Consider the following 576,716-nt stretch of genomic DNA (forward strand, 5'->3'; position numbering starts at 1 on the left):
ACTGCACATGAAATGTAATGATCTGAACTTACAGTATGTTGAAACCCTTCGTCACAGCACAAATTGAACAGTAGGCAAGGTCTAGTGTATGTTACAGGACATTAAAATGAGCATTCAACAAAAAGAAATCATAAGTTGACTCTGCTGTAAATCTTGCACACCCCTGGTGGCTATTAAAATTCCACCAAAATTCACATGCTAACAATGAGATTCCCATCAATCCAATTTATCAGCCTTGCAGGCTGATTAAAGCTATCATGCAATTATGATTAATTCCTTGCTGCTGCAAACAGAATTTTTCAAAATGCAAAACAGAGAGGAAAGTTTGGCTTCCTCAACACTGAGAAGTTAATAGGAAACTGTAAACCTTAAGAAAAATGTTATGCCAGTTCATAAAAATCTCAATGTTCAGGAAGGACTGACCACTTTTCCCTTTACATTTTTAAGCACTCTGTTGCTCAAGCAGTCAAATAATTTGTACTGTAACCATTTTCAAACACCACTAATATACACTCTTAAAAGCTGGGAGTTTCTTCTTCATCCCACTCCCACTTCTGCTATGGGCTTCAATCTCCTCTTTAACAAATCAGAGAGGTGTCTGTTTACAGACAGGAGGAAATAACTCCATTAATCACAGAAAAGGATTCTTTATGTAGAAATAAAAGCACGCACCACACTTTTTCCACATAAAGACGTGATATTCATGTGGAAAGGGCCTGAATTAGTTTTTATGAATAGGGCCCTTGGTGACTAATTCTTTTCTGGGGAGGGTAACAGGCAAATGTTATCCAGATGCATTCCTCTGGAATTATTCCCAGTTTCTGGAAGTGAAAACTACTGTACCTGTAGTACAATACAGGGTAGTCAGTGAAACTTGATATCAGCATAAATAGAGCAATAGTGTTCCCTTCGCTTCTCAGCATTGCTATAAAAATCTGATCTGTTGTAAACATCTACCCAATCACCTTCCAGTAGTTCAATAATACCTGTGCCTATTCACACACTGATCTATGTATGTGAGGGGAAAATAACTCTTAGGTTGTAATCCACCTGAACAACTGACTCAAAGATGTTCCAGCTTTGAAAACTTTCTGACTTCGGCCAACAAATGGAATTTTTTCATCCATTTAAAATGATTTTTGGAATGTAAATGCTACACCCATCCTCTTCAGACAATGTTAACGTGGCGATTTAGAAGTGCAATGCCAGAAATAAGCACAATAGTGCTAACAAAAATATTCCTGCAACATTCTTTTTGCAGTTTATTCATGGTGAACTACCTTTCAGACATAGAGATAAAAACATTTGAAAGGAACATTAACCACTGCTACACTCAAGGCATGGACATGGGGCAAGCAGAAGTGAAGGGGCTTGCACAAACCTTTCAACAAACATCCCCAGTGCCAGCATCAAGGATTACAAAAGTTAAGTATAAGAAAGTCCTTAACAAAAAATTCTAAGTAAAGACCAGCCTTTCACTTATTCTTTAGTGTGGTGATAAGTGGTTTCTTGTAAGTGCTGGAACACTTTGAAAATACTCCTTCAGAACTGAGAACAAACAGTGTTGTTGTAACACACTGTCCAGCTATCTGCCAAACTAAATAAGAAAAATCTCACTTTCCTGTTATTAAAAAAGCCAATTTTTAACCCTATAAGGTTTATTTATTTTTATTAATTTTAATATTTCTTTGTAACTATAAAGCAAGAGGAGTCGTGTATGTATTCTACACCTTGCCAGTACTTTTAAAAAAACTTGTAATTGCTTCCAGTAATTTATAAGATATTATATTGAAATTTTAAATATTTTAAAATACATCAGTTGCTCTCCTAATTGTAGCTATTGAAAACTCTTGCCTACCTCCACAATTGGTAGACAGATATAGGGATTTCCAGGGGCTGTTTCACCAAATCAAAGAGAGGCATCTAAGATAAATATTCTTTCTGAGCTATGGTGCTTTCTCCCTGCCCATAGAAAGAACCTAGAAAACTATCTTATAATGGAGACTTATGGTTTAGATTGCTGCAGTTAGGGGAAACTTACCACTAGGGTACACCTTGTCCTCTCTGAGACTTCTTGGTGGGTCATACAGAGGAACTTTAACTGACTCACAATCAGAAAAAAAGGCATTCATAACTATTTTAAAACCTTTATTTGTAAGTCACTAATTCCAGAAGAAGTTCTGCCATGATTTTCTCCTTAGGAAACAAATAAGAAATGCATATTTGTGGTAGCATGAGTGGGTACAGAGTTTATTATCACTTCTCTGAGAAAAGCTAAGTCACCCTGACTCTTGATTACACCAGACCAGCACTCAACAGCACACAGCCATCAGACCTTGGTAGCAGAAAGCCATTCTCAGAGCATTGAATGTTCCAAAGTGTAATAATTAAGTTTTTGATTCTGATTTTCAAAAATAGTCTACCCTTTCCACAGACAGATATCTACATAATTTAGATAAATATGTCCATATTTGTGATAGGAAAAATAAATCAAGGCCAACTACTTCTTCTTCTCTGCCAGGAACTCCTTGAGTGGAAATTACCTTCATAACTTCAGTCTTCTCTAATACAAGGGTAGCTGTTTCTTGTGCAAAGGGCAGTCCAGGATAGTGGTCAGAGCTCCTGCAATATTATCTGAGAAGATGATTTAAAAGCTTTACATTCTAATAGCTTCTCTAGAAACTAAATTGTCTAATGATTTTAACCACAAGGCAATTTATTATACAGGTTCCAAAAGCTTATTTTTTAGCAAGGCAAAGAGTTGATCTTCTGTTACTGCTCAAACTGAAGATATTTCATAGCCTATGCAAGAAGCAAGTTTTGTATTTGGGCACTGTTGGACGGTCTTTTTTAAGAGCAATATAAAAAGTGGAGATCTATCTGTATATCATATTTTTTTCCACTAAAATTGATAGGTATTTCATAGGGAAAGTGAGTATAAAACATTATGGTGCAAATAATGTATGGTGAAAACAAAGTATGGTGAAATGTATGTGAAAATAATTTTTGTAGAAAGACAGGTAATCCTGAAAAATCCTTAGAGGTGTGTGTTTACTAATGAAATCACTGCTTATCATGTGCTTAAGTGCTTGCAAAAGCTAATTCTTCAGATAGCAAGGGTTGGACTTTTGGTACTTAAGAAGTGTGAGAACCCACACTTGTATAAGTTTTTTGGAATGTGTAGCCCAGTTCCCACAGATACTGTTTCCTACTACTAGAACAGAACACTAAGGCAGGAAATTTTTCCAAATGTTCTTATTTTCTAGAATACTGAACAAAATTCCAATGATAAAGGTCACACCAGACATCTTGAAAGAATGCCACAACTTTTGTAATAGCAACAGAAATAAAAACATAACATATTGTGCTGACTAGAGGAAAATATGCTGATGTTTTCTTCAGTTCTCTTTCATTTTTGCCTTGTTCATTGGTTTTATTTATTCTGTTTCTAGGAATAAGAAATCTGTAGACTAATTTCCCTGAGAAGATGATACCCCAGCAGCCACAGTCATCTGGGCTGGAGAAAATCAGCTGTCATACATGCTGTGAAATGAAGCAAGGGTTTAAAAAGGCTTTATAAATAGATCCACTCCTCACTAGCATTGAAATGGATTCCTCCCCTTCTCTGACTTAATATAACCTGAATTTGACCTGTAGGGCATATTGCAAGGCTCATCTTTTTTCACTCTGTTTGAAAATGGGGCTATACAATGGCCATTGTAAAAGCAGAGCGTTGATTGAGCAGGGAGGGAGGATCAGTATGTGAGGAGATGCTTCTTAAATTGCTCTATCAGGAGGTATTTTCAGATTACATCGATGGCATTTAGGCCATATGGAAAAGTTGCTTTTTCACATTTGCAGGAATCTAAATAAATAAATAACCCTGTTGCAGTGAGCTATGAGCTGTGAGTATTAATTTTTCACGCTGCCTGTTACTAGCCTCTACAGCCCTCCTCCTTCAGCTGAGATTTCTGGGGTCAGCCAGTCATCCTGACAGGGTGGGTAAAAGTGCTCAGTTTGCCAAGGAATATAAATAGCACTAATTTACCAGTATACCATCCTTGCTTACAACTGAATCTCTTTCTCTTTTTTCTTTCTGAGCTGTCAGAGAGCATATCCATCTACAGCAGCATGCTTCTCTTCAGTGTGTGATGTAGACCTGTCATGACTGCTATTTGCAGGGCTCTGCCTGTTGAGTGGGTCAGGCAAAGCTCTCACTCACCACTCTGGCACTGGCAGTGGCATACCAGTAGCATCCTAGTTATTCTAACTTGTAGCACTGCCCCTGGTATTTTATTCTTGCAAAACAATCACTGCTAATTAATGACATTGATCCCATAGTCAGCATGAATCTGAGTGCCATGAAAAAGGTTTCGTAATTCCTGGACTATAAGTCACTGTGGCATATCCTGTGAGGAAAGCTGGCAGCTCTCTCCCCTCAAAAAATCAAGATGCTCCATCAGCTGCATTGAACTGAACTAGGAATGCTCAGGTGCTGTCTGTGCCAACAACAGCACTAATCACTCTCATTTCAGAGTTGGTATTAAAGACTCTATTCATGCCCCAAGGAGTGCTATGCAGCTGTTCAGTGCTTTCTTTTAGAACGTGTGTGTGGGAGGTAGGTTGCATAATGAGACATAGCCCTATATTATGTCCTCATCTGCATGTGGGAGGGTTTGAACAAGCAGCAGCACATCTCAGTTTAAAAAAGGCCTTGAAGAAACACCTCTTTTGGCTTGTAGAACAGATCACATGACCATTTCAAGATGTTTCTGCAGCACCTCAAGAATAGCAAAACCCTTGATTTTCTTTCTTAGGGAAATGGAAGAAAGTTTCTTCCAGGAGACCTGTGCCACCAAAGCAGAGGGCTTGCTGGCCACACACACTGGTGCTGCTTAGCAATAACTGCTTGCCATCTGGGCTTCTGCTGATAACTGGCCAATGATGTTGGTGAGATCAGAGCATCTAAGGGAAAAAGAGCCTAGTTTCTGTAGGAGTTTAAGTTCTGACTGCAAATCATTTCTAAACCAAATATGTATGCTCTAATATCTCCTTAATATACCAAAGTGAATCACAGTAGGTTTCAGAACTGAAGTTTTGAACAGAAATAAATTCTTATGGTGGACCAAATGAACAAAACCTGCCATTTGTTTGTCTGTGAATTCTTGGGTGATTTGTTCTTAATAATATCTTGGGCAATACCTGTGCCTGAATTCTGTGCTTTCAGTGAGCTTTATTTCTCTATTTTATATTTTTTCCCCTTAGATGATTCAGAAACCTAAGAGCTCTCTACTAGACCTCTTTCATCTTCACTCTAAGCACCAAGTACCATGCCTAAAAGGAGCTCTTGCAGGGTGATCACATAAATCAGGATTAGCACAGAGCTGTATTCACCATTTTTGCTCACCATCACTGTTGCGCTGGCTTCTGTCTAGTTCTCAAAAACTGCCCCCAAAATTTTCATATTAACAGGAAAGAACTTTTTAAAATATCTAAAGAAACTTACACTAACTCTTCATCTTAATACTTTTTATTTTCTCAATTTTCTGGCTTTGTGGGTTATATTCCTGATATATATAGTGTGTTATAAGAGGATTTTTCATAAGTGTAAAGAGCTAAGTTTCTAAACATCAAGACCACCACATAGCCTAATTAAAAAAACTCCAAACAACTAACATGAGAAGAAGAAAAAACCCAAATTATTCCCGATTTCAATAAAGAGATTTCCAATAAGTTCAAATTGTATTCTTTTAACTACTTTGAGATAAGATTGATATCTTAACTTTTATGAGAGCTTTTCTTAACCATGTTGCAGAGGTCTGTGTATTGAAAAGTGAATTTTCAGAAAAATTGAAGTTTCTGAATGCAAAATTTTATGTTAAAATTATCATTTTAATCTTTGGAAAAGGCTAAGCCTTTTCACATAAGGAATCTGATGAAATTTATGAGCAAAGAACAAGGCATTAAGTGATCTAGTTAAAAACATTCAGGTTCAGAATTTTAATGACTTATCCCTTCTTCCTTTGCCCAAATAAATGTAGGATTCTAGATAAAGGTGTTTCTCAGAATGAAGAAGAAAAGAAGAAAGTGATGATGTTTAAGAGGTTTCAATGGCTCTCAGAGCCATACCAAGCACACGATTTGGACACACAAAACTCACTACCTTCATGGCTTTGGGACATAATTTCTGGAACTTCCTTCACATTAGTTTCTCCAAGACTATCATACTGTCCCAAGAAATGCTTTTCCCTATGGACTGGACATCTCTTTCCATGTTTCCTCATATAAAACATTCTGCTGTATGCCTATCACCTGGGAAATGGGCACAAAGCTGTTTCTTCAAAGTCCTGTGATGAAGAATATGATTCATGTCTACAAAATATTGCTTCCAGGGCCAGGACAGAGCCGTGGGGGTAACACCATGCACCTTTGTGCAACTTAAGAGTTAATATGTGATAAGTATATTAAAAAATGCTCACTGGACATGTAGCTCTATTGTCTGTTTTAATAACCCATTGTGTCAATTTATGAATTAGTAAAAATATCCTCAGTATTCATGTATTTTTTATGCTGATATTTTACATATAGTTGTCATAGGCTGATTAAAAAATTTTAATTACTGCTATTGAATTTCTAACAAGGCTGTTGATTCAATATACATATGCCATTAGTATGAGCTTATTTAGATAACATTGTCTTGTTCCACAGACATTTGTAAAATGATCTCCATTGAAGAGCACAGCCTCTCAGCCATCACATTATCAATACATTGATTTATTTATGAATAATTTTCTATTTATCTCTTCCAGAAGTAATCAGAAAAGAGTCACTTTAAATAAACTTCTCTTCACAGATGATTGATTGATTACAAAAAATGTAATTTCCTATCCTTTCCAAAGATTTAGTTTCACATATAACTAAACATTTAACTGTATTGGAAACAAGTTGATTTTACTTTTCTCATGACAGAAAGGTTAAATCAATGACTTATAGCTGAACATTGAATCCTTTCTTACTTCAAGTATAGCTCCCTTTGCAAGGAACAAGCAGAAAAGAAACCATCTGAAAACATATATATTTCAGTCAAAAATATTTGAGTGGAGAAATCGTGTAAGTCCATGTATGTGTCTCTAGGTAAAAGGATTCACGTTGCCATTTCTAGCCCAAAGCACTGAAAAGTTGCATAACAATAAAATATGTTTATATTGGACATGACATGCTTTCAGCTATCCTGGTGCAACCCATGGAAAACGGTGAGGCAGTATCTAAACAAATAAGCAAAAGATGTCCCATTAATTCTTCCTTTTCAAGAAGAAAACACATGGATATTCAGCAGTTTCAGCTGTGAAATGAAGGGAAGGTGCAGAGGTCCCCCTGTGCTGAACGAGCTGACCAGCAGGTGAGGCTCCAGAGGTGAAGCCAGCAGCTCTTCCTTGTCCCTGCTCCCTGAGCCATCCTCAAAGCAGGAGGTGTGGGCCCCAGAATGGGCAGCCTGCAGATGGAGGGCTGGACACCCACTGCAGCCACAGGCACTGCACATCCTCCCCAGCTCGCCAGGCCTTGCTATGGTCCTGCTGGGCAGCAGAGAGCTGACCCTGCACCCCCTTTACTGACCCGTATTCAGTGCTCTCTTCTGGCTTTTGAACATTTCTTGGCTTGACGGGCATTCAAACATTTTTAAAAAAAATATTTAGCGATATTAAGATAATGTCTTGATTGTTAAGTGTGCTGAGGCATAATTTCATGTCAGTGCCTAAAAGGTTTATGACTTCAGGTTCCTAACCACAGAAGTTTTCCTGCCAAGACAGAGTAGATTGTAGCTCAGGCCTTTAGAGAACGGGAGGGATAAGCCATGCCATGTGATGAAATAGCGTTTCTTTGTCAAACATTGTTGGTTTCAGTTATGACTCAATATGAAAAGACAGGTTCCTAAAGAAAGTTTCCACATTTCAGTGCCATTCATAAATATTTTAACTTGCTTTTACTTAATGCACGAATGAAAAAACCATAAAGAGGATTTGACCTTAAACCCTTAATTGACAAAGACTAGTTTAAATCCTCTGCAACAGCAGACTAATGCAGTACCATTATGAATCATAAGGAATCTTAGCATGATGCATTCCCATTGTCACTGAACTAGTTAAAGCCAGTGAAGCATGACTAAATTGTTGTGACATTTTCCCAGCCCTACTATTACCTGTCAGATGGGAAAAAATCAAGGCGTCAGGACAAGCTTCCATATTGATGTGCTTGCTGTTGATATTAATTGATGTAAATGGATAAGCTTGTCCATCAACAGTAACAAGCACATCTGCTCATTGTAAAAAGAAATCTTCTTAACCTTCTGTTCTTTTCAGACTCCTTTGATATGAAAAAATACTCACTTCTATACTCAGCAAATATGATGTCTATTATGTTTGTTTTTATATTTTCTTTCTTCTAATTTGCTGACAAAATGAAATATGAAGTATTCTGGTATTTCATGTTTTTGCTCACAATGGATTGAGTTATATAAAGTAGGACATGGACAAATTACAAAAGCCAGAACAAGCAGGGTACCTAATAGTCTTATATAACCACAAACAGTCTGCATCTGCTTTAATCCATCATCTTCCTTAGTGCTCTTTGGGAAAAAAAAAAAATCTTTCTTTTCTCTTTATTCATTTTAAGTACAAAGAAGTTTTCCATGGACTAAAATAGCAAGACTTTTCCTGAGAAATATTACAGAGGTCTATAGCAAAGAATCCTTTGGTTTTTTCCTTGATGAATTTACTAATTCCTGATGAATACTACATGTTGTGATACAAACAGAACTCTCCTAAAGATTTTATTGGAAGAATAGCACTTGTGACATTGTGACAACAAAGCCTGCTCATAGAGAAAGTTGTTTTTTTTCCAGATGTCATCCTCTGAGCTATGGGTTTTTTTTTTTCCTTTTGCCTGGTAAAAAATAAAAGTAATAATGATTAAGAGTATAATATAAATAATAATTCAGAATTCCATGTATTTTCACTCTGTTATGATTTGAGTTTAATTAGAAATGTGATGTCTCCTAGCAGAAATAAAGTATGCACTGAGCATCACGTTTGTTTTGAAATCATATTAATGAAGGCAGCCACTGCTGCAGACTATATTTAGCATTTCTGTTGATAGAAACACAGAATAATTCAGAAATATCTTCATGTTGGTGAAATATTTACTTGGAAATAAAACCAAATATTGAGAGAAAGATAAATGTAAATGTAATCAAGTTAAACAGAAATACTTTCAATACAGTACATAAGCAGCTGATACATCTTGAAGAGAAGCAAACTGTAATGCTTTAAAAACCTAAATGTTGACATTGTCTAATAGAAAGCTTTGACTCATTTTTTTTAATGTTCTACCTAACATAGCTGTATTATGAAGTCCAAGTAGTCTGGAAGTAATGCTGAGATGTGAAAGAGGCATGAAGGCTAAAAGGATGCCAAGTTAAACCCCAACTCTTTATCGTCCTTGTTATAAACTCTGTTGGCATATGTCTTTTTCCAGAAATGTCTTCCAGTCCTCCTGAAGCTGTGGTTAGAAATCCAGACTGTTTGCACTTCCTGGGAATAGTCCAAACAAAGGGAACCAATTAGGCTATTGTTAAATTGTCTTGGTTTTCTTTGGACCTCTGTATGAACAGTACTGCCACACTAAGTCCCTAGCAAATGAAACCTTGTTCTGAAGCCTGCAAGTTGCAGTTAGCCACTATTTGTAACACTCACACTCAAGGGGAAGTGTAGAGATTTCAATACTGTCCAGATTACAGCCTGGGAAGCTTTTGTCTTCCCAGCACATCTGATACACGCGAGTTGCTGGAAAGCTCTTTTCAGTTGTTTAGGAGCTATTTGAAATAGCCAGGAAAATGTCAGCTAACACAAACACATCACAATGCTTGATGTGATACTTCTTTTGAATCATTCTTCCATTTCAGAACAGAAAAACAAAAAACATGGTGAAATTTCATTTCAGTGTGATATGCCTTTTGATCATTCACTTCAGCTGCATCCTATGGAGTATTTATTTGTGAGCCCCGAACTTTCTGCTGATATAAACAAATGAAAGAACATTGAGGAGCCCCACTGAATTGTAGCCATTTACTAGAGCAGAGATCATGTCCCTAAAACTTCACAAGGCAGAAGGTTTATTTTCTACTATTAAACAGCTATGTTTTAAGCAATTACACTTGATATGAAAAAATATCTCTATATCAGACCCAAAGAGACAGAAAATTCACTGCAGAGGTATAATTCACATTGAATGTAAATAATTAATGTACTATGGCTTCCATTTTCTCCTTCTAATGCTTTTAAAGAATGAAAAGATTTCCTTATAATTTAAAACTGGAGTAGTCAGTAACCTTTCACAATATTTGATCTAAACCAATTTTAGAAAGAGTTCAAATAAATATAATTGATAGGAAATAAAGGGAAAATATGCATTAAATAAAGTGGATTTTAAAAGGTAAATACTTTTTATAACTGAAAGAGAATATAATATTTTATAGTCTTTGTATTTAGATTTTGTACAGAGACAAAGGAAGGTATTTTGTTCCAACTCATCTGTAGGATGTTAACTACCACTTGGCCAAATTTCAAGAATTAGCTGCAATTGCATTAAGTCCTCCACAGATACTAAATAACAGCTATGATCTAATCAGAAATTATTCCTCTCAGGATTTGATTTTACTCAAATACAAGTCTGATAAATTAAGAAATATAGGAGGAAATAACAGGCTCAATCTGAGTAATGATTTTTAATAATCACTGATCTCAATTGTATTTTAACTTAAAACCTAAAATTGAATGCTACCTCATTTCCCTAGCAGTGCAAACAACTCTTTGAAAACAGAAATAACATTATGACAGTATTTAATTTCTGTCATGGAAACTATATCATGTAATACAGTACAGAGAGCATTGCAACAATCATTGCAGTAATTATTCAGATGTTGTTGAGCACTCAATAGGTCATGCCATGATTTATCACAGCTTTCTCAATAACTGAAATTTACAATAAGCACAATGATTTAAACCTCTTATAATTTGAATTCAATCCAATTTAGAGTAATTATTCAGTTCTAAAGTATTGTAACTTAGAGCAGAAATTGCCCCTCTCTTTGGATGTGTTCATGTGTGTTACAGTGACTGTAAGTACTTCTTTTCAGGGAAGTCAGATATACTCCTACTGCATCCATATGGTTCAAGTCTTTGAGATTTATGATCATTAAATATATTACATTTCAAACAAATTAAAATCCAAAAACTGGAGAAAAAACATTTGATTCCTTAGACTAGAGGCATGATGTTAAAAAAAACCTTAACACTATGAAGGGAGCTGTAACTTTCTTTTAACTAAAATGCATATTTGAGATGATGAAACAATTCAAAAATTCATGTATAATTTATAATTTTTCAGCAAAAACATTTTAAAAAGTCAAAACACTTCACTCTGACATTTTCAAGTGAAATGTTTTGATTTTTTCATTTCAAAACAACTTTTCATTTAGAAAAATTTAGCACCTTTTTACATGTTCCCCTGAATATTTAATATTTTGGTCAATCTGAAAGTAAAGTCTCAGATCTCTTTACTTTGGGAATATTAAAAATGTTCAAATTATTTTTCCAACCGATTCTTCTTTATCCAACTGATTTAAAAATTCAGTTAGACACACAGATCTCCTCCAACACTCCTGTAAGGCTGCTATGGTAGCCTCAATACCCATTTCAGCTCCATTAGATGCACATGAGAGACATGTCTAAGCTTGCTCTGTAAATGTTAATGTAGATTTGGCCCAGAAAATATGTCTTATCTGAGGAGGAATGGTGCATCAGCAATAGAATTAGATGGAAGCAAGAGAATAGTGCTGATAGATCTCATGCTACTAACATCCCTCCTTTGGCCAGAAGTTTTACAGCAGAAAAAAAAAAAAGAAAAGAAGTAACTACATAAGAGGAAAAATATGTACTTGCATGGATATGGTCTGTATGGATATACTGAATATGATTAGCACACTAAGGCACTGTGGAATTACACTGCTATCACAACATGACTAGCACCCACCAGTTTGTATTGCACAGGTCATCCTCTTCTCTCTCTGCTATCATGAAAACTTCTTGGCACAACATTCCCAGATAAAGTTGAAGGATGAATCAGAACATGAATTATAAACATAGAGAAACTGGATTTTGACTTATTAATTTCTAGTTATAATGTCTTGACTGTTATCCTGTTTGTTTGGTTCCACATTCACCATAAGAGGTCAGTTTTGTACTCTAAGGATGATTTGGAAGTGAAGCTGAATTTGCCCAGGGACCAAGCATGCTGAAACTTCCATGAGGACTCAGATGGACTTTGGATTCAGAGCTTTTTTCAAAAGGGAATTTAACATCTCCTGGGTAGATAGGCAGTGGCACTGAAAATGCAAAAGCAGACATTGAAAGATTGAATACTTTGGTCTTACTTTTAGAGTAATACATGAAGAAATTGGTGAAGGAGATCCCACACATTTCAGCTACCTGTAACTGAAAGTCACTAATACTGGTAACTGTTATAATTCTTCAAGGTGTTGAAAGAACCAAGACCAAAGAAAGCTAGAGTCTTCCTTTTGTTACATTTGAGCCTGAAGCACACTGTGTGTCATTGTGTGAACCTAGATGATTCTCTGCTTTACAAGAGCCCTGTGGAGAAAAGCCTTATTCCTGAGCTTGGGGCTGCAGTCAAAAAGCAAAGAAAGCAGCTTTGGGTGCAGCAATATCCCTGCATCCTAAACACTCTCCAGATTTTTACCCACTAGCTTTTTTTTTTTTTTTTTTCTCTTTTTTTTTTGCAAAACAGTTATAAAGTATAAAAAGCACGAGGCAGATACTTTTGCATAAGAGAGCTGCAAGAGACAATGGGTTAAATCTTGACCAAGTGAATCAAATGTACAGGGAATCATCCAGCTGCACAGGCTAGAAATAAGATCATTTCAAAGCTTATAACTGAACCTGATGCTGTCCTTTAATGTGCAACTAAACAATTCATAAAGTTCATGGTTGGACTTGACCCCTGTTACTCTGCTCCTTCTTGGCAGTGTTTCTTGGAAAAAAGCTATTGCACAGCTCAGTACAGGAGAACAGAGGTTTATTTGAAGCAAACCAAGGATTATCCTGATCAGATCCCTACAGGCATGCTGACTGTGGACTAAACAACATGTTAGGTATCAAACTGTACAGACCTGAAATGTTTTAGACTGAGAGATCTCCAGACTTCTTTTCTCCCCATAATTAGATTTTTCACAGGATTACTTCTTTAATTTATTGTATTGGAGTTTTAAAAATTACATGAAATCATACTCATAAGAATTGAAACAATGTGTTTGTATCCTAGTATTTTGAAACCAGGTTTATTTTGTGTCAGGGAACATATTACCAAATACATGTACTTCAGCTGTTAGGAGTTACCAGATTTAGTGAGCAATCTGCCTTTTTGTGTTTTCTACGCAGGTCCAGCTTACTTATCAATTTTGCTTTATTTGATGACTGGTGAGGGGGCTTTCAGCTGTTGTGGAAAGCATGTAAGACTTTCATGATGCACAAAATACTCCAAGCTACAAGAGCTAGTAGAGCTCATGAAGTGCCATTAGATACCTAAAAATACTGAAAAACACAAAATCTGTCAGCAGAACACCCTTACACTCATTGAAATAGTCATGGGTGTGCACATGGATGAACATGAGTCATTTTGGTGGCAATTCCTGACCTTCATGGTTCAAATGATGCAGATATTTGTCTTATGTACTCAACCAGGATAAGATCTGCCAACACAAAAACTGAAATCAGATTCGAAACCAAAAAATTGCATGCATATATATAGCAAGAACTTTGCTCTTAACCTGCTCCTCAGGTCTGAGAGAAATGGGCTGTTTGAAAGGGACAAAAAGTGTGAAACAATCTGACTCTGCCAAGATTTGCTTTTCAGACTGTCTAGCTTTAGGCATTGAACAAATGTGAGTCTTTCAAATAATAAATTAAACGTTTAGTCTCTCTCTAGAGCAGCTGAGAGAGATGGTTTTCTATGAGGTGTGATTCATCTAAGAAACTTGAGACACTTGAGTCATGTAAAGTTAGTGTGCATTTGCTCCCAAGGAAATGGGCTGATGATAGCAGCAACCAGATCTTTAAAAAATACTTTTTAAAGTGCAAATATCCTGTTCTCACCAGTATTTTGAAGCACAAACACATTTTCACATCCTTTCTTTTTAAGAGTTTTTATACTTTATAAAGTAGAATCCTTACATAATAAATTATAAGTCAAATAGTAAACAACTACAGACATCACTGAGGGCAGCATCAGGACCAAGAAAAATAGTAAAATGAAAACTAGTAGTTCATTAATATGAAGAGCACATGGTACCTGGAACTTTTCTCATCACTTCTCTGTGAGGCAGAATTACCCATTTTAAATTAACTTGCCTCTGTAGCCATGAAAGTGAATTTCTTTTTTGTCATGTAGACACAACCATCTCTTCAGGACAGAAACAACTGAAGTTACCAGAGACCAATACCTACATATAAAATTTCTTTTTCAATAGAACCACAGGTAGCAGTGCACTCTACCCATGGTGGTTGGTAGTATTGTTGGATACAGTTCAGAGTGGAATGATCTCTTGGAGGAAAAAATCAATCTAGAATCTTTGATTAGATATATTTCAGCTTGTCCATTTACTTGAGGAAGAACAGAACCAATGTATATTAATAAAGGCAGGTAAAGCTGAATTTCTTGTGCCAGCAGCTCTCCTTCTGACCTGTCCTGCAGTGAGTGGTTGTTGCTGGGTCTCTGTGTGGCAAGTACCTGCTGGAGGTTATGTATCCCAGAGCTGGGTCTGGACTGTGAATCCTGCTGCAGCTCCAGTCCTACCAGTCTCTCCTGGCACAGTCAGCATTACTTCAGAGTCAGATCAGAAGGCAAAAATGTCATAGTACAGCTAACAGGAACATTGCTATTTCTCTTCTTCCTGCTAGGTGACCTGATTTTTTCTTCTCGTTTTCCTCTCTTGCCTTTATTCCGACAGAAGGAGTGGTGTAGCAGCAATATCAATGGTGATGCTGCTGCTGTGACAAAATGTGCTGCAAGCCTGTGCATTTTTAGACTGACTTAAAATATTTGATCTGTTCCTTTCTGGATATGAGGCAACTTCTCCTGCTTATGCAGAAACTTCTCCACTCAGTTTTAGGCAATACCTGAACTCAGCTGATAGCTCTCTATATGGTCAAAGGGAAAAAAAACACCTTCAAGATATCATTTAGATTTTAGGTGGCTGGTTCTTTCTCTCTATGTGAACTTCTTTTATCTCATTGAATACTGAAGAAGCCTAGGAGAGGTATCCTCTCAGTTTAGTTTCCTTGAGTAGACTGGATCAATTCAGGATTATGAGACAATATAATTACTCATTTGAGAGGGGAGAAGCAAATTATCCAGTACATAAGCTCCACTGAATGTATGGCAATAATACAGGACAGAAAACTACTTGAGCTATGGAATATCCCTGCCACATTTACTTTAAATATAACAATGTTTGCATATATTTTTTTATTTTTGTATAAATGTAATTCACCATCTTCTAGAGAAATAACAAGTCATGGGCAACTACTAAAGGTCTGTACCTTAAACTACAAAGATATTGTATTAGGTGATGGTAAAGGTGAATGAATTTGAAATGTAATAAGAATAGTGAGAATATGGTAATATACATTATCTGCTCTCTGTCCTCCCACATCAAATGTATTTTCATGCAAGGCATTTCAGCTGCTAACTGATCATTTTTTGTTTTTCTTCAAATGGGGTTTCAGACTAGGTTGGTACTATTTAGCTAAAGCTCTTTCTGATGTCTGGACTAAAGAGAATTGCAACTCCAGCTGTCAGCTTCCAGCAGCCAGTAACAGCCCTATTTACTTGGAAATCTTGCCAATTTTAATTAGCTGTTATATCTACTAGTATATGCAAGCATTGCACTTAACTAGTACTTTGTCTGAATATGTGTTCTATACCTTAGAAGATGGGTGAAGTCCTATGTTTTTATAGTGAATGCAGAAAATAAAGCTATTTGTGTATTCCTATCACCCCCCTGGTTTTTCAATATATAAAGATTTGGCCATTTGCTTGCTTTTTACCAGGCATGCATCTACTCTGGAAGATAGCTAATTAAGACTGAAAATGCATTTTTCAGACTTACCTGCAATGTTAATAAACTATTTTTATTTTATGTGTGCATCTATGTGAGTATACATATGTACTCACACATATGGCTGAACATATGCTTAGGACAATTAAAAGACAATATCAAGCAAAACCAAAATCCAAGACACCTCTCCTTTTTTATGCTTATTTTAGCATGCAACTTTGATTTCAAAAGGAAATATTTTAGTGGCATTTTGCAGATAGGATAGACAGTAACTTTCCAGCGAGGCAGTGATCTTTGCCACGTCATTTTAATTTCCCAAGTTGGTTTATTTCCGATATGATTAACACTTGAAAAACCATAAAGGTCATGGACTGCAAGTTTATAGAAGCTCAAACACTTCTTTTAGAGTCAAAACTAACTCAGGTTAGTTTTTCTATCCTGTCATTGCCTGTCCTTAATTGTTTTACATCAACATCCAATAAACTGGCAGTTAGCAACAACTTCTGTAAGTATGCCTTGAGCCTGACCCATGTGAAACACATCAGAATAATGGTGGGTATTTCTAATCACACTACAGGAAACAGCTCTCTGAAAGTGGCTGTCACAGCATGTCACTTTGTCATATTTACAGGCATACAGGTATTTGAAGCACCCCAAGGTATCTGTAAGTAATTGGCATGATGATTCCAATCCATTGCTAGCTATGAATTAAATATCTAAACAGTTTTGGTTAACGAACTAATTATCCTAGTGGAAAATTGTATCTTTGCTTTACTCAGTGAGCTGGAAAGAGAACAGAAGCTAGACATTGCTGTTCCCAGTGTAACTCTGATTTTTGATGTGAAAGGAGAAGGGAAACAAGTTAAGATATATCTTACTGATGTACGTCGTAGACGGTTTAAGACCCCTCACCTAATCTGAGTCTGTCAAAAGAATCTCTGCATTCAATAAGCAGTTTGTAGCAAGAGGGGTGTAGTACTGAATAAAGAGGGTAGTAAGAAGAGTCTGACACTTGAAAGGTCTTTGACAGCCTGTGGCCGACTGCTGATAGTGTTTAGAATAGACTTATTATCAGCCCTGGTGCATCTTATCAGTATGAACATGGTTGTTTGAAAATTAAACAGCGTGGAAAGAAAGGTCTCACACTCAGTATTTTTTAATACCTTTGCATTTAAATATGGATTTTCAAAAGCTTAAAAACCCCAACCATTCTTCTAATGTATTTTTTAAATATAATTTTCTGCAAAGAACAGGCACAGTCAAGCCTTTTTTAAATTCATTGTTTTAGTACTATTTAAGCTTATACTTATAAGACCAGAATGAAGCATTTTTATTTAAAATGAGGAGTTTTGTAAATGGAAAGAAAAATACAAACATCTTCTTTTAAACCTCCTTTTGTTTGTTCCTTTGTTAATATCTTGCTCTGCTAGGTTTACAAATCCTAAATAAATAGAAATTAGTGCTCCTTACTTTGCAGTCCATTTGCTTTAGATGTTTGCCTTGAGGGACATTTGTGTATTCTACTAATGGCTGCAGCAGAGTGCTGTCTCATTTTCATTCTGGCAAAAAAAGGCCGTTTCCATGGTTACAGTTTCATTTGCTAGAGAGAAACTGATGGCTGTTAGTGATCCCATCATAAGCAACTTCTGTCAGATTTCTTATCAAGTAGACATATTTTGACAAAGTGAAAGATAACACCATAATAAGAGAACTAAGTTGCTACTCTATGTAATGAACCATTTAACATTAAATGAAATGTGAAACCACGTTCTTAAGGCTGAAGGTGGAGATGAAAAAAGTAATATTTATAATTTACAAAAATAAAAATATTCAGTGCTGTAATAATGATACTATTTGCTTTCTGTTGTCAAGGTAAATTTAGCAGCATAATATTGATTTATATTTTAGGGTCATATACAAACCTTCACCATCATCTATATCACAGAAAGACTGCATGGAGCTATACTTTTAGATTTTCTTGTGGTACTCCATTTGGCTAGGTATGGTCCAAGACTGAGACAGGGGCTAAATGCAATGGCTGGTTGGCCACACCCCACACACATATCTTCTTCCCCCAGACCCAGCTCAGCCTTAGTCTAGCATTTTGCCCCACAAAATACAGGCCATACCTATTTAGAAGGAACACTGTGGACTCAGAAACCTGGAAGAACGTGACTCTACCCTTTGCTGCTGTGAACTGGGCAGGATGCCAGACAACAGGCAAGATTTGCCCCAAAATATTCTGTTGCTCAGAGAATGTTTATTGGAGTCCTTCGATACTTGAGGACTGAAGTTAAACATGGTTATTGAAGACAGTATACTGTTTAATTTTTGATGTTTATGCTTCAGATCTTTAAGGTATCATATCAGGATAGCATCACCAGGTCTCCAGGCTTTCTTGGTTCACTATCCCAGAAAAGCCTAAAGAAACCCTCCGAAAGCTAACCACAGAAGAGGAGTGGAATACAGGGAAATAAGGAAACACATCATTGACATACTAGGCTAAAAACAAAATGCTATGAGACATATATCACAAGAGGTTGTGGAAGAGGACTGAAATAACAAAGAAAGAAATATTAACACACTTAAATACTAATACACTGTACCTGAGGTGTATGGTCTGAGGTTAAGCTGAAGATTTGTAAAGTATATTTTTATTAATCCATATCAAGGCTTTGCTCCTTATACTCCACTATAAATCTCCATCTATATACAGATATTTGTTTAAAATTTAATCTTAGCGATGCAGAGTATCAGTTCATTATTGTCCTTCACTTCTCTAGTTGTTCAGCTCTACAAGTGATGTGAAATGCTATCAGACTGAAATGATAGTGCCTGATTCTTATCTAAATTGATTTTTTTTTAAATTTCTTCAGCACATTTAGAAATGGGATGTAACTCTTTAATCAGTTTTAAGTAATTTGTTATCACCCAGAAAGGTAGTCTAGAATAGCTAAGAGAGGCTGAGATCAGGGCTATATGTGAATTTGAATTACTTCAAAAAAGCCTACAATCTCTCAAAGGTTTTTCTGAGACACAAAAGCAGTTGATGTCCAGTAGATTCACAGTAGATTATTTGTTATAAATTCTGTGTAGTCCATGGAGGTTTGAAAGAGTTCACTTGCCTGCCCTGCCTTGTGTTATGCTTGAGCAGAATTTTAGCTTTAAGGTACCCATTGAGCACTTTTGGTTGCTTTTGACATTTTAAATATTACTTACAAGCTCTGTGTGAGCTATCTGGAAACATGGGTGTCAGAACTCAAAACAAATGGCACTGAGCTCATTCTTACAACACACAATCACAGAATCATCGAATCACAGGATGGTTTCAGTCGGAAGGGACACTAAAGATCATCTGCCAGGAGCTGTGATACCTTTCACTGGACCAGCTTCCTCAGAGCCTACTTGTGCAGGTTCCACATGGAAGGGTGGGGGCTGGAGCCGTGGGGGGAACAGAGGGGCTGTTCTGTCTCTGGGAGCTTCCCCTGCAGGATGCGGGACCAGTCGGAGGCTGATCTGGTGGTTGGCATCCCAGGTGGCCAACGAGAGAGTTGTTTCGTTTCCATAAATCACATTGGTGGGGGGTGGGCAGCTCTCTTTTGGCTTTTGGCCTCTCCGGAGGTATGATGGCTCTGGAACGGCCCCGGCCCCTGCCCTGGCTTGGCCCAGCTCGGCTCGGCTCCCCTCTCCACGTGGCGTGGCCGAGCAGGGGGATGAGGGAGCCATCAAAGGCTCTCCCTTCCCCCCCTACCCCTGTTCTGAGAGAAGAGGCCTCCAGCTGCCCACATGGCTTCTTCATGTCCTGGATGCAATTTTAACTCTTTTAATGCCTGGATAAGATTCTCAATCTCCTGAGCACCCCTGGATAAAATTCTCGATCTCCTGAGCTCCCCTGAATGAGAAGAAATAAAGCATGGAGTCTACAGAAGTCAGCAGAATGAAGATAAAGTTCCTGATGGGAAGAGATTGAAAAGATGCAACTGACGAGTAGCTGAAAACCTTTTCTGTGGGGCTATAAGGGGACTGCGACTATAGTAAAATTCCTTTAAACTGTGAAATATTCTTGGGGAAGTGTGAGTGCTTGAAAAGAAGACCTTTTTGCTTTGAGGAAATGAGGCTCTCTATTTTGGAGCTGGAAATATGGACAGGGACATTTAATAGAAAAAGAGATGAAGAGAATTTTGATTTTCAGCAGCTTGCCTTTAAAAGTGGTACCCCAAGTGTGTAACATTACCCATAGCTTAGCTCTGGAAGGACTGTGGAGATGGGAGGAGAGTCATAATCTGCAGTATTTCCCAGGCAGATGTAGATTGTGAAAGTGAAGACACCGCCTAAGCCTAAACCAAGAAAAGGACTTTTCTCTCTAGAGTGAACTGAAATGATTATTTGGATGGATAACTGACTGAAGTGTTTCTGTATGTTGTTGTTAAGAAATGTGGATGAAGGGAGGGGGAGGAGGGAATAATCTAGAAATCTTATTCTGAATTCTTTTTGTGTTATTAATAAATTTCTTCTTGTACCCTTTTAAGTTTTAAGCCTGCCTTGCCTCTGCTCCTGAATCCTATCTCTAAAGGAAACTAAATATATTAAAATTGGCAAACCCAAGTCACACCTTGACACTACCCCATCCTTCAGAACTGAATCCTGAAGTAAGACTGTCAATGAGACAGCACACATGTTTCTGGAAACTGAATTAAGAAGCCTATGTCAGCATCTATGAATGCATGGCTGAAACCAAAGGACTTCTGTGAAGTTCAGTTGATGAGGTCCTGTTCTTTATACAAGAGCCAGCTATGAGTTCCTTTCATAGCCAGGATTCCATTGACTTGAATCTAGAATGAGTTCCCCTGTAACAGCTCTTTCAGTAAGCTTAAAGGATTGGTTCTTCTACAGAAACTGGCACTGACCTACTTCAGCTTCCACTGAAGTTAATGATAAAACTCTCTGGTTTGAACTCGAGCAGAGTTAGGTCCATGGTACAGTCTTTTGAAAAACCCCACTCCATATGGTTTCTGAAGAGTTAGTGATGAACAAAAGGCACTGAAGTAATCTATACTTTTCAGATGGGATTTCTAACATACATATAATAACATCAGTGACACAGGAATAGAATGTGTGTCACTCTATTAAATTCCATAAGCTATAATACCATATTTCTAAAGCTGTGGGAATGTTATATCTGTGTTTGCTCGGCGGCTGTGCTTCTCCATAACCTCAGGAATCTGTCTGTTTATGAATTAGAGTCAGGGTGAATGTATCCATACCATGAATAAGAGCTGGGTGAGAATAGATGCAGGGCCTGAACAGCCCAAGAGATTGCACTTCTCCTCAGAAGACGTGCAGCTTCCCCAATGACTCTAAGAAATCTAAATCAGACAGAGAGACAACAGATAGATTTGCATAAGTATTCCAGAAAGAACATAAAATTTTTGGTTGGAACACATTACCTTTTTCCTTAATCACAAACTTAAGATGATCATGCTTCTGCATTTGCTAAAATTGGTGATATAAAGAGCACAGATTAATCTTTTTCTTTTCCTTTCATTTCTTTCCATACCTGATGTTTACCACAATACCCCCAAGGACTGAAATAGCTCTCTTTTCAGAAAGAATGGCAAAGGTGACTTAACTCCATTGTCAATATTACCAGAAATATAAATTTAAGATGAGCCTTTTTAGTATTATGATTAAAACATCCAAGTGTTTTAGAGTCAGAGTTGCCACAATTCAGTCCCTCTCTGAATTCCTAAATACGTGCACTCATTTTCAGCCATGCTTCACTTTTACAGTTTGTAATTTGAAAAACAGTTGTTATGCAGTCAAGTCTAGGAAGTCAGTCCTAACATTTAAGTGCCCAAGAGTTTTATATGTTTGACTTTCAGTGGGATTTGAGAACTTCATTCCCATAACTCTTTCTAAAAAATCACAGATGAGGAATTTGCAACCATTACAGATTTTTTTTTCAAGTAGAAAAATTCTTGTGAAGATATATCTATTTGTTATTGCCTTAGTGAAAAATGCCATGTCACCTCCTGGTGCCAAGGATCTGCTTGGGCAAACTGACAACCGTGAGCAGCACCAAAAACTGACAACTTCATAACCTTGCCAAGCATTAGGAGAAAACAGCTCTTCATTCTGCCCATGGTGCATAAAGGGCTTTTGATGGCCCAATATCCAAGATGCTGCTCAGTGGGAAGAGGAAAGGTCCTGTTGTTGTTGTTTCCTGTTCAAATAAAAAATAGTAAAAGCAAATCAAGTAGCATTAGCAATATACTAACACACCCTGGGCCTGACATGTGAGTCAAGAAACAGAAGCAGAGAAGCTTACAGGTAAATACCAAGGTGCAATTTGGTATATATTGACAGGGTGTTTCAGAGACAGGTATCTCTTAAGAGACAGGTCTAATCCTATAGAAAAGAGAAAACCAAACTTTTTTTAAATTCATGTTTAAGTCACTCTAGGTGCATGAATGCAATGTATTTTCAAAGCAATTTGCCATTCAATTGATGTCAGCAGGGACATCAGTTTTCCCAGGACATATCTCAGCATTCATGTGACAAATCAATGGGAGAGTAAATGTAGCAGAATTTACCATTCCCTAAAAAGTTGAGCTCAGATAGATTCTATATGAAGTATTCTACCTATAAGATATTATCAATTTAGTTATATCATATGAATTTACAAGGTATAAATTTCATTTTTCACTTTCCAACTGATCTCAGAACTTACGCCTTCAGAAATGTTGAGAATGGAAAGCACAAAATACCAGACAAATACACATATTCTGTGTTTTAACAATGTTAAAAGCCAAGGCAACATGTATTTTATCTACAAGGATGCTCAGAAGATCTGTTCATGCTCCATGTACCAAAAGCTGGGAATGTTTCCCAGCAGCAGAAAGCAGATTGGGCCAAAGCATGAAAGATTTCAAAAGGTTCCTGCAATGTATGGCATGTAAGGTGTGTTTCCTTTTTGTTTAGTATAAAGAAACCAGACTTTTGGAGTAAAAAGACTTTCCAAAATCTTTCATATTGAAAACACCATATGTAACATTTTCCCATTGTACAAAGAAATCACCTTTTAGAAATCTTTTTCTATTCAGGAGCTTCAGCAAGACAGATTTTTCCTACAAGTAAACAACAAGCTTAGAATTTTCCAAAGAGAAAATGAAATTTCCCAGGCAGCTTTCATGGGTTTTTGATATTTTTTTTCCTAGTAGTTCAATCATTCCTGAGTGGAAAGAAACCATTTAGCAATGTAAAGCAATACTATAAAATAGTTCAGTGACAGGAAGTGAAAAATAATGTATCTTGTGGGGAAATTACACAGTCATCTAATTAGACAGGATATTGTGACATGTAATTAGTTTATGTTTGCTGAGTACTTAAAAAAATGCAAAGCTCTTTATAAATGCTAACGATTAATATTTAACCTAAGCATATATAATTAACAAAAGCCTGTTCCAGGCAGAGCATTAGGGCTAATTAACAACCCTATTTTCATATCATATTCCACATTTCCCTAAGATGCTAGAACCTTGCTTCAAACAATGAAATACTGAATCTGTACAGTGCTTTTAAATATCAAAACAAGAATTCAAATTTTGGTTTAGGTTTTGGGGATTTATTTTTCTTTTGATAAAAATGTATCCTACATAATATCATATAGTTACTCTTTTCCAAAGTTTTTGTGGGGTTGTTTTTGGAAGGATTCCACCTAACCAAGTCTTATTTGACTTCTGAAAATGAATGAGTTTAAATTACAGAAGAGTTTGGCTGCAGACTGAGCAGCCATCATTCCCATTTCACTATCATAGATGAAAGTTGGAAATAATTCCACAATGTCAATGTATTTACAACAGCATGAGCCATGGCACATGAGAACTGAACCAGGCATGTGATAGCCAAGGGAAAGGTCAAATTTGGGATCCAAATTGGATAATGTGATAGAAGCTAGTAATACTCTCTGTTGATTGTGGCAAAAGTCCAGTTTTTTGCATTCAAACAACCAAAGTTCAATTCAAAAGGCAGGAAAAAACATCAGTCTTGAATTGCAAAAGTGAAGTGGCAGAGGTCTGATACACAGCAACCCTATATTTAAGCCAAAAAAAAGTATTTTATGATATATGGTGTTTATACAAAGAATAATGATTTCTGCTATTTCCATCCAGCTTCTCTGTGTAGATTTGTACAACTGGAAATTTTGCTTGTTGCAATCTTGAACTTTAGCACCACATTTTAACAATAAAAATGTTGTACACTGACTTTTTTTTTTTTTGCTTTTGTTCTTCAAGCAAAGTTTAAAATTCTTGTTTTCTCTGATGGACATAGAATCTGATGTTCAAATAAAAATAACCTCCAAACAACTAGTCATAACCAAACTTTGATTTTGTGGTTTGTGTGGTATGAATTTTCCTCAAATAGAAATGCATTATTCTGCTGGTCAGAATGTACCTTAGTTCATGTAAGATGAGCAATATCTGTATAATTATTAAATACTTTACTGATGAAAAATTGAGTTAGAAAAGTCTTCCTAATCAGTAGGATTAAAATAGAGACAGTCTCCAAGGATATACTTGCAGGCTGTTTTACTGAGAAACTGCACAGAACACACTCAAAGTGGGACAGAAACAGAAGGAAAAACACGGGGTGAGTAGCAAAAAAAAAAAAAAAAAAAAAAAAAAAAGAAATCCAACCATGACACATATTAGTGCAATGTGAGAAAATAAAAAAGCAATAAACGAAAATAGATATTGAATAGAATCAGTGTCTGGAAAGCTGAGGGAACAAAATGTGCCTAATGACTGTCCTGCAAACCTTTACTGAGGCAAATGTTCTGTGCTCATGCAAGCAGCTCTATTTTTGTTAGCTGGACTGTCCATGTAAGGATAAAATTTTGCAGCTGAGTTCCTGAAAGACTTAAGTATACTTATTTGCTTGTTCATGTCTTATTAATATAATATAATCTGCAAGCTCCAGTTACTTATTCTGGAGAGTCAAATAAATCTTAACATTAATTTCTAAGATTCAAAATCAGCAATATATATTTACTATGTATGCACTGAGACAGAATTCTCAGCTTATTTTGAATGAGTACTTATCTAGTGGTCTTTTTTTTTTCCTCTGAAGCTGGTAATTGAGGACATGACCCTTTAAATTTCTATCCATTGTGTCTAAGACTCAGAGAAATATTTTAAATTATTTCACAAAAAGAATCCAGCTAATATCAAAGAAACCCCCAATACATTCAAACTTCTGGTTTGATCTCTACAAGTTTTCCTCTCCAAGCCCTGAGGATTACATACCAATGTTATTTTTCAAATTACTGTTTCAGTTTCCTGGACTCATGGTAACTTTAGATAAATGCATGCTTTCATTCCAGCTGATACATGATCTTCTTTTAGACTGTAGCTGAATTAATTTAAAATTACAGAAATACACAGAAAGTGGAGACACTAACCAAGTGGTCTTAACAGATGTGATCTCATCAGGGTTCCATTTGTTAAAGGAAATCATTGAATAATAACTAAAAGTTAATTAGATCTAATTGCCAATTAGAAAGGAAAAGTAATTTGAAACTATCCGTTGCCAGAGTCTTATTATTACCTTTGAGAAGCTTAAATCTTGAAAAGAGTATGCTACCTGCCCATATATCAGTTCTAGTGTGCTCAGTCCATTGCTCATTTCTGGCTAAGTACAGCTAATCTCACTGATGTCCAAAGATGCAAAGGGAAAGACGAACAACTTGTCTTGAAACACCAAAAATACTGAAGGATTCACTACCTTGCCCTGTTTAGAAAAACAGTGAAACCAGACACAGAGGTAATTCTGGAATTGAAGGGATTTGTGTCTGTCCAAATGAGGTACCCTTGGCAAGGAGGCAGGGCCAAGATGTGAGTGTGACACCCTTGGCACCCAGGGCCACCAGCTGTACAGTGAAGGTGACTTCTACCCATTGCCACTGAAACAACTCTGAGTACTTTGTCTAGGAGATACACTTAGTAAAATACACATCTGGACTTGGATTTCCCATGGGTCACACACTTATACATATTTAGAGAAACTGAAGGGCACTGTGACATGCATCATAGCTGAGGAAGAAGGGTTGACAGGAATCCAAGGCCATCTGGGGTGCTGAGGTCGATCAGTGGCTCTTCTTCACTCAACTATTTTGATCCCTCTCTGGAAACTAATGTGGGCAGTGATGTGAGCAAGCTGTAGAAATTCTTTCTTTTATCTCAACCTCTCTTCTCTCCCAACCCAAGGAAGATCAAGGTATGGTGTAGTTACACAGTAAGTCATAGGGAAAATAATGTAAAATGTCAGATTTAGGAACTTAGTTTGGGGCATTGTTTTTTATTATTGTTTTGGCCCTTAGCTTTTCAAATAAAATGTTATTTTTATGAGAAGTAGCTCTTTAGATAGCACAATAAACTGGAACTTATCTTTGTACCCATCTCATGAAAGCCTGGGCCTGCCTAATAAATCCAATTCTTGAAGGGCCATCATTATTTTTATTTAGTCAAGTTGCTTTATCTGGCTTCTAAAATTCCAAGCAGGAGAGTCATCATATCCAACCAATTCAACCACTTAGAAGGGCAATGTTGCAATAGTCTCAAATCTCTGTGTAGCCTTCTTCAAGGAGGGCTCCTCTCCACAAAAAAAAAAAAAAAAAAAAAAAAAAAAAAAAAAAAAAAAAAATCCTATAAGAATTCTAGTCTTGCTGCTTAACAAAAAAAACCCCAACACATTCATATTTGAGATTTTCTACTGCCTTACAGGTGTTTTAAAGTGGGATTAGTACAACTTGTCTTGGATTTTCTTGATTTGAAGGAATTTGCTCTGAACAGATATGAACCACCCTTTATTTTGCAATTAAAATGTATATGTCGACTTCTACTTGTGAGCTGCCATATGATATGTAGTCACTCAGCAGAATCTACTGATACATTTCACTGCAAAATCCACATGATGGCTGGATCTTCTTTCCCAATGCAGCAAATTTGTCATGATTTTAGTGAACACTGTTGCCCCAACTCACTGGGATGATTTTGAAGATCTTTAAATAAGATAATATTACATTGTCTGAAGTAAGAATTGATGGATATCTCCAGGCACCTTGCACTAAGTTTATGTTCTGGATTCACATTACAGAGCACACTTTTATTAAAAGAATTATTAGACACAGCCTTAAGACTCCTATGGAAGAGTTTTGAAAGAAGGAATAGAAATTCACATCTCAGGTCTCATTATGAAATGAAAGACCTACTGAGATAAAAGTGACATGTAAATTCTTTCCCATACTTCTACACATTAATAGTATTTCTGCCTTAAGGATTTAAGGAAATTTACTACTGCTTTCTATCATGACAAAGAGTGATTTATTTTTTGGTTTAGATCTCTTATACAAAATTTCTGTAATCTGGACATTTTCTAGTTCCAACATGACCTTTTTGTAGTGTAATGTTTATTCTTAACAAAAACTGTTGTCAGCAGCCTGTGCAACTCCTTAGTAACCACAAAGACAGTCTGTGGAAAAGTATCTAACCACTTCTATGTTTTATAGTTTCTGAGCATAAATACAAATAAAACAGCAAAGAGTCAGTAAGGATGAAAGCAACAGCAGAAACAATACTCACCAAAATTGCAGGAGGAACTTAGGGGCAACAAAAATTCATCTATCAATACATTGCAGGAGATTGCCTTACTGAATCTGTCTGGTTTCACAAATACCAGAAATACAGAGACATATTTGGTTTCTTTCCTACTTTTATTTCATGCTCTATGCCCTCATTCAGCACATATTTACTTATCTTAGGCTGAGCACTCACATTGCTCTGTTGATCAAAAATAACTCAGGATATTACAAAGCATATTTTGATAAATCCTTTTCACGTTATGAAAGTATCTTCTGATTAGTTTTTGGATTTTTTTGTTTTGGTTTGGTTTGAGTTTTTTATGGCTTTTTATTTTTTTCAAATGTCACATACATTCACTAAAAGGTGGGATGGAAAATGAGGAGCCAGGGTGCATCAGTTTTATAACAGTAACTTTCTTAGAAACTTAAGTCCTTGCCTCTTGTCTTCAGGAAAACAAGTAAAAAGTTTTATTGCCTAAGAGAAGATGCTATTTGGAGCACAGAATGTATTCCTAGTACTTATAAGAGTAATCCCAACAGAGAGCTAGCAAAGTCACCTACCAAATGACCTTATGTGAAACTCTGTAGCTTGTCTATGCTATCAATATTACATTCTTGTTTGTATTGTGCACAGTAAACTTCACAGATATTTTCTAATCTCAACAACCATGAGGAAATTCTTAAGCACATGAAATTTCACAAACACTGTTTTGTTGCACTCGATGGGAAAGGCTGACCTTTTTGTTGTCATAGTACAAACCTCTCCCTTGTCAGCAAACAAAAATCCATTATCTGTTAGTAATATAGGGCCTATGGCAGAGAGGCAGGACTAGTGTTAACCCTTCTGTCTTGGTCCTGCATCCAGCCCAGGTCAAGCTGAAAATGTGACTGTTAAGTTCTGCACAGAGACCACATCTTCTTTTGTCATGACAAATTGTTTAGACTAAATTATACATAACAGTCCTGGAAGCAAAAGAAAGCAGGCATGAAGTGTATATTAACTGATTCACTTATTTTATTAATTCAGATTAAATTTCTACTATCAGTGGTTGCATGTTCACCTGGAACTTACTGCACTATTTAGCATGGAAGTTAGATTTCCCACTCCATCAGTGGCTCAGATAACACTGAACAATGCTTAAGAAATCTCTCTCATCAGCTATCTCGTATTTTCAGCCAACTGTTAATTCATAACTTGAATTATCATATTTGCATTTCTTATGCTAGGATTTCCAGTCCTTGAGGCCAAAACTGATCTCAAGTCACAAGTCCTTGGTCTTGCAGACTCCCCAGGTAGGGGACCACAGCCAGGCTGTGGTGTGGGTGGGGAAGCTGCACCCTGGGCCACTAATGAAAGATGTGGCAGATTCACATTGGGACTGTCAGTGGCACAGCAAAGGAGCTAAGAAGCTGAAAGGCACCACAGGACATCAGGCAGAGCTGTTGGTGCTCAGCCTCAGGCAGCAGCACCCTGAGTGAACATCTAGTTAAAGAAAATTTAAAACAAAGTCAGGAGTTTGTGGCCTGGCGCAAAATCCATTAAAGTCAATGGGAAGATGTCTGTATAGAGGCATCTAAAAGCCCCAGAGGACAGTAAGAAACAGGAAGGCACCAGGGTTCCTGGGAATAAAACAGCAACATCTGTAACCTAATGGACCTTACCAGTGGCAATAAATGAGAAGAGGATCCTCTGAGAAAGTTGATGTAGAAATTAATATGGGACAAATCTAGAATGGAAGTCTTAGGACACTCAAGAGAAAAAAGAGATGACTATGGAAGATGATGATGCATTTTGCCCTCTTGTTTGTCGTAAGACAGTAAGTTCAATAGGGGCAGAAATTCGATGCAGGGTGAATGCTGAGCCATATTTTATCTCTTTGTGATCTGACCCATTTTTACTGTTTCACTGACTGAGTAGCCTGTGGCTTTTGTTCTTTAAAACTTGATATTTGCATTTGGTGGACAATTTCAAATTGCTACAGTTATTTGTAAAGTGGGCAAATTTCTCTTTTGTTTAGTGGCTAGTTTTCAATTGCTTTTTAAATTTGGTTTCTTTTCCCTATGGTAATGGGTCTTGACAGCATGATTCCCTCTTGGGGAAATTGGACATATGTAGCTTTTAATTTCTCCTGGAGAAAGGAGCAGCTAAATTAAAAGTAGCAGTATGTTTCTCACAAAAGGACAAATTTTGTACCAACTTTGAGTAACTTTGTGGGAGAAATCCTACTCCCTGCTGGGGAACAATTGCCAGTGGCTCAGCACATTCCCAGTAGGGATGTCATTTTATCACAGTTTCCCTAAAATTCCCTTAATTCCATGCATAGCAGAGTAACCATGGAGTTACAAGAGGATTCATCTGAGAGAGAAGGTCCCAGTCATTCCAATGAGGATATTGTTTGGGTGAACAGTTCATGGTTTGGCCTTCAAACAAGAATGATCTTTTACATAAGATATCAATAAAACTGGGTTTGATTGCAGGGTATCTCATAGCCTCTTTGAATAAGGCTCCTTATTTCTCTGTGTCTTGGTTACGTACTAGCAATGATTCCTTCTCTTGCAAGAGTGTTCTGAAGAGTTCATTAATATTTGTGAGGTATTTAAATGAAGAACCTACTGAAGAAGAAATAATTCAGGGCTGTGCGCCTGGGTGCACACTATTATTCCCAGCACAAAAGAAAACAAAACAAATCCCTAATTGATTCAGAGTGTTGAGGAAGTGTTCTTCCATGTTCCCCAGATGGCAAAAAATCTCTATGTATACAAAATATCAATAGGACAAGCAATTGTGCTTGAAGCAGAAACTTCGACGCTGTGCCTCTACTTAACTAGAACCATCTGCTGGTGCATGAGCAGTAGTAAAAGACTTGAAAAAAACACAAAGCTGAGTTCATGCTCAAAACCAGGTGATAAGTAAGTACTAGTAGAGTTCAGTTCACAGCAAAGTGACACGAACAAATTTATCAGATATACTCAAGAACAGACAAACAGGTCCAATTTAAAAAAAAAACAAAACAAACTCGTCAGCAAGTTTGACCCTGCAATTAATCACCATAGTTTAGTGATGAAACAATTAACTGCAGCCTAAGTGATAGCCAGACGCAAAAGGCTTTCTGTGAGATGGGGGAATAATCTGAAAAACAAAATTTATTAATTTGATCACTGGTATCTGCAACTGGTATCTCAGAAAATAATGTTTGTAGTGTGTTGCAGAACCAACATGGCTAGCTCAATTATCCAGTTAGACAGAGGTTCCTTTAAAAATTTGGTTTACAGTCAGTTTGAAGAGATGCACTGTACTTAACCAGAGGGGAAAGCAAGCTACATAAATGTTAATATAATGCTCAAAACTTTGATGTGCTTATTACTATTTTCCCTTAGATTGTCTCCAATGTTTTAAATCTCCAGCCTTGAATTTACAGAAAAAAGTATTTGTAGAGTGGAGGTAAGGGAGCAGTCAACATGTATTACAAAATGAAAGTATTTTAAGTTTTAGGTGGATCCTCATGAGATGCAAGTGGCAAGCGAGCTGAAATGAAATGAATACAGAATCTGAATCACATATAATTTACTTCAAGATTCTAGCAATATTGTCAATGTTCTCTGGTACATTTGATTTCAAGTAATATGTTTTATATTTCATTATTCTATTACATTAGAACAGTTACTCTACAATTAATAAGAACTGATTACTTTCTCTAATGAGTCATTGTTTACCATTGTAGACTATTAGTTTAGCTTAAGGTTTTGAGCCTAAAAGCACCATTTTTGCAAAACACTTAAGGCAATCATAAGTCCATAGAAGCTTTCCGTATAACCTATTTTACTGACAAACAATTACATTTTAGATTGAAGAGGTGAAATGATTAAGAATATTTGACTTAGTTGCCATGACAGCATGCATTTTTCATCAGGCAGAGTGTAATTACTACAATTTCAATGATGTAAAATCAAGAAAGATGATAACAAACAGCAGAACCATGGAGATATTGCCATTGCAACCAGGTTGCCATGACAACAGTGATAATAATCTCAGTGATAGATGTTTTCTCTTGCTCTTTCCATTTTGTACGGTTATAACATTCAGAGCCAGTTTTTACCACAGCTTTTTATAGTTTATTAGACTGTCAAAATAGTTTATGAGATGTTGTTGCAAAGGAAATGACTGAGTTCCGCAGCCTAATAAAAATGCCAAAGACTCTGTTTACATACTGCTCCAGCATTTAACAAACATTAAAAAATTGTATGAAAAATGATTTGATATTGTATCTGTATTAATCAATTTGCAAGGCATAAGCTCTGTCACTGAAGGTCAAATGAATACCTTCCAAGCATTACTTTTAGAGAGTCCTTTTAAAGTTTATTCTTGACACCATGCTGCCAACTCATTTTACCTGAGCTGTGCACACCAAGCAGCTCACAGGAAATGCTTCATAATACTAGTAGATAGTTATATAGAAAAATCATATTAATGATTTAAATAATTCAGGAACATTTATTTACTTGACATCAATGCAGGTTAAATAATATTTTATTTACTGAACCTATACCATAGGCAGGAGATAATGCAAAAAAGTAAGATAATGTGTGAATGTTTTTGTAGGTGTGTATAAGTATACATACACACAAACTACTGTGTGGATGTGCTATTTTATGCAATATATTTGAAGTGTATATAGAAAGACAGAGGATAAATAACATCTTCACTCTGTTACCTCCTACACTATAGAGATATCAGAAGGCATTGATTAGTAGAGGAAGCATTAGGATTTAACTCTGAAACAAAAACAACTCCCTTTTTTATAGTTTTAAAGACTGATTTTCCAAATCTGAAAAAAAAAACACTTAAAAACAGTGATATTTTAATGGGAATTTTTACAACTGTTTGCAAAAGAAATAGTTAAATACCAAATTTTATTTTTCCCTGTCTTTTTCTCCCAAAGCTTAGCAACAGCTGATACCCATCTTAAAAATAATTATGTACGTATTCTGAGAAATAAAACATTCAAAATCTGAATAATGTCTACCAAAAAATTATTGTTCTTCATTGAAGTTACCCCAGATTTATATCCATAACTAAAAAATTGCTGGGGCTGCAGATTTTCCTACCACCCAGTTTGGCCAGCTGCCTTATGCATTTGGTCAGCACTCAGACCTTCAGTACAGAGCAAAACCCAGAGAGAGGAAGGGAGGGAGTCTTGAAATGTTGTGGTTGAACGGGTGGATAATGGGACAGGAATATACAGAAAGGACATGAATGATTATGAAGTGCTTTGGGGTGTTAGTATGGATTTGGGGACCAACATGGGAGACTGTTGCCATTGTATCAAGATGCTGGTGACATCAGTTTCAGTTATGTTGCTCCCCAAAACTCGTGTTAAAGAGAACAGCTCCTTTATCATTTGGACCTGGCTCTGCTCATCCCACAATGTGTAGAGGCAAATGAACATACTGTATTTTCTCAATGAAAATGGATATATTTCCTGTTTGAGAACTTTTCACAGGTTCTTAAGTTTTTCTTTAATATTTGATACAAATATGACCCACGGTTATCAGTCAGTCTTCAATCTTGATTATCTCTTTTGAAAAGAAAATAAAAAAAATAAAAGTACTGAAAAAAGCCAAACAGTTTGTTAATACAATACTATTAAGTTCTACTGACTACTTACTCTTTTGGTGCTTATACTTCTGATAAACTATAGGGCTTTCAAATTTTAGCTCATCCTTGGGGGAAAATAATTAATAGAAATCTATGTACCCCAAGCCAAATAGGAGTTTAAATGTATACACCTCATTATTGTTAATGGATAACATATGTTTACATTTGCAATAATGCTTGGAAAGTTTTGCTGTAGATGTTAAATGTATAACAATATGCAAGTGTGGGTGAGACAGGATGAGAAGGAAGTCTCCAAGAAGATCCCCTATAAAAGCTGACAACCTATACACATTATCTGAGATTCATAGCTGTAGACAAACTCAGAGATATTTTAAGACTTATTGACTTTTTTGAGACTACAGGACCAATACTAATAGCACATTTAATATAATTTCTTCAGTTCAGTTTTATCAGATTCTGAGACTGGAGCACTTTTTTTTTTTAATATCAAAAATTTTTCCAGTAAGAATAGGTATTCAAATGCATTTCCCTTCTCTCAATTTCCTATTATTACCCTTAATTATGTTTCCTTGCAATTAAATAATTAGAGTTTAAGTATTGTGCTGATGATCAAATATTTGTAGCTCAATTTTATTTTTATTTATGATTTAATTAAACTATATTCACGAGAAGACACAGCTGTCTTAAGAGAAACTTTTTGCTGAATGTCCTGTTACTTTATGTTCTTATTAATAATAATTATAAATTCTACCCAAAAATCCCCAAAAAGGAATTAAACAAAATTAAATCTAATTGGTAGGGTGAGCTAAGAGAAAGAGTAAGAATACTTTAATCTACTTTAATTCTTTTTTGAATCTAAGTGATTTTCAGGCTGGTGGCATCTTTTTTTAAATAAGTTTCTCTAGACAAAGATGCCCATCCCTCCAGCCAACTCATAGAAGGATGGGCAAACCTCTTTAAATATGTTCTTTAATGCTCTTTCCAGATTCAAAGCATCTTTTTTTTTTTATAATGTGCAGCCAAAAAACACCACCATCCTGCAGCAGTCTAACTGGGGTGGCACAGAAGCTGCAGAGATACTGTTCCTTGTCTCCTCTACCATATGATGTCTTTGTGCAAGCAGTCTAAAATTGCACTGCCCATTTCTGGCAGCTGTTACACATTGCAAACTGATGAATACTCTGCTGTCCACAGTTAATCTCTTGTGTTTTTTGCACCACTATGACTTCCCAGGTTTGTCTCCTTCATCAAATGAACATTCTTGCATTATGTCTGCCAAATGTTATTATACATCATGCCAATTTTTTTTTTTTTTGTTTTTTTTTGTTTTTTTTGTTTATACAGTTACAGAACACAGTGCTTTTCATATATTTCTCCTTGGCCTCTGAGGTGTTTAAACTTCTTCCAGTCTTTGAATTTCACTAATAGACCTGACTACTAACGACTTAACAAAAATTATAAATAACTTCCAGTGATCATCAATCCTGCTTGTGCCTTGCTAGACTTTCTTCAACTCAGTGCATTCCATTTATCATTACTTTGTATTTATTGTTTTTTTGGTCACTTTTCAGATCTCAGAACAGCCTTTATTTTCGAGCTTAACTACATTCTGAAGTCTTATTTGTATCAAATGCTAGGTGCAAATGCTAGCTATCACCCATCCTCCAATTTTGCAGTTTGAAGGAAGTAAAGAAAGAATGAAAGAAAAAATTCATCTGGAAAGCCATATGCTTGAGACTTGCCTCATTTTAAAAGTTAAATTTCTTATGAATTAGGGTTATGTTGGAGATTCTCAGATCTTCGTTTGGAAAACACATAAAATTTGAACTAATTGTAAAGAGCATAAATTATGGCCTTTAAGGGTCTGTCTCTGCTTTCTTATATGGCAGAAAATTCAGCATGTATTGCCTATCATTCTACAGACAGCCTCTTGTAAGGCATGTCCTTGGAGATTTTAAATGGTGAGAGGGCCTTTTCCTGATTGTCCAGACTGTGTATGAATTGCACTAGCATGAATAAACAGAAGGAAATTTAAACAGGAATTACAGCTTTGAAATTTTATTTATTGCACCTAATTGAAAATTCAGACATTCTGTAAACTTTAAGAGTTCCTGAGTGCACAAATAGTAAATTGGATTGACCACCTACAAAAGAAGCTGGAAGAGATTTCCTAAGAGTGACCTGCATGCCAGGGAATGGGATAACCCTCTGCCCCTCTGCTCCTCAGGTTTTGGTGCTGATTGTGAGTTTTGGAGTAGAGATGAAACAATTCCTTTTGCTGGGTGTCTAATCCATGGCTGCTTTTGACTGGAATTGCATTATAGAATATGGGATTATCACTCCCAGCTTCCCTTGAAAAGGGGAGGAATTGAAAGCAGTGAGTCTCAAGATGCAATACCCTTCTTCAAACAGGGGAAATGGAGTTTCCTGAAACAATGACACAAAGAACTGAAAAAAAAGATTTAAACCACACCAAAATGGTGATAACAAATTACAAAGTCTGCAGGCTGCTCTGAGTTGCTCCCAGTGTTTAAGCCTCCATCCTTGCCTGCCAGAAATGCTGACGTTGTGCAGAATGACATCTAACCACCTACATAACACTGTGAGGAGAGATGCTGCTTGTCCAGCACAGTAAGTGATCCTTTGGACTTGGTCACCATGCTGACAACTGATACACCTTGAGGCATTTTAATCTTCTGGCCATGTGCCATCACCTTGCTCTATCTAAATGCAGGACACATCTGCTTGTGGTGGGTATGTGACAAAACCTGAGTCGCAGTAATCGAGTAAGATAGTGCTGCTAAAGAGCCTTAATGGAATTTCTTTTTAGACAGAATTTCATCTGTAATTAAAGTTCCCACCTGTCTAGTGTCCCTTCTTTTAATTATACCTGATGCCTCTTGTCCCATAAAATGCTAATATATGGAAGCACTGTCCCTTAATTTAAAGATTAATTAATTGTTGCCATTGTGGGCTATCTCATTACGAACATGGCAGGAAAAAAAGAAAAATCACAACTAAGTGTGAATAGAAATCCTAAAATGTTATAGGTGAAGTTCTCTGTTGGTATTGAGATCAGCATTATAGAGCAAAGCATTGCTGATGCAATCTATAATAATTTATTTAGAAAAATATATGTGCCAAATACATTCAGAAAGAAGAAACCAATATGTTGCAATGTGTTTCAAAGCCTTAGTAGAAGCTTTGCTATCATTTTCCTGAATTAAAGTCTTCTTCCTGCCTGTCTTTTGCTGCACAACTTAAAACACATGAAGAGTGGATGTTGGCATGAATGATAGAAAGACCTTGTGATGACCCTCTTCACCTGAGAGAATTCTCCTCCAAACAATATTTGGATGATTTTTAAAACAGATGTGCAAGTCTTAAAACCCTCATCTCAATTTCCCAAGATATAGAAGAAAAACGTATTAAAATATAGATTGAAAATGTATTTTGATATTAAAAATCATTTTCTGAGGAACATTTAAGAGCAATTTTCTGTCTTATGCATTTTATCTTGCCACTTTTCCAATTGACTATTATTTCCCTTGCTCTCATGTGGATATATCCTGAATAACATTCTGGAGGATATTAACCTATGCAACAGTAAGAAAGAGCTCAAGCAAACTATTGCAGCTTAGTCTGCCTCTCACTCTACTTTGGATTTAAATGGCCATGGTATTTAATTTTCAGGGATCCCAGCTCAAATTTCTTCTTCCAGTTTATAGAAACTTTCCATGCTTTCTGTCTGGTAGCCTCTATAAAATCATGCATACCACTGTTAGTTGCCAGTGTATTTTCCAGGCACTTTGTCTTTACTTGTTAAGGTTTCTGGATTTTTTTCTCTTTGTCTTTCTACCAGAAAAAAAGGAAATGCATTTAATGCACAGCCCACAGGAAGTCTTTCGCATTGGGCTTAAATGCAGTCTGTTTCCTTTTATGATCCTAAACCCCTGGATACTTGATCAGATCTATCAGTTATGCAATATACACATTTTTTTGCAATGTTAAAATCCCTGATTTAGCTGTACTGTTCTTTTAAAAGATCCCAAATTACTAAAACTGCTTGCTGTGTATTTTTATAAGAAGGTTTTAAATTTTCCATTACTGGTTTTGTAAATGATACATCTCTAAACTCTTTTATGTAGCATGAAAGCTTTGTTATGATTTGATGTGTTTTTCACTATCAAAGGTTACCTAGGACAACATACATATTGCAAAGTCTAAATTACTTTCTTTTGAAATGATATAAAACAACAAAGAAAGAACAAATGAATATTATACAGGACAGGGCAATCAGCCTTTTAGTAGCACTGCATGAGCCACATTTGAATTTATTTCAGTGACTGTTTTTTCTCTTGCTGCTAGACATGTATTTGGAGATTATTTGTGTCAGTAGACCACTGATGTAAGTGTGCCAAGGGCACCTAGGGAGTAATTTTCAGTGATCATGGACCCTCTGCTCTATCCCAGCAATCTGGGATGTCCATGATGTCTTCTATGCTCCCTCTGGATATTTCTGTGGGGAAAAGTGAGCAGTTCAATACTTCTTCCATGGTTTCTGTAGAAAGCTTCCAAGAAGTTACACTGAGGAAAAGCACAAAAGGAATAGCAGGTGAGAAGAAAGAAAGAAAATGGGTGTAAACCTTTCTGATAGCAAAATTTGCAACCTAGAACACACTGCAGAAACACTGTAATAGTAATCAGTGGGCCATGCAACCTCTGCATTACATGGATTCAAATTGCTGTGACTATTGCCAGTCCCCGGCTGTATCTAGAAGATAAAATCTTTCTGAAATTATTCTGAACATTTCTTCTGCCTCTGAGACACTCAAAAGTCTGTTCTCATCCACTCGAAATTAGTATTTTCCTACCCATAGGCTTCTACTAGAAAAATGGAATGAGGTGGATACATCCAGGAAGAAACCCAGGTCACCTTTAGACTTAAACCATCATTTTAAAGGTCTGAATCTTTCTTTGTACAGGAGATTAGGATGGGCTGGGATGATTGTTTCTGGCTTTTTTTTTTTTTTTTGTTTGTTGGTTGGTTGGTTGGTTGGTTATTTTTTGGTTTGTTGTTTTTTTGTTTTTTTTTTTTGCCAGCTGCCTGCAGTCTGGATAAGCACTATTACTGAGGAAACTTAAAGTTCTACACACTCTGTAGACAGAGAAGTTTAAAATACCAGCACTGCCTTAGGAGCAAATCAGGGCAAAATAAAGGATTAAGTCTAAAAGGGGGGTGTTCATCACAAGAGCTTCGATTAGCAACAAATGTTGCAAAAAATACCACATTCAAACATTTTGTATCTAATCTCCTTACCCAAGCCTCTCCTTATCGTGGTCATGGCTTCTTTCTCTTCCACAACCTCTTCCTTTGTCATGCACACTTTGTAGAAGTGTAAGCTCTTTCTTAAGCTGTGCTTAGGACTTTCCCCACAATGATCCTGAATTATTTAACCTGGAGAAGGATCAGCTGTCTTCAAAACTGCTGATGATTTTGTAAACACTTCTATGCTATTTGCTCAAAAGCAGAACTATCTGACTTCAGCTTTAAAGCCATTTGCTCACAATAAATTATAATAATGCACTTAAAGAACCTCTTCATTAAAGCACTGGAGAGTAAAAGTTTTATTTAAGTGATATGTTTAAGTCTCTATCTCTTCTAAATCTTCTATTTGTTGCTGATGTCTTCCCAACTCCCACTGTTTATTGTACTAAATATGGTACAGAGATAAAACCATATTCCACTCCATAGGCTTTTTCTAAGTTTTCTACACGCAGCAGGAGGTAAACAGAAGAGTTGGATAAAGAGAATTACAATGGGATGTTATTTATGTATTAAAATATGTGGAAGAACAGGGGCACAAGAAGAATACACTTAAAAGAAATGAAAATTGAGCTTGACAAGAAATAGATGATTTTTAAATGATTTTGCCAGTCTAAATGCTGGAGATAAACTCCCCTTTCAAAGAAAAACGATACTTAGAAACATTTTTCTTTCACAATAAAATAAAAATAACCTGTGGGAGGTGAAAAGTTATTGTGGAAAAGCAAAACTCAGAGTTTGTGAGACACTATCCCACTAAGACAAGGAAGAAGGAAGCTGTTTATCAGATACTAACTGGGGGGAAGTTTCACATCAAAAATAATATAGAATACTTTGGGTTGGAAGACATATTTAAAGGACATATAGTACAAATATTGCAGCTTCCATAAGAATATCTTACAGCATCGAGGATTTAATGTAAAATGCTACTATCCTGTTCCCAATGGCCTGTATCTCTACATGCCCTTACAATCTAGTTTGCCAACCTGACACTAGAAGTTGTAAACCAGCATATTCAAAAATAAGCAACAAGAATCAGGAATTTCATTCTATGTGGTCTTACTTTTAATTTGTTTTATTTTATTTTATTTTATTTTATTTTATTTTATTTTATTTTATTTTATTTTATTTTATTTTATTCAATTCTAATTACTCAGAGTTTCCCAGTTGGCCCAATTCTCTCCATGGGTTCAAGGAGGATCTTTCACTGTCTTTCCAAGTCACTTTTACTGTTTTCATATTTTCTAAGTCACTCACCACCAAGATGAAAACCATTCAATGTCTTTTGTTGCTGTTGTTTAGTTTTATTTTTCTTTGATTTTGTTTTTGGTTTTTGCAAAACTGTGATCATAAAGTCCTATACAAACAAACAGCCTCTGAAATTCTGCTTTGTAGATTTTTTCTAAATATTATCAGTTAATCCATTTACAATAAGAAAGCTCTCAGACCCTGGGAGAAGGAGTACTGAAGTCAGTGAAATCCATTCTGACAAAATCCAAACTGTTTTTCAAACAGCACTCAGTAAGAACCCAGATGTAGTGGTATGCCCATCTAAAAAAGTTTTAAGCAAAATAATCCATCTTTTTGCATGTCTAAATGAGTTTGAAAACCTGATTGCATATTGCAGGAGAGGAGAAACTTGATCTCAGATGACTTGACTTCTTCTCCACTATTGCACTCAATGGAATACAGATCTTCTGAGGTTGGTAACATCTCTTAGGAGACCTTAAATCTTCAGGTCTTGCATGTTCTGATTAGATATTGCTACATATTGTTTTGCAGCTATTATTCCTGCAAAATGGCTTTGCACTGTTGGCCTGACTTCAAGAATTCCTCCTGTTCTTTGGGGTGGGGAAGTCAGTGGCTGTACATCTTTGTCTTGCCCAATCCACAAAGACATGCATCATAATACCACAGAGCAAGAGAGCACAGAATATTTTGATGAGGAGGAAAACTAAGTGAATTTCTTAAGTGTTGGCTTGTGTGTTTGCCCCTACTGGCTACATGAAGTATGGGTTTGCTGTGTCAGAGAAAGTGTCACATTAGAAATGGACATAACTAACTAGTGCTACTTGCCTGGAACTGAGGTTATGAAGCAGCATATAGGACGAGTGCAGTTATACAGAGGATGTGGAACAATTAATATTAAAATCAACTGAAATTAATTTAAAAAATTTCAAAAATAATTTTAATGTGATTATCCATTTTATGTATGAGTTTAAACTCAAGCATAAAGATGAGGTCTACAATTAAAATTCAGCCACATTAACAATCGAAGTTTCTTGTTTTATGAAATGTCTAGGGAATAATTTTTTAAAATATAAGATTTCTCTGCTCCCTCCTCTGCCTTTTTTTTTTGTTTGTTTGTTTTATTTAGCAGAGATGAGATTTTTCAAAGTCAGACATATCTCTGATTTTGATACTTTCATGTCTTTCTTGAATCTCAAACTCTGTTGTGAGAAGCCTGGTCTCTGTGAGGCCAGTGGGGAAAAACTTCATTTTGCTTGGGGTTCAGATTTCAAACTGTCTTCTGCCGTGATGCAGCTTTTTAATATAAACAAGTGAATGCCTTGTTAAGTAAATGAAGGACAAGTTAGCCAATTATAGAGACTGTATTGCCAGCATTAACCATTTTTTAAAATTTTATTTCAGTATTAGATTACATATGAGAAGTTATTAAAAGAACATTACATTTGCAAAGTCAATTTCTGGAAAGTTGCTCAGTGCCAGGACGAGGGTTGCATAAAGAGATTCAGTCATAGGCAATGCTGTGTTTTAATGCTGCATTAACTGAGAAATGTTTATAACTCTCAGAATTCAAAGTCCAGTACAATCCTGGTTTTTTGCAGGTCTATTACCCTATGCAGACAAATTAAAAATCTCAAGAATTATTCAAGTAGGCCCTATTTCAAGCCTGAATTTAAATACTTTTCTAGAGTGATGGCTATGTCTCAGTTCCCTGACAAAAAAATATGACAATGCCATTTTTTTTTCTGTAATTTTCCTTTCCTTTGTACGTGGTTTATTGAAATTGCAGACTTTGTGGCAATGACTGTATTTTATTGGGTAGGTCTATTAAAGCAGTACCCATAATTTAGGTAGAACTATAACATAGATGAACGAATAAAGAGCAACTTGTAACAGTAATACAATTTTTCAAGATAAGAAAAATACATGTTAGACTTCAAGAACTATGTCCCAATTCATACAGTATATGGTACAGGTTTAAAGATCTTTTGACTTTTTAATGATTTTCCTAGAAGTCACTAGGTACACAACAAACCTGAAGGTCTGCTTACTGCATTAATGGACAACATTTGTTGTTAACAGTGTTATAAAATCTGCTTCTGTGTGAAACCTCATAAACCAGACACTTAATCAAAGCAAGCATACTAAACAACTATTCATTATTTTAATTCAGTTGGAAATTTCTGAAAAGATGGTAATGATAACATACATGCCGATTTATGCTACAATAATTTGCTGGATATTTCACAGTGTTTCTCTGTATCTAGTTTTGTTAAAATTAGGATCTCAATGCTAAACTTCAAAAACTAATTAAAATCCTGGGCAGAGTCAATGAGCAATTTAATTATCAATGTTCTGTTCAACTAATTGTCTCATGGAGACAGTGTTCTTAGTAAGAGGAGACTGCAAACAGATGAGTACACAGATAGCAGAGAAAATACATTCTATTGGCTTAGCACCTTGCCTAGATTTTTGGCAGTTGACTCAGGTTTTACTCTATGTGCATCCTTTTGCAAGTTCTAAGAATCACAATCATGCCTAAAACACATCTGAAAATTCAGCAATTCTGAGAAAATTCTGAAAATTCTTTTTTTTTTTTTTTTTTTTTACTGGACATTTTTGAAATGCATGTAAAGGTACTTTTTCTAGAACAGTCCAGAGACAGAATATAATGACCTGAGAGCTAGACTAGAAATAGGTACTTTCAAGATGATTTCTCTTTACATAGTGTCTGAATGGGGATATGGTCAGGTGGTTCTAGTTCCTTCTGGGCACTTGTCTGTGGACCCAGCTCTTGGCTGTTTTGAGCAAACAAACAAGCATGCAAGGAGACTGATAATGAGTTATAGTATCTTTCCTGAGTCACTGTGTCTGACAAAATACCAAATTTGACAAAACCTGTTTGAGGGCATCAGCAGATGGGTGCATACAAGCCATCAGTGGAACTGTTCAAACTAATCCTGCCAGCAGATGACAGAACCCAACAAAAGAACAAACACTTCCTAAACACTTCTTCCCCCAGCCTGTAGCTCTGCATGGAGTTATTGTGACCCAAGTTCAGGGCCCAGCACTTGTAGCCTTGCTGGAGCTCACAGGACTGACCTTGGCTCATGGATCCAGCCTGTCCAGACCCCTCTGCAGAGCCTCCAGCAGGTCAACACTCCTGCCCAACTTGGTGTGTCCACAATCTGTCTGAGGGTGTCCTCATCCCCTTTTCTAAACCATCAATAAAGACGTTGAAATGACCCCAGTACTGAGCCCTGGGGGACATTTGTGACAGATCCAACTGGATCTGACTCCATTGACCACCACTGCCTGGGCCAGGACATCCACTCAGATTTCATCCAGTGAACAACACCCTGTCCATCCCACGGGCAGCCTGTCTGTCCAGAAGTGCTGGGAGAGACAGTGTCAATGGTTTAATGAAGTCCATGTGTACATCCACAGTCTTTCCTAATCCACTCTTGGGTTGCTCCATGGAAAGCAGAAGTGGGATGTAATGGATATATTTTGGGGGGAGAACGGGTGGCCTTAAGGCTAAGAGGACCTGTGTGACAGAGCAGAATCCTTCAGCATTTTTGCACCATGAGAAGTGTTGTTTTCTTAAAAGTACTATCTCCTGAGAAAGAGTTGTCAGTAGCCAATTTTCTGCTTGGTAAAAAGAACAGGGAGTGTTTGGAATTGTCAAAATATCCCATCTGAATTATTTATAAAGATCTTTTTCTTGTTAAATAGCAAGCTTAAACTGTCACTTTAGAAAACTCATAGGAGAAAGAAAAAAATATATAAATCAAAATGATTTTTAAAAAATAACCAGGAAAACACTTTCACTCATATGAACCAATGGGGGGGTTCTTTTGTTGTGATTCCCCAGAAATATCTAGTATTCTTTTTTTTTTTTTTTTTTAAATCCCTAATGAGCTTGGGAAAACATTTGCCTTCATGAATTTTCACAGGATCAGAAAATTCCTTGTCCTAGAAATCTGCAGATTAGAAGACAGACAGGTTGAGTATGCTCTGTGAGAGGAGGCAGCAATATTTTTCAGTGTCAGAGTTTATTTGTAACAAGGAGGTAGGTATGATAACAGCTACATTTATTGGGCTTTCAGGCAGAGAGACAGATGTAGATAGATACAGGTAGTTATCACATTATTTTCCAACTTCTGCAAAAAGGGAATATATTTTATATAGCTTACTTTAGAAATAGCACAAAGAAAATATGGTTCATACCCTGAAGAACTGGGACATTCATTTCCAAATACACTAAACCAGGAATTTTACATAAAGTAACTCCAACAAGAGTTCAATCTGAAAACAGCCTTGAGTGGCTTTGTTTCCTTGTTTGCATGCATTATTAGAATGGAGATTTTCGTTGTCTCCTTTCTTAGGCTGGCAGTCACTGACAAAGCTGCACAGAAAGGTTTGTTAGGAGGGATTTGCCTCACAGGGAGACATGCTGGTAGGAAAACAAGGGAATAAGCAAATATAGGGCTGCATGGCCCTAATCCCTCAATCCTAAAATTGAAAAAAAAAAAAAAAAAAAAAAAAAGAAGGATTGAAGTATCTTATTTTTCTAGGAAAGTGAGAGAAGGAAGAAAGAAGGACATGGGATACACTGCATAGGTGATAATGGGGAATATTTATGACCCAGAAACTATATTTATTCTTCTACTTCTCTGCCACCCTTTACTGTAAGAGGCTTTTATTACAACTGTTTTCTTGATCTATAAAATCCCATACTCTTCTTATCCCCAAGAACATTATTTAATCAACTCTTTACAGCAACAAACACATACATTCCTTCAGTATAATTCAAACAGACATTTTGTAATCAAAAACACAAAAGAAATAATGTTGCCCATTCCCTTCTATTCAGGAGTCATCTTTTGTGTAATTATGAAGAAAAACTGCTGGAAACAAATTGAAAAATGCAATAATCGGTTTGCTTCTCATGATTTACGTGAAGGGTGCTCTGACAGCACAACAGCATTACTAATTATGATGATCCAAATCAAATTCCCTTTGAGGCTGGTCTCCATCTCACTGCAGACAACTGTTAGAGAGATACCTAAGAAAATAATCACCTGTTACTTGTCCTTCAGTGCAACCACAGCCAGCATCCTACACTGGTGGTCTCTTTGACAACTCCCAGACCTTACAAACTGCTGGTGAGCACAGAGTTAACTCAGCCTGTCATCAGCTCTCCATTCTAATTCAAGGGGATGCAGTACCTGTGATCCCTTACAGGGAAACTCTGCTCAGGGAGGACATCTCTCCAGTAGATGTTACATGCTGCCATGCAGTCTCCCTTCTAGATCTGCTGTAATTGGCAGGTGCTGTGACTCCCATGGTAAAACAAGGGGTGTCCTGGTCGATGGCAAGCTGGATCTGAGTCAGCAGTGCCCTGCTGACAGGAGGGCCAGCCCTGTCCTGGGGGCATGAGGCACAGCATCACAACTGGGCAAGGGAGGGGATTGTCCTGCTCTGCTGTGCACTCACCTTGAGTCCTGTGAGCAGTTTTGGGCACCACAATATAAAAAAGACATTAAGCTGTTAGAGAGGACCATGAGGATGGTGAAGCATCTGAAAGGTAAACCTTATGAAGACTGGCTGAAGTCACTTGGTTTGGAGGCAACCAAGGGAATAAGAGACCACCTCACTGTGGTCTTCAACATCCTCATGAGGGGAAGCAGAGAGGAAGGCACTGATGTCTTCACTCTTGTGACCTGTGACCACTGAAGAAAATGGCATGAGGCTGGGTCAGGTGAGATTTAGGTGGGATATCAGGAAAAGATTCTTCACTTTAAGGATGCTTGGGCACCGGAACTATCTCAAGGAAGTGGTCACAGCACCAAACCTGAAAGAGTTCAAAAACATTTTGGACAATGCTCTCAGGCACATGGTGTGGCTCCTCGGGTGTCCTGTGCAGGGCCAGGAATTGGACTCCATTATCTTGTTGGGTAGCTTTCAATGCATTTTATGTATTTTATGATTCTGTGAAAACTGAGCCTCCATGCCCAGGCACAGACCCAAAACACGTCAGCAAAAGCTTGGGCTGGCACAGGAATGCAAATCAGAACCACATCGGGTCTGTTATCAAGGCAGAGGAAGCAGACACTGCACACCACAGCTCCCAGCTCTGACCTTGTCTGTCAAGAACATTTGTTCCTCAGATTTTTTATTCCAGTTCATCCTCTCTGGAGTGCTGCAGAACATCTACTATATCCATTGTCCCTCCACATGCACAGCTGAGGTTCAATTCTCAGGCTTTTATTTAGGAATACAATTCACAGAAGACATTTCTTTTAAAGAATACATGTTGCAAGGTTTGGCTCAGCATGTTTGTTTCTGATCTAGGGGATTGCTAAGCACACACAGCACTGGAAAGACATTTTCCAGGAGACCATCATGGACTCGAGGTGTGCTCATGCCAAAGTGGCACAAAATTACTGTTGTTCTGGAAGATTTTTTTCCAGATTATTTCTTATCCATATATGTGTTCATATCTATGCAGTGCAAAGTAACAGGATGACTAGCATTTGAGGAAAAAGACACTATTTTCGGATCACATACCAGCTGTCAAGTTAGATAGAGACTACTGCATCAGAAATTTTACAGCCCAGTTCACAAAAATTTTATGTGTCTGTAATTCATGTTTTTGTGTGAAATAGTTGTTCGAATATGCCATGCACAGTGTGCCAAACAGCTACATACATAAAGACCAGTCAAGGATTGTCTTGGGTCAAGGAATGGTCAAATATATTCTACAAAGAAGAAATATATAAAGTTAAAATACCCCTTATTTCACTGGTGAAAAATCTGCATGTAAATTCTTAAGTTGAATTTAACTGGATGTCTCTTATTTAACAAAAAAAACCACCAAAAGCCAACCCCGAGGCACACAGACATAAACACACTATTTTACTTAATTGAGTGTCCAGGATAGAAGTGACATGGAACAACCAAAAGAGAGGTTATTTGGTTTTAAGATCTCAGATTTTATGACCATATCTTTTGTTTATCCCATGTTGACTTTGGAATTCTCCAGATCAAAGGTCCCTGCATTTCTATGAACAAGCTTCTCTATGAAACCTCAGATGAAGTCCAAACTCTGGCATATTTTGGAAAAAAAAGAGTTGTTTAAAGTAGTTATTCCTTGGATAAACTGATAAAGAGGTGACTGGCTCAAAAACAAAGATAGCAACCTTAGAACACCTCAGCCACTTTCCATTTTATTTTTTGCAAGAAGGACATTCACATTATATATAGAAACATGCAACAGGTTCTGATTAGGAAGTTATATATCACTTCTGCTGACCTCAAAGGTTCGATCAATCTTTGAATTCAAATCAAAAATAAGTTGAACTTAATAACACAAAGACATTTTGAATGCAGTGGACAAGGAATAAATTAATAATAGGGGGTTTATGCTGAATGTGATTTTTTTACTATAACCATAGCATACACTCAGAGCTACAATAAAAATGCTGCACCAAACTTTTCTTTTTTTCATTTGCAGCTGAATAATATTAATCTCATCTGAAAAGTAATGGCTATAACAAAACTAACTGTAGTGCAAGCAGTCAGCATTTTCTAGCCTAGCAGTTCCCAGAAGCACTGTATTTTGGAAAGAGTCTTTGTAGAATAAGATCAGAAATGCAGAGACATCTTCCAAGTTCTGACAAAGGTAAGAGTAACAGATTTTGTGGGTTTTGATCACCTACCAGCTCAGCTGTAATTAAGATAAACCTGTAAACTTACATCCAAGCAAACTTGAAACTGGCATCAGTATGCTCACATGCATTTTAATTTCAGCTCTCCAGGATGCAAGTACTGGTTCGAGTCTCTGTGTCACTGCCATGGGTCAGCCTTTGTCCCCCAGGTGCTTGCTTTTTGCCCAATATTCTAGAATTTTCAGTCAGCTGCTCAGAAGAATTAACCTGCCATTTAATCCTCAGTTATGCAATTAAGAAACATCAGCATGGTTAGAAAATATTGTGTAAAAGAATAAAGAAAATGTTTTTCTGGGAAAAAAAAACAAAGGGCTTTATTATTATGTTAAGGTTGTACTCCTGTAATGATATTTTTGCTTTTCTAAAGTACTTAAACAAGACAAAGTGAGACAACTGGCAATTTATTAATTTATTCTCAATGGAGAGAGCTCACACAGCTACAATCTGTAATGGATGCAGCCACATGCTCAAACCTGCTGAGCAGTAAGGATTGTAGGTCAATCCAGTAACATACACTGGTTTACTCTGGAAGATGAGGTCCACTGACAACTGTGAGAGCATGCATGTGTTTAAAGTGCTTTCCTGGACACCAGCCGCCAGTGAGTCCTGCAGGAGCAGCATGCTCTTCCTTTCAGGAAGAGAATGACAGGCAAAAGTTTCTAAATATGAATCTTAATGTTAGATGGTGTCAAATCAGAGCAGCCCCACTCATATGAACAGAGGTGTCCTGATTTTTATTTTACCAGCTGAGGCACTAGGTCATTGCATCCATCCACTTGATGCTAAAAATCTACCCATCTCTAAGCTCAGTTAATTGGATGCAGAACACTCTATGCATTTCATTTTCTCTCTCCTTTTTCCTCGATTTAAAGTCTTTTTTTTTCCTTCTCTTTTTGGCAAAGTGCCCTTATTATTTTGTATCCTAAAGCATTGGAGGTTAATAAAGAGAGCAAATGGAGAAGGAAATGGAAAAGGAGTTTGTTTGTACTTCACTCTCCATTGGGCCATTATGTCTAAATCCATTATGTAGTTTACCTGATGCTGTGTTCAGAGCAACTGAATGCTGTAGTTCTTTTTAATACTGGTATTTTCTTAACACAATTTAAATTAAACCCTTTATTAGTCCAGAGAAGGCTGAGCACAAAACAATAGTAGCTCTGGGAGAGTAATTATTTCTGTTCCATTGTCTGAGATGCTAGGGCTTTTGATTAGTTACACTATACAGTACTTAACAGCTAACCAGCCTCACCATGGTTAACAATACACAAGATTTTCCCTGTCCCAGCAGCACTCCAAGTGCTTCTGAAATGTTGGCTCTGTCTTTAATCTTGTTATTCACAAATACCTCTAATTTTCTGGAGTGTGTGTGAAAACTACTGCACTGCCAGCAGCACAGAACATCATGCGTCAGGCTCTGCTGGGAAGGGATCTCTGTAAAATGGATGCATGAAGCTGTGGGTTGTAAGCCATTAAGCTTTCTCAGTACGCTTCTAATGAGCTTATGATAGCCTCACAAAATGACTGCTTTTACTGCAGCCTAGTAAATTACAGTATGTACAAATTAAATCAGTGGGACCCAATGCAAGCTGTTCCTCATCAGGTTCAACACTTCTTTTAAGATGTGAAAAATTATGACATACTAGAACAGCTATATGTTTCAGTCATGTCATATGCTGAAAGTGTGCAGTGTACTCAGCTAATTTCCACAATTATCCATATAACACTTCTCACTCTGTCCCACAGAAACCCAGTACTTCCTCTCTTATGCTGCTCCTTCATGTTTCAAAATTGGTGTTGCAATGCACGTAAATAATAAATTTGTCTCGGCTGTTAAAAGTTAAAAGCCAACAAAGTAGCTCTCTGAGGCCTTCATCCCTCTCCCATGGAGGCCAGTGGCAAAATCCCAACAGTTTTTTTTTTAACACTTACAACCTTCTGCATTACATTAAAACCACTTTTCTACATTACCTCTTTGGCAGTCACAGAGCACCATTAAAAATGCTAATAGGAGTTTCTACATCTTCACATATTGCCTCGATTCTTTCTCCTGTCAGTTTTATTTTGGTGTGACCTGAGTGGATTAGCTCCTGGTGTTCAGCACTCCAAGCAACACCCGTGTGAAAGAAACCTTTTGGGGCACTGATATATATATTAATGGAAACACCTCTGTCTCTTTCTCCAGCTTTCTCTCTACTTCTCTTTTAGTACCATGGCATCTGAACAATATTAATTACAGTTTGCTAAACAGTCAGAACAGTTTTTAAATTACTACTTAAGTGCTGCTGGAAGTGGAGCTGACTTGTCCCTGCTGAACCAATTTGCCATACCTGAAGACAGCTTTGTGTATATTTTTTACAGAGCAGTTCATGGCATCAAGGTGTAAATTGCTCAGAAAGTATCCTAAGGTCAGTGGTGACATAAATCCTCTATAAACATGATGTACACTAGTTAAGACTCTGCAGAAAGCAATGTGGCTTGAGTCTGGACAATCACCAGCACACATCCTGCAGGAGGTGATGGCGTGCAAATAAGCAGGTGATTCAGAAAAGTTCTCCAAGAGTCTCTCAGCAGCATTTCCCAGCCCTGGGGCACATGCACCAGCTCTGTCCAAGGGTACACAGGAAGGAACACTGGCTGTTCCTCCCTTCAACACCATGCTCTGGTTTTGGGGGGTCCTCACCTGGTCACTGTTTGGTGCTCCTAACTCTTCTGTGTTTTAGCTGAGTGACTGGGTATGGACAAAGCAAAGGGAATCTTGGTGAGTTTCTAACAGAAGCCTCATCCTCAGGAAGTCCTGTATGTTTCTGGGCTCCCACTGAAGATCATATAAATCAGCATATATCCCCAAAGAAATTTTATGGGTATTCACGGCCCCTTTTAATAACAGCATAAACTGATGAAGTTTTAGAACAAGGGCATCCTTAGCAACTTCCATAATCTGACAAGCAGGAACAGACCCCTTTTCCCACATGAAGCAATGAAATTTAACTACTCATAAAGAGAATAATGGGTTTTGCCTTCCATGTTTTCAAGTCTTCTGCTCTCCATTCTCAAGTTTCTCTAAAAGTTCCAGAGTTATAACTCACCTTCAAAAAGTTGAAAATATGTTGTCTTCCTTTTCAAGCACCAAGGAAAAAACCATCACAAGTAACACATTACCCATACATTTTCTGAAACAAAAATCAAAAATAAATCAGAACAAAAAGAACAACGAGACTGTGAATATTTCATTAAAGCAATGCTGACTGCAATGAAAGGGAAAGATAAAATGAATATTGATGCTAGATTGCCATATCCCTATCACACTGAAAATAATACATATATGCCAAACTGGAAGCCTGTTAAGTAAACCATTTAAGATTGTAAACAAAAATATCAACCAACCAACAGCCAGTCAACCAACCATCAGTACTGTTAATAGTACCTATATGCTAAATTAACTAGTGCAATGAAAATTAATGTAAAGTGATTTTATGAACATCTAGGAAAACTTGGCATGATATCAGTTTCTCCTCCTTTTGAAATGACAGCACTTTTCAGCAACTGCATTGCAGATGGCAGCAGTATCTGTGGCAGCTTTCTAGAATCCACAGCTTTAAGCCAGAAGGATATATTAAGTTTGTTCATTTTTCATTTACATATTGATCTGAATACAAGTAAAAATATTGGAATATTGACTTCTGTGTGATTATTTTATATATTTGTGAAAATACACGTGCATATACACTTATATGCAGCAAATAAGGGGGGTCATCCTCAGGTATTTTTTTTTTTATTTATATGTCTCTCAGCTACTAGTCTGTATCTGGCATTAATTGACCTCTGAGAAATCCTGTACTCCACTACACATAATAGGATGTTATATAGTTACAAACAGGTAATTCAGCCTTCCTTTCTTTTCCTCCTTCCTTTCTTTCTTCTCGCCTTTTTTTCCATTTCTCCCTTTTTCCTTCCTTCCTTATTTCCTTCCTCAGCTATGTTTTAAAACCTGGCATCGTATACAATGCATATGTGAAACATCAGAGATGATTAGTACAGACAGGAGATTGGAAAATCATGAAGCACTTCTGAAACCCTGATAGGAAGTGACTCTTCCTGGCTGTTGATTTATTGATGCTGACAACTTTAGCTTTTTTCTCATTTTTAAAAAACTGAAAGTACCTTGGTACTAGGAAAAAATACTGAAGTCAAGTAAATAATGGAAAAAAAACTCACAAACCTCTGTAGGATTGAGTGTCCCTGCTCCTGTAAGAACCTGCATTTATAGCTAAAAAAAAACAAAAACAACTCAACAAAACACAAACAAACAAACAAACAAACAAAACAAAACAAATAAAACCAGAAAACCCCCCGGAAAAACAGAAAAGGTTAAAAATGAAAGGCTTTCAGAGATGCTTCTTTATAAGTATCCAGTATAATTTTCAGATGCTTACAAAGATCCAGCTCAGAAGCTATTTTGTTTCTTTAGAATCAGAGCCAGTATTTTTTCAAATACTGTTAAATCAAGATCTGGGAATAATACCACCTTTTCAAAAGCTGTCTTCCAATAGGCATAAACTGAGAAACTGGCTAATGAGGACATTTGACTTTAAAGTGTCTGGAGAGAGCTGAACACATGAAGTAGTAATTTTAAGGGTGAAAATTTTGTAGATATTTTCTTTTAAAGGGCATAAGATAATCGTCCTTTTTTAACTAGTCCTTCAAAATTTACATGTAGACCTGTTTTAAGTTCTATTAACAAACAGAAAGATGTAAATAATGTGTCATAAGATTATGAAATCTACCAAGAAACTAGAAGATTTCCCCACCCTGTTTACTCTGGCATTTAGCTCCATTCATGATGACAACACAGAAACAAAAATTATGTGATTTTACCCTATAAAAAAAGACTAGGGATGAATGTCGTGTAGTAAAGGATTAAGGAAAAAAAAATCAAGTGATATGGACAGCTCAAGCTTTTATAGTATTTAAGTGAAGAATATGATTTTTGAGCTCTTAAACATGTTCACAGGCAGCAAAGCTCAGAACCACAGATGTCTGAGAAGAGTTATGCTCTGGCTTCAGTGGTGAGGACCACACATGCCTTCCCCATGCTTCATCTCTGGTGGGCTTGGAGCCTTAGGCTCTGATTATACCAGCAATTTAAGGAGTTCCTGACCATCAGAGTGCAGTGAATATTTCTGCATTTTTAGAGTCCTGGCACTCTCTTGGCCCTGCTCTGCTGAGTAGTCCCCCAAACTCTTCCCAGGCACATCCTGTGAGTTGGGATGTTCAAGGCAGTTTGCATGTACCCTGCTCTGGATAGCAAGAGATTTGTAGTGTGGAAGTAAACCTCTGAATAGGCAGGCCTTTGAACATTACAGAGGCAGCCAGATGGCCCCCTTGAGAAAAAAATATTTGGTTTGGTACCACAGACAGACCCTGTAAATAGCTGCCATTTACTCAGGCTTGAATGCAGCACCAGTTCATCAGCAATTTGGATCTAATCTGTCCTATGGGTAGAAGAACTGCAAGAGACATCATTGTAAGATATATTATCTAGGTTTCCATGATATTCTCCATGATATATTTCTAACAATGACAACAATTTCATCTTTTTATGTTCAGGTGTCTGAACACCATGACCTCACACTTGTGATGTTTAGTGTGGCCAAAGGACCCAGCTAAGGCCACGTTTGCTCAAACACATGCCTGTTCTTTTGTTGTTGCACTATAGCTTAATTCTGCAGACAGCTACAGCAGCAAAACTCTACAGCTCTCTTGAGTCTCCCAAAATATTTTCCCTAAAGGTGAAAGCCAAGAGGAATTTCTGGTGTGTTCTCTACCTCTCTGATAAAGAACCCAGAAAAAAATTCCACTGAAATCAGTGCCTGAATTCATTATCTCCACTGGGTCGATGAATTTGCACACACAGCCAAAGCTGCTGAGAGAGCCAAATTCTCAGCTGGTGTCCATTGACTTCCATGGAGATAGGCCAGGTTGCATTGAGGGGATTTTGCCAGAGCTGTTGACAAAAAGACACAGATGAAGAGTCAGCTATGCAAGGCTTATAGTTAACTTGGCAAATTTAGGACTAGCCCAAGCACCACTACAAGTGATATATTTACTGCAAAGCACAACAGGGAAAAAAAGTATATTCAGAAGATGAGTATTTCTAATCCTCTTAGAAACCATAATGATATGTTGGAATGAGATTTTCCCATGTGGAAACCACAGCAATGATGCCTTAGTTTTGTCCTAAATGACTGTCTTTAAATTGCCACCTTTCTTTCTGCACTAAGATTAATAACCATAGCAGTAACCCAAGAAAATCACATGTTTTTTTGGGAAAAGTCACACTCAACAGCACAGTAGACCACTTCATGTGAACTTCACACCTCAAACTATGGCATATGATTTCTTACAGGCTGCTGGAACTCAGGGCAGGGCCCTGGAGTTCCCTTCCTACCTCTGTGCTGAGAGCTTCATATGAACAACTCCTGCAGAAAGGAAAAACTAGAGATTTTGTATAGAATCTACATGTGGACACATATGACTGTGGTATCAAATCTCCCAAACCATAAGCATACATGCATTTCTGATTTTACATTAACCCTTTCCAAATGAAGACAAACTGAAAATTGCAGAGGAGAAAACCAGTCATACTGTAGAGATACACAGCCTATGTGCTGGAACTTCTCTGAACCTAAATACTGAGTGCTGCATAATTTCTGGATATTTCTAAGGAGACAGCTGATACTGACAGCTATCGGAAATATAATAATGAAGGGAATGAATATTGGTCTCATCTAAGGTGGCACGCACATTGGTCTGGAGAAGCTTAATGTAAAGATAAAATAAATTTTTGCAATGATTTGTCTTTTATCAGTGAAATAATCTAACCATTTCATATACTTCTATATTTATTAATGAATATTTAATGAAGCATACATCATTAAAATTATCCTTCAGTGCAAACAGAGAGGAGGGACTTGAAAGTGCTGTGCCATGTGATCCATGGTAATGAGCTGAGGCATTTACTCCCCTCTCCTTTTCTACTCACTAAGTCTCTAATGCTGCTTATGTGAAGTTCCTGCTATAAACAAAAAGTAGACATATATAAACTTATTGTGCCTCTGCCACAAATTACAGTAGGAGACAGGCTAGTAACAGTAAAAGTACAAGCAGTGGTTTATCATGCTGAAGTTTGAAAAACCTCAAAGAGTTAATAAACAGAAAATAATTTTTAAATTTATTGAAAGCCCTTAATGCCCTGTGTGCTCACTAAGGCTTTAATACAGGTCTTTCACAGGTATTTTCCCCCTTTTGTGTGGTCTTCCCAGACTTGCATTAAAGTTGAATCCTTGTGAACTACATGTATCTTCATGATACAAAAATTGATCTGCTGCTTCTCCCCTCCAGACAGTCACAAAAGGAATCAGGAGCCACAAGCATGCATTTGAAGTGTATGCTAGTAAAATGGTGCTGGACCATTCTTGAAATGAACATCCTTTAAATATTCAACACTTTCAAAAGTCTGAATTCACCATTTTCAGCAGCCAAAATATAGATTCATGTGCTCAGTTTAAGGATATGTTTTGTTCAAGATTACATCATCAATTGGTAGTAGAATGAATCAAAAATTCAAAACAGCAGTGAACTCGACTTTGCAGATTTTAATATGGATTATATAGATTTTTTTGTGCTTGTATTTTCTCTCCAAAGATACTTGTATAAATCTCCACAGAGGTTTGTACAGATGAGATAGTCTCTGTGTATAATATTTTTGATGGATCCACTACCCTGTCTGGTTCGACTTCACTTTACTTATAACCCATCACCATTGTGTTTGTGACTTTATTTGAAAACCAATTATTTTTTAAAAATTAATATCAAAGCTCACCTGAAGAGGATTTCAGTCCCCAAAAGACACCAGTCTTCACTACCATCAACAGTCTTTAGAAAATATGCTGCTTTGAGTCCTCTTAGTTTGACAGTAATCATATGGCAGCTGCTTTCAGTCAAGGCTTAGAGATTCTAGCACTCTTTTATTTGAGTTTTTTTTTGTGTTTTTTGGTTTTATTTTTTTTTTAATTATTATAGAAAAGGGATTAGGAATAAGGGTTTTAAACTAGCAAGTGTAGATTGAGACTGGGACAAGTTGCCCAGAGAGGTGGTGGATGCCTCACCCCTGGAAATATTCAAGGTCCAGTTGGAAGAGGCTCTGAGCAACCTGATCTAGCTAAAAATGTCCCTTTTCACTGTTGGGGGTTGGATTACGTGGCATTTAAAGGTTCCTTCCAGCCAAAACCTTTCTTTGAATACCACTCATAAAAAATTTACCCTGTAGTTTAAATACACTGTGAAATAACCAGGCCACCCAGAGCCCTTGATACAGATAATGCTCATAATCATTCTTAGTAGTGCTTTATACTTTCTCAGAAGTATATAAGTAAAAGCATCTGCTGAACTACTAAACTTATAAAATTATTGCAGAACAACTATCACTCTTACTTGCAATTAAGTGTCATATTACTAATCTCAAAAACATATTTTGTTTTTTTAACTGAAAGACAATGCTTTGTAATGGCCAGAGTATTAGACTAAAAAGTGGGAATCACTAAGATTTCTGGATAGCTTTGAAGCTGAGTCATTCTTTTTAGGAAAGCACTTAGTCCTTTTATAACATTTCCCCCTATATCTGATACCAATTTCTTGTTGATTTCCCAGCAGTGCAATTCCATCTACTTCTGTAGAAGGCTTTATGATTTATGCTAGCATAAATGAAAATACAATCAGGTTCCTCATTTTAAGGATGAAAATCACAGTTATCATTCTCCCTTTGGGCAATGTAAGGATTAATTAGCATTACTCTGAGCTCATGAGGTGTTTTGAAAATATGTAGTGGTAACAATGATAAATATTATTCCTTTTGTGCTGAAAGTTCATGCTGACATGCAAAAATGTTTCTAAGTTAGGTCAATGTAGCAGTAATTTGAGAAGATGAAGGTCTAACTTCTTGATAATGGAGATTTACAACCTTTTGAGGTTTCTCTACCTTGAAATAATATTAATTATAATACCTTGAAATAATATTAATTATATTAGTTCATTATTTAAATAATACTTATTCCTTCTTCCCATTTAAGAAGTTAATAATAAATCTATTTTAAACCTTTTAAATATATCTGAATAAGAAGTAACCATATAACTTAAGGTAACATTCTCTTCCTGAATCCAAAGGCAGTTTTTATTCCATTCTGGCAAAGAGGCCTAAAATTGTGAATTATTAATGTCTGCATCCATTTTAAAGTCTCTTTTGAAAAGAGATAAAAGAGGCCTTGTTGTAAATGACAATTAGCTCTACCATCTATGCAAGATCATAACCTAAGTGGTAGTAATCTTCAAGAGGAAAAAGAAAATTAACAATTTTGAAAATAAATTGTTAAAATAGACACAGATATTATCAATGAATTTTCTAATTACATTAAAGAACAAAATGTCTCTGCACATAAATTTAGAGCTGGGGTGAGTTGAAAACATGAAAACCTATCAAGATAGCATAGAAAACACTGAAAATACTGGGTTTTACTGTGAGGGGTCCATTTTAAACCTGAGTATCTGAAGTTAAGATAAATCTTCCATATTGCAAGTGAATATTAAAAGTCATGAAGAACAAGGCACAACAAACGTGGTGGCCTTCAAACAAGACTGCAAACAAGCCATAAACACCTGCAGTTACCTGCTCAAAATGAAACTCATCCAGGACACATCATTCATTTGCCCACTTTCATTAACTTTTTGTTAGGTAAGACCAACCAGAGAAGCAATATGAGACTGTGCCTGGGAAATATGTAAAAAACAGTATTTTATTGTAAAGCCTTGTAGTAGTCATCAAAACAGAAATGAGAGTTTTGTGCAAAGACATCTGAAAGAAATAAAGTGAACTTTGATATAGTTTGCAGCATTGGATACAGGAGGTTTGTAATCAATTGTCTGGCTTTGTCCATCCACGTGTCATCTGATGATCAGGTAGGTGCAATCTTTTTCAATTCTGCCATTTCAAATGGGAGCCTCACTCACCAACAAAGATTTATATTAGGGTTTTGCATTAGTCTAGTGAAGATGATTATCAGGTCAGGAGCCATGCTCTGGGCTATATTCTGCACAGTTCCCAAGTTAGGAGCATTTAATTGCAAGTAATGGAGAGCTAGAAAGGCAAATTCTGCATTCTATCCTGGTTTCTGAGTCACTAAAGGAAGCTAGAGCACACCTGTATTATTTTTCATTTCTCAGCTGCATGATGCTAAAAAATCTGGACCTGGACTTTATGGCATTTAAATGCCTTTACATATCAATCATCTCATTCATGTCAAATTCATATTTTTGCAAAATTTTTTAGTTTAAAAGATTTTTATATGCTTCATTAAAAAAGGTATGTTTAGATAATCTTTTTAAATTTTGTAAATAAGACCAAAAAAATTTTATATTGATGCCAAAATACATTTAATATAGAAATGAAATGCATTCACTCAAGCAACATGTATTTGTCAGTCATGACTGAGATTAAAGTTTCATCAGGATAGATTTCTTTCACATACACTGAAAAGCTTGGGCACAAATGCAACCAGAACTTTTAATAGAGTGCAAGGACAAGGAAAAGATATGCAAAATCAATTACTGTGTGATGTCTGAACCTTGCTCTAGTTCATCTAAGAAACTCCTCCTCTGTGTGCCTCCTGCCAATAAGAAACAAACAAATAACAATACAGTACAGCATCATGAGAAAATCAAACATCCCCCCCTTGCACTGTGGGAACAAATCTATATAACACAGAGTTGTGAAAGAAAGAATAAAAATTCTACTGACACTCAGAAAATTAGTGTGGTTTATGACCCCACTGAGAATAGGTTCAGACTTTGAATTTTTTACTTCAATTTCATTGAGTATTTCTGTTACATAACTGATTTTCCCCCATCCAAATTAAATATATATGAGAAAAATAAACAGTGATATGCCTGCATTTTATTATTTTCACACTTTTTCCTAGGAAATGTTAGCAGAAAAAGAAGCAATTAGCTACAAGATACAATCATAGAGGCTCATGAGGAAGGTAATTCACATGTTGAATGCTTTAGTTGAGCCACTTCTTGAGGCTGGGAAAGGAATAGTGTAGGCATCAGAACCTCTGCCTACCTGCCACCCACAGCCACTTGGAATCAAGCACCTGAGATGCCACAGCAGAAATAAATCTTAAATCCTGGTGTCCCAGACTGTCTCATCTGTATGCCAGCAGGCAGTTTTAACAGCTGGAGGCCAGGTCTGCACAGCTGTGACAGCACCATGGATGTTTGGGAGCTGCTGACAGACCCTGTGCTGCTCTGTACTGCTCTGCTGCCTGGGCTCTGCTTCTTGCTGGGAAGCACTTACATGGTTAGGTGTCTGTACACTCCTCTTCCAGGACTGTCAAACATGGTTTCACCATATAAATGAGAAAATTGACCACCAGCTATGGATGATGGGGTAGGTAAGACAGAAAATAAGCAAGGGAGAATGTCAGACCTATGAAATAAGAAAACTTTAACTGCATAGGGTGTTAAATCACTGACAGCATACATGCCTCTTCAAGAAAGAGCAATAAACCTCTCCTGAGTTGCTGAATGCCATTATTAACTGTTGCTATTATTATTCTCTATCCTGTTCTTAAAAGTTTATTAAATGGTAGTTCAATCTTTATTTGTAGTTATTTAATTAAACGAATAGATTTATTGCACACATTTTTATTAATTGACCAGTGTTAGGTGGCCATAAGGAAAAGGCAGGTCTACCATACAGCTCCTCAGTTTTTAAATGTCAGCAATAGAATGATACATCATTACAACAGTTAGCAATTTATTTAACTTCTATACTCTACCTTTGCCCATAAATAAAACAGGAGGTTACCCCTAATATATAAGAGAATAAAGTTTAACAGTATTATGAAACAAGTGAGGATATAAGCTAAGAATAAGGGAAGAAAAAGAAGAAAAAGCAAACAAATTAAAATAACATGATACACTGATTTATATGACATGTTAATCATCTATTATTTATCCTAAGTGCTTTTTGAGTTCTCATCTAATTTCACAATAGCATCACAGATAGACTTTAGTCACCTTTTCCTGAATGTTAATAATTGATAAGCGATATTTAGCTTGCAAAGCTGATCCATACTCTTTGGAAAGCCATGCATTGCACTGGCTTCTCCCCTTGGGTGAAATCTGCTCCATCTGCATAAAGTCATTGTATAAAGCTTTGAGGGTTTTGGGAAGCAGGATTCTTCCAACAACCAATATCTGCAGTCCTCCCAGCTGATCCTTACATTTGGTTCCTGGCTTACCTTCTCTGTGGCTTTCATCATCCACTCACAGAGTCTTTTTTTCTGTGCACCTTACTGCTTTCTCTCATCCTTTTTGCTTCCAAGGGCCTAGAAAGACACTGAACACTGCAAAGAGTGTGCTGGATGTTTACACTAATAGGAATTTCACTTCAAGTGCTTGTAAAATGGATGCCCATAGCACTGCCAATTATTCTGGGACTCACACTGGAAATTACTGATGAGGATTATGAAGGCTCTAATGAGGAGAACTTGGAGTCAACAAAGAGCTATCCAGATTCACATCAGCTGAGAATGCACCCAGGGGGTTAGGGAAGGCACGGTGAACATTCAGTGTAGATGTGAGCAGTACATTTTATACTTACATTTGCCTTTACAAACTCACAGTATTCTGATTAAACAATAAGGATGTTCAATGAACAACATTATAACTTCTGTGTTTCTCATGAGGCAAATTTTCACACTTTGACAAAGTGGATTTCATTAATTTTCACCTTTCTATTCAGAGGTGGTTTTGTTTTTTTGTTATCTCATTCTGAGTATCAAGGAGAGCATAATTACAGAAGTCTTTACAATGGTTTATTGTGACTACCTGCTGCTAGAGTTCTAGATAATTATAAGGCTAGGTCTGTCCTGGCAACATTTCAATAACTATGTGGACAAAAATCACCTCCAGGAATAAAATTCTTAATGCACCAAAATGTTCAGACTTTCTAGCTGAGCTATAACAATTTATGCTACAGAACTTCATTATATGCATACAAATAAAATTTTTTGCTTGAATTCCATTTTCCATATATGACAGTAACTACTTAGCTTTATGTTTTTGCTCTTACCTAAGTCTTTTAATTCAACTGACTTGTTGTCAAAAATTTATACAGCTCTTTTTTATAACTCAGTGAAGAACAAACTCTTCATTATAACTATTTTTTTCTCTCTGTCTCTCTGTGTATTTAGCTTTAGAACTTTCTGTGTTGCCTAAGTTTTACTTGAGTCATACATTTACTGACATTTACTGGCATACTGGCCATACATAGATTAACTGGCAAGTATATTGATAGTACTTTTTTTTTTTTTTTTTTTTTTTTTGCAAAGAGGAGGAGTGGTTCACTAATTCTGAAGTAATTGTCCCAATTTGCAAGCCTTATTTTGATATTTTACTGACACGATTAGAATGCTATCAATTAGTTTTTCATCACAGTTCCTCCTACTAAATTTTCAGTATATTTAGTAACCATATGCCTAAACCACTTGATTCAAAACATTCATTGTTGACTCTAAATATGAAAATAACTTAATTTCTCAACATAAGCTACTATCATAATAGACCAAACCCAGTTTAATTTGGTTGTATAAATATTCCCATTCAAATAATTTCATCAGTAATGGCTGCAAATGAACCATGAAATTTAGCTGTTTTCCAGTCAAGTATAATCTAGTGGAATATTTCATGTAGTTTTATATCTTGATATAGATTTTTCTGATCTAGTTTATTGAGCTGTTTCAGAGTGTATGTGCCAATCTGACAGAAGGATTTGGAGTTAATTCCTATTAATACAGATTAAAATTGGGACAGGAAATGTCATCCAGCTCTGTGGAGACTGAGTGTGGCTCCCAGAGGAGTTAAATGCTTTCCTTTTCCGTATAAATGCAAAAAAAGTAATTTGAATACTACAAAATAATTAATTTCAAAAGTTGAAAGGTAATGGTGAGAAAATAGAGTATTCTAAGCCCCATAAGCAGTCTAATGACTACTTCTAAACAAGCAGTTAGTAAAAATAGTTTGTTCTTTCTTAAATTTTATGGAGCTTAGTAAGGATGTAATATGTGGATCATGTATTTTTGGTCTCATTAAAATGCAATATCTGATGTTTACAAGTTTATGTATGTCAGCAATTACTATACATAATAACAACCAAAATGCCATAATATGTACAATTTGTTATACAAATAGGATTAGTTTTTATAAACTGATGAAAGGTAGAACAGGGAAGCCAAAACCAGGCACTGTCAAAATGAGAATAAAGCTTCAATTGGTTTCTTCAAGAGGTGTTAGCTTCAGTTGTAATATTATAAGAAGTTACTTTAACATTATTTTTATGGTCGACCATAGGATGAGCTTTTAGTGCCATCATGGATTATTAACAGACCAGCTCTGCATGAGGAAAACCAGCCCTCTTCATGCCATTGAGGTATTTCTGATATTTTGCATAAAACCTGTGTTAAAACATTTTTACCAAAGTTTTGAGTCAGTCCTCTTCACATTAGGTAATGCCACAGTTATAGTGCCCTAGACAGCCTCTGTTCAGTTCCTGGTGTATTAATTATCATTATTGACATATCACTTTGACATATTAACGTGTTGGAAATAACATATTTAGTGCCATGACCGCTATCTAGGTTTTCCACAAGATTCTTGCCCCCTTCTCTACATAGGCTGGACAGTGCTCATTTAATAAGCATTCAATATTTGTTTATTTGATTTTTTTCCTCATTTCACCTATGGCCCCAAGCTGTGTATATACTGAATAAACCAAGCACTAAGAAATAATTATTTTTTTTCCTTTGGAAGCATTACAATAGGAAACCTCCTGACATCATCAAAATATGTCTCAAATAGGAATCCACTTGTCTGCACAAAACCAGAAGAGTTCAGAAAAGTTCATTATGCAATAAGAAGCTTACAGATGGGAATTTGAGGCATGCAAGCTTAAAGTCAACAGTGTGACTTAAATTTAGACTAATTTTTAAATTAACTGCTTTTTCATATTGCTTAACAATTTGTAGAGCTGTTAATAGCTGGTCTCATCTTCTGCCAACTTCTTTCATGGGTGTGAGTGTAACACAGATCTTCCAGCAAATATTTGCATTGTAGAAGTCAGATTTCTGGCATCCACATGCAGCTCCTGGGATTTCAAAAAGGCAGGTCAAAAGGGAGGTTTGTACAGAGGGCAGATGATTCTCAGGTTTTGGGTGGGTACAAGAATCATAACCCTGGGGGAAGGTCTCCAAATGGCAGGGAGAGCTCAGCTCACCGAGAGACTGAAGATCACCACGACAGAGTGAAGAACAAGATGACATTGATGAAAGCCAGAAAGGAATGGAAGGATACTGACAATGTGACAGCACAGATACCCCTAAAAACCAGACTAAAAGTGTGAGATGAGTGAGAAACGGAACAGCAATCACAATGCTGCAGCTACTCAAGACAGAAAAGGAACAAATGTGTGTGTGTGTGTAGGCGACCTTTCCAGAACGGAGGATAGAGTGGAAAAGGTGTGACTTTGAGTGATATAGACTCTCAAGACAGAAATTTCAGACAGTGCTAGGCAATTATTTCAATTTAATTCAAACATTTTATATTGCATCAGATGCTGTCTGATTTATATTGAGCAAAAAGGTTGTGCAGAGGACTAGGAGAGTGCTCTGTTTACCGTGTCTGAGTCAATGCACTTCCTGAAGCATTTTCTCCTGGAAAGCAGGATGAAGAGAAAGATTACTTCCACAGTAGCCCAAGTGAGCTTGATGGGTTCTGGAAAACTTTCTGGAGTGTTCATACTGGCAGAGAGAAAATGGAATACTCTAAAAAGGTGTCCTGTTTAACAGGGGAAAGCAGTCCCAAATCAGGTCTCAGGAGCTCCAGGTAAGAGACTTTCCTGAAAAGTCTAAAGGAAGGTCTGTAGTGAGACAGACTGGAGCTTTACTTGAGCTGAAAAATGTTGATTTTCTATGCAATATGGAAAGAAGGTAAACACTGTAGAGACATAGTGGTTAGGAGGTTGATTTGTTTCCAAACATCTTCAATCTGTCTCACTCAGTGCTTCTGGGGCTTCCCCTGTTTAGTGAGTCATTTTGCTGCAGTTTGGTTGTTTTTGTTGATCTCTAAATAAAACATTAGCTTCAGAAATTGCATGTCATTACTGTTTTTTGGCAAGCTTACATCAAAAATGAGAAGAGGGGAAAGTGTTTTCACTTGGCCAAAGATGTTTGCCTGGAGCCAGCTGCAATGTGATCCTCCCCAGCATGACATGAGAAGTAGTAGGCTAGGAAACTCTGATGAAGTGTACAGTAAAGCAGTGGCAAATCCACCTTTCAAATCCAAAAGTCCCAAAACACCATAGTTCAGTTTACTCTTCAGGGCAACTGAAATCTTGGAGGTCTGGTCATGACTGCAGTGCACAGTGTTGTATTGGAAATCTATTTTTTGTTCAACGTCACATCCTAGAATAATATTCTAACAGTTTAATTCCATGTGAGGAGATAGGCTAAGGTAAAAGTGGTTTATCTTTTAATAGAGTTGATTAGGCACAATCCAGATTCCTATGAATTAAGTCAGTGACTAGTTTTGGTTTTGCAGTATATGAAGAAGAAGAACACAAATGAGAAAAATACAAAATTGTGATGATTCCTTTGTATCAGTAGGATGGCAAACAGGTGAACATTAAAGAGAGAGTTCTGCCCATTGAGTATTTGAGGATTTTAGATGGGCTACAGCCAGACACAGAAGACAAGTAAGGAAATACCAAGACCATGAAGGGATTCTAACTATTGCCAGTAGAGGCTGACTCTCTTATCAAATATGCATACAAATATGCAAATTTGAAAACACCAATTGATGAGACATGGGGAAAGAGGAAATTCTAAGGATGGATTTTGTACAGGCAGAGATAATAATAAGCAAGGCAACAATCCTGAAGTCAAGACTGGACAGAGCCAAACAGAGCTATGTTGCAGTAGACCAAAGTGGACACTGATGTAGGCACAGAGGACACTATTTCAGAAAGGTTTTATTGAGCATATAAGGGGATCTGAAAGAGTGTCCTTCATTGCTCCACACCTGCATGGACAATTTGTCTTCAAACCATGCCCTGTGAGACAGCAAATATTTCCCCAGTAAATGACTCATTTTTATTTCAGTCAAAGTCTTTATTTGACTCTCCTAACACCTCAGTCAATGCAGGGATCTTACAGAGAGAATTCCCACCAGAGGATAAATCAGAACTGCAGGACCAGTATTTTCTTCATATACCTTGTTTTCTTTTAGTTACATGAAACAGTCATTAAACCAAGCACAACAGCAGCATGAAACAAGAAAGTATTACTATCATTTCAGAACTAAATGCCAGGTGTCTAAAAAGCAACTTTTCTTCAAGAAATATCTCTTTTTAGAGAACATTGAGAAAAATACCACTTTTTTCCAAAAGTCTTTCTCAGAAATTACCTTAAATCCTGCCTCCCCCACAACCCAGCCCTCAAATCTGTGAGCAGTGAAATATTTTCTCAGAGTCAATATGCTATTCACAGCAAGAAGAAACAAAAGCAAACAAAACATAACAAAACAAAACTAAAAATAAAAATAATGAGGTGGCTGTGTATAATTCTGTCAATCAGTAATGCTCACTTTAAAAATATATGTCCAGCAGATACACAACTCCTAAAGAAGAGACAATTTAATCACTTATCTCAGACTGAATATACATATTTTTTCTTAAATATTGTCTTAAATTTCACTATTGGAAGGTATCATGCTGATTTGATGGTGTGAAGGGATGAATTAATATTCTGAAGAATTTAAAAAAATCTTGAATTGGAAGAGCTTCTTTGGTGTTTGAATATTTTAATACCTTACTGCATGCTCTAGTCTTCTTCCTACCAATGAGCCTCAGAAAGAGTTTTATTCTTTCTGTGTTTATAGGATTTTGATACTCAGATTTAGATACAGAACAATTGCTTATCTTGATTGCCAGAGATTCTTGCCCCATGTCAGTATTACCTGATTTGACTACTATAGTCTTTATCTTGGAATCTCAACACTATTGTCAGGTCTCAGAAGAGCTCAGATTTGGTCCTTTAGACTATATGATGAGGCTTTTCTATTATGCTCAAAAAGGTAATTGAACAAGATTTGAACAAAAAGCATCACATCCAATTGTATACTTTCAATTTCAGCAAGAGTACAATGGCTTCTGTTTTCTAATTTTCCTGCTTTGTTCAACATTAAAAATCAACACTCCGTCTCAGTTCATAGATCTCTTTGTTTCGTCTTCCCTTTCTTCAGCGTTGCTTATTCCTTCCCCTGTTGCATGCACACGTTTGTTTAATTTATCCAATTTAGAATCCATTGCATCTCCCTTTCGTTTAAGTCTCTCCCATGCTGTGAGGAATGATTTTCCAGGTCCATTTTATTTCTCTAAATATTGCTGTAATATTTGTAGAAGCTTCTTTCTCCCCAAAGAGCACTAAGACAGATGCTGTGTTTTCCATAATGTCTGTGAATCCTTTTGAGCAGCCTAGGTTTCTGTGGACTACATGACACTCCTAAATTGCAGCTGTTCTTAAGGATCTGTTCCTCTAAAGTGATCTTTTGCTCCTCTGTCTCCAATTCTGACAAAAAGTTAAGACACAGAAATAAAGGACTAAAAAGGTGAATATTTGACTAGCTTGCATTTGACCTAAAGCAATGGGAGAGAAGCTTATAAGGTGTTTTGGCACCTACCTCCAGTGCAATTCACTGCCAAGCACACAGGGGTAGCCTGCTGAGTTTGGTGGGCACCTAGCTTTGAGAGGGCATTATAAATGGGTCACATTTCTCAGAAGCAGAATAAACCAGCAATTTTTGGTCAAGTTTTGTTGAGCAGAAAGCACTGTTATGCTGACTCCTCTTAAGGAAGCCCAGGCAGCCAAGCACTGTATGCCATAAGTATAGCTGACTACATGAGGAGGCAGGGAATTCTCCTAAATTCCTTAAGAGAGCAGGCTAGGACAATGAGCAAGTTCACATCAAATTTCATAGTAATGCATTTCTGGATTGGAATTTGCCATTTTAGTAGCCTTCTACTAAAGCATGCTTAATGTGACCCTATGCCTAATATTGACACTGACAGAACAGATAGCAGTGACTTCTTTCTGTTTTATTATAAGCTGATAAAACCCAAAACAGAAAGAATTGAGGATTTTCATAATAAGATTTTTTCCCATCAGCAGCTTAAATTAAAAATGCTTTAAAAGTATTTATCCCAGGCAATGATAGTCATATCTTTTCATCACTTTTACTGAGAAATTTCTGGTCCAGTTCCCAGTGGGTCAATTCCTACTTCAAATGTGATACCTTTGCTACAATTGCAGAAGAAAACCAGATAATGATTAAATATGCAGAGCTGAAAATATTAATGGCCAAGGCTGAGTCTTCAAAAGAGAGGAAAGTGAGAAATAGTTATATATATCCCCAATCTGTTTTTATTACTGGTGCTGTGGGATTTTAGGGCATTTTTCTGTCATCTTTCAAATACCAGATTCACTTCAGGAAAATTGTATCTTTTACTGTCTGTACTTGTATTTCTTAAAACATTCTATTGCTTATTTCTTGTACTTGTGGCTTGACCATGAACTGAGACCTTAGCAAAATACATAGATTATTATAAGGATTAAAAAACAAATGGCAGGCTATGATGATCATATGCATTTCAGGATGCCCATTCTAAGACTTCCAGTAGAGGTTTTGAATAGACTAAATATTTATCCTGTGAAATGGGGTCCAGTTTTAGGGTCTTTCAAAACCTGAGACACACAAAATCATTGGACACTGTTGCAAATTGTGGTCATATGTACATGTTTACCTTCATATAAAAGTATGTTATTACAAAAGTTTTAATCCTTTCTGACTTTCCTGAATACTTTTCTGGAACATCTTCTCTTATCACATGTAGTAATATGGACTTACCAAGTAATGAAACATATGGTGATATATTTAGTTCTACAAAATATTATTTATCAAATTTTATGTCCACTGGGTTTCAATGAATGTTTACTGTATGTCGAGGTATCTAATTAAGTAGCTGATGAATTTCATTTGAGACATTCTAGAAACAATTTGGTTTTTCTAAAACCTGATCACTTTTAAAACTTTTAAATTAAATTCCTCTTTCAGTGGCTATATTTAAAGTGTGACTTGAATTCCCTGTAGTTCACCTCAGAGGTTTTTTATTTTTACTCCTGGCTAATAAACTAAGAGGCATACCACTCATACCAGTAAAACCCCAAGCAAGCTGCCCTGTATCATACTTCACACTTCATCAAGATTCTTCCCTGTGTAGTAATACTATTCATAGGGTTTTATATTTGTTTGCTTTGTTTCTATGGTTATTTTTCCACTTACATTGGGAAGTGTGATTGGTTTTTCTCAGCTTCCAATCTGCACTAGAACATTTTGAGTTGTCCAGAAAATCACTTAAAACTCTTAGTGGTCAAATACAGCTGAGTGAACAGGCACGTGATTTATTTGTATCTGCCTGGATGAGGTGAAAACAGTCTTTCAGACTCAGAGAGAAATATACAGAAATGTTTCACCTCCTAAAATTTTTAAAAATTATTTTATTATTGCCTTTATAAATGGCATACATCTAGCATTGCAGGAACCACACCTGTATTTAAAATAGAGATTGTGTTTCATCATTTTCTAGAAAATACCTACATAAAAAATTCCAAATTGAATAAGCCACTTATTCTTTCTCAGCCATCCCATGTTCCAGTTCAAGCTATACTGTGTTATGCCTACAAAGCCAGAGGAGTCTCACAGCACTGTAAGTCTCTGACAATTCAGCAGCAAATTGAGTTCCAAAGGCATGAGCTCAGCACAATGGTTGAGAAAATGCCATTGCAGCTGTGTCCCTTTCATGGCCTCATTGAAGGACTGGAAACTTTAACTACTCCAATCACCACAGTGATCTCTTGTCACACTAGGATCATGACTCAAGTAACAAGGATGTATAAAGGATGTGTAAGACAAAACAACTGGATCACACCTCTTAGAATTTAATGAGGAATTCATGTGCCTCACAAGGATTTTCCTCTTCCATGTGCCACTAAATAAGACCAATATCCACAGCTAGGGCATGGTGAAAGCTGCTCAGTCACAGTGAAGTGGACACTGTTTTAGCCAGAGGTTTCTGAAGCATTTAATCATTGGCAAACCTCTTCACATCCCTTGGGCTGTGCCAACTCCTACTCCCCAAAATGTACAATGTCTCAGCTCTGCAATGTCTGTGAATGGCTGTGCAGAGTTTTGTATGAGGCTGCCCTGTTCAGGAAGGAAGAGAAGTAAGCATGAGGAAGCATGTGGTGCCACACCACAGAGATGTGGAGCAAGGGAGCAGATGTTATCTACACTACTGAGCAACAGCTGTGAAGTCATGCATAACAAACTATTCTCCTGGTTTTACCAAGGGTAACTTCTTTTCACAGTGGGTTGTTTTGTCCATTCCTAAGTTGATAAGGAATCAAACACTTATTAAAGAATTAATTAAAATTCTTCTGCCAAGAGGAGATGAAATATACTTTGAGACTGCCACCACATGGACAATCAGAAAGATACAGAGATGTTAGACTGCAGGAAGTAAAAAGATAGACAAGCTTCTTCAAATCATGTGAGAGAGATATCCTCTGATTTCACTGCCAACATCTTATTCAGCCAATCTTAGACATGTGTAGAATATAACAGAGTTGTAGAATCACAGAATGGTTTAGATTGGAAGGGATCTTAAAACTCATCTCTTTCCAAACCCATGCCATGGGCAGGGACTCCTTCCACAAGACCAGGCTGCTCAAAGACCCATGCATGCACTGAACACTTTTAGGGATGGGGCATTCACAGCTTCTCTGGCCAACCTGTTCCTGTTCCTCACCACCTTCTGAATATAGAATTAATATAGAATTTATTCCTAACATCTAGTGTAAATATCTCCCCCTGTAGTTTAAAACCATACTCCCTGGTCCTATAACTTCCTGTGTAAAAAGTCTGCTCACTTTTTTTTTTTTTTTTTTTTTTTTTTTTTTTTTAAGAAGCCCCTTAAGTTGCTGGAAGGCCACAATGAGATCTCTCCAGATCCACCTGTTTCCCAGGCTGAACAACCCAGCTCTCTTTCTTCACAGGTTAGGTTTTTCCATCCCTCTGAACATCTACATGGCCCTCCTCTGGATTACTCTAATAGGTTCACATCTTTCCTGTGCTGAGGCCCCCAGACCTGGATGCAGTTTTCCAGGAGGTGTCACACATCCCCTGACATGCTAGTCACACTTGTTTTGGTGTAGCCTGGCACATCACTTTTCTCTGTGATGCCCAGTGACAGGACCAGAGAAAATGCCCTGAAGATGTGTTAGAGGAGGTTTAGGTTGGGTATTAGAAAAAGGATTTTCACCCAGAGAGGGGTTGGCACTGGAACAGGCTCCCTGGGGAAATGGTCACAGCCCCAAGCCTGACAGAGCTCCAGGAGCATTTGGACAGTGCTCTCAGGCACATGGTGTGACCCCTGGGGCTGTCTGGGCAGGGCCAGGAGTTGAACTCTGTGATCTTCTAGGCCTTTCCAACTCAGTTTAACCTGTGATTCTGTGATTCTGAGCACTTCTCCCAGTCTGTACATGTCTTGGTTTAAGACAATTTAAGGAGGTAGACACTCTAAAATTATATACATCCCCTTAGTTTCAACCAACCCTTTTTCACCAACAAAGAGAAATGAAATAAAGATACATATGAGTGAAAAAATAACGGTTTTCCAACAAGTGAAACAGCTACAGGCAAAAAACAACAGTGAATAATTCCATGTCCCTCCTGAAATACCATTTCTGGTCATGGTCTTAGAGACAGTGAAAATTTTTTGGGCACAGGTAAATATGGGATACAATAACCTCTTGTATTTGACAGTATCCATGTTCAGGATTGCCCTCACCTAGGTGCAGCATCCTGCACTTGGGTTTACTCAGATTCATGAAGTTCTCAAGAGCCTGTGTCAAGTTTGTCCCCCTGGATGGCATCCTGTCCTTCTGTTGTGTCAACTGCACTGCTCAGCTTCACAACCTCTGCAATCTTGCTGAGGGTGCTCTTGCCCTCATTGTCTGTGCCATCAGTATGATATTAAAGAACACCAGCCCCAGGAAAGAGCCCTGGGGGACATCACTCTTCTCAGGTAATTCACCTAAATCCAAATCCTCCGCTATTCTCACTCAGGGTGAAAATAAATCTAGCAATAGCACCCAGAAGGTGTGAGGAAATAATGGTATTCATTCATGGTTTCATCATGGTTTCATTCAACACTACAGATCCTAGAATTGTCTCCTCTCTGTCTTCTCTAGTGGCCTCCTCTATATCCTGATCAGGTAAATAACAGCTGCAGGAAGTTAAGAGTCACTAACAGCTCAATCCTGTGTTTGTTATTAAATTACTCCAGCCCACAGAGACTTATTTTTGTTCTGATTTTCAACATGTTGACTAAATAAATCTCATGTTGACAAGAATGAGACCAAATAGGAAGCTAATTTATTGCTGTCTGACATCAGGAACAATATAACTTGCCCATTGATGCCACACAAAGAACTTTATTCCAAAATAAAACACTTTGATAAAAAGCCGTCCTCCTTGTGTAATTAGGAAATACAAAGGGCAAAGTGAGAATTTGAGTTTAAATGGTGAAATAGAATAAATCCTGTTCACAATCCTTATGACAAAAGCTTTACTGTAACTCAAAAGAAATGGAGAATTCTGTTTCAGAAGTATTCTGAAAGCATGTCATCTCAGAGTTATAAATAATGAATTGTTTCTATATGCTAAGGAAGTAAAAAAATGTCAACATAGCTTGGCAATTTCAAACAATGTGCAAGACTTTATCCTTCACAGAAAATGCATTATTAATAACACCCCAAAACCTGATCTAAAACCAGAACATATTTCAACTACAGAAAATCCCAGACTGATGTGTTTAAAGAGAAGAATATTTTTTCTTTGGTTAAAATCTTTAGAGATGTAATGGGCTGTCCTTGGTCTCAGCACAGAAAAGCACTTAATTTTCTACCTTTCTGGAAGTATGGACATCACCCTTTTTGTGTTGAGTGGAATTACAGTTGGCACTATGGCCTACATGGAATGTCTTAACTACTAGAACAGGCATCAGTTGAGGTATTAGTTATGGAAAACAATTACTCAGATATTGATTGGATCAATGCCTCATTAGAAGGAAATGTAGAGAGAACATTTTTGAATCTACTGAGTGGCTACTCACGAGAAAATTAAGTCTTAGGATCCCAGAAAAGATGTGATTCTGAATTTGGTAGTAGTAGCAGCAATGTACACAGCACCTCAAAAATTACTAGTAGGATAGCCTTTCTATAATAGGAACCATAATACAAGTAGCTTTAATATTATGGGGTAGAAAGTATGCTCAGTAAATACAGTATGTGGCTCTGCAATTTCAAGAAAAATATTATACAAGAAAAAAAAAAAAAAAAAAAAGAAAACAACCTTAGTAAGAAAAAAAGCCAGCAAAAGAAACAGACAAAAAGCAAGAGTAGAACCCCAAAATAAAAAAAAAAAAGGACATTCCAAAGAGTAAGATGCTTTAAACAGCCTGGAGTCTGTAAGAAATAGTGTAATGGGAGAAGGGTGAAATACATGATATCACTTAAAAAGAATAAAAAGCACCACAAAAAAGCTGCCATGGGATCAGTGGGAAAGCTTCAAAGGCAATCACAGGGAAAAGTGTTTAAGAAAATGAGAGCTTGCCAAAATGAGGAGAAATCCATAAGAAAATTATAGGTTAAACATAAGCAGGAAATTGAGAGCTCTAAAAATAATTTCAAGTATACCTTACAAAAGGATTTTCAAACTGATAACAAAAGTTCTTTAAATACTTCAGACCCTGTGGAAGTGGTGGGAATACTGATGACAAGTGTGTAAAAGCAGTGCTCAACTGACAGAGGCCACAGCAGAAAAGCTCAGTGAATTCCTTATAGAAGGCAACTCTTGGTGGAAAATGGTCTTTGCTGCAGAGCAGTGAGAGAAGGTAGATCTATTTGAAATAATTATAACTCAAGAACAAGGACAAATGGATCAGCTGGAAGTCAGTAGGTCACCCAGTCCAGGTAGCATCATCCAAGGCTGACCTTCACGGGAAACTGCAGAATTGCCACCCAGGCACGTGGCCATGGGGCTACAAACAGCCCCTGTGACAGAGGCAGATGGGTTGCCACCATGAGCTCCTTTAGAGTGAGGACCCAGAAGAAAATTAAAAGTTGCAGTGCTATCATTAGTAGCTAGAATGGTGAAGTATATGTAAAAGAAATGGGATCAAGGACCTCTTCAGTCTGTACTGAAGAACAGGATCACTGAGCAGGTCAGATATAGTTACCTGAGAAACAATCAATATAGCTTCTTGTGAAGGACAATCCCATTTCCCTGATGTGTCATAGATCCATATGGATCTTTCTTAATTTTCCCCAAGGGACCTAAAAGAAAAAGAATGTGAATGTGACAAGTTTCCAGATGAAAATTAAATTCTTCTCAGAAGTAAGGTGCTGTGGCAATGGCAAGAAATTCCAGGAGCACTTAATAAGACTGAGTGAGATAAAAAAATGACAGATGAGCTTCAATACAGATAAAAATGCCTAGGGAAAATAATCCAAACCATTTCTAGCACAATGTAGTAGAGCTGCAAACTGGGAAAGAGATCTTATATCCATTCATTGTTGTTCACAGCCTGAAATCATTGGCTTAATGGACAGGAGTAGCCAGAGGAGACAACAAGATATTTTGCATCCTCCAGAAGAATCTTGAGAAAAAAGAACACAATTTTGCTCCTGCATAAAAATCTGATGAACTCATCTCTTGAGTTTTATGCGCACTTCTGGTTCTTGCATCTTGGGAAAGAAGAAGAATTTAAGAAAGAATAAAAAGGGTCAGATAAAATGACCAAGGATGAAGAGCAGCTCCCCTTGCTGACAAGGCCAGAGCTCTTCAGTTTGAAGACAAGAAGGGCAGATATGAGGTTTACAAAATCCTAAAACCAGGGGTGTCTTGGTTTTGGTTCAAACTGTGCAGAAATGTTTCGGTTCAAACTGTGCAGAAATGTTTCAGTTCAAACCGGTGTTAAGATGAACGTGGAACTAATCTTGCAGGCCTGAAACATGAGAACAAGAGAAGATGATTAAACCATCAGAACATCTATTTAAATCAGTTTATAAAAGAGCTTACACAGGCAGCTTGGAATTTACTACTAGAGAACAATGTGAAGCAGAGAGTGCCATTGGGATCAAAAGTGAGGTAGGAAAAGTGATAGACCACAGCTTCAGGACTTGGAGTATGGTGTGGCAGGAGGGCAGAGGGAGGAAAATATGCTGTGCACTTAAATTTCATTTCAACATGAAATCAAAATACTGTCCCATGCATATATGCACATCTGGGAACAAGAAAAAGCTCCCAGATTCCCTCTCCCACAGGGAGCTTAAGTAACTTTCTCTTAAATGTTTCAGAGCCCTGCAGCAGATTTAATAAAAAAATCTGTATGTGAACATATGAAGGTTTGCTAAAATCAGTTACCCACCAGGGACTTTTAAGCTTGTGTAATACCTACATTTTATCTGTCTTGAGAAAGGAATACAGTTCATTGTGAAAGTAACTCTTTACCACAGCCTTTTCTATACAAGTGACAGTCAGTATAATGCTAAGTATAAATATTATTGCATGGACTATGTTTCCATTACTCTTGAGCAGTACTTTCACTGATCATTATTCATCATTACTAATAGCATTTCCAACATGCCAAGCATTGCATCAAGAGGACATTTTTAATAAACTTTCCATTCTGTCCCTATAAACAAATTTTAGGAGTTGTAATAAATGAAGAATTATGGCTACTTTGGTGTTTATAATGTGAAGCTCAGAATTTCCATAGATCTTTGATGGTGCCAAAAATAAAACCAAATTATGATGCCCAGAGGGGAGTCAGAGATTAGTCTGTAACTCTGATAACTGTATGCCATGTACCTATTTCATATATCAAATTCCTTTCAAGTGTCTATAAAACTAGCCTTTTGTGAAATTATCCCTATCTCTGCCTTATTGCTGTCCTCACACAAAGTGGGAAAGAAACAGCCTCTATGCCTAGCCCTATTTTCAAGATTATCAGCCAAAACCCATGTTTTGCTAAAGGTAAAATAAAGTAGTAAATAAAACACCACAGACAGGACATGTGAGTCTGATGTTCACTTTGAACTTGCAGTGATATTTGCTTTCTGATTAGGTGCCACACAGTTAATTAGCACTGTTGTCTCTTTCCAGTGGAAGACCTTGGAATGAAGGGACACAGCATGAACTTTGGAGTAGGGTATTCCAACTTCTAAGTCTTCCTTGTTGTTGTTGTTTTTTTTTTTTGTTGTTGTTGTTTTGTTTTGTTTTGTTTTGTTTTGGTTTGGTTTGGTTTGGTTTGGTTTTTTGTTTTTGTTTTTGTTTGTTTGTTTGTAGGTTTTATGCATATGTGGTGTTTTTTTTTTTCCTTTTATTTTTTGGGGTTTTCTTGGGGTTATTTGTAGGTTCTTGTTGTTGTTTGGGGTTTTTTTTTGTTCTGTTTTTGGGTTTTGATTTTTTTGTGAAGTTTTTATATTGGTCAGAATGATGACTTCAAACACTCTTTATAGTAATCAATGACAATTATTATTGTTGTCTAACAAACCTACTGAGGGACCAAGGGAGGGCTTTGCCCAACTCAGTGATGTGCAACAAACACAGTATAATCCATGCCTTGCAGAATTAGGCTGTGCAGAACATGTGGATAAAATAATTTATGCTGCACAAAATTGCCAGAAACAAAGATAGAATATGGATAAGCACATGCAGTAAAGTTCAGTTTCCTTACATATAATTACACCTGTTGGTAGAACAGCACTGGCTAGTAGAGGCTCCAGAATATCCCTGATATCAAGTTTGACATTAATGAATTTGTCAGTGGACCTTGTCAGTGGACAGTGGATGTACAACAGGAGCTTGCCTTGAACTTCCTACATTGGACAAGTAGGATATAAGTAGTTACATCAAAGCAAAGGCAGTCTGCAGCTGTTCTTTGCTGCTTACCCCAGGCTGCTTCAGATCTGCTGTAAATCATCCCAGTTCCAACAGAGCAGCTGTTAGTGTTGTGGTAATGCAGAGTGGCAAAGAACCAGCTCCAGTGTGTGTCACCTTCCAGACAGCAGCATATTTGGTGGTGAACATTTTCCATTTTGTCTGCCTGATCTGGACTGAACTGTGTTGTAACAGTGGCACACGTGTAAAGGAAGTTGTATACTGTAAACAAAACCTAACTTTTTGCTATTCAGAGAGTTGGAGGTATGACAAGAAACTATGAGAAACGCAAGAAAAGACATTGGTACCTCTACTTTTGCTTCCTGCACAGTGCAAAACTAAGAAAATAGCTTTTAATATTTTTTTTAGCTGAGCACTCCAACAGATTTATTGCCTACTGGCAAGGCATTGACAGTGGGCAATGCTGAGTTAAACTATAGAGCAGTGTGCTTATGCTCTAAGCATGCTCCATCAGGTATAACCCATTTCCTGTAAATATGAAAGTTTTGTTAAATTATGCCTCCTTTACAACTTTACTACATGAGTTTTAGTGAGACAAGCTCTCCACTTGCAATTCCACTTCTTCATCTACGTGTTCTCAAGTGCATGGTTCTTGGAAGAAAGCTCCCTCTCTAAGGAATAACTTGGAGCAATATCTGTCAATACATTGTATTGATGACACTGTTAAACCCTGCTCTTACATCTCCATTATAATTTCACTTTCTCTAACCTATCCATCAACAGAACCCCACCAGAGACAGACAAATTTGCCTTTTGATTATGGTGCTACACATCATATGTCAGCCACACTCTGAACCAGGAAACATTGCACCTAGGTAAGCCTTGAAGCTTTGTGCAGGTCAGCTCTATCTGTTCCCTTGGGGTTATTTCATTCACCTCTGGAATGAACAGCCATATGTGGCCTTTTCTCAAAGGATATTGATACATTTGATGGCCAATTTAATGATGAGAATAAAGCTGTTTTGTTATAACGTTGTTTAAAGGCTAGATATTTTTCCAGCATGCTCTTTGCTTTAGAACTGTGGAAAAGATCACCAAACATGGAATATAACCAGAAATATACCTGGCAATGTTCCAGAGAAATTGATATTTTATAGTTGCACTCTTATTTTTGTCTTCAGAAAAACCTTTTTAATATATGATTGTCTACTGGAACATCAAAAATTCCAGCTAAGAAAAATACTTTTCTGTTTGCATATGAATTAATTTTGCATATGAAGTAGTGCAAGTAGACTGGAAAGTGCTTTCCTTCCTGTTGAGCATTCATGTTACAAACTTGAGCAAATGGGTAGTTTTCTTTCTACTCCATTTTTGGCACAATGTCCTCACTTAATCAAACTGCACTAGACTTGCAGGATTATAAGTGTTGACTACCTCTCTAACTGCACACAAGCTTATTGTACATGTATTTCAGAGACTGTGCCTAGTGCACTCCAAGCAGCTCATAATTGGAGTCATTTTCTAAGATCTTTTCTTCTATTATATCTGATAAATGAAAGATTAGATATTTTGCACATTCCTGGGAAAAAAACTTTTCACTTTGAACTTAAAATCTTTAGAAAGTTGAGGAACAATGAAGAAAAAATAATAACAGCCAACCAAGATGAGGGAAAATAATTGAAATGCTAAGCATCTGGTTTTGTCAGAAAATAGAGAAGCTACAACTAGAGAAAACTTCAGATATCTTATGATAATTACTATGAAATTCTGAACAGAAAAAGTCAGCAGAGTCAACTTTTCTGGGAACTTCAAACACACTTTGAAGAAAGTCTGTTTTCATCCTTGATCTGAGCGAGAGGAAAATCTAGTAATTGAGTTTAAGATTAGAAATGAGCATTACATTTAAAAATGTTTAAGTGTGTAAACTGTCTCTAGGTGATGAAACTTCTTTGGTAATATAAAATGAGATATTTTTTCTTTAATATGGTATTTTTCTTTAACCTAGTCCATAATGATTACTGTTTAGTCTGCCCACATGGAATTGTTATATCATTACTCATGCTTCAGGAAAATAAAAATCAAGATAAACAGATTTTTTTTTTTTTTTCTGATAGGCAAGGAATCACATTTAGAGCTCATCAGAGGTCCTTCCCTCCCCCATTTCTTTCTCTTCTTTTTCCAACATGAAGCTTGTAAGCTGTATCCATTTTAAATGCTTCAGGAAGTATCATCTCACCAACTGCCAATAAAAGACCTCCTCATCACTCATCATTCTATTGCATAAACTGTATTTTTTTCCTGAGAATTGCAGATTCAAAGTCCCTTTTTTTTTTTTTTTTTAAATTAAATATAAAACTGCCAAAATATGGAACTTGTTGATATAAAAGTGCTACTTGATATAAAGTTCTGATCTAAAACTAAGATGCATTCTCCATGGTACCAAATACATAAACATGTTTTGGCAAGGCCAATTGTACATCAGGAAGATCCTTTGGAAGAAAATAGAATTAATGCTTAGGTAGTAAACTGCTGGAGTAATGAAAAAAACCAAATCAAACAAAAACAACCAAACAAAGCAGCACACACAGAGCCCAAGCAAAAGAAGTTGAGAAGAAGCAAACAGTATTCCACATTTCCAATGAGCAGGCAGTGATCTGCTCCATTTGGCAGTGTCACCCAGAAATTCAGTGGGGTGGGATGGCTTCAAGAATGCACCCACACCACCCAGGGATCTATTATTGAGAATGTGTTTACTTAGCAGGACAGGTATACCAGATGAGTGTCAATTTTTATCCTACAACATATCCTACATGCCCACAATAAACCATCCCCTCTGCCCAGTTTAGAGAAGCACAGGAGCAGAACCATCTCCCCTCCTGCTGACATGCCCATGACCTCCTGTTTGCCTTGTACATGTGCCAGTGTCTCCTTGTCTCCAGTTTCCATGTGATCTCGGGTATCTGTGTGTGCCATTCCCCTAACAATGGGCATATTTTTAACTATTTTATTCCCTTCTCATTTAGATTTTTTTCATGCGTCACCAGCGACCTTGCAGCCTTGCACCAATCTCTTTGACTTTGTGCCTGTCCAAACTTCTCTCCCCCTCTGGCTTCCTGCCCCAAACGTGGTGCAAAAGCTGTGAACACACCTACAGCTCACCTACTCACCTACTACATGCTATATGTATTGCTATAGGTGTGTTCTACATTTATATGTAGAAAAGGCTCAGTTTCCTCACCTCCAACCTCCACAGTCATCCTGAGCTCCCACAACAAAATTATTTCTGTTGCAACTGGAATTAGCTATTCAGTGTGGGAGAACTTTTTACACTGAAGAGTAGTCTGGATCTATGGGAATTGCATGTCTGCACAGTCCTTCAACATGCTGGTGATAATGTGCAAATGGAGAAATGTCATGGCAGGAAGTAACATCTGCTGACTAAATTCAAATTGGGGGTTTCTTTTTGGTATATTGAATTGAATTGACAACATTTTGCTAATGTTAACATACTTTATAATCTGTTCAGATAACTTCTGCATTGCACAATCTTGATCCTGAAAAGGTTAAATATATGGTGGTAAAAAGGTCCAAATATACCACAGATACCCTTTTTCTAAGTACCTGCAGTATAAATCTATTTAGAATTTAGAAAGCCTGAGAACTTCTAAATGATTTGTAGAGAATGAAGGAAACTGAGGTTAATCTTTGCATTTACTACTACTAATCTATTATGATTCTTTCTCCTTCTTTTAATTTCCTTCCTTTGGATTGGAATTTGGTAGATTTTTTAGGAAAAAAGTCTTTTTTGGCTTACAAATATTTTTTATGTACACGAATGCTGCCTATTCACGACTCATTCCTCTAAAGCTTTTTCTTGCTTTACATCTCAACAATTTTGGTGCAGTAAGAAAAGCAAAACGAACGGCGTTTCTGTGATCTATAAAAACTGGTGGGTTGTTGGAGATCAGAAGATGATCCAAATACATATGCTATGAGTCAGAGTAGATCCAGCCACAAATACATTTAGTCCCATATCCTGTTCCAGTTTAGGAAGGAGAATGAGATTGGTGTAGACAGATATAATTCATTAACACACTTTGACCTTCTTAAACATGGCTTTCAAAGCTCAATTTTTAATAACCTTAAATTCATCCATTCTCTTCTTGAAGCTATGTAAGCTTCTAAATCAAATCAACTGAGAGAATTTTTTTATGTGCTCCAATGTCCAAGTGTACAAGGAGCAAGCAACCAAGTGGGAAAAATATGAAATACACTATAAATGAATATTTAGTTTCACTCATAAAATATACAATACATGGTCATATACAATTTGAAAATAAGTCATAACATTTTTATAAAATCAATTTACAAAATATTGATAACTGTCAGCAGTGAACTTGTTTTATATAATGTTCTTTTGGCTCTGATGCTTCCACAGAAATTATCTGTAATCTGAAATTAGCACCATTTGATACTTAGGATTAGCAAATAAAACCTGAAACATGCCTTGTCCTAGCATTTTCAGAGATTTATATCTCAGAAATATTTACAGGTGTAGTATATAGAATTGTAAGTACAATGCATTCAGAGCTATATGGAGCTGGCATTAATGAGAAGCAAGGTATGAGCCAGTGCCTGCTCTGCTTGGATAGGATGTTAGAGAGTCAATAATGCTACATAGAACATGAGACAATATCTGATAATAAGGGTGACAATGAACAATTCATGTTAAAATCTTAAGGGGTTAATTCACAGATTAACTGAAAATCTCAGCTCCTTAAAAACTCTTGTTTCCCTCCAGCTATAAAACTTTTGAACTGGAATATCTCAAAGCTGTCAGAGTCATTTGATTAGATTAATGCACCCTCCTTTGGGACAGCACATAAAACATTGCCACACACCCCAGTGTTCAGGAACACAGGGAGCTCCTCACAAAGACAAATTTTACTGTACCTTATCAGCTTCATAAAATGGCAGAAAGTATTTTATTGTCCATGGTGTTGTTTCAAATACACTATCAGCTTGAAAATAAATTTATGGGCTCATATGCTAACACAAATGGTAGTAGTTGTTGTTTTTGCAAATTACTGAGCCCTGCTACCACCATGATTCCAGTTTTCCACATGACATTATATATCACAATGTAAGGCTCTAATACTTTATCCTGGAGACTTTCCACAAGTTTTCAAAGCAAGTAGCATTAACCCTTCAGTTTAAAAGCAAGAAACTGAACCTATGGATAAAAATTTTGCATGAGTGAGTTGACTTGAAACTACAGCAGTAGCCAAAAATATCTGGATGTGATGTTAGGAAACAGAGAACTCCTCTTAGCACATTCCAGTCATCAAATCAAATCAATAAAAAAAACACAGGACCCATAAACTGTAAGAAATACAGAAAAAAATATCAGTTAAAATGTCTTTCAGCTCTTTGAAGAATTTTTCTTGGTACAAAGAGAGTAAAAAATTGTTGGACTGCAATCTCAGTACTCATCTCAGTACTGCTGGATAGTCCATAATTTAATTAAGAGCAGGAAATATTGGCAAGCTGTTTTCTTACACCAGCCCTCAGAGGACTAAAGAACCTCCTCAAAGGCACCTTCCAGAGGTGACTTCTGTGTCCCCTGCCCCTCCTCTTTGTTCCTTGGTGCACCAGCCACCCTTGTCCTACATGTGGAAAGTGAGTCCCTTTCCTAGAAACATTAGAATTTTGCTTTTTGAGGCAGAACAGATCTGCTTGGCCCTTTGTTTTCTCTCTCAGCCACAGCAGACTCATCTCTGTAGGGGGAAAGGAGATAGTGAAGAAGTGAATTGTACTATCTGGGCATTCAGCTTCACATTACTCTTCTGGTCCATTCAAGCAGCCTGTTTCAGGCAAGAATTTAAAGGGTTTCACATGTGCCAAACCTATTCAGGATGCAACTGCAACACACTCTGATCTCTTTCTCTCTATTATCTCTTGATCTCAGCCCCTGTTTTGTCTCCAGCTTCAGAAGAGTGTAATTTTTCTGCTGACATTTTCATAGAAACTTGAGAGATTTTTAGATCCTGAGTGCTCATTGCCAGAACACAAAAAAAGGAGAATGTTGGCCTTGCAATGGAAAGCATGACAAAAGGGCAAGCTATTTGTGAATTTGTTGGGGGTTTCTGGTCAGGAAATTGTGTATTTTGGGCAAACAGCTCTCTCTGTAAGCTTTAAACTCAGAACATGGAAGGTGAGGCACTTGAAACAGAGCTCATGGAGTTTTTAAAGGATAAAAATTGTGGGATTTTTACCATTTGGTCAGGTGCTATTTTTAAAAGCTTTTTTTTTTTAAATGAAAATAAAGGAAATCTCTCTCTTGTGGAAATTTTCATGCTTATGTAGGTTATTACAGGGTGCCAAATATATTAGGAATCTGTGGCAGAGAGTCTTGATTGAGAGGATTGATTTATGTTGTGTGGGCTAAACATACATTAGAAAAATGCAGTAAAGTTGTGTGAGATTTTGTGGTAAAACTGCCTCATGTACACATATAGCAAAGGCATCTTAAATGGAAACTTGCTACAAATTGATTATGGTAAAAAATAAAAGAAGTAAATATGATAGTATATATGTCATATTATGCAAAATGAAGTAAAAACAAATTAAATTTCTATCTTTTGGCACAGTACTTTGCCATATGTTGTCTGAAACCTGTTGAGATTTGAGATTTGACTGTTATAAGTCATATGAAGAGAAAATTAATTCACCAGAGACACTAACAAAGGGTTTGGCCCTGTATTGCTTATCTACAGTATCTAGCTCTCCCAAACTTTCAATGAAACAGGAGGTGATTCAAAACATTGCATTAGGAAGGAGCAAACTCATTGATTTCAGTGAATTAATATTTTTCTGCTAAAACCAAGAATAAAATGATTGTGTTAAACATACTGTTAGAAAATCCTGCCTTTTTAATTTTGAACACACAAAAAGGGTTTTTCTAAGGACATGCATCAATATTTTATGCTTTGACTGTTCAAGACTCAAAGCATTTAGAACATCTCATCTAGCTTTTTTTTTGTTTAATAACCTCAAGGTATAATAAAGTCCTATGTAATGAATTCTTAAAGCTTGAAAGCAAGGCTAGTATACAACTTTTGGAGTCCAGTGTAGAGAAACAATAAGCTGCACACTAAGATGTTCATAAATTCTTGAAGGAGACAAATCCAGAATATATGGACTGTCTGAAGCCCCTTCTCTTTGCTTTAACCAGTCATTATTTCTCAGTAGCAATTACTCAACGTGTCATTCTATACTGACTGAATTCTAATCAATTACAAGTGATTGCATATCACTGTGCATCAATCAGAGGGTAATTCTTGATTCAATGAGATGCAATGGGTGATGTCAATTATGTTTTGTTGATGTTCTTTGATTGCATATTCTTTTGCAAATACTGTAGCACCTGAATTGTAACACACTGACTAACCTTGCTATTCTGCATTTCACAGGTTATGTCTAAAGTCATGAACAAGAACAGAAATAGTAAAATATGACCTGTACAGTGCATAAAAATTAGCAATAATACCTGGATATACTATTGACAGATTGCATTAAGACATACAGGGATGAAATGATCCACTTGCATATAGCCTGGGGAAAAAGGAAGGAGATATAATTTCTGCACTTTTTTTTTCCCTTCTTTTTTTCCTTTAAACAAACTCTAAGTCAGGTTTTTGGCTTCTTTTTTAGCACCATTTGTTTCTATAGGCTTGTGAAGGCATAGTTTATACAAGCCTATCCTAAAAGAGTGTGTGTTGTTCATTGAAGCCTTACATGTGCACTTCATATCTACATTTTAAATACTTAATCCAGTGACGTTCATCAGTCCAGTGCCAATGAAGGGTAGGCTCAAGCTGTGCCAGCCTTATGGGAACAACCCAAGAGTATTATCCACAGCTCCTGACAAGGCACACCCCAAGTGAAGGAGGGGCTGAGGTCTCCTCTCACTCAATGACAGACTGAAGGGTGCTTGAGTCAGCAAAGGCTGCTTAGGGAGAAGCACTACAGTGTGTACCTGCAGAGAGCTTTCCTTATTATTTATTTTCTCCTCTGAATTCACTGTTTTGAGGACATGGAATAACAAGTTTTACCTAGAGAATTTCTTTGGGTTTTCTCTAGGGAGCTCCCTTTGACTGGATGAAATGGAACCACAGACATGTTATGGGTTTACTGTTTTGGTAGGACATGTGAGAAACAGAGCTGCAGTCCAGAAGCACAGAGAGAAGAACCATTATGAACATTGATCCAGAGGGAAGGGAAGATAATCTCTGTGCTTGAATAGCAGTCACAGCAGAGTAAATTACTACTGTCTTTCTAATCATAACTGAAGGGTAGAAGCAATGCACAGAACCCAGTGAGATCTACTTCAGTGCTCAAAGAAAAGCAACCTTGAATTTGTGTTGGACACTGAGAGAGTGCTCTTGTAACCAAACTGATGGCTATCACCAAGTAATGCTTAAATGAATATAACTTCCTTCTCACAGCAGGATTTATTCAGAAATTAGTCTTTTTAGTGGGTTAATTTGTGGGTTTTTTTTTTCTATTTATGAAAAAATATTCCCTATACAGAGAAAAGCCAAATCAAGTAGATTTTAGACCAAGAGAAGAGACATACAAAAAAGACTGACATGTCAAATGCTGGCATAAAATCTGTGCCTTTATATAGATTAAACATTCTGTAAAGAGACAGTAAATTACAAAATGAAATGGGAGATGAGGATGATCAGCAGATGTAAAGGCTTAAGTCCAGAGTGTTCCTAAAAACACAAAAATGACACCTTCTTGCCAGCACAGTTGGTACAGTTTGTACTTCTGTCATTCTGGGATAGAGGAACATCACCATAGGCCTTTCCAGATGACTGAAACACAAACAAATTATATAACATAATGATGTAATATTAATATGACATAAAGGTTAATGCAGTTAAAAGAAGACCTCTTCAGATGACTGATTTCCAAAAATTAATTTCTTGCTGAATAATGAGATAGTCTGGCAGTCACACTGATGTTTTTACTCGTTTCCATCATGAAGGGTTCCAATGCAACTTCAGGACTGAGAAGGAAATTTGAGACAGGTTCCACAGAACCCATGAGCACAAAATATTCCCAGCTCTTAGGAGAACCCCCCAATATTTCAGTTTCTGATCAACAACCTCTATGATGCAGAAAAGTAGGAAATAAAAATAGTAAAAGCATACTGAAATTTCTGGTGCAAGAGGCTTGGTATCAGCTTCTACAACTGTGGTTCACTGACCCTGAAGTCCTGAAATAAACCAGGCTGGGAGATCACTGCAGAACAGGCAAGAGCAGAGTGAGTTAAGCAAAAGTAAATCAAGCCTCTTCTTAATATGTTTTTGGAGTGGAGTCTACAAAACTTAATTTATTTCTGCTGAAAATATCCATTCAATACAATAAAATTTCTTTGTGGGAAGACAATCAGAATTGAGAAAGGAAAAGTTTTTGAGGGTCAATGAGGAAACTGTAGTGACACTATCTGCTGAATCCCTTCTAACCTGCAATGTCTGAGTACTCCCAGCTAAATGGTTTGTCACTCTCTCAATCCATTGCTCTTTCCACCAGTGGATTATACAACTTCAAAAAGCAGGGGTGAAAACTGAGACCTGCAAATGACAGAAGTCTTTTGTGCTTGGGGGCAACCATTCTCAAGCTTTTGACTTAGATCAAGCAGGTCTTGTCCTGCATGTCTAGGAAATTACAGGACAGTTTGGCACAGCTAATCTCCTTCCCCCTCATTTGGCATTTTGGGAAGTATTTTCAAGCTTTCTTTCTCATTTCAAGTTTCATAATAGATCCTTGACCAGGCAACAGACATGAAAGATGATTTTACAGCCATCTAAATACTGTCAAGCATCCTATTTGGTCATGGAGTGTGTCTGCAGACTGCACTGATTATGGCCTCCAAAAAAGGTCCAAGGAATATGATCTGGGGAAAATGCAATTAATCCTTCTGTTCTCTAGCACAGTTCTTATCAGATTGGAGTAGTTAGCTTTTTTGGCATTGGACAGATGGAGTGTCCCTAGACAGAAGTGTAAGTTAGTGTGATAAAATGAATTAGAAAAATCTAGCAAACACTAGGTTCGTCTCCATATTATTAAGAGACAAAAACAGCAGGGCAGGAAAGTTTTCCTCATTTGCCAGCAGCCAAACTGTGGCCAATTTGGATCCTCTTCTTCTCTGATGGAATCTCTGCAGTCACATTTCAGGCTTAAAAATCACTTAATTTTTGTTTTGTAAATGTTTATTTGTGCCTTAAATGTGCTAAATGAAGCACTTTCAAAATAAGAGAAGATTTATAAGCCTTAGAGATAACCACAATGACTGGTGCCTTGCCCAGGAGAGCTGGAAATTCAAATGAGTTATTGGAAACATCAGTTATTGGACATGACCAAAGAGAGCACAGACAAGGAGTGACTCCAAATCCTCCTGCATAATGGAAAATATTGTATAGCCAGTTCCAAATGTGAAAGGGTAAAAGAAAAACTCACACCAGGCTCACAAGCATGTTAAGATCTGCTTACTTTGAGTTTTGTGTTTCTGAAATGAAGCACTATAATAAAAACTGGTGTAAAAATCCCCATGTTCCTTTGAAAATACTTGGAAAATAGCTCAATTTTTTTAATGTGTACTTGATCTAGGATGAAACTCCTCATTGCTTTTGTGAAGACTTGAATACTATTTTCTCTAAAAAACAGAGGGCAAATTTAAAATACGTTTTCTCCAGGAGAAAATGCTTCACTTTTAAAAGACAAAGTAGGAATTCCAACTTTGATGCCTGTTATCCATATAAAAACTGAATAAATCAAAATCATTAACAAAACATGTAAAATTTTGTATTTTCAAGGCAATATTATTTTCAGCAGATCTCTTAGCAGTAGATTAAATCTATAATTTTTCCCTACCAACCTCATACTCCAGAACACATACTAACTGGTTCAAGCATCTTGAACATTTTACATTTAAAGTCTGAGCAGCATATAATTAAACAAGTGCCTATGTCAGCAGGGAAATCTCAATTGAAGTGAGGATCTGATCACACTAGCAGTTAATTTTGCAACTTTTTTCATGAATAGAAATGTTTCTGGTTATGGAAGACTCAAAGACGCTTCTCTTCAAGTCACTGGGGCTGTTGGAATCAATGAAACTTCAGCAGAAATAGAATCTAAGACATTATTTGAGCCTCTAGCAATTCTTGAAATTCTAGTGTCTTTTTCCTTTCTGTAACATGAAATTTTTGGGAGACTGAAAAATCAGTAATTTGGACACACAAACTGGACAAAGACTTTTCTATTACAAGGAGCTGTCCTAGTGGGATTTCTTGCACTTGCTCACTCACAGAGATATAGCAGACAATTCATTTACTTGTTCAAAAAGAATGTTGATTTTAAGAAGGCAGTACATGACTTTATTGAGCATCTATATTAGAAATTCTCCTTGCTTTATAAGGATCAGTTTTCCTGGGATTGTAATGGAAACTGTAAATGTTGATCTGAAATGGAAAACATCAATACTTAAAAATGGCTGAGGTAGTTCATTTTTGATGGGGCATCTCTGAGCTGAAAAAGTAGAATAGTATTGCTCCCTCCATAATTTCATCTTAGGCAAGTGAGCTAAATTCAGCAAATAAACTGGATGCAAGGTTCTCCATGCTTGTCAAAATATGGTGGCAATTAAACTGGCATCTATTCTGCACCTCATTTTTTTAAGGAATATATTTTTCAAGGCTTTGACAGTTAAAAACTATTTAGATTATTTATGACATTTCCAATGAGTTAGTAACATTTTTTTATTGCATTGCATTTTGCATAATATAATTTGTCACTACTTCTTTATTAAGCTTGTTTTATATTCATAGTTGTCCCACAACACTATATTTTCCTCTTTGTCAGCTCAGAACTTCATTATGAAGGATGAGGTTTTATCGTTTCCAAGTGATGCAAATGTCTACAGTGAATAAGTGTCATTATGCAGGAACAGAAATTTAGTTTTCCTCCATTAAGCAGCCAGGCTAATGACTCAACAAGTTTATAGCCCACCACAAAATTTGATAGCTTGGTGTGAGTTAAACAAATGATGGTTACATATTTATATGAAAATGAAAGTGGCTTTTTGGAGCCTGATGTTGTATTTTTCTCATTTAAAGCCTAGACTTCTCTTTTTAATTTAAAGAAGGGACATTCTCAGTTACAACTTATGATGAGCAAGCCTTCTGTTTTCTTATGCTTGACATGACTCCAGTATGACAACACCATCATAGGGAAACAAGAAAATATCTATTTCATGGCCAACTTTCTAATCCCATTGACACCCACAGAAACATCCTAGCTTAATGGCTTTGAATTCTCATTATTTTCTATTATATGCAGGGGAAAAAAAGCTATTCATAATAAATACTACATCCAGCTGAAGATGATATAAGCCATATTCTGAGCAATGGAATGTTTCCATCTGGGTATGGCACTCACTGAACCCAGTCTCAGGGCCAGTGGACAACTATATAGGCAAAAACTCTCTCAAGCTCTTTCTTTTCTTTCTACAATCAGTTTTAAGTAATTAATAGAATGTGTGAAAATGACCTGTTTGGCTGTCTAATTCATCTCCCCTCCAGTACAAATTTGTCCCCACAGTATATTTTTTCAATGATTTGCCTAATCTAATTCCAAATACTCAGCATTTCCCACTGGAGACTGTTTCTCAGTTAAAGGGATCGTGCTGTCAGGATTCTTATTCAGATATTTAGCTAAAGTTTAATTTTTTTTCCTCATTTCAGTTTATTTCTCCTGGGGCCAGATTCCTGGCTGCCATAAACTGTCAGAGCTTCCCTAATTTCCTTTGGGTTTGGGCAGTGTGCAAGAGCTGACAATCTGGTCAGGTTATTCCCTTCCTACTATGCTAACAAATTTTTTTCTCCTCTGCTACATTGTACTATTAATCACCATGTTCACACTTATTCATTGCATTCTTTAATAATGCTTTCAAATCCTGCTTTCTAATAATCATATTTCTTGCTGTGTCAATCATTCCATTCCATAATTCATTTATTAATCCATAGTTCATATTGAGATTAAAATCAGCTGCTAAACTAGATGAGATTTCTCCATAGAGATGGTAAAACAGCCACCATGATCATATGAGAGGATTTATACTGAGAGCAATGGGGTAAGATCCCAGTTTTGATAAACTATGTTTTTGTTTTCAGATAGAAGCAAACAGAACCAATAGTATGACAAGTTATTTTTGGAGTTTTTTTAAAGTACAAAAATTCCTCTGCTTTGCATCTGAATATTTGTAAATGAAATTATGTTGCTGCGGAACAACTCCATTCTTTCAGTGATGCTTCCTATCTATGGTCTGCTGTGTGCACTGAGATAGACTCATATTACTTGCTGATATAGAATTACCACCTCTCCACTACTTTGTAAATCCAATAGCTCCACAACAGATGGAAAATTTTAAAATAGTATTGCAGAATCAGGGTGAGAATACATTGGCACAAACAGGTTTCCTTACAGAATTGACCTTAGATTATCACTCACATTTTCTTCTTTTCAAGGTACTTACCAAAGAATCATCAAGACCTTCAAGACCATTTAGTCCAATCATCAACCATCAGTGTCACCATTAGCACCCCTAAATCATATCCCCAAGTGTGATATCTAGACACCTCTTGGATGCTTCCAGAAATGGTGAGCCCACAGCCTCACCAGAGGCAAGGAAATTAACTTTTGTTAACTTCTAGACTACCCTATCACTGCAGCAACCCAAAAGGCCAGAACAAAACAAGGCAAAACAATCTTTCCCATTGGCAGAGTTCTGTGGTAATGAGGTGATGCTTAAGAGATATTTTAAAAGTAGCCAATATTTCCTATTTGAAATGAATCATAGCTCTCCTGTGCCTCTAGACATGACCTACTGGTCTCTCTTAAGTCAGTTCTCAAAATTTCCAATTCCAAATCAAAATAGCTAAGTTTTTCTGTACCAGTTCTCAGCTCATTTGGACAAGTAGATACAGGCATTTTTCCTTCCAACAATTCTTAGAAAGTGAGAAAACAATAAAGCTTTTGAGTATTGCTGAGCACACATTTACTTTTAGCTATATCTTGTTCAATCACTTGACATGCAGCCATGGCCCAGGCCTGCTTGGTCTATTATTGCTCATGCCATCTATCATGTTTTATGGTCAGGACTTGAGAAGATGACACATACTGATGTAGGAGAGCCTAGGAGGCTGTGTCACTGAAGACCTCCCACTGTGCTGTTAAGAGCCCATTGTCAAACTGACACAAAAAAGAAACTTGAGCCCAGCAGTGAGTCACTAGTAATACACTGAAGCCTGGTAAAATGGCCAGGCATCACTGCTGTGATGTGGCCAACCTATTTTGAAAGTCAGAGGTAGATTGAATCTTTGAACAAAGCCCTGATGCATCTTCAAACAACGTGTGATGAAATTTTCTGCATGTGATAAGTATCACTGACAGGATCTTGGAGTTTGTTACTTATTAGAAATACTGCACAAGCAATGTCTATAAATGATAACTCTGTACAATTCAGTGGTGCTTGAATGCCCTGACAATACTTATATCAAAACTAATACTTACAGAGGTTCATCCATAACAGGAGTTACTGTGTCAGTACTAATGCAGAACACAATTTTGAGCTATGTTCATGGTGAGACCAAGTACAATTACTCTTTGGTTCTATGAACATCTTCAGCCATTGTGTCATTAGTGCTGGAAAATAGTATTCCAAGGGTTTGAACAATGTGCCTTTAATGGATATCCATGGCATTGAGAAGTATATTAGATAAAATTTCAAACTATTGGTTCAATAGCTTCTTGTAGCAGTAGATCATTTGATCATGTTCCAGACTGTAGGCTTAGATCAGTGACATACTTTTTTGCAAGAGTGAAAATAAATCTCCCAGGTAGAACATATAATGTTAGTTTTTATGGAACAAGAATAAAAGCATGCACTAGCTCACAAGTTCACTTTCAGTTAGTTCTACATATTAACAGTCATGAAAATGAGGTTTGTGGCCTCAGGCACTGAATTCAATCACTCCATCTTTCCATGTAGCAACCCTATTTTTGCTTCCCTCCAGGCACACACTCACTGGGCAATCATGCTGAATTCTCAATTCAAGTATGAATGGTTAACTAAGCTTTCTCTCAAAAAACCATATTATAGAAAATCTAGGAGAAATCAGGCAGTGACAGAAAAGCACAAAAGCAAGATTTTGTTAATATAATAGCTCTAGGGTTTGAAATAATAAAATCAAAGAGCTGATCAAGCCTAATCCATGATACAGAAGGCATTCTTGTTGCCATCTTCTAACAGATGTGTGAAGTGTGGAGTTGTTCCACGTCTATAACTTCAAGTCAGGGGTCCAGTAAAGAAGCTGAAAATGCAATTTGATTTCTTCTTATAAGTTTTAGAAGATAGAAGACAGATATGCTAGAACTAATGAACTGGAGAAGGCAATTCCAATTCAGGTTGAGATATTAGTGAAACATTCCCAGTGATGATACTGTCCTGGGCTGGCAAAGATTTCTGTTTCTTTTTCAGAGCTGGATTTGTTTTTTGTATGAATAAAAGGACATATATCTTAACACAGAGATTTATCATTCACTGTCAATGCCAAATAGATGACAAAAAATACCATCATGTAAAAACAGGTAGGAAGGGAAAGCAAGATTTGAGACCCTAAAAAACCCCAGCAAGGACCCGAAAAAATCCTCATCAACCTCTGGAAGTGTGCCAGATTCACTTCAGCGGTAACATAATTCTTTTGATTTTCCAGTATTTCTTTTAACCATAGAATATAGTAAGGTGAGAGTAGTTGTAAAATAAATTCTTGGTGTAATAATATGAGAACAAAACGTAACCTTAATAACACATTTTTATGTGTTATAACAACATTACAAACCTTCTACATGTGCTATTACTTAACTTCAGTGGGTTTTTTGGTGTTAGTGAATTACTGTTTCCATTTTATTGATTGAGAAATAAAGGTCTAGAAAGAAAATATGATGTTTTTCAGACGTGCAGAGCTTCTCCACCCAAGTGAATTGTTGTCAGTTCTGTTCCCACAGGTCAAATGTTCAGCTCATTAAAATGTTCCACCATCACAATACACTGACCTTGTGTGCAACCTTTGAAGAGGCTAATAACTTATTTAACACTAGAATTGATCTGCCAGGTATCTCTTTGAGCTGGAAGACCCATAAATATGGCTTGATCGTTCAAAGGGTTTAATTAGCTGGTGCATTACTACAGTTTTATATTGATGCAATATTATTTGGTTTATATGAGATTGCTAAAATCACACAGTGATTTAGTATTTACTAGCTAATCTGGCAAGAATCAGCAGACTGTTTTCAAAGGTGCTGCTATCTAATGTCAATGGGCTGCATGAACCTCAGGGGCTCATGGCTAGTCAGCATTTCTGTATCTTGGCATGTTGCTGTGAAGATTGCATGCACAACAGGTCTAGACCAGAATATATGTACAAAAATACCAAGGTGCAAAAATAAATCCAGACAAGGAACTTGGTTCTGGCACACATACTCTTGTCTTTGGAAAACTGACCTACTAAGATGGCTTATCTTTCCAAAATCATTAGTAGAATGTAAATATGTTAGGAAGGTCACTGTTCCTCTCCTGCTGCCTCCTCTGTGAATAATCAGTATCCCATCTACCTGTGACAAAACTAAAAATATGTGATTGTGTTCATAATTCTCATACTTCAATTAACTTTCATGGGAATATTTACTGCTTAAATATTACTCAAGCCTGTTCATAGTTTAATGACTGTTTGCTCCTTCTCAAAATTTTAAGGTTAGTGCAAGGTCAAGATGCACTTTACTGAAGAAGCCAGTTAGAAATTTTACTAATGTATTTCATCATGTGATGTTTTTCTGCACTTATTGGTGATTGTTCTGGAGTAGAAAAAGGTCAGCTGAGCACATACGATACATTGATTACTCCTGAATCTCTTCTTAGACAATATATATATTTTTACTTCTGTACATCTCTTTCCTATTGTTATATTTGAACTAAGTTCTTGCTTAGACATAATAAAACTGATTTAGCCTGATGGCAATTAATAAAATAGATTTCCTTATGAGGATTTTTGCTTGTGGTAGTTTCTAGGGGTATCTGTGGTGAGTAATTTTTGTTACCTGTTTGCTAACTGTTAGGTTTTTGACTATTAACTGATTACCTAATTTTCCTGATAACCTAATTCTTGATTAAAAAGAATTCACATCTTTAGTCTCTATCTGCCTGCTGAGTAGAGGCCAGCTGAGTGGGAGACACTTGTTTACTTAGTAAGGAGGGGATAAAGCAAACTGAGGCTTTGGGAGTTTGTGTGGAGGGCATCAGAAATACCTTTAAAAAGCGTGGGAACAGCAATAGTGGTTATGGGCCAAAGTTCTCAGTCCCCAGCCTTGAATAACAAAATCAGCCCTGGAAAACCAGAAACCCTGATCCAGGTTTAGCTCTGGAGGGTGGCTGCTGCTGCACAGGTCTCAGGCAGCATCAGTCTCAAGTATCTTTACAGCTTTGTTATGAAAACTGAAAAATATGAACCCATGAAAACCCCTTCCATTCCACTGAATGGAAGATATCCAAGAAAAAAACCACCAGCCCCTAAAATGATCAAAGGATGAGCAGGCAATGATTAATTTGTTAACTCTTTCTTCAAATCCAGAGATGTGTTTGTCAGAAATGTTGCTCTTTCCCATGGATTTGCCAAGCCAAAAGATGTACAGCATTGCAAAGTACAATATGGTGCCATGCCTGCATCTTGCAAAGCTAATTCTGAATTAAAGTCTGATCATGCCATCACCTGGACATGATGAAGACACAATAGAGACAGTTAGCCAAGATGAGAAATGTCCCTGAGGCAGATGCTCTGTTAGTGATGGAGCATGGACAGACTGACTTTTCTGCTAGATTCTTCATGTTCACTAGATTTCAGGGAGTTAAATCCTGAAGAGAAGCAGGAAACATTAATTTGCTAAATGACCCTTTGGTTTGCCTGTTTTCCATCTCTAATTGTTGTTCAATGGTTCAGGACCAAGTTAATTATTTTAGAATAATGGTTACTTTATATGCATGGTAAAATACTTTAAAACATTCTGCAGACATTTTGGGATACTAATGGTCATGCATTTTCCCACTAGCAATGTTGATTCAACTGACCATTGTGATTATAAAGAGTCAAAATTTTTGATTGAGTCAATAATACAGCAGTTGAAGTATTTCTCAGTACTATTCACTAAATAATCAGTGTCACATTATGACCTGTCTGGTCAATAGTTCTTGAGTTATGGAGAATTAAAATAAGCCCTGATAGGGTAAGCTAAACACCAACACAAGCTGCAATGTGGCAAGATCATATTCACAGCACAAGAAATGAGTCAAGTGTGAATAGAAATGTCTGAAGTTTTTCATTATATTTCTGTCCTTTAAGTATTTACCTGGAATGCTGCCATCATTTTCACGAAAGGGTTTGCAGGATCTTTGCCTTTATAATTTTTTATTAGATGTTCCAGCTCTAGGAAGAAAATTGAATAAACTTGTTTAGGAGGACAAAAGAAGCATGTAAAGGTTAAAATAGAGGCAGTGTTTTCCCTGAAGAAGCAGAAGCAGAAGCATGCTAGAAGCAGCCAGGTATGGGGCCAGATCAGAGATTCCCCTAGAAGAGATGCTGGAATAGCAGCATATGCCTACATGCTCACTGCCACAGCTCTGTGCAGCAGGTGCCTATTTATATAATAAAAGTTCTGACCCAAATGTTCACTGAAAGAGCTCTTTGAATTTTTTCCCCAGTCACATGCACTGATCAAATGGTGTGGAGTTGGCCTGGCACCTGTGAGAGCCTGTGAACCAGTGGAGTCAGGTTGTGAAAAGGTCCCCTTAGAACATTTCACTGACAAGTGCTTGCACTGCCTCAAGCAGAAATTCACTAGCCTAACTACTGGCTTTCTGTCATCATTGCTAAGAAAACCCTGAGAGACCGTTTTAGGTTTGTGTTTAAGGTGAAAAAGATGTTAGCCTTGATGTGAAATGTTGAGCCACAGCCTCTAAAACACAGCAATCTTCATGCACTGCAAGAAAAATACTCTCAAATTCAAATTAATTTACAATTAGATATTGTAATCTAAATAATTTCTCCTGGAAATCATTTTACACAAATCCAAAATGACCTGAGGTATTTCTTACAGGCAGGTTGTAATCAATGATAGTTCTCAGATTAACACCACCTCATCTCTGAAAGAATATTCACCATCATTAATGGGTTGGGTTCCAGGCTTCTGCCATCCTTGCATTTCTGATAATTGAGGACTCATGAAGATACATGTGCTGTGAATAATGAACCTAACTTGTCTTCAGCCAAACTTACAAAGATCAGAAGTTGCAGATTTGGGTGATCTGCACAAATTTCAGCTATCTGAGATTTGTGTTATTCAAATTTTTAACATCTTTTAATTTAATTGACAATAAAAACTGCACAGTAAAATATATACAAAATATGTATGTTATGAAGTATATATATTTTAATTAACTTTTTGATAAGACTTCCAGTCTGGTTTTTCATGCAGTACAAGGCCTTTTGTAGCTGAACAACTAGAAGTGGAGAAGATCACAAGTTGTATTTCTCTGTGCTTCACAACAACTTTAGCTAAATAAATAGGTTTTTGCACTGAGATTTTGTTTAACCAATTCCATGGGCAATTCAATTGTGAAATTTAGATTAGGCTTCAAAGCAAACTTTAACTCATCTCCAGGCAGAGTAATTTCCTCTAGTGCTCTAGGCTAGTCAGTTAGAAGCATCCAATAACTATGGCATTTCTTATCCATGTAAACATAGCCTTTTTAATAGAAAACAAGAAAAGCTGATGGGCATTGACTGTTCATCTTTCCTATTTACTGAGAAATACAATCCTTTAATGGCTTTTAAAACCAGGCTGCTAAGTTTTTCCAAGTCTAAACTAAGTGCTTTATTTTCTTCAGTTTAATCATTTTAAAGAATTAATGATGATTTAATAAATTCATTGCCTGTGTCATTCCTATAAAATGTATTACACATATCTATATTAAAAAAATATTTTTTCAAATCAAGGTAGTTACACATCTAAGTTAGCTGGCTACAAAGCTTTCACTTAGTTCCCTTGTGTCTATTGCATAATATTTAATTCCAAGACCACCTGTGATATTTCTCACAGAATAGATTATGTCTGACTAAGAGCTATTCAATCCTCTTTGCCTTTTTTTCAGTGTGTGGCTCTGTTGCCATCTCCAGCACTGTCCCAGGCTATCAATTGCCAGAGAAAGCCTTGACAGCAGTGAAAAGCAATGTCTTTTCCCCAGTCACAGCTTCAGGGATAAAACAGTTGTTTTGGCTGTAGATTAAGAATAATGCATAAGGAGCTGATACCTGTCATGAAGAACGCTAACCAGAATTCATAGAAGTTGGCAAATGAGCAAAAAATCTGATGACTGTATCCAGTGCTTTCAGAACAAACAGGACTATGAGTCCTTACTGCAGTCTATTCTCTGTACACAATATTTTAGAACTAGTAGGGCCTGCAGTGAGGATGTGGTTTTCTGACTTCTGAGCAGGAAGCCAGGTCATGGCTGAGAAAATTAAGGGAAGCCTCTGAATCAGGCAATAGACCAAGCTAAAGGGCAGGGGTCTTTACCTTACTTATGTGTATCTTAACTGGTAGAGGAAAGCACTGAACTCCAGGTTTTGCCACAGAATATTCACTGGTTGATGTTTAAATAGGATCCAGAGTGTAAAGCACCTTTGAAAGCCAGTTGGAAATTGCATCTGCCACCACCTACCAGGGGATTCTTTGTTTGCCTTCAAGGCTCTCTCAAGTGGAATGGAAAGTGTGCAGATCAAAATGCTCATCAAATGAAAGACCTTACTGTTGTAGCTCAGGCAATCAGAAATCTGTTTCCTGCAAGAAAAGTATGTTTTCTTCTGATATATCTTTTTAAAAAGGAACTAGGAGTAATGCAAATATCATAAGGACTAGGAAGCTATAATTAGAATGAACTCATATCAAAGATGTATCTAAATACAAAAAAGACAAATAAAAGTTTTTTTTGTCCCAAATACAAGGCAAGTGGGCTTGTGGGTGCTATTGGTCATCATAGCAACAACATCTTGTTGGATTTTTAGACATATGAGTCATGTATTTCTCAACCAAAAAGCATGAAGATTGCATTTCTTTGAGGTTTTGGGGAAAAAAAGTATAACTGGGAAAAGTAACCAGACAATGATTGAAACCTATAGGCCTAACCAAAAAGGAAATTAGGCCACTGCTGCTGAATATTACCAGCAAATCAGCCACTCGGGTTTTCTAAATGATACGTGGGGGTTGTGAGCCATGGAAACAACACTGCAAGTACTGCATGAGGAAGAGCATGCCTGATACCTCCCAGCCCCAGATCTGGGGTGCACACAGACATGCACAGGTTGTGCATTGTGTGCATGCACGTTGGCCAAGACATGTTCAAATATTCCACAGATGGAGTAGGCTCAGGTCAGAGGAAATGTCCAGAAGTCTGGAACCTAGTCCACAGGTCAAAGTATCAAAATAAGCCTGTTAAAAAGTAAAATTATTGAAAAAAACATGATGGGAGGTAAAAAGAAATAGTGTAATAAGGAAGGAATCAAAAAGCACTTAGAATCCTAATTTAAGGAGAAAAAAAAGTAGACAAACGTTTTGGTTTATATTTCCAAGCTCTTTAACTATTCTGGGATGGCAGAGCTCCTCATGCATTTTCACCATTGTATATGCACCAAAAACTTCCTTTCCTTGTCTACATTCTGGCTCCCCACTAACAAAAACTACTTAAAGTGTGTTATTTCCTGTGTGAGCTAACTTCTTCTTTATGAGAATCTTTTATAGATTTTTGAGGACAGGGCAATATTTGGGCCCATCTATGTTTGTAATTTGTCTCAAAGTGTCAACATTATAGACCCCAAGTTCACCTAATAATATCAGATTTAGCATGATAAACCCCAAATGATCCCACCTGCCTTTGTGCTCTACCACCACCATCACTTTTTGGTCTCCATGGCTACCTGAGAAAAGGAAACATTCAGGCCCTATAGTTGATCTGTTACTTCAGTTTTATGTCAGTCTTGAAAAATGTTTTATTAGTTTAATGCAATTTGTCCTGAACTAACTTGTAAGTGTTAGAGATTGTGATGATCTTGAATTTGCTCACTGATGACAAGGCAATGCAGCTGCGGCTGTCAATGTATGAAAAAAATAGCTGATATCTTTTATTTTATTTATTTTTCAAAATCTCACATAGTCTAACTACATGCAAAGGCATGAAAACACACTCCAAAACTGACTTCCTTTGTCTAAAGGTGAAAACTTTCCAGAATCTGCCTAAACATATACAAATTGTTATGGAGAAGTAAAATTTTGATACAGGCCATAAATATATAGTCCTGACAACCCCAAAATGTTTCCAAAAGCAGCTGAAAAGTTGGGTGACAATCTAAGAAGGACCAAAATAACCTGTTAATTAAGGTGTAAATGAAATAAACTGTGATTCCTGTCAGCTATAGTGTTAATCCAAAACTTATTTCCTCTTTTTTTTTTTTTTTTTTTTTTTTTTTGGTTGATCATTGCTCAGAATACCCTCACAGAACTGATGCATATGATTTCCAGCTCACATATCAAGTTTTGCAGACTTCCCACTCCTGCATCATTAGTTTTTCTTGAATTATTCAGCTCCTTCAGTTAATGGCTACCAGTGGGTTGCACATGCAAGAGTACTGTGTTATAGCTTCATTTACTTCCTTCCATATCCTAGTCATTTTTAATTTTAGATTTTCCTAAATGCTTTTCTAAATTTGTGTTGATGCCTGGTAAACAAGCTGTGAAGGATCAGTCACCATTAACACAATCTGTCTATCCTGCACCAGAGAGCCCTTGCAGGGAATCTCCAGTGTGACACTGCAGGGTGTCTTGGCTTTCTGGAATGCTACAAAGCAAACTGTAAACAGTCTTCACTATGCCAGCACAAGCAACAGCTTTGGTACCATTTTGGGCTGAATCTGCTTCACAAAGATTCAGTGAATGACAGTTGTTTAGGAATAGTAGGTGCTGGTTACCATCTTGCTCTGACACACTGTAGTTTCCCTAAAAATCTTATATGCCAAAATTAGTTGTATTAATCATATTGTTTTGGTTTTCAGAATTATGATAAGAATAATTAAAAAAAAAAATCATCTTAACTCTTGTCTTTCCATTCTAACTTCAGTAGTTCTGAGAGTGCTCCTCAGCAGCATACCTTTTCTAGATACAATAGATTCATCATCACTCTCAAAGGCAACAAATATGTGTGATCTGCTTTCAAGTAAATATGGTGAATTCTGCTGAATTCTGTCTTGGCACACTTTCTGTTCAGGAGCTGACACTGATGACTCAACCTCACAGTTGCTTCTTAGCTTCACAGATAATCATCTTAACCCTCTTCAAGGAAATTGTATGAACATCAGCATATCTATTTTTGTATTCTCCATCACTGTACATGGTATGTCTCTCTTGTATGATTGTCAAGGATCAGATGAGTCATTTTTCTGAAGATACATTTTTTCTCTAGATATTTCTCCCTAAATAAAATTGACAGTCCTAAGAGAGCCATACAACCCAAAGAAAAGGACTGGTTTCTTCACATACATTTTTTATGGGACATCATGGGAATGTGACCATCCTATTTCTCCATCACCACATGAACAGGATGAGTCGATAACTTAAATCTGTTTGGTTTTTTGTTTTTTTTTTGTTTTTTTTTTTTTTCACATGTAATGTTTAAATACATAATGCACATATGTTAGCTGAAGGACCCAGAATGGCTTTTGGGTCTCTACATGTTTGAGCTCCAGTTCCACTCCTGCCTCATTTTGTGGTGGAGTCCCATACATCATACATCACCCTTTCCAGATAGGGAAGATGGGTAATCAGGCAGCAGAAGTGATTTGATACAATCCAGTCAAATTCTCAGTCCAGATGATCATACAAGTCCAGCTCCTGAATGATCAAGATGTGCATACCCAGCCACAATTTATCTTTACAGCTTAAGCAGAGGCCACCTGCCTTCTTTTGTAGTTCTGAAATATGTCCCAATTAAAACTCTAGTGGCAAGAGTGAAACACCCCTCTTGCCTTGCCTTTCACAGTATTTAAGCATTTCCTGCTGAGTTATGAAAACAAGTTCAAAACTTTACAAATGACCCTAGCATTCATGATGCTTTTTTTTTTTTTTTTTTTTTTTTTTGTCCCCCCATCACTCTGTCTACTATATTTGTCACCAAAAATCATTGTCACTTACAGGCTATAGAAACCTTTACAATTTGGAGAAGTACACCAATGGCAAAGCTGATCCAGGCCCATTCTGCCCTCTGTTCTCTGCTCTAACTGTGCAACATATATAAACACTGACATTATGAAGCATGAGGAGCTTCAGAGAATGAGCAGAATGCATTTTTGGAGGAGTGAACTCCTTTCCTTCTACTGTGTGTGCATTTGGCTAACAATAATTTTAACTACAGAAGAGTGAACACTAAACTTGTGTTCATATTTTATTGTTTGCATATGTTTTTGCATATTGCAGTTGCATAGGTTTTATGGTACTATTATTCAACATATTCAACTAATAGAAGTTTCAGATGCATAACCTACCTGTGATTTTGCCTTAAATCAAATCTAGCAACTCAATTTTTTTTCAAGCTCCTCATTTTTCATTAAATCCATACAATTCTTTAAAATTTAATAATGTAAGCTTTTTGCAACCATTTGAGAATTGGGGTTATGTTGTTAAAATACTATGCAAATAAATCATATTATCCAACTAATATGTAACTTTAGTGTTATAGGCACTTTTAAAACTTGGAGATTGCAATTCAACTATAGAAATCCATAACCAATTGTCTTTATATGGGTCTGGGTGACTGCTCTTTATATAATGAATTACTCAGGAAATCTCTTGTCCTTGGAATACGTTATAATATACAAAATAAATTAAGTTTTTCCTGAAAACTTCATTACTGCATTTGCTGCTGGAAAATGAAGGCTAGGTTATGTTTGCAATACTGTATGTGTTGTCTACAATGCAGGGAGAGGGCTCAATAGCTCAGTTATATGTGAAATACCTGAAAGACATGGAAATATGTGGAATTCATCTCATTGATGTAGGAGCTACCCCATCACTCGTGAGCAGAGCTGCACCCAGTGACAGTGGGACCATAAGTATCAGGTGAGGACTTACCCTGAGGGCAATATGCTGCCTTTGTTTTGAGAACCATTTATGGATTTCAGAGGGTATTTTCTGAAATATCTGAGAGTCTTATCTATTTTTTTTTAAGTAATTGTCAACTTGGTGGTATTGTGTAAACTGGTTGCCTTATGAAAAACATAAGTACAGAACATTCAGTTTTGGCTATTAACTTTCATATGAAATTATATCTTATGCTACTTAAAATACCCATGGATGACCATGCTTTTTAAATACTTATCTAAATAGATATGCATGCAGCTGTTGCCACATGTGCTTTGATGGCCTGCTTATCCTGATTGAGTAAGACTAAGGAGCAGGAAAGACAAAAAGAGAGGGGAAAAAAGGAAGAGTGGGAGGAGGTGTGGGTGTGAAGATGAAGGAAATGTCATGGGCTGCCTGTAACACTCACTGCTTTCTGAGTGAGCCAGGAGCTCTCTGAAGAGATTGGGAAATTGGGAAATCTTTAATAAAATGGCAGCCACATCATTTGGATAGTATCATGTATTCAAGCATTACACAACCAAGGACAAGGAGATCAGAACTCATGTGACAGGTCTGCCGGCCAATTTCCCCAAATTTCCAGTTATTAATGAATATTGCATGGCTTAGGCTTTGAGGACAGATCTTAAGCACCATCCTTTAAAGAAAGTAGATTCCAGAGAGGGGCAACACTCAGATACAGTAATAACTGATGCTTTGGTTCACCCTTTAAAATCCTAGATGCAACTTGTGTCCCTCCTTTGCTTCCGTAAAACAAAAACAGCAGTCATTTCATCAGGTTATTCTGAAGATTGCCTAATGCCTTGAAGGTTCTAACAATCTCATAAACAAGATGAAACCCTGCATGACAAGTGGTAGGCAGTGCACCCACATTTTTTACCTGTAACTTATTGTTTACAAGTCTGATGATCATAGGGTTTTCTGAAATGCTTGCTGCTGTGAATTAGCCCTGTAGGGCAGCCAGACACCACACAGCTTCTGTCTCTCTCCCTCTGCAGTGGGATGAAAGAATAGGAAGGGGAAAAGTGAGAAAACTCATGGATTGTGTCAAGATGTTTTAATACTCAGAAGAGGAAAAGACAAAACAAAACAGAAATAAAAAAGGGGCACAAAAATCAGTTGCTCACCACTGATAGATGAACACTCAGCCTGAGCAACAGCAACCTCACAACATTCCTCCTTATGGTAGGAGCTAAAATAATGAAAATTATCTCTACAGATAATCTAGCAGAAAAGCTTATCCAAAAAGAAGTAAATGCATGTTTTACTTGTATGGTTATCTGAGTACAAATACATGCAGTATTTGCAAATAAACATAATGGATTTTCACTTAAAGTTGACTATAAAGATTCTTTTATTATTAAATTATTATCTTTAAAATGTTTGCATGTTAAAGTGTAGACTTCTAAACATGAATTAGGTTTTTAATGAAAACAACCAAACATCCATTAGGTAATTAGGTAAATTTTGCTTTGGCTTAAGGATGCATCAAAAAAGTGAAAAGAGAAAAAGAAAAGGGAAAAAAAGAAGCTGGGATCACAGTCCCCAAATAAACACAGAAAACTTCAGAAAAATATGCTGACACTGGGGCAGAGAGTATTAATTCATGCAAATTTTGAGAAATGCAAAATAATGTTTAGTGGGAGGAATTTTTTACCTTACTTGTACTCACTGATGGGTTCTAAAAAATCTTGAAAGAGATGGTGAAGTTTAATGACAATTACACCCTACAGCTGCAAAGGGATAGAGGTCTAAGAAATGAGACAAAATAAAGTACTACAAAGATGCTTTAACAGCAATAGCAAATAGTGTCTCCTTACTTGTACCACAAGCAAAAATCTGACCTTAAAAATGAACTGTCAAGAACTTATGTTGAGGCTAATGGTACCAGAATCTTGGTCACTGTGTTATGTTTCTAGAAGAAATAAATAGTATTCAAAGACAAGTGATGAAAATGGTTACAGACTACATGCAATTTCTAAGTGACTGAAGAAATCACAATGATTTGATCTGTTCAATTAAAAAAAAAAATAGGCAAAAACTCCCAAACAAACAAATCAGAGGAAATATATTTGATTCAACTAAAACAATGAATGCTGTTCAAAAGGTCAATAAGAAGCTTCTATTCATTCTCTAGCAACACAAGAACAAAAAGTTCTGATGAACTAGAAAAGCAATAAACTTTTGCACCGTTTGCAATTAACCCGTGGAACTGGCTGTCAGGAAATATCAGTGTGCTCAAGAGTTTAAGAGCCTTTGAAAAAAAAATGACATTTTATCTGAGTAATGAGAACATCCACAGTTACTCTGGTAAAAAAAATATTAATTTGAACACGATGCTAACTTTCAGCATAACTAATTTTCATCTAAGGGATTGAAATAATTTTTGTCTGGAAAGATCTTTTAAAGAATGTCTGTGCATTTCACAGATAATTTTGTAGTGCCTACAGCCAGACAGACACTGTGACCACAATTGTGCAGGGTTTCATAGTGACTAGATGGTCCACTGGCAGTGTCTTGCACTAATTGTATCCAGAGATCAAAGTTTTCCACACAGTGTAACATTATATATATTTATTTTTTATTATTGTAAAGCACACAGATCCCTTCTGGAAGATTTTCCAGGCTCTAATTTGGTACCGGTTTTAACTTTCTGATATTTTATGGATTTCAGAATTTAATTAGACTTGTAAATGTAGAATTAGTCTCCAAAACTAGAGGGCTCTATTCCAGAGTCTTAATACATGTAAGATTTGGGTCTCAGTCTCGTTTCCTGCTTACTACTAGAAAAATAATATTTCATTTTTTCTTATCAGTACAATTCACTATTTTACCTATTGTGTCTCTTGTATTCTTTGACATGACTTTCTCCTGTGACTATTCTTACTCTAAACTTTTTGTTGTTGAACACAATGGAAGCTTTATTCAGTCCACTCTCTCTTTTCATGGTATTTCATTGTCTGGTTGTTTTGTGAGGAATGGTAAATGTGAGAAACTGTTCATTAAAATATTCCTTTCAGCTCCTACATGCTTCATTTCTGCAGATAGGCATATACACACACAAATACAGAGACATGCATTGTACTAGCAGTTATCAAACTAAAAAAAAAACAACTTTCATAAATCTGCTCTATCCCTACATAGAGGTGTTAAGTTTTCACATTTTTTTTCTTAATGAAAACTAAGGGTAGGCAGGAGAAGTGAGCAAGGGGACAAAAAAGGATTTTCTACAAATTTCAATATTTTCTTATTGAGCAGAAGAAAAAGGGTTTCAGAAGTCATTTCAGAAGGTGAAAGGCTTGAACAACCAGCCAAAATTACTGATGTCACATTGCTTTTCTTTGTTGAAACTAAAGCCTTGAACCCTAGCCTTTCATTTTGCAAGTAACTGACTTAACTGTAACCTTTTGAACTGCTCTGGAAATGGTTGTCTAACAACTTAATCCAGTAAAATAATTTGAATAGCTAACTAGCTAACAGAATTGAACCAAGTCCATAAGTGGGGTTAGGATATTTGCCTGTTGCACAGGATGACTGGAGGCTTCTGACTATGATTCCAGCTTTGCCTTTTTCTTTTTTGTTGATTATTCTTGGGAAAAAGATGCAAAGGTCTTTCAAGCACATGTGTTGAGTGTTGCCCTGACTTACCCTTTTTAAAAGTCCATTTCTAATGACATTTTATGGAAAGCAGACTCCTTAGACTAAATTACTATCTTTGTTGCTGTTTCTTAGCATCATATTCATTTTAAATGTAAATGAGAGTATCTGAGTATTTGATGAAATTATCATTGAAACGGCATGTTCCTTAACCCCATTAAATCTGCATTTGCAGATAAAAATATTCCCTTGGAAAATTCCCAAATGACTTTTATTGTCAATACATCCTGTTTTCCTGTTTTCTTTTAGAACACCTAAAATGACAACACATTGAACTCTGAATTTTGCACACTCAAGAGCTCTATCCCAGTGTTCATGAGTCAATATTTTCATGTCTTTTTATTTGCAGTATGGGCATTTTAATAACTATTATATAGAACAACCTTCAAATATAGCATCTAGATTTAACATACTATGGTAAAATTCTGTAAGAAATTTTATTGCATTTGTGGTCTAATACAATGAGAATGTAATGAGTTGATTGAAAAAACTGAATATGTGCTCATGCAAGTTGATGACTCAAACTCATACAATGACCAGGCAGATGCTGTGTAATGTGGAAAATAGACAGTTGCACAAAGGCATGAGCTGTCTGTGGCATAACACCTCCCCTGTGTAGGATTTTCTCAAGGTTCAGTTATGCAGTAAGGGAGACACATTAGGATAGGGTGATGGCAGAAATGCCTCTTCCAGTAAGAGCTGGTTTCCTATTTTGCAACCTTTTGACTGTTATCTCAACACAAAATTCCACTGGTTTGCAGGAGTTAGGTGCTACTGAACATGAATAAAGTGGTAAGATTGAGTCTGCTATGAATTTTGAAAAAAAAAATAAATTCTATACTTGATCATTTTTTTTGAGTCCTTACAGTGGTATGTAGAATTAATATTGCATATTTGGTCAAAAGCATCCTTCTTTAGCTTATCATCAAAACATTTATCATGTAAACCAAACTGGGTATGGTGAGATGGACAGAGATTCTTCCCATCCTTGCTGCTGCCTTTATGGAGAGTCTGTCTAAAACAAGATCCCAGGGGTGCTCCATTAGCTTAAAACATACTGCATGTTGGTTTTTCCCTGTTGCTGCTTTTCAATTGTTTTCCAGCCAAAATCATCAAAAGCTTTTAAACAACAACGAGGCCAGAAGAGATTGTTGCTTGAATTTAAAGAGAATAAAAGTCAACAGAGAGTCTTCTGTATGACTTTGTTCATTCTCTATTTCTTGCATTAAGCCAATTACTTAATGGACAGAAAGTTATTTTACAATGCTTCAGAGTGTGAGGCAGATCACAGAAAAATCTCCCTAAGCAATGGAAAACAATGTATAAATAATAAGAACCTAATCATTTCCTTTAATGAAAATCTGCTCACGAGGGAGGAAGGATGTGCATGCATATGCACTAAAATTAAGTCATCCTGCTTGCTTGCTCATGTCCCCATGAAGCATGCTCTTCAAGCACAATTCTGAAGCTCAAATGCTGCTGTGCCTCATGATCCAAGACATATGCAGGGAGAAGACAGTGCTGTACTTGTGTCAGCTCATTTTGGCAGCTCTCCTGACTACAGAAAAGAAGAGGAAACTTTATTGTGCTATTTCTGTTTTGACAAATTCTACAGAAGCCAGACGTTTCTCCCACCACCAACCCCCCCCAAAAAAACCAAAAACAAACAAAAAAAACCCAACAAAAAACCAAAAACAACCCAAAAAACTAACCAACCAATCAACAAAAACCTAACAAAAAAACAAAAGCCAAAAAAGAAGTACAAGCAAACACCAAACAACAAACAACCCAAACAAATAAGAACTCAAAACAGCTGAGGAAGCCTGACACTTACAAAGGTACAGGCATAGAGAAGAGTACAAGAGTTTTTAAGTCTTCTGATATTAACCTTGTTGTGCCACTGTACAGTCAAGGCAGCTTATTGCTACTCAGCTGAGGTTTGAAAAGTCCAATTTTAAAGTCTCTCCAATGAGATGGGGGTAGATTTAAACATTCAGCAGCTTTTCCTTGTACAGTGTTAATTATCAGTTTCTGGCTGTAGAGAAGCAGGGACCAAGAGATGACTCAAACACTTCATATGCTTTTCCAATAGCATTGCTATCTACCTATCTTCCAGCTTCTAAACACAGTATTAATTACTACTGTTATGAAAAATCATTTTATGTAAAAATATTCCAAAACTAGTAAGGGACAAAAAGCTTGGAAGGACCTGATAGAAGTTAGCTGGTGATACATATTCCTAGCCAGAAAATCCAGATGCCAGTTTCAGAAATCATTTTTTAGTTTGAATTATTTCCTAAAACAATATAAGAGGGCAAAAAGTTACCATTATGGAAAAACATTGATTTAAACTCTCACAAATGCTCAGAAAGTAGTGCTTGAACTTCTCTCTTCCCTGCACAGTCAAATTATGTTTTTATTCACATATAATTTATACCGAATTTCAGAATATTGCAGTTGATTGGATTTCACCAACAGCTCTTGTCATTCTGCTTTATGCTTTCTTGGTGTCCATTTGGTTGACACTCATGTGCTTTTCCCTAACACCTTGTTGAGCTGCAGTTCCTTCCAGCACAAAATGGGCAGATACTTTCCGAAGTAATTTTATGCAGGTCTGTCAAAGTTTTTCCACATTTCAGTCAATTAAGTGAGTTCTTGACATAAATACCTTCTCAATTATGACATTTTGAACCATTCTAACCTCTTTCAGGAGCTCCTTCAGTGGTTTCACCTTAACAATATAGAAAACATGACTAGTGAGCCATGGAGTGACACTGGGGCATTTTGGTTTTAACAGCTTTAAGGACATTCCAGGATATATTGGTTTAAACAATTGATTGTTTTAGTACAAAAACAATTGAAGATGGCTGGTGGGCTAGAGGAGGTGAATGAGATGAGACTGGCATCTGTAAGATGAAAGAAGGAGATCCTCTTCAAAAGCATGATGTCCACAAAGGAGTGAGGGTGTGTGGGAGATGAAGTTCACACTTTAAATTTGTTAAGTTGCCTTGAGTTGTCTTGAGTCCTTTCAAGCAAATAGAGGAGCTCCCACTCACATCAGCAAGTTTTTACTATCTTCCTTTGGTATTTCTGAAATGTATAATTATTTAGTACTGAAGATCTAAAGGAAGTAATATTTGACCTAAAAACTTTTTCATTAGGCTATTTTGGGACTATTAAATAATGAGCACCTGGGCTGAAAAAAAATGAGTTTCTGTTTTGTATCATCATACCCAGTTATGCAGTGAAATTAATTCTGTGTTCAAAAGACCTATTGAACACACCAGTCCACCAGTGTATGCACAGAATGTCTGGAGGTGATTTTCTATCAATCTATTTGTGCTATATAAATATATTCCATTCACTACCACCCTCTTTTAAGAATGTGAAGACAGCAACTCTCAGAAATTACTCTGTGTAGAAGATGGGAAAAACACACCCACTTAATTAACTAATGTACTATTTTGTTCCCTAAATTCTCTTTTAATGGTTAGTGTGCATTTATGAAAAGGAGTCAAAGCTGCCATAAGGTTTAGTACATTTATCTTATACATCCTCTGTGAATTTATCACATGATGAATAATACCTTTCCAATCTGAACACAGCTGTGGCAATCCCCTCAGCTGTCACTGTTGCCCAAAACACTGTTTAGTCTATTTTCCCTACAACTAGACTGATTCCTTGTATTATTCTCATGTCTGATTTTTTTTTTTTAGCAGGCATCCCAATTTTTGGATCATATTCTCTGTTTGCTCATTTGATTATGTACAGTGAGTATAACATACTGTATTTGGTTAAGGAAATGTTTTGCTATTAGAAAAAGCACAATTCCTTATATCATACTCTTTCAAATGTATTGAAAGTCATCTAAACCTATGTTTGCAATGCCATGAACATTTATGGAGCTTAGATATGAAAACTTGGTTTTGGGTTTTTTTCCTGTTATTGCATCTACTTTACAGAATGATATTAAGCTAAACAGAAACCCAAAGACAGCCCTAACATATTTCTAATTGTTATTTGATTCTCTTGAAGCCTTCACATAGAAGATTAATTTAGAAGATTTCTTCACAGCCCTTTTCAGATAGCTTTAAAAAACAGTTAAGCAGCTGTTTTTACTAAAGAACAAAGGCAAATGCAATGTCACTCAGAAATTCAGGTGCCATGTGAAGGTTTTTTTGCCTGAGTACTGCTTTGGCTATGAAAACAGAGGTGGAGAGACAGAGACAGCCAGAGCAGAAAGCCTTTTTCAAGGGTAATTTCTATTGGCATCAACACCTGCTCAGTGGATTCTGGTTCTTTCCCCACTTTCAGTTGCTTTTTGCTACTCCCAGATGCCTCCACTGTTCACTGAATCATAGAATCCCTTGGGTTGGAAAAGACCTGTAAAATTATAGAGTCCAAGCATTAACACAACACTGCCAGGTCCTCCACTAAACCATGCCCCAAAATGCCATATCTACATGTCTTTTAAATACTTCTGGGGATAGTGACTCAACACTTTCCTGGGAGGCCTGTTACAATCCTTAAAAATCCTTTTGGGGAAGAAATTTTTTCTGCTATGCAACTTAAATCTCCCCTGGAGCAACTTGAAGCCTTTTCCTTTTGTACTATTTCTTGTACTTGGGAGAAGATGCAGACTCCCATCTCAAGAGTTTCCATAGTGAACCAGACCAGAGAAGTGGTGTCTGTTAAAACTGACAGGCTATTTTTGACCTTTTTCACCATGTGATCATCTCACCATGTGGCCCCCCAGCTATGCTCCCCTTAGAGAGGGGGCAGTGCAGGAACAGAAGATGAGAAGCTGGAGGACAAACGTGGACAGAAGGAGCTTAAGCTGGTGCTGCTGCTGCTGAAGTCTGTGGAAATTTGGTCTGAGCCAGCCCCAATGTAGATGGTATCATACCACTGAACTTCCAACAGAAAGGGAGTATTGGCCAAAAGAGGCCTGAATACAAAACCTGGAAAAGCAATTTTTCCTTGTCAAAAGAGTCTTGTCTTCAGTAATTTTTGCAAAGGAGAAGAACTGCACTGGAGATATTTCCTTCTGCTATCAGTTTCTGATGATTTTAATAGATGAAAACACAAATCAGTGAAAATGGCTGGAAAACAGTTGAATTAAGTATGAAAGTGAGAAGCCTGCAACATCCCTTTGTCCATTCTTCTGCTTATCTTCATAAAGTAGCATGACTCAAAAAACCAGAGCAGCAAATTATGCAATTGAAAACATTGCTCCTTACCCATCTTGCTTAGTATGCCAGGACACCATCACACTTGTTTATGAGAAACCTTCCAGTGGATTAATTTAACTATACAGCATATTGGGCAGCTCTTTTGGCCAATCTTTCAATATTACATTTTCCAGTTGTCCAACTGATGTAATAGGTGACAACTGATAGTGACAAGAGTGTGTTTACATAATAAAGCTGAACGCTTCTCTAGGTAGTTTCTTCTTTGAGAACTCTACTTCCTTCAGAACCCAAGAGCTGCATTTCAGACATTAGACACCCAAAGACATTACTGCAGCTGAACAGGGCTGTGTAGCAGCTGAGTGTTGTTAAATGTTAGATAAGTTTAAAAAAATCAAACCCAAAAAACAAATGCAAACTGATATAACACATCTTTGCACTCCTTAATTACCTGCAAAATAGTGTTAAAATAATTTTTCATACCCCAGAAAGAACTGGATCCTGACTTCAATGGGAATCTGAAACCAGTGCATTGATTTTTCCATTGTTCTAACCTGGTAGCCCTTTCCTCTTCTGTCATAATATTGCTTGACTCTTTCTTTTACACAGCTGTTGTATCTATTATACATCTTAAACAAAGACATGCTCTTGCTCTATAAACAGTGGAGCACATACTTAACTTTAAGCTTGCAAGCTGGCCACAGAATTCCAAGTTGTTTCAGTATAAGAACCTGCATAACTATCCCAAGGATTGGGTCCATAACCATGTAAAGATAAATATCAGAAACACAAATGAAAATACTTGAGCATATGCACGGCTTACTGTGGCATTACTAAGTCATTAGGGGTGATTGCTTGTGCCAGGAACCTAATATAAACATTAGATGATTTTGCATCTCCCTGATTGATCATACATTTGTTAGAGATGATGAGATGAATTTCATATTTCTGTACAGCCTGAAAAAACTAATGAAATGGAAAAGGGAGCTATGAAACAGAGAAGACCTTCTTCCGAATCCTGAAGGTCATTTCTTCATGAATACAGAAATATACCATCTCTTGGTAAAAAGTACAAATATATTCTGTAGCATAATGCTCTGTATTTATATTTTAAACAATTTAATGAAATATTAAACAGATTCAGTTTGAGATCCTGTTATTAAGCTATAGAAAAGGTCATGACAGTAGACAGACTGCAATAGCTACTCTGAACATAGTATCTTTTTATTCAATAATAACACCAAGTTTGAACCTAGAGCTGATATACAGTAAGTAAAAATCATAAAATCATAACTTTCTTCTTTCCTATTTTCTGTAGGTAATGTTTTTCTCAGTGGGGAAATGTGTGTAAGGGTGTTGTTTCCTTAAAATATTATTTTCTCAAACTAATATCTTTCTTATCTTTTCCTTTTTTCTTCCCTTCTAGCCCATTTTTCTCCTCTGCATTTTCCCCTCCCCCCAGTTCTCTTCAATTTGATCTCATCCATATGGTCTTAGACAAATTGGCTGCAAAAGATCTGGGTAAGGTGAGCAGATGTCCTGTGAAAAAAAGTCATCAGGGTGTCCATTTTTTCCCATTTCTTCATATTACACTACTCAGTTGCACAGTAGGGGAAAAATAATAGGCAATTTACATAAGAAATCCTTGGATAAACCTGTGTTAAAATACTGGAAAATAAACTTTTGCAAGAGTTTGTCAAAATTAAAAAAGAAAAACAAAAAAAATTGTTCATTCTTTGCAGTTATGCCAGCAGGTTGTCCAAAACATCTGCTCTGGTAATATGTCACAAGAAATAGCCTGTGCAGGTTAGGCCAGTACATAATAGAGGTAAATGTATTTTTAAATGCCAGGTTTTAAAAGAAGACAGATCTGGTTGGTATCTCATTATAAGGGAAATGGCTTTTCATGTCACCCCATCAGTAGTTGTGCAGCTTTGGGGAAAGTTTCAAAGGTTACAATCCATGCCTTTTAACTCTTAACCAGCTTACAGTTTTTGCAGTGAAAAAAACTCTGGATGGTTTTATTTCTCAAGTAATAAAATTGACTCCTTGCTTGTCTTTAAAAAATGAAAGGGAATTTTCATTATATTAGCATATGGAAGATATTCTTCCTATTTCTGGACAGGAAATATTCTCCTTAAGGGAATATCTTGTGGGGTTCCTACACAGGTATTTGATTCTCTGCATGTTCATGTGCATATACATACATGACTCTCAAAAATCTTTTTGGGCTGATTCTGACTTAATGGCAGCATATCACTGAAGTAAAATTGCTGATTTACCTAGAAGTGCCCAGTCATACCAGTGAAGCATAAATTCATCTTTGATAAAGCTTTGGCTATGTGTTCTTAAATTAAATGTTTGCACAATTTCATGCAAGCAGAAATATTTAAGTGCACATACTAAATCATGGATTATCTAGCAGAGTACAAAGAACTTTTAGGTGATTCCTGACTGAATTCAACATTTATATAAGTGATTCCCCTGGAGATACTTAGGATCTTGCAGTTAGACAAGTAATTAGAGATTTTGTAGAATCAGATGCATATCCTTATGTCTACAATACCAATAGAAATTAATTTCCTTTTCCTTACATTGGTTGTAAGCATATAATGAAAAACAAAATACAAATTAAACTGATCCAAGTAAGAAGGGAATATCTTCGTGGGTGGACTATCAGGTATGTCTAAGTGTTATTAATTTAAACAATTACTCATGGGGAAACACACAGATTTGACTAAATTTTTAGTGAGAAGTCAAGTATATATTTCTAGTTAAACACTTAGAGAAAGCTGGCTCAAAGCAGAATCAACCTGCACAAATTTTGATTTGTTACCAAAATATACTTGCTCTGCCCATTTTGGAGAAGATTTTTAAAGATATCCCAGTGCACTCATATTGACTCTTTTGGAGGGGCTCCAACTCAAGCTCAGGCAAAAATCCTGTGTTGTGAAAGCTTTTTCCCATGTGGGTATATATAAACTTGTAAAACTCAAAATATTTTTCAGAATAGGACAACTATTTCTTCCTTGCTTGACTGAAACTGATGAAAAAAATGTTCCCTGTCTTTCATTTGTATAGGCTACCTCTTGTATCTCTCTCTTTTTTTTTTTTTTTTTTAATTTTTTTTTTTAAATAGAGCACTGTTTCCTATGTTTAAAAAGTTGAGCTTGTTTTAAAACCACAAATAAGAAGTGTTAGAAATAAGGGAAATGAATCATGAAGTAGAAAAATGTGTCAGAGAAATAGGACCTGATTATCTGGTGAGGCTTCTGCTTTGCATTGATATTACATAATAGTACTCTGGTCTGAACTACTCTCAATTTCTTAACCAAATTACCCTTTAAATTACCAAGCAAGGGCCATATGCTTTCCTCATTTATGCCACGCATATCTCAGATTTTCACTTAATTTAAACAAGAGAGACATGATAATTGTCTCTTTAGCTTAAAGGAAAACCATGTGCTCTTCTTTCAGTGCAATTTTCTCAAAGTTACCATGGTGAGAAACACTTTTTCACACAGTCCTCCTGATCTCTGACTCAGTCTAGAAGTTGCTCCTTTTTAACTTCTTTACACCACCATCTTTCTAGTTAAGGACTAGTCAAGAGTCTTTTTCAGACTTCACAATGGCTACCTTATTTTTCTAAGGACAGCTATGGTTGGATGAGTAGCAGTTGAGAGAAGAAAAAAATTAAGTTTCAAAAATTAACTTTAATTTGCTGCTAAATTCAAATTAATTAATGACTCAGCAAGGCCACAGAGATTAATAAAGTATCTCAAATTATGCTTAATATTTAGGTAACTCACTAAATCTGGATTCATTTCCTTGAAAATGTTGTAAATGGGCAGGTGTCAGAATGCAAAATTTTAGAGTGCTTATGTCCATGTATCTATAATTTGACCATGTGGATTTTTTTTCTTGGTGTATTTTCACATGATTTGTAGTACTGAAACATTTGATCCACTGTTTCAGAGGGTGCCATGACTGTTTCTCTAGTGGTGCTATTTTGTGTGAGAGAACCAAATGGTAAAACCTCTAACAGGAACTGAGGTTAGCCACTTGCATAAATAATATTAAACTGTTGGGCAATATTAGGTTAGTTATGCTCCATTTCCTGCCTCCACAATATAACCTCCTGCTTTTAATTCCAAAACATTAATAGATGTAGTGTAAAAGGCACGTGAATAGGCTGAATTAGGATTTAGCTACAATGGTTTATGGACACTAGAGGTTTGTCACAAATAAGCAGACTTGATAAAATAATTACTGTGGGAATAGGGAGAGGAAACCAATAAAATTTCAAAATTTCCAAAATTTCTTATAGGACAATGTATGAATCCTATTAAATTCAACCAAAAGGGTGACACGAAGCACGTGTCTTTCCATGCCTGTACCTCCCTTTTGCTGTCAGAGAAAACAGAAGGCCATTAAATCATGAGGGTTTCTATCTGAGTATGAATGTGGGATGGTCATGCTGGAGGTAAGACCAAATTCTCCAAATCTTTCTGTGAGGAACCAACAACTCTCTTATCAGAAGGACTAGATTAACACATGCTAATTAATAAATTATAAGACAAAGTCCACATTTTCCTCTCTAACAGAACACTATAACAGAAATAATTTTGCTCTACAGTATCACGTGCCACCATGCTCCAGGGTCTGACATCCAGCAGGAACCAAAATGCTTTGCTGTTAGGAAGGTGCTCCCTGGTAGAAACTCACATTTCAAAGGATGGTTTCCATCCCTTCCTTCCCTACTGCTGCAGCCAAGCATGGCAGCTCCTCCATGGGCTGCACTGACCTGCTCAATAAGTTATGAAGGGATCCTCATGTGCTGTAAAGGAGAATGTGTCTCCCAGGGTCTGTCAGCAAGAGGAGAAATAGAGAGAGATGATTTTTGATCATGGAAATTTGAAGAAACAAAATGGAAACACTAAAATCCAGAGAAAGACTGAGAAGTGAAGGAGAAAAAAGGCACTAGGGTTGAATTTGCAGATTTTTTGTTTTTCTGCTTCAGTGTGACTCTTCAGCTATCTAAAGCAGAAGGATACTTTTCAATGATACTTTCAAAGCTTCAGTGCCCCTGAGTTTTTGCTATCATTGAGAAACTGAATATATCTGCATGGGGTTGACAATAATCTTGATGCCATGAGTGATGTTTTTTAGGTCTGTGCACTTTTTTTTGGTGTGGGGTGGGTGGGAATATGTTTTAAACTCTGGTCCATCAGCACTGTTCTGTGGGGCTGAATCAGCTGAGTCTCCCATTTTATAACAGACTTCAGGAAGACAATCTGTGCTCATAAATGTGTGGCAGAGGTCAAAGGATGCCAGTGTAGCATCTTATTGAGCAAAACCTAAGTAAATCTTAAGAATTCTTATAGCAATTTGTTGGCACCCAAACTCAATCCAAAGGAGATAAGGGACAGAACCATATCTGTGTGATGAACAGCTGAAGTTGTATTAAAACTGTGGCTAGGAGGGCAAACAGTAGCAGAAGTCTGTATTTAAATGGAGTCAGGGTTGTAAAATAATAGGGTTTTACATCAAATTTTTCCATGCCACTTTCACAAATTATGTATAATTTCCTGTTTTTCTGTCCATTCACAATAACCTTTGTGCCCACCATGAAAATCTGATGGCAAAGGGCCAGTTCAGTGAAACACAATAAAAATGTCCTCAATAGTAATTTATATTTTATTTCAATTTTTTATCTTGCTCTGGTTTCCTAAATTCAGTTGCCTTGAGCAACACTTTGGTAGATAGGAGAGATCTCCATGCTAAATCTAGATATTCTACCAGACTGCCATTCTCATTTTCATCCTCAACAGACCTTCAGCTTTCCTCTTTCATCATGTGCTCAGCCCATATATAAGGATAACATTGTGGCACTGTTCATGCAGTGATGTGTGTGGTTTTGCTATTTGTGTGAGGTTGAATATATCTGCCATAATTATTCAACACAATGCAAAAAAGAAAAGTAATTCAGTTTTGGAATTTGAGTTTCAGTGGCTGGTGAGGAGTATTGACACTGGAAGAGTTTATAGAGTGTGAAAGGCAGCAAAAAGAATTTATATGCTTCCTTTGGTGTAACATACTAGTTTTAACAATCAGCAGGTTCATTCAGTGTGGATCTCTGGCACAGCTGCAGCACCTGTGCAAATTACTTGGTCTGTCTTTGATGCTTCTCACTTTCTACCATGATACAACAGTCTTCACCTTGGGTACAACAGCCCCTAACTTTCTTTTGGCATGTGGTCATAAGGAGATAAACTCCTTTCACTCTTTGTGAAAATCAATATTATGGCAAGTACATTGAAATTTTATGGCTATTCTGTACCATGCTCCTATACTTCTCTTCTGATTAGCTCAAGTACAGTAGGACATAGACAAACCACAGGATGGTGGATCTCCAGCACATGCATGTCATCCTGTCACACACAGATGACAGGATTATCAAACTGATGGCAGAATTAATTTTGTTAACTTTATCTGTGGTGGAGCTGGAAAATATGCAGCTGGTGAATAAATAGTATGAAGAGATAATAGAATTACTCAGCCTCATTAAATGGCTACACATTGTGCTATTTAGTAATTCATTCAATACCAAGGTGTCTTGAAGAGCAGGTACAATAGATTATTAACTGTAGGGGGACTGCTCACATAAAGACATAACTGTTAAGGGGAATCAATGCATTCAGCTCAGCACCATGTGCGTAGAGACATGGAACAGTTATTATTACAACATCATCTCAGCTTGTTTAACACAGCTATCCCTGTCCTTTCACTTTGTCCTCTTTTCTCTGCTTTCCTCCTTTTTCTTTTTAGAGAATCTAACTCTATAAAGGAACATAACAAAATCTTTCAAATTGAAATCTCACACCTCTCTACCCTCCTTAAGAAAAGAATGCATGCTATCAACAATGCACATTAATCAGTTACAAATGAAAGTAATAATAATCTGCCATGCTCTTCTGCCTATTATCATAAGTAGCATGAAATGATAATTTAATAGTATGCAGTACTTCACTTCATCAATAAAAGTATCCAAGCAGCAAAGCACAAACACTAACAAGTGTGCAGCTCAGTCAATTCTCATCCCCAGGACCTGGCTCATTTTTCATCAGCTGCAATGCCAGCTTGCCAAGCCACAGAGGGAGGAAGGAAAGCTGCTATTTCAACCTCACTAGTGTGTGAGGGGGAAGAAGGCTGCCACTTCCTTAGCACTGCCTGCCTGAGAAGTTGCAATGGCCCCAAGGTGTCTCCTGCAGGGACTCTACTATCACCTTCTGCTGCTTCTGCAGTGGGTTTTTTCCAGTCCTATACAGCTGCTGAGAACAACTAGCCTCCATTTTCTCCATTTTCTCACCTTGGAAATGAAGATTCTTATGTCTGTCTCTTACTACATGGAGCTGCAGTGCACTGCAGTCACCAGCTGGTTGACACACCAGCACTTTTTGGAGCCCCATTTGCAGCTTGTGGAATGGCCATCCCTGGAATTGGTCAAAAGGAGTGTGTGGCCCCTGGGGACATGGTGTGTGGTGAACATGGTGGTGCTGGGTCAGCAGCTGGATTTTATGATCTTGTCTTTTCCATCTTAATGATTCTGTGATTCTATGAATGGTGGTTCCCACTCACAGACTGTTGTCCTTACACATATTAGTTCACCAGGTGAAAACTTTCATCCTGGTGAAGCTGGATGGAAATCCTTTCTCAAAGTGTTCTGTGGAAATTGGAATTTCCACAACAAAAATATTTGCCACAATTAAAGATCTATTTTGAGCAAAGTGAAAAAAAAAATGGAAACATTTTCTTACAGGGAAATTGTGACCTGCATCTTGCACATCTGTCTCCTCAGGGAAAACTGTCTCTCAAGGGTTATTGCTGTCTCTCATCAGCTTTTACTGATGGTGCCCTTACTGTAGGTACAACCCAGGCCACAGAGCCACAGAGGGGAGGACAGCTTTTGGCACACAGCTGCTATGTAGTGCCCTGACAGCTGCATTAACTCTGAATCAACTGAAAGTATTTCCACATTCCAAAACTGAAAATTATTTTTAAGCTGACAACCCTGCAAATGATCTTTCAGCACATTTTCATTTTTTTAGGGTTATCAATGCACTCAAAATAATAATATAAGAAGGTGAAAAAATTTAAAAATTACACCAGAGTCTTGTGTTTATTTTATAGGAATATATTTATTTTATAGGAAATAAAACCATGTCAGGTTGTCCGCTCCTGTATACAGTAATATTGTGGTAACCAGCTCAGAAGAACAGTACTTCTGTTTATGTAATTGTTAGATTTTGGCTGCCTATATGTCTTTTCAAATAAGGCTACCTAACACCCAAGGGTGAGTTAATGTGTCTCCTGCCATTTACATGTGCCTGTAATTGAGCCATCTAGGAAATTTCAGGTAAAGATCTACCCTGTAGTTCTACAAAAAGGTTAAAAGTCAGATGCAATAATAAAAGTAAGAAGTTAGGAAGACGCACTCACAATCCAGTAAAAGTCATAGGGAAGTGAATGAAAAAATTAAGGAATATTTCCTTCAGAATTCAAGGCTCTTCCTTCCAACAGAACTGTAAAAGATTCATGTTAGTTAAAATTGATGTTGCAATGGATAGAAGAATCTTTCTCCTCACCCCCTTTTAGTGACCAGAAACCTGGAAAAATTAATAAAATTTTAAAAATTGTATGCTGAAAAAGCTGAATTTTGTCCAGTATTAATTTCCAATAAAATGCTTTTTGAATGCAAAATATCTAATTGTATATATATATACATATATATATATAACAATTAGACACAGTCTGTGCTATGCTGACATCATGCCTGTGACATGATTTTTGGGTGTCTTCAAACTCTAGATATTCCATGATTATATAATTTCTGGTTGTATTGAGTTCTATGCTTGGTACTCAATTCTGATGCTCAGCACAGATTTGCAAGGCTTGGAGCTCAATGACACTTTTTCAAAAGCTCCATTCTCCTCTTCCTGGATCAGTACTAATAGCTGCAAAGAATCAAATCACCACACAGCTTAGCCATTTGGCCAGTAAGAAGAGCATATTTTGTATTTGCTGCTTGAAAGGAAATTCTCAGAGGATTTTTGTCTGTGAAAGGCTGGGCACCAGTGCTCGAAAATATACGGATTGGTTTAATATGCTTGGAAAAGGGCAGATGTGATTATATTACTCCATTACACATGAAGGAAAACTAAGGCATAAAGATATAGAATGACTTCATAAACCCAGAAATAAGTACTGTGAACATTTCACTTCTTTTTGTTTATCACTCCAGCCACCTGGTACTTCCAGCAGCTAACCCAAACTTTCGGCTAGATGAGGAAAAAGTATTTCTTCTGGAAAGCCATGTTGGATTAAATGCCCAATATGTAACCAAGTGGTTGTGTCAAGTGGAAAATAACAATTTTATGACAACTGTTTTTGTACCATTCTCTCATAGTGCTTAACAATATATTATATATAATGACATAATATTGAAACACCAAACATCTTTTCAGTAGTCACTGCAATTACTTTTTTTTACTTTACATCTCCATAATTTGGCTTTGATTTTAAAATGAGAACTTAGACAGTTCTTGTTTTCACTATGTTGGTTTAACACATCCTACCTTGGTGACTATCAAATTAAACAATCTTAGTTAATTCTATTACCATAATCATAGCTAATACTTAATATTGTAGGTTTTCAATATTTTTAAGTTTCTTTAAAAAGATTTGGTTCATTCTGAAATAGTAGCAATTTTCCAAATTCCTCTGGGAAGAACAGCTCAGCCTTTAGTGCAGGGTTCTGGATAAAGCTCCTCTGTGGTTTACTGAAGAAGTACCCTGTCAACATCACTTTTATCAGAGTATTATGGGAAATTGCACACCAATGTCCCAACTTTATACCATGTTGTTCTGTGACAGAATTAGAATCATGTAATAACTTAGGTAGAAAAACACCAATGATTATTATTACAAATAATTCCTGTAAAGCAAATAATTCCTGTAATGTTGTATCCTGTTAGTAACTTGATGATTACCAGTCACCTAAAGGAAATTTTCTGCCAAAGTTAAAGCAATCCTTTTTCAAACAGATTTCAAGTGAGAAATCTACCACTGTAATATTGAACCCATTATATAACTGAGGATTTTCTGTGTTGCATGCATTGCCATAGTTAATTTGTGGAGATTTTGACACCAGCTGAGGAAGTGCCACAGAAACATAAGTCTGAAATAGCATATCCATAACACATAGAAAAGTTAATCTAATGATGTTTTAGCATTCAGCTGGGATCCACACATTTCCTGTGGAATATGTTAGTGATGTAAAAATGGCCCCTTAACATCACTTTTCCTCTCCAGTATGCAAAAAGAAAATAAAAACTTATATTTTGAAAACATTGCCAAGGTAATCTGAGCGAGCAGAATTGTAGCAGAGGTACTGTTATGTTTATCCTGACTCCTGCTTTTATAATGGCTACAATGGGCCTGTGTGTTTTTACATTATTTTTTCACAGCACAAAGAACAGTTTCCTGGTACTCTGACAAAAGGAAAAAGTGTGGCACACCTTCTTTACTGTCTCTTGAAATTGTCATTGTCATGAGTTAGAATAATATATTAAAATAGGCCTAAGAATTTATAAAGGCTCTGTGTGGCTTCCAGTAGTCCTTATGTATGAATGAGAGTCATTGGAAACCTCTGAGAATGTCAGGGAATATGAGAATATACAAGTGACTGTTATCTCTTAATATTTGTGTTGGCATTAACCATCAAGGCTTTGCTGTTCTGCTTGTACTTCATCACCTCACTTTGCTCTAAATATTTGTCTTCTGGCAAGACAATCAGTTTGTCTGTAAAATCCCATTTAAAAAGTCCACGTTCTCATGAGCACAAATTGCATGTCTCTTTCAAAAAGTGCTCTTTAATGCACACAGGACAGCTATTGCAAGCCATGTAGCTATTTAGCTCTTCTGATGGCTTTAATCCATTTGTACCCTTGCTAGCTCCTCACAATGGATTGTACTCCCTCACATCTGTGGGGCTGCAACCATAGCAGTAAGTTAATACAAGCACTGACGCAAGTGGAGTTTCCTACCATGAAATACAAAACTGGGTGTTTTGGCTTCACAGCTGAGCTTCTTATTGCACACAATGCTCACTCTTTTGCTGAGCTTTTTGTAAGTTTTTTTTTAATGCTGCCTTGAAAAACATCCTGCCATTTTCAGCTAAACAAGACTTTTCAGTGGAAAGGATTCCTCTGTGTCTTTCTGTGTTGCTTTTACTGGCTGCTTTGATTTTCTGATTCTTTCGTTGTTTTCCTGGACTGCTATTGGGGGATGGCATTGATAAATGTAATGCTTGCCTCTCTCACGACATTAACACCATTAAAAGTTAGTTCTCATGAGCAACTCATTGCTTTCTCCCAGGGACTAGTGTCACAATATGGATTTTCAGACTCTATGTTAAAAGCAGAATTAACAGAAAAAGAAATCAGGAACAAAATAAAAGCTTAAGAGAAACACTGGGAGGAATCAGAGACTTGTTTGCAACCATTCTGGTGTTGTAATGAAGCTTCATTGCAAACAAGAAACACAGTTCTATAATGAAATGGAGGAGAGCCCTCTGTAACACTATGACTTTTTACCATTTCTATCCTTAGTGCACCAAAAAATTAGAGAATGAATGTTTTATCATGTTTTGGTAGAAAGTAAAAGTAGTGGTAAGGTCATAGCTTCTGCCCTGTCCTTTTCTGGCTGACAGAGCAGCAATAGAAAAAGTAGCCATGTCTGCACTAGACTTATAGGAAGACTGACCATGTTAAAAATCTGAGCTCAAGTGAGAGAAGAAAAATAGCTGATAGTTTGATGAAATAAAGCCAGTACTTTACTACTTCTTTTATTGGTCTTCCTTTTGACTGAACTGTCAATAAAATGCCCTGAGCACTCTGAACAAAAGCTATTTCTTGAAGAATGTTCTTCAAATTTTTTTATTTTTTTTTTAAATGATATCTCCAAAGAATAAAAGAAACAGTTTAAGTGGTACAATAGCAGGCTGGCAAACAGTGTAAAGTTCATCATTCTCAAACAAGCTCTGAGCTGTTGCTCTTTAGTTTTGATGTCACATTTCTGTTTCTTCATTACAAGGACCCTTTTCTATCACATGTGGATGTACTGAACAGTAGGGTGGTATAAAGATTTTCAAAATGGTTTTTACCAAGGGCTAGTGCTGCCTTTCATTTTTAAATCTCACATTGAAAGCTAGTTACAGACCACCTGCCTAGCCCAAGTAATCAGCAGCTTTTCTAAGGAACATTGTCTCCAAAGGAGTTCAATCTACATTGTTGTGCAGTCCTTTTTACATTTTCTCATGTGTCTGGGGACATTTTTCTCAGCTCCTTACGCAGAGATGCTCAAGAATTCCTAATAATAAATTCACTCTGCAAAGCTGTTCCCCTACCATGAAAAACACAATAAATTTTTTGGGACACTAGCAGCACCTAAGTAATTTTTTTTTTTTACTGTGAGGATGTTCACAGTCATGATTAGAATATAGTTCAGCTATGTGAAAATAAAACTGTGCTTGAAACTACTCTAAATACCCATAGCCATTCCTCTTTCTACATAAAATGGGGCTGGACTGAAAATCCCATTCAATTTGGATTAACTGTGCAGTATAGACTTACACTTAAGTCACAGCCTGCTTTTAACTCGCTAGCTTGCATATGGGTGGCAGGCCAGCCACAATCTGACCACCTGGAACTTGGTATCATGTGCAAAATCTTTCCAAGAAGATTTAAATTCTTTGAAAATCTGCCTCTGCTGAACACTGAGTATCTCAACTAGATTGGAGCAAGAATGCTAATTATCTGCAAAGCTGAAAGTGATAAACTGCTATATTACACTTCAATCACTGCAACTTCTGCAGAAAGCATCTTGAGTCAGAACTTGCACAGGTATAATTTTGTAAGATAAGCAATATAAGATAATTAAATTTTTGCATAAGAAGTCACTGGACTTAGTAGCATCTCTATATTTAGCAACATTCAAAAATTTGTACAGTTGCAGAACCATATTTGCAAACTGAGTGCTCCATCCAATTTTTAAATTTCCATTTACATTAAAAAAAAAGAAAAAGGAAGAAATTACATTGAAGTATTTAAATGTATTACTAAACAATTAGACTTTTTTTTTTTTTTTCCCTGCAAATTTACATATTAAAGAGCTCTGCATCTGCTATTGCAGCAGTTTGTTTTGGACCTGTGACTTTGAAAGTTTATTTCAGTGATTCTCAATCTCTGAACTATACAGGTTTGCAATCATACTTTTAATTCAGAGCAATACAAAGGTGGCATTCTTCTGCAAACCACTGAAGACCATTTGTTGCTACAGATCATCATTTGGGAACTGATGGTTTAGTCTCCTGAAAATAACTTTGTTGTACTAATGTAGTCTGCTGGGATATGGAATTGATGGCTTTGTTAATGGCTGTCTCCAGATGTTTAGTCTCTCTATTTTCATACATTTTGTTTTGGCGCTAATTACCTACGAGATAGTTCAGTTTTACAAGACTGCTGACAACAAACAAAGAATAGAGTGCAAATGATGGTGTGCCAAAAGATACTGCACTGACTGGAGCTTGAAACCAAGCTTTTAGTGAATGGAGCACCTGGACTCTTGGAGCATCAGCCCATAACACCAACACAGCTCATCAATTCCAGAGGCATTCCAACTCAACAGAAACCACACCTCAAAAATAAAATTTACAGTGAAACTTATACTCTGTCCAAGAATATAATTATTGTGCATATTAACAATTATTGAGCAAGAAGGAGGAGGTGTTCTTTTAGTTGCCAGTGTATTTTGCAATTTGAAAACTAATGAACTCTCTTATTTATTGCCTGACCAGATAAAATGAAATGTATAGATAGTTGCACCTTTGATGTGCAACTTACTCTTGTATTTATTTAACGCTTTAAAAGGTTTCAAAATAAAGGACTAGGCATTAATTTCTTTCATCTTTATTATTTATTTTTGTAAGCTGCTAAAGCTGTGCTTTATTTATTGCAAGTCATCCATACATAATTCTCTGTAGTTTAGAAAACTGCATCTAACATTTTCACCCCAACTTTATAAATTGCATTGATTTATTTCTGTCTCTAAGGCCTACGACCATTTATTACAACAACAAAACATCCTCCATTTCTGGTGATCAAGGAACAAAGTCTACTCATTTACTGTGTAGTGAGAATTGACAGATGGCCAAATGGGGTGATAGATTTGATTTTAATGTGTCTTAAGAGAGTAAATGAACCAAAGGCAATCTTCAACTCATGTGAAAAGTTGGATTTTTGTGTGGCTTTCCTGAAACAGTGAGGTACAATTCTCACAGCACTTCATTGATTTTCCAATCAACCATGACCATTCAGTTGGCAAAAAGCAGGGTCAAAGAATTTTTATAAAGGGTTTTTTATTGTTTTTCTAGATCTGCACAAACAAGACAGAATGTATATAACATAAAATACCCTTCAGTGTTTGGTGGTAGTTTTTTTCTCCTGAAAAATCTTTGCGAGTTATACATTTTTCATTTTGCATCAAGTGAAAAGAGTTTTTTCAAGATAATCATCTGCATCCCGAAGATAATGAGGATAAAATTTCCTCATCTCTCTCCACCTGTTATTTTAGCATATATCATTGATAAGAAAGCACTTTTCATTTCTTCTTTTAAACTCTGAGTAGGGATAGATTTCCTATTTCAGAACATGAAGTAATACACAGAGCAATGCAATAAAGCAAAAATGCAGTAGATAAAAAAGTTTATCACTATGCCCAAACAACAATATATTCTTAAGTGCTTACACATCATTTGGGACACAAAAAGTAATTATACCGTGTGTGTCAAATAGTGTGTTAGACCTCAGTATGGTTGGGGTCTGGTGAAAAATCTCTAAGGCATGCTTGAAAGTCGTCATATGGGAGGATAAACACTTCCAACCACAGGCAGCAATATGTGAGAACCAGTTCATCTAACACCATTTTAAGATTTGAGTGTTTACCAGAAGTGAAAATATTTACTAACTGCCCTTGAGCTAATCGGTTGATTTGTGACATCGCTGCAGGTTTTGTGAAATGTGGATGGTGTGCAAGAAGAGACACTATTTTTCAGTCAGGTGACATATCCCATGGTGCATCTTAGGTGGATAATGCCACCTGAATCATGAGCACATGAGCATTTGCCTGAAAAACCTTCTCTCTCTTGGTTTTTGTACACAAAGCACTTCACAGAATCTTCACATTAGTGGGTCATACACATTCACTGCTTATTTAGTGATGCTTAGTATTTTACTTGTGTTTGGTATAATCCAGTATTTTGTCATAGATTGTGCAGCTAAGATAAAATCCTCCCTTTCTATGAGATAAATTATGATGCTTTTACTGGCTGGACAAGCAACTACTTTTTTCTTGGTCTGTAGAAGGAATTTAGACATTTTCTCATGCTTCATACATGAAAAACTTGGCTTTATAAAAATTACGTCACATTTCAAAATTGAAGGCTGAAATTTGGACTTGGAGATGAGAATAGATATCAATAATATAAATAATATAAATAATATAAATAATATAAATAATATAAATAATTTTTCTCTATTTATTAACCTACAAGTGGGATTAAGATACTTAAAGAACAGTCCATAACATTTTCTAATTATCAGTTGAAACACCTCAGCTATAAGTGTACTTGCTGAATTAAAGTTGCTACACATTTTGTCATTTGATTCTCATTTTCCTTTTCACACTTATGTAGGCATATTCATTCGAATTCCTCTGAATTTTTAAAGGAAATTATGTATGCAAAAATAAAATTCTCTTTGTGTTGAATTCTTTAGAAACATAAACTTTGGAAGAGCTTTGGATCAGATTGTAAGTGGTTCTAGTGGGAGATGGAAAGAAAGCATGAAATATTTGAGATTAAATTCCTAAATAATTTATTATCACCGAAAACAACAAAAGAAAATCTGTTCATTTCCTTAAATACTCTTTTGCTACTGTACTGTACTGAAGAATTTATAGGAGTCTTCAAGAATAACATGGCAACTCTTTCTGCCCCAGTTCTGCCAGTTTTATCACTGATGAATCAGAGTATGCTGTTCTTGAAAAGGAAAAAATTGGATAAGATTCGGTAAATTAGATGAAATAATAATGGCTAAATAAGTCAGCTGGATCATGAGAGGAAATACTTAGGACTGGATTTAGCTAACCAAACCAAAGCATAACTATAGACATGGACAGTATAGAAGTACAGATAACTCCAGACATTTTAGATTTGTCAACAATGTAGAAAAACAGGTTTGTCTACAGAGCAATTTATTTAATCTTCAGCTCAGCATTCTGTACAGATGAAAGCAATCATACACTAAATTTCTTGTCTCTCTCTCTCACCTATGAAGATACTCTGGATTCATGAGTTTCCATGTCGCACTAGTGGGTTGCCAAGATGGAAACCTACTCAAATCCAGTGGGGACCTCTGAGTTATAGGATCTCAGGTAATTAATTGCAGTTCCTATGTCTTTCTAAAGTCAGTTTTTCTTAGATTGTGATGTTTTATGGCAAGGGTCAAGTCTTACTGTGCTCTACACACATCAAGAGGCAGAAATTTAGATCAGACAACTTATGAAATGTCAATATTTTTGCTATGTCTACTTAGTTATATCCAATCCATCTTCCAGTTTAAAGACTATGCTTTAACCATGGTCATAATGGTCAGTATGCTGTTATAATTTTGTGAGATTGCCTTGGAGAAGGAATGATGTTACATCTTTAAGAAAATGTTTTTATTCTGTTCAGCTCGTAACCATGATCATGAGAGTTTTCTTGAAGAACCCTTACTTCATTATTATTACATGCATGAATATATGTACCAGGTTTTTTGTTAAAGTATGCAGAGTTATCTTTCTCTGCTTCTTGAAAAATTTCTAGACTACCTATTCTTGAGGCACTGCCACAATGAAGACGAGATGCTATTTTGTTTTGTAGTGTACTTTATGGTTACCTGCTTGTGCCTTTCAATTTGTCTTGGAGCAAGGTTTTGCTATTCATTTCGCAGGATTCACATATAGTTTGGAACAATGCACACTAATGCCATGACATTCAGACTAAGCAAATGGCAATAATTTTCAACCTCACTAGTTATTTGGATATATCCAATTATTTGCATGGGCAAATGTGTCCGTGTGTATGTGTAATATTGACTAATAATCCCTATATTCTTATCGACCCATCATACACACTCTGACTGAACTCAATAGGAAATGTTCATGCAGAATAATTGTGAAATCAGAATAAACACATAATTAAAAATAATCTGCAAAAATTAGAAATTTAACTACAGAAACACATGAGAAAAAACACACGAGTTGTATTTCCTGAAGTAACTGTGCTGTTGACTGGAAGAGGAATGTTGGCTCCAGATAATTAATTTTGAAAACTCATGTAGGTACCCATCTTCTCTGTCCCTTCCGTCTGTTGCTGCTTAATTCCCCAAATATAAAAATAATTTTGACATCATAGTCTACCTAAGAAGATAGTTTATAACACAATGCATTTTTATGTCAGATAAACTTCCCCCAAATGTTTTGGAGACATTGACACGATTGTTGTTAATGTTTATTTGCCCAACAACAATCTCTACAAATCTTTAAAAGCTGGGAGTTAACAGTGTGTAAATTCTTGTTTGTTATTTAATCATTCTGATAAAATATCTAGCCCACCAAAGTTCTAATAAATCAGTTATTAACCACAGTATATACTGGCTTAAAAGGAAGCATCCTGAAAATAAATGGAAAAAACCCCACCATATTAATAAATTGTAAAACCCCAAAATCATTCTTTTTTTAAGAAAAGAGAAAGGAAAAAAGGGAGCCTCATGGATCTGTGGTGCCCATGTATTTTATCATCTGGTTCTCTTGTTACAGGTTTAAAAGAAAGACAACCCTGCAAGGGGGGAGTTAAACCAGTTTTACAAACTCACTTCGGACTGGTGGGATGCTACCTTCCCTCTTTTTGTGGATTACAGCCTACACTTTCATACAAAAGATTTTGGGTTCACTTGACCCACATCTTCACCAAACCTCCAAGGACAAAAGCTACTGAAGAGCTTGCTGCTGCCAGAGCTGGAGGAATTTGATGAACCTTATTTAGAGAACTGAAGATTCAAGAGAGGATAATAGGCTTCAAATGACAATGAGATCACATTATGAACAAAGGAAAACAGATTACTCAAAAAAGAGCTAATGGACAGGCAGTAGGAAAGAAAAATATTGAAGAAGAATTGAGAAAATATTCTAATGATAAAAGCAGGAATGGGGTGCATGTGCTGAAGCACCTTGCTTAGGTAAGTTATTAGTGGCCTAAAGTTTTACAGGACTGTAAGGCAGTCCTGCAAAATGCAGAGGACAAATCAAAGTCATGCATAAGCAAGTCTGGTTTTTTTCCCCTTTAAGGTGATGGCAATAATTCCCTAATATTTTAGAGGATAAGGAACAGAAAAAAAAAAAAAAAAAAAGTAAATATTACTCCATCTCCTTTTGTTACTTTTCAGCATGAGGCAGTATAAACGAAGTCTACTTACTCAAAAATTCTCCAGGATGCATAAATTGATAAGAGAACCACATTAAAATACTGGACTCATTTCTATACCTTTGTATGAGATGTTACATATTCCTTCCTCACAAGGGTTTGTAAATTTGAAATTAATATAGGTTTAGGTCATAAACTAGCTGTTTGCTTCTTTCATTCACAGAATCAAATTTTCTGTAATACACAAACATCTAGAAGGAAAACAATGTATTTGTGGTTAAATTCAATTAAAAGCATCTGAAAAATAGAGGAATGTATCAGGAACTGATCATCTCATTTTTTAATCTCTCCCACAAACACAAACATACGATACACTACACATAAATTTGGAATAGGACAATTTTAAGTTTGCATGTTATTTACATAACATAACTACTCCACTGGAAACATTAGGATTTCTCAAGTATGTAAGTATTTGCATCATTTAAAAAATGTGTATTATTTACCCAATAGACCATAAAGGCTCCTTGCAGAGTAGTTACAGAGATCCAGGACATAATCATGTCTTGGATAAATCTAGTTGGGAGTCATCTGAGTGCATTAGATGATTAAAGAAAATATTTACATATGCGCAATGGTTTGGTTTTTAAACAGTAGTAGGGGATCCATTTTCCTTACCCTCCATAGCTACCTCAAATCAACAGAACAGACTATGCTAAACTATCCTACCACATGCTTATGGGAGTTTTGTATTTGTGGAGAAAATGTTATTCTTCATTTACACTGTAGACTTATACCCTAAAAATAAAAGACCATTTTAAGTCATAGAGACAAAAAGCCTCCCTAGCTACCATCTTTCTTCTGGCCCTCACTAGCTTTAAGTATGAATTTCTGCAGTTTGCAATGAGTGTTGAAGACTTGGTGATTCATTAGGTACTGTTCAAAAGGTTCTATGAGATGCAGGGCTGTCTGTGCTTGACTCTCTTGGGGTGAAAAGTTCCTGCAGGTACCTGTTAAGAGAGCCTGCTTAATATATTTCAGCTATTAAATATTCACACCAAACTACTCTCTGAAAATTAAAAGAAGTAGGAATTGTCTGCAGAGTTTGGCAAATAATATTTTAAAATAAATTTTTAATATTATTTTTAAATAATATTTTTGGCACAGTTAAGTGTCAGAAAAATTGCAGTTATCTCATTTTTAGCAAAGACAAAGAATGAAATGTGAGAAAAAACCTAAGTCCAAATATGAAAATTAAAAACTCAAGATTAATTTTCTCAATTATGATTAAAGTCACTGAGGCACAAAAAAGCTCACCAGTAACCCAATGCATGTTGTCTTAAATGCAGAAAATTACTGAATTCCTCGTATTCCCACAAATAGATGTCTTCCACCCCATTCCCATATGATGAATTCATATGATGACTTCATATTGGTTTTGGTAGGAATTTTTTAAGACCTTATGCTATTAAGGTGTGAATTCAAATATTTTCTTTAACATTTTCTTAGCTGTTATCATAAAACTATGCTTACTTGCCACTGCTAAACAAGTGCTGGCATCACAGTGATGTGGGAGCAGTTTACCCCTTTCACAGTAAGAAAGAACAGGTCAGAGCATTTTTATTAGAACACAGCTGAGATATGACTACCTTTTTTTTTGTAATCTCTGCCACAGCACACCCAGGTCAACATTCAGAAAATGAATAATGATCGTTGCCCACTGGTAGAAAGATCTTCTCAACAAATCAGAACAGACCCCATTGTGCCTCTTAAAAAAAACAAAAACACAATAAAACCACAAAAAACCAGAAAAACATCAGACACACAGTATTTTGGCAGCATACTCAGAGAAATGTGAGATTGGCCCTTAAGGGAATTCTTATTCTCAAGTGGATGTAAATGTATTCATCAATGCAAAGAAATGCATAGTGTGTTATACACACAATACATTAATAAATAGCCATGCATTAAAAAATAATGAGATTTTCTACAAAAAAAAATCCTGTGGTGTTTAGGGTCATAAAAAAGAGAGTAAAGGAAGGTGGGGGGCAGATTATGTGGAAAATCTGATTAAAATACAGAAACCTCATCCTATATGTAAGATAAATATTTTATTGGCTAACTGTAAACAAAAGAACAAGTGCAGTAAAATGTAATTAAAAATGTAAAAGTGTGGGGAGTGATTTATTTTACCACAGTGATATTAATATTAGAAATAGTATGTAAATAGATAACAAGGTTCTGCTGCAGAAACAGTGGAAAATGGCTGCTCATTTTCTGTAATGAGCTTTCATCTTTTTGATTTTCCCTTTAAGTACCTCCAGTGATTTATTAATAATGATGCTCTTAGCTGTTGGAAAGCTCTAGCAAAGGTACAAATTCAAACCTAGCAGGTATTACTCACAGTTTTTATGATTTTTTCAAGGCTGGTCAATGTGTTTAACAGAGCATATGTTGACAGAAATACAGACTGTTTCACACTTCTGCCTTGTCATGTAAAGATCCTGCGGCTTCTGTGTGGTTTGTGAGCCACAGGTCCCAGGTCAGAAGGCAGAGAGGGGCTCTGGCTCAGCAGCAGCTGGCACTCCACAGGCACAACAACAACTCCTGATGTGTGAAGCATGCTGCCACCACAGGCATGGCTTTTCTGCTTTCATGTCATCATACTTGGGTCTACCAAACAATTTCCCAGTGAAGAATACTCTCCTTGTAGCCTACACCTTTGAAACACGTGCTGCTGATGAGAGCAAGCTCTGCTTTGGCATCTGGGCTGGCATTGTGGCCACCACAAAGTACCCCAGGTCTTCCCTGACAGCTAGAGACAAGCTGGCTTAATGAGCTAGGGAAAATCATAGGGAACTGAGGTTCATGGTCAAACAATTGCATTTTTGCCAGCCTAAGTGTTAGGCCACTTACCCACGGCTCCAGGGTTACATAAAGCTGCAGAAATTCAGCACCTGACCCCTGTTTTTTGAGATGGTGCAACATGGATCCAGAAGGTGGTAAGGGACTGCAACCAACAAGTGTTATCTGTTAGCTTAGACATTATAGTTATACATTTAGAAATAGTTACACATTTATGCTGGAAAGTATAATTCCTATGGCAGTCATTAGATTTCAGTTTTAAAAGTATCACAAATAATGCCTTAATTATAGCAATGCAATTTCAATATAACCACTACTGCTGATAACACAGGCAATATAATACATCAAATTCCTTCTTTTTCCAATAACTTCTTATCCTTTCAGTTCCAACTCATTTTCAAACACCCAAGGGAAAAAAAGAATACACAGCATGACCTGGAAGGCTACAAATCTGGGCTATTTTAGAACAAAGTAAGGTGAGAGGAACAGTATCTTTTCTATGAAAATGTACTTTCATTGAAATCAAAGTACTGGAAGGGAAAAATTTCAATGAGAAACTGCTGAACTAGATAATTTAAGTTTTCTCACTTCATTATAAATCTTTGACACTACTGAAATAAAATAATTCAACACTGCAAATATGCATTCTCTTGATTCCTGATTGAATTAAAAATATTCTACAAGAGGGAACTTGCAAATAATCTTATTTTTCTGTTCTATATCTCTTCTTCAAGGTATTTCTACTTTATTTCAAAACTCTAATGAAATTCCTTCTCCACCTTCTTTCTTGATACCACCTACAAGTTAGTTGTATATTGCTGTCATCTTCTCAATCCCCAAATAAGCAGAACTAAACATGGTAATTGTCCTACTTGTTGTTAGGAAAGAAGTTTGACCTCAGACTCCAACATTTTTACTAGAACTCCTTGGAACTCAAAGGCAGAGAATTTTCAAGGTTTGTAAGGCTGTAGATGAGGTCATTGGGTCACATTAATGGGTCACATGATGAGACCAAGACTCCAGCAGTCCTTATATCCTAAAAATGTGTTCTCTTCTGCTTGAGTCAAGAAAGATTGAAATATCAAATTATTCGTAACATGCTGATTACTAGAAGTCACTTTGACATTTTCTTTAAAAAGTAGATACAGTTTATGGGTTTAAATCATTTTACAGGGTTCATAGCAGAAGTTGGTAGAGAAACAAATTACAAATTTCTATTAAAGAGATAATTTTTATTTTGTTACTTTTTTGGTACCATAAGTATAAAACATGATAATTGCATTGAAGTTTTAAAAAGAAGGGAAGGGAAGGGAAGGGAAGGGAAGGGAAGGGAAGGGAAGGGAAGGGAAGGGAAGGGAAGGGAAGGGAAGGGAAGGGAAGGGAAGGGAAGGGAAGGGAAGGGAAGGGAAGGGAAGGGAAGGGAAGGGAAGGGAAGGGAAGGGAAGGGAAGGGAAGGGAAGGGAAGGGAAGGGAAGGGAAGGGAAGGGAAGGGAAGGGAAGGGAAAACCAAAAATATTAATAACATACAAGTTGCACAGCTTATATTTTGCTTTGTTAGGCTAAAGAAATAAAATAAGCTTGTGCAAGAAATTTCCTATGACATTTTACTCAAAGTAAGTAGTAGCAAATAAATACTTATAAATGCTTATAATCCTCCTGAAGACAATGCAGGGTATGTTTGTGAGTTACTACCATGCTGTAGAATGCATAAATTATATAGATGCTCTGTAAAATGATTATAGATTTTGTGGAAAATTTGTTATTACAAAATGTTTGTCATATTTGGCCGCTAAAAGCAGAAGACACTGGAATATTTTCAGGAAAAGAACGTCTTTCCTGGAATAGGAATAATGCCCAGTAAAGTCTATCATCTTGTTTCAGCTGTGCCACCTAAGGTAGTGGTTGACCAAATGATGGTTACAATGAAAAACCCAGTGAAATCACTTTCTTCCATGTGTATTTTAATATTATGGCCCTGAGATTAGCTTGGCTGGTCAGAGCATGGAGCTAACAGTGACAAAGTTATGGGTTCCATCCCTGTATGGGCCATTCACTTCAGAGCTGGATTCAGTGATCCTTGTGAGTCTTTTCCATCCCAGAATATCCTGTGATTTTAGGGCTTCATCCCTTTGCAGGAGATGGGTTCCAGGGCAGTACTGCCTGTGGATGTCACTCTCCCTGTTGTTCCTTGGCCATGGCAAAGTCAGGCATTCAGTGTGGTGTTCTGGTTTGGTAAGGTTCTTGTCCTTCTTGCTTTGTTTTCCATATGTACCTACTGCTGAATGTTCATAATAGAAAAAGTAACATCTAACACAACTTCCTGGCACTCATTGAGACTGATGATAATACTCAGCCTTGTGGAAAGAAAACCCAGTGTCAAGGGTGAGCTCCCAAGACAGTTATAAGGTGTCAGCCATTGTATTCCTCTGACTCTGTCACTTTTTGCAGATTTCTAAAGCTGAAGCAATTGAGTGTCCTTAAAGAAAAAGCCACAATCTCAAATATAACAGATTTTTTTTTTTTTAAGTTAGAAGCAATAGAAGTTTGATTTCAAGGATTTAATAGCATTGAGTAGAGATATTCAAAATCACAAAAGATAGCACCTTTAAATATGAGTATTTAGCTCCTCTGCATATTTTTTCCGATATCCTCCTAGAAAATCACATTTCAAGAGTTGCAAAATATTTAGTTCATGTTTTTCCAAAAGCATGCAGAAAAGAGAATGGTATTCTAAATATCTAGATTGATATGTAGACTAGCTGAGGATACTTTTTATGAGAGAAGAGTATGCTTAGTTATTTCAACGTAATTGCAAAAGTAAGTGGAGAGTATGTAAAATAGTAAATTTACAATTGCATTTTGAGTTTTTTATTGCTTTATCTGAATCCCATCACTACCAAGGCAGATCTATTGAATGTCACTAATGGTATTATATTGTTGTGTTAATATGAAAAGAATTGGTTAGTACATTAAGATTGTATTACATAACACACATCTCCCTAGAGCAGAAAGTCAACATACAAAAGGCTATACTGTAAACCAGATGTTTTGATATTATATTTCAGAGAAAGCATTTAAGGGCGGGGGGGGAAGGAAAGAAAGAAAGAAAGGTCATTCATGATCTATTTACATTAAATTAGACAGGAAAAACAAACAGATAACCTCTTTACTAAAGAAAAAATTGTCCTCCAAGTACTTTTTGTTTTGATTTGGTACATTGCATGTATTGCAGACTTTTCCCCAGTCATCCTGTGGTGCTCTTGTCCATTTTGCAGTGTCGTCTGAACCTAATCTATGCTACTGTTCTCTTTCTTAGGAAATTTTGTATATTTGCAGTTTTTTATAAAATCTTTCTAATTTCTAGAGATTTATCTGGGAAAAAAGCAAAGCAACAAACTCTCAGTTGAAGAATAAATACAATTAAAAAGAACAGGAAAAGAGAATATGATGACTAAAGATTTTTAGGCTTTTATATATTTTTTACATAAATTTGTAGCTTTGTACTGCTAATACATGGCTGTAGTTTCCAGTATTTTTCCTCCCCTTTTTCCTTACATTTTAGAGCAATCTTAGTTCTAATCTTCTCGACATTCCTGAAATCCTGCTTAGTTTTGTTCTCAAGAAGAGAACCTACAACTGGGATGCTTTATTTTCCAACCAGAATCTGAGAAGACACAAAAAGAAATGGGACAAAGAAGCCCCTGGACCAATTCCAATGGGACAGTACACTTGGGAAAATTACCTAACCAACTGCTCATCTAACTGGATGATATTTGATAGATAAACTAATCAACTAACCTTACAAAAATTGTAGAAATACTGCATCATGTGTGCATACCACCATATTGTGCATTTTGAAGGCTTTCAATTTAAGATGCTTTTATATTATTATTTTAACACTGTTAGGAAAAGTTTTGTGTTTTATTCCGGACAAGAAATGTTTGATCTTTCCCATATTTCAGAATGCCACTTTTTATGCTTGAAATGCTCCTTTTTGTAGAATCATAGAGTGGTTTGGGATGGAAGGGACCTTTAAAGGTCATCTATATATACATCACATGTATAACTTTGTCCTTGTAGAATCTGAACTCAGGTTTACTTACAAGGTTGCAGTAACGAGCAGTTGTAAGTATTTACAGCATCAGAGCTTAGTGATAAGTGGCTGAATTACTAAAAAATATAATTTTATTGCTTTTAAAGAGTACTTCTAGCTTTTTTCACCAGAAACTTACTAGTTTTATAAGGGTTTTCTTCCCTGAGAACTCATGCAATCAGGCTTTCCTTGAACTACCACCCTCCATTAGGACAGAAAAAGAAAAGGAAAATTCTTAGGTTAATCCTGTTTGAAAGAACATGCAGATGCTTCCACCTCTTTAAAGGGGCAAGAGGTAAAGTAAATAATTGTTTCTATACTTATGTTAAGTGTAAATCAAATTTCATATATGGATATATTTTATAATTTCTAACACATTATGTTTGACAGAGGGGTCTAGGATATCTGATCTAGCTGGAGCTTCCCAAGAGCCTTAACTGTGCACTTCTTATGAGTAAAAAATATATTTGCAAGTAGCAGTGCTCAGGTAACCATGCTCCTTATAATTCCTCATTATTTCTAGTACAATATTCTACAGTTCTACAAATCCTTACAATTCCTACTGCAATACACATGAAGCAACTGAGGGTCATTGCTCCTGTACAGGTTTCTATTTGGAGTATATTCTAGAATGTTGCAATTAAGCATGTAAAGTCATGGAGTACAAAGCCAAAATCCCCAAAAACAAAACAAAACCCCAGCTAAGACAATGGCCAAGCTACCCAATCCTCTTGAACTGAATTCAACAGCCAACATTTGAGCAAAACAAGTGTCAGGAGGAAGAGAGTTCAAAATTGTTAATTCTGGACCAGTGTAAAGGATTTACAAAATATTTACAAAGGTGTAGATATGTGAGAGCACAGAGAACAAGACATTAACGAAGCTGGTGATATTACACAGAGAAAAAAAACTTGTGAATATGTAGAACTAATATTTTAGCACCTTTGCTTTGCTGGATAGGTTCTACCCTGAAATATAGTATGAAGAATCATCACTGAGCTTACTCTATTAAAAGTACACATTTTAAAGAGGTGCCTGGGGCTCATGATAATTTTCACTATTATCATTATAATCACAATTGATCTAATATCTTCATGTCCTGATATTTTTTTAGCTCTGCAACCTTTGCCTTGGTAGGCTGGAAATGTGAAAAGTCCCATACTTGCAGCAAAAGACTGGAATAAATTTCAATACCTTTGCCCTTTACTGTGCTTTGCCATTTGATTATCTGTCATTCTTTGACTCTTTTGTACAGGCCCAACAACTTTGGGGAAGGAGGAGGAATGCTTGTTGGAATGCCTCATCAGTCACAATGCTAAGTCTATAAAAGGTTAAAGAAGACTGGCATTCAGATGTCTTCATGGGCATGGATAGCTATTCATACTTTCATGTTTTCCTCTTGTGACAGCATCTGCAAGGAGAATATCAACTGCCACAACATGATTCCATTCTCATGACAGCAGCTATAACAAAAAAGAAAAATAATACAAACAACTCATTCTAGACTTGCCATTTTTAGATGGCAATCACTTCACCCTTCTTGAATTCTGTAGTCAAGAACTGCCTGTCCTGCTTTCTTAGAGAGAATTTATGTCCTGTCCTTAAAACAAAACAATCACAGTTAAATCTGTTCTCTCAGGATATGTGGTTTCATCAAATCTGTCTATAAAAGGTGACTGTTTTCTAAATGAAAAAGGTACAATGCAAGCCATTCAATACACATTTTTCTTGGCTTACCCTAAAGACAACTATAACAGTAGTTGTACAAAACAGAAAGGAACTAAATTTACAATTCACATTATCAGTTACCATTACTGAGTAAGTATAGCTCTGGAGAAGACTGAGAAGTGCTACTTTTTCAGTGCTGCTATTCAGTAGAGTATACAGTATGCCATAAAAAATACTTTTAATGACAAAGGGGTAAAAAAAATCATAATTTTAAAGAATTCAATGCTTATTTAAACTGTCAAGCTTCTGTGCCTTTGGATTCTTTTAAGATACACCCTCAATCTGCATGGTAAAGTTTCATACATCTTTAGGTCTGGACAGTGCATGTCTCTGATATTGATCTCCATTAAGGTATCCATACATTCCCAGTAGTGCCTTTTGCAATGTGAATAATGTGAAAGTGACAATGTGACATTTGTGAAAGTAGTTAATTTCTCTCTTGTATTGTTCTTTAACAGCATGTTTTACAGATGGATTTTAGAGATCATATTTTAGCAAGAGTGAGGGACTTTAACAGTCTGTTGTTAGCAAGACACAAATTTTGACAAGTTTGTTTTAAAGTTTGGAAACAGCAGAGAATTTAACTTAAAGCTGATATTCAAACAATCCATATTTGGAAATCTGGTGCCTATCACCTAGTCAGAGGTAAAAAACATTATTTATTTATATACAAAATCAGGATTATTGGCTGTTATAAAGACAGTAATGCCTGCATGTACTTGGTGTGGCATAATTGATTATATAGAGTGCAAAGCAAGGGACAGCTACACCAAAGGCAACCTAGTTATAGTGGTGAACTACCATAGGGAGCAGCACTGAGGAGCCAAGGAAAAATATATTTCCAAGGCTTTTTGTATATCCATTACAGTGACATGATAAAGAAAGAACCAAAAAAAACCAAGAAACAAAGAACAGAAATTAAACGGAACTGAGTGTTGCCTAGATCAGATAAGTTAGTGCAATATTTATCAGGTTTGATTGGATAACAGCAATAAGCCTTGAGAAAGTTGCAGTAAACAAGAACATTATAAATGAAGGAATATGTGGCCTGAAGTAAATATATTAGTATTATTTTAAAGACATTATTTGTCTTAATAGACCTAAATTTTTGTCTGCACACAAATTCAAGCAGGCAACAAAAACACGTATTTTCTCATATTACTAGAAAAAGAATGGGAAAGCAGTTTGACATATAACAAATCAGCAAGCATTTTTGAGAGGAAATCATTATGGCACAAATCGTTGGTGAATTTACAAAACATGCAAAGATGTATTGCTAAATTATTCATGGATACACAGAGTTTAAGGCCAGGCAATTGTACCAGTAGCTTGACCTCATATGTAACATGAGCAATCAAATTTTGTACTTACAACAAAGTGAACTCAAAAGGTTGTGTTTGTGAAAACATTCCTCTCAGAAAGACACCTAGTTTTGATTTATGAAGGTTTCAGAAGTGAAAGTACTTAAAATATTCCTTGGTAGTTTGTTCCAATATTTAGTTATCTTTCCTGTTAAAATAGAGTGATTTTTTTTTTCCCTTAATTTGCATATATTTAAGAACTACCAATTGGCTTTTATTATGCTTGGTCTTTTCTGTCCCGGATTGAAGAGCCTTTAAGTATCAGTTATTCTTCCTCACGTAGATACTTGCACACCATAATCAAATCACTTCTTGATCTTCTTTCTGATAGTCTAAGCAAGTTGAGCATCATAAATATTATACTGCAACACATTATTTTCAACTTGCAATCATTTCAGAATATTCTCTTGGCAGTTATAGGAACCTTATGTATCACTGGGTAAAAATTTCTGAGCTATTTTACTTCAGATACGAGAAATAAGATTTGGGCAATTCAATCTGTTGACTTAGGACAATTTCAACTGTGCAATTTAAAATAGGATGAGAACATGTCATGCTGAATACATTGACCCAGAATTACATCTCTATTCTGAAAGAATATTCTGCGTGTATGTTATTATAATGTTAAATTTCACAAGTCGCACAGGTAAATCCAAAAATTACATTACAACCAGACCTTTAAAAAGAATAAAATTCAAAGGACAGTGGCAAAGGACAGTGAGACAACAGCTGACTGTGCAAGGCAACAGGTAACCTGTAAGTGCTAGCTGTTTTGCCTTGTCTAATTCCAAGGGGAATTTTTAGACAAGGAAATAGATCCCAATGTTTCTAATTCAGGATCATTTCCATACAGTCTGTCCCAGGATAACTGAAGCAGGTGGTCTGTTGCACATTTTCATAAGGCACAGGGTTTTTTTATGAGCTGTTAGAAACAAAGAGTTATCAGGCAGGTGGAGTATCTTCAAGTGGCTTCTCAAACTCCAAGACTGATGCCTGACTAATAAAAGCATTCTCCTGACTTGTTGGTGGCCACTGAGTCTCACACAAATCAGTCAGAAAAGAGGCCCCTGAAGGCAATGGCCCTACAGCTGTAAAGCAGAGAAACACAACAAAATTGTCTCCTTTTGTTTTCTCTCTAGTATTACTTTTCTCCTTAAAAGTTCATCTCTTCATTAATGAAGAGATTGGAAATTTTCCCACCAGTCATTGGGATGCCAGGATAAAGTGCCTGTCTATTCAGCTAAAAGAATGCTAAACTAAAAAAGTTTTCTGATTATGTAATTCTGATTTGTGAAGAAGCACTGTGGATCAAGAAAGAATTTATTTTTAAAGCAGGGAGAGGTGTGCCAATAAAATTGTGAATGCTCTAAATAATGTAATACTGAATTTACAACTGCAACTCCACTACAGATGTGTAAGAGTGTCTAAGGAAAATTTCCAGACAAGGTGGTGGGGAAAATTGCAAATTAATTGTCTGCCATCCATTCACAAGAAGTAAATTACTTCAATTCACAAACACAAGCTTTGCCTTTCAGTTTTTAAATCTAAATTCTTGGTTTTTTTCTCCTTTTTTGTCTCACAGGATTATGGAACCATAAGCTGTTCTTGAGACTCAACTTATAACAGTATAAGAATTGGATAATTTTAGCAGTGTTTAGGAACAAAGGACTGCAACAAAAAAAAAAAAAAAAAAAAAAAAAAAAGATGAGGATCACTTAGTCATATACTCAGAAATTAAATTCAGTCTGATCATTTTGCCTTAAAATTTAGTTGCTTGCCCCCAAAAGTAATTCCCCCAATCGAGCTTCATTTAATTTTGAACCTATACTAACTCTTGAGTAATTTTATGGCTGTTCTTAGGCCTGAACTATCCCTTAGTAAAGAAACTTCTTCCCATTTGGAAAAAAACAACTTTTTGTCAGATATCATGAAGTTAAAATTAATGTGCAAACACTCTGAACATCCCTGACTGTTGGATTTCTCTTTTGGATTCTTTTAAGTGAAATTTGCCAATATGATATTGGAATTTTAATTGCCACTAGTACAGCACATAGAATAGGACAGAGTTTGATGCACTTGCAGCAGAGTTAAAGATCCTCCAGCTTCTACAATTGACCTTTTCTAGAAAATGTCTCATGCTATATATTATTATATACACCATTATATGTACAGTCACTTTTTTTTTTACCTTTAATACTGAATAGCCTGTGCATATAATGTTGCATGGTGTTAATTTATAATAATAAAGAATACCTTGGGTCTGAAAGTACATATATATTGCAAATCTACATATATAATGTTTAAAATTAATTCAGTATATATTTTTCTATGTTTAGGATACATATCTGGATAGTGAAGGTGTCCAAGTTTCCCTACCCCTGTTAGGAGATGAAGAGTAACCACCAAGTTCTGCTCTGAGTTATATCTATAAAAATCCCTTAGTTTAAATGGAAATGCATATGTCAGAGCAGAACATTACCTAGTAGGATACCTTCAACTTAAATTTACTGTCATTTTCCAAATTTCTTAAAAATTAGTAATATCAATAAAAGGATTTTGGAGATTATCCCCACTTCAACAAAGACAATAAACATTTTAACAACATTTGTTAACTCTCAAGTGGAAAGTATCCCATGTCACATATCCTATCATAAGTGAAGAAAAAAAAAAAAAAAAACAACAATAAAAAATACTGCTGTACTATGACAAATTAAGGCAGCTATTGTAAAAGCACTCCTAAGAGGTGCTTCCCTCCTCTCTCACTAAGCACAATCAACTTCAGGGGTTTCTGGATAATCTCTTGGTTTTAGGAAAAACAGATAGATCCTTAGTCCATTAATTTACTGTCACCATTCTTGGCAAAAAGTTATTTCAATCCCTACTGGAGAGAGGGAGGCAGAGATTACCAAGAAAATATCCCACCATACAAGTTCTTTCTCTTTTTCTTAAACTAATGATACAAGTGATACTTATGATGTTTGAAGTAAGTAACTTGAGTGCCTCTTACCTGAAAGGTAAATTTCATAAGTGAAATGATACTTTATGTTCTTTGGGGCTAGATATTAGATGGTACTTTGGTACCTGCTGGTATTTACAAGGGGTTGCCCCTTCTCATTGAAGTGAAATATTTGAGTGGTATTGTTTAAGAAGCAGTTTCAGTTGATTAAGGGTTATCAGGGCGATCAGATATGAAATGGAAATATGCATATATTAGGTGGAAACTTGATTTCCTTTATAAGAAAAACATGAAAACCATGGCAGTTACAGAATTGCAAGGGTAATTATTGGAAAGATAATCTAACTGGACAGAAAAGTGCCCAAAACATATACTGAGTATAATATTCCAGTTCCCCTATTATCTGTTTCATAAATAATGAGTTACTGGAGCACACACAGTGTGGACAACCCTGAGGAGACTGCAGAACTCAGCAGGGGTCAGTCAGGCTTCATAAGGTATCTTTTTAGACCACTTGGTGGAGGAAGCACTAAATAGCTCAGAGAAGAGAAATACAAGCAGAATTGTTCATGGACAAGTAGACTCCCTGAAGACACTCAAAAGCCTGTCACCACCAGGTCTTTTTTCAGGCTGACATTGCAGTACATAATAACTTCCTACTGGTGTATCTTGTAATGTGCATTCTTCACAACAAATATTTTGTCCTGAGGTGGTAACCTAGACTCCAAGCAGCTATCTGAACACCAGAGAAAGTACAACAGAGTGGTGAAATCTCTTAATACAAAGAATTTTGATTATTGTATTCAATTTAATGTGTTTAATTATGTCAAAATATTTCATGGCAAAGTAGTGCTTTCAAATTTTTTAAGTTTATTAAAGGAAACAAGAGTTCCTTATATTTGCATGAAGCATTTGAGGATATGCTAAACATGTCACCAGGATATCTACCTAAATAAATACATAGGTATACATTCAGTATAGAGTTTATTTCATATATTGAGAAATAAGCTACAGTTTAACACTTAGATTCCTCTGAATCTCACAAAGACAGTAGTATTGTTTTTCCTAGAAGGTTGTCATAGCCAAGAAAAAAATCCACTGGCTTTGTTTCAACTTAGTTTCTCAAATGGGGGTCCAAAGGAAGGCAAGGAGGATGGTGAAGGTTCTTGAGGGGAATCCATATGAGGAAGACCTGGAAAAGAGGAGACTGAGGGGAGTCCTCATCACAGTCTACAGCTTCCTTGTGAGGAGAAGAGGGAGGGCAGACACTGATCTGCGCTGAGCAGTGACACCACCTGAGGGAACAGCCTGAAGCTGTGTCAGAGGAGGTTTAGATTGGAAAATATTCTCACCTAGAGGGTGGTTGGGCACTGGAACAGGCTCCCCAGGTCACAGCTCCAAGGCTCACAGAATTCAAGAAGTGTTTGGACAGTGCTCTCAGGCACATGGTGTGACTTGGGGATGGTGCTGTGCAGGGCCAGGAGGTGCTTGATGATCTTTGATCTGCTTTTCAACAGGTACTTTGATTTGAAATGAAATTTTGCTGGGTTTGCCTTTCCTGATTCTTTGCTATGTCATTCATAACAACATACTAGTAAGTAAAAGAATTATTACACTCCTAGTAGGCACAAGGAATCTTCTTAAAGGAATAATAGCACTGAAAAACAATTTGGTTTTGGGTATCTCATCAGAAATTGCACAGAACTTCATGCTTATAAATAACTTGTCTTTAAAATGAGAATCATATTCCAAAACCTAATTGATACAAAGCATATTTAGCTTGGCTGTGTTCAAAGTACCCTACCTCCATAAGTTAAAACTGGAATAACAAAACATTCAGCTAATGCAAAGAAGTCTCAAATTTCAGAAGAGATCTCTTGTAGCATTGTAATGGTCACCCCTTCCCCCCAGTTGATATTTTCTGAAAAACCAAACAGACTAAGAGATTAAAAAGCTGGAATCCATTGTCAAAGATGTAATTCTTTTTTCCCACCAGACTAAGATGGTATTGCTATGAAAGGTGTTGATTACACAAAGGTATCAGCACTTGTGCATCAATTTACCATACACAAAAATCACGACAGTCCCTCAGACAGATCTTTCAACTCCTTTATGTCACAACTATCAAGACATCTTCCTCAAAATTATTCAGGTATTAAACCTAGAAAATGCACTTACAGATTTTCTGTAAACATAACCATGAAAACAAAGTATGTAAAACAAGAAGTAGCATTCTAAGTTTAACTTAATTTTTATTTGATTCTACATGAGAAATATCCTGAGAGAAATAGACTAGGCATGTGGAGTTTTTTTTCCCCCCAAAAGGTCAAGTAGTCTTTGAATGGAAACAGTGCAGAAACAGTCTCATAGGATTTTCAGGAGGGTTTGGTAAGTAGTTTTTTTTCTGCAGTTGATCTAAACCAGGTTTGGCACCAGCATATGGTATATTTTTCCCAAACACATCACTAGATTTTCATAGTAGGACTGTGCAGAACATGAAGTAAAACATTAGCAGTGCAAAAAGCCTCTGTTAAATCTGTAAACTTTTCTGTGATGCATTTTTTCTTCTCACAGAAAATCATTCACCATTTTTTGTACTTAAGTTGTCTTTCCTACTGTAGATTCAGCTGCTTGCATCCTCCTCTTACATGAATACCTCTCACAATGTTTGTCACAGCTTGTTTTTTGTTTGAAATCAATGGTATCATTACTGCTACAAAAAAAAAAAAAAAAAAAAAAAAAAGAAAGAAAGAAAAGAAAAAAGTAAGATTACTTCCATGAAATGTCCCCTCTTGATGCTTTTCATTTCTCTACCTAACATTTGTAGATGACACTTTGCTCACATCTGTTGAAGTAATTTTTTACCACTTTTTCAGCTCGGCTGCATTTTCCCACTTTCCCTCATTCAAACATCATTGGCTGGTTTGCCTTCCACAGATAAAGATTCCAACAGCTAAATTCCTATGTCACCAGCTGAGAAGCCTGCTGATTTGATTTTTCATGACCACATGCCACATACTCATTTGTATTGAGTGCAAATTAAATACATTCTTATACGCACTGGAAAGACTTCAGTTTTAATTCAAAATAGTCACTGTCAGTGGAAGTTTATAGCTTTACATATAAATATGTCTCCTTAAAAAACACAGGATTTGGCCTTTCCTCTTCAACTAGTATATTAACAATTAACAATTATCCAAGTGTTGTCATGTCTTCCCCAAATATGTCTTTTCTTTTAAGCACTCCCAATTTACACTGAAATGTCCATTTCCTTTAGGGATACATTTTTTTAAAACTGCAAATCCAATAGAAAAAAAAGTTAAAGGATATCAGCAATGTTACACTTAATGTTAGTTAATAATCTTGATTTTCTAACTTTACTGAGCTTCCTCCAGTTTCAGAACTGCTCTAGGAGGTGGTTTTACAGCCCTTTTGTATATCTCACCTTGAAGGAGAAGAGACTAGCAGTCATTTCATCTCATTTTCTAAAGTACAGCAGCCCTACATTCCTCCTTAACTACTTCAAACCATTCACTCACCTAATAAATTACCTTAGCAAGCATAAGTCTCCCTGTGCTGGTTTTGGCTGTGATGGAGTTGATTTTCTTTGTAGTGTCTGGTGTGGGGCTGTGTTTTGAAAACAGTGTTGATAATTCAGAGATGTTTTTGTTTTTGCTGAGCAGGACTTACTCAGGAGCCAAAACCTTTTCTGCTTTTTGTGCTGCCACACTGGTGAGGAGACTGGGGGTGCACAAGGAGGTGGGAGAGGGCACAGCTGGGACAGAACAAAGGGATATTCCACACCATATGGTGTGCTTTCTCCCTTCATCAAGACATTCAAAACAGAGGTCTTCAACCATTCCTTGATTCTTCTGAAAAGTTTTGTGGAAAGAGCATCTTGATGCCCACCCACTTCATGATATCATCTACTAGAGTCTAGCTCAAAACATTTCATTCTAAATATTTAGTGGGATATCTGATGTGGAAATCTTAACATGAGGCAGACCATGTATGCATTACAATGTCACACATATTAGAAGGGTAACAGTGACTATTGTTCCTCTTTAAAAAGGAAATAAGAGCAAGAATTCAGTATATGCCTTCACAGTTTCATAGAGCTTTGCAGTCCTTGCTTTCACTTTCACTGGTTAAGAAGGTTGAGTTATTTTTATTTCTTGAGGCTTTCTGGTTTCTTACATAGGTGAGAATTTACTGCTGTACATCAACCAAAATGTTTTTCATTAGAAATGTTAAACTGCTTATTCTAATATAGAAGCTTTCATAATTTTCTTTTAAAAAATGGGTCTAAGGCTTCTACATAGGTCATAATTTGTTTTTGTCACACTTGCTAAGATTCAGTATTGTAGAATCATTTTTTAATCTTTCTTCCTTAGATTTCTTTATTGGCATGTCACAACAAACTGTAAAATTTGCTACATTTACCATGAACAGCTTGTGAAACATGTCAACTTTCTCTATAATTTTCACAGGGCTTTAATTATGAATCAATGTTATGAATAGGGGTATTCATAGTTAATGCTTTCAACATGCAGTAAGCAATATTTCTATTAGTTAAACATTGCTTATATCCACAGGCACCTCATTCTGTATTGCTTCTTTTGTGAATATCCAGGCATATGCATTTTACTCAATCTGATGGTCAGGTTAAAAAGGAAATGATGCATTTTCCTTGGAATTTTACATTGCAAATAAGGATGAATTTTCTAACTGAAGAGTTGCAATTCCCTTGGGACAGTTTGTGACTGACATTATATTTTATCTACACATTGAAACATCACACTTATCAAATGGAAAAGAAGAAGAAAAATTACAAGAGATTTGATCTTCTTTACAGCTTCTAATAGTAAAATACACTGTATGATTAATGAACCTGTCAACTGTAATGGGAAGAATATGTAACAAGTAACTGTGCATTACTTGTTTGTGATTTTTATCTTTTATAAATGCAGCCATGTGTAGGATGATAAGATTAACTCTTTGTGCTTTTAAGTGAACATTATATGCAAGAATAATACAACCTCTGCTGTTTCTTCTCTTTCTGTCAGTTCTCAGCCTTAAGAACTGGAGCTCTCCTTAATTCCAAAACAACTATATTATTATTTCATTTGGCATGTCTACACATCTACTGCTGGATATATTATTCAGAGGGATGAAAGACAAAAGAGCCCACACAGCCTACCTGTCTCTTTCCATTTAGCTTCTTATGCTTTGTACCCTGCAGCTTTTCTGTGTCAAACAAAAAGATTTTAATAATTTCTTCAGGATTTCTATAGGGCCTACAAGGGGAGAGCCCTGGATGCTCATTGCAACCTGCCTGGCATTCAGGCAACATGACATCAGGGATCTATGTCCCACAGTTCTACATTATTTTTGAGATGTCTACTATGTAATTTTGTATCCTTATGTCTTATATTTCAGGAATAACATTCAGAAAAAAAATCTTTTTTTATGTCCCACTAACTCAAAACCTGAGGAATCCTAGTATTCATTAAGTGTATTGCAGAGGTATGGCCTTGAGATGGGAAACAAATTAGAGATTTCTGGCAGTTTTCTCACCAGCTCTCAGAAAGGAAAAGGAAGGGCAGGGTTTTTGCATCCAAGACTCAGAAACTTCATCATAAAGTCAGATATCTCTAAGGAAGACATTTTTTTAAAAGTGTTTATGAAATTTCCATGCTATCAAAACATCATCATTAAATGTCCAGTGGCATTAAAGTGAGAGGAAATTATTTATTGCCCTTAACTTCATATTTATTTCTTGACTCTCAACTATCTCACTGTCTTTGATTGCCTTGGGTAACTTACACCACTGAAAGTAACACAAGTATGTTCCAGATGTACAGAAATTCTGAACTAGAAATATGGGAAGTGTTTGTGATTGTAATCAAATCTCCATCTGTCACTTTGTTGATCACAAAAAAAAACAAACAAAAAAAACCAAAAAAAGGCCCCTCAAAAAACATGAGTAAAAACTTTAGAATGAAGAATGCTTTAATGCACTTTAAAATGGAGACAGAGTGTAATAATATAGTCTGTTTACAATTTAAGAAAATAATCCATTTCATTTAGCATTTGAGAATTTGAAGTCTTACATTTCCAACGAGTGTTTAAAGCTGAAGTACATTTTGAAGTCAGACCTGGGCATAGAGAAAAGCATTTGGTGTGGTGTGAAAACTGGGAAAATTGCCTGTCATTTAGTTTTATGTTATTACGAAAATAATTGGTCACAATATACATCATTTATTGGAAGACATTATTTATTGCAATATCACTCCATCTAGTTGGCCTACTAACATTAACAGTGCAATATAATCAGAAAAAATATATTAATAAAATCTTTAATATCAGTTCCTATTTTTGTGCTGTCTTTACATTGATATTGAGAAAAGGAGTCCTATAAAATGAATTACATGTTCAAGGTCCAGTAATACTTGTAGAAAGGAAAGGTGCAAGTTGTCATCAGTGCCATGGTATGTCTATTATATATCTTAAGGAAACATTCTGCAGTGCAAATTACACTGTTTTTTCATAGCTATCCCATCTCTCTGAATTCAGGCAAAACGTGAAACAGAAGTGAATCATCAAATATGATTTCTACTGGATCTCCTTTCACACACTCCTGCATCTCAAATGAGATTTAAAAGTCCTTTAGAAGTCAAAGAAAAACACAGGCAAAATCAGGTCCATTTGTTAATAGAAAATGAACCCTATGATGTAGTGCAGATGGTACTAACCAGTGCCATTTTGCCTGAGCAAGAGGTTAAATATGAAAAGATACCAAACAAAACTTCAACAAGAGGAAAAATATCAAGAGAAAAAAGGAGAATACTAGACTAAAACCAGAAAATTTAAAAGTAAATGTACTGAAGTTCTATACTTAGAATACTAGAATTATTAAAAAACCCCAAAACAACTATTAGAGATGCAGAATGATTTCACATGGGAGAAAATATTCTCAGTAAAATAAAGTACTCATCTTGCAAAGGGAATGAAAGCAGTTTTAGGGTGTTGCACACGAGATAAACTAGTGTCTACAGTTGTTAGAACACATACAACAAACATTGTTGCTACCTTTATTCTTACACAATCCATCCAAAGCTAAGTGTTGAAAGCATAAGTTGACAAGAAACACAGATTTTGAGGAAGTTCCATGTCAAGTATAATTTCCTTCTGTGAGAGAAAAATTACTCTTTTTTTTTTTTTGGTTGAAAGTAATAGATCTAAATTAGTTTGGTATTAGAAAAGCTTTTAAAGCAGTCTAAACAATGCATTAATAAACACACAAGAGAAAAGACAACCTAGATGAAAAGACTAGAACACAGAAAGTAATAAAAATTGGACTCAACAAATTAAACTGGGAGGACAGACCAAGGATAATTCAGTAATCTCATCACTCATTAGAAAAGAAAATTATTAAAATATGAACCCAGCAACTGAGAATTATAGGAGAAGTAGAAAATACAGCATAAAGAAAAGCTGAAAGAAAAATGATTGCTTAGCTTGAAAAGTGACATTTCTTTAAATAAATATAAAGAAGACAGTAATCAACTTTCTTTGTAAGCAGTGAGAGTAGTAGAAATAATTATCTTAATTTGTTACATGAGACATTTATGGTGGCTATTAGGAGATGAAAACAAAATGTTCCATCTAGTGTTAAAATAGTTGACCAGCCTTCAGCAGTGACACACAGTAATTTTAAGAGGCTCTCTTTTTTAAAAAATAGTTTCAGTATCTGTCAGCAGTGATCTAAGTTTTCATCCCCAGCCTAGTAGGAGGAGAAGGAACAAGATCTCTTTGAGGTAACTTCCATGCACAGTTTTTTACATTCTCTCTAACCCCAGATTTATCAATACAAAAGAGTAAGCATAAATCCTCTCTTGGTAATGTCTCTTATGAGTTAGGAGAGCCTTGGACAACAATGAATAATGATTATCCTGGGTAGCTGTACACCAAAGAGTGCAAAGGAGCTTAATTCTTTCCTGAGCAAAGGATGGCAGTAGGAAATTTTAACTGACCTCTATCAGTCTACCTTTATGCTCACTTCTTAATTCAGAGCAAATTTTGAAGGGCTTATCCAGTTTTTGATGCAGGATGTTTCGTTTATCTGCCATTCCAAGCCCATGCAGTGGCCTCTTGTATGGTACCAACTGTAGCAGCAGCAAAGGCATTTCAGGTAACAGAATCACTCAAAGGCAGTCCCCATTGCCTAACATAAGATGCAAATACCTGAATCTGTGCCCCACGCTCTGGGTCAACAGGCAGCAGCTCCACAGACTGATCTCAGCCTCCTCTTTTTCAGCAGCACATACTGACACTGGTTGGCTTCACAGAATGTTAAACTTGACAAGATATCGCTGACATGATTTGTCTGCTGCAAATGTCCTGTAGCCAAACTGTCCTCTTCTGTGTAAATGCCTACTGAAAGAAATGTCTTAAACTCTAGACTGAGTGCTGATGTAGCACTTCAGAGGCTGCAGGAATCAGACATTTACCAAGTTGTCTGAGTTGGTAAGTAGCAGTTTATTTTTAGTGCCTTCAGAAGTGGCGTGAAATGCCTTCCCTGGTTAATATCCCTGCTCTGACTATACGAGCAGTCAGTTAATATGTTAACATATTACACTTGCCAAAATAAAACTCCTAAACCGCACCCCCTGACATTAATGATAGGCTGTGGAAAGGTTATTAATAATCTGAGTTCAAGTTTTGCTACCAACTGTCAAATAAAGTGCTATGCTACTGAATTCATAATGCAACACTGGAGTGAGGGAATTTTCTACATTTAAAAGATTTATTGTTGTATCTATAGTAGTTTTCCATTGTGTATTTTATATCAAACAGCAAAAAGTTCTATTCTCATTTGTACCACTATTTACTGTTTTGTCCATTATCCCTGGAAGGAAAAAAAATTAACTATGAACAACATCTTTTGACTTTAACACTTTAACATGTAAGGAAATTTTATTTTCCCAGCGTCCTCAACTCATGACCATTTTTTTAAGCAGTAGAATGTTTAGACATGTTTTCTTTTTTCCTATATGTGTTCATAAGAAAGTCTGTCCTTGTACTCCCAAATAAAGGTGGCTGCAATTTTGGGTGTTTTTGTTTGTTTGTTTCTTTGTTTGTTTGCTTTGTTTGTGGTGGTGGTGGATTTTTTTAATGAATGGTATCTAGCTAGAAAATGTGCTTTTATGCAAAATGAAGAATTAGTGGTGAAATGCACCAGTTACCAAATATTTAGTTGGGAAATTCTGCAATGGAATGCTTGGCTTCTTACCTTGGTCACCGATACATGACTTTTATTTTCCATCTGCACCACCAGTCCTCAGATATTAGCTTGTTCTGAAGCTGATAGTTAATTCTTGTCCAGTACTCCTCCTCTCTGGAGATCAGTGACCAAAGTGATTATCATTACAATTTAGGAGTCCCCGTGGCACTAAAAGTTTGACTTCATAGTTTGGTTTTCCACACACCAATTCTTCCATCTTTGGGATTAACCACTACTAAGTTTGGAACTGTTTATCCTTTTGACTGTCTGACAGTGTCAGAAAAGGGTTTTATTTCTAGTTAGCAAAAAGGCTTAAGTATTCTTATTATGATTTTCTATATTCCTCTGGGAATAAAGCATGATGTTTAGAGAAAGAACTAGCCATTTTTCAAGGCAAAGGAAGGTTACAAGGAAGGTTACAGCAAGTATTTTGAGACTCTTTCTGTTGCATCAAAAACTCCTGACTATTTTTTCTTGTTTTATAGAAGTTGCAGTTAATCAATTGAGTAGAAGCATCCTCCTTGATTTTCTCTGCAATTTACAGCTTTTGATTCTGAGAAAGTCCTTTGAGGAAAGGACAGTAGACCTTTGTTGCAACTCTAGATATTGAGGTTATTCCAAAACATTTTTCTTATAAATACTACTGGAAAATCTACCACTGCTTGATTCCAACACTGTCTTGGGTTTGTTTCTTACATAAAACAAAACCAAGCTCCCTACCCCATCTCCACAGAACCTGGGGACCTGTCAGCTAAAAGTATTTTGTGGAGATATTTGTAAATCAGAAAAAATTTAACACAACCTTAGCTAGAACAATAGGGATTCAAAATACTTAATTTTACAACATTTTTCACTATTAAATCACTTTCAGTAGTGCAGGTCAGATTCAGGAGAAATTTCTGCAGGGAAATGTCAAGCTTGGAATTGTGGAGGACGATCATCACTTAAAAGTCTGCCACAGCATTCCTCACCTACTGCACTACAGACGTGGGTAGTACTTGTGGATATTGGCAATTGTTACATGCAATTACTCATATTACTTTATAAAGTGCTCTGTAGCTGCACTGTAGTGATTCTGACAGTGTTTTTGTGTCCCTTGGCTGTTTCAGTGTCTTATTGTATAACCTCATGGTGTTGTTTTTGGACCAGGCTGTGTAACTGCAAAATGCAGAAATGTTCATATACTTAAGGTGACTCTGATGAGTTTGTTTAATTTTCAACACATCCCTTTGAACACAAAACTCAGGTCTCTGCCCTGAATACTCATCCACAGCTTTAAGAAATTTATTTACTCTCCTGATGATGGCCGAGGCTGCAAATTAAAACATCAGACAAACAAGTTATTTAATAACTTTTTAAGTTACTTTTAGCCCCTCATTGTCATCTTATTATGAGATTTATAAAAATACAGGATAGAGTGTATGCAACTCTGTAATATTCGAGAGCAGAGCATTGGCATTAAAAGGCCAAAAACCATACCACTGGTCATAAATAAACATATTGTTAATATAGAAAAAGTATTGCTTTTACACCTTCAAAAGGTTATAAACATAAAATGTGGATTTAAAAAAATGGGCAATAAAACGCTTCTGAAAAAATGCATATATAGGCTACATTTATTGCATATGATGAAGAGATGAGAGCATTCTGGCGGATGAAAATGTCCAGGTGTTTCCTAATTCTCTAAGTGGGCATTTTCTGAGCTTAAGAATTTCACACTTGACAGATGCAACTTCCTGAACCTTCTGGTAACACTGTAGATATACTAGGGAACCCCAAGAGGTAACACTGGCTTTTTTTTTTCTCTGCACTCCATGCAGGGTCTTCCAGGTCAGCTGCCTGCTAAGTGCCTCCTCCAGACAGCCTACCAGGTCCAATGTTGTGTACATACAAAATGCAAAAGCTATCTGGGGGTGGAAAACACTGTAAAATTGTAAAGGATTATTATAGTTTCGGAGACACCAACTATGAGTGCCAGGCTTTTGGTACTAAATACTGATTAGTTTCATGGCAGTGGCTGCTGACAATTGCTACCTAATTAAAACAGTAATATCATAATTTTTTGCTGTGCTATGAAGATGCACTTTTCTGGAGATCTGATGTTCTAAGAATGGGTCTCTTTGTAAACCTTATCACGTGAAAATAAAGATCATTAACAATATACAGTCTGCCTAGCAGAAGCTTTTGAAAGCATCAAGTTCTTCTTTACTCCACCAAGACTGCTATTATTTCCTCCTAATATAAATTGATCATTTATAGAAAAAAAAAAAACACCTCTAATTTTTTGGACTTCAGTTCTGGTACAGCAACAAGAAATACATCTTTACACTTAAATTAAGGTTTATTTTGCTCCCAAATTTTCCTCTCAGCGACACAGACATCAGGAAATCGACAGGAGAGTAATTTTTCTATACTCTCAGCTTAGACAATCTATGGTCCCTAACAAAACATAAGCAGAGCCCCTGCTCTCCTACCATTGCCTGTGAAACCAAAATGAGCATGCATTCCAGATTTGTCACTTTGGAACATTATTTCACCTATTTTTTTCTAACTTTGTCACCTTCTCCTTTGCTTGTATGGATCCATGTGTTCTCTAGTCAGTCGTTTCCTTTGGTTTCCTTGTTTTTTTCTGGGGGGAGAGGGTGGGCTGTGGGCCAGAATTACCTTAGTTTTTTTAATCATAAAGATGTAAAGTTGCCAAATCTGTGCTTGGGAATACTGAAAATGCTCAGATTCTGTAGGAGCTATAACAAGCAGAGGGCAGCACTTTTGTGACTGCCACCCTCATTCATCCTAGCAACAGGTCAAACCCAGAAAACTGCTGCCTGAGTACATTGAAAATAGAATTCCCTTATACTACTGCACACTGTTAATAATTTAAATAGAAACGGTGGCAGAATAATAAAACTTGATGCCACACCCTCTTCATTTCTGAACGTCTTGAACATGGCAGCTGCATTAGAAAATCAGGGAATATGCAGTAAGATATCTACCCTTTATAATGTATGGGTCTTTTTAAAGAAAGGTGTGATTATATTCTGAATAGGTCAGTCTCTGTGCCTGGCATTTCTTCTCTTTTTCCTATGACCTTTTACTAAACAAGTGGGGTATTTGCAATCTTTTTGGAACTGTCCATCCATTTGAGGCAGTGAATATAAGAGGCACGGTTTGACTATATCAGAATTATTGCAGTGGGTTATTGCAAGGGCAGAAACCACCTACTGAGGGTGGAAATGTTTCTTCCATAACAGCATGTCTCCAATTCAGGTTTAACTTTACTTTGTCTTCTGTTTGTTCATCCACATTTCTAAAGATTTAAATAAATGTGTAGTCACATTTGTTCATGGAAAGTAACAAATGAATAAAACTGCACCGGACAGATTTGAGTTTCACAATGTATGCTGAAACAGATGTCTTCTTTTCAATGGCTCTGGAAAGAATTATTAATATGGACCTTCCTTGGTTATGAAAGAGACAATTAGGAGCTTTAATCCAATCTCTAATAGTTCAAAAATGTTATTTTTTATTAGATTTCAGCAGCAAAGAATACCATTTAGATAGATCACCAGAGTAATAAGCAACATTATACTGGGTTCCACCCCATCTGTGATATTTTAAAAATACAGTCTACCACTGCCAAACTTCAGATTTCCCATGGGAACATTTATAAGAATACAAAGCTCAATAAGCAGCACTGATGCTGTATTAAAGATTTGTGTCATTTCCACTGCAGAATAAACATGTGCCATAAAGGGGCATGTAGGATTTTATTAGTAGAGAACTGAAGTTTGACTTACATGAAGGATTTGATTCTGTTCAGTACAGCAGAGAGCTATCACATTTTCAGAATAGTTTCTGCTGTACCAAGACAAAGGCATGGAGAACATTTAAATCTTTTGTTAATGAACCAGAATTTAACCCTTGGAGAAATAGTTTTAAATATGGTTTATAATCTGTTCAATGAATATAATAGCTTTAGCTTGGTCCCTACTGGATACTTTTCCATATTTCAAAACTCACTCTGCTTCCCAAATTTGGCACAGTAGCAATTTTTGGTGATACAAAGCCAAGAACTGAAATCCTAAGGTGTTGGAGATTGGGTTTACGGACTATTGGAGAAGCTGTGAAGAGGAGAATATACAAGGTCTGTCACAGCCATCTGTCCCCACCCAAACAATTTAAGGAGCAGAAATGCTAAGTGATTTGCTCAAAACGAGCAGACCTATTCAGACTGCCATGGAGGGATTCCAGAACTAATCCTGATCTAAGAATGTGCACTCAGATAATCCAGAGTAGGACCACACTAAAGCATCATTATACCAGATACACAAGGTTTCATGCTCATTCTCTCATCAATAGATCCAAGTGCTTAAACAGTCAGTTCTTCATGGACATGGATCAAACACCTACAGTTAAGCCAAGGTTAGGGAGAGTTGGGTTCAAGAGTTTTATTGAAATTGTAATCCTCAAAGCCATAGATCCAACTGCCAGCAGAGTGAAACACTTGAATTTCTGTGTCTCTTTAGATCAATGAGTATTAAAAAATCCTACAGCTCAGTCTATGGTGAAGAGAGTGCCAAATACAATGTGGTGTGTGGAAAAATCCTAAGAAATCTTCATTTCTAGAATAAGTGCTGCTCCTGGTGAGAAATATTCCTTTATAAATTCTCTGGCACAAATGTCTTGCGCATGGAACAAGGATGCAACGACAAGGGTTTGACAGAGCAAAGACTTGGTTGAATCACAGTGACAAAAACTAAATTCTAGCTCTTACCAGCTAACTGGCTCCAGCTCTTATCCTAGTTTCTTGCCTCCTGAATGCAAGGAAATAAATATCTTGTTTTCCTAAAAGATGAATTTAGCACAACTACATACAGTGATCTATACACAACACTCATTTGACCTCAGGTCATGAGCAAAGGTCCCCTATCAGTTTCAGGTACAGAATATCAGATATCAGTGATTTTGGTTCACTGGTGGATGCATGATCTGAGACTAGGGCTGTGGTTAGTTTTCAGAAGACCAGAGGTGAAAGATCTGGGTCTGCCTCTAACGTTTTAAACGACCAAAAGCTGGAATGCAGGCTAGAATCACTTGACAAAAGATTTATTGGCTAGACCTCTGATAGATGTGACTTAAGATTGTTAAGTAGTTACATTAAGTGAGGGGTTTTGGCAATATAGATAGAAAAACCATGTAGTTTTGTAGTTTGACTCTTTCAATAGAGCTACAAATATTTTTGATGAGGACAATAACTACAATAACTGCAGCAGGGAGGATTTTCTAGATCAAAGCAGAATTTGATTAGGATGACCAAAAAAGTTAAACTCCTTGGTTTTTCTAGTCTCTTGTGCACAGGAAGAGGGCTGAGCTTAGTAAGGCTGAACAGCATCTAAAACAGAGCAATAGAAGACTAGGAATAGGCTGGGGGTCAGGCAGGTGCCAAATAGTTCTGAAATGTGTGATTGGATCTTGAAAACACACCAAGACAATAATTCTTACCAGACAATGAAGATCATTAATTCTAAGATGCATATAGATCACAGGGCTACACTTTTACTTAGGACAAGTCAATATTAGGGTGAGTGTTTGGCACATCATGTGAGGAGAACTATATTTATTGATAGAAATTGATGTGAACTACATAGAAATTCACTCAGAAGGAAATGCTTATGAAGAGGTATAAAATATAACTTTACCAGATCACTGGTAATGCACCTTTGACATAATCACTCAATTTGGTATCACAAGTGCCCTAAACTTACCACAGCTGGTCAGAACTGTCCCTCTGCTTTCCTCCTTGTATTGATTGGTCAGTGCTACATCCACATATGTACAGAATGAGTTTTGGTGGTATTTACCATACCTTTCTGGAACAGAAACAACAGAATATTACATCATGTAATCTAGAAAAACATCCCCATGGGTTAGACTGGGTCTGCCCTTCCCTTCTCGAAGGAATTAGGTCATACTTTTCACCCTCAAAAGCTATACCTCATTAATGTTGCAATAAAATTATACAAGGTTAAGAAAAGTAATCTTCCATAATGCACCATCATGCAGATAAAATAACTTCTCACATGTATCTGACCTGCTATATTAGACAAGTTTCCATTTTGAAATCCCATATTTGCAAACTTTTTTTCTCAATGCACAGTAGAAAATTGGCTGTATGTGCTGGGCTCAGAAAGCAATTTTCTGTGTACTTAGGACAGCTGTATTTTAATTCTGACTGCCTGTTGCTTCTCTTCTTGTTTCTATTTAGTCTACAGCCAGATTTACTGTTTTTCTTCCCATGAAAATTACAGTGCTTTCTGTGCACTGCTGAATGTGCAATGTCCTACAGGTTGGCAGACACAGTAAAAGCATTTCCCTGGAACAGATGTGACAAAACAGCTGGGGGTATTTGTAACAGGGAAGGGCTTAAAGGCCATGGTCAGAACCTTGGTGGGTTCAGCTCTCTGCAACCGTGCCCATATCCCACACTGAACACAAATGGAGCCAAATTCTCTTCCCTAAACCCCATTTAAGTATCTGTGTAAAATATTAGACATAGAAGAAGTACTAGAGTTGGAAGTCCTCCAAACTATGAATTTTTGTCAAGACTGATTTATGGCAATGTTCCTCAGTCCTACTGACCCTACCAGTCACTTGCCAAAGCTCACAACTGTACTAGAGTTATGTGACGTATTTAAAACACTCAAAAATCAAAAGAAGAGAGGGAACTAGTACCACTATCAGCCTCAGGCTGCCCTGTGCAGGGGAAAATTTTGCTGCAAAGACACCTCTACACAAGGAGGTCTGCATCATATGCATAATACACAGTCTAAGTCTGGGAAATGCCCTTGGATTAGGCCACATGCATGTCACAAAAAGTAACCACAGCTACTAGGGCAGAGCACTGTACAACAGTGCTTGCTAGGAAAACGAAAAACTAGAGGTCAGAGTGAAACTATTTCTCTTTAAAATCTCATTTTAGCAAAGGTTTGGCTCCCCTGGGCACAGTGAATTATGTGTGACTGTGTGCACAGATGAACAAAAAACACATTGAGAAACACAGAAATCACTTGTAACTGCCAGGTCCTACTTAAAATTAAACACATGCAGTGGATCTGTAACATTAAATCAAGATTTTGCTCTGTTCTCCATTTCAAACCATACACATAGTATACGGTTTAAGAATAAGGAGTACAACCAGCTTCTTTTATGTATTTTGCAGGTACTAAATGGTTCCAAGAAGAAAATTGATTTGTATTGGGATACTAGATGCAGCTCCTGCTGAAGCTTATTCATATATTCTGCTAGTGAAATATTAATTAGTTATATATATATTTATAAACCTTCTTGGATTTCTGTCTAAAATCTTTGCAGAAGAGTACATTATACCCAACACTTTACACCAAACCTTTAATGTGAAGGTAAATTCATTACTTTCAAAATTAAAATAAGCCTTAAGAACATCTTTTCAACAGCTGAAAGCTGCTTCTTGAAAAATTCTGGACTATGTAACTAATTTTTCTCCTAATCTCCATTTACTCTTGACTGATGCTTGACTCAGAAGGGAGTTGTGAGTGTTTGGTGTTCCAGGAAAGAGCAACTGTCAGGCTCTTGACTTTTGTAGCAAGAAAACAAAATTGAATGAACTATTTTGAAACACCTGAATGCTTTCAAAGTGTCAATCTGTAGGGAAAAAACCCCATATATATTACAGAATGAGTGTTGTGTTTATTTCAATATTATGCACACATTTTGGATGACCTTAATAATCTACCAGCAATATAGGTTCTTAGGAGTGACCCTCTTTCTCAGTCAGGCTACTCAAACTTTTAAAAACAGGCCCAGTAAAGCAAACAAAGCAGAAGATGTTTTAAAGGATGTCCTTGAAACTTATGTAGAAGCAATTTCCTGAATATAGTGACCCTGAAGACATTCTTGAAGTCTTTCTGGAAAAAGGGTTTACATCACACTAAGCAATCATGGAACAACAGTAAAAGAGCAGAGATACACAAAGAGAGACAGATAAATTTCTACATTATTTATATTAATACAATAACCATATCAGTGCTTTAGAAGCATTGTACAGCTCACCGTGTTCCAGACTTTCAATCCACGAGTTTTATTTCTAAGCATATAACTGCATTTCTTAATGCCCATTACCTTATAAAAATTCCATGCCTCTATGAATTTAAGAAAGAAAGTAATGCACTGAAAGGAAGAAGAAATATGCTAAATTCCACACTGGACACCACGTATTTTCTACAATAAAACAAAAGCTTTATGGTAAACTGAAAGGAAAAGGAAGTGAATATTGTGGGGAACAGATAGGTGTTCCCAATGTGAAGAGTGGAGCAGGGCCAGCAGGTCCACAGCTGAGCCAGGAAATCACATTGGCAGTAGATCCTGGGTTTGGAGGTCTGTGGCCAGGCAGAGACACGGCCACAGCACAGCTCAGGTGAGTACCATGGTCTGGAGTTAAAATGCAGCTCAAATGCAGTTCCTGAGCAAAGCAGGGAAGGGCCTGAGGAGGGTTTTGAGGGCTGTTCCCAGCAGGCTGATGCCAGCTGCAAGTCCAGGAATGGGAGCTGGTCTTTACACTGGCAAGCCAGAACTCCTGCCTGCAGAAGAGGCTGCTGAGCTTGTGGGGTACTCCTGGATAGAGAAGGATTGCTTGGTGCCAAGGGATGGGATTCATCTAATTAACCCATGCCTCATCTAATCAAAAGGAAATGCCAGTGACTGGATGAGTGAGTCTGAAATCTTGCAGAGTAGGCATCTCTCAGAAACTCTTGAACTAAGCCTGGTATAAAGAATTGAGACTCACAGCGAGCCCCACACCTTATTTTCCTGGAAAGACTCGCTCATGTAACTTCAAAACACAGTGGCAATGGTGCAATCTCTCTCATATCAAATTCTGCAGCACATGCTGATATTTCTAACTCCATCTGCTTAAAATGTACACTGTGTCCCAATGGTGCCTTTACTGCTGGTATAGCAGCACATTCTCTCTGCAATCTAACTAGATTCTCAGATCTTGAAATTCTTGAAGAAACTCCACAATTTTGGTGGAAAAGTCTTCCATTGGACTGAAGAGGGATAGTAGACCATTTTTTCCCCCTCTACTGCCTTCCTGATGGCCCAGGAAATAGCATAAAGATTGAATTCCCACAGGAAAACTTTCCAAGGGAGGGGCAAGGATAAATAAACTTTGTCATCTCCCTTTCTAAAGCAAGGACTGGAAGCAGAAAGCAGCAGTGTAAAAGGTGGTCACCACTGACCCAGTGGCTTCCCTTCAAGCACAAATCTGTCACACAACTTTTAGACTTTATTTCATTGTGAGCAGAGTGAAAAAGAAACCTCTTCATGTTACAAACAACTCCTGTGAAAAAAGCCACAAAAAATGTTTGGTAATTAATGATTCATGATGAAGCCAATCTAATAAATGTGTGAGTGCATGGAAAATAAACTAGGACACTGACAGGAAGGATTTGGTAGGCCACTTAAAATGAAAGACAATGCAGTTCTGAATGCAGGAGCTCACTGGAGACCATCAGAGATGGGCAAAACTACTGCTGTCAAAAGAGCAGAACGAAAGGAGTCAGGCACAGCTGGTGGAAATACACAGGAAAACTTCTTGAGGATAATTTTTAATTATATTATGACAGTCACAAGAGAGAGGCTGAACTCCTGTCCTGATGGAAATTGATTACCCTCCACAAGGTGTCCCTAAGAGAGCCTCCAAACGAAGCCAATATTTCAAAAGACAGTCTGGCTTCTAGTCATAGCAGGTTAGCAATGTCCTGTCCTCCTAGCAGTGTAAAAGCCAATCTAATTTGGTGTGAAGCATTTGATGTATGGAAAAATTAACCAGCATCTAGAGAGAGAACCTGGCACAAGATGAAGAAACCTGGCAGCTGAGACAATAGACCTGGCAAAATCTACAGGAGTTTCATTCCAGTTTTTTTGAAGGTAGTTCTTTTCTGCTTTCTCTTCTACATAGCCTTTCCTTCATTTTCATTTTAGGCTGTAAATCCAAGTAAGAAAGCAAGCTATTCTGCTGTGTGCCAAGACATCATTCTGAAGAAAAGCACAAAAAGATCTTTCCATAAATTTATCTCTAAACTCTTTGTTTCAAAACATGGCTCCAAAATAAATTTTACAAGCATCTTTTTATGGAATGCAAATAATATGAGTTAGAATATCTGAGGATATATTAATAACAAAGTAAAAGCAAAGTCTTACTAAATTCAGTAAATGTTCTCACAAGCCAATGGAAAATAGTATTAATTTTTAATAAGCACTTAGCTAAAATCAGGGTCTTGCATATTGGAGAATTGCTGAGGAAGTCAGGCAGCTCTTTCATGTAATTATTTTCTACCCAAAGAATGTGTGCAATATTTTGTTTCAAATCAAAACCAAAACCAAGTACTCACACTTCAGCTTTATCTAGTGTTTTGCCCAAAGAAACTCTCTTTTAGCTCTTTTTGAAAATCACCCCTTTCTGTCAGTCCTTGGATTTCTTCTGCCTTCTTCCTTGAAATGTCTGGGGTTTTTTTGTTTTTTGTTTTGTTTTGTTTTGTCTTGCTCGATGCAAAATACTCCTTTGGAAAAAGAACATAAATTACACCCATATCTACCATCCCAAACTCTCCTCATATATTTCTCCTTCCTGAGTATGGCCAGAATTTTGTGAAAGATATTGCATTGTGTTGTTTACTTCCCACTCCCCCCCCACAAAATGAATTGCTTTTTTCCTGACTCTACCATAGCTTGGTCTTACTGAGATTTTCATATAACTCCTAGAAAAAGAAGATATATTTAGAAAAAATAACCTTTTCTTCATTGCAAAGCTTACCTTGATCAAGGTGCTCAGTGATAAGTAGTTTAGTTTTATAAACACAAAAATGAACATCCACACTGTAAACCAGCTTGATTTGTATGCATGTCCCCCTAAAACAATGTGGTAACCTGCACCAGTAATTAACATCTTTAGCAGCATGATTAGATCATCATTTTTCACACTCTGCTTTAGAAGAAGCTGATGTCCTTTTCACAAAAGCAGTAATATAAAGTCCAAACTTAATTTTCTCGTGTTCTGACATCACCAAAAGAGAATTGTGTTGTACTGCATTGATCCTGCACTGGCAGTAATTACAGCAGCTGGCACAGCTGGTCCCACACATGGTAGATGTACATCCATGTGTGCACCTCATCATCTTCTCTTACAGGGGAAGTGTGCTGCTGTATTTACTTACATGTGTTGAGGATACAGAGTAAGGGGCTTGTCCCTGGGGGTACATGAATGCCACTCTCATTGGACTCTTGTAGTATAAGAATGCCACAGCGTGGATCTGTCATGGAGCAAAAGTGTGCAGGAGCAAATAAATATGTGGAAAATGCTGAGAAATCTGAGTATATTGCAATCTCTGCATTTTCTCTACTCACACGCTAGGAGAAGGATGTGGTAGGACAATCAAAATTGTGATGATATTATAACATCATTTTGACTAATAAACAGTAATAAGAAATGCTTCCAAAACTGTTGTGAGACAATTTTAATGAAGTTGTGTGAACAGCTGCCTCTGACCCTCTGCCATACTGGCACATGAATACTCAAGGATTGTGCACCTACTCACAAGCTAGGGACTGATGATATCTGAAAGCAAGCTCTTCCAAACCATGACAAGGCAGCAGATGACAAATTCTATACTGACAAGGAAACTGTCAATATTGAGATAGCAGAAGCTTGAAGACAATTGATGTGATGTTATTTTGAATGCTGAATTTAGCTCACTTCCTCAAAAAAAAAAAAAAAAAATTAAAAAAAAAAAAAAAAAAAAATTAAAAAGAAAGCAATCATCCCATTTCTGTTCAATCCCCTTCCCTCTCATCCCCCACCCTGCATCCCTACTGCTCAGGGTAGGTTCAAGGCAGAAAATAAGAATTGTGTACATTTCCTTTAATGAAAAATACAGTCATGGGCATGGACGTGTGATGGTACAATGGGGCAAAATGATGCTGTGCTGATTCACTATTAGACTATGTGTTTGAAATTATTTGGAGAAGAAGCTCTTTTAAACTTTTGGGTTTTCAATAACATCATGGAATCATAGACTGGTTTGGATTGGAAGGGTGATGAGGATCATCATACAGGTGATCTAGATTCAACCCCCCATCATAGACAGGGAGACTTTTCACTAGACCTGGTTGCTCAAAGCTCCTTCCAATTCGGCCTTGAAAACTTCCAAGCATTTCTTCCTAATATCTAATCTAAACCTGCCCTCTGTCACTTTAAAGCCATTGCCTCTTGTCCTGTCACTACATGTCTGTGTAAAAAGTCCCTCTCCAGCTTTCCTGTAGCCACTTTACGTACTAGAAAGTGCTCTAAGGCCTTCCCAGAGACTTCTCTTTTCTACACTAATCAACCCAAATCCTCTCATCTTTTCTTCATAGGAGAGGTGCTCCCTCTCTTTGTGGCCTCCTCTGGAATTTGTCCAGCAGATTCATGTCTTTCTTATATTGGGGAAACCCAGAAGTGATTGCAGTACTCCAGCTGGAGTCCCAAGAGGAATAGAGGGGGACAAGCCTTCTTCTGCTGCTGATTGTGATACATAGATCAAGTCACAGAATATTTTTGTGACTCCTTTCTTTCTCTGTGGATTGCTATTGTTTCACATTTACACATTCTGGGACAGAATGTCCTACTAAAGGTACAGTCATTTCTTCCATAGAAGAAAGAAAATTTCCTCCCTGAGTTCTTCATCTTGACAAAGGCAGACATTGATATGTTTTTCATTTTGTGTGCCTCTATTTCATCCCTGTAGAGCAACTTTTCAGATGCCACCCTAACAAGTAGGGTAGATGCAATTAATTTAAAAGACTGGGACCTGCTGCCCTTGGGGGCACTGGGTATCAGGACAATGGTCATATTTTAGTTATTTCAGGCTTGAGATGCTCCTTGAAATGTTACATAAGCTGGAGAACCTTGGGCAGCTCAGGCAGCAGTTTCCAAGGCCTTCAATTATACAGACACTCTGAATGAACAACTGAGAAAAGACAGCTATAGGAACAGTGGTAGGGAGCCAACAAGAATCTCTGAAATCTAGAATCTAATCTTTAGAAAAATCCTGAGATTTGACATCCAGGAGAAGAGACATTTTGAGGTGGAAAGAAATAGGGTATTGAACAAGCACAGGGAGGTTGTGGATAATAATGCCTTCTCTGTTGCTTGGGCTCCATATCCTGGACAATGTCATGAAATACAGTTATTGTGCTACCAACAGAAAGTGCCAAGAGGCCCTGAGGGGACCTTTTCACTTGATACTACCACTGGGATTTATAAGTCAAACCCTTATCCCACCTGCACAAGCAAGCCCAAATTCCAAGCACAGATAAACCCAATTTTAAAGAGCTGGTGGCTGACAGGTACAATCCAAGGAAGATTACAAAAGAAGCACAAAAGTAAGTCATAACTGGACAAAACTTCCTTTCTTTCAAATTCCAATTTGGAACACACTTTTTAAACTTGCATTTTCCTTGCTTAACAGTTTCTCTGCCTGCATCATCCCTTCTATTCCTTCTTCTCCTAAGACTAGCTGGGAATCCTCAACAAAAGACAGTAAAATTAGATCATACTTGAGCTTGGTATGAAAGTGCTTTAAAACTCTATGCATATCTATGAGACTACTTAATTAAAATAAATTATGCTTCATTACTCATTACAATATCTATAAAAATTTAGTCACAATAAGGTTGTGATATCTTCATAACTGCATTTATGAGAAGACTATTATTAGGTACACACCACACAGTGAAGCTTACTAACAAGGGAGAGAGGTGTCAGTAAACACATTTCATGTAAGAAATAAAAATAAGCAAATGCAAAGATATAGGGTGATGTTTTGTTATGTTTTACTTAAATTTTCTGGGAAGTCAGTTTCTGGGTAAAAAATGGCATTGGAAACTTCACTTTCAGAACACTGGAAGTGTCATTGAAGCAAAAGGAAATTTTACAGCTCCATGAAGGCCTAAATGTGTCAGTCTGTACAAAGTAAACTGGGTATTGCTATGTCCTTGATGGGGATGATGCTGAATAGCACACCCACTCCCCTGTACTGGATGTTGTGTACAGCTACATGGGCAGAGCATGGAAAGAAGGTGCTGCTCCCTTTTTCGGTTTTCCACATGGGGTGCTTAGATTTGAAGACGTCCTCCATGGATATTACATGCTCAATCTTTTTGTCAGACAGACACAGTTCCTTTAGCCACTTGAAGAGGCCCAGAATAGACCTGGATCAGTTCAGAGCCCCCACATTTGCCACACTCCTGCAACAAGGGTACACCAGGGTGGGCCAAAGAGGGGCATGCAGCCCCTTAGAGCTGAGGAATTATGTGTAAGGAAGCTTGGGCTTACATTGGGTTTATGCTCTTCAGTCCCCTGCTGTGTCAGCTCCAGAGTGATTTTTAAGGGCTGCTTCATGGGAATTGTGTTGTCATGGCTGGAGTCAAGGTATGCAGCACTCATCTGTTTGAAGAAACAATGAGGGAGAAATCTCTAGCAGATGAAGCCCTTGAGAGAGTTTCTTTTGACACTTCCTAGGCTTTTTAGAACTGAGAAATCAACCTTAATTGGAATTTAAAGACATGATATGGTAGGAATGACCGATGACACTTGATAGTTGAACCTGAATCAAATTTACGAAGCAAGGAATTTATAGGAAGTATTTCTAAACAGGGCACTTCAATATGTTTAAATATTTTCTCTTAACCTCTCAGCTCTTTAGACCATTATTCATAATTCATAAATAATAGTGTAATGCCCACAAAAATACATAAGGAAAAATGTGCTTTTCCATGGAGTTGCAAAAGCTAATATATTTTTACATCTACATATATTCCTAGAGTAAATCATGTTCCAAAATGCCCTTTATTTTAACTGCATGTATAAGCAGACAGATCAAAAGACAAAATAACTGAGTTTACTCAGGATCTGTGGGCAAAAAAAATCATACCGGTCTAAGGATAGTCTTAATTTTTGCTCCTTACTAGTTTAATTTCCATGTGGAAACTAACTTTTAAACTACAAAAATAACTTAGTAATAACTATACTCTTTTTAAAAAACTACTTTGTTTTAAACCACCTAGTCAATTTCTGACAGGTAGTATAAACAGAGAAAACTGTTTTGTAAACTCAGAAATAGCCACCCTAATAGAGTACAGTCATAATCTACAACTTATATCAGACTACATGTGACAAAACTCCCTTTCAAACAGCTTAAACAATCATTACAACCTCGATGAGGTACTGACAAAAAGGTAAATAAAAACAGCAAAAAACATTTCCACTGTGGATTACTTCATAAATTCTGTCAGTCCACTATGTATTGTATGTTCTTCAGAGATTATGACTGATCCATGACATTTCTGAGACAGCCCATTGCAGTTGCAGTATTATGGCTTTAAATGTAATATCGGACATCACCATGAGAAAAGAATACCCCCAGGAGTCGAGGACAGAAGGTAATACAGTGGCTCTTTCAGTGGTGTGGGAGACATGGCAAACTGCTGCATAGCTGAACAGTTCCCCTTTGTTCTCTCTTCAGCTATGGATCCGATTTCTCTGAATTGAGCTTATTACAATAAATATAGATGCACAACATGATTATTTATGGGAAGAAAACAGACAAAAGAGGTTGAGTTGCTGGTACCTAAAACCTCATTTTCTGAGCTTCTCCCCTTGAGGCCCTTTTCATTTGTTGCACCATTGTATTCTCATTGTTGCTCAATGATACAAGCCTAAGCTGTTCATCAATTTACCCACTCTCCCAATCTCTTTCTCTCTCATGTGTGCTTCCTCTCTCTTCCCATGTTAATAGTTCCCCTGAAATCCTATCACTTTGCTGGAGGATTGATGTAAGTCTCCAGCAATTAACATAATTACAAGCCTGATTATCTTCTAATTGCATTATGAGTATTTGGTTATTCACTACACAAATTAGAGAAAATTAAAGAGGAGCAAGATCCTGTGGTGTGGGCGGTATGCTTTCTAAACTGTTATGATCATCTGAATGCTGTGAGATAACAAGAAGGTGAATGCGTTTTATATTCCTATTGGTTTACAGTTCTTATTGTCATTGTGGAATTTCTTTTTCTTCTTTCAACTGTATTTCATGTCACTGAAAGATGCAGTCCTACTTAATTTGTTTGGGTGAGTTTACTGACAACATACAGTAAACTACAGTAAATGCCATATTTTTCTATATAGATTTGGCAGAGTAAAATTACAGAAATTCAAACAAAAGGCACTCAGATGATAGGCTTTGCTGCAACCGAGAAACATCAATAATTCAAATACATAATTAAGGGATACTCTTTGTGGTGACAGGGGAACAAAAATAAAAACCATCAAGAATTGCACATTCTTGCCTGTCTCTTTTTTAGTTTTTGATGCTATTGCATTACCAGTTAAATAATCAGGGGCAAATTCAAATAGTGAGTAATTGGTAGAGGACAGTTTTAAGCCTGCATAGGACTTTGATGCAGCATAACAAACATAGGATGAAAGTCACTTTACGGTCAGCAAGGCCAGCAATGAAAAGGTGTGCTTGAAATTAACAGAATGGAAATTCATGGAGGGAAAATTATTAAACTAGATATATTTTTATATTACATTTTAAAAAGAAAATAACTGGAGTTTGACCAAAACATGGGGAGAAAAATTAAGACAGGGAAAGGGAGCAGACTTACAGAAACCATTGCTGCTTTTGCAGTTCTTGGGGTTGAAGATTGTGAATGCTGCTGGGAAAACAGCCATCTCATGCCTCATGCAGGACTAACCACCCTGCTACACACAAAAAAAAAAAAAAAAAAAAAAAAAAAAAAAAAAAAAAAAAAAAAAAAAAAAATGAGGTAGGAGGTGGGGAGGTCTGTTCAAAGCAAACCAGCTGAACTCCCCAGAGAGTGCATTGAGCATCATTTGCTGAATTCCACCCTAAGCAACTGCCAACTCTTCTTGTGTTTTGGGATAACTCGGTACCTGTCTGGTTATGAGCCAAATCCTGCTAATGTTCTTCATATTACAATGTGTTTTTAATAGAAATTAACTTGGCAATGCTCAAAACTGGTGCCCCTGAATGAATTTACAGGCTACAGCAGTGACCTAATATCACTGAATATAACTTTGTCTTCTGTACCAAGGGACCTGTAGTACCTGGTCCCAACATTCCCAGATAATGCAATGGCACCCAGACCCAGGGAATAAATTGAGGGCATTTGCTTATTTCAAAAGGGTCAGCACACAGTTTTTGGTCGGGAATTTTGCCTCCTGACCTGGGAACTGCACAGCATGGAATCCAAAGGTGTGACCTAAGGCTTTGTAGCTTGAAGTGTTCATTATGAAAACACATTTCTATTCACATGATTTTCTTGAACTTACCTGGTGCGTTCAGCTGCATTCCCCTCTGTGTTTGGCTGGATAATTGGGAGCTAATGAACATAAATTTCTCAATCATGCAAAATGTATACTGCAAAACTCTCTGCTATTCGCAAGCAAAAGGCAAATTTTAGCTTTGATCTCTTCCCTGTATCTCTTTACATATCACCATGTGATTTGCTGTCCAGACTATTCCCCAAGACTTTCCATCAAAAAAATCACTAATAACACTCCTTGTCTGCAAACATCTATTGCTTAGCCAGAAGTTGTAAAACTAGAAGACTGCATCCTAATTAGGGCCACAATCCTGCAAGCAGGTCTCACTGTCTTATTTGATCTTGTTCAAACTTCTCTATTCATACCTCCTTAGGATGGGGAGGAAAAGAATGCCATTTTTCCACATCCTTTAGGACATAAAAGTATGCCTTTCTTTAGAGCTCCTAATGTCCTTAACTCCTGGACATTTACTGATGAAAGAAGCTGGTCATTATTATAACATCAATCTAAGACAAATTTAAAGGGGAAAAGAGAACAATCTTAATTATCTATCACTCTATGACAGTCATAAAAATAATCTCACAACAACAGAAGAATTTTCTTATAAACAAATGTATACATATTTTCATTTGATGCTGCCAAGTGAATTCAGGAAACTCTGTGAACCAATCACCATGTGTTTCATCTGATCCATCCAGACAGAAAACTAAGAGACAAGCCACACACCATATGAATCCTTAACAGGATAATTTAGTGGGTTTCAAGTGGGTTTAAAATAGATTCAACATTATACTGAATTTTTTCAAGTACGTAAAATTTCATGTAACTTTTTAAAGCTGTATAACTTTAATAGCTGTAGACAGTGGGCCAAATTCAGCTTTAATGTAAAACACACTGAATTTAATGAAAAGCTTCATTGAATTTACTGGCAATTTGCCCAGTTGCCACAGAATTCAGTTTTGCACCGTCTTTCACTTTCCTCCCACTGCTTCTCAAAGCTGTCATATGTATGTAGTCTAGAAGTTTTCAGAAGTCCAGGACTGGTAGTGAAAGTGGATTTAATAGTCTAATATCAAAGGGCCCACGGAGAAAAGCCACCCTGCAATTTTGCCAGGGAAAGTAAACAACAGACCACCATTTTCACTGCTGCCTTTATAAAAGGCCATTTTTTAAATTCTACAAATACTTTGCTCTGAATGGCATCCCTGAAATTTAAACTGAAGTCTGGACTCCCAAGTGAAAGAATGAATTAGAAGGCAATAAATGAGGCAATTTTTTTTCTTTTGCAGTAGCACTTGACAGTCCACTTTTACAAGAAATTCTGAGCATCTGATTATGGACAGAAGACACAAATATTTCCTTTAAGAAATCCTGTGCTGTACATGGCACAGTGGCACTGAGACCCAAATAAATTGTCCATATGTGTTCTTCACATGTTATGCAAGCAATTTCTAGGAGGCAACACTTATGACAGGACAGTCTAGAGCCATTTCTTTTAAAACAGAAAGCAGGACATGACTTAGGAGGCAGACAGTAATACCACACCACAGTTATCCTCAAATTTGAAATGTTATCTTCCTTTTTGATGTAAAACTCCTCTACCACAGTGAAAAGAAAACAAAATATTGTTTCCCTGCTTCATTACTTTAGTAAGAAGGATTGACGACATGCTTAGCTGGCAGGAAAAAATAATTTATTTCACTGTCACCTTATTTGTTCACCTGCTGCAAGGTAAATAAAGCTAAGTCACTTTTTATTTATTTAGCTTCTGCAAGACACCCATACTGAAATAGCTGGCATTATCTATTATATACAACCACTCTATTATAGTGATCACAGAAAATAAAAACAGTGTGAGACCATCTATAACCAACTTCACTCTTAATAGTTAATACTTCGTGAATGCCTTATTTTTTTCACTCACCACTTTTCCAATTTATAATATGTTTTGAAAAGAACAGTAATTTAACTTATTTCATGTTCAAAATGTGCCAGGAAAGTAAATGGTCCACATGTAGCAGTTTCCAGTGTCTGACTTTTATCTGCCATCACAGATCTATTAGTATTAATTAGTAAAATCTCTTTGTCATAACACTACAAAAAAAAATTAACCAATAAATATATTTGAAAATGCAGTTAAGAGCCGATTCCCATGTTAATTTCTCAGAGAAATTTCCCACTAGGGCGTGGCTGAAAGCAGAGAAAGTGAATTGGGATTGTACAGAGATTACTATGCATTAGCGTAAAGCGTAGCTTTTCCTGTGAAATGTAGAATGGTATAAGCTCCACACTCAAAGTGAGAGTATAAATTTGACTCAACAAAGCAGCCTGCTTGCAGGAGCTTGCTTCACTCTCTCATTTCACAGCACTAATAAAATGCTTTTTTATCCTGCCTTTGCAAATAGAGTCAAACATTCTAAATAAAGTAAAATGTTCTATCAAGGGGAGAAGCGAAGAAATTATGTTTCAGGAGATTGCCTGATAGTGAAATGAAGGCAGGGTAAGAAGGTAATATGGTGAACTCATACAAGCCCACAGAAGTGAATATAGTGGCTTCATTTTTTTCTTTCATGTTGTCTTCAGCCCATGCAGCCCTGAACTCTTCATTGTCACTTTGGTGGATTAGCAAATGGCTCTGACATTCGGCTGCCTGCTGCATGGGCAGACCTGCCAGAGCTGGCATAGTGGAATGTGCTTCTCCAGAAGTCTGTAGAAAGAACTGAATTCATATTCTTCTTAGCCATAACAAGAAGTTGTCACTATCTCCACAGATTACAAACATGGGTAACATTTCTCCCTCTGCCATGCAAATTTTCATATGCACTGCTACTTCCTCTACAGTAAATAACAAGGTTGCTTACTGTTGCAGTGTTTACCTATTGAAATACTGCTATTTCAAGAATGCATGAATATCTTTCAAATTTCCTTTCTTTAACTTTCAAATTTGTCAGAACTCTGATTTTAGCAATATGCAAAAGTTTTCTGAGAACCCGAACATAATTTCCTCCCCTTGAGTTCCCCTGTTGCTATGCTAGAACAGGTCCGAAGCTCCACCTTTCAAATGGTCACTTGCATATTTAAAATGATGGGAGCACATTTGCTGGAGGAAATTGAAGCTACCACCAAGAGGGAGGGCATTCACCTAAGTGGAAAACCCAGGTTCAAGCCTCTTATGTAAAAAAGACAGAAGAACAAATTGACCTTTGTTCCCTCTTGGTTCATAAGACATTCATTAGCTGGTTGTCCATGATGGGTTTTATTCAGGCTTAACCAGAAAATCCTTCTTGAAACTGAAGTTTTGCTGAAATTGGTATATTTCTGGTAAAAGAAAAATCCCTTCTCATTTCAGCTAACCAACATTTTCACTGAGAGATTCTGACACAGTTCTCACGGTAAAGAGGTATTTTTAAATTTTTATTATGATTCAGTAGTGCTATATTTATGTACAGTACATTACATTCTGTGTTTACTTAATCTCAGAAGATATAACAGTAATATATGGAACAGTTATGCACAGTGGGAAGACTTTATGTATACATTTGATATATTAACCTGCTATTGTTGTATGTTTATGGAACAGCAGTGTAAAAATATAAAATACTATAGCACTTGATCTTTGATGACATTATTATGCTAATAGATCACATTTTTTGTCTTCTGAAGAGATTTTTCCTTTCCACTATAAAAAATCACCACCTCCCATTATTTTTTCAACACTGTTCTATAGGCATTTGGCAATAGCAGATTCTTCATTTTCCACAAAATTCTGAGGCCACAAAGGCAAGATATGTTCTGAGGTAGACTCAACATCATACTAGACCACACCTATGCGTGCACTATGAAGAAATATGAGCATCCTTAGCTTCTACCAGCCATGTTTGAATGCTGGCTCTGCTACATTTTGCAGCTCTGGAGCAGCAGCCATGACTTTGGTCTCCTCTCTCAAGCTAAACCAAAAATGTAGAAAGTTGTCTCCAAGTATATATATAAGTATATAAGCTTGCTTTCAATATTTTTAAAGAAATGCTGGATTTTATTGTACTATAGTTCTGGACTTGCTGTGGTCTTTTGGGCTAACTAACAGTAAAGGACAAAAATAGACAAATTAAAGAGCTACTCAAAAATATTTTGGCAGGAGGTCCTTGCACAGGACACTAGGGACTTAAAGTGGGAATTTGATGTTTTCCTCAAACTCATAATGTCTTTTTTTTTTTTTTTGTCAGCAGCTGAAAATCTGGTTAGCTGTCTCCAGAGCAGTTCTCTTGGAGCACATTTACAGAAACCACCAATGAGCTAATAACAGCTGGGAAATAATATCCTGGCACCCACATTTTATCCCAGGACTGCAGCAGGTGGCAGTCACTGTTGTGTAATAATTTTCTTCTATTTTCTAGAAAGGGTTTCTCCAGCAATCTGTGCAAAATTCAACTTTAGCATCAGTAGTTCTGAGCTGCAATTCATTTTTCTCCGTTCACTGCTATTGCCAAGAAATTTCCTATGGACTCAAAAATGCATCTTGCATTAATGCTCATTCTAAACCACTTCAGGCGTCTTATTTGTCCACTTTTTCCTCATCTTTAGCATATGGTTGAAATGCAAGAGAAAGCCTGGGCAAAGACCTAAGAACACCTCTAAAATTTTTCTCTAAATTTTAGTTACTTTAACGTAAAGGATGGCTACACCATTTTTTCATAAGTTATATTTTTCTGTCTTCGTTTGTTTTCATGCTGCTTTCAGCCTATTTTGGGTACTTTTGTTGATTTTTGTCACCTTAGTTGAGGATGTTTAGAGCTGCTGAAACCCTCCAGGAAAGGATTATGTAACTGTGGTTGACTCTTTACAGCTTGGTGAAGGAAGCATAAACAGTTCTCACTTGTGAGATTCTGTTTTTCCCTTCCACCACTTCAGTGGACAAACTTTCTTGCTGTGACACACTTGAGAGATGTTTCAAGAGATCAGATGAGGCTCATGGAGGTTAGACCTACCAGAAACAACTGCTGAGAGTATATGGGCATATCAAATGAAAGACCGCGCTGTACTCGCACGGTTTGCTGGAATCCACTTCTACCCTGCACGGGTTATTTTCAGAGACAAGGGGAAGTGTGTTCCAGTACATAAATTCTTAAAAACTAAATTTAATATCCAGAAATGTCTTTTCTGTATTTTGAAATTAGCCAGCAAACTTTCTGTCTTACTAACTAGGCCAGTACTTTTCTAAATGACATCAGTTTGCTTCACTTTCAAATTTACTTACCTAGTGCAACTGCTCCAGTACTTTAGGTCCCTGTTCACTATATTTTCTTTGAAGTTATTTTGATAAATGGACATACTGACGTTTCCTAACCACAGTAGATGATCTTACAGAACATCTTGAAGGTACAGACCAACAATTTTCACATATGGTACAGTTCAAGTGAAAAACACTGCATATAATTAATTTATCCTTTGGAGAACACAACTTAGTGTAACTCTGGGTTACAAAAATACAATGTTATATGGAAAAATAAGTCACTAGCCCAACTTATACCTACACCACAGTGGTAAAACACATCCTTCTAACATGAACAAAAACCTCACGGATTTAGGATTGCTGATAAAAGCCAGCGATGATGACTTCCATGTATTTATTTTTTTCCCTCTAAATCTCAAGAAAATTTTAAAACTGCATTGCTGCTTTCTTCTACGTACTGTAGTCCTAATGGAAACTTTAATAATATAATTGAAAAAGTAAATAAATAAATAGAAAGGTGAAATGTGCCCTCCACCATCATACACTCACTTGTATGCTTTTCCTCCCACTTTAAGTCAATTTTTCATCACACTGCTAAATTCACTTGAGTCCATATTTCACTCAGATGCCTTTAGAGCATTTCTCTCTTTTCTCCTCTCCCTTAAAATTTGGTTTGTCACTATAATGTTTGTCACAGGTCTTTATTCTTAAAACCCATCATTTTGCCTCATTTACAATAGTAATATGCCTGGAAAGAATCGTACTACTATTTTAATAATTATTAATAAATTAGTGGCATAATTATATTATAATTGCTGATAATCCATTTTAACTTGTCTGACAAAGAACTACTGTAATGAAATAGTGACTAGAAATGAGGCTTTATGACATGGCATAGTCACGAATTTGCCTAGAAGAAATTTGCCATTTCATTTGAGATAACCATGATGGCTCCTTAAATGGCTACTGGTCCATTACATTTGGAAGCACTTCCTAAATAGGGTATGAAATCACATATCCATTTTTTTATAGAGACACTAATGGAGAGCAAACAATGACAGCTGAACTTAACACTACTCAACACTTAAATTTAGCTGAGGAATTTCCATCCTAAATTCAGAAAATATCTTCTTAAAGATAAACTCTGAAATATATTGAAGATGAATATTATATATGAAGTATTTTATTATTAACCTTGTCTGACATCTAGTTAACACTTCAGAAAAGCTCTTTTGGTCTTTACTTCATTGATTTTAATGGAAACCAGAGACCTATTCTATAAAGTACATATAGAAGGCCATATACCACAATGCAAGTAATTTGGCATACATCCATAAGTCTTGAAAGGAGAGGCACTTAGAAGTGTGAATGTGAATTGCTTTGCAATCTGCAGTGTGGTGATATAGCTGTCAACCATATTTCATATTGTGCAGGACTATGGATAGAAAGCATCTCTGAAAGACAAGATTTTTAACTAACAGAGACTCAATGACTGACGTCCAAATACTTTTTTTCTACTGGGGTCTAAAAAGCCCTGTGAAGAAGTGCAGTAAAGAAGACTACCTTTCAGAGAATGGAAAAACTTACCTAAAATGCAGTTGAAATATAAAAAATCCTTCTATAGAGTGTGCATACAATATTAAAGAAAAAGAAAATCAATGTACTTGCATACAGCCAGAAATGTGAAAGGTGGTGGTTTTGGAATGGAGGGTCTGTGACTCCCTAAAAGGTTTCAATTCCTCCTGAGTTTGCACTCTTGAGTTTTACTTTGGGTTATGGGGTGAAAAAAATTATACTCAAAACAATACCTATCAAGCTGCCAAGATGCTCCTTTCTTCAAGACGAAATCATTAAAAAACCACGAAGTCTTGGCAGCACTTCTACCTGAAATTATCTGTTCTATAATATTCTCTGGCTATTCAGCTTCACTGAAAAGTTTACAAATTTTGGCATATCTCATCTGAGTTCTAGTTTTGTACCGGATTATGAACACATGAAAATCTCGACTTGCTTCTGCTTTCATTATGAAATTTTCCCCACTATTTATACATGGCCATCTAAATCAGACAGTAGTGCTGAATTAACATTACAGTAATCTGTAATGTGTTAATTCATCTGTAATGCACCTACATTCATCTAAAAAGAGACAAATTTGACTTCTGTAGCAAAATAACATGATTTATGCTAAAACCTTTTTTTTCTTGCACAACTGTTTATCTCACTTTCAACCATTCTGTGATGTGTTACGTGTTCTGAGCAAGCCATCAGATTTCTCTATTGTGAAGTTTCTTCCTATTCTGTAATATCAGGATAGCATTACTTACCCCTATAAAGATGCTTAGACAATTTAGGATGAATGACTCAAATACAATTATTACTTTTATGTTCTAACCACAGTATGAGCCAAATATAAGAAAAAGGGCCTTCACTGAGCAGGCATTTTAAAATGAAAGAGGTTTTAAGCATTCAGGTTCTGGAATGATGGGAAGGGTTTGAGTTATATACTCAGTATATTGCATTGAATGCAATATTGCAGCATAGATGGAATTAATCTTTCAAAAACCTCTTCACCTCTAGAAACTTTAGAATTTAATAACCAGTTCAAATTAGTCCAATTCAGGATGTAATCCAAATAACTTTCCTCAAGAAATGATGAGGAAAATACTCCTGAATGTTTGGTGTCCTGTAGCTTCTACCACATACTCAGTACATGCTCCAATTCATATCTCCCTGCTTTTCCGAAATCAATTATAATTAAAAAAAAAAAAAAGTTTCAGATTGTTAAAAGGAAACCAATGCATTTGATAGTGGATAAAGCCAGGGTCAGTGTCTGATTTGCTGGCACTTTCCCAGGCACGAGACATGTTTTCCCCTGAGGTCATCAGGTCCAGGCAAGCTGCATTCTTTCTGCCAGGCACTTTGTAATGTGCAATGAACAGTGTCATTTATTTTCATTTCCTCATACTTAATTGCATGCTTCTTGCTTCCAATATTAAGTCAGAAGGCAGGTGGTAGAAGCAGTAAACTAAACTCCTCCTAGCTGTCGGAGTTACAGACCATGCTACTCTCCTTTTGAAATAACCCGATTGTTTACCATTCAGCAGAAACTGCTGAACTGGAAAAACACTTGCTTCCATTGCACATTCAATTGAGATTTTTCTTTTATTAAAAAAAAAAAAAAAAAAAAAGAGAACAAAAAAATGCTTAGCAAACATAGGCTACTTAAATTTATCAACAATTTATCACAGCAGTAGGAAGAAACAGGTAAAGTTACTGTTTTTTGTAAATGTACCAAAAATATTTTTAAGTTGTAGATGGATGCCTGCTTTGGCCAAGTAACACGTCAGAAATGATACTTCTGGAATTAATGAATTCAGTAGTAAGCCAGTTAAAAATTTAATGATCATGCCTGAATATAAAAATAAGACATTTATTAGGTATGCAAAATTTATGTTTCTTGTATTTGGAATTAAATTATTTTGTTCATTGCAGAAGGTAGCATTTATTTAATTTTCACCTCTATAATTAATAAAGTTCTATCAAAGACCTCACTAAAGAACTTAATTTCTGTTCATGATGCAGCTGGACTTTATTTCTGATGTATTTTACAGATGGGTATGTCACCTATAAAGACAAGTCAGATTTATTAGCATATTTATATCACTTATTACATTCATAAGTAGCACTTTATAAGGTACAAGAACTTTTTCAAGTAATAACTTTTGCCACAGATTTGTGTTATTGTTGAAATATTCTGCTGAAACAGATACTGAAATCACTCCATATTCCTGTTAAAAAGGACAAAGGGGAAAAACTAGAATAACAGTAAATATGTTCATGATGCTTTAAAAATAGTATATTTTTATTAATATGCATATTTATTTTATTTCTTGATTCTTCTAATATTATTTATTATATTTATTATATTTATAATCCTTTTTAAAAGTTGTCACTCCAGATTTCTAACTCTACACAAGTGCTTTTATGAGAAAGAAGGTGCCAGATATTCCTTCTGAAATTATCTAATAATGTTAAGTCATAAATACAGGATTTCTACAAATATTTGCTTATTTGCATAATAATACAAGTGTTAGTAACATAACCAGCAAAAATTCATTTTAGCAGAACATGCTCTCCATTTCAGTTCATAAGTTTTCTGTGTACATGTCCTATGCTAATTAATAACTCTAATAGTATACAATTTCCTCTTTATCATAAACATAGTGCTGTTCACTTTCTGCAATGCACTACTAAAAGATTACTGATGCTGTTGCCACCGGATAGCTTATTTCAGCTGCAAGAAATACAAATACAGGCAAGTTCAGGCTCAATCCTGCTAAATTTTTCATGCAAAATTCTACATGGGAGACTTTACACCTTGGCACTACACCCTCTTGAAGTAAGCAGAGCTCTGAGCTAAAGAAGGATTGCCTTGCTTTCCCAATAAAATGGAATTGTGGAGCTTAATATCAAGAAGAATGAGACATCCCATTTAGAAACAGCAGCAACAACACAGCAGGCATACTTTATTAAACCAAAATCCAGTCCTAATCTCGCCTGAAAAAAAAAAGATATAAGCAGGTGGGCAAAAATTAAGTTATATTTTTAACTTTTTGTCTTGGGTTGCAATATAGGATGTGGCCAGAATTGTGTATTCTATCACCATCTATTAAAACCAGGTGGGGCAGTGATTCCTTATCTCCATGGCACATACCATTTGCTAATGGGCCAACTTTAAGACAAGGTGGGGCAATCATCTTTATCTTTTCCACAGCCCATCCTCCCTCCAGGAGGATATCATCTGCTGCTGGGCCATTCAGTCCCACTGTGTGACTGATAAAATTACATCATCCCACTGGGAGATGCTCCACCCAGGAGGCCTTTCCTACCTAAATATAAATTGAGATTTTGGACAGCAAGTTACCTTCTTTCCACTGGATTCCAGAGAAAAACCAGACCTTTCCACATCATCCCTGGACCTTCAGAGGAAAACTGCACCTTCTACAGGAGCACTGCTCCAGCTGAACCACACCTGCCACTGCAGAAGGATGCAGCCACCATTGAATGGGACTGCTGCCAACACCCTGACTGACTGACAGGGTGTCAGGTTGGATTCTGACCCTGTCTGTGCTTTGGGTTTGTTCTTTGTAATATCATTATTTCTATTTTAATTTTCCTAGTAAAGAACTGTTATTCCTAATTCCCATATCTTTGCCTGAGAGCCCCTTAATTTCAAAATTATAATAATAATTTGGAGGAAGGGGGTTTACATTCTCCATTTCAAAGAAAAGCTTCTGCCTTTATTGGCAGACACCTGTCCTTCAAGCTAGGATACTTTTCCATTACCAGCAAATCTTGACTGAATTTGTTTATTTTCATAAAAAGTCTTTTTCTTCATAAAATCCTGTGGTGTATCCAGACCATCCTAAACTGAAGATCCAATTACTAAGAAATGAGTGGGCAAAAGTTTAATATTTTGAAAGCTACTGAACTTGTAAAACACCAAATTTTGATTTTTTTGTATGACATAGCTTTTAATATAGTTAATTTTATTTCTTTTCAGTGAAATTCAGGTTTGCAAACATAGGTTCTACAGGTACTCAGGAACCTCATTAGATTTCAAAGCATCCATATAGTCCCATGAAAATCAATGGAAGATAAACGTCTTCTGAAAATCCCAATCAGTCTTTTTTCTTTCCATTCTTTAGCATTAAAACCTCACAGGAAATATGATCTTTAAGGCCAGAGTTTTAACCTCATTAAAATACCTATTTCCTAAGTTGCAAGCTAATTTGTTCTGCCTTACAATTAGTGGTGAAGGACCAAGAAAACTTGAGGTGAGGCAAGCAATTTGGAGTTGACCACCACTTTCCTTATCCAATTGGAAGAACCCAGGGTGACCCCCTTTTTGCCCCTTACCTAGGCACCTGAAATTAGGTGAGATGCATCAGACCTTACAGACTAAAAATAAGTTCTCTTGGATGTATCTTCAAAAAATGGAAGACCTTTTCCCCATCACTCTGACCAATGTTTTTTGCTCCACCTCCCAGCCCCTCTTTTGTGATCTGTACTTTAAGACAAATTAAAGACATACCTTGAAAAAAAAAGGGGAATCCCAACTGAATGCAAAAAAAGCTTTTAAATTCTGAAGAATAAAGAGTTTATGGTGTTCCTCTGCCCTCAGGATTCTCTATTGCCAAGTTCTTAGTAACAGTACTTTTTAATAATTTTGCATTACCAAAGCCCACCCATTTAATGAAGAATGAGCATAAGGAGCAATTTCAGTCTTTTCCTACTTCAGTAATGCACTATATAATAACTTTTTGAATATAAAAACATTCCTTTTTTGGTGGGGAGGGGGGTGGAGAGAGGAGAAGAGAGGACAGGACAATTTACCACTTAATAGAATTCCTGGCATCCAGCTTAGCTAGCAAAATTTCTTAACAAGTTCTGGGGAGACCTAGGGACGCGACAGAAACGACCTTGAAAAGTCAGTGCATTCAGGAGAAACTGAAAATATCAAAGGGAAGAGACTATTAAAAGTCTTTATTTTATACAGGTATATAACATTTATCATGCATAGGGGAACAGGCCACTGAAGAGTCACAACAGTCTTATTATAAGCACTGCTTTCATAATCCAAAGGAGAATGAGTCTTTCCTCACACCTCACACAGTCTTTCCTCCCAAAGACAGCCAGATGTAGAAGTATTTTCCTGCTCCTGTCCTACCACAAATTTCATTAGGAGAGACAGAGAAAGTAAGATGGTAGCAAGGTGAGTGATGTGGATTACAGCCTGCAGCAGAAGAGACCCAGGATCCATCACTTGATTAAAAAATAAAACAGTAAACTTTTCAAAATTAAATGCCTTATACCCAAAAGACAACTAAGTCTTTCTGTTTGAGAATGCCCTAGTTATTAACTCCTTAGCAGTCCCTTATCTCTGCATACTCAGAAGACCATTAGTTGGGAAACTTTCTGAAGTGAGAATGCTGGAGGGCCAAATTTGCACACATATAATCGACAGACCACTAACAGCTACTAGTTAAGTTATATAGATTAGTTGGGGAAAAGAATGCTTACTTAGAGAACTCCAGTAGGGCTTGAATGTAAAAGACCATGCTGCTCTGCATGATAAATGCATGGTTAATGTATTTGCTATTCAAAAAAGATGTCTCTGTACTGCAGACATTGATAATTCACGATTAAAATGCTCCTGGCCTTATCCTGCAGCTGATCTGGGGTATTTTGAAATTAGGCAAGATAAGTACTCATAGTACTAAGTATAAAAATCTGTCTGTAGACTCCAGCCTGACATATTTTTGGAAATTAAGGGTCTTTCCCAAAGGACTGCACTGTTTGTATTTTTAAAGTCAATCAAAAACGTTGATTTTTGCAGACTCAAGACCCAAGTCCTCACTGAAAAAATCATACCATTTAGAAAAATGATGATCCTCCAAAGATATATTTATTGGACTTCAGCCAAGAAGACTGCTGAACATAATTACAGCACTAGCAGTGACAGGTTAGTGTGCCTGCAACACAGAGTGCTTTGGGCTAATAGAACCAAACCAACAAAAAATAAAAAAAAAAAAAAAAAAAAAAAGAAAATCAAAAGTGCAAAATTCACTACCTTATACCTTTGTGGACTCCACACTTTTTTTGGCTGCCATTGTGATACTGCATTTGGAAACATCCAGAAGTGTTTGGGGGCTGACTGTAACTAAAAGTATCTCAAACTTTAAAAGAGACATCTAGTATTTAGATGAATATTAAAAACATTTCCTGTTGCCATTTAAAGAACATTCAGTGTGCAATCTTGCAGATCACTCATTCACAGGCCATGTCTATGTATATACAAATTTCCAAACTGCAGTGTTTGTTTTTTGTCTATGCAGATGAATACCCCAAAAAATACCACTTACCCTTTGACAAGTGACTCTGTGGGGATTTTATTGCTGAGATGCAAAACTCTGGAGAATCATGAAACCATGCAATCTAATTAGTCTTTTAGATGGTGAAACATCATTCAGGGGAGAGACACTTTCCAAATAATATTAACAGGATTGTCTTTTCCCTACCTCTTCCCTAAATCACCTCCATAGACATAGATGTGCAGAAATACACTGCCACATACTACCCAAATGACTGTCCTGCATCAGATAATTTCTGCTTAGACAGACCATTCTTTTTTGCTGAATTTCATTTAGAAAGGCTTTTTGAGCTGTAGACATAATCTTTACAGAGTGCACATTGATAAGTACATGTTGAAAATGAAAAGAAAAATATTTGTAAGTTCTGTCATTCCCTATACTCTATTTCAATTTCATTTTTTATGAAGGCATTTGAAAACAGTGGAGAATATAGTTTGAACCTTTATCTTTATTTTAGTTTTCTCATGTCAAATTATAAAAGGCAAATCCAAATTTTTTGGGTACTGCAATTTAATTTACCTCCAAAGATGCATTTTTTTTCTACTTTTTACTGTATAGTTGCTCTCAGCTGAAATTGCTCAGTCATAATGAAAACACACTGCATTCCAAATACTTGCACAAGTATGCATTTGGGGAATAGTTTCCTTTCATTCAAAGTTATCTGCAAGGAAAAATACTGGTAAGCAATACCATTCCTGAGAGAGTTTTCAGAAAAAGTTAAGCAGAGTTTAAAAAAATATATTCCAGGAGACTATTCTATTAAGCACTAATTTGAGTAACTCTAGTGTAATGCTGATCTCTAATTTTTACTATTATTTCTGCTCAGGATTTTCCCCTCCTCTCTTATGGAAGCTTACAAGAGTACCATGCAGTTTCATAAGAGGGCTAGATATGTTAACTCATCCCTAAATTTCTTGCCCTTGCTCCTAGCAAATGGATTGCAAATTAGATAAAGTAACTACTTTTTTCATACTGTGATACAGAACACATTACAAGCCATTCACTCACTAGAAAAAGAGCCTGACTTTCTTGAGCTGCATTATCAGAGCCAAATGTTTCATAAACTACAAAATGACATGTTTATTATGTTTGAGGTACTTAATTCTTAAATTTGCTTATTCATTCATGCCTAACAGAAAAACTAGGTTATTGAACACTCAGAAAGAAGAAACAATTGAAAAATAATTACACTGTAGCAAAGGCCCAAAATTTTTAAACCTTGATGAACCTCCAAAAAGTTTCCATGAATTTCTCAATTTTCTTTTTTCTTTATCCCCCCTAAACCCTTTCTTCAGTATTGCAAGTTCATTTACTAGCAAAATATGTCTGCTGAATGGAAGCAACTACTTATTCTTTTCCAACACTATTGCAGTTAAATTATACTGAGGGTAAGTATACTTATTAAAACACATATATTGAAGAAAATTTGGATGAAGAATTTTTCTGTAATCTTTAAAGTTACATAACTACAAAAGATAATGTTAGCAAATTAAACATACAATTGGCTAATTAATGCATGCCATTAGAAGCACATAATTGTTTTTTCGTTCCCATTTAGGTCCCTATTCAAAAAAAGCACTTAAGAATATCCTGCTCTTTAATATGCTTACTGTACTCCTTTAGGCATATGACCATCCAAATATTTAAGGATGCACTTAGGCATGTGTTTAAGAGGTCTGCTGAAACCAGATTTAGTCTAGAAATGCAGGCAAAGGAGAGCACTCATCCCCCCTGGATGGAAGAATCTATTAAAAATGCTTCTGAATCAAAAAGAAGCAGAGCAAAACAGAGTAAATGTTCACCCCAACTGAAAGGAAAAGCAGGAAATGTTCTCAGAGGCTGACAAAACCTGCTGTTTCTATTATAGAGTCCAAAGAAGTAAATCAAAGTAAGGAGTAAATACAGAAATTCACAGCACTGCTGCAAAACCCTCTTCAGAGTTTCTTGAAATCAGTGATTAAGATCTTCCTAAGTGAAGAGGACAGTAAAGGCTGTTATTGCACTAGCTGGTATCACAACTAACCTCTACATAACTAAAGCCTTTTTTCATATTCATTTTGTTACTTAGAAGATTAGTAAACTCATAATGTAGCATAGGCTGTTTGTTCATAGTTCTGCTTTTTTCACTACCACAACACCATAGCAACCTAAAAACCAAATATTTATTTTCTTTCTCAAACACTGCAAGTTATTTTATGAAAAATTTTATGCAAATTGGGCAATACGTTGACTCATTCTGTTTGTCTCTTATATGCATCTCTAAGGCACCTATCACCATGGTGCCTAAATGCTGTGGTACTGTAGTATTTTCCAGCTTTCTTATATCATAAAAGTGGTATCATCATTTTTGTCCACTTTTATATAGCCTTTTTATACAAACTCTAAGGAATTAACAGCTAGGACAAAACAGTTATGGTTTAAATGCAAAGAAATGTTTTCTGTAGTAATAAATAGAAATCAATAGTAAAACTAATCATCCTTTCTGTTTCCTTTGGTCTTCATTAACTCTGAAAATACAGTTCCTACTAATAGAAGGTGCTCTTTTGATGAAGGCTTCTCTGACTTCAAAACTCCTGGGCTCTTAAAATCACTTGCATTCCACCTCCAAATCAGCTCTTATAACTCACTGCTGCCCACAAAAGACTGCACTGTCCCAACAATTTTTTTAGTACATAAAACCCTCCTTAGAACTCACTCAGAGTCCATCATTCTCTAAAACATACTGCAATCATTTTAGCTCCAGACCAATGTCTTCCTACAAACAAGTTGTGTTATTTTGAGACCCAGCCTGTGTAAACAATCCTGCAGAGCTTCCATTCTACTACAAAACAGATGAGGGACAGAATCAGTGACAGTTGTAAAGACACACCTTCTGCTGATGTTAAAATCTTTTTTCCCCTCCTCCTTCTTTAATAGCAGTCAAATGGAGAGCACAGGAAACTGCAAATAAACTTTTGAAAAAAACTAACATGGGCCAAAACATTGTGATGGTGTATTTGGCTCAACTTAAAATAGACTGACTTTTCTCCCAAAATATTAAATGGAAAAAGTATAACAAGAAAGAAGTGAAATGGAAAATTGCTAAAGCTGGAGAACATTACACAGAAAAAAAAAAAAAAAAAGCATCATTTTTTCTAACAGCTCTGAGATTACATGAGAAAGACAGAAAGGATGTGGAGGAGGGGAAGAGAGAGGGAGATGTAAGACAAGGGAACATGAAGCAGACTGAAAACAAAATAGAAATAATTGTTATGGAAAGACTAAAGAAATTGAGAGCACAAATCAACAGAGGCACATTCAAGACTTTAAATATTCTGCAGAGTATGTTTTCCATAAAAAACTTAAATGTTACTGGACTGCTCATCATTTACAGAACTGGATTTTTTGTAGTTCATCTTGCCATGGGCCAGATTGCTTCCCTTACCTGCATGTTTTACTCTGTGGAGTTTATCTTACTCTCCACAATTCTACGTCATAGTAAAGATATAATTCTTAGCCAGTGTTTTAATTTAAAACCTTTTTTTTTAAAAACCATTGATAAGACAGGATTATTATTGGAAGGCAAGTGCCTCCAAACAGAAAAATGTCTCACTTTTTAGTAGTTCTCAAGGATGGCAACAAAGTTTGACAGCTGACATTTGGGGAAGCAAAAAGAGCTTGAAATACTACATTAATAAAGCATATCTTTTCTTTCTTAATGGAACATATACAGGGACATTGTAAAAATAAATACTCTCCTCTAAATTTGATATTCAGATTCTTCATTGATCATGACACTTTATCACCAATGAAATGTACTGTATTTTTAGCACATCCAAACCCATATGAAAGTGATGATTTATATATATATATACAGCACCTTACATCTTCAAAGAGTTTGTAAATAGCAACACCTTCATTCTCATCCTATTTCACTAATGCAAAATGTAAGACTTGACATCAGAAATACGTAAAACAAGAAAATTTAGATTTTTCAAAGTACAACTGATATTAGAGAGATCTAAAATTTCCACTGATATGTGAGAAACTTTGCCTAGATAAAAACTAGGTCTCTGTGAATTTCCACTCTGTGGAGGTGGGCACAGGCATGAAACCTCTTCCTTTGCAGAAAATAAATGAACATCACCATTTCTTTTCAGTATTACAAAATTTTATGTTGACTGAATGTTCACAATCTCTGCCTCCCAAGGCATCAAATAATATCATTGATTAGTTATAAATGAATCAGTCAAACCTGTTCAGCTCATAACTGACCCTTTTCCTATGTTCTAGAAATGAGTGGTTGTATTTCTGTATAGCCCATGGCTATACATATAGCCATATAGCTAAGGCATAGCTTAAAATCCCCCCACATCTCATAGGTGTATATGACTGCACAGGCTGTATTTCAATACATTTTTGAAATTACTTAATTTGATGTATCTTCTTGCAGCTGGCCTACTGGAATTCAAGCTAGCACAGCCAGCTGCTGTGAGAGTTCAACCCTTTTGTACAAATGCATGATAACACTGTGACTACTGTTAAATTCCTGGACAGATTAAATGAAGCTCACCTCCCTCTAGACCTGAAACCTCTTCAAGCTGCTTTCTTAAAGACACATAACAAGTGTTTTGTCCTTACACTACAGTTCCACTTTTTCTCCCCTGTCTTAAAGGAATTTTCATTCTTCTAGTTCTCATGGGAAATTGTGTTAAAATTCAGAAACCTGACCTCAGGTTGCATTGAATATTCCCATTGACTTCAGGCCATAAAAAAGGAAAACTGTGAAAAAGAGTTATATTCTGTCAGGAAGAATATGGCTCCAAATGCTGGAATCATCCTGACAGCTCTATTTCAGAAGTTAGCCAAGGAGAAAAAAGGGGCCAGATATCTTTAAAATTACACATACCTCACACACATGTATACACATACAGAGCATAAAGGAGAATAGAAAAGAAAACCTGGAAAGAAACCCTGCCAATTTATCAAATGCCAGATGAATTACCCCCAAGACTTTCACAGAAGCATCAGCCACCCTATTTTAAGGTGAAATTTTATTTCAATCTCAGCTGCAGCATAATCTCAGATCCATCCATCCACGTTTCCCTCATTCCTCCTCCTTTCCCCTCACAGTCTCCCTGCTCCCTTCTCAACTCACATGCTGAGTAACTTTGAAGCATCACTTCCTCTCCAGTACCACAGGTTTCATGTGTCTGTCTAGGTAGGAATTGCAGGAAGAAAGACTGGATTGATTAAAAAAAAAAACAAAACAGATTAGTAAGGAATTTTTTTCAATGAATTTTCATCACAGTTGAAGCTTATGAACTGTGCATACCTTTTATGTGTTTCAGAGTATTTTCAACATTCTCCCCACCAAAGAAAATTCTAGAGAAAACTAGTGGAGTTATATGGAAAAAAATTGGAAAACTGGATCTATGTGGGGTGTCTAGCTCTTACTATTGTTTCCACTCAATATCTACTGTTTATTTTTCCTGCATGATGGCTCTGCTTCAAGCTCTCTGGAAATTACACTACACAGACAGTCTCTGGAGAAAAAAAAAAAAAAAAAGAAAAAAAAAAGCATTGGAATTTTCCAGTGTTTGGTCTTCCCTAATACCAGAAGCACATTTCACCTCTGAGTTTAGCAAGCAGACTTTTAGGTGCTGTTTCATTATTGGCTTAAGCTACCCTAAGTATAGAGTGTGCCAAGAGGCAGGTCCATTCACCATTCCTCCCCCTCCTTGTCTCAGATCTAGGAAAATATTCCTATTGTTTCATCATCAGTTCTCATGCTGCCTCAGAGTCAGCCAAATCAAAAATACTAAAATGATCCACCTGAGATCTGAGCCACACACTAACTTTCAGATGGCTCCTGACACAACTGACCTTGAAGTCTTGAAGCTCATTCTCCCTAGGGGGACAGCAGACTATGGCAGCTGGAGCAGGAAGGAAAAGAGAGCTGTACCACCATCTTCAGCAGCAGCACAGATTTAAATTTGCTGAAGCTTACTGCAAAACCACATCATCTTTATGCTAGGAACAACTCCCAAAAGAACTAAACTGTACAAAAGAAAAAAGCAGACCTTGACCCTTGATTTTAGTGTTTAAGGAAGACAAGAAAATACAGATTCTCCTGAATCAGGAATGCCAGATGGCACAGAGGCATATTTGAGTATGTTTCCAAAGCAGAACTAGTAATAACACCCCACACCTGGATGCTGTGCCTGCACTAACTCCTCACTTACAAGCACTGCTAATAATTATGGGACCATATCCCTTAAGCTGTCTGAGAAAACGTGTACCTCTACAAATTTCTTTCAAATAGGTTAAGGGAGAAATTGTCTGGCCTTTTTGGGTGTGCATGGAGAGCACTTTGAGGAGTTGCTGGAAGACACACACTGGGCTGCAGTCCCAGCTTTCAGCCGTAGATCCCATGAGACCAATTGTATTAACACTGCTGGTTTACACCTTTTGGTGCCCAGTCAGCTCAAGTTTACTGCATTCCAGTGTTTGAGTTGGAATGTTGGGAAACTGCATCTATTAAAAATTTGAATAACCACTGCAGCATATTCAAATATAAGAAATGCCTTTATACCACTAAGACAGGCAAAAGACTAGGGAAGCAGGGTGAACACAAGCCTGGTCCAGCCTGATTTTGTTGGCTCAAATTGTGCCAGTGAGCTGGTTTGCTTCTGGGGCAGGAGGAAAGCAGTTACTGCAATTCACTTGTGGAATTCACCACCACAAGAATATCTCAGTTTGATGCAGAACTATCCAGAGAACCTGAAATGCTGCAGAAATACTTCCATTTTTAATAGCTGACAACAGCAGCTCTAAGTATTCCATTTATATTTCTGCTACGATACTTCAGATGATCTTATCCTGGAACACTTGTGTCTGGTGACTAATTACATAAGAATTGTTGATTTTTGTTCTTACTACCCCAGAAGTATGTTCACAAAGTCCTTTATCTGTGACACACTTCTGAAAAACAAAAAGGCAGAGAAGTCTGGATATTTGATTAGTTTCTTCCAATATATTTAATTGCTATTACAGCCAGAAATATGTATTACACTACAACATAATTTTCTTTTTGAGGGAAAAACTTGGGTTAAATATTAGCACAAATTTCACATGATAGCAAAGTAATCTCAAGAGTTTTAAAAAACAGAACATGGCAAGCTAGACTTCCACTGGTTATTTGTGGTTCGCTTTATAAATTTTGGGCACAGAATCAAACTTTAACATTCTACCTAGAAAACCAGAATCTTTCTGAAAGATCTTTTACAAATCAGCAAGACTGGAAACAATTTGATAGAAGACTTACTGTGCATGCTCTTTCAGCCATTTCACTAGAAACTTATTTTAGTGTTCTCTGAGGAAGAGATAAACCACAGCTAAGAGACAGTTATTAAATCTTCTTTATACATTCTGTATGAAGTGCATTAAACTACAAAAATACTATATTCAAATAAGGTTAAGGGTCTGACTTAAACCCATACAGACATGGAAATTCAGAAATATTGTGTATTCCTACCCTTTACTCTCTTCAGTTGGCTAGACATTGTAGCAAAAACGCCTTGTGCTTAGATTCCTTAAACCTCTTTTTTACGGGAGAGGTTTAAAGAATTTCTCCTTAAAGGTACTTTCTCTTTAAAGGTACTTTCTATTTTAAGTTTATTGCAGTTTTCACCCTCTTTGTGGGTTGAATTCTGCCCTGGACAGTCTGGGTTTGGTTTTGTTTCTGGCGTGTTTTTTTTTGTTTGTTTGTGTTTTTTTTTTGTTTTTTTGTTTTTTGGTTTTTTTGTTTTTTGGTTTTTTTTTTTTTGTTTTGTTTTGTTTGGTTTGGTTTGGTTTTTGGTTTTGTTTTTCTGGTTTTTTTTTTGGTTTTTCTTATAATTACATTTTAAAAAAATGTTTCTACAAACACAGAAGTGAGAAAAATGAAGAAAAAGTATGCATGTATTAGTCCTGGCAATCAGATACTCCGACTTTTATTTTTTAACACGTACCTTACAAATCACGCTCATGAGAGACAGGCAGGCAGATGTAGGACATGCATGACTCTCAGCAAGTGCAAGCACATGCTTCAGCTCTCTCCCTACCCCCCATGCAGTTCCACTTATACATATGTAAATACCTATATTTCCCCGGTGAACTAAATAGGAGCCTTGGAGTTGACACTGCAAGACTTTGCACCACAAAATGCCTTGGGGGCCTTCTTCCATGATGGACTTTTTCCCTTTTTCCTGAATAAAACAGTGACCAGTGGAGGTCACACTTTATTCATAAGAAAGTAAGATTCTTGAGATCCTCTTTCCAGGGGGCTGTCAGCCTTGGAACCACCTCCTGCACTGTGGTACAGTAGTTTGGGTCTGCTGACCTTTTGGGCAAATTGCAAATTGTGTCTTCTCAAGATAACTTCAAAGAAGGGAAATTCTACTGTGAGGAGGGGGAGGCATATCTTAGGAGGATGGTGGGGATTTTTTTCCTATATTCTATGACTGTGAGCAAGTCTGAGTTTCTTTTCATTCTCTTTTATTTCAAACTACTCTTTGTTTTTACTTAATTATTGTCAGCATATTATGCAGTCAGGCAACTGTCTCCATACAGCTATTATAAATCTATGCATATTCAACAAATTATTAGAAACTTTTTCATTTCAAATGTGGCTGGGAGTCCCCCTCCACATATTTCATAGCATCTGATAAATATGTATATTTAACACTGTTATACTTACACATGCTACTGAAGAGTCCATTTTTAAAGATGAACAGCCAGCCCTTCAACTGGTACTCCCACCAACTGCTAAAAAAATAGGAAATGGCCACTCCAATGAGAAAACAGTGTTGATTATGTTCTGGTAACCAGAGTAAAGGGAGATGATTTGGAGGACACCCACAAACATTAATCTTTGCAGTTTGACTGTGATAAAAGTAAACCATTCGAAATCCTCAAACGAATAATCCTCAACAAAATTGTGTAAGACTATAAAATAATACCAGTAACATAGATTTATCTTAAGATACCATAGAACAAGGCACAGGGGATTGAGAGAAATTCCTTAAACAGATAATACTTGACAGTAGACAGTCGCTGTTAGAGTTAGAGAAATAGAAAGCAGTAGCCTTGACCCAGAAAAAGTATTTCTACCTTATACAGCATAAAAGACAGACATTCAAGAAAAGCTCATCCATGAGAAATGGTGATCTCCTATTGCTGCCAAGGTCAGTCAGACCTGTAGTGATATGTTCTGTAAATGCTGACTCCATCACTTACAGTTTTCCAAGGACTTCCTTAACACCCAGAGCTCTTTTATTTTTATTGTGGAACAAAGCTATGACACAAAACTGTCAAACTAGAAAGCCCAGAAAAGGAAGACAGAGAGTTTTTATTAGACTTGAATGACAACCCCATTGAGAAAGAAACCCATAATAGTTATAAGGAAGTGGATCTAAGTTCCTAGAGATCCACCAGAAAAATGCTAAAATCTTAGCAAGGAAGGAAATTTTGCTCCCAGGTCAGCAGCTCCAATAGTTTATCATGCCTCTTAAAACTGCCTGCAGATGACATGTGGATGGTGCATCTGTATCAGCCTATGAAGTGTGAATGGGATGGGATTTTTTTGCTGCAACAGGAAGCTCTAATGGAACTCTCAACATACTTTTACTATACCTCATTCACAACCTTTGGCACTTGAAATGCCAACTGTGCCCCTTGTGTGGTACTTTTCTGATGGCAATCATAAATCTCTACAGAAAAATAAATTCAAGCAAGTCATTTTACTTTCTCTAGTTAAAAAATAAAATTAGATAATAGATAAACTGTAATACATTCTAGCCCTAAAAATAGTTTTTTACTCTGTGAACTTTACTATACTTATATGCACTCAGAGAGAACAGAGTTTGGACCTCTCTCTCTGTTAACATCTATAATTCTGAGCCTGAAGTACTAATTAAACTCACATAAAATGATGCACAAAGACTATTTTTTTACTCCACTACTTTGGAGTGGGAGCTTCCTGTTGAAACACCTACCTTGCCTGGAGATCTAAGAAACATCCCGCTCTTCATAGAGCCCTTGTGAATATAAACCAAAATGAACATTTTCTCTAGCAAAAGACATCTGAAGCAGAAAAGAAGAGGTTTTAAATAAGCCAGTAATGATCCTCTCATGTCAGGGGAATTCATGCAGGGGCAATTCAGCTTTGTTTGGGGGTTTATCAAATAGTAAAATGGTGACATCATTGCTCTGAATTGAAAACTGATTAATCACCTGCTTGGTATCTGTCTTGCAGATGAGAATTCCTTGTTGAATGCTATGGATTGAGTAGTCATACAGACTACTCCTTCCTCTACTTACCCTCTTTCCACTGACTATTCAGCTGGCATATTCATATGTACATTTGTAAAATACCTGTAAATACAGATGGGTAGTTTTAATGGTATCAACCATTAATATATACTTGCTCTCAAGACATCTCTATATGATGCAGTCTCCAGATAACATTTACACAACTTAGATGAACCCACAATTTTTGAAGGAGAAACCAAAATGCCCTCAGACAGCTTTTTAAACTTCAAAATAAATTGTTGAAAACACAACTTTCCTTTAAAGAAATCTAAGTTTCTGAAGTCCCAGTACAGGCCTCCAGTATGCTTCAGAAAAAAACAGCATGAAACCAAAAATTCGTGATCCCTTATACTTCTGGATGTTTCATGATTGATTTAACAAGATAAGTGTAAGAGTGGAAAATTGGCAACCTTAGCAGTGGAGTATATCTTGCAATTGAGAACTAGCATACACCACACTGTGATGTATTATTGAGCCTTCCTGAATACCACGTGGACAGTGTAGCTCATATAAAATCCTTGATAGGACAGAAAACACAGGAAGAGAATAAAAGGAATTTTATGTTTCCCTTTGTTTCTCTGACCATGAGAAATAATCTAAAGCCCAGTAAAATGTTTTCTTTTGAGACCAGTCTACCTTCCCCATGTCTGCAAGGCCACATTTAATATGGTAACTTGAATTGCACCAGCTGGCAGTGTTTTTGGAACATATGGGAATGGATCAAAGCTGCAAATATGCAAGGTGAATTTTATATTGGTAATTTAAGTTCTTGATTCTTTGAGATATTCTTGCTTAATTCCTACTGTGAGCAATGGCAGATGAGTTGTAAGAACCTTTTGTGAGATGCAAAACACAGCTCAGCTTCAACCCATGTGCCAATTCCTCCTCTAGTGTTAAACTGGCTGTGTATCATTTGTTTGGACTGAGAAGATATGCAACACTCAGGTTTTCTCTCTTCTTTGTAGCAAAGCAAAGTCAGAGGCTTTCTTTAACTTTTACAAGTGTTTTGTACTTCCTTGTAGAGAACAATTAATTTTCATACAAGTGTGATAATTTGAGGCCCATAATTTTCCCCCACAAACAAATTAAACAGGACAGGAGCAGTGGCTAAAATAATAAAATAGCTAACTCTTTCATTACACGTTTGGTAACACTTTGTTTGACACACTATCAGATAGCTTTATAAACTATTTAAATCCTCTGAAATATACATTATACCTATTAAGCTTTTTTACCATATTGAAGATCTTCTTTATCACATTGATTTATCTTCACTTATAAATGCACACACAGAATGTCAACACTTAAAATAAATCAATTTCTTAAAGGATTTAAGTTCATTCTGATGAAGTGACCAGATTAATTACATTGTTTAAAATATTCTGCAATCTTAATATCATTATCGTTTGCATCTTCCCAGATCCAAGTGTCATATCCAGTTTAAGAACATGAAACAGGACATCCACACAAAAGCAACAGACCCTTCATCCTATTATTATTTAATTAACTACTATCTAGAAATTGATGAGCATTGACCTTTGTTATGAAAGGTAAACAGCCCTGTGAGTTAGTTAGTAAATCAAAAATTTCAGCAGGAGGGATTTTCTCAGTAAAATCTCACTGGTCCCCTTTTAGCTTATCTGTACCTCTTGGCTACAAAAGTACAGCTCACAAAATAAGAAGCTAAATGATTTTCCACTCTGCAACTCTTTTTAAAAATATGCAGGAGAAAACTTTTCTTTAAAGAAGAGCCAGCTTCATGAATAGATTCTTGTGGTGCCTAGCCTATGTATAATAAATACTAAGCCATCATCACAGTCTCACATTTCCTTCTTTCTAGGAAAATCAGAAAGTCTGCTCTTTATAATAGATGATCAGATATCTAGTGCTCCCAAATAAACTTGGGAGTGGGATTTAAATATATGAGATTTAAACAAAAAGATGTTAGACTATTCTTTTTAAAAACTAAGATACTTTATTTCTATTTGGCTGAGAATATGAGTTATGTCTGCTGATGGCCCCCCAATACACTGACCAGCTGGGTCAGACAGTAGGGTACACAAGAAAACAACCTGTCAAATCAGAAGTAGCTACTTGCTTCATTTCATTCTGTTCATCTGCCCACTGCAAAGACTGTGCATTCTCAAATGAGAATGTGCCAATGGCCAGACTGGCTGAGACCGAGGGTCTGTCCTACCAGTACTCTGCCTCCAATGATGGCTCTAAACATGACAGCCCAAACTGAGGGCAAACATGTAAAATACTTCTGTACTACCATTCCCTGCCCCATGTCTCCATCTCCAGCTATTTTCAGCCCAGAGGAGTTACTGATCCATTTATGGTTTGTCTATAGAACAACATGCTTAGGTCTCCAGTCTGCTGTGTAAACCTCTTGGGTTCACAATGCTGTCTGGCAAGGAATGCCATATGAGCTCTCCATTGCATGGAGAGCATTTACACTGCACAGTCTAACTCCAGCAGATACATTTAAAAAAAAAACTTCTTTAGTATTGGTAGATAAAGATCATGTTCCTCAAGGCATTTGTTCCTATTTATATGAGAAAGGCAATAACACTCCTCTCATATGCTGGTATAGCAACCTCTTTCAAGACTATTTTGGAGACATTCACTTGAATGTTGAATGGCTTTAAAAACTCAGTGCCCTTCTGAACAAATGTTCCTTCCTTTTAAGCTCCTAAAAACTGATTCATTCTTTTAAATCTGTTTCAACATTTTTTTTCCTTTTTTTCTGGAAAATGCACTTCCATGAGCTGAAGTGGCCAAATTTGATATACCATTGAATTATGCTACAAAGGCCCTTGCTTTCTCAGTTCATAGAGGCAAAACCTACACTATTGGGTTAATAACAATATTAACCAATATTAGGCTAATAACAATATTAACAATTTCAGTTCTGGTCTCCACAAATGCCTTATTCTGAAAACCCTAGAGATGATGTTCCCTACAAAACAAAAGAATGTTCAACAGATTTATATATATAGCTCTTTAATTTTTATAAATTGTACAGATAACTGCCAGAAATCTCAGGTGTTTTACCGTCTTGATTATTAAATCATCTCTGTAAGTAGCAGCAAAAATTTTATAACTCTCAGGGCCTGCATCATTAAGTACTGAAAATAAGCCGAAGTGCTGCGCAAAGCAAACGGTACAGTTGTAAACTCCTACAGACTCCAAGGAACCTGGAACCCTTCTTAGGGCACTAATAGTTCACATAAACAAAAAGCTAATTCTCTACATTTTATTATCAGACATTCTAGTCATTCTGGTACTGACATCTCCAGCTCTGCATTAGCATTTCTGTACCTGCATACACTTGTATGTACCTGCACATACTGGTTGCCTACACCAACTCATCTCAAATTGCTGTATCTCTACCACTCTCTCCACAACAGGCTGAGAACTAATCCACTGTCCATGAATAACAAGTTTCTCAACAGCAGCTTTTCAATACATAGCTTGCAATCTGTCTCCCATTCACTTTGTCAAATTATGGTCCACACATCAGCCATTTGCAGCAGTGATGTATCTGTCAGGTGTCAAGTACATCTCTTGCACAGGAAAGTCTTTTTTAGGATTTTTTTAAACTTTCAAAATGTCTAATCCCAAACATGCAAAATAATGAGTCAGATGCCAAAAAATCATGAGAGTTTGGCTTTTTGTTGGTTTTTGTTTGTTTGTTTTTATGTTTGATTTTTTTGTTTTGTTTTGTTTTTGTTTTTAATATGTTAATGCCTTTTCCTTTGCTTTCTGGAGCTTTTTCTAGGTCATGTTTTTAAGCTTTTCTCCAAGGCAAGAAGGGTTTCAAACATTAATAAAAAGAAAGCAACTGAGATCTTTTTGTAATTGCATGTTTAAGAAAAACATTTATTGCCATCAAACTTAAATTCTGTTGAACTGACAACCAAGTATCTTCAGAGATGTTTTTGATCAAATAATCCTGAAATAGGAATATTGCTTCCAACCTGTTTTCTCTAGAGTTTCATTTGCATTACTTATGTACTTTTTTCCAGATAATTAAGCTTTAATGAAAGCAAGTTGTTAGACATGGAAGAAAGTCATGACTTAACACTATCTTGAAGGACTCTACAATATCAAAATATCTGAGGTGCATATTATATATCTCTGTGTATACAAATGCACATCCTCACACAAACAGAGATTTCTTCACCTGAAATTTGTGATTTGCTCTCCCTCAATACTGAATCCCCTTGAAATCTTTACAGTGGATTCTTTTTTCAGTGATGAGAAGACAGTTTTATGTGACAGCATGCATTACAAGTCTTCTTAGACTCTAACTAGTTTGTGATGGAAATGTTCATGAGTATTGATAAATGTAACCATTCCTGTTAATCACCATCATCTCAGCTTGTTTGTGTGGCACTCAGTAATTAGTTTTTATTTAAAGAGGGAAAGGCATTCCTTTCTTTTCTTAACACAATTCCTCTGTTGGGCATTATCTAAGCTCAGCATAGTGTCTTTCCTGTATTCTTTCTCTTCCATCCTTTTTGCCCTGATTAAGACTACTGGAGACTCAGCAGGAAACCCAGTGGGATTGCTCATGGTGTCTTGAAGTCACCTTTTCTTTCATTGTTTTTGCCTGTTAAACCTTGTTATGCTCAGCAATCCCTCTCCCGCAACCCACTGGATTCCGAACTTTGCTTTGACAGCTCCCTTGTTTGCTGCTAATTGAGCTCCTCTTCATTTTCCCTACCCCATTCCCTTGTTCTTCCTCCCTCCTCTCTCAGTCAGGCCATCTCCTCAAATGTCCCTCCTTCATCCCGCGCCTGGTGTCACCCTGTGCGGCCGGACCTGCGCATCGTGATTAATGGGGTAGGCCCCAAATGACGAGGTGTTTCACGGGCGCGCTTTACTTTCAACTTGTTTCCTCTCGTCTGGGACATGTCGTGGATCACAGCGTATTTGTGCCATCACAAACTCTGGGCGACAGCTTCCACTCTGCTGGGACTGGAGACGTCGGGCTCTGCTGGCAGCTCGACCCACACCAGCCTCAGAGGGCTGTCGGGGCAGAGGGCTCGCCCGACCCAACTTTGCCAAACGTCCGAGGGTCGCACAGAAGCACCCCCAGACCCGCCCGCGGTCACACCGACGGTCTGTCCCACCCACACCACCAGGCACCGGAGCGAGCCCCGCTCCCGGCCGCCACCGCCGCCGCCTCCCCCCGCGGCCCGGCCCGGCCCGGCCCGGCGCGCAGGGGGTGCCATAGTAACGGGCGGGGGCCGGGCGGCGCCGGGGGCCGGGCGGAGGGCGCTGCTGAGGGCGGGGACGGCGGCGGCATGGCGGGCGCGGGAGCGCCCCCTCTCCGCGGCTCCCGGCCCCGGCGGCCGCAAATGGCTCTTCCCTCGCCGGCCCCTTTGTGTGAGGCACACTCGGAGCGGCGGCGGAGCGCGGTGCGTCCCCTGCCGCCGCCAGCCCAACCCAGCCCGGCCGGGCCGGGCCGAGCCGAGCGGAGCAGAGCCGGAGATCGGGGCGGCCGTTCCAGCTCTCGGCGCCCCGCTCCCCCCGGGGTGCGCGGGGGGCCCGGCTGCTGTCGCCACCTCCACCCCCCGTCCCCCCCAAGGCCCTGCTGTGGTGGGCGACTAAAATACACCTCCACCAAACCAAAACAAATAAATAATAACAATATTAATTTTAAAAAAGAAAGAAACTAAAAAATAAAAAAAAAATTAAAAAAAAAAAAAAAAAAAAAAAAAGGAAGGAAAGAAAGAAAGAACGGGGAAAGAACAGAGGGAGCGAGCGAGAGGGAGGGAGGGAGAAGCGAACCAACTCCGAGGCTCCCATAAAGAGCGGCACGCACTGAGCGAGCGCCCCGGTGCCGATGCGTGGGGGAAACAATAAGTACTCGAAGTTACCTGCCCTGCCGTAGAAGAAGGAGGGTTCGTGGGTTCTCTCGCAGACATCTGCAGACCGGTGCTTTTTTGGAAGAGAATTTTTTTTTTTCCTCTCCTCTCTCTCTCTCTTTACAAACCACAAACGGATGTGAGGCAGGGAAGGTGTTTGACTACTGAAGTCAGGCACCTCTTTTTTTATTCTTCTCAGTCTTGTGTGTCCCCCCCCTTCCCTCACACACACACACACACACACACACGCACACACGCACTCACACCCCCCTTTTTTTTGCACCAATATTAACGACCAAAAGAAAAGGAAAGGAGTTTGCTTGATGTTTTAGTGAAATGGACGTAAGATTTTATTCACCACCTCCTCAGCCTGCAGCCGCTCCTGATACGCCTTGTTTGGGACCTTCCCCCTGCCTGGACCCCTACTATTGCAACAAGGTGACTCGTGTTTTGTGTCGTCCGAGGTGTTTTATCTGTGCTGTCGGTGTGTGCTGTTGTCGCGGCGCGTTGCATGAGCGGGCGCTGCGCTCTGGCCAGCCGCGCACCAAGTTGCCCGGCGAGGCGGAGGGAGGGCAGCGGCACTTGCCGGGGTTTGGGGTTTGGGGAGCGCAGTGCCGCCCGCCGCGGAGCGCTGCCGCCGGGACACACACCGGCTCCCCCTCAGGCACCCCAAATTAAACCCCCGGAGTAGTCTGGGGGCGGGCGGCTGGAGCGGGGGGGCTGGGTGGGGGAGGCATTTTCCATAACATCTTTTCGGAGAAACGGCGTGGAAGGGGATGTTGGTGCGGGGGACTTGAATTTCCAGGGCTCTTGTTAATGAGAAAGATCGCGCCCGCCACAAACCGGCAGAAACTCTGGCCGGCAGTGCATGTGTCAGAGAGCCGAAAAGCACGTTTTTGTGTGTGTGTGACATACGTGTGTGTACACACACACACACACACACACACACACATACATCTCTCTATGTGCATAGTAAGTATGCATAGTGTTGACAAGTCGGTTCAGAACATCGGCTCCACTCTGTCCCGGCTGTGCAACTGCCTCACCAATTTCTCTGTAACTTGATTAAACCCCTGCAGATAGGGTCAGTATCTGAGGAGAGCTAAGTTTTAGGTCCCCGAGCCCTGGGGAAGGAGGAATCGCAGAGGATACACGAGTTAGCCCAAATCCTGGGTCCGGTTCTGGAGTTTGATCCTGCGATCCCGGAGCACTTTGCATGACTTTTGCTGCCGAGGAAGGGGGCTGGGGTTCCTGCATTGTTACTGCCGCTGTAGCCTGAGCCAGCTGGTGCTTTATGTATGGGCTGCACTTTTCTCTGCTGTTACGGAATGGGCTTTGCACGTGAATAAAACGCTGGCCGTAGGAAATGATCGGAAAGTGCGAGTTACCCAGAGCCCTCCTTCGAGCCCAGCCCGGCCAAGGGGAGCAAGCCGGGAGAGAGCGATGTGCTCAAACCTGCGTGTCGGGCGGCCGTGCAGCCCGTGGCGGGCTGCAGCAGCAGCAGATGGCTTTTCGCAGCGCACACCGCGCCGTGCGCAGGCTCCGCGGGTGCGGAGGGCGCGGGGGGACCGGCGGGGCGCTACCGCGGAGGGGCACCCCCGGCCCGGCACGGCCCGGCCCGGCACGGCCCGGCTATTGTGGGGACGGTCTCACGTGTCAGAGAGACGTTCCGAGCCGTCCCTTTCATCCCGGGCAGCTGCCTCCCTCGATTCAGAGATAAACGGCAAAATAGAGTGTGCTTGTGCTGAGGCGCGGAGGCTGCGGCGCCCGGGTGAAGCCCTCTCAGTTTTCAGGAAAGGTTTCCCACATGGTCGCATCTACCAATCACAACAGAAAGGACCAAATTCATCCTGGCTGCATTTCACATATACTCAATGGAGTTATAGAATCCAGGGATAAATCTGGCCCTTTGTGGTGGATGCCTCAGGATATTTCAAGGGAGATCCTAGAGGTATGACTGTTAGCGTTGTTTTAAGTGACTATTTTGCAGCATCTGGCAAACGTGCGCTATATTTTGGAAGTTTGTGCCAGGAGTGAACTTGGTTCAGCAGGAAGAGTTCAAATGCGAAGGAGCATTTAATGTGTTCATTAACTTTCTGTTAGTGCTCTGAGTAATCATGAGGCTACTGCTACTTTTCATCTGTGGTTTGCTGTTATTTTCTCTATTGTCAGATTTGTAAATTGTAACAGTGAAATGTTGCCATGTGAAAAGCTTGGGCTGATATTAATGCCATAAGAACCAAAGTGTTTGAAGACCTGTTTGGCAGTGAAACTGGACAAATGTTATTAAAGCTATCAATGATTTAAAGCTTCAGAAAGAAGGTAATGACTTGAATACACATTTCACTCATCATTCTTGAGATAGTGGGCCGGATTTAATTTAAAAGTTAAATGCTTTGGAAAATCAGGAATTACTTTAATATATTAAATCATTTTCCAATTAAGTTCCTTAAATAATTTTTGGTGTGTTGCACTGCAAATTGAATAAATTAATTTAGAAAGTCGTTTTCAGAATTTCTTTACTAGCTGGTTAAAGCTTCTTTCAAGTCATGCCATGTATGAGGGAGCAAACTGTTCTTTTCAAATGCAAATGAGACACTCATTCTGTAGACAAGTTGCAACTCTTCTATTTCACTTTGCCTGAACTGATAATGTGCTTAAAAGTGCACAGTCATAAGACATATGTTTTATGCTTGGAAAAGACTTACCAGGAATGTTTCAATATAAGATATTGAGTACAGAACAAACGTCTTTCTCAGATGTCTTTACCACTGACCACTGATAACATTAAATGGACAAAGTAGATTTGCCCCTTGGAGGCGTACATTTAGTGAAGATTTCATTTTTCACTCCCTTCACTCTCTCCCTTTGCCCAGCATGATTAACATTGCTGTGAAAACTTATCTGACTTGTTCTAAACATGTCGTCATGTTACAGTATTGCTCTGTCACTCATTTTCAGGCAGTGTGTATTTAGGGAGTTTGAAGGGCTGGAGGCCTGCAGAAATTTTCTGTTCAGTATGTTTGATTGAGTGTTTGCTTTTAAACTCTCCCAGGAAAAGACATGATGGCTGGAGTGTGATGGATCCTTGTTCTGGGTCAGAATAGTGGTCCTCATTAGGTGTTTACCTGCAAAACTCATTCAGAACTCATTCAAGATCCTCTGGGATCTTGTTTCTTGTAAAGTTAGTTAAAACTTGCTTTTGGCACTTACTAGTGGATTTGGCCCCATTTTTCATACTTAGGTTTTGGTGGTGTTTTTCCTTTTACAAATTTGCCAGACTTTGATTCTTTAAGTCTGAAGTCTGCCTGAGCTGCTTGTAATTTAGCATGTATTCCACAAATACTTAGGCTTTTAAGTTTTCTAATTATTCTGTTAGCATTAGTTTTTTTCCCTGATCAGATGGTTGTTTGTAGCATAGGAGTTTCCAGGCACATGCATGGGAGGTATTGACTGTGCATTTTTCTGTAGCCAGAGGAAAATAATGTAGATTCAAACAATCGCCTCTTATCTTACAATTTTCAGTTGGCAGGCTTTGTTTCAGAAGACTGCTTAGATCTTTATTTTATAAACCTAAAATAGCATTCTAAGCATCTTAGCCTAATATTTCTCTATCTGCTGTGAAAGCTCATTATACTCTGCATATATTGTTATGCAGGCTTTTCCTTGTTTCTCTTGCATTACCCATGGAGAGAGAAAAGTGAAGGAACAATGCAAACAATGTTGGTTATGACAACTGTGAGAGGTATCTCTTATACAAACAGACAGAATGGACGGTATGCTTTGGTATATAGGTCAGCCTTTGAAATAACATAGTGGAGCTCTTATGCTGGACAGATTTAGAGTTGGGGTTGTACTGTTCGCTTCTTGAAACTTGAAGCATAATTGCAGTTCAGATATGTTCAGGCTAGTGCGAGTAGTCTGTTCAGTTGAAGTTTATTTTAGGAAATGCCACGTTCTGTAATTGAGTTGAATGATATAAAAGAAATAACTTTGATAATCCAAGTGTCTTAATTAGATAGAATATGGCCAAGTGATTTCAAGCTGCTGGAAGAAATTGAATGATAAGTTTAAATGTTCCTGTAGAGAGAAGTAAATAACAGCCTCATGGCTTTCCCTGTTGAAGTGTCACTTCCAAAGACCAATCAGTACTGTAAGAAGGATAGGTATATTTTAATTTTCATACTTGTAACTTTACAGTGTTTCAGATATCTGCTCACATAAAGTGCAGTTATATAATTGTAGTTTGACACAATGACAGGGATGCTGACCTCTGCCATCAGTAGGCAGAAAATAATGGTATTTACTGCTCCCAATGGTTAGCCTAGCAGAATTATGCACTGGATTCTTCTGTGATTTGCTACTTTGTTCAAAAATACAGGAGCCTACAACTCATCTTTCTTGTATTCACTGGTAGTTGTCGGTGCAGTGGAAAAATACAGCCAGACAGCAGAGGTAAAATGATAGACTGTAGTTGTTTTTAAAAAGAGGAATAAAGAGGAGAAAGGAGGGAGAGGGAAGCAAAACCTTTCAAAATGAAAAAGACAAAGTGACATTGGGTAGAAGTGGGTAAGGAAATATAATACAATGCTTTGTAAGCAAGTAACAATCCCTTGTAATCAGAATTCCACGGAGCAAAAGTACATATTATTTTTAGTCAGTGTTTAGAGTAATTTATTGTGTAAACTTAACCCTACCATAGAGGCTACTCTAAATAAAATGTTCCATGGCTGTTTGCAAAGTGTACATTATTTCCAGGAGCTTGCTTCCATCCAGTCTTTATCTGAAACTTAGAATTGTGTCAAGCAGGCTGAAGGACACCTCTAAAGCTGAAATACTGTGTTACTGTTTTGATAGCATTTTACATGATGCTGATATTGTTTATCCTGAACATATTTTTTCTCCCTTAAAAAAATACCTTGTCCTCTACTGTCTTAGAATCATACTTAAAATTTGTTACTGTTTCGTAAAGAGAAGATTAAACAGTTGCATTAGGGCTGACTGTTGATTTTCAAGTGTTAAGTCTCTTAGTTCAAACATACCACATATGAAGAAAGGAAATGGTCTTTTCTTTCATACCTTAGTATGTAGTCTCAGAGTTGTGGGCAAGTCTCAAGTGTGCCTCCTTAAATTCCAGTGTTTCAGAAAAGAAGTGGTCCCAGTTTTAGTGGAACACAGAAAATGATTTATGTATGTGCTTTTGAAAAATCTTTCTCAAAAATGTCTATAAACCAAAGCATTTGCAGTTATTTATTTTTTGCTTTCTGCCAAACATCAGTACCTTGAGAGGAATTATGTTTTATTCTCATACCAGAACGATGCGCTTCATCTCTAGAGCATTACCCCTCAATCAGCTTATCATGAGGTCTTATGAAAAAAAAAGTGAAACCAGTAAATTATTAAGAATGCTGAATTAACAAAACACTACAGCACATGCACTACCTTTGGTGTTTACATTAAACCAAAGAGCAGCTGGAGCTGATTTTGAGAAGCTGATACTGTGGAACACTGGGCAGTTCCAGCTTCTGTTGAGTTTGGGATGTGTTGGGGACGATCACACTTTACCGTGAAGAGCTGAGCACCCTCTGGCCCTCAGATTCCCACATTAGCAGGACTTTCTTTTCTTGCTAAAAATGTACAGAAGCATTTGAAAAATGGACTATGTGCAAAACACAATTTATATTTACGCAGAGAATTGTCCTAATCATGGTAGGATTTAGATTAAAATTCTTGGATATTTAAATCCTGTACTGATGATAGTTATAACAAAGCTTAGATGTCGGAAGTAAAAAGCTTCCTTTGACTGCACTCTCAGCTCAGCTCAAGAGCGACCTGAAAGCAGCACTTTGAGTGCTGAGAGGGTAGTCCCTGGATCAGTGCAGACCTTGGCTTCTGGAACTGACAGCAGAGGCAATTAGTGGCAGCTTTGTTTATCTTTTTGAAGAGGACACATGCTCTTTGAATGTCTAGCATGGACTGCGTACAATAAAATAGTTATTTTAAATACAACGTAAATTTAAATGTTCTGGTGTTGCAGTTGGACTGTGTGGATGTTGTAGATCCCTTCCAACTGAAATAGTCTATTCTGCTGTTTTAGCTATGCAACTACGTAGCAATTTTCTGCCCAAAGAATGATTTCTCATTAAAAACGTTGAGTTATAAACTGCTTCAAAACATGGTTTATAGCAGATTCGCCAAATGACTCTTAATTATAGCAATGCTTCCAAAATACTTTCAGGCATGGAATTCACATCAGTCCAAATGAGATTTTCTTGATCATAATGTTTTTCCCTACAGCCTTCAGTTGGAAAATGGCGGCGTTGCGTTATTCCATGGTTAGGCACAGATTATGGAGCCTTAGCAGCAACAACAAACTCTGTCCCTTCCACAGTGGTGCACATAAGGAACTCTTGTCCCCCCTTCTAATGGAGTATCTGCCATTTATGTTCACTGGTAGCAATCAGTTTTCAGTTAGTAAGCCATCAAATAAAATGCTTAGCTCTTTAGACCTTCAAACTTAAAATTGTTTTTCAGCAGGCATCTTGGTGCAACCCACATTTATAATGTCTGTGGTTTTGTTTTGCTTCTTATGTTTGCAGCAAGTAATTTATTTTTAGCATTTGAATTTCATATGGCTCTAATAATATTTATATCTTATCTTTCAATTGCACATATGCTAACACTGTTCCTGAACTGTTCATTTAGTATTTCTCAGTGGGCTGCTATTCGATTTGCTATAGACCCTTGTTGAATAGTTTCCTCCCGAGGAACACGCTGCTTTCTAAGTTGCAAAACATACTTGAATTACATGAGCATCTGACAAATCCAGGTTAGTGGAAATGTCAGAATGTTTTGGCATTCACATTCTTGACTGTTAAACCACTCTCTACCAATCAAAAGTGGCACGAGTGGCTTTTTTCAAAGGTACAGCTGGCTAAGCATGGAAATTGAGCTGCTGTGGTAGTACTTTTGTCTCCTGCTATTGTTGTTGATGATTATATGGTCTTAAAGGTTAAATAAAAGTTACTGTAGCTGGTATGTATTTTTGTTATATTGATAAAATCTGCAGTAAACTCCAGTTCTTATTCTATATGCAAGAATTCAGAACTCTGAAATCAGACAGTGATAACCTGTACTTTGGCCAAATGGGTCAGTAAAGGAAGTATGAAGTCTGCAATGTGAAGTAAAAGATTTATCTGGACAGTTCCTGCTAGAAGAGAAATTATGTAAACATGTAAATTTCTGTTGCATCTATGCTACTCTGTTTGTATATACACACATGTAGATTTCTGCTTCATTGCATATATTGCCAACTTTGAAAGAAGTGCACTTTGAGAATTCATCATTTCTATCCTGTACTATAAGTAATTGGCTTTGAAGTCGTATTCTGGTCACAGTTGCCAAAAATGGGTAGGTTTGTGTTCACAAATAAGAGAAAACATTTGTTTCTCATATGATCATTGTGCTTGATCATTTCGACCTGAAATTATAGTAAATAGTAAAAGGAAAAATAGTGGTGAAAAGGGATGATAACCTTTCAAAAACATATAATTGATCATTTGGCAGACAAAGTTGTGAACATTAGTCATAGAAACCTGCAGATAGTAGAGGCTTAATATCAAAGCTAATGATTTATTTTATGTTAATGACTTTCTGTTAGAGCATAAAAGACTGCTCATAATGGACTCTCAGTGCTATGTTCAGTTGCAAAGGGTAATGGGATAATCTTACCCAAAACTAAGCTTTTTGAAGAAAATCATGGTGTTATTTCTTCAAGTTAACTCTTGAAAATGTATTGTCAACTGATTCTTTAAGAACTGCTTGTAATCTACAGGAAAATATAAGGCAGGTTCTTTTTTTCTTCACCAGCAGTTTCCTTAATTGTGTTGGACGTGTCTATGTTTTTTTACGGTTCTGAAAAATAATATTCAAGATGTGGAAGTCATTCAGTCACTAAAGTGCTTTTATCATAGGGCAATAGATTTTTGTTAGCACAGTTGTTTTTACAGGTTGAATAAAGCAAAAGAAGAATTATTTTTTTAGTGGCGTAGCCACTTATTAGCTAAATGGCAGTAAAACTCTTAGATTTGCATTGAGAAGTTTTTAAAATCATGTTTACAATTAGTTATAACCAACATTATATTTCAATAAGAGATAATTTGCCTACTAAAGTTCACATAATGTGCTAATCATGTGTAGTGGTTAATAAAGGCCTCCTATCTCACTCCCCTGATGGCTATAAAAGGCTATTATGTTCATGGCAGCAGTTCAGGTACAGCTGCTGTGTGTTAATAATGCATCATTGTCCCACTAATAAACACAGCAAAGGTCAGCAACCCTGAGCACCTAAAACACCCATTCTCTTTCCAAAATATTTATTAACACCTTAATGGTGTATCTATTCATTTTGGTTAGGATTATATCAGTTAATGACCCTCATGGAATACTGTGTGTTCAAGTTTTGCAACCTACATGCTGTTGTGGGCTGCTGCAGTCATCTTTCCTCCTAAACACTTTCTGTCACAACTATGTGTTGTTTTTTGAAGACTAGCACTTCATGGTCACCTTATGATTAACTTCCTTGGTTAGTTAGTTTGGCAGTTTTCATTTTTTTCCTCAGCTAATTTAAGATTCTGTATAGAGTCTGAATTTTCATGACTTAGTTTGTAGAAATTCTGTGTGCTAAAAAGCTATGTGACTGTGTAACAGACATTGACACATGCATGCACAGAGACATGCATGTATACATGTGTGTACATGAAAAATACTTCCCCTAGATTCCACACACAATTTTATATTAGTTACTTATGTTTTCCTTTTTAGCGTAGATTGCTGTATTCATAAAGGTTTTTTAAAATGCATTTTCTACAGACAAAGAACATACTCACATGGGATTTCCATTTTGCCAGGGAAACATGCAAATCAATAGGCCAGCACTTATCTACATTAAAATTAGGTACACTGTAATTTATGGGTGTAGTGATACTGTATTTGTCTTGCGTAGCCTCAGATATTCTTTAAGGTAGCCTGGTTCTGTGTCTGTAGAGAAAAGCAAAAGTGTTAATTGAACAAAATCTCATTTTCTCATCTTGTAGTATTCTCTTTTGTTTTCTGTTACTCATTTTGAAAACCTGATTTTTTTTTTCTTGTGCTGTGTGATTTACGAACAAATGTTTAGAGGGCAGAAAAATACTACTACATTTCCATCAAGAGAAATGAAAAAGCTTAACTAGCTGAAGGGTTTCTTTTTGGTGTAGCACATAGCTTCAATGACACATTTGTCGTGCTTTAAATATATAATACATACAATAAAATATGTACAGGCACAGTTGTGATATATGTAGTGTCTGGCTCCATTGCTATTGTTTGTAGTCTCTACGGTTGTCATACATTGTTCTTTGCACATCATACCCTTACAGCAGAATTTGACACAATTTCTAGCTTTCAGTCCTGCACCATTTTCATTGCACAATATACATGAGTTTGACAGGGTGTGTTGAGGACAACTCTGGCAAGCAATTGATATTTTGAAGTGGCAAGCGTTTCAGCAGCTGCCTGCTTGTGAAAAAGGAATGATAAGGTATACTGTATTGTTAGTTTCAGGCAAAGCATTAAGGTTTAAGCTCTGTAAAAATGTACACATTATTCGTCAGTGGTGAAGCAAGCCTTTTATGTTTTTTAGAGCTTAGCTCTCTGGCTGATGTGAACTAGAATGACATTGGTTTAATGGTCAGTAAATGAATAGGAGTACTTTGAATTTGAACCACTGCCAATTTTGCACCGACAAAGAGACTGACAAAAGAAAAGATTTTATGTGAAAGCAAAGCACAAGCAATGTTTGGGGAGGTGGGGAGAGGGGCAGAGGAGCCCAACAGAAATATTCTCCAATGCAGCCTTGTAATGATTCTAAAATTGTTAAAACACATCCATTTTGCATGGCTCATCGGCTACGAACCTAAGCTGTTTCATCTAATGTTCTTTAAAACCTGTTGTATACACATAGTCTTTTAGAATATATTCATATGGAATTTACAGTGTGTTTTTCTAAATACCACACTGTGCCCTGAAGGCCTGTTGGCAGAACATCAGAGTTGTCCACTGCTGGAGTTCCCAAGTCTCTCTCTATCTGGTAGTGGGAAATTGTAGTTTAATCAGTTATGGCACTTTCAGTGTGTAACATTCATTAGTAAGGCAATTTGTCATGACTGTTAATAGTCAGGATGCATCTGCTCTCTCTTCAGTTATGGAGTGTGATAAGCAAGAGGGCAAATATTTCAATATTTAATAATATTAGCATGTTTGAAAACTGTAATTCAAGGTTAGTGCTCAAAACACAAACATCAGATTATTAACAATCTATGTATTTTTTACTGGTTTTACCTTTACAGATTGGATTTGAAAGTTCCTTAATGCTCTTAGGAGCTGTGCGTTATGTGACTGTGTTTCTATGTATTAGAAAGTAAATGTTAGAGCATCTTCAATGTTTATCAAAGACTTTCCTTCTGTTTTCCTCTGTAAATTCAAAGGTAGGATATTTTCATGGAGTTGCAAATATCTATAATTATTTTTCAGCGTATCAGTAATAAATTGTTCACAGTATCATTTTTGGCAGTAGCAGACCTTTTTCAGTGTTAGTTTTGTGTCTGGGCAGCTTATAATGTCCTGTTATAAAAGATATTCGATGCCTACCAAATAGACAACATGCAATTAGAATAATGTTCTCTTCTCACTAAAAAACAGCTTGTAATCATTGTTCATTGTTCTAAATATGAAAGGATAAATTGTTTCCTAGAGCCAAGAAAGGTTAGAGAGGGTTTTTTTTCACATATATCTGATAACCCTCATGTATTACATAATATGATAGCTTCACACACAATAGCTTTGTGACACATTTTAATTTTTAATGAAAAGCCCCCAAAATTTTAACATAATTATTTCTTTAGAAACTGAGCCCAATCTTGGTAAAATCCGTTCTTGCTAGTAACAAAAGCTGTTACTGTTTAAGTTCCTGTTCAGCAGTTAGTTGGTACGCTTCACTGGATGTTGTCAAAAAGGCTTTTCTCTTGATTGACAACCCCGTAGGAATGTGAATGGAGATTTTAATTGCATATCATGTGTGCATATCAGAGTGAGTGGATTCACTGACTCTGCTTACTTTGTATCTCTACAGGTCAGCCATGCCAAAACACTTCTTTTTTTTTAATAAGCAATTGATATATTTTCCAATGAGAGAGAAAAAGAGCATACAAGTGAAGAAGGGACTGTAAAGCAAAAGGTTCCTGTGAATTTTGGAAGAAAAATAAATTTTAACACAATCAAGAGGTGTTTTGATTGTGTAAATTCATGTCAAGTCTACATTGACCAAAGACTGCTAGAATAGAAGTGTGTTTATCTTTTCCCTTTTTTTTTTTTCAAGAATACTTTGAATATAATCAGTTAAAAAAAAAAATAAAAAAGTAAAGTGAGTGGAAAATTTACCGAGGCAGGCTGCCCTTGAGTCCCTTATAGAGACAAGGGGAAATGATGGGAGTTTCTTCCTTTATGTTGAGAACTAGTGGAGTTTCTTGTTCTTAGTGGATTTGATGCATACTTTTTGGGCAACACTGTTAATTTAGGGGGAGATTTATCTTGATAAGGACCTCAGTTTTAAGTCTGATACTAAAACCAAGTTTTGATATCAAAAAACTACTACTTTGCTGCAGTGCAATTTAAATATTTTTTTTCCTTAAGAACAGTAAATGGTACATCACTACAAAATAACTCTGCTGAACAGACCTCATTATTTCCCATAACCAAGAACATGAAAGTAACAAAGCCAAATATTCGTTTTTATAAATAATAATTATATGTTGATACCTTAGATTAGATTCTAGGTTTCATTTTGCATCAGAAACCACAGCATTGACTGTATTCTTTTAAAAGCTCATAAAGCATCAGCAACTGAAAGCACAGCTACAAGACAGTTGTGAGGAACTTTTAGCTGAGTTAGTGTTTTGTTCCAGTACAGGGACTTTGAATTCTAAAGGAAGATAACAGTTGCATTTTTCTGTGAGGACCCCTGGGAAGGAATTTTTACTTAGTCACAAAGTTTCTTTCCTGTTTTCTCCTGGTTTGTTTCGAATGAAAAGCAAATTGACTGACTTCTGCTCTTTCACCCTTTGTGTAAAGCCAATTCTGACTTTCAGGGTATATTTGTGTAAAAAGTGTAGGAAGAAGGTTGCTCACCACTTGTCGAAGGCACATCAAATGGTCTAACAACATGCTGGTGCCTTTATGAAGCCTATTTACTCCTGTTCTGGATTAAAGTGTATCTCACCCAACTCCGTCTTGAACATCAGCAAACCCTCAAGAGTGCTTAAAGTAAGTGAATGCCTTAAGAAAACCAACAAGATGTACTTTATTTGTAATGAAGCCAATCACTTCTGACTTAATATGTGATGTTGATGTATGGTTGGATCTACTAGAATCTGACACTGCTATGGGTTGTCAAGATTTGTGAGTAAAAAACAGAGCACCAGGTCCACAAGGCTCAAGGGGAAATTCCAGATATTGAAACTTTAAACCTGTATGAAATGAATTTTAATTTTTTTTATCAATGTTGAGGAAAGAATCTACTTAGATTGTGCAACATTAAATACCAGAGCCATTTTTGTAAATCACCATGTAGCTCTTGAAATAAAGTTGAAAAGATCACAACACTGATGTCATGAGGACTTCATTTTTTCAGGACGTTTTCAGGTTACACAGTCAGACACTTTAATGCATGGAATGACAGATTTAAGGATGTCTTGGTGTTGCTCTTTAGTATGTTATCAGTGGCAGGAATTTGAGTGAAACAGAGGATGTGGAAAGAGTGATCATGCCATTGCAACTTTATCATTAATGCAGTTGCAAATTGCACCAGAGTAAAACTTTCAGGCAGCCTCAAATCTGCATTTTTTACATTTTGATCACACGACTGTCTAACCCAAATAATATTGTTTAAAAAAATATATTTTTTTGGTGTATTTTGCTGGTTTATTTGATCATATCCATGCCATTCATTGCTATTGTCTCTTAGGAGTGTCTGAGTCTCTTTAGCATTGCCACAGAGATTTTTCTGCTGCAGAGTCCTTTTTAGTAGCAGGGAGACTTTGTCATGATGAGTGAAGTGAGGACCATGTCTTGGTGTGGCTAGGAAGATCTTGGGCTCACTGTTACCACTCCTTTCTTTCTGATACTTGGATGCAGGCTCTCATGATGCATGCACTACATTCTATGGATTTTGGATTGAACATGAGAATACCTGTGTTATTATTTTGTCACTTTGCCCCCATTTTGGGCTGAGGAACTCAAGCATAGGTTAAGGCCTTAGCATTTTCTAAACTGTATCTCTGAACAAAAGGCACTTCTCTATCTCAATATCTTTTCTTCTCCTGAATTCAAAAGATGTCCTGCAGATAATGGACCTGATTGAGTTTCCTTAAGGCTAAAAATACTCAAACTCTAAACACAGATATTGTGACCAAAATTACAGTCACATATGCTATAGTTAAACCTACAATTGTAAGTACGGGAAAGCCTATTGTGCATGTATTTATTATCATATATATAGTTACTGTGCTTATAGAAATAATTTAAGAGGTATGTGTTAAATATATGCTTATACTAAACTGTGTAAATTTGTATAAATTATTTCAGTTCTAGTTAAACTAGGGGATTTAGTTTACAAATCCTTAGGGCTTGTCCTATAATATTTTTCTTTGGAGCTAGAGAGAAGTCCCTGTATAATAATGAAAGCTCAGAGAAAAAATATTTTTGAGAAGGAAAAATATGTTACTCTTTTAAGAATGCTTTCTCAGACAGAGGAATTTCTCAAACAGAACACTACAGTGGAAATACCAAAGTAGCATTCTTAAACTTGGCTGTGGTTCTATTAACTCTTTGAAGAAATTCAAAATTTAAATGTTAATATTTACTGCAGAGTAAAATAGTTCTGAATTTAGAAGAAATTTAGAAGATTTTGGTTGGAGCATAGGACTGCAGACTTTCTAGGAACAAGTTTATTACAACAGAGACAACCCTCAACCTGCTGCTTCCTACATGGTGGGCTGGGATTTAGCAATTCTGGAAGCTCTTTGTTAGAGGTGTGAGCATATTCTGAAGCAATAGGGCACACTGATTTACCAGAGCTGGAAGTAAATTTTCTACCATTCACTCATCAGAATCTTTCCTTATTATTACTGCTGAGCTTCTAACAGACCTGCACAAATCTTAGTAGTTTAAGAAAAAGAAATCACGGAATCACAGAATATTCTGAATTGGAGAGTATCGTAATGTTCGGGTCCTACTATCCTGGGTAAGGATGAAATGTTTTGAGGAAACATGAGCTTTTCACACACACTGGTAGCTGAGTGTTCAATCAAGTGTGGGAGAGGAAAGCAGGGAAGGGGAGCACTGAGTGTTTAAGGAACTCATCTGTGCTAAAGAGCTGGTCAGTAGTCCTTTGTGCTGGTTTAAGAATGTGTTTGTATTTTACCCTCACTGAACACCAGTTTCTATTCTGCCAGGACACTCCTTTCTCCCTTTATGTTTTGAGTATTCACCCTACACAGATGTTGAACATTGAAAAGACAGGTGAATTGAGACCTTAGCATATCTGTCACTCAGAGATTCAGGATTGTATACTGAAACAGAAAAAAATATGAAGAAATTCTGTAGAAAAAATATTTTCTGACTGGTCTTGGTTAAAGCTGGATACCATTTCCACCAGTATGGACACCTAAACTATCTCCAGGGAAAAGCTGACCAGCTGACTCTTAGATAAGAAAGAGCATCACCAGAGGGTCCTGAAGTACTGACAGTGGAGAAGAGGTGTGTGGGGTGTGCCCCAGACAGACTAATTTTCACCCTGAGTTCTTTGGGCTGAATCAAAAATCTCTGGTTCACAGACCTAGTGTGACAATCTGTCTGCTTTAAGAAAAACAGCCAAATTCAGATTTAGGTGACAGCAGAGCTATTAGGATCAGGACATATCAACTGAAGTAATGCTGGATGAGGTTAAAAGTTATGTGAATCTGAGTTTGCAGAAGTCTTTGTGGTACAGATATTTCTTTTTCTGAACTTGCATGACTCTAGGCCATGTTTGCTGGCTTATGGAACAAACCCCCGTGCTGCAGGGGTTCCTCTGTGAGGTGCTTTCTGTCTTAGTCCATGAAACTTCATATTAGCTATTCCATTGCTGCATTCATCTGCTACTTTCCTCACCTGTGTTCTGTAGAAAGCCCTGACCTCCTGCAACAGAGACTGATTTACCATTTCCTACCAAGAACTTTCTTTTAAGAAGGTGGAATGCAAAAGTATCAGGAAATAATTTTTTTTCCATTATATAGATGAGATCTTATAAAAGAAATGGAGAAAAGTAGTATAACCAAAAATAAATCATCGTGAAAGAGAAGAAAGAGCAATCCCTGAAATGCTATGATGCTATGACAGTGAGATGCTATGTCACCTCCTGTCCCATTCCCCACCCCCCTTCCTCCTCCATCTCTGAAAAAAAATCACTCTTCTCCACATCACAATTTGATATCTTGTAACTTGGATGAGAACCTTGTTCTTCCTCAACAGCAGATCTTATTTCAGTCCTTATCTGGTGGTTCAATAACTTATGCCTCTAGCCCTTAAAAAAAAAAAAAATCTGATGAGTTTGAAATACAAGTGCAGACCACTCAGATATGTGAATTCTTTTTCCTTCAGGGCCACTCCACTGTACTCCATAAAGATAATTTTACTATTTGGGTTTTGGTTTTTCCTCTTCTAGGAGTTGACTGTTTAGCTGATAAACTGTTAAAAAATTCTGCTACACAGGAATAGTTAAAAATAATTAGCTTAAAATTATTTAACCACACAAATGCTGAAGTAATGAAAGGACTTGTTTTTAAACATAAATATAGGGAATAGAAAGGTAAGAATTAAGGTAAGAGCTGGAACTCCATATTTAATTTGAAATTTCTAGTGATTGCAACATATTTTGTATATAGGATTATTACTTTTTGGCAAGTCTCGCTATATCTAAACACTTTTGGGTGGGCTAAGGATGAAGTTTCATTTTAACTCAGAATTTCCTGAATTTTGTGGTTTTAGACTTTAGATTATAATAACATTTCATGAGCATCAATTTTTATGGTACAGTTCCTTTGCAGAAGATACTATTTTTACACAGAAGTAGTGCTAAGTCTTTTGCATTATATTTTAAAAGGTGAACTTCATTATAATTTGTCCTGACAAAGATTTGTGTCATGTAGGATGCAGAACTGTGACATGATGTTTGTGAAAGAATTAAACAAAGCTTGTATTTTCTTACCATTTTTTTCCCCTTATCCTAGGAAGTGATGCCACTCCTGGTGCTTTATTATGTGGGCTGAAATACACTCGTGAACATCCCTTTACATTTTGTGTGCACTACTTGTATAGGGCTGCCAGCATCTGTCACCAGTTCTGCCTTAATACAGTTCCCATTCTTAGCATCTTGTGTTTAGACTCAGGGCAGCACAAGCACAAGCTACTGTATTTTTAATGTTGAATTTTTAACATATTACAGCCTTTTTAATGATTTTGTTACTGAACAGAATTAGGCTTTATTTTTGCAGTTAACACTGTATTTGAAAAAGTCCCTATTATTTTCTCCCTTGAAGTGTTTATAGTACATTGTGTACTTCTCTATGTATCCAAGTCTCCAAATTAGTTCTCTGTGTATCTGAGTTTCCAAATTAGTTTGCATCACCTCTGTTATAAAACTCCTTTTCTTCCACCACTACTCTGAAATTGCCTTTCATACTCAGTGTAACCTATGAATTGGTCCTGCAAGTGACTCATTCCAAGGTTGTTATTCTTCCCTTATAACTATATTTAATAGAAAATACTGTGCTCTATGTTATGTCCATCTTGTTCAGATGGAACACTGTCTGCTGAGATGGAAAAGCAGAATGCAATATCAAAATACATTTAAATGTAATAGCATCTCTGGAAAATTTCTTTTTATGGTACAGAAATAACAGCTCTTCTGCCATTATCACTGCTTTGGCTTTTAGAGCCTTGTGGTACCAGAGTATTTCAATGACTGGCTTGGCCTTGCAGCTTTTACCCTAAGAAAAATGCCACTGATGTCCAGAGGAGTTTTGCATTCTTCAAGGACTGTGATTTGGCCTCTGATGAGCTATACAGCCCTGTCTTAGGAACTCTTTTTCCCTGCATAAAACATTACATAAAATTTAGTGGTTTATCTATCCTGCACATTTCTTCTATTAACAAAATGATACACCTGGGGTTAATTTTCAAGATTATTGCATTTTATACTTACTGACCCTAAAGAAATCTTACTGAGAACATTAAATTTTCTACTGAGTGTTGTTTTTTTATAAGTACGTTAACACAGTATTAGCTATCACGCTTACAACATCACATTTTATCTGGCCCTCCTGCAGTTGCAAAACTGTGACTGAAGTCAATTTGAGCTACTCTCCTCAAAAAATAATCAGTTAGTTTTATTTTCCTGTGTAGTGGGTCAATCCAAAGGGAATTTCATTAGTTAAGACAGAGGCCAACGCAAGCTGTGAATCTGGGGTAAGAAACAAATGCACAAACCCACTGTGGGATTCCCTCCAGGTCCTTTTCCTGGTAAGCAGGATAAAGAGTGTAAGGGACCTTACACTTAACTTCAGTAGCTGAGGGAAACTGATGCCAGAAGACTTGTTTTTGTTATAAAATAATTGCATCTCTTTCCATCCACGTGTTCTCACGGAATCTTTTGGAAACATGTAACTCACACGAAGCTGTGATGTATCACAGTGTGATTCAGGCTGCTGCCTGCCTGGGATATTTCGAAGACCAACTGTTACTACTTGTAAAAAAATCCTGTTAATGTTTCCTTTAAATCCCCATTTCAAATTCAAAATTCTTGCATAAATAGGTGCATGTAATTAAAGAATCAGTGTATTTTCCTGATACAGGGAGATTGTTCACTGTTCCTTTGATCCCTTTCTTGACCTTGTTCTATGTTACAGTTTTGTTGCTGTGATCTACAGCAGACTGTGAGAGTGGTTGAGTGCTGTGGATCTGGGTAATGTGGATTTATGCTATTCTGCCTGTTGTGGAGTAGCATTCCATGCAGATACTTCCATGCCCACACAGGATGCCTTGGTGGAAAGATACTCTGCTTTGAAAGCAGATGGGCGTTACAGCTTTCTAGTCTTTTATACTAAGTCATTGTCTTAACTGGTGAGCTGGACTGGTTTATCATGTGGCTGCAGAACAAGTACCAAGCAAAGAGAGGCTAGAATTCCCATTTAGTTACAATTTTAAATGGATTTCAGCCAGTCCTGAAACTGTACCCTATAGTTACATGGGGATTTTTCAAAACAGAGGATATACTTCAAATTCCTATGGGTGCTAATGTGTTTGTGTGTGCAAATCCCAAGTACATGTGTACCTTAGGTATATTTTACAAATAGCCTATATATGCACTATTAATGCAGGTAATTCAAGAATGAAACATCCTAAAATTCACCAGTGGATGTGATTCCAGTGACAAGCAGTTCTACTTAAAAAGTGATATAGAGTATGGTTCAGCATTGGCAGGCTTGGCTAATTGGAGTGTACATCAACCATTCTAGTTTGCAGTAGTTCTAAGTCTGGCTTTAAAACTGTTTCAGGAATCATTTTGAAGTAGAAATCTGAGAATATGAGATACACAGAAGGAAATGCTTCTGTCTGTCATGAAAAATCTGTATCTAGCTAGAGGCTGCAATGATTGTGAAGAATGATAGTATCTCAGATATGCAGTATGCATTTTTGGCTGTCAAAATTTGCATATATTTAATGCATTGAACTGTTTTAAAAACACTATTCTTAGAATGCTTGTCAAAATATTTTCTATAATGGATGAATTGAAACCTAATTAACATATTCATGTTTTAAACTTATTGGCATTTTTTTGTCCAAAGAAGTGCATAATTTATACTCATATAAATACATTATACATACTATATTCAGAGGTAGCATATAGCTCAGGTTTAAATGGAACTTGGATGATGTTCAGTCATAATACATCTTACTCATCGATACAACTTTCTGTAGTTTTTCATCAATATTCTCTGAAAGGAGAGGATAAATGTTTTATACCTACAGCCTATCTCTTATAGTTGAGGGGTTTTTTAATGGTGGAATAAAAAAAATTGAGGTAAAGCTGCCTCAGTAACTTGTTTTGTGCAAAACTTGTTCTGTGTGTGCAACACTTATAAATAAAGGTGCAAGAGCAAACAGTTTAGATGTCAGGTAAGATGACATCTGTATAAGCTCTCTGCTGAGTTCTGAGTAATTTTTGTTAGTTCCCCCAATAACTCAGTCTAATCAAATACAGGGATGTAAGCGATATCATGTAATAGGTTTTTGGAATCAATAAATATGCCAAGGTTTTGAATTACTAGCAGTGTAGATGTGGCTGATAAGCTCAATTGTTGGAAAACTGATCCCATAAAAGTGAAAAGTGAGATCTTTAAAAGAAAAAATCAGATGAAAACCAAATCTTCTATGAAACAGAAATAAAGTGTAGCCAAGTTCTACTTTGCACAAATTTGGAAAAATAAGTAATGATATGATAAAAAGAAATATGCAAGTTTAGCAGTAATATCTTTCAGGATCCAGGTTAACAATGGATAAGCAAGAATTCTGGGTTAAAGAAATGAGATATCAGTTTTCTCAGTCTTCAGAACATCTTCCAAAAACTGTCTTGGTGTTAATATTTAAATTAGAGAACTAAATGTGATTGTGCCAAAGGTCTGTTTTCCAAAGCTTAAATGCAGGCAAAGCTTTGGGATAGGAATCCTCCATAAAACTGGCATGGGTGGTTTAGCAGTAGAGATAGATAACATATGTTTCCTCAAAGTATCCTGTTCTTTGTTCATCTGGCTTGCCAGTGTGCCTTAGTTTGTGACTGCCAAGCATCTAAAATTAATGGAACATCTTATTAAAAAATGGTGACGTTTATGCATGGTATGCTAAGCTTGTGCATAACACTGGTACATAAATTCCATGTTGAAGGCATCTCTGTGTAGCAAAAATTTTTCTAATGTTGAACACCTGGGATTTTTGGTGTGTGCTACTGGTCTTCCTGGGCTGAGGCTCTTTGTTGTAACATCCCATTTTTTACTGGATATGGATTGAACTGTGGGGTTTGTGTATGATGTGGAGGGTGACTGAGAGGGAGCTGTTGGGATTGAGTGTGTTGTCAGTGCACTTGTTGTGGAGAATGGATAACAGTTTGATGCTTCCTCCCCCATGGTATATATTTTAATGGAAGCTCTGTGTCCAGTGGTATTTGTAGCACTGAGACTTATTTAATGAAGATAATATATTTTGTAACTTTGGCTGTTTTGCTTCGGTACTCATCATTTATTTATATGCTGGTAGCATCCATATTTAGTGCTGTATAAATTAATAAAACTATACTTAGTAAATATGAACTATAATCATTGTGCTATTTAATTTGGGTCTAATAAGTACTTGCCAGACTAATGTGTAGTCATGTAGTTGGGCAGATGTACAAAAATGTCATTAACTTGTTTTGATTTGCGGACAGTGATGTATGTGGCAATGTCTGTGAATACTCCTGCTTTTCTTACACCACAGCTACCTCATTTGCCAAATATGGCTATGATCCTTTGTCCATGTTAATTGAGAATGGCATCCTTATTCATCATGTGCAGGGTTTTTTTCAGCCATTAAAATGCTGTCCAAAGACTACTCAACTGAGGAAAACTACAGAATAATACAGAGTGCTTGTTTATCTGTTGTTGTAAGCCTTCTGTTTCATCCCATTGTAATGAATGGGAAAAGGAACTCTCACATGTGAATGCAATGCTGTTGCTAAAGAGCACAAATTCCTTTTGGAACATCAGCATTAATAATTGGACTGGAACTTGCCTGAAATATTTTCATCAGCCATGTCTCTGTTCAGTGTTTCTTCTTTTCTTTGACCTTCTGAAAAATAAGTGAAAAATGGATTAAGATAATTTACATTAGTTGTCAAAAACTGTGTTTATTTCTTTGATAATAAAGGTTTCCATTCCTTGATTAAATTTATGTTTATATTTGACATTTTCCAGGGATCCATAAATTCATATGACAGTTAAAGTCTACATACTCCCAGTATCTAGTGCCAGGTTGAGTTGAATTTGGACACTTCACATAAATAAAAGTGGTTTTATGTTTCACCTTCATCTGGTAGGTGAGCACTCCACCTTTTCTTGTGAAACATAATCGGTTTTGACATGGCAAAATTAGATCCTGGCTATTTATTATCTGCTGAAATCAAAAACCATAACTGGGAAAGCATGTGGTAAGTCCATTGGAACAGCTTGCATGCAGAGAAGAAAAGAGGAGGCATTCCAATTTTATAAGCTCAAGGTGATTTTCTCTAACACCTAAACCGTTTTAATTAATTACCCTGAAAGATTGAGTAAATTATTATTTGAATACTTTATGGCATTACATGTTAACATTTCAAGGACAAAGTGCTGCACTTAGCTTTTCAACAACGCTTCATCTGTCAGAATATATCTTCTGAATTTATGTAGTATACTGCAGTGTAAAGGGTAGTCAGAATTTGAGTACTATGAAATATTACAAGGAACTGGAGTCAAATATGATCAGCTGAAATGGGAGCCCTAATATTTATGGAGACCTGATAGGGACCTACAAATTAAGAAAACTAAGAATTAAGATCTTAAAAATTATTTTCCCTACATTGTTTTTTGTTTTTTTTTTTTTGTGGTTTTGGTTTTTTTTTTTTGTTTGTTTTGTTCTGTTGGTTCTTATTGTTTGTTTTGCTTAGTTTTGTTTTGTTTTAATATGAAAGTAATAACAGAATGCTATTAAAATGTTGATAGTAATACAGTTATAGGCTTTGCTGCTAATGGCATGTCCATGAAGTACAGCTCTGTATATTTGCAGGGTGAGATGCTGTTTCACTTGCCCTGCTTACACAATATGCAGAGCATCTGTTTTCTCTTCCTTTATGACTTCCACTTTTGACACTTTAGCTTTGGAAAGAAGGTTTATGATATGAAACCAGTACCTTCTTGGTGGATATACCTTCATGTTTGATACAACCTTTTTGAATCGGTGGACTATGTGAAATGTGATAGGTTGTTTAAATGGTGTTTGTAACAAAAACATCAGCTGTACTCCACAAATGTAATCCTTCTTCCACTGGAAGAGCATACAACCTTTTAGTAACTTCAGCCTAGCATCAGTAGATTAGATCAAATCCCCATTTACTGCATTATATTAATATTTTCAATGGCACACTAATCCAAGAAATAAATGTGTCAGTTTCTATGGCTACCCTGTAATGGCCACGGCCATAAGACTGTGCCTTAAGGCCACATAAAAGACTTAATGTACAGATTGAATAGAAGCACATTATTTATTACTAAGCTATCAAGCTGAGAAAATTTAGTGATCTCATTTTTTAGATTTGCTCATTTGACCTGGGCCAATTTGCTTGGATGATAATACTGAGTATTTAAAACCACAATGTTTTCTCAGTTTTAAGGATAAAGTGATCACACTAATCTTTCAGAACAATTTTGTGGAATTAATGATTTTTATGCTCCTATTATATTACTGATGGATCTTTGCATTTTTTTGTGGTATGAAAATTAGGTAAAACTCTTTCAGACTTTAAGTAAATGCATTGGAGTTCAAGTGTACTGCTATACAAACTAAGGGGGATGCTTCTCTTTTCACATCTGCCCCCCAGCCCCATGATGTGTTGAGACATTTGAGCTGTAAATAACTTACCATGAAGAAAGGTGGTGTGACCAGCAAGAGTTACAGGGCTTCCCCTGACCCTAGAGAGTCTTTTCTTCTTAAAAGATGGAGCACTTGAACTGCAGTATTTTCGTAGCTGGGGACCCACATGTGTAGCTTAACTCTTTGAGTTATGTGAGACAAATCTCTTCCCCCTCTGCCTGGCATGACTTTAATACATTGCTTGTATTGTAAAAAAAACCCAGACACCTTTGGTGTACATTAATCCCCACCACAACTTGGCTTCCAGCAGCAGTGATGGTGTGCACAAGTGAAAGGAGAAGGTGCAGTCCAGGGCATTTCTGTGCTCATTCATACTAGAAGGATCAGAGTCCTTAGAGATGGATTACAGGACTAAAACACTCAGGAGACCTCTTTGGCTGCAAACGAACATAAAATGACTGGAGGAACTGTTATTAGAGAAGGTCTGGGGTCAGAGCCTCAAATACCTACCTAGCAGATGGGAGATGTAGGAGAAAGGAGGCAGAGTGTTGTGAGAAAGGTTTCTTTCTCAGAGTGTTACTCCCCCTAGCAATACTTTGGGAAGTGATGATTGTTTCAACTTGAATGCAGACTATTGAGTCACCAAATAATATAACTTTGCTAAAAATTGTTTCTTAAATATGATTTAAGGAATCTACAGTTTATTTTCTTTCCTGTGCAGGATTTGTGGTTATCACATTATTTCCAAAAGGTTTGTTGAAAGACAAAATTGTTCTTATAAAATACTTTTTTACACTTCCTAAGAGAACTACTAATAACACTTTTAGACTGTGACACTTGCCAAGAGCTGACATTTTCAGAATTTCAAATGTCAATAAAACTGCTTAAAACCTTGTAAGGAGGCTGAGTGAAGACAAGAGAGACTTAGCAGAACGTATTAGTGGTTTTAACACGTGTCTGCTTAAGCCTTAAAATTTATGTTCTGAAAAGGCCCATTTCTAGTAAGTCAAAATAACCTTCATGACAAGTTTAATCAACATAAATACTAAAGACAAGTGACAGATATGTATAGCATATAGCTTACATGGAATGTAAATAAAAGCTTTAACCCATTGCAAAAAAAAAAAAAAAAAAAGTATTCATGAAGTAATATAGACCTAGAAAAGCAGCAGGTAACATTTTTGTCACCTCATAATGACTAGCATTTACATGGAGTTTTTGGTACATGTTTGCCATTACAAACACTACATTTGCTCTTAAGTATGTTTGTCCATTCAGGCACACCTAGCATAACTAACAAATGGTTATTACAAAGTCTCACTTGAGGTTAGAATATCTGATAGGAAAATATCTGGAACTATTTACAGTGTAAATGTTAGAGGAGAGAGGAGACTTCTGGGCCTGTATGTGTTGAGCAGAAAAACTAGTAATGTAGGTAGTTTGTATTACAAAACAGCCCCTGCACTTTGTGAGATGTAGTGTTTCCAAACACTAAATTTACAAGAGACAAATGTTTTGTCCCTCCCATGCAGCACCTTTATGCAGTGTGTTCTCTACATGGAAAGCACCTGGTGTGCTTAGCAGGTCATTATGTTAGGGACAAAGGCTTCTGCAGAAATGCAGTTTAAACTGCTGTAGCTTCTCAAATTTTGTTTCTTGTCTCAAGAGGAAAAAATATTCAAGATTTCATCAGGTGCCTGTAAAGAACTAGTCTACATTCAGTCCCAGTAAAGTGCTGTTATCAGGGCAGCCTTTCTGAAAGAGTTCAGGGTACAGTGTGAGTCTATGGTCACAGCTATTTTGGCAGTACTTTTCACAATTAGTTCATATGCTATCTTGTACTTTCTAGTTTAGCAATGTTGGTAGAGAAATGAATGGCAAAGAAAACAATCCCAGTTAAGGCCTTCTGTTTGAAAGATAGGTAATGCTGCTAGGAACAAAATTATTTACCATGTGGACTAGGTCATCTTGTTGTATTAGTGTATTCTGTAAAATACTGTGTATAGCATTATTATAAGCAAATGAGACTTTCCAAGTAACAAGTGCCCTCTGTTTAAACAAACAATTTTCTATGCAAAGGTTAAACACGGAGATATTTTTCTTGTTTGAGTCATGCTCATGACTTTGGAAAGTCACCAAGCAAGTATGCTTAAAAAAGAAATTGTGAATGGAAAATTCTGAAGCATTTTGCCCTTTTGGTTCCTAAGAGTGAGCTATCGTTTCTCTCCACTGTGGTCATTAATAATGACAGATGTATGTGGTGCAGAGTTCACCTACATTATTGTCAGTAACAGGGATAGAGAGGGAATATTTATTACAGCAGAAGGAGGGAGGGGAAAGACATGATGTTGAACCAGAAGACAAGAGCAGAGTTCAGTGTTTTTCGTTTGGGTGGGGAGGAGGGTTAGCAGAGAGCATGCGCAGAGGTTTCTTAGAGACTGACACAGCTCTCATTGAAATCAGCTGAAATACTGCTACAGGCTGCTGTGAGAGGTGGATTGATTGGATCTTTAATATGTTGTGCTTTACAGTCCTTCAGTAACGCAGATTTATTTCACCTCAGCAAAAGCTGTTATTGCTTTGGGTTTGCAAACAAGTATGGTAACAACGTATTATTTATTTATTTATTTATGTTAAACTGGTCAAGCATTAAATCATGATCATGAGCTGATAAAAGAACATGCCTAGCTTGACATCTATTAATTTTGAAAATATAAGGAAGTATAGTTTTGGGTTGTGCACCTGTTTTGTAGCACAATTTACAAATATTTTTGATTTTTATTATATTGCTCTTAAAGAAAAAAAATTGAGTTTCTCTCTTAATTTGCTATGTGAAAAACAAACATGGCATCCCCCAGACTGGTGGGGACACTCATGAACTGATGGTATGTGGGCATCATTATATGCCCATTGGCCTATGTTTCATGCCACATGCCTTTTGTCATTTAACTGTGTCTTCAAGAATACTTGGAAGTTAAGGAAGAGAGATTGCATATCCAAAGTGGCCATTTAAATACTAAGAGCTTGAGTTGGTGACTAACTTGGAAGAGTTCAGGCCTGTAGGTTGTCATACAGTTTAAAAATGCATTGAGGAGATGGGCAGTAAGTCCAAAAGTTCATTTGGTAATGAATGATATCTGGATAGAAAGTTTGAGAATATGAAAACATGGTGTAATTTATTTATCACCTGAAAAATTATGTTCTTCTTAAATTATTCACAGATGAACTTAATGTAGCATGAAAGACAAATAGATAAAACTGGGATATCTGACTTTTTTGCAGAAGATTGGACTCTTATATCTCACCCTTTAAGGGATTTATAAATTGCCCACTTTAAATACAGCCTTCAGCTGTTCAACTCTATCACAGGTTTGTTATAGTAAGCAAGTTAGTAAGTTACATCAAGTCTGGTAATCTGCAGCCATAGAGTTTTGGACCCTTGAAGGGGAAAAAAGCATCCTTAGGAGCCATTTGCCTGATGGTAAGCTGTTACTCACAATATGTGAATGTTGGAAGAGACCCACAGGAATGACTGAAGTCCAGCTCCTGACCCTGCGTGGGACAACCCCAGGAATCACACCATGTGCATGAGAGCATTGTCCAAACACTTCCTGAACTCTGGCAGGATGGTTCTGTGACCACTTTCCTGGGGAGCCTTCTGGATGAAAAATCTTTAACAAACACTGAATCTAGATCTCTCTGACACAGCTTCATGCCATTCACTCAAGTCCTGTCACCAGAGACATGAGATCAGTGCCTGCGCCTCCTTTCCTCTTGTGAGGAAGTTGTAGATTGCAGTGAGGTCTCCCCTAAATCTTTTTCTCCAGGCTGAACAAGCCAAGAGATCTCAGCCACTTTTGATATGGCTTCCCATCTATGTCCTTCACCATCTCCATATCCCTCCTCTTTTGTTTTCTAATAGCTTTACATCCTCCTTGTGTTGTGGCACCCAAAACTGCACACAGGACTCGAGGGGAGGCTGCTCCAGTGTGGAGTAGAGCAGGACAATGACCTTCCTTAACCAGGCAGTGTGGTGCTTCAAGCATCCAAGACATGTCTGGCCCTCTTCATAAACAACTTGCATGCAGGCCTGGAAGGGACACTAAGCAAGTTTGCAGATGATACAAAACTGGGAGGAGCTCTTGGCTCCCTCAAATCCAGGGAAACCCTACAGAGAGGCCTAGATACATTAGAGGGCTGGGCAATCACCACCTGTGTGAGATTTAGCAAGTGTCAGATTCCTGCAGGAATGAGGCAGCCCTGGGTGTATGGACAGACTGAAGAATGGCTGGAGAGCAGCGCTGGGGAATCACATCTGGGGGTCCTGGTCAATGGCAAGTTGAGTGTGAGTCAGCAGTGCCCAGGCAGCCAGGAGCCCAACTATTCAAACTATAACTTTTCAATCTTTCAAACAGGAGTCTGAGACCTACTTCAGACCACCTTTTCACTTTCTCTAGGAAAATAACTTATATCCTAATGGTGCTTTCCAATGTGAGACTGTTGGTTGTGCTGAATTCTATGAATTAGTTCTCATTAATACAAGTACTTCACTTTGAGTATTTTTCAAACTACAGTAATATATAATTTCTGACAAAATGAATAAGTTTTGAATTTTCTAGTGACTATTTAACAGAGAATAACATAAGAAAAGAAAATGAAATAATTATAGTGCTTCATCCTTTATTAATGTCAGTGTAAACAACATTGTAATTGAAAACAGCATTCAGAATAAATAGTAGACATGGGCTGCATGAAAAAAATAAGTAGGTCTGTTATGTAAGAACTCTCTAAAAGAATTTTGAACAATCATGAAATATTTCTTATACTTCATGCATTTGAAAGAATGTTCTAGTTCTAGAAATTGAAGAAGAGAAAGAATTGAGACATGCACTTCAAAGAGTGAATTGTACTCTGGTTTGTTAGGAAGCAGTAAGAGTAGATCTTGCCTATAATACAGATGGCAGTAGTTGGAGATCTTGAATTCCCCAGGTAGATAACACATCCTAAAACCTGTCACTGACACTGATGTAGACCTTCTTGTGAATAGTCTTACTGAAAGCAAGGCTGGTGAGTGTGTGGGCTGGCAAATGGATTTGTCTTTTCACACCTTAACAGGGCCCCCATCAGGTCTGAGTAGTAAATGTGGGTCTGTTTCTCTCTGTTTCTGTCTGACCCATGGCTCGAGAAGGGACTTCTGCATTCAGTTCTGAACATGGTGCCATATCAGCTCTATCTTCAGGTACCAGGGCAGCAATGGATCCCTGTCTCTTTTTGTACCTTTTAGCTTGTGTTCACTGTGTGGTTGAGCCCATTTATTTTCATTTATCTCAGTCATGTTTTACAATTCGAAACGTTTGCTTTTCTCTGCTGCTGCTTAACAATCAAAGATTATTTCCTAAGCTGAGTGAATAATGAAATACTGAGAGTTACAGTGATGATACAAGCAAAGTTAGCAGATCTACAGTCATTACAAAATCAGCTTTGATATACTGAGCTTTGTCATTTACATAGTTCTGATAAACCTGGAAACACATGAATCGTAATTTCTTTTAATTTTGGAGAAAGATTTAATATACAGATGTTGTCTTCTTTACACTAAAGAGGCAGTACAGAGGTCAAGTAATTCTTCATCTCCATGAAGTGTGTACGTGTTCTCATATTTTTCTGAAGTAAAAAGGCATTGCTTTCTTACACTGTTAGGTGAAAACCTGCTCTGAGATTTCTTTGCTGGTAGTTCTAAAAGCCTATCATCACAGGGTTTTGCCAAGAGTAGGCATAGTATGCACAGGGCAGATCCAAGTAAGTAAGCAGATCTTGTTTTCAGGAACTTAAAATATCTGAATAGATACAGAAGAGAAGGGAAGAGTTATCTCACGTTTTCTATGTTTTCTTGGTAAAATTTGTGTACTGACATGTATTTACACTGCACTCAATAGGAAGCATCTCCATAGTAATTTAATATACAGAAACCCATATAAACTGTAACCAAACATTGTGTTACATTATGTCTACAAGGGAAAGGTAGTGAGTTCCAATTCTGGAGGAGTCACCTTCTATTAGGGTTTCTTTCTATCCTTATTCTGTATGTCAGATGGATCGCTACATTTAATTAAGCAGTAACAATTGAGGTGCAGATTATTTCCTGGGGATTAATGACCAGCTGGACAGAGTTGATAGCCCAAGGTATTGGATAGATTATGCTGCATAGCCTCATGGATTAAGTATGAGCTCTATACTGTAGATGTAGTCACTTTGAATAGTGTAGGAGAAAGCATCACATTGAAGATAAAGTCTAAATTTTTTAACTTTTATTCTTTCAGCACCAAGTAGATCAGTACATATCCAGTTCTTGATCACACCTTTTTTCTGAAAGAACCTGTGTTTAAAATGACTCTTTGTTCAGCAATACAGATACTGTTTTAGTTTCACGTTGTCCTGTTGTGGCTAGAAGTGACTAAGGAAGTGACATATAGGCTTGTAGAGAGAGATTCCATCCTTTTTCAAAACATCCCACAAGCTTTTTGGGGCAGAAGTGATTTTGCAAGTCTATTCCAATTTGCAGATATCTTAGGAATAATTTTGTCCTTTTATTTGCACTACAGAATTAAATTAAGTTTTGTAGATGTTGTTTAATTATTTTTTCCTTTACAATTTGTCATGGCTGTTTTTCATATGAATGTGGAATCTTGACTGAAACTATACACATCTAGGTGCCTTTTACTGGCCACCAATGTTTGAGGGTGAAAACTTATACTGAGTCCTTCCATTTTTGTTTGTATTTTTAGTTTGCCTGGAGTTCGGGAGAGGGGTCATTCTGAACATATAAGCTGAGAGCCAGGGACAAAATCACTACAAGGTGTTTTGAGCTTCCACATGCTAAATAAGAGAGCACATCTAAGGATGGCCCAAAGACCTGGTTCATACTTTAGGGACCTGATGAAAGATCCACTCCCCTCTTTTCTGTAGATTTCCCTATGGGTTCATTCCATGTACTTGGAGTCGGTCACACTCATCTCTCTTTCCACCTTGAACAGGACACGTTTGAGGGCTTGCACTGAGATGCATGCTGGAGCACACTTTCTTTTGTATTTTGTTGTACACAGCAAAAATTGGTCTTCTTTTATTTGCAATTGTTTTTTGCAAATTTTTGCAAATTTTATTTGCAAATTGATTAAATTAGTCAGATCTGGGAGTTTCTTTCTGGACTGTTTGTTCTCCATCATGGGCTCATTCATCATCACTTCTCCTGAACCATACTTTCTTCTTAATTATGTCCATAGTTATTTCTTGCTGCTGTAGAGAAGTAGTTGAGTTCTCAGGGTCACATATACCATAGTGCATGTAATTTTGTGTCTGCTTCTTTAGTACAATTAACAGAAATGGGGTTATAATAAAATGTCAGAATGTTGATAAGAACAATTTTTCCCTGAATACCTCCCTCTCATTCCTCTCATATTGCAGTTGTACTGTCAGCACGATATCCAGGCTCAAAATTCAATATGTAAGAGAAGCACATCAGTTGCTGTCTGTAAATTAATGATTTTCTTCACTCATTCCTTGATAGAAAATGAAAAATTAATAATGTCCTAAATGTGCCATGAAATATCCGCCGCACTTTTTCTGAGTTGAAAAAAGGAGTATGGTATGTAGAAATTCTTGTCACTTGGTGTCTGCCCTGATCTCATTTATGTTGTACTTGTAGCAACGGTGTAGAGGCCTGAGATGGTCCAAGCCAGGATCAGCTGTGACTGCAGCTCTTCTTCTTGCCTGGGACACTTCCCATGCAGGGGGCTGTGGGGACACTGCTGTGGGCTCCTGCCTAGCACATGGCCATGGGACAGGGAGTGCCTTATGCCCCATGGGTCTCAGCCTCTGAGTGCCCAAGAGCAGTTGAGCCTCATTCTCAGGGCATAAGGCCAGTTATCTTTATTGTGCTTTCTGTTAAAAAAGCACACTTGAGCCTGTGTTACATCTGAGTAGTTGGCTGCAAAGTGCAGGCTTCTAAATTGTGCAAACGTGAGAGCCTCCATCTTGCCAAACAGTAGGGATGGAATTGCAGACTGCCAGAGCTGAAAACAAAATACTGCTGGAGTGAATCAGTCAGGATCTGATACCACATACAGGCCAATGTTTAGAAGAAAATTTCATTAAAGAAAACATTTTAAAAACAAAAAGGAAATGCTTTATATGGAAGTTGCCTTAATGATTATCCCCTGTGCTGGTTTTTTTTCATAAACAGTATATGAGACACTTTTTTTTTTTATACACATGGTAATTTAATTAACCAAAGTCCTAATTTTAGTTTGCTAAGTGCATACCTGTTGGAGAAAATCACACTTTTAAATTACTTCTGGTTTCTATATTAAATAAACATTGGACATTGCATTATTTACTTTAATATAGAGATAATTCAAATAAATAAATTAAGTGACTGAGCACATTATTTCTCTGGATAGAAATGGAAGGCAACTTGCTGTACAGAGAATCTGAAGTATGCTCATTCAGGCATTAAGAGACCTTATGCAATCATATTTCATTCTCTATGTAATTTGATTTTCTTTGTAGTTTATACAGTACATTTCAATATCTGAAACACATCAGACAAATATCAGATGGATGTATTGGCTAATTAAAACATTCCTCTGTCTGAACATTTGAATATTCAGGCATGTTTTAGTTTAACAATGAATAAATTAAATATAACATTCTGAAAAATAAGGTCCAAAGGAATGAAAACTACCATTTGTAAAATCTGTGAAAGAAAAGAGATGAGGAATGGAAGTATGTACCCCGAGTGCCTGGCAGTTCAGATGAGGATGTGAAGGTGTGATGAAAAAAAAAGGGAGGGAGTGAAGTTGCATGAGCATCTCCAGATCTGCATGTTTCTAATGGGCAAAAGTATCTGGAGGGACCAGATTTTCTGGCTGCAAAGAATGACCCCCTAGCCAAGCAGAGGAAGAAATCTAATAATGGGGAAGAAATAAAACTAAGATAGGGACTTGGTGTACTAGAAATAAAGAAGAGAAATGAACAGTCAAAAGATAGCTGCTCTGCAGCAATTTTTTGATATACTATCTCTAGAAAGCAAGACTGAGATAATAGAGGGGCTGGGAGCCAGAAGCAGCTAGAAATTGCACAAGATAGAAAACTAAGCTGCAGACTGCTAGATGATCTCCACCAGCATCTGAGAAAGGCATGACATGCAGTTGGATGTTCCTTCTTGAAAAGGAACAATGCATTTGGCACCAGAGGAGCTAAAAACAATCTACAGAATTTGGTTCATTTTGAAACAGGTAATGCTGTCATCTGCCATAGATCCCTGCCATGGTCTGGGGAAAAAAACTCAGAGAAGCCAGCATTTCAGTAGAACAGCAGTATTGACTGAATGGTCATAGATTGAGTCAAATTTAATTGAGAGATCAGAAAAATCAGACATTTTTTTCTTAAGGAAACTTTGAAAAACCCAGTGAACTAATGAAATTTTACTGCAGAATGAGATTAAACTACAAAGAAATGGCCTATATTTGTGTACACCTAGTCTTAGGTGTACATCAATACATACACCTAATGTATCTCTGTACACTTATTTTCAAGTCTTATTCCTGAATTTAATTTTTCCAATTTGAAAATAGGAAGATTGATAAAAAAAGAAATCAAACAGTGGTTAGAGAACAATTGCAGCCAGGAGCAATAAGGAAAATCCAGAGAAGCAGAAAGTAAAGCAGTATGTTGAGCAGTTATAAGCTGGTAAATTGGATTGCTTGGCTTTTTTTTCTAAAGAAAGAAATACTGTGTTGTTAGAAGGATTTATATGAATAAGAGAAGTATGTGGAGACAGGAGTTCTTATTTCCCATTTTGATAGGAGAAAGATAATGTTTTGTAGTGTCTTTAAAACACATCTCAAAATGAAGACCTATAAATTAAAAAATTAAATGAAAGAGAAACTGGCACATTTTTGCAGTCAAAGATGCAAACATTGAGCTTTATTTATAGAGGAGAAGCTAAAAAAAAAGTTTTTTAACAGAACAAGGGACCTCAGCCACTCCTTTTATGACTCTAGGCCCTTCTCAAATCATCCCAAGAAGACTATTGCGTCTAGGAGAAGTAATAAGGATTGAAATCTTGTTAGGAGGAGAAAATGGTTAAAAAATAAAACATGTTAGACTTTGCAAATTATATGAAGACCAAGAGTAAAGGATTTCCAGCTTTAAAATAAAAACAGAACAAGGAAAGGAATATACCAGCTGTGCAGTACAGATAGAGAGTAGAAATTGTTTATAAGCATCTCGGCACTTGAACAGAACATTTTATATTCAGTCAGGAAAAATAATATTGAGTAGTTGGGGAGAGGGGTATGGATATACACTGCTGTGCAAAATGATGCTAGGAGAGGTAAAGGTACTGCAGTCAAGTAAGTCAACAGGATTCTGACAGGACTGGTGAAAGAAATCACAGGACCTGTTGTATTGAGACCTTATTTAATGTTTTCTTATTCAATGTTATGATGAGTCATACAAATAAGAGTGCCTTAATTTTGCTGATGACCAGAAGTGGAGAGGCAGCATTGCTAAAAAAGTCACAGCAGATCAGAAGAGGTGTGTGGCCCTAGAGGTTGGAGTGTCAGGGGTGCTGTGAAAGTCCCTTGCACCCAGCTGAACAGCAGAGCTGGCTGCAGGGAGCAGGAGAGGAGTGGGCCACCTGCTGAAGGATAAAAACTGCCATGACAACAATTACAGCAAACATACACATATTTGTCTGGGGGAAGATTTCTGCTGGAGATGGGTAAGGTGCTGTGTTAGACCCTGGTGTGATCTCCTGTGTCTGATCACCGGTATTCAAGTGAGACAAGGTTTGAATGAAACAAGTATAGGCAAGGTCTGTTAGGATGATCATGGGAAGGAACAGCCTATTGTAAAGGGAGCAAACAATGTCAATTTTTATGTTGACAGCTGTGTCTAACAAGGTTGCTTTGATCCAATCTCCAAGAGCAGGGGACATGTCGTGGTTCCTGAGCAAGGCAGTGTATCCTGCACAGAAGGTGGCTGAGGTGCTACCAAGTCTAGACTGAACCTGATACTTGAGCTCATGGGCATGCAGGAAACATCTCAGTTTGTTTAGTCTGCTAAAAAGAATGAGGCAGAAGATTATTTTGCTCATAACTATCTGAGGGAAAAAAATTCTAGAGAGGGAAAGAGCAAGAAGACCCTGGCTTCTGTGCCTGTTTCCTGAAGTTTTGCCATGCCTGCTCTGCTTTCTGCAAGCAGTGAACTAGTTAAATAGCTGAGTAACTCTAGAAACAGTGCAAACAAGCAGCAGCTGCACTATTGTTTCCAAATAAATGTATATTTGAATGACCTGGTGAAGGATGAGATTGAAATGATAAAGCAGTTGGATGGTGAACATGTAAAATAGAAAGTGTTACTGTAGACTGTGCAATTTTTTCCATTCCGAAGTGTTCTTAATAAGTATTAAAACTAATCAATGACACATGCCTCAAACTGATCTGATATATTTTATCCCTATGATGAGGACCTCAGGAATGTAGGCATAGGTTTTAAACTGAGGTAGCTTGCCAGCACATGGATTGAATGATCATGACCATTTCATGGAAGCATAATTAGCTTTTTTCTTCTGTTCTGTTTTTAGCCAGCTCTATTATTTTAAATGTATGTCGTCACCCTCGTGTTCACAGTGAAACCACTTCCCTGTCTCTGACCTCATTGATACACAAAGTACTAAGAGAAAACCTTCAGAGACAGTCTTTGATTTCTATAATTTTCTTTGATTTCTATGATGTAGTGGCCAGTGACAGGGATCTTCCAAATAAGTGTCTTTCCCTTCTTTGTCTTTACACTTTGAAGAGCAGAATGAAATAAATTAAATCTTATGCTCGAAAGTACAGTCCAGCAGTTTTGTTGATAGGTGACATAAAGAAAAGCATGCTTGATGGCAGCAAGAAATTTTATTTAGAAGGGAAAGAATTGCATCCAATACAATCACAGTTGTAAACTGTGTACGGGTTACAATGATTTCCAAATAGAAAGAAGTTATTTCTTTGAGTTACTATGGCTGCATTGCATAGGCTTGCCCAGCATAGAAAAACAGACTATCATTTTTTCCTGACTCATGTCTCATGTTAGTCAGACAGATTTATTCACACAATTACATGTTTTCTCCATATATTTTTGGTTGCTGTGCTTTCCATAGGTCTTTAAAATGAATTGGTTATTTTTTCTTAATTATGAAAATGTTATTGCACTAAATGCAATTTAATTAAAATAAGAATTTCTGCCAAAGCGTTTAAATAAATACAGTATTCTTTTACAAGTATGAAAGGAGTTACTATTTGCTGTTTCATTTCCTCACTAATATGCTGGCATGTTTGGTTTGAACCTGAGCTTGTGGAAGTTTATTCTTAACCAAAGCAGTTCCTTTTTCATGTAAGTAGGTTAAATGTGAGTTGTAGAGCCCTAGGGCTCTTTTTGTTCAGTTTTAAAGCCCCCTCAAGTGGGCCTCTTTTAGAAACCTGGAATCATATGCTTGTAAGGTTGATCCAAATTACCATTAGAATAGCTCTTTTCAACTTTTTATTTATACAAAGAATCATAGAAAATGCACCAAACTGACAAGGTATTAAATCAAACTGAATGAAGACAGTTAATTTTCTTTTTACTCAACAACTTTTTTTTTGGTCTTTTAATGGAAACTCTCAAATTGAAAAAATTGTCTGTACAGTATGTTAAGGTGCCATGCAGTATAATAAATTGCTATTACTGTCAAAAAGGTACATGATGAAGTGCATTTGCAGAAAAGGCACATATTAATGTCAATCATTTTTTGTGTGATTTATATACTAACTGCAGTGTTTTAAGAAGATCAATATTCTTTGTTTTGACAACATTTCAGAGCCTTGTACTTTCCTGACAGTATTAATATTTCTACCACAGTATGATAGAATAATTTTAGTAGTTAGTGAATGGTCAGTTTAGTGAAAAGGTACACAGTAAAAGTGAATTTGAATATAACCAGGTAAAAAGCATAATGCATTTTTGAATAAGATAAACATGGTAACAATTCTAAATTTTAGTTGAATATAATGTCACGTAATTAGTAAAACTTGCTAAAGTGGTGATATTTTCCCATCCCCTAAAATTCATCTTCGGTGTATGTATAATAATTACTCTGATTGAAATACTATCAGTGTCTCCTAAGACATAATAATAGACAGAATTACACTGGTTTGACATGTAATTTTCTGATGTAGTTCTGTAGGGATCAGAAATACTTTTAATTTAACATTTTCCTTTATTTTCTTTCTATTCCTTCTTTTCAACTTCTATGTTTTTTCTCATTTTATGTTTGTTTAACCCTCCTGTTTGTCATCCATATGTTTTCCTTAAAGTTCTTTTTCTTCTTTTTTTTTAAGTAGTAGAGTGGCTAAGCAAAAAATAAAATAAAATAAAATAAGATAAAATAAAATAAATAAAATAAAATAAAATAAAATAAAATAAAATAAAATAAAATAAAATAAAATAAAATAAAATATGCTCTTTATTATCTCCTCTTGAAGAATTATTAGCTTTCCCCTCTGCTTGTAAAAACCCATCATTCATTCTTACTTGTTTAAGAAGGTCCACAGCTCCTGGAGAGCTCAGCTCTCAGAAAGTTGCCTCCACAAAAGAAATCCTGATGGTATTTTTAGAGACTTCTTGAGAGGTGCTGAAGAATTGTGCTTTTACTACAATCTGCTTTCACCATTACCTGTAAGGGCCTGGTTCAGCTGTCTTTCATATCATATACTTCTAATTTATGCAGAATGCTCAATATCTACCACCAAGGCACTAACTTTAAAAATTGATAACAGCAGTAATTTTCAAGACTTTTCATGACTTTTAGTCCTACTCTATTTTAAAAATAACTTGAGACACCATTTGGTAAGCACCTCCAGCAATACAGTTATTTTCTTATCTAAATAACTGAACTATAAGTGTAACAGCAGATAACTGCTGTCCAATGATTTGGTCTTCATGATAACAGCTGTAACAGCTTTGCAAAAGCCAGGTCCATGTTCTGTATTGCATAACCTAACATTCACTCTTAACATTCTAGATATTTTATACATTTTTAGTAATAATTCTAAAAATAGTTCTACTAATAAAACTCATTGTAAACTATAGCAAAGGCTATGGAGTTAATTACTGTGAGCAATTATTCATTTCTCCCTAGAACATTTCCTCCTATTAAAAATAATTGCAAAGCAGATATTATAAATATCAAAATGTATATACACAGGCTTTCACCACAGCTTTAATGGCCAGGCTTAGACTGCCTACCCTATGTGTCCTGGTGCCTGAAGGACAGACTAACTCTTTTGTAGTTTGCAGTTGTATGGCAACAGGTTAACAGGGAGACTGACAGCAGCTGCATTTTAGGTCTTCATCATGAGTTCCCCCTAGGCTGGGTCAGAGTGGGTTTCAGTGCCTGTCCTGCAGCAACTGAGGCACAGTGCAGAATAGAGGGAGAGGGACCAAAGAGAGCAAAGGGTGTCTGTGCATTTGGGGAGGAAATGGGCTTCTGTGTGCACTGCCTAAGTTCATGTGCAACAGCAGTTTGCGTATTTCATCAGTGACTTGTGAAAGCAACTTCTGCCCACGATGGAAACTTCATAGGTGGAGAATTCATAAAGGAGAGTGACCACTCATAACATATTAAATGTGAGCAAGGTTGGCTTTTCAGCCCTGAGAGCATGGCACAGCTTTTGTGAAGTGTGATGAATGTGTAGATGCCTACAAGGAGTCATTGTGTTAGGACGGGGACAACAAAGGCAGAAGAGTTTTTCTGGAGCATGATGCTGCATGGTGTTCTTGTGGATTGCTTATGGTTGAGCTTAAAAGTCTGATCCCACTCTACCATGTTTTATTGTTTTCTAAGGTTTTATTTCTCATCTTGGAGTAAGGAAAGTTGTAGGTTATTGTTTTTCATAGTGACTTGTACAGTGCTCTATTTGATATGATGATATATCATCAGGTAATTCAGGCTTTTAAAAGGTTTGGGGGAAAAAAGAAAACACGAATACTTTCAATTGGCAGCTAATGCCCTATCTCAAATGATTGGCTTTTATGTTACAAAACTGGACAAATATCATGAACCATTAAATAAATACATGCCTTTATATTTTTTCTTAAAGTTCAGCTCATCAGCTTTCATATGTCTGTGAACAAATGACAGTTGATGAGGGTATAAAACTGAGTATAGTGGATAATATTCTTTTTAAACATTTTATCTGATAAGCAAAAATTCAGTACATGGTAGAAGTCAACTGCTGTAAATATATCTTGTTAGAGTTAAAATCTCTGTCTTGCATTTAGTTCATTTATTTAGCTAAAGAAGATTAAAAGTTAAGTTTTAGACGTTTTTATGACTGCATTAATGGAAGTTTTTCTTCTTTCTGTTTTCATACTGGCAAGCAGAGCACTTATTTAACAGCACTTTTCACAATCCTGCACCTGTTTATTTGTATGTTTAGGAAAAAATGCTTAAATTAGCACTGAACTATTTGGGAGGGTGTTTTCTTTTTAAGATTATTGTCCTACATATAGCAGTCATATCACTTAAATTTTCATATCAGTTATTGCTGGCAAATTATTTTTCAAGGTTATCTGCTATTGACTAGTATTGCTTATACCAGCCTATTCAGGAATTCAAAAAGGCTGTGAATTTATTGGATTCTGTTAAAAAAGCTTCCTGATCTCATTAGAATTCCTGGGAGCTAGAGCAGATCCCTACCTTTCTAGTTAGGCTTATATCTTGTGTGCTTCAGAAGTTCTTCTATTTAAGTCCTTTTCTGGAAATGGGCTTTTTTTTTTTTTTCTTTTTCCTAACAGTGGTAAGCTACAGTATCTATCTGTCTGTCTATCTATCTATCTATCATCTATCTATCTATCTATCTATCTATCTATCTATCTACCTATCTTATTTTTATTTGAGTTGCATGTCTTGGCTCCTTTCCTTTCAGGCTGATCATGATCATGATTTTATTCTGCAGTAAAGCCAGTGCTGATGGGGTGCAAGTGCTTGGTTATTTTGACTTGGCTGCTAAGATCAGCAGAATTGAAGACAAAAGTCCCACGTTCTACATACAGTACAGTCTTTGAAAGAAAGTTTTTAAGTTCAGGCTTCTTATGTGGGAAACAAAACAGTTCTGGAAATTACCTGTTGGAATCACTTCACTACCACTGAAATGTAGTCACATTTTGTATGATGGTGTAATAATCTCACCTAAAGGCACAAATGCAATCATGTACATTTAAAGCTAACAGTTTGCATTACCAAAGCTGAAATTAGTCTGCATTTTTTTACTAAAATACCCCCTAAAATTATTCCCATGAAGGAATCTGATTTAGTCTTTGAATTATCAGCTTTGTTAAGTCATACTTTGACGGTATCAGTTTAACAGTGATGTTTCAGTGGTTTTCTTTGTTGAGCAGAAAATCATATCACAATGTCCTGGTGAATTTAGAAAAAAAAAATCTGTATTTCAAAAATGAACAAGATATCTTTAAGTGCAGATGAAATTATTTTTCATATTCATATAGATGAATTTTATATTCATATGAAAATTCATATGCACTCATATAATTCAAGCTTGACAAAACACTTGGAAGTCCAAGGATCTGCTGTAATACTCGAAAAGCAGCTTCCCCAGATAACATCAAGTCCCAGACTTTGTCTTATCTGCAGTTTACTCCATTTGCAGAAACACTAGTTGGAAGAATATTCAAAACCTGCTTGCAGAAGAGGTTGCAAAATTGGGGCCCCAAACAAATCACCTTCAGCTGTTAAAACTTATCACCAGCTCAAGCAGCAGAGCCTTCATAATCCACTACCCTGCCACCATCAATAAAAGACAATGCCTTGAACAGAAATGAAGATTGTCACCATTAGAATCATTATTTTGTGGAGCTCTGGAATTTTTCAGATTTTGCAAATTACAAAGGCCAGATTAGTCTGTATGATTTGAAAATTAATGTTGGAAAGGGTAAATGTACTTAAATTGGTTTCACATTACTTGTTCATAGTAGACTTTTTTTTTTTTAGAGTAAACTTTATCAGAAAGTAGCTGCCTGAAGAGATATACAGGCACAGAAGAAATAAGTCATCAAAGACAAATGCCAGCCTGAAGCTGACCAGACCCAAGTCTCCATTATCAGGTTTAAAAGAGGCAGCAGACAATTGGAGAAAAAGTCCTTTGAAATGGAGCCCAGGTTCAGCCTGTCCAGGATCACATTTAGATTTCCTGCATTTTCTTAAGCACTCTAATTTGACATACTCCTAGAGATGACATGAGGGCGTGATTATGTGTAATTCAGCTTCTGTTTTCTTCCTCTGCTTAAGTTTCTAAAAATTTCTCACACTAATTTAATTCTATGTATCCTAAATAGATCCTCACGTATTTAGATAATTTGCAGTGAGTAGTTCTTAAGTTTAATTTAATTTGAGGTGTTCTGTTTACATTTGTTGTTTTTTGCCTACTTTTTGTTCACATGATACTTCACTTCGGGATAGTTTATAGAGTGAAGGAGGGTGTTTTTTGCTTAGGAGCAAATTGGGTTTGCTTACAAGAAGAAAGAAATGCAGCGTGTTCCCTCCCCTTTCTTGGCATGAGTGTTTATCCATTGCACAAGGTTGTATGTGAAAGCCATTGAAGTATGTGAAAGCAAGCTTCCAGGAGCCATTGTTTTTCCCCATCCTGTTGGAAGGAACCAGGGCTGCCCCGCTGTGGGGAAGGAGAGCATAAAAAGTTCCAAGTCTGCCTCTCACTGATTTCTGTCCCACTCTTAAATTGTGGGAGAGGCAGAAAGGAGCTGAAATTCTTGAGTAAGCATTTATTTCCTGGGCATCTCACAGCTATGTGTTATGATGGAAAGGGGCTGAGTTAATTTCTAGCCTTAATTTAAATTCAGTAATTATAAATAGCAGCAAATGTTAAATTCATAAAACATACTCAGTGAACTTGAAAAAAAAGAATGTCTCTGGTGTGTATTCACATTTTGTAATGAACAGAGGTGTGTGATGTCTGTAGCTCTATTAATTCCTCTTGCTACAATAATTTTAAAAGACACACTTTTTTTTTTCTCCATTAAATGCATGCTAATTCCCTAAGGTGCTAGATCTCTTATGTATGGAATCACTCTATCTGGAAGGCTAGAGAAGACAATTAGGTATGTGAAGTATCATCAGTACTTTGTAGTCAATATGAAGACTCCTGACAAGTTCAGAATCCTATGCTTGGGTTTTATAAGAGTACCTCTCCAGCCTTCTGTGCAGGCAAGCTGCCTGCTGCCAGTGCATAGAGATGACTTAGTTGTTTTTTTAGATACCACAGCTGGTAACAGTAAAATTTTCATGCTCATACTTAATATATAATATTGTACATAATTCTCGTCATAGAAAGCAATGTCATGGATGTTATTGGTTCTTGAATTTAAAGCCATTTATAGTGTTCAATACTAACAGACTGAAAACATGAATTCCATATGTTTTTAGAATAAAATACAGTGTGAGTGAGCAGTTTTCATTATGCCTTTCATTTTCTGTGCACTGTCCAACATTGCTCTTTTTCTTGTGCTACCATTTTTTTTAAACTATTTCTGGTGTTGTGGTCATGGTGCTTCTTCCACTTTTAACTTGCTTCTTATGCTACTGTTTTTTAACTTCTTCATTTCTTAGAAATTATTCTCTTCCTTCTCTCCCTCTCCTGAAAATATTACTGAGGTCTTTCTTTTACTGAAACAATAACCCTTGTGGTGTCCTCCACTTCACATAAGAAGTTAATTAACTTTAGTTTTAGGCAATAAAACTTTGTAATAAATATGCTGATCTTATACTTGCCTGAGTTGCACTATGTAAACCAGAGAAACTTTGAAGTCAACAGAAATATTATCTGAGACAGTTGTAGCTGGGCTTTTGGAGATAATTTGAGACTGAAAATAGCTCACAGTATATCAAAGCAGGAATTATATGAGCTATAATGATAAGATTGCTAGTTGGGAAGACTAAGTGAAATCGAAGGAATATCCTGATATCATTGTATTGGCTTTCATGAATTCTGGATGATATTGTGCATTTTGGTTTCAGCAGTTAAAAGCCTTGCTTGAATGTATTTATAGACCAAAACTTGTAGTGGTTTTTATATGCTAATGAATTTAAATCTTTTATATGTTCATAAAAAATGTTTATAATTGCATTAATTACATCTGAGATAATTTATTGCTATTACAATACAGCTATTCGATTAATTATTAAAATTAGCTTTTTGAATAGTCACTTTAAAATAATACTGGTGTATCTGTAGAAGTCTTTGTATTTTGTCAACTTGTTTTTTACACTGTTTTCAATACTTTGATCTGTAATCATGATGTTACAAACATTCTAATAACCTGATGACTCTGGAAGTATAGTTATCATTTTGTATAGTCCCATTTCAAAGGAGGATAAAGAAATTATGTCCAAAATAGGAAATATAAGATTTAAAATATTGGACTTGTCCTTTCAGGGTCCTCTGTGTAACTCTCATTAACTCTTAGAAACTGCTCAAAAGCAGTGATTTTTGGCTTATAGCAGTTCTTATATCTGAGCCCCAGAACATTTATTACTCCATCTTTGTGAACATCTAGAAGTTCAGACTTGCAGAATTGATTGTAGTGCATGTGAATGAAGGCTGGGACCTACATCATGCTCTTAAGGCTTGAGTTAGAGAGGTCTCAGAGCAAACTCGATTAGGTGACGTTGTATTGTTACAGATTTTATCCTTCATATAAACCATCATGCTGGGATTTTCTTTCAGTTGGTGGTTGTTGAGTTCCATATCTAAAAACTCCAAAGGTTAATCCACAACTACAAACAATCATGTTCCTTCTCTTATTACTACCTACAGATTGATCCATGTGCTTCATATCATACTGAGGAAATGCTTGTTGGAACACAGTAATTCATTCTGTAAAGCTGTTTGGGATACATGACACTTAAAGAAAAATGGTCAAAAAATGCCAGTACAAACCAAACTGTATTATAAAGGCTGCATTGCCAGATATAAGAAAACTGAGTTATTGGTCAGTATAAAAGGAATGAAAACAACAGCTAAAATTATGGTTTATATTTTTTCTTCTCAGGACAGGCCAATATATTTTCTTAGACAAACCTGCTGAAATTCTCCAGGCAATGCAGTAAGGCTAAGAGGATGGTTATTTTAGAGTGCATGCAAACCTATACTGAGTTCTTCATTATTGTTTGTTAGCCTAATGATGGGAACTTTCAGAAAAAAGATGCCTTGTTATCTTTATTAATCAAACATATTAAGAAATGAGGAACAACAGGCAATTGCCCCAGTTTATACAGAGATTATGTGACTGAATATTATGGTGTCTGTATTTCAGCAGAATTAAAGTTACTCAGTGTCAGAGTATTATGTGTTTTAATTTAAACATTGGATAAATCCTATTCAGTCTACAAAGCATTTTTCTTCAAGGCTTTTCTGGGTTGTTATTCTTTGGGGGTTTTTTTGGTTTTTTTTTTTTGTTTTGTTTTGTTTTTTTTTCTCACCATCAATAGAAGCTATGTGTATGCAGCAAGAGCAAACTTGTATTATCAAATTCCTGTTTGGTCTTTATGCAGAAAAATATTGATATTTATATGGAAATACTATATTTATGCATACAAATAAATTTATACATGTTCCTTACGCATACATTTGTGCAGAAATATCTTACATAATACTCAGAGGAGGAAGCACTAGTAAAATATTCAGTATAGTTAATTGAAAAGGAAAATGCTGTTTTTCACAGTGTTATGTTTTATATTTATTTATGGGATATAAAGCATAGAGTTCAGATCATGTAGCAAAGATAGATATGAAACATTTTAAGTCCTAGAGTTTCTCTGAAACTTTTTCTACAGCTGTCCTTTTTTGTCTGTTTTAAGTATTCCATGTAATCATGTAAAACCAAAATTTTATTTTCTACTATGATTAAATAAAAAGCCAACCAAGATATAATATCAGCTGTATGAGCTATACGGCATTTCATTTTAGATTTAAAGAGCTGATATAGATTTTATTTTGAAAGGTTGACATCATTCTTGGAACAGGTTGTGGAATGTTCACATCATACAAAAAAAATATATAACCTTCAGATTCACTGAGGACTCCCTTTTACCTATATATTATTTTTTGTTATGACTGTATCCACTGGAACTTGGGAAAGTTACATTAAGTATCACTGAAAGTATGGGAAATTCTGAATACTTCTTTGGATTTTGTAAATATTTTTACAATTTACTAGTGAAATAGGGGGAATTATTGCAAAGCAAGCCAATTGTAAAATATTTTTAAATAAATGTAAGGTTTAGAAATTGTAACACAAGTTTCTTGATTTAATGAGCTACATCTCATTTTATAGTCAATTTAGTGCTCTTTTATGTGTGTGGTCTCGTGTGTGCATGTACATGTAAAATTGAGGCAGTACACATAAATGACATGTTCGTGACTAGGCAGACCAGTTCTGTCTATGACATAAGAGTTTAAATGGGAATCATATTATAAATACTTTTTAAAGTGTTTTTAAGGCTGTTGTACAGTACAGAAGTGTACATCAGAAAGGGTTCAATGTGATCTTTACAATATTGTGTGGTTTAAAGGCACTGATAAGTAGGTATGTTCCATTGCCTTGAGTTTTTTTTTTCCCAGTTGGCACCAGAATTGCTTGAATACCAGTCTGCTTTGGTCACTTAGATTTTATCTGTGCTAGGGTATAATGCCTAACAGAGGGGTTTGTTTTTAAATCTAAACTGTACACATTGTCAATGTCATGGAGTCCTCTACTCTGTGTCAGAAAGGGAAAAGAATACATTTTTGAGCTGTACACTGAAGAGAAAATAGTTTTCAGTGAAGAAAACTCACTTTCTATGAAGAGTTTCCACTTGTCACTTTCGTTTCAATGTTTAGTTTTCTAAATGGACTGGTATTTTGGAGCTTTGTACACATTGAAAAGGTGCTTACATTGATCAACTACTTAATTACCATTGATTCGCAGTGTGAGTACATAATCTCATGGCACAGCCTGAGAAACAATTGTTAACATTTGACTAATCAATTAATTGTTTCAGTATTCATGCAGGCAACAGATAAGACTGATTCTCTGTTGAAAGCTAGCACTGCAGGAGAAATTCCAGTTTTCATAATTTAATAGTAAGCATTTAATTTTCTTTAGCTGAAATACATGAGACATTTGGATTTTCTGTGTTCAGTATATAACCATATCAAATACTCCAATCCTCACAGGGAGTCTGTGGTTCAGAAGAAATGTTAAACACTAAGTGCTTAGTGTGATCTTTCCACATGTGTAGTATCTTCATTATTACACGTCATATTCAAATATTGCAAATGTTCTGCATTTCTGATGAGGTACATTTAGGGACTGTAGAAAATACTAGATTGAACAAAATGGAAATTTAGTCTCCTTGCTTGGCTGCTAAATGCACGACCATGGGCAAACATAGACCAGAACATCAACACATTTCTTCCAGGGTGTGTGGCTTTGGAGGAACTCTGCACTAGTCCGTAAGTAATCTCCTTGGCCAACTGCTCCTTGACATGCATGTATGGCAGATGACAGATGCTGCTGAAGAGTGTTTTGGCGACTTTGGTGTCTGTCTACGCACAGAGCTTTTCTGGATATTTCACACATCTTTTTTCTACCCAGCAAAATGGAAAAAAGCCATGTTAGAGGTCTACCTTGGGATGCTACAGTGATCCTGCTGGGTGGTCTGGTGCCACTTAATGGTGTGAGCACAAGGCTGGCTTTGATATGAGAGCTCGTGCTGGCCAGTGCTAATGGGGGCAAAAGCCTCTTACTCCCCTGTACGACTTCCCTTTCATCTGTTAACCTTTCAGTACTGGTGACCTGGAGACAGCCATGCCTTCCATTTCTTACCAGGTTCTTTGTTCATTTCGTTTTTCTTGTTAACAAGTTCTGTAATCACGCATTGTGAAAATACTACAATAACATTGCCTATCTTGAAAGAGTTGCTGGGAAATAGGATTTCAGTGAATTACTGAAAAATATTTTTCTGTTTAACATAACAATACCTTCACTTTGTAGTAAAGTGGAGATGCGGGGGAATTATCAGTGCATACAATTTTATCAGCTTACATACAGCTTGTTTTCCTGAATATGTTTTAAGAAGCTTTGCATTTCTGAAGTTAAAACTTTAACTGTTGTTTAGATTGCCTTGTATCCCCCAGAGTTACCTTCCTTGTAAACAGTTATCTTAAAAAAAATCCAAGCCAACATGCAACCAACAACACTTCTGGAGAGAATCAGAATTCAATTTTTTTTCCTGAGCTGAATAAAATTTATTTTGTTGTTTTCAGTGGCTAACGGTTCATTAATTTTCTTCATAAATACTGCACATAATGTGTTCATCTTCAATTTAATGTTTCAGTATGTTAAAATTTGTGATCACATAAACATTTTCTTTTCAAATAGTGCCTGTAAGACTGAGGTCACTAAAACAAGGGTCCAGAGCTTCTTCTCAGTTTTGTAAATCAGGGGAATTTTGTTCAAGTCAGTGGAATTAAAAGTTGCATGAGATCACAGTGGAGTCCAAGGGTACTACTAGTGATCATTACACTGAATATGGACTGCAGAACTGGATCCATCTGTGCACAAAAGAGCCATATGCTGTGACTAATACTGGGAAGTGATGGATGGATTCTGCAGACTTTAACATGTAATAACTAGTACATACTCAGATGTCAGTGGATGTAGCAGAATATGAGCGGGAGTGGCAGGCACAGCCAGCTGTTCCATATCCATACTGTATTTGGCCAAGTTTATTGATAATGTGCTCTCATTCACTGGCATGTCTTCATTCATCTTCATCAAGTATGAGACACCTTGTTCCTGCCTTTACTCACTGGCTTCCTCTTCCTCCAAAAATGAAAAATTCCTGCAGGTGCCAAAATCCTTCCAAAGGTGATCTCACAGCAAAGAAATAACTTGTGAGGGTTGATATCCAAGCAAATCTAAGCATTTGCAAAAAATTTGCCCATCAAAACTTCTAATCTTAAACTAAATTATTTTAATAATGGAAGTTTTGAAACTTAACATCCTAACAGGCACAATACATAGACTATGTTGCCCCTTAAATAAGGTTCTTTTCTAAGTCATTAGGTAATAATGTAGTATAATTTGAAGTTTTTTTGTAAGAGAAAAGCTACCTCAAAGAACCAGCAATGGAAAAACTGCACCAACAAAAATACCAGCTATGGAAAAACACTACCAACAAAAATATAAGGTTTATTTTTCCCCCAAGAACAGTAAATCTGATCTTGAAACACATTGAACCACATTCTGTTGTAATTCAAAGATCAAGTTTTTCCAAGATGTTGGGAAAAAAAGTTAGTAATTTTCTTTTTTTTCTCTCTGTAGTGGATTTATTAAGGAAGCTTTTTTAACAAAATACTTTCAGGCCTACATTTTACATTTTATTTTCTGAAAATTTATAGCTGAAAATACTTCTAACGCATGATCTTTTAAATTTATTACTTTTTAACTGCGTAGCAAAAATTACTGGAATACTTGTATCAGGCAACATTTCTGAAAAACAGCTCAGACAAATTTCTACAGTAGGAATACACTTTGCCATAATACATGATTTTGAATTTGCTTTAGAGCTTAACCTGTTGGCAGTTTCATGAACTGGGCAAGAAAAAGGTGTCATCTGTCAGATATTTATGTTGTTCATTCAAAGTATTGCTGCAAGCACTTATATTTATTTTCTCCATGCTGTCAAGCTGTGATTTCTTTTAGCAATGACACTTTTATCAGTTTGTTTTGGAATGCTCAGACTTGAAGTTACTAGTTCTTCAAAATTCTCAGTTTCACATTTTAAAATAATTTCTGTATCAATGTAGCTGCAGATGAAAAGTGAGTGTTTTTCTCATTCAGATTGTAAATCTGAGGCTCCAGCAATTCTTTCTAGACATTATTTTTGTTTTCCAGCAATGCAATATGTGTAAATATGAAGTAGAAAAAGGTTGTTATTTAGGGTGATTCAGCCACTGCAGATAGAAATGAGAGTATGGTGAAAAAACAGAGTGGTACCTTTCATTTCTTTTTGTGTAGTGCATTTTGATGAGGAGTGGGACATGGAAGCAAAATGCTGCAAATGGCTCCAACCAGAAACTGTTCAGTACCATTCCCAGGGATCTGATAATGGGTCTCTTGGTGGCAGCTCTGTGCATCAGACTGGGAAATCCAGAAGTGGGAAGCACATCCCAGGATTGAACAGGACAGTGTCTTCAATCTCTATTCAATCCCAGTGGAAGCTAAACCTTTGTAGAACTCACCCCCATCCCTCTGGTGATGGAGTGTATATTATTTTCAGTCTGCTTTTATCATCCTGCTCGTGGAGACAAAATAATATTTAAATATTTAAATATTTAAATATTTAAAATAATATTTAAAATAATGGATTTTGTAGTTACCTCCACTTTATGTTGTTCTTTGACCTTTTGCCTTGTATTTCAAAGATGGTATGCATTTCTTTATAACGTTTTCAAATTGAGGCAATGTCTAAGTGGAGACTTGGCTACCCCTTACATGGGTAGATGGATGAAGTATTGGTCAGTCTCCATTCACTGAGGAGAAGCAGTGAGCTTCTAAATATTTAGTTAAGGAAACTGACTATGTTTTTCTTTCCCAAAGGGAATGCTCTCATTTGTGGTCCATATCCCCTCCAATGTGGTGACAGCAGTATCAATGTAATTAAGGGAAGGAAGGGAGGTGGTATAACGAGCTGTCCAGGTTTGGCTGAGATAATTTTCTGCCTAGTAGCTGGTACAGTGCTTTTGGATGTAGGGTGAGTGTAATGCTAATAACATGCTGCTCATATGGATGCCCTGACCTGCCCTTCATCCATGACATGAGCAGAGTTCAAAACTGCTTTTTCTGGCCAAAGTGAAACACTGAGTGAGGATGTAGTAGCCAGGTAACACATGCAACTGCCAAATATGTGGCTGCCACCTTTGCCAAATGTGTGCGATTGCCATAAGCTACTTATATTTTCAAATCTGTTAATTATTGACACTTCTGGCAGTGTTGATGGCTGCAGTCCATCTTTTTTGATAAATGCAACAAGAATGGATGATTGTTTTTTGTAGTTTGACTGTTCCATCATATTTTTAATATGTTCAACTCATTTTTCAAATAATCCCTTTGAAAGGTGCACTAAAATACTTAAATTTCTTTTATTTTCCCAACATAATACTTATGTATCTTCTTATGGTATAAAAAATTGTTTGTTTGTGCTGTGCTGTGAGCAACTGAGTCATAGAAAATAGAAAAAAAAATTAAAAACCCTTCCATCTTGTAAGAGGGAGTGTTTATTTACAAAATTTGTGTGCTCAGGAAACAAAGGAGGAAGTAGTATAATACACTCCCAAAACAATGTAGTGTTGTGTAAACTATGGCTTACTTCAACAGCTGTCAGGTCCCACATTTAGTACAGGAGAAAGGAGGTAAGAATACAGGACTAAGGGCTATATAAGGTCTAAGGGCACAATACTATTACTCTTCAAAAAATCACACGATTTCCAGCATGGGCATTTTGGTAAATGTGTATTTTGGTAAAATGAGCACTCTTGAATTATAAACTTGCTCTGATAATTAAAATAAGTTGTATTTATTCCTGTTTTAGATTTTAGTCTAATGTTTCAGTGGGGACTTTTGCCTGGTTTTTTGTTTTGATTTGGTTTGGTTTTTATATATTTGTTTTTTCCATTTTAAATGTATTAGTACACATGTAAACTGCAGTTCATACTTGAAAATAGAAATATGTCTAAAATTAAGTCAAACATATTCTACTTTTAACTGGCTTTACTGCTTTGCAACAGGTGTTTTATGGAATCTAAAATAAATGCAGACCTCCTTCTGCACATCCAGTTTTATTATTCCTTGAGATGTCTCGACTAATAAGTGAAAGTGGAGTCAGGTCAGTTGTAGGAACTGGGTGGTAAAAGCTCTGTCCCATTACCGAACAAGTTCCAGATGGAGCTTATGGAGCAGCCATTAAGTCTGGAACTGGAGATGCTATAGTCACCATAATAAAAGATTTAAAAATTATCTGGGTAATAAATCTGATAAATGGCCATATATACTCAAAGGATAGTAAGGTTTCCTCTTGAGTTATCTCAGTCAGCTTTTCAGTCTTTCAGTTGAATGCATTCACCTTAGCTATATCATTCAAGGGTGCAATTCATTGATCTGCTTTTATGATTTCTTTACAAAGTGAGAATTTTCTCATTATTCCTTCTGAAAAACAGATCTATGACGATGAAGTTTCATGGACCCAGCAAAATTCCCGAGTGTCCAGGGCTAACAATAAATCTCACCCAAGCACAGACTCACCCCTTGGACTATCTGATTAAACACTACAGTCTTCATTCTTCACAGCAGTGGCTGCCTGTCACCTCCTTTTTCTGAATGCCTCTATAGACAGGGATGAGTTGTGCCAGATGAAGCATGAAGGCAGAAAACAGCCAACTGAATGGCACAAGACACACTTGGATGTCAACTATTGGGAGCACAAGAAACTCTTTTATGAGTCTGTTACATCTTTGATATAACCCAGAGGTCCTTTACAAGAGAAGCCATGGAATAGTCAGTGACAATATATCTTAAATAGATTTATGCAGGGTAATTCCAAAGCAGAGAACTAGAATTTTCTTAGCTGTAGGCTACATCCAGGTTAATTTTTTGATAAAATTTGTCATTGTAGAACTCTTTTGACTAGTTCTGGTTAGACAATGGGAAAGGCACTAGCTAGACAAAGTGGGGCTTTGGTCATGTTCCTGTTAAAGAGTTGATAGTCATTCTATCTAGGGAGCTTTCAGGTCTGAGACAAATAGATTATTTATTGGCTGTGTACCACACATTGTTGCTGTAGATCATAAATAGTCCTTCCAGAGAGATCTAAAATCATGAGATTTTCACAACTACAAGTTATAATTCTACTGCCAAGTATTTTCTGATTCTTTAGCAGTGAAGAAAATAAAATGTAATGATCCAGCATGTTCAGTAATGTCTAGAGATAATGTGCCCTGCAAGAGTCCCTTGGATCAGATGACCCTTTTGAATCAGATGTCCTTCTTAAGAAGTTTAATTGATATTATTGAAGTCCAACATCAGAATTTTCTGTGGGTTTTTGTTTGTTTGTTTGTTTGTTTGTTTGTTGTTTTTTTTTTTTTTTTTTGTTTTTGTTTTTGTTTTTGTTTTGTTTTTTTTTAATTTACCTTAAAAAATAGAAACTGAGTTGAGAAGTAGATTGCCAAAGTTCAGCCAGATAAAGGCAGTGGTGAATGAAAAGATAATTTTGAAGAATCTGAGTACTTCTTGAATGCTGGGAAATGGTTCCCCAACTGAAGAGCTCCTTACATTGCCTATAAAGTTAAATGCCTTGAAGTACTCAGATCCACACATCTAATTCAAGCAAATGGTGATCTGGATCACTCAAAAGTTACTAAAATTAACCCCAAAAGAGAGTATAGAATGGAAATGTCTTGTGATATTTACAAATAAACATCCATAGTGTTTATTTAGGTTTAGTCAACCTTTACATTCAGGCCAAGGTTATGTTCCACATGCTTTCATATTTCTGCCTTTACATACAGAATCCTTATCACTTCTATCAACAGTAGACCTTAGGTAGTCTTTAACACATTTGCTGCCTTTTAAAAAAAGAAATAAAAAAGAAACAAAGCTATCAGAGAAACACCTGTTCTGTGGTGTGCTTTCCAGGTAGTGAAGGTTTGAGCATGAGCATATGAAAGTTGCTTAAAATACCTTTGGTTCTGTGTATCCACATCAGAGAATTATCTGGCTTAAGCCCAGTCCCAAGGGATGGCTACAGTTCAATTTATACTCAAGTTTGTTTTGGCTCAAAAGGGGCTCTAGAGATGGCACTACTTAGACAAAGCTTGCTAGAAAGCTGACAATTCTTCCTTTGCTCCCTTTAGTTAGTGTTCATATCCTCCCAGATGTCCTCTCTAGCCTTGGGTGGGTAGAAAACCACCAGCAGCAACAGGTTACCCATGCTTCTTTTTTGGGCAGTTTTTAGCAATGCTTCTATAATTTATGGAGGCCCAGGGAGCAGAGCTGAGGTTTTGATCCATTTCTGAAGAATGCATGGCTTTTAAGATCAGCCTGACTAAAGTCTATCCCAATAAGACTTAGCCTATTTCAAGCATAATGAAATTTCAAAATCATTAACTTACTTGAAAGTTTTGTGAAAGTACACAGTGCTTTTGTGAAGAGGTTTGTAGGTAAACCTGCAGCTACTAAAAAATGTGGTGATGAGCACGCAAACATACTTTTATCTGCCTGAGAATCCACACAGAGCTGAGCTGCTAGAAATCATGTTTCAGAAGTTCAGAATTGCTGTGACTAAATTTTTTGGGTTTATACCATGTTCTTTTATAGTAAATTGTTGACATTTACAAAGTGATGACATTTCCTTTTTCATAGTCACATATTCAGGAGAGTATATATACACAAGAAAAGTAAAATACCGAATCTTTAGCAGGTCTCATGTACTAATATTTTTGACTTCAGAAAGAACAAGTTTTATGGCTCAGTCAATACTTAATCATGAACTTTTAAAATTTACAGGGGAGTAAAAATTAAACAAGGGGTCTGATCTGTTTCACTGTTGTTTTTTCACACTAAGGACTTTTCTTTCATGATGAAGTCAGGATCTGATATCTCAGTCACATGGGTTTTGACTACAGGTTACCTAGGAACAGTAGAGCAATTCTAAACATAAGAAAGATGAACTTCGACCTTTTTTGTAGCAGATGGAACATTTTGTGAGCAACTGGTCATGTGTAAATGTTAACTTGTTTGCCTTTCTTAGTAACCAACAAATGAACAACATATGCCTTTATTTTGCAAAGGCTACAGCTCTTTTTTTTTTCCTTTTTTCTTTTTCTTTTTTTTTTTGGTGGGGGGGAGTTATTGTGTTGTGAGCACAAAATATTATGTTCATTAGAACAGAGTAAAATCTGACTGTTTGCTTCTGTATGAAATGCACAGCATGTTTAGAAAATTAACATTAACAAACATTACTTATATCTGAGTTTGTCAATGTTTAATTAAGAGGGCCCTCTATATTTTAGGAAGATATTGTTTGCATATAGGTTATAAAAGGTTCACATTTAATACTGTACAATTAGTTTCCATGAAAAAAATGACTTTTGCAGACCCCTACAATGGACAGTTTAAAGAAATAACTATTCGGTGTTTAAATTGTGCTCCTTAGTATTTTAAACAGATGGCAATGGCTTTCCTCTTGATTATAACTTTGAGGCATGCTTTACTAAATGGAATCAGCGGGGTTCATTAAGGTCCCATTTGATGTATCAGTATTATAAAAATACCATGTTAATTATCCTCAAACGTTGCAAGTTACCTCCATTTTCCTGCAATCAGAAGATGAGAGAAACCCTGTGAAGCAAATTAGTCCTAATTGAAAGAGGACTGATTAATATTTAAATAAGGCATTGTGTGAGGGATTCTGCCATGAGAAAAATAGGCTGAACATCTGAATTAATTGCATAGCAGGTTAAATTAAATTTCATATAATGGGTTGGAAGATGAGTTGGCACAGTGCTTTAGCAGGGAGCACAATGGCTGAAATACCAGTCTTTTCTTTCACTCTTGGCTGGATTCCACTGAGGTCCTTGTAGCCCTTACCTCTTTGTTGTCTTTCTTTCAATACAAACAAAGGTACTAACAGAAAATTGCAACTACATTTTAAAAAATGTTAATCCTTTTTGGGAGACAGCACCTGTCTACATTTGCTCAATTTTTCTACCACCTTGGCTGCAAAATTGGGAAACATTAGTATCTTTTTCCTTGCCAGATTTAATGAGAATTGATGTCATAAAATGCTAATGGCTGGAATATAGTTAGAACTGTGCTATTAGTGGGTTATCACTGTCTGACATTTTCACTGCACAGGAGCATACATGTGGAGCCTGTTTAAAGTGATTGGGTTACTTAAGGGTCCCTGTTAGGGATATTTAATCCAACATAAATTACTTATGCACTTTGTTAGTGTTCAAAGGAAGAGCGTCACGTTGTACATGTTGGCAGTTTTCCAGTCAAGAGCTGTTAATTACTGTACAGCTAGTGAATACATTTTGTGGCAATGGAAGCCAAAGGGGGAAAAAACTATATCTATATTCCATCTAACTGAAAATGAATAGATAGGAGTGCAGGGGGATAAGTAGACTGAAGTCATTTTCACCCTTAGGAGTTACAGTGCCATTTGTTTTCATTTTGAAAATAAAAACAAATGACAGTATGATTCCCTGAGGGGAAAGTACTTTAGCTATAAAGAATCCCTGCCAAAAACAAGCTATTATCTATTTGTATGCTGATAAGAAAAAAGCATGCTTTTCAAAGCTCTAATTCATCTACATCTCTGCAGAGTTCAAGGTTCACTAAGATACTCTTTGCTTATCATATTGAATGCATGTGATAACTAGGAAAATGGCTGATAACTATAGTACTCATTTCTTTTTGACATGCAGTTTAGTATAGTCAAATTACTTTATATTTCCTCTCTTATATTAACAATTGCTGTTCTTGCCAAGGCTGGTGGGGTTTTAGTGGTGGAGAGATACAGTAAATAACAAGTATCTTTTGATATTATCATGTTGTTCAACTTTGGGAACTAGCCATAAAGAAATAACTTTGAAGAGCTAAACACATTTTTTATTTGGAAGCTCATGGATCATGTAACTGTGCTAGAGGAAAAATGCATAGTTCAGTTAGTAAAGTTACTGTATGTCTACAAATAAAGAGCCTGTTATACCCTTGATCTCTACAAATGAAAGTAAGGTTTGAACATGGCCTAAAGTGCTATCTTTATTTCATTTTATTATCTAACTGCAGTGCTACTTATAAAGTTGTCCATATGAAGTTCATAACGAAGATAACTCCATTTTCTGTCTATATTATTGAAATTGCTAAAGGCACAATATATGCATGACTGTAGTTATGTAAACATTCCATTTCTCAAATACATCATTTATGAAGCTACAGGAGGAAAACAGAATATCTTGCTTTTGCATAATAATACATCCTACCAAACTTTTTTTTTTTTTTTTTTTTTTTTTTTAAAGCTAAACCCAAAAGTTTTATTTTCCAGTGTTCTGCTAACACTTTCACTGTAGGCATTGTGCATTTAACTAAAATTCCCTTTCCTCCTTGGTCATCAACAGATCTTGAGTTTGTGATCTCTATGTATGTACTTAAATCCTCCAATAACCTTAACTCTCACCTTTTCCAGGGTAGAGGGGTAGATCTGTAGACTGAAGTGTGTTTAGAGTTTGAGAAAGTGTTCAAAGCTACATATTGTTTTTTATATGATGGCTCTAAATGGCTTGGGTTTGTGTTTGATGCAGATTATTGTCACAATAAATCCTAGATATGTACAAATAAAAACACATCATTATATATGCAGATAGTTTATGTAAGCAGTGGTTGTCACTAGTGCCCTTTGCCCTCCCTCAATTCTTGATATTTTGCAACACCAACACTTTGTAGTTGGACTTCATAGACACTGCAGATCCTCAGGCCCAAGACTTTCTTCATTGTTTGCACCACACCTCTAATAACTGAACTGTTTTGGCTTACTGGGAGGGTTTACTAGAGCAAAAATGCTAGATTATATATTTATTATTATTATTATTACATGTTTATCCTACAGTTATGGAGAGACTTAATTAACTTCATTTTTCATTAAGAATCTCTGAATTGCCCCCCAGACACTCTGCATTTTTAGCATCTGAAAATGCACAGGGAGATGCTCCATTCTTGTGCTATTTGTGGCCATAAACACAACTATTTCTGTAAAAAATCAAATTATTCCTACCTAAGGTTGCTCAGGGTTTGCAGCCTAGGCATATTGTACCCATTAATTCTGTTTTAAGGGTAACAAACATATTCCTGGCTGAATGGACAGAGCCCAAGACTCTTCCTGGTTAACAGCTGTAACCATTAGGAAACAGAACAGAAAATTTTGCATTCAGAATGTTAATTTTGGGTGTCATATTCTATTTCCCTGTGTACATCATGACTTCTGTTCTGGAGAGCTCTGCTTTAGGGTATGATACCAAAAGCTGGCATAGCCACACCATTAATATTTAAGTATACTCAGAACAAAAAAAAAAATGGATGCTCAGCCACAGGTGTGACTTCAAAACTGTAAACATGACTTCAAAAATTTTTAATTTCTGCTTAATCTATCAAAATGTTGTTTTTTTCTGAATTTCATCCTTGAATTCCTGACTTTTTAATTTTAGGGACTGAATAGGCTACTCAGTTGAAACTTGGGGTTTCACTGTGGGGCCTTTTCCTTGTGGGGTTTGGCTGGGATGGAGTTCATTTTCTTCCTAGTAGCTGGTACAGACTCAGTGTGTGAATAATGTTGATAACACACTGAAGTTTCAGTGTTGCTAAGCAGTGCTCAATCTAAGACAAGGATTTTTCAGGTTCCCATGCTCTGCCACTGAAGGGAGGGAGCACATCCAGCCAACCCAAATTGGCCAAAGAGATGTTCCATGCCATGGAATTTCATCCCCAGTATGTAAACTTGGGGGTCTTGGTCAGAAGGGGCAGTGGGTTGGGCAAGTGGATTGCACACCACTTGTTTTTCTTGAGTTTTATCCATCTCTTTTTATTATCTCTCTTTTCATCAAAATTATTGTTATTACTAGAAGCAGTATTATATTTTATTTTGTTTCAATTATTGAACTGTCCTTATCCCAACCCACAGGTTCTACCATTTCCAACTCTCTTCCCCATTCTACTGGGAGGAAGGGGGAGTCAACAAGCAGCTGGGTGGCACTTAGGTGCCAGCTGGAGTTAAACCACAACAGACCTGTATACTCATCTTTTTCAATACTCAGCCACATTTCCTAAGCATAAATTTGAGAAGATTAAAGCTTAAAATAGATTCATTTAAAAATGAATAATTAGATGATGCATTTTTATTAAAAGCAGACATTTTTGTTATATAGTTCCAATTTCCTTATTAAATTCAATCTTTGTAAACAAAATGAAATAATCTAACTAAACAAACATGACAATGTTTAATATCTCTACTAGTTTAAAAAAATCATATGAATATAAATCAGTGTTCCAAATCATTGATACAGATTATTTTCCTGGCTGTGAAAATTGAATAATGTTTTATACTCATGCCATTAGTTAATTTGATTATCAAAATATTTTCCCAAACAAAGAACTGGTGCATTAGTCTTGCTTCTTTAAATACAAAATTAAGAGTAATTGTTATTATCTCAAAATCAAATCCTTATTTTACAGGATTTATTGATATTTCTCTCAAATCAATAGTTACATAGTTACATAGAAGCAAATGATGTACTTTGGTTTTGTGATTCTTTCAAGTGATCTTTTACTTCAGGTGAAGATTTTTGGTATACTGAAATAGCAGTTTTCCCTTAAAGCCTGTCTAGCTGATAAATGCAGTCCTGTGCCTAATAATTTTCAGTTTAAGGAATTGTATTAAGGTGGGCTTCATATTTCAGTTTTGGTTTTCCAGAGCTTCTGTCTTATGTACATTTTTATGTGGCTTTCAGGGCTGTCTCTGGCAAGGAGGAAGCACTAGGCATGGTGGTAGCCAGGTTGCATATGGATGTGAATAAGCTGTTTGAAACTTTGGCAAGACCCAGCTGAACCTGAATGGATGAAGGGTTGTGCAGATTTCTTTCCCTATTCTATTGTACATGCAACAGATACATAGATTAGGCAGAATCTGTGACATCTGGGAAAGTGTTCTACTGTTTGGGGCTACTTCTGTTCTTTCAGAACGTGAGAGGAAAAATGAACTCCTTCTTGAGTTCAAATGACAAGACAGGATGTTTTTAATTGTTGATTCTGTGTAACTGACTAGTGTAGTAAGCTCAGACCTCTTGTCTAATAAAAGTGGCCATTAATAACTATGTGCTACTAAAGAAATAAGGGATGGCATCTTAGTAGTGTTTTTTTTTTTCTCACTGTACAAAAATAGTGTTTGCCTTAATCCAGGAAAAAATATGAAGTGGTACAATATGTTAAGCAGAGGGAATTATTGATTGTTGACTTTATAGAACTACACATGAATTATCAGATAAGCTGTTCCCTTTATGAAACTCAAGAACTTCTGTTTGCATTCAAAGATGGAGTACTACACATCTGGGTATTATCAGAAAATAAATAGATATGTAAACTCGCATTGTTAGACATTTTCTCAATAGCATCTCTGTTTTAAAACCTATTTAAGTATCATTTTAGACACTTGATTCATGCATGATGTTCCAGCTCTCTGAAGAGTTTTTCTCAGATTTTTTTTAAGCAGCAAAATGGAGACCTAGTCAAGGAAAATCTGAGAGGAAAGACCATGTATTATCAAGATGAGGGTGAGGGTCTACGTGTATGTTTCTGTATCTGGAAATTAATAAATCATCATGTCTCAAAAGGAATCTTTAGAAGGAAGTGCAGCTTTTACTGGGAGCAGGTGGATTTGGTTTCTGTAGAATTCTACAATGCTTTTTAAATTATCCCCAAATTTACAAAGGTATTTGAAGGTTAAATAAAGCTAAGAGTTGAAGCAAACGTTTTCTGCTGGACTTACTGCATGATCCTTGACATGTTTTTCCTGCCAACAAAATAAACCCAAGGGGTATGTAGCACAGTCCTTAACTATGACAAGCTATTGATCCTCAAAATCTCATTTCTCACTATATTTTTTTTTTACTGTTGACAATTACATCATTAAAATAGTATCTAAAGTTGATTTAAGGATAGCATGTCAGTTAGACAGTGCAATCTTAATATCTCATATTTCCAGAATACATATAGGACTCCTTTTTGCCAAGGATTCTTGGATCTCCTGATGGCATTCAATCTTTTTTATGGGTGATAGCACATCAAATTATAAAAAGGTTTTATATCTGCATTTTAATCCCTGAAAACATGAAATCAGCTAAATATGTATGTTACACGGATCTTAAAGAGTATTTACATTGTTGTGATTAGTGCATTTTAGAAGTGTTACTATGCAGTTTAAAATAAATTAACAATCTGCTCAAAAATTTTGGTATGTAGATCAGCTGCTTCAATCTGTCATTCATATTGCATCTATACCCATATATACACACATTTATTTACATATAGGCTTACATACCTCCAGCAACTTTTTTGCTTTCGGAATTTGGGCTATAATTTGTCAAACTGTTTCTACTATCTTTTTTTTTTTTTTTTTTTTTTTATTTAATATCATAGTATCTTTTTATAGTGCTTTAATACTAGCACTCTTTTCAAACTTCAGTTTTGAAGGCTCTTCTGCCAAATGTGTGAATCTCTCTCTCTTCAGGTTGTCCATGTTTGTTTCTGAGAAGCTCCAAATTGGTAGAAATCAACTTGGAAGTGTGTAGTAGCTGTCAAATCCTCAGAACAGGCTGCACATGATCTTATGACTGATTTAGCATGTACTGGGAGCCAAAGTAATACAAAATAATTGGTTGTTCCACCCATTCATGTTTGATGGCTGGGAGCCTGATCCTCAAAGACGGCGCCTCAACTGGGAGAGTCTAAACACTTCTGACTCCCAGAGCTGCTTGTGTGCTGAGACTGCTCCTAACTCTATCTCAGAGTCTGGGGAGCTCAGCCTTTTGTCTGGCATGCTGCAGTCACACTGGAAGGGGTCAGTGCACAGTCCAGCTACTGGCCTGAAGGTTTGTTAAGCAAGGCAGCAGTCTGAACTGGGGTGAACATCTGAGTTTCAGCTGCTGATTCTTGGCTTGCCCTAAATGTGCATGAGGTGCATGAGCTCTCTAGGATTAAGATTCATCTCTTGACTCTGACACACAACCCCATCCTGGGGTTCTTTTCCCCATCAGCTTCAGCAAGGGAGGGAGAGAAGGGGCAGTCACAGGGATCACTGGGCTGCCTTGGGAAGATCCCTGGCTACACAAAAGAGGTGGCTGCAGGCTTCTCACTGCATGCTGCCTTAGTGAAGAAAAACTGAGCTGGAATCTGTCTCCTAATGAGCTCCATCTAGGCTGTATGGCATGTGGCAGCCCTCCAGTCTAATTCTGAGCTAGCTCTGCTACAACCAGTGGAGTTACAGGTGGAGTTCAGGCTTCACCTCCACATTTTATGGTGAGTAGTTACATCCTGATTGTATTTGCTCTTGCAAATACAATGTTAAATGGTAAAAGGAAACTAGACAGTTCATAGACAAATCAGGAAAACCTTACTAATTCTTGTCTGGTGTTGTGGTTTAACCCCAGCTATCAACCAAGCCCCACATAGCCACTTGCTCACTTCCCCACCAGCAGGATTGGAAAGAGAATCAGAATGGTAAAAGCTAGAAAACTTGTGGGCTGAGATGAAAACAGTATAATAGGGAAAGCAAAGGCCATACATACAAGCAAAGCAAAAGAAGGAATTAATTCACTGCTTCCCATGGGCAGGCAGGTGTTAAGCCATCTCCATGAGAGCAGGGCCCCATCACATACAAAAGTTACTTGGGAAAAACGCCATCACTCCAAATATCCACCTTCCTTCTTCTTCCCCCAGCTTTACATCGTGACTATGATGCCTTGTAGTGTGGAATGTCCCTTTGGTCAGTTGGGGTCACCTGTCCCTCTGTCTCCTCCCACCCTGCCATGCACACTCTGCCTTCTAACCAGCATGGCAGCAGAAGCAGAAAAGCCTTGGCTCTCTGTAAGTCCTCCTCAGCAGTAACAAAAGCATCTCTGTATTATAGTTGTCTGCTAGTTTTGGGTGATGACTTATGAGCTGTGATGATTTTCTGAAGCATCAGAAAATCAAACATTATCCCTAATGAGTATCAGCCTCTGTTGGAACAAAGTAGTAATCTGTAGTAGTAATCTTTATTTTGGTTGCTCATGCATCTGAGGCTCTCCTATCTAAAGAGGTGTGTGGTTTGGGTGTGCAGGAGATGGTCTAACTGAAACCTAGTAAACTGTGGATGATTAATTGTGAGACACTGACTATAGGCACGCTGTTTGAGGCTTGCATCCTGCAAAGTGCAGGAAAAGGAAAGGGTAGAGAGGGCCAAGGACCCAGACTGTCCTTTGTGGTGTGCTGCCAGGTGGATGGTGCAGCCTGCAGTAAGAAGCTGTGTCTAGAGGAGGAGCGTGGTACAGGAACCAGCTGTGGGTTCATTCCATGCTTCTGTGGAGCATACACCACCACTGTAAAATCCTTTTCCCTGGCAGGTTGGTTGTCCCATCGTGTTTGAACAGAACCTCCCTGACTAGAGTAAGCTAAATCTTTATTAACATGTAAATATTTGCCTTGTTGTTAATGCATATCTGGAGACTGAACTGTCTTCCAAATAATAACAATGAAGGAGCAGAGCAGAAATTCTGCTACCCTTGTGCACCACAGAGAAATGTCTAAAACATTCAGCAGAGCATTTTCTTTGTTAAATCAAAGTGCACAATGTTGACCCTTTGTAAGAACACTGTTATGCATTTTTAATGGGAATATTGTGAGCAGTTGAGAAGCTGCATAATAAATTTCATGCATTTCACTATGTGTTTGTTCTAGTTTGTGCCCTCATAGTCAAAAGAGGGGAATCACATACCTCGAAAATAATGTTCATAAGTAGGAAGAAGCTTCAGTATGCATACTGTATTCTAATTATACCTTGAATATTAGCATTTCATTTCTGCTAAAGGGCTCACTCAGAATGAACCATAGAATTTTATGGTGAAAACTTGTTCAGATCACTAACATAGATTTAAACACCTCTGCAGAGCACATTGAGATTTGCAATATCACAATAAATAAAGAAAAGATAATTTTAAGTTGTCATGCAGCTAGGCTAAATATAATGTTCATTTTCTATTCAGCATTTTTGTATCCTCTCCAAATAAGTAGCTTATGCTACTGGTTTTGTGGGGTTTTTTATTGGTTTGGTGGTTTTTTTTGGTTTTTTTGGTTTTTTTTTTTGGCATTTCACGATGAATAGCAAACTGCTCTCCCTCTCTTTTGCCTGCCAAGATGTAATGTGATTTGGTTACCTCAGGTATTTTCCTACTGGGAGGGGAAGTTTATACCATGCAGAAGAAAAGTATGAACAGGCAAAGACTGTTGGGTGCACACCTTCCTTGGAATGCTGCTGCACAGCCAGTGCAGGGTGAAAGAGCCACAGTACAAGTGACAACCTGGTGAGCAATTGCATAAGGACAAGAGAAGTTGTCATGGCTCAGGTGGCTCACAAGAAGTACAGTAGCTCCTGGAACAGCAGGATATGGACTGCTAAAGTACTAACCTTGCTCATAATGATCTTAAAAACCACTTATTTTTTAGTATAGAGTAGCAGATTTTAATCTCTTAAAAACACTAAGTGTTGTCATTGAAACCTGTAATATATAAAGGTAGCTTAAATTATTTTGAGAAGTACTTTCCATATTTTAAAAAATGCATTAAAATGCTTAAAAATACGAAACAAAGCAGGCTGGATTTGAAATTGGCACTTGGCATAGACATGATAAAAAAAAGTCCCTGTCATGTTTGTTATCTCAACCTAGAAGAATTAGGTGAGCCTAATGAAACCATTCCCTTTGCAAACTTATGTCACAATTACAGTTCCTTTATTTCAGCTATGACAATAGTGTGACATACTTCCTTCTCTCCAGGAAAAGTGAAGGGAATGGCAGCTGTCCTGAAAATATTCCTTTATCTCCTTTTATGTGTGAGATTGTTAGCATTTCCTCTCAACTGGGGGGAAGAGAAGGGAATGGATACCGCTATGCATGAAATGTGGAAGATGTAAATAAAAGATTGTAGTGTTTCTGAAGTGTTTTTACAATTGCATTATGCTGTGAAGCCTTCTATCTAATTTAGCCTTTCCTTCACAACAGCATTTATTCTCACTATCTGTTGGAAAGATATTTCTATTATAATGACATCTAGGAGTCTGAGTTCTGTAAACTGGGAGTTGCTTTCAATAGCTTTCAGTAGCAGCCCACAATATACACTGTGGTTTGAGACATAATTTACCTTTATCTCATTCACTTTCATGAAAGACATTCTGCAGTTTTCCTTGTGAAGGTGAAGAAGGCTCACCATAGGTTTATGTCAAAGCATTGTTGAGGTTGCTTGATTAAAAAAAGAAACCAAAGTAATTTTAGCACATATAGGGGAAGACAGGAAAGGGGAAATAGCTAGCTTATTTTGGGGTTTCATAGTATCTTGTTTTTCCTGGAAGAAAGGAAGCATGAGGAAGGTGGCTTCCTGTTCTGTAGACCAAAATCTCATTGTGCATTTTGCAGCATGTGGCAAGTAATTTGTACAAAGCCTCCATACCCCTTCCATATTCAAGTAAAAGAGAGAGGCAAGAAGAGGCTGATATCTTGGGTCTCTTAAAGGGAAGCAGTTGCTGTCTGTACCCACAAGAGCTTCATCTAACTCAGTGCTACAGGAATCATGGAATGGTTTGGGTGTGGCCTTTAAAATCCTCTCATTCCAACTTTCCTGTCCTGGGCAGGGGACCTTCCACTAGACCATGTTGCTCAGAGCCCCATCCAACCTGGCCTTGAACACTGTCAGGAATGGGGCATCCACAGCTTCTCCAGGCAACCTGTTCCAGTGGCTCACTGCTCCCATAGTGAAGAATTATTTCCTTATAACCAGTCCAAATCTACCCTTCCTCAGTTTAAAATTGTTGTCCTTTCTAGCACTAGAAGCCCTGCTAAAAATTCACTGCATCTCTTATAAGCTCCCTTATCACAGAATCACACAGATTCAATTAGGTTAGAAAAGACTTCAAGGCCAAACTATGGCCCAACACTACTGTGGCACTGAGTGCCACACATCCAGTCTTTCCTTAAACACCTCCAAGAATGGTGACTCTCCCACCTCCATGGGTAGCCCATTCCAAAGTCTCATCACACTTTCTGGGAAGAAATGCTTTCTAATGTCCAAGCTAAACCTGCCCTTCCCCAGCTGAAGACTATGTCCTCTCATCCTGATGCTGATTGCTTGGGGGAAGAGGCTGAGCCCCACCTGGCTGCAGCTTCGTTTCAGGGAGTTATAGAGAGTGATGAGATTTCCCCTGAAACTCCTTTTCTCCAGACTAGACGATGCCAGCTCCCTCAGCCACTCCTCAAAAGCCTTGTGCTCTCTCTTAACTGTGGAGAGCTAGGCTGAAAGGACAGTGCAGGGGGGAATCTTCCCCAATGTCTTGCAGCTGTGCTGATTACCAAGGAGTGGAAACATCTGTGCCTGCCCAATCAGTTTGGGGGATACAAAGGAGTGGGGTAGCTGGCCAGTTACAGGCACTTGTAGTTGGAGCTTGAGACTGAGAGCCTGATGGAATAAGAGCAGGAGGTTGCTGTGAGGGATATGGGGTTGTGCAAGGGACAGACACAGTAAGAAGATGTTGTGTTAGGGTTAGGTGACTGGGAAAGGGACAGATTTGGGTTAGCCAGTCATGCAGAATAAAAGAAGGAGTCAGAGCTATGTGGAACTGCCTGTAAGACAAGGAATCAGTACTGTGTGAAGCTGCCAATAAGAGGAGTCAGAGTTGTGTGAGAGGTCTATGGAGGAAGGAGTCAGAGTTGCATGAGAGAAAGGTCTGTAAAAAAAGGCATGTTGAGTTTGTTAATAAAGGACTGGTGGGAATGCCAGCTCTGTCTGTCTTAACTGTGACACTTCACTAGCTTCATGGCCCTCATCTGGACTTGCACCATCACCTAAAATTCCTTCCTGAACTGAGGCACCCAGTACTGGACACAGGACTTGAGGTGCAGCCTTGGCAGTGCTAAGTATAGAGGGACAATCACTGCCCTGGTCCTGCTGGCCACACTCTTTCTGATCCAGGCCAGGATGCCATTGGCCTTCTTGGCCACCTGGGCACACACTGGCTCCTGTCCATCTGGATGCTGACCAGCACTCCCAGGTTCTTTTCCACTCAGCCCCTTTCTAGGCACTCTGCCCCCAGCCTGTAGTGCTGCAGGGGCTGTTGTTGCCAAAGTGTAGGACTGTGCACTTGGTCTTGTCAAACCTCATATAATTGGCCTTGGCCCATCTATCCAGCTTGTTCAGATCCCTCCTACCCTCCAGCAGATTGACACTCCAACCCAGTTTGGTGTCTTCCACTAATTTGCTGATGATGGCCTCAATCTCCTCATCTAGGTCATCAATAAAGATATTTAAACAATTTTAATTAAATAATGTATTATTATATATTACAAGGCTGAAAAATGTCTCCTCAGAGCCTGCTTGTCTCCAGCCTGAACAGCCTCTGATCTCTCAGAGGTGGAGAAGTCACAGTCTGGTTTCCAGTCTACCCCAAGGAAGATAACAACACTGTCCTCATTGCTTTGGCTTGGGACAGAGCTCCTCTGTGCCATTAAGTTTTGCACTCAAAGCCAAACAAATTGTAAAGAAAGTTCAAAAGATAAGTTTGCTACAGGTTTTCCAGCTTGGGTGTATACTTCTGCATGCTCTAGCTGGCTGGATAGCTGATCTTCTGCTCTCAGTGCGATATTTGATTATGTCTATGTGTTTTCATCTGGTTAAATTTTGAAAAGGTTATTGTGTGTTTTAAATTTACACTGAATATACTATGGGCAAGTTACAGAATAGTTAAATGGTGAGATTCTTCTGATTTTAAGTAGATACTTTCCAAATAGATTTATTATTGACTTTTCAATGTTACAGGTTGATTTTTTTTTTTTTTTAAGTGCCAATTAGGCATTTAAATAAATGAAAAAACATTTACTTCTCAGGAATGCTGGTTTTCACTTTAATTTTACCCGAAATATTCCTAAAACTTAGTAATATAAAAGAGATTTTGACTGGTTTTTGGTCAGTAATCATTTTTGTGTTGTCTTCTACTTCTGACAGTCGTTTGTATGCACTAAGTAAAAGGTAGGATGAATGGCCTATTTCTGTCTGTTTTCATTACTGTGCTCTTTCTGTGTGCTCCATCTTATTCTCTGTATATGCCTACTGGGACATTAAAGATTCTGTAATTATTTCAATAAGATCAGGGTTATAGATTTTTTGTTCTACTTAGTTGTTTGCTAATAAACCTGCCTCTGTGCTGAAGGCTAACAAATTTCTTATTTAATACTGTACTTTTTTTTTGCATGATATATTAGAGAACATTTTAAAAGGTCAAGATTGTGCAATTTACTCTTTTCCCTTGCTGTTGTAACAGTCTCAAGGTAGCTCCTTAACTGGAAATTTCAAAGTCATGATCATCCTTTTGAAAATGTTAATATTAAAGCTGTTTTTTTTCTTATTTCAGAATCTGGAGGAAATTGGAATGGTTTGAGATATCACAGTGCTTAAACCCTAGAATGGTTTTAGCTCTAGTAGGAGGTATGTTTGTGGTCTCACAAATGAGAATATGCTAAGGGAGCAACAGAAACTGGATAAATTGGAGCAGTGCAATAATACTTCCTCCAGATAAGTGCACAGGGGTTTCCTACTGTCACGTTCTTTGACATCTGTGGTGTAAACCAATATCTTTTACCCTTTTCACCACATGGTTTCAGCCCAGAGTTGGATGAAAATCTACACAGGATGAGTTCTTCATGTACTATCTCCTAACATTGCAGACCCTTGCCTGAAGCTGGGACCCAGCTTGACACTGCTGCCGTTTTCAAATTCTTCAACCACTCTGGAAAATTAATTCCCTGGTGCCTAAAGTGATACATATTCTTAAGTATTTAACTTCTTATTCAGAAGGGTTCATTTTTTACTGGTGTGGAGTAAACCATCGTCTTTCTCTGGCCTAACTACTGTGAAATCATTCTTGGAAGAAAGTGGTGTCACTGGTGTCCTGGTGTCACTGTTTCCTGGTGTCACTGCTATTTTGAAGAGAGATCTCAGCCATTCAATCCAGCTTTAGATTGTTCAGAGATGTTGATTTTCATGGCTTTTCTCTAGTTGTGTAGAGCTTGTCTTAGGAGGCAATTGAAACCTACTCAGTCTGCGCAAGTCTGATGTATTATTTATTTATTTGCCTGCACAAATCAAAACAATTAACATTAAATCTGTCGTGCAGGGCTGAACCCTTTGTTTCTCAGGCTAACTGGGCATTTTCTCTGACTTTTTTGCCTGCTCACAGTGACAGCATAGCAATTACCTTCTTAAAAGATTTTTATCCTGTGTACCTATGTAAAAAACTGTTCACAGTATTGGCCTTATAATTGTCTTGAGTGTATTTTTTACTTAAAGTTTGAATGAACAGAGGACCTTGTGAACTGGCCTTGTCAAACCTTTGGGAGATTTGTGGTGAGTTTAGCATGTATCGTATGCTTTATAGCGTAAGCTGTTATTAGTTCTACTCAACAGCTGAAGCAATTTAGCCAACTGCTCTACAGATAAATTGCTTCTTTGCACTCTGGTCTTTTCTGAGACCAGATGGAATTCTGGGACTTGACCTCGAAAGGAATATTTTTGCTACTTCTTGAGACCAAACTTCACATACCCTCGATCTTCAAATTGTTTAGTGTCCAGTGCCAAGAGACTTCAGTAAATGTTAAGTTTCTTTTGAGGATTTGAGACTCCACTTTCCTATAATTCTTTAGGTATTTCTCATCAAAAAACTATGCAACTTTAGTTAGCACTCCATACACATCTGGAAGGATGAAGACAAATTTGACACAGTCAAAGAAAAAAAGGCAAGAAGAATGAAAGACCTAGACTATTAACTCATGAAGATGAAAGTTAATAACCACTCTCAGCTTCTAAAAAGGATGAAGATAAAATGCTGGAATAGAATACTTAGAAGTATTGTGATAACTCCATCATTATAGGACATTTTCTTTTAGAATAGGTTTGATGGTAATTAGTGGAGAACTGTGTACTTAGCTCTGCTTCAGTGAAAGATTGGAGATCATTTGAGACATGGATTGCCATTATTTCTGAGCAAACAGTTAAAGTACTGAGGCATTGTCATTGGTCATATATTTATCTACCCTATGATGACATAGGTGTTTAAATCAAGCACTTACCAGACTCACTGAATTCCCCCCTACACATGTCACTGGGGAAAGGCAGATGTTAGAACTCTTTGAGATGATCCATGGCTAAATAATAGCAGGGCTTTTATGTGCAGTCTCAAAGGAGGCAAATTGCAACTTTTAACCCTTGGCTTTCTAACCTTGGCCAGGGTTCTGTCTACCTGACAAAACTCTTGTCTTGAATTTGTTACACTCAGCAGTGCAGATGAGCTGCTGCCTATCATCCAGGATAATAGATCAGGCTTTTTTGGTAACTCTAATCTGTGGTTTGGGCATGGAGTTTTAGAATTATAAGGTGCTGTTCTCATACATATGCTGACCTCAAGCTCACACAGAGGCTGAGGAAACAACCACAATGGGGAACTTCTGCTTTGTACATATAGTCTTAGTTTAGAGATTCTATTTATGGAAAATATTTCATATTCCTAGATAAGTTGCTTCTGTGAAGTGTTATTCTCAGTCAAATATATGTGTTTTCTCTTTGGCATGAATTACCTGTTTAACACAAATGTTTCTCTTCTGTTTGTCTATAAAGAACTCATCAGATTTCTTGAGCTGATATTTGCAGTATGTGTTGAAAGTGTCTCATAACCTTATTTTAAGGTAAATTATTGAAAATGAGTTTAATATAGTCTGACACTTCATTGTTCTTTTGGCTTCCAATTGTTTCTCAATGCTTTGGGATATTACTTGAAGCACAGGCATGTCAGAATTGGACATGGGATTCCAGTACTGCTCTTACTGGTGACTTGATGCAGAGCTGCTATTATTCTTTAATCCCTTTCTTACAATAGACTATGTGCTTGCTCTTGGCTGCCTGGTTCTTACCTAAATTACTCCAGCAGTTCATGTGCAGGTGACTTTACAAGTTAATAACTTTCCAGTCTGCCATTGCTCATTTATGAATGCAACATGTACAAAACTGTGTTCAAATGCAGTTCAAATGAGTGCACTTTTCAGATGTTTTTCTATGGCTCATCTTCCCCATTTGGTATCTGTGACTTCATCAGCTCTTTACATTTCCTCCAGATTTTACTGGGTGAGAGGTAGAGATACTTCAGATCATCAGGTTGAGAACTTCATGCCTTGAAGCATTTCTCACAATATTTCCACAACTGTAGTTATTTTTAGTGGTCTGTCAGTTAGCAGGGTTCCGCTCTATATTGTGGGTTGTATTGAGTTTGTACTCTATTTTAAAAAATGTGGACTGAAATCTAAACAGTACAAGAAATACAACTACATTATTGCAATTTGGCCCTTCCTAGTCAGGCTCGTGTTGTCATATAAAATGGATTTTCTGGGAAGCCCCTTTTTCTGTAAAATAAAATTCAATGCCATTGGTTCACTCAGTGTTTTACTATTTATTGTTGTATCATTTAATAGAGTAATTGCAGATGCAGGCTAATATGCATTTTATCTTATTTATGCTTCTCAAATGTTGATGTATTATGGTTTTTGTCCTAAGCCCACTGGAAATTCTCCAGTGTTTCAAACTCTAGTCAAAGAATAAGTCAAGGGCAGGCTCAAGGTCTCCTGAGCCAATCCTTTCTAAACCTTTGGGTGTAATTTCTCTGGGCCAGTGTCATTACATATTTTACTTCATTTTACTTTATTGTTTAGTATCCTACATAGTTAGAAAGGAAATCACAATTGTTTGATACATCCATCATTTGCAGTGACAATCACCTTTTGAAATATGTATTAGATTCACTTATCCTCTGTACCACAACAGTTAATCTCATTACCAACTTTTGGGTCCAGAGCTGTGCTATTGCCCAGATTTCATTGGTTACTGACACTGTTTGATCATATCAGAAATTATTTTTCTTTAAACTTCTACCTTCCATTATTGATATTCTGTGTTTTTAAACTGATGATTTTCATTTACTTCAAGATTCCACTTTTACACCTTTGCCGTATATGAAAGAAAAAAATTGCTCTGTTTTTCCTCTCAGCTGAGATGGGTTTTTACCAAAAAAATTTCTTACTTTCGTGATGCAGAATTGCAAAGTTTTGTATAGTTTGATTTTCATATTTTTTCATTAAAATAGCTGCTTTGCTCAGTTTTGTTTGTAAATTTCTTTAAAATTATTTGGGAATACTGAATTCTTACAGAGAAAGAAATCTACATCATAATTCCTGTGTGATGCAATTGAAATTCATTTTTGAATGTTCTAACACAGGCAATTGCCAGTTAGAGGCAATGATCATGTTATTTTTATCTATCACACTGAGATCTAGCACAGAATGATTTTAAGTTGCCTGGTTTGCTTTTTATGTTTAGAATAGATGTGGAATTTTTAGATATTTCAAAAATGCTTTATCAGTAGCATCAAAATTATGTCTTCAGAAACCTGTGTGAATTTCTACAATTTACATGCACTTAGAAGTACTTTTTAGGGGCTGGCTTCTTCTATTTTTGTCATCTGTGACATTTTTGTCAATCACATACAACTATCCTGAATTAGCCTGTAGTTTTTAAGCATGTAAATAACACTTTTAATGTGGAGTACCACATTCCTCCTCCTGGCTGTCTTTCCTGTTAGGTTTTTCTGGTAAGTTTCTGTCATATGAATTGTCATACCAGGTTTCAGTCCTACCAAATCACGCCAAATTTTATTTCACCAGCTTATAATTGAAGGTTCTAATTTCTCTTTGTTGCTCACAGAACAGTTTAGAGCTCTCCTTAGTTTAATTTGTTTACAATGACTTTCCTTTAGGTCTCCACCTTATGGCTATGTATTCAGGGGCCCTTTGGCATTTATCATGTATTTTAGATGGAAATTTTAAGTCATTAAGTCTCTTGTTCTGAGGTGGAAGTGGAATTGCTTAGAAAAAAGTATAACTGTAGGAGTTCAATCATGAAAACAAAACAGTGGTTTATGGTGTTGGGTTTTTTTTTTTTTTGTTTGTGTAGCTTGTGGTTGTTATGTAATGAAGAATATATACAGGTTCTTTGCTTAAAACAGATCAAGGTAAACAGTTGAAGCAAAAGGAAACCAACTGTTTTTCCATTCATCTTATTATTGAGCTGTGGTTAAAAGAACTTCCTTTTTGTTACTATCAAAAAGATCTCAACTTTAACTTCAGTTGAACATGGAGAAGAAATAGGTGCCTTCAGGCATGAGAAAATAGAGATCCTTGCCTTGGCCTAATGAAGTCTGAAAACTAACATGTTAGTTGTGATTTTTCTAAATTACATTTTGTGGTAGGCACAGCAGAAGACAGAAATGTTTCTTTTTGTTCCTTAGCTTGATTTAATGTTGAAACTTTGAGCATACAAAATATTTTATATCATTGGCTATCACAGTTTGCAATTTTAGCAATTGTAGTTTAAAATAGAAATATTAAAGGAACTGAAAACAGTATTTTAGAAAGCGTGAAGCCCTTCCCTGTTCTAGTTGAGAGCAAAACTTCAGCTGACTTTATGGAGGCCAAAATTTTGCAGAAACTTTACAACAAAATAAGAAAACACAGCCAGCTGAGTATTTTTGGGTGGCTGTTACATGTTTCAGGAAGAATTAAAGGCATGAAAGTAAAGGAGGCATGAATTTAACCACCTGAGAAATGTAATAATCACTTGGGGTGGGATGAGGGCAAAGCTGAGTTCAAGTAAAAACCTGATGTAAAAACCCTAAAAAAATATATCTATTTACTGATAAGTGTGGAGAGAAAATAATATCACATAAATCCTAAATTTGTGCTGGTGTTTGGAGTTCCTGAGTTGTTCCAGAGTGCAGGAGACACTGAATAAAGAGGTGGGAGACTGGGACCTGAGCCCCAATGAGATGCAAAGTTACCCTTTGGCAATCCATCTATGGCTTCATTAATCTTGGGGACTTTTTTTTTTTTTTTTTTTTCATAGCTTAAGCAGTGAGGGAGGAAAGTCCCTTGTCCTTTCCTTCCTTTTCCTCCCTTCATCCCCAGGAGCTAAGTAACAATTTCAGATGTCAGCTGCAAATTATTTCATTCTATCAATCCTGCCTTTTTTCACACATTAATTCAGACAGTAAGGTTAGGAGCTGGGTTCTGATTCTCTTTTTCTTGGTGGATAAAGACATACCATTTGCAGAGGAGCTGGGGTGGAGCCAGTGGTGCAAGGGAGGCCAGGTATCAAACGTTCGTTATGACAAAAATAGGCTTAAAACACCCACTTTCAATCTGACTGCAAAAGTTCACTTGTACAAAGCTGCCAGTATCAACAGGCTTTGGTGTGTGCAGGGAGCATGCAGTTAATCTGAGCTGGAGCATCCAAATGTAGTCATGGTTGCGTAATTTTCTTGTCAGGTTCAAGTGTTAACATTTGTAGAACATCTTCAGCAACCACTCACTTCATCATAAGGTTTTAAGAGCCATATTCTCCATTATACTTTAAAATGTGAATAATCCTTTCATTACTGAGAAAAAAAAAATGCCACATTGGTTTAGAAACAGGGGAAATAAGATGCTTAATTTTTGAGATGTGCTTGATTTACCATTACTCAGGAAAGCCTTACATAATATATGTGATATGCAGTGGTTAATATCCAGAAGTGCTTTCTTAAATAGATGTGCTTACTTATTTCTTAACAATAAGCACCTGCTTACACCTTAAGACGTGTTTCATACATATATACATATTTACTTTTTTTTTTTTTTTTTTCTTTTTTTACTTCAGGGGGAGGCTCTCCTCTTGGAGAGGACATAAAACTCTATAGATTTAAAATCAAGCACGTGCATATGGGATTTTAGGTTTAGGGTTTAATTGGAAATATATAAATTTAAGTTTAAATTAAATTAAAGAACTGCATTCACACAATCCTAAGTGATTGGTATGTCTTTACTACTAAGAATGTATCTGAAGCTGTAATTACAAGTATTTTGTACAAGCTTTTATCAACAGTGATGCTCTCACATTTGTTTGCCACTTGGTGACATCTGGTCAAAAAATGGTGCAAATGTATATGACTAAAGTAGAGTCCAATGCATGTTTTTAAGATATTCTCTACAAAAGAGGTTTTTTATTAATATCATTTTATATTGGTTTGGGTTTTAGCATAGAAAGAAATCAGCTTTCCTGTTTAGCGAAGAGCAGCCCAAGACCTGCATGTTTGATTGTTAAGGTTATACTATGTAAACTAAAACTATTCATAGAACTGCCTCAGTATTTCCATACAGATACCCTCTGGTTTCTGCTCTCCCTGTCATAGATAGTCATCTTGAGAAATTACTGCTAACAAATCCCAAAATATGTTTGCCTGGAATATTTGGGCATGATGGCTGGTAAGTCCCAAGATGAAATCACACAAATTTGTCAACAGCTTCCACGAAACCCAGCATGGTTTCTATTTTATGGGTATGGATGTAATTAATTAGTAGGTCATCAAAATGAAATGGTTCAGAAAAGACTATTGTAATTTTTTTTAAAAAGCTGTCACCAAGCTGAGAAATTGCAATTCTCAGCTGTAATCAGCATTTTCAGTATTGTCCTTAGCTGTAGCATTGAGAGTGTGGGGGCTGGTTAGAAGTTAAATGACTAAGCCCTTTAACCTTACCCTAGTTTTGGTCATATTTCTGGTTTCTGGTAATTGTCTTAGATCATACATTTTCTGCTCAGGTTAGATTTTCAGATGATTTCATTTTAGGTGTCTCTTCATGTTGTATGTTTCTACACATTCTCTATAATGCGTTTTTATAAAGTCTGTTTTTATTTAAGAGTTAATTGGCTGTTTGCTTCATTAGTAAAGGGCAAGTGAAAACTGTGGGTATAAAGCTGCCTTTCTTACATCTATGCCTTTTGTTATCATTTTTTCTTTACAGTAATACATTTACATTTCATAATCATAAACATGAAATTGAAGATGAAATCAGTTCTCGAAAGATTAATTCAGTCCTGCTCACAGCTGCGAAGACTGTGGAAATAAATATCATTTTGCAGTAACATATTCCTGACAAAGGGCATAACAAAAGACTGATTTCTATTCAGAGATAGTGGGTATATTTATTTTGCATGTTGGGGGGGAGGGGCTGTGGTTGACTGCTTGCGACCCTGACCTAGTTTTGTGGCTGCTTATTATTCAGCTATATGTTTGAGAAATCTCTGTAATTTAATTTGGCAACCTCTTCTGCATGTCTGCACGTAGCAGTAGGTGCTGTTAATATTAGTCGTGCCCCATGCTGAATCATATTTATTTAGGAAAAGGAAAATCCTAATGCACTCATAACTCAGAAAGAAACTGTTAATTGTTAGCAGAGAACTGCCTGATTACAGACTGGATGTCTCGTCCAGGGCCCTGCCATAATTAGTAACCACTGTTGACATTTAGATTTAAATTGAATTTTCTTCTAATTAAACCCAGAGGGGGTTGATCCTCTCAGATGTACAGGTTAATAAAATTAGTCAGAAACTGTTAAACAGTAAACTGAATTCTCCAAGAGAGCTTTCCCAGTGTATTGTTAGGAATTCTGTAATTAATATTCAAAGGATTCATTAGATTTGGAGTTGTCCTTTTTTGTTTTGGGTTGCATCTGGGTTTGTTGCAGTTATTTCTTTAATTAGGTCTGTTTGCTTTTGATATCTACAGTAATACTAATTTCCATCATGTTTGTGCATGTGTAATTTTAAGTGCTATAGCACCATTCATCCATACCCTGCAACTGTTACATGTAATAACAAGCTGCCTTTTTCTGGGCATATTCAGTGAATAATATGACCAAAAACTAAAAGCAGTGTAAAATAAATTTTATTAATATAGCCTAGATTAACTGGTGTCTATTTCTCATCATCATCCAAATGTTATAACTTCCACAGGGTCATTTACTTTTTTATTCACCACTGTTTTTTGCTGATCCTTCCCAAGATTTTTGTTTAAATAGGATTATTCTTCTGATGAAATTGAGATATTTGTATTTTTCCTACTGCTTTTTCAAGTACCATCAGCTGGATTGAGATCTCAGCCTACTTGAAACTAATCTGTGGTTTTGCTTTCTTGTCCTGCTCAAAGATTAAGAAGTTAAGAGTAGGAAAACTATTAAATATGTATGCCAGGAAATCTCAAGAGTATCAGTGAAGAAAAAGTAGAAACAGAAGTAACACAAGGAGATCTTTGAACATTAAACTTTGAGCATATCACAGATTTTGCAGAAGTGCTCTGTGGGAGTAAAGTTTCTCTAACAAATATTTCATAACTGAACTCACTTGGTTTTTTTCATTACTTATATGCAGAGGAAATCCAGTAAAATATTGGTGGTGCTGAGAACAGTTTAATACCTGTACTAAAAACTTAGTATCAGTTTTACAAACAAGAGTGAAGAATGCATTTTACCATTGAATGAGCTTCGTGAAAGCTATGGGCTTGGTTTAAATCAATTTCTGCCCCAATGTAGCTTAAAAAAAGACGATTTAGAGAAACACAATAATAAATGAAAATGTATAAGGAATGCTTTCCTGGAAGATACCTTGAAAACATAGAAGTTGTTCAATACTATTGAATTGAATTTGCTCCCAAAAGGAATATCATTTCTATTCCTTCCTCCTTAATCATGTAAGCCAAACAAACACAAAATATCTAGATGACTTCATTTTTCTTGCTTAGTCTGACTACATAAATTGGATTAGGTAAAGAATGCTTCTTGCTCAGAATTGGCTTCAGATGGTATAAAAACACTAAAAATGAATGGAACAATTCACTGCAACTGGTGCACGGGTAAATTTCTCTCTCCTGAAGGCTTTTTTTGTAGAAATCACAAGGCAGATCAATCCAGAAGTGGCTGAAACTGTCAGGTCAAGAGTAGGAAATTTTAACACATTTAAAAGTGTTGTTGATCTAAATGAGTCTTTAATAGGAACAGTTTGTATGGATAACAGCTTCCGGATTCCGGTACAGTTCTCAAAGAAACATCTGAAAAAATCTGAGTAGGAACAGTGAAACGGAAAACAAACTTCTTTAGCCTGCAGCCTAGATCTTACACTGAAAGGAGACTTAATATTGCTATTGATTTTACACAAAAGGTGTCTACTATGGTGATGGGCAGCAGTTCTACTGAAATCGATAGGTAATTAAACCCCTAATAAGAACGCAGTCTTAAACTGAATTACACTAAACTTTTGCAGTGGCCAAATCACATTACCCTGAATATATACCCCAAAGTCTCAAAAATTATCTGTAATCACATCCAAGAGCTATAAACTCAATCCTGAATTTGGCAACGTTGCAGACTTATTGGGTGGAATCTGAGTGTTCATGTGTGGATGAGAATATGCTGACCATGATCCTTTTATGAGACTGGGAGTGTCATTGAGAGCCCCTAGTAAGTGATCTTAGATTTTTTTCTCAGAATCATGGACAAGCCTAATCACTGGCTAATAATGTAATGTACATATGAAACTTGTTTTTTGTATGATTTTTCGATAATGAAGTAGGTAGAGCAGGTTTTCAATGTCTTGACAGCTAGGCAGAGCTGTTACAGCAAGCAAAAGCACATGTGTCATCACTGTGCTTTTATTAAACTATGTGCACCTCATTGGTGCCAGCAGGTTCCCAATAGAGAAAGGAGAGAAAACAGCAGTCACCAAAGGAGCCAACAGCATGCTCATGTAGTTTGGCTTGAAATACTTCAGTAGTCAGGAAGTGAAAAATGTCCATGTTCCTTAGTTTACAGCTGGATGGAGCAAAAGGCAGACTTGGTAAAGAGCAGAAGGTTTGGACTGTGTTAAAGACTTTTGCCACTGTTCAGGGAAGTTCCTTGCCCAGAAGCCTGGAACAGGTGCCCAGTTTGGGGCATTATGACCTGGCCTAGCTCCATGTCTGACAGCCCCTTTAGAAACAGCTACAAGTGAAGCTGAGGGAAGTTTACCTAGGCTGGATGGTAAAAAAGCCTAGGTCTTTGCACATGCAGTCACAGCACATTGCAGATTTCAAAAAGAAATATTCTGTTTGCATGGCCATATGTGATTTCATGAGGAAATGTGGTGAGATGATGCCAAGCTTTCTGGAGTAAAATGGGACTGAAATTGCTAAGGACAAATAGCTGAGGTTCTTTAAGAAGTCTGTCACTGGAAACCATCATCTCTTATTGTTGCCAATACATGTAAATTTTTGAGCCTGTTGAAGGGATACAAAAACCAAAGAAACACTTTTCTTACTGCTATTTATTCTTAGTGTCTTAGCAATATAACTTTTTACTCCTTTAATTTTTTCACATTGTTTTGACAGTGGATTAAGTAAGTATTCAGTGCTTAAACTTCTTAGATGTAGTACATAAGCTTTTCTCTTTTTTTTTGAGGTATCATTTAAGACACTTAATTTCTGAAGGAAGAAGTATATTTCTGGAAAGCACACAACCATAGCCACATAAACACAAACTCCAAACCTTCTTCAGTTCAGCTGTTTTAGTCTAACACATTCTATGTCATCTTGCCAAGTATTTTTATTGTGAAAAAATAACCAGTACTGACAGTATCTGTATTATCCAAAAAAGGAGTGAATCACAGAAATCCATTATTAATTGCAAATAATCCATTGATAATGTTTCTTTGTGTACATAGTGCCTAGGTTAATGCTAATGTTGTGAATGGAAAAAGAATAGCCATTATTTTGCATACCAACTCTTGTATTTTAGATGTGAGTTGTCTGCTCCCCAGATGCTCCCAGTCAGCTATTTCCTATGTTAGGTAAAATATTTCCTCAGCTGCAGATTTTTGCATACAAACTGAGGAAGGCATTCTGTACTTACTCTGTGTAAAGCTTTCATTTGTGTCAGTGGGAGTTCAGTGTATAGCATGAAGATTGTATATAACTCTAGCTACTTGTAAGAAATATCTCCCTTTATACACGAATAGATTTGTCACTAGTAATTTTTTTCCAGTTATGTGCTAGTTCTACCAATTCAGCAACAAAATGAAAATAATAAAGATAACATGTAATGCTAGATAAATTACGTTTGATACACCTTTTGCTTTTTATCTGCAATTTCCCATCACCTGTACATGATGGCTCACTCTTCAGCTTTTATTTTGTCATTGAACAAATTACTTGTGCAGATAAGTCCATTGGCCACAGTGAGACTGCTTGCATTGGATTTCATAGTTTTCATGGATAGAAGAGGGCTGCCCTGTGGACCTTTTGTCACAAGCTGCCAAGTTCTCCTAATGAAGGTGGTGAGGAGGTTTTCCTCAATAATTGAGCTCCAAGAGTTAATGCAGGAGAAAAAGTAGTGAGTCTGTTCATTCAGTATTTTTCTGACACAGCTGTCCCCTCTCCTGCAAATAAGTTTTTGTTGAAACTAGCTGCAAATAGAACAGCATATGGAAGAATTTCTCTTTCACTTTATGGGCAGGAGGATTTGCCATGGAACTAAGTTTGAAAGTGATGAGGGACTTGATAATGCAAAGTACTTTTGACTTACTCTGTGAATACAGTAATTTTTAGAATAGAGATAATTTTTAGCGTCGTATATTAGGAAGCAATTATGGAAGCTGGTGACGTTATAGGATTTATTTTTGTAGCCTAAGTAGGTGAATTCTTTGATGCTTTTGCATGTTCACATATCCAGTTTTAGGTGGTGATTTCCAAAATTACTGGGACATCTCAAGGACCGGTGTTTCTAAATTCATGCAGCCCCTATCAAAGATATTCACCAGCCTGTTACAGCTTGAAGCAGCTAAATTTTGGGAAATCCTGGATATTTGTGGAAATTGGTGAAGCTGACATATAAACTCTTTCAAAACTCATCCATCTAGGAAATCTTTTTAGAACTACAAAATTGAAAAAACATAGGTGTTTTACTTTGAAATGCCATTGGGACTGTCCCTCATGTGAGATGCTTATTAATATGCATCGATGCCATCCAGTCAAATATAGAAACAAACATTCAACAGTAATTTTTTTTCAATGAAAGTAAAAGAGGTTTTATAATACTCCTACTAGTTCTGATAATGGTAAAGTTAATATTTGAATGGTTTAAATATCCAGTTACAAAATGTAAGCCATGTCTTTATACTGAGCATTAAGGCATGGTGTGTAATGGAGGGATAATTTATGGTTTTGGAATGGATTACATAATTAGATTAGCTTTCAAAAAACATACTATTCATCAGGTTAAGAAATAATTTCAGGTCCAGACCTATCCTGTTCCACAACCATAAATTAATCTGTTCTTTCTCTTCCATCTAGTTATACATGTTTCTGTACCTCAGATATTTTGAAACTGTTGAGTGTCCCCATAGTTTTATTGAGTTTCAGTGGGAACTGAGAACATGTTGTCAAGTAGCATTCAGCAGAGGAACAGTTGGAAAGAAAAGAGATATTTTAGTGGATAGAGATAAGATCTGCTTATCTGCTTATGTGCATACGTGTGCACACACACGTGTCTTCGTTTCCTCTATGTGCGCACGCACATGACAAATCAAGATTTTACGTGGAAAAGTGTGAAAATGTTGCCTTTCTAATCTTGCTATGAGCTAGACCATATGACTATGTTAGAGAGTTGGAAAGAACCTCTGGTGTGAATGTCTGAAATCTGATTTAGCTTTCTAGGCTTCTTGGCTGACAGCAGACTGTATTTTGGGAATGTGCAAGCAAGTATTTAGAAAGAGCGAAATAGTAAATGGGGTAAGTTCTGGACACCCCTGCAGCCAAATCTCTGAAATTTGATTTTGGAAGCTGGGATTTATAAAACCAAAATGCAGTGGCTGTAGAATTTACAGGCAGGTTAGGGAGACAAAGTCAGCGGACAATGTGTATGTGCATGATAGTGATACTGTGCTGTAGTGCATATGAGTTTGCTATCAGATTTAAATCATTAATGCATAAGAATATGCCTTATGGCCACCAGTATATGGTCTGAAGGATAGATAGTGCATTTAGCCAGAAAACACAGTGAGTTTCCCTACATTTAATTACAGGCTGAGTAATAAAAGGGGATAGCCCTGACTACAGGTTGAGGCAAGTAGTGCTGCTCATGTACTGGCTTTTGGGTCTTTTCACAGGAGCACTCCTGAAGGAAACTGTTGAGGGATGTGGTTCTGCAAGTCCACAGATGTGTGTATCTGTCTTGTAATTATTAAGTTTGAAACTTGAGGATGGTTTTGCCACTTCATTCAAAGGCCTGTATACCTGTGTTGTGAATTAAGTGATAGGTTATGTTGACATCTAAAAAATGGCTTATGGAATCAAAATTCAAGTAACAGTGCATTACAGAGGAAGGGAAGATGATAAAATTCTCATAATCTTCATACTTAAACTCACAATGCATTTAGAGTGTTTTAAGAGCTAGTTGTACTAGCTGTCATTGGAAAACTGTTAACTTATTCGTTAGTAAAACTATTTTTTACATTAGTGTGTTTGGGTGAAGTTCTATGTGAGAAGGCTTCTTTGATACTTTGGGTGAGTGCATGCTTGTGGAAATAGGTTCTAGTGTGGCTGCCTGGTAGTCTAAAGGTGAGATTCTGGACATCAGTCTTCAAAGGGTAAAGCTCATGTCCTTCCCAGAAAAGGAGGTGTGCCCAGAGAACTTCATACAAGTCTCTCAGTAAAGGAAAATAAAACTGAAAGGAATGTGATTTTGTATTCTTGTACGTTAGGAAAATTTTACAACCTGGAAATGGGAAAAACTATTTCTGGCTGATCCTGGACTTTGGCTCTTTAATGTGCTGCTCTGTTGCCTTCTGCTTGCTGGCAGTTACCCATGCACGGTCTATTGCAAGATCAGTGTGTCGCTTGTTGTGGTGACGGGTCTATTCCTTACATTTTCATTAGCCATATAAATGTTTTATTTCTACTGAAAATACTAATACTCAATACTGGTGGTTAAGATAATTCACCTCCTTGGGCTTTTTCTTGTTCAAAAAAATATTTGAATCCTAATGCATGTTGTGATCTCTTAGGTGCTAATAATAACAAAATATGCCACTTGCAATAGTCATGTTCTCACTTCATAATTAAATGAAGTAAATCACTGAAGATTTGAAAACTGTTTTAGTACTTTATGGAAATTGAATATTGGTTTGAATAATAATTAGGTTGACAAAGTAGCTATAGAAAGCAATTTAGCATTTCTTTCAAGGAGGGATCAAGATCCTTGGTACTGTTTTCTTTGGTGAGGAATGGTGCATGTAACAAGTACCTTGTACAGTGATCCCTGATATCAGTGTTGAAAAATGCATACAGACATTCTTCATTAGTGTGAACGCAGATGTGCTATAGCACAAAAAGGATTTTACAAGTATTTGGAAGCCATTAAATATAAGTTATGCATTTTTCTTGTACTTCTACACTTTTAAATGACAAATTTTAGTCCTCAGTCTCCACAAGGAACTGCATGGAAAACACTGGGTCTGGGAGATCACTTAAAGTCAGTGCAGTGAGGGGTAAAAAAGATAAAGCTGGAGAAAATTGCTGTTGACTGGAATCAAACTACACTAGTTGCTTACAATTGATTGTGTGTTGTTCAACCAGAAAGATAAATCAGAACATAGAATACTGCAGTAGAAAAGTGGTTTAGATGTCATAGAGACAGTATGACTATTTTTATCTCTCAGTTGTAAACCATAGCTTACAGTGGCTGAAATGACATTGAACTGTTTTTCTCTTTGATGATTTACAGCCTGTGTAGTGAGCTTGTAGGAGCAGATGTCACGTTTTATGTATTTGAAAGTGTCAACACTGATGACTTACATCTGAAGATTCTGTGCATGAATCAATAGAATGTAGCGATTTCCATTTCTTAAAAGAGTTTTCCCCGACATAATAAAAAACACATAGTGAATTTTGGTCATAATGCTACACTTGAACTCTCGTTGTTTTTTCCCTGTATTTTACACTACCAGGAGACCATTATTTTGCAAAATCCACTTTTCTTCCCACCCCATAAGCACAAAAATCTATGAATAAACTGTCTTCTTTTTGACTTAACCTGGAAGGTGTACAATGCACTTAATTTGCTTTTCAAAAATGAATGATAAAAACATGGATGAAATGATAAAAGAAAATGCACCCACATTATCTTACTAAGAATTATACCAACCAAATCTAGACAGATCTCATACAGCCAACTTTTTCCCAATGTTGCTCACTGAAAAATTTTAGAGAAAGTATTTATTCCATTAAAACCAAAAGTCAAATTTGCATTTAAATGGAAAATCTATCAATAATTGAGCATCTACAAACCTGGAAGATTTATTTTATTCTGAACCATACACATAGACTTTAGCTTGCATATGTGCAATGTGTGTATGTGGATGGGTTCCTTTATGTAGTCTTGCAGTCACAAAAGCATGTAGGAGAATATTAGCCTCATTCAACATTTTTAATTCTTTGTGTGGAATGTCTATGGGTGTGGAAACAAAGGGCAGAAAAATGCTTTTTAGAATTTTATTAATACTTTTTTTGTTAAACAATGACAAGGATTTGATATGTGCAGGTGCTGTCCAATCAAAACTTTGATTGGAAAACATACTTTCAATATTACTTTTCTTGCATCTTCCTAATTCCATATGTCCCATCTTAAGAAATCCTAAGCTGAAGAACAACAAAGCCTGAGATCTTAAAAGATCCTTGCCTTTCTGCAGTAAGATTCTCAGTTTGCACGTTATGCACTTCCATCCAAGCAATGTCTTTACACTGAGTGCAAGTTTCATACCTCCTGCATGTGAGAAGGGCACACAGAACAAAAGTCTGAATATAAATGCTGTATTTCATGCCTAGATCTCATCTGGTGACTCCTATCTGTATTATTCCATGAAAGAGTTGTCTTCCATGAGGGAGAAATGGATCAGGGAATTGTGATTTCAGTTTGAACTGAAGGTGGTTATGTTGAATGAGGAAAGACCTGGTGCTTTTAATTTTGGGAGCAAATATGTTTGCTTTTCAGTCATAATATGCATGGAAACTAAGAGTTTTCCTGATGAGTGATTACCATATGATGACACGTTAATTGTGTGAGCACATTTTTTTGTTCTTGACAGCAATGGGGCCGTGGATTATTGGTGTCAAAAGTGCTGCCTAACACTGCAGGAGATCAGAAAAACTGATAGAGCATTTCCTCCCATTCCCCAAACCTCTCTATTGAATTCAGTATAACATTATTATACTGACAGCCTCACAGAAATAAGAGGGTAAGGCTACTGAAACAGCTATGCCACAGTGTATTTAGTAGCAATGGTAATTATTAGCACAGAGCTCCTGTGTTGTGCTAAGTGTTTAACAGGCTCCTGCCCTGAGGAACTTGCAGCCTTCATGGTGCTCATGACAGACGGGCAAAAATGTGATTCAGCTTTACACAGAAAAGTGTCAAACCCCTACGAGCACAACATATAAATTGTTTCCTCAGCTATGCCAGGCATTTCCCAGTCTGCCTAAGGTGCCTGTCATTAGCTGGGGCTTGATCCTGGCCAAGCTGAGCTTACACAGCAGCAAGCCCTGAAATAACACCTAGCTGAAAAATTGGTTTTTCTGATTCCAGCCTCATGTTTGCCAACTTTAGTGCCTGACCTGGTTTCAGCTGGGATGGAGTTAATTTTTTTCCTAACAGCTGATACACTGCTTTGTTTTGGATTTAGTAAGAGAACAGTGTTGATAAGCACTGAGGTTTTAGCTGCTGCTCAGTAGTGCTTACTGTAAAGCAGTGAATTTTCAGTTTCCCATGCACTGCCAGTGAGCAGGTGCATGAGAGGCTGGGGGGTGGGGTAACATAGACAGGACTTGAAATCCAAACTGGGCAAAATGATATTCCAAACCACAGAACATCATGCCCAGTGTGTGGACTGGGGGAAGCTGGCCAGAGGGGGCTGATCACTGCTTGAGGATGGGCTGGGCATCAGTCAGTGGGTGCTGAGCAACTGGGCACCACTTGTCTGTCTGGGGTTTTGTTCCTCCTTTCCACTGCAACAACAACAACAAACCAAAAGCTATTATTAGAATATTTTATTTTGCATCAATTGTTAAATAGCTCTCATCTCAAGCCACAAGGTTTAGCTTTTCTTTTCCAGTTCTCCTACCCAGGAGGATGGGGGATGAGTGAGAAACTGTGCCGTGCTTTTTTGCCAGCTGGGGTTCAACCACGACAGTGCCATAACACAGCAGGTGTTTCATGGTTTTATATTAGCCTTTATAAACATAACTAACTGTATATTCATGTAATTTTCGTCAACAAAAGCTTGTCCTTTCTTATCAAAAATGTCTGCAAAAGAACTGAATGCCTGGAAACCCTAATGTGGTGCTCTAGGGATATTTGAAATTTAAAATTAAGGAATTTTGATTCCATTTTTTCAATTCTGCATTTGTCCTAGAACTCTGGAGTCCAGAGTTATCATCATACACTTTCTGTTGTCACCAACTTTGGCTCATATTGGAAGATGTCTTTCAGCTAAAATTTTCAGTTCTGTACCAGAGTTGTGAAACTAGCAAAAAAGAGTATCTCTGGCAATCACTGTAGTGATTTTTCTATTTAGCAATATTATCTTTTTTTATAGTGGTGCAAGTTTTCTAAAGAGAGAGGCCATGATATGCATGGCAGCAGGCTTCTGGAAAAATATGCCAGAAAGTACAGCTGTCTCCAACGGGGGAAAGAGTCTTTGCACAGGAGTTATCAGGGCCCATTGAGAGAGTTTTAAACTATAACTTTAAACTAGATTTGAAAGGTGAAAGAGCTAAAACCTGTCTCACAAAAGCTAAATCTGGGGGCGGCATGCTGATGTTTGACAGACAGAGGGCTAGCAAGATCCTTTGGTCTGCTGTCTGGAGGTAGGGAATGGAAATCCACATGGCAGCAGAGACACAAGGATAACCTTATCACTCTCTAGAACTACCTGAAAGGAGGTTGTGGTTAGGTGAGGGTTGGTCTCTTCTCCCAAAAATCAAACAACAGGACAAGAGGGAATGGCCTCAAGTGGCACCAGGGGAGGTTTAGATTGTGTGTTAGGATAAATTTCATCACTGAGTGTAGTCAAGCACTGGAACAGGCTGCCCAGGGTGGATTCTCCATCCCTGGAGGTACTCAAAAGATGTGTTAATGGAGCACTTGCAGACATGGTTTAGTGGCGGACTTGGCAGTGTGCAGTTAATGGCTGGACTTGATCTTGAAGCTCTTTTCCAACCTAAACAAGTCTATGAGTCTGTGATTCTATTGTTACTAAAAAAAAAACATTTTGGACTTATGACTTATTATCCTTAAGTATTTCTATAAAAAAACACACATGGTTTCACACAATCCCCAGTAAAACCTCTCCAATTTAAATTATTAAAATGATTAAATGATTTAAATTTTTTAAAATAATTGTTTAGTGAAGTACAATAGGAACTTATTTAAGACTGAGTGGGATACAATTTATTCTGATCCTGAATATTTCTTTTTTACTGATCAGGCTTCATCCTCAGGAAGCTGTTCCATGTGGCAATTAAGTTGAGGTACCATTTAGTCACAGACTAGTTAGTCTATGCCAGAATTATAGGTTCACATTCAAACGTTGTTCACTTCTCTTTTCCAAGGAGAGGGGAGACCTTCCAGTAACTCCTGCTAACAAAGCTGAGTTTTTAATGATGTTTATTATTACTGTAGAAAACAGAAAACTGTAATCTCAGCAGATGAGGATATGAGATAATTCAGTATTTGTGCAAACTGATTTTTAGCAGAGCTGTGACTGCAATTTGTCCACTTAAGCACAGAATACTTGCAAAGCTTTCATTAATGTGATCAAACTAAATTTGAGACTCACCACTTCCCACAAATCCTTGTCTTCATCTTGTGTGGATAGTAATTGAAAGTATTAAAATGTACAGTTCACTTCCTTTTATAGGTTGTTGAGCATATAAAATAAGAACTATTAATTTTTGCCAGGAAAAAATTCACTTGGCTTTACTATGTTTTTCAAATTTCTATTATGGTGAGAACAGTGGTTCTAGATTCAGACAAGGCTCTTTTACCATTAGAGTTCAAAGATGGCTATGAATAATTTCCTATTCTTTGCCTTGTTTTGTTCATTAATGTATCATAACTAAGTAAATGAGTATTATTTTTCTGCCTTGCACAATGATGAACATTGTGTTCAATGAACACAAGAAAAATGCTGAAGTTCATTAAGTGATGGTATCATTTAATGTTCTGTATCTTGTCTTGGGATCTGCTAGAACATTCCCAACATGTGTCCTAACAAGACTACAGACTACAAAAGGGGAGCATCATTTCCAATACCATTTGTTTCCTTCTCAGAGCTTGTCAACGACATTATTCTCATATAATTCAAACAAATATTGTGATACCAGCTTTTAAACCAGCTGTAGCATGCTGATTAAAATCACCAACGTTTATTTCTTTTCCTCCTTGACAAAACTTTGGATAGTTTTCTTTGTTGTTAGTCTAAAGCAATAAATGAATTGCTAGCAGTTGCAGAGGCTGTTTAGAAGTGAGGATCAGACATTTATATGGGTCATATTCAGACCAGCTGTAGCAGCAAGCTTCTGTGTTAAACTGGGGAATTGCATAGGTCTTTCTACCTGATTCTAACTAGAATGCCAATGTGTGGCACTGGCAAAAGTACAAAGATATTGCTGTATATGAGTTGATGATACAATGAGAATGTTGAATTTAGGCAAACTGTAATTTAGTCCTGACAGTCCATTTTGTTAAGCATCCAGTTTCCACTTGCAGTGAAAGGTTTATTCATGGTCAGAAAATACTTTTTTTTTAACACTGTACTTGTATATTCTTGTCATTTCACACATTATTTATTAAAAAAAAACAAAAAACATTTGACACTGTTCCAGAAAAATAGAGCTGCAAAACTAATGCCTATGTGTTTTATAGTGCATAATCAGTTAATTTCAGTTGCAATTAAAAATGTCTTAAAAGTGATGTTCAAATTGAATAAGTAGAATTTTTCTGGGAAAAAAAAGGAACTGATAAATTTTATAATAGTCAATGCAAATTTAGAAATACAATTTGCCAAGAGTATGTCCATAAGATGTTATTGCTATGGAATTTCTATTTCATAGGAATAATTACATGAAAAGTTTAAAACATTTTTATTTGGGATTGAGGATATAGTGTCAAATCCAACAGTTATTTGTATTGCTGAGTCCCAATATCTCAAATTAATGAAATCTTTGGGATGTGCAATGAGCGGATTTACAGGTTTCTGTATTTTATTAAATTTTGTGTACTACCTGTGTTTAGAAGTGACCAATTGTCATATTTCTAAAACTTAACAGAAAAGCCTGTATTTTCATTATACAAACAAAACAAACAAAAAACCCAAAAAGGTTATATTTTAAAATAAATTTTAATATTTTCATTCCTGGCAATACTGTTTTTCAGAACAATGAAAATCTCCATTTTCATTGCCCAAAATGCAGTTTAACAAAGAATATTAAGTGGAAAGCAAGCTCTGACATCAGAAAATGTCCTTCAAAATCTTTGTTTTAGAATGTGTATAATTGTATGGGATGCATATTTCCTGGGTATAATCTTGAACAGTGAGCTGGTTTAAGGAAAAATCCATATTTCTGTGAAAGCCTATGACTTCAGAGTCATCAGAAGTGGCAAGAGAGTGCTTTAACTTTAATGCTCTTAGTCTTTAATGGTAGATTAAGCTACTAGAAGTTAAAAAACCCCTGCAGCAACAGGTTAACAGGTCTGTGGAATGAAACAGATGGTGCTCAAGACCAGGCATGGCTTGCTCCTTTTTGTTGTTGTATTTGTTTTTTTGTAGATGTGTGATTTTGTATCAGCTGAAACTTGGCTGGTCCAAGGGATCTAACAGTCAGTAACAGTGGCAGTACATCTGGCAGTTTTGTTTCATCCAAGAGTAATCTGTTTCTGTACTTCTCAATACCTTTGTGCTGAGAATTTTCTATGAAATTACACTTCTCATCAGTTAAACACCAAAGTAAACAAATCCAGTGCCAGCTCGTGGAGAGGGCAATGAAGATGAAGTAGGAGCTAAGGAGAATGGCATAATTAATGTGAAGCTTCCTTCTTTGCACTGAAAAGGTTTGAGAGCAGTTCCTGATGCTTTTGGTGGAATTGCTGCAGACTGCTTTTGTAACCTGCTGCTTAACACTAAATTGTGACTCTGCTCCCATGTACAACCATTGCATGGAGGATGTATTGATCAACTGTAAGACTTGCAGTGTTGCATTTGCGAGGGAGATTTGTTGCAGAACTTGCTCCTTTTGAAGAATAATTCTTCCACCTGTCATTTATTTCAATTGTTGCAGTTTGTTTGTTTGAATTTTTTAAAGAGAAAAACAATAATACAAGTTTTGATTCAGGAGTTTTATGATAAGCCTCTTGGAAATATCTAAGCTTAGTTATTTAATTTCAAAATGAATATGTTATTGATTCTTAGTGCTTCCTAGAATATCTCTAGCATTTGGTGGATACTTTTAGGAGCTTATGCTGCAAATCTCAAGAGAGATGTTAAGAGTGAGGTGTTGAGAAAAATTTAGCACACCTAAAGTGGCAAAGAGTGACAGCAAGAGCTTTTCCCATTGTAAGAACAATTGAAAAAAAAAGAAAAAAAAACAAGGAAAATGTGGGCATGCTGCTGAATCCTGATTGTGCAAGTGGATAGTGGAAATGAATGCAGATAAACCTGTGATCAATGCTACCTTTACTTCAGTGTCCACTGGAAAATCTCAGGGTCCTTTGAGACTAGAGAGAGGATTCAAGGAAAAGAGGATTCACCAGCAGTAGGACAGGATCAAGTCAGGGATCTCTTGAGAAATTTTGACCCATAGAAGTACATAGGATTGGAGAGGGAGCATCCAGGACACAGAGAACTGGCTGAAAGTATTATGAGGTCATTCTCCTTTGTTGTTGAGGGGCTGGAAGAGATTCCCAATGACTGGAGCCAGGAAATGTTTCACCCATATTCAAAAAGAACAAGAAAGATCATTTAAGGGACTACAGGCTGATTAAAGCTGATTTGTTTCCTAAAAAAAATCATTCAGTGTGCCCTCTCAGGGGCTATTTCTGTACTCATGAAGGAGTATAAGGTGCTTAGGAATAGCAGCACAGATCTGCTAAGAGCTAATCATGCCCAATGACCTCTCTGCCATCTGTGGTGAAATGAGTGAATATGGGGGTGAAAAGTGAGTAGTGGATCTTTGATCCTGAGTTCATGAAGGCTTTGACATGATCTCCTTCAGCATCCTTGTACTTGAGTTGGAACAATACAGTTTAGATGGGTGGAATGATAGATGTGTGAGGACCTGGATGGCATGTCAGACCCCATGTGTAGCAGTTAATGGTTCATCTACTGCCCTGAGGCTCATTAAAAACAGATCTTCACAGATCTCTTCTGGGACCTGGTCTGTTCAGCATCTTTTTCAAAGGCCTGGAGGAGTTTATAGTTGACACAATCTTGTCAGGTATGGAAATGACACAGAATTGAAGAGGCCAGTGAATATGCTTGGGGGCAGCATCACCACCCTGAGGCACCTACACAGATTGGAATAATCATCCAACAAGAACCTCAGGAATTTAACAAAAGCAAAATGTAAAGTCTTTCACTCCGGCTAAACCAACCCCTGCATTGGTACAGGCTAGGGACTCCTCAACAAGGATCTGTTTGACTGGGATGCTGCTGAAAATGATCTGGAGGTCCTGATGGGGGGACAGTGGGCTGAACACTAGCCAGCAGTGTGGGAGAGGCTAAAAGTTGACTGGGCTGTACCAACAAGTCTGTTGCCAGTAGATCAAAGTGTGTCATTACTCCTTTTTTCTTCATAATCATTAGAGCACAGAATAATTTAATACTTTGTCCAGGTTTGGGCTTGTCAGTATAGAAATACTTTGTAAACTAGAACAATTTTAATGAAAAGCCACCAAGGTTGTTAGAGAAATCTAGAGAGCAAGATTTTTTTTAACCTAAATAAGAGGTATATTGGAGGCACCTAAGAGCAGCCCCCCAGCATCCACAAGAGAATTACTGAGAAGACAGAGCCATGTTCTTAGTGAGGTGCACAGTGGGTTGACAGGGTGTTTATAAATTGAAAAATGGGATGTTCCTATTGGATAGGCAGAAAAGAAAATTCTCTGTGGGGTTAATTAAACCCATGCAAGCAGTTATTTGGAGATACTGTGGAATCTTGATTGCTGTAGGTTTTCAAGACTGAGCTGATCAAAGTTCTGAGCAACTTCATCTGAGTAGTGTTGACCCTACACTGGGCAGGAGGTTGGGCAAGTGCCATGCTGGGGTCCCTTCCAACCTGAACGTGTCTGTGATGTGAACCCTGACAAGCCTGCACAGGTTCTGGGAGCTTGCCACTCATATTTTATATTGCCAGCACTTCATGAATCTCATGTTTTCTTCAATAGTTTGTAATTAAATATAGTCATGAGAATTTCCAAGGACCAGTGTGGACGTTCTTGGGAGAAATGACAACTAAATACAGTGGATTTAGGTGTCTTTACAGATATCTTGCTTCAGTCAAATAGTCAAGTCAGTAGATTTTTTAACTGAAGAGGTGAATGTCAGCTACAAATCCAGACATCTTGCACACTTTTAAAAATGATTATTACTAAAAGAAGCTATTGCAGCCTTATTCATGATATGACATGAGTAAATTGCTGACTAAATAATTGCTGTGAACATTCTTCAAATAAAAATTATGCCTGGATGAATAATTTATTTAGTAACTTAATGCTGTATAAGTTAGTTTTTAAGAATGGCTTTTTTATTTAAGGAATGTTTCTTTTTATTATTCTTTCTTCATCTAATTTCCTGTTCTTTTTAACTGTTAGAGCTGATTAGTGTGGGTATTTTTGCTAATGCATTATATGAAATGGGCATGTTTCAGGTATGAAGTTTGAGTTCAAAAATCTTATGTGAAAGAGAATCTGGCATGTCTGACTTGGAGGTGGAGAATGGCCTGTTCAGGGAGCAAGCAAGGTCTCTGACACCAAGTACTCCTTCATATGTGTGCATTGTAGAAGAAGGTTGTGGGATGGGAAGCAAAGTTCCTCTTACTCCAGGTGGGGCTGAAGAGGAGCTGCAGTGAAGTTGATGTGAACACTGTATTTGCATTGCTGCCAAATAACATTTATTACTTACTACCCATGGTTCTTGAAACCATGGATAAGACCTAAGAGATTTCTTGGACTTTCAGGCTACACTTTCTTGCTTGTTTTAGTTCTCATTCTATTTTGAACATTGTTATCTCTCTTTTGAAAAAAAAAATTAAATTATATAGAATGATTGTCATTAGTGGTGATGCAGGAAGACAAAAGACAGTTTTCTTTACACTGACTCTGTTAACCCTACAGGCTTGAAATTGTAGAGATGCTTTTTTGATTGGTGAATTGAGTAAATTTGACATGGGAGCGAGAACAGAAAACTTCATGCTGCTTTTACAGTGGTTATTTTTGTGTATGCATATATATATATACATATATTTATATACACAAACTACAAATAATGTATGTATTAGCTCTTGGTGGACTACACTTCTAAAAGCCAAGCATTTTTTGATTTATGGCCAGTTGACTGATCAACAGAATGTCTGTAAGATTTTGACTGAGTTAATTGCACTCAAATCTGTGTCTGAAGTGAATAGTGGTAAAATCCTATCTGAATTCAACAGTATTGAAATCTGTAATTTGAAACCAATTTTTATAAGCAGAACTCACTGGAAGAGTAAATTTATCTTGATTTCTTAGTTTTTATGAGTTAAGCACATTTTCCTTTTTTTTTTCTTTTTTGGTATTCTTTTAATTATAATTTTCCAGTGAATTTACTTTCTCTGCTCTTCACTGCCTAACTATAAATCCTCACTGTTTAGTTCTTATGCCATCCTTTTCATCTTAAATAGCTGGTATAGACAGAGTCCATTCTTCATGAGTATTAGTTTAATTTTGTTTCCCTGCAAATCTGGTTAACCTCTAACATTCAAGACTTTAAGTCCATAGAAGTAAATGTGGGAGTCTTTCCAATCATTTAGCATATGCACAAGATGCAGAGATATTTTCTTCTCACTGCTGTAGCATTGAACAGATTCATGATCTAAGAGTACCCTGGTAGCATTTGGCAGCAGATTTAAACACTTCTTGCTAAAAAAAGGTTAAAATATTTTTGTAGATTGGGTGATCCAGATCTAAGGGGCCTTATTTGCAGTCATGCCAACAAAGTTATGCTTGACAAAGTTGGAGATGACTATTCCTCGATAACATCAAATGTTACATCCTCAAACACAAGATGTAAAGGAGCACTTTCTAGCTATGATCTGTAGAATAAATTGTTGGTAAGTGCAGACAAACAGGCTTAGGGGCCATTTTGGAATCAGAAGGCATGTTGCCAACTACTTTGCAGGAGCTATTATTATTCCTTTTTCAGGAAACAATCCTTGACATGGTTAAGTCTCTCCAATCTTTATTCTGATCTTAATGTTCCCTTTTGTGGAGACTATAGTCTATCTGGCTGTGTTTAATTTTGGAAACATTAGTCCTACAAACTCAAAGTGAAGCTGGCCTTAATCTCAGTGTTGTGTGAGTGCATTTGTGGGTGATGTGGCTTCTTCTGTTTTGAAAAACGCTCAGGTGTTTTATATGTAATAGTCAACTACTGTCACATCCCCTGGCTGTGCTACAGTCATAACTGGTCCTTGCTTGAGTCAATCCATTGCTTGTTTGCCTGCTCTGTACCATGGGGAGAGGACACCCATTCAAGAAAAAGCCTGATTTTCACCTTTTGAGTCGCTTCTCTCTGGAATATGTGTTTAAGTCTCTCAATGAATGCTGTCTTTGCCACTTAAAATTGAATTTGTCCAGCTTTAATTGGCCAAGCTGGATCCTCAGGCATTAGCTCCAGTGCACTCACCTGTAATGATTTACAGATGTTGCTAAATACTAGCAGAATAGATAAATACACCCATTTGAGACTGTGCTAACACCAAAGGAAAATTAGTAACAGGGTATTTTTTGGCATTTATTTGGCTTCTTTTCTGACAGCTTGGCACTGGAGATCAAAAAGCTTTCAAAAGACATTTAAAAATAAGTCTTCCCCAAAGCACTCAAAATAAGGATTGATGTTGTACTTTTATATTATTTTGCTGACATTGGCATAAAGAAATATTTAACCTAAGTTCACACTGGGAAATCAAAAACAGGACCAAGAATGGAATTTCCAAAATTTTCAATGGCTGTCCAGTGGCAATATTTATCTCTTTAGGAAGAATGAGCTGAGGTGCCTTTTAAAGCAGCCAGAACCAGGTGTACAGCAATGTAACTCAGCAGATCAACAGTGTTTCCACTGAAATATTTAGATTTCTGATATATGCTATCATTTTTCTGTATAATATTTGACAGCTTGTAATTTATTCTTAAATTTAAAGTGCACTTACATTTATTGCAGAATATCTAAACTACATTAGAGGTAATTTATGGCAGGGGTCCAAACCAAAATTGACCATATCAAACTATAGCTTTTATATAATCTCTCAGTGAACACCAAGAAAAAATATTATTTCCTCATGATTTTATTCTGAAAGAAGTTTTTTATAGTTCTTTTTTCATATCAGAACTTTGTTTCTTTTGATGTATTTTTCAAATTCACACACCTAGTAGATCTGAAAATATTCACTCATTGTCTTCTGCTGTATTGTGAGCAATGAGAGCTCATTAAGTAGTAATAAATAGGCATTATATGTACATTGTGCAGATGAAGGTTCAGGGGTCCATTTTGTGTTTTGGATCTGTTGTAGGTATGCATATAGATCGTGTGTCTCAAACTTGGAAACTTTTTGGCTGTTATTCTTCAAAAAGTGTTAAAGGAAATGCAAAGCTAATGATCTGTTATTGTGGGGAACTCTCCTACTGCATTGGAAATCTGCTCTTACAAAATCAAGCATATGGTAACATTGCACCATATGTTGACTTTTATATTTAGTAAGCGCATAAATATGATATAACCTTTATAAATTTCATTTTATTTTATTTTGACTGATAGGGCTTCATTTTCAAATGAATTGAATGCACTCCTTCCCATATTGTTGTATTTGCTGAAAAAAAAAATCAATGAGAGTTATTAGTACAATGTGAAAAATATTTCCTGTAATTTGTGTGTGTGTACATGCACCTCCTAAGCTTACACAGTGATGCACAGAGGGAGAAATGCACCAGATCTAACCATCACTGAAATGTGTACCCCTAGACTCTTTTTCTCACTGTAGAATCTTACTGACTGTATGGCAGAGATTTACATGAAATGTGAGATATGTGAAAGATCAGTTTAAATGTCTGGTCTCTTTTTCTGCTGTATTTTTATTTAGTGAACTTCTGAACCCATTACATTATATCATAAAAATAATTTGCCTTACTGTTACCCTTATTATTAACCTTCCCCCTTACCCATAAGCTTTATTTGTTTGGGGGCTTTTTTCTCATACCTCTGTAAAACAGAGATGCTTTGTCCATGTTTACTAGTTCATTCTCAGTGTTGTGTTAAGAAGAGCTAAATATAACTTAATGTATATTCAGTTTTAAGTCCTTATCTGAATGTGTTCTTGTGGAAATTAGTTTTTCCAGAAAGTGCAGTTACATGCCTTCCACTGAGGAATGAAGAATCACAAGTCAAGGAAAAATTGATTAAAAACAATGTCTTAGATATGTCAAGCAAAATAATTCTCAGTTCCCACCATAAAACCACACCATGATTCCTTACTCATTTACTTTACTTAGGGTGTGTAATGGCTCACACAAGGATGAACGCTGAAGCAGATACCACAATTCCTATTGTGCAAATTCCAAACATAAGTACTCCCTGTGGCTTTCTTCAGAAAATGTTAACCAGATTAGAAGAGGAAGAATTTCACCTCCTCTCTAACAAGCCCTTATCCCATCATTCAAAATGTGTTGCTTAAAATCATAAGTATATTATCTTTCTTTGCAACTATTTCTAAGTTATTTCCTACTTAGGACTTTCTTCTACCCAAAGAGATCACACTGCTTTATTTCTGTTTATACCTGAATATTGGGACATGTAGTGAAAAAAAAAATATATTGCTGGAGAATGCAGAGGACCTGATGGGGAGTGGAATGACCAAAAAGACACATAAAACCTTCATGGCAGCCTTTAGATTTGGTTAAAGAGTAACAGATACACTGCAGAATGGTTAAATATTAATACAGTGCTTCCTTATAGTTGGACTAAAATTTGTAATCACTTAGATTAGCATAATTCACTGGCTTCAAGGTCATTAATAGGAGTTTGTTATTTGTTCAATACGAAATAATGTAATTTCCATGTGAACATTTCTTAGGAACAGTATCTTTAAACAATAATATTATTTCCTTACATAAGTAATTCTGCATTTTCTGGAGCAACAGGGGAAAAATAAGTTCTCCAGCCTCACATGAATTTCCATAGATATACCTGTTCTGTTTGCATGGTTTTCCATGTGCTTTATGAGCTCAGTAAGTCAGCTGGCATAGGCAGGTAGAAGTATGAATGATGCACTAGCTTCAGGTAAGCCAGTCAGGCTGTGAAAGTATATCTACTTTACCTGTTTTGCAGTTTGGGCAAGCAGTGGTTTGTGATTGCAGAAGGTTGTCCAGAAAATATAAATTGCATGGACAGGTTTCATTTTTTTCCCAGTAAAGATAGGAAATGGATGAGTTCTGTGAAATACTTAAATTTTTTAAAGTGCCATTTTCAAATTAGGGAGCTCAGTCATTAGGTATGCCATGCTTATGGCAGTAGTCCTTGTCTATAGGTACTGAGTGATAGGAATTCATCAACTGACTGTAATCTCTATTTAATTGTTGTGATCTGAGACACTGAATTTTTTATTCTTAGACTTCAGCAGCATAATTCTGATGTAACTCATACTTGTCAAATTCTGTTTTAATTCCATTTTACTTCTTTGACAAAAAGCTATTTCTACATGCCTTTGGTGAGGTATATCCACTAGTTTGAGCATTAGACTTGGATAGCCTGAGGTAGTCCTGCAAGTTTTCATTTTATCATTGCACAGCATGGTATGCCAGGCACAACCAGTGTAAGGAGGATTCCAGCATCTCCATCATATGGTAAGCTCCTGTCAGCACAAGATCTTCTGCAGTGATACACTGCTTAAATTTGACAAAGGACACAGATTGTGTAAATCACACTGTTTTCATTGATTAGAGTCTGAGAGTGCATTAACCTTCCTTAAGGCTCCAGAAATCACTTTCATAAATGTGAATGGAACAAGAAAAAGTTTAGTGAAGCTTTTCGTGGATTAGCTCTTTGTTAGAGGATAAATATTTTTACACATACAGATATGAAAGTGATAGTTTTACATGGAAACAGTTTTTTTTTCCTCCACTGGGCATTTGTTTACTATAACCCTGTGAAGGTTAATTTTCATTTACATTTTACAGGGATATAGGAACAAGAAACTTTGAAAGACATCTTGTGTTATGTCAACTATTAATTAAAGCAGTACTCTGACTGGGGTGAATTTTCTGCATAAAAAAGAGAAGTCCAAGTTTAGAATTTTAAAGTGATTCTCACAATTACTTTAAGCTTATCCCTGTAAGGGCTCTAAAGAAATATGTTTACAATTTAAGGGATTTTAGAACTGGTTTTGTTCACTTTTAATGTGTCTTCTGATTAGTAGTTGGACTTCTGTGTTCTAACATTATTGTGAAAGCTTTTTCCCCATGAAAAATGAGACTCCCTTTCTGCTTGAGGAAATATGTGATTTACTTTGGGTTTGAGCTTCAGGGCCAGTGCCTAATTTTCTTTTTATCGCATTCTTAGTTCCATAGTAAGCAATTTCCTTTGGCTTCACTGAACTGAAATTCTTTGGATATCGTAATTATAAACTATACGTTATGACTTCCTACATTTATTTTTAAAGAGAGAGATTATAGCATGTAGTTTTAGACTGCTTTTATTTTATTGTCTGTGAGTTTATTAATGTTTGTGTATGTAGAGTCTTCAGCTGATAGACTATCAACTGAAAAAGAGCCAAACTTTATATATACTGGAATTCAAAGGCACAGCATAAAGTTGCCAAAATAAAATTGCTAGCACACCTTAATCACATTTTTATTACCTCATACTTCACTCTAAGAAACATATTTTCAAACAAGTTTTATATGAAACAGATCAAAGCATCTCATAGCTCTGCAAAAACTCATAAATTGGGTGCAAATTATCCTATAGCAATTCAGAAGTCCATTTTGCTTCTAAGCATTGTGCTAAATTGTTTCTTCTTCCACTAACAGTCTGAACTAATAAATAATGTGTTGTGTTTGTGGGCAGGGTTGAAATATTTTCATGCTGCAGTGCCATCAGCTTGTCCATAGATTGACTGCGACTATGAAAATTCTTCACTTCATGACTCCTTTTTCAAGTTTGAGTCTGCAGGTAGTGCTGCATAAAATGCCTGCATCCATATCCCCAACCCAACCCACTCTTTATTATTTCCTACTCTTGGGAAAAGTGGCACATGCACAGAACTGTTACCCTCAGACAAGGGAATCCTTTAATACAGCAGGCAAAACCATCCCATGGATTCCTCACAATCCCTACCCCTGGTCTCCAGAATAAGCAGAGAACTGGGATTCTGATGTGGCTTCACAATGCCTCAGTGATGCCATTTGAGCTCCTCAGGGATGGAGGGCACAGAGGATGCCTGGTCCCAGAGACAGTGAATGCACACTTTACACCATCCCGTTCATTTTGGGATGTGCAGTGTTTGGGGTTTGGCTCACAACTTTTACATGTCTAACGTTTGATACATTTGCCCTAGAGTCCTTTTATATTTAGCAGAAGAAAAATATGCAAATCATATTTCACTTCAGCTGGTCTGTCATGGAAACCTGCCTCCAGAGATGGAAAATTGGCTCTATTACCTGTCTTCCTTCTCTTTTCATCTTTTTTTGAAAAAGGCAAGATCTTGACCCAGGAAAGATGTCATTTTTCTTACCCAGGTTTGCATACTCCTTTAGTCCAGCTTGCATGCCAGTCTTTCTGCAGGCACTGTGCTTGCATTAGCTGTCATCTGCCTACTTTGGGGAGACCCAGCATGAACCCAGGAGGGGGTGCAGGAACCCACAGGGGGGATGTTCTGGGTATGAGAACTAGTTTGCCTTGTATGTAGGAGGGGAACATTATTCTTCAGGCTCTGCCTGTCTTTGGACAAGACATAAAAGTGCATTTTTGAAAGTACTCAGATGAAGAATGGAAGGACTGTTCACTCAAATGAATCTAGAGTAAAATGACTGAGTCTTGTTAAAATTGTCCATGTTGTTTAACTGAGGCACAGTGACCATGGAGTGAAGTCACTGCTGACTTCTTCACTTCATCCACATTACTTTTCCCTCTGGCAAGGATATTTATAAATTCCTGAATTTATACTGCTCTGGAGGGTATTCTGAGTAATGCCCCCTTTTTGCTACAGAAGTGGCTCTATTTCACTGATAATTTACATTTCCATTAGCAAAGCATGTTTGGCCTTAACTCATCTTTTCCATATACCCCTCAAAATGGGTACTGGAGTCAAGGGGTGCTGAACACAGTAGAAAAGGCAGAATTTAGTCAATATTTGCAAAGCACTTTGGAGTACTTGAGCATGAAAAACATCATATTAGGTAAATATTAGTTTCATTCTGAGTTAAATCCTGAAATCTGTACTTCAAATGTTCATAATTTCTGAGCTGAGGCAGATACGTGCATATGAAAAGATTTTATTTGGACTAAGTTTGCTTGCTTAATTGTTGATCCTAAATTAAGTGAAGACTCTTTTTGTTTTGCTTGGCTGAGGGGAAAAAAAAGCAACAGCCCTTTCTACCTCAGGTTTTCTTGTTTTCTGTCTGAAAAGTACAGGCCAACACAGAAAAGAAAATCAAATTTGAGTTTGTTGATAGTAAAGAAGGATCCAATGTCTTGTATTTTGATATTTAACACCATGGATTTGCCTTTTAAGACATCTTGGTGTTGTGTAAACCAGATGTAAGCCTGGGTGCTTTCATCTCCCCTTTTCTAGGAGCTGATGCATCTCAGTAGTAGGACTGTCTCATAGCAATGCCCAGTGGTGACATTACACACTGGGGGTGACTGTATTTATGTAATTTTTATTATGTGAAACTTGCAGATTAAAATGTTGAAGTTGAGGCTTCCATTTTCAATGGAAAAGTGATACATATTTTTCCTTAGACCACTGATTGGAGAGCAAAGGAATATATTTGTGTTTAGCTATCAGGAAAAAAAATAAACAAAAAACAAGTGATTCCTGGTAGTGAAGTGTTGCTGAAACACCTTTGTCTAGACATCATAGCTCTCAGCTCAAATTGGAGAGTTGGAGAGAACTGTCAAGTTCACAAACACACTGAGAAGTACAGAACCTTCCTCTCTCTTTTCAGGTCTTTCCTATCTTTACATATCTCCTCTTTTTACACTGTCTGCAGTGAGTATATCATTTATTGGTTAATAAGTTGTCTGACAAGATAGCCACTTTGTACCTAATTGTTCAGTTTATTTATGTATTATTGATGAGCCTAGGCTTGAACTCTGCTTTCCTTAGAGACTGCTTGATAAATCTGTTGGCTAATCCTATCTAAGGAAGGGAATTACCTGCTGTACCATAATACATGACATTGCTTTTGCTGGGTTTTCTTAAAAAGGAGCTGGTTATACATTTCCAATAAGCTGTGTTTAACAGTAAGAAGTAAAATCACATATATAATTCACATTGCTATCTGTGTTAACAAAAGATTTTCAGTGATGCTCTGTAATGCTTAAAATACTTCCCCAGCTTTTAAATCAATGTTCTGACTATTTTAGCTTGTAAGGTTCTGGCTCATGTAGCTAAAAGAATTTCTGAACTGCAAAATCTTGATGAGTAAAACTATTAGGCATGTCAAAACACTTGTGTATTGCTAATATCATCTGAAACTATTGGAAATTAATCACCTTATACTTTTCAAGGCAGTAGTTACTATTTCAAACAAATGAATAAAACACCAAATTAATTTTCTATCAAAACATGAATCCAATGACAGCGCATATCCATACTCTGTTATTATTTCTGAACTTTTGACTTTTAGGCACTGACATAAGGGAAGCTGGGGAGTATTACATGAGCTGTAAAGCACAGGAAGAAGCAATGATACTGTATGTCTAGCAGTTTATGAATACAGCTGTTAAGACTCAGGAGCCTCTGCAAAACCCTGGAGTCTCTTAATACTCCTCTTTAGAAGAATATCACAAAACAGATTGTTGCTAACACCAAAGGAGGTTCTGTGCTGAATGCAGGAGCCCATGTAATGGCTTTCCTAAAATTGTGTAAAAAGAAAACCCCACCTCAATAAGAGTTAAATTTTCTGAGTTTGATCAATTTCAGTCTTGAAAACAATTGGATTATACCAATGTAGACCCAAACCAGTGTCCTGGTACCAGCCCCATCTGTGAAAAGGTGTTTAATTCTGAATTCCATTCAAATCAAGGACAGTTTGCTCCATCAGGAAACACAGGATTATTTCAATTGGTGCTGTGTTTGCATTTTAAAGGAGCCAAATATGGGTTTGGAAATATTTATGCAACTGTTGTGTTTCTGCTGGAGTTGTATACTTGTAAATCTGAGTACAATTTGCCCATTTGATTTTCTTTGTTCCCTCTTTACTGGTTTGGCTTGGAGGGATTTTTTACCTAATAAACACAGAATTAAGTTATTCTAGATTGGAAAAGCTTAGTTTGGAAATGAGTTTGACTATTTGAAGAAAGCTAATTCTGTGTATGTCAGCAGAGACACAATCTTAGGTGTGACCACTGAAGCTGTAATTTTTGGTGGGTTCCTCCATAACTTTAAAACTTTCAACATGCATTTCAGTCTCCCAAAGAAAAAGAACACATTTAAACAAAAATTATTGAAGCCATGTGTGCTAATTTAATGGTCTTTAGGTGTAAAACATTATGATAATTTTCATCACATGTTCTCTCAAATCTTGAGGACGTTATATGAATATCTCAGTAACTTGTACAGAAAGGTGAGAGAATATAATATGGACCACTAAAATAAGGCATGTTTTCCATGGCATTATTGTTACAGAGTATTTTCACTGATTAATCAAATGGCTAGAGTCTGACTAGGCTATGAGATTGCTGAATTTAAACAACAATTATTGTACAATTGGGTAAAACAGAAGCAGATATTGTGATGCTGTGGGGAAAATGAAACATCAAAAGCTAATAAGAAGCCATTTTTATATCATAAAAGCATAAGAACAGCTTCATCAAGCTTTAATCACATTGTTATAATACACACTTTAAAAAATATGTTAGCTCATTAGCAGGGGTTGTAACATAGATTGTTATAATTAGAGTAGAATTAACAAATATTGAGTACTGCTTCTATTTCAGTGCACTGCAGCACAGGCTGCACTGTGTGAATAACAGGATTATCTGTATTTCAAGAGGTTTGTTTTACATTGATGCCATGGTCCAGTTCAAAACTGCTGACAGGCACTTTGCAGGGGCTGGCTGGTTTCATTTCAGCCAAAATGAGGGAAGCCTGTGTCCACCTTGTCCACACCTCCCCTTCTAGCCACGGGGTTTGGAGTGGCTGTGTCTCTGGGCAGCTGCAGGTGGAGAATCACTGCCAGTGAATCAGAGCCCTGGCTGGCCCCAGTGAGCCCAGCCTGCAGCTCCCTTCATGGCAAGTGGTGAAATGAACTTCCCTCCTGTCTCTGCATGGCCAGGGTAACAGAATTCAGCTTGTTTCACTGCATCCAGGCACTTCTGAAGTACATCATGCTGCAAATTTTGAAGTGACAGAGTCTTGCCAATATTAATTTGACAAGATGATAATTGCCAATTTTTTTTTTCTGTCCTTAAGAGGAATTTCTCAGGGCTGGAAATTATTTCTGCTCAAAGCTAAAAAGACATACCAGTCAATGTTCTGTGAGTGAGAACACTGCACTAGATGTGAGAGATGAATTCAAGTCTTCATCAACAGATATATTTAGGAAGTTGACAGCCACAGAAGTGACATGGGAAGGGCCAGCCTGTGGCCTTGATGTGCAACTGATGTGTGAGGGAGTGGCAGAGTAGGACTGGAATAATGGTTTCTCACAGTGCTACTGTGTGATTGAGCTGCCACATTCTTCTGGTGAAAGCATCTTTTTCATTTCTCATGTAAATGTTTAAAAGTCAGCTTCATCATAAGAGTCATCTTGAAAATGCTTTATTTGGTAAAAACATAGAGCTCTGACTTGGGTCAAAATCCATGGAGCTTAGGTCTTCACCATTTGTCATAGATCATGCTAGGTACTCTAAATATCTGGCAACTTCCCATAACACTGTATAAATCAGGATAAGCTTTCACAGATTTCATTTATTAAGGGCTGGGAAAAGCAAAGCATTTTCTAAATAAAGTGTACAGGAAGAAAGAGGTTGATGCATACCCAGGTCTGGATGAATCCTGGGAATAGAGAACTTGTTCAAGATTATCCATGACTAACTGGAACACTACATTCATTTTGGACAGCACATGAGATGGTGAAATGGACATCAGTAAAGGGAAGCACTCAAGTGATTACAAATAAAGAAATACTTGGGAAAAAGCATGTTGCCAGAGAAAGTTAAAGGAATTTAGAAGTGGCTTTCTGGAGAGGAGGACAGAATATCTGTCTTTGTGTTCACAAGGGTTAGTAAAAGGTAGAAGTCATTAGTCTCAGCAGACTGGAGGGATGGAAAAAGGCCTTAAGATAAACCAGCAAAATGGCTGAAGAGTTTGAATCACAAGGGGAAAATGCAGGAAAGTGCCATTGCTGGGATTGTAAGGGACTAATTGGCAATAAGTTTTTGTGGATGCTCCGTGAAACTTATTCTGCTGTTATTCAGGGGATGGCTTTGCCTGCTCAAGGAGCTCCCTCTCAGCAGTAATGTGACTGTCTCATGCTGATATGCACAGCCTCTTTGAAAGACAACAGCCATGGTGCTGGTAATGCCAGGTTTGAGTAACTTTCACTATCTGATTTGCTGTGAGGAGTGTTCAACTGCAATAGATTCACAATGTGTTGGGAAGAGCAGCAGACAGTGCCGGGTGTGACATCTGTTCCTCAAGCAGGAGGGAGGAAGAGGTGGGACATTTTTTCATATTTAAAGGGTTTTGATAAGAGAGTACAACTATAGCTTTATATTTTAGCTCTTTACCTTCAAAACTTGGAAAAAATGAAATATATTTGCATGAACTTGTCTTTTTTCTGTTAAAAAATATATCAGTTGTATAAAGGAAACACTGCTGCAGACTTTAAAAAAGCTATTATGAGTGCAACTTGGCAAAATTGAAAGAAAAGATGAAAACATTCATGGAATAATTTAGTCATAAAGTGAACTTGAAGGTCAAGTTTTATCTTAAAAGGTGTAGAGAACACTTAGAATTTTTGAGAACAGATAAGTGATCTCACATCAAGGATATACCTTCACTGAAATTGGTAAGAAAAAAAGTAAAACAACTTTTCCTCTTCTGCTTTTGAGTAATATTTTGAACATTTCTAACCACATCTACTCCCAAGTGACCTATTTTAGGAGAGAATACTGCAAAGTTCTCTACATTGCTCTGCCAGGGTATCTCAGTTTGATCTGTAGACAATCCTAGCTAAGGAGTAAGACAAGTTACAAGCCTTGTCAAAGTTCTGAATCTGTTGCAACTGTAAGTGTAAAAATCCATGTTGGTTCAGGTTCTTCTTATAAACATTCATGGGGCTCCCTCTTCTTATTTGGTGCAGACAGAGAAAAAAACATGTGACATTCTTAATGAAAATAATCCTGTTGAAATTAAGGAAGATGCTGATATACCAGAGTAATTGTGGATGGAAGCAGGATTGTCCACATGGCTGCCACAGTAGCTGTTTTGGTAAACTATGATTGTATATCAGGCCCTACAACACTCTTGTCATTTAACAGATGTCCATGTTTTCCTCAGTCCTTGCAATTAGTCATTTCTGTTATCACTCTCTCCAGGTCTGAATTAGTTCTATCTAATGAAATCCCATCAGTCTGTGCTAAATAATTTGGTTTATCAAAAAGCTGACTTTTTCCATCTGAGTTTGGTACATACCTAAATATTTTATTCCTGTTTCTTTAAATGTCTGAGCTCTTGGGTCCTATTTTATCATATATTTGAATGGGTGCTTGATTTTAAGTATTTTCACATTGTCATTCCTTTCAACAGGGTAATTTTAATACACGTTGTATATGTGATCCAAATGACTTGCTGCATTAGTCTAGAGTGCTTAAGTTCTTAGATGATACTATTTAAAATAGGATTTTTAAATACAGAATAGGTAAAGAAAGTATTTCTGCATATGTCATATGTTTTTTCCCCACTTACTCTTTCAAACGTAAGTCATTCAGGTAAGGTTGTTTAATTTTCTGTCAATTGTCACCTTCATTTGCTTCTCAAGATCCTCTTTCATAGGACTTTCAGAATAGATATGGAATTTTGCTTGTGCTTTTTTGGTTGATGTTGTTCTGTCCTGTTTTATTTCTAAGATTCTGCTGTACAGAAGGAGATGTACTTAGCCATGGGAGCTATATGTATCCCATTCACTATAAATAACACAGTAGATAGAACTCTGTCCATGGATCCCTACGATATTCCATCTGCTCTCATTCAAGGCAGTGGTTCTGTCCTAGGTGTGGAAAATTCCTTGACTATGGTCCATGGGACCTCTCTTCTGCTTTACTCCAGCACAGGGGCTTCTCCATGTGGATATATAAAAAATGCTTTTTAGTCATCTCTCTGCAGATCCTTTTTATTAAGCTTTCCTGTGTTTCATTACATAATCTATCACTTTACATGATGAGGCAGAGATGAACATTGACAAAAATTACTCTGAAACTCAAAGAAGATTCCTATTCCCTTACCAGTCTACTGACCCAGTTCCTGTCCAACTGGCAATGGCACGATTCCCTTCTCCTGCCATGATGCAGGATCAGACCTTGTAATGAAACTGACCAGGTCTATTGGTCTTGGAAAATGTTACCAGCCCACCAGTTAAACAAATTTCCTCAGCGGCTATGGGCAGAAAAAGAAGGGTCTTTATCTTAGTTGTTCAAACCTTTCCACCTTATCACCCAATTTTCCCAGTGGGTGTCTACATCTATAATTTAGTGTGAATTGAGTAAAGTAATAACAAAAGCATTTGCTGCTTTGATCTCAGTATGTTTATTTAATGAGTGTTCAATATGCAAAAAATAGCTGAGCATAGGAGTCCAGACCCCAGTGTACTAGGATTATTTTATTTTAACGTATTTTATTTATTTTTAGTTTTTTATTATTATTTTATTTTATGTTATTTACAGAGCCAAGGTTAAAAGGAGCAGGAGCCCAGCTGAGAGAGTTCAGAGTTCATCTCTGCATGTTCACTGCCTTCCATTTAAATGTACACAAAGGACTAATACAGTACCCGCTCTCCCCTGGGCTGTCTTTGATACACTCTGCTGTGCCTGGACTCTGCCACTCCTCCTATCAGTCTGATCCTACTTCTTTTAGCCCGCTGTGCTCAGCACTGTAACCTCATTCAGCTAGTGCTCTGCATGCAGGCTAACAACTTCAAGGCTCTGTCAGGCATTGACACATGCAGGCTCCAAGCGGGAAGCTAAACACTCCCCTTCACCTTTCCTGCAGTTTCACATTAACCTCTATTAAGTGCAGGAAAAACACAAATGCTGTAGTGCCATTATTCAGGTTTTAACTACCAGTGTATATTTAGATATTCAGCCAGCTCTCCACCTATGAGAATATACTCAGCAAACACTCTATCTCCTCCCTTTCTCCCAATAAGAGGTAAGTGGTGAGTTAGCTTGAGGAATGCAGTGGTGGTAGGTCTGATTTGGGCATTTGTGACACAGGCATTAAAATCTGAGAAAACTTTGACAGCACTTTTTGTACTGTTTTGAGGCAGTAGCAGGTGTTTAAAATGGAAAATGAGACAAAAATGGTCTCATTTGAGGAGAATCAAGTGGTGTATTTACAAAACATTTTGTCTCTGAAAGCCAGGTGGTAGAAAAGGCAGTGCTAATCTGCAAGCCCTATCACACTTGGATCCAAGCACCAAATGGGTCCATGTCTGTTGGGTGCTGTGGGCAGAGAGTCTTGTGGCTGTTTCTGGCTTTTTCTAAGATAGGAAATGTCTGATAGTGTTTTCCTGTGAGGCAGCACCCTCGCTTCCTGCTCTGAGGCTGCTGCCAATGCTCTCACACACCTTGTGGCAGCCCAGGCCAGGGCAGATTCCTTCCCAACTCCAGTCTGCCTAGTCCACACATCACTGTGCTTGGACCACATAAAGACAGCATACCCCATATTCCTGGTTCAGATTCTCTTCAGCAACATGGAAGAAGGTGAAAGGATCAGAGACATAAAGGATTTTCCTAATAATTTGTTCCTGAAAACTAATAGCAGAATTAAAATTAATAACAACAACAGTCTTGAGACATGCCATCTCCACTCTATTGCTTGGCTCATCCAACTTTCTGCATCCTGGGGGGCTCCTAGTGTTCCAGATGGGACAGGACTCTCCCAGGTCCTGCTAGTCTGCACTAATCACCTCCCTTTGGCCATAGTGGAACATCCAGCTCTGTGCAGAATTTGACTTCTTTATGCCATTCAGGCATTTTCACCCAATTTTTCAGTATGCTCCTCTGCTGATAAACAAGGTTTATGGAAGGAGGGAGGGAAGACAGCAGAACAATCAGAGTTGATAGTACTAGATTGTTTTTTGACAATTTTCCAGTGATAGTCCTTCAGTGAGGTGTCAAGCCTGTTTCCTGGGAAGGGTGCCTGTCTGGAATGCATTACTGTAACATGTCTTGGGCAAATTTAAACATGTTCAAGTACAGCACACAAAATGGAGTTTAGGAGACAAAATGGAGTTTCAATTTAATACAAATGTACCACTTTGCCAAACTGTATCAAGAAAGGGATTTTCCATTGTGTATAATGTTTACAGAGAATCTCTGTTTTTATCTTTAATGGTTGCCATAACAAGATCAACTGTTCCTTTAGCATAGCAATTTGATGATTTATGTTGTATCCCATTATTATTTTAGTCTGATTTCAGCAGCTCTGAGTAAAACAAAATATCACTCTTTGTCATCAGGCAACATGAGAGAATATCCACTCTTGGCATTTGGTTTAAAATAAACAAAATTACCTAGTTTTAAAGATTTTTCAGGATTAGTGGCTTTCAGATAATGTAAGTTACAAATTATATATATAACCTGTAAGCAGTAAAATCACTAAATCACTAGAAATAAACAATCACTTTACACAATGCTATTGCAAATTCTTAAAATGAAACATAACAAATTGTACTGGGGCACCATCACAGTAAGGTAAACTATGGTTTAATGATGTAACTAAAGTTTATATTTAAACCTAAATCTATCTTCCAGTTCAAACCTAAGATGGGAGAAATTTGTATTTAGATTGTGATTAATAACAGGCTTTGAAGATCTGTAAGAGACTTTGAAGAAATCAGAATGTCAAGTCCAAGTAGCTTTATCCAGAAGATGAACTTATTAACATGGCACCTTTCACCAATATCATAATCTCTTCCTTTGCTTTTCCTCCTTTAATCTTTACATTCATCTGCATTTATCATCACTGCATGTGCACATACAGTTCCCAGTATATAAATATATACCAGTCTATAAATATATTTTATTTCCAGATATCCTCTTTGGTTCTCAAGCCCTTCTAGCTTTTTCTGCCATCTTGCATTCTCCTTTTTGGATTCCAAAGTTTTCTGTCTATGTAGGTGATCAAATAAACATTCTCTACATTGGTGTCACCATGAGAAATTTTTTTGTCTGTTCAACCTGTTTCTAGTATCTCTGTGACATAGTACACGTAGTTTTTAATTTAAAGCACATTAAAAATGAATTAAAAAATACTGGTTTTGCAAGCTTTGTTACTTTATGATCACTGTTATAAATGCTGATAAAGTTTGCTGCATTTTAAAAGGGAAGATGAAAACAGGCTTCCTGGCTGTACACTGTGTGACTCTGGTATGGTGCCACGTTAATGGAAGGCAGAAGCCAGCCTTGGATCCCTTAAAACAGCTTCACCACTCTGGGCATTTGCTAAACTCTATCATATCTCTTACATCAGTTACAGTCAGCCAGAGTTTATGTAATTAAATCCCTAACTTCTAAGAGTAAACTGTATAACAATTTAAATTAATAACAGCATTTGGGTATTTTGTGCATATTGGTTGCTGAACATTACAACTTGTCTTACAAAGGGTCATTCTGAGGGGGTTCTAACTGGCCATGCCACAGTGTGGCCTGTATGTTTTATTTATAATAATAATTTAAATAAAAAATATTATGCAATCCTGAATTTATATTAGAACTAGCTCCCAGTTATATTTCTTTTCATATTACAATGCAGTCATGTTCTTCATTTGCTCTCACCCAAACTTCTCATGCAGTTACACTTTAATGTGAAAAGAAATGTTGTCAAGAGTAGTTATTATCACACACCAGAATATTGTATTAGCATTCACATTTAATAGATTAAAATGAAAGATTTTGAAATCTGCTCTTAATGGTACTGAGAGATCTTGGAGACACATTGGGAAAGCTTTATATGAAATGTCATATGATATATATGCAGCATACATAGGTTCATAAAAGACAGTTCATTTAACTGCCTGCCTTTGTGTTTCATCTGTTCTGTTGGGATGAATCATCCATGGGTTAAGTGATGCTTGTGCTGTTTCTTTGCTTGAAATCAAGCACAGTGAGTGGCAGGAAAGCTTAGGGACTACAAACTGAGATTGCCAACCTGAGAATGATGAGTACAAGACAACAACTTTGGAGGCATAGAGTAGAGGAAGAAAACTCTGATAGTTAAGACATCTTTGAGCCTTATCTGGCCATCCTTAGACTCACCCTGATCCAGATAAATTGCTTGACCTGCTGTTGCATGCATGACTTTACTTGTTAAGCTGAACTCCAGGTGGATGTAGCATGAATTAAGGTGTCCAGGTGTAGAGATGTTGAGAGGTGCCATGCTGCAGAGCTTGCATGTTACAAAGCAGCCTATTAAATTTCTGGGGTTTAGGGGCATGTTTTGGAAGTTTCTAAACAGATGGGGAAAATATATTAATAGAACTTTCTAGTTGATCCAATTGTTGGCATTTTTTCCTCTTGTTTGTTGTTTTGATGTGGGATTATCACATTTGGGCAAGGTGAACATTGTGTGTGTGCTACATCAGTTTTTCTAAACTTTTTGTTATTGAAGGCTTGTGTACCCTTTTTTGGCTGGATGTTCAGGTCATCTCTATTTTGCACTGCTTTGGGAAAGGGGATGGTGAATAAACAAATCAGCATTGCAGTAAATATTTTGTTTTATTCTGGTATACAAAGATCACATTTTCACTCTTCATAAACATTTTAGTAAACATTGAGAATGTGAAGGAGGCACCTCCTGGCAATACCTGCTGTACAAAATGCACGTATATATGCTTTACTCTTTGAGTTTATGGGTGTTTTTCAGGCTCATATTCAAAGTCTTAGGAGCTGCCAAGTAGCCATGTGAACTGAGGGCAGATAATAATTTAAATAGAGGTAAATGTAGTACAAACACTAGTATGGCAAGAGTGTTATTGTCAGTTGATGCATTACAGTCCACAATTTGCATATATAAACACTACAAAATTACACATCCCATCAAATCTTGCTGACCTATATAACCTATTACACAATATCTTGCACATACTTCTGATAAATAGGTGCTAAATATTGCAATGACTAAATCCCATGCTTGAATATTGAAGAAATTAAGTAACAAATCAGAAAGCTTCTGGGTATTTTTAGATGTTAACAGGTCACTCAGATTTGACAAACATTACACATCAATATATTTTTCTAAAAATTTACCCTAACAAATTAATCCAAAATGTTGCAGAAGGTCATTTCTCATGTAAGCATCAATCCCCTTACATTTCTCATGTAAGGTCAAAAGGCCATGAAGTTTAAATTTATGTATATTTTTTCTGTTTTGGTTTCTCTGAAACATGCTCACATAAAGCCCACAGACCATGGTAGACAAAAAAAAATATTTCAGAGCTAAAAGAGAGCCACGAGCAACTAGCAGTAGAGGCTGAGATCCAATATCCTATCATGCCAGGGGGACCACTAATAGCAAGGCACTGATTAGGTAGGCAGATAATCCAAGAACAACACACAGAATTATAAAATTTCAGTATTCATGGAAAAATACCTTAGGGAAATTATTCAAAGAATGCAGATTTGGTGATTGTAAGCTTGGGAGCAAGGACAGATGACCAAACATTGAAAAGAGGGAATTATATGAAAGACTAGTATAATTCATAAAGATTCTTAAATCATAGTCTCATGCATTATGGAAGGCAAAATAAATTGAAATAATCCTTGACTGTATCTAGCCAGTAGGCAGAAAGAAATTTCTTCATATTCACTGCAACTAAACACATGCAACAGAGTATTTGAATTACAGCAAAGCTTGCAATGTGTCATAACAACTATAAGAAGATAACAAGAGAAATTCAAAAGAGGAGACTCAAGGAATGATGGTTTCCAGGGCAGATAGGACTCCCATAGCCAGCAAGTGTAACTATCTTGTCCATAAGATTTCTTATAAATATGATATCTGTTCCAAAAAAAGATATCAAACCTCATTCTAAAATGTCTGAGAAATGATGAGTTTGCTGTTGACATAGTGCTTAATTACCTCCTAAAGAAGGAACTTGTATCTTATTTCAGGGCTGAATTTCTCAAACTCCCATTTCTCAACACTAGATCTCATTATACCACTGTCAGGAAGGCTGACATCTTGCTATCAGACATCTTTCCAGGGTGTAAGTACCAATCACACTGATCAAGGCACCTTTCAGCCTTTCGTCTGACAAGCTGAATAAGTTGAGCTCCTGTTGGCCTTGCACTGGAGTGCTTGCTTTCCAACTACTGGCTGTGAAATCTCTTCAGAATTTCACCTGTCCATCTGAGTAGAAGAAACAATACAATTTTTTTTTTTTTTCCAATCCAGATACTAATTTTTTTTCTCCAAAACTCTACTTTGAATGCTTACAAATAAGAACAATATTGAATGAGAAAGCTAAAAGAAACTGTACATGTCAACAAGAAACAAAAAAAGGAACAAGCATCAATCTCTATTTTGTGATCTAATCTAAGTATCTCTATTCTGTCAAAATTTGGAAATACTCTATTCCCTATGGCAGATCTGTGGCATAATCCTTTCCCTCCCATGAAACTAGGACTTCTGACAGATAGTCTGTGACTATTAAATAGCTCTGGCCAGGAAGGGCAGACCATCAGCTGCTGTGCCAGGAGCTGGCACTTGTTCATGTTACTGCTGCTGTTACAAGCCTTGTAGCCTCTGGCAGAGAAAGAGGATGAACAGCTGGAAGCCGAAACCTTTTCAGCCACCTCAGCAAAAGCTGGTACATCTGTCTGCCAAAGACACAGTTTAACTTTGCCACCTCAGGGGAGTTGAATATACTTCACCTTGCAGGTAGAACATCCCCAGAAGCTCAACACTGGCCAAGAAATGTCCATGGGATATTTCATGGGCACCTTCTGCAGGAGCAATGTCAGTAGGAGGGATCTCTTAAAAAAGCTGCTGTGTCATGCAAAGCAGTGGCTGAAGTCCAAAATGTGTCACTCTAAGCATTCACACAAGGGGTCAGGTGCAAGTTATTTCAAACAGACCTCGTAACAGCTGGAAATTTGTGGTTGATGACTGGAGATAGGAATTCCTGCTGTTGTTTCATTTCTGCTTAAAAGGTTTGGAAAGATTTTCCCTAGCTCCTGAGCAGACACTGGGACTATCATCACCCTGTTGGCAATGCCACTTGAGTGGGTGTGACGAGAGTTCTGTGGGGACATTTTCCAGACTATGTAAGAAATCAATAGTTTTACACTTCTTTGTGCTGGTACAGGATGAGGGTTCAGATCTGACAGTTTTTCTCCATCTAGACCTTCAGATTTTAATCAACTCCTTTCTATGACATTTCCGTTACTTCTTAACAGCAGTTGAGAAGAGGAAAAAGAAAAAAAAGAGAGAAAAAAAAGAAAAAAGGAAAGAAGCTTTTTCTATATTGTATATATTTCCAGGAATGGTATTTATCATTTACAGATGGTTATTTTTGCAGTTCTGATTATGAATGTTTACTTTTTTCACACATCAAGCAAACTATCCTCTTACACCATACGGACGGGAGGTATACTCTTTCGTACATTCAGATGTCTGAAAGCTGTCTGGAAATGTATTTCCTACTTTCTGATATGGGAACATTTCAGTTGGAGGGGGTTTAATTTGTTTTGAAATTTCAACTCTTGTTCTGTTCAAAAGCTAAAGTTGGAATCCATTAAGAAGCATTTTAGTGCAGATTCTATTCTCATCTTCCTTTTCTCAGTAAGAGTGCAATTCACTTAGTACTTCATTGCAACCAACAGCAATATGTATACATGGTGCACAAAATGAGGCATTTTGTTTTAAAACAGATTGCAGATGAAAGGAAACCATTCATTTCTTCCTTGCTAGCTGTAATTACTAGAGCGCTAATTACTCCAAATCACTGACATCCAGGGTCAATAAGGATGACAACAGGAACATCAAAGACAAGATTGCACACATGCAATTACAAGTCTCTAAAACCAGGCTGTAATATTATTTTATAGCAACAGTTTTTTTCAGTCAATGCTAAAAAATCAAGTTTGCTGAATGTTTACTATTATTTCCTTTGCAGTTTGACGGTGAGAACATGTATATGAGTATGACAGAACCAAGCCAGGACTACGTGCCAGCCAGCCAGGTGGGTTAATTAATCTTCTCTGCCTTGTTTCAAATTGTAATTAAAAAAATTCAAAGAGTTGCATTGCAAATGAGTGGCACTATCAGTAACTGCTGCAATCAGGAATAATCATAATTTATAAACAAAGCATTTAAGCCTTGTTTCCAGTTAATGAGATAGAGCTGATAAAACACCAGAGTTGGCGTTTGTTGAAAGATACTACCTTGTTTCCTCTCCAGAATGCAAGCAGCTGTTTTGCCAGCATGATCTTTCCTAAACAGTTGTTTTACCTTCAGGAAATAAAGTCTTTACAGGTGCAGGTTATTTGTTTATCTGACTGCAGACAAGTTAATCATTATAAGCTATACATGTCACAAATAGATTTAATTATCGCTCATAGAACAATTGAAGAATTGCGTTTTGAACACTAATCCTATGTCTGAGGATTGTTGCTATTATTACACAATTAGCAGTGGGGTTTAGGCAATGACTTAGCCTTCTGTAGCTTACAGGCCAAAAGGCTTAATGTGATGTGCAATCTTTAAAGGTATTTTTGAGTCCTTCTCCTTTTGGGGAACCACACACGCTAAATTTTGCTACTGGATGTATATTAAAAAAATCTTTTACCTTTCCACTTGACCTCAAAGATCCTATAGACTTCTAAGAATTAAAAATTTTAATTACTGCTTGAAAGCAAAATCAGTTTTGAGAGTTTTGAGTTGTCTACCTGTTGCTATGTCTATATGTAGGGGGGAATTTTTCATTTACTTCACGTGTTTCAGTTTAACTTTGCATGAGTAAGTGGTGGGGATAGTGCTGCAGATCAGTTAGGTTGTGTCAGAAACTGAGTAACATGAATAACCAGACTTGTGGTCTATGCCATGCAGTATTTTGGGCCAGTAGTGTCTGGCCTGACAGAACCAGGAGGCTTATGTGTAAAACTCTCATTAGGTGGGAAGTAAGTTTGAATGAATAGTAATTATGTTCAGACAAGCTGGATGTAACTTTGGAATCAAAAGCTTTGGAAAGTGAGCATTCAAAATGAAATGTCTTCATGAAGTAGTATTCTTCAGGTTCACTGAGAGCAGGGAAGCAGGAGGTTGGGTGAGATGAGTACATGATTCAGTCAAAAAGATCATCTTTAAGGTGTTCCACCATGCTGCTTCCCAGCTTTCTGTTGAAGTCACTCTGAAATACCTTTAGAGACCAATAGCGTACTTGGCATTTAGGAACTGTGCATGATTGAACTTATTCAGCTAAGAACCCTCCAAGATCCAGTGGTAGTTTAGAATAGAACTGTTTGATTAAAAAATGAAAAATTATATTATTAATTTTTCTCTAACCATTAATCCAAAAACTGTACTGACAAGTTTTAGTATTACTATTAGATTAAAGCAGCCTAGTATCATCTCATTTTTGCCTTAAGGGTTTTGAAGTGCAAGGGCTAATTGAATTTGTTTGAAACAGTAGAAATACAAACTCTGTGAATGATTGCTGTTATCAGGCAGCTGCTACCTTTCAGAGAATCATTATGTCTGTCTTAAATAGTTTTGAATAAAGAATTGCAAATCCACATTATACATCAGAATTATTTTTCTTCTGTTGATATTTTTGTACTGTGTATGCATGTAGTTTAAATAATTTAAATGGCATATTGAAAAATTAAGAGTATAAGTTTTAATCTTTTATGCGGTTTCTGCATGTGCTAACAAGGCCCAGATTCTCAGATATATTTATGCATATAACACTCACTGGTTGCAGTGAAAATAAGGCTCTTAAAGTACTTTTAAAGAGCCAGGCCTAGGTATTTTAAATGCAAATGACTTTGTCTTCAAGGAAAAAAAAATCTATCAAATGTGACATTTCCAAATTCAAAGACATCAGAAAACCCTGAATTCCTGTTAAGGGTCGGAACCAAGAAAAGACTTACAGACTTAAAATCTGACCATGGCAAAGCTGAACTCTGGCATTTCTGGCTCCCAGGTAGAGTTCAAAACCCAAAGGCAGCCTCTGTGTCCTGTGCTGGGGGATCCATGTGGCAAGGAGCAGCTCAATTGGCAGGCAGGGTGTTTTAAGTTGTTACCCAGTGTGCCCAGTCAATCAGCCTTCAGTGTCTGGATGAGAGTGGCTGTCAGCCTTGGGCTGTCACAACCTCTTTTCCTTGCTGGGATTTTCTCCTGATGCTTACACTTTGCAGTGGGTTTAAGTGAATACACAGAATCACAGCCCATAGGACTGGGTTGGAAGGGACCTTAAAGATCATTAAGCTCCAACTCCCAGGTCGTGGGCAGGGAACCTTCCACTATCCCTGGTTACTCAGAGCCCCATCCAGCCTGGCCTTGAACACTTCCAGCCATGGGAAGTGCACAACCTCTCTGGGCAGCCTGTGCCAGTGCCTCACCACCCTTACAGCAAAGAACTTCTTCCTAAAGTCTGATCTAAACCTATCCTCCTCCAGCTTAAGGCCATTCCTCCTTGAGCTGTCACTGCAGGCTGTTGTAAAAAGTCTCTCTCCAGGTTTCTGGTTGGCTCCCTTTAGGTGCTGGAAAGCTGCTCTAAGATCTCCCTGGAGCCTTCTTTTTTCCAAGCTGAACAACCCCAGCATTTTTAGCCTGCCTTCCTGCCTTCACAGAAGAGGTGTTCCAGCTCTGTGTGGGCTGGAGCATATGTGAAAGTCTGTAATAATAACAGTATTTGGGAAGGGGGGAAAAAAAAAGGGACAAAACAACTTCACTGAGAGCAGGAATATGGGGTGTGGTGCAAAACCTGCCTCTCATGTTTCGTCAGGAACCTGAGACTGTGAGAGGAGCCTTCCCAAAGCTGTTCCTGACATAGTCGTTCCTCAAAGGAGCTAAACAACTCTTCCCTGACAGTGTCTATGAGGTCTTCACTGACTGTGATGGGGCAGTGTTCCTTTCTTGGGCATAAGCATTTGGTGGTCAGCCAAAACTGGTGAACTGACTACCATTTCAAGATCCAGTTTGGTGGTTAAAACTGGAAAAAAATACAGTATTTTCTGCTCTGAAAACAAAGCATGAAAGACTATATAGGTTATAGGGCTAGGGTGAGGAGCAGTAAAGGATGCAATTGCATTTTCTGACCATGGTTTTAGGACTGTTTGTTCATTTTCCTGTCACTGTTACTGGGTGTAAAACACATAATGCCATAAAAAAGAGAGGAGAAAATGTTCTCTCTCAGATGACAGCATAGTTGCTCTAATCATAATTTTGTCCTATGTCTATTTTGCCCTTGTGGTCATGAGTCTTGCCATTGCATGATGTTAGTGAGAGGAATCCAGGCTCCTTCTCACCCTTAAGAACTTGGCTGTTCCCTTGGAAGATCAGAGATAGGGGTTCAATCCTCTCCGAATGAGGAGGGAATTAATTACTCTGCTCTTCTTGATGAATTCATGTCTATTAACTAAAGTATGAATCCCACATGTAAGGAGGTACATAGTCCTGTCAGAAGCCTTTATTCAAGCTCTGGTCATGCTGACTGAGTCAGACACGAGCATCATTTTCTAATTTCAGACTCTGACATAGCTTATTTGGGAAGTGGGTTGGCAGACTGAGTCATGGTATGTAACACCAAGGACCAAGGGGTTTCACCTTGGCTCTCCTCAGGATTAGGTGACCATACAGGCAGGATTGCTGGGGTCCTCATATATGCTGAAAAGCATCTCAGTTCCTTCTGTTTACTCCAAAGTGTTTATATCCAGAAAAACATCACCTTACATTATTTTATGGGTTTTAATCAATTTATCCCCTTTAGGCTAACATAAATAAAAGCTCAGCCATTGGACAGGAAAAATATAATTTTGTTCTTTTTGCTATATAACATCAAACATCTGCATAGTTTGGTAATCCAAGACAAGTTGCCTCACAGCATCCCTCAACAATAATTATCATTTCTGTTCAATTTTCAAATCAGTACATGCTTTGGGACTTACAGACCAAGTTGCTAAGTAGCAGCATATGGCTCACTACTGTTCCTGTGATGTTGCTGCAAGCAAATAGCATAATTCTATACTTGAAATGATTTTTACAGAAAGCCAGTGCTGGAACTAAGCCAGAAGAGTAAGTATACAGTAAAAATTAATGACATTCTTTTAAACTGTCCCAAAAGGCTGTTTGGCAATGTTGTCTCTGTGTGCATTTTATATATATATGTGTAAGTACTGCATTTTTGGTTATTATATATAGTAGTAGTAATACAGGACTCTACACTGAAGGCATCTCTTAAATGAGTTATGCCAGCCATATTAACAAACACACACAGTAAAACTGTGACATTTTCTCTAGTGATTGCACTTGGATCTGAAAGTATTTATCATTTTAAAATAAAACTATGCCAACTGATCTGCATTTGAGATTCCCATCAATAATTGTTTTCTCCCCACACCTATAATTGAATCCTTGGATCTGAATTACTCTTTATGTTATTCCACCTCCTGTAATTTGTGAGCCACGCACAGCATGGTATAAAATTATATTGCTTATTTTACAATTCTTCCTAGTCACAATACAGAATGTAATTCAGGAGTCTCTTGCACAAAGCTTAACACATTTTTAACCTTCCTGAGGCCTGATAAATGTTAAGGTAAATGAATGCAACTGTCAAATTCCCTGCAAGGTCCAAAGGGAAGGGATGAGAATAGGCCTGGTGCTGATGATTTGGGGCATTACCCCTATTGTCCCACTGGGAAGAAAAGATCTGAGGCAGAGGAAGGAATACTGTTTGCTCAGAGGTGGTATTTTCCTTCTTCCCAGAGCTATGCCAGGGAGATCTATCTAAAATATATCTGTGTGCTCTTTGATAGAGGGGCACCATGGATATCAAAACTCTTTTTCCTGTACAGCTACAGGGTGAAATAGGATGGAATGATATCCAAAAGAGATTTTTTTCATATTAATGTTGCCTTTTGCACATGTTCCTACATATAGCCCTAATGTATTTTTTACATTTTTATGCCATAATTTCTTAGATTATTAATGATGTAACTATTGCTCATGTGAAGTAGGAGTGGATAAATGCTACATAATAGCTTTTCTCTCTTGCTCTGTATTGGTTCTTCCCTGAAGATAGGCTAGAATTCCCTGGCTATAGTACTGCCAGAAGACACAGATCTTCGATCTTGTTTCCTGTAACACTCTCCATCAGCAGAGCAGGGCAGAAGTTGGCTGCCTTGAAAAGGATTGAGGAAAAGCAGCATTCTCAGATGGAGAATCATTGCATGATCCAATGTAGTCCCATGGGTACATACTATCCTGACCTGAAGTCTAGCACAATCCTGCTGAATAGTTGGAAAGATTTTCCTCATTATTTGAGAGGCTGCTCCACAGTGAAAAGGCAATGCCTCCTGGGCAGTCTGCTGGCTGGCTGCAGTCCAGGACTGTTTTGGACCATATTCTACCTTCCTCTTCCTGATCCACTATCTTTTAATTTCAAATATATGTTATTAACAGAAGGGAGTCTCCTTCTTGGCCCTCCAGTTCTCTGAAGTAGTCTATAAATGCCAAATTAAAAAAAAAAAAAAAAAAAAAAATAAAAATAAAAAAAGAAAGAGACATAGGTTAAAATGGCCTCAGGGAAAGAAAAAGACCAGGCAGGCCTTTCAGATCCTGAATGAATAGTTACGGATAGATGTAATTTTACCCTACCTTTCACTTTTATGTATAACATAGTCTTTTAATACTGTCTTAACATCAGGCAGAGTCTGGAAAGAGCTGAGTCCCTGATAAAAATACATCAACAGTTGCATTAACAAGGCTGTGTGTATATATTTATAGATATTCATCTTTAGAATCATAGAAGGGTTTGAATTGGAAAGCATCTTTGAAGATCATCTAGTCCGGTTCCCTGCCGTGAGCAGTTGCATTTTTCACTAACTCAGATTGCTCCAAGCCTCATCCAACATGACCTTGAAAACTTCCAGTGATGGGGCACACACAGATTCTCTGCATATCTCCTACAGTGTCTCATCACCCTCACAGTAAAGAATTTCTTCCTGTGTCCAGTCTAAATCTCTCCTCTCTGTTTAAAACTGTTGCCGCTTGTCCTGACACTACAGCCATGATAAAAGATCTTTCTCCATCTTTCTTACAAGCCCCACTATATATTGAAAAGTGTTATAAGGTCTCCTCCAGGCTGAACAGCCCCAACTCAGCCTTTCATCATAGGAGAGGTGCTTCAGCCCTTGGACCTTTGTGGTCTTCTCTGGACCCAAACCAACAAGGTCATGTTTTCCTGTGCTGATGACCCCAGAGCTGGATGCAGCACTCCAGGTGGGGTGTCCCAAAAACCAAGTAGAGGGGCAGAATCCCCTCCTTCATCTTGCTGGCCATGCTGCTTTTGATACAACCCAGAACAGGTTGGCTTTCTGGGCTGCAAGTGCATTGCCAGCTTTTGTCCAGCTTGTCATCCATCAGTATCCCCAAGCCTTTCTCCACAGGGATGTGTTATACAAGTGTGCATGAACATCTTTAGCTTTAATGAAGTGTATGAACATGTGCTGTGTATATACTCAAGGATATTTTCATTTTTTGTAATCTAATGCCTCAACTTTTATAAAAATAGAAGTCAGAATTAGGGCTTGTTGGCTGGAATTTAAGATCTCTTACAAATTTCACATTAAAGAGGTAACTCAGGTGAAATACTTTTTTTACTCAAATTCATTTTAGACAGTTATGTTCAGTAGGTGTGGAGCTTGTACTCTCACCAGAAGAAGAAATGTATATGACCTACTTATCCCGGAAAAGCGAGTTACTTACACATGCCTTCACTTAATGTGTCTTTCATTTAAAGCCTGTTCTATAGCACATGCTATAAAAACACTAAAGAGGGCAAAATCTACTCCCTAAGGATCATAAACAAACATACCCATAATTACAGTTGTATAAACAAAAGTGTCCCTCTCCAGCCTTCAAAAACCATTAGTGTGGATCTGTAAAATTGAGATCATATCAGAAACCTCAGCAAGTATAACAAAATTTTCAGCATTCTGTTTGTCTTCTGGCTGTGAAATCTTGCACCTATATATTCTTTATAGCCATGTGGGCAGAAGACTTTTTAATGAAACAGGTTTGGAGGGTAGTTGTCTAGCTACAGAGCTTGGGGCTTTAGAAGTAACTGTCAGATACTGCTAGAGTTATTCTAAAATTGTGAGCTTGGCCCTGTTGTATGCACAGTGATTCTGTGCATCAATTAAAAGTATTTTTCTTAAGAGCTGCAGATGAGAGGGAAGTAAAATAAACACTGTGTCTTGTCTTAGCCATGGCATCAGGATGACAGCAACTTCAGTAATAGGCCCACAGTAAATCAATAAAGTAAAAATAACAAAAGCTATTATTTTACCATGAAAAAGGTAAACAGAAAATCAATCATCAAATGATGAATTCTCCATCCAAAAGCCAGAGGTATTTTTTCACATATCACAAGAGAAAAGGCGCTGCCTTTCGCTGTGCATGTCATGAGACAACTTTCTGTTTAATGAGCAGCCAGTGTAAAATATCCTTCAAAATGTTTCCCTCTGCTCCTTCACGTACAACTTTTTTAGCATGTGATAACAGATTACAGACATCATATATTTTAGTTATGTAGCTTCCTTTCCAAGAAACTCTACAGGTCAGCAGTGGGGATGAATTATGGGATGTGTAACCATGGGAAATGTTAAAGGCAGTATTTTTCAACTGAGCTTCACATAAAATGAACCCTTTTGGTCCATAAAACGTCTGGAAGAATTACGTGAATTTGAACTACAAATTAGACCAATTACTATTATACTGTCCCTTTTGGCAAAGGCTGCCACAGTAGAGTCAGTTTGACCTGCTGACCCCTGACCGAATAAACCGATAAGATGCCAGTCTTTGATTAATCTAGTTAGTTTTACAAAATCTGGCATCTCAACAAGCCCAAACTAGTTACTCAAACCAGTCTTCAATGTAACATTCAAATGATCACTCCGTGGAGTCCCAGAGGTATTCATTACAGACAAAATTGCTCTTGTTGCCTCGCATACAAGCTGAGTTTTCAATGGGAAATGAAAGGCTGCCTGGAAAAATAGGCCACCTAATTAAGTTAAACTACTCTAGCATTTGGCTTGACATCTTCATTACTCAAAATTAAAAAGATGCTTCACTTGAGCACACAAGTTACTATTGTTTATGTTGTTTTCCTCTTAAATTGGCTTCTTACATAGAAGTCTGTTTTTCAGAATTATATCTTGTAATAGCTTGCATATTTCTTGCAGTTTATAAAAATGTCTTAATAGGTAGCACGCTGCTGATAGTTTGTACAACACCATCAGTATGATTGAACTTATTACTGGGGTCCCAGCAGTCCCAGTGCCTACATGACACTTTATTAGGAGAAGGCCAGATCCTGCCACTTTTACTTGCTTAAATAATCTGTACTCATTCAGATAATGAGCACTTCTTGCCCTTTTTACTGCAAAATACTGGTTCCAAAATCTATGTTTTAAAGCCAGGGGCACCACTGATAGGAACTGGGAGCTTTGATATGCTTCAGCTTTAAGGTTTTCCTGTGATTGGCACAGGACTAAACAAAAGTTGCATCATAATTGCAAAGAATAGCCATGCCTCCGTTTTGATCCTCCTTTTCTCAAGTGGTGACATTTTACATTAAATCTGTTTTTTTTCTGGAGATTTCATTAGTCATTCAGGAGAAGTGTCGCACAGGTAGGACCCACTCTCCTTTTGAATACTGAGAAGCAATCCATTGTTTCTGAGCTTTTCTAAGGAAAGAAAAGAGAAAGAAGGAGGAAAAAAACCAAAAAAAAAAAAAAAAAAAAGGATCCTTTGTCCTTCATCATTGTGTGCCCTGAGTACAACATTGTTTCATCTTTTGGTGTCTTTCTCAGAAGGCAGGAAATTTGGGTAGAATATTTGCCCCCTAAACAGATATACTTAAATGTTAATCTATACTACTGCTATTTTAAGAGCATTTAGAAATGTAAACATGTGAAGAGCACACTGTCTTGATTGCTGGTTTAGAGTCTATGCTATGATGCTAATGAGGCTTCTGACAGGTTAAATGTAGTGTATCATCTATATTTTCAAGCAGCAGGATTTGTGAAGATGTGACTTCTATTTTTTTTTCAGTTCAATGCTGCTTATTAAATATGTATATTGCTAGTTTTATTACCCAGCGCTCTGTACTGAGCATAATTTAGGTATGTTTTGCAGAGAGGGTCTCTAAAAAGTTTTTATTTCTAATATGCTTTTTATCTGTAGTTGAAAAAGAATATTTAGCTCACGAAGTAACTGATGTATGGAAGTATGTCTTGTAGTGCTGAGTTCAAGATTATGCCATCCATGGTGTTGCCTGCATTATAGTACAAACCAAAGCCTGTCAAATAGGACCCTGAGTTACCATGAGAATTTTAGCTTTCATTAAAATGTAGTAGTAGTAGTTGTAGCAGTAGCAGTAGTAGTAGAAGTAGTAGTAGTAGTAGTAAGAAGAACAAAAATAATAAAAACAATAATAATGGTAGTAGTAGTAGACACTGTGGGAGGGAAAGTACATTTCTTTCCAGGAGAGGAGAGTGAGGAGGGTACTGGACAGTGACTGCATTTGGATCCCCTCTGGTGATGTGCTAATGAAGGTGAAAGATTGTCACAGTTTAGAGAGACAAGACTCCACCTTGGGGGTTAAGGATGTTCCATTTGTGCCTAAAGTTGCTGTATATTCCTAAAGAACTGCTTTGGCCAGTTGGTCAGTAATTAATAAAAGACTTGCACTTATTTTTTAAGTTTACGCAAATGTTCTAAATAACAAAAGTGCAGAGCTGTATTTTTGTCTGAAGGGAAGTTCAGCTGCTTCAGTATTAGTGTTTACACGCCCAAGATCCTTTGGCCTCTTATAATATTTGTGCTTCTGCTTATTGTCATCTTTAAACTTTCAATTTAAGGCCTCCATTGAAAACACATTTCCCAGCCAACTGCTATATTATATGCATAAAATTAATGTAATTAATGAAAAGACTCTCAGGAGTGATATCGTAAAAGAAGTCTGTTGTTTTATGTAGTTCTGTACACTTTGAAAATTATGATTATTTAAAATTAATAATATAATTGTCAGCACATTCTCTTTCTTGAAAACAGAATTCATCTGGTACAGGAAAATTAATGTTTTGCTTGAGGCTTTGGCCTTTAACTAATGCAAATTAGAGAAATTGATTAACACAATACAAAAAAGTTATACCTTCCCCTGTAATACATTTTTGATAGCTGTGGCTTGATAAATTAGTATATTGTGTGTTTTTAAATGAATATGATTTATTGCTGTTGTCTACCATATGAAGAAACACAAAAAAATTGTTTTCAGGATCATTGACTTGAACATATCAATGGCACTGTTGGACAATTCTTGCTGAGTGTTAAGATGATTTATGTAACAGACCGAAGGTTTCCACAGTAATGCATTATAGTCTCAAGCTATCAAGCCTCGTTCATGCAGAGACAAAAGCAGCTAAAACCACTTGCTTCTGAAAGTCCTCCATTTAAAAATTAGAGATAAGGTTGATCCTATTAAAACTCCTGGAAATATCCACTGTCAAATATATTATCCTAACTTTCAAATTTGTAAAAGGTACGTGGCTGTTTTTCCCCTTCTAATGAGCTCATTGTTTTTACATTACTCTCGATTCATAAGTATTTCAGTTATGTAACAACGTGTTCAATAATAGAAGAGGAGACAGCCTGAAGCATCTATCTTTTAAAAACTGGCATCTTTCCACAGTTCAGATGCAGAAGCTTTGGTGCAAATGAAAAATTAAGACACGCTCTACATAGTTGGCAGAACCATTCATATCATTTAAATTAAATATCTATAGGCAAATTCCCAATTTTCAAGGAACTGCTGCTAGTATGAGATTCTGTTGAGTAAATGCATGGTGACTGATGCAACCACTGAGCACACGAATCAGACTTACTTAGTGAATGTTGTCTTCTGTGCTGTCATATAGGAGCAATTCTGCTCTTTCCAGAGGGATTCACACTGGTTGTTTGAAATCTTGCTGCCTCTTGTGGTCATTCTGTTTGAACCTTCTCCTTTGATTTGCCTTCTCTGATCACTTTTTAAAGTTCTATTAAAATTATTTTGAAACAGAAGTAAGTTTTGCTGTCCAATATGCAGTTATCACTGTAGAGTACTTAAGGAAAAGGGCTGTATTTGTATTTCCTGCCAGCATTTCCCTTATTTTCCTGATGAGTAACCTCAAAAGTAAATACTAGATTCTTTTGTGTTCGTGTTATCTGCACAGCAGGATGTGTAGCCCTAATTTGAGTTATGTGTTGCCAAAGTAAAGAACTGACATACACTTCCTCTCAGTGTCCCAGTTTGCCCCTCCTTCCATAGCTTGTTGCTGAATTTGGCCAGGCTGGATGGCTTAAAAGGCAAATTGAAGAGGACCCTTGGGGTCTTATTCAGAAACAAAAGCTTGGGTTTGGGTTGGACAGTGAGTCAGGATTAACTGTTTTTATCATTTTATTCTGGCAAGCTTTTCTCATAAATTTATATGCCAAGGTAGCTTGTAGATAATGAAGCCCCTTGATCTCAGTGGGCACCTCAATCATCTGTTTTATGAAATTTCCATCATTTCAAGCAGGAATGCCACAAATATTTAGCCAGAAACATAGAATATTGTCCTCTAAATTTGGGACAATATTCTTAATTCAGAAATCTTTCACAACATTGTGTCTATAGATAGCTCAGATTTAAGGATATTCAGTTTTGAGGTTCCCACTGTGTAGATTCCATCTGAACTAGATTGAAATCTGTTTATAATAAGCACAGGTGTAATTAAAATGCTCTTTAATCTAAAGAAAAATATAAGCCTGTGTCTGTTCAGTGCTGTGCAGTTGGTTTAATGGTGTTAATTTGCAGAGGGCTTTCTCTGTGGAACACTATAAAGGAAAACCCCTTGGAGTGGAGGGAAAGACCCTAACCTTCCCAGTCCCCAAGAAAAACCTAACAGAGCTGAAACTACAGACCACCATTTATTATTAATACATATGACCTATACTTATGATTGTAGTTGGATACAGGGAGTACAGCCTTCCCTGATGCTCTGGATGCTAGGTAACTGCTTTAATTAGAAATTCCAGATAAATGGCTTGTGTTGGAAGAAATGGTGCTCTAAGGAAGCTCAGAGGCTGGGACAGGGATGACTGGTCTGGGAGTGGGAGTTCTTGCTATGGGGTTAAGATCAAGACTGGCTTTTTGGTAAATTTCCCTACAATTTCCCTTTAGAGAAGGTGACAATACAACATTCCAGGAGAGCTCACTGCCGGCAGTGGATCAGTTGCATCAAGGGGACCCCAGATGGTTACAAAAATAGGTTTTCCAATGGCAAGGAGAGAGGTGGCAGGAAAGTAGGAGTGGGTGTTTTAAGCTTGTAGCTGCTATTCACAGGACAAGCACATGTCCCATTCCTCGTGCCTTTCCTCCAGGCACAGTTGCAACAACTTGTTCCTGGGATATGTTGGGCTTTGCTGCAGATCTAGGAATTTTGGGTTTGATATGCCAGTGTGCTAAGTCATTACAATCATCTGAACCAAGCTCCTGGTCAAGACAAATAAGTTCCAGCAAATCACTGAAGTAGCTCCCCTGAGGAAGTTATGTCTATATGTGTCACATGCACACAATACCGAACATGGAAATATCAATTTGGCTGAAAATGTAAGGTAAATAGGGTGCTCTGCAGATGCTTTTGAATATCTGCCCATACCATTAGCATATAGCTTGGATTGTGCCTAGCTTTACTGAAATAGTCCAATAGTTTGCGTGTTAAGAAAAAAATAACAATAGAAAAACATAGGAAATACTATAATTTGAATGATATGTTACTTGGTGTGTCATTATGGCTTTTGCTATACGTTTAAGTGTAGTTGACAATGATATTGTAGGTGATGTGGGATCAAATACACTCTTAACTGGTTCACAAGCAATAACCATGGTGTGATTTTTTTATTAATAATTAATCAGAGAACCACCTTCTATTTAAATTGCTTAACCCATATAACATATATATAACATTATTATATACCTACACATGACACAACTTGGATTGTGGAGCTACTACTGCTTAATACTTCCTTCTTAATAAGTGAAGCTAATGTCCTACTGGAAGTTCAGTTGATTCCACCATTTTTGAAATATTACTAGTTAAAGACACAGTTGAAACACAAAGAATCAAAAGTAAAACCTGATCCATCCATATGTGACATGCAAAAAGAGGTGTACAAATAAGCAGATATGTTAAGTGCCTCCAATAGCCTGTCAATATTTGATTTAAGAATATTTGCTTTTAAAAAAGAAAAATAATAAACTTAAGTCTCACAGGACAGTACAAGAGAGAGAAAATAAATGTTAGAGCTTTCTACCTGCAAAATCAGGGGAGAGAAAACTCCTTTGAGGCCATAAGTCTTTTGGGACAGTAGAAAAGACACTGTTGAACATAAATGTCATCTTTTCATAGCTAATGAATCCCTCCTGGAAGCTGTAGGCTACATGGATCCAAGCTCACCCGGATTACAGTTACCAAATCTAAGTGTACCTGCAGGGATAGCACTGGTCTAGGAGAGCATTATGGATTTTATCCCTTCCTTCATTTCTATTCCTAGCTGTTTACTTATTGTGGTATTAGATCTTAAACTCACTTTAAGATCTAATTTAAGCACCTTTTCCTTCATCATGGATTTTATATAATAGTAATTAATAACTAGGTAGTGTATGCATTGTCCCTAATACTTTTATTTGGTTTTGCAAAATTTACACATTGTTATTGAGCAAATGGGACGTTCTCTCTTTGCCATGTTTAAGCCTTCTCTCCATTTAGTGAGGGTCTATTTTACAGTATTTCCCCTTGGAGAAGTAGCTGCATCATAGCTTGTAAAAGGGGGGGCAAATGCAACTTACAGAGGTCAGTAGGGTCACACCAGCTTGCCATTAAGGAGAAAGATGGGGCAAAGGGAGGGAAAACTCCTGTGCTGGAGGTGAGAAACACAGCTGGAATGCATGGGTAGAATCAAAGTCCTCACAGTGGTGATATCACTGTCAAACCCTGTTCTGTTGCTTTTATTTTTGGGCATTTCATTGGCCTTTCCAGTATAGAATTCCTGTTCTGTTTCATACTAAGATATTTGGTAAAGAAATTAAAACCTTTTTGGGGAAAAAAACCAAAGCGGCCAAAACCATGGCAATGTGCATTAGAGGAGGTTTTTCTGTGATCACCAGCTCACTGAAAACATTTAATGCTGTTTTGGTCTGATTTAAGTTTATATATGCATGCTCATACAGAGGAGAGTAACCTCAGGCACCAGAAGGACATTATTACTATGATGACTAATGAAAAATCCCTTTGTTTATAATTGGCCATTGATTCTTCCCTTGTCCTTCTGCATGAATTCATGCACAGTACTGTCCTCCATTTGGAAAATCATACTGGGGAAAGCATTTTCTTCCAATAGCTGCTCTTTGAAATTGTGCTCTCATACTCATCCTTTCTGGTGATGCTTTTCAGGAGCAGAATGTATTTAAATCCTTGCATTTCCAGAATTAACAAAAGCAGCACTCAGAGCAGGACTGCTGTGCTGAAGAGGGGCAGGAAGGGTGGGAGTAGTCTCTGAGCTATAAATCTCCTGACTGTGGGCATGGGATGTGCAAAGACTGATCACTTTGCAAAGGAGTTGGCTGTTCTCAGAAAAGCAGAGCAGGCTTTCAGGAAGAGCCATTGCAACTGGTCTGTTTAACTCTTTACTATGCTCACCTTTTCCTTTTAAAAAATATTCACATATCCACCCTATCCCATAAATGAGCCTACCTGCTACACAAAGAAACTGTAGATAAATAATAGCAATTATCCACCTTGGTGCATTACTCTGACTTTGCCTGTGGCTTTTTGTTGGATCAGATTGAGTTGGATGACTTAATGGCAACAGACAACAAAAGACTAACAGCTGCTTGGTGGAGTTACTAATTCTGATGACAAAATGTATCTATAATTCAGTTTATAGATTAAGAAAGAAAAAAATATCTTTTTAGACACTTCAAATGTATTTTTATAAACACAGAGTGTACTCATGCTAGGTACTGTTTCTTTTCCTTTGTAGCTGTGTAAATGCATGGCACTCCCATAAGCATAAAAGTGGTGTCTTCCTTCACTATGTGATTCTTGGTCAGAGTAGCAGGGAGTAAAATGAACCATTTTGTGCCAATATTAATTTCATAAATTATATTCCCTTTTCCACAATTCCCATGAAAAAGGTATTCAGCTAGATGAACACTCTTGGAAAATTTTAAGAGGACCCTTGAAATCCATTTGCGATCACCTTCTTTAAAAATACCTTTTTCTAAAGGAAAAGTATCATAGATTTTTATGCCTTAGAGGCATTTTTTCCTCCATACATAATGATGAGACTTCACTTGTGTAATATACAGATCTTGAAAATATTCTTTTTAAATTGTGGATCGTGCTTAGAAGTATGTGAGTTTGGTTCGTTTGCTCTGTATGACTATTATTGTTATTATTGACCAATGCTTATATGATTTTCATAGCACTTTCCATTTGTTGTTTTTTTTTCCAGTCTTTTCCGGGCCCAAGTCTCGAAAGTGAAGATTTTAACATACCTCCTATAACTCCTCCATCATTGCCTGAACACTCCCTGGTGCACTTGAATGAGATAGAGTCTGGGTACCACTCTCTGTGTCATCCCATGAACCACAATGGCCTCCTTCCTTTCCACCCTCAAAACATGGATCTACCTGAAATTACAGTTTCCAACATGCTTGGCCAAGATGGGACACTGCTTTCCAATTCCCTCTCTGTGGTAAGCACTTTTAATCTTTCCCTTGTTTTCTGTTTTAAGTGCAAAATTATGGAAACACAGACCTGTTTGAAATCCTGCAAGGGGTCCAACAGCTGCACCACTCAAATTTTGGAGGGCACTGGCCTGACTCTGGGTGTTACATTGCATTCCCTGTGTCAAATCCTGCCCCCAGCAGGAGTGAGGAGGGATTTTCAGCTGAGTTCCTCAAAGCCTATCACCTTCCACTGCCTTGGGTAGAAGTGTTCCTGCTTTACAGGGATGTAAATAATGACAGAAAGAGGCTCTGACTTCTGCTGGAGCAGGGTTTGGATCCAGATGGCCGTTGTTCTGTATTTGTCTGATGAGGCTCTTTCCATTCTCATTTGCATGTGCTGAGAGATGTACAAAAATTTAATATCTCCTTTCTTGTTTACTGCACGTTTGGAAAACAGCAAATGTTATTTCTGATTCTAGGCCAAATCTTACAGCCTTTTTACAGTTCCCAGTCCTTAGCCAGCCAGAATCCAATTGAAATGACTGGACAACTTGCTTATAAAGTCTGTCAGATAGTCATTATGGTCGTAATCTTGAGAAGCCTGATATTATAAATCACTTCTTTGAATGTTAAATTGCTTGCAACAACTGCAGAGCTACTTTACATATTACATTTTCAAGTGGGCTCTACAATTAATTAGTATACTTCTTGCATAGCAGCTCCAGACAAGATTATTTCTCATTGATGTACAATTCTAACCCAAAGAGGTAAAAATCCCATGAAAGAGGATGGAGCCTGACATCGTGTGTGTCTCATGATATTTAAAGCACAAGGTGGGCTAAATGGGCTAAATGGGCTGCCCAGGGTCTGCAGATCCCATCAGCCAAAGATAAGAATCTATTGTTCCTAGAGAAAAGAGATCTGGGCTGCTCACCAAAGGGACTGAGGCTGTTTAGGCTTCCCAGCTTGCTAGCTCCCCACCACATTACCTAAAACACATAAATCAGTCCTGGGGATCTGAGAGCTGACACAGCACATGGAGGTTTGGGCAGTGAGGGATCTAGATTCATCAGCCCCTCAGACTGACAGCCCCAGAGCCAGGGACCATGGTGGCTGGCAAAGGCTTAATTTACAACAAAAATCTGCCTTGTCACATGGCTTCATTGCAACTTAATTAAAATAATGCTATCTTGATTTTGAGGAGCTCTTCATTCCCTCTGAAGATGTCCAAAAAGCAGAGGGCACAAGTGTTGGCATCTTGTGTATTGCACTGTTGTTATTGATTTACTAGGATGTTGCACACTTTGTGTTTGAGGTCAGAATCTGACCCCAGGGTTATATTCAATAATGGGAGGAGTGGAGGAGAGGCAGATTTATATAGAGAAATATAAATGTGTTCTATGGAAAGAGCCTATATTTTCCTTGCTTGTCTACAAAGCTGATGGCATGCATTAAAGAGCTTGAGTGAAATCTTGTGTGAGGTTCTGAGAATCAGAGCTATGAAAGTACTTGAAAAAGTAAGAGAAATGCTTGACACTCTAGTCAAGACAGACAGTATTTCATTGCACTGACCTCTTTTGAGCCATGGTTATGGCTCAGAACTATGCATTCTTTTAAGCTGTGATGTTTCACATTAACCTTTTGCAACAAGCTCTGAACAAAGGGCCTTGAGAGTGTGTAGATCATCGCAGTGAATAATCGCATTGAGGGTAAATACAGGAAAGTTGAATAATATAACCAGGCAATTTTGCTATTGGAACTTAGTGAAGATCAGAAGAGTTGAAAATTTAGATGTCAAGGAAACGCGTGCTGAATTTTGACAGTAATTTCTGAGGATTTGTTCAATAAATAAAGCATGATCCTTGAAGTGCCATGTGCCAAGTCAACTGTTATCCCTAACTTGCATGCCCTTTTTGCATTTGCCTCTTACCTAGCAATAGTTTTGACTCAAGCTGGCTTGTCTGTGCAGGGCATGAAGCTACAGCTCCTGTTAGTACAACTGGTAGGATGTTAACACCTCGATTTCATACAGTTCAAACACTGTTTGGCAGTATAGCTCCTCTGATTTGAATTTAATGGCTTGAGAGAAATTAACTTGAGTGAAGTAATTTAAGTCTTCAGTGAGTAGAATGACCCCATTGTTCTTTTGGCTTTGCACTGATGAAGAAAACAGGGGATTTTGTAGAGTTAACATTCTTTACTTAGTTTTGAATCTTTATAATCCAGAACATTTAACATTTTTTCTTCAATATGACTCTTTTCTTGTGCTATTACTCATCTCCAAGTTTCCTTTTTACTATCTCATCAAACTCTGATCTGTTTAACATGTTCTTGTCTAAGTCACTCCTATATTGCCTCATATAGAACATAATTTGTAAGTTTCTCCAATCTATCTAAACCCTTGGCTCCAAATAATTTCTAGCATATCAAGTACTGTTTAGTGTACTTGGAAAACATGTGTCTCACTTCATTTTTCAGGGCACTAATGGGTATTTTTAGAAAAAATATTCTTAGAAACAAATCTGTTGGCTGTTCTCTATCCCTAATTAATTTTACATCTTCAGCAGATTTTACTTACATTGGGACAAATTCAGCTGCATTGCAATGTGCCTCTGATTGAATTTGGATTTTTTCTTTACTTTCAACTTCCTTCTTTTTAGCTAGTTTTTAACCGATGTTGATATTTCAGCAATAATACCTTCTTTTTTATCTGTATTAGAACTAGTGAGTGTTTTTCAGTTTGTGTCTTTATAGCCAAAGCATTACTTAATGCTAGCCAAATGTGTGAAAGTAATCTCAGTGAGTTCAGAAACATTTGGAATATAGTTCAAAAACTAAGTATAGTGGTTTTCTTCATGTCAGCTACCAGGTGTTTTCAGATGAGGATTTCTGTGATTTTGGACAGATTGAAAATTGAAGATGTATTCTTCCTAAAACCCCTTCAAATCTCCCCCCATTCTAGTCCCTGTTTCACACTGTGCTGTACTCCCTCCAAGCTGCAGATGAAATCCCTTTCATTAAGGATGGCAGGATTTACCCCAATCTCTCTAAGAAGTCTCCTCTGCAGAAGTGCTTAAATGCACACAATAAGAGCCCACTACCAGCTCAGTGAATTCATATTACGGATCGGCCTCTTACACATTTTACACCATGGGAATTCTTTCTAAAAAAATTTTACAATACTGGGAGATGAAAATTTCTCATTGACATTGACAGTGTCTTAAATTTGGAATTAACCTTCTTTGAAGTTGTTTTTTTTTTGATTGATTGGACTTTCATATTGCATGCCCACTATTAAAAAAAAAAAAATCAAACAACAAAACCACTAAATTTTTTCCTTCTCATTATTCTGCTGTCAGTTCACATATTTACTTCTATCTTTGTATATTTCTGTATTTCTTCTTAGTTTGCATACATCATATAGGCCTTAGTTTATATCATACTGTCACATACAGATTTCTTTAGGTGCTCATTATATCTGGATATCAGGGCATCAGAAATCTACAAAATTTGTCCAGAATGTGAGTCACGGTGGTTTTAACTCACAGTACAGCCTCAACATGGGAGCCCTCTAAAATCCTCCTTCAAAATGGATATGACTTCTATTCCCACTTCTTAATTGGATGCAATTTGATGCATAGAAATTTTTGTTTAATGAAAATATACTTATGGTCCTGTAAACATGTTTGCTTCTATGTAATGGAGTAGGGATCCCTTCCTGGTTTCCAACCAGTTAAGGACTGTGTGAGTTTGGTTAGATCCCAGCTGGGGCTTGACCTGCCAGCCTTTTTCTGTTGGTGTGAGTTTTCTTGAAATATCCCAAAGGATATTTTCAAGGACCACAAGAGTTAGCCTTCTAATATTTTCAAAAAATGCATATTGTATGAGAATGTGTATTTATCTGTAAAAATGCTTTTGAATGTGTTCTATATGATGAGTTTTTCTGTGCACACATAAAATTATAGATATTCCAGCTTCTTTAGTGTATCATGTAGATAGCTGTTTTTTCTGCAAGAAACCAGGGTTAAAAATTACAATGCTATTTTTGCATAGTGGGATAAAACCCCCAACCTATTTTTTGAATGCTTTCATTTGTAATCTTGTGCTGATCTTTTTGAAAATGTGGCTCATGATGGTATAGCATAGAAAATTTACAAGAAAGAAATAGAAGATTTTGGTTTCTTGAAATGTTTCAGATTTCTGGGTTTTAAATTTAACTTGGAAAGGATGTTAAAAGACAATAAAATCAGGGGGTTTATTTCCCAAATGCTCTACTTGTGCTGGCAGCAAAAGCCAGCATAATGCACATACTTAGGTTTATTGTCATTTTTAGTATACAGTCAAGGCACACTTTGAATTCAAAGGCTACTGTACAACTGTTTTGACAACCACCACATCAGTAGGTAATGTGCAGGACATATGAAACTGAAGCAAAAATGTTTCTTTAGGTCTATAGGGAGTGCAGTACATCAAGGAATTCAGATATATTAGAGCAGCATGAATTTCTAATATGTTGCTCTTATGGAAAAGACCACTGGCATATTGAATAATGCTGCTTTCAAAGCAGAGCAGAAAATGTGATTACAGACAATTTCATTGCTGTTTTTAAAATAAATATTTTTGAAATCTTGAGGTGTTTTATTTCATGTAATGCATAAAATATGTAACAGTGTGCTAGAGCTAAAGATCTTCTAGGTCACGGAAGAGTAGATGATGTCAGCTATAATTATTCAAATGTGGAATAATAGAAGCATTAGTTTAAAATAAAATGCATGTCACAAAGGCCCATGTCCTTATATTAAAAAAAGCAATAAAAAGCTGCTTTTTTTGCACACTTAGACAGAAGAATAAAGGCAATGAATAATTATTTAACATTATGCCCCAATTCATCAAAGCCTGAACAATTACATTATACTTTTTCATTAATTATATTTTTCAGATATGCAACCCATGAGAGATTAATATCTTAAGCAAAATGTGGCATTGTATAACAGGAAAGAAAGCAGACAGCTACTTTTTTTTTTTTTTTTTTTTTTTTTTTCCATTTTTAATTTCAGGTATAATGGAATTAGTATTTTTTATTCACAGTACAGTTGCTAATATATACAATAAAGGAGACTGTTGTTGCTGTACCTGGGATTTTGTTTTACTGGTTTCATACCTGTTTAGTTTAAATTCAGTATTCATGACTCATCTTGAGGCTCACCTGTACAGCTGATTCTTTTTCTTTCTGTTCTTTCTTTTCTTTTTTCTTGCACCTTTAAGCGTTAGTGCAAACTACTGAGTCAAACAGAAATTCCTTATTTCTGATAAACAAGATGAATGACTTTCATAGCAACAACAAAAAAAATAAAGAGAATTGTGTCTCCTAACCTAGGTGTTAAGATTTGAATCATGTTTGGATACTTTTTTCTAGCTTGTATTGCATGCCAGTGGTAGCAGATATGTTTTGTCTCTGGTGAATACTTCTCATTTGTGCCTCATTACCAGTCTCTGGTCTTCAGTTTACATCAAAATTTACTGTTATGCTACACAGACCTGCTGCTACCCCAAATTTTATTGCAGTGAGTTATTGCCGTCAGAGCCACCAAATCATAAAGCTAAGGTCATGGAACATCTTATGTTAAAGTTGTTCTTCTTTTCCCTAAAAAGACTCAACCCAAACCAAAAAACAAAAAAATGGAAAACAAACAAACAAACAAAAAAAAGAACAAAAAAAACAAACAAGCCAGACAACAACAAAAATACAACACCATGTTTTCCAAGCAGTTGTTTATGTTTTTTTTTTTCACTGAAATAAGCCTTGCATGGAGAAAGGTTGCAATAGTTAATGGGTGTTATATCAAACACTCTAACCCCCTCATGTTTGTCAGCATAACTATTGTCTCTAGTAGAATTATGATGATTTATTCCATCAAGGGCTCTGGAACATAATTTTTATCTTTCCTTTCTTCTGATGTCTGCTCCACTCTTTTGTCATCAGAAAGACAACAGAAAGGATATATAGAGGAGCTGATTAAGATGTAATTTGATCAAGGTTTCATAAATACTTGAATATTGCATTTCTGCTACTAGAAGGCTCTTTAGTGTGCTACAAAAACCTTCTGATGTCAGAAATTACAGCTGTATAAAATCAGAGTGGAAGCAAAGTGTGCATTTTTAGCAGTGATAGAGATCTGCCATTTAGCTGTTGTATACTGTGGCAGGTGATTGGTTCTCTGTGCCTCAGGATTAAGTTGAAATGGGACATTCTCAAAAAAAGATGTGCTCTGTCTGGGACTGGACCCCACACTGCAGCAGGGGGACCAGAACCTTCTCATGCCTCATGTCCCTGGGGCTTTCTCAGCAGAAATCATCAGTCCATGAATTCATAGAAGGGGCAACATTGCTGGTACCACCTCAGCTGGTAGCATCTCTACAGTTTTCCCCTCTCAAATGGACCCCACCTTCTTCAGGTCAACTAGGACAAAAATTCCTGTGAAAGGATTTGTGGTGAGGCTTTTTTTTCTGGTCTTAAGGTAGTATCTGGTAAAGTTACACTCTCAGTCTCTAAGTACTAAGAGCTTACCTTAAAGATAGATCAAGTAAATATTTGCACATAACTGTAGGAAAATATTTGTACACCAATGACCAGGACTCCTTTTTAAAAGAATTCCAGATCTCATTTTTAAAACTGAAAATGAAGCTGTTGATTTACTGTCAGTTGGGAAACACATCATCCTGCTTACTTGAGTGTGGTTGTTGAGAATCCACGTGGCTCACATTTCACAAACTCAGTCAGAAAACAACTTCAGTATAATTTCAAGAAGAAATAACAAGGCAGAATATATCTTATTTTTGAAAACAACCTTCTGCAGAAAATGCTTTGGTGACCTTTTTCACAGTGGCTACCCATTGTCTAATAGGAATTTATTTGCTACATATAAAAAGTAAGAAAAAGAATTTTAGTTGCATTTTTTTTTTTCTTAGGCTTTAACCAGATAGACACAGGCTAAGACAAGATGAATGTGGTGCAGAGAGAAAGACTTCAATTGTGGGTGGTAGATTATACAACACCTCACATGTGAAGTACTCACAGGAGTGATTAATGCATAAGCAACATCATAGCTGCAAGTGTCAAACAAAACAGATAATAGAGTATGCAAATAGAGGAAACATAACTCTCAGAAAATGTCAGAAATTCAGGGGTTTCAGCAGCAGAGATTGTTGACTTTAATCTGCTGCTTTTAACATTGCATGTACTTGTCGAGAACAGCATGATAATGAAATGTTTCTGAAGACTCACACTTTGGCAAAAAAAAATCTTAGTGATTGTAAGTCCTGTGTATGGAATAGAAGTGAAATGTCTTTCTCAAAAACTGTGAACATACTTCTGTGAAGACAAAAAGGAAGGAGAAGCCCACAGTGCAGATGAAAGGGAGGGCTTTGTGCATCAGGTAGAGTAGCCTTTATTTCCACCTGTTTCATCATTTAAATGTATGGATTTGCATTGTTTGAAACTCAAAAGCAGCTGAGAAGGCTGCACATCCCTCATGGATTTGTACTGCAGTCACCATCCCATCCCATTTTGTTGAGTAGCAGAAAGGTGTGTGGACAAAAGCAGCCCCACTAGAGAATGTTCTGTCTTAACTCTAGGTGCCTGCTGGAAGTTCAGCTGTGTCACCTGCTGCAGTGTAAATTCTCCTCCTTAAATCTTGCACATGTAGAGTCATAGATGTCTAGCAAAATTTTTTCTTCATTTTGAGGGAAAAAAACACATTTTTGGCTTTCCAAGTTGAAGGAATTTAAATGGCCCAATTAATAGTCTCAAGGGTTTTTTATCTGTTTTAGTGGTTTTTACAGATTTTAAGTATTGTTGTTTGAGTTAACCAGTGACTTTTTACATGAGGAATGAAGAAAAATATTCTTCATGGTAGTTTTATGAGATTTGAAGAAATAATCAGAAGTAAAAAAAATAACTAATTTGTTGTTTTTATCCCTTTTTCTTTCACGAGGCAATTAAGAAATGCTTAAAGTGTAAGGTTGCCTACTCCTCCCTAGTCCTTTCAATCATATAAAGATTCATTTTAGATTGATGTTTTGCCCCTCTGTTCCCCCTTCCACCTCCTCCTCATTTGTACAAAGCCTGCACTGATGCTCTGTGTAGATGCCACATTGGGATTCCCTGTGGGCAGTGTGTGAAATCTCAAACCCCCACTGCTGCTGTGATGCTGTACTTCAGCCACATGCATGTGACCCAGGATCTCTGTAGCCTCACTCACACACCTTTGAACTGCACTTCTGGTATGTTAGATGTGCTGTTGCCTCTATATTTGTACACTAAGAAGAGAAAGTGAATGTCCTTAATTCATTTTTTGTGCCTATCATGGATGGATGCAATCAGAAAAAAGGACTTAAGGTACAGAGTGGCAGCAAGAAGCTTTATGGAGTGAGGAGCACCTCCAAGGCATGCTTGTGCATATCCTTCAGCTGCAAAATCCCCACAATGAATGCTTTTCATCTAAAGTGAACAAAGGAATTTCACTTTATCTTACATATTATCAGTGTGTATCCAAAATTCCTCTTTCAAACAAAATGCAGGGATATAAAAGAGTCAAAGGAGATTTTACAGGTGGGGATGGACACTGTGTGCCTGCCCTCACCCAGAGCTAAAGTAGACTTCAGTGCTCAAAGTGCTCATATATACCTGGATACACATATATACATATATATGAACATTTATATGCCTGTGTATATACATATATATGAACATTTATGTGTCTGTGTCTGTGTGTAAGTGTGTGCCACACTGTTAATCACTGAAGCCCTCTGCTGGAAAGGGAGTGTAACAGACAGGATGTAACATCTGAAACATCCCCTTTCCCCCCAGATTGTGGATCCAGGTTATTGTTAAATAGAGACTGAAACTAAAGCCAAATTATTGAAGTAGATGCAACAGATTTAATTCATGTGCATTGCTGCATTATACAATTTTTTTTTACCCAATTCCTGCGTTATAAGTGAGGTTACAGTGCCTGCCAGTAGCTTTGATAATGGGTACTATTGCTAATTGAGTTAAATGAGAAGGAAGTTGCCTAGTTGCTAAAGTGAGACAGGGCATACCTAGTGGATAACAAGAGGAAAAAACTCCATATCACATCTTCAAAATTCTATTTCCTGACAGTAACAATATCAGGTTATAGGTACCTTCACTTCATCCTTACAAAAATGATCTAAGCTGAAAAAAAACCAAAAAAGAGGCCTGCTCATGTAGTATTTACAGGATCAGGCCCTTGATGAGAATGCAGTGCTTTTTTATTTGGAGATGCAACTTCTTTTTAATACATTTTAAGATTACCTTCATTCACACATAAAGAATTTCAGAGATTAACTCAGTAACTCAGCTTTAGTTTCCAACACATGCCTTAATACTCAAGTGTGGGATCTCAATTTAATGAATTTTATGATGCTCCCCTTTCTTATGTAGTAGCATAAAAACTGTTTAGTGCAATAGGCTTAGTCCTTATGTGGTTAAGTGCAGCTTAAGTTACCTGAGAGAAAGTATACAGTGTAAAATAACCACTGGCAAAACTTTTAGAAGTTCTTTTTTAGTACACAAAACAACTGACAGCATTTGAAAAATAATTCTATTGGCAGTCTGTTGTTCTGAAGCACCTTTCTTGTGCCTTGAAGAGCTTTGCAATCACTAATTAGCTGAGAAGGTAGTTTACTCATGGCTGTGCAAGAAGATGTTTGCAATGCCAGTCACTCCCATCTGTCAAATACTATAATGTAGGAGAGAAAAACGTTTACTTTATTAAAAAGCTAGTAGAATTTAATTCACAATATACAAAGATAAATTAATCCCAAGTTGAAAAAGAAAGATCTTAAAGGAAGAGGAAGAATATGACTATGGGGGGGACCCGTAATAATGAAAGTGTTAGCAGGAGCTGATTTCGTGTTTGATGCCCAGTAACACAAAGGTGGTTAGCAGTGTGGTGAGAGTCAGCTTTCAGTATTAGAACTAGCACATGTCCTCACAGGGAACAAAAGCAGGACTTAACTGCCACGTGCTGCACATCTGATATAAAGCTTTTACAGTGACTACATATAATGGTAGCTGAGACTTTTAAGCTCTCAAGCAACCTGGAAGTGATACACCAGCCTTATTTAAGAGCCATGGAAAACATGCAGGGATTGCCTTGCTTGTCCTTGAAATGCAGTCAGCTCTGGGGAGAAGTGAAGTATCTGTTTAACCACAGAGTGTGATGTTCCACTGCCCCAGATTTCCAGTCCAAGCCCTTACAGGCTGGTTCCATAGTGCACATGTTTATTCTCACTTGTCATCAGCTTTTGAGAATTCAGGGAGAGGAATACTCACAACAGAGGAGTTCTCTGCCCAGGGCCTGGCCTGTGTAATTTTAATTGTGGCTGGCATTATTGCACTGACTTCATCATTTGTGGCCTCTGCCTCTGAACTACATTTTAGGAGCTCTGTGACTGACTGAAAACCTCTCTGGGATTCTCAGAAATATTCTGGCATAATGTGGATCCTGTCCTACTCTAGCAGGACAAAGAGTTTCAAAAGAAGTAGAATTAGCTCTATAACAGATGTTTTCACTTGCTCATAAATAGTGAGAATTTAGATTTTACACTATATAAAATTAAAGGTGTGTCAACAAAATTATCAATAATGATCCACACTCATAATTCTGAAAAGTTTTTGGAAAGTCAGTGCAAGTTGTAACAAGACTGAAGAGAAAAACCATGATTTAAATCCTGTTTGGAAACAATTTGTTTTGATTATTACATAATTAAAGACAATATAGGAAAGCTGTGCAACAGAAAAAAGTCACATGAGTAGCTTAACTCTTAGATCCTCCTGGCTCAGTACATCCATAATGTTGTGTTACTTACCAAATCACAGAAATTGGTCCAGAGGAAACTGCAATGTCCCTCCTTTAATGTAGTCAAGACAGGATTTTAAAAGGTCATCTCACTGAAAGTGGGATACTCCATAGGTTTGTCATTTCTGACAGATCTAACTTATTTTTTAGATAATTCATCTAGACTCCTCAAGCAAGCTCTGGATAGAGGTTCTCACCCTTAAAAAATCACCATACATAACATCCAGCAGGCAGTGGAGGTTAATGAAGATCATTTAATATTTTCAATTGTTTGTTGCTTATTTTTAAGATGTGCTCATATATGTGTATATATTTATATTTTTGATGTAAGAATATATGATAGGTAATAGATGTTGATGGAACAGCTAGTAAATAAATAATCAAGAAGATGTACATTAACTCAGACTGTTTTGGTTCATAGCTGACTTGACCATTTAAGAAACAGTAGAAAAATAATCAGCTTTCCCCAAATCTTATTAGTGTATAATCATGATCCAGACTGTATGAACCCATAAACTACACCAAGAAAAACAACTCTTCTTGAAGGTTCAGCTACAGAATTATTTTATGAAATTGTTTATGTGCGTATTTTAAATATTTTATTTATTTATCATCATCCATTACTTAGAAAGTTAGGCTGAAGGAATGGATGTTTATGATACCTAAAGAATGTCACTGTAAGTAATGGGATAAAATAAGCAATGGGTGAAGGCTGGGAAAAAACCCCTTTTAATGGCATCTGAATAGTCTGCCAGGTAGTGTTAAAGCACTGGAACATGTACATATGGGAAAATGCTGCACTGGCTGAGAGATGGGTTGGATGATTTAATAGACCTTTCTTTGAGATATAATTTCTGTAACTGGTTGATACATACACTAGTGTTCAGATATTTGGACTTGTTTCTTGTTTGTCTGGCAAATTGTTTCTTGTGAAAGGTTATAAATTACAATAAATAGACTTTGCAGAAGATGAGCTACATGATATTCTTGGAAAGAGTTTTTCAGCTGATATCCAGACGTTAATGCCAAAGCAGAAAAAACCCAATAGAGTCCTAATCCCATGGCTTAGCTTGAGCACATTGCTAGGATGGTGCACTGCCATAAATAATACTTACATTGAATAGAGTTTTCTGTATTCTAGCAGCAATTTAGGATAGAAAGGATAAAACAGAGAAACAAATGTCATTTACTTAGAAGAATTTTTTTCCTTCTGATTTTGCAACAAAGAATTCACTGCTAGGGATTGATGGAAGGACAAGATGGGGAAAGAAGGGAAAGCAAGCATTTATAAAAATGTTGATCTAGTTATAATTAGATCCATTTTAGAACCAAAAGTTTTATGCAGAAACTGACAGAAGGATACACAATAATTATAGTTTGCTGACAAGCTGAATAGAGTTTCCTTTTTTTATCTCATGGTTTTAGGAAACCAAACTGTAAATAAATATGCAGTTTGACAGATTGTAATTGCAATCAGCAAGGCGTCTTTTCATTTAATCAGATAGTGTTATTAAAATGGGGTTACAATTAAACATTTTATAGTGTGACGTAGGAGTCTATTAAAATTCTCCAGCAAACAGTAATTATCATTTGATGCTTCTGCAACCGATTTCCATTTGCAGAAACATTATTGGTTGTGACCTTCCAGTGGTTAGGTCTCAGTTTGCTGTTCTCTTCCTACTTTGATAGATGATATTAAGTATTCTCTTTTTTTACCTTACTTACTGTGAAGCTTAAAACATTCATTTTGAATCTTTTTTTTTTTACCCTTGTTAAAACTTCATGATATGGGCCAAAGATGATTTGCACCACAGGAAATGTAAAATTACCTAAGCAGGAATATTCTTAACTTTAGGAATTGTAATTCTGATCAACTCTAAATTTGTGGAAACCTGCTATTTTTTCCCATAGTTTTGTAAACTACATAAAAAAATATGAAGTCAGAAATGGTTCAGTATTCTGCTTTTTTAGACTTTTTCAGGCAGTAACTTCTCTCTGATATCACCACCCTCGAGAAGCAGAAAAGAGCAAGAAGAATCATTAGGAGACACAATTTTTTGGACATTCTTCAGGTGCATGTAACCCCACTAATGAAACTCCACACAGAAAATATTTGCAGTGAATGGAAGGAGTGATTTGCATTAGCAGAGAGTGAAAGTCTTTGAAAATGAGACAGCAAAGCTACTGCTCATTTTACTCTAGGAGACATTTTTGGAGGAAACATCAGTGATTGGAGGAAACATCAGTGATTTGAGGAAAGGCAACATTTTTCATACTGGAAAGTAAACAGACAGTGGTATAAAACATATTCTTGGTTCTTGTCATTAGTGGTTGACAATGATAAAATAAGAAGGGAAAGAGAAGAAAAAAAGAGTAAGAAAAGTCAAGTACGCTTTATTTTGGTGGAAAGTGAAGCTGTATGAATGAATACTTGAGTAAAAGAAAAAAGGAAAGAAATAATTTGTTCTGACATACTATGCATATATTTTAACTTTACATTATCTTTGACTTGGAACCTCTTTACTCTATCTTACTTTTTTTATTATGACTGTGTGTTGGTTTCCTCTTGTGCTTTTCATCAAGTTCAGTCACTGCAGAGTAGGCTGATGCACAGTCTCTGACTCCTTACTGCATGCCCAACAATTCTCTTCTCTTCATGTCTGTGCATATATGCTTTTTCCTCGAGATCATTTTCCTGAGGAACAGCTTTCAAAAGATTTGTCAGAGACAGGTCTTCCACCTTCACTCCACGTGGTTAAAGAATTGTATTGCCAAAACACTCAGAAATTCAGTGATCGTGTAAAAATACAGCAGATTAACAAAGGAGAATTTAAATTGCACCTCAACCACTTCGAACAGACTAAGCAAAAGGGTTGACTTTGCTTTTCCTTTCCAACATCAGAACAAACAGGGCTATAAGAGTTCCCTGACTGGTCCTACCTGGACAACACAGGATTACTGCCTGTGCAGCTACAGCATGAGTTTGAGGTCACCAGCCTCTGCTAGGTTGTAAATGGTCAAGGAAGAGAAACTAAAATACTGCTTGTCACTGAGCTTTTCCAATGACAAGCCCACATATGTAAATAGGGAAGTAACATTAAAAAGTGCATTAACAAAAACCAACCAGATTCTCCCCAAGCCTGATTGTAATTTTTTCTAATATAAAGGAAGCATATGTTCAAAACAGGGAAAAATTAATCCACATCTCACCTGCATGTAGTGGTTTTTTTAAGAGCACATCACATGGTGTATACAGGTGTGAAGGAGAAGACAACCAGGATAAGAAATGCAGGTTGAACCCAAAGAAAATGATCCATCTTAGGGTTTTGTAGTGCTATACATCATTGACACTATCTGAGCACTCTATCTTACCTTATAATATCTTCACTATACATTTGAAAAATACAAGTCTGATTGTGGAATTGTACTTATACAAGGGCCTCCTTGGTTGGTATAAAGAAGTATTTCACAAGAGGAGGAAAGGCCTGAAACAGCAAAGTGGCAAATGTTCATAATATTGGACATTTACATTTAGCTGAAACCTGAGATTTGCTTTAATAATGCAGAGAGAGATGCCTGCTCTAGCACACGTGTCTGTCTTTGAATGTCATGTGTTTTAAAAATATGGAAGTTGAGTAGGATATATGGTTTCTTCGTGTTCTTTGCATTTTCAGTTGTGTACTATATATTCACATACCACTCTGTGTTACAACAAGCTTGTTTGATTACTTTCAATTTTTGCCATAAGATTTTTGTCACTCTTGCTGAAAATTTTAAGACATTTTCCTCCAGACTCATTCCTTTTTTTCCCCCTCAGATTTATTTACTACCTTTAGAAGTAGAAAAGTCCAATTTCAATCATGTTAGAAATAGCTCATTTTAGACAAGTACGTGCTGCTCTGCTTACAAAACATATATGAGTGGAATATGCAATTACCACAACTCAGTTTCCTGCCACAGAAACATTTCAGCATTATAGCATTACAGAAATAGAATGACATGCATAATGAAAGATTTCAAGATTCACCCAAGGCATTTATTCTCTTCACCTTAATGTTCTCAGCAGTAGCAGAGTATCCATTAAAAGGTACGATGAATTATGGTTGCTTAGCAACCATGGGGAGCTTGTAACAGCACCAAAGAATGAAATGGCTGGTTGATAAAATGAATTTTCTCTGAGCATTAGCCTGTTGAAACTGCCTTTTCTTGTGGAACATAAAGTGCATTTATTTGTCTCATGCATTTTTTATTAGAAAATTATTTGAGTTCCAGAGACTTGAATCGTTTTGCTACAGGAGATATTTGATTTTAATGTGTTGTACTAAAATAAGTAATAAAAGACATTTTCTTCAAAGTAAAGACACCAAGGAAACCTAGGTAGCTCCTTTTGAAGTTGGGAATAAAATCTTATATAAGGTATGTCATTACTCATTTCTAATTAAGAATTATATTAACTAGGACTTAGACTTCAATTTTACCTTTGTGGGAGGTTTGAGACAGTTAGCCAATATGCAGTGACAAAAAGGAGAGGTTTGGAATTGGATCCATCATGAGAGAAGTAAGTTTTCTTCTCTTTTCCCAGATGGTATGGTAGTCAGGTCTCAGAGAAGGTCACAAGTGGTTGCACATTCATATCTAGCAATCACTGCTTATTTCTGTGCTAAAAATGTGCACATCACAGGCTTCCATCCTACAGTGAGGAGATGTTTCACTTTCCCCTGAGACTCTCTGGGCATTCAACAGCAGTCAGAGTTGGATGAGCATTTTTGGCAGAAAGGGGTTTTGTTGGAAAATGCTGGAACAGTGAAACCAGAGTTGAGGCAAGGGGAAAGTATCGGCTGCATTTCATCTTTTACTGCCAATATTTTCTGAGAATTGGGTCTGCATGGTCAGAACATGAGACAAGGGAGATCAAAAAAGAGTGAGACCTGCCCTTTCTAAAATATCCAGAACACCAGACTGGGTATATGGGAGCATATGGGCTTCCAGACAGCATTATTCAGATGAAGAGGTTAACCTTTTGGTTTTGTGCTCCACAAGAATGCCCAAATTATTAGTTACTATCAGTTAATAGTTTAGCCTTTCCTGTGAGACGCAAGACAATGTCATAATTGCTCTTCACACAATTTAATAAAGGTCTTTCAAAAGGCTTCAGACTTATTTTACTGTTGAAAATTGTTCTGTTGACTCCAGTGTGAACACCTGAGTGAGAAGTGATCATAACCCTGCTCCTGCATGGTGAATCAGTAGATTGTGGCCTTCTGGGAGTGTTCTTCACTCTCTGTGAGTCCTTGGTGCAAGCTGGACTTGCAGTTGACTTTTCTGGCAACCCAATGTTGTGTGGGTGCAGACTGCATGGTGAGTCCAGGTGGCAGCTGAGAGGAATATCTGGAAAGCTGGGGCTGTGTAGAAGGGCTTCTTGTCCTAGAAGTGCACTTCTAGTTCTGGGCTGAGGCTAGAGTAAGACAGCAAATCTAAAAATCAGGATGAGATGACTCATTTATGTCTTGCCTACCTGTCAGGAAAGAATCAGTGAGAGACAGCATTGAAAAAATTGAAGCCTTGCAGTGAGCTGCCTTGTCATAGAAATTTTCGACCTGTATTTCTGTCTCCATATGGATTCTGGTGATGCTGCTGAGTGTACTGCTATCAACTACTCTTGGGAAAGGATGGAACTATTGCAGTTAACATGATAGCAAATGTTGGCAGCCTAACAAAAAGACAGATTTTAGTTATGTTGACAACATGGCAACATTTTTTACAGAGCGTTTTTTACTGCAAATTAAATGCCCTGGGAGATACATAACTACAGACAGTGATAACCTTTTTGGACTAAAATATAATTCCTCTCAAGTGAAAATGAAAGGAAACTGATATTAAGCAGTAAGATCTTGCCTCTTTAAAGTATACATGCTAATAATCAAACATTAAAAGTGAAATTCCGGTCATCTACAAAGGTGCAAATTAAAATTCCAGAGAGACAGCTTGACTGATTTGTTTAACAAAGAGTTTAATACAGCAGAATCCCACTTGAACATAAAACTATTACACTCACAATAATCCTGTCTAGCAGTTGGGAGATCCAAATTAAAACTCTCACTGATATTTGCTTAAATCTCATAAATTGCACAGAATTAGAGCATATTGAAGTTGTGTATTTACTGTGATCTTAATGTCTAATAGGTTTTTAACAATTTAAAATGATGACTGAAAATAAGTATTTTCCCCTCAGATGATTCAAGTAGTGTATATTTCATTCCTGTATTCTAATTTAATACTCACTTGTTTATTAACTTACTAGTGTCAACATGACAAGGCTGTATTGAATGCAGACTAAATGTTCCATTTAAACAGATAATTTATTTTCTTATTAGTATTAAGGTGTTATGAGGAGATTATTCAGTTGAAGTCAGTGGATTAATACTACTTCTCAAGGAGATATTTTCATGCTCATTTACTATGTTCCATTGTTTCCATTCATATGTATAGAAGAACAGATGTTTGTTTCTTTTCCACTTGTGATTCCAGTGATTTAGGAGCAATATTACTTACTGTGTTCTGTTCCACTCCCTCAGTACCCTCTGGAGGATTTAATTTATGGATTTTTTTTTTCTATGAAAGTCTCAAAATTGTATGAACACATGAAATTCACAGCAGTTTAGGAATGGAATTGAAGTCCTACTGAACATCTCAAATGACTGGCAAGTATTACAAAATTAGAATTGCTGACCTCTTTTCTCCAGCCCAGCTGCAGAGACATATTCAAGTCTTTTAAATCATGTGGGCAAGTAGAGGTTTTAAATGTGTTCATGTCGGTAAGATTCCCAACATTTTAGTTAGGACATATTGCAGATATTGACTTAGAAAGAAAAGATAATAAATTGGGAGTGATAAAGGTAAAATGTGATAAATTAGTAGCTTCAGATAGACACTGCTTTTTCCAGGTTTTGATAGTATGATAAAAATAATCTTGGCATTCACAGTGCAGTCCTTCTTTTGTGAGACTGATCTAATAAAACAAGAATGTGCTCACACCCACCTAAGAAGTAATCATTATTCATGCTTTGTGGAAAAAGGTAGAGTTCCAGGTCTGCAGTTCTTGCTCACAGCTACATTATATAAGGAATTATATTAGTGTAATTTATGAAAATGTACAGTTGTGCCAGCTGGAGAACATAGAGTCAATCCTGTCTGATGTTGAACATCAGCAAGAATTATTGAACAAGGAGCTAACCACTGTTGCAATAAAGCAGTGAGCAAAGTTAAAGGAGTAGAGAAGGCTTATTTTATGAAATATCCAGACATAAATGGCACCAAAGTAGGACTCAAAGTATACATTCATGTGTGAGTGTAGCTGTAACCACAAAACTGCTGCCATGCTTTGGCTGTGGCCCTCTTCCAGAAGAGCTTGTTATATCGAAGCAACATGCCTACTGCATTTTTTGCATGAATATAGTAAAACCAAGATGTGATTTGACCAAATGCACTGACATAACCACTGCATACATTTATGTGATTCTGTCAAATGTGAAGCATGTTGCATAAGAGCACTCTTTCTTACAGCTCCCTGAATAAATAATGTACATAAGCCTCCTCAGAAACAAAGTCAATAATGAGCTCTCTGGTTTCATGTACTTTTGTATGACTTCTGGTTAACTCAAAAGCCCCAAATATGAGATACAGAGCTCTTGAATATGATGCAGGTTTGAGATGCTCTCTGGGGAGCCTTTATCTGCATATAGGGTCTTTTTTAATATGTGACAGTTTTATATCAAGGATAATGATCTTTATATAATAAGTAATCTAAATACAGTCAAACACATCATGAGTGAACATGGTTTATTTGGTAGAACTGTTGCATAGATCAAATTTTAGATATCTTTTTAGTGGCTACATTAAAAAGGATATTTTTGCTGTTTTCTGGCATGTAATGTATCTGTCTCTTAAAGTGGAAGGCATGTCACTCTGGTTTTTCTGTTGACACATGCTGCAGTCTGTTGGGAGTGTCATAGCCAAAAAAACCACCTTGTGATATTCTTCTCACTTTGCACAGACATGCCAAGAAATGCTGCCTTGCTGCATTACCAACCACCAAACGTTGGCAAATTCTGGCAGTGACCAGAGAGGTAGCTAATACATTCTTACTGTTCTCACTAGTAAATGAAGAATCCTTAGAAATTTCTATTCAGTGCAATTCTTGAAAACATACATGCTGATTCAGTGTCTTAATGCCTCCAGTTTTAGTCAAAGACAACTTTCTCCTATCATCTTTACAGTTGCTATTTAGGTTTGTGCCAAGTCCTTTAAAATATTGGCTGAAAAGAGTAGCCTGTTAAGCCCTCAGAAGGAGAAATATGATAAAATGAAATACCAAGCTTGCTTCAGAGTATGTGTCAAAACTGACATTATGGCAAGTAGCAGGAAAGGAGGAAAGGCAAAGGAACTCCCCATGTCAGGTTTTGAAAAACAGCTATTCCAAAGCACAGAAAGTAGTTGTGTATGGCATAATGTCCATTTACCTGGGGAGATATTTCATTTCCTTTTAAAATAGGACTGTATTTTCATGTTTCAGCTCAGTATCAGTCTGTATATGTAGTGTGCACACAGTAACAATTTTTCTGCATAAGTTTCTTAGTTGCCCTAACAGTTAAATGTGTTATTTTTGTTGGTTCCATGGACATCCAGCTACTAGAAAATGCAAATCATGGTATTCATCAGTCCTTATTCATGCACATGCAGAGTAGGGGAGTATCACAGTCAAATATGAATTTACAAGTTTAATGATTGATGTAAATTCTGCCTTCATACTGACATTACTGTCAGTGATAATGTGTTTACAAATCTGAAAGGAGAGATGATTCCTTGGGTGTTAGTATAGAAGATCAAGTAAAAATCTGTCAGTTCCAGTTAAAGATGGAAAAAAAAAAAAAAAAAAGAGGATTATTTAGTGTTAATATGAAAGAAGGAATATGAGGTTTTTCATGCCTGATTTCCCAGCCCTGAACTTTCAGGTTTCCAAGCACATGGAATCAGCAAAGCTACCTTTAGCTGAAAAATCATGTTAAGATCTTTTCAGAACAATGTTTATCTCCATCTTTAGTTTTACTGCCTACTGCTCTAAGCACAGAATGGAGACATGACATCTCTGGTGAACAGCTGAAGGATCCTTCAGAGAAGTTCTCATGCTCCCATTGCATTTCTGTGCTATTCACAAGGCTCCTCTGACAAGCTCACAGTCCAAACTACAGACAGGTTAAAGTGAATGATGGGAGAAGAGGTCAGATTGAGGACTTAATGACTGACAGAGAAGGCTACTCCTATGTCTTTTGGGTCATGATTCAAATCCCATAAAAATATTTGGAAAGACTTGCAATGCTTCTGATGGACTTAGAACTCTGTTATGCATAGAAGTGCTCTTATCTTGGTTTTTACTTTTGCTTGAGAAATTTCTTTCTATAGCTCTGTTTCTTTGTCTGAAATGGGGGAAATGATGTTTATCTGCAATACTAGCACATGTTTGGAGGGTGCAGTAAAATAGAGTGGTGGGATTCAAAATGTATGTAAAAAATCTTTTGTACTTAAAAATCCTGTATTATGGGTCCCTTGTACAAATAAATTATCTGCTTTACCTTTCTCATTGTAAATTTAATGCATTTCCTTAATTTTATACCTGTTTGTTTTGTTAGATAAAGCAGAAGCTATTCTGCTTCTGTATTCTTCTTCAATGTAGAATTTGAGTTGAAGGATTACATTTATTGTATCTGAGTATGGGGAAAAAGCCATACCACCAAACAATACAGATATTATAAAAAAAAATCATAAATTTGTGTCAGTCTCTGCTTCCCAGGTCTTAATGGAGGATTTCTCATCTTCATTCATTGTCAGTTTTTCCAGAGCAGATTGAGATAAATGTCTTTTATCACCCAACAATTGCAGGTGCACATTCCACTTGGAGGAGATGGTGGTAAGTGTCTGTATTAGATAGACAGGGTATAAAGGGCCAAAATTTTCCCCTGTGGAGGGAATGGGCTATAAAAGCAAGCAAGAATTTATTCTGTGTCTTTGTGTATTTATGCAATGTTGTGTCCTGTTGAATGACCATGCACTTCTGCTCATGAGCCATCCCTCCTTTCCTTAGGCTGAATGTGATATCCAGAGAATCCACCCCAAGAGGTGTGCTGGTTTAGGACAGCATAACCTAAATCCTCCTAGCTACTGGTTCAAGAAATGGGGCTACAGGTTTATGGTGGCAGAGTAAGGAGCTGGCTAAAAAATGCCTGGGAAATGTGGAGATGCTTCAAACTGCTTCATGAAGGAATTGTACAGTGGTGGTCTGCAGGGGAGCACTCTGAGCAGCTGGAGGGCTGTCCAAAATCTATCCTGTAATGCTCAGACTCATTCCTGATGCCAGGAGATGTCATCTTGTGGTGTCTTTTCACTTAGAAAAGACTTGGTGTCTTTTCTTCATACATATGTTTGCTGGAGGAAGTAAACAGTACTGTCAGATCTAGGGAAATCAGTACAGTTCTCAAGTCCATAATTTTAGATTTTATCCTGATGGTAGCATTTCCTTGGACCCCAGAAAACTGTCCTTCTTTGATTTAGCTTTATTAAAATTGTGACAACACACTTTTACATGGATGAGGATGGAGAGGCATTTAAGGTCTTTGCTTCCTATTAGTTTAACTGAAGAGTTTTCAGCCTCAGTCCATAGCAGAACTTTTACCTTGGCATGAGAATAATTTATTTATTGTCTTGATTTTTGGAAGGCATTTATGCAGTGAGCCAGATTGTTCTCTATTTTGCCACTGGGTTTTTTCCTGGCATGCATAAAGGCACTTCTGTGAAGATTTTATAACTCATGTGGTGAGACCTGTACCCATTCTTCAGTCTCTGTATGTTTTTACAAGCCCACTAAGCCATCCACTCCTGGCTGGAGGAGGAGTCCAGTAGCAGGAATTGAGAACAGCCACAGACTCATTTGCAAAGACTGGACATAAGCAGAGTGCCAAGAGGAAAGTTTGTTTTGGTAGGATTGTATCTGGATGTAGCAGCAGCACAGAGTCAGGCAAATTTTGGCTAGTGTTCCTGCCAGATAGAGACTGGTGGGATTTGCACTACTTTAATCATTCTAAAGGTAACCTGGCCAGCAAGTTATGTGCCATGTCTTGAATGGGTGAAAATTCTCTTTATGTGCTATTGAGCTTGTGTTGGCCACTAGTAGTTGTTCTGTTCTGTGCCAATTTATGCTTATCAAGTATTGAAGTACTGCCTTGACATGGGATAGTTCAAGGAGTCTTTGTGAGATGTAATTTCATAACCATGTAAAAGACCTGGGGTTTGTTCCAAAACATACACATCAACTGAATCCAACTAGAATCAGCTAAACATTTTCTACTGGCAATTCTAATAGAGATTCTCTCATTTTTAGAAGTTTTAAGGATATTTTCATGACTTTTTGAAGACTTCTGTGCTGGTTACTTAGTTGGTGATTTCTTTGTTAGCATGTGCAAGTGTTCATTTATACTTTTGGCATCCTTATTTTACCATTTGCCTCTGTGGAGGAAAAGCTTTTTAAAATACACCAGTGAAATGTTAACTAAGAGTAAAATGTTCTTATTTTAAGGTTATATTTTCTGGTTCTCACTGAGTGCTTACTTGGGATGAGATTGTCACTGAGATGTTTTAATTCTACCCATCCATGCTGGCTGGTCTGAGAGCTCCATTTTGTGAAAAGCAGCATTTTTAATTTGCAATTAAAAAATCCCCCAACCTCCTGTAAGTTTGACTACATGCCCACCCCTCTCTTCCTGCATTCAGAGGAGCCTGTCATCCTCCTGTGGGGGATTTCTTACAAATTAAAGAAAGGAGAATTGGCCTGTAAAGCCTCCACTGTAAATACAGGAAGAGAAATTATCTTATAAAATTAGTGCTGTTAACTATACTATTCAAAGCTATTCAGATCACCTTGTTCTTTTCTTTGCAGGTATTCTTATTTCCATAGTACTTCTACCCCTAATGATACCTTAAGAGAGTCAGATTAGTTAGATAGAAGCACAACTCCTCCCATTTCAGACTGCAAACACAAAATTGAGCTTGTAAACATACAGACTTGGCTTTTTGAATGTCTGATCCTAAATGTTTCATGGCCCTTATACAATACACCCTTATAATTGAATTGCAGAGAGAGGATAACATGTTGTTGTGTTGTCCTCTGTAGGGTTTGTAATAATTCTTATCATGTATTTCCAGAAGATGTTATTTTATTTTGTTCTTGGCATTGCAGACAAGCCCTTAGTGTATTTAGTTGGGAAGGGCTCCTTGTGTAAGAGCTGCTTGCTCAAGCAAGGACTGTTCAAATGGGTAAAGACAAATCACTTGGGGTTTATTTCTGACACTTAGGCACAATACTGTGCAAGAAGAAGAAGAAGAAAACGAAGTGGGAATAGCTTTTCCTGGGAACTCAGAACTGCTCACATACCCTGTTTAACATAGGGGCCCTTAGCATGACTGCAGTAGTGTTGCAGAGGAACCTGTGAGAGTGAGTGTTGGACTTAACGTGAAGTTTGCTGAATACCATGAATAAATTGTTCAGTGTTCAATGGGTATTAATTAAAAGCATGTGTGAAAGTTGCATATTGATAGGTTTGAGCTGTAGTTAAGCTACTTAAGCAGTAAGTAGAAGTAGTATATGTGATATAGTAGAAGATTTGCATAGCATAAACATTGTGAGTATCAAGTTTTGGCCCATATACTTCCTGTGATTTTATCATTGCTAATCTTATGGCATAGAGCTGCATGCCTGACAAGCTACTTATACATTATAATAAACTGTTATTATACAGGCACCCGTGCAGAGTAACCATAGTTACACACACAGTACTTTTCTTTTGGTCAAAATAAACACAAATATAATCATTGGGGTCAGTACCAGAGCTTTGTAGGTTAAGAGTTTGCTGCCAGCAGTGAATAAAAGGAATGTATCCAGCAGTTCAAAGTAAAATTCACTCACCCTTTTATGAAGATTGAAACGTGCTATTAAAGTAAATCATTACAGTGATTTGTTTTATTTTTGTCTTTGTGATATGATTACTTTGAGTCATCACCATTTTTGTTAGAGAACCTGAAAAAAAAAATCTTTAGTACCAGCCTCATCATCTCAGTAGAGTAGCTTGACAGTCCATTCTAATGCATTTTAACCAACTTATAAATCATTTTCTGGAGGCTAATGATTTATTACTGCTGTAATGAACTTCAGAGGCATCAATACATTAGTATCCACTTTGAAAAAAAGCCATTGTCAAGTCCTATTGGAATGATGATCAGTTTACTATTGTTATTAATGACCCTGATCCACTCTTTGAATCTACGGATAACCCTGTTAGATGACAGAGGTCTTCCATTTGGGCAAAAATCAATGCATATGTAAAATAAAATTATGTGGCTTTCTGGACCTTTTATCAGTGCCTATGTTCCCATTGTCTGCAGAGGTTTGGAAGTACTTGTTATTTCACCAAAGGTGGGGTGGTTCAGGAATAGGAATCCCTGGAAGTACTTTATATTCAAAGTTAGGCAGTGTCACAGTTCTAGAAGAGACTTCTTGTTGCTTTTTTCCCCTAAACACTTTCCAGTTGGGAATATTCACTGGCTACTTAATAGACATGTGATGTCTCAAATGGAGTTCTCACTGCTCTATCCTGTATTTTATTCCTGTGATGGAAGGAGTCTGTAATATAGGGAAGTTCTGTGTTACAGGCTGTATGTACCAAGTGCTGGTTCTCAAGTTTCTGAAGTATAGTGCTTTTCCCCTTTCTTTTTGAAATAGAAAATAGACCTCAGTGGCTTGACCAAAATAGTAATTACCATGTTAGGTTTTTTTTTCAGTGTTCAGAGATGTCAGAAATTTGACCTTTGAGGCTTTTAAATCTGACCTTGTTGTTTCTTTCCATTCATTAAGCTGCAACCTTTGCTCTCTTGTCATAAAAGATAAATGAAGATTCACACAATCTTTATTTAAGAGATTTATTGTTTACATTAATGTAGATTAAGTAGGAGCAAACCAATTATTTATTGTGCCAATCATGTCTTCTTGAACTTTAAGTTAGTTATCACAGTTCTATAATTACCATTTCCAAATGTTCATTGCAAACTGAAAGCATTAATAGATTTGTAAATGTCTTTAAAGATGTTATTTTGTATGAATAAGTGGAAGATTATATCTAAACTCTCATGGAATGATCTAGAGAAAGAAATTAAATTTCAAAATTCAATAGACAAATGTAGTCTTCATACACATAACGTTGTCTTTAAAGATTCTTTTGCTCAGTATCTCCTGCTTTATAAGCAAAAAATAGAATTTTCTGTTGTCAAAGAAATACTTTTTTTGACAAATTAAAAATTATGGAAATTTTATCAACTTAGGAGCTGTTCAAATTCATCTTTTTGCTTGTATAGTTTTTGATGAAGAAATGGATAGGCAAGACCATACGGGTGAGAATTTGTACACTTAGGTAGAAACCTGGGTTTTGTTGCTGGGTTTGGTTTCCTTTTCAGTTTTGTGAATGTATCCATCTGAAAGGAATTTGTTTGAAATTGCACATTTAATGCTCAATTATAACTAATGCCATGGATTCACAAAATGACAGAAGAAAAGAGGCAAGAATACCCTCCAGCATGTGTGCTGCCACATCCCCTGAGGTCTGGCTGAATCCAGCATAAATGTTTATTCAGACATCTCAAGGGAAGGATGTATTGTACCCCCAGGAGTGATCACCTCTCTCCTTGCTTCAGGCATGGCAGTGCCAGAGGCAGACACAGTGCTGCTGGAAACGTGGGAAGAGTCCTGCTCTTCCACCATTCATGTGCTCCATGACCTGTAGCTGCTCCCTTCCACTGCAAAGCTCAGTGGTAACCAGATGATAGTTTCACTTCCAGCATCTAATGTGTGCTGCAATGTGTGAAGTGCATGTGAAACACAGTCTTCCAAAGAGGCAAGAGATTCAGCTTTAGATGTGAAAGGTGGTGAGAATAGTGCTGCTTTTAGACAGAGTTCTGGAAATGGGCACCAGTGGCAGCAGCTTGGAGTCCAAAACATAAGGGTTCACTTTGCAGAATATTTAGGCTAATAAGCTAAGCAAAACCTATACAACAGTGGAAATCAATGTGTACATTTAAATGTGGCTCATGTTGGGGGATCATCCTGATATGCTGCAGCAAGCAATTCATACATTTCTGATCCTGACTTTTTGAGGCCCTGGGAGCCAAAGTATAGCTTAGCTCCTTGATTCATATGCACTCCAGTGAAGCTTTGCTTCTTAAGCATGTCAGATGAGATCAAGCTTTGCAAGTGCTCACAAGTTAACTAGCCAGACCTGCCACCTCTGAGCTACACTGGAAAATAACCCAAAGCCATGTGTCATGTATCCACACCTCGGAGAAGGACACATGGATAGACTGTTCAGGTCAGCCTACACACTGCAGTTTGGGAGGAACAAATTAGATAACAGTGGGATAGCAATTAGGAATAGCTGCTTCATTCAGCAGTTTTTAGGAGGCTAAGTAGCATGGCACTCATTTCAGTGAACATCTGCTACATAAATTAAATAGTTTCCAGGAGTTAGCACAGAAATTGAAAGCTGTATTCTAAATCCACTTGCTGTATTTTACTGTTATTCCTAGTGTAAGTGGGAGCTAAACTGTACAAAATTCTCTTTTTAAAATGTACACCTATATGAATGTACACCTGCTGAATTCTTCATTAAAATCAAGGTTTAATTTAGTTGTTAAACTATTTTTTTCCTTACATTTAGAATGGAATATAGTTGAATCATCTCTCATCTAGACATCAGTATATATTATTCTATATATAACTTGTTTTTAAATACTCTTTTGTATTGATGATTTCCCTCATTTAATTACATTAAGTACTGAAACATATTGATTTCTCCCATGGGAAAACACTGTAACTTTATTGTTGCAAGAACTGAATTCAGAGAATGTAGATTTAAAGTACTTGTTCTGCTTCTTTAAAAAAAATTGCATTTATTTCTCTGTGTGGGAGAGCACTTTGCATTTCACCAATATGGTTAGGAAAACAAGATGTCCACAAGATAGTGTGCAAATAACTCATTAAGGATGGTATTTTTAAATATATAAGAAACTATAGCCCTGGGTTATATCCCATCAATGTCAAAAGAAAGAAAAAAATGCAGGTTTTTTTCTGTCCCTGAAACAGAATCTCTGTGCTAAAAACCATCACAGACTACTCTAAAGAATCATTCTCAGATGCAGGGCAACCTGATTTCATCTTTTTTTTGCAGATTCTGTAAGTTCCTTCCAGGAGAAGGGAAAGATTTCCTGTTGTACTTTCTACAATATTAATTACAGCGTCTGGATTTGCTAGAGGCAATAGCAGAAAGATATCTCTTGTTAAATTGTTGACAGTAAAACATTTTCTTTAAAGCCAGTAAAGATTTTCACAGTAGTTTCCAGCTACAGTGGTCCAGTCAGACTTTAAAGATTATCACAAGTGACAACCACTGAGTAAGTGTAGAAATTGCATATAACTGCAATAAAAGGATGCTCTGATGATTCAGAATTTTAGTCAACGTATTCTAAAATTTCAGTCTTAGAATGCTACCATAATATTAATGTTAGTAAATAGCATGGAATGAGGTGTAAGGGAAAAAAGCATTAAAGCAAAATAATTAGAAAATGAGATAAAACTGAAAAGTATGGCTTGTATGTGGGCATTGCTACTCACCTATATTTCAGCTGGGGAAATGAAAATTATCCAATGAATTTTAACACCTTGTAGAGTTGTTTGCCCTTTGAACATGTTTATTTTTGCTAGTCCTGGAATTACAGAATTAATTTCAAGCTGAAAAATTTGAGCATCACGTTGATATCATTCAAAAGTACTTCTGGTGTGTTCAGTCTACCAACATTGTTTGCAAACATATCAAGATTAATCGGTCACAAATCTGCTATCTTTCTCTAAAATTAAGAAAAACATTTTGGATGCAAGGACAGCTTGTCAGACTCCAGACTGCAGCAGATACAGAGGATGTTAGGCCTCAGTGTAGAAGGATGAAGGCACTGCTTCTTTGTTTCTTTTCATAATGTTGTTTTTTTTCTCTTTTTGTTGTACTTCCTAACTAGCAGTGATAGTTACTTACATGCAAAATATTTTTCATTCAAACATAAGATTTAGCATCTGTTATGCTAAACACTGCAAACTGTAGTTATTTTTCAGACTATTATAGTACCACAGATACTGTATGATATAAAGCAATGCTTATCACTTTTCAGTATTTTAAAAACTAAGTTATTTTAGCAAACCTTGGAAGAGACAGAACTATTATTTGTTTATGAACAGGGATTTGACTGTTTGTTTCTTTACTTGCTTGTATATGTCAGCCCTTATCTCTTTTTTGTGCTGGAATGGGATTGATTTAGGTGGCAGAGAAATTATTTAGAATTCAGTTTACCATTTCTTAGCAAAATAGAGCCCCACTTACTATCCTATGGTTTTGCTGACTCTGCAGTGATGGCAGGAGTAAAATTTAATAAGCTGAAAAGATTAATTGGTGATATCAAGGGTAGCAAGTATTCTACATATTCTACATATGTATTCTACATATCTGAACAATCTCTCTTAAAATCCCACACTTCTTATGGCAGATGTTTCATTTTGAACTTTGAGAATAAAAGTGGTTTTTTCAGGTGCCATAAATTCCAGCCATAAGATGTATTATGTGCACTGTGTAAAAGCAGTTCAGATTTTCGAAATAAATCTCTAAATTATCTACATTTAATTTTATTTTTAAGTTTTCAGTATTTTTTTCCTCAGTACTGTAGACATAGGAATTAAAATTCTTTAAAATTTATTTTCTGAAAGATTAATTATATTCATGGGCTTGATTTTAAGGTTTCCATAATGGGATGTAGTTTTTACACAGTGTTACAGAAAGCACTTTAGGATACTTACTTTTCTCTAGCATGTATTTTTATATTTATCTTGGTTCCCCTTAAAATCCTAGAATGTAAATGTGATGCCACTGCATTACATACATAACTCTTTTATAGGTAGTGATCAAGGCTAACAGAAGCATCTAGGTATGTTTTTCCTTTTATTCTCTTCCTAAAGAGCAAAACAAACAAGCCAAGATTTTCTTATTAATATGGTTTTAAGTGTAGCAACAGATGTTTAATTTGTTGAAATGCCTCTAAGTCAAATGCAGTATGTTTCCTTTATTCTTCAGAGAAGGAGGACACTTGTAAACTCATTCAGTTGCTTATCTGTAAAAAACCACTGGGACCCTGATTTGGCCTTACATTCATGAGGAGCACGGCTGCTTTTTTCAGATGAAGAGTTAGACACTTAAAAGACAATTTCACTTACTGTAAATTGCACTATACATATGTAGCTTGTCTGTCTGAAAATCATTGGGCATCTTGACTACAGAAAGGGTATGGTGCATATTTAAAATAAGAAAGGATAATTGAAGGAACTTAACCTCTCTAGTTGCATTACTCATATACTCCTCTTTCAAAATAAAATGTACAAAAAGGCAAATGTATATACTTTTGAAGTTGAATTTTTTCAATTTGGTTTTTTTTTTCCCCATCTGCTTCTAATTTACTTATCCACTAGTTGCTCATGCATCCTTCATCATTCCTTCGTTAGTTATTAGTTATTAGTATTCATTAGTCCCAAGATCTATGTACTAAACCTGGGAAGGTAATTATGAAAATTGCCCATGCAAATTGGGTAAAGGCACTCATAAATTACCAGTTAGAGACTTAGCTAGTAGTCTGCTTGCATATTTACCCGAATTGCATTCATAATTGCAGCAATTATGTGAACAGTCATGGATGCAGTTCTGCACACATGGCAATTACATTTTAAAATTTCTTTGTGAAGTGACTAAAATCATTACTTTGCTGAGAAAAGTATGAGAAGATAAGGTAGTTACAAAACTCAGGATTACTAGCAGAGGATGACCCTGCTCTAGATTATTAATGAAACTTAATGAAGTTACCCACTGGTTGAATGGTAGACTGGTGTGAATAGCTCAGTGAATATGAAGGCAGCATCAGAACAAGACAAAAGACTGCAGATGTGCCTTTGTGTTCCTCTGTCATGTAATTTTAAGATTATGTGAATTCTAAGCTTTCTAATTGCTAACTGTTCTCTTCCATAGCATGTGAGTACTTGCCTGGTCAAAGAGGCTTCCAGGGTTACCTTCTGGCAGAGTAAGAGTTTGGCACATAGATTCCATTTTACATTTGGGTTCATTTTATCCAATTACACTGATCTGGATTGGACCTGTTAATATTTTGAAAAACAGATCCAAGGCCTCTGTGTTTCAACAGATCTGATTTATGGGCAGCAGAAGAATTTGGGGATTTCAGAACAAGCTTGGTGTGCTCACAAGCCTGGGAAATGTAAGAAGCTCTGTTTTGTGCTGTATGAATGTTATCAACTGTCATCACATTTCATTCCAGATAACAGTAGGTTACTGTAGGTTCTGCAAACAGAAGTTATAAGTATAATATGACTAGATATCATTCAAGAAGGAAAGGAAATGCATCCTAGAGGTCTTCAGATTTTCTATAAAATGAAGCAACTATTAATCCAGACTAAGATGTTTCAACACTGATGAGCTTGTGAAGCTATGCTGAGAAAACACCAGGGCCATTTCTTTGAAATGTTGTCATCTCTGTGGACAACACCACTCTGAACACACAGTAGTTACAGCCTTCTCTAGCTAGAAGAATTCTATCTAAAGCCCAACTTTGTAGGATCTAGGTAATCTGTCATTTTATCATTGTATCCATCACTTTCTTCACCATGAAGTCATCGTTTCCAAAGCTTGAAAGTTCTTGTATTTCAGGATGGCCTTTTTTAAAGTTGTGGGCTCATGTTCTGTAAATTTCTTTATTCACTATTTTCTCCTTTGCAGATAGCAATTGATTTCTCCTTAATTTTCTCTATGAAACTTTTCTGTGTTGTAGTGGGTTTCATACAAAGCAGGTGATTTTCTTTGCTTTTTTTTCTGTATTAGGATGTGCAAAACAAGTATTCTATCACAACACATTCTTCCCAAACACTCCACTATGCTTCCTTGGCATTCAGGGATGGAGTTAAATCACTGTATAGATAATCATCAAATATTGCTTTCCCAGGTGTTGGTTGCTGCTCAACAACCAGTTGAAAATACAAATTTGTAAAATGAAGGAAAAAAAGGGAGTTTTCTCAGCCAAACCAAGGTTACTGCTTTGTTCTAAAGATTAATAGGACAATAAGAGTTTCATAATCAAAAAGAATAGATTGAATAATGAGTTTAAAAAGAAATAAGAATTTGAGATGGCCCAAAGTATTTATTTTCAAGTAGTTACGAGTTTTGCTCTTTTCTCTAAAGTTGTTTTGGTAAGTTGATCAGGCTTTAATAAGTAAGATATCCACATTTAGAAATATCAAACCAGGAAAATAAAGATATATTCTTAATTAAAAATATGGTTCCCTGGATTATCTTCAGTCACATGCCAATATAATGGACATTAAGCAGAATAAATTTACTAATTTTCATCTTTTGAGACTGCTGGATATCTGTTCATATTCTACATAGTTGAAAATAAAATAATTGAGATTTTTCCTGTTTCAGAATTATCATATTGGACTTGGCAAGATGCAGATGGATAATTACACTGGAGATGTTAAATAGGTTTTAGAGACAAAATTGTAAATAATACAATACAGAAGAATGATGGACTTATTAGCATATCATTAGATTGCTTTTTCCCTGAGAGCCAAGCATATTTTTCATAGCTTACAGAAAGTGCCTTGCCCAGCAGTAACACATGTGCTTAACATTTGCAAAACCCACAATATTTGACAATGGCATAAAGTTTATATTGCAGAGGAAATTATGACAATACAGTTAAAAATATCAGTAAGTTTATCACTTGATAACAAGATCATATGTATGGAAAACAATCTTTTCTGAGTTAAACATTTTGCAGACCTTTTGTTTCAACTTCCATTAGTTCTATCACTCATGCTGAGAATTTACAGGGCTGCAACATAGCAGCAGAAAGATTTGTTAAAAGATTATTTCACTATTGTAATTTAAACCATTCAACTCATTTTTATTAGTTGAAATTACTTTTTTTTTTTTTTTTTAAAAAGATTTTGTACTCAATGAAAAGTAGAATCATGTGGGATTTCAGAGCTACTGGTATCAGCCAGAAAAAATATCTTTCTCATGGAAAATTAACTTAGTCCAGAAACTCACAGAATGCACTAACAAAACCTGGATGACTGTGGATTTCAGGTGAATGATGGATAATGTGCAGTCCTAATTCTGTGCAGTTTAGTATCAGAGTGGCTGGAAGTTACAGGAAGGTTCCTCTGGTTTAATGCACCTGCATGTGGGAATGCAAGAGCACCACAGATCCTACCCAGGACTGACATGGCTGACAAAAGAGTTTGCTTAGACAGAGATGGAATTTATCAATGGGCCTTCAGGACACTGACCTGCCTCTTCCTTAATCCAGCCACACCTAAATTTGGTCACATCCAGACTTTGCTTAATAATTAATTCTATAGATTTTGTTGCAGTCACAATGCCTTTTGTAAGTCACAGCCCCAGACAGGACCCTATGGCCCTGGGAAATGGTTTCAAGATGTTCCACATCACAGTGCCCAAGAGGAAGAATATAGAAAAATGGCACACTAGATCTGCCTATGTCACTTTGGGTTCAAAAATCCAGCTTCATATCCCACTGGATTGGAAACAAGATCCATTACATGTTTGCACAGATCTTCAGGAATTCTCATAAACTTAATGATGGGGGCAGTGAGATGACTAGAGCACATAGAAGACTCTGGTTTCAGTCCTTTCTCTGCCTTCTTTGCGACAGAAATTTTCATTTGAGGTTCCTTCTGCCCTATATTTTTATTCAGTGCCTAAATAGGTGGATGACACTGAAAAGACAGTCACTCCTCCCTTGCAAAAAACTTTTTCAGTGAAGTAGCATACTTGGATTAAATCTCATCTACAGTATTTTTAAAATTCCTTGTTCTAGTTGATGTGCTGCTCCTTTGGGAAGGAATTAGCATTTCTTGTGACTGAGATGAAAAATCAGTTTAGATCATTTAGGGTTTTCCTGTAGACATAGGAGACACAAGACACCCCAGTATTGTACCAACCTTTCAGCTGTCACAGCTGGTTTAGTGTGGTTTTCTAACCAGAAGGAATTTTTTAATTCTTCCCACATGGACATAACTATACATTGCTATACATTACTTGAAATGTACCCAATACAAATTCCTTTGCTTGGGGGTAGAGAGAGTTGGGTGCTGTGCTCAGGGTACCTTTGTACAATATAAATTCCTTTACTTGGGATAGAGGGAGATGGGTGCTGTGCTCAGGGTACCTTTGTGTATTAAAGCAGAGACAGCAAACAGCATGTGACAGGCAATAGTCACATTGCCCAGCTCACTGCAGGAAGATAGTTTGACACTGCAGTGCTGAGCACCATGGAAAAAACCCAGAACAGAACAGAAGAGAGTGGGATACAATAGAACAGAAGCCAACGAAGGTTACAGCAACTCGTGCTGGTGACTTTGTTATTGTTGGTCAGTCACAGGAGCAGAGCATTGCAAAGCCAACAGCAGCTGCCTGCATCCCCCTTCCCTCCTGCCCCACTCCAAACACACTGTTAACATTATTTCCAAAGATCTGGTTTGTATTCCTAGACTTAATCATTTCATGTCCCCTGGATGCCTCTATTTTTATTGTATAAAAAAAGGGGGAACAATATTGTGTCTCTCAGGCATCTTTCTGGCTTCACTTCTTTTGATGAAATACCATTGATTTGGGTGTGTTGGAGTGAATCTCTGAATATACTGCTTGTTCAGGAGTTCTTTAGCATCACTAAAATAAATGTGAAATGCATTATATTTTTCTTTATGCTAATAACTGCTGAAATAGAAAATTGTTCTTTTGTTATTTGCAAACCCCCCCCCCCAAAAAAAAAAAAAAAAAAACCAAAACAACAAACCAATAAAACCAGTTTAGTGATAATAGTGTTATCAGGAGATGTGTGGTAGAATGTTTGCCTTGTACCTCCTAGATTCCATTTGTCTGCTGTCAACCTATACCTGCTGTGAAGCATTAGACACTTTAAAAAAGAGAAAAAGATAACACAAATTATTCACCATTAATTCTTTAAAATGAGTCACTATTAAAAGCTTAATTGTTTGCTGAGAGGGTCCAAATTAGTGGACTTTGCAAGATCAAACAAAATTGAAGATATTTGTCCAAATTAAAATGGAAACATGCATCTAGAATATGCCAAATGAACATGTATGCTCCTGTAATAATAATTTTATTATCTTCAGCTTCCAGGCCAGACTTTTAATTATGACCCTTTATATCAGTGAAAACCATGTATTCAGGATTAAAAACCTATTTCTTTAACTAGTCTAGTTAAAGACTGTGGTTTGATATATTCTATGCTACAACTTTTATAAAAACCAGAGAACACTTCTAATAACACTTTTCTAATTTCATGGTTCAGTGCACAGTCAGTAAAGATTTAAATAATTCAGAAAGAAAGCCTATTCTGTTTCTTTATTAGAAGTTTGAGTCAGGCAAATTCTTTGACATTTAATAGGTTTTTAACCCTTTTAATAACTTCTTATAATGAAATTTATTGGAAGTTGTTTTAAATAAAGGGTTATTATATTAGAGTGAATAGCAGCCGGTAGTTTTTTATGATTAGTTTTGAGACCTTGGCCCTGTGTGACTCAAAGGATATTAAAACATAAAGTAGGAAAGAATGTTAATAGTCACCAAATTAACTGTGTACCAAGAAATATAGAAACTGTATATGACTGCATTTTTGTCATTATGTGATCGTACAATAAAATTTTGCAGTCAAATTTTGAGTATGTAATAGCTTTAAAGGGGCTTAAGATCACTTACAGAACCAGTACTATATAAAACAACCTGAAGTGGTTTAATTTTTAACAGAATGATTTTGAAAAGATTAGTGCAGTAGGTTTAATAGGAGTGGGGTTTTTTTATTATTTTTGTTTAGGGTTCTCTTTACATGTGAGGTTTTTGCTATTAAATTTTAAGACTGTTTTCCTAATCAACAGAAATTTTGAATGATCCTTTTCAATTTATTCTAAAAATGCAGTGGGTGTAGTATATAAAATACTCCTGTGTATAGCACTAGAATATTCCCCAAATACCCACTTACTTTAAAACTCAGTCTTTCATTATACAGTTAGCTGATACAGAAGAGAATTATAAAAATGAGATTATGAAAACACACCTCCTCTCCCTCTGTTAGGTGGTGCTTTGAGTTATTCCTTTCAATGTGTTTTGAATGGTTCTCTGTGGTCATTTTACAATAACCTTGGCTCTCATAAAACTTTCTTTAGCACTTGTTCACTTATAGGTTTTCTAAAACAGGACTTGGTTGCAAATATGATTTCTACTTTAATTCAGAGAAGACTGGATAAATTGTGAATCTTTGGGTTTGATCCCTCTGTTCATGACAGGACATACATACCAAGTACCAGTTTTAGTCACTCTTATCAGTAAACACAAACTTCCTGTTAGATTTCAGACCTCCAAATATTTGGGTCACTTTTTTCTTTCTCTCTGCTGTATAAATACAGTATCTCAAGTTTTAAGCTCCCTCATGAATGAACATCACCATGATGGAAAACAACAGATGAAACTGCATGGTTTGCTTTTGATTCACTTAGTCATTAATCTAGGATCTTGACCATCAACATACATTGAACAGCCACATGGTGCCAATGCTTGGTCACCTGTATGAACTGAATGAAGGGTGTCTAAAATTGACATTTCTGTGGTTTTAGGCACTCTTTTAAATTTGACTGTATGGTTGTATAGAACCATAGAATATCCTGCGTTGGAAGGGACCCACAAGGATCATGTACTCCAAGTCCTGTACAAAACATCCCCAAGAGTCACACCATCTGTATGAGGGCATTGTCCAAACACTTTTTGAGCTCTGTCAGACTTGGTGCTGTGACCACTTCCCTGGGTCATTTTTGTGAGGAATATTGCTTGCATTTTGTAGCAGTAAGAAAAAAAAAATAATTAGGTCTTTTTGGTTTATCAGTTGTCTCGATCGTAAATTGTATCATTTCCCGAACACAATCCCTTCTCAGTCTGCCTGTTCTCAAAAACTTGGATGGCAACTTAATATTACCTTTTCTTCTCTTTTGAAACCTTCACGTACAGAATGAAGTGATTATGTAGGAATTAACTTTTTTTCCTCTTTTTTATTTTTTTTAATGAGCATCTCTGTGTTACTGGAAAACATCTTGCAGATGTGCTTTGGCTTATGGTAGAAGACAATTAAAATGCCTGAAATAAAAGCACTAACATTTCTAAGCAAATTTCATGGCTTTTCAGGGGGTTGGCACAACCTGGGCTAATACTGCATTTTAATGCAATATTATTTGGGAGCAGAGAAACATTCAGATTTAATACAGCATGGGTAGTAGCACAAGTTTCCTGGGAATATACATGAGAATACCACTATTAACAGAGATCCTTTTTCCTACCAAAGAATGTCTAAGAATTACTCAAGTGGGTCATGCCAGTGAAGAAAGAAGCACACCGTGGGTATCCTCATAGATAACACTTAAGATCCCCTGGAGTTTTCTCCCAGTTGTTTTTTTTTTAATTAGTTGAATGAACCATAGCTTCGTATATTCTGAAAAATTGTTACTCTCTTACCTTGACCACTCAGACAAGAAACAAAGAACTGTCAGATCCTTCTGCAGTGCCCATCAGAAATATTCACAAGAGCATTTAACTTGTACAAAATTATACAAAAATCATTGCAAGACCTGATGGTGATAACAGTAAAAATGTCTGCCATGCCTTGATATGAATTTTCTCAGAGTAGTGAGATAGGTGAACTTTGCTTGCTTCAGTGAGTAAGCCCTGTGTATTTCTCTTTATGTTTTAATGTTTTCATCTCCAGTGAATTATCCCTGGTGTTTCTTGCATGTACTTAGACCTGTTGTATTTACTTCAATCTGTTAAGGCAACCTGTCTTTCTTCTTTCATTTAGTGATAACATTTATTATAAATTAATCTAAATAGGGAGGGACAATTGGGACTTCTACAGCTTTTCAGAGAGATGTTGCCTCACCATTATTAATTATAAGTAGAAAAATAACGTGAATTATTTTGCTAACAGCACATTCCCTTTGAAACTGCCTGTCTAATGCTTCTTAGAAAAAAAATTATTTGCTTCCTAAAGCTACATTCTGAGACATTAGTTAAGAGTCCTGCAGTTTGACTCTTTCTGCATCTTGCATAAGTTAACCAGCTTCTATCAAAAAGGCTGATAATTGAGTTTGGGGTTTTTTATTGCTACGTGCTACGTTCTGTGAGAGATGAAGGATTCTATCTGAATTCTGTGTCAGATGAAAATATCTGTGTTTTGTGGACTTTGGAGCACAATATTTCAAGAAATATGAAGGTTATTGGATATACTCCAGAGGACAGCAGAAAGAATGATAAGAGGTGTAGAAATCACAGCATATGAACAAAGTCTTTCAATCTTCAGGTTTAGTTGTTTAGTCTAAAGAAGAAAGAACCAAAAGGAAATTCATAATAGCCTTCTATTGTGTACAACTTTTCTGTAAAGAAAGAGAAAAACATTCCTCATGTCCACTGGGAGCAAAGCAAAAAGTAGTAGGTTTAAATTACAACAAAGGAGATTTAGGTGAGACATTATGGAAAAAAAGCCCTTTCCCCTGTAAGGATAGTTAAGCACAAGAATTGCCTAGGGAGGTTATGAAGAGGTTAGACAAACATATGTCAGAAATGATTTAGGTGTAGCTAATCCTGCTTTGAGATAATGTTGGACTAAATAACCTTTTGAGGCCCCTTCTAGCACTATTTTCTGTGATTCTGTGATTAGGACACTGTATTCACATTGTCCTACAGTGAGATGTTTCTTTACAGGGATGATATCACTGTATTCTGCACTGTATGCTGTGCTTTGTTTTTACTCTAAGCTGATGGGATGAACGATAGTCTGATGTTTAAAGCTCTTTAGCCTTATTCTTAGTACCTCAGGAGCTTTGAGCAGGGCTTTAGGAGCTCATCTTCAACCAGACAGCCCTGTTCTGGTTTTGCATTACCTATGTGTCAATAAGGGGCTTTGGTACACACCTTAGATTTAGGGACTTGTACTGTCTTTTAATTTGCAGTCAAACACTTATATGGCTGATGCTCAATTTCTGCTTATAAGCAAAATGCAAACAGGAAAAAAAAATAGCCAGGAAAAGAAATGTATCATAGCTTCCCCATTAGTAAAACCAAAATAAAACCAGGCATGTTCTAAAGCTGAGTATAACTCAAGTTGTGAAACATCCTGGAACTGACAGATGGAGAATGATATTTAAGTGACAGATATTATCATTATTACCTCATCACAGAGACCGTTGAAGACGTCAGTTTAAGACTGTCCTTATCTATCCTCTGTAACACTCAAAACTCTTTAACTTTGTTCTTCCATTTGGCATTCTGCCATCCATCAGGATTTCAGTTCAGCTTTGCATTCAGCAGGAGTGTGTTGGCAATATTGCCTCTGCATACTGAACATGGCTCCAGCACAGCTACACAGCGGTGGGCTTAGTAAAACTCCATCTGGAGGAACAAGGAATATGGGGTTTCAGATTCTGAAGCAGTTTAGAAGAAATTGGTCATACATTTTGACAGAGAGTGTGTCTGATTAATGTTACTATTCTGCAGAGAAGGGCTTGTCACAGCATCTGTGACAGGGACATACTGTTATGCCACAGCAGTGACCCAAGTGTGTAATTTTCATGGCTGAGTGTGTTCTTGAACCTGGAGTGGAGATGAGAGAGTTCTTGGTTTTGTTGATCCCTAAGGAGCATGAAAGTTCATGTTTTCCATGGTGTGATCTCACAATTTTTTACATTTATGTGCTTAGTTGCCCATTCTTACTCAAGGAATGAGCAGTATCCATTTTGTTAGACAATCCCAGTTTTTCACCAGGTAGGGGCAGGATGGAAGAAGGCAGGCTCTGCAGTGTGTGGTAAAGAGGAGAGCCAGAAGCCCCATCTGCAGATGTGAATCACATCTGTGGATCCTGACTGCATCGGCTCTGTGTGATGGACTTAGGCTGGCTTGTTCTCTGCAGGCAGGTCCCTTAGGTGAAGGTTTCTGCCTTAGCATCTGAAAGAGAAAATGTACTGTTAAACAAGCTTATTTGCTGCTTACACCTGGTTTTCTGAAGGTAGCCTGGTATTCATCTGATTTAAAAATTCAGGAGAGAAGCTGAATTCATGTGAAAAGAAAAATACTGTTGTTTTTATTTTTTACTCCATCACCTCATTTGCAGTCCTCAGAATTTCCCTAGTGAAGGGCTCTCTTGCAAATATATATGCACATGTGTTTTGTATGGGGATACATTCAGTACTGTTCAGTTGTATTATCTGAAAACACAGCCTATGTTCAGTACTGGAGCTAAAATTGTATCACAGACTGTTTAAAAATATATGTTGTTTAAAGAAGACAAACACAGAATGTTCTGTATTATCTATCTGATATTTGAAGCTCTTAAAGGAGAGATCTTTTCTGAATAATAACAGAATAAGAGAATCACAGAATGGGTCAGGTTGGAAGGGACCACAGTGGGTCATCTGGTCCAGGGTCATCCCAGAGCACATGGCACAGGACTGCATCCAGATGGTTCTTTAATATCTCCAGTGAGGAAGACTCCACAACCTCTCTGGGCAATCTTTTTCAGTGCACAGTCACCCACTCACTCACATAATAAAAGAGTTCTTCCACATATCCAGGTAGAACTTTCTGTGCATCAGTTAAAGCAGTTGTATCATATTTTATTTGAGGAGAAGTAATTAAAATGGTAGCCCTTGCTCTGCTTTTAGAGATAGATAATTTTGAAGTTCATTCAGAATAAGAGTTAGGAATTTCATATAGTGGTTGTTACATTTCTAGAGTCCATAAAATCATCAGGATGCCTACCCTTCCTAAAAAGCAGTCAAGCTTTTCCAGCCTTTCATGGAAGGGTTTACTCTGCACCACGAGATGGGGCCCCATAAAAACCCCAGGGCTCAGCCCCTGCAGGGTGAAGGGTGCCTGGGGAGGGCACACACCCACACTGAGTGCTGCAGACAGGGTGGAGGGAGGCTCTGGGGAGGGTTTTGCCTCCTGTGCCCAGCACGAGGGGCTGTGTGGGTTCCCACCCCCTTACTGTTTGCCCCAGGATGGCCAAGAGCACCTGGGGACCCCCCAGTGCTGCTGCCAGCTCAACAGCTGGATCCAGAGCAGTGTCTGAGCAGCAGTTCCAGCTTCATGGGCACAACTGGCTTGATACAGGTTGTCTGCTTGAGGCAGAGATAATGATAACTTTCAAGGCTAATATGCTTGGCAAGGAGGAAGCTGATACTGGAGGGAAGGGACCAAGAAATCAGTAGTAATTCAGAAATATAAATGTCTATCAGGATTCAAATTTCAGCCTTCAATTGATTTCATCCACTGTGCTCTCTGTGCTCGTCTCCTCTGGTGCTTTAGCAGTCATTAAATGAACTTGGAAAACTAGTTTGTATCGATAATTCTTTTTCACCAAAAGCTATTAATTTCTAAAATAACACAAATACAGGTATAATTGTGATGTCACATTGACAGAAGCCAATTCAAATGCTTTTCAGAGACACAAGTACATGTAAAGTGGTAAGTATGCCATAACTAATGGTATTATTAGTTTGATTTACTGCCAACCAGTCACCTTTACGAAAATCAATCCCCAAGCTCATAAAATAAAATAAAATATCTCCCTAAAATTGATACATTTTTATACTGTCAATAATAAGAGAAAAGGTAAAGTTACAGGTTTATCTTTACTTTTTCCTTTGTGTTACTGTTTGAAAGGTATCTTACAGATTGCTGTGATATGTGGGAGTGTGTATATGAGCAAGAGATAGGTTATAGAAGTCATGAGCTATAAAAAGATTTAAAAGAAATAAAATCTGAGTGATCTTTAGACAATTCAGATGACATGTCTAACAAAGACTGTCAGTAAAATAAATGTGGCTATGTTAATATATTGAACCACTAACACATGTCCTTATCATAATGGAACTTACACAATGGTAGCTCCTGTCAGATTCTACTTTATACATGCACACATGTTTGTCTGATGCACAGAAAGACAACCATATCTATTTCATTTCAGCTCTGAATTGATACTTCCATTTTAAATCACCCACAGAACATCTTAGCTTAAATCTGAGCTTCTCTCTGATACTCTTTGCTATTTGTCATGTTTCTGTATGAGTGTACTGAAAAGAGGTTACAGGCAATCTGCTGAGGTCTGTGTGCATGGTGCATTTGACCTCTGGACAAGAAAGGAGTTTCATCCTCCAGTGCTTTTAATTCTTATCCTTGCAGAGACTGAATCTGTTGCTTGCATTCAAATCGTGTGTCTCGTTAATGCTAAGAAGCAGTGACCCACATAGCACAATGGATTCATTTGTCAATCCTGCCATTTCTGAGCTTTCCATTCATATATGTCTTAGCAGTAAATCGACTCAGAAATCATTTAATCAGTCTATCAATGCATCCTTCTTGTCAATGGGCTGAACCCTGAAAAGTCCAGTTTCTCATTGGGCAGCACCAGGTAAAATAGATTTGGACCTAATACTAGATATTCAGATTCTGAAAATTCCCAGCAAATCTCAACTCAAAACCACCAAAATCCTAAGTTAAAAAAGCAGCATCTGGAAATTATCTTGAATTTTGAGGATGTTCATGTTCTGGTCTAGGTCTGAAATTCAGAGTGCAAAGTTGTCCCTGTTAGCATTTCAGAAATACTCTACACACAGTTACAGAAAGCAGTGCCCTTTTGTTCCCCCCATGAAAAAAACCTGAGCTTTCAATGCTTTTTTTTTTTTTTTTTTTTTTTTTTTTACTATTTCCAAGGGCTGAGGCTAAAGCCTGAATTCTTTATAACAGTCAGTGTTATGCAAATGTCAATCATATCCTTACTATGTTTATTTTCAGTATTTACATGTTTATTTAAGTACTTGCCATTTCCTTTAAGCCTTACCTAGCCAATCAGGCCAACCGAGGTATAAAGGAACAGAACACTTTATTAGTGATATGCTTAATACAGTTTTTTTCCTCTTGTAGATGCAAGATTTACGGAATACAGAAGGAGCCCAGTATAGTTCCCATCCTCAGATGGCAACCATGAGGCCAAGGGTTCAACCTGCAGATATTAGGCAGCCAGGAATGATGCAGCACGGGCAGCTGACTACTATTAACCAGTCCCAGCTCAGTGCACAGCTTGGTTTGAATATGGGTGGAAACAATGTTCCTCACAACTCGCCCTCTCCACCTGGAAGCAAATCTGCAACTCCTTCACCATCCAGTTCAGTCCATGAAGATGAAGGAGAAGATAGCTCTAAGGTAGGCTTAGATGCTAGGATTGCTATGTAAATGGTGGATATTTTTAGGACCTGCTAAATGAATGATATGGCCACAGTTATTAAGGTGGTACTTTGTACGTGATTGGTGGTTCACTGAAGGGAATAAAGGGTTATGAATGCAGAACTTACAATATCCAGACAACTCTTCAGGCAGCTTGAGCAAATTACATCATTCCTCTTCGTGAGAGCAAACTGGAATACTGTTAAACACAGAATGGATAGTCATTCCTTTAGGACTTTAATATAAGGGTTGAGTTTTCTCACTTGCATAGCAGGGATGTTTGTTCCCAGTTAAAGATCAAGTTACTGCTATAAAAAGTATGAACAGTCTGTGCAATATGCTAGTCTTTGCTACTTGGTCACAGGATGAGTAAACAGAACATCATAGCAACCAGAACAGAAAGATCTATGAACTTTAAAAACTTTACCTTGAAAATCTGGAAGACCCTGTATGCATTTATACTTTTGAGAGGTGCTGACACTTCGTCATGACATGTTTAAGCTTCATTTTCATGTCAGTACAGGAATGAAGTGATAAGGGTAATTTACATAATAAATTTCTTTAAAGGATAAATGTCAATCTATATAGCAGGTTTTGCATGCAATAATCTCCCAAATCTCCCAAAAATCCTGAAAACCTCCCAGAAATACACAAGTCCATTATCTTAATTTTGCAGACAGAAAAGATGAGACACAGGAAGATTGGGGCTTTGTACTAAGTCATCCCTTAAACCATGAATATAGCATGCCAAAACTGAGAACCTCCTTAGCTGTGTTTTGTGGTCACTAGAAAAAAGCAGTCCTGTCAGAACACTCCTGCAGTGCAGTGTGTGCCACAGCCATGTCCGGTGGGGAAAAGTTGCAGACTTGGGAATGTGAGGAAAACATATTGTGAGTCACTGAGGAGGTATAATCCAGTCAAAAATGTAAGTCTGATTTGTTTTAACATTATATTGTTTTTCATGCCTCAAGCTATAAAATAATCATGTAATTGGAGACATATGTTTTACTACATTTTGAATAAATTCTGATTCAAAAGTTTTATTCCAGGACATTCCCCTGATTTCACAAACTTTAGGCTTTAAAAATTACTGAATAATTCATACATTTTAAATGAGCACTTTCTTACTGAGGGAGACTTTAGAATACAGCTATGTAAAAATAATTCCAGGCAGCCTTTACTTTTTCAGAATAATTTATTTGCTACTCCTGTTGCATTGCTAATATTTTTGCATTGCAAGATGCTCTAAACTTCTGAGAAAAATATCCATTCAGGTAATTATGATTTCCTTTCTACTTCCATCAAGTATTTAACCTACATTTTTCAGGTACTTATCACTATAGCACCTCATGCTAACAAAAGTGAAGGGTTGTGGTTTCAAGCACGCAGTAGTTATCTGAAGCTAATACTTTTAATAGAGAAATACAAAGAACTGCAGACTAATTAAAACTTGGGCCTTTCTTTGTGAAAGCCAGTTTACATAGTGTTCAACTTTTAACAAGGCTGTTATTTTGGAAAACTCTCTTTAAAATTCTCTCATGCTCAAAAGATGACAAATGGGGCAATGCACAACACTAAATCCAGAGTGCTAAAGTAGATACATTGCCTTAAAATTATATTTATAATTTCACTGCTAAGAGAAAAGTTGTAAAGGATATTACATTTGGTTAATATTGACAGAGGGCTTAAATTGTTCTCCATCTAGTGTGGTTTAAACAGCAAGCTTGATGGGGAGCAGATAATGCTATCCATGAATTCTGTAGGACTTCTTAGGGCTTCATGAAAGCACCTGAGGCTGGATACCAATGGAGACAGGCAGTGGGCTGGCACACCTGATCCTATGCAATGGTTCTGTAATTCCCTCTGTAAAAGACAAGAGGGGTTGAATAATCAGTCTAAGGAGTGAAGTGTATTGCTCTACTTCAAGATTTCAAGCTCTCCATTCTGTATCTTTTTGTCACATTACTCTTCCTGGAAGCTGCCTGTGAGTGGATAAGAATACTCAAAATAAACCAGTTTTCTGTGGAGATCTTTCTCCCCAGATACAACAGCATTACATTTATCAGAGTTGCTTTTGAGGGGCCTGTGAAAGGTCTCACTCCAGAAATCCTCTTCCAAGTGAAAGAAGGCACTGGATGGGGACAGGAACAGACAGACTGACTGTTCTATCTCTTGTGAAAAAACCTATCTTTTAACTGAGTGTACCTGCAAAATTTGGATTTTTCCCTTTGATGTATGGACTATCATGCAGATGTGTGGTATTATTTAACAGATCAGGGCCAGAGCTCATTAGCTGATCCTTTGGTAGGAGTGCACATGTTGCAGTCATGGGGTGGCTGTTGGAGTTGACTTTGTGTGGGCAGAGATGTCCTGCCATGAGCACTGCACAAAAACCAGCTCCCCCTGAACTCACCGTGTCATTAATAGCAATAGTGACCTTCTCCCTGTTTAACCAGTGGGACAAGATGTTTGTCTGTGTACCCACATTGATAAAAAAGACAAAGTGCATTTCCAAATGGAAAATCACCTAGGTGTCAGATGACCTCCCTCAGTTTATACCAGCTGAAATGTGTGAAAGAGAAGCCACTGGTCTTTTCATAGCATATTTGGTAGAGAAATCCCTAAAAATTATACCTATTTCTATCCAGACAAAAAATACAGAAATCTCAATATCCTGTTCATATTTATATGAATTTATAGAAGGAGCATGATGGAAGGTATAAAAAAGCATGTTTGAACTAAAAGTATAATTGTTTCCCTATGAACCATTGATTTCTGTGAATGAAGGAAATGACCATTTCAGCTCAATATATATATATTCTAAATTCTAGTATTAAGCTTTACAAGATGATGTAATTGTTCATGTACTGAGCTTAGTGGATGTTCATTCCATGAGAAATATTGAAATTGTTGTAAGCCTTATCCAACATACACAGAACTAATGGCAGCAGCTGCTAAATATTATTTGGCAATGCTCATTCTCATAAAGACTCTTTTATATAGGCTGTTCAGACTTCAACTGTCCTATATTCCCTTGCTCAAAGAAAGGGAAAGGAGCTGCATCATAGAGGGCTCAGTTTCTCTTCCTGATATTGCTCTAGAAGCAGGACAGCTGAGGTTGCTTGACCATGAGATCAGTGACAACTGCAGCATAATTGTAAGGCTGGATATACATTCAGAGAGCTGCTAAGGCCATGGAACTGTGAAATGTAGCCTCAGACTAAGGGTATTGTCTCTGCAAGGATGCACGTCACTTAGGCTCCTGAATTCTTCTGAACCTCATATGTGGGGCTATTGTTAGAAGAAGAAAAAAGGGACAACTTAAAAATTAGTAGTTGTAAGTAACTATAAAACCATTCTAAATAGAGTGGCCACTTAGCACATGCCTTATTCTGACCACCTCAATGGAATATTACATTTATGTAATTCTTGCCATAACTCACACTGCTGGATCGTTAAACATGTACTTCGTTATTGCCAAGCATAATTGTGAGCTGCTGGAAGCATTGCTGGTTTGTAAATAAGTATTTCTTCATAGATGGATAACAGGGTTTTCTTCCATCTTCATTTGCATTCACTTATGAGAGAAATTCAAATAATGTATTTTAGAGGGAAGATAGCAAGAGGGCTGCAAGTAGCAAGAATTAAATAACAGAAACACAATTACTAAAGAACTGCTGCAGCATATTCTCCTTATGTGGCAGAAGTTTTACAATATTTACTTTATATGATAGGAGTTATAAGTGGAATTCTGTGTTGTCTGTTCAGCCTATTATGCAGATGGTGCTTGATTAAAATCTATTTTAAACTACAGCGATTACTGCAAGATAGTGTGCATAAAACAGCTCTCCTAGCTCCATTAAAGGCTTTGGTACTATTGCAGTTTATTTTAAATATGCTTATAGACATTTTCCAGGTTCTCAAGGGACATTTAGATATCAACGATGTGCCTTACTTGATAGTTTTAAATCCTACACTAGATATTCTTGTGATCTATTACGTGTGCAACATGGTTAATGTACACTTTTTTAAAGTGAAAGATTATTGCTTTCTTGTGATAAATAAGTTAAATACATCACCATAATTAAGCAATAAGCCATGACAGGAGGTGGATTACCATGAGCTAACTACACCTCCAGGGATTTTGAGGCACAAGTCTAAGCCTAGCAGAATATATATGGTTTTTATTTTACTTTCCATCTGTCTCTGCTTTGGTGGTTAGAAGTGGAGTCTATGAAGCTGATAGACTGATGGGAGCATAAGGCAGGCCATCATCTCAGCCATTTGCAAGGTTATTAGTACTGGAATTCTGGTATTCCTTTTATTTTGTTATTTTCATATACGACAAACAGAATTTCCCCTGTGAATACTCTGTTTTTAACAGTGGGGTTTTGAAGTCTCTTGATCATTTAGGTTGGAGAATAAGGTTTTAGAGCTGTTCACAGAACAGCTTACCAGAAGGCACTGACACAAGTTTCTGTAGTATATCACCTAGTTTAAGGGTAGTTGAAGAAACACGGTACCCTAACATACAGAGAACTTTTAAATCTCATTGGTTCAAAAACAAACTAAAAGGAGAAACGTGTTAGCAAATCACACAGGTAAAATTGCAATTATAGGCCTAATTATATCAAAGTCTTCTTGCACATGGAGTTTGCATTGGACTTCTGAAAAGTTTAGACTAATGTTCTCATATCAGAGCCCTAGTTAATTATACTTTAACTGCTAGTATTGTGTACCCCGTAGGACTAAAAATAGCAAGAGACAAAAAGCAGGACAACTGAATAAAGGGTAGCACAATTCTGATTTTCCCTATTTTCCAAATGCTGACAATAGGCTGCATGTCTATTAACTTTGTTTGAAATTTGCAACTATTGTACCATAAGGCTCAGAAAACAAGCAACTTCATTTTCAAGTTGTGGTAATCACTTTTTTTGCTGTTTTCAGCAAGCCACAGAGATCCAAATTGTTCACTGGGTTCTGTTGGACACCACATAGTGAGGCATATCGGAGAATAAAAAAGTTATTTTTCTCAAAATGAGAATTTCCAGCCATTTTCCTCATGCAGTTCCAATGATTTGAACACCTGTATCCTCCTGTGCCACTTGATACGCATTATTAAAAAATAGTAATAAAAGGAAGTGAAAGAAGTCATGCTAGTAGATCCTTAGCCTAGAGCATACCATTTATGCTCTTGATCGTCTCTTCTCTTAAAAATGCTTATGATGCACAGTGCTTTGGTCATGCTGACAAAAGAAAAAAGCCTTTGAACCCACTTGTAAGATCACACACCATTTCTGCAGTTACAGTAAATTAAGTGATCATATCAAGGAAAGATACTTTGCCATGGAGCTCCAATGTGTTCGAGAATCAGGTTATTGTCGTTTTTTTGTGCTTGTAAGTCATAGAATCCTAGAATCATTTAGGTTGGAAAAGACCTTCAAGATCACCTAATTTTTAACCTAATTGTTAGTCTAACTGTTAATCTCACACTTCCAAGCCTGCCACACGTGCCCAGGAGCCACATCTACAGATCTTTTAAATGCCTCCAGGGAGAGTGACTCCACCACTTCCCTGAGCAGCCTGTTCCATTGCTTGACAATCTTTTTGGTGAAGAACTTTTTCCTAATATCTAAACTTTCCCAGAGGCAACTTGAGGCCATTTCTTCTCTTTCTATGGCTTGTAACTTGGGTCAAGAGACCAACACTCACCTTGCTGCAACCTTCTTTCAAGTAGTTCTAGAGAGTGATAAGGTCTCCCCTTAGCCTTCTTTTCTCCAGGTTAAGCAGCCCCTGCTCCCTCAGCTGCTCCTCACAAGACTCGAGCTCCAGACCTTCACCAGCTTCACCAGGAAAAGAGAATGCTTTGGTGTTTGAGCAGATGCTCACATGCAGGGTTGTTTTCAGGTGGTGCATAAATAAGGCACGTGAGCATTCCTCCATACACCATTCCTCTTTCACTCCTCTCCTCATACCATTTGTTTTTACATGAGCAAACATAAAAACTACTCAGCTAAATCCAGATAAGTCAAAACTGATCCTTTAAAAGACTCTGAACTGCCTGTACTGGTAAAGGTTTGTTTCTTCAGACTTTAATTAGAAGGTGTGTAGGGGAATGTCTGTAGCTTGAATTGTTTGGTTCACAAGCAGATTTTCCTCAGTCCCTGGAAGATGTACCACTGGCTGCAGAAGAAATTGATTTGAGCAGTAGTCTGGGGTCATTCTGGGGAAGGACAAGAATGAGCAAAAGGTAGAAATGACAGTGTTCCTGCTGTCTGCAGATGGTTCATGGGGTTGAACTGATACTCAGGCTATAAAGAAACTAATTTCATTTGAATTTTCTCATTATTTTCTTGTTATAGCCACTAGCAATAAAACTTAGAAAAGGTGAAAAGATGACCAGACAGAGATTATGGCAATTATATGAAAGAGAAATATAAAGTATTTAATGGAAAAATAGCATTATCTGAAATACTTATAATGAATTTTATACTTGTGACTAATGCAGATAGTGTCAACATATCCATTATCAAAGATGACAACAAAAATTCCATTTCTGCATGCAAAATTTTTGTATCACAGGGGCTGTAACAGTGGTTGGAATGAATTAAACTGGCTTTTTTTAATAGTACTTTCCTAATTTTATGTTACAGGTCAACGGTGGTGAGAAGAGACCTGCTTCAGATATAGGAAAGAAACCCAAAACTCCCAAAAAGAAGAAGAAGAAGGACCCAAATGAGCCACAGAAGCCTGTGTCTGCCTATGCATTGTTCTTTCGAGACACTCAAGCAGCCATCAAGGGCCAAAACCCCAATGCCACTTTCGGTGAAGTCTCTAAAATTGTGGCTTCAATGTGGGACGGCTTAGGAGAAGAACAAAAACAGGTACAGTATGTGCTGGAGCTCAGAGGCTTTGTTTCAGGAAAGTGTTATCAGGGTCATCTGAGCACTGTAGGCAGATTCTTTTGTTAGCCAGGATGAAACTTGAATATGTGCCATCTCAGGAATATGATTCAAAGAGACTGAGATAAGGATAATATTGTTTTATTTCATCTGTATGAAACCACTAAAATATTTTACTTTGTTTTGGGATGTGGCACAAATTTCAGGAATATATTTAGGAATGTTTTATGCTGAAATCTGTGGGCCTAGGATATTACAATATCATTGCCCTGTATGTGAAACTGCCATGTGAGAGGACCTTGCAGCCAAAGCTTAGATCTGTGTAGTGGGAGCTGACATATCTGAGCTCCCATTTGCAGATGCTTCCCTTGCCCATGATCCCATGATGCCAGAAGGCTCCCAAACCACCTAGGTTTTGTGAAAAAGTTAGTGATGTGTTGACCCAAGGAGACCTAGGGTGGATGCTGGCAAAGGGCATCCTCTAGCATGTATGTGGGCTGTGGAAATCACTTCCCAGGGTTACTTCCATCTTCCATGGAAGGCCTTGGTTCTGCAATGAGGCCAGCAGAGCTGGACCTGGAACTTTGCAGAAATCCTTCCAAGTCAGTCAAAGCTGTGTAAAAATGGGCAACTCTGGAAGCTCATCACATTTTAGTGGTGGCAGCTGGCAAATACCATTGATCCTCACTGTAGCATGCCATTGCTCTTCTGTTGTTATTGTTTGCATTTTTACTAACTGCCAAAGAAAGGATTGGATTGATAAAGGAATGGGAACTTTAAAAAAGCAACAGATATGGAAGGAAAGGATGTGCTGGTTGAGAGTTATGTTGGCTACAGGAGACCTGGACTGGGGTTGATGTTAGCACAGGGAGTGAAAAATTACTGGGAATTAACTGAATCTCATTCATTTATACACTGTTATTACAAAATTACATTTAAAAAACTAAGAATTAACAAAAACTTCTTAATCATTTTTTGGTATGTAAAATTATTTGAGCTTGGAAAAAAAGAAAAAGAAGGATTACTTTGCTAATAACTGGGTGGTGTAGGTACATCTCAATCCTTGTTAAAGATGCCAGTATAAAAAGAATCAAGATTTGGCACTTGTTGGCTAACTGGAGAGAAAAAAAAAAAAAGAAAAAAAAAAAGCTTTTGTTATCTAGTATCCACCAAAGAATAAGGCCAGCATTTGGAAGGTTTAGCTGGAGCAAAGGTAACTTCCTGAACACAGGGATCAGAAAAGTCACTTAGAGTGGCACATTAGAGTTATTTTCTTGTGTTGTGTCTTTCTTTTCCCTTTTTTAATAAGCCCAGCAAAGGTCAACCTAAAAGACTGAAAAATGCTCATTTCCTTTGAGCTTGTCATGTGAGTAATACCACCAAAATATTAAAGCCCTTCCATAAAAATATGTACAAAAAGTGCATGAAACCCTAAATTTCCTGCTTTAACTTTGATTTCCTATTCATGATTGAGAGCAAAATTTAAATAAGTCCTATGCTGTAAGAACAGAACAAAATTTATTTTCCTAATCTCTGTTGTTGCTAACTTAGGTTGAAACACAGATGAGTGATGTGTTATGGGATCCATATGACACATGCATGCAAAAATGGCTGCAAGTATGTTTTTTAAGCCAATTCTTTAAACAGTTTGGGTTAGCACATCTTTGTTGCTTTTTGACTCATTTTGCCTATTCATTCACATCAATTAAGCACATTTTTAAAATTCCAGGCCCATGACCTTTCTAATCTAACACTGTACAAAAATAATAAAAGATGGTCCCCATTAAAAAAAATATAATTGGCAATCCTATTTTCTAGAATAAATTTAAATTCATTTTTTATTCCATTAGGGATCTAATAGTACAAAGTAATGGTTACAAGACATCTTAACTGACCAGATAGTCTGTATTTTAAAGGCCTAATTTTTCAGATCCAGAGCATTAGTAACTACTATAAAACCAATGTCTCTGGTAGGAAAATTGGACTCTAAAAATACAAATGATTAATGTAGCTTTTGGTATTTGGCATTGAGGAAGCTTCAGAAATTCAAAAATAGTTAAATAAAGAAACAATAACATCATTAGAGGACTATTTTATTGATGAATTATACTTGCTGAAAAGGATTCAATTATCATAAAGCTTCTGGCTTATGTTTTGGAAGCTAATGTTTATTCTGGAATTTAAATAGAAATATGTTTCCAAATTATGTTTCCTGAATTGGAACTCCTTTTGCTATTTAAATAGTAAATATAAATGAATCAGAAAGTAGAACATAATGCAGCTATTGAGAAAGAAGAATAGCCTCATGTTTTCATGCTAAAATGAAATCTTCTTTGTTCCTATGATCTGAGCCATTTTTTCCTGAAATGCATAGAATTCTTCTTGTTTATTGCTGAAGACTGACCACAGAATAAATAAAAGTATAGAAACTCAGTACAATAATGACCTAAGGGCAGTATATGTATGTCCAAGACTTTGCAACAAAATTTTGATAACCTGGAATATTAGACTGTAGCTTGAAAATCTTTGTGCAATAAACACATATGTTTTTCAAACTGTGAAGGACTAGGAAAGTGTTGATTGAGAAAATAGGATCTGAATGACAGAAAAGGAAATGGTGCTATGAACTAGCTGATGGTGTGTGCCTTACTGAAGTTAGGGGAGAGTTATGCTTAAAATAGATTGCACTCTGATTCTCTTACCATGGCAATAATACAATTTATTAGACTAAAGCAGATACCAGAGTACTTCCCACTTATTTTATCATATGAAGACATTTGAATTTTTGAATCATATGCTCCCATCAATTTCTGTGTAAACGATCTATTTGCAAACAATGCTGGTGTGTGCCTGTGTTTTGTTTGTCCAAATCTATCTACAAAGAGCCTAGAAGTTAAAGGGAGTTTAGTGGTCATGGTGGACTTTGTCATGGACTTCTCAAATTCTGGATAGAGTGCAATAATTATACATGATCAGAAGCAGGCACTGTACATTTTTCTTCATTTTTCACTGTAAATGCTTTCTAAAATTGTTCAGATTAATAAATCTGTGAGTGGTAGGCAGCTGTAGCAGTAGTATGTTGAGTTACATTCTCCAAAATGCTGTAGCCATAGCACTGGGATTATTTTTTTTAAGTGACATTTCCAGTTCCTTATGATCACAAACACTGGTTTCTCCTTAGTACCATATTTCTGTGCATCCCATTTCTATAGCTTATCTATGTACATCTTTGCCCTTTGCACACTTTTTTACTGCAAAGGGGAGATAAACAGCCCCTAGGAAAGAGGGATCAGCATGCTAAATGGTTGAGTTGCTGGCTTTCAGACAAAACACTGGTTTAAACTGGGTAAAAAGGCTATTTAGGTCATTTTCTGTCCTTAGATGTAAAAGGAAAGTAATTTTAAATCAGTACCAGATGTGCATGTACTAAATGAACCTTAAGTTTCTAATTGGAGTTCTAGTAAAGCTGTAATAGATGTGGCAAATTACAAACAAAATGTTCTTGTTTACATTAGTGTAACTTTAAAACTTCAGCCAAAGACCTTAATAAATGTTCTGTTATTCTAAAAATGGAATTGAATGTCTATTCAACATTCAACAAAATTAATCTCTGGTGTAACTTCAGTGACTTAACTGGAATTCTAGTAGGAATTAATTTGGCCTCCTATGAACAGCTTAGTGTGCATATTGTGTGTGAGTGTGTATTCCTGTGTGTTTGCTTCAGCTTTGCACTGGTCCTGCAGCTGGGAGGAGGAGGGATTCACCTTGGGCACCCAAAATTTAGCAATCAGAAGAAGCAGGTGAAACCAAACCACTGTGTGAGTGCTGTGACAGATGCTTTCTTTCAGGCTGCATAATTCATAGACAGTAATATTAGCTGCAACAGTTCAGCTCAATAGCAACACCTCATTATTTTATCCCTCAGTATTTATTCCTATGGTTGACGCCTCATGAAATTACTGTTAATGTGTTTATAGAAGGGCAGATCTGACACAAGTGGGAAGAATTTAATTTCCCACTCATTCTTTCCTGCTGATGTGTCCTCTTCCCCTGGTAGAAGTGGCAAGTGTAAATAGTTAATTTGCTTCAATTATGAGCCTGTCCTGCTAAATTAGAAGCAGCAGGGATATGAAGAGCCAGAATTATACATATGAGGCAGCTGACAAATCCTCCAAGCTCACAAAATCAAATCATTTACTCCTCATCGGTGCTCAAAGACCCACTAGATAAAAGCTGCAGTTTATTCTTTAACATCTGATGGAACTTGGATTGTATGTTACCAATACTTATGTAAAACTAAGTCCCTCTGCATTAGTGTCAATGTTTGTGATGTTACCATTTTCACTATAAACCACAAGCTTTGGGGGTTTTTATTTTGTCTCTAAAAGTAACCCAGGCTGATTTGAGCATGAAAAATAACAAAGCATGTTTTGAAAGTTTCTTTTTTGATCACAGGGATGTTTCAGAAACAGCAGCACATTGTCCCCCAGGTAGATCAGGAAGGGGTCTACAAATAAAGCTGGCCAGCACCTCATATCTCCACAGCTTCTCTCATGATGTGAGACACCACAAGTCACATTGAAGTGGGTCCAAGATCAGTGTTTCAGTCTTGACCCCACCTGTCCTCTGGGAGCACCCAGCCTAGGTCCTCCCTCCCAGGGTGTGATGGCATCCCATCCCTTGGCATGACAAATGAGATATCCATCCCATGGCTGGAAGATCCACCCTGTCCCCACTGCATTGCCATGCCCAGTGTCAGGATGTCAGACTGCTCAGGGGACTGGCTGCAGAAACAGCTTCAGAAGATGTGCAGACCACACGGTCAAAGTAGTCAGTAGCATTTTAAAACAAATTTTCAATTTCTTCCCTTATATATGCTGATATACTCACACAGAGGTTTGTTTATCTATCTCTTATTCTCCCTTTAGAAACACTTATTTGCTCTGTGCTAATGAAGCAATCTCCAAGGAATAACTAACACACTTGTAAGAGGATGAGAATGTACCTCCAGTTCAGCAGATAAACAGCCACACAAGGTTTAGCTTTGTTTTGTTTTTGTAGATGAGAATAGGAAGAGAAGGCACATCTGTGTGTGCACACTGCCAAAGTGAATTATAAGGAAAATGGATTCTGGAATAGGCACAGCAGACAGCAACCTTGCATCTCTCCTCCCAGCTACCTGCAACAGCAATGTTGCTTTAACCAGTGTTGCATCTTATGTGTGTTTGGGTGTGTTTCTCTTCACAATTTCTATATTGAAATTGCATCTCTACCCTTTGAAGGTCTAGACTGGGGTGTCAAGAGTTCAAAACAACTGATCCTCATCCTGGTGTATTCTTCTTCTCCCTGCCTCTAAAAGCATCTGGGCTTAATGAGCTGGAACATAAATGGGCCAAAAATGGTCACATACTAAGTCCAGATACAACTCATGTCTATGTACAAATGCATAAATTTATATCTTCAGGTTTTTCTACAGCCCTGGCTTTTACATGGCCAGTCCTTGAACCCCTTGACTTCCATTGACTTCAGAGGGGAGAAGTATCAGCCCTCTGAAGTCACAGGGAGCATCAGACACCCCCTGCTCAGGGTGGATTTCTAACATTCATTTGCAGCACACAACAAACATGACTCCTAGAGAAATATTGCACAAGGCCTGTGAGTTATGAAATGTTGACTTTAACTGCACCTTCTTATTGGAAGCAGTTGGGCCAAAAGGACCCTGGGTTTCAAATGCTGCTGTAGCAATGTGCATCAATAATAGCCTTAATTTTCAATTTATTCTTCTTCCCCAGCTTTTAGCCATACATTTGAATTCAATAGAAACATAACTTTTAAGTCATTTGCATACAAAACTAGATTTAGGCCCAATTATTATGCCTCCATTCAGGCTCACATCCTTTCTTTTTTTTTTTTTTTTTTTAAGAGAAGAGTACCAGCAGGTGGAAATAATCTCCAGCTAAATCATACTTTAAATGTCATTTGTTTTGTGCTCAGCTTTCCTCCAACATGCTTCTGATAAAGTGTAGAGTCCTACTCCTGTAAGCTGAGAGCATCAGGACTATCAGATCAAATTTAAGCCTGGCACAAATGGCTGCAATTTCCTGTGTTCTCCAGGAGTCTCATTGTTTGTGCTAGAGCTGAATTTGGTCTGTGATCTTTCCCCCACAGACAGAACTCTTTCCCCTAAGCCTCTAATTTGTCATCAGTGTCTTTTCCATGCTCTACAGTCAAAGAGACTACTGACCCATACAGCTAGCCCTGGGCCTCTTTGTTACTGTATGTACTTAGATTAAAAATCAAATGGTAACATATTTCAATGTCCATTGAGTATTTCTGAGGATTTTTTTTTTCTGACTGCTGTGGGAATATCTTTCTCCATTTTTAGATGAGTGTGTGCAGCTCTAGGTGCCTTTGCTGCAAAATCAGGAGATTAAAACTAGAGATATGTCTCCCACTTGGAAAAAAATACAAGTTTTCTCTATGAGCCGACATATTTAGGGCCAGGAATGACAATCTGAATGTGGAATTTAATTCTGGATTGGAGCCTACTGTATTTTATCAGATGACATTCCTGTAACTGTAGTCCATGAAAATGACACTCCCATGGGATATAACACTGCACAGACCAAGAATACAAAATCCATCTTGTTGCTTTTTGATTTACTATTTTTGCATATACTGTTTTGTGGTGTTTCTGGAACACTTCCACCAAAACAAATGTGGGCATTTTTACATCATTTTAAAAAGACAAATAAAACTTGCTTGCAAGTCTCAGATCTAATGAGATATCCACAAGATAAACAGAAAACTTCCCTGTCTTTTCATACCATCTATATAGGCAAAGGCAGGGAAGTAGCATGGTTCTTCCTAATTTGCTTTGTCAGCTAGGAGAAGCAGAGCTTTTGCAGACTTCCAGGAAGCACAAATTCTGAAAGTCTCTTTTTCTCCAAAAATTATGGGTCAGTTTAGTTCACTGTCTCTGGTATCAAAGAGGACTGTAGTCACAAGCAATAGTTTTCCATTAGCACCTGATAGTCAAAACTGAGGATGTGGTTGCAGACATTTGAATGCCTGTTTTGGCTCTTGTGATGATTGGGGGAAGGGAGATTTGTTCCCCTCAGGCAATAAGGGTGCAAGCCACAAGTGACAGGGTAGTAATCCTGCTGTCTGTTGGGTTGTGATGTGTTGATAGTCCTCCACAAGCAACCTGGGAGAAAGTTCATTGTGAAAAAATGCCTAGTCAGAGCAAAAACCTGGCTTAACAGGTATATTTCAACTATATATATATATATATATATCAGCAATGAACTTCATATTAGGGAACACATAGCAAAGCACAGGAGACATAAAGCCTGCCTCAAGGAATTTATGATCAAAAAATACAAGAAATAAACAGCAGTTAAATACATAAAGTAAAACATGACCAGAATTTGGCAGCATAAAGTAAAAGTGCTTAAGTTTTGCTGTTGTTTTTGTGATTCTAGTGTTTGTGAGTGGTTGTCCTATAACTTGCCATCCCTCTATCTCCAATTGGAATTTTTGTGCATTCAGTTTAAGGATGTGTATCACTTAATAAGAAAAGGTCAGTCCTTTCTGTAGGCTGCAGTAGCTCTGGTGGCCCACATGCATGGTCAGCCCTGGAAACCTGAGCTAAAGATTCCTGGTGCCTGGGTACTGGTACCAGCCTGGTGAGAGCCCAGGGCATTCATTTTCTCTGGTGACCTAATTAAAATTCTGTATTATATTCTATATTCTATATTCTATATTCTATATTCTATATTCTATATTCTATATTTATATTTGCATTTATATTTTTATTATAATATTTTAATTATATCTATTCTTATATACACACAGTAGGTTTTTGTCAATTTCTCTCCTTTTTATGTGCTTTGCTGTGCAGTGTAAGGGAACTTGAAGCTTGCACCTTGGAAGTGCAATTAAATAAGGACCTGTGTATTATGCTGTCTGCATTTGCTTGTGCAAAACACAGTAGGAAAATAATGCAGCAAATTCCATTTATAGACAAATGTATGCAGTCTTGGTGTTTTGGGGTTTCTATAACATGCTGAAGAGAAAAAGAATAAATTAAACTGACCTACCCTGCGTATACAAAATGATGTCTTTTTCTGCCAACATTCATTTTTCCACAACTGGGACAATATAGAAAATAAAATACTGAGTAAGGCCACAAATATGCTGCTGAATCAGAATGGGCCTTTGCTGTCTGAGTGACAATCAGGTGACGTTCAATTATCATCTTAATTGAATTAAAGCAAAATGGAAATTACTTAATTCCATAACTATATGTTTCTGTCAAGTTACTTATTTAATAATTGTTGCTTGCTTGACAGAGGACAGGAAAATGACCTTATAGGAGATTTCAAAGATGAAAAAAAAATATATATATTCTCACTACACAGTATAGATAAGCAACAGAACAGAACCTTGCTTTATGATACATGAAAAATGTTAATTGTATTATTGGATATGATGTGTTTTATAATTTGGCAGTGTCTTAGGCATGAAGCTCAAAAGACCTTCAGCTGTTTTCTAGGGCACACTTGAATGATGACACAAGCCTTTTTCCTCCCCAAAAGTGCTGCAAGGATGCAAGTCTTATACTTACAACAACATGGAACTATTTAAGCCTGAGGGCTAAAAAATTCTCACAGCTGCAGAAAAAAAAAATTTTAGAAGAGTTTGAGAGGAGCAGCTGTCTTGTTCATACCTGTTTGAGGTAGTGCTGCAAATGCTGAAGACACTCCCCACCTGCCCTGCCTTCAGGAACCCTCAGTACAAGTCCAGTCCACATGTGAGTTGGTACCACTGCCAGGGCCACATTCCTTTGCCTTCAGACAAAAATATTGACAACCAGAGCAGACCTTGTTCTATTTATGGTACAAGTGTTTACTCCCCAGACAGGTAGAATTTACCCTAATTTTTAGTCTAGGCCATGACCAATCAATTTCCAAAACCAGCATGAGGATCCTCAGCCTACTTGTACACTAAGCTAAGCTGTGAGAATCTTCAGGAGGGCATAGACAGAGAGAGCTCAACCTGTTGTCCTCAGAGGACACACCAGTGCTTTTCCAGGGACAAGCTGATCACCTTCCAGACAAGCCAGCCTGCAGGAGCCATTCTTGCAAAAATCAAAGCAGGCTGAGGTCATCTAAAACTTTTTCCCACCCTTTATTTATTTTTTTTTTTTTTTACTATAATGACCTCCTATTAAATAGTTAAATTTTATAGTGCCAGGGAAAACATAGTGTTCATGTGATTATTATTCATTCACCAAAAGATTCAAGAGGAGAGGGCAAAGCACTGGACATAATTAAATAACAATGGTCTGATGATGTTTCTATGTAGTGATGTTTTAGATGGAAATTTGCAGGGCTGTTGTTAGCTTCATATTATTGAGTTAACCTTGTGCAATATGACTATTTGCTGGAAAAGTCAAGTCCCAGAGGACTCTTTCAATTATGCTGTGACTGTAAGAGCACAGCAGGAGTGTCTATTTTTTATATTTGTGTAATGCAAAATAAAACCCAATGTGGAAGCAGTAGATACATCTTTTGAAGAACATTATTCTGTGTAAAATTCTTTGTTCAGCTCTGTTTTTTAAGTTGGCTATCAGAGTGATGCAGAGACATTGCAATATACAAAGCACTATAACTTAGTCTTTGTTCTGTAGGTCAAGCTGAATTCATTCCAACAGCTAGGAACAGACTGCTGACTAATTTCTTATTTGCTTTCAAAACAAATAGAAATTCTCCTAATAATCACAAACTATTACAATTTAAGAAGCAAATTGCTAGCTTTTTTTTTATTATTATTTGTGGAACCATAGGAGATCAACAAACACTATGTATTTATCTTAATCTGGAGAAATTACAAGGGTGCAAAGACACTGTTGCACAGCTAAAACCAATCTTTTTCCCTCTCTGTCTTTATATTTACAATTTTAGAAGTCCAAGACTTCTCTGTTTCCATTATGATCTTTTGCTTCCCTGGGAAGCAAAATCTTTAATCCTTTTAGGCAGCCTCAGAGTTTTGCCAGCCTGTATCTGAGGTTTGTTCTGTGGCTGAAAGCAAAGCGTTAGTGAAACAAAAAATTGTTTCACGAGTGCATTCTTTATAAAAATGGTGCTGTACTGGATCCTTCCAGCCTGACATTACCACTCTCCCTTTGTAGTCTGCAACTGTATTGTCCTCTGTGTGTACACTCTGTGCTGCCAGGTCCTCTCCATTACAGGACTGCTGGTTTTACTGAAGCATTGGAAGATCAAAAGAGAGCACTTTAAAGTTTCATAAAGTTTATCTTTCTGGGGAGGAGATGTTCATGTGTGCTTTTAGCTGTAGAATTCAGAAGCACACCCCAGAATTGTCCTCCTAGACAGCTTTGCCTGTCTTTTAGTTTTGAACCAATAGCCCAGTTAACCAGACGGTGAGGAGTGGGAGGGGGAAGGTGAACAGCCTTTACTTTCCTCATGGAGGCTTTCCACACATGCCCAGTGGTACATTTGGCTGGAGAAGTGGGCAACAGAGACACAAGGCTGCAGTTTCATTTTGTGCAATATTATGAACCCCAAATGCCCATCCACATGTGGATTAATCTCTGGCACATGACTTAAAAATCATGAAATATAACAATAAAAGAAAAGTAAATTTTCTTTCTTTTTATTTTTCTCCCTCACTTTTAAACCTTTAGATGTTTTTTAAACTTTTCCTTTCAACAAGAAAGATGAGGAGTCAGTTCTGCTTAGTTACATGAAGCCCAGATGCATGCATGACTCCTAAATCTACCCATTCAGGAAAAAACCCAAACCATGAAGTAGTGAGAAACTCATGACAATATTTGCAAACAGAAATGTTGAGTTATTCCTAAATCTGTCACTGACATGGCTAAAAGAAAGTCATTAGCTAGGCTTCATGGGTCAGAAGCTGGTTCTCCTGAGAGCTTTCAACCCTAAATATCTGCACATCCTTTTCTAACATCATCTTACTCTAGTGCTATGAGGTCCTGCCTAACCCTGCAGATAATCTTTGATCTTGAAATCTGGGCAAAATTGAAGTGATTCTCCAAGGTCTTTAATCTATTATGAGATTGTGCACATGCCACATTTAAAATAATTTGGTGAGTTGAGAGGAATGTACAGAAATAGATCCATGTTTCTGAGAAGTTAATTAGACCGATATGGGATCAAGACTGGAATAATGACTAACATTTATTATCCTTAGCAGCTCCATGGGCTTCTTTGACTGCCCCCAACAGTTCACCCAGGGAAGAGAGAAATTCTCTTGTCTAATCTGTGGTGCTGTCATCTCCTCCTTCATTTAGCTCAAATGTCTTTCTGCAAACTCTCATCTTTCCCAGAGAGATTTAACTGGTCTCACAAGTGGAAGCCAGTGGAGAGGGTCACACCTACCTTCCCCCATCCCAAAGGTCCCATCTGAAAATGCTCCCCACACTTCACTTTGAGCAATTAAACCTGAGGTGTTATGAGGGATACTGTTTTTTCAGCACTGCTGGTTAGTTAAATGCTGTTTCACAGTTGGAACAATATTTTCTTTAAAATAGTTGATGTTTATTATTTCACTCTTTAAGCAATATGAGGAGGAAAGGCTGTTTACTTAGAAAGACATTATGAAAATGCATGAGACACATCGGTGATATATAAAAACAAAACCAGATTCATTTACCAGTGTGCCACTCTTTGTTTTTAGGTATACAAAAAGAAAACTGAAGCTGCCAAGAAGGAGTATCTGAAGCAGTTAGCTGCCTACAGAGCAAGCCTTGTATCCAAGGTAACACATAATATATATACATGCACACATATATATAGTGACATATTGCAAACCATTTTCAGCTGAGCACCACAGTATTTAGTGCAAATAGCCTTGTTTATTATCACCTTAAACTTGTGTTTAAGTTCCAAATGCTCAATAAACACAGTCATCTGTCCACTTAAAGATATCCTTTCCCTCCTGGTCATCAAGACAGCACTTCAGTTTGGGAGTAACATGCCAGTTCAACAGGGGAGGGAGGTAGTGGGAAACAGAACATAGAACAAACATACCAGGGAGCCACTGTGCTACCTATAAGGGGAAAAAAAAAAAAAAATATATATATATATATATCTATATATCATGCACAAAATGCCTGGGTTTGGTTTTGTGGGTTTGGTTTTGTGGGGTTTTTTTAGTACTGCTTTTTACCTTGCAATCACAAAGAAGAAATAGTTAAGCTCAGATGATATTGCAAATTTTTATAAGAAATGTGGATTTCCATTTTACGTCCAGCAAGCCATTGTGAGCACAGCCTAGGTCACCATTAAGACAATGGTGGAATGTTCTTTACTGGAACACACTAATATACAGCCACTAGCAATTATCTGAATAGATTTATTAAGCATTCTCAGTGCCCATAATTTTTCAGTAGACTCTTTAGAATTTGTAATAGACTTTTAAATATGCAGAAGAATGTGAAATTACTGTACTGTGTCAATGTGATAAAAACATTGAGCAACTTCAGAATCATACCAGTTAGAACCACTTCTTTTGGGTCTATCAAAACAAATTCAGATATATTTTGTTCGTACTTAAATAAAATCAGTTTTAAAGGTAAAGAGCACAGTATGAATGACTGGCATATAGGATATGAGAAGAACTTTTTGGTTAGTTTCAAAATATTTTTGGAGCCCTGCACACAATACTACTCTGTATACTATATTAATTTTTCAGGGTGCTTGCTATATGATTAGCCATGCAAGGACTTTTCTTGCCTGTTTCTGCATTATCTCTTTATTTGGTCAGTGTTTGTTCTGAATTTCAAAGTCTGAAATATGGTTGTCACCTAATTAATTTTGGGGGGTTGTGTCCTGTAACTTTCCATTTTTTTACCTGCCATTAAAAATACCCCTGTATTTAGTTAAAGTAATTTACAGTATACCTTTCATTTCTGTATTAGGGCTATTTGGCTCCAGAAATAATCACTGCCTTCAGAAAGAGTGCCATCTGAACACAAGCAATTCTTTTTGAAATAGTTTGTTTATTGGCAAAAGATAGGTCCAAAAAGCTCAAAATATTCCAAGTTTTAACCCAGCTTATCACTTGACGAGATAACTTGGCTATGATTCTGCACATCATGGACTATTTATGTAACACTCTATGTGACATGATATAAAAAATGAGATTTTTTTTTTAAGATAAAAAATTCTATTATGCTGTTTTGTGAGGTTTGGCTTTTAGAAAAAAAAAATTGGAAGACTGTTGATCAGTTCAGTGCACGAATCCATTTGTGCAAATATTCAAATTTGTTGTTAGCCAGAAAAGCACTGAAGCGTTTTCTTAACTTTTAAGCAATTATTTAAATTCTGTCCATAATGTAATGTTTTCTTCTAGTGTGGAAAGCATAAAAATATAAACTTCATGAAGCTGAGTACTGATTGCTTATTCCCATGAACACACTCAGTGGATCTAACAGAGCTGGCATGTAACTAAAGCAAGTCCATTTTGGAATAAGGATGTAAAATAATCATTTGTAATATAATATCAGTATATTCTACATTATCATTATTAAATATTTATATGGCACCAGAAGAGTTGCTTTAGTTGTCTTTAGACAAGTCTGTAAGCATGAGAAAATATATATAATACAAAATTAAGATTATTTGGAGTCAATGTGGTATTGTTGTTACATTACTATCCATAAAAACTATCTTTGGCAGTATTATTAAAATTCCAAGACCTCATTATCAAAAGTTTAGACATGCCAAAAGTAACACATTTTTTCCAAAAATTCTTGATTATAATATTAATGATTTGCTCACATATGTATTTTGTACTTTGTTCTTGTACCTCACACTTATAGTCAGGTGTTCACCCTGGATCCTCCTGAGTTATATTTACTGCAGGTTATTTAATCTTGCTGCTTTATAGAATTTTCTGTGCTGCTCATCCCAACAGTGCTTTGGTGTAAGGAAATTCTCACTAATACTTGGGAGCAGAAAGTATATATTGTCCATAATTTCAAACACAATCAAATAATTCTGAAATCAGGTTCTCAGCAATTTTTTGTGTTCTCCTTGGAATTTTTTTGAAAGTATCTAAACAATATTAAGCCCTTCATGTTCATGGTAGAGCTTCAATGACTTCAGGGTGGCAGCTGTGAGATGCTCAGTTGTGCTTCATATCCCATCACGACATGCTTTTGCTATCTAAATGTTATCCAATTATCAAACTTTCTTTCATATCCCCTCCTAGAGGTCTCTGTCTGCAGGAAGAGGCACAAGTAGGCAAGGGTCCTGCTCTCTGTCCAGATCAGCAGGTGCCTCACACCTCCCAGAGCAGCTGCTTTTCCTGTTTCCTAACTTTTTGACACTGATTCTGCTACCTTTTTTCATTAAGTAGTACTGGTTTTTAAAGTAGTGAGCATATGAGAGTCTTTGTGTGTGTTTCTCTGCATTTATTTGCAAGTCTTCTCTTTTCTGAAGGGCAAGGACTGGACATATGCCATGTTCTACCTCAGTGGTCCAGACTTGGAATTGAATTCATGGCACCATCTTGGCCATTTGAGATTCCAGAATAGTCAAAGTAGAAGATTACAGGGAAACAGGATAAAACTCTATTGCCAGGACACTTCCTAGCCTCTGCCTGCCAAAAAATAATGGAATTCAGACACACTGGTGTTCATCCCAAGCTCGGGGGTGAAAGTGGAGCATCAGGTGAAGAGAGTGGCCTTCTTCATGACACTCAGCTCCTTGCCCCTTTACTCTGCTTTTTTTTCCCCTTCCCCTTCCCCTTCCCCTTCCCCTTCCCCTTCCCCTTCCCCTTCCCCTTCCCCTTCCCCTTCCCTTCCCCTTCCCCTTCCCCTTCCCTTCCCTTCCCTTCCTTGTTCATTGTTTGGAAAGCTGAGCAGTCCTGTTTGGAGTCTGGCACTCACACACCCATAGTATGTATCACATCAGACTGTGTCATTTGACAAAATCAGAGATGAAGGGAGTGGAAGTGGCACCAGCAACTCTGGTAATAGGATTGCCACCCCATCTCTAGTACACTTTCAAATGCTTTCATGATATCTTTATAAGACATGTATGGCCACCACCCAGTAAATAAGCAAAACATGTGATTATGTAAATATGTCAGTATGAATTAATTCCCACTCATATATATTTCTTGTATTTTCTCCATATTTATTGACTGAAATTAATGGGTGTGTAGTTCAGTTTGTTCATGTGTGTAGGAATTGATAGGTAAAGTAAAAACACATAACAAAGCATTATATCTTCTGCTATGCAGATTGCCATATTGCTTATAGTACTGACTAAGCCTTTGCATTGTAAACAAGTGTCTTTATATTTGCCCTTAGTTGCAACTTTTAGTACTATTCAGGTCCAGAAATGCAGTCTCTGGTATCTGGTAATTTGTACAGCATTACATAAAATGCTGTGAATTGCAATTTTACTTTTTTCATAAAACAAGCACTTTTTCTAGCTTAACCAGCTTTTTTTTCTGGCTGACATTAGATTTTTTTGCTTCATCTTTCAAATATATACATTTAATACAGATATATATGAGTAAATTTTAAATACTTCCATATATTACATAGGTTCATCTATGAATATTTATAAAACAATATATACATGTTATGTATTCAGCATGCATAACATATTTATGAGCATATAAGTGATACATATAAGTGTGTTAATTATAACAGTACAACTGTATCTGTTTCAGTAGTACAAAAAAGATTTATCGTTCCTGTTTTATTCTTTTTGACTAGATGAACCTTTAATTCTGTCTGTGTAGTGACACAATTTCAAGTTTCATGAAGATATATATTAGCAACTATGGCTGAAGCTAAAACCTCTCAGCAAGGGGAATATTATTCAAATTCAAAATACTCAGGCATATTTCAGAACTCTGATGTTGTATCTAAGTCTAGGTGTGTCCTCACTTGACTTTGAAGTAAATGCATTGGACATTTTTCAGTTTTGTGAACAGTGCAAATCCTTTGGACATGTAAAATTGCTTCTTGTAAGATATGGCAGACTTAGCTTTTCCTAGTCCATCATCTGGCAATTGTGGTTCATAAGGAAACTAAAGGTCATATCTGTAAGGCTGACATTGCCTTAATGCCATTAGCACAGCAATTTGTAACCAGAGAGTTCTAGAGACCCAAAATATCTGTTACACTGCCTGTGTTGTAATAAAAATGATCAGCCTGAGGAATTCAAGTCTCTTAAAATGCAGTGGACATAAATGAAAACATTTGGCCTATTTGTAAAAAGCAATGTGGAGACCATGATTTAAGAAAAAAAAAAAAAAAAAAAAAAAAAAAAAAAAAAAAAAAAAAAAAAGAGCAGTTTCCAAAAATAACCCAAAGCTTAAAATGGTAAAATGATAAAATTTATATTAGTTTCCAATTTCATATATGTATGCAGTGAGAGCACTTGCCTAACATATGAAAAAGCAAAAAGATATATTAGGTCTCCCTGATCATTCATTTCCCAGCTCCTAAATAAATGTATGTGTGCAGGTGTGCTCTCTCCACAATTTGTTTTCTGTAGCTGCATATCTTCATAGCATCCAGCTTCAGATGTAAGGGGGCTCTCTATCCTGGTTCATTCCTTCCTGAAATAAGCAGCTGCTGGGGTTTAGGACATTTCTTTTGGGAATAAAATTCCTAATATCTCTTGACAAGGGTTAGTGACTGAACTGTCTTGTCTCCTGGTCAGTGCTTTAACAAGTTGGCTGTTGCATGCAAGGAGAGCAGCATCCCTTCTGCTGCTGGCAAAGAGGCACCTGCTTCTAACAGCTTCTCCTACATTATATCTAGCCCTAGTCCATGCAGACATTTCTGGAATTTCATAAACCAGTTTGGCTGTTCTCAGTGAAAGTATAAGAGAAATAATAAATAAAAAATACAGTTATGTTTGATGCGTGATTTTTTTTGGTAGCAATTAAAGTGCGACAAGGCATATGGCAATATTTCCCTTAAAGCAATAACTAAACAATCCCAGAATGATGATATACACATATGTTTTACCCATTAGAATTGCTAGATGGAAAAACTTTAATGGAAACTTCCAAACCAAGGACTTTATGCCTCTGTGATCCCTCATTCTTTAATTATTTCTAGAGTTATAATGATGTAGTCAGAAGTTTTCAAAGAATCGTAAATTAAATCCTTTATGTGCAAATATGTGATGTATCACAGTATCTTCTAAGTAAATGTGTATTTACAAAACAATTGTCTAATCTCATCATAACACAAGCCCAAATATTTTTTTTTTCATCTAGCAGGGTAACCAATGATCTACTGCAGTTGAAAAGAAAGAGCAAACTATATTTAAGTTAGTGCCATGAATTTGATTTGAAGCTAAATCATGTAATGCTTTACATGCACCAGTGCAAAATCTGAGACATGCTCTCACATAATTTCTGCCAAAAAGTGGCAGAAAAGTCTTGATCTTGATAGAAGCCAGATTCTGATTTGAAGAGGAGCTGTGTGTGTTTTTGAAGTGAGTTAATAAAACTAGATTTCACTATTAGCCTAGTGCTTCCATTTGGGGAATTAAAACACTTGTATCAAATTAAAGTTGCATATCCTTTATCACATGTACCCAGGTTACATTCATAAAACATCCATTTTTACTTACATATCCTAAATGAATCTGTGACAATCCCCTACAGATGATGACAAAATGTATATTTAGATTTGAAGATGTTCTTCTGAGCCACCTTGACTAATTATAGATGACAACCCATGGCTTACTCCTTTGTTTCTGGAACATCAAGAATATGTCAAAAAGCTTTCTGAACTCTCTGGGGTCCCAGCTGTTGTTATTGCAATAGGTGACTGGAATTAACAAAATGGGAAACGTCATTTGCTAAGAGCCTCTTGTGACTTAGGTGGGAAGGCAGCTGCACTGCAAATATGCATATGAGTTATCTGCTGGAGTGGATGGAGTTAATCAAAGGCATCTCTAAAGGAGTTAAATACCTAAGCAGGAAGAGAAAGCAGTGCTGGAGAGAAGTCATTCTCTCATAAAAATCAGGGGTATTAATAAAATGGCTGAGCCCATGCAAGCTAGAAAAAGGAATTCTTCTCAAGGACAGGCTTGGGGTTGGAAGTGACCTAAAATGTCAAAAATGTTACAAACAGACAGGATTATGTGAACACAGAAAAGCTGAGAGAAGGAATAAACAATTCAAGATGCTCCTTCCACCAAAGAGACAGCAAAGACAGCAGATGCAAACTTAAGCTTAGGTAAGCTTTGTAGGAGCTGCATAAATATGCAGCCAATTTCCTTCTATCTGCCTCTTTAATGTCACAGTACTGAAGATAACTCATTTTTAAGCTGAGTCAGGCCTGCCTAAGTTTGATCACAGCCTGCACAGCCTGGACCATTCTGGTACCATCTGACATAATCACTGCTGTTTCCTGAATGTAACCTTCATTCTGGTCACAGAGTCTGAAAATTGTTGAATTCCTCTGCATAGCTCAAGGACAGACACCAGTCACTAGGTGTGAGCATGGCACTGCCATGGAAAGGGACAGTGTTGCAGCTATATAAGTTTATGATACATATTCATGTAAAACCTGAAATAGGTTTAGCTCTTTTCCAGGTTTGGAAATACTCACACAGTACATGTTCTGGTTTGTAGAGAGAGGATTCCAGACCTCCATTTCTCATTTAAAGAGAAACACCTGTTTTTCATTTAAAATAAAACTGTGTTGCACCATTATGGCTTTGTTAAAACAAACAAACAAACAAACAAACAAACAAACAAACAAAAAAAACAAAAAAACACACAAAAAAATCTGAATTTGGAATATATTGTGTTTGCCCACAAGTAAAACTGCTTGCAGAGTTTGTTGTTTGCATATTGGCCATAAGGCTCTCTTTGCCCTTGGGATGGTCTCTCATATACTTAAAGGACACATAAGTGTCCCATAGTACCAAGAACGTTTACTGAATGCTCTGAATGTATTTACTGGATATTTTCCTGTAAAGGAGTGCTTAATTGGTGTTTATTAATAAAGAAGCATTTTGATAATATCTCATCTGTAAACAACTGAAATTATATTGCTCCAACTGAAAGGCTTTGATCATTAATTTTCTAAAATCAATAGAACAAGAAAAAACCTTTCTTTCTCTGTAAATAGAACATCTCTGTTTTCTCTGAGACAGCACTGAATTTTTAGTTTTACATTGCAAGAAGCAATATTAATTGAGCACTGCTTGCTAGAGTGAAATTATAGTAAAAATCTATTTAATTCCCACATCCTATTCTATAGTAGATAAGAATTCTGAATGAAATGTATAAAATATATAAGTTGAAGATGTCCATATACATCATGTGTGAATACATTTATGTAGTCCTACTTACTGGCAACGTTTCTAACAAAACTGCATGAACATGTTAACAATGGAAATAAAGCACTTGTAGATTCTAGGCATACTTCTTATGGATCAGAGGTCAAAAGCAGTGATCACCAACTGGGAATGATTCTCAGCCTCTGTTAGTCAGATCCTACCTGGTTTTCATGAAAAATGAAATGGACATCCAGACATTAATACTTAAGTAGTAATATTGTTGGGCTGTGATACAAATTCTGTTTGAATTAATAATAGATTTTCCTTTAAACTCAGTAGTCTAATGATCAGTCCCTTAGAGTACTGCCTTGTTAAAACATGTCCTTGCTTTACTTTAAGCCATATGGACGTTTATGTTCCAACAGAAATGGGATTAGAATCTCCAACAGTAGCCAGAAGGCAGACACAATTTAGAAAGAGAATCAATACCCTTGTGTAGGTTTCAAGAGCTGTTTGGTTACACAGATACATAGGTGAGAGTTTAAAGTGGGAGTTTTCATAGTGTTTCAAAGTTTTCAAGTTATGTCCCAAAGGGAGCTGTGGAGATGCCAAAATGGCATCATCTAGGCTGGTTTTTTTTTCTATAACATAGCTAAATTGAGCAGGAGTTTTCTATAAAGCAGCTAAATTGAGCATTATTTACCAAAAATAATTTCTCAGCCACAGGAGTGAGTCAGATGAGATGAAGAAAATGCCAGTGTCACTTTCCTCTAAGGAACAGACTCACCCTCTGTGCCTGAGTGCAGTGTGATGAGAATGACCTCTAGTCCCAGGGCAGTTCCCTTCAGAGAAGAATAGTGAGCAATGCTTAACCCCTTATTCCTAATTTAATTATTTACTTTGGCAGTAAAGCATAACGAGTTTTGGCACATAGTAGGGGAATAGAGGTGCACGGGAAAGCTCTCTTTGCACTAAAATTGGAAGGAAAGTCATGAGTTTGGTGAAGATCATGGGGAAGAATTTGATTCAGCACTTTCCAAACTTTCTACAAAATTATCAACCTTTAGTGCTTTCTCATAAGAACAGTACTTATCTGTATCATCACAAACTTCCTTAAAAATATTATACAAATAAAATAATTTTGGGGACCATGCACCACTAGTAATTTTAATTAATATAATTATACTCATTATCATCAGAATTACAGTAGTACTTATTTTGTTCCTTCCCTTTTCCCATTTGTCTTCTACTTTCATTATCTTTAGATTTCAAAATGTTCTTCCATTTTTTCTTTGTGTTTCTATAGAACAACAGATTCTTTGGGAGGAGAGGGTGGGAAGTGGATTTGTGTTGTGCCTAAAGGGCAGTCATACTTTCTCTGTACCCTTCAATTTCCTTGGCCTACATACCTACCTTATCTTCACCTGCTGATTTTTTTAAAATTTAATTTAGACAAGAGTATTAGGTGATGATGTTAGAAGGAGAGACAGGTCCATAGGAAATCCTTCTCCTAGATTATGAAAAATGTGAAGATTTGCAGCAAGACTTCAACTTATTCTCCAGAACAATATAAGCCACTCAAAGAGCATAAAGGACTATTATAAAAAGCTAATTTGTCACTCTAGTTTATGTTCACTAATGTATGTGTAAAATACCACCTACATTTACCTAACTAAATGTAATATTCTGTCACCCTCTAGTGGTGGGTCTACACCACCATTCTTCACCTAGTAGTGGTGGAAGGTGCTCTCACTCCATGCCTAGTAGAAGACTTTATCACATTTGGGAGTTACTAAGCCCCAGTGTTTGGTGGCTGTGTGTGTGGATTTGTAGTTTTGGTCTCCACTGTATAAATCTGAATTTTATCCTAGAACTTCGTCCTATAAATTAATGATGTAAATTGTCTGTGTTGGTTTGGGGCAGATTAATTAGAGGTTTGGGAGAGCTTTTAAAATTATTTGTGTGATCTTCTCCTTGGATAGGTCAAGAGAAAATTGGCTGAAATCCAACCTGCAAAGTAGGGACCATAACTTTGCATTTGAAGCCCATATTGAACAGTCAAATCCATTCTTTCCAAATTTCAATTCTTACCCATAATAAAACTCCTTGTCTAAAACTGTCTGGTGCTGCATTGGAGCAGTGTAATGCCCATTCTAGTCTGTGAAAGCAGGAATTTGGCCCAAAATCTTAGTGTTTCATACATGCTTCTTGGTTTATTTTACAACAAAGTGACATCACAAAGCCAAAATACTTGACATTACCTATTTTATTAGCTCCAGCAATACTTACAAAATCTGTGTTTCTGACTCAGCTGCAGAAAAAAGCTGAAAGTACAGTATGCTGGAGAATGGCATTTAATGGCTTCATTTATCAAGATTCCAGTAAATGATAATATTGAGGTGTTTTACACTGATATTGGACAATTTGGTTTCAGATCACATATGACTTAAAGCATCCTGAGTTACAGCAAAATACTTGGTCTTAAACTGAAGTGTGGTGCTTTTTGCTGGATCAAGAGGTGGTGAAACATAGAAAGCTGATTCATAGCTTGAGACAGCTGAAAACTGTTCCTTTTGATCACTCTGCAGACCTCTTCTCAGAGGTGTAGCAAGTGTTATTCATCTCTGACCAGAGACTGTGCAATTCCTCTTAACATAACTCAGCATTTAAAGTATCAAATTATACTGTCTATATGTCTGTAATTTTATCAGTTTGGGCCATGCATCCATCACTTTTGTGTGAACTCCCAATTGTCCAGTAATTAGATTGGCTCCCTGTATCTTTGTTAAAGGGGTGTGTGGCAGCAGCCTTGTAGTTACAAATGAAATAGAAGTGTGTATCAGTATGTCAAAGGCTTTTTTCAGCACTCACCTCACCAGGAGGATTAGTTTAGCCAATCTGCCCTTAGACACTTCAGGAGCAATTATTCCTGCTTGGACCACACAGAGCCTGCCAGCTACATCATGGAAAGACAAGCTGTTTCCATGAAGGGGCTATGCTCCCAGTAAAGCTTCCAAGTCTCTCAAGAAAAAAACACAGCCTGCACCTCCTGTAATGTGCAATAAGCATGGGACACCCAAGAGGAGTCTCCTGACCACACTGCTAATTAGCAAACCTTCTGAATTGCTGAAATTTCAGCAAACCTGCCAGTCATTGCTTCTACACTCACGAGAGTGTTCTAAAAATACGACTGGGAAGAGAGGGGAAAAATTCTTCCCATGTTTTCATGAACATTTATTCAGTGTTTAAAAAATAATGGCCAAATAATGGCAGATTTTTTCGGCTACTTTCAGGCTTTTATGTCTGCATCTGAACCCTGCAAACATGCACATTGCACACGTGTACACCCACATGCAAGCAGATCCACAGAGACAGAGATTTGCATTAATTTTTTCATATTCATTTAATTTTCCTTCATTTATTGGAGAAAACAAGGGAATTTTTGCTAATGGAACTGCAGTTGCACATAGGGAAAAGGAAGTTATAATTCTCATCTTTATCATAACATATAATGAAGCAATTTCAGTCACGCTCCTGTCAACGGTTTGTTGGTGGTGGTGCATCCTTCAGGAAGAATGCAAATAGACTTCACTGACCCTGGAGTGCTGAGAGCAACATGAAACTTACTCTGACTTGTGAACTGAGCAAACATGACACAGAGATCACAGAATAAGGGCGTGTATGCATCTCTCAGCCTTGTTTTGACAAAGTGACTTTCTCCAGAGGGACATTTCTGCCATTTTTTTGCAGCATGTTTCACCTTTCACTGACTATTAATCCCAGTATGACTTAACTTCAAATTATGATTCCCACCTATATGTGAATTATTTCTTTTTTTTTTTCATCATTTATTTGAGCACACAGCGTTCTGGATATCTAAGAAAATAAATGTATGAAAAACAATTGAGCAAATTGAGTTTAATCAAATGTAGCAAGTTATAAATATTAGAACAAAAAGTATTATTAAAATTCTTATTCATTAATGGAAAGCTTTTATTATTAATAACTTTAAGAAACCAGGCCAGACCATAATATTTCAAAAAACTGCAGTTTCTAATATTCTATGCATTATTTTTCTAGCTTTAGACTTAAGATAACTTCCTGATATCTGGTGCAGGCTAACATTTATAGAGCCATAAGTTTCAAACAGAATTTTCATGGCTTTATGAATTGGATTAACAAAGCATGTTTTGCTAAAAGATAAATTATACAGAGTATTCTTATTTCTCTTAATGTGTGGTCTGTGTAATATGGTTGAAGGCCTGGATAGCATTCCAACACAAAATATTTCAAAATAAAGACATTGGCACAACAACTAGTGTATTTGTTCCATGCAGCAGAGCAGCTGAGGATGGGTTTAGCCTCTTCATCTTGTTAACTAACTGGCAAATAACTATTAGCAATATTAATGTATATGGTAAAAGACCTTGGAAATCTTATCCATGGTTTGCAGGTGGGAAAACATGATATGTCAAAAATCACTACAGAGTTTTGTTGTAACCCACCCTCCTAATTCTCCTTTCAACTAGGCCATGAAATCTGAGGACAATAATAGTGGTTGCTTATGTGAAAAAATGTGTCAGGCTTGATTGTCTTGGTTGTGTAAGATATTAGATCAGTGACGGCAGTTCCACGTTTGGAAAAAGAAAATGCCAGGCTAGACCAGGAAAAAGAGGACCTAAACTACTTTTTCTATTTTTTTTTTTGCAATGTTGAAGGCAAAAGTGTAAGGTGAAAGGGACTAATTATTTTTCTAGAGTAACAACCAAACTCCATTTCAAGGAAAATTTGATGGTCTAGATGAATGTTTGCCTATGGTGTGGCTCTTAGACAGGCACTTCAGGGGGTGGAACAGCCATATTTGTAGCTTCTAAGTGTTTTCTGATCTTTGTTTTCCCCAACAGAGCTACAGCGAACCTGTTGATGTCAAAGCCTCTCCACAACCTCAGATGATGAATTCAAAGCAGTCAGTGTTTCACGGGCCTGCCCAGGCTCACTCTGCACTGTACCTCAGCTCCCACTACCACCAACAACCAGGAATGAACCCCCACATCACTGCCATGCATGCCAATATCCCCAGGAACATAGCGCCCAAGCCCAACAACCAAATGCCAGTGACTGTTTCCATAGCCAACATGGCTGTGTCCCCACCTCCCCCTCTTCAGATCAGCCCCCCCCTGCACCAGCATCTCAACATCCAGCAGCACCAGCCCATCCCAATGCAGCAGCCCATTGGAAACCAGCTACCCATGCAGGTCCAGCCTGCTCTACACTCACCTACAATGCAGCAAGTAAGTTGGAGCTTTTCAGTTCTCTGGGGAATTGCTTTATTTTGGGGAGGGTGTGGGGAGGGGAGTCATCCAGAAGTTGGAGAGATTTAGATTGGCTTTAATTTTGAATGTTCCAAGATCATGGTAGTGTAGGCTTAGTATTTCAAGGGCAAGAACAATGAATGAGTTTAACTAGATGATGGAAAACTGCAATAGAAGTGTTTGTTCTAGTGACAGTGTCATCATTGTCCATAGATCCACCTGCAAATCTGTGACTACCCTGAAACAGTGAAATACAAAGCTTTCAGGAGTCACACTTCACAAACCAAAGGCAGGCTGGAGAATTTTTTTAATCTAGAAAAATATATGATTGTAGCTTATGCTGTTATCCTTATGCTGACTCTGATGTGGAAGCACCAGAGGAAACATAAAGCAACCCAGGCTGTGTTGAACATGCTAGATTAAGAGAACACGAGTGTGTTACATTATGCCACATTCATAACTTGATTTTGCTAAATAGATATACCTCCTTTTTACTGGAAATGAATGGGCTGTGTACACCATCCCAATATGATTGGAATATTTTTTGTTTCGTTGGATTTTTTCCCTACCCTGAATGTTTTAGATAGTTGATTCTCAACACACTTCCAACGAGTTCTGAGTTAAGGCTAACTATCCATGGTATTGTGCTTTCCAGGCTTACAGAGGAGTATAAAGAGATTGATTTCATGAGAGAAAATTTCCTTTGGTACTGTATGAGATCCCACTATCAATGATAATATCTTGCTTTGCAAAGTGGTATTAAAATGAAAAATTTTTTTAATGGAATCACAAGAATCTACAAAATTTGTCTACACAAAACTTATCAGTACTGGCTGATAATACATAGTCATGAATTTGCTCCATGTTTTAAATATCTCTAAAAATTCACCTTTGTTATCAAGACATTTGCATCTGCTTTCCAAGGCAGAAATATTTCATCTCAAGATTGGTCTTCAGAGTTGGGAATACTTGAACACAAACCATAGCTTCTTGGTGGGAGAGCAATTTGACAGGGCAAGAAATTTTCCAAAGCAGAAAAAGCCCCAAAAGTGTTGAAAGCAAACTGGACTGATAAACTTAATTTTTCAGAAGATAAACCAAGGTATGTTCAGGATGATTTGGATTTATTCAGACACTTTGATCTTAGTCTCAGGAGTGATTTGGAGTAATCAAAAAGGAAAACTTGTAAAGCGTTCACATCTTTTTCCTAGTCCAGTTAATTTTTCACTATCAGAGAAAACAGACTCGACAGACTTATGACCACACATATGTGGAGTCATGTATTGATGGAGGTTTTCCTGCAGTTAGTGTGAGTGTTCCAGGAGAGCCATGCCCAAGTCTCAGAGAAACTCAGGAATTGACCCCAAGCCTGGGCAGCTGGAATTAACTAGAGGAAGTCCTAGGCAGGTGAGCCAGGAGAATCTGTCTGGAGATCCTGAGCCTGGAGGAATCCTGGTGGAACCTGAAGGCTCAGAGAAGTGAGAGACAAAGCAGGACTCTGGTTCATTTACCAAACAAGAAAAATTAAATCTGTGACAGCAACCTGTTGAGATCCTATAGCTATATTTCAATGAGTTTTTATTGCACAGTGATTCAGTCTTCCAAGTTAAGATTGTTTGCCAACTTCAGTATCACTTGTATATTACTTGTCCAATTCAGAACTCCTTATGGCTTTTCCAGAACTGTTGGGCATAATTTACTGAATAGGTTTGAAAATCTGTCTCTGTTTAATGGATTAATAGTACAGTTGGGGCTAGCAAAAGGTATAATGCAGATGTTAGATACTTTCATTTTTTATACATAAAACATAATTTTGGTATTAATAAACACTTAGGCATTACTCTAAACTCTCTAGCAAAGAAAAGATAATGCAGTATGAATCTGGTAATGTTTCATTTTGCCAAGGTGCAAGCTTGTAGCACAAGATGTGTGCATCCACAGTTTGAAAGTACTTTCAGTCATCTGTGAGATATGTGGCATGCAGTTGACTTGTTTCTAGCTTAAGAAAAAATACAGGACACTTGGTTGTGGAAAACAGGTCTCTAGAAGTCAGAATATAGGCCTTTATCATGATGAGTCTTTTTTTTTTTTTAACTAAAGACAATTACAGTTAAGTAAAAATGCTGTACCTTTGTGTTCCTGTTAAACTCACAAAATTTTAGGTTAAATGCTTTTTACCAACTCATATTCCTCAGTCAGAAAGGCTGATGCTTTTAATGAAGACACCATTGTGAGATATTTCTGTTTCACTCAAGGTGCTTGTTACTTGCTGCACTGCCAATCTACATGTCTTTTTAAGCACTGTGTAATATCTACAAGCCCATTTATATTTCTTACACCCCTGCTTTTGCACTACAGTAATGCAGCTTTTGAGTGTAATGCAGCTGGAAAATCCATGTCATTTCACTTTGGAGTATTTTGGGGTTTTTTTGTTTTTTTTTTTTTTTTTATGCAACAGCTTATAAAGTTTGTGAATTGAACTTAAATATAGCAAAATGTATATTACATTTTAGGGCTAGAGGTGCACTAACAACACCACAATTTGCCATGACAGAACATAACAGTGGTATCCTGTTCAGTTTCTTAGGTATGACCCTTTTAGTCAAGAAATGATAGAAAACATAGCACCAGGATTTCACACTGTGTTAGAATATAGAAGACAGGTTGGTCACCAGGAGGCAAATAGCAAAAAGTCAAGTGACTACAACCTGAAAGTAAAGGCCTGTTTCTGACTCAGTTGTCAAAGGACTTTGCTCTCCCTTCTGGTCGAAACAGAGCAAACACACTGCTGATCACAGAGCTTGTTAAAGAGGAAAAGATGTAGTGGGAGAAAAATGGAGCTCTCCCAGCAGCTCAGAGTTAACAGCAGAAAGGAGAAAGAGGAGGCACCACGCTCTGTCTGGCCTATGGTGGGGAGGGAAGGGGAGGTCTGGATGTGATGTTCAGTCCCAAACAACATTGTAGAGCACTCTCCTGCATAAAAAGACAGTCGAGAAGAATGGGAAGTATGAATTCTGATAAAGCAGAGCAACAGTTGCCTTTAAGCCAACTTTTTTTCACTTCCTCTTCCTTCAAGTTGTTTTATTTCCTCTATGCTTAGGTATGGCCACAGTAAGCCTTTCCAAAGACTCATGAAAGCAGCAAGAACAGAAACTAATTAACATACCACCACTTGTAACAAGAGTCATTTTCCTCTTTGGAAGCCCCAGCAATGCTCATACTAAATAGACTAGTGCATTATAAGAAAAAAAAGAGGCAAATTTTGTCATGTCATGCTGCAACATGGAGCTTAATAGGCAAGAGAAGAGTAAGTCTGCCAACAGCGTCCTAGCAGTCTTCTCCTGCAGGTGTTGGCATGCTCACCTGGCTGGACACCATCACTGCAGACTGTGCTGGAGGCATGTTAGAAGTAGAAATCATCAGTTGGGGGTTCTCTTTTTTTTTTTTCCCCTTTTTTTCCAGACATCCCTCTTTGAAATAGTGCATGGCTCACTAGAGAGACACTCAACAGTAGCAGGTTCTGCGAATCCCTGCTCTCCACAGATCCCCTGCTTGAACTCTGCCTCTGTGACATTTGGTCACTCATTTTCTCCAAGAAAAGGAGGAGAGTTTCATATCAAAGGCCATCTTGTAGTATGTCTGAAGGACTGCCAACTCCAAGAAAAAACCACATAGAGATCCAGATTTCAGTCCTGGCAGACAGGAACACAATTCTCCAAAAACCATTGTGTGTGAAGTTCACAAACTCTTCTATGCAAACTTTGAGGAGGGACTGATAAGAAGTGCTGACCTGGGAAGAGAGTTCTGTTCCTACTGCTTCCAGGACAATGAGCTGATCTCCATCAGCTCTACAGGGAACAGCATGTCCTTCTCCATATCCAGCACTCCCTGCCTGCACGTGTGCAGCTGCCAAATCAAGAGTGACTGCCAGCTGGAGAAGGGCAGGTTCCTTTGAGGATACACAGAAACTACAGAACATCAAGAAAATCAGAAGTGTTGGTAGCCAAAAATCCCCAGTGACTGCACAATTTCTGTTATTTTTAAAATCAATTAACTTTGTGAAGTATGCAGCTGATGCAATGCATCCAAATTGTTCTGAAATGCAATGTAAAATTTTTATATTAGCATTTTGGTCATAAGCCTAGCATTAGGAATTATTTTTTAAATTTATTTTAAACAATCTATTTTGAGTTATCTAAATTGTAACTTCTTGGAAGTGGATTCTTTTGTCTTTTTTCTCTTCTGCTCCAACAGTTATTGAATAAATTTTTAAAAGGGTCACTACTTTGAGGTGCTTATTTACAGTTATAGTCCTCTAAACTACTAAAAAAATTGCCATTAGTTCTATTGTCATATTTAGATTTAAATTAGATCCTGATGTTTATTTTCTTTAACTTCTAATTCTGAAATTTTTCTTAAATATCATTAAAAGGTGCCATGTTAAAGTTTTATTTTACAAACTCAAAATCACTCATCCATAGTTTTTCTTTTATCCACCCTTGATGCATAGGTAGACACAGAGTAGGCTTGAAGAAATGCTCATATGAACAGCTTATCACTGTATAATTTTTAACTGATACAGAGTTGTTTCTTTCTAGTCTGTTTCTTAGGTTTGACATGATGTTTAATTTTTACTTGATTGGCTTTAGATGACCTGTTTATTAATCCTTGTGGTTCAAATCAGCACAATTTCTCCAAAGTTCAGGCTGAAACAGCAGCTGAAGCCACAGCCTGTTTTCACTTGCAAGATCATTCTTCCCTTTCCCTACTCACATGGACATTTGTGCCTCTTTCTGAGCATACCCCTCTATCCACTGTTCACTGTGCTCTTTGGTGTGAAGAGGGATGAGACTGAGGATTCACTCCCTCCTTAATACACCCAGGTCTTGTTAAGGATCCCTTTTAAGAAGTGCTACTGGAATCATCACCTTCCCTTCTCAAAACCCTTCACCCAAGCATTGCATGGGGTGGTGAGTCCCCTGTCCACTTCTGTCCCATTTCAGTTCTCAGGTAGATGAAGCAAAACTAGTTTCTTAATGTCTAGTAACCATGGATGCAAGTACATATGCATAAAAAAGCACCAGATTAATGTATGTCACCTCTTTTTTTTCCTTTTTTCTTTTTTTTTTTTTTTTTTTTTTTAATAATAACTCATTTCAGTCTACTTTTAGGTATTTCTTTTCTTTTAGAAAATAAATGTATACAGCAAGATGATTGCATAGCCTGCCAGAAATAATAACCTCATTTTTTCTGGTATATATCTTATATACAGCAAACTCAGGAACCTGCTGTATTTGTCCAGATTTCTTCTTTTTTGTTAAGCTTTGTCTTCGAATGAGGTCAAGAGAAAAAAAAAATCATTAATATCTGTCAACTTCCTTTATAACCTTAAGGAAAAATCTTTGTATGATATCACAGAGACAGATTTTCAATTTCCTTGTGTAATAAACAGATGCTTTAGGATTTGGATGTAATTTAAAGGTTTAAAATATCACATTGAGATTGATGAATAAATCAGTTGTGAAGACAAAAACATTGATGCCTGTTGAAAATACCTCTCCAGACAGGCAGGAAATGAAATTAGTTCCTAGTAAAGTGTGGAGATGAGGATCACTCTTCAGTTCTGCTGCAGGCTTTTTTAGGACTTGCTACAGTGGCACAACGAAACTGCTAGGGCTACAGAAATCTAATTAAAGAGCAAATGTCCCTCCTGACATCGAATTAATCTTTATCAAGTTCCCTATTTTTATTTCAATCTGGGACAAGAAAATGAAATTTAAAATTCTAGGCATGTTGCAAAACAGTTGGTGATTTTCTCTTGAGCATTACAATGCAAAAACATTCAGCATTGTTTAATTAGACCTCGAAGCACTCATTTTCTGAGCACTTTTTATTTCATCATTGTTTGTTAAGGGCTTACATAAATAATACCCAGATATTTACCACAAGTCTGGTACAAGACTGTTTCCTTCTGTTGTACTGATCTATATTTTCAGAGTTTTTCCTGTTGATGAAAAAGCTGAAGTAATTATTGTTTGCATCTTGAACAGTACCATACTGTATCAGTCCTTCATACTGAGTTGAGATTTCTTAAATAACTTCTCTTTAACAAGCATGCTTTCCATCACAGTGCAGGTATTCTGGTAGCCCTCAACCCCCCCAGAGTGACCACTGAGACCCTTCAGGGACTGCAGCCTGGCTCAGATACCCCTGCACCATGTTAGCATTTGTCACCTGAGTGTGCCCTAAGAAACAGACCCCAGTCCCAGGTTACACCTTATTTTGCAGGTAGAACAATTAAATTTGGCTCTGCAGCCCCAACCCAAACATGGGAGGTACCAATTCAGTCCAAACACATGTGCACACATGCTTTGCTGGAAGACAGCCAAAGCAATTTGGCTGTGGTCACACAGAAAACCTGAAAAAATGTGAGAGTGCATCCGTGCCCGGTTCCTGAGTTAAAACACAGGACTGTTCGCTGACATCTAAGCTATTTATTTATCCTAATTCCAGAAGAAATGGAATGGATATTGTACTGGTGGTCTTTTCCTGGATTTGGAGGAACTGTCTCCTTGCTGCATGAGTGTTGTCCAGAGTTTGTGGATTCTCCCTCTCCCTGGAAGTGTTCAAGGCCAGGTTGGATGGACCTATGAGCAAACAGGTTTAGTGGAAGTTGTCCCTGCCTGCAGCAGGAGGGCTGGAACCAGATGATCTTTAAGGTCCCTTCCAACCCAAAACATTCTATGATTTTTTGAGTACTTGAGTCTCTGTGCCTGCTCACTTGCATGTTTTGCTACTGGCTACTGTCCCTATATGGTGTTTTTATTATATATGTGTGCTAGATCACAGGATTTGCTACCAAAGGTAAATCTGAGAGTGGGATGTTTTTCTGTGGTTGGTTTCTTCTTACAGCTAAATTAGAAAGGCCTTATGGTTGATGTTTTGTATAAAAATGATGATGATGGTATACAAACCCAAATTTTCTGCCTTCTAATTACACAAAACTCCAATTAAAGTCCTTGGGAAATCTGCTCAGGCACTGTTTCCTTTGGATCTGTTGCAGGCATGGGGGTTGTCTCTGCAGCTTGTTGCAAAGGTTCAGGGCTTGGTGAAAAGGCAGTGTTCAGAGCATGGGATTACAGTCCCCATGGGTGTAAAACCCACCATGGGAAGGCTTTATTTAATCTCATTAGCAGGACAGTATATAAATAACATGGCAACTAGATGCAGAATTCAGCTTGAACTTGCTCACGACTAATCATCCGTTTCTTTGAGTCAGCAGAGACAAAGTGAGGTTTCCAAGAGTGTTTAAGGTACTGAAGTGTTACTCAGGGTGTTCTCCATCTGGAAAAGATTAAGGCATAAAGTTGCAGTCTTTTATGCTCTAGACTAAAACCCATGATCAGGATGAGTGGAGTGAGGTGGCAGTTCACATGAGTGTTGGGGCAAAACATCTACAGGACCTCAGGGAATGGCCAAGGAGGAGAGATGAGAAGGAAGTAATGTTTCATTTGAAGGAAGGTAATTCTGTGGATGAAGGGGGCCTAGTGAAAGCTGAGAATATTCATTAATCTTGACAGAAGGTAGCGTGGCTTCCTTCTTAAACCTGCAGAAAAATATCTGTCCACAAATTCCTGTCCTAATGAAGGCTCTGTAAGAAAAAGCAATCACACACAATGCACTAATACTAAATTAACTAAAAGTTTTGAGAGTTAATTCTGTCTATTTTGTATGTGGGTTTTGGCTGGAAGGAGTGAGTTTCCAAACTCATCTTGGTGCAGGTTCCATTTCTGATTTAGTAGCCACGCATCCAGTTAACCTGAGTGGGAATTGTATGCCCTTGCCCCAGGAAGGAGTTTGGTCTGTTTTTTTTCAGCAGATATTGATTGCTTTCATACAACATTCCCATGATTTTACCCAGTGTAGCTCTTCCTACTTTACAGGAACATGATGTACAGGGTGAACCAGATGCATTAGCCTTGAAATTTCTTGTTCTTCTGGGTTTGAAACACAATATTTAAACATCAGAATATATCAAAAGAGCTAAAAATTATTATGATTTTCCATATGACAGAAAATTCAGGGAGCAGGTTAGATGTCTCTTTGTAACTTCCACTTTTTTTTTTTTTCTCATCTCCTTGGTTTCAAAAGCAAGTTATTCTGTGCTACTTTCACTACATTAGTCCAACAACTGTTACAAAGCTTTGGTTGAATTTCCGTTTAGTTGAGAGAGAAGTGCAAATAAAAGAAGCAGCAGATGGCCCCTTTGTGACTGAATGAAGAAAAAGGGTTTTGAGAACAATACGTGAATAGGTGTAGTCTAATAAAACAGTCAGCCACCTGCTGCCTGCATCCTTCAAAAAGATTCTGTTGCATATTCTGGGAATTAGTGACTGGTGTGTATGCTTACATTTAATCTAAATGGAAGCTCTAAGGAGCAAACAGACCTTTTTGTCCCAGTGCTGATTGAGTTGTTCTCTTGGTTTTGAATTGTTTCTGCTCTGTCTCCTTTAGTTCCATCTCTGTGTAGCAGTGAACAACGCCTTGGCAGTGTTTCATTTCTCAAGAAATGAAGAAAGAAACCGAAGAAAGCTTTAAAAATTTAGAAAGCACCTACCTAATGCTTTCTATAAGCTTTAGAAAGCATTTTTTGCCTATTTTAGGTTTTACAACCAAAAGCACACCTGGAAAATAAGTATTCTCTACCATTTCACAGTACACTCTGCATTTTTACTTTTTTTAATACACCCAACCTGTTGCTTTTTTTCCATACTTTGTAACATATTTGTTTTTTCCTCTAGGGATTTACTCTTCAGCCTGATTATCAGAATATCATCAATCCAACATCAACAGCTGCACAAGTTGTTACCCAAGCAATGGAGTATGTTCGTTCAGGGTGCAGAAATCCTCCAGCACAGACTGTGGACTGGAATAATGACTACTGCAGTAATGGGTAAGCAGCCAGTGAATGCCACCTTGTGTTGAGCAACATTCATGACACAAGTATATGATAGAGAATTTGGGAACAGCATTGTTGCCCGTTTTCCTACAATGTTTCTGAAGTGTATCTGTGCTGGCCATGTATTTATTCAGCAGTCAATCTGTTGTGGGAGAACAAGTGTTCAATGTGTACATTTATTAGACATTGTTGTCACCTTATCACAGCACATGCACCTTCCAGGTCTCAGGGAACTTGCATTCCATAGAAGATCAGAACTGAAATCTTAGGGAGAAGGAGTAAGAAAGAAATTTTAAGATCACTATGTCTCAATGGGAGGCAAATGATATGAACTATTTTTTAGTCTGGGTCATGAAAATAACTAGCTTGGGTCATGAAAAACCCCATCAGTGAGGAGCAGGGCTAATACATAGAAGAGAATTGCATGAAGAACACGACTGTAACCAGAAACAAAACATCATACCTGTAGGAGCCCTGTGTCCTCAGTAAAAGTTAGCAACTGCTTTGAACCTTCAACTTCTGGCAGCATGGGTTTTGTGGAGCCATGTTACTGTGCCAGGAACTGCCTGGAAACATTTAAGACTGAGCAGAAGGTATCTTTTAAGTTTTAAATACTAGATGCTGTGCCTTGTGAATATGCCCACCAGCCTGACCTCCCCTTGACTTAGGCTGAATCCCCAAGGCAATGGCAGATAAAAGCTCTTGGTTGCTCTCAAAGTACTAAATTTAGACCAGACTAACAGAAAGCAGAACTAAAGACCAGTTTCATCCATTACCTTTACTTAAACTGAGAATTTCACTTGCCTTATTGTTTAAAGTGTTTCTGGAACTCAAATGAGAACTGAATACTAGTTTTGGCTGGCCACTAGTTCAGAATAAGAGCTTTGCTACAACCTGCTGACACTGAGGCAGACTTTAACCAGCCTGAACAGCAACATCACAACATCACTCCTTCCCATACCTATCACTGCTGCCCCATGACTTGCCCACTTGTTCACAGAACAGTTTTGCTTCTGTGCTCTACCACCATGTCTTGACATGTGCTGCAGGTCCACTCTGTGTAGAGAAGCCTTTGTAAATTCATGTGCACAAACTTAAACTTTGCTAAGCTTCTGCTGTTCCCTTGCAAGAGCTTACCTGAACCTGCCAATCCAGATGTTTTGGCTATATCTGTATTAGTAAATCAAATATGCCAGGGGCTCAGTAAGTGGCTGCTCATGTTCATGCAACAAAGCTCTCCTGCCTCTAAGGAAAGTGGCTGCTTCTTATAGGGCACTTATGGAACATCATTCCAAGACCTGTGCTAAATCCAAAGCTGCAAGCAGTTTTTGACAGTGCTACCAGCCCACTAGTGCAGGTTATCCCAAACCAGCGCTTAAACCCATGTCCCAGTCCTGTGCAGTTTTAAAGCCAGATGTGGTCTCCAGGTTGCCATATGTCACTATGATTTTTTCTTATTATTACCATGGCAATGCAGCTGTACTTCAGTGATATGCTTGAAATTAATGACATGCAGTGGGGTTATGGGGCTGATTTTTTTTTTTTTTTTTTTTTTTTAAGAATAGAACTAAAAATTTTTCAAATATATAGAAAAAATCACATTTGTTCTTTTTCTCTTTGAACAGGGGCATGCAGAGGGACAAAGCACTCTACCTTACCTGAAAATCTGAAACACCTCTCCTTTCCTTTCACTGAGGAATGCAGGGAAGTCTTTTCATCATGGATTGCTTTATGCAGTCAAGGCAGTTCTGCATTTTATTAGAAAATACAAGTTGCTAAGCACTTAGGACTATTTGAGCTTGTGGGTCACCCACTCTGGAAAAAATAGTCTTGCTTCTTTCCTTTTCTTTTTTTTTTTCCCCAGTTTTTTCTCATTCTTTCTCCTTTCCACCCCTTCCCTGAGATCCTGTAACGGACATTGCTTTTCTTCTTCCCTGAAGGAAACTTGGACCATTCAGATTTTATGTTGGTTTTTGCTGTGAAGTGCTGCGGTAGTAACTGCCTTAGCAACTGTAGATGTCTCGGATAAAAGTCCTGGATTTTCCATTGGTTTTTCATAATGGGTGTTTATATGAAACTACTAAAGACTTTTTAAATGGCTTGATGTAGCAGTCATAGCAAGTTTGTAAATAGCATCTATGTTACACTCTCCTAGAGTATAAAATGTGAATGTTTTTGTAGCTAATTGTAATTGAAACTGGCTCATTCCAGTTTATTGATTTCACAATAAGGGTAAAATTGGCAAACATTCATATTTTTACTTCATTTTTAAGCAACTGACTGATAGTCTATATTTTCAAAGTATTTGGAGAAAAGAAGTAAAGTAGTCCCAAATTATATTAATTAAAAATATTGGCTTCATCTCATGAAATAAATACAAAAAAACTTAGGAGAAAAAACTAATGTTGATAAAGAGCAAACACATTTATTTTGTACTGCCTAAAAAAAATGCTTTTTTTTTAAAGAAAATCACTTTATGTGTACTGGTTAGTAAACGTCATTTAAGTCCTTTTATGTATAAAACTGCCAAATGCTTACCTGATATTTTATTAGATGCAGAAACAGATTGGAGACAGCTAAATTATAACCTCTACATATGGCTATGTATTATTGTTTCTTCATACTGTGTCTGTATTTAATCTTTTTTATGGAACCTGTTGCGCCTATTTATGAAATAATAAATATAGGTGTTTGTAAGTAAATTTGTTAGCATTTTAAAGAGGTTTCTTTGACGCTTTAACTTTTGCTGGCACAAATTGTTCACAATTGATGTGAATACTTTATTTAGTTTTTACAGTGACAAATATAACAACAAACCTGCTTTAACAGCAGAAAATGAAGGTAACCAAGAACTATTTCTCTATTTCTTTGGTTGTTATGGAAAAGAAAAAATGATATTTTAAGTAATTCCCTTTTTAAAACATTGTAGCAGGAAGCTGCCCAAAACTAAGAATTGAACCAACAAAACTAACTGAATAAAACTGCATAACGCTGCTTCTTGAAACTTCATCATGTTTTGTTAATTTGTCAAGTGGAATAAACATATTACCAAAAGAAATATTACCAAATATGCTTCAGCCATTTTATTATATATGCAAAAGTTCTACAGAATTTGAGGGAGTATATCAGAATTAAATCCTAAAATGAAAGGTAAGTTCTACAGCCACAGGGAAAGAGATAAAATTATCCAAAATAAGATATTTTGTCAATGTTTGGAATCAGGGATAGGTCTGAAAATACATTTCTGTATGATTTTGTCCCAGATGCCTGTCCCATTAATAGACAGTACTGCTGATTTGTATTTTCTGTGTGAAACAAAGGAAGCAATTAATATAGAATACACATTTGGCAATGCTATTGGTTTTTCTTTATAAAACAAAACAGAAACAAAGGCATGCTTGCTTCTGAATGATTTCAGGCAATGTAGAATTGGAATCACTTGGCATGTAATAACTAATAAATAATGCAGATCAGATGTGATTACTCAAATGACTGTAGCTGAGAGCTCTAATTTTCCTGTCTTGAAACTGTATGAGAACTCGTGATTAAATTCACAGTTTATTGTTTGTCTGTTTAGTACTTTAGAAATATACCAGCACTACTAATTACCCAATGTCTTCTATTTATTATATTATAGTAAACTACATTTTCCACTCATATTAATTCTAAAGAGAAAAGATAATTACTGAGAATGAGAAAAATCAACTTTGATGTTGACAGGCAGTTTTCCTTTTTCTTTTATGGAAAAGAACTGTGTTATCTTCATTTCTTTTAGAGCAGGTGTGCAGTCACTTAAAGTTGTTAATTTCGGTATCCAAGCAGAGTTCAAAATACAAGAAAACTTTAATGTAAATAAAAAAATACATCATGAATAAAATACTTATTCTGTATGAACCTCTGGCTAGTTGGTGTCTCAGTCTGTAAGCAGGGGAACCTGTGGTGTGTTTGCTGTGCTGCACTTTACCCATCCAGTGCTCTGAGTGTGGTTCTGTGTCTGGGCTCTGCTCAGATGAGATAACTGTGCTGGAAGAACAGCAGGTTTTGGCCATGGCTATACTGAAACCATTTTTTTCCAAAGGAAAGATCCAACTTCAATACATAAATGCCAATTCTTCATGTCTGACCTCAAGAAAAATAAATTGTTGCCAGCCATGGGCAGTCTGCTGTTTATTTTTGGCTGTGTATTGACAGATATAAATTGCCAATGGATGGTTGGGATCCTCTGGGATCCAACTCCACTGGAGCTGGTGAAGATGTGCCCCATCCTTTGCTGCAGCACTGTGCCTTAGGCACCACAGTAACACAGACACACTGGTTGTAAGTTGCCATCTGTCCTAACCACAATAATGAGAAAGCACACAGGAACTAAACAACCTGCACATGGAAGCAACACAGTAACAGCAAGCAAATAGGATAAAAACATCTGTCAGAGTGATAGAAATCAAATGAAATAGTCTGCCATTCCTTGAAAATAATATATTTTTAAATTATTTTTAAAACATGGTGGACAAAATGCAAAGTTGGCAACATCTGCACTCTGCAGGTCATAAATCCCATCTGCTTGCACAAAGTAAGCAGAGGTTTTACAAAGGAAAAGCTCTTTGATTTTACTGCTGCTCTCAGTGTGCCATGTTCTGGTGACAGGAGATATCCTGGTCTCTCTATCCCCAGACTCACATGTGTTCAAGCAGAAATCTCATCCAGCTGCTGCCTCTGACCAAAGAAGCCAAATTCCAATTCAAATGGGCCTGCCATAGGATTTTCCCTTCACACAGGCAGTAAGCAAGTAATGTATTCATAGAGGGCCCCAGCCATTCACAGGGAAATGTAATATATTCATGCCCACTTCTCTCTCTCTCACCAAATACCAGCTCCTGATTCCAGTGGCGTCTCTGCCAAATATTCCCTGTGAGGATCCTCTGTAAACAGGAAACCCAACAAAAAAAGAGCTCATTACTGGAAGGTAAAACATGCTCTTACCACCTTCCTTAGCCTTTGGAGACATCATCCCACCCTGAACTATCATCTCCAAGTCTATATCTGCCTGTTTTTTCCCCAATCCTGTAAACATGGCAGATCCACAGAGATATCTTTCTGTGTTCTGGGAAAATGGAGTAGGTAAAAATCCTTATTTTGCATACACTGTGAGAAGTAGCTAAGGAGTTTTTATGTAGCCCATGCAGGAGTTACTCCCTTGGACTCCCATTGATAGGTAGGTATAGAGGCAGATATAGTTACAGATAGAGGTATAGATATAGCAAGAAGACTAGATAGATAGACAGAAAAACAACCATTACATTAATTTTTTTTTTTTTTTCTGGTGTTTTCAAGCCCTTTTGCATTGAAATAAAATACTATTTTGTAGGTATAGCAGCGTGGTGGCAGTAGTGCAGGAGGTGCTGAGCACCTTGGAGAACAGAAGGTGCTTTGTGTCAGGTCTCACAGGCACCATTTGCTTTCCTTTGCAAACCCATGTATTTTATTATTACCCAGCAGCACATTAAATCACATCTCAAATGTAGCTCTTACTTCACCAACAAGAGGACAAGTGAGAACAATGACTTGTAATATTTCAGAGTCTGTCACAGTTACTGCCTAATTAGAGAAACCCACTAGCAAATGTGCATCTGCATGGATCCTGTGACTGTCATCATTTCACATTCTATTAAGGACTTGCTGTGATAGACACTTTACAAAGAAATTTTGTTCAGGCTAATACCGAGCTGGCAATCATGTAATCGGCCTGAAAATAAAATGAGAGGGGGGGGAAAAAGAAAAAGAGATAGAGAGGAAAAGAAAATGAAGCCTACCTATTTGGAAAACAATCTATGTGCAAAAATCCACAGTATACTGTGGAGAAGATCCTCACCCTCTGACAATTGTGTGTTTACAACGAGTCTGAGTATAATTGCTCTGATGGGCTGTCAAGGAAAAGATTAATTTGGCAAAGATTAGTATTGACTTGCTGTTTATTAAGGCTTTTAAACAGCTGTATCTGGCAACATTCCTATAAGTGCTTGTCATGTCTGAAAATCAGGCTCACACCCGGGTGCTTGCCAGCTGTTGCTAAACAATCTTACCACTTAGAGTATCTTTCTCCAGGCCAAACAGCAAGAGCAGAGTATTGCCAAATCAGTCTCTTTCATCCTGTCACTTTTCAGGGGATCTGAGAGCTGGGCTGAGCTCGCAGCAGCTGCCAGGAGAAGCAGGGTAGTTAGAGAGAGGTGTTACACCCTGCCTAGGGAGGGGTCACTTCACCGACATGGACAAGCACAGCCTGCAACTGGTGTTAATGCAGAGGGCTTCAAACCCCTTAACTTCTGGAACACAAATTAGGTGGGAGGCAGAGCTCCAGAGCACACAGTTCCTCCCCTCGGGCTCTGATGGATAAAGCCAACAGGAAAGGAGGGTACAGTAGCCACCATTAGTCTTTATAAAATGAACCAACATTTTCTTCTACGACTTTTTTTACCCAGACTGCTGATAAACAAAAGTCATAAAAGCCATGCACACAAAATACCCTGGGTCAGTGGAAACCTGTAAAAGGAAAGATGTCAGCTGTTATTTTTGTTACATTACTTAAAACATTTCAGCTGGCATTGTAGGCTTTAGTAGCAAGCTCAGAAACAAATAATAGCAGTGGAAAGAAGGATAAACGGCTGCAGCTAAATGCCAATACAAATAGCCATGTGTTACAATTAAAGTTGATTTGGCCTTTCAAATAGAAGTCTGATTTTCTGGGATTAATCTCGACCTTTTCAAGTTGCATCAGGCTGAAATAAGTTGTCAGAACAGATGTGAATTTTGTTTGCAGAGAACAATTGTGATCCAGTAACCCTTAGAACATCAGCATTTTCCAGACTGCTGGCCAGCAGTGAGGATGTGAACCACACACAGCAGGCAGAACCAGAGAATCAGAGCCATGTCCAGAGGCTGGATGTTCAGTTCAAATTCAAACCAAAATACTTTTCCTTTTAGCTCTGAATTTACCCAACAGCACAGTGTATACACAACTGCCTGGGGAAAAATAAATAAAGTTATATCAAGGATGGATATCTTTGTTGTCTTTATAAACCAGGTTCTTTAGCTAAATCAAACATACAAGTCAGTGATCTTCCATGCACCACTTTTTCACAGAAGGCTGGGCACACATTTTGTAATGCAGAAGTCTCTGAAGGCTCCAAGAATCACACATTTCAGATGCTGCTCTAAACTGCTTTCTAAGAAGTTCTGCCTTACAATCTGCCTGGCTCCAATACTTTCAAAAAAATAAAATAGAAAGGAAGACGAAGAAAACATTCAAGTTTCTCATACTTTGATACATGGAGACAGAAATTTCCCAGCTTTATGGACAGCATATATGCTGACCTTGGTGCTCCCATAGTGCCAAGTCTCAGGGGAAAGTAAAAAAAGTCCAAAACCTTTCCAATATGGGCTGGGGGTGGGGGCACACAGGATGTTAGCACAATGCCTGTGGCAGCACAAGCCCTCTGCAGACACTGCAGACACAAAGCCTGCAGGCTGCTTTTGTGAATCCAGCTTTCCTCACAATGAAACACCTGGATCCATGTTTGTGCCATCAGAACAGACATATTGTTAAATACTGAAGATGCAAGAAAGATTTTTCCTGATGTCTATGTTGCACTGCTTAGATAGCAACATGAAAATCCAAAGTTCATTCAAAAACATGTCACCACTTGAATAAATAAGGCTGATGCCCTAATTAGCAGAGGAAGCCTTCATGTTTTGCTCAGAGTTCAAAATAATGAGCTGAGCCTCTCCTCTCCTCTGGCATACAAGCATGTGCTACATGGTTTTGTTAAAGAGATGAATATGAAAGGAAATAAGTGATGTGCCCAAGGACACAGGGTAATTTAGAGGAAAGGTAGCTGAGATCTGAGAGTTTTGAAAAACAGTCTTCTGCTTTAGTCATAACTAAAGTTCAAAATCTGTGAAGCAATGCTCAGATCCATGGGGCAGCTTTAACTTAAGTGAGATTTTACAAATAATAAATAGGGGGAAGTTGCCAGGTTTTATTTGTCTTCAGTAGTTTTCCACTTTTAAGCCATATGTGGACAGCTGAGTGCTATTTTCAAACTTAACTCCTCTAAATTAAGTTTAAAATATTAAAATAAAAAGAGAGAGAGACATCTGAGTAATCTCTGGTCCTGGGTTCCTGGAATCTTTGATTAAAATATCAAAGCTCATGAGACTGGAATTTTGACTGTATCATTCATATCCCTGAAACTGATTTATTTCTCTTTTTTTTTTTTCTTTCAGAATTTCTGCCTAGAAGTCAATGAAGCTTTTTTCCTACCTTTCCACACCAGACCTGACAAAGTACCATACATAAACATGTATCTGCCACCAAGAAGACTGATTGGACTCACCAGAAGGGAGTCATGACAGCTGAATGGGACTGTCCTGCATCTGCATCCACAGCAGCAGCTGCCCTCTGCCAGCAGGCTGGAAGCAGCCACACAGTGAACTCCTGCCAGGAAGCTCGTGCCTCTGCAGCACATGGCTGATAGATTTTAAAGGCTGAGTATTTCTCAGCTCTCAAGGGAGAATATTTTCAGGACAATTTGAACAAAAGTCAGAAATAGGCTATCCTATCTTCTTGTGCTGTTGTCACCTTCAGACTAAAGAACATGACTCTAGAAGTGGGAACCTTTCCAGAAGTGACTCCAGTACAAGGAGAACATGGACATACTGGAGGGAATCCAGAGGAGGCCATCATAATGGTCAGGAACTGGAAGACAGGGCTGAGGTGGAGGGCTGAGAATGCTGAATCTGGTTAGTCTCAAGGAGAGGAATTCCATCTGCAGCCTGTAACTGCACAGAGGATCTTTATAGAGTAGACAAAGCTTAAATCTTTCTGGAGGTATGCATGAAGGGCAAGACAAAACAGACACAAGCTGAAATAAGGGAAGTCCTGATTGCTTGTTATGGTAAAAATAATCACTGGGGGAAGGTTGAAAACACTGAAACAGAAGCCCAAAAAGACTGGGATTTCCATACTTGAAAATATTCAAAAGTCAAAGGATAGCCCTGAAAAGCTCTTTCTAAGTTGTACCAGCTTTGCCTCTGGGCATAGGATAGACCAGAAAACCTGCAGAGATCCCTTCCAATCTAGTCTGTGATTCAGCTTCACACAAAATCCCCTACACATGGGATAGAAAGAAAGCCCAGCATGGTCATTTGGTCTCAATTGTGGAAGAGAGTGAGAGTTTGTTGTTTCCTGTTACACATCTCATGCTACAGTGAATTGTGCTATTTTAAACTGAGGTTTTGCAGTCTGGTTTATGTGTACAGAAAAAAAAAAGTGAACGTCATTAGTATCTGAGTTTCCTGTAGAGGTTTATTTAAGGGGGAAAAAAAACTTCACAAGCAAATAAGAAATGCTAATCCACTAATCACTTTTTCTGAAATGAATTTAGATTGCATTATTGGGAGGGTAACTTTTCAGCAAAGACCAGAAGAAGTGTATTGGTTTTTCCAAAGCAAAACTAACCTGGTTAAAGCTTGGACTCTGCAGAGCCAGGCCTCAGATAAGTGAAGGAAAAATACAGCTTTCCTTTTTAATATTTTTTGAACTCACAGCATTCAGAATAAGTCTCTGTGGGCTTCAATATGTTTTATATATCAATATATTTTAATGCTTTTCCTCCAACAGATGGCTTAGATAAAAACCTATTAGTTTCATTTGTGCAAATAGTTTCATACAAAAAAATGTCTATTTTTAACATTTTTGCCTCAAGGCTTAGATATAACTTTTTTTTTTTTTTTTAGAAGTGGAGGCGTTTTCACTGGTGTCTAATATTTTAATCAACATCATTCTTACCATTGTATAAGATTCATATCAGAAAGTAGTTGATGAGTCCTCTAAAACAATTTATGTCCAAAAACGTGCATAAAATTACTTCACAATTTGATATATGCATCTTTTCATACAATCTTTATGTGTTTGCAATTTTCCATGAGATCTTAGTTATGATTATATAAATCTTTGCAGAAGTAGTGTATATGTTCTGACAGACATAATGATGCAAACCCTTAACACTTACTTAATCTTCCTTTTTTTTTTTTTTCTTTTGGTCTTGATGCCATTACTTTGGAGAATACATTCAGTGTGTGAAATCTGGAAGGGTTTCACTACTAGAAACTCTAATTGCCATTACACAAAAAATCCTCTCCAGTTTCTGGGGACAGGAAATGATCCAGAGCATTGAAATTAATGTGGCTCTGCTTTACTCTTGCTGGGGGCAGGTTAGGAGGGCATACCTGAGCAGTTTAAAGTGTGTGAGGTCTTCCTAAATTATTCAAAGAAATCTTTTGGGACTGAATGAAGCAGAACATGGGAAACACCAGAATCTCTTCAGGGTCATCATGGTTGGTCCAGACAGATTCTCTGTGCTGTTTTCTCTCGTTTCAACAGGGCTCTGCAGATGCTCAGGGGTGTCCAGCACCCAGCCCATTGTTCCTGCAGAACAACAGAACCCAACAGTAAGACCTGATGGAGGCACACTCTTAGGAACCTGATCATGCTGTCTCCTTTTGCAGCCTCAGGAGAAGGAGCAGTACCTCCATGGACCATATTACGTAGGAAAAAAATCCTTTCTCCTTTGCCTAGTCATCTAAAACACATAGAGATCTTAAATACCTGTGTCTACACTGGGAAATAATTTTGCTGAGTAGGAGTTTATCAGCAGGTTGAAGAAATGTAGGAGACCAAAGCACTGACAGCTCCTCTGCATGAAGTCCAGGGGTTTTAACTTTGCTGTCTTCCCCTGCATCCACCTCATCACCTGTAACTCAGCAATCCACACAGCAGCAATTAGGTGGATGAACTCACACTTAGACCATGGTAGGTATTTAGCAAGCTAAATACCCTAACTGTAAACACAGAGATTTAAAACAAACAAGTAAACCATACATGGGTTTTCCTGGATTGGGCACTTCAGATACTGTGCCAGAGAAAATGTTGACAAGTAGGTATGGGGAGATGAAGGTAAGGAATTTTAAAGCACTAAAAAATGGGGTAAAAGAAAGGAAATAAATTCCCATCTGTCTTCAAGATGTGGGTTGGTGTAGAATCACATTCTGTTGGACATTCAGAGAACCTGAGCCTGTGTAAAGAGAAACTACTGAGAAGAACAAAACTCTCCATGCAATAAAGGGATTTCCAGCCATGAGTATATTGCTTGCAGGGTTTACACCAGAGGAGCAATACATTGACAGGCTGTGCCTTCATATATACATCACTGTATTATTGCAGCTCTTCAGATGTACAGGAGGTTGTAATTAGTGAGCATCAGGGTGTGTAAGCCCCCTGCATGGTGCTGCCAAGGCTAATCCATGTCAGTGCCTACAGGCAATGGTAGAAAATAAAACATTTCAATGAACAGCACCAGGAAAATCTAAGCCAGGCCAAGACAGCCACAAGCCTCTGTGATATAAAACAAAAGCAAATTAAATAAGCCATTTAAAATGAAATGAGTCAGAAATAGCAGCTGATCCAAGACTTATTTTATGTTGTGTTTCCTGAATCAAGATAAAAAGCTAGATTGGAAAGTGGAAAATGGGAATGTTGTGGTGTTTATTTCCTCACAGAATAATCCAAACAGATATAAGCACCTCACTTACACTGAGAGCTGTTTGAGACATCTCCACCCCACAGAGATTTTTATACCAGAAACAGGTAACTGTCCCATCTGATGCTCCTCAATGGACTGTGATATATGGATCCATTTGCCAAGGCCAAAAGTTAGTGAACTCCTTTTGTCACTGATGGCCCTCAGCTTTCCATTTGATGGCAAGTAAAGTTTTCAGGGTTTTATTTCCTTTTGGGTCAGTCTCTCCCTTCTTTGTCTTCCCTGCTCCACCATAATACCTTGGCCCCACTGCCTGCCCTCCCAGATACCAGCCTCAGGAGAACAGCAGACACTTAGACTAGAGGAGATATCTCTCACAGGCTGGGAAGGAGTCTAATAAGGGCATTTTGGGGGATTTCCACACCCAAAATGCTCCATCAGCACACCAACAGAGCAATGGATGGGCAAAGCTACTAGTTACATCTTCATTTATCAGTCTCCTCCAGATTTTTCTGGAGGATCTTATCTCCACCCCTCTCTCTGTGCTTTGAAGTCAGCTGGGTCATCAGCCATTGCCAACTGTTTCAGTCACACCTGAAAAATTAACTATTGTGTGCCATGCAAAACTGAGGTGGACTAAGAACTATCCCCATGGCTGGTATTTTATGGAATTGTATTCCAATTTTACAGAAGATTTTCAGCACATTCCTTTGAGTGAGCAGACATTTCCTTCCTCCCTGTGCTCTAAGGGAACTCTCATCACAGCAGCAAATAATCATTACAGTGATTCTGTCATGATTGACATTTATACAGATAAACATTTATACAGATTCTAAAAGAATAGTATGTATCCAGTTAGAGAAAACAGACCCAGACCATGACCTGTGTGCCCTCAAAAGAGCTGTGAGTTGAATCACAATGATCCATTCAGGAATAAGCCACAAATCCAGAAAGAGCCAGTTGGTCTCTTCAAACACCAGGCTCATGGTGCATATTTGCAAACAGAAAAACAATGTGACTCATCTTATGGACAATCTGTTGTGACTGATTTTCCTGCATTGGTTATATTCCAAATGGTTCCTCTTATCTTGTTTGGGAAAAGAAACTGATGTTGAGGTTTTCATGGCTTTTCCAGAATGAATCAGATGTCCTCTTGAGAGACTCATGCAAGTCAGGAAGCCTAAGAAGGTGTTCCTCAAGAAAGACCTCATTTTCTATCATCAAAATTAAAGGGATTTTTGTCATTGTTTAGAATACAACTGAATAAAGAAGCAGAAAACTAATATAGCCTGCAGAAATATATGAGTGAAACCAAGCAGTGAAGGGTGTTGAATGAATGCTTTAATTCCACAGTATGCTGTTTTTCAAAAGGGAAACAGATAAAATAGGTAAAGGCACAGAAACAAACACTTAAAATGAATGAATCTGTGTTTCAAGAGAGAGACAAAATTCCCTATTGTCCTCAAAACTGAGTCTTCCTTCCCTGTCCTCAGACAAGCCAGAGATTTAATTTGCCTCACACAAAGGAAGAGCTCCCAAAGGGATAAGCATCCAATTTGCAACATGACATATGAATGCTCCACCTGCTTCAGGCCATGCAGAGAACCTTCCTCTTTCCAGAGGACACTGCTGCAGCAAGATCTCCATGGGGACTTAAAAAATTACAGCCTGTGATGATTTCTGGATATGAGCAAGTTTGGCCTGAGTGGTGATAAAAAAAACTCAGGTAAAAAAATCTGTATTAGACATCAGCACATCTTTGGGATTTTAAAAGTATAGCAGCACTGCCAAATGACTTATTTCACCAGTTCAGTCTTGGACCCTGATATCTGTGTTTTTTAAGGGGTTAAGTTTCTCCCTAACCCTCCCACTTGAGGGTTCTTTCTTGGAATCATAGAATCTTTGAGTAGTTTACATTTTAAATGCCATCTAGTCCCACTCCCCTGCAATGGGAAGAGAGAATTTTTTTAGATGAGGTTGCTCCAGGCCCCATCCTGACCTAATCCCTTCTCAGGACCCCATCAACCTGACCTTGAATGTCTCCAGGAAAGGGGTATCCAGTTAATTCCTCATCTATCAAACAGTCCATCCACCAAATCCATGTCTCTCCACTTTAGAGAGAAGGATGTTGTGGGGGGCTCTGTCAAGGGCCTTACAGCAGTCCAGGTGGATGACATCTGTCAGCCTTCCCTTGTCCACTGCTGTAGTCACTCCACTATAGAAGGTTGTCAGGTGGGACATGTCCTTGCTGAAGTCCAGAAGTTTCTCTTCACTCCAGGCCTAGGTGTGGTTTTAAGCCCATTTCCTACAGAAACCCCTTAGCTTTGTCATTGGGGATGAACAAGACTGCACCAACCCCAGCACTTTCCACACAGTGACATTCACCTCCAAGGAGCCTGTTCCCATTCCCACACACAGCCTATCTTTCCTGCCATATATTGCAACAAGATCCTCATCTCTTCCTGCAAACTGATCTGTGGTGTGGCTCTGGGCTAGGATGGGAGTCCTGCTGTCCCTGGCACTAGGGCTGGCTGGGAAGGGGCTGGACCACACCAAACTTGGGTCCAGGGTGGCTCCATGTGCCCTGTGCCTTCAGCCACAGCATGGATAAAGAGACACTTCCATCCCTTGCACCCTTCCTGTGCCCCCACAGGGACTCACTGGGATTAATGGCCCAGCAAACACCCTGACCAGCACCATGAGCAAGGCATCAGCCTCCCAGCAGTGCTGGGCTTTGCATGCCATGCAGAAAAGAGACTGCTGAAATTTTTCTTGCTCACACAGCTATACTTAGGTCCCTGACTTCTGGAGTTTATGTACACATGAGGGAAAAGGAGTTTTAATTTCAGTTTTGAGTTTTCAAGCTATCTCTCTGAGATAGTAAAAATTATTTTGTAAATGCAATAGCATTCTTTTAAATGTAGGTTGTGCCAAACATAGCATGCAAAGAGAAGGAAACTCCAGATGGAATAAAATAAAACAGCTAATGGGAGAACATAATATACAGTAGCAAGGCTAAGTATTTGATAGTTTCTCTCTACTGAGGATTATTACCAGTAGCACTATATTCAGCCATGTGAATTATTATCCCAAGTCATACTTCATCTTATAATGTGAAAAAGGCCATGTCTGAAAACTCTGATCAACATAAATTATGCAGCTTATAAGTAATTTCAAATTTATGTTTTGTTTCATTTTGTGGTTCATGACTGTAGTGATATCTCCATCCCAAAGCCCTGAAGAGTCTGCTATATGCCAACCAGAAATGCACCAATTCTGCAAGCTGTAGAGTGAGGTGGGCAGGGTGCACAGCCAGATCTGGAGCTGACTGGGAGGAGAAGAGGTTTGCTGCTAAGTGAGATTCCTGTCATTACCCATAGATGTTTGAATAAAAGCATGAGAGTTTTTATCTCTGGGGATGGAGAAAGTTATCTACCCAGACAGGCATGGGTGGAATGGCCTGAGAAGATGATCACTTGTGAGCAGTGACTGTCACTCACTTTGGGGGCAAACCCAGTGGCACAGCTGTTGCTTGCAGTTGAGTACCATAGGATATAAAATCCTGAGTGATACTCTCCAGATGGTGGGGTTCTTTTCAGCCCCCACACCTAGGTCAGGTGACATTACCACAGGCCTTTTCTATCTCCAAGCCATGGAGGTTCAGCCCAAAGCCTAAGAGCTGTCTTTTCCAATACAGAATGAGACAGAGAAGCAGCTGCACAGAGTGTCCCACTGTCACAGAGCAGCACATTACCATAATAGCAGCCAGATGGCCAGGCTTTGCCTTTATTATTGGAATTACCATTCATATCACAGGAGTGCTGAGATTCCCAGCAAAATTGGCACTTGACAGACACATGATGAAATGCATCCTTCACCTACAGAGGTTCCCATCTAAAACATCAGGACAGACAAAAAGGCATAAAGAAGCAGGTGCAGAGAGAAGTTAATGGGTGACCAGTGGCTCTGAGCAGAGCAGTGGCAGCCCTGGAGAGATGGCAAGTGCTGTGCTGCCCTCCTGGCCACCCTGACCACCCCACACCTGCAGGGTCCCAGCCTGCTGGACACCTACACAGGCCCCAGACCAAAAGCTCCCCACTTCCTAGGCATGTGCTGGGCTTACTCCTGCTGTGCCATAGTAAATACTAGTCTGGCAATACCAGAGGCAAAGTGAAGTTTCAACATGTTAAAGACAGATTGCTCCTGGAAACCATTCTATCCTGGCCATCCCTGGATTAAAAATGATGACAAATAAGTTTTTCCAGCATCTCCTTGCTATGTTACTGATACAAACTGATAGATTTTATCTTTGTCCCCTCCCATTAGGGGAAAAATATCTCAAGAGTGGTTACAAAGAGTGCAGAGAAAGATCCACCATCAGATAGTAGATGTGCACTGGCTTTGTCTATTGTAAACCCACAAGGAATCACATGCCTTTTGGTTTTTAATTTTGCTGAAAATAGAAAAATCAGTTTAACAGAAGCAATAAAAATTTACCCACAAAGGTAAAAAAGCCCTGGGGGGAAAGATAACCATATGGGGATTATCGAGGTAGGTCACATTTTTCTCTCAAGTTGAGTAAACACCTCGAACTGATAAAATCTTGCAGCCACACTTCATTTGATATGAGAAAGCATCTGTGGGAGGGAAGCATCTGTTCATTATCACTCATGGGTTTAATTGTAGGGTTCTTATCACCCAGTGGTGTTTTCATACTTGCCAGAGGCACTGCTGTATGTCCAGCTTCAACGAGAGAGAATGTTGCAGTGATAGGTGACTTGTTTCAAAATGGAAGATGGTTCCAAATAATCTGTTTTTGTTGTGAGAAATAGGAAAGGAGCACATTTTGGGTAGTGGTGTCTCCTACAGGGTTTAAACTGATACCTTGGAGAATAATGTTATATGTATAAAGTTAATAATAATAAGTAATAACAATGTTTTGAAAGGCCATCCAGCTCCAATAAGTTCACTATTGCTCTGCCTAGCAGTCACTGGAGCTCGTGTGACTCCTTTTTCCCCAGAGAGGAAGGCTTACCCTTTTGCCTTACTTTAAAATAAATAAGTAAACCAAAACAATTTTCTACTTTGTTCTTTTTTTTTTTTTGAAAAAGCAACTTGGATCTCAGCAACAAAAATGAATTCAGGGTGTGGCAAAAAGCAATAGAAATACAGGAAAGAAATTTGAAAGGGGAACAAAACTGATACAAGGGGTGATGTTATTAGAGAGATTTTGTCCATGTTTTCTTGCAGTGATGCCCCTCAATGCTTGTCTCCTCTTCCCTTATGCTCTGCTCCCAGACTCAGGTCTGTGTTCCAGTTCTTGTTTCCACTCAAAGCCTCCGACATCAGAAAATGAAAAAAAAAGGGTCACCAAATTCTTTTCAAATCACTTTTCCTACTTTCCCATGAAAAAAGAAATAATCATGGCAGGGCTGAAATAGTTCTCTCAGTGTGAGTTTAATTAATTGAAGCAAGAGAGTCCCCAGGAATCAAGTCATAATGCCCATCAAAAACACTGTAGTAAGTAACCCCATAGCTATAGATGAGGGAGTTTTTTCATTACTGTTTCAATCTCAACCCTTCAGAAATCCTTTTTGTATTTCAGCCATGACTCAGCTGATTTAGGTATTAATTCCTCCTTTCTTCCTTCTTGCTTTCCATATTGTTCTGTATTCTCTAACAATACAGATATGAAATTCATGCTGTGAAAGATGAGAGGTAATCTCTGATAGCTACTTGAAACTTGAGTTCAAAATAATCTTGTGACACAAAGGGCTGCCTTTCCTTTTTCTGTAGATGTATACTCAATACTGGTCACATGCCAAGGAGTTTACCAACATGTTTATTTCCCTACATATGACCAGCTCAGCATGCCATTCTATTGAACTACACTCAGGAATAGCCATCCACTGCAATTACATGACATATTACATTAAAAAAAAAGCAAACACATTATGATGACATCTGAGGATTTCTTCTCCCTAATGCTCTAAGAAGCTTAAGTTTCCAAAACTGTTTGTTTATCCAAAACCTTGTTATCACAGACACTGAGATTTAAACCTGGAAACCCATAGATTTGGCTGTGATCAAGGCAGTAAAACAGAGAATTTTGAATGTTCAGCTCCTTTTGACTTGCACTGCCTCTGCTGCCCTTCTTGTGCTTAGAGTCGTATTGTTCCTGTCTGGTCCCAGAGGTGCTTTTTTTGCTGCCCTGCAGTAAGGCCTTTCATTTTCTCTGTTCTCTGAGTAAATCAGTAGTAAGTGTCCTGCATACACTGACACTGACTCTGCCATAGAGCCCCATGACTGCAGACGTGCCCCCTCCCCTCCCAGGCCTTGCTGCTGCCACCCAAAATTACTTGCTGCTGGATCTAGCCAAGTTAAGCATCCTTTAGGATAGAGCAAACCCTTCATTCAGCTGGTGGCCCTGACCCCAGAGGTACTTTTGAGCTCACAATTAATCTAAGTTCCCTAAATTAGGATTTTTATATCTTGTGCTCCCCGACTTCTTCACATTTCCTTTGTCTGCAAACTAGATCAGCACCACTCAGAGGGCTTTGTCACAACTCCTCAGATTCTGTGTCATTTCAGGTCTTTGATAAATCAAAGCAGCTTTAGTAATATTGTGCTGTGTTTCTACTATTCATATTCAAATATAAATGAATTATGTTTCCTGTAACTGTTGACCACACAAAGCAGTACAGCATATCAAGATACTACTGGAAAAAGAGCACACAGAAGAGTTTGTATATGTCTTCTGTAGCCAAGGCATTATAAGAAATGTAATTTTCACTTCTTTCCAGTTTTCAATTTTTTCCTATGAAGATTTTGTAGGTTTGCATTTTATTTCCTGGTTTGGGTTGATTTTTTTTTTTTTTAATTTAAAAAAAAAGAAAAATGGAGAGTTATTAGATTTGAGAAAATTATTGGTTCTTTGAACATGAACTTCTAAGGGGCATTTTTATGGTGCCCACACTTTCCTTACCTCATCAAAACACTGCCCTTGAAAAACAGAAAACACTTTCTTCCAAGTCTTTTTTATGTGTGGTCTGATATTTTCAGTCATAAATCCAGAATTTAAACTTAGAATGCATTTTTCAGAGTGCTTTTTCTACCTTCTACTTTTCCTTCAACAGTGACTAATGTGGTCCCTTGCTTGCAGTTCTCAGTTCCCAAAGAAAGAGGCCAAAAGTTATGGTTGGGAAACTTTTGCTGTACTTTCCTTCAAAGGGAAAATTCTCATTATCACCAACTGATGGTCAGATATAAATGATGGGCATCATTTATATCAGGGACTGTGCAGTCTGGTGGGCAGTGCCTTCACTCCCTCTGAAAATTTGTCTGTAAAGAAGACTTTCACTCCCCATTGCTAACACTTTGGAGGATAAATCCACATATCTACTATGCAAATCTGTTTCTTTACACTCTTCCAAAATTTAATGCAAGTGAAAAACCAGTCCCTGTCCCCAACAGCTACTTATAAACACTGGAAACACAGGGAAACCCTTCTCCTACTGACATTTAGAGCCTCTTTCAGCACTAGGAAAGCACATCAGGGGGGTAGCTATTTACACCACTGTTACACAGTCAAGGTACCAATGCCCTCTCTCCTAAGATATTAATAATTATATTCCTCTGTATTAAAATAATAGTGTGAACTATCAAATCAAATCATAAAAGTAAACATGGAGCTAATCAGAAAGGAGATTTAGGAGTTAGAGTATAATTCCCCCAAAGCCCCCAGCCTAATTAGTGAAGAAGATAAACTGGTTGACAGATTGCACAGCCAGAAAAACATAAAGCAAAGAAGGTTATAATATTTATTATTACTGTATAAGACAGTGATTAGACCCCCAACCTATGTACAGATCTAATCACCATCCTCTGGAAAGGATAATAGCCAGCCCTGCGAGTCTAGTTTGACAAATTAATCCAAGCCTGATCCAAATAAAGAGATTTGTAGTTTTCAATGAAAAATTAGCTCCCTGGCTGTGCAGTGGGAACATCACCCCATGCACTAATGGCTTAGTTACCAAGAGACAGTGCTGCACCATGTCTGTGCTCAAGGGTCTGTCACAGATCCACACACAGTTTGGTGCTGCAGCAAGGGCAAACAATTAATGTAAAACATTGTGTGTTTGTGAAGCATTAGTCATCATAGGACATAAAACCTAATCTTAGGAGTCAGGCAGTAGTCTAAAAAGTGTGGGCTGACTAAGCTGGTCATTATCTATTCCATGGCCTTCTTGAAGGACATCTATATATTCCTGAAAGGTTACAATAAGGGAATTCTCACACCGAGTATCCCACCCACAGTATAGAAAAAAAATCACCCAAAACAGATTTCATTACATATTTGTACTATGATGTGGCAATTTGATAGCAACATGAGAAATAAGCAACATGAGTAATAAGTGAAATATCATGTGGGCACCTACATTTTGTCCATAAAAAGGAAGACAGCACAGAGGTTGAAGAACTTAGGAAGTTTCAGAAAACAGCTGGAACAAAAAACAGAATTGGAGCAAAGAATCTACCCAGCTGAGAAAGAGTGGGGAAAGGGAAGGCCTGGATTTTTTCCATGTAATGAAGTAGGTTTGTGGGTTTGTGCTCTACAAGAGCTCTAAGGATTTCACATGCTTCCATATATTTGAGGAAATGTCATGGACATTTATCTCAGTCCTGTGGTCATTCCCTTGCAGAATATTAACAAATGTTGTCCAGTTTATAGGCTTTACTTTATTCACCTGAACAGTACAAAAACTACTGGCTGATATATCAAGCAAGCACAATTTCTGCTACAGTGCTTTTAATGAGATGTAGAGGAAGACTGAGACTACAAAGCTCAGCAGTTTGCCAGAGTAGGTTCCTACTTTTTATATGTCTAGACTCCTGAAATGAAAGCCTTCACATGGAGTTAGCAGTGAGCACTCAGTGTGATCACAGGACAAGCTTTGTGTCTCAGAACAGCTTCCACAGCAGTCAGCAACCCGAGAGAGTTCAGGCAGCTGCTGGGAGAAGCTGAGGACAGAGGTACATCTTCCCATCTCCTGCCCCATGCACATGGTTCTGTGCTGCCAGGACACACTCACTGACTTCCCTGGGTTTTCTCCAAACAGTTTTCTATAAGCATTCAGGAGGAACCAATTCCCAGGTGACAGCAGCAGCAGCAACCTTCTGTCCAGAGAGCAGAAAACCTGAGTTCATTTCTGCTGTTTCCAAAGAAGACACCAACCTATCATTGTACAATGTCCCAAACACATGACTGAAAGATTTCCCTCAGTGGAGATGATGACCCTGAAGGAAATCTCTAAGAAATATTTATGTAAAGTATGCAGGTACCTTTGGGATTAGACAGTATTATTACAACATCTGACAGCTACATTTAACTTGAAAATTAGGCTGGACTGGGAATCTAACCTAATTTTCTACCTACATCTAATCTTCCTTCTCAAACTGTGCAAAATTCAGTGTCATCTTCCTTTTTGATTTTCAGTCTGAATGCTTTTTACAGTTCTGGCCAAAGAGCAGAACTTTTCAAGAGCTCCCTTTCCAGCCTTCTGAGATAAAAGCCTTTACTAAAGCAATGAGGTGTGTTTGCCATCCTTTGTGGCTGTATCTGAGTGATTTAGAGAAGCAACATTATATCATTGTCTAGTGTCTTTTGAACAGCTGGGCTTTACAACAGTACAGACAAAGAGTTGAGAATTCAGGCTTATTTAATACTATGAACTCAATATTCAGAGAACAGAATTTTAAAAAAATCTCCTTTTATTCCAACAGCTAAGTGTTACCCTGAAATCCATATTTTATGGGACTAGATAACTAGCAGCAAGTTCTTAATCTACATGCCCAAAACACTATTATGCATGTGCTGTACAAAGATCATATGTGGTGATAACCAGATCCTGACACCAAGAGAGGAAAACTCCCATAAAACATTTTCTGGAACTAGTAAACAAAGAAAAACACAAAGAAAGTATAAAGATTAAAGTGAAAAAGATTTAAAAGCAGGGTTGGTTTTTTTCACAGAAATGGTTTGTCCACAGACTAAATCATCTCCCAAGACATGGTTAGGCTAGGGAAAAGTTATGAGGAGTCTAGCAAGGGCACTTAAGACCCACTGGTGCTCTCAGATAAATATGAAGTCTTTTGTTGTGTGCAAGGTTATTTTGCTGTTTGACTGTCCAAATAAGGCTGCCTGTGGTGCTACTGACAAAATGGACCTTAACACTCTATCCACAGTCCTGCTAAAGAGTTATACTAAAGTCACACAGTCTCGTTTAACTAGACTGAAAGATTATGTAGGGAGAAGATACCACTCTGATCACTTAACCTGCTTTCCTGCCAGTGTGGTACAAGCCTGTTTGATCTACACTCCAATGCAGGCACAGTCCTGAGTGCTGAGCCATGAGCAGATGGCACAGGAGATGACTCCAACACTAATTGCTTATCCCATGCAAGTATAACAGCTCCTGGCTCTGAGAGGCTCTCTGTATGCAGAAGGTACTGAAATGGCCAGATTTCATCTCCTGCCAAACAGTGAAATAAATATGCTTGACTGGAAGAGTCCTGGGGTAGGATTTGAGTCAGAGATCAGCATTCAGATATTGACCATTGGGCTTCACACAGCTGGTTCCTGCCTGTAATGAAAAACACTTTAAAGAGCATGTGATCTCAACTTAGATATTTCCAAATGACTTCACCATGGATTTTGGTAAACAATTAAAGTCTTCCACTACCATGGAGTGTGTGTGTCCTCAACTTCTCAAAGCTGGATATTTTCATGTATCTACATCCAAACCAATAAACCCTTTACTCTAACCTATTTTCCTCCTGCATTCAGCTTAGACTGTGACCAAAGGCATCCTCCTAACTGCTCCTTGTTGAGCTAAACAGACAGAGCTCTTGCATTCCCTCTCCCTCTCTCTAAGGTATGTTTACTTGTCCTTCTGTATCTGTCATAACTGTTCCCTGAATGCTCTCCAAATTGCAAACATTTTCCTCAGGCTGCAGAGAAAACATTAACACAGGATTGCAGTAACAGTCAGATTCATGCCAAATGAAGAGGCAATATATTTTTCCAGCTCTTAAGATCGCTCTGTTTAGAGTCCAAGGATCACATCAGCACTGCAGCCCACTGCCATACAATAAGCACTTCTATTGGGCTGACCTATTTCTTTGCTGCTTGGTGATTTCATTTGCACAAAGAGGACTAACTTGAGAGACATTGTATGTGACTCTCTGAAAAATAAAATTTGTTTACAGTGAGCAGCTCACCCCTTTCTCCTCATCAGTCACCTTTTCACTCAGTGTCCCCAATCAGCAATGAGAGACACAGGAAATATTCCAGATCTGCTCCCAGTGGGAAGAAGTAACTCTGCCCAACATGTTTCTGTCATTTGCAAGGACTAGTTAGGAAACTTTATATTCAGTTATATATGCCATGCTACTTTCTACTATTCCACCTTTCACCTCTAAGGTTGCTCTAAACTCTGTCCAAAACTTCTAAAAGTCAAGCACCACTACACTTATCTCCCAGCTTCCCTAAAAAAACACATATCAGGCTGGTCAGACCAGATTTGTTTTCCATCTGTGTGTGTGAATTGATGTTCATTAGTACCATATCAACACTTTAAAGGAACCATAGCACAGGGCAATATTAGACCTTAGGTTTGCATATTCTGTGTCAGCTGCTTATTATTTGAACAGGAAGGGGCTGATAGGTCCATAATTGCCTAGACTGTTACCTCTTGCCTATTAAAATACAATGGGAACTGTTAAAAATGTCAAATTTTGTAGTGCTTCAATACAGACTAAATGCCAGCATTTATGTTCACTGACTACCTATGCTCTCTTTTAAACTCACGTGTATGGGATGACCAAACTGCTGATTTGAAACCATCTCCTTCCACCTTCTTCCACATCTGTTCTGGGACATATTCTTCAGTTACAATTGGAGAGTACATATTTGACATTAATACATTCTACACTATATACTGTACATACAGATAAATAGAAATGTTTCACTCTTTTTACTATAGTACTATAGTACCTGTCATAACTTGACATTTTTGCATTAATACATTTCAGAAAGAGTCACATAATTCTTTAATTTTTGGTCATTAAGAAATCAACATTTATGATTAATATTTATTACTAGCAATATCTCCTTTCTCACAAAATATGGAGGGACAATTTTAATCCTTTCTTTAAGTAAGTTTAACTGATTTAGGCTTTTCTGTTTCAGTTGGGAAATGAGTTTTTAGACTACTGGATACAATATTCATAATAATTTGCAATTAATAATTCACGTCAATTTTTTACTACCAGCTTTTTTATAAATTTTTGGAAATTACTTCATTCTGTATGTCTGACTTCCTCAAACTGTAAATTTACATGTTGTGCAATGTGATAAAAAGGAAATGTGTAATATACAAACTATTTGTATCAGTTTATTATTGATGGCCTAAAATTCAGGAGAATTTGGAGAGACTCATGAAGACAAGTACAAGTATCTTATGTTCAACATAATAAACAAAAGTGGACCCAGTGCGGCTATGCAAGAGGTGAGAATTAAGAATTAAAAACTGAAAGCAGTTTTTGCATTCTGACTAGATATTTCTTGATCAGAATTAACTTCAGTGACATAAGTTCTAAATAAAGCTGAACGCTTCTGCAGAACTGAAAATGATCAATAAAATTCTTCTAAATGACTTTCAACTCAGTACCAAGATTGTCTCTGGGAAGAGGTCACAGTCAATACCTGATCACACTAATGCCAAAGAATATAGAAATACAGAATATAGAAATGCAGAAGGAAGTACTTTAGTGACAATAAAGACATTGTGTGAACCACATGCTTAATAGCTCTTCTCACGTTGTTTATGTGATTTCATTTAGTCCAATTTTAATCACATAACCTGCATTTTTAGCCTGCATATCTCTTTTGCAATCTGCTTGACATCAGGAGAAGAAAGGTTACTTTTTTTTCTTTGTGCTATTTAAAGCACAGCAATGAAATTTATTTCAAAGTTTATCTGGTTCAACATTTGTGGCTTGAGCAGATGTTTGTGTTTTTTTCTTTTGTGTACAGGGGAACAATTTTAACTTTTTTCTGATGAAAGGGAGAAAGCAGTGAAATTAATTTTGCCAATACTTTTCACATGTACACAAAGAAAACCCCTTTTATGTTCATGTATGTATATACATATATATGTGTGTATACATAGACAAACACACAGCTTTGCATGAAAGCAAAGAAAAAAACAAGAAATCTCTTCTTCAAGAAGAAACTTCAAGATCTACAGATGACACCATGGATTCTACAACTATTTACAAACATTTTATCATATTAAAAACAGCAATAAATCATCATAAACTAAATCTGTGCTAACATATTTTTTCTGTTGTATAAATGTTTTTTGCATTTTCCAGATGCTTTATGGACTACCAACTTATAAATGGTATCTCTCTTTTTAGAAGATAGGAAAGCAGAGCAGAGAGAAGATATTTAAAACCCATCTGGGCATGGTCCTGGGCAGCCTGTTCTAATCAACACTATTTGAAGATGGGAGTTTGCCTAGACAGTCCCCAGGAATGCCTTGTGAGAGCCCTGCCTGGCTGAAGGATGAGATGACAAGGAGTCTGCTAGCTGACATGTGTGAGTGCAGGAAGGAGGAGGTGAGGTATGCAGTTATTATGGGTGGAGAGCAGGGATGGCATCCACAGGCTGCAAAAACAATGATCCCAGGACAGGATGTAGGCTGCCCTGCTCTGCTTGATGCAGGTCCCTGAACTGCTGAATAAAGAAAAGAGATCCTGTAGTGGGCTTTATGGGAAGGGCCAGATTTCTGATGAAAAAATGTCATGATTTCAAAGACCTGTGGGGATGAACTGGATTTAAGTGGTGACAGCAGTTCTGTCATGGAGCCATGGAGGGGAAGGAAGGGCAACACTTATCTGCAATGGTGCAAGAGGACAGTCCAGAACTGAGACATTAGAATGAAGGAGTAAAAATGTCCTACCAACTTGTGATTATGATGGTCTGGGCTTTTGAAGTCTGTGTGACCACCTGACAGATTCAGACTATGCAGGACCTCTCTCTAGTGCCTTTTGCAGGACAGGTTGTCATATTGTCATAAAGTTTGAAATCATCTCTTCAGTCTTCACCTACACCTTTCAACTTTGGGCTGATTGCAGACTTGACATTTTTTTTATTAAGAATGCTTATATGATGATTTAAGCTAGTGGTTGTAATAGAGCTCATAAAGCTTGTTATTTTCTGTGATTGTCATAATCTTATTCACTAGGGTTTTTATGTATACTTTTATGGTTTTAACTTATAAAACAAGCACTGAAATGTAGTCTAATTAATATAAAACTATGACAAGCACCCAGTCTTTCTCTATTCCAAAATATGTGGAGATGTTATATGATGTAATTAATGGCAGTTAAATGAAGAACAAATTTAAGGAAATATTATTTCATGCAAAGCATGGGATTTACAGCCCCAAGAGACTTTTTGAGTGAAATAGTGAATTGAGTGATTGGATTTTAAAAAGATCTAGATAATTATGTGACCATTAGCATTTATAATTATGCTAAGATAATTAAGTGTAATGAGACATCATGGTTCTTGATATAAACACATTACTTATATAAGTCAGGAAGGAATATGTTTTAGGAAATCAACATTTCACAAATGGCTAGGTGTATTTTGGTTTTCTTGTGCAGACCTTTTTTTTACACTTTTACAATCAGACAATGAACATGTGTAGGCAGAATGATAGATTGAATGGAGTAGCCATCTATTTTACTCCAGAATACTCTATCTCCTCACCAGTTGAAGATAATAAAGTTTCACTGTCAATTTGTGAAACTCTTTATACATGTTCAAAATTGACTATTCAGAATTGCCACAGAGGAAATTCTATTTGGAGATATGTCAGTAACCTTATCTGTTATATCACCTCCTTGTTGCTTTTTCACAACCAGGAATTTCATTGATGGACATTGTAGTCTCAGAAGCCAGATGCTTTTCAAAGGAAATGCCATTGATCTAATAGAGGGCAGGCTTTTGGCAGAAGACAAAAAGTTACTGCATGTATAGTTTTAACATCAGCAAGATTTAAAAGGGTTTTTTGTTTCTTTATAAAAAAGTGTAAATCAGAGGTATGTCACTGCTGTTTATGAGGTTGAAAATCTGTGTTATTTTATTGCCCAGTCTGGTTCTTCTTTATTCATTCATTTTAAATATGACAGTTGCTACATTTTGCTGGTGAATATCTTTGCTTTCAGGTTGCATGCCTGATTTATATAACCCTGCATAGATTTATATAACATTGCATAGATATTCAGAGTACACAAGGTAAATGTGGTTTGACTGAAATACCATTCTGTTTTGGCTGTGTTTAGTGGTTGCTTTCACATCATATCATCACAAAGAACAAATCTGATATACAGCCTAGGTATTTCTTGCCCATTTTGCTCATTAGGTGATAAGCAGTATTGTTTTGCACAGGTTGAAGTACAAATGGCTTGCTGCTCTGAAAGAAGGTGTACTTAAACTTCAGTACTTAAACTACTGAAGAGAAATTTAAAAATTAGCTGGAAGTCAACAGACATGGCATATACAGCTGGTTCAAACAAAGAGGTTGTGTTGGCAAGTTATGCAATGCTTCAGTATGTTGCTTTCCCTGGCTGTAATGTGATAACAGCACTTATTTCAACCACTCTGAAGCTGCAAAGATTTACAAAGCTCCTTAAGATCCACCTGCCAAATGTTCTTGGGATAATGGTTAGACACTGAGAACTGTGGATACTTTTAGAATTTATTTTAAAAAAGCCAACAAAACAACAACAACCAAAAAGCCAACAAAAATAAACAAATAAAAAAACACAAAAAAAAAAATAGAAACCCTCTCCCACAGCTCACCTAGTGCACTTCAGTCACTGTCAGGCATTCAGACTATATGACCAGAATAGAATAAGCCCAAAGTAACACCTTCTGAAATGTGCATAATTAAAATGTCTGCAGAGCCACTCCTGGATTCATCTGCATATTTGCTAAGGTAGGCATAGCCAAAGAGCTTTTCAAGTCAAATGACAATCTGTTATTTCAAAAACTAACAAATGAAAGAAGTCTTTTTGCACAAACAAGGTACACAAAACAAACTTGGTAATTGGACCAATTACTGTTTAGACCTTTTTGCCAAGCAGAGGCTGAGACAGAACACATTGCTATGTATTGTATATATGTGCAAGTATGTGGTCCTGTGCACAGCCAGGAGTTGGGCTTGATGATCCTTGTGGGTACATTTAAACTCAGCTTACTCTGTGATTCTGTGTGTGAGCATAATGAGCTATTCTAAGAGCTGAATGGAAAAGTTGCACTCCCATGTCAATGGACCACCATAGGAGTTTATTCCTGTAACTAGAGCTGAGGTACCAGTAATCACTCCTCATCTGCAATAGGTAAAGAAATACCTGAATTTTGATTTCACCTCACTTGTGTCCTTCAGGATTTGCTCTTATCTAGTGAACAACCTGCAGCTCTGATAGTTGAGCCTCAAGCAATCCCTTACCCAGGCTGCAGCCTGAGGAGAGGTTCACCTACATCTAATTGATGTCATACATATACTGATGGCATCAACTTTTGAGAACATTTCCATGTTTATCTGCCTGCCTACCAATCTATCAATCTCACACAATGCATAGCACTGCAGTGTCTGTAACTTGTAATACATGAGCAAACATTCAACTCTAATTTCTATGTATTCTTGAAGAAAGAGGGATCTGCAGACATTTTAATAGTTCCAATGATTATTCCTGTCAAAGCAGCTGATGAGGCAGAATTGATTGAGATGGACATCCTTTGTTTGTAAGGAAAAAATCTGTTACCCTGCAGCTATGAAATAGCATTTTCTAGTCCTCATAAAGCCCCTTGGAAGTTTCAGAAAAAGTAACATACTCCTGAAATATCAACATACAGGATCTTTAAAGACTCATTTCTTGTTAAGCTGTCTCAGCTTCAGCCTGCCAACCGAGTCAGCCCAGCTTGGGTTATATTTCACTCACTTTTTCAAAATCCACTGCTGCTGAGTCTTGGATTATCCCTGTCTAAAAATTCAGTGCCCCTGTGTCTGAAGGTGAAATTTGGTTTAGCAGCAGGAAGGTGTTAACACAACTGCACTGTGGAGATTAACGTTACAGCAAATCCTCAAAAGAACCAGAAATATCCAACACACTCGAGATATCTATTTTTGATGAAAGTTTCAAGAAAGTAATAAAAGAATAGTGCTTTATAGTAGGTCAGTTATTAATTTTCTTGGAACACCAACAAGAGCTTGGCAAGAAGCAACACGTCTGCAATACAATTTTTTCTTTTTAGGTAATAAGTAGTTCCGTATACCATTTCACTATCTCTGTTCAAACTGCATATTTATTGTTTCACCTGCTTTGAACTAGCAACTGTAATCTCATTAATGAAAGGTTAGAAACACTGTTCAGTTTCATTGCATTTGCTTTAGTATATGCTACTGCCCCTGGTGAGATGTGTGTGTCAAGTCCCACTTCACTACTGGTGGTTCTGGAAGCTTTTTGAGAAGGAATCTGAAAATATTTTAAAGAACCAGCGACTGTCATCCCTCCAGTCATTTGAAGTAATCCCAGTCATTTAAAACAAAATCACCTGAGGTATATACTAGATATAATACATATAATGCTAAGAAAAGCAACTGAATAAAAAGACATGATTTCTTAGGGGATTGCCATCTATAACATCTCTTACACTAACCTTTGATCCATGTGGTTGAATGAGAACAAAGTGGAGTGGACTTGCTCACCCAAGGTTTCATGCACATATTCCACAGGTATGTAAACTTCATCAGTCTATAAATACATAGTCAGTCGTTTTGAGAATTTTCCCATCTGAGCTTAAATGTTTCTAATACTTCTGGTATTGTAAGAAATCCAAGCAGCAAAGGACAAAAAAACCCTCTCCCCTAAAGCCTCTCACAGAACTATCATTACTGCTTTAGACACAGCAACAAAACAAACTAAGATGTGTTTGGAACCAGTGATTTAAAATCTGCAGTATGTGCACTCGAGTATGGGTGCTAGTCACGCACGTGCATAATCATGTTAAAACTGTGATCCCATGGGCCTAAGCTCAGGCTCAAATCACAGTTCTCTGAAATAACTTTGACAAAACAGGGAAGAGCTTTTCCTGGGTAGCTTCTAGTCTTCCACATCATATCCTCATATACTGTGTTGGGTAATGAAGAGAAATATGATTGGGGTATTTCAAGCCTGACATGAATATCTTTCCAGTGGAGAGGGTTTTGATAATGTAGCCTTGTGGACTGAATTTGGAATTTGCTTTGCTTCTGTAATTGGGCTTCTAATGCCAGCAGAATCAAGGCCTGAGAAGCAAACTAGAAATATATTTCAAGGGAATGACACATCTGTGGTACAGTAAAACCATTAGGCTGCTGAATGCCTGTTTTGAATTACATCAAATCACCTGAAGACCATATGGCAAACGGAAATTTTTTAAGTTAACATTTACTACCTTATACAAGATTAGGAAAGATTTTTTTTTTTTTTTTTTATTTTAGCTAAACCTATATATGTAAACTCACTTGCTTTCAAGTTTTTGTAATCAATAACTGAAGGCCAAATGCAATCTGCTAGGAATGCACAATCTGCCAGGAATGCTTAGTCTGCAAAACACTGAACCATCTTGCAGTGGAGAAACATTTTTAAAAATCCAGTGAATAAAGAACCAGTCACCTAATCCTTAGACAGTATCACTGATTCTTCTCAAATTTACTGGGGGAACCAGGACTAAGAATCTTAAAGTTAGACAACTCAGGTGCTTAACTTTAGGAGCTAATATTTTTTTAAAAAATTGACCTATTTATGTATCCTTAGGAGAAAGTGTATTAGGAAGTTTAATTTCCCTATGCATTTTTCCATGTACATTCTATGCTGTTTGCAGGTTGCAGATGGAGAGAACAGACAGCAGTCCTAAGAAAGTTTTTGTGCAATGTGGCAGAAGATCTTAAATAAAATGTCAAACAGAATTTCATCATTTTCTAGCACATTTACACATATACATGTAGCAAGCAGCCAAATTATTGCCCAAACCAGTTGTCTAACAGATTTAGTGAGCCTTTGCTTTGGTCCTCACACTGACAAAATATGACTTTCACTCTGTATTGATGTCGACACCATTTCATCTAAATTTTTCCATGAGGATGAGGCCCATAGTCAATTCATAGATTGAATCCAAATTCCTGAGAAAATCTGGCCCTTTTAGACTAGAATGTCCATCACAATGGAAACTAATTTAAAGGCTGTTCTGAATATATCTTTCTCATTGCTGGGATGTTTTCTGTCTCTCCAGGCCCAGGATTGGTAACGTTGTTCCAGAGATGCTTGAAGTGGATTTCCTATAGTGGGCCTTGAGCTTTCTGTCTCAAGAATATTTATTCTCAATAACTGAACATGAATATTTAGAAGTTGTAGTGCACAGATCAGCACTAAATACACATTTAAGGCAATAAGAATTGTGTGAGCATAGCTGAGTAATAACTACCTGGACTTAAATGTGCTCCTACCTAATGTGTTCAAAAATAGACATCTCTCAGTTAGATGTTTTTCCTGGGTATTTTCTGCCTTTCTAACTCACATAAGAAATATAGAACACTGGTCTCTTAGAGATACCACCTAGTTTATTATTCACATTCTTACTCCATCCCAGTGAGAAAAAAGGAACCTCTCTAGATGGAAAAGGTTGCATTATGCATTGTGTCCAATAAAACACAGAGTTTTATTATTATTGGGTTCTGGTTTGCTGGGCATAATACAGCATATCAATGAGACATTCTAGTTAAATATTTAGGACTTTATTTTAAAAGGGATATTTTTTTTAAGAATTACTATAAGGAAAAGCGCATGCCAGATTTACACTTTGATATCATGGCTTATTTTTATGTCTTTACATTCATGTGGTTACCTAAACCATGTGTAGGATAAATGCCTTTCCTATGTTTGTCCTGCTGTGTTCTGTCAGGTGGCATTTCAGTTCACAGAAATGCTACTTGGCAACACCAACATCCATTATTTGTCCCTGATACTGCAGTGGTTGTGACTGTGGCTGACCTGCCAAATAACACCTGCTCAGGGACCATTCTCCAGCTCTGAAGTGAGGTAGCCTGGCCTGGTCCTGTCTACACCAGGAATCTCCTGTCATTCCAGTCTCCTTCAGGCCAGTGTGGTACCTCTGAGGCTCCAACATATGATTATCATTGCATTTGTGTGTGCTCACACAGTTCATTGTAACACAGAGGGAATTGGGCACTGCTTTTGCTGCATGAAAATAAAAAAAAAATGGGTTTGATATGCCAATATGTTTGAGGTCAAAAAGCTGCTTGCACAGTTTGGGAGAACTGTAGAGGGAGGAGGGGGAGGGTGAGGGGAGCCAACCAAGTTGCATCACTCTTGCTGACTCTGCCCTTTTGGGAATGGTCTTTAATGACTCCAAACCCCCAGTCTGACTCTGATCTTATGGCAGAGCATGCCAGTTGGCACAGGACAAAATCATGCCAGCAGGCTACTGAGTAATCATGCAGACTACTGGCTGAGCAGAGTGTGAGTTTCTCCATGACTCCTGCTACATAGTTGGGTAGGTGTGTGTTACACGCTTCCCTGGCTCCCAGTGGTTCAAGAGTGCAGCATTTGGGTGTGTCCATTAATTTGGGTGAGAACATCTTCTGGTCAGTTTTCCAAATGGGGTCATTAATTTTGATCTAATTATTTCTGATTTCCACTGGTGACTGAAAGTCAAAACTTCCATTTTGCCAAGTTTAAGCCATGATAATTGGAAAGCCACACCTATTTTCAGCTCTGAACTCTGGGGCTCTACTTGGTCTCATAAACATGCCCAATGTGTGATTAATGGTCTGGGGAGTCAGTTCTTTTTGTCTGATAAACATCTGCTAGGATATACTTGAGTTTTCATCCCAGAGTTATTTAAAAAACTTGCAGATAGGTAGGACACTCAAGGTAGGACACTCAAGGTAGGACACTCAAGGACATGGTTTAGTGGTGGTGGGCTCAGCAGTATTAGGTTACACAGATGCACTCCACAATCTGAAGAGTTTGTTTCAGCCTAAATGATTCCATGATTCCATAATCTTTAGAGAGGCTTTGTGCCTGTCTGCCCTCCACCATGGTCTCTTCTGGGACCCCACAGCCTCCCAGGCAGCTTCCATGAGGGGCTGCAGGGCACAGGGATTTTCAACAGGCACAGAAGCTGCAAAGGGTTCCTTTGGAGAGAGGGTGGTCATCAGCAAGGTACAGCACCAGCAATGTACACAACTATAATTGCAGTTCTTTGTTAAAGACTCAGTATTTCCAAAATTTCACACATTATTCAGGACTGGAATTGAGAGATTAAGAGGAGCATAAGCAGTTACCAAAGAGGGGAAAGAAAGTCTTTGCTCCTTTTACCACATTTAAGTGCTAAAGGAAGCCAGTTAAATTAAGTCTGATTTCCTGAGCAGATCTTCATGCACACAGCTGTTAATTTAGGGTAAAGGAATGTACCTCATTTGAACTCCTCAGGCTTCTTTATTTTAATTATTTTTTTTAATTATATTCATTTTTCTTTTGAAAATGAAATGTTTTCACAACATGTTTCTGTTTCTTTCAGCGAACAATATTAGCACTTTCCAGTGGCCAAACATAATATGCCTTAATTCCAGTGGAATTTAATCAAAGACTGCACAGACCTGTGGATAAAAAGTATGCTTTATATTTCAAAATACAAAGGTGAAATTTAGTAGGTACTTGTAGATTTATTTTTGAATTTTAATGAGCCAGATTCTTAGTTTGTGTAAAACAGAACTCCACTGATATTAAGGAAACTATGTCAGGTTGCCTTAGCTTCATATCTGACTTCACAACATTTTTTCTCTTTGTACTCAACTCAGCCTTCAGTACTCATGTAGCAATAATTTGTCTGTAATCTGTATCTCAATGCTTTTTAAAATTATTCTTATAATTGAAAGTAGAGCCTTTGAATTTTTGACGATTAGCAGGCTCTGTGAAGGAAAGGTTCAACTTTTCATTTGCACATTGTCCAAACAGGATGGCCTATACCTAAAACTGTTTTGAATGGAGAGTTATTTAGGCTATATATCTGTAAGATGCATACATTTTATCTGTGTGTACATTATTATAAGGAAGAAGACAGAACTGAATGCAGCAGAGCTATGGGTCTGCCCTGTTAGGTAGCCAATGGCTAATCAGGGCTAAAAGGGATAAGCAGTGGAGTGAGTGGACATGGGAAGACTTCCTAGGAATTTCCAGGAATGCTTCTGGTTGAGTCACAGTCATTTCTGTATTTTATCCCTTTTTATACAGGTAGAAATGGTGTCCAAGTTGTTTGAACAGGGATCATGAGGTTCCATGAAGACACAGAGAGGCAGGGCAGCAGTGCCCATGCCATTCAGGCAGCACACACACCCCTCCACCAGGGAGACCTACTGAGTTTCCCTGGGTCTGTCCTCCTGAAAGTCCCTCTACGAGCTCTTTCATTGAATGCTAGATTTTTTATTGTATTTTTTACAGACTGATTAATCTTGCAATGTTTTTAAGACCCTCTAGAAGTTTATAGAAGTAAAATCAATGCTATGCTGCATGAACAAAAGATGATTTGAAAAACAGCAACATAAGGAGAGGGCATTTTCTGAGCTACATACTTACAACCATAATCAAACCTTCACATGCAATTAAAAGTATGATTTTTTTTTTTTACTGGGCCTATAAAAAATTAGGATTTGTGTTATATAATTCCAGCCCATGTGCATGAAGCACAAGAGCCTAAGAAATGTAACAGTGGAAAAACTTATATGACAGTGTGTGATATTGAAAGGACAGTTTCTTGAGCTTTTCCTCATTTCTCTTATTCGCTTCACTGGCAGTAAGCTTGCAAATTCAAATTTGAGATCCTATGATCTTATTTATAATGTAAAAAAAGACATGCATCTAGAAACTACAGTTTCATCTAGTATTTTGGAGAACATTTTAATATACATTTCTATACTTTCATATAAAGTTCAAATACTATTTGACTGGTGCTGCATAAAACAGGGCGACTTTTCACATGGCTTATATTAGCTTGGCTCACATTTATCCAACTTTGTGAAGAGATTCATTTGTTGTAGTTGGATTAAATTTAGTGCAGATAGCCATGAAAACAAGGTATTTTTTAAGCCAAGATAGCCAAATCTGTCCTCATTTGCCTCCTGTGGAAAGCCATTAACTTTCATGAGTAGAAAGGAGAGCTGAAATTGGTTTTGCATACTGTGGAAATCGCTTCAATGCTTTGCAACTCCTTTCCTCAAGCTTATCATGGTTAAGAGCATATGGGATGACAAATACAACCAATTTTTGACAATGGATTTTTTGGCTAGAAAGTTGGAAATAGTTCATTTAACTGAACTCTTTGTAAAGACAAAAAGTTCCTAGAAAATACCATATTTATTTAGCTCAGTTGGTTAGAGCATGGTGCTAATAACAAGATTGTTGGTTCAGCCCTTTCAGAATTGGACTTGATGATCCCTGTGGGTCCCCTTTCAAATATCCTGTGATTTGTGATCTATTTCTCAATAGTTGCAGAATCATTGAAGACAGGAGCTTATGAGCACATGAGAAACTGAAGTCCATCATGGCCTTATCTCTGCAGCAGTTAAACCATGAAACAATGTAAAAATCCTGCAGATAAATGCTTCACTGTCCCAGAAGAGGTGAAATCATTTTCCTCTTCTGGATGAGTACCATCCAAGTTTCCCATACTGCACACAGATGAAAATGCAAAAGGTAGCAAGAATGGAAGCACATAGCACAGGTTTTGATTGTCTAGAGCCTAATGATGGTGCAAATAGGGTTGTGTTTGTGGATAAGAATCAGAGGGAAGGCCAACAAGGCAGATATCCCTTTGGAATTCTGTTACAGACAAGCTAATTAGGATGAAGAGGTAGAAAAAATATTCTATAAGTAGCCAGAAGAAGTCTCACAATATCCCTAGGCCTTGGTCTCATGGGGAAATTGAACTTACCAGATATCTGCTGGAAATGCAACACAGCAGAGATCCTGGAAAGCGTGGAAGAAAAGTTCCTGACAGAGCTGATGAAGGAGCCAGCTAGGGAATGCACTCACTGGACCCATGGTTTGTGAACACAGAAGGACTGTGTTGGGTGGTGTGATGGTGAGAGGCCATTTGGGGCACAGCTATCACAAAATGATTAAGTTTTCAATTCTCAAAATAAGGAAAGTGGCCAGCAGAACTGCCACCTTGGGCTTCCAGAAGGCAGAACTTTGGCCTGTATAAGGGACTGGTTTAAGGGCAGTCCTGAAGAGGAAGCCCAGGAAGGCTGGACATTCTTCAAGAAGGAAATCTTAAAGGCTCAGGAGCAAGCTGTCCCCACGGGCCAAAAGACAAGATGGGGGGGAAGAAGACCAGCCTGACTGGACAGAGAGCTTTGCTGGAAATGAGGAAAAAAAATTAGGTGTTATGACCTTTGGAAGAAGGGGCAGGCAACTCAGGAGGACTACAAGAATGTTATGATGTTCTGTAGGGAGAAAATTAGAGGGGCCAAAGTCCAGATAGGACTTAAGTTGGAGACTTTGAAATGTAAGTAAATTCATGTTGAAAAAGAAGTTAAAAACATCCAGAGAAAAAGCATTATAAGGAGAAAATATGTTACTTGATCCAGCAAAAGCATTGCTGGTTGTTGATCTGTGAAGATTTTTTTAAAATGTGGTTTCTTTCCTTTGTAGAAGAGGAAAATATGTTGAAAGATCAAAACTTCTGACCATTAAATAAAAAATGCTCCCTTGCTACTCTATTAGATCCTGAAAAGTCCCGCCAAAAGATCCATTTAACTGAGGATTTCTCAGATTTCAGTGCAAATAAATACAATACAGACATTTTGCTGGACAGTCTGTGATGAGATGCCTTTATTAGGAGACATAGTGGTCCTGCAATCCCTTCTTCACACATAAATCAGAGGATTCCTATTACCTGACTGAGACCATCCAAGCAAAGTTCTCCCTGCTTCACTCCCAATTCACACAATAAACCCAACATTTAGCCTTGATATATTGGCAGTTTCCCCAGAGACACTGAGATATGGAAAAGTCCAGGATATCCACATGTTCTGCCTCATGGGTGGCCACCTGATGGCCACAGACTTGGGTGGAAATGCTACTGTCCAAAGTTTGCAGACACTTCTCTCAGATTTTACACTGGAAATCTTGGTTTGGTCTTTGGTGTATTACACTGAAAAACTGTCTTTTTTTTTGCTTGGAAATGCTGCATATTCTGTTCCATGGTGGTATTTGTAGTATGTCATGAACTTTAACAAGACAGACGGAACACAGTCAGCCAGATTTCACTACTGCTTCTTGGGTTTATGTTTGTTTATTTTAATCTCCATTGTGTCTGAAATCTGCCCTCAACAAAACAAAGCACTTTGATCAGGCCAAGCCTTGAAAAGAAAAAAAAACAAACACTGGCACAGAAATATTCTTATGCTATTGGTGATTAATATGTATACAGTGTTAGTTTAGTGCCATCAAGTGACCAAAAATATGAAACAGCACTCCTATTTTTTTCTGGTTTGTTTTTGGTTTTGTTTTTGGTTTTGTTTTTAATCTAAAAAAAGCTGATAAGTTATCCTTTTTGATATAAGCAGAGGCAAATAGCTTCACAAGCAATTTATTATCTACATTGAGGGCATTTAAAAAATGAAATTTCAAAGAATTCCAAAGTTAGTTTCAAAATTTCTTCCACGTATTGATACATAAAGGTCTCCTCTGTTTTCACAGTTTATGAGGTTTGAAGTACTTCACTCACCCCTGGCTGAAATCTTTGCTGTGTAGAACTCGATAGGAGATCTCTCCAAGGTGAAAACTCATAACAGTTTTTATTGTGTGGTGGTATCCAAAGGCTTGGATAGAGGGGTTTTTAATGAAGGACATCATAAACTGTGCTTATCAATCTTTTTTTTTTCTTTTCTTTTTCTGAAGTGCAGCAGCTATCTCTGTTAGAAACAAGAATCTTAAATGGATTGAAATGGAGGCTCCAAGAAAAAATGTTCAGATTTTAAGATGTCCACTAATTTTATGATCAAACTTTGCATAAACAAACACTTATGTAAATGTAATGTAAACTTCTAAGAAAATATTTCTGGAAATTATTTTTCCAGATTTTGTCTGTCTAAAATAAATGTAAATAAATTTCAAACACTCATTAATGTAGTAGATGAATACATATTAAGCTTCTGATTTATTAAGATGGAAACAATCTCAGAAGCATCAGTCTGAGGTGGAGTGAGTCTGTTCTCTCCTGGCTGTCACACTGATTTCCCACCAGAAGACAGGTGTGTATCAGCCACCAGCTAAACTTAAGGCCTAGAACTGGCAAAAAAGCAATGCAAACACTTTCTAAACACACTAGAGAGTGAAGGGAGATGCTGGCAGAGCTTCCACAGACAGGACAGTAAATAGAAGTGTTTTAGAAGTCCCAGCTCATGCCTTGGTGTGCAATAAACAAACTTGAAGGTTACTGCTCTGTCAGGGCTTGCTGTGGTTGAGAGCAGAGCAAAACACCACTACAAATCATATTTGTTACCTGGTAGTCCCAATAGCAGAAATAACACCACAGGTGATTTTGTAGAAGTATTTTCTTGATAGTTTGTTGCATCTTCTCCTTTACAAATTAATTCCTATATCACCTGTAGACAGTTGGCACTTGTGGCTACAGCTTCTGGTGAAATTTAAGGAAGAACAAACCTTTGTGGTGCTGCTGTTTCACAAGAGCCTGTGGCTTACAGTTAGAAAAATCCTGCAAGTGTTGAAAGCTCTGCACATATCCCTCAGTTCTGAAAGTGCTTTCATGTCTTGGGTGGCAATGTCCTAAGTGCAGGAGAGCAGTGTAATCAGTATTCATCTATTTAGAAACTGCAGCATATAACTTCTTGTCTATTCATTGTACTTCCTCATGGTTTGTTTCTGATTTTCCTATGAAATTATAAAAATTTATAAGTTAAAAACTATTTTCTTCTTAAATGTTCCAAATATCTCTAGAAAAAGGTAGGGGAGAAAAAGGTTGTTCAATATCTGGAGACACATGACTGTGACAAGAGCACAGAGGACAGCACAGACAGAACAGAGAAACACCTCTTGTAAAGTTATATGCATTTGCTGGCAAAAATTGAAAAACATTTTTTAAAAGAAAAATTTACTCCTATGATAAGCTTTCAAATTGTGGAAAGGTTTTGTTACTGTGATTGATTGAGAAGCACTGGTCAGAGTAGAGGAAAACTTGAATGTCAATCAAATTCTGTCAGTAATTGACTAGTAGAATCTTACCATGTCCATCACAACTTTTCCTTTTAAAAATGGCATTTGCTTATGCTCTCATCACTTAATTTAGACTTCTGGGTTGTTGCTGGTTTCCTTGACTTTCTTATCATCCAGGTGCCATCATCAGTGACTAATGTAGCTCTACTGCTGTAATTGATTTAATGTCATGGACCACAATATCCTGCCACATATCATACAAATCCAACCAGGAGATGCTCCTTCTCCCAAAGAAATAACCTTCTTCTTACATAAAGAGGTAAAAAATCCTTACAGTGAGATGAAGGAAAATAACCAGAGTCAAAACCATCCATCACACAGGTACAACTGACTAAAAGAATGAAGCCACTGAAGGACATAGATTTGGTGATCCATATAACAATGAAAAACCATACTCCTGGTTTGGGGTTTTTTTTTCTGTTTCCATGTTCCCAAGCCACCACAGCTCATTGCTTAAGTTGTTAACCAGAGTGCTGTATCCTTTAATGCCTGACAATCTGAACATATATGCTTGATTTGAAGCATGGATTTCAGGTTCAAAATCTCAGAGGAAGAGTAAATGCCTTTTGCTTTAGACTTCTAAAAGTTCTTGGGTACCTGAAGTATGTCTTTGCAGCTTGAAAAGTCTTTAATCTTTACCATCCAAGAGTGACTAGCCAAATACTCCTTCATTGTACAAACCATCCTTTTAAAAGAAGCAATCAGGTAACTTGAAGTTGAACTTCTTCTATTAATGTTCTTTTGCCTTAGGAATTTTTAAAAAATGAAGTATCAGAAGGCATACAGCATGAGGAGCTGTTCAATTTATTTTCTGCATATTGCTGAGTGATCTAGTCCTAAGTAGTTTCTCACACCCTATTCTGTTCCAATTCTTTGAACAGAAGGCTATTGAAGTCAAGCTATTATAATGAGGCAGCAATATCAAATACTGATTTTTTTCTCTTTCATATCATACCAAGTGGGAATTCTAAATGTGATCCTGTAAAAATTACCATATGCTTATGAGTACTGAGCAGAAGCTCTAGCTTGGTTTTGGAAATTTTTCAGAACAGACAAAACCCCAGAATTTCACCTCTGCTCCTCTTAAAATGCAGAAGACTGCTTTTCCTCTCTCCTCTTTGAACCAGTCAGCTGATAGCAGATATGTTTCCACCACAACTAAAAGCACAACTTACAAAACAGCTATATGAGCATGTGCTTCATGTCCAGGGAACTTTCCCTCCACAATGCTGCCTGGTGTCCAGCTTGTCCAGGCATGTTGGATTACTATGAGATCAACACAGTCACAGAGATTTTGAAATGCTGAAAATGTGCTAAAGTTACTCCTGCATGTGTGTGAGTATGGCAACAGGTAAGTTTAATCTTTAGGGCAAATTTGGGGTTGCTGTTAACAAATAATGCAGACATGGGTAATTTTATTCAGCTGTAGTAGCAGTACCTTCAAATTGAATGTCTAATTTTAGACAGCCATCTGGACTCTCTCCAGAGTGAGCAGAGATCCTATAGGAAGCAATCCATTCCCCTTAGGTGTGATGTCCAAGGCAAGAACAGTGACTCACCCACCTCTCTCCATGACAAACAGTAGAAGTATGGAAGACTACCTTAGACTAAAGGCTTAATTTGAATATTTGGCTAAATTTAGATGAGAATAATCCATCCTTCGTTCTTCAAGTGCAATTATTTCCTGAAGTAATTCTGTTCTAAACAACTGCTCTAAATACAAGGGTTTTTTGTATTCATTTGTCACTTCTCCAGCTGCTTTAAAAATATATATATAACTCTATTGACTGGTGACAAAGGAGAAAGCATTTTCCACTTTAGAAAAAAATCTAGTCTTACATTCAGAAATATAGTCATAGGATTTCTCTATTATACATCATACAAAGCATGCCAGGTTTTCTAGATGGGAATGAAGAAGGAAAGGCCTTTATATATTTGTTGTATGTTCTTCAATATATGAAAAAAAATCTAGTTTGCTTATGCAGGCCTTAGCTGTGCTAACCTTGTATCTCCCCAGTTGATCACAAGTCTTAGCTTTTAGATAAGACTTATGATAACATAGGTTTGCTCTTTATCTTTTCTGGTTTAGGAAAAGTGGGATAAAGTCAACCGATATACAAGAATATATGTCAAAGAAACAATAAATTTGTATGCATGTCTGATAATTAATCTAAATTATGCTTTTGTTTTACTGATTTAAAATGGAAGCATGAATATTATTCTTTCCCAGCTCTTCTTTGCAGCAGGAATGCTGTTGGACACAGAGTTGAAGTATCTACTAGATAAACAGCCTAACATAGCTGGGACTATTACCTATGCAAAAAGTACAGGCATTTGGAACATTCCTCACTGAAACATTTTAAAATTTAAAATTAATTTTTTTAAATTTAAAATTAAAATTTGCTTATATAGGCCAGCTATATAAGCAAATTAAACAGTTTAGTTCTGCATCTCAATTCTTCTGCTTTATTTTCCCTCCTCTACATCCAAGAAAAACACCCTCTGCCAGAACTGAACCCAAAGACCAAAAAAGAGAAAATTATGATTTTACCATTTACAGAATGGGATTTAAACATCCCTTTCAGTTTTATACACATATACTCTTAGACATCTAGTCACATGCACTTGCTCATGAGCAAAGGAATAAAATAATGTATTCATCAGCTAACTAATGTTCTGCCAACAACTTAACTGTGCCCATTAAAAAAGAGGGAAAACCCAAACAACTTACTTTTAAAACTTACATTTAAGTGATATGTTATGGTGGTGGATAAAACGGAAACTGGTATCTAGTCTGTAAGGTTTATTATATATTGCTTTTGCATAGAATATCTGTCCTACATAGATGTTCCCTTCTTCCCTGAGACGTTTCAGGTTTTCTCTCATCATCACTATCCATGTTTATTTTCATTACTATGATATAAAATACAGCTCCATTGCCCTGTGGACTATATGTAACAAGCTTACTGAAAGGCCTTTCCTCAAAACACCAGCTATACTGAAAAATTACTCAAGGACCCATCCATTTTTCAAATGAACATTTGTGGCACCACATTTAGCAGCTCCACAGTAGAGCAGAGTGACTCATACATCTAATGACATGAAGTATGTATGGGTGTTGGAGGGGAGCCAAGTCATCAGCTCCATGAAGTAGCTGGAACACTGAAGGGATGTGGGAGTATCTTACTTGAACACACTTGGCTGTTTTTTCCATATAGCTCATATGTGTTCCAAATCTGTTTTAATAAAGTAAATATATCCTTTTCTGTTACAAATTTGTCTCTGATCTTCGAAATTTACATGACTTCAAAGTGACTAAGTTAGTATTATTTTAGCTGTCAGCGATGCAGACGAATAAAAGTGTACATGATTATTTCTGGACTATCATGCACTCTGCCTTATTTTATGAGTCCTCTTCAGGATGCTTCCAAAATTAAGTACAGGGATCTGCACATTAAGTTTGGTACATGCAGTGTGTATGTGGATTTTCAGTGGCTGAAAATCCAGCCCTAAAATTCTGCAGAGATTAACCCATGAAAAAGTTTTAGTAATGTTGGCAAAGGAGTGTAGAGACCTAAAGGAGATGTTATCTTTCAAGGAGTACTAAAACCAAAACAATTTATAATCAAGTACTGTATTTCAGAATGGGTGTGGTTCAGAAAGATTTCACTGGAAATATTTATTTTACATAATTTAAATTGACACATAAAATAATTGTACAAGCTTCTGTCATCCTTGCCTTAACAATTTGACATGATAGAACATCTTTAAATGTTGACACTTTAAATCTGCCTCTAGGATTACTTTTTTCTCCATGGAAAATGGTGAATTTGTTTATTGATAAAAATTGGTTAAATTAAAATTTATTTTAAATCAAATACACACTGTGTACACATAAAAGTTGACTTACAACTAGCTCAAAAATATTAGGAGATTTTAGTACAAGAAAGATGATTACAAACTAGTTTAAATGTGCTCAAAACAGAGTTGGCAATTCTGTCATGAGGGTAAACTTTACATGATGGTTTTTAATCTAGTGGAGTTTCTGCATGCACCTCCAGGTTGTCACTCAGGGCAACAGCTAAGCCATGACACATCTAATTGTTGTTGATTTTGCTATCGTTACTGTGGTAGAAGCAACATGTACCAGTTCAAGATTTATTTATTGTTCTAGGCTCCGAGTGCACACACAGTGAAGAGTCAGTGTATGTCACAGAAAAATTGGGCCAGTGTTTCCCTTACAGAAGTAAGTTTGTCCTCAACTTCTCCTGAAAGCAAAAGTATTCATTCATAGCTTTCAAAAAATGCTTTCTTTACAAAGATGCAAACTTATATTTAATAATTTAAATGTCATTGTAAAATGAGAAGTAACAATGTTGGTTTTTTCCCCCATGAAAAAAATGTGTTTCTGTTTTCTGACCAGTTCTACTAACAATAAGCTAAAGTACTCTTTACTAGTTTTGGCTTTGGTTAATGTGTCATAGGTTGGCTATTGACATATCTTTCAGAATAAATATATTATTGGATGAATCCTTGAAGTACACTCAGGAGTCTTTTATACTCCCAACAGAAACTTCACCACTGACTTCATCAGTTGAGGTTAAGTCTATTCTGAACATGTTTAAAAAATGCCCAATTGAATAGAATGGATGTACAAGAAACACTTTAGCATTGTATTTAATTAAGCTTTTCAGATACCTGAAAGACAAAGATTTAGTGGTGAAATACCATTGGAAATATCTGCCAGAAACAAAGAATGAAAAAGAAAAATTAAAAACAACTCAGAATATTGGAAGTCTAATTCCAGGGATCCATGAGCCTATGGAAAAAATACAGGTTTAGTGGCACCCCAGGGATGTGGCAGCATATCATGAGTGATATCTGTATATAAGAATGCTAGGGAAAATGGGCACAGTAAATCAGGGAATGATGATTCAATGTGTATTGAATTCAGGAAGAGACAAAGATACTGTTCCTGGTGAAAATTAGAAGGAGGAAGAAAAATTACATTATGATTCAGGTCTATTTTTCATAATAGACCACAGCTGTATCCAAAAGGAGGAAGTTGGTAGTTTTTCTAATGTATTCTGAGCAACTAATGAAGCTGTTCAAGAAGCTTGCCCATGAGATAACAATGGATTTCAATGACTTGAATGCCAGTTTGGAGAACAATATGGCAGGACACAAAATGTCTATCAAGTTCTTGTAGTATATTAGAGATCAACTTTTGCTTCACAGAACAGAGGAAGTTACAAGAGGCATTACCAACTGGAACTTCATGACAACTAGAGAGGAGCTCATTTTGATTTTAAAAGCAGAAAGTAAACTGAGTGAAAGTGATCATGACACATTTCACCAAAATAGACCTCCCTACTCTGCAAAAAAGAGGAAGAAAAAGCAAGTCAGCATTGCCAGCCATGGATTGCATTGTTATGTAGAAATAGTTAAGCTAGCTTTAATCTAGTCTAGGTACTAAAAGCAGGCTCATCATAACAGCATGCCAATCTATATGAGTTAATTAACCTCCTTTCTGTACAGTCTAGGCCTGAGCTCAGTCATTTAAAGCTAACCTAGATTTTCTACAGAGAACAATAGACTCATTTTTAATTAAACATACAATAGCAAGCTATCTTGATGTGAACAAAAGGAAGGAAAGGAAGCTTAAGTAGACTGTGTTAACATCACATTAAAAGCTCTTCAAGGATTTGAAGAAAGAAGTCACAATAAGGGGACATAACTGAAGGGTAACATAAAAGAATATGAATAAAAGAATAAAATTACAAGGCCTACAGTACAAAATGAGTGACAGGTAAAAAGGAGTATAAAATGCAATAAGAAAATGTTCTGAAAATACATTAGACGTGCCCAGATACTTAGTTAAATTTATCTTAACATAGGATTTAAAGAAGGAATGAGCTAAAAACTATGTAAATTTTATGCAATCAAGTTAATAGGGCCTAAAGAAATTTACTTAATAACATAGCAAAAACAGTTTCTGAATTGCTAGAAGACTATATAGGTTTAAAGAGAAAAGAAAAGGATAAAATGCATCTATCTAAGGAAAGTTGGACTAAAGCAGTCCAGATTTATTTTGATGTCAAGGAATAATCTAAAATAAATTTAACTTTTAAAAAGTTACCATAAATTTGTCAGGAACAGATGCTCTCACACCACTCTAATGCCCTTTTTTACAATAAATTCATTTATTACAATTATAATTTATTTTTTACAATAAATTTCACTGATTCAGGGAAAAAGAGAAACAGTAAGTATCATAGATCTTGAGGTTAGTATCATTTAGACACTGTCCCATGACAGTTTCATTAAAACAAAAAGCAAAATAAACTTAATTTTCATGAAAGCACCAAGCAATTACCATGCTGCTTATAAAAGTCAAACTTGGAGAGAACTTACAATGGGAATCCATAAGAATCTGTTGTCATTTCAGTTCTATTCAGTATTTTCATTAGTGACTTCCAAGATATATTAAGAACATACATTAAGAAACCTGGTTCTCACCAATGTGAGAGCTAGAAGACTATCAAATTTCAAAACATTTTCTTAACTAAGGTAAATGTCTGAAGTTAGCAAGATGAAATCATCACAGCTAAGGCAAAATATTACACCTGAGAAGAACTTACATACATAGAAGAAAAAGTGGAGAACTAGATGGCATTACGTTAGAATCAGTTCTGAGCAGAAATTTCTGTCACAATAAGACAAGCAAGTTCTTCCTGGGATGTATTTATGAATGTCCCTCTCATGTGTAACACATGGGGCATAATTACTGCACTCTAGTTGGTGTTGATGCCTCATATCCTAAGATAAAGGTAAAAGTCATACTGGAAAGAAGGCAAAATAAACCTGCAAGAATAAATCATTTATGAGTGTAGTCTGTAAGAAAAGTGAAAAAATGTTTCAAGTCTATGAGAGGATTATATACATATCCTCACATAGAAACAATTATATGCATAAGTATATATTCATACACAAATATTTATTAAAACATAAGTGAGGCACATAAATACTGTCCACCTTCAAGTACTGCATCCAGCTCTGGGGTCATCAACACAGGAAGGATATCAACCTGCTGGAGCAAGTCCAGAGGAGGCCACCAAGATTACTAGAGGAATGTACCTCAGAGCACCTCTGCTCTGAGGAAAGACTGAGAGAATTGGGATTGTTCAGCCTGGAAAAGAGAAGGCTTCAGGGTGACCTAATTGTGGCCTTCCAGGGCCTGAAGGGAGCCTACAAGAAGGATGGAGAGAGACTATTTACAAGAGCATGGAGTGACAAGGAAAAGGCATAATGGCATCAAACTAAAAGAGAGAAAGTTTAGATCAGATGTTAAGAAGAAATTCTTTTTTCTGAGGGTGGTGAGGCACTGGAACAGCTTGCCCAGAGAAGTGGTGAGCACACCATCCCAGGAAGTGTTTGAGGCCAGACTGGATGAAGCTCTGAGCCAACTGATCTAGTGGAAGGTGTCCATGCTCACGGTGGGGGGGTTGGAACCACATGATTTTTAAGGTCCCTTTCAACCCAAGCCTTTCCATGATTCTGCAATTTGATTATTTCCACTGGAAGTATGACAAGGAATTGCAGCAAAGAAAAATCAGGTTGGCTATTGGACAAACACCTATCCACAGATGCTGCTAGAAGTTTGTACAAGCTATATGCAAATATTGCAGATTTTCTTCAAACAAGTGTGTTTACAAATTGATTCAGAGAAATAGTTCATGCAGATGATAAAACTGGTTTTCAAACCATGATCTGCCACTTTAGATTCTGTGAAGTATTCCTGAAGAGGACCTGAAAGACAATTAGCCAAAGTAAACCTGCCTTCTGTAAATACAACAGTTCTTGTATTTATGTCCACAAATTGTAGACATTTGAGTAACATTGATCAACATATACCTGAATCCACCTCAGTGCAGAGAGTATACCAAACAATCTCTTGAGGTCTAAAAGCCTTTTAATTCCTATATGAAAAATTATATCCTCTGCATGAATCCATTCTTCTAACTTATAAATATGCAAAAAGCAGCATTTTTCTACTGCACAAGAGATCATGTCTGCAAAAACATAATAAATTGTTCAGATACAGCAGCAGTTCCATGTATTGAAAGGCTTTTATACGAACGAAGATATTTCACTTAACTCCTCTTTCCACAGAGGTCTTTCTAGGCAATGATAGGACTTTAAGAAACGGCATGAAGCTGAGTCAGGGGAGGTTTAGGTTGAATACGAGGAAAAGGTTTTTCAACCAGAGGGTTGGACACTGGAACAGGCTCTCCAAGGAAGTGGTCACAGCCCCAAGCCTGACAGAGCTCCAGAAGCATTTGGACAATGCACATGGTGTGGCTCCTGGGGCTGGTGCTGTGCAGGGAGTTGGATAATCCTGGTGGATCCCTTCCAGCTCCGCATATTCTGTGGTTCTAGGCTTTGAACACACCTCCTGCCCAGACAGCTTCTGTCACACGCGTTCCGGGCACAATGATCTCACCGCAGTGGCACTACATTTAAAACTTTTATTTTAACCCACGTAACGCAATGTAATGCAGCGTGGGCATCCCTCCGAAGGGCCGCAGACACACGGCAGCCCGGGCTACAGCGCAGCACCCCGGGCTCCGGCCGCCCCCACTCCCCGGCCTGCTCCCCGCGCCGCCTCCCCGGCGGTACCCGCGGGGCGGGCCGCGCTCGCCCGCCCGGCTGCGGCCGCGGCCGGCCCGCTCTGCTCTCCCCGCCTCCCCGAGGCGCGGCCTGCCCCGGCCCGGCCTGCTGTGGCGGCGGCTCCGGCAGCTCGGCCGGGCGGCTCCATGGCTTTCATCCGCAGGCGGCGGCTGGAGCGGGAGCTGTACTCCAAGGAGAGGTGAGCGGCACTGCCCGGCCGGCCCGGCCGCCCCGCTCGGGCCCGGGCCCTCGCAGCGCCCGGCGGAGCCGCGGCCGGCGGGGCCTCCGGAGAGGCCGCGGCGCGGCGGGAGCAGAGCCCGGCGCTGTGCTGTTAGTGCTCCGAGATCAGGTTCCCCTGAAGGCTGAAGGGGTGTGGAAAGGACCTGGGAAAACGGGAGTGCTGCTTGCCTTGCATAGACTGCATGAAAAATAGCGTCTTGTAGATTTTTGTATGTTAGTTTGTTCTCGGTTGTGCTTGTGGCATGGAGCTGTGCTTCACTGTAGTTTGTTGTGATTTTTTTTCCTTTTTTTTTTTTCCTCCTGAACACTATAGTCAGTGTACTGTCAGCCCTTAAATTACAGACTCTGTGTTGTCTTTTTAAAGTGTTAAATTCAATTAGCCCGTTCCTGCTTGCTGACTGTAATCTTTGTTTTGTCCCTGAAGCTACAACAAAGGCTTATCACACATGCTCGAGTGTATCTTGAATTTACTCTCTTGTATTTAGGTAGTGTCCCACTTTCGTTTGCCTGGCTTAGCTGTATCTGCCTTGTCAAAAACTTTCAAAATCTTTTGCAAGCTTAATATTGTCACATGGGAGTTCTCTGTGAGGGCAGTAGGTCGGCGTGTGTCACACAGCAAAGGGACAGAGAAGATCCCTTCTCTGGGGGATCAGGAATCCCCATTTTTCTGCTGCTGGGATCCAGGGAAACAGCAGGCTGGTCCCGTGCGATCCCTGTGTGAATTCTTGCCGGTGCAGGTCTCTGCTGGCTACACAGCACTGTTTATTGTTGATGAGAAAACCACATGAGGAAGAGCTGGACTCACTCTGTCCATATAAATTCTGATTCATAGCTGTACAGCCCATGAAGCTACCACTTCAGAGGAAGTGGTTTTTTTTTTGAAGTACAGATGTGTTCTAGATCACGTTTTGTCTTCATGTATATCTTGTTGCTTTGGGGGGCTGCTGTGGTTTCAGTTGTGTGTGAAGGGCTGCAGGCAGAAAGGACGAACATCTGGTTTGAAGAAGGAAAAGAGAAATATTTTTAATTGTGAAGTAAAGCGTCTTAATTGTAGGAAAAGCCTGTTAGCTGTGTTATGGATTTATGTGAATAGTCTTTTTTTCCTTCTCTTTTCTTTTTCTTTTTTTTTCTTTTTTGAGAAGCTGAGAAAAAAGGCCAAAAATCAGACTTGTCCCAAAGAACCCAGGTGGGATCTAAATCTCTTCTAAAAAGCCCTGAGAACAAACTCAGCATATCAGTGTGCCAGCATTACTGAGCTACAGCTATTGATGAAAAGTTTTGTTTTATTTGCTCATGCTTGAAAGCATAGCAGGAGCTTATTATTTGAGCTTGTAATTTGAGCACTGCATGAAAGATCAGTCTCGTTCTCATTTGCACTGGCAGCTTTTCCTATATCTGCAAACCCATTTCTTGTTTCTTCCCCTTGCCGAACAATTGATATTAGTATAAAATCCAAGTTGATTTATATGTTTTGTACCCTATATCAGGTCCCTCCCTCTTTTCCTGTGCTTTTCTAAGGAAATCTTAAAAGCATTTGAGTGATTTGAAATATTATGTGCTTAGAAATATCAGATCAGAAACACTGTACTTTTGTTGGGTGCTCTCCTTCTACCTTAAAACAAAAAAACAAAAAACCTGCTTGCTATGACTTCATTGAAGGGACAGGTTCTGAGAATTTTTTAACCTAGGTGCTGGGTAGCTGAGACTCAAACTTCTGTTTGAAAGCTTTCCTTGATATTTATGTCCTTAGTGTAGATGTTTCCTAGTGAAATTACCAGGCAACCTAATGGCATTTAATGTGTGTTTTGATTTGGGATTTGTTGTTATTTTTTGGTTTTTGTTACTTATACATTGCTTTCTACAAAACTTTAAGCTATAAAAGTTCTAGTTAAGAGTACTGTGAAACTTGGTAAGTAAGAAGTTAATCTTCTTAGGCAGGTGCTTTGGAGGGAAGGAAGATCAGATTAGTTTTAAGTGATCTGAAAAAAAATATTTCTTCTTAACTAATTAGTCTACTTCAATATCTAGTTACATAAACCCTCATTTCTGACTATATGCCATTTTCTAGTAGAAAACAAGAAAATGCTGAAATGTCCTATGTGCAGGACAGTTTGTTTAATCCCTGAAATATTCATCCTTCATGAACAATCCTTTTTTAGTGAACAATTTGAGTTACAAAACATCAAATTAGATGATGTGGTGTTTGGCTCAGGTCGTTGCTTTCTGTATAAATTGATTTCTCACTTCTGCTGGCAGTGTGCCCAAATGCAGGCAAGTGTAAACACTTGGTAGGGGCTCTCTATACAGTGCTGCTGGCTTGTCTTGCACCCTGCTTGGCTTCTGTGTGAGGGGTTCATCTCTTCTGCTGGATGGAAAAATCACTCGCATGAAGCAACCTACTGGCAGCATGTAGGTACTGCAGATGGATCTTTGGTGTGATGGTTGCTTGAGCATTGGATTTATACATATATATATATGTATACATATCTATATATATATACACATATTTTTTTTACTTTTTTTTCCCCCATTGGTAGCCTTATCTTATTTCTTTAGACAAAATATACATGATGAAGGCTTTTATCCAGACATCAGCAAGTGAGTCCTACAGCTGGCCTGTAGACAATTGTTCTTGTTGGGAGGAGGTTTAATTTTAGAGTTGGTTTTGCATAGCTGTGTGCCACTGCTGGATTGGGCTGTCCTGCTTTTTCATCCTTGACAATTTTCTTCTGTTATCAGGATTGTACTTCCAGTTTCAGGTCAAGTGATTGTGCAAGGTGTGTTGAAAACTTGAAACCCTTGTGTCCAACTAGATTTCCAACATGTGCTTTTCTGATGAAAGGACGAAAATAGTAATACTTCAATTACAGATTATGAATTTAAAGCAGGATCAATGGGTACCTTTTCTGGGTGGTATAAAAAGGATTTTGCTAAGGCACTGTCCCTTCATGGTCATTCCCGTGTCCAGTTTGAATAAATCCAGTGCTTCAGTTGATAGGTGAAATTGGTATATAAAATAAACTGTGGCCTTGTTTTGTTTTCTTTTTTTTTTTTTTTCCCCTAATGTTTTTGGATGTCTGAGTCTTTTTCAAACTGAAAAAGAGGACATGCACCTTGAGCAAAGTAACAGTAAAATTCTCAAGTGGGCTAAGCTTGATGCAACACACTTTTGTTTGGAGAATATTTTGTAGCATCTTGGCAGGATTTATAAACCCCAGGTTGTAGTCGATGAAGGGTGATTGGCTTCTTGGCTGCATGCTCGGAGCAATGCCAGGAATGTCTGGGTGCCTGTGGGTTCCCAAACCTTGTGTATTGGGAATGACATCATGGAGCTGAAGTTTTGCAAGTGTTTTCTTGATACTTAGTGTCGAGTTTTCTTTTGCGTCTTGGGTGTGTTCTTGACTCATAATCCTCAGACCTTTTCTGAGTGGCAATTATATGGTAGCTCTTTGAAAAAGGAAGTGAGTTCTGTTTTTCTTGGCAAGATGATTACCTTTTTCTTTTTTTCTACCTGGAGCTGTTTCTCAAAGGAATACTGATTCCCTTCACGAGAAAACACATTCCAACTGACTGGCATATGAATTTTCCAGTTATTCTTAATATAATCTTTCTGGGACTATACAAAGGAATTTGAAATAGGTCTTCAAGCAAAATTACATTGGCATGCTTTAATTTACCTCTCCCTTTAAGTGTAGGTGCTTACTGTTAAAAGTTTAACTCTTTACTCCACCAGGTTCTGTATACTTTTAACACTGTGTGGATTGAAGATGTTCCAACACAAAAGCTCTAAATAAAGCCTTCATTAAAGTTATCTGGGGGGATGTAGAGATGTGTTTGCCTACACTATACTAATCATCCATTGTTGTAGCTCCTACCCCTCCAACATATACCCTCAGACAGACAGGCACAACTATGGCTGAAAATCTTCTTTGCATTTTGGATTTGGAAAGCTCCTTGTGTTATGGAGGTTGGAGGTGTTGTTTTTTTCCAGCTGTGTGAGTTGTTGTTATAAAAGATACTCCCTTATCTAGCACATTTTTCTTTCTTCCCTCTCCAAGCTGCTGCTGTTGATTTTTGAATGCAGAACTTGCATTAAAGCTGAGAAATAACAGTGTAAGTGCCTTTCCACTCTAAAGCTCAAGGCTTTGCCATAGTGGCAGTGGTGGCTACCAGTTTATTTTACCCTGGAAAGTGAAACTGCCTTTTTCCCAGCGTCTCTTGACAGCAGAGCTCCTGTGTGGGTTTGCTGCATTCCAAAGGGTAATGTCTCATTCCTGATCACCTTGTTCTTGTGGCTGACCCCTTCACATGGTACTATTTCTGGCATTCCATGTACCCTTCCATGTGCAAAACTATCCTGGGAAAGCTCTTGCATTATGGCCTGTCTGCTAATGTGATAGTTTTAAGTCAAAATTGGCTGGTCTCCACAACTGGAAATAGTTTTTGAGGCATTACAAATGTGTTGGACCAGCAAAGTAACAAAGTTACTGATGCTGCCTTTTTTTTTTTCCCCTTCAACTTCTATTTTTCAAATATTACATGTAATAAGTAATCTTGGAAGTTCTCTGAAGGTTTGTTTGCTGTTGGTGAGACATTAAAGATAAAGACTGAACTGTTAAGAGGTTACAGTATAAGGCATTGAACATCTTGCAGATTCTCAACCCTTATAGCTACTTCCATGGGGTATGAACTTTTTTGAAAATCTTGTCTAGTTTATGTCTTTGTCATTTTCAGAATAATATATTGGGGTTGTTTTGGATAGTCTAGTATGTCAAGTTCATTGTACATGAAAAAATGGTCAATGATCCCTGAAGACATGCCTGTGGCTTACTAACTTCATCAGTGTGTTGCAAACCATTAAATACCAGTGTGACCACAGCACTTGTGGGCATAAACCTGTCTTTATTAGGAAGCAAACATAAAAATATCCTGTAATAAGCTTTAAGGTGTGAGTTTTATTGCTGGATTTCAAAGGATTTTGTGTCAAGAGATATTCGAGTTGCTTTCCAAGCTATAGCATTACCTTTCTCTAAGCAGATATTTAATAAACACTCATTAATGATTTATACTTGGGAAGTTTCAAGTAACAATTGGGCTATTAATTTTGAAAATGGATCAAAATTAATCACTTGCTGTTAATAAGAAAAATGTCTCAAACTTGATCTTTTTCTTTTTGCCTGAAAAATAACTTTATATTTGTTTATTACTGTATAACAGGAATACAAATGTTTAGAGCACCAGGCAAAGATGTTTAATAGAAACTGGAGGGATCACCTACAAATATATGAGAACCAGAACTGGGCTTTGTTATTTGGTTGGTTTTTTAGATAATGGTTCTTGCTGATAATTTAAAAGTGGAAAAAAAAAATCAACCCTTTTTTTCATTTTAGATACCAAAGCATTTTTATTCATTACCCAGTTAAAACTTATGATTTTCCTGAATGACTGCTTAGATTGAGGAGTTTTTATGTCTTGGTATCAGACTTGAAGACAAGGAAGGGTAGACTGGGAACAGACTGACTTATTGTTACTTGTCTTGACATTGATTTTTTGATGCAGACTGCTATTCCAGGTCAGTGTGACAAAGTCATAGGCTTACAGTGTGTGCTGTTAATTACACAGCACTGGGAACAGTACAACTGCTCAGTGACTAAAAACCAAAATATAATTTTCAACTCTTACAGGTTTAACCAGTTTCTTATACAGGATATCTCATGCATTCTCTGCCTACTGCTACTTTTTGTTGTATTTTTTTTAAGTCTTACTGCCATGCACAGAATCAAATTACTATTTTAAATCTGTGTTAAACATGCATACAAATTCTTGTAGTAGGACCACATAGCAGTTGATAGTATATAAATTTGGTATACGGGTCATCTTGATATCACAAGTGTCTTTGGAATACCTCCTTTAGCTCTTTGAAAGGCAGTCAGCTCAAACCCAACTGCTTAGTTATATGTCAAAGATCCCCATTGCTGTAGTTTTATAGCTGTTATGATTGATGTCCTATATTTTCAGGCCTTCACAACGTTGTTTGCAGCATGCAACTTATGCAACATGCCAGAGAGTGATCTGTACCCTTGCTATCTGTAGATACTTGTTAAACCTCCTGGCAAGCCTGAAGTATCCTCATGTACAGTGATGGATCTCAAGAGGGACCCCGTTGTTACAGTGACTATCAGTGGCTCTGTTTATTTATGTGAAAGATATTTCTTCTGTGAAGATAAAAAGACTGTACTATAGTAGTGTGAAGAAATGACTTTTCTTTGACAACTCTGTGGATCAATAACATAGGCAAACAAAATTTAAATACTTGAGCAGTAAAGACTGAGATGACTTGAAAAATTCCAAGGTTATTCCAGAGGTCACGGATCATAATCTTCAGAGTTCATTATTGGCAGTAACTTGAGCTGGTCTAGATTTGTTAGCCAGTAGTGAGATGCAAGTCTGAAAATTTTGCTTTCACTTATGGTATCATATTAATTTTAAAAGGGGAAGTTTTTGTGACATAGTCTTGGGACAGGCAGTTAGTTTGTCTCAATTGCAGTGGGTGCTTGAGAGAAGTAGAGACTTGTGATTGCATTTCTGGAGATTTGATATCTGGGCTCTGCCTGCAGAAATGGCTTGTTGCAGCCTGAAAATATAGGAAAGTGCAGTTAGAGTAAATGGACTTGCAAGTAGAGTAGCAACAAGCCTAGAAATGCTAGGAAAAGGCTTCAGAACATGGAAGGCTCTGTGGAAAATGGGAGAGGAAGATAAATATGGAAAATGCACTTAGCCTATATGATGGACAATGTTTGAGGAAAAATGCTTTAACAGCTTCCAGCACAGCAATACAACCCATTTTCCAGACAGAAAAGCTAAGGTGAGTGGGCAGATCATTGCACAGGAGGTCACTGGTCTCAGGCAAGAAGCTCTACAGTGATGCTGTCTGTAAGCCTGGAGAATGAGTACTCATGTGGAACAGACACAGAGTGGATAGCAAAAGGATAAACTGGATGCTGCTAGTAAACAGGGTATTTAAAAATGAGTATACCTACAGTTTCCCCTATTTAGCCTATATAAAGAGCTTTTCTTGAGTTTTTGGGCATATCTTTGCTTTTCCTTTTTCTTTTCTTCATGAAATCATCTGGTTCAGCAGCAGTAAGTGTTATGCCAGGGAAACAATACCTCAAATTCTTGCCCACAGCTTCTTGTTTTGGGAAGGTGCATTGACTTAAGGCATCAAGGTGATTTATAAAGTGACAAAGATACAGTAGTTTCATAGAGGTGGTTATAATGACAACATTTCAAAGAGAACTCTCTTGGTTTATGTATTTTGGCTTATGTTGAGCATATTATAGTTACTGTGAGTAATAGCAAATGTTTTGATATAAAAGCAGGACTTGTCTTGAATACCTGAGGGATACCTGCATTTACCAAAAATTTTACAAATCTAGTAAATACTAGTGCTGTCAACAGGTGGATTTGGAAAGAATATAAAAATGTGAGGAGTTTGTTAAAAGCATAGGTGGAGACGAAGGAAAGATCCCAAGAATGAAGAATTTCAGAAATTAGTTCTGTTGAACAAGCATTATAGTTTTCTTGGAAAAAAATAATTGTGGGACCATAGATGCCATTTATCTGAAGCTCGTGTTCCCTATGTCAATAGTGGCTGTTTCCTGATGAAAGAGAATAGATTTTTTTTCAAACAGATATGGGTTCTACCTTTGTTCTTGATTTTTTTTTTTATTATTATTATTTAAATAATAATAATTGGCTTGTGGATAATAAATGGAAATGTATATGCTTATCATACTAGAAAGAAGAACATTTTACTGGTGAATTGCTCTTTATACATACTAACATAGCTTTAGTAAAAGCTTTTAAAATGTGATAGAACTTGCAAGATCTGAGTTTGCAAAATCAGAAATTTTAAGTTTGTCCTATATGATGTCAACTGGATGCTATGTTGAAAAATGGGCTATGATGGTAGCTGCATGGAAGCTACTGTGTTTCATCTCCTGAGTTTAATTCCATATGGCACAGAATAACCCTTGGGTGAGCTGGGGTCAGCTGTGCTGGCTGTGTCCTCTCAACTCCTCGTGCACCTCCAGCCTCCTTGCTGGCAGGGTGGGGTGAGAAGCAGAAAAGGCCTTGGCTCTGTTTAAGCACACTCAGTGCTTAAATCTTTGAATTATCAACAGTTTTCAGCACAAATCCAAAACAAAGCCCCATAGTAGATACTGCAAAGAAAATCAAGCCAAAACCAGCACAATGGCATCATTAAAAAAACCTGTTTTCAAGAGAGGAAAGTAAAGATAAGGCCATTTTGAAAAAGCAGCAGAGCAGTAGGACAAAGTATCTTGGAAACACAAGCAGTTTTGATTATATAGACCCACTGGTACTTGTAGTTGTGGTAAAACCTTTATTGTTATGTTCTGTTTAAGATAACAGCCACAACAAAATCTTTTAAGTGCACAAGGTGTATTTTCAATAAAGCTTTATTTTCCATTGTGAAATATGCTTTTTTGATGAACAGGCTGTTCGATTCACTCAGTTGATTTTGTGAACTCTTGACATATTTACTGCTGTTTGAGTACTGCTCTGGGGACACTTAGTGTTTATTAGTGTTTTCACAGGCATTTCTATTGAAGCACATCATGAGCAAAATACAAAAAGCTCAAAATGTGAGTGTAAATAAATACTAAGTACTTGTGCAGATCAGATCAGTGCTGCACACAAACAGGTTGTGCTTCCAGCTGAACTTATTGTCCTGCTGTGCCAATATCCACTGGCATTCTCTACAGCTGAAACAGTTACTGAGTGTTCACCCTGTTAGAATGTTGTTGAGTTTTGATCACTTGTAGCAGTTTTAGTTAAGTTGGTAGAGAAAGCATTTTCATGTTTTCCCTAATCTGGCCTATTTGCATTTACTTGGTATCAGCACTGGCATTACTATGATCCTGGCAATTAAACACTTTTGAAGACCTCAGTTTCCTATTTTTGTTTCGTTGTTGAGGTTTGTTGTTAATCACATTAAGTCCATGAACAGAGGTACAGAGGAAGTCCAAAATGTGATTGGTGAGGAAGGTAATGCTTCCTCAGAGGGCATCCATAGAGTGATTCAGTTGTGTTGTGTTTTCACTTAACATTTTATACCAATGTAATTTTGCTTGGTTTCAAAACAATCTAATTCCATCCATTGTAAGTGATTAGTTCCTTTTTCTGTCATTGCATATTTTGCCTGGCATACATTGATCAGGGCTAAAGCATAAAGCCTGCCTATATTCAAATAGTTTCCACCTAAGGCACTGGAATCAAATATCTAACCTTATATGTGTTGGAAGAGCATAAATTTATCTTCTTCACATGTACACAAATTTTCCATATTGGTTGTTATTTAAAAAAGCTAAATTAATTCATTGTTGGGGTGTGGGGTGCAGCAAAGAGATCAGTGAAAACTTTCCAAACACCCGAGATGTTTTATTAAGAGTACTAACTGTTACAGTATTTTCTTGGAATAAAAGATTTTTTTCTTTTATTTGTAGGTTTTCACTGCTTCTTCTTAACTTGGAAGAATATTACTTTGAACAGCATACAGCTAATCATATTATAAATAAAGATTGCAAAGATGAAAGGTACAAAACTCTTACATACCTTAATTTGCTGGAATCATTCTAGGCTCATGTATCTCGAACACGTGCACAAATTTTTTTTAATTGTTCTTTTTAGAAAATTCAGAGGCTCCCTAAAAATCTGTTCAAAGTCAATCATTTTTGAACCAGATGACAATATCCAGCCCATTATCAAGGTAAGCAGTGCAAACTTAAATTTCTTGGTAATGAAAGATTCTCTTTTAAAAGATTTTAAGAAAGACTGTGTGTTTTTATAACTTGTACAGATACCATTGAGGGATTGCATTAGTATAAAAGCCCCAGAAGATAATGAAGCAAATAACCCTTTCACACGGTAGGTAAATTTGGGATACTGTATGTATTTATCTTCTTTTAAAGCCCAAATGCCCATCATTTCAAATATCTTATTTACATTTTAGGAATACACATGGAGGGATTTCTGTTGTATGTAACCAGGTAAGACCTGCATATAATAGATTCTTGATGTATAAATGGGTGAGGTTACATAAATGAGCAAATTTATGTTTCTTAATGGTATTTTCCTCAACGCTGTAGTCCAAGAGTGGGAAGTTCACTGAAAACAAAACTAATTAGTGTCAAAACCTTAGCATTAGTGTGAAACTGTTGATGCTGGAAATTGCACTCTTAATTATTTAATTAAGTCATTAATTCAACAAACTGAACTTTTTGCCCTGCATTTTATAATGGAGCTTAGGGAAACTTTAGAATTGAATGAAAAAGAAGAATAGACTGTAATAAAACTTGCTATTAATAATCTTTACTTTGGTCTTGTTTTGCTGGTTTCATCTACTTTTTGCAGCGTGTTGTGATAATGACAAAGCCACCTTGGTCCATGCAGTTCAGCTTTGTGAAAACTCTGGGTTGTGCTGTGTGTCCACCAAATAGATTTCAGAAGTTGTCCTGAAGTACTGTCTTCAAGTTTCAGTCAAGAGTTGTGATGGTGGATGTACTCATTCTTAGAGTTAACCAAGGGGATGCACTTCAAATTTTGATAAATTTCAGTTAATAGGTGTTCCAAAGCTATAAAAATTTGAAAAAAATGTTCACATGTTCCTTTCAGGATAGAACAGAGATGAGGCAGGAAATACAATTTTAAATATTCTTGCATATTTCTAAAATCTGTCTTTACCAATGCCCAAGATTGATAGCCTTGCTCAGTTACATGCTGCTGCAGTAAAAAAACAAACTCAAGTATTTAATATTGTCTATGCCAGAAAAGTTTGTGGTTTGTGTTGTAGTAATCAGGATATTTAATTTCATTTTGAAACAGCTTCTGTGGAAAATACTGTGTAATCTATTTCTTGAGTTGGCAGGTTTTCTTGTATATTGAGTGATTTTTAAAAAAGTATTTCTAACTCCTCCAGGCAATGCTTTCACTGTACATCATTACTATATGTTCTGAAGAACAAGTGATTATAAGAAACATCTTGTAGGAAAGAGGAATTAAGTTTTAAGATGGAAAGTGTGGTTAGCACCCCCCACTCCTCCCATTTGTGACTTGCCAGTCATCTTCCTTCTCTGAGGAAATGTTATTAAATACTTGAGTGACATCATAAATGCTGGTATTTTGTATAAAAGGCATATGGACTTCCAAGTGTCAAGTAGTCACTAGTTGTAATTATGATAGATCATGACCCAATTAAAAATCTGGCTTTTTAAGTAGAATTTTTGGCCTTGTAGGAAACCACACATAGGGAATACTTGGAACACCTTAAACATCTTTGCCTTTTAGACTCAGAAAAAATTGTTAGTACATAGCTGGATAAGAAGCTTTTCTTTATGTAGCAGACACCTTAGAGCTAATGGCTTTAAAATATAGTAAATGGGAATAATAATCTGAGATTATTTCAAATTTTTTTTCTCATTTATTATCTTTTAAAGTATTTTAAAGTATTTTTTCTTGAGATAAAACTGGAGGAAATCCCAAGTAGGAAATTAGTACAGTATGCTAAAGTTTTTGCTCAGCTTACAAGTAAAAAAATCGAAACTATTATGTCTCCCTCTTATGTAATGTAGAGTACTCAGTACAGTTATCCTGCAGAAGAGCAAGGAATGTAAAGCAGGTTTCTCATTCTGATTGTCCCATGGCCTGATTCAGGTCTGTAAATGCTGATGTCAGATCAAGGACACTAATTACTATTGCTTTTTAGTGCAGCACATAGAGAGGCATGCTGAACTTATGGGCTTCTAAGCCTACCACTTGCTTTCTTCTAGCTGAATGTTTCTTGGAGCAGTTGTGTGGTGAAGGTTGGCTCTCTGTCAGCTCATGGGAATAAGGAAGGCTGCATGCAGCAGCCAGAAGGATTCTGCATAGAGAACATTGTACACACCCATTCTGGCAAGTTTAGTACTTGCCCTTGGTTTGAGGCTGCTGCCATGATGCCTTGGAGTATAGAACCACAGGTTTTCTACTATAGGAAGGAAACTGAGGCCCTGGGTAAGGACCTGTGATCAACCAAGTCTCTTGGAACAGGAGTAGAACGCAGTAGGTTGTGCAGTTGTCACCCCAAGACAGCAGTTCTGTGTGTTTTGTTTAGTTTAAAACCAATCCTGAGCTTAGGCCTGAGATTTAGCAAGTTTGAGCCTTCTCTACAAACACCAAAACCACAACTTATTTCTGGCTTGTCGCCTTGAGAAGGTGGATAGTAAGGCACAGTGTGCAAATTAGTGTGCTAGCAGTCATATCTTTTTATAAGAGTTGTGAGAATGTTCTGAAGAAGGAGAGGACTTTTATGTGGGTTTTGGAGAGGAAAGATGTTCTCAGAGATGGGGCTAGCACCAGAGAAATAAAACTGTTCACAGGCATGGTGTTGGATGAGGGAGGAAATCTAGTGTTCATTGCAATTGGAGCTGGAAGCAAAGCGTTGAGCAGCTGAAGAAAGGCATTCATTTGAGAAAGTTTGCTCAGTGTATGTTGTGGATTGCCAGTCTGGGGTAATTCCTGTTTGGACAGAACCTTGAGTCACTAAAAGAGGGGGAGGATCTGCCACACTGCATGTAGCTGTGTGTATTTGCTTTAGTATTGCAAATCCTTGAAAGTCATATGATTAGGATAAAAACCCACTAATCAACTGTATAAGTAAGCCTCTGAACTAAATTGTACTCTTGCCCTGCTTGCAATATAAAAGCTCATTGTTTTTCTGCAGTTTATCTGGGGTAGTTAAAGCAGGATATTACAACCCAGTGTTTTGCTTGCTTAAACAGTGTTCTTAGCTTTATATTTACCAGTACTTCTGATTAGTTTTATTATTTTTAAGGTGTGAACTGTAATGTCTGTTACTCTTTCAGGTTTTTCTCATTAAAGAAAGAAATGTTATTGCACCATATAAAACAGTAAGAGTAAGTATGTATTTTTTCACTGCTCTTAGCAAACTGGGGTTTTGTAAGGATTTGTGTTCTCACTTCTGAAAGAGTAAGATGATTATCATTTGAGGAATATAACAATGAAGCTTTAAAAAAAATAATTGCATATTGAAAAACCGTGTCTGAATTCTTCTGTGATGGCTTTCTGATACATCTTGGAAGACATGCTGCAAACTTCACACTTGCCATTTACCTTATGTGCAGCTCTGTGGGCTCAACAGTCAGAGTTATCAGCTAACTGCACATGTACAGTGGACACTGCATCCTGGCTACGTGGCTTCTCAGTTCTGCTCAGACCTGAGATGAGAGATTGCTGATTGGTATTTCCCAGCCAAGTGCTTCTCAGTTCAAAGAAATGGCAGATAGGGCTGCTCACAGCAGAAATTGGAGCTTTCTGCTGTGCTTCCTGGTTGCTTTCTGCTGATGGAGTCAGTCTGCTCCAATTCTGAGCCTGGAGGCTTCAAGGCATACAAGTAAGGGTTCTTTGCTTAAACTGTGAGATAGTTAAGACACAAACACACAATTTTTATTATGCTGAGTTAATTCACATTTTGCCCAAGAATTGAGGAAGACAGAATTATATTTCTCAATGTATTTGTTCAAGTAAGAAACTTCAAGAAAGATGGAGTCCACAAATTTGTATTGCTGTGGTGAACAGCAAAGATAAAAGAGAGGATCTCTGTTCTCTTAATAAGTGCTTTGGGTTGGTTTTATGATTAGATCTGCCTCTAAAATAGGACTTAAAACTTTTTTCTGTCTGTGTTTTTAATTTTTTTTTTTGTATTTATTTATTTATTTATTTATTTATTTTAATTGATTTGGTTTTTTGTTTTTTTTTTTAATTCTGGTAATTCTTCATGTGTTGAACCTACTTTGTCTTCTAGTCCTTCCATGATCTGTTTTTCAGCCATGTGCAATATTTACTAAGTATCAGACGAATACCTTATCCCACTGCCAACACAGTGGAAAATAAGAGAATGAGAAGGGTTGTTTGGAAAGCTTTTCACTTCATTTTCTCCTAAGTTATGATTCATTCATAGCTAAAACATTTCTGACAGTTAGCCATCACAATTTACTTTGCTAAAGTGCAGCTATGTTTCTGTGTTTTAAAATAAGAAATCTAGTTCACCTTCAATTTTTTCTGATTTTTTTCTGTTGCTGCTGAATAACTTCTACTTGAATTGTTGCCAGTTCCATATATGTCACTGAGTGCTGGAATTGAGTAATACATTTTATCTTCCATGTCTTTCTTTGATTGTTTCAGATCAATTACAAAATACTGAGCTGTTGTCTTTAATATGGCTAGAGAGCTACAGAGACAGCTGCTCACAAAAACTGTCACATTGTGGGCTGTAAGCAATACTTGTAGACCATTCTCTAGGATTTCTGAGAGCTGTGTTTTTTCCTGTTGAGGAAAAACAATGCTCGGGTGAAATGTTGCAAGGCTTTTATCTGAATTGCTACTGAATTTCATGTCTCCCTATAATCCAGTTACATTTACTTTTTGAAGCATGCTTTCCTTTTGCATTGCTGTCAGTTCAGCTCAGATCACATACATTACACTGAAGATCATCTAGATTTTCATGTCTTCTTCCTTCCTTCAGTTTAAAATTAATCCAGTTGTATCTGCTGAGCAGTGTCTTGCTGTAGTTGTACTGATCACTTGGTTGTTTTTTTTTAAAGTCTAGCCTGAGAAATCACAAAACACTACAGAAACATATTGGTACATACTGGTTTTATGCTACATTCAGGGGTTATGAAAGGATCCAACAACCTTTGCTAAATGTGAGTTGTGTGTAAAGTTAGTACCAGTTGATGCATAGACATACTTTTTATATACTTAAGTTAAAACTAGGAATGTCTACTGTAAAATGACACTTAAGAAAGCTGGGAAAACTTTGTAGGGGAAAAATGAGTGTGCCACATAAGCTGGTTGATGTGTTAGTGGGGCTTTTGTAAAGGACTAGTCAAAATAGACTGATTGGATTTGGGATCTTTTCAGCTCAAAACTACTTATGTAGATGGCAATGACTAACTTTTTTAGCCTAGTTTTTAAAGATTTGGTGGGCTGGTGTCTTTCACATATGAGAATTACAGTAGCTGTTTAAAATGTAACATGCCATTTGCTAGTTCTATGTTTGCATATGTTTAAAATAGATATTAAAATAGCTGATATTAAAATAGGCAGAACAGGTACTACTTCTACATTTACTGATGTTTGCACTACATTAACTTATTCACTTCAGAGCTATTGTGCTGTATTGTATTAAAAAACAGACGAAATATTGCACAGAGAGGTTTCCACAGGGAAGATATATTTGTAAAGAAAAAAGATCAGGTTTTACATCTGCTTTTGGAATCTTTGAGGTATAACATGATCTTTAAAAGCATAGTTTTACCAGGTTTTAGAGTTTTATTATTTATTTATTATTTTATTATTTAGGGGTTTTTAGTTTAGTTTGGTTAATTTAATTTTTTTATTCCCTTTAGTTCTATTTGAAATTCATTTATAGTAAATGTACTTTTAATTTTAGGGTAGAGCAGAACACTTATTCCAGCTGGATGTTGCTGGGAAAGTAGGAGATGTTGTGCAAACTCTACATCAGGTATGTGGTCATTTGATATCCCTGCATAGTTTGTCACAGCATCTTTTGATTTTTAGTATTGAGCTTTATTTGTTCTCAAGGTGAAAACCTTGGATTATCTATTTCTAAAATGTGGACTTGAACACAGCATCTAGTTCTGACAGCTGTTATAAGTGACCCATGTTAGCTTTTAGTATGCAAGGTGGTAGTAAGAAAAGTAGTAACATGGCAGTAGCAGTGAACAAATATGTCCTACTTTGAAAAGAAATAGTAATAGATCTTGTAGTATGCCATCACTGAGAATGCTAAAGCCCCTCCTGTTTCTGTTGACTTCTGAGTTGTATGGGACATCTTTGTGCTGTATCACTTAAAGATTGTTTTTTAGCTTTACAGAGCTTCATGTCTAGATAAGATGGGGGATCAAGCTGCCATGGTGAGTATCTGATTATTTCTAATATCCCTACTTAATAATGAATTTGTGATATCACTATTTAATAATTAAGTTCACATTGCGTTTGAATCAGAGCCCATTTTAATTTTTCTTTCCTTCCACATTAGATAACTGCTATATTGCAGTCACGCTTGGCTAGAACTTCATTTGATAAAAACAGGTACTTTTCTAATCACTTTCTACTGGGAAATAATTTTCATCTGGTTGGTTGATTAGTCTACTGCACTGATAGTTAGATGGTTGTTTGGGTTAGTGTACTTTCTCTAATTTAGAGAGTTATCTTCTTTATATTCTGAAGCATCCGGACTGGGGAGTGGGAAATTCTGTGTTATGATGATGAGTGTGTTACTTTGTCTCCAAAATGTTTCATTTCTTGTGAATTTGTTACAATTAGGCATCAGTATATGCCAAATAACCCTGTAGTTCTAGAAAAGCCAACCGGCTCTGAGACTGGAGCAGAATGTAGCAGTGTTCCTTTCTAGAGTGTCTGTGAAAGTGGTGATCCCATCAAAGAACTTTATTCCTATGTAAAATAGGCTTAGTGAAGTCCCCATTCTGATGTCCCAAGGCTGAAAGCTAACTAAAACCTTTCTAAATAATTTAAGGGTGCCTCTACCAAAGTAAGAACTGGAGGTAAACTTACTCCTTTTCTTCACTTGTAGATTTCAAAGCATTTCTGAAACGCTGCATATGGAATGTAAAGCAGAAATGGTGACGCCACTGGTGACTAATCCAGGGCATGTGTGCGTTAGTGATGCTAACTTGTACTTCCAGCCTCTTAATGGATATCCTGTAAGTGCCTCCTAGATGGTCTTGCATACAGTGTGAGCACGCTGCCCTGCTAGTGGACAGTTTTAATTTTCTGTACTTTTTTCTCTGAAATGCACGTAGAGCACATCTCCAAGAAGACTATTTTCAGTTATAATTAGGAGGTTGTTAGTTTTCCTTTGATCTCTGCTGCATTCAGTATGTCTTTTCCTCTGAGGCTTCATTCTGTGCTAACTTGCTGAAAGTTTACCTCCTACTGACAAAGCACAAAATGTCCTTTGCTCATTCTCTACTAATATTTGAAGACTACTATTTGTAACGTTTCATTTAAGATAAATTTCTCAATCTTTCTCTGATACTGATCCAACTTAGTAAGAGCTTTATATACATATGGTTTACCTTGGGAACTCTTAGCTAGGTTTTCTATTAAGCTGATCATTTCTTTGTCTGGAGGAAAACAGAGTGCATGTTGCAGATGGATTACTGCTTTGGAGCTTTGTCATAGAAACAGTAGTGATCATCTGAGCAGGCCACTGACTTAGCTATGATTCTGTGATTCTTTAGTATGGACGTGGCAGTAGCATGATCATCAGAAAACTTTAATTCTCAGGTTATTTTTTTTTTTTTCCAATTTGCTTGTCAGCATGTGAGATTGGATCAGCAGCCCTGGTGCTGCTCCAGCTGGCTATGACTGATCCTGCAGGCTTGTGGAGCACAGTCTGCCCAGGGATGAAGTACCAAGCTAGACCTATCCTCTAATTCCTGTGCTGGACTGCCAGTTCCCTCCACAGGGCTGAGGACTGGAGCATACCAGTGCTCTCATCCACTGGTGCCCTGTGGGGAATGAAAGGAATCTGTGCCTAATTTGAATGCCCTAAGGATGAGGAAAGGACAATCAGAAGATTCAGTGGAGTCTGGAGACTCAGACACAGGGAAAATAAAGGGAAAGCTCTTGAGTGCTCTGAAAGGAACATTGAGTTAGAGAGATCATGGATGTTACAAGAGGCAGGATTATTTGGAGCTAGTACAGAGTATGGAAAAGGGAATTGGAGAAAGCATGTTTGACAAAGGAAGAGGAATTTGGGGGGCAGACTTTTTAGCAGAGCCTTTTAATATAGGTAAAGGGTAATAGTTTTAAACTAGAACAGGCTAGATTCAAATTAGATAGAGAAAATAAATGTTTTTTTTAAATGGGGGTGGTAAAACACTGGCACAAGTTGTCCAGAGAGGAGGTGGATGCCCCATCCCTGGAAGTATTTAAGGTTAGGTGGGGCCACACTCAGAATAACTTAGTCTAGTTAAAGGTGTCTCTGCTCAGTACAGTGGGGTTGTACTAGATAGCCTTTCAAGGTCCCTCCCTACCTGAATTACCCTATGATGTAACATGCTGTAGTCAGTTCAGGCACGGGAAAGGCGTTTCGGCGGGATAACGGTGCCATCCTGATTCCCCCGGCAGGTGGCACCCTTGGCACAGCCCAATGGCTTCCTTTCAATCCCGTTCCTTGTTCTGCTTCTCTGGTGCATGAGCATTGCTGCTGGCGACAGACTGGGGATAATACACTGCTGCTTACTGATCCCTAAACTGCTCTGCTACTCAGGCAAAAAACAACAGCAAAGACAGGCTTCCTCTTTTTAACATAACTGCTTAGCATCACTATTCCACTGCTAAAATGACATGGGTGGATATTGTTTTCATATTGCTAGTATCTGTAGTCAAGAAAAACTTCAGGTTGTCTGAGGAGGGTAAAGTAGAAGAATATAAACCTACTAGAATATCTCCATCTTTTCTTCCCCCTCTCTCATCCCCCACAGAAACCAGTAGTACAAATAACACTGCAAAATGTGCGTCGCATCTATAAAAGAAGGCATGGGCTGATGCCGCTGGTAAGCTCAAGTATTTATTTTACTGTCTTGCTGTATATATGGCCTCTTAAAGGGACCAGCTGAAACAGTCTGCATCATTAGGTAAAAGCCATGTGTTCTTAAAAGCTCTGTATGAAATAGTGAACAGTACTCAATGATCCTTTCCAGTTTTTTAAGTGTTTTCTTTTCCTGTGTTGTCAAAAAGATGAAAACAGAGTGAATTCTGACAGGGGTGAAAAACTTCTTTCATAAGCAGTCAGCACAGGAGAAGGGAGTACTGTTAGGGAGCAATTCATTCCATTTATCTCAAGCACCTATCACGGGATGGAATGAATTTCTCACGGTGTATTTTCTCTGGATTGATTAGTGGAGGAAGTTTGCTCACTGCTTCATATTGAGACTGAAGTGGAGTGATGATTCCCACTGTACATGACTGAGGAATGTCAAGAGCTCTGCAGTGAAACCTAAATTGTGTGCTTTTGGTGTTAGCACTGAAATTCCAATCTTGTAGAAATCTTTTTGTCTCAAAACACATTTAAAACACATATACTTTTTTTTTTTTTTTTTTTTTTTTTCTGCCTAAGTGAATGCAGTGATGCAAAGAATTAAGTGTCTTTTAGCTAGGGTTAATCAATCCAAACAGAGCCAATCTATTGGCTCAGTGTAAACTGAATGCTGTTATGACTGGAAATAAAAAATTTAGCCTGTTAGATTTTGTGGGAAAAAATATAGAAAAATATAGAAAAAATATTGCTACCCAATATAGAGTCATAAGTCTTAGATATTAGTAACTGGAACATTCTGTTAAAAACCACAAGTATTGCAGCTTGACAATAATTGCTCTCATTTGTTTTCCCCCCCTTTAACATTTCAGGGACTTGAAGTATTTTGCACAGAAAACGATCTGTGTTCTGACATCTACTTGAAATTCTACAGCTGTCAGGATCGAGATGAGGTCTATCGCCTTATTGCAAAATACATAGGTTTGCAGTATTTATTTATTAATGTAGTGTGTAGCACCTTGTGAAGGGAAATTTGTCTGGATTTTGCTCTGTTGGTGTATGTGAAGAATGAGAAAAATAAACAGAAATATAAGCTGTAAAAAAATTTAATAGAAATAAGCCAAGATCAGAATGAATGTTGTGAAATTGCACCAGTTTGGTTGTGTTTGAAGTGCTGAATGTGAAAGCTGAGGTGGCATTATTGAGACAAAACTAATTTTTTTTATCTGCAACTTGATATGCACTGTCATTTAATAGCCCCTTTTCCCTCACTTAAAAAAACAAAACTAAACAAAAATCTAACAAATGAAACAAAGCCTCAAAATGGTATCTTCAAAGCAAGGGATAAATAAGATCCACTCATCTAAATTGTGTTTTGCTGAAAAAATGTAGACTAGCTTGTGTGTAGATTCCCCAACTCCTCAGTTAAGACCCTCTTGAGAAACTTCCTGTAATAGGTGGATTACCAGTGCACACATGAGTGCCTGAACTTTCCTCAGTCTTAGGAGTGGTTCATGAAAATTTCCATTCTGAAACAGCTGAATTCTCATTTCTATTAAATCTTGTATGCCTTAATTTATAGAAAGTGATGGTTAACTTCCTAAAATGTGTGTGTCCTGGAAAAAAAAGGGAGAAAAAGGCTGATTTTTTCTGTAATTTGAACCATTGAAACATATATTGACTTGAAGTATTGAAAATGTTTTTGTAAATTTTGTGCAATTTTGTTATTGTACCAGGACTCTAGTTCTGTTTCAATGAATTCACCTGAATATCAATTGACATTTCACTCCTGCTTCACAAAGAAAAATGGAAAGGCCACAAAGGAATGATAACTTTTCTTTAGAATTGTTTTAGTCTTTTAGATTTTTCTTGGAAAAGGAAATAGATTCTGACATCATTTTCTCTGTTGCTGAAATACTGCATGCTGTTACCCTGTTTCAGACCTTTTCTGGATAATTTTCTAGGGTGAACTTTCAAGGTGTAGATGAAAATGGTGATGATGTTGATGCTTAGAAATAAAAAAAGGGTGAGCCCTTTCCCTAAAAGTGTTTGTAGCAACTCAGTATCTCTCTGGCAGCAGAAGAGCCTCTCTTTGAAGAGAGACTAACACTTTTTACTTGTAGAATTTAAAGTACTAAAGTGAAGGAGAGATTGGAATATGTCTTTCCACCCTTTGCTGAGCTAAAATAGAGGCCTGCCATAATCTAATTCAAGTTTCTTTCTTGCCATTGTGCCATGGTTCCAGTCCTTCAATTCTACTATTCCAGGCACTTGCCTAGGTGCTGTATATTGAATCAGTAGAAGAAAGTTTAAATAAATAACCCAGTTTTCCAGCAGCATACCTTGACATTACAGCTAATAAGCAGAGTAGAACAGTTTGAATGTTGTGAGCTCCTGCCTACACTTCAAAGAGAACTCCAGGTGCATAATTCCTACTTTCTTGAGTGTTTTCAAGGTTTTTTTTCCTCTACCCTGTTTCAGTGGATCTAAAATTAAATCCTGTTCATGTACATACATGACTTATTTCCACAAGTTATGGTTCATGGATGTCCTTGGTGTCAGTAGGAAAATATATTTAACTTTTTTCTTGACTCAAGCAGAACTCCTAGAAATTTGAAGTCTTAAAGGTTACCAGATTGCTGAGAGAGTTGTTCATGGTCTGCAAATATTTTTCCATTCCTATCTAAATATTCATCCATTCTTACTGTGTTTGGTTTCAGCATTTGGTTTCAGCACTCCTTCTTTATGATTTTTTTTTTTTATTTGGCCAAATGCAACTGAGACCCCTTTGCAGCGGTAATAAAAAATGTGTGAGGTATGATAGCTAGATCAACATGAAGTTCTCAATTAATTCTGACTTGTTCTATTATCTTATAGTATTTAGCATAATGTTAATCACAGTATAATTTGGGGGGCCTAACTCCAAACCTCACCTTAATGTTTTATTTTATTTTTCTTTATTTTAGAAAATCATATTGCAGAGCACACGGCTGAAAGTTATGTGTTACAGTGGCAGCGAGGACATATATCAAATTACCAGTATCTTCTCCATCTCAACAATCTGGCTGATAGAAGCTGTAATGATCTCTCCCAGTATCCTGTATTTCCTTGGATCATAGCAGACTACTCTAGTTCAGTGTTAGGTAGGTTTATATAAAAAACATGTTAGCACATCATGACCTGCCTGAAATGTGTTTGTGGGGCTTTTACACTGCATAAACTTCATGTTTCATCAAATGAACCTGGCATTAGTGGTCTTGGATGGACCACTGCCCTTTAGCTTAGGGGTATAGGGAAGGGTATATTTATACACATATAGAGGTGTATATATATATATAAATACCTCACCTTTTTCTGTTAAGTATTCCATTTTCAGATACAGAGTATGTACCAAACATCTGCTTGATTGCTTTGCAGATCAGCAGTACTGAACATAAAAAGACTTTCTGTGATTTTTATAAATGGAAAAGAACTAGTAAAATGACAGGTTTTGATTTGGTTTTTTGGGGAACAAGTTAGATGCACTGAAATGTGTAGAATCCAGGTGTTCTTTTATAATTCTTTGTATTGCAGATTGAATGCAAGAGGCTGACAAGGCTTGTGCCTAAATAGGCTCCTTGATTAAGGTCTTAGTGCAGTATGTGTTGGGATTTTGTCCTTTTGAGGATTGTGTCCCTCTGCAAGAAGCAGAGTAGGGGCATCTTGTGTTATTCATCAGCACCTGCTCAAACACTTCAATCTGATTGTATGGTGGGACTTAACTGTAGCCTGACACAATAGTTAATGAGTAGGAAGAAGATGATACCAGCTGCTTTTGTGCATTTGGTAGAAGTACCTTGACTATGTGATATTACTTGTAAGAACTGTCCCATGTATTAACTATTCCTTCTTAAGCAAGAGGTATGAGTTTACATGTACTTGGAAGGAAAATCAGTAGCCATTTACTATAAGACTTTGTAGGATTGCAGTTAGTAGGGAGGGAGAAAATTACTGGAGGGGTTCTGTGTTGGCTTTTGTTTGCTTTGTTGCTGCTTGGATAAGCTTGGTTTTTTTTTTGGTTTGTGTTTAAATATTGATTAGAGTACATTAAAGTAGAATGCTTGGAGTCTATAACCAAGCATTTGATTTGTTGGTTTTTTTTTTAAGATCTGACAAAGCCTGAAACATTTCGTGACCTTAGTAAACCAGTTGGTGCCCTGAATAAGGAAAGGCTGGATAGACTTGTGGTATGTATATCTTGGCATTTATATACTGAATATTTTGTGCCTTGTACATATTGGCAATAAAAGGAGCTTTGTCCAGCACAAGCCTTGGGAATTACATCTTATGAATTACTGTATCAAAAATAAACTATAAACTTTATCAGAAGCAAACATGCCTATAACCATTCCACATTTATTTTCCAGCATAATTTCATCAGAACTGGTTTTGTCAGTACTAATTTAAAATTATTTGAATCCATTTCCTTTCTCTAACTACCCATTCATAAATATATATTTTAAAAATAATATTTAAAAATAATATCCTGAAATCCAGTTGATATATATATGGTGACACTGAGATGCTATAAACATACATGGATTTATGAAACTTCAAAACCCATGGATTTAAATGCGTAATGTAAAACACATGTTTGAAAGAAGTAAGAAAAAATAATAGAAATCTTAAGTATTTCCATTTAAGAAAAATACTGCATTGGAGGGAAAGTACTTCAAAGGGAGGAAATTTGGATCCATGGAGGTCAAAGCACCTATATACTTATAATAGTGCACCAAGTTTTTCTGTTTCTCAAGGTAGGCAGGCTTTCCTTTCATATGCTGTCAAACACATACTTAGATACTTAGAAGGTTCTCAGTTGCTTGGCTTTAAATTATTTCTGTAAAATTATTGTCTTCTATGAAAAGTTAATTATTCCAAAATAATTTACAGAACATTAGAAAAAATATTAGAATAAAATATTAGAATAGAATAACTCCACTGTATCAGTAAAAAAGACTTCAATGCTTCAAAATCATATAGGTTCATAAGTTTGTAGAAGAGAAGGATATGAAAAATATTGTGTTTGCAGTAACAGTAAATAAAGTCTTCCTGCTAAGATCTGACGTTCCTCAAACTGTTATTGGCTTCATGCTTACTGCAGTAAAAGTCATTCTGTTTATATTATGATACGTTTTAGAGTAATGCATAGGAGCTTCAGACAGGAAGGAATCTTCCAGGTTGATGGCAGTCAGTATGTTCTTCCATACTCTCATTAAACCTGATGTGAAAGACAAAAAGGAAGCATTTGTTTGCACTTCTTTGAATTTGAATCACTGTAGTTATGTGCTAAAGTGGGAGAGGGGAAAAAACACTGAATGCCTGTTAGTTCTAGATCATCAGTTATGGCAGCTATTTTGCTATATTGATTTACTGCTCTGATAAAAGCTACAAGGGTATTAGAACTTAAGAGTTTGTTTTATCATTAGAAGAAAAATTGAGGGTGGGTGGTCCTAATCTGTTTCTTTAAAAAGAAAGTGTCTATGTGTTCTGCATTGAGGGAAAGCAGGAGTGCTGATTTGAAACAGAGGTTTCTTTCTTTCTTTTTTTCCTATGTTGCAGACACGTTATCAGGAAATGCCAGAGCCCAAGTTCATGTATGGAAGCCATTATTCTTCTCCGGGTTATGTTTTGTTTTATCTCGTTAGAGTTGGTAAGACACCTTTTATATGCTCTCTGAGCAGACAGTTACCTCCAAAGCAGACAAGGTTTGGAGCAAGCTGATGCTGTTTTTCTTTCTCTTTAGCTCCAGAATACATGCTCTGCCTGCAGAATGGAAAGTTTGATCATGCTGACAGAATGTTCAACAGGTTTGTTTACATTTAGTCTATAACTAGGCTGGTTTTGTTTTCCAATATGCCTCAATGGGGAGTGCAAAGCCCTAATTTTTTTTTTATTTTTTTTTTTTAACAAATGTATGACTGATCTGTCTTATCTAGCATTGCAGAAACCTGGAAAAACTGTTTGGATGGTGCAACAGATTTCAAAGAGGTAAATGGCTGGAAAATTACTCAAATCTTCTCATCTGTGCTTAGCTTTCTCATCTACTGTTGATTTGAGAGTGTTTAGCTGGAGTGTGTTAGGATTTTTCTTGTTGTTTGTGCTTTTCAGTTGTGTGGGTTTGGTTTTCGTGTTTTTTGTAAGGCTGATGACTGCATTTTATGGATTCTTTATTAAATGTATATTAATCCTATGTCAATTCCATTTTGCTTATCTGTGCCTGCTTTCTGGCTTTTAGTTTAACAGAAGTATCATTGTGAATGTTAATGGCAATACATGGGAATTGCCAGAGTGTGGATTAAGGCTGAAAAGACAATTTTATGTATTGTCTGCTGGAATCTTGTAAGGATTTGGCTGTATTGCAGCAACACATCTGGAGAGTTAAACTGTAGAAGTAGTATCTTGGGTTTTTGAGCCTTGAGAAACCCTAACTTGTAGAATATGTTGAGAATAATCAACTGTCACATAGTAAATACTGTTAAACTCCTTTATCAAAGAAACATTATTTAATACAGTGATGCTTTTTTAAAAAATAGTCTGCAGTTAATGGTTTGATATGGTGGCATTTAAATAATCGATTTAATATCTGAAATTACAAAATTTTAGTTTTATTCTAGATTTTAGTCTTGACTCTTACTTGATGTCTTAAGAATGAGAAGGCAGCTATGCAATGACAGTTCTGAAGATACCTGTAGATATTATGGATTTATATGTCACACATTACTTGTTAAAAATGTATGCTATTCTGAATTTAGCAGTTTAGCTCAGAGAACTGTCATGTAGAGAAAACTTGGAAAGCCTGCCCAACTTTAGGGTTTGACATATAAACTTTAACTTTCTTTCCTTTGAATGATCTGTTTAAGTGATCAAAACTAAGCTAATATTAAAACTTGGTTGTTTTTGTTTTGTTTTTCTAAATTCCAGTTGATTCCAGAATTTTACGAAAATGATTCCAGTTTTCTAGTAAATAGTTTGAAGTTGGACTTGGGGAAAAGGCAAGGTGGAAAGATGGTTGAAGATGTAGAGCTTCCACCTTGGGCATCAGGTAATAATAGTCAAATTTCTTGTATTATTAATTAATTCAAGATTGCTGGAATCATGACTCTTCCTCAAAAACTTCCATTCCTGTTTCTTCTAAATGATCTCTTTCTTTAAAACACTGACATAAGTAATAGCTGCTTTTAATTTTTATAAGAAAACTGAGATTTAGCATCGGGTGTTTTGTTGGTTTTTCAAGAATGAGGAGGAATAGATAGATACCAATACTGAATGGGATATTTGCTCCTTTAATTAACCTTTCTTTCATCAGGTCCTGATGATTTTCTTCAGAAGAGCCAAGAGGCTTTAGAAAGTCCATATGTATCAGAACATCTTCATGAATGGATTGACATCATATTTGGTTACAAGCAGAAAGGAAGTGAAGCAGTGGCAGCTCACAATGGTAAATATACATTTATAGAACTAGCAAAAAAAAGGGGATGCTTCAATTAGGCAGGAATGGTAAATCACAACATATCTGTAATGCTTATTTTGTTTTGAATGTTCATAAGTGTGCTTTAAATGCTTGATCCTTATTGGAAATAGTGACTTATCTGGTAGTATTGCCTTCGTGTTGATTTCCATCCTTGAGGTTTTGCTTCAGAGAGTGGACAAGATGATTCTGTAGCATTGCTGGGAATTGCATGCACATCATGGTGTAGCAATATAGTGTGGAATTAATGTTTCCCAATTAAAAATGGGAGCCTGCAGGGCCTCCAAATAAACATGTATTTAACCTTCCTCCACTGTAATTTCAGTAAGTGAATTTCAACACAATTTCCCCCTTCTCCTGAGAGAATTGGCAAGGGAAAGGATGGGCTAATGGGTTCCAGGTCTTTGGAGCAAGAATGAAGGAAAAAGTATGTGTTGGTTTGTCCTTGTATACATACACAGCTGCATGTGAGACATTTCACTGTTTGCAGCCTTACTCTGAAGATGTATCTAGCCACTCTGGGCCATTCCAAAGGGGGATGTTGTTATGTGACTGCTGTGGAGATGTATTTACACCTAATAGTGTTACCAATGATTAACTTATTCATCTGTCTGGTATTTTATCTACCCATCAAGGGTATGTTACTACCCAACACGGAAGTGCCCTCTTTTTAAAAAAGACTAGCAGATCAGATTTTTGGGTGTTTATTCCACAAGCCCTGATCCTTTTGAAGGAATGCAAGTAACAGAAAATGTTGAGATGGTTTGCACTTTAAAGGATAAAATAAGTTAAGAAAGGAAACCTTCCTACAACAGTGGTGAGGGTAGGAATAAGCAACTCCTCATTTTGGTTCTCACTACTATATTTTAGAATTGTAGGGTTTGGCATGCAGTCATACTGTGAGCATAAGTGTCTATTACAATGTACCACAGACTTCAAATACATTAAATCAGCATAGAAATTATGGCACCTATATTTTTACCTCTCAAAGGAGAACACTAATGAGAGTCCTTTTTATGCATGATGTGTTACTTCTGCTGCAGTATGTATTTTTATTAGCATAATGAGTTGCAGACATTTAAGTAGATAAGAGAAGCAGAAGGGATCTGTTTATGAATGAACTTAGGTCAAAGTAAATATTCTTAAGCAGAGGCCTCAAAGTCATTTGCGTCATAGCAATTCACCTGGAAAGGTGAATACACAGAACTTTCTGATTATTCTTTATTGTTTTCTGTTCCATATCTGAAAATAACTAGAGATTCAGGTATGCAGCTGTGCTTGCTTGCTTATTTATTTGTGTACTTATTTATTATTTGGGTTAGGTATTTAATGAAGCCTAAGTAAGCAATCCTTCCTTTATGAAAGTACTGATTCCTTCTAAAACTTTCTGAAAATCTCTTGGAAGTCCTAAGCTTGTTCAGGTAAAAAAAAAAAAGAAAAAAAAAAAACCAGTATTAAAATGTAAGCCCTCAAACACTAATCCCTGCTGAAATAACTTATTGTGAGTAAAAAATGCAGCTCTGTTTATAGGAAGATGAAGAAAATGAGCCTTGTATATCTACATTGTACAAATAAACTTTTTTTTCCAGTGTTTCACCCATTAACTTATGAAGGAGGAGTGGATTTAAACAGGTAATTAACAAGAATCTGAATGTTTTTATTAAAGTAGTTAGCCAAGTTTCTCAGTATCTCTCAAAGTTCTCTGCTGGCTGTAAAAGGGTCCATGAATGTACATGAATGCTGTTGCTCTTCCATTTTATACTCCCATTTTATACTATATGCAGAGAACCAGCAGCACGTTTTCAGTTTTAGTTTGCATTGAAAGATTGTTACTTAAGCATTTCTTCAGTCTGGCTTTTGTGAAATTGCTTAATTTTTTCAGTCATTGAGAATATTGTTATTTTACATAAACAAAGTTATGAAACTGTTATATGATTGTAAATCTGCAGTGAATCAGTTCTAAAAGAATGTGTGATGACCTGTAGTGCTGTAGTAACTGCACATGCAATTCTATGCTTTTGGGGAAGGGGAGGGAAAAAAAAAGTACTTGCATCCTTGGTTTAATTATATATCTTGCTTTGTAAAGTATTTTGGACCCCAATGAAAAAGTAGCTCTGCTGACGCAAATCCTGGAGTTTGGACAGACGCCAAAACAGTTGTTTACAACCCCTCATCCTCAAAGGAAAATTCAGAAATTGAAAAGCTTGTCTCAAACATCTAGTAACAGCATTTCCATAACTGAGTCTCCAGGTAAATATTTAATATAAACTAACAATGAGAAGGATTTGTAATTTTGAGTAGTATCTTTCTCCCACAGGTTCTCATTATACATCTCTCTTGGCTACTTTCCCTGTAAGCCAACTCAAGATAAATCCATGAACTGAATCTTAAAGAAAAACAAAACTAGACCAGTTTCAAATTTGGAAAAACAGGTGTTGCCCTGTATTTTGCCTTCCAGTGGTCTCCTCTGGGACTGTTCAACCTCTGCTTCTGAAACTATGGGAGTGCTGTCATCCCTGGCTTTCCTGACACTTTAAATTCGAGCTGATGTGATAGCAGTTTCAGTGGCCATATCAGTCATTCTAAATGATGCAAAGATTTGTTTGGGTTTTTAACAGGAATGTCTTAGGGGTAATCAATTAATTAGCTTGATCAAAGTAAACCCTAAGAACTTAAATTAAGCATCTGGTTTTATTTTTTTCCTTTTCTATGACTTGAATGAAAATCTGAAAGGAAAATTGTTTCCCCCTATACTACTACCTACAGTAGGTCAGAGTTGACTGAATAACTTTCTTCTAGAAAAGGATTGTAATGCCCTCACAGGCTCCTGTTCAAGGCAAGGCTTAAACCATTTCTCTGAAACTAAGATGCTATTGTCTTCATAATGTATATAATGATTTAACTATAAATTGGCCTGAAGATTCAGCCCAGGTATCACATGGAAAGATTTTTCATTTGATTGGCTTCAATTCACTTACCATTTGATGGCCTTTTAGCATGGCAACCTGTAGCATCCAATGGCAAGAGGGGCTTTGAGAGTTGTATGAGGTGATAGTAATGCTCATGTGTATTTGCTGCCTAAGTCATTAATTCACACACCAGCAGTTTCTCTTGGGTTTGACCTTTTTATAATCAACATCTAATTATATCAATTTTGTTTGCATTTTTATCCCTTAACTTTTGCAACAGTGAAATGAAGTTGTGACACTCTTAACAGAATGCAATAGAGTGATAAAAGCATATGCTTAATTGTAGCAGTAAGTGGCTTTTCTAGTTCTTTTCCATATGTAAAGCCCTTGACATTTCAAAGGACATCAAAACATTGCTGAAGAGTTTTTAGTTTTTCTTTTTTGTTTGTTTGTTTTTCTGTTTTGGAATTGTATTCTGTAAAGTCTGCAGTTTAAAAGCACTGATTTGGCAAGAAAAATCCTGTTTTTGACTGTATAAGCCTATGCAAATTCAGCAAGAGATTTGGGAAAAAGAATGTGATCCTGTCACTCTCTGTATTAGTCTAAGGATCTAATTCCTGAAGCTCTGCATGATTTCTGTAGTTTCATATTTATGTCAGCTACCTAGGTATTTGAAATATGTCTTTTTATTTTCTATTTGTGATGGAATTTTATTGTGGCATTTTATTGCAGTTTCTCCAAATGAAGAATCATTTGAAGATTTGACAGAAGAAAGTATAACACTTGCCTGGAACAATATTGCCAAATTAAAATTAGATAAGCAGTATAAAATTCACAAAGAGTAGGTACTATTCTTTTCAGTCAAAATTCTTCCACTGAATTGGGGTGGGGGATCTGTGTATCAATCTGAATGATGGGTTAGGGTTTAAGGTAAACACCTTAAACCATCTTGCCTCATTGTGAGATGACTTAGTGATTTGATTATGCAAGATGAACTTGAGTGTATGATGGGTTATGAATCCAGAGAAGGTATTTGTCACTTGATTTTTGCTGTTGTTTTTCCTTAACTCCAGATCTGTATAAGTTCATTATCACTTTAGTACCTGAAGATATTGATTACTCTTCTCTAAAACTGATAACAGCAGCCAGATAAAGACTTCCATTTTTTGTTTTTTTATAATGCCAGGAGGACACAACTTCATCCCATCAGATTTGAAAGCTTAAACACTTAAATTGTTCCGCTGTACACTTCAAGCTGCTGCTTGCATGAGCAGTTTGTCAAGTGTTCAGCTATAGGTTTTCAGTTAATCCAGGTACCAAACTACTGTTTTGATGGATTTCCAGGGAGTCAGGAGTCAGTAGGGGCACTTTTCAGGTGAACTTTGAAAATACCTAATAATGAACAATATCAGCTATATTTTAAAGAACAGGTTTTCCTTTGGTCTCATCTTTTGTCCTAGTGACTTGGCTGGTTAGGAGGATTTCTTACTGCCTTGGGTCCAGCTGCTTTCTTGGTGACTGTAATCCAATCTAGGAAAACATTATTATGTCCCTAAAACAAGGTAATATTTGTAGTGAGAAATCTGTTACCAGATTTGTCAGCGTTAGAGAAATCCTGATCCTGAAAAGAGACTCAAATTTCAGCTTCTGATCATTTTCATTACTTTTTTTTTCTGAAGACTGCTGAGAAATAATGAGACACAGAGCTGTGTAACAGAACTTTGGCTGTGCAGGATACTCTGTGCTTCCTAATTCTCTGACATAAGCTTTATCTAAATTTCTACCCATAGTGACCTTGCCAGTGTCAAATTAAAGGAGAAAAAACGTGCAAGTTTCAATTCCTGACACTTGAGGTATTCAGTATCTACTTGTAGGCAGCTTCCTGACTATTTGTAGCTAATCCAGAATTGGAAAAACTAAATGTGAAACCATTTATCCTCTCACACGGGCAAGTCCCTTCTGATGAAGATGGAGCTCTGACAGAACACTGTGGGGATCCTGTCCTGGTGTTTCACATATTATGTCAAGGTATATTTTTGTCTCTAGGCAGATAACACACCACTGTAGTGTTTTAATCTCCTTGAATGTCTTAGCTCTGACAGACCTCAAATGACAGATTTCACCTGTAGTCTATTTACAGTATGGTGCTAAGTTTCAAAATCTGTGAAATCGCCCACAAGCTTTCTTGTATTAAACAGGGCAATTACTGGAATAGCAGTCACTTGCAATGGGTCTTCTGTTTTCACTACATCCCAGGGTAAGTATTGCACTGGTATTGACCACAACCTGCAGTGTAAATGCAGGTTAATGGGGTTCTCTTTTAACAAAATGGCATGAAACTGAAATATACATCTGATGTAATTAAATAGCTTAACTATATGAATTTGCTTGGTTGTAGATGATTTTGGCTCAAGCTTTTCAATACTGTCTAGGCTTGGAAGATAATTTCTGTAATAATACTAATGGATAATAATGGAAGTTTGTCCATTTAGATACCAGAGTTCTTTTAGAGTTTGATGAGCATGGGGTGGTCCATCTGTAACTGTACAAAACAGGACAGTTCCAGGCCCAAGTCACAAGCCTTATAAAGAGTTTCTCAGAGACTATGAGAAACCTGTGTTGGCTTTTCATAATAAGATATTCAAGTAGGAGCAAAATTATTAACTTCTAGAATATAAAATAGTCTTATCTTCCATTTTGTCCCTTATCCCCAGATTCAACTTTGAAGATGTTTTCCAAAGACTCAAAAACCATCCAGAGAAGTGTGTCCTTTTCAAACATGGTAAGCTGCTGTCAAAATAAGAACGAGATGACTGGCAATCTTCTGAAAGCTGCTCAGTGAGATGGCTCTTAGCATCCATCAATGCCTCTTTTCTTTCCCCTGCCTACTCAGTTGTATTGTGTGTGAATAATTTAGCAGAGTGAATTGAGACTCTCTCAAGCCAGCAGAAAGAGCACATTCTGCAAACAAGGGGAAGGAGCATTAAATGGTTACACTGGCTCTGTTCCTGCTATCCAGGGAAGAGCTTGTGGTAGACAGAGATAGTCTGGCATGAGTAGGGGTGTCTTTCTGAGCAACCTTGAACTGCCATTGGGACCAGAATTGCAAAGCTTAAATTCCACCCACATGCTCACATCCAGCACTGCCTTACTGCACCAAGTGTTTGAAGCCTGTGAGTCAGCCAGCAAAGGAAAGCCAAGCACAGGGAGTGGGATCTGTGCTGGGAGAGAATGAGCCATCCTTCTTCCATGAGCAATGATCTCAGCAACTCGTGAACAACATTTTTCTCCTGCTCCTAAAGAGTTGGGAAAGGAATTTGAATTTGATTTTCTATGCTAGAGCACTGTGGCCAGGCCTGGCTTGTAAAGACACACTCCCAGTTGTCATATTCAGTCTTCTGTTTGTGCAAGACACCAAGATATACCAGTTTTCTCTCTACCATCTTCTCTAGAGGAAACAGTAATGCCAGATAGAAGCTATAGCATGCTCTGACTGGTCCCCAAGTAAGTTGGAGGATCAAGACCCTATGGTCTGCCATGGGACACACTAGCAGGTGAACCCAGATACCTCAATTCCTAATGCTTCAGCAAAGGGAAACTTGGGAACATCACTTCTTGGCACTGTGAAAAGGGAGCTCTTTGACTGCTAAGCCAAAAGTCTGTTTTTCATGAGGAGGCCTTGTATACTCTTATTCTTCTCCTCTTTAGGTTTATTGCTGATCTAAACACTTACAGCAATGCTAGGAGTAAGGGTGTTTGCAGTCCAGCAGCTTCCTCTTTTTCAAACAGACCTAAAACGTGACCAGTAATGATACCAGGTAGAAGCACTGGGTTGATTGGTGATTTTTTCCTTGCTGTTTCTAGTGACAGTAATGTAACTGAGCAGGTATCTGTAAATAATGTTTCTTGTTGAGAGTAGTAGGAATTAGACAGTTATATTTGTTCTCATACCTGTGATGGAGAACAAACATCTAAAGAATCTGCATTTTTAGTTTCTGTTAGCTATTTGTGTCTAGAATTGACAGCATCTTACAAGATGAAGAGCTGACCCAGTTACTTCTGAGTGAGGAATTACATACCATGTGCTTGAAATACCTGTTTCTTTGGGAAGATCTATCAGTTCTGCATGTATTTCTGAATGTTTCTGCTACCTTTATTTAACAGAGATTAAATATTCTTGATGTTCAATGTCTTGCCTCTAAGGTTTTTCTTGATCAGTGTTCATATAACATCTGTATGTTATTTTTGTAGAAGATTAAAATGTTTCTTGTTCTCCAAAATCATGTTAATGTACTTGAATTGGATTTGGGGTAAGAAATTAAGCATTACTTTTTTTTTCTTTACAGGCTTTGTCATCTTGTATAATCTTGCCAGGAGATACCACTGTCATAACTTCTTCATGGGACAATCATATGTGTGTATTTATTTCCTATTGACTTTATTGAATTGCATGGAGTGCCTTGGTTGTTATGTTTATGGTTTTAGATAGTGATACAGAAAATCATTTTGAAAGCACAGTGTCTGTATTTCTATTTTTCCCCACTAGATATCTGTTAGAAACTACAGAAACAAAGTTTCTTTATTTAGAAAAAAAGCCCTTTAAGTTTTACAAAGTGTAATGCTTTTATAACCTTTCTCTGTTAGATATTTTTATTCAATTGCATTTGGAAGACAGCAAGATGTCCTATTGGGCCATGATGATGCAGTCAGCAAGATCTGTTGGCGTGATGGACACTTATTTTCTGCATCTTGGGATTCCACTGTGAAGGTTTGTAGATGGGATTGTTACAGTTGCATGAATATTTATAGCCAGCACTTTGTAATATTCAGCCAGCCAAATGCTTTGGGGTGGATGTACCTACTGTACTAGAGTAATAACCTGGCTACTATCACAGTAAGTTTTAGCTCAACTGTTTTAAAGCATTTTCCAAGATATTTCATTCATTCTTAGTTACTGTTAAAAATGAGGATTCTGAAGATGAACCGTATTTGTTGGAGGAACTGGAATGTTTTGTGACTTTGGTGATTCTGTTTCCTGGGTGGAATAGACTTCTGAAATGTTTAATAATTTTGTAGTTTACATTCTTCAGCTAAGAGGACCAGGAACTTGCTAATCTAAAGAGCATGCCTACAGCTAGGTGGAAAGATAATTTGGAAGCTAGAGACAGGAAATAATTTCCCAAAGCCTGCTGTGTATGATATTTTTGGTAAGTACACATTTAGTGTAGTGGTATACCCATTCTCAGGTAGGCCCTGAAGGCTGTCTGCAGTCAGCAGAATTGTGTTCACCGTGTGGCTCTGCCCAGGGTAAAGGAGTTCAGGTGCCATTTCTTGCTGTGTTCTGCCACGTAGGCAAGGCCCACAGAGAACACAACCAGCCCTCCTTGAAATGTGAGAGTTCAGCACTGAAGGAACTCATCTGGGGTTAGACTGCTGCTTCCTTGAACAAACTTGACTGTCTGTGTTGTAGGTGTGGCACTGTCCTGGAGAGACCTTGAGCAATAAAAAACACCACTTTGAACTGCTTGCACAGTTAGAACATGATGTTAGTGTAAGTATGTTGATACAGTATCTCAGAATAAGAAAATGAATTGATGATTTGAATAATGATCTAGTGGTAAAGCACAAAGATGAGGTTAGGGGCTGAGGGGTGTATTTTGGGAAATGTATGTTTTGTTTTGGGGCTTTAACTGTCTGATGGTTCTGCACCAGTGCTCCCTACTCCCTGGGTTGAAAGGTCCATTTCTTGGGACTGAAACACCAATGTAAACAGAGGTTTCTTAATTTGTCTTGCTCAGCTTGTATGCACAGAATTCCTGTGGGGGGCAGAAAGGACTGGATGGTTTTTGTTTGCTTCTTTGATTCTGAAAACAGATTAATATTTTTTTCAAGTGTTTTGATTGTTACAGCTTCCCCTTAATGTAAGGCAAGCAAAAGAAATCCTGGTAAATATCTTAGTGAATTTCACTGTAAATATACAAACACATGGTGTGCAATGAATCATAAATGTGTAACTGCATACTTTTATTTATAGCCTCTAACATCACTCTAATAAGATATTTAGAATGACTGTGTTCTAAACCTTCCTAAGAGTTAGTTTTTTAATAGATCACAATGATGGCAAATACTGAAACAGTTCTGGTAACATTTAAGAACTGTACCCAAGAGAACTGGAAACAACTGATGGGTAGGAAGTTTCTTAAACGTGAAAATTTTACCCTTAAGGATGGAGTCTGGCAGTTAGAGGGAGAGTATTGGTACCAAAAGCAATCTGAAATGTCACATAGCATTTCTGATCCTGCAAAGCAAAAGCTTTTTAAAATATCTTCAAAGTGGCCTATTTTTTTCTTTTATAGTTTGAATTTTTCATACTAAGACTTAATTAAGGATGTTGATATTTAAATTCAAAACTTTTTGTAAATAAAATGCCATCGTAGGGACAATGGTCTTGTTTTGTGTATGTTTAAAACCTGTTTTAAGATGGCTCACATGAAAGACTAGGAAAAATCATGGGATGTTTAACTTCCTAGGTAAATACAATCAACCTTAATGCTGCAAATACCATCCTGGCATCTGGAACCAAAGAGGGTACCATTAGTGTTTGGGACATTACTACAGCAACAATGTTGCACCAGTTGCCACTTCATTCTGGGACTGTATTTCACACTGCTTTTAGTCCTGGTATGTTGGATTTCAATTTTTAATATGCACTGCTGGGAGTTTCAAGGGGAATCTTATTCTTGATACCATGTAATATATCTTTCTTATTGGAATTACTGCTTTAAGGGGGATGGTGAGATGTTCTGGATTGTTACACATGTCCTTTGTAAGAATTTAATTGTACACAAAGCCATGCTAGGCTGTAGACCAGTGGTCTAGACTCTAAACCAAGCTTGTTTATCTTTGCTTGCCCTAGAGACTTAATTTCCAGTAAATTATTTATAGATAAGTAGGTCAGGGAATGTCACATCCAACATGCTGGTCACAGAGTGTTTTGGAACTAGAACTGAATGTCTGAACATGCTTTTTGTTGTTGTTGTTTCTTTTGTTTGCTTCCTTATTTTGTACAGACAGCAGACATCTACTGAGTGCAGGGGAGGACTGTTGTTTTAAAGTAATAGATGTACAAACTGGAATGGTTGTATCTTCTGTGACCACTGAAGAGCCACAGAGGTAATGCTGAGAACATGCAGGTTATGGAGCTGGGTGGAGGTGGTTGGTGACAGCAGAATAATACTGGGAACTTTGTTTTATTAAATCACTTTTTAGAGTGCAAAGACTGACATTCTAGCATGCTGTGTGCATTATGATCAAGCTTTCCAAACTGGGGCAAAATCAAACAGCTTTCTAACTAAATAACTTTTCAACAATTTTGATGTCCCTTAAAGATGACAGCCAGCTCTTCCAGCAGCTGAGCTACTGAAATGTCTAACAAGTTGAGTTTTCTTACTTAAATCATCTCCATCACTAATACTGATTTTTTGGGTTTGTTTTAATGTTTTCTTTTTATTTTGATAGTCTTAAAAAAAGATTGGCTTTTAAAATCAAAGACTGATCACCTTTTTCCTCCAAGTGAAAAGTATAGTTATTTATGGTTTATCAGATAATCAGATGGATGCTTACTCAGTTACTGGAGTAAAAGTAGAGCAGCTATACATGGAATACACTTGTTCATTTTTTTTTGTGGGTATACATAGCTACATATGCATGTTCACATATCTATTTTCACTAGTTATTTACCTGAAAATCATCTTTGCTTTTTAAGTGATGGTTTCAGGAATATGAAGTGTCAGAAGTGACAGTGATGACTCATGAGAGCACTGGGATATCACACACGTGCATAGCTGACTGGGCCCTCTTCTGTTACGGGATTATGTTTCATACTCTGCCAGGGGAAGGCCTGGCTGGGTCTAGGGCAGTCACAGAACCAGGTTTGGGTCATGACTCTTTAAAATAATTTGGGAACAATCTTTCTAGAAAGACTGTGTTAAAAGGTAGCTTCATTTTTTTTCATATCTCTATTTCTAGTTATTTTTTGACCTAGTTTGGAAATGTTTGGCTGTTAGTCATCATGCAAAAGTTTCACATGAACTAATTTCAAACTTACTTGCAGGTGCTTCAAATGGGATGGAAATACCATCTTATCAGGATCTCAATCTGGTGAATTACTGATTTGGGACCTTCTTGGAGGAAAAGTTACTGAAAGAATCAAAGGGCATACAGGTATGCCTGAACTATTCCTATTCTCAAACTGAATGTGAGATTCCCATTTTCCAGCTCTTTTAGTACTGAAAAGTTTGAGAGTCATTTGCTCAGCCAGCTGTTCCTGATGTCAGCTTTACCTGAAACACCAGAATTGAAATTAGGTCCATGTGAGTCTCCTAGGAAATCAAATAAGAATAGAGGAATATTGTTTTGTACAAGACTGGCCAAAGGGAAATTACTTTCAATTTTTTCTAATTCACACAGCATTGCAAAAGTCAACATTTTTCTACCTCTTGGCCCTTAAATATTGTATGGACTGTGCCATATCCTTTGCCACAGTCTGTCCATGCTGAGTCTAACATTAAGTTTTCTAGTAAACTTGCTTTGGATGGGGACATATAGGCTGATTAAATATATCTATATAGTCTCAGTACATCAGCAACCAGCATGTGTGGAGAAAAACTACCTAAGTTTTGTTAAGTTTTTAAGGCTATCTAACTAAGAACAGTTGTTTCAAACTTCCCTACTGTAAGTTTTACTCTGGAACTTGACCTGTAGTTGGGACTTTTTAGAAGTGGGCTTCTGAGGCATATGCTACAAGATGTGAATACACTTTTAACATGCAAATTCTAAACGGCAGAGTGAATGCTTTCCTTAGTTGCCATCTGCATTCTATACTGCAATGATGTCCCTCTAGTACCAAAAGTCAGCAGAGGCAATGGAACATGAGATCATTACTGTGAATAAGAGCAGCTACTTAGAAACCTACTAAAATTCCTCTTAGCATATATGGTGTCAATGTAATCCAAGGATCAGACTATGCTAAACTCCCTCAAAAAGATCTGTTCTATCTCGAGTACTACACTCGTTTGCATTTGGATTTCCTTGTTTGTTATTTTGTTTCCCAGGTGCTGTAACATCCATGTGGATGAATGAACAGTGCAACAGTGTTATTACAGGAGGGGAAGACAAACAAATCATGTTCTGGAAACTGCAATACTAAGTGCCTTTCCCTCCAGTCATTTAAATGAACTCTAATTTTAAACCAAACCTTTTAAAGGAACTTAACCGTGTGCAATGATGGCTGATGAAGTTCAACCAGATAGGAAGCTTTGTTCAACCACAACTTTCTGTTATGGTGACTTCACTGAGAGCTCTTAACTTCAATAGAGTGTGCATTTGTTTTTCATGGACTATCATACTGAAATTGCTTGTGTAAAATTATATCTGATATGAAATTAAAGACTTATTTTTCTGTAACTAAAGAGCTCTTAACTTGTGGTCATTGTTTGTTTTGCATGGAATGTATCATAGCTTGCTGTTTGAACTGCTTTGAAAGAAGAATCATTTGCATTCTTTAAATTAAGCCTTTTAGGATGTGTGGAGCTTAGTGCTGTCATATCGTGCAGTCAACCTTTCTTCTTAGTGGAGATGCATGTGATTGTAAATACTGCTTCAAACACTGCAGGAGCTGCTGTTCTGAGTCCCCAGTCTGGGCTCCTAGATAGGCCTTAGCTGTAGCTATTTGCAGGGGCATAGAGCACAATAAGAACAAATTCTCTTTTGCTTTTTCCTACTCAAAAACAGCACTAATGTATTGGTCTGAAAAAAAGACAAGCATAAAATTGATCTCCTAACAGACCAGCTACAGATACATGTGTTGGGATAAATATCTCCTAATCCTGTGCCTGAAGTTGGAGCATAAAAGACTATCACTCCTTCTTTTCCTCATTTATATTGCTATCCTTCTCTTGGTAATCTTCATTATTTTCATGTTTTGTTTAGTGTTCTCAACCTTCTTTAACCTAAATCACCTTTGGGATGGAATTTCAATATGTCATTTAACAGAGCTGCAGTTCCTGGGTTTATCCAATCCCCTAGCTGTCTTAACCCAGGAACAAAGCAGTGTTACACAAGGATTGCTTTCTCTGTAGGACTTCAGGGTATCTTTTTCTGGGAGGATCTGTTCTGCAGTGAAAGACTTGAAATAGCATTTAAATGGTTTATTTACAGCAATAAGCATTTACATTTGCAATGCTTCCTGAGTATGACTGAAGATCTATTTATTTCTCTTCTGGTCTTCCCTACTGCTGGTGTTGAGGTGCCCTGGCTCTGTGTTCTACTAAATCATGTTCAGTCAGAGATCCTGCCTTGGGTTTGACACCTAATGCCTATTCCAAGGCACAGCTGTTTTTGGTATTGTAAAACAATCAGCTTGTGGTTAGGCACTGTTCTCTCATTCCCCCAATTTCTATAAGCTGGTGTTGAGCTTATTTTTCAGTAAGGTAAGGGTATTAAACCAAAGTGGTATTTATTTCAGCTGCACTACACCCTTGGCTTAGCAGATAACTGGATTTTTATGTAATCATTGAGTGCATGTGGTGAAGCCACACATGGAAAAAGACTAAGCCATACCATGCACAGCTGCTGTACCAGCCTTAATCTTTGTTTGGTCTCTGCCCTGTTTCTTCGCCTTTAAATTTATTTATTTCCCAAACATATCTGTGTGTAGGCAAAGATGATAGAAAACGATTTTTCTACACCTGCCTGAAAATGGCTTGGCTGAATTCTGGATTGTCCTTTGTCACTAGGGGGCCTCCTGCTGAGCTAAACCAGATGAAAGTAACTCAGAACTGAGGAGCCACAAGCTTCAGGATCAAACTACCTCAGAGAATATAATTTAACTTTCAGTTAAATATGGATGCATGGTATGCATAGCTCTTGAGTGCAGCTGAGGTTTCCCTTCTGCTGTAAAGCATGCTCACAAAACAGAGCCCTTACTGCTTCATTGCCTAAAGCAACCACAGCTTTTTAAAGGGGAAAAACAGTCAAGTTAACCCTATTGATGACTGGGTACTTCCTTGCAATTTATAAGAATTTATGTAGATGCATTTAACCATAAGTTACTCTTCAATGCTAGCTAATATTTGCCTTAAAACAAGAGCTTTTTGATTATTCTTTTACTCTGTTTGCTATCTGCTATAGCTGGAAGTTCTTGTACTGATGTTCTACTTGATTGCCCCAGTAGTTCCAGTGATCTGGCTGATAAAAAAAAAATACTGTCATTTACATTCTTCCAGCATAGGGTAGTAGTCTTGGTTTACTTTTTTTTCAGTTTTAGTTTTAGTCAGATTTGTTCTTAGTAGGGAGTCACAAGATCTAAGTAACCAAATGCCACTTGTTAAGCTGTAAACAAAGAGTTTTAAAGCTCAATTAGATCTGTAATCAGCCCTTGCTGACTCATCTGCTCCTAAGTAAAAACTGGTTAGAAGCAGAGATCAGTGTCTGGGCTCCAGGGATTTCACAGCTAAGCAAAGGAGCTTGGCAAAGCCCTTAGAGATGACTGCAGGCACAAGGGCTATGCCCATGAGGCTGAATTGTAACAGTGCTACATGAAGCCACCAATTACTGCCACTGTAGGCTTGCCACAGTGGTTCCAGAAACACATCATTTAGTAACCAAAGAGTGCCATTAAACTGGCTCACAGGATGAATTTCATCACCTCTCCAGCCTGAAGAGATGTAATGGTTTTCTCTGGGTTACCATTTGAGAAACAGCAAGCTGCATAACAAGACTTCTTGACTGCTGAACTTCAGTCCTCCCTGGAAGAGCAGGTCTCCCAACCCTGCTTTTCCTGCAAACAGGAAAGCTGCAATTAGCTACAGATGCTGACAAGGAAGTGGAAGATGAGACTGTTTATTGCAAACTGCCAAGCTCTGAAGTGTTTGCTTTGCTTTTTGGTGTGATCTCTTAAAATCCTTTGCAGTAAATGCCCCTTAAATGGGCAAGCAAAAAAATAATTAAGATGCCACAACCCCCAGACCAATTCTGGATTCAAGTAAGTTCTGAAGGAATAGCTAAACTGATTTCCCCAAATCTATCTTTACAATATAATACCTCTGAAGTATTATTACACTGAAGTTCTTTACTTTGACTTTTCATGCTGCTCCCAGCTATGAGGAAGACTGAAGTTTAGTAATGCTAGATTTCATAGCTGAAACCTGGAACAGAGCAGAGGGGGAAGAAAATAATAAAAGGGCAATCACTAAACTTCAAGTCTCAGTTGAACATGCCTCTAACCCATTGTGGTGGGCTGATCCCAATGATCAGCTGAGCCCTTCCTGAGCTGCTCACTCACTGCTCCACAGCAAGAGGGGTAAAAGACTCAAAAGGGCAAAAGCTATGAAAATTTGTGGATTGAAGTAGATGGGAGAAGTAAGCAAAGGGAAAATAAAAAGTGGGGAAGGAAAAAAAAAAAGTGATGCAAAGGTAATCATTCCCCTATTCCCCCAGCAGACTGATGCCTTGGAAAGATTCCTCCCCAATTATTGCTGAGCATAATGTCAAATGGTGTTGAATTTTCCTTTGGCCAGTTTGGGTCAGTGGTCCCTGCTGTGCTTCTGCTCCCTGGGGGCAGGGAACAGAGTGAGAAGCAGGAGAGACCTTGACACTGTGCACATACAACTCAGCAAACATCCTGCTGTGTTATCAGCCCTGCTTTGGTCACAAGCCTCCAACACAACCCCATATCCACTCCTGCAAGCAAACTAACTTCATCCCAGCCAGACCCAGCACACCCAGCAAGCTGCAGGCAGTTTTACAGTGAAATTGCAACTCTACAGTTAGTACATCTTGTAGAACAGCTGGCTGCTATTCCCTATGTTAAGCTTAAGGTGTAAAGAATCCTAAGAGGGCTTGGGTTGGAAGGGATTTAAAGGTGATCTAGTTCCCAACTCCCAATCATGGGCAGGGACACCTTCAAAACTTTGAGGGATGAGGCTTCCACAGCTTCTCTGGGCAACCCATTCCAGTGCTTCACCACCCTAACAGTGAGAATTTTTTTCCATTAAACACATCTTATTTAAACTAGCCCAGAGCTACTGTTCCATAACATTGCAATGTTAAAATGAGTAAGCTTTGTAAAATGTTTTACACTGCATTTCCTATCTTAGTTGTTGGCTGAAACTGACCTTGATAAAACAAGCCTGTTTTAGCTCATCTTAAGTATGTACACACACAGGATGTAAAGTTTTGGTCATTTATTTGGTTATGTCTGAATCCTTAGAAGAACATGGTTAAGGCGAGAGATAAGCATATTAGTTACAATTCATATAACAAGTAATAAAAAGATTCGAGTATCTGTACACTACTTTAATTAACCCTTACTGACTGATGCCTTGAGCTATATTCAGCTAGGTGGCATTTTTGTGTAAACAGTATTTACTAGAACAAAAAATTAACTAGTACTAGCCCTACTTCTAATACACTATTTCAAATCTACTCTTGCAAACAAAAAGCAGTAAAAATACTCATTTGTCTTAGACATACAAAGCACACCATTGTCCTGGGTAACAACATGTAGCTTTGCAAGTGATACCTGGTTCCTTTAGTTGCAATGGCTTATAGTAGTAGTAAGCTAAATAAAAGACCTACAAAAAGAAGTTGTAACACAACTGAGATTTCACATTTGTCAAGCATGTAAGGCTGCAAGTTTTACAGTGTGTGAAGACACGAGATATGTTGAACGGTGACATTCCCAGCCATTATAGATGCAAATGCCTGATGCAGCATATCTTCTCTCAGCCTCCAGAAAGGCTCATGTGCAGAGAAAGAGATCACTGAGTATATTAGCCCAAATTTAGTGGAATCATCATTATATGTATGTACACACACATCCATGGTGCAAGTTTAGACTTCAGGAATAGAGTGATCCATCAGACTCTTCATGATGCTAGTTGCCATCCTAAGGAAAAGGAAAAGGCATTCAGGTTTGTAAGAAAACTACAGAAGACCACTCAAGCTTCTGCTCACAATAGCTGTGTCATTGCCAGCCCTTTAAGACAAACCAGAAGCTGGACTTTCACTCCACTATTTTTGACAAGCTACAGACAGCTGCACCAAACTGCACACCCAGATGAAAAAGAAGCCCACAATACTCAACACCTCTATTAGCATCTGAGCTGTGTTGTTGGTATCTTTCAGGGTATGGGCATGTGTGCAAGCAGAGAACAAGGGAAGGAGAGGGAAGAGAAGGAAAGGTGGCTGTTAGACTGAAAACTGCTTTGTAGAAAAAGGATAGCAAGCCAAGGAGGTTGAACAGGAAAAAAAAAAAAAAAAAAAAAAAAACCCAACAGGAATTAGTTGCACTACAAACAACATTTTAGTTACAAGGTAACAAATACTGGTAGTATCCAGTTCTCAGAAATTCAGGCTCAGTCAAAAGAAGTCTAGAAAAAGTTTTTTCTAGAGTCGAAAAGGCAAAGGATCATCACAAACATAGAATAGGTTAAAAACAGAAAAACAGTACTAAGACACACCAATTTGACCAAAACATCAGATTAAACAAATTTCAGGCACCCCCACCCCTCTTTCAGTCTTCAAGTAAAGTTTGTAATTAGATCTTATCATGAATACACTTTATAGTCACTGTCCACTCAATTATAATTAACACCACACCTGCTTTGTATTACCTACCTCTTTATTATATAGTCATAAATACTGGAAGGCATGACAGTGATGGTCACTACATTTCCAGCTGTTGCCAAGATGTCAGCAACCTGCGAGTCCTGTTAGTAAACAAGAAGTCATTTGAGCAACACAATTCAAGCTGACTAAGAAAGTTCAAGAGCTTTTTCTAGACAAATTTCATGTGGCTTTGAGACCCCCTGCATCCCAACTCCTTGTTTGGAGCACTCAACCTTCAGGACAATTCACTGAAACTGGAACACCATTTTACAGATGTTTGGTTAGGAGTATCTTGCATGAACTGACTAGAGAAGGGACACAGATGTCATCCACAATTCCTGCTAAAATTCAATGCAGGTTGGAATAAGGAAGCTTACCCTTCATTTTGCCAGTAAGGTTGGACTACAGATAAAAACAGAAGGCCAGCCTTGCAAGGTAGAGGCAGAGAGGATGAGAATAAGCTGCCCTGACAACCAATACAAAACTGCATAGAAGCCCAAAACATCTATGTCTCTCCAGTCAAGTCACATCATGACTGAAGTCATTATTTTATGAACACTAAACAAAATATTACAACCTTTTCCCCCCTCTCCAAAACACACTATACAAGCATAAAAAGCTATCCACAGCCCCCACACAGTAGTTATTTTACCTTCAACCCAATTACATTCTGGCCATTAATTTCACAGATGTTGTGCTCTGTCAGGAGTCCATTTCTTGCAGCAGAACTGTCTTTCACTATTGAGGTTATTTTTCCATTCTTGAATATGAAACCAACATGCCCTGTGCTGTCCTTATGCATGGTAATAATTCGTTCAAAAGGTCTAAAAAGACATTTAAAATACAAAGCAATGACTTCAGTCTACTAAACCACAGAAAAAACACATGCTATTTTAGCATCTTTAGCTTATAAAATAATTGTACTCTAAGGGGCCCATATGTTTTCTATAATGAAGTTGTTTGGTTTAACTTCATTTTGTTAATACTGTTGTATTAAAATATACTTGTTTATAAATCTTACATGTTTTCCCAGTTCTACAGATATTTCACCACAATACAAAAATCCCATACAGTATCCACTCATCCACTACCCCAATCAAACATCCATTAAAAATTAAGTTCTCTACAAACATTTTAAGGTCAATAAAATAGCACAGATAGTTTTAACAACTGTAGGTAGACCACAGGATTCTGAGAGTACAAGGCTTCCCCAACAACATTTCTACTGCTTTGGGGACAATAAACCTTTAAATTGTGTCTTTAAAAGGCAGCAGGTACAGGAAGGGGATAGCATGTTGGGCACAGAAGTGGTAGACAGAGCAGGGAATTTACTGCCACAGTATTTTAATTCAGTGTTTGAAGTAAATGCCCTGATCAAAGCAGCTGCCCTCCACTGAGTCAGGCTTGCTTCTTAAGCAAGAAGGAACATGGAAAAAGCTTTGAGGCATATACTTAGTCACATGAAGTATCATCTGTCTTCTTGCAGCCTACAGGCCTTATGTTGAATCTGGCCTGTTGTTACTACATACAATTAGCTACAAGATCATTATTTTAAAAACATATTGAGTCATCAAGCATGCTTTTAGTAAAACTGGCATTAATCCTATGTAAGCAATAGAGGTCACAAGAAAAGCTATCATGCTACATAAAATGCAAATTAATTAATACAGCAAACATTTTGTTACTATCTTTTATTGTTGACTTTCACTTAAGCTAAATTTAAAAAATTGTATCTGAAAAAAGCACAGAACTCTTCAATTCAGAGTTTAAATTTAACTTGTGCCATCTCTCACTCACTAGTTTATCTTGGAAAAATGTTATGCCTCATCATGCTCGGGAAGTTTACAAGTTAGGAACCACTTTGATTGTTCCCCACAACAGGGAACATTTCTGAAGACCTTTACTACTGAAGTACATGGACAAACAGAGTTTGTTAAACCTGCTCAAGCAAGGGGAGACCCCAACCCCTGAGAATTACTCAGAGATAGATAATGGCAAATCCATATCTGCAGCTGGCTTTACCTGTCCCGAATGATCATTGAAATCCTTTCTGCAGAAGCCTGTTTCAGAACTTTATGTGCTTTATCGGAACTCCATCCTGCACAGTTTTCACCATTGATCTGCAGAACTTGGTCCCCAAACCGCAGGCCAGCAAGGGATGCTGGAGAGTTTGCCTGGACTAACTGGACAAATATACCCTACAAAAGAGGAAAAAAAAGGGAGGGGAGTAGAAGGAGAAGTTCTTGCTTAAAGAGGAAGCCCAGTCACAGAACACGCAGCCCCTAAAGTTTCCCATTCTACACAATATCTGCCAAACAGACAAGACAGAAGGACTTGCTAATTATCTCTTCTTAAGGGGCACTTTTGAAATTTCAGTTTCTTTCTAGATGTACTTAAGTCCGACAGATAATTAATGCCAGAACAAAGTTCAAAACCAAGCAAATCTGTCTAGATCTCTAAATATTAAAAATAAAAAAAACATGAGCATAACATTAAAGTCTTAAGCAAAGTATTTACCCTTGTCTATTCTAACAGATATTACAAAATTTTTTCTAGTCAAAGTAGCCCTAAAAACAAAGTAAAGCATATCAAAGCAAATTATAAATAACATCTTTTGGAGCGAGGGATGTTAAAAAAACCAACACCACTTCATGCTACTCTAAGAAAACCTCATTTTCTGCATAAGAAGAACTACAGAAAACCCTATATGCTATCATAAGTACAAATTCTTTAAAACATTCAGATTAAATGGCTTAAATAGTTTAAGCATGTCCAATAAAAAAAGGAGATGGTTCTAAGCTGTGGGCAGTTTTCTGCATACTGCTGAACATTAAGTGCTGCCCAGTGCTTCCACAAAGGTAAAGGCAAGAAGTCCTGAACTGATAAAAAGTATTTCAGCAGCCATGGAAGCACAAGTTCACACTCCAAACTGAGACAAAAAATATTGTATGTATTTTTCAGGTCTTATAAAACACATGGCATTAAACTACAGCTGTAAATTCAGATCCTAGTCCAGAGAGCTGGAAATCTAGTTACAAGTCTAATGAAGGACTTAAAAATTCTGCTAACAGGTAAGAAACTATTACACAGAAAACTATTTTGTGACCACACACTAACTTCTAATATAGTCCAGCAGTAAAATCTCCAGAGGCAAAAGCAACTTCTACACTTACATTATCAACAGACTTAAGGCGAAGTCCAATTCTGCCATCTTGATCTTTACACAGAATTGCTTCACGGATGCCTTGCTTAATTTCTGCTCTGCGAATTCCAATATCATTTCCAGTCACTGGAGCTACCATGTAATTAGTGGAAGGTCGTGTTACCAGTTGCTGATTAAAACAAAACAGCCAGACAACTTAGTTTCAGCTTTTAAGAACAACTGTAAGTCAGTTTGTATGAAGTGATATTTTAAAAAAACAACACACAAAATAAGCCACAACACCAGGTCTCCCCCACCCCCTCCCAACACTGGAAATGGACTGCTCAGTTTCAAGAACAGACTAAAATAGGCACTGTTACTTTAATAATTCACCTCTCAGTCAAGTACAGTACTCAGGGCAAATAATAGTCTGCTCTCTAGAATGCTAGATATACAATTAGTCTTTACACCTTTGTTTTCTAAAATATGCTTGACTGGTACCTACACCCTGCGGCTGAGCAGCTGCCACTGCTAAGTTTCTCTGCACCTCTTCCTCATTGAGGCTCAGGCCCATATACTGAGAAAGTTCTGGATACAATCTGGGGTACAAGCCTACAGGAGAAAAACAAAACAAAAATCAATATAGTTGTTGGTTTAACAGAAGGAGCAGTTAACTGCTTTTACGTGCACAATTACCTCAATAAATCTTATGCTGTTATAATTATTTAATTGGAAAATTATGACAGAAAACCCACTTGAATCAGAATTGTTATTCTGGCCTGGTTTAGAAGAGTAACCAGACAATTGGCAGTTCTGAGATAAAGAACTTAAAGGGTGAATAGAGTAACTGAAACTGAAAGTTCTTTACAACATAAGACACATGGTGACATGTTCCAAAACCAACACTGTGCTGCATTCCATGAGGACATGCCCTTAAACTCTAGAACTTCTGGGCAATTAGTGGAGAACTACTCTCTTCTCCACCCCAAATGAGATGTGCTGAAGAACACACACACAGACCTTCTACCAAGTTCAAAACAGCACTCACAAGAGGTATTCCTGCCAAGGATAGTCCAGATCCAAGGCATGGGAAGGTTTCTGCAGAAGCCTCCTGGTTCTAAGGTTCACACTACAGTCTGCTTTGAGTCTTCATGAAAAAGCAGCTGTCACTTTCTCACAGCTTCAAACTGAAGGAGCTTTATATATGCCTCTCAACAATCCAAAACACACAAAGCCTTTTAAATACCCCTCTATACCCAAGCAGAGAAAGGTGCTAGGGGTGGGAGGAAAGGAAGCTGAAGTGACAGACTTGTCAGACCTTGAGCTGAACAACTCTGAAAATAAACTTGATATTGCTCTTGACATTCCACAGATCATTAACTGGTGCATTTAACAAGTGCCAGTTACGAGAGCTCTTAAAAGTCCCCCTGACATTCTCACTAAATGAGTGGGAACAGAAAAGGCTACTTGGAGAGGGAGGCAGTGGAAAGGAGGGCTTCAGAAGCAACCAGACTCCCCAGTACACAAAGCTTAGGTTTCTAGTGTTCATTTATGGCTACAAATGTATAAAAACAGCTACTAAAAGAATCCATGTCTGACCAGTAATGGAAAGTAACTTTTCTGGGAAGGAGCAAAGGTCAGTGCAAGGTGAATGCCAGTACAAACAAGAGATTATTTTGCTCTTTAATAGGCTGCTTTGCATGAGAGCTGTCTGATCATATTTCTGGACTAACCTACTAGCTTATAGCGACATCAATACTGATCAACAAGCTTTTGATGAACAAGTTTTCTATTTTTGCTTGCTTTTTCAAGCCCCTGGGATTATACATAACACAGCACAAGATTTCTGCAGCTACCCAATTCTTCTGTTTTGTTCTTTAATAAAGATCACAACACAGGATGCACTTTGCTGGCTGAATTACATTCTCATTTAAAACAGAGAGTGCTCCAAGTAATGGAACACATGGTAGAACACAGAAAATCCTGATGGTGTAGTCTCCTGTTTCTGTCAGGACAGATGCTTTTCCAGTGGGTATGGCATATCCTATAGATGATGCAAGGCCTTCTTTTATTTGGGATATATTGAATGATTAATCACTCTTCAGCCACAGAATTTCAGAGCAATTCATGTACAAACTGATGTCAAAATTATGTTTTGGCTCCTGCTGGCCAAATACATGCAGGATAACTAGAACTATGGACAGCAGTAAAAATGCTGCCAAGACTGCTGAAGCAAACTCAGATCTAGTCCGTGAGGTTAGGCCAGATAAATACCTAATCCAGAAAGGATCTACCAGAGACAATTCCGGTGAGCTATGCAAACTCCTGCCTTAAAGTCACTGTAGACACAGAAGCACCCAGTCGAGAACCAGAGACAAAGTTCCATCCACCAACCTTTAATAACTGATCAGCCAGAGTTCCTGACCACCATTCCAGCACTGTTGCTGGTCCTGCTGGTTAAAGGTTTTAGGCCTTTTAGACCAAGAGTAATTTACTAAAGCAGAGCTCTAATCTCAAACATACCTGTGCACCTTTATGGATGTACATGTGCATGGGAAAAAAAGAAGGAGAAAGTACAAGCACAAATCATTCAGCTTTAGATCTGATAGATTTCCCACCACATATTTGATTCCAAAATCTGCTGGAAGCTTAATGTTGATTGCACAACAAGATTAAGTGCCAGCTTCCTGGGTACTTGTCTTGTTGACAGAGATTTGTCTTTGTCCCAAAGCAAACTCCTGTGTAGTGCAAAGACTCTGCCTCATGCTCTCCTCTAAAAGCTTACAAATACATATGTGATAAATAAGGACAATTAAGTGTCTGAGGTAAGAGCTAACAGAGCTCAAAGGTACCAATGTCAAATCTTGTCATGCTAGGCTCACTTGAAAAAGGTTGCAAAAAGAGAAGGGTGACTGCCTGCCACAACTTCCTTTTATAAGCAAACACTGTTTTTTTGACTCCTATAGCACCATACCAAGGTGGGTGTTGGCATTTCCAAAATGGAAATGTAAACAGGGTAACACTTATTTCCCTTTGTAAATAAAGTAACATATTCATAGCTATTTTTGACTGTACTGTTAACTTTAGGACTTCATAACTGCTTTCCACAACAGTAGGATACTATGCTGTACATGAGCTTACCTCCATCACTAGGAATTGGAGCAGAAGCTTCAGACAAGATTGCTGGATTAGCTGGATTTGAAGAAAAGGCAGTCTGAGCCTAAAAGCAAAGAAACTCACATATGTTATCTTGTATAAGAAAAAATAAATCTTAATTATGCAGGCAGGAGACTCAGTATTTTCTTCTTTCTTATACATGCTAATTACTATTCATCTTGAAGTAATGAAGACAAGCTTTTTATGTGAAATAAACAGCTTCAATACAACATGCTGTAAGAGTATCAAAACTACTTTGGCAGATCAACTCACATGTTCCTCAGAGACCAAGCTACAGTGATAATGCAGAAAGGCTTTCCTGTCAACCTGTTCAGTTTACATCATCAGGCAAGTTAAAAAGCCAAAGGAAACATTACCTTTGTCCAACAAAGCTTGTAACTAAGTTTTATGGCACAATCTTTGGCAGAGTATTTTGCAATTACTTTTTTCAGCTGGATAGCAGCAGTTTTACTTCTTCACACCATTTACAGACATTATTAGTGAGATCCATAGTTCTTTTCAGGTGTCAAGTTCTGTAATATCTTCTGAAAGAAGCAGACCTTCCTAGATGATTTTTCTACAGCACTTGCCACTACAATGAACACATTAAGCTTTATTTCTGTATTTCTGACTGGCTTATTTTAAGTTCTCTTATATTTGTGAGTCAGTTTCCTTCCTTCTCAATACATCAGCTCTATTTTTTGGCCTTGTGTGTTCATGACCAGTGAAAAATACAGCCTTAGAGAGGCCTCTTAAGCATGATGGAAATAGCTATCCCAGTAACTTTCCTGAGGTTGAATGTCAAAAGTGGGGGGGACTGGGGGAGGAAGTACTCAATGCATAGTGAAACATTATGCTGAACAGAACACATAAATTTTCTAACACAACATGACAGTCAAATTACTTCATTATGTTAAGGAAACACTTAAAAATAGAAAACTTCTCAGTCCTGTACACTCCAGGAAGTTGTCTTTAAAAAAAGTTTCACAGCAAGAATGAGTCATTATTTAGCAATATCACATGTATTTAGAAGCACAGGCTCCAACTCAAATGATGGACAAAAAGAGTAGGTTAGAATAATATTTAATGTAACAAATCTGTTTGTTTTAGCCAGCAGTCATTTGAATCTTACTCACTCATTACAGATACAGACATCTTTCAGCACTCTGCCCCCTTTTCTCCTAAGAATGCTCTCAGACTTATTTAAAGAGACAGCATTTTTATAATGCATTTTTTGGGAGAAGGAGATAATTTAGCCTTTGATACCAGCAGGTCCAGGCAAGGGATTCTGCCTCAGCCCTTGTGAGACCCCACCTGGAGTGCTGTGTCCAGCTCTAGGATCCCCAGCACAGCAAATACATGAACCTTCTGGAGCAGGTCCTGAGGAAATAATCACAGAAGCAATCTGAAGATGGAACGCCTCTGCTAAGAAAAGGCTGAGAGAGCTGGGGCTGTTTAGCCTGGAGAAGAGAAGGCTCTGGGGAGGCCTTACAGCAGCCTTCCAATACTAAAAGGGGCTTGTAAGAAAGATGGTGACAAACCTTTTAGCAGGGCCTGTTGTGGTAGGGTGGTAAATATTTTAAACTAAGAGAGGGTTAGATTTAGATTTATACCAGATATGAGAAAGAAGTTTTTTAAAATGAGGGTGGTCAAGTACTGGAACAGGTTGTCCAGAGAGGACAACCCACCCTTGAAGACATTCAAGGTCAGGCTGGACAAGGCTCTGAGCAAAGTGGTGGAATTGAGTATGCCCACGCTTGCTGCAGAGGACTTTTACCCAAACTATTTAGTGATTCTATGAAAAGTGAAAATGGAATGGCTTACTGATTACATTTATGACAATTTTCAACTGTAATATATAAACTCTAGCAGTTGGTTGATAAAAGGCCAAAGGAGCACATTCTTGGCTTCAGGCTACTCAATTTTTAGTTCAGCATTACCAGACTGTAGATAAAGGACTGTGGTTATATAAGAAGAATGGAGTGGGCGGACATGACAAGGAGAAATCCCAACATAGCACCCACAACTTCAAAAACCCCACCCCACACATACAAACACAGATGAGACAAGGCATTGCACCTTGGGACAGCACAGGAGAGTTAAGAAGCTGTTCTTGCAGTTTGCTTGATTGCTTCCCAATGAAAACAGCAAGAACAGAAGTAGCAGCCACCTTAAAACACATTATAAATCCTTGTTGTTGTTTCAACCAGGAAGGAATGCAGATTATGTTCAGGAAAAGGTAAAATGTTGAAGAAAGTAAGGAAACTTTTTGTGAAATACATCCATGTCAAACTTCTCATAGAGTTTTTAATCCATTAAAGTGTTTATCATTATTTTGTTTCACACATATTTAGTCCTCATGATGTCTAACAATAAAACTACCAATATTCTTAAACATAAAACGTTTGGCAGAAAGGTGATAATCTTGGATATACTGTGAGAACTGGCCACTACCATGAAACAGCCAGAGAACAAGTCTGATTCCAGATGGCATTAAGACAGCCAGTACTTCTTTTTTTTTCTTTTGTGCTCAATGACCACAATAACTTTCTGCCACAGATCTGGACACCGGGAATGAGATGCAGATGATTTATTAGTTTAGTCATCAAGTCAGAGCTGAAGTATGTGAAGAGACTGACTACATTCATCTACTTAAGACCATGTATCTATACTTCAAAACACCCAAACATATTAAAGACAAATGAACACAAATTAATATATAAAGCAAAACAAATATATCCAGGTGGTAAAATAAGCATTAATCATATTTGAGCAAAGTAAGCAGGTTGTCTTTTCCCTTTCAGAGTGAGATGGTAAAACAAGTTCTCGACTACAATTAAGTCTCCCCTTTCCTGGATTAAATATCAGATACACTACTGTCATCAGAACTCATTTTGTTTAAAGTCCACCATACCTGAATAACTTTGTCCACCTTCAGATCTTCTAGGGAAGGATAGAGAGACATTTTGATGAAGTGTTACTGGATAGAGGGCAGACTGGAAAAAAAACAAATGAGGGAGAAAACAAACAACAGGATTAGCTTTCAGATATTTACTGAGTTTAACTCCTTAATTTTTATGTTTAATAAATTAACCAGACTAATTGCTAAATAAGTGTGACCTGCCAGTCAGCAGTAAAGATATATGGCACTACAGATGAATTCCATTAAGACTACCCATCTAATCTGTTATCAGTAGCAGCCTTTGGCTAATAGGCTTTATTTAATATACTTAGCAATGTCAAAGTTTAGGTCTCGATGAGAAAACCTACATAGAGAAAAACATTTTATAGGAAGCAAAAAGAGACTTTGGGAGGCCAAGATGCAATTATGAGGGTTAAGAGGAAAAACCTAATCACCTTCCTCCCAACAGGGGCAGTATTTTATATACAACTGTGGAAGCTTCCACTGTCATCTAAAATATTTAAACACTTTCAACACTTCTAATTTTCCACTGACCTGCTTTTGGTTGGGATAGAACTAATGTTCTTCCTAGTGCTTGTGGATTTAGGATGAGAATATTAATAACACACTAATTGTTTTCATTGTTGCTAAAATGTGTTTATACTAAGTCAAGGGCTTTTCAGTTTCTCACGGCCTTCCAGTGAGAAGGCTGGAGAGGCACAAAGAGCTGGGAGGGGACGCACCAGGACACTCACCCAAACTGGCCAAAGGGATATCAAGTGGCATCATGCTCAATATGTAAACTGGGGGCAAAACTGGCCAAAGGCATGGGCATTGGTCAGCAAGTGGTGAGCAGTGGCAATATGCATCACTCATTTTATATATTCCAACTATTTTAATATTTTTTCTTTCTTTTCTGTCACATAAAACTACCTAATTACATCAACATGGGTTATTGAATCAACCCATGACTTCTCACTTTACTCTTCTGATTCTCTCCCCCCACCCTGCTGGGGCAGAAGGAACTAGCAAGCAATTTTGTGGCTCTCAGCTACTGGCTGGGGTTAAATCATGAGATCCAGCAAGAAGCCACTAGAGAGAATTGGCTTCCCATGTCCATTTGCAATACATTAATTGCAGAAAGAGACCTGTATAAACTAGGAAGATTCAGTCAGTGGTGAGTTTCAAAACACAGAGATTCCAGGCTGGCTCTCACGTGATGTTCAGAGAGCCCTGTGACAACTTATCAGGAAGTAATGCAAAAAAAACAAGGGGGGAAAAAAAGCCCTACGCAAAACCGAAAAATAAAATAAACCACTTCACATGATATTCTAAGGAACCATACTGACATCCAGCTCTGCTAGAACAAGTCACCTGAGGCTTCAGGAAATCCCTTTTTTCCAGAGCTCCTTAACTCACATCTCACTGAGATCAGCTGAACTTCTGAAACCCACAATAAAACATTCCACATCAGTACATGGGAACATTTTAGTGAGAGGGATGGAGAGGGACATAACCAGAAAACAACAAAATGTGATACAGTTTTGCATGTCACAGAAGGTACTGAGAACACAGTCAATACAGAAGTTTTATTAAAAGTTTTTTGTTTGGTATTCATTTTCTCTTCCAAGGAAGAGAGGTTCTTATTAATGTAGCAACTTAGCAAAAAATTCAGACTAAAAGTGATCATTGCATAAATCCTTGAGCTATTGCTTCTTTAAGTGCAGATATGAAGTCCATTTCTAAATGAACACCACACACACAGATGTGATACTGCAGTAGCACAATAGACATCTCTTCATATTACACTAAATTCATCAACAGCTTTTATGTTTGTTCAGCAGTGCCTAACAGCACCAGTATCATGTCAAACTGCAATTAAAAATTCAAAAAAAAGCATGCCCTAAATTTGAGAGATCTAAACTGTAAACATGGTCTTTATATTACACTAATTAATTGCCACTGACTTTTCTGATTAATTGTTGCAACTCTACCAAACATAGTTAAAGCCTGTAAACTATAAATTAAACACACCCATTTAAGGCCAGTTTGAAGTTCTGTTTTAATCCAGCATTGACCTGAAACAATGAAATGCGTTTGCTCATCCAAAATGGATAACAGCAAACATAAGTCCAAGTCCTGGGTCAGGTAAGTGGTTCCTGGATGTTCCATTCCACTGCTCACACCAGTCAAGGCACACACAGCATCAGACTTGGCATCTCCTTTTGTGCTACAGCTGCCCTGGTAGATTCAGGTGCTGGTCCCAGCACTGGCACATGTTCAAAGTCAGCACACCCCTGGCAGCAAGCAGGAAAAGAGGGCAGGCCAAGGACAGTGTGTTCCCAAAGGAGTCACCCCACAGCAGGGTGAGGAGGGGCCCAACAGCAGCACTTTGCAGGTGGTGATCTCTGGCATCCACAGAGCTGCAGAGCACAGCACAGGGAGTGCCTGGTCCCCTGCCCCAGTTACCAACTTCCATGGAACACCCTGGCCAGCTTTATTTCTCCTCCACAGACCAGTCTCTGCCCACAGTTACTTGGTTACATTTGTCAGAAAGGCAAATTTCCACTAGTTTATAGAGACGTGGACAGTGCTCTCTGTAGAAAAGCATCAGCAAAGCTGTACACACAGTAGAGTTCAGATTACATAAGACAACACTCCAGAAGTTTATCCTGCCCTTGACAACCCCTCAGCCTCCCCTCCCCAGCCAAGGGTCAACAAACCCAAGTGTTTGTCACCAAGGATCTGCTGAGCTGGCTCCCTCATCGCCAGTTCCTGGTTTTGGTTTTCCAGCTAAAGAGCCAGAGCAACAGTCACCACTGTAACTGCATTCAGTGAGCTCATAACTTTGCATATGATAACACAAATATCCCCCACGAGATAATGTGAGAGCCACAAGAATATCGTATTTACTTTAAAAAGGATTTTTATGTAACAATTGCCACTGTCACAGACCACCAGTAACTGCAGGAAGAACTTCTCCAGGACTTCCGAGCAATGTTATTCACAGGATAAACATGAATTTCAGCTGGTGCTCTAACGGCTTTAGGCACTAGGGAGTGGATACCACAAAACGTGAGTCACTACAACTCCTCTTCTGTCTTAAAAATGTACACCAACATCAGAATCACCTACCCCAATCATTTCCGTACTTCCACGTACTTTGAGGAGACCAAGTGTTTAGGGACGTAGAAGTGAAAACAAAAGAAGGGCATGGGGCAGGAGCTGTAACTCACCTGGCGACCCTCAAAACCTGGCAGTAAAGACCTCGCCCCCTCGCATACACTTGGCTGGAAAGTCTGACCGCCCCTGCCAGCACTCCCACTAAGGAGATCCTGTTTGCCAAAGGGAAGTACCGGGCCACCGATCAGGGAAGTATGAAAGGCGTCACTCGTGACAGCCTGAGCCTGCCAGCAGGAAGTCTCGAAGGTGGGAGTGATCCCGAACTGCTTTCGGTGGCTTGGCTGGGAGGAGACGCGCTTCCCGACGCATTCTTCAGGTCGGAAAGCATGAACACAGCACAGGATGGTCCTGCTAAACCCCAACCTAGCTAGCCTGTGGGGACTGCTGTCTTTGAAAGCACCAGCAGCCAAAACTGTGGGAGGGGAAAAATAAACCAAAACAAAAAACCGCATATGTCTTCCTCCTGTAGCCCGCGGAAAAAGTACAGCAGGCCACAAGGTTGGCACCTAGACTGGAACACTGGATCCCATTTCCAGAAATGAGAAGCTTACGAGCCCCAAAATTCATGTTTGAAGCAGATCGAGGACAACACCTCCCGAAGGTCAGGCCGAGACATCACGAAGCGAGGAACGGTTTCGTAAGGCACGTTCTCCACTATAACTCAGTATTTCCCTTCTGATACATATCTCATTAGCCTGGGAGCAATTGCCTCATTATGCGCTCAGCTCGGAAACCTGCTGCCTCCATTTCAGACCTGAAGCCGGGCTCGCCTGCCTGAAAAGGCCCGTCCTATCGATCACTCCACCACTGCAGCACCTTTCAGCCCGTCTCAAGAGACCTTAACACAAACGCCCGAGCCTCCCGGGCAGCGGCTGCGGAGCCCCCCGAGGGGCCAGCAGACGCTCCCACACCCTCGGGCCGGGCAGAGGCAGACACACAGGGCCTTACCCCGGCTCTGCTGTCCTGCCCGCGGGCGGAGGAGCCGCTGGGCCGGCAGCGCCCCGAGCCCGGCTGAGCCTTCCCCCGGCTGAGCCTTCCTTCCCCCGGCTGAGCCTTCCTTCCCCCGGCTGAGCCTTCCTTCCCCCGGCCGGCTGCGGGCGGCGCCGGCCCCGCAGGAGCACGGCACGGCTCCGCGGCCGGAGCGGGCACCGACACCGCCCTAGCAAGAGGCACAGCGGGGCCGCCTCAGCCCCCTCCCCGCTCCGCCATGCCCGGCCCGCAGCCCCCCGCACAAAGGGCCGCGGGGAGGAACCCCGCCCGCCGGCCCCTCGCTTACCGCCGGCCCGGGGGGCTGTTGGTTGCCGTCCGTCGGGGCCGCAGCACGGAGAGGGGCGGCAGCAGCTCCCCTGGATCCCGGCAGCGCCGCTGTGAGGGAGCGGGGGCGGCGGCGGAACTGGCGCGGGCTGCGCATGCTCCGGCGGGAAGGGGCCGGGGCCGGGGCCGGGGCCCGGTTTGGGTTTGGGTTTGGGTTTGGGTTTGGTCCGGGGCGCCTCGCTCCGCTCTGCCCGCTTTTCTCCTGCAATTATTAAGGCTGGAAGAGATCTTCAGCATCATCCAGTGCATCCGCCTACCTGGCACTACCGCTGTAACCACTGAACCACATCGCCCAGCGCCAGACCCAGACGCCTCTTACTTAACACCTCCACCTTACCTATTCCTGACCACTCTTACAGTGAAAAAAATTTTTAATATCTGGTCTGAGTCTTCGCTGTCTCAGTCTAAGGCCGTTTGCTCTGGTCCCCTCACTGCAGGCACCGCAGAAGAGACCGGCCCCCGCCTCAGCATCACCTCCGCTCAGGGAGCTGGAGAGCGATGAGATCCCCTCTGAACTTCCCCCTGAGATTTCTTTGCTTTTGTCGGGCTTAGACTCATTCGTGTGCCTTTAATTGATGGGTGTCGTCTTCATGAAGAAAAAGTACGATTTTCTGCTAATTTTCCTATATTTTTTCCCTGCTGTAACAAAGCCCTCTCCACTCGTGCCTGCCTTGTTCTGCGTGTGTGCCGTGTGTGGGTGAGCTGTGCCACACCAGAGCCGGAGTGATCACATCGCCTGTCCTGCAGCCCAGCACCTGCCTGAGCCTTCACGGGCAGGCAGCAGAAGCAGAGCTTTTAACCTGGAGAGGCTCCCCTGAAGAAACCACGATGTAAAGTATAGCAGCGACAGAGAAATCCCAAAACAAGCTCGGAAAGCTTTCATAAGCCAATTACCGTAATTACCTCCCTTTGCCTTGTTTAGAGTATGAACTTCTCTAGCATCAATTTTCGGTCTTTCCTTCTTCGTTACAATTCTTTGCCCGTTGTCAAATCTTGTTCATCATGCAGATAATGAAATGTGCTGATTGCCCTAGAGCTTCTCTTCACCTAAGAAGCCAGAGCATTCAGTAGAGTAGCTGAGCAGTGCTCCAGCACGTAGGAAGGTCTGCTTCCACCTACAGTCTGTTTCTCCTGCCCTCAGCCACTCCCAGGAGTTGCCAAGCTCTTCTGAGAGAAAGCTTAACTCATTACCCCAGGAGAAATCAAATCCACCAAAAAACATGAATGCTTTTCTGCTGGTCAGTGAGCTGTACTAGCAATAAAAGGCTCTCTCAAGCACAAGCATGAGCCAGAGCAAGGGAGTGTGTGGCTGGGAACAGGAGAAAGGAGGAAGAGGAAGGAGAAATGGAAATGAGAGGGAATGTCGTTTCACTTCATTCTGACACTAACAGGCTGTTTCATTTTTTGAGCTGCCTGCACAATCACAACCCTAGTTCAGCTAAACAGAAATTTTGTTGCACTATATATTTTTCTGTTGCTGTTGCAGTATATTTTCCAGTTCACGATTCTCTCCAGTTGCCAACATCTTTGGTGAGCACCACAGGGACTAGGGTAGCGGCACAGCAGTGCTAAATACAGAGGAACAGCAACTCTGGCTGCTCAGGAGGCTCCAGTTTCTATATCCAATAATCAGCCAGACCTGGAACCTTCCTGCATGCCACTACCTGAACCATTGGCTGCTGAGTCATTCAGCTACAGGTCATTAAATACATATAAAGTGAAATCTTGGGCTTAGGATATAAGTTCACAAAAATCCTGTGTTATGTGTCTTCTGGCCCAGGAGGAAGGGAGGGAATCTACCTCTGGTTTAATAATGACAGATGATTACTGCTTTAGAAGTGCAAAATTTTCTATGTAGCCAAAGGAAATTTTAACATAAGTGCAGTGAAAGTTTTAAAACTGTGCTCAGACAAAAATTTCTTCATCCTGCAATGAGCTCAGTGCAGTGAAGCCCTGGACCCACCCTGCAGAATGAAGAGCACTGTGGTGTTTGTGTAGCATGGAAATTGCAGGTGTGTGACTGAGAGTTTTCCAGTGCAATTCTGCTGGGTGCCAGTGCTGACAACTGAAGGGTGGTTCTGTCTTTTGGTTTGACACTGAATGCTCCTCTCATTGTGAAGGCCTTTCTTCTCTCCAGAAAGTAAATTGTTATTTGCTGTTTTCTGCATTACTTTATATCTCTGTAGTCTTTCAAGACAGGCTGCTGTAATCCAGGGAGCAGCCTTTTCCAGTGGATATCAGACTTGCACTGTCAATGCAGACTCCCTGATTTTACCCACAAGGCTGTAACAGTTGTTAATTTTCTTTATGATGTCCTAGCCCAAACACTTGGTTCCATATGGCTTATTACTTGTTGAGCATACAGTGTGTGCCCTATGACAGATACATAATCTAAGAGCAAGTAAAGTCCAGGTTATGGGCAATAGCTCTGGCACCACATCCACCTGCAGGACATCCACTTTGGTATCAAAAGTGAATTTTGTCATCCTCATCTCCCAATGTCTTGTGAAACATGATTTCAATAAAGATTTTGAGAATCTATTTAAGGCTGTTTCTTCTTGCTTAAGAACAGCTATTGGAGAGAGAAAGATTACTTTCATACTGAAAAGCTTTCTCAAAATTGTTCATTTAAATGTAGGAGTAAAACATAATAAACCAGAAGGATAATTGCTGAAAAATGGGTATGTCTAATCTGTGCAACCAGTGCAGTTTGGCATGTCTCAAGGTCCTCATCCTTCAAACACACAGACCAAAGACAATTCCAGCTACTGGTCTAGTCTTGTTTCCTTCCTAGGGAAACCAAATCTTGGAAGGGGGTGGCACATGCCTCAGTCACACTGTGACATAAACTGAGCACCTGAGGCAAGGGAGATACTTCTGTGCCCTGGAGCTTAGAGGGGAGCAGAAGAAGGGCCAGACCATATCTTTCTAAGAACTGCACTGAGACTGGGGAGCTGTAAGGAGTCAGAGGTGAATTGCCCAAATAAATGCCTCTAGATTAACTCCTGAGGTAAGTGCATCTATTGTTTGAGAGAACTGAAACAAATAGAGAAGTTATTATTCTTTAAATTAGAATACCCATGGGCAAGTGTGATAATTTTCCATCATCAGTGTACTGTTTGTGGGTTTTTTGCTGGTCTAGTGCCAACTTTCAAAGAACAATAGAAACCACCCACTGATTGTTATCAGTCTCAGCTGTTGCAAAAATCTTAATAAAATAATACATAATTATTACTGAAAAATTCACATTTCTCCTTTGAAGCTGAAAACAAGTTGTGCTTTTGTTTGTAAGGAAGCTCTCCACCCATTCCAAAATGAGACATTATTAGTGGTCTCTCAAAACATGTGCAAGATAGCAACCTGTCAGCACTGGGAATGGAAAAATCATATTAAGGTTGTTCCATGCCTGGGGTAGTTATAAGAGAGTTAATGGTTCCTGCTCTAAGCCAGGTGAAAGGAGTGTCCAGACATGTTTGTATTTCTAGAACAAACTTACCCCAAACCAGCTTAATTAACTGTGGGGCTGCATTGCACTGAGCTGTGCCTCTAGACTTCATGTACAAGAATTTTTGTACTTTCTATATGGAAAGAGGAATTTCAGTATAAACCCCTGTTATGCAGAAGAGATTACATTACAGGAGGTTTGCCCCAGTGAGGCACTTAACATAAAAAACTTCTCGGTCACTTTTTTCCTCATTCCCTGTTCATATTTTTTTGATCTTGCCTTTTAAGGGCATTATAATATATTACTTTCACCCACGGGGTGGATGGCACTCAGTGAGTTGTTTTCCACTGTTCAGTTGGCAGTTTCATGCCCAATTTCCTGTCTACTATTCAAACTCCACTCTAAAGATGGAAATACTAATGTTGTCACCATCCTTTCTAAGTAACACTCTAACATCTGAGTGCTGTGCAAACATTTGCTCATTTATTTTCTGTCATAATTCCTGGGGTACAGGAATTCAGGCACTCAGGTTGAATAAGCTCACAATGCATTATTCTGAGCTCTCAGTTCTACAAACTCATGTCTCGTGTGTTGTTATATAGGAGATATTTTGTTAAATCCCCACCTTTCTGACTTCACTCAGGATTGCATGTGCCCAACACTTCTGCAGATTAGACCTAGAGCCTCTGTAGGGAAAACAGAAAATGAGCAAAACACAGGAACTGCTTTGTGGAAAGTCTGGGAGAGGAGTTATTTGTCACTGCAGGAGAGCTCTGGAGCAGAGGTGAAAACAACATCCATCTCTACAGCCCAGGGTGTGAGCAATAAGATGTTCCTCTGTCCTCCTCATTCATTAGACACCTTCTAACCTTTGCAACAGATGAAGAAAAGGTCCTGCAGACAAGAAGCTCCTTCATGCATGAGCCAGTCCTAGGAGACGGGAGGCAGGAGAGAGAGCCAGGGAAGGGGTGGATTTGATCTCTACACAGGCAAGCAAGAGAAGTGACTGTGCTCTTCCTGTGCCTAACTCACAAGAGGAATTTTGCTGGAAAGAACTTAATTTACCTGAATGGTTCTTTCCTACCTCTGGCATACACATTTCAGGGTTTAAAAATCTATATTCTTTGTTTTCATATTGTGAAGATTAGGTTGGCATAGCAAAAATAAGGTGTATATTTCACGGTACCTGTAATTTTTTCTGTTTAACTGTTTTCCCAGGGATTTAATGTCTTTTCCTTTCTCCTGGGATCTCTAAATTAACATTTTTTACCTTTATGTTAGATACAGTCTAGTTTAGGCTGAGGCTGGGGTCTAATATAGGTGATGTTCCATGGTCTAGATGAAGCATGAAGCAAGACAAAAGAACAGATCCCTCTGCCCTCAGAATCACAGAAGGATTTGGGTAGGAAGACACCTTAAAGATCATATAATTCCAAACTCCTGCCATAGGCAGGAACACCTTCCACTAGACCAGGTTTCTCAAAGCCTCATCCAATCTGCCCTGGGCTCAAATACTTGTGGCAAATACAGCATGAGGAATCATGGGCTCTGATGCCTGGCTCTTTATCTTAAAATGCCACCAAGGATAAATTTGAGCAGACATCTGCCTCTGGGATGGGGTGGTGGGACAGAGGTGGGCAGTCCTTTTGCTCTGCTCTGGCTACTGGAGCTGTAACCTCTGGAAGAAGAGGCAAAGGAGAGTGGAGGCCAAGAGCAGCTGCTCCAGCAAGGCTCACTAGTGGCACCTGTTGGAGAATTTTTGTGGTACCTTCGAGGTGAATTAAACACACCCTTGTGCTTAAATATAAAATAAAAAGATAATGAACAATGCACTGGGCAGAGTCCCATCACAATATGCAGTTGTACGTGGAATCTGCAAAGATGCATCACAAACAGATTCCTTACATACACAGCACTAAATCCAAGATCATTTGCATGGGGCATCTCTTGTGGATCCACCCTTCATCATGTTCTGCTGCTCAGAGTTTGGTCCTGAGCTTGGGTCCCTGGGCACTCTTATTCAAGGATGGCTGCAAGACAAAGCTGAGACTGTTTCTTATCTCATCACCAAGGGAAACTTCAGCCTCTTGGAAGAAGTCTGTTCTGTCTCTGGCATTCCTGCTTCCAGCCAGTTTAACCCCTCCTTGCCTTCCATGCCAGATCATTCCTCAGTCACAAATTACCCCTGCTGAACAGTTATAATTAGAATTTCCCTTTTATGTCTGTCACTGCTGGAAGTCTTTAGACTGAACCAAAAATTTTGGGGGAGACTGTCGTGGGAACTTGAATTGCTGTGAGCACTCAGGAGATGGCTCATCCAAAGGCATGTGTTGGTGTTGGCACAGTGCCCTTACTTTTCTGGGGAACTGTCTCCGTGCTGACTCAGCAAGTCAAATGCTTCCCTTAGCTCAGGAGTGATTTTTGGCAGTCTGCCACTGCATTTCTGACCACACCAAACCCGTTCAATTTATGAGACCAGTCTTGAGCTATATAACTACGGGAATATCAATGTTTGTCTATTTGTTTAAAAAAAGTAATAAATTGTCCCCATTTGTAAAGTAGCCAGCTGTTTAAATGCTTGTCTTTTACCTTGTGTTTTGTCTTTATCTTCCTGTTCTCTGCAACATCTACCTGTCACCCCTCTTCCATCAGCTTTTTCTTCCTGTTGCTCTGTTCCTTTTGTATTTTTCTGTTTTAATTTTTGTCTTTCTACATGTAGTTTGTCTTTTCAACTGCAAAGCAAAGCTGTAAGAGGTAGATCTCTGCTCTTTGCCTATTTAAATAAAAAATACTACAAAAACACATAGAAATAAATAGGTGAAATGCAATATTACAGCAACTCTGGTAGTGGAAAATTATTATTACTTGTTAAATAGAGATATATTTTTCCCAAATTAGCCATCTGTATTCGGTTGCAATTCGGTTTTCTTAGGCCAAAAGGCTGATTCACATGTAAACCAATGAGCTGTGCTTTGGACAGTTTATTTAGTCTCATGTTCATATCTTTTAAATCTAACCTGGACAGTTGAACAGCCTTACACTTTGAAATTGGTTTCATATTATGTCTGTTACACCACCATGCCTTTTTTTTTCCTTTCCTTTGCATAATGAAGATGTTGTTCACTGCCAGTTTGCTTTCTCCAAAAAAAAACCCCAAAGAAAATGAAGAAAGCTTTGGCTCATAGAAGTCTGATGGTGAAGAGGAGTGTATCACTGAAAAGAAGTGATGGCTGGCATATTTCTTCTGCAATATAGAAAGGTAGTCACTCTTCAGGCTTGGATTGTATCCAATATTGTATTATAAAAAGTAGAATATAGCTGTAGGAAAAAGAAACCTTTAAGTAAATCTAGTAGTAGAAGAATATGTATTTTTGATTGGAAGAGTAAAATGTGGCTCAATTGCATAACTGTGTGCCCCACACTTCTACTCCTTTGCATTTTGCACAGTCCAGTGAGGTTCAGATCTCCATATTTGTATATAACCATTCTTGGCAAAATTTTCCATACCTAGGCAACAGGCTTGCATAAATCCAGCAGGGATGATTCCTGTGTTCATGTGTAGATCCAAAAGAAAGGTAATAAGATTCCAAAACCAGACAAAAACTGTTCAAGGAAAGCTGTGCTGATGACCCCCACCATTTTCAGGCTGTGGATCCTTTCCAGCTGCATTGTTAATCCATTTTCCCCAAATTTCTGGAGACCTCTACAGTCCCAAAGTGGCCTAATAACTGCTGAAATCACCATCAAGGGTAGTTGCTGGTGGTTTCCAACAATTGTTGTCCTCTGTCTCCCCTTAGACCTGTAGTGGCCATAGCTGAAATAAAAAGTCCCACTGTGACTGCAGATGCCAGGCTGGCTCCCAGCCAGAGTGTCATCTTGCCAGTAAGGTGGTGGACCTTTTGATTTCCTTTCACACTGAAGCCATGGATATTGTCCTTGCACAGGTGATACCACTTCAGGAACATAAGGAGCACAAAGCCAACCCTACAGCAACCTGGTGTGAGGTTTGCCAGTGTCCCAAATCTAGACTGCAGGACCAGAGCAATATCAGCACTTGCACAGAGAAGATGGAAATAGCTGTAAACAACAGAGAGGTTCCTAAGATGCCACCCTTCCTACACAATAGGTACAGGTGTCACTGAATCTCCATGGCCTCTAAATGCAGGTGTAGAGTGAATTGTGAGTGTGATGAAGGAGGGCACATGAAGTAAGTGCTGCACTTAATGGATGCCTAACTCAGGCAGTGAATCATAATATCATAGAATGGTTTGGATTGGAAATGAACCTTAAAGAACATCTAGTTCCAACTCTGCTGCCATGGGCAGGAACACCTTTCACTGGGTTGCTCAGAGTCTCATCCACCCTGGTCTTGAATACTTCCAGGGATGGAGACTCCACAGCCTCTCTGGGCAACCTATTCTTTCTTCATCATATCTAATCTAAATCTACCTTCTTTTATTTTAAAACTGGTGCTGCTTGTCTGATCACTACATGTTTGTGCAAAAAGTCCCTTTTCATACTTCTTGTAAGACTCCTTTACATACTGGAGGGCTGATAGCAAAAGAGCAACTAGTAAGGTACAGGGCAGTGCACCTCTTTAAAAGGAGGGGAGAGGGGGAGGGAGGGGGGGAAGGAAGGAAGGAAGGAAGGAAGGAAGGAAGGAAGGAAGGAAGGAAGGAAGGAAGGAAGGAAGGAAGGAAGGAAGGAAGGAAGGAAGGAAGGAAGGAAGGAAGGAAGGAAGGAAGGAAGGAAGGAAGGAAGGAAGGAAGGAAGGAAGGAAGGAAGGAAGGAAGGAAGGAAGGAAGGAAAAGAGCATCAGCAGAAGAAAAGCAAAGGGAAGCAAAGTGAGACCGAAGGTGCTGTTACATTCCCTGCTCCATCTGCTGGAGCAGCCCAGAACAGCTTGTAGTGCTCACCCAGACAATTGGATTGCAGCAATCTTCTCCTGGCTTGTTGCCTAACTACCTTTTTTCAGATAATTATTTGATAGCAGTGAGCTGCATCATTTTTGTAATCACTTTTGAGATTTGATTTCTCCCTGTTAAGTGTTTTGAGCACCTGCAATTTCATGTTTAGGTGTAACAGGATAATATAGAAGCTTCTGTTTCGTTATGAAATGACACAATACAACTCAACTCCAGAGTTTAAAAAAAGAAAAAATTGCTTTAAGAAGATGCAGTTCACTGCACTGAATGAGTGGTAATAACTCCTCATGATTTATTTTACAGCCATTTTCTTTTCCTGCTTGGGTTCCCACATCAGTTCTCTTTTATCTCCACTTTTATAATTGCTTCTTTACAATTGCCCTTCTGCAATACTTAGAAAAAAGGTAGCTTTCATAAATCATAATATTCTCATTTGCTATTTTAATTTAATAGTTCACTTTTCTACAGTTTTAAGGAAACTGGTCATGATGGAATGCAACATATTAAAATATTTTCATTCAAGTAAAAGATAGTATTTCTGGTTGAGATTTAGTTTCTAATGCTTGATATCAAAGGGAAGAGTGTGGCATTGTAAATCCCAGGTCTGATAGGAAGGTTACCATATAATATATAATAATATATATATTATCTATATAATATATATATATCTAATATATAAGCACATTTAAAGGATACTCTGAGATAAATATGGAAATATTAACTTGGTCATTAGAGGAAATGTCTATCCCTACTATTATTTAAATGGTCAGGGGCAATTGTCCTGTAACAGGATGCAAATAAACCCAGTTTCCAAGCCTGTCTAAGTTTATAGCCTATCAGTGTTGGCTATCCTAATGTAAAAACAAGGCATTGTCTGTGCAGAGTGCTTCATCATGAAAAAAATGACAGGGTCAACTATATCACAGTGATATCAGATTACAAAAGAATTGTACCTCTACAATCTGCATACAGTCTACGGAAAAAAATATGATGATGATTTTAAAAAATTTTAGTTTCAATTTTTTTTTTTTTAAGGGAACATGAACATGCTATTTTCCTGGAGTTAGGTGACTCACAAATTCTGCAGAAGGCAGAGTCTAATGTAGGCAAATTCTGCCCTCTTAACAACCATGACATTTGTTAAAATAGAGCTGTGGAGTGATACTGTAATTGTATGAATTTATTTTTGATTGTGCAGATCATTAAATAATTAAACTATGGCATTATTCTTTGCAGCGTCTTTAATATAATTTCCCTCATATTCTTTTAGATAATCTATTATAATTTAGGTATTTAAGACTTTCACCTATTCCATTGATCCAGAAAAACTAGGGAAAAGGTGACTCCAGCTAGGGATCTGTTGGAATTATATCTGGAATTAGTGTCTCTCTGGGGAAGATGCTACATTTCTGGCATGATCACTTGGTAACAGCAGCTGGTTTATGGAGCAGGCTGGGCAGTGCTGTGCCATGGTGTGTCAGGTCTGTTGTTGTGAGGGGACACGGCAGCCAGTGTTCTCTGCCCTGGGGCATTGCTGGTGCCTCTCAGTTTGCAGACATATCATGGCTCTGCCAAGTCAGCACTGCTGCTGCACAAGGATCTTCAATTTCTGTACTGTCCTCACAGTACAGGATCCTGTGTGCTGACAGCCATCATTCCTCTCTAAAAACAGATGTTTCTTGTGGCTGGTGAGGAGTACAACCTTAGTTCTTGTTTTGTTTAACATTTTCAGTGATCCCAAAAGAGCCAGGTTTTCAGCTTGGCCCTCAGAAACCTCAGTGATCTTACCAGCATATCTCCATATCTTCATTAAAGTGATACTTGATGTAAATACAAAGAAAGATGCATAGGCACATGGAAGAAATACCATTTCTGTTGTATAGAAACAAGAAAAAATATTGACTCGCAGAGATCAGTGGTTGCTGTAGAACACAGCATGCAAGGAGGTTTACCAGTAGGTGGTGGCATATAATTATTTATTAGCTATTTCTGGCTGCAAAGATTCTGAGCTACAAGCAGCTTCACTCCGCAACTTCTTGTTTAAGCTTTCCTTTCATATTGCTTCACCTTTCTGAGATCTTTTTTACAAGTTTCACAGCAGCAGAAGTGTTTCATAGCTGCAATTGCATCTTCTGGCTGCAGCATGTCAGCCTGCTCCAGTTCCATGAACTGCAGGGCTGCCTTGCCACTGCTTGGTTGTGTGGTTTCAGGGCTTTTGTCTGTTGATGAAAGAAAATAATGCAGTTCTCACAACACATACATGTGAGAAAAAAAAAAAAAAAGTAAATCCTTTCTTTATAATGTGAACTTCTTATTTACTTCCCATGAATAAACAAGTTTTAGAGTTATCTGTGTGGAAATCTGCTATTTACTGCCAAATGTAATCAGCAGCCTCTCCTAAGCCCATCACACCCTTCTGCACATCAGTGCTCCCAAGTTATGAAGCCATCAGCAATCCTGGAAAAAAAATGATACTGCTCAGCTTGGTCTATCTATTCTTTTCTATTAATTGAAATACCATGTGTGAGTTGTTACTAATGAAAGCCATATAGCCACAGTGTATGAGATGAAGGTCTGATTTAGAGAGTGAGCAGATTTGGAGCAGCAGGAGGAAAGAAGCCTTAAGGCTTCTCTTAGGCTGCAGGAATCACCAGAGAAGTGAGCTGGGCCTGTTTGTTTTATGGGAAGGGTATTGGCTCCATGGAGGCCACAGCCCAGCTTATTTCACAGGCTGGAGCAGAGGGGATAGATAAGAGTGCCCCCGGCAGCCTCTGCCCACAGCCAGTGGGTGGATCTGGGTGAAAAGTGTCTCGGTGCCCTTTGGGGGAGAGTGGTGCAATGTGACCATGCATCAGTCTCCCACAGCTCCTGGCCCTGAAGCAGGAGCAGCCCTGGTGAGGACAGGCTGCCAGGCTGGGCTGCAAGCAGCACCAAATGCGCCCCACTGGGGGAAATGTCAGCCCTCTCTCCCCTGCATCCACATGCTCTTGAGCTGCTCTTTCTCAACTGACTCTGGCTCAGGGTTCATTGGCAAAAGGTCCTATCACAGTTCTTAAAAGGTTTTGCGTTTTCTAACCATTTGATGCTTTGCTGAGTTCTTGATGAACACCCATGTTCAAACCTGAAGTGGCAAACATTATACATTCAAACATTTGCAGTGCTTTACTCCTGATGCTGTCACTGGCCTGAATTGAGTCTTGAGCCCCAGTCGTGTCAGTTTTTCACATTGATATTCTTTTTACCATTTACACAAGGGGTTTTCTTCATGGAGCCAGGTCAGCATGTTTTTTCTGACTGCACCCATAACTCTTGTGGGGCACCCTCTTGGGCTGGGACAAGACAGCCAAGCTCATGCACAGCACACACAGTGCTGCAGAAAATGTATTTTCTGTCAACCAGTGGGAACACATGGGGCTTTTAATCCCTGCTGTACAGACTGATGGCAGCTGCCTGAGCTCTGTCTGTGGGAAATAGTGTATTTGTCTGAAGAACACCAAAATACCACACCCAGAGCACCAGGGCACTCTGCTGATGCTGCTGAAAAATCAGGAAAGCCTAATGCTCACTAATGTAAATGGAAGGAGATTCACACTTATCATCTGCTAAATTTGGTGGAGTATCTGTGGCAGACAAGAACCCTGCTTGCCTTTATCACAAGGACATAAGTCACAGGCTGCAGCCTGTTGTGACTGTAGATTGGCCTATTTAAGGCTTTCCTGAGAAAAAGCAATTTTTTCTGGTAATCTGCCAAGCAGCTCCTGTGCTCTTCCTACACCTGGTTATACTTTTAGAGCTATTCTATATGTACAAAGCAGAAAGTGAAAGAAGGTGGGCAGCTTTAGAGAATTTACTCCTGCTGTTTTCTGGTAGCAGGATGCCATTTATAAATGATATTATCATCACATTGCAGCACAACCACCCAAAGCACGGAGGGAAAAGGCAAGTGTCACTGGCAGCTCTACCTAGTGCAACACAAGATATGGTGAGAGGACACGGGCAACTGCTGCTGGTTAAATGTTATTCCTGTTGCTGGACACAAAACTGACAGTAAATTCTGACTTTCTTTTTCTGTGTTGCTTGGGCAACACATGCAAAAAGAATTAGACACCAATGTAATAAAATTATTATTCTTGTTTAGAATGAAGAAATCACAGGATGAAATCAAAGGTACACCCAGAAATGAATTTTTCAATAATGCAAACAAGAAGGAAATGGGAAAGCAAGGTTTTCATAAAGCAATTATATAATAACAAGCTAAATTCAGCTGATGAAAAAGAAGTTTTTATAGGAAAATAAATGAAATACCTGTGCTTAAATGAAAATGAGATAGAGGACTGGAGATGACACACAAAATGAGTGATTTTTAGATTAAGTGAGGGCAAACCACGATGCTGTAAATAAGGTTTATTTCTTCAGTATAGTAACTTAAAAATTGACTCAAATGTAGTGGCATGTGCACAGCTACCCCATACCTCACTACCTGCACTAGTTTGGAGCCAGGACAATATTTCCACTTGCCAGATTTTCATGTCAGTTCCTTCAGTGTAGTGTTCAATTGCAACAGCAAGATGTCCAAATCTTTACTGTTTTAGCACACAGCTGTAGGGACACCAACAAAAACTGTACAAAAATGAAAACCCTTCAGTTTCTCTCTTAGAAACATATTAGGTGAAACATCATTATAGCTGAGTGCCTCCTTTATGGCTTGATGCCAGGTGTAGGAACAATCCAAAGTTTGAATTCTCATAAGTCAACAACAGAAAGAAGAAAAGGTTTAGTGTGAAAATAAAAAGTGGTCCAAGGGCAACGAAAAAAACCCCAAACCAGTGTGGTTGTCTAGACCTACTTTCTTTTTCTTCTATGATTCACTGTATGATTCTGTGAAATCATCCAGTGATTCTTCCAGACAAACATTATTAGAGGAAGTAAGTCCACCTCCTCAGCCATCCCTTTGCCCAGCTGCTGACCACCGCTGCTCCCTCGGGCAGGGGCACCAGAGCCAGGGCAGGGCACAAGGGAAGGGAGGGAGCAGGCTGGCAGCTGAAGGGCTGCAGGGGCACCAGAGCCAGGGCAGGACACAAGGGGAAGGGAGGGAGCAGGCTGGCAGCTGAAGGGCTGCAGGGGCACACCAGAGCCAGGGCAGGGCACAAGGGGAAGGGAGGGAGCAGGCTGGCAGCTGAAGGGCTGCAGGGGCACCAGAGCCAGGGCAGGACACAAGGGGAAGGGAGGAGGAGCAGGCTGGCAGCTGAAGGGCTGCAGGGGCACCAGAGCCAGGGCAGGACACAAGGAGAAGGGAGGGAGCAGGCTGGCAGCTGAAGGGCTGCAGGGGCACCAGAGCCAGGGCAGGACACAAGGGGAAGGGAGGGAGCAGGCTGGCAGCTGAAGGGCTGCAGGGGCACCAGAGCCAGGGCAGGGCACGAGGGAAGGAGGGGAGCAGGCTGGCAGCTGAAGGGCTGCAGGGGCACACCAGAGCCAGGGCAGGGCACAAGGGGAAGGGAGGGAACAGGCTGGCAGCTGAAGGGCAGCAGGGGCACACCAGAGCCAGGGCAGGACACAAGGGGAAGGGAGGGAACAGGCTGGCAGCTGAAGGGCTGCAGGGGCACCAGAGCCAGGGCAGGACACAAGGGGAAGGGAGGGAGCAGGCTGGCAGCTGAAGGGCAGCAGGGGCACAGCAGAGCCAGGGCAGGACACAAGGGGAAGGGAGGGAACAGGCTGGCAGCTGAAGGGCAGCAGGGGCTGCAGCCGCCGCTTAGCACAGCCTGAATCTCCTGGACACTGGTCAGTAACCATTTCATGTATTGCTAAACTTGAACTATAAACTGCAATTGGTAAATATGCAGGATTAATCAAAATACACCTGGCTAACCTTCAAATTATCAACTATTACAGGTGTTTGGTTACTTTGGAACTGCAACTGCTGAGTGACATTATCTCAAGGCCAGATCTGCAACTGTCTGCATCAATCCAGCGAAGATCTCTGCAGAAAGGTGACAGAACAGAGAGGGTACAAGCTCCCTCCAGAAATGGTTAATCAATACCTTGCTAGGTTGACTCAGTGCCATTAGATTCAGTGGTGTACCCACTGTATATAAATTGTGACCTGTCTTCTGTTTCATTCTCAGTCACCTCTCCTGCCATCCTGGTAGTTGCCCATTTTCCACTTGGAAGCTTTTGGGCATTAGCAGAAATGGTCCTAGCATCCTGGATCTGGGGAGCAGCACTAATACTTTGTTGTGTGGCTTGGTTTCTTCTAGGGAGGAGGAGAAGGTAAGGACTCTTTTTGAAAAAGCATCTCAGTGTGCCTGGCCTTTATTTGTGTCAAATATCCAAATACCACTAAGAGAACTGTAGTCAGAATATATGCAGAATAGCATAGACAATGCTGTAGTTTAGTCTTTTGAGAGATTTATGTTCCAATGAAATTTTTGTGTATAAATTGTGCAATAATAGTGTAGTGGTGCCTAGAGGTAGCTGTAGATACAAATCTATGCATAAGCAAGGTAATTAAAACATGAATTTGTATGTCCTGGTTTCCTAAAGTTCTGGGCTGTAATTTCACCTGTATTGTAATCACAGCAAAAATCTACTTATATGTAATTATAGTTTAATACCTACTTACAAACATTTCCATATTATATTCAGTAACACAATTTAATAGAGGTGATATTTACTATTCCTTAAAAACATTTATCCTACTGATACATTCACATAAGGAGTAATTTGCTTAACTCTTATTTTTTAATTTCAGCAGTAATTTTTGTGTTTTATTTTAAAAAGTTTAATTTAAAAGGTGAAAATAATTGACTTCATTTACTGTAAATGCTGAAATATTATATGAAAGTTTTTTCAGCAGTCATGATGTCCTTACACATTATTTCTACTCAAAAAAGAAAATCTTTCAAACATATGCTTCTCTTTAAGTATCTGCCTAATTTAAAGCATTTGCTTGATGGCACTTTGCCTGAAAGACTAACTGTTATGCCTACTGAGAATCATAGCAAAGTCCCCATAATTTTAGAAAGATCTGGTTCTTTAATGGGATATGCCAATAATAACAACCTTTCTATGCTAAAAAGTTTATTTGCTTGGTATTCAAATGAAATTGTGGATAAAATTGCCCCAAAATATATCAGATAATATCAGTGTGATGGATTAATTTTTCATGTGAAAATTTCATAACTCCATGTTGGCTATTGGCAATAATTTGAACAGGTGAAAAATATATGTCTGATCCAGGGAAAAGAAAGATGACATAATCAAACTGTCTTTTATTACGTGTATTAATAGTTGTTCTTTCTTACAAAGCTTGGCCCTTAAAGGGGAGAAAATTATTTGTAAACAAAGTACTTATTTGGGATTTTTTTTCTTTTTTTTTTTTCTTTACATTACACAAAGCCTAACATCAGTATTTTTCATACCTGATAGTGTTGGAGAAGAATTCTTTATGCATAATTTTAAACTGAGCTTTTGTTTGTGTTTTGTAGGCGGCAAGGTGAGCCACCACTTGAAAATGGGTTCCTTCCATACCTGGGCTGTGCCTTGCAGTTTGGTGCCAACCCCCTTGAATTCCTCAAAGAAAAGCAGAAGAAGCATGGCCACATCTTCACTTGCCATGTAGCAGGGAAATACATTCATTTCCTCACTGACCCTTTTTCATACCACGCATTGATGCGCCAGGGAAAACACTTGGACTGGAAAAAGTTCCATTTTGCTACTTCTGCCAAGGTACTCCTGGTTTCAATATCTAACATGAAAGTATCTGCTGACATACCCAGTTAATCACTGTAAACATAATCATGCCTTTGAAATAAGATTGGTTTCAGATTTCAGCACTTTTACTGGTTTAAAATATTGCAGTTTTTTTTTCCTCTTCCTAAATGGAAAAGAAATTTGCAGTGATTTGGATTGTTCTAAGACTATGCATTATTCTAAGACTGTACACTATTTTATTACATTATTATCCTTTCCTCTAGTAAGCTATAAAGTTATACTTTTGCTTTTGTTTCTGTTAGAATTTGTCATCAAGGTAATGACAGTCCTTACTTATCATGAATACAATTTATTTTGTGACAGGCTTTTGGGCATGGCAGCATTGACCCAGCAGAGGGAAACACCACTGAAAATTTTCATCAGACTTTCATTAGAACCCTTCAAGGCAATGCCCTAGATGCCCTCGTTGAAGCAATGATGGAAAACCTACAGTATGTCATGCTGCAGTCAAGAGCACCTAAGCTTCAGTCTAATGCCTGGGTGACAGAAGGACTTTACACCTTCTGTTGCCAAGTGATGTTCGAGTCTGGCTTTTTAACACTTTTTGGTAAAGCATTTAATTCCAATAATGACAAAAACCTGTCATCAAAGCAGGAAACTGAAAGAGCTCAAATCCTTAACGCCCTTGAAAACTTCAAGGAATTCGATAAGATTTTCCCAGCCCTCGTGGCAGGGCTGCCTATCCACCTCTTTAAGAGTGCCCACAGTGCACGTGAGAAGCTGGGAGAGGCACTCCTGCACAAGAACCTCCTGAAGAGGGACAACCTCTCGGAGCTTGTCACCCTCCGCATGTTCCTGAATGACACCCTGTCTACCTTCGATGACATGGAGAAAGCAAAGACCCACGTGGCAGTGCTCTGGGCCTCCCAGGCAAACACCATTCCTGCCACTTTTTGGACCCTGTTCTATCTTCTTAAGTAAGTCCCAATCCTTGCTATCTTTCCAAAACCAATTCATTAATACAGGCCAGTTCCACTGCTTGATACCTCATCAGTGATAAAACACTTACTGTTTGCAAAAGAAGTGCTGTGTTGTTCTGGACCTCCACAGAAAAGCCCTTCACCCATCTCAGAACAAGTAGCACAGAGCAATTCTTTAGAAGTTTTTTTTTCTTTTTTTTGTTAAGAAGCAGCACTCCAGGGCAATGCTACACTTTGTCAAGAAAGCTTGGGAGTAAATCTATATGACATTAAAAGTTCTAGTTGCAGTCAAAACATTAATGGTATTAAAGGCTACAAAAAAACCAGACATTTTTAGACCATCTCACTAGAGCAGGAAAAATGAGGTTTAACTTCATTATTGTTTTCACAAATACTTAATAGAAAATAATTTATATGTTGATAGATCCCACTGAAGCTCTACTGTAGGTTGCACCTGCTGAGCTTATAACTCATGAGACAAGTGCACAGCTCAGATAATACTATCAAATGTTCATTTTAGAGTGGGCCTTTGCAGATTATCTGATTCAGCATAACTAACTCTGAAGTATATGTCTAAATTCCTAATGCTTTTACTTACCTTATCTACTTGCCAGTGCTAATTTTTGAGGTTATTTAGCACTTTTTGCCCCAAGAATGCATTTGCTTTAGATTTTCTGGACTTGGAGTCTTTTAACACCCTGATTGTTCTTTCATCAATACACTATTGCACCCTCTTTTATTGTGTCTATATATTTCACCATAGCTCATATATTCCATGTGTGAAGGAAAGGCTAGACAGTAAAAGGTACTATGTGGGCTCTTAGTATTAGGAAGATTCTTCTCAGCTAGACAGAATATTGTCACATCAGCCAGAATAAATGATGTTATAAAACTGTTCTATAATCCTTCTCCTAAACTTTCTACCTGCAGTGGGGCTATTTCCTAATCTACAACTGGCTGGGTTTTTTCTTATTCTTGGCATTGATTTTTAGTGACAGTACTGTTTATTACCTGAATTACTCACATCAGTTCTGTTCCACTTGTCATTGCAGACAAAATCAAATACCTGGGGTTCCTTTCTTTTTTTTCTTTCCTTTGAAGTTATCATACCTTTGCCATGACATGAAAAAGTGGAACTGCAACATTTTGCTGCAACATTATCATTTTAGAAGGTTGTACTTGTCAGTAAACAAAATAAATTTTAATCAGGAAGAAAGTTAATAGCAAAATCCCCTCTTAAAGAATTTTTAAATTTAAAATTATATCTTTTCTCTTTTGATCTTAGGAGTCCAGAAGCAATGAGAGCTGCTACCAAAGAAGTGCAAAATGTTTTGGAAAGTGCTGAAGAGAGGATCAGCTTAGATGGCAAACATATTTCCTTGAACAGAAAACAGCTGGATAGTATGCCAATACTAGGTATGATTATTTTATGCAGAAATCACACTACAATTTCCATGGTCTTCTACTTGTTGCCATATAAATGCTTGCTATGGAATTCCTATGGAATTAGCAAAGAAACAGTAGAACAGGAAACTCTATGTTCCTTAGCAATAGCCAACACAACCAGGCTTCCCAATGTCCCAGGTGGTGCTGAGATTATCAAAATTCACATGAACAGCACTTTCTCATGGGTAATTCCATGTCTCAGTAATCCTGCACTTTTACAAAACACAGACCTGTGGATAATTCTGAACAATATTTCATTTGGTTATGTCTTTAAATGAAATAAAAAGGTGCTGCCAAAACTTAAATTCCTATTCTTATCATGTGAAGCAAAGTTTTCTAATACCATTATTTCTATTTCCTCTTAATATTCTTCAAATTATAAGCATATTTTTCAGAAGTTACAGAGAGTTTTGATAATGTTGCCTTTTAACTGCTGTTGATTTTTAAAAAAGTCAGCTAATATTGAAACAAAAAATTCCCATATTAGTTTTTTTTCTGAATATGGGTTTCTATACAAGACCTCTTAAAGCTTCAGAAAATTCTGCTCACTGCACTGTTTCTTTTTCTTGTTATGTTTTCAGTTTTCACTGGTTTGGTCTCTATCTCAGAGTGAAAATATGTCTTGCTTTTGAACATTCTGTGTCATCAACTATAAGCATTTTTCACAGGGAAAGCAGATTAGGTTCTCAGTGGTATCTGCAGAAGGGGTAGGAATGCTAAAAAGAAATGAGAAAGATATTTTCTTAAGCATTTAGAAAGTTAATATTAAACTATTTCTTCTAATAAATTCAGGGTTTGATAATGGCTCTGAATAGCTCAATACCCATGACCTCAGTAAATGAACATGTTTCCATGGCAATCATTCCTGGTCCTCTCCCAACAGACAGCATCATCAAGGAGGCCATGAGACTCTCAAGTGCATCCATGACCTTCCGAGTGGCCAAGGAGGATTTCACTCTGCACTTGGAGAACGACTTCTACAACATCCGCAAAGATGATGTTGTAGCTCTTTACCCTCAGCTGCTGCACTTCGATCCACAAATCTATGCTGATCCCTTGGTAAGTTCTTTTTTTCAAATTGCATTAAACTTGGCACTCTGGCAGAATTTAACAGGTCTTTAGATAAAGCATTTATTGGGGTACCCCATGGGTGGTTTTCTGTTGTCCATTCTTACACCTGAAGATGTGATAATAGGAAAGAAAAAGAATAAAAGCAGTGCAAAACATGTTTCAGTGTAACCTAAAGTTGTGCTACCAGCCCCAGACAGCCTTCTAGTCACTCCCTTCCTCAGTGAGGGAAGATCACCATTATGAGGTCTTTGAAAAAGGATAAGGATAATAGTTTCCAAAAGACACAGAATTATAATTCTTCCAGTTCTTCTTCTGCTGCATGGGCAAGAATGCATGTTGCAATCCTTACTTTTAGAGGTCAGGAAGGAAAAGGAGTTAGCAGCAAAGAGCCTGGGATCCACCATGGGGGCTGGTGGTACTGTACAAAGCTTATTGCTGGAGACATCTCTTTCCCAGCCTGCATTTTGTGTCTCAGCAGCTTTATCTGATTTTTGGAGGTATATCAAGGAACTCTTTTGTGTGTTTAATCGCAGACATTCAAATATGATCGCTTTCTGAACGAGAAGGGAGAGGAGAAGACCGACTTCTACCGCAATGGTCGGAAGCTGAAGCATTACTACATGCCTTTTGGGACAGGCATAGCAAAGTGCCCCGGCAGGTTATTTGCTGTCCATGAGATTAAACAGTTTTTGGCTCTGATTCTTTCATATTTTGAGATAGAGCTCGTGGACACTAATGTGAAGTGTCCCTCTCTTGATCAATCCCGTGCAGGACTGGGTATTTTGCAGCCATCCAATGATGTGGATTTCAGGTACAGGCTGAAATGCTTGTGAATATGTATTTTGCACTATGTACTAGTAGTACATAAATACACTGTATAGACTAACAGTACTAAATACACTGTATAACATATACTTTATATACATTTTATGTATATATGCAAATGAAATGCTTCAAGTCTTGGGGAAAAATCTATATGAATATGCTAGTTCACCATTTTAATGAAAAATTTGCACTAGTGTGGTACCAGCGTGCAGTGGGCTTAATGTTCTCTTTTGATGCAAATGTCTCCCTTTTTACCAACCACTTTGAAAGGAAAGTTAAGATTTGCTGTTTCCCACAAGCAGAATTTCATGAGCTAAATCACAATAATTTCAGAATTGTGCTACAGTTAAAATGTATTTTTTTTATAATTGAAATGTTGGGTGGGGGCTGGGTCTCCTCACAGGTGAAATAAAGTTTTTGTTGTATAAAGGCAGATTCACAGTGGGGAGGGGAGAGTTGGGGAATTGCATTTATGGTTTTATGAAAAACTAGAAGAAGACTTGGAAAAACCTACAGAAATGTTCACGTTCAAGTGAAACCACAAAACTAGTAATATATTCTTTATAAGATACTTATTTTTAGAAAGTGCTAACTGTGTTAAAATAAATTATATTGGCTGAACCAAATGCATCTCTTGACTGTTTGTTGTTTTAACCTCTTATTAACATTATTAAAGGTTTATGTACTCATCCAAAGCCACCCAAACCAGTTTAAAACTAGACAGCTCAAGCAACAGTATGGAGATAAATAAATATCTACCACATATTCACCAGTGGTTCTGGCTGCATTTGGCCTCACTGCCTAAACTCCCTATATCCATAAGCCTGCTTAGGTCTTCCTAGTCTAATTCCACTAAAATTACCATGGGTATAATATGCACACACATTTTATTTTCAGTGGTGGCATGTCCATAAGAACAACTGTTTCAGAGTTAATACAGTTTGGTTCTCTCTAACATCCCTGTCCTTTTCTGCTACAAATGACAGATGTATGTATGCCACAAAAGTCCATTTTTAAATGACATTTCTTCTGGCTGAAAGAGAGAGCTTTCTTATCATTTATTGATGAAAAGAACAAATGGACTTAAAACTTTTTTTATCCTGTTTTTTCCCAAGGACTTATGGTCTGACCTTTTGTCCTTAACTCAAAAGTAGGCCTCATGAGAGAAGATGAGATACAGGACTATTTGATTTTCAAATTTCACATCCTGGCAAGCTAGTCAGCCTAGCTGATAGATGTTCTTTTTTTCTCACTATCCACTGTGCTAAATATTCAAAGGTAATAAAAAGATTATGCAGTGTGTGCATAACTCTATTTTGTGTGCAACACACATTTATTGCCTGTGTGTTGTCTTTCAATTTTTTTTAATCTTTTTGCATTTTCAAAGGAGAACAGAGAACACCAATTTGTTGCACCCTGTATAACATTAAACAATTATGTATAATGCAAGAAGGGTTGAATTATTACTTTGGTTCTCTTGGTAAAAGTAGTATCCAGTACAGCTTGTTTTCACACTTCTGTCAATTGTATTTTCTTATATTTATATAAATTATAGCATATTCAATGTTATAAGCTGTAAGCTAATTTGGTGAGTGAATGCAAGCCTGACATGCTCCCTGGCACATGTTACTATCATTAGAGCATCTGCTCCTTCTTTCTTAAATAAATCCTGCTTGAATCAGCAGTTTTTGAGGGCAGCAAGACTATACAATGTTATAAACAAAATACACTTCCTTGATGAAAAGGAATTCAACATGGAATTACAACAACAGAAAAAAAATAACTGATAAAATAATTCCAGGCTTCTTCAAAAATTAAGCCTCTTTTACATTCCATTGTCTTCTTCAAATTGACTGGTCCAGACTTTTCTGACTGTAGTTTAATGGGTTTTGGTCTATGAGAAATTGAAGTATTCAGTAGCTCCTCAAGCTGATCTGATTTTCAGCTTCCCAAATAATGGAGAGTTTACTGATCTGACTTTCAACTCCCAAATGTGGGAGAATAATGGAAGATTGGAGAGGAAGACTGTGATAATGGTTAAATGGCTTGCAAGCTGGGGTGTCAAAAACCACATACATCACACCAGTCATTGTTTAGCCTCGTGCTGGGCAGCACCTGTGTTCAGATAACATAGCCCAGTGGTAGATTTAGAGATATCCTGTTGAGCATGATTGGGATTCCTGCCCTGCTGTGGGAGCAATCAAATGGTAGTAAACTAGCCCTGCATGAATCCCTGATACACAGGGGGAAAGAGGTTTAGTGATCCCCTAGCACTCACAGAGCTCCATGGTGCCTGCATCCCTGCTTGTGTGCCTCTGTCTGCACTCACTCCCCAGCAGTAGGATCAGGGAGACAATCAGAAGGGTAAAACCTAGAGAACTTGTGGTTTGGTTTCAACAAAACCAAATTTTCTCTCCATTTCATCCATGGTGGGGTGGTTGTTCCTGTGTCCTGCCTGAGCTGGCTCACACACCAAGGAATACCTGCAACAGAGAAGACAGGGGAAGGTAAAAACATCAGAGGATTCACCCCACAGATTAAAGTCCAGTTCTGAACTCTGGAGAAGATACTGACTTAAGTGCAGAATCACCATAAAGTGGTGGAAACCAGCACTGTCCCCAGACAGGGCCCTGCAAGGGTGGCTCAAGTGCTCCTCAAAGGCTTCCAGTTTGTGACAGAAGACACACAGATGAGCAGTTGGAATAGTTTGGATATGGATCTCCATATATATATATATATATATATATATATATATATTGGGCTATATACAAGCATTTTGGTTTACTGCTGTAGCTGCTAATTTTCTAACCTCAGTTAAACCCCTGTTACTGGGGTTACACAGATGCAAAGGAGGGGAGAAGAGAAAGTACAAAGTCTTTCTTAGTACAAAGTGGCGCTATTCCTCAGCTAATGTCATCAAATACTTCATCAATCAATACCCATCTGACTTGCCAGGGTCACAAACACCAGAAGGTTATACCAGGACAATTCTTTCTGCTGCCTCTCCTAAAAGCAGGACTTTTATCAAGACAAGAGAACAAAGAAAAATAATAAGCTATTGGAATAGCTCAGGCATTTTTCTCAGGGAATTTTTAGTATGTTTTCTCTAAAAAAAATGTAAGAGACTCAACAGGATGATTTGCACGGCTCCCTGACAATGCCCTTACAGCCAAAATGCTCTCCTAGTCTCTCTCCTACAGAGCAGACTCAATTTCAGTTTGGGATTGGAGTCCCTGAGGAAGAGGAAATTATTGAGTTCAGTCTCTCCCTCACCCTCAGAGGTCAACTCTAAACTTGTGGTTGTCTTCTAAAGGCTGAGTGAGAGTGAAGGATAACTCTTGAGGAACACAGCATATCATAGATTAGGCACACCAGGGAGCTTAAATGTTCAGATTTTTCTGGACCCAGATGAGCTGGGTATTGGGTCAGTCAGATGCCTCTGAACAGTGATTTGGGAATTAGGAACAATGTACAGCTGGCTGAGAACACATGGCTCATAATCCAGCTGAAGGAGGCATTTTGGGTGAGCAGATTGAATTTAGGCAGTGAAAAAGTTCTACAGTTTTTTCAGGCTACAAGAAATCGTTTCTGATCATGGAGATCTTGGAAGTGACATGGTGAGTTTATTAATAAAACAAGACACCATGTCAGAAAATAAGACAGTTTTACAATTCTGAAACCATGCTGGCCACAGCTGCTGTCACAGAGCTGAGTTCAGGCAGCCACTCTTCAACATATTGACAGTGGTTTTGTTCATATCTTTTTTTAATCTTACTATAAGAATATCAGGATAAACTGATATCAATATTATTAGACCTCCTATGCAAGTTTCTTTTGAAATAAAAGAGGAAGCAAAAAAGAGTAAAAATCATGGGATAATTTTTCTGAAAACATGAAATACATCTTAGAGATAACTATTGCTTAGCTGATGATAGCATGCTTCAAGATGCTCATTGTCTTATCTAAACAGCTGTGGCAGAATGAGTAAGTATTTCCCTATAGGTATGAACTACTCAGAGTGTTACATCTGTAGACTGCAGATGGAACCAAGATTTTCTGATGCTCCTGCTCCTTGCAGGGGATTGTACTAGATGACCCATAATGATGTCTTCCAACCCAAGCTGTTCTATGATTCTATGATTCTATTATCTTGTCTCATTTACACCACCAGTTAATGAACATACAGAGAAGGCTTGATCATAATTATGTCTAGCTGCACACAGGGGATTTGGTGGTAAAAGCAGTCATTGCCTCCTAATAACCTTAGAATTAAATAATAAAAAGGTTACATACTATTAAGTGGAGTGCTATCAGTGTAAATATTCAGCTTGCTAACTCTTGTTGACTTTAATTTGTTTTCTGCCAAGACAGACAACTCTGTGGGACACATTTCAAATCAAATGATCTTCAGTGACCTGTGAGTCATGAAGGGAGAGAGTGGTTACTTCAGAACAACTCACTAAAGAGCTACAGATTTTTCAAATGAAAAGTTAATTTTACTTAATTCACCTATAAATAAGATCCTGTGGGCTCTAATTATCTTTTTAAAGGTAACAGTAATTTCTAAAATTTGTCTCATTAGATAGCAGGATTTCACAGAAATTTTGAAAGATTGAAACACCTTGACTAACTGAATCTCTCTTGTTTTGAGAACTCTTCAGTGCAACTGGCCATGTAATTATTTCTCAGTAACAGTTGTATAACAGTCAATTGGAAAAGGATTGAAAAAGGCCCCCAGTAATTGCAGACATAAAAACACCCACAGGAAGAACATTAAATACTATAGACTGGAAGAAGTCAAGCTAGAAGTCACTTCTACAAGCTCCCCCTTATCCAGGGCAAGAACAAGCAGAGCTTCCTTGGGATGCTTGGGATTTGTGCAAGGCTCCAGAGAACAGATTTGCTCTCAGAGGTGCTCAGCAGGTTTCAAAAATCCAGCTGATTTTCTGCTGGGTTCTGGAGGGCTCTGAGAGGCCTCCCTCCTCGTGTTAGCTGCAGGTGAGCACCCTGTGCAGAGTGCTGTCTGCTGGGAGCAGTGTCAGTCCCTGGATGTGCCTGTGCCTCTGCCAGCTGTGCCAGGGCCAGACTCGCCTCCCACTGGGTTTGGAGAGAGAACAGTGCCAGACCCCTTCTCATCCCAGCCTGTGCTCCATATGGACACCTGGACTCCAAAGGTAAGCCAGATCCTGCCAGGGAATTGGAGACAGATCCGAACATTTTGTGCCTGTGAAAATGCTCCCGTCTTGCCATGAGCTTGCACGTCTGGTTTGAAGCAGGGGGTGAGGAACATTGGCCAAGGGGTTGCATCAGCAGGCCAGAGGGGAACTGGGTCTTGATGACCTGCAGTGACCTCAACTCTGCTCTTCTTTAATGATAATTGCTCCTTAGGCTGAGGGAAAGGCTTCTCTGCTTTATGCAACATTTCAGCTCGACTGCTCTGCCCAAGTAAGCAAAACCTTGTATAGGCAAATAGTTAAGGAGGAACTTTCTAAAAATACATCCTCACATTGAACTGACAATTTCATGGCTATTTTACTTCTTGGATGTAAGGACTTGGAAGAAGGAATAATATCCTTATGAAGATTAAAAGCTGATGTTAAAAACAACAGGGGAGCCATAAATGATGCAATTATATCAGTTGTGTTCACTGTGCCTCATACTCTTGGTACATTAACTTCTTACATGTGTTATTAAGACACAACAAACTTGGCTAAACAGACCAAAACAACTGTAGTCCATTGAAGTTCTATGTTTGGACTTAAAAGAGTTTCTGCTGTGTCTGTAAAAAGATTACAGTCAGAGGACTCTCTCTGCAATCTGTTGATTTACTAATCCTGTGAATTTTCAGAAACCATAGCCAGAGAACAAGAGTGCTGGATGCAGATACAAGATATACACCACACTGCAGATATTTGCAGATGAGGTTCCTAGTGGAGGCACTGCAGGGCCAGAAGAGAGCTGCCTGGCAGCAATTCAGAAGACCCCAGTTCCCTGCTGAAGTTCCTGGTGCAGACAGAGAAGAGGAGAGGGACGAAGAGCCAGCACCATCCTGCCCCATGAATGATTTCTAGAGCTAAATGGTGGCAAAAATTACTTGCTTATTTGTCAGCCTTCAGTGCTAAGAATATTTTTTCAATCATTATTTATTACTGTTATTATTTCCACACAGATAAGGACTTGGTATAAGAATTGTTCAAACACAGAACAAATGCACCATGTCACACCAGGGATGTGACAGTCTAAGGAAAAGACAAGGTGAAATCATCCATCTGGAAGAGGGCAAGGAATCAGTGAGGCAGCATTGCCAGAATGACAGCTAGTGGTCTGAACAGACCAAGAGGTTGGTTAAGGTCAAGTGCTGACACCAAAGCACCTTGATCTGGTCAGATCTAAAACTCAAGAGCTAGACAGTTAATACCAGATGACGGTGACGTGAGGATTAAGGTAAAAAGCTCCTTGGAAGCAAAAAAAAGAAAAGTTTATATTTGGTACTACAAAGAATGGAGGATAAGGTAACAATGGAGGGGGGATGACAGCATAGATAAATGCCCTTTGTGGGAAAAATAGGAATGGATGTAGGAGGAGAGGAGAGGAGAGGAGAGGAGAGGAGAGGAGAGGAGAGGAGAGGAGAGGAGAGGAGAGGAGAGGAGAGGAGAGGAGAGGAGAGGAGAGGAGAGGAGAGGAGAGGAGAGGAGAGGAGAGGAGAGGAGAGGAGAGGAGAGGAGAGGAGAGGAGAGGAGAGGAGAGGAGAGGAGAGGAGAGGAGAGGAGAGGAGAGGAGAGGAGAGGAGAGGAGAGGAGAGGAGAGGAGAGGAGAGGACTGGAAGATTACTGCAGTGCAAGGAGGAAACACCTGGGTAAATGTTTTGTTTGAAGAATGGCTATGGAAGGCTATATCTTAGCAGCAGTTATGCAGAAGGTAAGACAACATTTGAAGGAGTACATGGATTGTGACAGAGATTGCTGATGGGTGACCAAGGATGAGGATGGGGCACTGATTTTGAGTCTTGAGCCTGACTAAAGACATTGTGAAGCAGCATCACTTGAGTGAAAGAGGTATAAATTCAGTTGATGGGGAGCCAGACCAGCATTTAAAAGCAGCAGTCCACAATGTGATTTTTTAATGTGCATTCTGCAAGCGTGAAGCAAGAAAGGAACAGAACACGAACGCAGAAATAAGCTTGCATTAGGTAACAAAGTTTAGGGAGGAACAAAAGGTTAAGGGAGGGCATGACATCAGGGTGGCACTGAGGAGATACAATAGGATGGAGCCAGAAGATGAGGAGAAGAGGTCTGCAAGAGTGTGGTTCTGCAGGAACCATGAATTTCAATTTCCAGAGAAGACCTCAGACAGACCCTATTCCAAAAAGTTACTCTGTAAATAAAATAGAGCATACTGAATCCACATGCATGTACTATGCAAATATTTGCCACCACTCTGATCAAAGTTATTAGGTGATAATGTCCAGCCTTGAAACTGGCCTTGAACAGCATTTATTAAGGTGTTCCACTACTACAGCTATTGCTAAAGATCAGCATGTACCATCAATCAGCCTTGAACCTTGTGCAGAGGGCTGCAGTGAAGCCATACAAAATATATGTCTGGAGACTGACAAAAAACCCCACACATGCACCCATCACCAGCACCATAGAACCACTATTACAATTTATGTATTGTCAAAAATATGTTGGATAACAAGAGGTAGTTAAAGAAATACAGAATTTTACTGCTTCTTATGCTTATCAGGGAAATAATCCTAACATTTTTGAGGTAAGATTTTTTGGTAGCCTAAGAGCCTTTACTTCTCGTTCCTAATTTCAGTGTCATAGAGATTTTTTTTAAATGTGGTAAGAATATGAGAAAGAAAAGGAAATAAAGGGTGCCACATATGTAAATGAAAATATGTTGTAGTCTGAAAAATATTAAGTTGTGCCACCAAAGACTACAGGAAGATAAGATTTAAAAAATGCTGAAAGTCCTGTTTTGAGAGTGACAGACAGCCAAAGTGGGAGTCAGTTCACAGATTAAGAAATATGAATTAAGTTTCAAAACTCATCTAGCCACCAGAGATCTGACCAGGACATGCAGGCAGCTGAACACCAGCAGCTGCCAAAGCATGTGGTGTTACTTTAGGGCAAACCAAATAAATCTGGCACTCACAAGGGGTTTGACTCATTTGTGCCCACACAGGAAGCAGAAACATTTGAAATACCCTGCAGTAACCCATGTATCTCTAGACTCCCTTCTTACAGACTTACAGCCCCAAATTCGGGTTTGTTGTCTCCATGGTGTCTTCAAAGACTGAAAAGCTCCAGAATCTGACTGTGGGATAACTGCCTGATCAAGCCCTAAACCTCCACTGAACAGAATGTGAGCTGGGCATTTTGCTCATACATTCACAGGTAGACATCTACATTTAAGTCCCATTCTCTAGAGTTTTGAGGACCATCAAAGAAATGCAAGCTCTGAATTCAGTTTTGGTCATCAGCTTTCAAAAACAAATTTTTATTTCAACAGAAATAATAGCTATTGAGCATAAAATTAATATGCCCTGGAGATTTCTGCTCTTGATTGCACTCTGAAAGGAGGTCCTGGAGAGACAGTGTTCTTGGTTTAGGAATTGCATCATGTAATTTTTGCATAAACCAAGGGAGTCAAGCACTGATCTGGAAAATACTTTGGCCAACAACTTCTGAGGGAAAAATGTAAATTGTAGTCACTCAAACTAGCTATACAGGGTTCATATTTCCTGACAAATTTCAGTTGGAAATAAGAAAATTAATTCTTTCCTTCCACTGTGTTCAAAATGACACATTCCTGGTCTTTTTCCCATTGAAAAAGCTTTTAATTTTGAAGTTACTTCAAGTTAAAAGATTAAAAGATGGAAAGCATATGATTTTATTTAATTTGATCTATACTGGCTGTCACAATGTTTTGGTTTGCTGAAAATTCTGACATATTTAACTGAGGTCAAATCTACTAAATGGCTATCATCCAATTCTTTCTGGAATTAATTATTTTCATAACTTCCCTAGTAACAAAAACTTGTTTTCAATCTTACCTATAGAATTGCTAACTTTCTCCTACCAGGCACTCATGTATTGAAATCAATGAAGAACTCATACAGTATTTACTTTTGAAAACATTTACCAACCAATCCTTTGGAGTTCTTGCACAGTAAAAGTTCCCCAAGACACTTAGCACTGGTTTGCTTCCTGTCTTGTCAATATCAGAAGGAACTTAATCTAAAACTTTCACCACAGGAAAAAAAATCCTAGTGTGCTGCTCTGGAAATTCTCCTCTATACATTTACACTAAGGACAGAAAGTAACTTTGTATTTTTCTATTAACTTGAATGAACAGAAGAGATGTACTGGTACTACAAGTACTAGCAGATTCCAAAAATCATTTTCTGTCTTTTGCTATATGCACAAATACAGATCAAACTAGAGAGATGTTTCTGTCTGCTGACATTAAATTTTGATATGCAGCATCTCATGACTATCACAGCCATAAGGCACAAAGCAGTTGGTGAGATGCATGTTGCCCAAACCATTTACAATAAATATTCTGGTGCAGTGCTGCATCTTAGTTTTCTATTTTAAAATATAACAGAAAAGACCAATTCCCAAATTTGTAATCACAAATCAAAGTCACTGACTTATAATACTACATTTTTGGTTTTCTATTTATTTTTGTAAGCTTCTGCACATTTACATTTGTTGCTCATGAGAACTTCATTAACTTACTTGCTTATACAGAGAGTAAAAGAAAACAGTCTCTACTAGCAGAAGGTAAAAAATCCTGTCTTGCTCAGCTCCAGATGCATGTCAAATCTTCTTCCATTGTTATTTCCCCCACCTACCCCAAACTCAGAAAGAAATGACATTCAGTAATCATATAATTCAAATAAATAAAAAAACCAGAAGAAAACTGGAAAGTTCTTCTTGGTAAAAATTCTACTGTAAATGACAGTCTCACTAGTATACAATGCAAAACCAAGTTGTATTAAAAAATTAATAAAGTCATGATTCTAAGAGCAAAGATTGTTTTAGTCTTTGAGGTCATTCCCTTTCTTAATGCATATTCCAAATATTTATGAAATAAAGGGAAAGAAATTCTTCTTGAAAGGGTTGTCTCTGGTGACAGTGGTTCCAACAGGTCCACAAACCTTTATTTTTGTATTTGACATGTACATCACATCTGTCTTTCTCCTCTGCCAGGTAATTCATAGACTAAAAGAGCAGTTTGGGTTGGAAAGGAGCTTGGAGGGTCACCTAGTCCAAACCCCCTCTGCAAGGAGCAGGACATTTTCAACTACATCAGAGCCCAGTCCAACCTGACCTTGAATGTTTACAGGGATGGGGCATCTACCACTTCTCTGGGCATCCAGCTCTGGTTGTCTCACCATCCATACCATAAAAAAAAATTTCCTCGTCTCCAGTCTCCTCTTTTAGTTTAAAAACGTTACCCCTTTTCTATCGCTAAATTATTATATTTGCTAAAAAGTCTGTCTCCATCTTTCTTACTGGTCCCCTTTAAGTACTGAAAGACTGCAGTAAGGTCTCCCTGGACCTTTGTCTTCTCCAGGCTGAACAACCCCAACTCTCTCAGACTGCCTCTGTAGGAGAGGTGCTCCAGCTCTCTCTTTACTTTTTTGCCCTTCTTTGGACTCATTCCTCCTTCCTGTGCTGAGGACCCCACAGCTGGACACTGCACTTCAGGTGCAGAGAGGGCAGAGTAGAGGGGCAGAATCACCTCTTCTTGTGATGCAGCCCAGGACCCATTTGGCTTTCTGGGCTGTGCATGCACATTGCTTTTCATCCACCAGCACCCTTCAAGTCCTTCCCCACAGAGCTGCCCCCAATGCCTTCATTCCCCAGCCTGTGCTGATAGCAAGGGCTGCCCTGATGCAGTTGAGGGACACTGCACTTGGCCTCGTCTAACCTCTGATGCAGTGCTCAGAGGAAGATCATAAGAAGAGTCGCTTGCTGCTCAAGATATTTTTGTTTTGTTTGCCTTTTAACTTCCTTTTCTATAAAACCCATTGGATCACAGAATGAGAACAAATTCCTGCTGACTTCTACAGCAGTTCCATCTGTCCCGCAGAGGAACAAGACAAAATAAAAGAAAAACAATAGAAAGGGGAAGTTCTCCCACAAAATAGGCTGCACTATCTGCAGTTTTTAGCTTGTCACGGGGTTTACAGATCAGATGCAATGATGGCTAAAATCAAATTACTGGAGTAAAATTGGGATGGCAATACGGCCAAAGTGCCCTGAACTTCATTTAAACATGATGTTTGTCCACTTAGTCAAAAAAGTCAAAAGATAATCAAGATCTTTGATATGAAAAATTTAGCTTAGTTGTGGGAAAAAAAAAGTGCAGAGTGTAACAAGCAGAATCCATTAGTGATGCTTACGTGAAAAGTGACAATCTTTCATAACTGAGCTGAGGAAGAGTTGTTTTCTTTTCTTCTGTTTTCATATATTTCTTCCAAATAATTTCTTAAATAGGGACAAAAATACAGCTCTCAGAAAGAAGGGGAATCCTTGGAATACAAACTAATATGATCAGCCACCCAAGTAACTCATTATTCAAGCAGAAGCATTAGCTGCAGAAGACCAAATAAAATGGATGAGGTGCAATATAATAGATGAGATCCTGATAGTACAGAATGAAACTGTTGTCAGAAGACTCCCTTAGTTTCAGTGGTAGGTGTTTAAGAAGGCAAGAATAGAAAAAAAAGGAATTAATTTATCAGAGATGGGCAGCCACCTTCATGGAAGTATAGACTGAAAGCTCTGTGGGTGCTATGATAGTTGGAATAAGAAATCAGTGTCTTGCATTGTCACATCTGTTGAAGATTTTCTAGAAGAAATACCTGATATGAATTATAATCTATTCCTCCCTCAGAATGTCAAGATAAGATAAAGAACCTCCCCCTAATAATTTGGCAGGACCACAATAGCATAGTTATGGGGTTTTTAAACTCTGCATGCAGGAATTAAATATCCTTGTAACTGTGAACAAGCTTTCTATAACAATGCTGCAGAATCTCATGTTCACTGACTATATTGCAAAAATCCATATTATTGACTATCACATTATTAGTCTACAGGAAATTTGACTAATTTGTTCATCTAAGAGTATCATGGAATTGTAGAAAGGTTTAGGTTGGATGAGCATTTAAAAATCATCTCAATTCCAAACAGCCTGCATGGGCAGTGGCACCTTCCATTAGACCAGGTTGCTGAAGCCCCCATCCAACCTGGCCTCAAGCACTTTCAGGAATGGGGCATCCACAACTTCTCCAGGCAGCCTGTGCCAGTGCCTCACCTCTCTCACAGAGAATTCTCTAATTTCTTCTAATATCTAATCTAAACCTACTTTCCATTTGAAGCCATTCCTCATAATCCTGTCACTACATGTTCTTATAATTAGTCCCTCTCCATTGTTCCGAAAGGCTCCCTCTGGGTATTGGAAAGCTGTAATTAGGTCACCCCAAAGCCTTCTCTTTCCCAGGCTTAACAATCCCAATTCTCTCTATCTTTCCTTGCAGGAGAGGCACTTTATCCCTCTGATCATCTTCTTAGCAAATCTATTAGCAAATTGTAGCTTTCTTAATAATAAAGACGTCTCCCAATTTAAACAGCACTAAATAAGTTGTTACTGTGCTTGTACAAAGCCAGCAGCACTCTCTGAGCTTGGATAGGTTACTCTACCAAGAAAACTCATAAAATTAAGTGCGTATTTGTTGGTGGCCTTGGTTGTGAGTAAAGACCATTTGGAAATCACTGACTCTGGGTCACCTCTACCTTCTCTGTTTGCGCAGTTGGTTGGGTAATAACACCCACAGAGACAACAAAGGCAAACAGACCTTGCCAGGTTGACATGCTCTGATACTGAATATCACTGAAAGCCATAGCAGCTAGAATTGATGGGAACAATAATTTAGTCATGAATCTGATTTTTTATTGTTTTGAAGTTTTATTGCAATAAAAAGATTGAAAAAGATTGCAACTACAACCAGGCAGCCACTATTTTTCAGAACTGCAGACATGCTGAGAGACATGAAACCAGCCACAAAAAAACCTAGGATGAAAGCATCGAACATAAAGTTCATTATTTTCATAGGTGCCTGCAAGCAGGCTAATAGGAATTGCTTAGGAAAACAGGATTTAAAGATACTCTCTGTACATGCATAAAATAATGTCTAGATGAGTAATAAATGAAAACCTCTGTGTGGAAGAGGTCAGTGTAGGTTAGAGAAGAAATGTGAATAATCAATGTTCTTCCAAAATCCTTTCAGGGTTCTAGGTTTCTCACATATATTTATTTGCTGACACTATGACTTACTCCACATCCTTATCATATACATGATCTAAGCTTTTTTCTTGATTTGGGCCATAAGATACTATTATAAACACATAAAACCCAGGCAGAACTGCATTCCAAAGGCCAGGCTCTGCAACAACAGGGATATAGAAAATGATAGATAAGTTGATCTTATATATTATTGAGTCCTTTGGTGGGAGGGTGTGTGTGGTTTATCCAAACTTTTCCAGTCTTGGGATTTAAGAGAGGGAGGAAGAAAGTGAACCTGAACCCTGGGCAAACTTTTTTAAGGTCTAATTGTCTAATCCCTCCACTGAAACATTCAATCCTTTCAGCAACCAAATCCCAACTTACAATTTTCTATTTAGTGACCAAGGTTACCAAGAAGTTCCAACTTGGTCTAAGGTCTGTGTCTGTTTCTATGAAATACAGTTTTCAGGAACAGGCCTCAGAAAATGTAACATATTATTAGACTATAAGAGCAGGAGTAAATAATTCAGTAAAAAATGTTTTGATGTAACCATTTGCCTATATCCACTTATACTTCCTTTTCTGCTTTCAATGATTCCTTTCAGACTACAGGATTTGAGGGCTGCTATGGGAAGAAGTCCTGCATTAATAACAATATGCAGGAATATAATTTTATAGTTAAAAGAGGTGAAAGCATACATGTGAAAACAATATTAGAAGAAGAGAACCAATATTAAAGAAGTGATAAAGAAGTGGAAACTACTACTGACATGTATTGAGATATCAATGGACAAAAAGTGGTAACACTTTTCTGCATTTGGAGGCAAAGCCTTTCCTACTGAAAATTTCTCAATTTCTTATACCAGGAATCAGTTTGCTAAGTGAAGAAGAATTCAAATGCAAATGGAAGTAAATATGTTGCCTATGTCTTTCTCTATCAACTGCAAGCATTCAAAAAAATAGCACTTTCACATTCAGGCTGGGGCACTGCTTGGCAAAATCTATTTTAAAACAGACTAAAATGTCATGAAAGACTGTAAGAACATTTACATTGTGAATATTTGATTAATGATGACAGTGTAATTTGATTAGAAACAGTCATAAGATAATAAAAATTAATTGCACTGAAATGGAAATTTGTCTGCAGTTTACACAAGACAAGCACTGAAGTGTTAAGATTTTCATTGGTGTACACCAATGTAGAAAGCTATTGCCATAAGTTCATGAAAATGAAAATTTAATTTGGAAACCAGAAAATTTACTTTGTCCTCAAAGTGCAATAATTTGGTAGTGTTAAGGTTACAGCTAATAAACAAATATGAATGGTTTTTTGTTTTTTTTTTTTTTCCTAGTACAGACAATCAAAATTCTTATATCAGCACCTAGTAAGTTACTAAGAATTCCATAAAATAAATACCAATTTCATGGCCCAGCATAAACAATCCCTTGTATTCAAACTTCAGCTAGAAACACCACATTAGAAAAATGACTCATGGTTATTGCCATTTGTTAATTCTGGCTTATTAGTATTTAAATGGTCTAAGAACTCACCAAATTAACTTGCACTGAGGAAGGTTTATAAAGGTAAAATGATAGCTCTTTCAGAATAATTCCCTGAAGGCTTTTTTTTTAATTCCACAGTTTAGAATTTTTCTCATGGTTTACCTTAAGGCAGTGTGGAATAACAAATCTCATACCCCTGAAAAAGAGCTAAACCACATAGCTTGTACATCATATATTTAATTCCAGAGCAGACAGCTCTCAGTGAACAGAAAAGAACCCTCCCCATTTCTCAGTTTTAGGTGAAAAAGTTTTTAAATATAGTTTCTTTGCTTTAACCTTCAGATGTGCTGCCAGGGAGCTCTTCGATTATAGGCAGAACAGGACCATTACTAAAGAAGAGTTGCAACTAAGAAGTGTAAGAAGTTAGTCTATAATCTGAGCACTTTGATGTCCAGTGGACTTTTTTTTGGAAGGCCTGTAATGGACATTTTGAAGATGTACAGTGATTTAGGTAACATGTTCAGCCCTCTGAATATGAAACATCCATCAGAATCTAATAATGACTAGACAAAGGCAAAGCAAGTTGCTTTTCAAGAACTAAGCCATCTTATTTTACTATCTCAGTACTAACACAAATAAATTTTATTTAATTAAAACAAATCTTACAGAAAGCCAGCATAACAGCAAGATTTCAACAAACAAAACCAAACAAACAGAAAAAAAAACCAGCAAAAAAGGAAGTTGATTTTCAGGGCTGGTTCATTCCAGTAGTTCAGCTCTTGAAAATTGTGTTTGAATTTCCCTTTGAGAATATCTGAACCGAGTTTCCAGCTTTGTACAATCTTCTAATTTGTGTTATGCTTTTCTCTACCAAACAGTCCTCTAATACTTTCTCCCTCTGTGAAGTAACTGCCCTATTTTCTGTTTTGTAAGTTACCTGTTTTGAGTCACTTTTAAGAGAAGAAATTTAATTTAGGACCAAAGACCCAATGGAAATGCTCTCTTGAAAGAGTTCCTTAAGAAATAGAACCAGCACTATAAACTCAAACTTGATCAAACTCACTAATAACAAATACAGGGATTAAAACCATCTCCCAGTCACTAAGTCAATTCTGTAAACCTCAAATGGGTGTAGATTGCTCTGCTGCACTCTTTTCATCTAACCCCATTCTAGGGCCAGTGCCTTCCAGGCTAAATATAAGCAGCCCCACTTTTAATGTTTTCAGGAACCTGTTGCAATTATACCCATCCTACAGGAACAGCAGAAGCTGACTGCTTTTGGCATGCCATTGATGCAGTATTTACCCCAGACTCTTGTTGCTCAGTGTCTCGCCTGCCCAGAGAGCAGCACATGCCTACACTGAGGCCTGCTGGCTTTAAGCAGCATGAGCAAGGGGAGATGCAGCTCTGTCTCTTCTCCCTGCACAGAGTAAGATAACTTAAAGACCATGGGAGCTGTAACTTAGTGCAAGCAACTAAGCAGGGAGCTAGCAAATAGCACCTCAGAGTACTTGTGTGCTCTTCCTTGCTTCATTTAATATTGGACAGATTTTCACCAAAGAGCAAGAACAGTATGAGGTAACTGTTAATATATGCTAATTATACAAGTGTGTCCAGTAGTTTAATTAAAGCAGAATGTTTTCAAATATCAGTGTGCTGTTGAGAGAAAAAAAACCAAACAAACCAAAAACTAACAAGACTGCGTTTATCCAGAATAAATTATTATGAAGGAGTTTTCTTAAAAGAAAACATTCAGGTTTTGATTATTTGGCTTTTGTGTGATAAAGGATTTCTAGAAAAGTCAAGCAGAGATGAAGCCTCAGCCTTTCATAGGTGGCCTACAAGAGCAAGCAAAAGGATTACTACCTGTATTTAATGGAAACAAAATGGAACTCCCAAGCTTAGCAGCCTTACTGTGAGAGAAAGATCATCATCACCTTCCAAGTTCTTTCCCCTTGTAGGCAGTCTTAACTGCATATCCACATAGGTCTGCATTCAAAGAACAGTTTTGTGCCAAAAATGCCAAGATGTCAGCTACGAGTGACAATTCAGAGTAATAAAAGCAATGACATAAAATTATGAGACAGAAGATTCCACAGGCTTTCAAGTACTGAGAAGCAGTGAAATATTTAAACATAAGCATTGATATATTTTCTTATTGCTTGACAAAATAATGTCAACTTCTGGGACCCCCAGTTACTCTCAGCTGCTATTAAACACTAAAATTTAACAGGTATTTGAAATAAGGAGAGTGTGATGATATGTAATTGTAGGTTTTGGCCTAAGAGATAAAAAACTTAACGATTTAATTAACCCCTTTTCTTCATATGTCACTGCTTAATCAATTACTTTTTCAGAAGTAATAAGCAATGTAACTTTACCTATACTCTGAACTGAAATATGCCCAAACCACAGACTGTCCAAAATCAGTATCACAAACTCTGGTCTCGCATTTATACAGAGAATTTTTAGTATATTGCATATAAAATACATGCATAGGACATGACAATTCCTTTGTGTTTAGGCTTAAATATTTGGCTGTGGAATAACACAAGAAGTCTTGTCTGTGATCTTAAACATAAAACTTTAATTACTTAGCACATTAAATGAATTATGATAAAAAATCATGCAGATACTCAGACTGCAAAACAAAATATTTCAAATACAATTGCATGTTTAAAATCTACTCAAATATCTACTCTGAGGTAAAAACGTAAGAATACTAAGCAATTATAACCTTAACATAAATAAACAAGTATTGATATTTTCAGAACAAAATGAACATGGAAAACAGCAATTCTTAACACATTGGTAGAAGAGATACAGCCCACCTACTCTCCTTCAGAGTATGATCCACTCATCTGATATAAATCCAAAAATACTAAAAAAACTGCATACTACTAAAGCACAGCAGTCAGTTTCCCCCAACATAAAACTCCTACCTGCTTACTGCAGGGTTGGGGCAAGTGTTTTGAAAAAATATATAATTTCAAAAATGAAGGGGTTTAATTATACAGCTTCCAAACAAGCACAATGAAAGCTGCACAACCAAACCCCCAGGGAATACTACAAAAAGCCTTTGGCCAAAATTCCAAATATAAACAACCAAAATTCAGGTCAAAAATATGTGACCAATTGAAACTTTTATGCTGTCACTTGCATGCACAAAAGAAGACCAGTTCTGTGTTTGTGCACCTCAGCATATTTTTGTTTGGGGTTGTTTAAGTAACTGTTTGTGTAAAGAATCACGTTGCTGCCCAGGGTCCAACTGCATATTCAGATTCAAAATAACCACAGGCCTCCTCTAAATCACATAATTTCCCCAAGATCGGGTCTCTCATATTTCTCTGACTTTCAAGAAAAAAAATCATATTTATTTTCATCACAAGTAGTACGACTAGAATACAAATAAGAACATTCTATCATAGTCTGCAACAGCTGAGGTTTGCATCTCCTGAACTGATTCACTCATGAGAGCAACAATACAAGGAAAATTACATGAAAACTAGAATATAAATATTATACTACACCACAAAGCACTACAAATAGAACGTACAAAAATTATATTAGGGCATTAATTATCTGTAAACCTTTTAAAAAGAACACTTTAATATTAATACAGGTAAACATAACCTACAGTCTAAGTTTTCAAATGGCTGTTTGTCAATGCAGCATAGAACATTTCCATAGTGCAAATCTTACCAACTGTATGAAAGATACTGTCCCCTTCAGAAAAATGCTCTATTCCCCACCCCCCTCAAAACAATGAGTCACAAAGTCCTATCTCATTTCACATTTAGCATAAGATGTGGTTTGAAACATACTAACATATAGAACCTTAATTTTAACACTGAAAAAAGGCTGAATAGTGTTGAGAAGTTAAAATAAAAAAGTTAGATATGTTATAGCTGGAAGACATGAAATCCAAAAATATGATCCCTGGAAAAGAAGAAATAAAAAAGACACTGATATCACCTTTCTTTCATCTGTTGGAAACATATTGTATGACAGTACAGCAGGGTTTCTATATTGTACAACAACCACAAGTTTACTTTAATTGCTGAAGAATCACAGTGTTAAGTATATCTGCTTCTTGTAGTGTCAGGCTTTCATCTGTTAGTTCTTTATTTGGAAAGGTAGTCACAAGAACAAAATCCGTTGTTGCAAAAGCTGGACGGGACTGGATAATGAAATCTCGAATATGCTTAATCCTGTGAAAAGGATATGGACATGAAAACTCTGTATGATTGCATCTGACATACATCTCTGAACATCAAGATGATCAGAGAACACAAAACCATCAAGCAGACTAAACTACTGAGCTCTAGATTTCACATTTCTCTTTGATCTAGATGACCAATGATTGCAGCCTACAATTTTTTGGTGCTTGCATTAAAAAAAAAGCCCTGAAAAAATATAGTGAATGTTGCTTGTTTTCTCAAATAACAGAAACAAAATGTGTAACATGGAAGTTTATTGCAAACTGATACCTAACACAGTAAGTCAAATACTTTCAACATCACTGTCAAAAGTTTCATTATTAATTAGCATATTCCAAAAAGGTGAAATTATTAATGGAAAAAAGAATCTTAAAATATATGGTCACAGTGAATAGAAAGCAGAGAGGAATTATTGATGCACTTCAATAGCAATTTCAATTTCAATTTCACCTGGTAGTCAACTTCTGAACAATAGTTAATAAAACAGTCACATAAACAGTATAACAAGAATAATTTAATTTTATAAGACATGGATAAAAAAATATTTTAGAGATAAAATACTGAAATTTGAGGTTTTTCTATTAAGATATTAAGCTGACAATAAATCTGTGAAGATCTTCTGTAATTAATAAGTTGGTAAATATACTGTAGCCAAATAAGTAGGGATTTCAGCCTTCCATCAGTCTTCAAGGCATATAACATAAGTAATGCACTTTAGCAGCTGATTTTGATCATATATATAAAGATTGACAGTCAAGAAAAAGTTAATAAATTAAAGAAGCTGCTGTCAACACAATCTAGGTTGTTACAGATATTAGTGGCAAGTTTACCACTTCTACCCTTCCACACAGACAGAACACACAACTCAGATACAGAAGCTCCCAACAAGCCCCATGGTTTGTCTCAGGCACTTCTTAGCAGATGCTGTGAAGAAGGGATCCAGCCTGTAATCTCAGGGTATCAGGATCTCAGGATATTATCAGGTCTAAACTATCAAAACATACTGATGTGTCTTCCTCCTTACAGACAACTCAGCTATAATTTCCTCACTGTGGTCTGTGTATAATGTCAGGTAAATAAAGTTACACTGTGTCTTTACTCTAAGCCAGGAGGAAAAAATGGAAACAGAGGAGCTCTCTATGTAACAATATTACCATGGAATGGGTACAAGCTAACACCAGCTCCAAGTCAGGATTCAAATTGCAGCCATGTTGGAACACAATTGCGTATTTCAAATTCAGGCTGGCTTTAATGCTGCTTAAGCATGGGTGGAACTGCTGACCAAATCTCTGCCCAAAGATCTCTCAGCAGAGGAGAGCACAGCTTTGCAGAACCTTGCACTAACATAACCTCATGGGGTTGGCCAACATCGCTTCTGGCACTGCCCCAACGTCAACAAAATTGGTGCCAAGCTCTAATCAGCAAAGCTACTAAAAAATCTAAAACCTCCACCAAGTTCACACAATCCTTAGGAGATGACCATCCAAAACAGAAGTTGGTTCCCAATATTATGTCCACCTGCATGCTGGAGTTGCAAATGAGCATGAAGTATCTATATCCCCTTCTGCATATGGGCTGGAGTCTACACTTACAGCCCGTGTCATGTTTTGTCACTACCTTGAGTACAAGGTAGAAAGCTGGAATTCTTGAATACGGGCAACAGGGTTTCTCTGCCCATAGTACAGACTATTTTGCAATTGAGACTATACTCCACACGTAGCAATAAAGTGATTTCACAGTGTTTCCCAAGTCATCCATCTGGTCCTTCTCAAGGAGGGTCGAGGATGACTACATAGTGGGGCTATACAGATTTCAGCTGTCTTGGGAACAGTTATGGCTTGTACTATGTCCTTAAAAAAAATCAAAGTACATAATTGGTTATAAAAGTTTGTACAGAAGTTGCAGTTATCAAATATATTGTTTTTCCAAGTACAGAATTTTTGACAGTCAGTTTATCGCACATCCATGTAATGAAAGTGACACAGACCTATACATTTCAGCAAGGCTGGTATTTCCCCCCTTTTGATGTCTTGCCAAGACTCATTTAATGACAAAACACAAACTTACTGAAATAGTTACTGTTACCTGCATTGATGAAGAATCAATTTACCTGTGTGTTTGATTAAATCTTTGTATTAACCGGCTTCCATCCGCCAATCTAATTTGAATTTTAGTTGCTGGCATGGAATCATCAATCAGAACAGGTGCATTAAGAATGGATTTCTCCTCCTCCTCTGGGGAAGAAGGTGTGCTGACTATTTCAGGTGTAAGGCTGTAGGATTGGAAAAAAAAAACCAACAAACCAGATGTTACTCATGGAACCATGACAAAGTTGTCTGAAATTTTCAGTCACAGAAATGAAACAGCATATGAATACTGAGCACAGAACAGATCTAGCTTTTTTCACCTTCCAAGTTTTTGCCCTTCACCACTGAAAGCTTTGAATCTCAGTCTGGGCTTCACATATTCCTGTTCTTGGTGATCTTCCATATCCAAATTTACCTGGCCACCATGAACAAGTCGCTGCAGTTCCAAAGGAATTTCCCTTAATTACAAAAACAATAAATTACAATAATTACACTTTAAATTACATTCTGAACCGCAAAAAGAAATAATTCAAAAAGTACACACACAGTATGAGTCAATACTCAGATCACATATACTTTGAAAGTCACATTCAAATGTTTTATGAATTGATTTCATCCTAAAAGAAGAAAAAAAAAATCAGTGATCTAACAGTCAAAACCTAGAATATACTGACAGCTGAATCAAAGAATGAGCTAGGAAAAAATGTCAATATAAAAGCTGTGGCAACAAGTACCATTCGGAGTTAAACCATCAAAGGAACCAAAGTATTCAAAATTTTTAAGTGTCCCATTCATCTGGTGACAAATTTTATAATTTAAAAGACTATATTTTAAGGGTCCAGGTAAAGAAGAAGTCTGGAGATTTTAATAAGTATGTGGAGAATAGATTTTTCTTCGTTTCAAAGACATACCTCAAAAAAGTTGTCATTTTAACTTACCCTCTTTTAACAGACTCAAGAAATTGGGCATTTGTTGGATCTGAATAGGATCTCAACTCGCCATCATCTAAACTGAATCCATTCCTCCACAGTTTCAGCAAAACTTGAACCTATGAAGCAAAACACGTAAAAAAAAAAACTGAAGAAAGACAAATAAAGCAGTATAATTTTGTACAGACTAGTTATAGAAATTGATCTATATTAAACAGATTTTGTACAAGACCACAAACAAGAAGGCAAATGACAAAATAAGAACAATATATTGCACTGTAACTGTCATTGTGAGATTATTTTTGAAAAAGCCCAATAGTTATAGTCTACTATCTTCTTCTAGACCACTTTCCTACCTCGAGAAAAAGAATCTATTAATCTGTTATCCATGACAAAGTATGATACAGTGAAAGTGTAGTGATCTTCACAGTATTCCAATTACTTTCAAAAGCAGTAAAAATTTTTACTGAGAAATTAGGAAAATAACCCATAAAATTACAAATTACTGCTGATCCATCAGTTACAGCAAAACCTACACTTTCCTCAAATTATTACATGCTGAGCTCCAACAAAGCTGAAAGTAGCTCCATTCAGTTCAAATGCTAAGAATCCTGGAAACCAGCCTCCTTTGCTCCCTTATTTTGCTACATCCTACATAAAAGGTCCAGCCAGGGCCTTCCAGATTCAAAACCTGCACCTCTCCTCCTTCTAACTGCTTTGCCATCCAGCAAATCTAGGCTTCCCCAGTCAGTATAACTACCTTAGAAACATATTTGTGCTCCCAGTAATGGAAAGCCCACTCCAACAAGATTCTGGCTGGGTACAGCTGGCTGTTACTTGGAGTAGGATTACTGAAGAGTAGAAGGCAGCAGCTCCTTGTGTGGCACAACAGCACCCCCTAGCCAGAACCACATCCTTTGCCTTAGTATTTGTTTCTGGACAAGCTGAAAATTTGCTTTAGCCAATCACAAAAATAGCAAAGTGCAGAGAACTTCATCTCTCCCCACCCTCTTCTTCACGTCCTGGTTTTTAAGTGATAGGAAAGAAAGGCCTCTAACCTGCTGCTTCACCTACCCTAGAATGCATCCATGCCCTCCAGTTTGAGATGGGCTGTTTGCAAGCCACAACAAGAACCAATTCCTAAAAGGATTAAAATGTTAGCATAGCTAAGAGAATCCAGGACAACACCTGGTGGAAAGTAACTGAAAAGGAGGTGTGCTAAGAATTTTAAAAGAATTTACATCTGACAGTTCCGTAATGGAACTTAGGGGTATCCAATAAATATCTCTTTGGAAACTTCAACAATTTCTACTGAACACGTAGCTAATATTTAGATATTATTTTTTCCTCATAAAAATAATTACACCAATACTGGTATTTCAAGCTGTAAACACGATTAAGCAGGCCTCTGTTGGAGGTTCTGTTTTCTGCTATGAATTTTACTTACATCCTGATTTTCTCCATATATGTATTCAGAGTGCTTTTGTGATGAGTCACCCAATCTGTATCCACCACCAGAAAATGACTGAAAAAAATATAAAGAAAAGCTTATAAAATAATTATCTGAAACAGTTTATTAAAATTCTTACCTAGGTGCAAAAAAAAAAAAATTAAAAGAAAAAAAAAAAAAGAAAAAAAAAAGCCATCCACAAGCTTGCTTCTGTGACAAAAAGCAAATACTGTTCTATCATGTATTTTCAAAGTGGAAAATTCTACCTAGCACACATAGTCAGGCTAAGCAGGCTTTGTGACACATTTCAGCTTCTGTTCTGTGCACTTTTTCAAACATAAGACTCATAGAATGCTTCAGGTTGGAAGAGGTCTTTTAAGGTCACAAACTTGAATGTTTCCAGGAATGGGGCATGCACCACCTCCCTGAGCAACCTGTTCTGGTTTTACCTCACTCACTGTAAAATATGTCTCTCTTATACCTAGTGTGAATCTACCTTCTTTTATCTAAAACCTTTACCCTTGTACTACCGAAACAGGGCCTGCTAAAAAGTCTATCCCCATCTTTCTCATAGGCCCCCCTTTAAGTACTGGAAGGCTGCAATAAGGTGTTCCCACACCCTTGTCTTCTCCAGGCTGAACAATCCCAAGTCTTTCAGCCTTTCCTCATAGGAGAGATGCTCCATCTTTCTGATTATTTTTGTGGCTTTCCTCTGGACTCACTCTAACAGGTCCATGTCCCTCTTGTGCTGTGGATCCCAGAGCTGGATATATCACTCCAGGCAGGTCTCACCAGGGTGGAGTAGAGGGGCAGCATCCCTTTCTCACCCTGATGCCCATGCTTCTTGTGATGCAGCCCAGGACATACTTAGCTTTCTGGGCTGTGAGTCCAGCTTGTGGGTCATGTCCAGCTTTTCATCCACCAGTACCCCCAAGTCCTTCCCCAGAATTGCTCTCGATCCTTTCATCCTCCAGCCTGTGCTGATACTGGGGGCTCCCCTGATGCAGATGCAGGATCCTGTATCTGGCTCGTGAGATTCCCATAAGCCCACTTCTTAAGCTTATCCAGATCTCTCTGGATGGCATCACAGACCCCAGGCACTCCAACTGCAACTCATCCTGGTGTACCTACAGACCTGCTGAGGGTGTGCTCAACCCCTGTCTGTGTTACTGACGAAGGCATTAAATAGCATTGGTCCCTCTGCAGATACCTTGTCACCAACCTCCACCTGGACACTGAACTGTTGACCACAACGCTCTAGGAACAATTCTAAAATTTGGGATGCAAAGATTTGGGTAAGATTTGGGATGTAAATTTAGTCTGGTTTCTTACTAATCAATTGTAATTAAAAACAAAGCGTATTATTCCAGTTCATGATGATTTCGAATTATTTCCTCTGAAATTGTGTTGTTCTTTCTCTATTTACTAGAGCAAGCTGCTTGAACACAGACAATATAAAACTGTGTTGAGGAAATCTGCTATATGCAAATCACAGAAAGTGGTACTTGTTCTCCTGTGGTTTGATGAATTTCAGAGACCAAATGTAAAGAGAGATCACCACACTTCTTAACTTTTACCTTGGCTTTACTGAAATCACCAGATGCTCTTGAGGCTTCATCTAATGGGACAGCCCCATGTTCCTTTGCTTCCTTGAAGAGTTCAGCAACAATTTTACTTGGATTACTTGACGCCCCAGAAATCTGTAATCCTCTATATTCGGAGTCACCTGAATAAAATCTTTAGAATAGTAATGCACATAAACAACAATGCTTCAAATAACAAGCACAATTTTTCTCTTTCTATCAAAAGAAAAAAATTAATAAACAAAGAAACAAATCTAGCACTAAACCTTTTCTTTCTGATAAATGTTTCACTTGGTTCTGACCTTCTCAACAATACAAGCAGCACTACACCAAAGACATTTGACTAACAAAGAAGCAAAGTGCCTTCTGGAACAGATCCCAAAGATCAGAGGTAAAGACCATAAGTTTTAAGTAAGCACAGTCCTGATGGAGTTGGGCATCTTATGTGGCTGTCACCTACCCCCAGAAAGACTGATTTCCTCAGGGGTGTCCTGTGCATGGCACTGTGCCTAGATAGAATATAAATTAACAGCTAACACCACCTTAGCAGAACAAGTATAAAACTGTTCTTCGAAAACCTGAACAGTGGCACAATTTGATTTTTTAATTCAAAGATCTAGGCTACTTCCATTCACAACAGTATCAGAAATAGAATTTTTTTAATAACTATAATTAACTGTTCAAGGCATTTTAAAACCTGCAGAAACGGTTGTGAAAGCTAATTTGTAGATTTTTTCCTTCACAGCGCCATTACTAGCTCTTGAAGACAAAATGTTAAAACTACAAATTATTCTGTTCAAATCTGTATCTGTTTGATGATGAAGATCAAGATATTCCTCAAGAATTATCTTGTGGCATTACAATCTCTAAATAGCATTGGAATAGATGCTGTTAAAAGAATCTGCATATAAATCAAAATCTGGCAAACCTGAATGTTTTGCCTTTGATTACAAGAAGCATTAATAACTAATAACAGCTTTCCTCTTTCCTCAACTTTTACACTTAACCACTTGGGGTAAGGCAAATCAATTAATCCATGTAAAACTGTCTCTCAGACCAGTGCCATCACAATGTGTTGATTCCATCATATTTTACAATTACCAGAAGGGAATATTGGGTACTGTATCAAAAATGTAGCAAAAAAAGGGTACTGTACAATCATTACTGTTTTAATAGCACCACATAATTGTCAATCCCTGAGTAACGTCTCCTTTGTACATAAATCTGTGTTTATTACCCCAACTACCATTTACATGGAAAGTCTTTAATTATTAGATTTAAAAGAATGATAGTGTTAAGGATATGAAACACGAATTCTTAACAGAATTTGTATTAAAGAAAGGAAGTACTCATATTAGAGCAATAGATATACAGAAAAATTCAGGATATCCAGAAAGACAAAGAAGTTTTTGAGTACAAGTGTAAGTTACAACCTTTACAACCATAGAGGTTAAGACATCTACAGTTACTACATCACTCCAGCCAGATTCTGCTAAATATAATTTTACAACAACAGTGTACAGCTAACACTCTAATAAGTTCCCTAGCTCTTTGCAGCACAGACCTAGCTCACATGCATTTTGAAAGAACATGAGGGAACAAAGTGTGAATGTGACACAAACCCCAATTACTTTCACAATTGTTAAATTATTTTTTTGTTTTGTTTTAAAAATACCTTTGGTTTTCTTTGTCATCACTCATGCTTCTCTCTGGTTTTCTCAACCGTTTAAGAGAATCCAGTTTAAGACTGCCAAGAGAATAAAAGAAAACATTTGAATATGACTGGCACATAAACTTCATATCTAACTTCTGAAACTACTTCTTTTTCAAAAGCTAAGAATATCGAGTTGTGTTTTCTGGTTTTTGAAGTTTTGTTTGGTTGCTTGGTTTTTTGGGTTTGTTTTGGTTTGGGGTTTCTTTGCTGAAGTACACAGCCATGAACACTTCTCAGTGAGTAAGGAGGAAAGGGCACATGTAGGACAGAGACATTTTGCATTAACAGTTGGACTGAATGGTCACTATAGGTCTATTTTAACTGAACTATTTTTTTCTAGCATAGAAGAGCAGCACTGTTTCCATGCAATTAATGCACTGCTTCCATCTGAGAGCAAACTGAAGTCACTCACTCATCTCCTCCTTCTGACACAGATTTCAGTATGAATAGCAACAAATAACAAATATTTGCCAACAATCACACTGAAGTATTTGAGATACTGTATTGCAGCTTCTCCTTTGGTTGGGAGTGGGAAGTTATAACTTCATGAGATGTATTGGTAAATGGAGCTGTTTGCTTTACTTGTCTGTAAACTTAGATCTATGTAGCTGGTTAGTCAGCTTAGGTGGTTCACCAAAAGAAACAAAAAAACCTCAAAACCCCCATACTTCCAAGTGTTGCATACTGTGCTGAAGTCTCTCTTCCTGAAGAGAGCTCCTGAAGTTCATTTGCAGTGAACTTGAAGCATAACTGGTGACTAAGATCTTTTCTTTTGCTTGACCTCCTTTAACAGAGATCCATACTGGCAGCAGATATTCAAAAACAAGCGACATACAAGACTTGTTATGGCATCACTGTCAGTAGTTTTATAAACATTTATTTTCTGTAAATAATTTTTTTAAAAATCAATTAAAAACTGTCAAGATACTTTTACAAAAAGAATCCAAGACTATGCTGAATCTTTAAATGTTATGTGAACTGCAAACATTACAGTTTAGCAGTGTTATAGCAAAAGCTGGACTGAAATATAGATATGCAACTTTCCTTCCACCTGCCCAACCCAGACACATTCATTAAGAAGTCCTTCTTATTTCTGTCACCCCATAGGACCTACTAAGGAACCCACTAATAATTTTTAGAATCACTATTTTTCTCATCAGGAACTGCCATAAATACAACACTGAAAGCAGCTCACATGCCAAATTTCACACAAGCTGCCAGTTTACTGAATTTTGAAGAAGCAAGGAACCGCAGTAATTTTCTGATACAGCAGATTTCCAAATTATGTCTGTGTAAAAAAAAGAGCAACACAGCATTTTGCTTATAGCATCTCACATGAAGTGGATTTAAAGAGTTTTGGAATACCTGGAATACCAACTGGCAAAAAGGCTCCTAAATAAATTTTAAAAGCATTCTGAGAAGACAGACAACACATTATAGTAGGGATTCACAATTTTTGATTATGATTTGCCATAGATTGCTTTTAATACAAGGAGGGGATTGAGCAGGAATGACAAAGTTTTGTGAGCTAATAAAACACCTATCCACACATTTCTGAAAAACAAAACACATCTTACGTCTGTGACATCTTTGGGTTACTGATCCTTGTAGCTGTTGGCTTGTCAGAACACAATGACTGTCTTTTAGCTTCATCTTCATATAACTCTGCCAAGGCCAGCTGTGGGAAACAGAACTTTTTTTGTAAGTCTGTAACTCTAGAACTACATATATAATAAAAATAAGACTGCATTTCTCCAGAAAACTAGAAACATAAACACGAGGAACCCCACCTAAAATTCAACTCCCTTTGTGCTTTATGAAAAAAAAACCAGGAAAACAAACTACACAATGCTTAAATGCCATTATGACTTGGAACTTGTACTCTGCTATCCTTTGGTTTCCACTGCTTCACTGGCTACATAAAATTTGTATTAGATTCAGAGTCATGAGAGTAGATATACACAGAGATACTAAGCAGTAGCTTAATATCTTAATGGTAACAAACTAAAATAAAGCAGCAAGCTAACTCTCTGATAGAGCCAAATAATAAATTTTACAAACATTTTACATAGAAATGTAAAAAATATAATTCAAAAAAGCTTGTACTGGGATGAAGAACAAATTCAGCTGTGCTGGCTTGAATTCAAGGTATCTCTCCACAAATACTGACACAAACCTCAACAATTTTTCACAAAGATTCCCAAAATGCTGCCATATCACTGGCATCACTTTCATTCTTAGAAAGTTATGCAAGGGACCTGCAATGTCATTTCAGTAATCTTTCTTTTGTCCTGAGTAAGACTCTACTTTGCCAGATCATCCTTAGTTTTGTCCCCAAACTCTGCTCACACTATGTGACTGACATTAGCATTTTATCATACACACCAGAAAAGGTAATAGGCTACAATTTCTCTACAGTTTTATGTAGAGAGGATGCACATTGAAATAAAATGAAACATCATCTGTCCTTCACAACACATTGCTGTGAATGCAGGGTATTAATCCCATATTTTTTGTTGTTTTTATAATATTATGAGGCATTTTCTGCAGGGAAAAATTAAATATGAGACATTATATCCATTAAGAAAATTAAATTGAGAAAAGAGAGCCCAAAAACCTGCTGATGACCTCTGTTCCATCTGAGGATAGCAGAAAATATGTTTCAGATTCATAAAGCTGATGGGTAAGTCATAGATAACATATGTACCTGTACCATCCCTAATCCAAGGATTGAGGGATGCTGAGAGAGCACAGAAGGGCATGGCCAGGCTTCTGTGCTTTCCCCATTCTCCCTCTCATCTTGTGGCACCACAAATCAAGCACAGACCCAGGACAATACTTCCTTGGAGTTTAACACTTACTGTATCAGTAAGTATCCAGCCAAAATGCCAGTCTTCTTCAGTAAAACCTCATGAACCAAGAGTATTAACACAGACTTTATCACTGTTATATATATTGTAACAATAAAAACACCAATACAAGAGAATAACACAACAATAACAGTAGAGAAGGCTCTCGAGAAATCCCACTGGGGCCTTTCTGTACTTAAAGGGAGCTTAGGAAAAAAGAGGGAGAGCGACTTCTTACATGCATAGATAGTGATAGGACAAGGCAGAATGGTTTTAAACTACAAGAGAGGTTTAGATTAGATATTAAGAGGAAATCCTTTACTCAGAGGGTAGTGAGGCATCGGAACAGATTTCCCAGAGAAGCTGTGGATGGTCCATCCCTGGGAGTGCTCAAGGCCAGGCTGGATGGGGCTCTGAGCACCCTGGTCTGGTGGAAGGTGTCCCTGCCCACGGCAGATGATCTGTAGGATTCCTTCCAACTCAAAGCATCCTATGATTGCAGCAAAACTAATCTTAAGAAGAACCTATGAGAATTCCAAACAGTAACCAACATAAACACTATACCCATCTTTCTCTACTAATTATGAATAACTAAATAGAACAGGTGCAATTTCAGTTACTAAATTTCAGCTGTTTTCCAATAAATTTCTTCCTAAAGGATTTTGAACCTTCATAAAAGTGACAAATCACATGCAAAAAAAAAGGAATACTGCTAAAAGGGTTTGTAATTAAGCATTTCAGTACCAATGCTGAATTACATTTGTGAAAAGATCTTGGGTTAAAGATCTTGTCCTTAGTCTTACATGTCATCTGCAGAGACTGACATTTTCATACGGGACAAGACACTCCTATCAAATAATCAGGAAATGCAATGGCACCTCACTCACGGACAGTTAAAACCCAACCAGTGAAGTGTCGGGAAAGCCTTTCCCGTTCTCTGGAGAACTGAGCACACGGCGGTTCCTAAAGGGCCTAGTGCTCTTCCAGAGGCGTCCTCCCCTTCCCAGCCTCAGGAGGGGCGTGGGAGCTGAGGGAAGAGAAGCGGGCCGGGCTCGGAGGGCTCAGGGGACCCGCGCACCGCCCGCTCCCCTCAGGGCCGGCCCGAGGGCAGGCCGGGGGCGCCCCCGAGAGGACTCGGCGCTCCGCCCGGCCCGGCCCCGCCCCGGGAGCGGGGCGGCACCTCCGCCCTCTCACCTGCAAGTCCCGGGCGCTGGGCGGGCGGCCGGTGCTTCGGGGTTGTCGATCCCTGCGGCCGCCGGCGGCCGGAGCAGCGGGCACATCCCCGTCCGGCGGTGCGGGCGCTGCCCCGCCGTCCGCCATCTTGTGGAGGCGGTGGCGAGCGCCGGGCGGGGCGGGGCCAGCGGCGCGGGAGCGGCCGCCATGGCAACGGGAGGGGCCGGGCCGGGCCCGCATCGTCAGAACCTTGCGGGGCTTCTGCACTTCAGCAAACAAAGCCCTCAGCATTCATTCGAGGCGAACTGTCTGTCAGTACTCAAAGCCCTGCTTGCTGGCTGAATGCCTTGCTTCTCGTGCTGCTTGGTCTGCAGGTGCAGTTCTTCCCTCCGTTTGAGTCTGGGGTCCGTTTTGAGTCGGTGGTCAAAGAGTTGGTGGTTGTGGTCGCCCGCTGCCAGAATCATCTATCACAGAATCAAATACGCTGGAACAGACCTCTGAAATGATCGAGTCCAACCTGTGACCAAACACCACCATGGCAACTAGACATGGCATCGAGTGGTGCCATGCCCCATCCTGCCCTTCCTTGAGCACCTCCAGGGACGGTGATTCCACCACCTCCCTGGCAGCCCATTCCAATGTCTTACCCTAATTTCTGTGAAGAAATTGCTCCTGATGTCCAACTTAAACCTCCCCCGGCTCAGCTTAAGACTGTGTTGTCTCATCCTGATGCTGGGGAGAAGTGGCCAACTCCCACCTGGCTATTCTCCTTTCAGGGAGTTGGAGAGAGTCATAAGGTCATCCCCGAGAGTTCTTTCCAGTGTAATTCACCCCAGCTCCCTCAGCTACTCCTCATAGGATCTGTACTCCAGACCCTTCACCAGCTTCATTGCCCTCTTCTGGATCATTTTCTTTCCCCCATTACTGCTCAGTTCTGCTGACTTCACTCCTAGTGTCCCTTGTCCAAGCAGACCTTTCATCTTGAGATTGTCTTCTTTTTCCTTAAAACAGCTCTTTTTCCTTTAAGCTTAGCATGATGCCATATTTCATGGGGTGTCCCTGTAGTTGTTCAGGGCCAGCTGTTCTGCCTGTATGCCTTCCAAACTCCTTGTGTACCTCCAGCCTGCTCACTGGTGAGGCAGGGTGAGAAGCAGAAAAGGAGTTGATGTTCTGTAAACTCTGCTCAACAAAAGTCAAAGCAGCATTGTGTTACCAACACTGGTTTTCAGTCACAAATCCAAAACACAGCATTTATGAAAAATAAACTCCAGCCTAGACAGGATGAAGGACTCTTGACTGTGACTGGAAAGCTGAACTGTAGTAGTGTGAAGCTGTAGCTGGAATAGCCAGCTAACCATCCTCAGTTTTCTCTAGGGCTGTTCAGCTCAAACACCTGCTGCTTTCTAATCAATCTCTCTAGACCCTGTTGGCACTGCAGTCCAGAAACACTGGTAATGGTAGCAAATGGAGCTGGGATTTCACAGAACCATTTAAGCTGGACTATTAATCTGTGCACTTCATGCCTTCCAAGTCAGCCAAACTCTCAGTGAAAATGCAGACAGAACAGTCTGTCCCAGCCCACAAACAGCACAGGAAAAAACATGATCTGGTACCCAGATCCATCTCAAAGGCTGATGGTGACACTGGTATCTACACTTGTGACAATGTTGTTCTTATGGAGTATGTAGATATGAATGATTGGGGTTTTTTTCTACAGAACTATATTGTGTGCTTGACAAAGGAGAATGGCACCACTGAGGAGATACATTCTATGTATACATATTTATATAATATTGCATATATAATACATTTCATGCAACTCCCACATTCTGAACTTTATATGCTGGTGATGTATGCTTGCAAAGAACTCTGCTTGATTTAGGAAAAAAAGAACCTGAATAGAAATAGGATCTTCCCTCAGCTGGCTCCTGTGCTTGAAGCATTCATATAAGGACTATGCTAAGCACAAAGCTTTAGTCATGTTACTTCATTCAGCCTTCCTTGGGTTGATACATGGTGTGCAGCTGCTGTCTAAGTCAAAATGTCCTGTGGTGATGCAGACTGAATTAGCAGAGAGGATGTCTAAACTGTAATCACTTTAAAAACCAAATAACTTCATTATAAAATCAGTTTTTTATAATTCAGTGTACCATATTTTGACAGGCATATCTTCCCTAAACATTGGCATTATTCCTGTCTTTCTCTGAGATTGCCTCCTCTGCTTAAGGCTGTCAACATTTCAAGAGATCACCTGAATATAGATCAGTACATAATTATTTTCTCAGTGAAATTTGTATTGTCACAGATATCTGGAAATTTAAATTTGTGCAACCCAAGCATCCATTTTAATTTGCTTAACGTTATTCTTGTGACCAGTGTTTTCTCACACAGCTGTAGATTTAAACCAGTTAATTACTACCTGACAGCTCTAGTTCTTTAATTAAATTTGGCACTGTATTTTTATTTATGTCTAAAATACGCTTCAATGATCCTAGATATTTTCCTCCTAGAGACTAAAACTAGCAGCATTTACAATCTATGTTTTTGGCAATCAGATCTTTTTTCCCCAAAATTTCACTGCAGTGTCAGTGCTGTCCAGAAACAGGCATAAAAACACAAGTAAATATGAAATGATAATTAAGAAGTACTTATATAAAGTGACAAAATTCTCCACACTAGAGTGTGGAGAATGCAGGTAAGTAAAACAAAAACATTTAAATGCACTTCTGAAGCCTCAGTGAACTATAATATTTTCTTGATTAGAGAATTTATATCTCTCTTACTCAAGAAACAAATGAGTAAGAGCTGACATAGCATTTGTATTTAAATTAATGTTCTTGTTTTTTGCCAAAAATATGTAGCCCTTTAAAACTGGTTTTGTGACTAGTGAGCAGCAGGGAATTCCCTGATGCTATTGCTTCTCCATGATCTTCAGTCCCATGAAACTTGTGCTGGAAAGGGAGGAATGGAATAAGGAAGGGGGCATCTGTGCTTTGTGGTTGTGAAGTAAACTGTGTTAGAGGGAAATTCTCACAGAAAATAATTTAGGAGCAAGAAAGGGCTTGGGATGAACACAATGGGTTGTCATGGACTATGGTCACAATGTAGCAGCTGTTTTGCAACTGATAACATTGTATGATAAATTAAAAGAAATTTTTTAGGGGCTGAGAGATTCACATTTGTATTAAAAAAAGAAAATCAGCACCAAACACCAAAACAAATAGAACATAGTCTGTTAAAAATCTACACATATTTCTGATTTTTAAAGCACTACAGATCTTAAACTCAGTGTGTTAAAATAGGCCTTTTGTTGCTGTTGAGGTCTAATGATCTGCTATTTCATCATCATTTCAACCTAGAATTACTTTGGCCTAACTTTGTAATTTATATTGAATTTTATTACAAACTTTGTATTACAATAAGTGCGAAAGAGCAACAGTGTCTTCATTTCCCTCCTTACTTTGGTTGACTCCAGATGTTTCATCATGGACAGCATTTTGGGTTTTACTGGTTGTATTTATCTAGAATGATGAAAAAATTTAATAATGTATCATGCAGTTATGGGATCTATAAATGACAGGTATTTGGATTGTACTTGACAAGAATTGAACTTGGCAAAGTTTCCTCTCAAAGCTTAAACAGCAGAATAAAATGAAAGATCAAGAGAGGAGAGAAACAAGAAAGAAAAAGCAAGCAAACAAAAAAAACCCCCATCAAAACAAACAAAAAAACTACTCCAAAACTGTGGCTTCAGTTGTAGCATACAAGAGCAGAATTGAACTGCTTCCAGTTACAGTGGACAAATGAGGCTGGTCACTTCAATACCTTTGAAAAGAAAGTGCAAGTCATTAGTATCCTTGACACCCTTAACCTTGCAGTTCACACTATGTGAGCAAAGGGTTCAAGAAATGGAGTAGGCAACAGAGAGGTTTAAGGATATCAGATAAACCTTCTGAATACAATATATGTGAAATAAAAAGTAAAGTAGATATGTTGTTGCATTTTTAAGACTATTTTGAGATCAAGCCTTTCTGCTTTTCCTGCAGATGCTCTGAAAATCAGGATATTTAAATTCATTCTGCCAGTGCTAATGTATGTTTATTTCATTTTGATGCTCCACTAGCCGTGCCCTTTCTTCCCTCAGGGGAACTAATGGGTGCAAGGACATAATACAGAAAAAGATGAAGGGTTCAGAGGTTTGACATTTGGTCTGTAGTGCAGCAACTGCTGCAAACCAGATTTATGAGACTGCAGTAGGAAAGCATCTTGATGAGGAAAAGCAGTGAGGATGTATTTACATCGATGTGAGAGCAAGCTTGCAGGTGGTGGGTCTGCAAAAGACCTTCCACTGCTTCTGCTGTGGGGGAAGCTGGAAAAATAGACCTGTTAAATAGTTCAACAGAAATAAGGAAGCCAAATACCTACAAATCTATATCCTGCATTCCTTATTTATATTTCTCCCTGTATATCTCCTCCCATTATATCCCAGTTCCAAGACAAAATAGCAGCTTCTTCCTTTCTGTCTTCCCTCAGGGCATTTTAGAACTTTCAATCTTTTCTGTCAGTGCCATTAGCATTTTTTTATCCCCAGTATCCTTGCACTGCAATGGCCCATCTCCCTTGCCATGTGTCTTAGATAACTATTTTGACCCCTCACTTGGATCCTGGACATCATCTGCTGAGTCTTGTCCAGAGCTGAATGTATGGCTGGCTGCCTCCCAGAAGAATTAACAGACTTTATCATCCCAATATTTCCCTTTTCCAATTAATTAATAGGATATCTCCACTACACTTGGACATCTATTTGGGCATCTATCTAGAAAATGGAATTTGAGTTCAATATGAAAAAAAAAAAAAAAAAAAAAAAAGATATATTTTCTCAGCTAAAAATAGAAGATGCACTCACCTGGATTGGAAACATACTCCTGGATGTATGTGACTGTGTTAGATGAGATGAATCCTCCTTAGAAGTGTCGCAACAGGTTACTCATAATGTGTGAACGAATCATTCACTGTGCTGATTGAATCCAATTTTGTTTCAGTTGCAATAATATGATGAGCTAGATAACGTGAAAAAATTATGCAAACCAGGAGTAAACTCCCTGGATCCTTTCTATTGAGCAAGGTTTGTCTAAGTTAGAATTTAAGAGATTTAGATAAACCTCTTTTTCTGTTCTACTTAGATGAAGCAAAATCAGTATAAATTATTCGGTGGGGTCTTCAAAGAGTTTAGGAAACAAGAATCTTTATTTTTGCCTCCTCAAATATTCTTAAAGCTTAAATGAAAAGTTAAGGGAAAACTTCCTGCCAGCATTACAGTGAAAAAGATGTGAGATACCAGCAGGTGGTGCTGATACAACAAGTAAGCAGGATCCACTGGATCAGCTTTAAAGCCAACATCTCAAAACTTTTCCTTCCAGCTGATACCTTTACAATGCCACTTTCTAATTTTAAATATTGGCATCTTATTGCTATGAAGGCTAAGTGCTGTAGCTCTGTACCAATAACACACAGGTCTAAGTTCTATATACACAGAGAACAAAAAGACAATATACAGCATTCTGTTCCTCTGCTGGTTCATGAAAACAGATTAAAAACATGTTACATGGCAGTCATGGAAATTCTCAGAAGTTTTGTCAAAATGCTACTGGTGAACTATAGGTCAATTTTTCTTTATCTTCAGTCTAGTTCTCACCTGCACAAATACTTCTGTATTACTGCAAACAGAAAGAGACATGCCTGAAATGGTTCATTGTATGGCAGGCACTTGAAAAACAATTTGTAGAGAAATAGTCTCTGCAGAGAATAACATCCCTACCACTTCAACTTCTTATCTGAAATGGGATAATTTACCCTGTAACTTTTTCAAAGAAAAACATATTTCCCACAAAGTCCTCTTAATGCAAGAATCCCATGGTTATGCTGTTGGGGAAAGCATCAGTTGTCATTGTTTGGGGTTTTTTTCCTGTCCTGTCTATCAGAGCAGAACTTTCCCATAAGTTAAGATGAAATTTTAGGAAACATCAGTTAAAGTTCAGGTAACACATTATAAGGAACTTAATCCCAGGAAATACTAACTTTTTCTTTATTTTGCTAGTGGTAATTGCAATGCAGGGATTTGTTAAATTTCTGTTTCTTTTAAGTAGAATTACACAGAGTTCTCATGCTTACTTTCCCATTATTTGCACTGAGTCTTATAATATTTGATTAAGTCCCAGTTATTTTGGAGACTACTGCAATTCTTTTCTGTAGTTGTTTTTCTATTTAAATAAAGATCCTAGTTGCAGAGTAATGCTCAGAAAGACACATCTAGTAAGAAATCCCCACATTCAATTGTGTTCTTGATCCTAAAGGATGCTTATTCCTTTTGGTCTTTGTTTCTTTTATCCTTTTTATTTTTTTTTTAAGGAGAGTGAAATTAAGAATGTTCCTGGTAATATGGGCAATACTTCATCCTCATTCACTTAAGCTTCTGACCTTTAAATCATTGCAAGCTCTGGAAAGTCATCTACAGGCATCCTGTCTGTGCAGCCTTTCCTTTCATTTCTCAGTTTTACATTTCTCATCTTTGGCAGTTCTTTAATCTTCCCTCATTGCTGAAAGAGTAAATGGAAGCAATGAAGAAGTAAAGAAGAACTAAAGGAGGTGAATAACAAGAGACAGCTGTTGGCTGCTGCTTCACAGCAACAGCAGTATCTTCTTGGCTCTTAGAGACAAATGATAGAAATCTGAATCTACAAATCACCCTTCCATTAATCTGCATTAGTGGGGGCAGCCCGTGGTGGAGTCCTAGAACCTGCCACACCTTGCAAGCTGAGAGATGATGAACACCACCTGTGCCATTTCAGTGCATGTGAACTTTGGGAAAAGACATCACCTGAAAAATGTCTGTAAAGAAAGAATCCTGGAAAAAGAGATGTCTCCACTGAGTCTTTGAAGTGCTTGGTACAAAACAAAGCAGAAGAGTTCAGGAAAGGTCATTTGTTGTGGCATAAATTGGTAGATTGATCCTTGCAGGGTTCTGTAAACTAGAGTAGCTATAAGTCAACTGCAACTTATTTTTAGAAGTAAAATGTTTTTCTTCTATTAATTTTCTTTTTTAATATCAGGCTTGGCCCTTGCTCAAATTGGGTTGAAATATTAAATCTTGAAATCTGTTAATGAGCAAAATTATATAGGTCACTTTTAAAAAAAAATTATTTCTTCATTATTTAGTTTAGATAGCTTGAAGTAGCTTGAATTTCCAAATAAGTAGCTTAGTAGATTTGGAGTATCCAAATTAATAATATGCTAATAGATATTTTGACAGATTCAAAATTTGCTGGTTTTCCCCAAAATACTTTTGGGGATAAATATTTGTTGAAGCCCTTTCCTCACTAATGTGTCTGCTGTGACAATCTGGCACTGTGCAGTCAAAAATATCCCTCGACTGAGAAATTTCTGTTCAACTATATTTATAAGAGGGGAGGGTTAAGTAGTTCTGCAGTCCTGCTGCTTTGGTTTTCCCTGCAGATAACTAAGAAAATACTCTTGAAGTTCTCCAAGTTCTTCACCTAGTAAAGTCCCTCACCTGAGTCAAGGGACTTTCTTGTTATGTGCCTTTCTGTGGTGCTACATTTCAAACTGTCTGATGTGAAATCATATTAACAAATTGTTTTAGAGCTAGTGCAAGAGTAAGGTAAAAATGGTACCAGGTTGGACACTGAGGGAGATTTGTGTGCACCCTGGTGATGCTGGATATCCTCCCATTCACCATGAATTAGGGAAAAGCTGCTGGTTGCTACAACACTGAAAAGCAACATTAGCACAACTTACATTATTAAAAGAATTCTGAAGAGATAATTCATACTTCTGATGTGGTTTGCTGTTTAGGAATCACAAGCTATTCATGGGTCCATCTGTCTTCAAAAAACAGGTTGTTGGGAGTCTCCTCTCGTGTGTTTGTGTAAACCTTGATTTCTCTCTCTGACTTGTTTTGTATTTAAGTGAAAAGCACTTTAAAGCAAAAGGGTCTTCAACACTCCTGATTTTCCATTTACTGTGTAATTCTACATAATAATAGTAAAGACAAAACCTTCCCAAGATGGATATTTCAGGGCTGCATAGTTATGATGGAGCCAAACTCCCTGGAAAGACTCATTCACATGGAATATTTTGCAGAGTCCAAATCTCATGGGTTTCTGCACAAGTAGACTGTAGGGCATTTTGGTCCTTGTATGAAATTGGTATTACATGATATCAGTTTCTTATTTTACCGGATTTTTATTCAATTTGCTATCAAAACTTTCCAAATTTGGTCACTGTTATGAACTGTTGATTTGCTAATGGTTGTTCTTATGTTGCTTAACCCTGTTGACGGTGGAATTACATTCAGTATTGCTAGTTTCACCAAGTAGCTGGCATTGGCCCAAGAGTCAAAGTTACTAGCAAGGTGTAGCACTTTCAGATGTGCTGACATTAATCTAGCAGAGCCAGAACAAATGCTGTGGGTGAGCTCCATCAGCACACCTCTTCCAGGAGAGAAACAATAACAAGATAAAGATCTTTGATCAACAGAGAGATTTATTTTGTAGTGATATCTTTGGCATGGCACATCTGTGAGGCAATTAGATGCTGCATTTGTATTAGGAAACAAACCGATTTCTATTGTGAAAGAAAAAGGAAAAAACTATGGTGAATTGCTCAGCAGAATATTGTTGCATTAAGTAATTCAAAATAAGCATATTTTAAGCCATTGAGGGACTTTTCTATATTTCTCTTATTGGTAAAGACATTTAGCTCAAATTGCTTGTCTAAATATACTCTGAATTTTCAAAACCCCTCTGCTTCTGAATGTGAGTGGAGTATTGGATTGCACAGTTGAACTTCTGGATCATTTCACTCATCAGAAACTGATTTCAGTGCTAAACCAAGGAGGCCACTGTGTGGAATTTTCATTGGAATCTGGAGGTTTGGTTGTGTGTTTGGAAAGTGCTGGTTTAAGGTGATGGATTACAGGATTCAAAATTGTGATCTGTGATTTGATGAGTTGCTACTCGTCAATGGAGAGAGCTGTTAATGTGTATTCTTAGCTAGTTACAAAAACAAAGAAACATGACTTAGATTACCCACCTTTGAGTGGATATTGTAACCTTACAAAAAGTTCAAGTTAGAAAGGTGAGTGTTTTTATTTAGGTTATGATACCTTGGAAAGGGTTAAAAAGAAGAGTGTTGAAAGAGACATAATATAACAGGAGTGGTTCAGTCATCAGAATAATTATACTGATAGCAGAGTCCAAAACTTTTTCACATGTGGAAGAAGTTGGGGAGCCTTCAGGCTGTAATTTGATCTGCACAGGTTAACTGTCCTGACGTAGTCAATTATTGTACCTTCTGTTAGAACTGAATGTGAAGTTTACCAGAAATCAACAACTGAAGACATAGAAAGCAAAATTCAAAATCAGAATTCTATGAATGTTAGAAATTGAGATTTACAGGGAAGCATTCTTTGTATCTTAATTTACCGAAGTTATCAGTTGAATGTGTATTTTATGTACTTCCACAACACCTCTGTGCAAAGTCAGCATGTCTATCCTCTCTACAATAGAATTTTATGACAGAAAGGCTGATTTTTTTCCAAGTTACTCAAGTAGCTACAGACACAGAAAAAAAATGTTTAATGGGATTTGGAATTTAAATACTTTTAAGAATCTGTTCATAAGTGATTTGCTTAGGATTGCTGTGCAAGCCTGTGAAGGAGATTTGAATTGAGGTTTTAGGAGAGGTCTCTCTGAAAAAGTTTATTTCCAGAAGTGTGCACTAATATTTGCTGCTTTTCTGCAATGACTTTATTTCCATCAAGTTCTGACACAGTACAGGTTCTCTTTTGTTTAGTTTTGCTTCCTTCCTGTTATAACAAACTACCTCTTTGCATCCTGGAAACTCACTTCTAATATAGTGTTTCTAACTTTGTTCCTTTTCTGAATATACATTTAACTCATTTGTTCTTTGACTTTGAGAGACCATGGCATGAGGTCAACACTAAGAAGTGGTCAGAATTTTAAATATAGACTACAGACAGAGTTCCTGTTGACATTTGAAAAATCCGAGCTCTTCTATTAACCGTATGCATTACAGGTCAGTTAAAAATTAAGGCAGGATAGAAGTAAATTGCTTCCTTCTTCATGGTTTAAGAAAAGGAAAATGAATCTGAAATTGAAAGGTTTTTTAACAAACCAGTCTCATAAGGCTGAATAAATTAAACTGTCAGACTTTAGTCATTACACATCTTCCTGTGTGAAGCATGGAAATTGGAAGCACAGACTGTGCATATTATGTTAATACTATTTACTCTACTTGGTATCCATGACGTATCCTGGCGAGTCTAAGCTACAACAGAATTATGTCTTACAGAAAAGAAAGAGAAATAAGGTTAATGAAACAGCATCTTGGCACTATAGCTAAGTAAAACACATCTCTGACTAGAGTGCTGAGCAGTACTGGGGGTATTCATGAGCTATTCTGCAGATGCTATGGCTCACATTAGCATGTATAACACCAAATCATCCTGTCAAAGAACCCTTTTTCTGTTCAACGGAGTAACAAGGCATTGATTGTGATTGTTGGATTATAGAGTCTGTCTACTGAGATTCGTGCAAGATGTTAAAATGACACAAAGGACCATATTCTTCACTAGAATCTAGAAGTGCAGCTTTCATAAAATACATTGTTCCCAAAATATAAGGAAAGTCTACATTTAGGAGTGACTTCTGTTTCATTATGCTTTAGTATTCTGGAGTGTCTTATATGGTGTTTCAATTTCACAGTAAACAAA

At 37.5% G+C, this 576,716-nt stretch overlaps 5 protein-coding genes across 9 annotated transcripts; 3 read left to right on the plus strand and 2 right to left on the minus strand.

The window, feature by feature from the left end:
- The first annotated feature begins 197,329 nt into the window (after positions 1 to 197,329).
- TOX (thymocyte selection associated high mobility group box) lies at positions 197,330 to 413,182 on the plus strand. Of its 3 annotated transcripts, none has more exons than XM_056485533.1 (9): positions 197,330 to 198,260; positions 310,484 to 310,549; positions 326,134 to 326,376; positions 368,493 to 368,771; positions 375,446 to 375,676; positions 387,422 to 387,502; positions 399,924 to 400,310; positions 409,133 to 409,284; positions 410,916 to 413,182. In XM_056485533.1, exons 1-9 carry the CDS (start codon positions 198,159 to 198,161, stop codon positions 410,950 to 410,952), a joined length of 1,578 nt encoding a protein of 525 aa, XP_056341508.1. In that variant the 5' UTR covers positions 197,330 to 198,158; the 3' UTR covers positions 410,953 to 413,182. The 3 variants fall into 3 exon arrangements, with proteins under 3 accessions (XP_056341508.1, XP_056341509.1, XP_056341507.1); XM_056485532.1 differs by lacking the exon at positions 197,330 to 198,260 and adding an exon at positions 199,630 to 199,773; XM_056485534.1 differs by lacking the exon at positions 368,493 to 368,771 and having other exon boundaries at positions 197,740 to 198,260.
- A 43,830-nt stretch (positions 413,183 to 457,012) lies between these two features.
- Positions 457,013 to 495,788, plus strand: NSMAF (neutral sphingomyelinase activation associated factor). Its single transcript, XM_056486023.1, has 31 exons — positions 457,013 to 457,191; positions 466,763 to 466,852; positions 466,947 to 467,025; positions 467,116 to 467,183; positions 467,269 to 467,305; positions 470,159 to 470,209; positions 472,768 to 472,839; positions 473,204 to 473,251; positions 473,377 to 473,429; positions 473,932 to 474,061; positions 475,850 to 475,921; positions 476,775 to 476,883; positions 478,869 to 479,045; positions 480,049 to 480,128; positions 481,501 to 481,591; positions 481,685 to 481,748; positions 481,878 to 481,929; positions 482,863 to 482,983; positions 483,248 to 483,379; positions 484,999 to 485,041; positions 485,496 to 485,659; positions 487,051 to 487,159; positions 488,517 to 488,575; positions 489,033 to 489,100; positions 490,665 to 490,732; positions 490,963 to 491,086; positions 491,789 to 491,869; positions 492,849 to 492,999; positions 493,389 to 493,491; positions 494,432 to 494,541; positions 495,432 to 495,788. Exons 1-31 carry the CDS (start codon positions 457,139 to 457,141, stop codon positions 495,524 to 495,526), a joined length of 2,754 nt encoding a protein of 917 aa, XP_056341998.1. The 5' UTR covers positions 457,013 to 457,138; the 3' UTR covers positions 495,527 to 495,788.
- Positions 495,789 to 499,547: 3,759 nt separating this feature from the next.
- On the minus strand, positions 499,548 to 515,360 carry SDCBP (syndecan binding protein). Of its 2 annotated transcripts, none has more exons than XM_056486024.1 (9): positions 514,648 to 515,360; positions 510,201 to 510,282; positions 507,272 to 507,350; positions 504,636 to 504,742; positions 504,162 to 504,320; positions 503,011 to 503,186; positions 501,641 to 501,812; positions 500,998 to 501,089; positions 499,548 to 500,266 (listed from the first exon to the last, which is right to left on the minus strand). In XM_056486024.1, the coding sequence occupies exons 2-9, from the start codon at positions 510,249 to 510,251 to the stop codon at positions 500,212 to 500,214; spliced, it is 891 nt and encodes a 296-aa protein (XP_056341999.1). In that variant the 5' UTR covers positions 510,252 to 510,282; positions 514,648 to 515,360; the 3' UTR covers positions 499,548 to 500,211. The 2 variants fall into 2 exon arrangements, with proteins under 2 accessions (XP_056341999.1, XP_056342000.1); XM_056486025.1 differs by lacking the exon at positions 514,648 to 515,360 and adding an exon at positions 513,425 to 513,521.
- A 13,237-nt stretch (positions 515,361 to 528,597) lies between these two features.
- Positions 528,598 to 535,713, plus strand: LOC130250042 (cytochrome P450 7A1). Its single transcript, XM_056485350.1, has 8 exons — positions 528,598 to 528,833; positions 528,945 to 529,042; positions 529,178 to 529,322; positions 530,540 to 530,780; positions 531,129 to 531,742; positions 533,031 to 533,161; positions 534,075 to 534,250; positions 534,796 to 535,713. Exons 3-8 carry the CDS (start codon positions 529,243 to 529,245, stop codon positions 535,093 to 535,095), a joined length of 1,542 nt encoding a protein of 513 aa, XP_056341325.1. The 5' UTR covers positions 528,598 to 528,833; positions 528,945 to 529,042; positions 529,178 to 529,242; the 3' UTR covers positions 535,096 to 535,713.
- Positions 535,714 to 550,523: 14,810 nt separating this feature from the next.
- Positions 550,524 to 566,111, minus strand: UBXN2B (UBX domain protein 2B). 2 transcript variants are annotated; one of them, XM_056484818.1, is made up of 9 exons: positions 565,925 to 566,111; positions 563,459 to 563,559; positions 561,843 to 561,914; positions 560,162 to 560,321; positions 558,582 to 558,659; positions 557,144 to 557,253; positions 556,526 to 556,663; positions 556,229 to 556,390; positions 550,524 to 554,109 (listed from the first exon to the last, which is right to left on the minus strand). In XM_056484818.1, exons 1-9 carry the CDS (start codon positions 566,048 to 566,050, stop codon positions 553,947 to 553,949), a joined length of 1,110 nt encoding a protein of 369 aa, XP_056340793.1. In that variant the 5' UTR covers positions 566,051 to 566,111; the 3' UTR covers positions 550,524 to 553,946. The 2 variants fall into 2 exon arrangements, with proteins under 2 accessions (XP_056340793.1, XP_056340794.1); XM_056484819.1 differs by lacking the exon at positions 565,925 to 566,111 and adding an exon at positions 565,053 to 565,244 and having other exon boundaries at positions 550,525 to 554,109.
- Positions 566,112 to 576,716: the final 10,605 nt, after the last annotated feature.

The sequence above is a fragment of the Oenanthe melanoleuca genome, chromosome 2 (assembly GCF_029582105.1).
Source record: "Oenanthe melanoleuca isolate GR-GAL-2019-014 chromosome 2, OMel1.0, whole genome shotgun sequence".
NCBI classification, from domain to species: Eukaryota; Metazoa; Chordata; class Aves; order Passeriformes; family Muscicapidae; genus Oenanthe; species Oenanthe melanoleuca.

What these genes read in the sequence shown, in the direction of transcription:
- TOX (XM_056485532.1), top strand. Translation starts at nt 199,630, where the DNA reads ATGGTCGCATCTACCAATCACAACAGAAAGGACCAAATTCATCCTGGC. An exon ending in ACTACGTGCCAGCCAGCCAG is followed by an intron (nt 310,550 to 326,133) that starts GTGGGTTAATTA and finishes TTTTTTTTCCAG; the next exon opens with TCTTTTCCGGGCCCAAGTCT. An exon ending in TAGGAGAAGAACAAAAACAG is followed by an intron (nt 375,677 to 387,421) that starts GTACAGTATGTG and finishes CTTTGTTTTTAG; the next exon opens with GTATACAAAAAGAAAACTGA.
- NSMAF (XM_056486023.1), top strand. Translation starts at nt 457,139, where the DNA reads ATGGCTTTCATCCGCAGGCGGCGGCTGGAGCGGGAGCTGTACTCCAAG. An exon ending in TCACACTGCTTTTAGTCCTG is followed by an intron (nt 493,000 to 493,388) that starts GTATGTTGGATT and finishes TATTTTGTACAG; the next exon opens with ACAGCAGACATCTACTGAGT. An exon ending in ACCACTGAAGAGCCACAGAG is followed by an intron (nt 493,492 to 494,431) that starts GTAATGCTGAGA and finishes ACTTACTTGCAG; the next exon opens with GTGCTTCAAATGGGATGGAA.
- SDCBP (XM_056486024.1), bottom strand. Translation starts at nt 510,251, where the DNA reads ATGTCTCTCTATCCTTCCCTAGAAGATCTGAAGGTGGACAAAGTTATT. An exon ending in AGGTGGACAAAGTTATTCAG is followed by an intron (nt 507,351 to 510,200) that starts GTATGGTGGACT and finishes CTTTGCTTTTAG; the next exon opens with GCTCAGACTGCCTTTTCTTC. An exon ending in TCCAATTCCTAGTGATGGAG is followed by an intron (nt 504,743 to 507,271) that starts GTAAGCTCATGT and finishes TTTCTCCTGTAG; the next exon opens with GCTTGTACCCCAGATTGTAT.
- LOC130250042 (XM_056485350.1), top strand. Translation starts at nt 529,243, where the DNA reads ATGGTCCTAGCATCCTGGATCTGGGGAGCAGCACTAATACTTTGTTGT. An exon ending in GGATAGTATGCCAATACTAG is followed by an intron (nt 533,162 to 534,074) that starts GTATGATTATTT and finishes CTCTCCCAACAG; the next exon opens with ACAGCATCATCAAGGAGGCC. An exon ending in AAATCTATGCTGATCCCTTG is followed by an intron (nt 534,251 to 534,795) that starts GTAAGTTCTTTT and finishes GTTTAATCGCAG; the next exon opens with ACATTCAAATATGATCGCTT.
- UBXN2B (XM_056484818.1), bottom strand. Translation starts at nt 566,050, where the DNA reads ATGGCGGACGGCGGGGCAGCGCCCGCACCGCCGGACGGGGATGTGCCC. An exon ending in GTGATTTCAGTAAAGCCAAG is followed by an intron (nt 558,660 to 560,161) that starts GTAAAAGTTAAG and finishes TATTTTTTTCAG; the next exon opens with TCATTTTCTGGTGGTGGATA. An exon ending in AGATTTAATCAAACACACAG is followed by an intron (nt 554,110 to 556,228) that starts GTAAATTGATTC and finishes TCCTTTTCACAG; the next exon opens with GATTAAGCATATTCGAGATT.